The sequence below is a fragment of the Ambystoma mexicanum genome, chromosome 6q (genome assembly GCF_040938575.1).
Source record: "Ambystoma mexicanum isolate Mex_15411 chromosome 6q, UKY_AmexF1_1, whole genome shotgun sequence".
NCBI lineage: Eukaryota > Metazoa > Chordata > Amphibia > Caudata > Ambystomatidae > Ambystoma > Ambystoma mexicanum.
The window spans coordinates 1,661,449,921-1,662,026,636 of record NC_090937.1 but is presented as its reverse complement, the minus strand read 5'-3'; the positions used below and the strand labels follow the sequence as shown (position 1 = coordinate 1,662,026,636).

The window sequence follows — 576,716 nt, the reverse complement described above, 5'->3', positions numbered from 1 at the left end:
TTCAGGTTTGGATCATAGCCTATGCAACGCCAGGTACGGATTGTGTCCTATGCAACTTTAGCTTCAGATTGTGGCCTATGCAACTTCAGGTTCAGGTCATGGCCTATGCAACTTCAGGTTCGGATCGTGGCCTATGCAACTTCAGGTTCGGATCGTGGCCTATGCAACTTAAGGTTCGGATCGTAGCCTCTGCAACACCAGGTACAGATCGTGGCCTATGCAACTTCAGTTTCGGAGGTTGGCCTATGCAACATCAGGTTCGGATCGTGGCCTATGCAACTTCAGGTTCAGATCATAGCCTATGCAAAGCCAGGTACGGATTGTGTCCAATGCAACTTCAGGTTCAGATCGTGGCCTATGCAACTTCAGGTTTGGATCGTAGCCTATGCAACGCCAGGTACGGATCGTGGCCTATGCAACTTCAGGTTCGGATCGTGGCCTATCCAACTTCAGGTTCGGATCGTGGCCTATCCAACTTCAGGTTCGGATCGTTGCCTATCCAACTTCAGGTTCGGATCGTAGCCTCTGCAACGCCAGGTACGGATCGTGGCCTATGCAACTTCAGGTTTGGATGGTGGCCTATGCAACTTCAGGTTCTGATCATAGCCCATGCAACGCCAGGTACGGATCGTGGCCTTTGCAACTTCAGGTTTAGATCATAGCCTATGCAACACCATGTTCGGATCGTGACTTATGTTGGGAATATTAGCTTAATGCGCCAACACGCAGGAAAGTCTCAGCAGATTCTAGGAACTTTTCCTGCAAGTCCCAGCATGCAGTGTTTCCCTCTTTGGTCTCTGTCTCCACAGTCATGTGATCCGTTTCTCTATCGACCTGCGAACTAGACACTCAGTCTGGTGAAGCCTGGGGCCTTCGCCTTCATGATGTTACATCAGGTAGTGCACGCTGGTGGAGAGCACCCCGAGATCACTGAGTGTTCCCTGATCTCCCCTAATTTCTGCGATGTAGCCCTCAGCAGGCTTTCGCCTTCCTGGCCCAGTCTTCCACTAATCCTCACCAGGCAGGGTCTACACTATAGCAGGGAGTTGGTCCTCCCTCCAGCTCTCTGCTTCCAGCACAGAGGCACAGTCTCTGGCCCTGATGTCAGAGGACCCGGCTCTTTCATAATGCACCTGATTATTTCGTTTGGTCAATAATTGCCCTAATTGGCTATCTGCTATCACTGATTGTGATTGGTCAGTTCTTTGTTTCTCTAGTTCTTCTCCGCGTGATGTCTGGCTTTTCCTGAAAGCTCGCCAGTGGTCCTTGATCATATCTTTGTTGGTGATTAGTTGCAATTAGTGTTGCTGAGGATGCAACCTAGGGCTAAAAAACCTAGTCCGCCATCTTGAAGTCAGGCAGATATACAGTGTTTAGTGCACAGCTTTGCAGGGTGTAGTGCTAGCCTCCCGGCCTCTCCATGCCCCATGCAGGGGACGGCATTTGTGACTTTGCGCTTTTGATAGCGAGGCCCAGTACAGGGGGCTGCATCTGTAACTTTGCACTTTACTTAGCGAGTCCCTGTACAGGGGACTGCATCTGTAACTTTGCGCTTTACTTAGCAAGGCCCCGTACAGGGGACTGCATCTGTAAGTTTGTGCTTTAGTTAGCGAGGCCCCGTACAGGGGACTGCATCTATAACTTTGCGCTTTAGTTAGCGAGGCCCCGTACAGGGGACTATATCTGTAACTTTGCACTTTAGTTAGCGAGGCCCCGTACAGGGGACCGCATCTGTAACTTTGCGCTTTAGTTCGCGAGGCCCCGTAGAGGGGACTGCATCTGTAACTTTGCGCTTTAGTTCGCGAGGCCCCGTACAGGTGATTGCATCTGTTAGCGAGGCGCCATACAGGGGACCGCATCTGTAACTTTACGCTTTAGTTAGCGAAGCCCCGTACAGGTGACAGCATCTGTAACTTTGCACTTTAGTTAGCGAGGCCCCGTACAGAGGACCGCATCTTTAACTTTGCGCTTTAGTTCGCGAGGCCCCGTAGAGGGGACTGCATCTGTAACTTTGCGCTTTAGTTCGCGAGGCCCCGTACAGATGATTGCATCTGTTAGCGAGGCCCCATACAGGGGACCGCATCTGTAACTTTACGCTTTAGTTAGCGAAGCCCCGTACAGGTGACAGCATCTGTAACTTTGTACTTTAGTTAGCGAGGCCCCGTACAGAGGACCGCATCTTTAACTTTGCGCTTTAGTTAACGAGGCCCCGTACAGGTGACAGCATCTGTAACTTTGCACTTTAGTTAGCGAGGCCCCGTACAGGGGACGGCATCTGTAAGTTTGCGCTTTAGTTAGCGAGGCCCAGTACAGGGGACAGCATCTGTAACTTTGTGCTTTAGATAGCGAGGCCCCATTCAGGTGACGGCATCTGCAACTTTGTGCTTTAGTTAGCGAGGCCCCGTACAGGGGACGGCATCTGTAACTTTGTGCTTTAGTTAGCGAGGCCCAGTACAGGGGACAGCATCTGTAACTTTGTGCTTTAGTTAGCGAGGCCCCGTACAGATGACTGCATCTGTAACTTTGTGCTTTAGTTCGTGAGACCCCGTACAGATGACTGCATCTGTAACTTTGTGCTTTAGTTAGCCAGACCCCGTACAGGAGAGCACGGAGAGAAAGGTGCACATTCCCAAAACCAAAGAAACGCTGTGTGCACCACAGTCACAACCAATAACACTGTGTAAAAGCCCAGCAAAGAGAGACAGGTACACATTCCCAAACGCAAAGAAGCACAGTGTGTACCCCAGTCACAAACAACAACACACCCCAGCACAGAGAGACAGGTGCACATTCCCAAAACCCAAAGAAGCACAGTGTGTACCCCAATCACAACCAACCACGCACCCCAGCACAGAGAAACTGGTGCACATTCCCAAACCCAAAGAAGCACAGTGTGTACCCCAATCACAACCAACCACACACCCCAGCACAGAGAGACAGGTGCACATTCCCAAACCCAAAGAAGCACAGTGTGTACCCCAATCACAACCAACCACACACCCCAGCACAGAGAGACAGGTGCACATTCCCAAACCAAAAGAAGCACAGTGTGTACCCCAATCACAACCAACCACACACCCCAGCACAGAGACAGGTGCACATTCCCAAACCCAAAGAAGCAGTGTGTACCCCAATCACAACCAGCAACACACCCCAGCACAGAGACAGGCACACATTCCCAAACCCAAATAAGCACAGTGTGCATCCCAATCACAACCGACAACACTGTGTAAAACCCCAGCACAGAGAGACAGGTGCACATTCCCACACCCAAAGAAGCACAGTGTGCACGCCAGTCACAAACAAAAGCACACCCCAGCACAGAGAGACAGGTGCACATTCCCAAACCCAAAGAAGCACAGAGTGCACCCCAATCACAACCAACACTGTGTAAAAGCCCAGCACAGAGAGACAGGTGCACATTCCCACACCCAAAGAAGCAAAGTGTGCACCACAATCACAACCAACAACAAGGAGTACAAGCCAACACAATGAGACAGGTGCACATTCCCAAATGCAAAGAAGCACCGTGTGCACCTCAGTCACAACCAACAACACTGTTTAAGAGCCCAGCACAGAGAGACAGGTGCAAAGTCCCAGACCCAAAGAAGCACAGTGTGCATCCCAATCACAACCAACAACACTGTGTAAAAGTCCAGCACAGAGAGACAAGTGCACATTCCCACACCCAAAGAAGCAAAGTGTGCACCACAATCACAACCAACAACACTGTGCAAAAGCCCAGCACAGAGAGACAGGTGCACATTCCCACACCCAAAGAAGCAGAGTGTGCACCACAATCACAACCAACAACACTGTGTAAAAGCCCAGTACAAAGACAGGTTCACATTCCCAAACCCAGAGAAGCACAGCGTGTACCCCAATCACAACCAACAACACTGTGTAAAAGCCCAGCACAGAGAGACAGGTGCACAGTCCCAGACCCAAAAAAGCACAGTGTGCACCCCAATCACAACCACCAATGCTGTGTAAAAGCCCAGTACAAAGTCAGGTTCACATTCCCAAACCCAAAGAAGCACAGTGTGCACACCAATCACAACCAACAACACAGTATAAAAGTCCAGCACAGAGAGACAGGTGCACATTCCCAAAACCAAAGAAACGCAGTGTGCACACCAATCACAACCAACAACACAGTATACAAGTCCAGCACAGAGAGACAGGTGCACATTCCCAAAATCAAAGAAGCACAGTGTGCAACCCAATCAGAGCCAAAAACACTGTGTAAACGCCTGGCACAGAGAGACAGGTGCACATTCCCAAATGCAAAGAAGCACAGTGTGCACCCCAATCGCAACCAGCAGCACTGTGTAAACCCCTAGCACAGAGAGACAGGTGCACATTCCCAAATGCAAGGAAGCACAGTGTGCACCCCAATCACAACCAACAACACAGTATAAAGGCCCAGCACAGAGAGACAGGTGCACAACAAGGAGTAAAAGCCAACATAGAGAGACAGGTGCACATTCACAAATGCAAAGAAGCACAGTGTGCACTAGAGTCACAACCAACAACATTGTGTAAAAGCCCAGCACAGAGAGACATGTGGACAGACCCAGACCCAAAAGAAGCACAGTGTGCACCCCAATCACAACCACCAATGCTGTGTAAACTCCCAGCACAGAGAGACAGGTGCACATTCCCAAACACAAAGAAGCACAGTGTGCACCCCAATCACAACCAACTCCACTGTGTAAAATCCCAGCAGAGAGACAGGTCAACATTCCCAAAACCAAAGAAGCACAATGTGCACCCCAATCACAACCAACAACACTGTGTAAAAGCCCAGCACAGAGAGACAGGTGCACATTCCCAAACCCAAAGAAGCAGTGTGTACCCCAAATCACAACCAACCACACACCCCAGCACAGAGAGAGAGGCAAACATTCCCAAACCCAAATAAGCACAGTGTGGATCCCAATCACAACCAACAACACTGTGTAAAACCCCAAGAAGAGAGACAGGTGCACATTCCCAAACCCAAAGAAACACAGTGTGCACCTCAGTCACAACCAACCACACACCCCAGCACAGAGATACAGGTGCACATTCCCAAACCCAAAGAAGCACAGTGTGCACCTCAGTCACAACCAACCACACACCCCAGCACAGAGAGACAGGTGCACATTCCCAAACCCAAAGAAGCACAGTGTGTACCCCAATCACAACCAACCACACACCCCAGCACAGAGAGACAGGTGCACATTCCCAAACCAAAAGAAGCACAGTGTGTACCCCAATCACAACCAACCACACACCCCAGCACAGAGACAGGTGCACATTCCCAAACCCAAAGAAGCAGTGTGTACCCCAATCACAACCAGCAACACACCCCAGCACAGAGACAGGCACACATTCCCAAACCCAAATAAGCACAGTGTGCATCCCAATCACAACCGACAACACTGTGTAAAACCCCAGCACAGAGAGACAGGTGCACATTCCCACACCCAAAGAAGCACAGTGTGCACGCCAGTCACAAACAAAAGCACACCCCAGCACAGAGAGACAGGTGCACATTCCCAAACCCAAAGAAGCACAGAGTGCACCCCAATCACAACCAACACTGTGTAAAAGCCCAGCACAGAGAGACAGGTGCACATTCCCACACCCAAAGAAGCAAAGTGTGCACCACAATCACAACCAACAACAAGGAGTACAAGCCAACACAATGAGACAGGTGCACATTCCCAAATGCAAAGAAGCACCGTGTGCACCTCAGTCACAACCAACAACACTGTTTAAGAGCCCAGCACAGAGAGACAGGTGCAAAGTCCCAGACCCAAAGAAGCACAGTGTGCATCCCAATCACAACCAACAACACTGTGTAAAAGTCCAGCACAGAGAGACAAGTGCACATTCCCACACCCAAAGAAGCAAAGTGTGCACCACAATCACAACCAACAACACTGTGCAAAAGCCCAGCACAGAGAGACAGGTGCACATTCCCACACCCAAAGAAGCAGAGTGTGCACCACAATCACAACCAACAACACTGTGTAAAAGCCCAGTACAAAGACAGGTTCACATTCCCAAACCCAGAGAAGCACAGCGTGTACCCCAATCACAACCAACAACACTGTGTAAAAGCCCAGCACAGAGAGACAGGTGCACAGTCCCAGACCCAAAAAAGCACAGTGTGCACCCCAATCACAACCACCAATGCTGTGTAAAAGCCCAGTACAAAGTCAGGTTCACATTCCCAAACCCAAAGAAGCACAGTGTGCACACCAATCACAACCAACAACACAGTATAAAAGTCCAGCACAGAGAGACAGGTGCACATTCCCAAAACCAAAGAAACGCAGTGTGCACACCAATCACAACCAACAACACAGTATACAAGTCCAGCACAGAGAGACAGGTGCACATTCCCAAAATCAAAGAAGCACAGTGTGCAACCCAATCAGAGCCAAAAACACTGTGTAAACGCCTGGCACAGAGAGACAGGTGCACATTCCCAAATGCAAAGAAGCACAGTGTGCACCCCAATCGCAACCAGCAGCACTGTGTAAACCCCTAGCACAGAGAGACAGGTGCACATTCCCAAATGCAAGGAAGCACAGTGTGCACCCCAATCACAACCAACAACACAGTATAAAGGCCCAGCACAGAGAGACAGGTGCACAACAAGGAGTAAAAGCCAACATAGAGAGACAGGTGCACATTCACAAATGCAAAGAAGCACAGTGTGCACTAGAGTCACAACCAACAACATTGTGTAAAAGCCCAGCACAGAGAGACATGTGGACAGACCCAGACCCAAAAGAAGCACAGTGTGCACCCCAATCACAACCACCAATGCTGTGTAAACTCCCAGCACAGAGAGACAGGTGCACATTCCCAAACACAAAGAAGCACAGTGTGCACCCCAATCACAACCAACTCCACTGTGTAAAATCCCAGCAGAGAGACAGGTCAACATTCCCAAAACCAAAGAAGCACAATGTGCACCCCAATCACAACCAACAACACTGTGTAAAAGCCCAGCACAGAGAGACAGGTGCACATTCCCAAACCCAAAGAAGCAGTGTGTACCCCAAATCACAACCAACCACACACCCCAGCACAGAGAGAGAGGCAAACATTCCCAAACCCAAATAAGCACAGTGTGGATCCCAATCACAACCAACAACACTGTGTAAAACCCCAAGAAGAGAGACAGGTGCACATTCCCAAACCCAAAGAAACACAGTGTGCACCTCAGTCACAACCAACCACACACCCCAGCACAGAGATACAGGTGCACATTCCCAAACCCAAAGAAGCACAGTGTGCACCTCAGTCACAACCAACCACACACCCCAGCAAAGAGAGACAGGTGCACATTCCCAAACCCAAAGAAGCACAGTGTGCACCTCAGTCACAACCAACCACGCACCCCAGCACAGAGAGACAGGCACACATTCCCAAACCCAAACAAGCACAGTGTGCATCCCAATCACAACCGACAACACTGTGTAAAACCCCAAGAAGAGAGACAGGTGCACATTCCCAAACCCAAAGAAGCAGTGTGTACCCCAAATCACAACCAACCACACACCCCAGCACAGAGAGACAGGCACACATTCCCAAACCCAAATAAGCACAGTGTGCATCCCAATCACAACCGACAACACTGTGTAAAACCCCAAGAAGAGAGACAGGTGCACATTACCAAAGCCAAAGAAGCACAGTGTGTACCCCAGTCACAAAAACCAACACGCCCCAGCACAGAGAGACAGGTGCACATTCCCAAACCCAAAGAAACACAGTGTGAACCCCAGTCACAAACAACAACACACCGCAGCACAGAGAGACAGGTGCACATTCCCAAACACTTAGAAGCACAGAGTGCACCCCAATCACACCAACACTGTGTAAAAGCCCAGCACAAAGACAGGTGCACATTCCCAAAACCAAAGAAGCAAAGTGTGCACCACAATCACAACCAACAACAAGGAGTACAAGCCATCACAATGAGACAGGTGCACATTCCCAAATGCAAATAAGCACAGTGTGCACCTCAGTCACAACCAACAACACTGTTTAAAAGCCCAGCACAGAGAGACAGGTGCAAAGTCCCAGAACAAAGAAGCACAGCGTGCACCCCAATCACAACCAACAACACACCCCAGCACAGAGAGACAGGTGCACATTCCCAAATGTAAAGAAGCACAGTGTGCACCCCAGTCACAACCAACAACACTATGTAAAGGTCCAGCACAGAGAGACAGGTGCACATTCCCACATGCAAAGAAGCACAGTGCGCACCACAATCACAACCAACAACAAGGAGTAAAAGCCAACAAAATGAGACAGGTGCACATTCCCAAATGCAAAGAAGCACTGTGTGCACCTCAGTCACAACCAACAACACTGTGTAAAAGCCCAGCCCAAAGAGACAGGTGCACACTCCCAAAACCAAAGAAGCACAGTGTGCACCACAATCACAACCACACTGTGTAAAAGCCCAGTACAAAGACAGGTTCCCATTCCCAAACCCAGAGAAGCACAGCGTGTACCCCAATCACAACCAACAACACTGTGTAAAAGCCTGCAGAGAGAGACAGGTGCACATTCCTACACCCAAAGAAACACAGTGTGAACCCTGGTCAGAACCAACAACAATGTGTAAATGCCCAGCACAGAGAGACAGGTGCACATTCCCAAGCCCAAAGACGCACAGTGTGCACCCCAGGCACAACCAACAACACTGTGTAAAAGCCCAACACAGAGAGACAGGTGCACATTCCCAAACAGAAAGAAGCAAAGTGTGCACCACAATCACAACCACACTGTGTAAAAGCCCAGCACAGATACAGGTGCACATTCCCAAATGCAAAGAAGCACAGTGTGCACCCCAATCGCAACCAGCAGCACTGTGTAAACCCCTAGCACAGAGAGACAGGTGCACTGTCCCAGACCCAAAGGAGCAGAGTGTGAACACCAGTCACAACCAACAACACACCCCAGCACACAGACAGGTGCACATTCCCAAACCCAGAGAAGCCAGTGTGAACCCCAATCACAACAAACAACACGCCCCAGCACAAAGAGACAGGTGCACACTCCCAAAACCAAAGAAGCACAGTGTGCACCACAATCACAACCACACTGTGTAAAAGCCCAGCACAAAGACAGGTTCACATTCCCAAACCCAGAGAAGCGCAGCGTGTACCCCAATCACAACCAACAACACTGTGTAAAAGCCCAGCAGAGAGAGACAGGTGCACATTCCTACACCCAAAGAAACACAGTGTGAACCCTGGTCAGAACCAACAACACTGTGTAAAAGCCCAGCACAGAGAGAGAGGTGCACATTCCCACACCCAAAGAAGCACAGTGTGCACCCCAATCACAACCAACAACAAGGAGTAAACGCCAACACAATGAGGCAGGTGCACATTCCCAAATGCAAAGAAGCACAGTGTGCACCTCAGTCACAACCAACAACACTGTGTAAAAGCCCAGCACAGAGAGACAGGTGCACATTCCCAAACCCAAAGAAGCAGTGTGTACCCCAATCACAACCAGCAACACACCCCAGCACAGAGACAGGCACACATTCCCAAACCCAAATAAGCACAGTGTGCATCCCAATCACAACCGACAACACTGTGTAAAACCCCAGCACAGATAGTCAGGTGCACATTCCCAAACCCAAAGAAACACAGTGTGAACCCCAGTCACAAACAACAACACACCACAGCACAGAGAGACAGGTGCACATTCCCAAACCCAAAGAAGCACAGTGTGTACCCCAATCACAACCAACCACACACCCCAGCACAGAGAGACAGGTGCACAGTCCCAAACCCAAAGAGGCACAGTGTGCACGCCAGTCACAAACAAAAGCACACCCCAGCACAGAGAGACAGGTGCACATTCCCAAACCCAAAGAAGCACAGAGTGCACCCCAATCACAACCAACACTGTGTAAAAGCCCAGCACAGAGAGACAGGTGCACATTCCCACACCCAAAGAAGCAAAGTGTGCACCACAATCACAACCAACAACAAGGAGTACAAGCCAACACAATGAGACAGGTGCACATTCCCAAATGCAAAGAAGCACCGTGTGCACCTCAGTCACAACCAACAACACTGTTTAAGAGCCCAGCAAAGAGAGACAGGTGCAAAGTCCCAGACCCAAAGAAGCACAGTGTGCATCCCAATCACAACCAACAACACTGTGTAAAAGTCCAGCACAGAGAGACAAGTGCACATTCCCACACCCAAAGAAGCAAAGTGTGCACCACAATCACAACCAACAACACTGTGTAAAAGCCCAGCACAGAGAGACAGGTGCACATTCCCACACCCAAAGAAGCAAAGTGTGCACCACAATCACAACCAACAACACTGTGTAAAAGCCCTGCACAGAGAGACAAGTGCACATTCCCACACCCAAAGAAGCAGAGTGTGCACCACAATCACAACCAACAACACTGTGTAAAAGCGCAGTACAAAGACAGGTTCACATTCCCAAACCCAGAGAAGCACAGCGTGTACCCCAATCACAACCAACAACACTGTGTAAAAGCCCAGCACAGAGAGACAGGTGCACAGTCCCAGACCCAAAGAAGCACAGTGTGCACCCCAATCACAACCACCAATGCTGTGTAAAAGCCCAGTACAAAGACAGGTTCACATTCCCAAACCCAAAGAAGCACAGTGTGCACACCAATCACAACCAACAACACAGTATAAAAGTCCAGCACAGAGAGACAGGTGCACATTCCCAAAACCAAAGAAACGCAGTGTGCACACCAATTACAACCAACAACACAGTATAAAAGTCCAGCACAGAGAGACAGGTGCACATTCCCAAAATCAAAGAAGCACAGTGTGCAACCCAATCAGAGCCAACAACACTGTGTGAACTCCTGGCACAGAGAGACAGGTGCACATTCCCAAATGCAAAGAAGCACAGTGTGCACCCCAATCGCAACCAGCAGCACTGTGTAAACCCCTAGCACAGAGAGACAGGTGCACATTCCCAAACGCAAGGAAGCACAGTGTGCACCCCAATCACAACCAACAACACAGTATAAAGGCCCAGCACAGAGAGACAGGTGCACAACAAGGAGTAAAAGCCAACATAGAGAGACAGGTGCACATTCACAAATGCAAAGAAGCACAGTGTGCACTAGAGTCACAACCAACAACATTGTGTAAAAGCCCAGCACAGAGAGACAGGTGGACAGACCCAGACCCAAAAGAAGCACAGTGTGCACCCCAATCACAACCACCAATGCTGTGTAAACTCCCAGCACAGAGAGACAGGTGCACATTCCCAAACACAAAGAAGCACAGTGTGCACCCCAATCACAACCAACTCCACTGTGTAAAAGCCCAGCAGAGAGACAGGTCAACATTCCCAAAACCAAAGAAGCACAATGTGCACCCCAATCACAACCAACAACACTGTGTAAAAGCCCAGCACAGAGAGACAGGTGCACATTCCCAAACCCAAAGAAGCAGTGTGTACCCCAAATCACAACCAACCACACACCCCAGCACAGAGAGAGAGGCAAACATTCCCAAACCCAAATAAGCACAGTGTGCATCCCAATCACAACCAACAACACTGTGTAAAACCCCAAGAAGAGAGACAGGTGCACATTACCAAACCCAAAGAAGCACAGTGTGTACCCCAGTCACAAAAACCAACACGCCCCAGCACAGAGAGACAGGTGCACATTCCCAAACCCAAAGAATCACAGTGTGCACCTCAGTCACAACCAACCACACACCCCAGCACAGAGATACAGGTGCACATTCCCAAACCCAAAGAAGCACAGTGTGCACCTCAGTCACAACCAACCACACACCCCAGCAAAGAGAGACAGGTGCACATTCCCAAACCCAAAGAAGCACAGTGTGCACCTCAGTCACAACCAACACTGTGTAAAAGCCCAGCACAGAGAGACAGGTGCACATTCCCACACCCAAAGAAGCAAAGTGTGCACCACAATCACAACCAACAACAAGGAGTACAAGCCAACACAATGAGACAGGTGCACATTCCCAAATGCAAAGAAGCACCGTGTGCACCTCAGTCACAACCAACAACACTGTTTAAGAGCCCAGCACAGAGAGACAGGTGCAAAGTCCCAGACCCAAAGAAGCACAGTGTGCATCCCAATCACAACCAACAACACTGTGTAAAAGTCCAGCACAGAGAGACAAGTGCACATTCCCACACCCAAAGAAGCAAAGTGTGCACCACAATCACAACCAACAACACTGTGCAAAAGCCCAGCACAGAGAGACAGGTGCACATTCCCACACCCAAAGAAGCAGAGTGTGCACCACAATCACAACCAACAACACTGTGTAAAAGCCCAGTACAAAGACAGGTTCACATTCCCAAACCCAGAGAAGCACAGCGTGTACCCCAATCACAACCAACAACACTGTGTAAAAGCCCAGCACAGAGAGACAGGTGCACAGTCCCAGACCCAAAAAAGCACAGTGTGCACCCCAATCACAACCACCAATGCTGTGTAAAAGCCCAGTACAAAGTCAGGTTCACATTCCCAAACCCAAAGAAGCACAGTGTGCACACCAATCACAACCAACAACACAGTATAAAAGTCCAGCACAGAGAGACAGGTGCACATTCCCAAAACCAAAGAAACGCAGTGTGCACACCAATCACAACCAACAACACAGTATACAAGTCCAGCACAGAGAGACAGGTGCACATTCCCAAAATCAAAGAAGCACAGTGTGCAACCCAATCAGAGCCAAAAACACTGTGTAAACGCCTGGCACAGAGAGACAGGTGCACATTCCCAAATGCAAAGAAGCACAGTGTGCACCCCAATCGCAACCAGCAGCACTGTGTAAACCCCTAGCACAGAGAGACAGGTGCACATTCCCAAATGCAAGGAAGCACAGTGTGCACCCCAATCACAACCAACAACACAGTATAAAGGCCCAGCACAGAGAGACAGGTGCACAACAAGGAGTAAAAGCCAACATAGAGAGACAGGTGCACATTCACAAATGCAAAGAAGCACAGTGTGCACTAGAGTCACAACCAACAACATTGTGTAAAAGCCCAGCACAGAGAGACATGTGGACAGACCCAGACCCAAAGAAGCAGTGTGTACCCCAAATCACAACCAACCACACACCCCAGCACAGAGAGAGAGGCAAACATTCCCAAACCCAAATAAGCACAGTGTGGATCCCAATCACAACCAACAACACTGTGTAAAACCCCAAGAAGAGAGACAGGTGCACATTCCCAAACCCAAAGAAACACAGTGTGCACCTCAGTCACAACCAACCACACACCCCAGCACAGAGATACAGGTGCACATTCCCAAACCCAAAGAAGCACAGTGTGCACCTCAGTCACAACCAACCACACACCCCAGCAAAGAGAGACAGGTGCACATTCCCAAACCCAAAGAAGCACAGTGTGCACCTCAGTCACAACCACGCACCCCAGCACAGAGAGACAGGCACACATTCCCAAACCCAAACAAGCACAGTGTGCATCCCAATCACAACCGACAACACTGTGTAAAACCCCAAGAAGAGAGACAGGTGCACATTCCCAAACCCAAAGAAGCAGTGTGTACCCCAAATCACAACCAACCACACACCCCAGCACAGAGAGACAGGCACACATTCCCAAACCCAAATAAGCACAGTGTGCATCCCAATCACAACCGACAACACTGTGTAAAACCCCAAGAAGAGAGACAGGTGCACATTACCAAAGCCAAAGAAGCACAGTGTGTACCCCAGTCACAAAAACCAACACGCCCCAGCACAGAGAGACAGGTGCACATTCCCAAACCCAAAGAAACACAGTGTGAACCCCAGTCACAAACAACAACACACCGCAGCACAGAGAGACAGGTGCACATTCCCAAACACTTAGAAGCACAGAGTGCACCCCAATCACACCAACACTGTGTTAAAGCCCAGCACAAAGACAGGTGCACATTCCCAAAACCAAAGAAGCAAAGTGTGCACCACAATCACAACCAACAACAAGGAGTACAAGCCATCACAATGAGACAGGTGCACATTCCCAAATGCAAATAAGCACAGTGTGCACCTCAGTCACAACCAACAACACTGTTTAAAAGCCCAGCACAGAGAGACAGGTGCAAAGTCCCAGAACAAAGAAGCACAGCGTGCACCCCAATCACAACCAACAACACACCCCAGCACAGAGAGACAGGTGCACATTCCCAAATGTAAAGAAGCACAGTGTGCACCCCAGTCACAACCAACAACACTATGTAAAGGTCCAGCACAGAGAGACAGGTGCACATTCCCACATGCAAAGAAGCACAGTGCGCACCACAATCACAACCAACAACAAGGAGTAAAAGCCAACAAAATGAGACAGGTGCACATTCCCAAATGCAAAGAAGCACTGTGTGCACCTCAGTCACAACCAACAACACTGTGTAAAAGCCCAGCCCAAAGAGACAGGTGCACACTCCCAAAACCAAAGAAGCACAGTGTGCACCACAATCACAACCACACTGTGTAAAAGCCCAGTACAAAGACAGGTTCCCATTCCCAAACCCAGAGAAGCACAGCGTGTACCCCAATCACAACCAACAACACTGTGTAAAAGCCTGCAGAGAGAGACAGGTGCACATTCCTACACCCAAAGAAACACAGTGTGAACCCTGGTCAGAACCAACAACAATTTGTAAATGCCCAGCACAGAGAGACAGGTGCACATTCCCAAGCCCAAAGACGCACAGTGTGCACCCCAGGCACAACCAACAACACTGTGTAAAAGCCCAACACAGAGAGACAGGTGCACATTCCCAAACAGAAAGAAGCAAAGTGTGCACCCCATCACAACCAACAACACACCCCAGCACAGAGAGACAGGTGCACACTCCCAAAACCAAAGAAGCACAGTGTGCACCACAATCACAACCACACTGTGTAAAAGCCCAGCACAGATACAGGTGCACATTCCCAAATGCAAAGAAGCACAGTGTGCACCCCAATCGCAACCAGCAGCACTGTGTAAACCCCTAGCACAGAGAGACAGGTGCACTGTCCCAGACCCAAAGAAGCAGAGTGTGAACACCAGTCACAACCAACAACACACCCCAGCACACAGACAGGTGCACATTCCCAAACCCAGAGAAGCCAGTGTGAACCCCAATCACAACAAACAACACGCCCCAGCACAAAGAGACAGGTGCACACTCCCAAAACCAAAGAAGCACAGTGTGCACCACAATCACAACCACACTGTGTAAAAGCCCAGCACAAAGACAGGTTCACATTCCCAAACCCAGAGAAGCGCAGCGTGTACCCCAATCACAACCAACAACACTGTGTAAAAGCCCAGCAGAGAGAGACAGGTGCACATTCCTACACCCAAAGAAACACAGTGTGAACCCTGGTCAGAACCAACAACACTGTGTAAAAGCCCAGCACAGAGAGAGAGAGGTGCACATTCCCACACCCAAAGAAGCACAGTGTGCACCCCAATCACAACCAACAACAAGGAGTAAACGCCAACACAATGAGGCAGGTGCACATTCCCAAATGCAAAGAAGCACAGTGTGCACCTCAGTCACAACCAACAACACTGTGTAAAAGCCCAGCACAGAGAGACAGGTGCACATTCCCAAACCCAAAGAAGCAGTGTGTACCCCAATCACAACCAGCAACACACCCCAGCACAGAGACAGGCACACATTCCCAAACCCAAATAAGCACAGTGTGCATCCCAATCACAACCGACAACACTGTGTAAAACCCCAGCACAGATAGTCAGGTGCACATTCCCAAACCCAAAGAAACACAGTGTGAACCCCAGTCACAAACAACAACACACCACAGCACAGAGAGACAGGTGCACATTCCCAAACCCAAAGAAGCACAGTGTGTACCCCAATCACAACCAACCACACACCCCAGCACAGAGAGACAGGTGCACAGTCCCAAACCCAAAGAGGCACAGTGTGCACGGCAGTCACAAACAAAAGCACACCCCAGCACAGAGAGACAGGTGCACATTCCCAAACCCAAAGAAGCACAGAGTGCACCCCAATCACAACCAACACTGTGTAAAAGCCCAGCACAGAGAGACAGGTGCACATTCCCACACCCAAAGAAGCAAAGTGTGCACCACAATCACAACCAACAACAAGGAGTACAAGCCAACACAATGAGACAGGTGCACATTCCCAAATGCAAAGAAGCACCGTGTGCACCTCAGTCACAACCAACAACACTGTTTAAGAGCCCAGCACAGAGAGACAGGTGCAAAGTCCCAGACCCAAAGAAGCACAGTGTGCATCCCAATCACAACCAACAACACTGTGTAAAAGTCCAGCACAGAGAGACAAGTGCACATTCCCACACCCAAAGAAGCAAAGTGTGCACCACAATCACAACCAACAACACTGTGTAAAAGCCCAGCACAGAGAGACAGGTGCACATTCCCACACCCAAAGAAGCAAAGTGTGCACCACAATCACAACCAACAACACTGTGTAAAAGCCCTGCACAGAGAGACAAGTGCACATTCCCACACCCAAAGAAGCAGAGTGTGCACCACAATCACAACCAACAACACTGTGTAAAAGCGCAGTACAAAGACAGGTTCACATTCCCAAACCCAGAGAAGCACAGCGTGTACCCCAATCACAACCAACAACACTGTGTAAAAGCCCAGCACAGAGAGACAGGTGCACAGTCCCAGACCCAAAGAAGCACAGTGTGCACCCCAATCACAACCACCAATGCTGTGTAAAAGCCCAGTACAAAGACAGGTTCACATTCCCAAACCCAAAGAAGCACAGTGTGCACACCAATCACAACCAACAACACAGTATAAAAGTCCAGCACAGAGAGACAGGTGCACATTCCCAAAACCAAAGAAACGCAGTGTGCACACCAATTACAACCAACAACACAGTATAAAAGTCCAGCACAGAGAGACAGGTGCACATTCCCAAAATCAAAGAAGCACAGTGTGCAACCCAATCAGAGCCAACAACACTGTGTGAACTCCTGGCACAGAGAGACAGGTGCACATTCCCAAATGCAAAGAAGCACAGTGTGCACCCCAATCGCAACCAGCAGCACTGTGTAAACCCCTAGCACAGAGAGACAGGTGCACATTCCCAAACGCAAGGAAGCACAGTGTGCACCCCAATCACAACCAACAACACAGTATAAAGGCCCAGCACAGAGAGACAGGTGCACAACAAGGAGTAAAAGCCAACATAGAGAGACAGGTGCACATTCACAAATGCAAAGAAGCACAGTGTGCACTAGAGTCACAACCAACAACATTGTGTAAAAGCCCAGCACAGAGAGACAGGTGGACAGACCCAGACCCAAAAGAAGCACAGTGTGCACCCCAATCACAACCACCAATGCTGTGTAAACTCCCAGCACAGAGAGACAGGTGCACATTCCCAAACACAAAGAAGCACAGTGTGCACCCCAATCACAACCAACTCCACTGTGTAAAAGCCCAGCAGAGAGACAGGTCAACATTCCCAAAACCAAAGAAGCACAATGTGCACCCCAATCACAACCAACAACACTGTGTAAAAGCCCAGCACAGAGAGACAGGTGCACATTCCCAAACCCAAAGAAGCAGTGTGTACCCCAAATCACAACCAACCACACACCCCAGCACAGAGAGAGAGGCAAACATTCCCAAACCCAAATAAGCACAGTGTGCATCCCAATCACAACCAACAACACTGTGTAAAACCCCAAGAAGAGAGACAGGTGCACATTACCAAACCCAAAGAAGCACAGTGTGTACCCCAGTCACAAAAACCAAAACGCCCCAGCACAGAGAGACAGGTGCACATTCCCAAACCCAAAGAATCACAGTGTGCACCTCAGTCACAACCAACCACACACCCCAGCACAGAGATACAGGTGCACATTCCCAAACCCAAAGAAGCACAGTGTGCACCTCAGTCACAACCAACCACACACCCCAGCAAAGAGAGACAGGTGCACATTCCCAAACCCAAAGAAGCACAGTGTGCACCTCAGTCACAACCAACCACGCACCCCAGCTCAGAGAGACAGGCACAAATTCCCAAACCCAAACAGGCACAGTGTGCATCCCAATCACAACCGACAACACTGTGTAAAACCCCAAGAAGAGAGACAGGTGCACATTCCCAAATCCAAAGAAGCAGTGTGTACCCCAAATCACAACCAACCACACACCCCAGCACAGAGAGACAGGCACACATTCCCAAACCCAAATAAGCACAGTGTGCATCCCAATCACAACCGACAACACTGTGCAAAACCCCAAGAAGAGAGACAGGTGCACATTACCAAAGCCAAAGAAGCACAGTGTGTACCCCAGTCACAAAAACCAACACGCCCCAGCACAGAGAGACAGGTGCACATTCCCAAACCCAAAGAAACACAGTGTGAACCCCAGTCACAAACAACAACACACCGCAGCACAGAGAGACAGGTGCACATTCCCAAACACTTAGAAGCACAGAGTGCACCCCAATCACACCAACACTGTGTTAAAGCCCAGCACAAAGACAGGTGCACATTCCCAAAACCAAAGAAGCAAAGTGTGCACCACAATCACAACCAACAACAAGGAGTACAAGCCAACACAATGAGACAGGTGCACATTCCCAAATGCAAATAAGCACAGTGTGTACCTCAGTCACAACCAACAACACTGTGTAAAAGCCCAGCCCAAAGAGACAGGTGCACACTCCCAAAACCAAAGAAGCACAGTGTGCACCACAATCACAACCACATTGTGTAAAAGCCCAGTACAAAGACAGGTTCCCATTCCCAAACCCAGAGAAGCACAGCGTGTACCCCAATCACAACCAACAACACTGTGTAAAAGCCTGCAGAGAGAGACAGGTGCACATTTCCAAACCCAAAGAAGCACAGTGTGCACCTCAGTCACAACCAACCACACTGTGTAGAAGCCCAGCACAGATACAGGTGCACATTCCCAAATGCAAAGAAGCACAGTGTGCACCCCAATCGCAACCAGCAGCACTGTGTAAACCCCTAGCACAGAGAGACAGGTGCACTGGTCCAAACCCAAAGAAGCAGAGTGTGAACACCAGTCACAACCAACAACACACCCCAGCACACAGACAGGTGCACATTCCCAAACCCAGAGAAGCACAGTGTGAACCCCAATCACAACAAACAACACGCCCCAGCACAAAGAGACAGGTGCACACTCCCAAAACCAAAGAAGCACAGTGTGCACCACAATCACAACCACACTGTGTAAAAGCCCAGCACAAAGACAGGTTCACATTCCCAAACCCAGAGAAGCGCAGCGTGTACCCCAATCACAACCAACAACACTGTGTAAAAGCCCAGCAGAGAGAGAGAGGTGCACATTCCTACACCCAAAGAAACACAGTGTGAACCCTGGTCAGAACCAACAACACTGTGTAAAAGCCCAGCACAGAGAGAGAGGTGCACATTCCCACACCCAAAGAAGCACAGTGTGCACCCCAATCACAACCAACAACAAGGAATAAACGCCAACAGAATGAGGCAGGTGCACATTCCCAAATGCAAAGAAGCACAGTGTGCACCTCAGTCACAACCAACAACACTGTGTAAAAGCCCAGCACAGAGAGACAGGTGCACAGTGCCAGACCCAAAGAAGCACAGTGTGCACCCCAATCACAACCACCAATTCTGTGTAAAATCCCAGCACAGAGAGACAGGTGCACACTCCCAAAACCAAAGAAGCACAGTGTGCACAACAATCACAACCACGCTGTGTAAAAGCCCAGCACAAAGACAGGTTCACATTCCCAAACCCGGAGAAGCGCAGCGTGTACCCCAATCACAACCAACAACACTGTGTAAAAGCCCAGCAGAGAGAGACAGGTGCACATTCCTACACCCAAAGAAACACAGTGTGAACCCTGGTCAGAACCAAAAACACTGTGTAAATGCCCAGCACAGAGAGACAGGTGCACATTCCCAAGCCCAAAGACGCACAGTGTGCACCCCAGTCACAACCAACAACACTGTGTAAAAGCCCAGCACAGAGACACAGGTGCACATTCCTACACCCAAAGAAGCACTGTGTGAACCCTGGTCAGAACCAACAACACTGTGTAAAAGCCCAGCACAGAGAGACAGGTGCACATTCCCAAGCCCAAAGACGCATAGTGTGCACCCCAGTCACAACCAACAACACTGTGTAAAAGCCCAGCACAGAGAGACAGGTGCACATTCCTACACCCAAAGAAGCACAGTGTGAACCCTTTTCAGAACCAACAACACTGTGTAAAAGCCCAGCACAGAGAGACAGGTGCACATTCCCAAGCCCAAAGACGCACAGTGTGCACCCCAGTCACAACCAACAACACTGTGTAAAAGCCCAGCGCAGAGAGACAGGTGCACATTACTACACCCAAAGAAGCACAGTGTGAACCTTGGTCAGAACCAACAACACTGTGTAAAAGCCCAGCACAGAGAGACAGGTGCACATTCCCACACCCAAAGAAGCACAGTGTGCACCACAATCACAACCAACAACAAGGAGTAAAAGCCAACACAATGAGACAGGTGCACATTCCCAAATGCAAAGAAGCACAGTGTGCACCTCAGTCACAACCAACAACACTGTGTAAAAGCCCAGCACAGAGAGACAGGTGCACAGTCCCAGACCCAATGAAGCGCAGTGTGCACCCCAATCACAAACACCAATGCTGTGTAAAATCCCAGCACAGAGAGACAGGTGCACATTCCCAAACCCAAAGAAGCAGAGTGTGCACCACAATCACAACCCCACTGTGTAAAAGCCCAGCAAAAAGACAGGTTCACATTCCCAAACCCAGAGAAACACAGTGTGAACCCCAATCACAAAAAACAACACGCCCCAGCACAAAGAGACAGGTGCACGTTCCCAAAACCAAAGAAGCACAGTGTGCACCACAATCACAACCCCACTGTGTAAAAGCCCAGCAAAAAGACAGGTTCACATTCCCAATCCCAGAGAAGCGCAGCGTGTACCCCAATCACAACCAACAACACTGTGTAAAAGCCCAGCAGAGAGAGACAGGTGCACATTCCTACACCCAAAGAAGCACAGTGTGAACCCTGGTCAGAACCAACGACACTGTGTAAAAGCCCAGCAGAGAGAGACAGGTGCACATTCCCAAGACCAAAGACGCACAGTGTGCACCCCAGTCACAACCAACAACACTGTGTAAAAGCCCAGCACAGAGAGACAGGTGCACAGTCCCGGACCCAAAGAAGCACAGTGTGCATCCCGATCACAACCAACAACACTGTGTAAAAGCCCAGCACAGAGAGACAGGCGCACATTCCCACACCCAAAGAAGGACAGTGTGCACCCCAATCACAACCAACAACAAGGAGTAAAAGCCCAGCACAGAGACACAGGTGCACAGTCCCAGACCCAAAGAAGCACGGTGTGCATCCCAATCACAACCAACAACACTGTGTAAAAGCCCAGCAGAGAGAGACAGGCGCACATTCCCACACCCAAAGAAGCACAGTGTGCACCCCAATCACAACCACCAATGCTGTGTAAAAGCGCAGTACAAAGACAGGTTCACATTCCCAAACCCAAAGAAGCACAGTGTGCACACCAATCACAACCAACAACACAGTATAAAAGTCCAGCACAGAGAGACAGGTGCACATTCCCAAAACCAAAGAAACGCAGTGTGCACACCAATTACAACCAACAACACAGTATAAAAGTCCAGCACAGAGAGACAGGTGCACATTCCCAAAATCAAAGAAGCACAGTGTGCAACCCAATCAGAGCCAACAACACTGTGTGAACTCCTGGCACAGAGAGACAGGTGCACATTCCCAAATGCAAAGAAGCACAGTGTGCACCCCAATCGCAACCAGCAGCACTGTGTAAACCCCTAGCACAGAGAGACAGGTGCACATTCCCAAACGCAAGGAAGCACAGTGTGCACCCCAATCACAACCAACAACACAGTATAAAGGCCCAGCACAGAGAGACAGGTGCACAACAAGGAGTAAAAGCCAACATAGAGAGACAGGTGCACATTCACAAATGCAAAGAAGCACAGTGTGCACTAAAGTCACAACCAACAACATTGTGTAAAAGCCCAGCACAGAGAGACAGGTGGACAGACCCAGACCCAAAAGAAGCACAGTGTGCACCCCAATCACAACCACCAATGCTGTGTAAACTCCCAGCACAGAGAGACAGGTGCACATTCCCAAACACAAAGAAGCACAGTGTGCACCCCAATCACAACCAACTCCACTGTGTAAAAGCCCAGCAGAGAGACAGGTCAACATTCCCAAAACCAAAGAAGCACAATGTGCACCCCAATCACAACCAACAACACTGTGTAAAAGCCCAGCACAGAGAGACAGGTGCACATTCCCAAACCCAAAGAAGCAGTGTGTACCCCAAATCACAACCAACCACACACCCCAGCACAGAGAGAGAGGCAAACATTCCCAAACCCAAATAAGCACAGTGTGCATCCCAATCACAACCAACAACACTGTGTAAAACCCCAAGAAGAGAGACAGGTGCACATTACCAAACCCAAAGAAGCACAGTGTGTACCCCAGTCACAAAAACCAACACGCCCCAGCACAGAGAGACAGGTGCACATTCCCAAACCCAAAGAATCACAGTGTGCACCTCAGTCACAACCAACCACACACCCCAGCACAGAGATACAGGTGCACATTCCCAAACCCAAAGAAGCACAGTGTGCACCTCAGTCACAACCAACCACACACCCCAGCAAAGAGAGACAGGTGCACATTCCCAAACCCAAAGAAGCACAGTGTGCACCTCAGTCACAACCAACCACGCACCCCAGCTCAGAGAGACAGGCACACATTCCCAAACCCAAACAAGCACAGTGTGCATCCCAATCACAACCGACAACACTGTGTAAAACCCCAAGAAGAGAGACAGGTGCACATTCCCAAACCCAAAGAAGCAGTGTGTACCCCAAATCACAACCAACCACACACCCCAGCACAGAGAGACAGGCACACATTCCCAAACCCAAATAAGCACAGTGTGCATCCCAATCACAACCGACAACACTGTGTAAAACCCCAAGAAGAGAGACAGGTGCACATTACCAAAGCCAAAGAAGCACAGTGTGTACCCCAGTCACAAAAACCAACACGCCCCAGCACAGAGAGACAGGTGCACATTCCCAAACCCAAAGAAACACAGTGTGAACCCCAGTCACAAACAACAACACACCGCAGCACAGAGAGACAGGTGCACATTCCCAAACACTTAGAAGCACAGAGTGCACCCCAATCACACCAACACTGTGTTAAAGCCCAGCACAAAGACAGGTGCACATTCCCAAAACCAAAGAAGCAAAGTGTGCACCACAATCACAACCACATTGTGTAAAAGCCCAGTACAAAGACAGGTTCCCATTCCCAAACCCAGAGAAGCACAGCGTGTACCCCAATCACAACCAACAACACTGTGTAAAAGCCTGCAGAGAGAGACAGGTGCACATTTCCAAACCCAAAGAAGCACAGTGTGCACCTCTGTCACAACCAACCACACTGTGTAGAAGCCCAGCACAGATACAGGTGCACATTCCCAAATGCAAAGAAGCACAGTGTGCACCCCAATCGCAACCAGCAGCACTGTGTAAACCCCTAGCACAGAGAGACAGGTGCACTGTCCCAGACCCAAAGAAGCAGAGTGTGAACACCAGTCACAACCAACAACACACCCCAGCACACAGACAGGTGCACATTCCCAAACCCAGAGAAGCACAGTGTGAACCCCAATCACAACAAACAACACGCCCCAGCACAAAGAGACAGGTGCACACTCCCAAAACCAAAGAAGCACAGTGTGCACCACAATCACAACCACACTGTGTAAAAGCCCAGCACAAAGACAGGTTCACATTCCCAAACCCAGAGAAGCGCAGCGTGTACCCCAATCACAACCAACAACACTGTGTAAAAGCCCAGCAGAGAGAGAGAGGTGCACATTCCTACACCCAAAGAAACACAGTGTGAACCCTGGTCAGAACCAACAACACTGTGTAAAAGCCCAGCACAGAGAGAGAGGTGCACATTCCCACACCCAAAGAAGCACAGTGTGCACCCCAATCACAACCAACAACAAGGAATAAACGCCAACAGAATGAGGCAGGTGCACATTCCCAAATGCAAAGAAGCACAGTGTGCACCTCAGTCACAACCAACAACACTGTGTAAAAGCCCAGCACAGAGAGACAGGTGCACAGTGCCAGACCCAAAGAAGCACAGTGTGCACCCCAATCACAACCACCAATGCTGTGTAAAATCCCAGCACAGAGAGACAGGTGCACACTCCCAAAACCAAAGAAGCACAGTGTGCACAACAATCACAACCACACTGTGTAAAAGCCCAGCACAAAGACAGGTTCACATTCCCAAACCCGGAGAAGCGCAGCGTGTACCCCAATCACAACCAACAACACTGTGTAAAAGCCCAGCAGAGAGAGACAGGTGCACATTCCTACACCCAAAGAAACACAGTGTGAACCCTGGTCAGAACCAAAAACACTGTGTAAATGCCCAGCACAGAGAGACAGGTGCACATTCCCAAGCCCAAAGACGCACAGTGTGCACCCCAGTCACAACCAACAACACTGTGTAAAAGCCCAGCACAGAGACACAGGTGCACATTCCTACACCCAAAGAAGCACTGTGTGAACCCTGGTCAGAACCAACAACACTGTGTAAAAGCCCAGCACAGAGAGACAGGTGCACATTCCCAAGCCCAAAGACGCACAGTGTGCACCCCAGTCACAACCAACAACACTGTGTAAAAGCCCAGCACAGAGAGACAGGTGCACATTCCTACACCCAAAGAAGCACAGTGTGAACCCTTTTCAGAACCAACAACACTGTGTAAAAGCCCAGCACAGAGAGACAGGTGCACATTCCCAAGCCCAAAGACGCACAGTGTGCACCCCAGTCACAACCAACAACACTGTGTAAAAGCCCAGCGCAGAGAGACAGGTGCACATTCCTACACCCAAAGAAGCACAGTGTGAACCCTGGTCAGAACCAATAACACTGTGTAAAAGCCCAGCACAGAGAGACAGGTGCACATTCCCACACCCAAAGAAGCAGTGTGCACCACAATCACAACCAACAACAAGGAGTAAAAGCCAACACAATGAGACAGGTGCACATTCCCAAATGCAAAGAAGCACAGTGTGCACCTCAGTCACAACCAACAACACTGTGTAAAAGCCCAGCACAGAGAGACAGGTGCACAGTCCCAGACCCAATGAAGCGCAGTGTGCACCCCAATCACAAACACCAATGCTGTGTAAAATCCCAGCACAGAGAGACAGGTGCACATTCCCAAACCCAAAGAAGCAGAGTGTGAACACCAGTCCCAACCAACAACACACCCCAGCACACAGACAGGTGCACATTCCCAAACCCAGAGAAGCACAGTGTGAACCCCAATCACAAAAAACAACACGCCCCAGCACAAAGAGACAGGTGCACGTTCCCAAAACCAAAGAAGCACAGTGTGCACCACAATCACAACCCCACTGTGTAAAAGCCCAGCAAAAAGACAGGTTCACATTCCCAATCCCAGAGAAGCGCAGCGTGTACCCCAATCACAACCAACAACACTGTGTAAAAGCCCAGCAGAGAGAGACAGGTGCACATTCCTACACCCAAAGAAGCACAGTGTGAACCCTGGTCAGAACCAACGACACTGTGTAAAAGCCCAGCAGAGAGAGACAGGTGCACATTCCCAAGACCAAAGACGCACAGTGTGCACCCCAGTCACAACCAACAACACTGTGTAAAAGCCCAGCACAGAGAGGCAGGTGCACAGTCCCGGACCCAAAGAAGCACAGTGTGCATCCCGATCACAACCAACAACACTCTGTAAAAGCCCAGCACAGAGAGACAGGCGCACATTCCCACACCCAAAGAAGGACAGTGTGCACCCCAATCACAACCAACAACAAGGAGTAAAAGCCCAGCACAGAGACACAGGTGCACAGTCCCAGACCCAAAGAAGCACAGTGTGCATCCCAATCACAACCAACAACACTGTGTAAAAGCCCAGCAGAGAGAGACAGGCGCACATTCCCACACCCAAAGAAGCACAGTGTGCACCCCAATCACAACCAACAACAAGGAATAAAAGCCCAGCATAGAGACACAGGTGCACAGTCCAAGACCCAAAGAAGCACAGTGTGCACCCCAATCAGAACCAACAGCACATTCCCAAACCCAAAGAAGCAGAGTGTGAACACCAGTCACAACCAACTACACACCCCAGCACACAGACAGGTGCACATTCCCAAACCCAGAGAAGCACAGTGTGAACCCCAATCACAACAAACAACACGCCCCAGCACAAAGAGACGGGTGCACACTCCCAAAACCAAAGAAGCACAGTGTGCACCACAATCACCACCACACTGTGTAAAAGCCCAGCACAGAGAGACAGGTGCACATTCCCACACCCAAAGAAGCACAGTGTGCACCACAATCACAACCAACCACACTGTGTAAAAGCCCAGCAGAGAGAGACAGGTGCACATTCCCCAAACCAAAGAAGCACAGTGTGCACCCTAGTCACAAAAACCAACACGCCCCAGCACAGAGAGACAGGTGCACATTCCCAAACCTAAAGAAACACAGTGTGAACCCAAGTCACAAACAACAACACACCTCAGCACAGAGAAACAGTTGCACATTCCCAAACCCAAAGAAGCACAGTGTGTACCCCAATCACAACCAACCACACACCCCAGCACAGAGAGACAGGTGCACAGTCCCAAACCCAAAGAAGCACAGAGTGCACCCCAATCGCAACCAGCAGCACTGTTTAAACCCCTAGCACAGAGAGACAGGTGCACATCCCTAAACGCAAGGAAGCACAGTGTGCATCCCAATCACAACCAACAACAAGGAGTAAAAGCCAACATAGAGAGACAGGTGCACATTCCCAAACACAAAGAAGCACAGTGTGCACCTCAGTCACAACCAACAACACTGTGTAAAAGCCCAGCACAGAGAGACAGGTGCACAGTCCCAGACCCTAAGAAGCACAGTGTGCCCCCCAATCACAACCACCAATGCTGTGTAAACTCCCAGCACAGAGAGACAGGTGCACATTCCCAAACACAAAGAAGCACAGTGTGCACCCCAATCACAACCAACAACACTGTGTAAAGCCCAGCACAGAGAGACAGGTGAACATTCCCAAACCCAAAAAAGCACAGTGTGCACCCCAATCACAACCAACAACAAGGAGTAAAAGCCAACACAATGAGACAGGTGCACATTCCCAAATGCAAAGAAGCACAGTGTGCACCTCAGTCACAACCAACACCACTGTGTAAAAGTCCAGCACAGAGAGACAGGTACACATTCCCACACCCAAAGAAGCAATGTGTGCATCCCAATCACAACCAACAACACTGTGTAAAAGCCCAGCACAGAGAGACAGGTACACATTCCCACACCCAAAGAAGCAAAGTGTGCATCCCAATCACAACCAACAACACTGTGTAAAAGCCCAGCACAGAGAGACAGATGCACATTCCCAAACCCAAAAAAGCACAGTGGGCACCCCAATCACAACCAACAACAAGGAGTAAAAGCCAACACAATGAGACAGGTGCACATTCCCAAATGCAAAGAAGCACAGTGTGCACCTCAGTCACAACCAACACCACTGTGTAAAAGTCCAGCACAGAGAGACAGGTACACATTCCCACACCCAAAGAAGCAAAGTGTGCATCCCAATCACAACCAACAACACTGTGTAAAAGCCCAGCACAGAGAGACAGGTACACATTCCCACACCCAAAGAAGCAAAGTGTGCATCCCAATCACAACCAACAACACTGTCTAAAAGCCCAGCACAGAGAGACAGGTGCACATTCCCACACCCAAAGAAGCACAATGTGCACCCCAATCACAACCAACAACAAGGAGTAAAAGCCAACACAATGAGACAGGTGCACATTCCCAAATGCAAAGAAGCACAGTGTGCACCCCAATCACAACAAACAACACGCCCCAGCACAAAGAGACAGGTGCACACTCCCAAAACCAAAGAAGCACAGTGTGCACCTGTTAAGGTTGGTTTCCTGATGATGAGTTTGAGATGTGTTTGTCTGTTGAAGGAAAGGAGGTGTTAGGGTTGGCTCCTGTGCTGGCATGTATGCTGTGCCAGGATTGATGTCATCAAGTCATTGAGATACAAAGAGGATCAGGGACAAGAGCCCACTGGCTCCCACCACCCAGGCTCACATCTTGTAACTGCCTGGGTTAGAACCAATACATCTCTGAACATTCTAACCTCACACTCACAGCTTACATTCTAATGATGACATCAATCCTGGCACAGCATACATGCCAGCACAGGAGCCAACCCTAACACCTCCATTCCTTCAACAGACAAACACATCTCAAACTCATCATCAGGAAACCAACCTTAACACCTCCTCCTGTTGCTTAAAGGCACACCTACTACCACACTGAACATGGCTTCCTCGCTCCAACTATGTTCTGTTTACTACCCGAGCAATTGAACCCACAGGCTTAACTAACATCCTACGACAGACCCGATGACGGCTTCAGGTCATGGTGTGTTTGAGGTGTGAGTTAGGATTAGCCTTCCCTTCTATGGTTTATAAGGGAAGGAGGTGTTAGGATCAGCCTTCCTTTCTTATGGTTTCACCTTCTGAATGCTGTAGGTATGTGGTGATGTCATTTGTGGAATGTATGAGGTATCTTGGAGTGTTTGTGTATGAATGGGTTCTAACCCAGGCAGTTGATCTAAGGAAGCCTGGGTGGTGGGAGCCAGTGGGTTTCCCTCATGATTTCCTCCTATCTCCTTATGGACTTGATGAGACCTGATTTGTACCTGTAACTGAAGAACCTGAATAAAGCAACCATTAAGCATACCTGCATCTATATCCTGATTATACCACTATGACCCAGACCGGGACATAACTACCAAAGCCAATCAAACACAAAACTCCTTCCGTTTCTCCCTGCCACAAAGAAACCTCGAGCTGCCACTTCCGAGCACTAACTCCCAAAACCGGAAAGACCAGGTACTGTCGTAACAACACGAGACACTTACTAACAACCCAACAATCTACCCGGGTCAATAGAGAACTACACTTACAACTCATGCCACTGTTAGACTCATTCAGAAATTCAAGTGAACACAGCCACACCAGATCATCACTCACAGCACAACACAATTCACCTTCCGTTCCCACCTTTTTTTATTTTTTTTTTATTTTTTTTTTACTCTTAGCGGTTACTTTATTACCTTCTTAGGTTACAGGATCAGATGTCATCAAGTCATTGAGATACAAAGAGGATCAGGGACAAGAGCCCACTGGCTCCCACCACCCAGGCTCACATCTTGTAACTGCCTGGGTTAGAACCAATACATCTCTGAACATTCTAACCTCACACTCACAGCTTACATTCTAATGATGGCATCAATCCTGGCACAGCATACATGCCAGCACAGGAGCCAACCCTAACAGCACCACAATCACAAACACGCTGTGTAAAAGCCCAGCACAAAGACAGGTTCACATTCCCAAACCCAGAGAAGCGCAGCGTGTACCCCAATCACAACCAACAACACTGTGTAAACGCCTGGCACAGAGAGACAGGTGCACATTCCCAAATGCAAAGAAGCACAGTGTGCACCCCAATCGCAACCAGCAGCACTGTTTAAACCCCTAGCACAGAGAGACAGGTGCACATACCTAAACGCAAGGAAGCACAGTGTGCACCCCAATCACAACAACCAATGCTGTGTAAACTCCCAGCACAGAGAGACAGGTGCACATTCCCAAACACAAAGAAGCACAGTGTGCACCCCAATCACAACCAACAACACTGTGTAAAAGCCCAGCACAGAGAGACAGGTGAACATTCCCAAACCCAAAGAAGCAGAGTGTGTACCCCAATCACAACAAGCAACACAACCCAGCACAGAGGGACAGGTGCACATTCCCAAACACAAAGAAGCACAGTGTGCACCCCAGTCACAACCAACAACACTGTGTAAAGGCCCAGCACAGAGAGACAGGTGAATATTCCCAAACCCAAAGAAGCAGAGTGTGTACCCCAATCACAACCAGCAACACACCCCAGCACAGAGAGACAGGTGTACATTCCCAAAACCAAAGAAACGCAGTGTGCGCACCAATCACAACCAACAACACAGTCTAAAAACCTAGCACAGAGAGACAGGTGCGCATTCGCAAACCCAAAGAAGCACAGGGTGAACCCTGGTCACAACCAACAACACAGTGTAAAAGCCAAGCACAGAGAGACAGGTGCACATTCCCAAACCCAAAGAAGCACAGTGGGCACCCCAATCACAACCAACAACAAGGAGTAAAAGGCAACACAATGAGACAGGTGCACATTCCTAAATGCAAAGAAGCACAGTGTGCACCTCAGTCACAACCAACAACACTGTGTAAAAGCCCAGCACAGAGAGACAGGTGCACAGTCCCAGACCCAAAGAAGCACAGTGTGCACCCCAATCACAACCACCAATGCTGTGTAAAATCCCAGCACAGAGAGACAGGTGCACATTCCCAAACCCAAAGAAGCAGAGTGTGAACACCAGTCACAACCAACAAAACACCCCAGCACACAGACAGGTGCACATTCCCAAACCCAGAGAAGCACAGTGTGAACCCCAATCACAACAAACAACACGCCCCAGCACAAAGAGACAGGTGCACACTCCCAAAACCAAAGAAGCACAGTGTGCACCACAATCACCACCACACTGTGTAAAAGCCCAGCACAGAGAGACAGGTGCACATTCCCACACCCAAAGAAGCACTCTGTGCACCACAATCACCACCACACTGTGTAAAAGCCCAACACAAAGACAGGTTCACATTCCCAAACCCAGAGAAACGCAGCGTGTACCCCAATCACAACCAACAACACTGTGTAAAAGCCCAGCAGAGAGAGACAGGTGCACATTCCTAAGACCAAAGACGCACAGTGTGCACCCCAGTCACAACCAACAACACTGTGTAAAAGCCCAGCACAGAGAGACAGGTGCACAGTCCCGGACCCAAAGAAGCACAGTGTGCATCCCGATCACAACCAACAACACTGTGTAAAAGCCCAGCACAGAGAGACAGGCGCACATTCCCACACCCAAAGAAGGACAGTGTGCACCCCAATCACAACCAACAACAAGGAGTAAAAGCCCAGCACAGAGACACAGGTGCACAGTCCCAGACCCAAAGAAGCACGGTGTGCATCCCAATCACAACCAACAACACTGTGTAAAAGCCCAGCAGAGAGAGACAGGCGCACATTCCCACACCCAAAGAAGCACAGTGTGCACCCCAATCACAACCACCAATGCTGTGTAAAAGCGCAGTACAAAGACAGGTTCACATTCCCAAACCCAAAGAAGCACAGTGTGCACACCAATCACAACCAACAACACAGTATAAAAGTCCAGCACAGAGAGACAGGTGCACATTCCCAAAACCAAAGAAACGCAGTGTGCACACCAATTACAACCAACAACACAGTATAAAAGTCCAGCACAGAGAGACAGGTGCACATTCCCAAAATCAAAGAAGCACAGTGTGCAACCCAATCAGAGCCAACAACACTGTGTGAACTCCTGGCACAGAGAGACAGGTGCACATTCCCAAATGCAAAGAAGCACAGTGTGCACCCCAATCGCAACCAGCAGCACTGTGTAAACCCCTAGCACAGAGAGACAGGTGCACATTCCCAAACGCAAGGAAGCACAGTGTGCACCCCAATCACAACCAACAACACAGTATAAAGGCCCAGCACAGAGAGACAGGTGCACAACAAGGAGTAAAAGCCAACATAGAGAGACAGGTGCACATTCACAAATGCAAAGAAGCACAGTGTGCACTAGAGTCACAACCAACAACATTGTGTAAAAGCCCAGCACAGAGAGACAGGTGGACAGACCCAGACCCAAAAGAAGCACAGTGTGCACCCCAATCACAACCACCAATGCTGTGTAAACTCCCAGCACAGAGAGACAGGTGCACATTCCCAAACACAAAGAAGCACAGTGTGCACCCCAATCACAACCAACTCCACTGTGTAAAAGCCCAGCAGAGAGACAGGTCAACATTCCCAAAACCAAAGAAGCACAATGTGCACCCCAATCACAACCAACAACACTGTGTAAAAGCCCAGCACAGAGAGACAGGTGCACATTCCCAAACCCAAAGAAGCAGTGTGTACCCCAAATCACAACCAACCACACACCCCAGCACAGAGAGAGAGGCAAACATTCCCAAACCCAAATAAGCACAGTGTGCATCCCAATCACAACCAACAACACTGTGTAAAACCCCAAGAAGAGAGACAGGTGCACATTACCAAACCCAAAGAAGCACAGTGTGTACCCCAGTCACAAAAACCAACACGCCCCAGCACAGAGAGACAGGTGCACATTCCCAAACCCAAAGAATCACAGTGTGCACCTCAGTCACAACCAACCACACACCCCAGCACAGAGATACAGGTGCACATTCCCAAACCCAAAGAAGCACAGTGTGCACCTCAGTCACAACCAACCACACACCCCAGCAAAGAGAGACAGGTGCACATTCCCAAACCCAAAGAAGCACAGTGTGCACCTCAGTCACAACCAACCACGCACCCCAGCTCAGAGAGACAGGCACACATTCCCAAACCCAAACAAGCACAGTGTGCATCCCAATCACAACCGACAACACTGTGTAAAACCCCAAGAAGAGAGACAGGTGCACATTCCCAAACCCAAAGAAGCAGTGTGTACCCCAAATCACAACCAACCACACACCCCAGCACAGAGAGACAGGCACACATTCCCAAACCCAAATAAGCACAGTGTGCATCCCAATCACAACCGACAACACTGTGTAAAACCCCAAGAAGAGAGACAGGTGCACATTACCAAAGCCAAAGAAGCACAGTGTGTACCCCAGTCACAAAAACCAACACGCCCCAGCACAGAGAGACAGGTGCACATTCCCAAACCCAAAGAAACACAGTGTGAACCCCAGTCACAAACAACAACACACCGCAGCACAGAGAGACAGGTGCACATTCCCAAACACTTAGAAGCACAGAGTGCACCCCAATCACACCAACACTGTGTTAAAGCCCAGCACAAAGACAGGTGCACATTCCCAAAACCAAAGAAGCAAAGTGTGCACCACAATCACAACCAACAACAAGGAGTACAAGCCAACACAATGAGACAGGTGCACATTCCCAAATGCAAATAAGCACAGTGTGTACCTCAGTCACAACCAACAACACTGTGTAAAAGCCCAGCCCAAAGAGACAGGTGCACACTCCCAAAACCAAAGAAGCACAGTGTGCACCACAATCACAACCACATTGTGTAAAAGCCCAGTACAAAGACAGGTTCCCATTCCCAAACCCAGAGAAGCACAGCGTGTACCCCAATCACAACCAACAACACTGTGTAAAAGCCTGCAGAGAGAGACAGGTGCACATTTCCAAACCCAAAGAAGCACAGTGTGCACCTCTGTCACAACCAACCACACTGTGTAGAAGCCCAGCACAGATACAGGTGCACATTCCCAAATGCAAAGAAGCACAGTGTGCACCCCAATCGCAACCAGCAGCACTGTGTAAACCCCTAGCACAGAGAGACAGGTGCACTGTCCCAGACCCAAAGAAGCAGAGTGTGAACACCAGTCACAACCAACAACACACCCCAGCACACAGACAGGTGCACATTCCCAAACCCAGAGAAGCACAGTGTGAACCCCAATCACAACAAACAACACGCCCCAGCACAAAGAGACAGGTGCACACTCCCAAAACCAAAGAAGCACAGTGTGCACCACAATCACAACCACACTGTGTAAAAGCCCAGCACAAAGACAGGTTCACATTCCCAAACCCAGAGAAGCGCAGCGTGTACCCCAATCACAACCAACAACACTGTGTAAAAGCCCAGCAGAGAGAGAGAGGTGCACATTCCTACACCCAAAGAAACACAGTGTGAACCCTGGTCAGAACCAACAACACTGTGTAAAAGCCCAGCAAAGAGAGAGAGGTGCACATTCCCACACCCAAAGAAGCACAGTGTGCACCCCAATCACAACCAACAACAAGGAATAAACGCCAACAGAATGAGGCAGGTGCACATTCCCAAATGCAAAGAAGCACAGTGTGCACCTCAGTCACAACCAACAACACTGTGTAAAAGCCCAGCACAGAGAGACAGGTGCACAGTGCCAGACCCAAAGAAGCACAGTGTGCACCCCAATCACAACCACCAATGCTGTGTAAAATCCCAGCACAGAGAGACAGGTGCACACTCCCAAAACCAAAGAAGCACAGTGTGCACAACAATCACAACCACACTGTGTAAAAGCCCAGCACAAAGACAGGTTCACATTCCCAAACCCGGAGAAGCGCAGCGTGTACCCCAATCACAACCAACAACACTGTGTAAAAGCCCAGCAGAGAGAGACAGGTGCACATTCCTACACCCAAAGAAACACAGTGTGAACCCTGGTCAGAACCAAAAACACTGTGTAAATGCCCAGCACAGAGAGACAGGTGCACATTCCCAAGCCCAAAGACGCACAGTGTGCACCCCAGTCACAACCAAAAACACTGTGTAAAAGCCCAGCACAGAGACACAGGTGCACATTCCTACACCCAAAGAAGCACTGTGTGAACCCTGGTCAGAACCAACAACACTGTGTAAAAGCCCAGCACAGAGAGACAGGTGCACATTCCCAAGCCCAAAGACGCACAGTGTGCACCCCAGTCACAACCAACAACACTGTGTAAAAGCCCAGCACAGAGAGACAGGTGCACATTCCTACACCCAAAGAAGCACAGTGTGAACCCTTTTCAGAACCAACAACACTGTGTAAAAGCCCAGCACAGAGAGACAGGTGCACATTCCCAAGCCCAAAGACGCACAGTGTGCACCCCAGTCACAACCAACAACACTGTGTAAAAGCCCAGCGCAGAGAGACAGGTGCACATTCCTACACCCAAAGAAGCACAGTGTGAACCCTGGTCAGAACCAATAACACTGTGTAAAAGCCCAGCACAGAGAGACAGGTGCACATTCCCACACCCAAAGAAGCAGTGTGCACCACAATCACAACCAACAACAAGGAGTAAAAGCCAACACAATGAGACAGGTGCACATTCCCAAATGCAAAGAAGCACAGTGTGCACCTCAGTCACAACCAACAACACTGTGTAAAAGCCCAGCACAGAGAGACAGGTGCACAGTCCCAGACCCAATGAAGCGCAGTGTGCACCCCAATCACAAACACCAATGCTGTGTAAAATCCCAGCACAGAGAGACAGGTGCACATTCCCAAACCCAAAGAAGCAGAGTGTGCACCACAATCACAACCCCACTGTGTAAAAGCCCAGCAAAAAGACAGGTTCACATTCCCAAACCCAGAGAAGCACAGTGTGAACCCCAATCACAAAAAACAACACGCCCCAGCACAAAGAGACAGGTGCACGTTCCCAAAACCAAAGAAGCACAGTGTGCACCACAATCACAACCCCACTGTGTAAAAGCCCAGCAAAAAGACAGGTTCACATTCCCAATCCCAGAGAAGCGCAGCGTGTACCCCAATCACAACCAACAACACTGTGTAAAAGCCCAGCAGAGAGAGACAGGTGCACATTCCTACACCCAAAGAAGCACAGTGTGAACCCTGGTCAGAACCAACGACACTGTGTAAAAGCCCAGCAGAGAGAGACAGGTGCACATTCCCAAGACCAAAGACGCACAGTGTGCACCCCAGTCACAACCAACAACACTGTGTAAAAGCCCAGCACAGAGAGGCAGGTGCACAGTCCCGGACCCAAAGAAGCACAGTGTGCATCCCGATCACAACCAACAACACTCTGTAAAAGCCCAGCACAGAGAGACAGGCGCACATTCCCACACCCAAAGAAGGACAGTGTGCACCCCAATCACAACCAACAACAAGGAGTAAAAGCCCAGCACAGAGACACAGGTGCACAGTCCCAGACCCAAAGAAGCACGGTGTGCATCCCAATCACAACCAACAACACTGTGTAAAAGCCCAGCAGAGAGAGACAGGCGCACATTCCCACACCCAAAGAAGCACAGTGTGCACCCCAATCACAACCAACAACAAGGAATAAAAGCCCAGCATAGAGACACAGGTGCACAGTCCAAGACCCAAAGAAGCACAGTGTGCACCCCAATCAGAACCAACAGCACATTCCCAAACCCAAAGAAGCAGAGTGTGAACACCAGTCACAACCAACTACACACCCCAGCACACAGACAGGTGCACATTCCCAAACCCAGAGAAGCACAGTGTGAACCCCAATCACAACAAACAACACGCCCCAGCACAAAGAGACGGGTGCACACTCCCAAAACCAAAGAAGCACAGTGTGCACCACAATCACCACCACACTGTGTAAAAGCCCAGCACAGAGAGACAGGTGCACATTCCCACACCCAAAGAAGCACAGTGTGCACCACAATCACAACCAACCACACTGTGTAAAAGCCCAGCAGAGAGAGACAGGTGCACATTCCCCAAACCAAAGAAGCACAGTGTGCACCCTAGTCACAAAAACCAACACGCCCCAGCACAGAGAGACAGGTGCACATTCCCAAACCTAAAGAAACACAGTGTGAACCCAAGTCACAAACAACAACACACCTCAGCACAGAGAAACAGTTGCACATTCCCAAACCCAAAGAAGCACAGTGTGTACCCCAATCACAACCAACCACACACCCCAGCACAGAGAGACAGGTGCACAGTCCCAAACCCAAAGAAGCACAGAGTGCACCCCAATCGCAACCAGCAGCACTGTTTAAACCCCTAGCACAGAGAGACAGGTGCACATCCCTAAACGCAAGGAAGCACAGTGTGCATCCCAATCACAACCAACAACAAGGAGTAAAAGCCAACATAGAGAGACAGGTGCACATTCCCAAACACAAAGAAGCACAGTGTGCACCTCAGTCACAACCAACAACACTGTGTAAAAGCCCAGCACAGAGAGACAGGTGCACAGTCCCAGACCCTAAGAAGCACAGTGTGCCCCCCAATCACAACCACCAATGCTGTGTAAACTCCCAGCACAGAGAGACAGGTGCACATTCCCAAACACAAAGAAGCACAGTGTGCACCCCAATCACAACCAACAACACTGTGTAAAGCCCAGCACAGAGAGACAGGTGAACATTCCCAAACCCAAAAAAGCACAGTGTGCACCCCAATCACAACCAACAACAAGGAGTAAAAGCCAACACAATGAGACAGGTGCACATTCCCAAATGCAAAGAAGCACAGTGTGCACCTCAGTCACAACCAACACCACTGTGTAAAAGTCCAGCACAGAGAGACAGGTACACATTCCCACACCCAAAGAAGCAATGTGTGCATCCCAATCACAACCAACAACACTGTGTAAAAGCCCAGCACAGAGAGACAGGTACACATTCCCACACCCAAAGAAGCAAAGTGTGCATCCCAATCACAACCAACAACACTGTGTAAAAGCCCAGCACAGAGAGACAGATGCACATTCCCAAACCCAAAAAAGCACAGTGGGCACCCCAATCACAACCAACAACAAGGAGTAAAAGCCAACACAATGAGACAGGTGCACATTCCCAAATGCAAAGAAGCACAGTGTGCACCTCAGTCACAACCAACACCACTGTGTAAAAGTCCAGCACAGAGAGACAGGTACACATTCCCACACCCAAAGAAGCAAAGTGTGCATCCCAATCACAACCAACAACACTGTGTAAAAGCCCAGCACAGAGAGACAGGTACACATTCCCACACCCAAAGAAGCAAAGTGTGCATCCCAATCACAACCAACAACACTGTCTAAAAGCCCAGCACAGAGAGACAGGTGCACATTCCCACACCCAAAGAAGCACAATGTGCACCCCAATCACAACCAACAACAAGGAGTAAAAGCCAACACAATGAGACAGGTGCACATTCCCAAATGCAAAGAAGCACAGTGTGCACCCCAATCACAACAAACAACACGCCCCAGCACAAAGAGACAGGTGCACACTCCCAAAACCAAAGAAGCACAGTGTGCACCTGTTAAGGTTGGTTTCCTGATGATGAGTTTGAGATGTGTTTGTCTGTTGAAGGAAAGGAGGTGTTAGGGTTGGCTCCTGTGCTGGCATGTATGCTGTGCCAGGATTGATGTCATCAAGTCATTGAGATACAAAGAGGATCAGGGACAAGAGCCCACTGGCTCCCACCACCCAGGCTCACATCTTGTAACTGCCTGGGTTAGAACCAATACATCTCTGAACATTCTAACCTCACACTCACAGCTTACATTCTAATGATGACATCAATCCTGGCACAGCATACATGCCAGCACAGGAGCCAACCCTAACACCTCCATTCCTTCAACAGACAAACACATCTCAAACTCATCATCAGGAAACCAACCTTAACACCTCCTCCTGTTGCTTAAAGGCACACCTACTACCACACTGAACATGGCTTCCTCGCTCCAACTATGTTCTGTTTACTACCCGAGCAATTGAACCCACAGGCTTAACTAACATCCTACGACAGACCCGATGACGGCTTCAGGTCATGGTGTGTTTGAGGTGTGAGTTAGGATTAGCCTTCCCTTCTATGGTTTATAAGGGAAGGAGGTGTTAGGATCAGCCTTCCTTTCTTATGGTTTCACCTTCTGAATGCTGTAGGTATGTGGTGATGTCATTTGTGGAATGTATGAGGTATCTTGGAGTGTTTGTGTATGAATGGGTTCTAACCCAGGCAGTTGATCTAAGGAAGCCTGGGTGGTGGGAGCCAGTGGGTTTCCCTCATGATTTCCTCCTATCTCCTTATGGACTTGATGAGACCTGATTTGTACCTGTAACTGAAGAACCTGAATAAAGCAACCATTAAGCATACCTGCATCTATATCCTGATTATACCACTATGACCCAGACCGGGACATAACTACCAAAGCCAATCAAACACAAAACTCCTTCCGTTTCTCCCTGCCACAAAGAAACCTCGAGCTGCCACTTCCGAGCACTAACTCCCAAAACCGGAAAGACCAGGTACTGTCGTAACAACACGAGACACTTACTAACAACCCAACAATCTACCCGGGTCAATAGAGAACTACACTTACAACTCATGCCACTGTTAGACTCATTCAGAAATTCAAGTGAACACAGCCACACCAGATCATCACTCACAGCACAACACAATTCACCTTCCGTTCCCACCTTTTTTTATTTTTTTTTTATTTTTTTTTTACTCTTAGCGGTTACTTTATTACCTTCTTAGGTTACAGGATCAGATGTCATCAAGTCATTGAGATACAAAGAGGATCAGGGACAAGAGCCCACTGGCTCCCACCACCCAGGCTCACATCTTGTAACTGCCTGGGTTAGAACCAATACATCTCTGAACATTCTAACCTCACACTCACAGCTTACATTCTAATGATGACATCAATCCTGGCACAGCATACATGCCAGCACAGGAGCCAACCCTAACAGCACCACAATCACAAACACGCTGTGTAAAAGCCCAGCACAAAGACAGGTTCACATTCCCAAACCCAGAGAAGCGCAGCGTGTACCCCAATCACAACCAACAACACTGTGTAAACGCCTGGCACAGAGAGACAGGTGCACATTCCCAAATGCAAAGAAGCACAGTGTGCACCCCAATCGCAACCAGCAGCACTGTTTAAACCCCTAGCACAGAGAGACAGGTGCACATACCTAAACGCAAGGAAGCACAGTGTGCACCCCAATCACAACAACCAATGCTGTGTAAACTCCCAGCACAGAGAGACAGGTGCACATTCCCAAACACAAAGAAGCACAGTGTGCACCCCAATCACAACCAACAACACTGTGTAAAAGCCCAGCACAGAGAGACAGGTGAACATTCCCAAACCCAAAGAAGCAGAGTGTGTACCCCAATCACAACAAGCAACACAACCCAGCACAGAGGGACAGGTGAACATTCCCAAACACAAAGAAGCACAGTGTGCACCCCAGTCACAACCAACAACACTGTGTAAAGGCCCAGCACAGAGAGACAGGTGAATATTCCCAAACCCAAAGAAGCAGAGTGTGTACCCCAATCACAACCAGCAACACACCCCAGCACAGAGAGACAGGTGTACATTCCCAAAACCAAAGAAACGCAGTGTGCGCACCAATCACAACCAACAACACAGTCTAAAAACCTAGCACAGAGAGACAGGTGCGCATTCGCAAACCCAAAGAAGCACAGGGTGAACCCTGGTCACAACCAACAACACAGTGTAAAAGCCAAGCACAGAGAGACAGGTGCACATTCCCAAACCCAAAGAAGCACAGTGGGCACCCCAATCACAACCAACAACAAGGAGTAAAAGGCAACACAATGAGACAGGTGCACATTCCTAAATGCAAAGAAGCACAGTGTGCACCTCAGTCACAACCAACAACACTGTGTAAAAGCCCAGCACAGAGAGACAGGTGCACAGTCCCAGACCCAAAGAAGCACAGTGTGCACCCCAATCACAACCACCAATGCTGTGTAAAATCCCAGCACAGAGAGACAGGTGCACATTCCCAAACCCAAAGAAGCAGAGTGTGAACACCAGTCACAACCAACAAAACACCCCAGCACACAGACAGGTGCACATTCCCAAACCCAGAGAAGCACAGTGTGAACCCCAATCACAACAAACAACACGCCCCAGCACAAAGAGACAGGTGCACACTCCCAAAACCAAAGAAGCACAGTGTGCACCACAATCACCACCACACTGTGTAAAAGCCCAGCACAGAGAGACAGGTGCACATTCCCACACCCAAAGAAGCACTCTGTGCACCACAATCACCACCACACTGTGTAAAAGCCCAACACAAAGACAGGTTCACATTCCCAAACCCAGAGAAACGCAGCGTGTACCCCAATCACAACAAACAACACTGTGTAAAAGCCCAGCAGAGAGAGCCAGGTGCACATTCCTACACCCAAAGAAGCACAGTGTGAACCCTGGTCAGAACCAACAACACTGTGTAAAATCCCAGCACAGAGAGACAGGTGCACATTCCCAAGCCCAAAGACGCACAGTGTGCACCCCAGTCACAACCAACAACACTGTGTAAAAGCCCAGCACAGAGAGTGAGGTGCACAGTCCCAGACCCAAAGAAGCACAGTGTGCTTCCCAATCACAACCAACAACACTGTGTAAAAGCCCAGCACAGAGAGACAGGTGCACATTCCCACATCCAAAGAAGCACAGTGTGCACCCCAATCACAACCACCAATGCTGTGTAAAATCCCAGCACAGAGAGACAGGTGCACATTCCCAAACCCAAAGAAGCAGAGTGTGAACACCAGTCACAACCAACAACACACCCCAGCACACAGACAGGTGCACATTCCCAAACCCAGAGAAGCACAGTGTGAACCCCAATCACAACAAACCAACACGCCCCAGCACAAAGAGACAGGTGCACACTTCCAAAACCAAAGAAGCACAGTGTGCACCACAATCACCACCACACTGTGTAAAAGCCCAACACAAAGACAGGTTCACATTCCCAAACCCAGAGAAGCGCAGCGTGTACCCCAATCACAACCAACAACACTGTGTAAAAGCCCAGCAGAGAGAGACAGGTGCACATTCCTACACCCAAAGAAGCACAGTGTGAACCCTGGTCAGAGCCAACAACACTGTGTAAAATCCCAGCACAGAGAGACAGGTGCACATTCCTACACCCAAAGAAGCACAGTGTGAACCCTTTTCAGAACCAACAACACTGTGTAAAAGCCCAGCACAGAGAGACAGGTGCACATTCCCAAGCCCAAAGACGCACAGTGTGCACCCCAGTCACAACCAACAACACTGTGTAAAAGCCCAGCGCAGAGAGACAGGTGCACATTCCTACACCCAAAGAAGCACAGTGTGAACCCTGGTCAGAACCAACAACACTGTGTAAAAGCCCAGCACAGAGAGACAGGTGCACAGTCCCAGACCCAAAGAAGCACAGTGTGCACCCCAATCACAACCACCAATGCTGTGTAAAATCCCAGCACAGAGAGACAGGTGCACATTCCCAAACCCAAAGAAGCAGAGTGTGAACACCAGTCACAACCAACAAAACACCCCAGCACACAGACAGGTGCACATTCCCAAACCCAGAGAAGCACAGTGTGAACCCCAATCACAACAAACAACACGCCCCAGCACAAAGAGACAGGTGCACACTCCCAAAACCAAAGAAGCACAGTGTGCACCACAATCACCACCACACTGTGTAAAAGCCCAACACAAAGACAGGTTCACATTCCCAAACCCAGAGAAACGCAGCGTGTACCCCAATCACAACAAACAACACTGTGTAAAAGCCCAGCAGAGAGAGACAGGTGCACATTCCTACACCCAAAGAAGCACAGTGTGAACCCTGGTCAGAACCAACAACACTGTGTAAAATCCCAGCACAGAGAGACAGGTGCACATTCCCAAGCCCAAAGACGCACAGTGTGCACCCCAGTCACAACCAACAACACTGTGTAAAAGCCCAGCACAGAGAGTGAGGTGCACAGTCCCAGACCCAAAGAAGCACAGTGTGCTTCCCAATCACAACCAACAACACTGTGTAAAAGCCCAGCACAGAGAGACAGGTGCACATTCCCACATCCAAAGAAGCACAGTGTGCACCCCAATCACAACCACCAATGCTGTGTAAAATCCCAGCACAGAGAGACAGGTGCACATTCCCAAACCCAAAGAAGCAGAGTGTGAACACCAGTCACAACCAACAACACACCCCAGCACACAGACAGGTGCACATTCCCAAACCCAGAGAAGCACAGTGTGAACCCCAATCACAACAAACCAACACGCCCCAGCACAAAGAGACAGGTGCACACTTCCAAAACCAAAGAAGCACAGTGTGCACCACAATCACCACCACACTGTGTAAAAGCCCAACACAAAGACAGGTTCACATTCCCAAACCCAGAGAAGCACAGCGTGTACCCCAATCACAACCAACAACACTGTGTAAAAGCCCAGCAGAGAGAGACAGGTGCACATTCCTACACCCAAAGAAGCACAGTGTGAACCCTGGTCAGAGCCAACAACACTGTGTAAAATCCCAGCACAGAGAGACAGGTGCACATTCCTACACCCAAAGAAGCACAGTGTGAACCCTTTTCAGAACCAACAACACTGTGTAAAAGCCCAGCACAGAGAGACAGGTGCACATTCCCAAGCCCAAAGACGCACAGTGTGCACCCCAGTCACAACCAACAACACTGTGTAAAAGCCCAGCGCAGAGAGACAGGTGCACATTCCTACACCCAAAGAAGCACAGTGTGAACCCTGGTCAGAACCAACAACACTGTGTAAAAGCCCAGCACAGAGAGACAGGTGCACATTCCCACACCCAAAGAAGCACAGTGTGCACCACAATCACAACCAACAACAAGGAGTAAAAGCCAACACAATGAGACAGGTGCACATTCCCAAATGCAAAGAAGCACAGTGTGCACCTCAGTCACAACCAACAACACTGTGTAAAAGCCCAGCACAGAGAGACAGGTGCACAGTCCCAGACCCAATGAAGCGCAGTGTGCACCCCAATCACAAACACCAATGCTGTGTAAAATCCCAGCACAGAGAGACAGGTGCACATTCCCAAACCCAAAGAAGCAGAGTGTGCACCACAATCACAACCCCACTGTGTAAAAGCCCAGCAAAAAGACAGGTTCACATTCCCAAACCCAGAGAAGCGCAGCGTGTACCCCAATCACAACCAACAACACTGTGTAAAAGCCCAGCAGAGAGAGACAGGCGCACATTCCCACACCCAAAGAAGGACAGTGTGCACCCCAATCACAACCAACAACAAGGAGTAAAAGCCCAGCACAGAGACACAGGTGCACAGTCCCAGACCCAAAGAAGCACAGTGTGCATCCCAATCACAACCAACAACACTGTGTAAAAGCCCAGCAGAGAGAGACAGGCGCACATTCCCACACCCAAAGAAGCACAGTGTGCACCCCAATCACAACCAACAACAAGGAATAAAAGCCCAGCATAGAGACACAGGTGCACAGTCCCAGACCCAAAGAAGCACAGTGTGCACCCCAATCACAACCAACAGCACATTCCCAAACCCAAAGAAGCAGAGTGTGAACACCAGTCACAACCAACTACACACCCCAGCACACAGACAGGTGCACATTCCCAAACCCAGAGAAGCACAGTGTGAACCCCAATCACAACAAACAACACGCCCCAGCACAAAGAGACGGGTGCACACTCCCAAAACCAAAGAAGCACAGTGTGCACCACAATCACCACCACACTGTGTAAAAGCCCAGCACAGAGAGACAGGTGCACATTCCCACACCCAAAGAAGCACAGTGTGCACCACAATCACAACCAACCACACTGTGTAAAAGCCCAGCAGAGAGAGACAGGTGCACATTCCCCAAACCAAAGAAGCACAGTGTGCACCCTAGTCACAAAAACCAACACGCCCCAGCACAGAGAGAGGTGCACATTCCCAAAACCAAAGAGGTGCAGTGTGTGCAACAATCACAACCAAGAACACACCCCAGCACAGAGAGACAGATGCACATTCCCAAACCCAAAAAAGCACAGTGTGCATCCCAATCACAACCAACAACAAGGAGTAAAAGCCAACACAATGAGACAGGTGCACATTCCCAAATGCAAAGAAGCACAGTGTGCACCTCAGTCACAACCAACACCACTGTGTAAAAGTCCAGCACAGAGAGACAGGTACACATTCCCACACCCAAAGAAGCAAAGTGTGCATCCCAATCACAACCAACAACACTGTGTAAAAGCCCAGCACAGAGAGAAAGGTGCACATTCCCACACCCAAAGAAGCAAAGTGTGCATCCCAATCACAACCAACAACAAGGAGTAAAAGCCAACACAATGAGACAGGTGCACATTCCCAAATGCAAAGAAGCACAGTGTGCACCCCAATCACAACAAACAACACGCCCCAGCACAAAGAGACAGGTGCACACTCCCAAAACCAAAGAAGCACAGTGTGCACCACAATCACAACCACACTGTGTAAAAGCCCAGCACAAAGACAGGTTCACATTCTCAAACCCAGAGAAGCACAGTGTGTACCCCAATCACAACCAACCACACACCCCAGCACAGAGAGACAGGTGCACAGTCCCAAACCCAAAGAAGCACAGAGTGCACCCCAATCGCAACCAGCAGCACTGTTTAAACCCCTAGCACAGAGAGACAGGTGCACATCCCTAAACGCAAGGAAGCACAGTGTGCATCCCAATCACAACCAACAACAAGGAGTAAAAGCCAACATAGAGAGACAGGTGCACATTCCCAAACACAAAGAAGCACAGTGTGCACCTCAGTCACAACCAACAACACTGTGTAAAAGCCCAACACAGAGAGACAGGTGCACAGTCCCAGACCCTAAGAAGCACAGTGTGCCCCCCAATCACAACCACCAATGCTGTGTAAACTCCCAGCACAGAGAGACAGGTGCACATTCCCAAACACAAAGAAGCACAGTGTGCACCCCAATCACAACCAACAACAAGGAGTAAAAGCCAACACAATGAGACAGGTGCACATTCCCAAATGCAAAGAAGCACAGTGTGCATCTCAGTCACAACCAACACCACTGTGTAAATGTCCAGCACAGAGAGACAGGTACACATTCCCACACCCAAAAAAGCAATGTGTGCATCCCAATCACAACCAACAACACTGTGTAAAAGCCCAGCACAGAGAGACAGGTACACATTCCCACACCCAAAGAAGCAAAGTGTGCATCCCAATCACAACCAACAACACTGTGTAAAAGCCCAGCACAGAGAGACAGATGCACATTCCCAAACCCAAAAAAGCACAGTGGGCACCCCAATCACAACCAACAACAAGGAGTAAAAGCCAACACAATGAGACAGGTGCACATTCCCAAATGCAAAGAAGCACAGTGTGCACCTCAGTCACAACCAACACCACTGTGTAAAAGTCCAGCACAGAGAGACAGGTACACATTCCCACACCCAAAGAAGCAAAGTGTGCATCCCAATCACAACCAACAACACTGTGTAAAAGCCCAGCACAGAGAGACAGGTACACATTCCCACACCCAAAGAAGCAAAGTGTGCATCCCAATCACAACCAACAACACTGTCTAAAAGCCCAGCACAGAGAGACAGGTGCACATTCCCACACCCAAAGAAGCACAATGTGCACCCCAATCACAACCAACAACAAGGAGTAAAAGCCAACACAATGAGACAGGTGCACATTCCCAAATGCAAAGAAGCACAGTGTGCACCCCAATCACAACAAACAACACGCCCCAGCACAAAGAGACAGGTGCACACTCCCAAAACCAAAGAAGCACAGTGTGCACCTGTTAAGGTTGGTTTCCTGATGATGAGTTTGAGATGTGTTTGTCTGTTGAAGGAAAGGAGGTGTTAGGGTTGGCTCCTGTGCTGGCATGTATGCTGTGCCAGGATTGATGTCATCAAGTCATTGAGATACAAAGAGGATCAGGGACAAGAGCCCACTGGCTCCCACCACCCAGGCTCACATCTTGTAACTGCCTGGGTTAGAACCAATACATCTCTGAACATTCTAAACTCACACTCACAGCTTACATTCTAATGATGACATCAATCCTGGCACAGCATACATGCCAGCACAGGAGCCAACCCTAACACCTCCTTTCCTTCAACAGACAAACACATCTCAAACTCATCATCAGGAAACCAACCTTAACACCTCCTCCTGTTGCTTAAAGGCACACCTACTACCACACTGAACATGGCTTCCTCGCTCCAACTATGTTCTGTTTACTACCCGAGCAATTGAACCCACAGGCTTAACTAACATCCTACGACAGACCCGATGACGGCTTCAGGTCATGGTGTGTTTGAGGTGTGAGTTAGGATTAGCCTTCCCTTCTATGGTTTATAAGGGAAGGAGGTGTTAGGATCAGCCTTCCTTTCTTATGGTTTCACCTTCTGAATGCTGTAGGTATGTGGTGATGTCATTTGTGGAATGTATGAGGTATCTTGGAGTGTTTGTGTATGAATGGGTTCTAACCCAGGCAGTTGATCTAAGGAAGCCTGGGTGGTGGGAGCCAGTGGGTTTCCCTCATGATTTCCTCCTATCTCCTTATGGACTTGATGAGACCTGATTTGTACCTGTAACTGAAGAACCTGAATAAAGCAACCATTAAGCATACCTGCATCTATATCCTGATTATACCACTATGACCCAGACCGGGACATAACTACCAAAGCCAATCAAACACAAAACTCCTTCCGTTTCTCCCTGCCACAAAGAAACCTCGAGCTGCCACTTCCGAGCACTAACTCCCAAAACCGGAAAGACCAGGTACTGTCGTAACAACACGAGACACTTACTAACAACCCAACAATCTACCCGGGTCAATAGAGAACTACACTTACAACTCATGCCACTGTTAGACTCATTCAGAAATTCAAGTGAACACAGCCACACCAGATCATCACTCACAGCACAACACAATTCACCTTCCGTTCCCACCTTTTTTTATTTTTTTTTTACTCTTAGCGGTTACTTTATTACCTTCTTAGGTTACAGGATCAGATGTCATCAAGTCATTGAGATACAAAGAGGATCAGGGACAAGAGCCCACTGGCTCCCACCACCCAGGCTCACATCTTGTAACTGCCTGGGTTAGAACCAATACATCTCTGAACATTCTAACCTCACACTCACAGCTTACATTCTAATGATGACATCAATCCTGGCACAGCATACATGCCAGCACAGGAGCCAACCCTAACAGCACCACAATCACAAACACGCTGTGTAAAAGCCCAGCACAAAGACAGGTTCACATTCCCAAACCCAGAGAAGCGCAGCGTGTACCCCAATCACAACCAACAACACTGTGTAAACGCCTGGCACAGAGAGACAGGTGCACATTCCCAAATGCAAAGAAGCACAGTGTGCACCCCAATCGCAACCAGCAGCACTGTTTAAACCCCTAGCACAGAGAGACAGGTGCACATCCCTAAACGCAAGGAAGCACAGTGTGCATCCCAATCACAACCAACAACAAGGAGTAAAAGCCAACATAGAGAGACAGGTGCACATTCCCAAACGCAAAGAAGCACAGTGTGCACCTCAGTCACAACCAACAACACTGTGTAAAAGCCCAGCACAGAGAGACAGGTGCACAGTCCCAGACCCTAAGAAGCACAGTGTGCACCCCAATCACAACCACCAATGCTGTGTAAACTCCCAGCACAGAGAGACAGGTGCACATTCCCAAACACAAAGAAGCACAGTGTGCACCCCAATCACAACCAACAACACTGTGTAAAAGCCCAGCACAGAGAGACAGGTGAACATTCCCAAACCCAAAGAATCAGAGTGTGTACCCCAATCACAACAAGCAACACAACCCAGCACAGAGGGACAGGTGCACATTCCCAAACACAAAGAAGCACAGTGTGCACCCCAGTCACAACCAACAACACTGTGTAAAGGCCCAGCACAGAGAGACAGGTGAATATTCCCAAACCCAAAGAAGCAGAGTGTGTACCCCAATCACAACCAGCAACACACCCCAGCACAGAGAGACAGGTGTACATTCCCAAAACCAAAGAAACGCAGTGTGCGCACCAATCACAACCAACAACACAGTCTAAAAACCTAGCACAGAGAGACAGGTGCGCATTCGCAAACCCAAAGAAGCACAGGGTGAACCCTGGTCACAACCAACAACACAGTGTAAAAGCCAAGCACAGAGAGACAGGTGCACATTCCCAAACCCAAAGAAGCACAGTGGGCACCCCAATCACAACCAACAACAAGGAGTAAAAGGCAACACAATGAGACAGGTGCACATTCCTAAATGCAAAGAAGCACAGTGTGCACCTCAGTCACAACCAACAACACTGTGTAAAAGCCCAGCACAGAGAGACAGGTGCACAGTCCCAGACCCAAAGAAGCACAGTGTGCACCCCAATCACAACCACCAATGCTGTGTAAAATCCCAGCACAGAGAGACAGGTGCACATTCCCAAACCCAAAGAAGCAGAGTGTGAACACCAGTCACAACCAACAAAACACCCCAGCACACAGACAGGTGCACATTCCCAAACCCAGAGAAGCACAGTGTGAACCCCAATCACAACAAACAACACGCCCCAGCACAAAGAGACAGGTGCACACTCCCAAAACCAAAGAAGCACAGTGTGCACCACAATCACCACCACACTGTGTAAAAGCCCAGCACAAAGACAGGTTCACATTCCCAAACCCAGAGAAACGCAGCGTGTACCCCAATCACAACAAACAACACTGTGTAAAAGCCCAGCAGAGAGAGCCAGGTGCACATTCCTACACCCAAAGAAGCACAGTGTGAACCCTGGTCAGAACCAACAACACTGTGTAAAATCCCAGCACAGAGAGACAGGTGCACATTCCCAAGCCCAAAGACGCACAGTGTGCACCCCAGTCACAACCAACAACACTGTGTAAAAGCCCAGCACAGAGAGTGAGGTGCACAGTCCCAGACCCAAAGAAGCACAGTGTGCTTCCCAATCACAACCAACAACACTGTGTAAAAGCCCAGCACAGAGAGACAGGTGCACATTCCCACATCCAAAGAAGCACAGTGTGCACCCCAATCACAACCACCAATGCTGTGTAAAATCCCAGCACAGAGAGACAGGTGCACATTCCCAAACCCAAAGAAGCAGAGTGTGAACACCAGTCACAACCAACAACACACCCCAGCACACAGACAGGTGCACATTCCCAAACCCAGAGAAGCACAGTGTGAACCCCAATCACAACAAACCAACACGCCCCAGCACAAAGAGACAGGTGCACACTTCCAAAACCAAAGAAGCACAGTGTGCACCACAATCACCACCACACTGTGTAAAAGCCCAACACAAAGACAGGTTCACATTCCCAAACCCAGAGAAGCGCAGCGTGTACCCCAATCACAACCAACAACACTGTGTAAAAGCCCAGCAGAGAGAGACAGGTGCATATTCCTACACCCAAAGAAGCACAGTGTGAACCCTGGTCAGAGCCAACAACACTGTGTAAAATCCCAGCACAGAGAGACAGGTGCACATTCCTACACCCAAAGAAGCACAGTGTGAACCCTTTTCAGAACCAACAACACTGTGTAAAAGCCCAGCACAGAGAGACAGGTGCACATTCCCAAGCCCAAAGACGCACAGTGTGCACCCCAGTCACAACCAACAACACTGTGTAAAAGCCCAGCGCAGAGAGACAGGTGCACATTCCTACACCCAAAGAAGCACAGTGTGAACCCTGGTCAGAACCAACAACACTGTGTAAAAGCCCAGCACAGAGAGACAGGTGCACATTCCCACACCCAAAGAAGCACAGTGTGCACCACAATCACAACCAACAACAAGGAGTAAAAGCCAACACAATGAGACAGGTGCACATTCCCAAATGCAAAGAAGCACAGTGTGCACCTCAGTCACAACCAACAACACTGTGTAAAAGCCCAGCACAGAGAGACAGGTGCACAGTCCCAGACCCAATGAAGCGCAGTGTGCACCCCAATCACAAACACCAATGCTGTGTAAAATCCCAGCACAGAGAGACAGGTGCACATTCCCAAACCCAAAGAAGCAGAGTGTGCACCACAATCACAACCCCACTGTGTAAAAGCCCAGCAAAAAGACAGGTTCACATTCCCAAACCCAGAGAAGTGCAGCGTGTACCCCAATCACAACCAACAACACTGTGTAAAAGCCCAGCAGAGAGAGACAGGCGCACATTCCCACACCCAAAGAAGGACAGTGTGCACCCCAATCACAACCAACAACAAGGAGTAAAAGCCCAGCACAGAGACACAGGTGCACAGTCCCAGACCCAAAGAAGCACAGTGTGCATCCCAATCACAACCAACAACACTGTGTAAAAGCCCAGCAGAGAGAGACAGGCGCACATTCCCACACCCAAAGAAGCACAGTGTGCACCCCAATCACAACCAACAACAAGGAATAAAAGCCCAGCATAGAGACACAGGTGCACAGTCCCAGACCCAAAGAAGCACAGTGTGCACCCCAATCACAACCAACAGCACATTCCCAAACCCAAAGAAGCAGAGTGTGAACACCAGTCACAACCAACTACACACCCCAGCACACAGACAGGTGCACATTCCCAAACCCAGAGAAGCACAGTGTGAACCCCAATCACAACAAACAACACGCCCCAGCACAAAGAGACGGGTGCACACTCCCAAAACCAAAGAAGCACAGTGTGCACCACAATCACCACCACACTGTGTAAAAGCCCAGCACAGAGAGACAGGTGCACATTCCCACACCCAAAGAAGCACAGTGTGCACCACAATCACAACCAACCACACTGTGTAAAAGCCCAGCAGAGAGAGACAGGTGCACATTCCCCAAACCAAAGAAGCACAGTGTGCACCCTAGTCACAAAAACCAACACGCCCCAGCACAGAGAGAGGTGCACATTCCCAAAACCAAAGAGGTGCAGTGTGTGCAACAATCACAACCAAGAACACACCCCAGCACAGAGAGACAGATGCACATTCCCAAACCCAAAAAAGCACAGTGTGCATCCCAATCACAACCAACAACAAGGAGTAAAAGCCAACACAATGAGACAGGTGCACATTCCCAAATGCAAAGAAGCACAGTGTGCATCTCAGTCACAACCAACACCACTGTGTAAAAGTCCAGCACAGAGAGACAGGTACACATTCCCACACCCAAAGAAGCAAAGTGTGCATCCCAATCACAACCAACAACACTGTGTAAAAGCCCAGCACAGAGAGAAAGGTGCACATTCCCACACCCAAAGAAGCAAAGTGTGCATCCCAATCACAACCAACAACAAGGAGTAAAAGCCAACACAATGAGACAGGTGCACATTCCCAAATGCAAAGAAGCACAGTGTGCACCCCAATCACAACAAACAACACGCCCCAGCACAAAGAGACAGGTGCACACTCCCAAAACCAAAGAAGCACAGTGTGCACCACAATCACAACCACACTGTGTAAAAGCCCAGCACAAAGACAGGTTCACATTCTCAAACCCAGAGAAGCGCAGCGTGTACCCCAATCACAACCAACAAAATTGTGTAAAAGCCCAGCAGAGAGAGAGAGGTGCACATTCCTACACCCAAAGAAACACAGTGTGAACCCTGGTCAGAACCAACAACACTGTGTAAAAGCCCAGCACAGAGAGAGAGGTGCACATTCCCACACCCAAAGAAGCACAGTGTGCACCCCAATCACAACCAACAACAAGGAGTAAACGCCAACACAATGAGGCAGGTGCACATTCCCAAATGCAAAGAAGCACAGTGTGCACCTCAGTCACAACCAACAACACTGTGTAAAAGCCCAGCACAGAGAGACAGGTGCACAGTGCCAGACCCAAAGAAGCACAGTGTGCACCCCAATCACAACCACCAATGCTGTGTAAAATCCCAGCACAGAGAGACAGGTTGTCAAGCTGATTGGCCCCAGAGGACCGCGTACCTGTAGTCTTGGTGGATGGTCTTGCAGGGGCCGCCAGTCTGGAGTCCGGAAACTGATGAAATGGCGGCACGAGGAATCAGCCTCTCCACCACCCAAAAGAGGAACTGGGTGAAGGATGGACCGACCCCCAATGTCACGTTAAATACTCTCCAGAAAAGCGTGACAAGAGGATTGAAGGCTCAGTTGGGTGACACCACAGTCCAGGTAGAGTTGGTTGTCGAGACCATGAATCTTCCAGGTCCAGTGTAACAGCGAGGTATTTGCAGTTGATAAAGGAGTTCGATTGGTGCAGATGGTTCCAAAGGTTTTGCAGGATAAAGTTCGGAGACAGGCAAGACAGGAAGAGTGAGAACAGCTGAAGGCTGGCTGACCCAGGGCAAGACCCAGGTAAGTACTGGAGGTTGGCAGACCCAGGACGGGCCACAGGTAAGGGCTGGAGTCAGGCAGGCCCAAGGTAGGCCACAGATAAGGGCTGGAGGCAGGCTGGCCCAGGACAGGCCACAGGTAAGGGCTGGAGGTAGGCTAGCCCAGGACAGGCCACAGGTAAGGGCTGGAGGCAGACTGACCCAGGGCAGGCCACAGATAAGGGCTGGAGGCAGGCTGACCCAGGACAAGCCACAGGTAAGGGCTGGAGGCAGGCTGACCCAGGACAGGCCACAGGTAAGGGCTGGAGGCAGGCTGACCCAGGACAGGCCACAGGTAAGGGCTGGAGGCAGGCTGACCCAGGACAGGCCACAGGTAAGGGCTGGAGGCAGGCTGACCCAGGACAGGCCACAGGTAAGGGCTGGAGGCAGGCTGACCCAGGACAGGCCACAGGTAAGGGCTGGAGGCAGGCTGACCCAGGACAGGCCACAGGTAAGGGCTGGAGGCAGGTTGGCCCAGGACAGGCCACAGGTAAGGGCTGGAGGCAGGTTGGCCCAGGACAGGCCACAGGTAAGTGTGGAAGCAGGTTGGCCCAGGACAGGCCACATGTAAGTGTGGAAGCAGGAACAACGAGGCGAGCAAAGCGAACCGCGTTGAGACGCGAATCGCTGAAACTCGCAGCCTCTTTTATGGGCCGCCGGCGCCCGAGAGGCCTGGGACGCAGGCCGTTCCGTTTCCGGACGCCGGCGGACCCATAACGAGACTTGGAAAGCAAGCCCCACCAAGGAGGTGAGCCCGGTCCACGGCGCATGCGCGGAACCGAGAGAGAGGTCTTCCGCGCATGCGCCGAAGGCCGCCAGCCCCGTAGCCCGTCGCTCCCCTCCCGGCGAGTCCCCTCCCGGCGAGTCCCCGAAAGCAAACGCGCGGGTAGACTCGCCAGGAGGAAATGGGAGCGGCAGACCCCAGTCTCCCGCGTGACATGACACAGGTGCACACTCCCAAAACCAAAGAAGCACAGTGTGCACCACAATCACAACTACGCTGTGTAAAAGCCCAGCACAAAGACAGGGTCACATTCCCAAACCCGGAGAAGCGCAGCGTGTACCCCAATCACAACCAACAACACTGTGTAAAAGCCCAGCAGAGAGAGACAGGTGCACATTCCTACACCCAAAGAAACACAGTGTGAACCCTGGTCAGAACCAAAAACACTGTGTAAATGCCCAGCACAGAGAGACAGGTGCACATTCCCAAGCCCAAAGACGCACAGTGTGCACCCCAGTCACAACCAACAACACTGTGTAAAAGCCCAGCACAGAGACACAGGTGCACATTCCTACACCCAAAGAAGCACTGTGTGAACCCTGGTCAGAACCAACAACACTGTGTAAAAGCCCAGCACAGAGAGACAGGTGCACATTCCCAAGCCCAAAGACGCACAGTGTGCACCCCAGTCACAACCAACAACACTGTGTAAAAGCCCAGCACAGAGAGACAGGTGCACATTCCTACACCCAAAGAAGCACAGTGTGAACCCTTTTCAGAACCAACAACACTGTGTAAAAGCCCAGCACAGAGAGACAGGTGCACATTCCCAAGCCCAAAGACGCACAGTGTGCACCCCAGTCACAACCAACAACACTGTGTAAAAGCCCAGCGCAGAGAGACAGGTGCACATTCCTACACCCAAAGAAGCACAGTGGGAACCCTGGTCAGAACCAACAACACTGTGTAAAATCCCAGCACAGAGAGACAGGTGCACATTCCCACACCCAAAGAAGCACAGTGTGCACCACAATCACAACCAACAACAAGGAGTAAAAGCCAACACAATGAGACAGGTGCACATTCCCAAATGCAAAGAAGCACAGTGTGCACCTCAGTCACAACCAACAACACTGTGTAAAAGCCCAGCACAGAGAGACAGGTGCACAGTCCCAGACCCAATGAAGCGCAGTGTGCACCCCAATCACAAACACCAATGCTGTGTAAAATCCCAGCACAGAGAGACAGGTGCACATTCCCAAACCCAAAGAAGCAGAGTGTGCACCACAATCACAACCCCACTGTGTAAAAGCCCAGCAAAAAGACAGGTTCACATTCCCAAACCCAGAGAAGCACAGTGTGAACCCCAATCACAAAAAACAACACGCCCCAGCACAAAGAGACAGGTGCACGTTCCCAAAACCAAAGAAGCACAGTGTGCACCACAATCACAACCCCACTGTGTAAAAGCCCAGCAAAAAGACAGGTTCACATTCCCAAACCCAGAGAAGCGCAGCGTGTACCCCAAATCACAACCAACAACACTGTGTAAAAGCCCAGCAGAGAGAGACAGGTGCACATTCCTACACCCAAAGAAGCACAGTGTGAACCCTGGTCAGAACCAACGACACTGTGTAAAAGCCCAGCAGAGAGAGACAGGTGCACATTCCCAAGACCAAAGACGCACAGTGTGCACCCCAGTCACAACCAACAACACTGTGTAAAAGCCCAGCACAGAGAGACAGGTGCACAGTCCCGGACCCAAAGAAGCACAGTGTGCATCCCAATCACAACCAACAACACTGTGTAAAAGCCCAGCACAGAGAGACAGGTGCACATTCCCACACCCAAAGAAGGACAGTGTGCACCCCAATCACAACCAACAACAAGGAGTAAAAGCCCAGCACAGAGACACAGGTGCACAGTCCCAGACCCAAAGAAGCACAGTGTGCATCCCAATCACAACCAACAACACTGTGTAAAAGCCCAGCAGAGAGAGACAGGCGCACATTCCCACACCCAAAGAAGCACAGTGTGCACCCCAATCACAACCAACAACAAGGAATAAAAGCCCAGCATAGAGACACAGGTGCACAGTCCAAGACCCAAAGAAGCACAGTGTGCACCCCAATCAGAACCAACAGCACATTCCCAAACCCAAAGAAGCAGAGTGTGAACACCAGTCACAACCAACTACACACCCCAGCACACAGACAGGTGCACATTCCCAAACCCAGAGAAGCACAGTGTGAACCCCAATCACAACAAACAACACGCCCCAGCACAAAGAGACGGGTGCACACTCCCAAAACCAAAGAAGCACAGTGTGCACCACAATCACCACCACACTGTGTAAAAGCCCAGCACAGAGAGACAGGTGCACATTCCCACACCCAAAGAAGCACAGTGTGCACCACAATCACAACCAACCACACTGTGTAAAAGCCCAGCAGAGAGAGACAGGTGCACATTCCCCAAACCAAAGAAGCACAGTGTGCACCCTAGTCACAAAAACCAACACGCCCCAGCACAGAGAGACAGGTGCACATTCCCAAACCTAAAGAAACACAGTGTGAACCCCAGTCACAAACAACAACACACCTCAGCACAGAGAAACAGTTGCACATTCCCAAACCCAAAGAAGCACAGTGTGTACCCCAATCACAACCAACCACACACCCCAGCACAGAGAGACGGGTGCACAGTCCCAAACCCAAAGAAGCACAGAGTGCACCCCAATCACAACCAACACTGTGTAAAAGCCCAGCACAAAGACAGGTGCACATTCCCAAAACCAAAGAGGTGCAGTGTGTGCAACAATCACAACCAAGAACACACCCCAGCACAGAGAGACAGATGCACATTCCCAAACCCAAAAAAGCACAGTGTGCACCCCAATCACAACCAACAACAAGGAGTAAAAGCCAACACAATGAGACAGGTGCACATTCCCAAATGCAAAGAAGCACAGTGTGCACCTCAGTCACAACCAACACCACTGTGTAAAAGTCCAGCACAGAGAGACAGGTACACATTCCCACACCCAAAGAAGCACAGTGTGCATCCCAATCACAACCAACAACAAGGAGTAAAAGCCAACACAATGAGACAGGTGCACATTCCCAAATGCAAAGAAGCACAGTGTGCACCCCAATCACAACAAACAACACGCCCCAGCACAAAGAGACAGGTGCACACTCCCAAAACCAAAGAAGCACAGTGTGCACCACAATCACAAACACGCTGTGTAAAAGCCCAGCACAAAGACAGATTCACATTCCCAAACCCAGAGAAGCGCAGCGTGTACCCCAATCACAACCAACAACACTGTGTAAAAGCCCAGCAGAGAGAGACAGGTGCACATTCCTACACCCAAAGAAACACAGTGTGAACCCTGGTCAGAACCAAAAACACTGTGTAAATGCCCAGCACAGAGAGACAGGTGCACATTCCCAAGCCCAAAGACGCACAGTGTGCACCCCAGTCACAACCAACAACACTGTGTAAAAGCCCAGCACAGAGACACAGGTGCACATTCCTACACCCAAAGAAACACAGTGTGAACCCTGGTCAGAACCAAAAACACTGTGTAAATGCCCAGCACAGAGAGACAGGTGCACATTCCCAAGCCCAAAGACGCACAGTGTGCACCCCAGTCACAACCAACAACACTGTGTAAAAGCCCAGCACAGAGACACAGGTGCACATTCCTACACCCAAAGAAGCACCGTGTGAACCCTGGTCAGAACCAACAACACTGTGTAAAAGCCCAGCACAGAGAGACAGGTGCACATTCCCAAGCCCAAAGACGCACAGTGTGCACCCCAGTCACAACCAACAACACTGTGTAAAAGCCCAGCACAGAGAGACAGGTGCACATTCCTACACCCAAAGAAGCACAGTGTGAACCCTTTTCAGAACCAACAACACTGTGTAAAAGCCCAGCACAGAGAGACAGGTGCACATTCCCAAGCCCAAAGACGCACAGTGTGCACCCCAGTCACAACCAACAACACTGTGTAAAAGCCCAGCGCAGAGAGACAGGTGCACATTCCTACACCCAAAGAAGCACAGTGTGAACCCTGGTCAGAACCAACAACACTGTGTAAAAGCCCAGCACAGAGAGACAGGTGCACATTCCCACACCCAAAGAAGCACAGTGTGCACCACAATCACAACCAACAACAAGGAGTAAAAGCCAACACAAGGAGACAGGTGCACATTCCCAAATGCAAAGAAGCACAGTGTGCACCTCAGTCACAACCAGCAACACTGTGTAAAAGCCCAGCACAGAGAGACAGGTGCACAGTCCCAGACCCAATGAAGCGCAGTGTGCACCCCAATCACAAACACCAATGCTGTGTAAAATCCCAGCACAGAGAGACAGGTGCACATTCCCAAACCCAAAGAAGCAGAGTGTGCACCACAATCACAACCCCACTGTGTAAAAGCCCAGCAAAAAGACAGGTTCACATTCCCAAACCCAGAGAAGCACAGTGTGAACCCCAATCACAAAAAACAACACGCCCCAGCACAAAGAGACAGGTGCACGTTCCCAAAACCAAAGAAGCACAGTGTGCACCACAATCACAACCCCACTGTGTAAAAGCCCAGCAAAAAGACAGGTTCACATTCCCAAACCCAGAGAAGCGCAGCGTGTACCCCAATCACAACCAACAACACTGTGTAAAAGCCCAGCAGAGAGAGACAGGTGCACATTCCTACACCCAAAGAAGCACAGTGTGAACCCTGGTCAGAACCAACGACACTGTGTAAAAGCCCAGCAGAGAGAGACAGGTGCACATTCCCAAGACCAAAGACGCACAGTGTGCACCCCAGTCACAACCAACAACACTGTGTAAAAGCCCAGCACAGAGAGACAGGTGCACAGTCCCGGACCCAAAGAAGCACAGTGTGCATCCCAATCACAACCAACAACACTGTGTAAAAGCCCAGCACAGAGAGACAGGCGCACATTCCCACACCCAAAGAAGGACAGTGTGCACCCCAATCACAACCAACAACAAGGAGTAAAAGCCCAGCACAGAGGCACAGGTGCACAGTCCCAGACCCAAAGAAGCACAGTGTGCATCCCAATCACAACCAACAACACTGTGTAAAAGCCCAGCAGAGAGAGACAGGCGCACATTCCCACACCCAAAGAAGCACAGCGTGCACCCCAATCACAACCAACAACAAGGAATAAAAACCCAGCATAGAGACACAGGTGCACAGTCCAAGACCCAAAGAAGCACAGTGTGCACCCCAATCAGAACCAACAGCACATTCCCAAACCCAAAGAAGCAGAGTGTGAACACCAGTCACAACCAACTACACACCCCAGCACACAGACAGGTGCACATTCCCAAACCCAGAGAAGCACAGTGTTAACCCCAATCACAACAAACAACACGCCCCAGCACAAAGAGACGGGTGCACACTCCCAAAACCAAAGAAGCACAGTGTGCACCACAATCACCACCACACTGTGTAAAAGCCCAGCACAGAGAGACAGGTGCACATTCCCACACCCAAAGAAGCACAGTGTGCACCACAATCACAACCAACCACACTGTGTAAAAGCCCAGCAGAGAGAGACAGGTGCACATTCCCCAAACCAAAGAAGCACAGTGTGCACCCTAGTCACAAAAACCAAAACGCCCCAGCACAGAGAGACAGGTGCACATTCCCAAACCTAAAGAAACACAGTGTGAACCCCAGTCACAAACAACAACACACCTCAGCACAGAGAAACAGTTGCACATTCCCAAACCCAAAGAAGCACAGTGTGTACCCCAATCACAACCAACCACACACCCCAGCACAGAGAGACAGGTGCACAGTCCCAAACCCAAAGAAGCACAGAGTGCACCCCAATCACAACCAACACTGTGTAAAAGCCCAGCACAAAGACAGGTGCACATTCCCAAAACCAAAGAGGTGCAGTGTGTGCAACAATCACAACCAAGAACACACCCCAGCACAGAGAGACAGATGCACATTCCCAAACCCAAAAAAGCACAGTGTGCACCTCAGTCACAACCAACACCACTGTGTAAAAGTCCAGCACAGAGAGACAGGTACACATTCCCACACCCAAAGAAGCAAAGTGTGCATCCCAATCACAACCAACAACACTGTGTAAAAGCCCAGCACAGAGAGACAGGTGCACATTCCCACACCCAAAGAAGCACAGTGTGCACCCCAATCACAACCAACAACAAGGAGTAAAAGCCAACACAATGAGACAGGTGCACATTCCCAAATGCAAAGAAGCACAGTGTGCACCCCAATCACAACAAACAACACGCCCCAGCACAAAGAGACAGGTGCACACTCCCAAAACCAAAGAAGCACAGTGTGCACCACAATCACAAACACGCTGTGTAAAAGCCCAGCACAAAGACAGGTTCACATTCCAAAACCCAGAGAAGCGCAGCGTGTATCCCAATCACAACCAACAACACTGTGTAAACGCCTGGCACAGAGAGACAGGTGCACATTCCCAAATGCAAAGAAGCACAGTGTGCACCCCAATCGCAACCAGCAGCACTGTTTAAACCCCTAGCACAGAGAGACAGGTGCACATCCCTAAACGCAAGGAAGCACAGTGTGCACCCCAATCACAACCAACAACAAGGAGTAAAAGCCAACATAGAGAGACAGGTGCACATTCCCAAACGCAAAGAAGCACAGTGTGCACCTCAGTCACAACCAACAACACTGCGTAAAAGCCCAGCACAGAGAGACAGGTGCACAGTCCCAGACCCTAAGAAGCACAGTGTGCACCCCAATCACAACCACCAATGCTGTGTAAACTCCCAGCACAGAGAGACAGGTGCACATTCCCAAACACAAAGAAGCACAGTGTGCACCCCAATCACAACCAACAACACTGTGTAAAAGCCCAGCACAGAGAGACAGGTGAACATTCCCAAACCCAAAGAAGCAGAGTGTGTACCCCAATCACAACAAGCAACACAACCCAGCACAGAGGGACAGGTGCACATTCCCAAACACAAAGAAGCACAGTGTGCACCCCAGTCACAACCAACAACACTGTGTAAAGGCCCAGCACAGAGAGACAGGTGAATATTCCCAAACCCAAAGAAGCAGAGTGTGTACCCCAATCACAACCAGCAACACACCCCAGCACAGAGAGACAGGTGTACATTCCCAAAACCAAAGAAACGCAGTGTGCGCACCAATCACAACCAACAACACAGTCTAAAAACCTAGCACAGAGAGACAGGTGCGCATTCGCAAACCCAAAGAAGCACAGGGTGAACCCTGGTCACAACCAACAACACAGTGTAAAAGCCAAGCACAGAGAGACAGGTGCACATTCGCAAACCCAAAGAAGCACAGTGGGCACCCCAATCACAACCAACAACAAGGAGTAAAAGGCAACACAATGAGACAGGTGCACATTCCTAAATGCAAAGAAGCACAGTGTGCACCTCAGTCACAACCAACAACACTGTGTAAAAGCCCAGCACAGAGAGACAGGTGCACAGTCCCAGACCCAAAGAAGCACAGTGTGCACCCCAATCACAACCACCAATGCTGTGTAAAATCCCAGCACAGAGAGACAGGTGCACATTCCCAAACCCAAAGAAGCAGAGTGTGAACACCAGTCACAACCAACAAAACACCCCAGCACACAGACAGGTGCACATTCCCAAACCCAGAGAAGCACAGTGTGAACCCCAATCACAACAAACAACACGCCCCAGCACAAAGAGACAGGTGCACACTCCCAAAACCAAAGAAGCACAGTGTGCACCACAATCACCACCACACTGTGTAAAAGCCCAACACAAAGACAGGTTCACATTCCCAAACCCAGAGAAACGCAGCGTGTACCCCAATCACAACAAACAACACTGTGTAAAAGCCCAGCAGAGAGAGACAGGTGCACATTCCTACACCCAAAGAAGCACAGTGTGAACCCTGGTCAGAACCAACAACACTGTGTAAAATCCCAGCACAGAGAGACAGGTCCACATTCCCAAGCCCAAAGACGCACAGTGTGCACCCCAGTCACAACCAACAACACTGTGTAAAAGCCCAGCACAGAGAGTGAGGTGCACAGTCCCAGACCCAAAGAAGCACAGTGTGCTTCCCAATCACAACCAACAACACTGTGTAAAAGCCCAGCACAGAGAGACAGGTGCACATTCCCACATCCAAAGAAGCACAGTGTGCACCCCAATCACAACCACCAATGCTGTGTAAAATCCCAGCACAGAGAGACAGGTGCACATTCCCAAACCCAAAGAAGCAGAGTGTGAACACCAGTCACAACCAACAACACACCCCAGCACACAGACAGGTGCACATTCCCAAACCCAGAGAAGCACAGTGTGAACCCCAATCACAACAAACCAACACGCCCCAGCACAAAGAGACAGGTGCACACTTCCAAAACCAAAGAAGCACAGTGTGCACCACAATCACCACCACACTGTGTAAAAGCCCAACACAAAGACAGGTTCACATTCCCAAACCCAGAGAAGCGCAGCGTGTACCCCAATCACAACCAACAACACTGTGTAAAAGCCCAGCAGAGAGAGACAGGTGCACATTCCTACACCCAAAGAAGCACAGTGTGAACCCTGGTCAGAGCCAACAACACTGTGTAAAATCCCAGCACAGAGAGACAGGTGCACATTCCTACACCCAAAGAAGCACAGTGTGAACCCTTTTCAGAACCAACAACACTGTGTAAAAGCCCAGCACAGAGAAACAGGTGCACATTCCCAAGCCCAAAGACGCACAGTGTGCACCCCAGTCACAACCAACAACACTGTGTAAAAGCCCAGCGCAGAGAGACAGGTGCACATTCCTACACCCAAAGAAGCACAGTGTGAACCCTGGTCAGAACCAACAACACTGTGTAAAAGCCCAGCACAGAGAGACAGGTGCACATTCCCACACCCAAAGAAGCACAGTGTGCACCACAATCACAACCAACAACAAGGAGTAAAAGCCAACACAATGAGACAGGTGCACATTCCCAAATGCAAAGAAGCACAGTGTGCACCTCAGTCACAACCAACAACACTGTGTAAAAGCCCAGCACAGAGAGACAGGTGCACAGTCCCAGACCCAATGAAGCGCAGTGTGCACCCCAATCACAAACACCAATGCTGTGTAAAATCCCAGCAGAGAGAGACAGGCGCACATTCCCACACCCAAAGAAGGACAGTGTGCACCCCAATCACAACCAACAACAAGGAGTAAAAGCCCAGCACAGAGACACAGGTGCACAGTCCCAGACCCATAGAAGCACGGTGTGCATCCCAATCACAACCAACAACACTGTGTAAAAGCCCAGCAGAGAGAGACAGGCGCACATTCCCGCACCCAAAGAAGCACAGTGTGCACCCCAATCACAACCAACAACAAGGAATAAAAGCCCAGCATAGAGACACAGGTGCACAGTCCCAGACCCAAAGAAGCACAGTGTGCACCCCAATCACAACCAACAGCACATTCCCAAACCCAAAGAAGCAGAGTGTGAACACCAGTCACAACCAACTACACACCCCAGCACACAGACAGGTGCACATTCCCAAACCCAGAGAAGCACAGTGTGAACCCCAATCACAACAAACAACACGCCCCAGCACAAAGAGACGGGTGCACACTCCCAAAACCAAAGAAGCACAAGTGTGCACCACAATCACCACCACACTGTGTAAAAGCCCAGCACAGAGAGACAGGTGCACATTCCCACACCCAAAGAAGCACAGTGTGCACCACAATCACAACCAGCCACACTGTGTAAAAGCCCAGCAGAGAGAGACAGGTGCACATTCCCCAAACCAAAGAAGCACAGTGTGCACCCTAGTCACAAAAACCAACACGCCCCAGCACAGAGAGACAGGTGCACATTCCCAAACCCAAAGAAACACAGTGTGTACCCCAATCACAACCAACCACACACCCCAGCACAGAGAGACAGGTGCACAGTCCCAAACCCAAAGAAGCACAGAGTGCACCCCAATCACAACCAACACTGTGTAAAAGCCCAGCACAAAGACAGGTGCACATTCCCAAAACCAAAGAGGTGCAGTGTGTGCAACAATCACAACCAAGAACACACCCCAGCACAGAGAGACAGATGCACATTCCCAAACCCAAAAAAGCACAGTGTGCACCCCAATCACAACCAACAACAAGGAGTAAAAGCCAACACAATGGGACAGGTGCACATTCCCAAATGCAAAGAAGCTCAGTGTGCACCTCAGTCACAACCAACACCACTGTGTAAAAGTCCAGCACAGAGAGACAGGTACACATTCCCACACCCAAAGAAGCAAAGTGTGCATCCCAATCACAACCAACAACACTGTGTAAAAGCCCAGCACAGAGAGACAGGTGCACATTCCCACACCCAAAGAAGCACAGTGTGCACCCCAATCACAACCAACAACAAGGAGTAAAAGCCAACACAATGAGACAGGTGCACATTCCCAAATGCAAAGAAGCAGAGTGTGCACCCCAATCACAACAAACAACACGCCCCAGCACAAAGAGACAGGTGCACACTCCCAAAACCAAAGAAGCACAGTGTGCACCACAATCACAAACACGCTGTGTAAAAGCCCAGCACAAAGACAGGTTCACATTCCCAAACCCAGAGAAGCGCAGCGTGTACCCCAATCACAACCAACAACACTGTGTAAACGCCTGGCACAGAGAGACAGGTGCACATTCCCAAATGCAAAGAAGCACAGTGTGCACCCCAATCGCAACCAGCAGCACTGTTTAAACCCCTAGCACAGAGAGACAGGTGCACATCCCTAAACGCAAGGAAGCACAGTGTGCACCCCAATCACAACCAACAACAAGGAGTAAAAGCCAACATAGAGAGACAGGTGCACATTCCCAAACGCAAAGAAGCACAGTGTGCACCTCAGTCACAACCAACAACACTGTGTAAAAGCCCAGCACAGAGAGACAGGTGCACAGTCCCAGACCCTAAGAAGCACAGTGTGCACCCCAATCACAACCACCAATGCTGTGTAAACTCCCAGCACAGAGAGACAGGTGCACATTCCCAAACACAAAGAAGCACAGTGTGCACCCCAATCACAACCAACAGCACTGTGTAAAAGCCCAGCACAGAGAGACAGGTGAACATTCCCAAACCCAAAGAAGCAGAGTGTGTACCCCAATCACAACAAGCAACACAACCCAGTACAGAGAGACAGGTGCACATTCCCAAACACAAAGAAGCACAGTGTGCACCCCAGTCACAACCAACAACACTGTGTAAAAGCCCAGCACAGAGAGACAGGTGAATATTCCCGAACCCAAAGAAGCAGAGTGTGTACCCCAATCACAACCAGCAACACACCCCAGCACAGAGAGACAGGTGTACATTCCCAAAACCAAAGAAACGCAGTGTGCGCACCAATCACAACCAACAACACAGTCTAAAAACCTAGCACAGAGAGACAGGTGCGCATTCGCAAACCCAAAGAAGCACAGGGTGAACCCTGGTCACAACCAACAACACAGTGTAAAAGCCAAGCACAGAGAGACAGGTGCACATTCCCAAACCCAAAGAAGCACAGTGGGCACCCCAATCACAACCAACAACAAGGAGTAAAAGGCAACACAATGAGACAGGTGCACATTCCTAAATGCAAAGAAGCACAGTGTGCACCTCAGTCACAACCAACAACACTGTGTAAAAGCCCAGCACAGAGAGTGAGGTGCACAGTCCCAGACCCAAAGAAGCACAGTGTGCTTCCCAATCACAACCAACAACACTGTGTAAAAGCCCAGCACAGAGAGACAGGTGCACATTCCCACATCCAAAGAAGCACAGTGTGCACCACAATCACAACCACCAATGCTGTGTAAAATCCCAGCACAGAGAGACAGGTGCACATTCCCAAACCCAAAGAAGCAGAGTGTGAACACCAGTCACAACCAACAACACACCCCAGCACACAGACAGGTGCACATTCCCAAACCCAGAGAAGCACAGTGTGAACCCCAATCACAACAAACCAACACGCCCCAGCACAAAGAGACAATTGCACACTCCCAAAACCAAAGAAGCACAGTGTGCACCACAATCACCACCACACTGTGTAAAAGCCCAACACAAAGACAGGTTCACATTCCCAAACCCAGAGAAGCGCAGCGTGTACCCCAATCACAACCAACAACACTGTGTAAAAGCCCAGCAGAGAGAGACAGGTGCACATTCCTACACCCAAAGAAGCACAGTGTGAACCCTGGTCAGAGCCAACAACACTGTGTAAAATCCCAGCACAGAGAGACAGGTGCACATTCCCAATCCCAAAGACGCACAGTGTGCACCCCAGTCACAACCAACAACACTGTGTAAAAGCCCAGCACAGAGAGTGAGGTGCACAGTCCCAGACCCAAAGAAGCACAGTGTGCATCCCAATCACAACCAACAACACTGTGTAAAAGCCCGGCACAGAGAGACAGGTGCACATTCCCACACCCAAAGAAGCCCACTGTGCACCCCAATCACAACCAACAACACTGTGTAAAAGCCCAGCACAGAGAGTGAGGTGCACAGTCCCAGACCCAAAGAAGCACAGTGTGCATCCCAATCATAACCAACAACACTGTGTAAAAGCCCAGCACAGAGAGACAGGTGCACATTCCCACGCCCAAAGAAGCACAGTGTGCACCCCAATCACAACCAACAACACTGTGTAAAAGCCCAGCACAGAGAGACAGGTGCACATTGCCCAAACCAAAGAAGCACAGTGTGCATCCCAATCACAACCGACAACACTGTGTAAAAGCCCAGCAGAGAGAGACAGGTGCACATTCCTACACCCAAAGAAGCACAGTGTGAACCCTGGTCAGAACCAACAACAATGTGTAAAATCCCAGCACAGAGAGACAGGTGCACATTCCCAAGCCCAAAGATGCACAGTGTGCACCCCAGTCACAACCAACAACACTGTGTAAAGGCCCAGCACAGAGAGTGAGGTGCACAGTCCCAGACCCAAAGAAGCACAGTGTGCATCCCAATCACAACCAACAACACTGTGTCAAATCCCAGCACAGAGAGACAGGTGCACATTCCCAAGCCCAAAGACGCACAGTGTGCACCCCAGTCACAACCAACAACACTGTGTAAAGGCCCAGCACAGAGAGTGAGGTGCACATTCCCACACCCAAAGAAGCACAGTGTGCACCCCAATCACCACCAACAACAAGGAGTAAAAGGCACCACAATGAGACAGGTGCACATTCCTAAATGCAAAGAAGCACAGTGTGCACCTCAGTCACAACCAACAACACTGTGTAAAAGCCCAGCACAGAGAGTGAGGTGCACAGTCCCAGACCCAAAGAAGCACAGTGTGCATCCCAATCACAACCAACAACACTGTGTAAAAGCCCAGCACAGAGAGACATGTGCACAGTCCCAGACCCAAAGAAGCACAGTGTGCACCCCAATCACAACCAACAACAAGGAGTAAAAGGCACCACAATGAGACAGGTGCACATTCCTAAATGCAAAGAAGCACAGTGTGCACCTCAGTCACAACCAACAACACTGTGTAAAAGCCCAGCACAGAGAGACATGTGCACAGTCCCAGACCCAAAGAAGCACAGTGTGCATCCCAATCACAACCACCAATGCTGTGTAAAATCCCAGCACAGAGAGACAGGTGCGCATTCAGAAACCCAAAGAAGCACAGTGTGCACCCCAATCACAACCAACAACAAGGAGTAAAAGGCAACACAATGAGACAGGTGCACATTCCTCAATGCATAGAAGCACAGTGTGCACCTCAGTCACAACCAACAACACTGTGTAAAAGCCCAGCACAGAGAGACAGGTGCACAGTCCCAGACCCAAAGAAGCACAGTGTGCACCCCAATCACAACCACCAATGCTGTGTAAACTCCCAGCACAGAGAGACAGGTGAACATTCCCAAACCCAAAGAAGCACAGTGTGCACCCCAATCACAACCAACAACACTGTTTAAAAGCCCAGTATAGAAACACAGGTGCTCATTCCCTAAACCAAAGAAACACAGTGTGCATCCCGGTCACAACCAACAAGGTAAAAGCCCAGACAGAGAGACATTAGGCCAAGTAGGCACTGGCCTATCGTTCCCACTCATTTTAGGGGCTGCAGCGCCCTCCAGTGCTTAATTTGGATGTTGTATTTGTGCCCAGATTTCACCACAAACAAATTGAGGAAAGTGAAACATAACTTTTTTTGGGTTTATTACAAATTTTAAAAAATGTTTTTGTTTGGTAACATTAATAATTGTGAATGTTTCATTTTGTGTAATACACTGGTTTATAAAAATTGTTGTTTGGTAAAATATAAAACGTATTAGGAGATAATTTGCAAGGGGGGTGGGCACAGGGTTTAATCCGGCACTGCTTCCATCGTTACATTATACACTTTGATAAACATGGCATTTGTTTTAATACATATTATCAGGGCTGGTGCTGGGCAAGTGCAGCAGGTGCGACTGCACTTGGACCCGCATCGAGGGAGCCAATGACTCCCTCTTGCAGGCTGCAGCGTGGCCCGTGCGCTCAGAGTCCCTAAGCTTGCTGCAGTCCACTCTGAGCACACAGGCGGCAAACGCTACAGCCTGCACGATGACGGGGAAGCTTGCTGCAGTCCACTCTGAGCGCACAGACGGCACACGCTGCAGCCTGCATGATGACGGGGAAGTTTGCTGCAATGCACACTGAGCGCACAGGCGGAACAAGCTGCAGCCTGCATGATGAAGGGGAAGCTTGCTGCAGTGCACTCTGAGCGCACGGGATGCACATGCTGTAGCTTGCATGATGATGGGGAAGCTTGCTGCAGTCCACTCTGAGCACACAGGCGGCACACGCTACAGCCTGCATGAAGGGGAAGCTTGCTGCAGTCCACTCTGAGCACACAGGCGGCACACGCTGCAGCATGCATGATGACGGGGACACTTGCTGCAGTCCACTCAGAGCGCACAGGCGGCACATGCTGCAGCCTGTATGATGACGGGGAAGCTTGCTGCAGCCACTCTGAGTGCAGAGGTGGCACACGCTGCAACCTGCATGATGAAGGGGAAGCTTGCTGCAATCCACTCTGAGCGCACAGGCAGCACACGCTGCGGCATGCATGATGACGGGGAAGCTTGCTGCAGTCCACTCTGAGCGCACAGGCGGCACACGCTGCGGCATGCATGACGCGGAAGCTTGCTGCAGTCCACTCTGAGCGCACAGACGGCACACGCTGCAGCCTGCATGATGATGGGGAAGCTTGCTGCAGTGCACGCTGAGCGCACAGGCGGCACACGCCTCAGCCTGCATGATGAAGGGGAAGCTTGCTGCAGTCCACGCTGAGCGCACAGGCAGCACACGCTGCAGCATGCATGATGAAGGGGAAGCTTGCTGCAGTGCACGCTGAGCGCACAGGCGGCACACGCTGCAGCCTGCATAATGACGGGGAAGCTTGCTGCAGTGCACTGTGAGCGCACGGGATGCACATGCTGCAGCTTGCATGATGACGGGGAAGCTTGCTGCAGTCCACTCTGAGCGCACAGGCGACACACGCAACAGCCTGCATGAAGGGGAAGCTTGATGCAGTCCACTCTGAGCACACAGGTGGCACACGCTGCAGCATGCATGATGACGGGGAAGCGTGCTGCAGTCCACTCTGAGCGCACAGGCGGCACGCGCTGCAACATGCATGATGACGGGGAAGCTTGCTGCAGTCCACTCTGAGTGCAGAGGTGGCACACGCTGCAGCCTGCATGATGACAGGGAAGCTTGCTGCAGCCATTCTGAGTGCAGAGGTGGCACACGCTGCAACCTGCATGATGAAGGGGAAGCTTGCTGCAATCCACTCTGAGTGCACAGGCAGCACACCCTGCGGCATGCATGATGACGGGGAAGCTTGCTGCAGTCCACTCTGAGCACACAGGTGGCAAACGCTACAGCCTGCATGATGACGGGGAAGCTTGCTGCAGTCCACTCTGAGCGCACAGGCGGCACACGCTGCAGCATGCATGATGATGGGGAAGCTTGCTGCAGTCCACTCTGAGTGCACAGGCGGCACACGCTGCAGCCTGCATGATGACGGGGAAGCTTGCTGCAGTCCACTCTGAGCGCACAGACGGCACACGCTGCAGCCTGCATGATAACAGGGAAGCTTGCTGCAGTCCACTCTGAGTGCAGAGGTGGCACACGCTTCTGCCTGCATGAAGGGGAAGCTTGCTGCAGTCCACTCTGAGCGCACAGGCAGCACACGCTGCAGCCTGCATGATGGCGGGGAAGCTTGCTGCAGTCCACTCTGAGCACACAGGCGGCACATGCTGCAGCTTGCATGATGACGGGGAAGCTTGCTGCAGTTCACTCTGAGCGCACAGGCAGCACACGTTACAGGCTGTATGATGACGGGAAGCTTGCTGCAGTCCACTCTGAGCGCACAGGAGGCACACGCTGCAGCATGCATATGAAGGGGAAGCTTTCTGCAGTGCGCGCTGAGCGCACAGGTGGCACACGCTGCAGCATGCATGATGACGGGGAAGCTTGCTGCAGTCCGCTCTGAGCGCACAGGCGGCACACGCTGCAGCATGCATGATGAAGGGGAAGCTTGCTGCAGTCCACTCTGAGCACACAGGCGGCAAACGCTACAGCCTGCATGATAACAGGGAAGCTTGCTGCAATGCACGCTGAGCGCACAGGTGGCACACGTTGCAGCATGCATGATGACGGGGGAGCTTGCTGCAGTCCACTCTGACCACACAGGCGACACACGCTGCAGCCTGCATGATGATGGGGAAGCTTGCTGCAGTCCACTCTGAGCACACAGGCGGCACATGCTGCAGCTTGCATGATGACGGGGAAGCTTGCTGCAGTCCACTCTGAGCGCACAGGCGGCACACGCTACAGGCTGCATGATGACGGGAAGCTTGCTGCAGTCCACTCTGAGCGCACAGGAGGCACATGCTGCAGCATGCATATGAAGGGGAAGCTTGCTGCAGTGCACGCTGAGCGCACAGGTGGCACACGCTGCAGCATGCATGATGACGGGGAAGCTTGCTGCAGTCCGCTCTGAGTGCACAGGCGGCACACGCTGCAGCATGCATGATGAAGGGGAAGCTTGCTGCAGTCCACTCTGAGCACACAGGCGGCAAACGCTACAGCCTGCATGATAACAGGGAAGCTTGCTGCAATGCACGCTGAGCGCACAGGTGGCACACGCTGCAGCATGCATGATGATGGGGAAGCTTGCTGCAGTGCACTCTGAGTGCACAGGTGGCACACGCTGCAGCATGCATGATGACGGGGAAGCTTGCTGCAGTCCACTCTGAGCACACAGGCGGCACACGCTGCAGCCTGCATGATGACGGGGAAGCTTGCTGCAGTCCACTCTGAGCACACAGGCGGCACATGCTGCAGCATGCATGATGACGGGGAAGCTTGCTGCAGTCCAATCTGACCACACAGGCGGCACACGCTGCAGCCTGCATGATGACGGGGAAGCTTGCTGCAGTCCACTCTGAGCGCACGGGTTTGGCTCCCTTTTGTTTCTTCTGTGGAGGCAACTTGTCACCTGTCAACCCCTGCTGTGGCTCTGGAGAGACCACCACCCTCCCAACAGCCCAACAGGCGTTGCGGGCCTCTTAAGCACTGCTGATCACTTTCTTTCTTAATGCAGAGAGTTTAAAGTGGGTGAAATTTACTATTGCTGCCCTATTTAAGAGACCATTGTTGTGTTAAGAACTGCAAAGGGGCATTTTTATTTTGAAAGCAGATGCAAAGCAGCAGTTAGCTGCCAAAAATCTGTGCCTTCCTGCACATACCGTTTTAGCTATATGTCTTATTTCCACGTTTATATTTACCACGCCAAAAAGCGTTTAAGTAGTATGTAACGGCTGGTGAGTCACGTCTAGCAGCCCACCCGTGGTGGGAACTAGTAGCGAGGGGGTGGCCGGTGGGGGGGGGGGGGGGTTTAGGAACACGTGGCAAGTCCAGGGCAGTATTATAATGCCATCATGAGGCAAAGGCGGGCATCAGGGCATCAGGGCGTGCAGCCTTGGGGCACGCCGCAGAGAGACTGGGGCACCCGCTTACTTATGGACCGGCGCTGTGCGATTACAGCATTGGAGTGGGGGGGGGGGTTGGGGGGCCGCTTGTCGTCTCTACTTAAATATTGCAAAGAGCGCTCGGGAAAAATTGCTCTAGTGCAAAAAGCATTTTTGCAGCAGGCAAATGCTTGCCCGAGTCCTAGTCCTATTCCTGTGCCCTGGTGCAAACACGCATCGAAATAATGCCCCTTTGCAGTAGAGGGAAGCTGGCACTGTACGATAGGCTTGGGGGGCGGATACTAACGCGTGGGACGCTTTGGCACCTTACAGTCCCCCATATTGGTCACGTGGCTTCAGTGGGGCCCCCTCTTAACCACAGTTTGTACACTTTATGTTCCAGTCCCACATGTTTCAATCACAGAGCCGCGCATTTGGTCACTGTTTATCTAATCATCTTTTTTCTTTCTTTAAATTATTCTTGTTTTCTCGTGTTCTTTTGATTGCATTGTGCTTTTAACCTGTTCATGGATTTTTATTGTGGCCAGGGAGTCGAAATAACCCCTCAGCCTGGACGACTCTGACCTTGCGGCCCGGAAAGGAAAGTGCAGGGCGGCAGAACGGAAGTGGCAAACCTCAGGCTCCTCCTTTGACAAACTGGCCTGCCGCCTGCTCCAACAGCAATACAGTCTCGCCATCCGTGCAAAGAAAAGAGGCCACGTACAGGCACTGGTTTCCAGTGCATCCAACAACAAGGCTGAACCTTCCACAATCTGCAGGGAACTAGCCATCCCTTCCCCAGTCTCCTCCTCCCCTTCTCCTTCCCAGGCCCTCTGCAACGCACTGCCCTCACACTTTGCCAGCAAAACTCAGGACATCCTGATCACCCACACAACCCATCGCACAGCCCCTTACCTCCATGGGCCTGGGCCCCCCCCCACCCTCCTTCCTCCCCTGTCACACCTGAAGAAGTCAGAGTTGTCCGCTCCATGGAGGTCTCTTCTAAACATCAAGGATCACATTGGCACTCTTTTCCCTGCGCTCACTTATTTCTGCAACCACTCTTTTGTCACTGGATCTTTCCCCTCCTCCCTCAAGAACTCCCTTGTGCGCCTCCTGAAAGAAAAAGAAAAAAACATCCTCTGAACCGCATGGGGAAGCTGCTGCAAAAGCTGGCATTGCCCCAACTCAACTCTCACACCAAACTTGTTGGTGGTCTCCACGACCATCAATCTGGATTCCGAGCATCCAGAGGCACGGAAACTGCGCTTCTAAACACCCATCAAGAACTGCTTGCTTCTCGGGACTCCAACTCCCCTTCTGTTCTCATCCTTCTCCATCTTTCCTCTGCATTTGACATAGTCAACCAACCCATCCTCATACAAAGGCTCCACGATAGATTTGATATTGCAGAACAGGCACTGGACTGGCTGACATCCTTCCTAACAGACCACTCTTTCCTGTGCTCGTTTTCCTCTCATACTTCCTTCTCCACCCGTGGTGTCCCCCAGGGTACTATCCACTCCCCTTTGCTCTTTAACATCTGCCTTCCTCTGCTTGCACCCTCATCTCCAACTTCCAGTGTTACGCTGACAACACAGAGCTCTTATTCAAGCTTCCTGCTGACCCTCTTGCACCCTCCATCATCCCTGACTGCCTATCTGTCATCCAGTCCTGGTGCACCTCCAATGATCTCTGCCTCAATGCCCGTAAAACTGAGATCCTTCACATCGGGACCCTTGCTCCCTCCTTCTTCCCTTCACTCTGGCCTTTCTCCTTGGGCTCTACCACTGCCTTCTTCTGAAGCCAGAAACCTTGGAGTCATTTTGGACTCCTCGCTCTCCTTCCTCCCTCACACTCAGGACATTGCCAAGAAGTCCCACTTTCAGCTCTTGCTTCTCAAAGGAATTCTACCTTTTCTCACCTTCCCCCAGAGGCTCAATGTTACCCAAGCCCTGGTTCTCTCTAGGCTTGACTATTGCAATAGCCTTCTCCCCAATCTAACTTCTTCCACTCTGAGACCCCTCCAGCAAATCCAGAATAGGGCAGCAAGACTTATTCCTGGCCTCAAGACCAGGGACTGCATCTCTCCTGCACTAAAAAGTCTTCACTGGCTCCCGGTTGCTGCACAAATTAAATTCACATCCCTCTGCATCATCCACAAGGCTGTCTGGGGCCGGGGACCACACTATCTGCGACTCTATCTTACTAAATACGCTCCCACTAGATCTCTTCGCTCCTCTGGCTCCAGCTCATTGTGTGCAAAGTGTTTTGCTGAACAGAGGGCAGGGGTTCGCTCACATTCCTCTGTGGGCTCCCTCTTTTGGAACAGCTTCTCCTGCCCCATCCGCCTTCAGCAGGACTTCCTTAGAATTCCGGAAGCTCCTCAAGAGTTTCCTCTTTTCCTCCTCCTCCCCTTCCCTCCTCTGCTAATCCCACAGTTGCTGTGATTGGTGTCCGGGGACCTTATGCATCCTCGGGCCCTGACCTCTCACACCTAATCACCCCAGCTCCTGTCTACCCTCAGCACTTGCCTTGACACACCCTTCGCCCTGGAGGTTCGCAGTTACAACTAACATGGCTATAGGCCATGTAGCACTGAACATTCCAAGCACTTCATCTGTGGCACACCCATGAGCTCGGACTCCCCAGCACTTACCTCCAATACCCTCTTCCTTGCTGCACTTCGACGTTCTGAATACTCACAAGGAATAGTAGGCTCGTCCTTTTTACCCTCCACTGCTTTAATATTGTGTCTGTAATGTGTTTCACTCCCTTGTTTCCTCCCTTCGCCCTGTGGACACTTTGAAACAGTATTTTACTTGCTGAAAGCACCTAACAGGCAAACAATAAATAAAAATAAAATTTAAATAAATAAATGTAAACTTGCGCTCTTTTGCCAAATGTTGCTGCCTGGTTATCATTGGTTGTCCCAACAGTGACTTGGAGGATGGCAACCCTAAAGCACTCCAATCTACTGTACCCTCTGCCTCCCCCCCAGGCAAGTGTCTTGAAAAGTGTGCCCCCGCCCCTCCAGTCGCATGCCGTATTCACCGCTAGCACAGTAGATGTAGTGCCGGACCCAAAGCCAGCAGGGCCATCTAGCCTCGGTGGACCACACCCTGCTGTAATGCTAGGCTGAGAAACCAGGACACCTGGCGTAGAGCGCAGCGTAGAAGGCTGCTGGGAGTACCTTTCCTGTCCAATCATAGCTCACATCATTATTCTCTTCCGGGGTGACCTGTGGCCTGTTCTCCCGGCTTCACTATCGAGTCTATGGGAATGTTCAACTCCACTGTTCTTCCAGTATTACTTGGTGAAGAAAACCTAACCATCTCCTAATGACTTGATGTCCACCATCAGAGCACAAGTGATTATCACAACCTGGAACCTACTGGTCTCGTGTATGCTAACTCTGCTTCTAACCTTGAACCCCAAAAAGGCCTCTTTTATTCTGCTGCCTGGTTGATGGTTGGGTGCGCACATTTGAACACGTTGGATATTCCGCCTACCTCCCACTGGCTACCTAGACCCTACACAAGTCAGTGTATGTATCCTTCGCAGGCCCTTATCTGGAGTCCAAGTGTGACAGAATGCCATCTGTGAGGGAGCAATAGCCTGCAATGTTTAGTTTTTTTATGCAAAATTACACAGATCACTCCATCTCCGAAAGTGAGGTCTGAAATATCAGACCCTCCTTTCGTAATTCTCCATGCTGAATAGCACACTGTAAACATGTAACTCTGCTGGGCCTGTCCAATGACACATCTCACAAGCTGCCTTCTAGTATGTCAACAAGGCAGTTACAGTGCATTCCAGCCAAAAGATCTTGGCACCCACAGTTCCAGAAGCCAGGCACTACCTTTAACTGTAGAACCCTCTGATCCTGAATTATAGTTGTGTCCGCCAGATTAAACTCTAAATGTAAGCAATGCCTGGTTTTGACATGGTGACCTCTGTGAATATATAATTATAATGGCCAAAACCTATTAGTGTCACATTGTTGTAAAATTGGTTGCTAGTGACTCATTATTTATTTTTAATTTTAATTTGGCTGAAAAACAAGAAAATCGACCTTTAACATGTTATACAAAAACATCAATACATTTACATAGAGTACATTAAAAAAGTTTCAAGATGATAAAAACAACATAGGAATTCATCAAGTACAAAAAAAACACGATTAAGATTACATTTTAAAAAATTCAATTCATTAAGAAAACGGACATTATGGTAATGCGTTTTCATGTGATCAAGAAGGATAAACCTAGAACTTCCAAGCTTTGAGAAAACCGGTAAGAGCAACTAGAACTGAAGAAGCACGTCCCGCGGGACACGCTGACCATACCAACTCCGCACCAGCCAACAGAAACAGTCCCTAATATTGCTTTAAATAATTCCATCTCAAACCTTGAGTGAATTTGCAAGATATTAGGAGATGCTTTAAGGTTTCACAGATGTTCTCTTGATTACAAAGTCGGCATGTAGCTTGGCCCTCAGATAGCTTACCATACACCTTACCAAAAATGTGTTGCGTTAGAATCAAGTTCCAGTGAAATTGAAGGAAAATCAACCTAATAAGTCTGTCTGGATAAATAGCGAGAAATGGTGCTAAAGTCCCAAGTTTCTTGTGATCATCCAGAAGGTGATTCAGAGAGAGATATGCTCTTGGTAGTGGATATCCAGACCATATCATACAGTTTGCATTTAATTCTGGCGGTTTAATAATTACAATCTTGATTAGAATTGCCCATCTCCTCAAGGAGGCTCCTACAACAATCATGTATTTCACACAACCAAGCATTACTTCTCACCTCGAACATCATTTTAAGATCCTCAAGCAAGGAATTATCAGCCGGACAATTTTTATTTCGAAAGAGGTTTCAGATCTTCCAATGGGCTCTAGCTTTGAGGGAGACTACACCCAACTCACACCTGATGGCAGTAATAGGAACAGAGGAAGGCAAAAGATGGTTCTCCAGATCAAACCTTCAACAACAGGCAAAGGACTAAGTACGGCCAAAGGATAGGTGTCTATCCTATAGAGCAGTTTAGGTACTACCTTCCCGTCATAGTAGCGTACGGTAGGCCTCAATGAAAATTTACCATATCTAGAGTTCACCCTCTCAAGTTGAGTGGACAGGGCAAGAGGCTGACTCTTTATCCAGGAGCAAATCCTGGGTGGACAGGACCGAGCAGAAATTATACTGACAGTCATTATGTGTATCACCGTCAAGGACTGGTTTTAACCCACAACAACTGTTTGCCCCAGCCCAGTAAACCCCCCTTTTCATCTCTCTGGGTAGGCTTGTTACCTCCTCCAGACAACATGAAATCTCGCCACGCGGTTAGCTGGTAACCACCGGTTCTAAGTCAAGTCCTGTCATGACAATCAAGAGCTGACACCAGGGTGGTAATTAACAGAGACTCTTCGATGCAAGGAAGGCTGGAGTAGTCTGGAGGGAAGCACTAGTCCACAGTAGAATCCCACCATCTTTGAATTTCCCACGGCTCCCTCAATTACTGTGCCCCTTCCCAAGTTCCTGCCGTCAAAACACACTAAGGTAGGCATTAGCAGGCAAAACAAGCTGAATACGGCAGTCAGTATTAGCAGCAGCCAGAATGCAAGAGCGGGACCAATCCACTGTAGCAGATCGCCTATTAGCAGATCGCCTATTTCTGGGGGTGTGACCACCCCCTCTGTTGTATCCCCTTTGGATTACACAAGAACGATTTGATCTGGAAATGTATTGCTGGCAGAGTCTGCTTCCATAGAGGTAGAGACAAAGGCACCAGGAAGGCAGGAGGCTTCTTCCAAATTGAACATTTGGGGTGATCTGCAGGTTGGACAAGGCCTACTGCAAGCTGTGACCGCTGTCGATAAGGAGCCTGCTCACTCTAAGCCCCTGGAGCTGCTTTTGACACTCATTCCCTTTTAATCAACCATAAATGTAATGTGTCATTTGTTTAGTGCCTTTTCCCATTGGTGTTGTGCGGTGTGTCATTGAAAATAGTGTATGATTTCAGATGTGTGCAGGTGGGTGGCCTTGCCTTCGGCTTTCTTCCATACGCATGGAGTGTGATACGTACCCATGTGTTCCAGCCGGCCTCTTGCTTTCATAGTTGTGGCATGGATTCGGTCCTCTGGTCTGCACGAGGTTATTAGATTATTCTCACCATCAATCAGTGATTACATTATCATTATGTATCCTTATTTCATTCTTCTTATGCGCCACTTGCCCGTAGACCTCACGGGCGCACAAACAACAAAGAAACAGAAAACAGAACAGAAGTTCGCCATTGCCCCGGCCTGCCTGAAAAGTGGTTGACTAAACTGAAGAGCGCAGGGGTCATCAGCGTGCTGGGGGGAATAGCCAGGCCTTTAGGGTCCTCCTGAAGGTCAAGTGATCCTCTATGCATAGGATGCTGAAAGGAATGGAGTTCCAGTTAAAGGGGGTTTAGATGGAGAAGGAGGATCCCCCTATTCTTGTCAATTTGAGGGGAGGGATCACAAGGAGGAGTGCAGTGCCTGAGCGCAGGTTTCTTTCGGGTTGGTCGCGGGCGGGTTTCTGTTGAAGGTATTGTAGGCCCGTCTAATGGAGGACACAGTGGGCGATGATGGCATTAAAAGTAGCCGATTGTCTGACCGGAAACTAGTGGAGGACACAGAGGGCAGGAGTGATGTGCTCTCTGGGGGCTGAGGGCAAGGAGGAGCCTAGATGCAGAGTCCTGGACTCTTTGGAGCTTTCTGAGTTGATTTGCAGGTGCGCCCAGGAAAACAGAGTTAGTGTAGTTTAGGCGGGAGAGGACGATGGACAAGATTGCCGTGACTTTGTGAGTCTAGGAGAGGTAAGGGAAGATGCGTCTGCTTATGCCTTTATGCTTCCCTGTACACCGGTGGTTCCCCCGTACCATAAGGCGCGGTTCCCCAATAGCATGAGGCCCGGCTTGGCCAGGGTATGCTTTCTAGATCCCGCTCATATGTTGTAACCACTATGCGTCGTCTTGCACTTTAGTGGAATGTCACCTCACACTTACTGTAACTAGCGCCTAGATGCCTGAGGGTTTGTGCGCTGCTATAAACGCATAAATGAATGTGGCGGTGGCAAGATCTAGACACAGTGCTAATGTGGTGTGAGAGTGTCAGGTCAGCGTCTATGGTGCATCGCAGGTTCTTTACTGTGATGGATGCTGTGGAGGCGGGGGGGGGGCCTCGGGAAGATGAGCAAGAGGTGGGTTGTGGGAAGAGAGCCGTCTTCCCGCAGAGCATCATTTCTGTTTTTCCAGGATTGAGGAGGAGGTGGTTGGCCGTCATCCAGTGATCAATGACTGTGAGGCAGGATGCGAGGTCAGGGTGGGGGTGGAGACGGACTTAGGGACCTTAAAGATTATTTGGGCGTCGTCTGCATAGTTGTAGCAGGTGAGGCTATGTGAGTGAATAAGGGCTGAGTGAGGGCTCGTGTAGAGGTTGAAGAGTAGAGGTGATAGGCAGGCGACGTGAGGGACTCTGATGGTGACAGGGTGGATCCCCAAGCTGGAGACGGGTGATTTAGTATGTGGTGGCGAGCAATGAAGAGGTCCACCTTAGTGCTGCGGCCCTTACGCCGAGTGAGTGGAGTGTTTTCAGTGCGGATGCTGTGGGCGATGGTGTCAAAGCCCAACAAGATGTCAAGGAGTATAAGTGCGACACAGCCATCTGCATCTGTGGTGCTTTTGAAGTCATCCCAGTGGGGAGTAGGGATGAATCGGTTCCACAGAGGGGTCTGACGCTGGACTGGGCGGGGTTGAGAAGGCGATTGGACTAGGGGAATAGACAAAGCTGGGAGTAGACTGTTCGGTCAGTGAGTTGGACTAAGAAGCGGGCATTAGAAATGGGTCTGTAGTTGGATGGATGTCGGGGGGTCAAGTCAGGAGGGGTTTGATGTGTGATTTTTTTAAAAGTCATTTTCAAGCACTACGGTCCCTAATGGGCTTGAATTATCCCTGCAGCATTATCTTGAATGTGGAGAAAACTAAATTTGGCAAGGGGGGGGTGGCGAGGTTCAGCGCAAGGACCTGTTGGGCTTGAGTGTAGTGAAAAGCGCTGCAGGTGAGTGCCGGGGGCGGGACTTGCCAAGTCTTCCACCAGTTAAGTAGGACAAGACACAGGTTTTGCAAACACACTGCGCACAGACACTAGTTAAGACCACGTTGGTAGAGTAGTTTTAATCAACACTAGGGTAGCCTGACACGTGTTTCAAGCACTTCCTCTTCCACTGAGGCTGCAGTGAGGTGTGAATCAGTTGCGAACGCTGCCTCAACGCGGAAACGCTTCAATATTTGTTGTTGCAACTGCATGTGACAGTGGAGCCCGTAAGAACTATTCTTCAATCACTTACCATACTTATGGCTCGCAGCTGATTCACACCTCACTGCAGCCTCAGTGGAAGAGCAAGGCTACCCTAGTGTTGATTAAAACTACTACACCAACGTGGTCTTAACTAGTGTTTGTGCGCAGTGTGTTTGCAAAACCTGTGTCTTATCTTGAATGTGCTGGGAATATGCCTGAGGTGAGGGGATGAGTTAAGGAAGGATCTTGTGATGCCGCCTGCACAGGTTGAAGTACAGATGTCTTTTTTCAAGTGTCTCTCGGGAATCCGGACGGACGGCTTCTGGCAAGTAGCGCAAGGAATTCAGGTCTAGAGATGGGAGAGAAAGAGAAGATAGGGAGGTATGGGGCAGTTGTAGAGAGGTCATGTGGGTGTCTAGCTGATCAGGGAGTGCTGCTATTTCGTGCCAATGGTGCAGCTTATTTCTACCAACGTGTTGTAGAAATGGTCCGAGAGGGCATTAAAGAGTGCTTGGGACATGTGAGGGGGGGGTGCAGTAAACGTGGGGGCCATGATTTCTGAGCTGATCTTGTGGAGTTCCTTGCTGCTGTTATGGGCGTTAGAAATTCTGTTCCCATAAAAGTATTGGTTGGCCTTTACGACTTCTACCTCGTAGACATGGATCTGACAGGCTAGGCTGCTCTGTTATGGGAAGATGGTTCGGCCTGCTATCTGCGTTCTAGGGTGCGCTTGAGTGTTTTGAGGGATTTGAAGAAAGGGGTTAGCCATCTAGGCAAGGGACCTTGTCTATGGGAGGATGATCTGGAGAGGTTGAGAGGAAGGAGGGCGTTGGAGAGCCATAGGTCGAAATGGCTTACAGAGAGTAGATCTCCCTCGACTAGAAGATTAGGAAGGGAGGAGAGAAGCGATTCTGCCAAGTCTGGGGTTACTATGACTTTGTTCCACAGCAGGATGTGGATGGATGGTCCACTGTTAGTCATGCGTGGAGGAGGGAGGGGTGTCAGAAGTAATAATGAAATGGCTGCGTGCTCTGTCTATGTGAGTAGTTGTGGGGCGGGGCATGGAGATAAGGTCAGTGGAGCTGAACATTTTATCTAGGGTGTGTCCTGCCGTGTGTGTGGCACCAGCTACCTGCTAGGTCATGTTGAGGGCTACCAGGTTGTACAGGAGTGGTAGTGCCATGGGGTTGTGTGGGGCATCTGACCATGTGCTGAGATCTCCTCGCTGAGGGCATTAGCCAAGGGTCTGTTGCAGCCGGGAGGTCTGTAGATGGGTAGGACGCTGTGGCTAAGGGAGGGGTTGATGAGAAAATTCACTAGGAGGGATTCACAGCCTGCGGGGCAGGCTTGTCCCTCAGAGTGTGAGATGGAGACGGGCGAGATTTATGGAGGACGGTGACCCCTTTCAATTCGAGGCCCAATAGGGCGGCCAATGAACAAAACTAGGATTAACTCTCTAGGTTATAATGCCCAGCTATCCGATCTTCTCCATGACTATAACACATCAATTGTTTCAGGCATGGATTAGTCACCCCAAAAACCCTAAGCATCTTAGAGGGACCAAGACAAACTCAGCGTGGTTAATCAGGTCAACACCCGTTTGCCCTCCAACCCAAAGTATGGGTGAGAGAAAACGGAACAAAAATGACACAAAAGAAACTTAGAAATAAATCCATCCATATAAAAGATAAAGTGGAAGCGCAAGGGGCCAAACAAGTACAAGATGGCCACTGAATCCTTACCCAACTCAGCATTCCCACCTGCACACCATCAGGTCCCGGGCCCTCTCAATACTGCTGCGACCAACGAAACCTGCAGTATGAAATGCCTCCACCAGGATAGAGAAACCGCGGACTCCCCCCCCCATGTGGTGATTAAAAGCTAGCTGGATGCCTTACGAACCCATCACCCTAAACACATTCTTTAAAAAGGGCATTATTCCTGACCTCCTAAAGCAATGTGGTACACACCACTGCTAAGAAATTGTCCATGTAGCCTGCACTCTAATTATAGGGCAATCGCCAAGTGTCATTTTTTGTTAAAAATCTAGGACAAGGCAGCCTCTAACCAACTAACTGACTTCATCAAGTAAGTCAAGTTCCTAGGGGATCATGAGTTGGGCTTCAGAGCGAACCATGGCACCAAACCCACTCCACACAATGTGAAGGAAAACCTCCTTCCACTAATTGAACTAGCTCGGCCGGGGATACTCATAACGCTGCACTTATCGACAGCATTTGATAGGATCAACAACCGATTTCTTTGACTTGCTCATTGTGGACCTGGGATTCGATCCCATTGCAAATACATGGTACTCCTTCATGTGTAACTGGATATCTTCCTTCAAAGTGGAGATTTATGAATCCTTTGAAATGTGGAGTTCCACACGCTTCCCATCCCTCTCTCATTTTACTCAATATACATTTTGAGCTCCTAAATGACCTATTGGATGGAGCAGGGGTCACATTCTACATATATGCAGACAATACTCCTATTCCGCTAAGATTGGCAGGTAAAATCTGCAGAGTATTCAGGTCATCTTTCATCTTCTTGCGAGCTGGAGGAGAGACACTTCATTAATTCTTAAACAAGCTCTTACACATGTAAGCGTATCACAGCATGCCGCCCCTTCCTAACCACACAGAACTGCACTATCCTGGCCAGGACGTTGGTTATGTCCAAACTGGACTACTGCAATGCCCTATATTTTGTGACCAACCAACGTAACCTTAACAAACTACAGGTTACCCAAAATAACGCCATCAGAGCTGCCCTAAACATCGCCAGATCTGCACACATCTTTGAAACTAGGAGAAGCTTACACTAGCTATCAGTATCGCAAAGAATTTCTCTGAAATCTCTTACCCTCACACATAAATGTCTGAACAATCAGGCCCCCATCTATCTTGCCTCCCGCTTCCCTCACTACTCACCTACCCGGCTACTTAGATCGGCTCAAGCACACTGCCTGACCATCCCTAGATATAAACTGCAGAGAGCTGGGGGTACTAGCTTCCCAGTCCTTGCCTCCAAATTATGGAACTCCATTCCATTAACCATTAGATCTGAAAATTCTCCAACCTCATTCAAACAAAAAACCAAACTGTGGTTATCCAGCACACAAGCCTAATGCCACTTAGGACGTTTCGGTCACCACCTGCTCAGCATATGTATTTAAAATTATGCTAACTGTAAATATTGATGCACATCATACTGTATACTATGTATAATGTTGCTTTATGTATTGCACACACAGTTATTTTACTATTTTGTATCTCCTGTGCATTGTGTCTGTTTATCTGTACTGCAACTTTTACTTTGATGTACTTGCCAAGATATGCGCCCGGATGGCCTTGAGCCTGGTGCGCTACATAAATAAATAAATACGAATACAAAAAGCCGTTTTCCTTCTCCTTTATACTGACCATCTGGAATCCATGGTGCGCACTATTTATCGTTTTATCCCTACCCACCTGGGAAATAGTAAAGCATCAGATAAAATCAAATCACTTGAGGTCTTATTTGCTGAGACCATATGTATGCTTCCCCAAGCAAATCACTTGGGGGGTCTTATTTGTGAATACCATGTGTATGCTTCCAGAAGCAAATCTCTTCAAATCACCTGGGTTCTTATTTGATGACACCTTATGTATGGTTCCCCAAGCAAATCTCTTCAAATCACCTGGGTTCTTATTTGATGACACCTTATGTATGCTTCCAGCAAATCTCTTCAAATCACCTGGGGTCTTATTTGATGACACCTTATGTATGGTTCCCCAAGCAAATCTCTTCAAATCACTTGGAGGTCCTATTTGATGACACCTTATGTATGCTTCCAGCAAATCTCTTCAAATCACCTGGGGTCTTATTTGATGACACCTTATGTATACTTCCCCAAGCAAATCTCTTCAAATCACTTGGGTTCTTATTTGATGACACCTTATGTATGGTTCCCCAAGCAAATCTCTTCAAATCACCTGGAGGTCCTATTTGATGACACCTTATGTATGGTTCCCCAAGCAAATCTATTCAAATCACTTGGAGGTCCTATTTGATGACACCTTATGTATGCTTCCAGAAAATCTCTTCAAATCACCCGGGGTCTTATTTGATGACACCTTATGTATACTTCCCCAAGCAAATCTCTTCAAATCACTTGGGGGGGGGTCTTATTTGCTGACACCAAATATTAAGTTGATAAGAAATTCTAGAGTTTACCATTTTGCTACTAGCAAGTTGCTAAATGCGACCCATGCATCTCGGCAGATTGTCCCTGCACGTGTTTTACCAGCAACACAATGCCTTCACACTGTAATGATGTGTGACCCTCTGCAATCACCACCGACTGTGAATGGAGCACAGTGCCTGCACCATTTGCAAAGGTGTTAAGAAGAGCATAACGATTCACTGGGGTGCTTTACTTCCTCGTGCATCAGGATGCAGGTTCCACCATACGCAAATACCGGAGCAGAGGCGCAATGTTGCCTCAGAAAAGCTTGGATTTGCAAGATTACATATAGAACACAGCCTTCTTCGAAATGACACAAGAATGGAAAAATGACAAAAATAGAGGGGCGAAGAAGCAAGGAAACCCGGTGGTGGTGGTGGTGGCCCTCTCAGTCTAAAGTTGTACCCGTGCTCGTCTCCACCTTTCCTTGGTTTCAACATTCAGTTTCCACACCCCTGATTCCCGAAATCAAGGAGTCAGGCTTGAAATGTCCTGACCCGCACAAGGCAACCAGGCACCTGTGTGCATTGTCCGACTTGTCTTGATTCTCAGAATTGTTTCACACAAGCATCTTCTGAATAACATTTGCAAGCGTGTACGCATTGTTACCTCACTGTTTTCATGTCAATTTAGACACATCGCAGATTAGCTAGACAACATCAGGCTTATGTCGTGCAGGTATGTACTGTGGGGTGCACACAGAATGAGGGACTTTGGAATGCGAATAGCCCTTGTGATCTGTCTCTTGTTAGGGAAAGGCGCTATTAGCATGCTCCATTTCACAACTGACTTCTCCAGCAAAAAAAAAAAAAAAAAAAAGAAAAAAAGTAAGATTTCAAAGAAATATGCCCAAAAAACCAAACCCATTAGCAGGATTTCACGTAGGCAACCTTCCGTGTTTTACACTTAAAAAAAACACCCTTTTCCTCGTTTTCTGGAACGAGGATGCCGCCCACACTAAGTGCCACCACCGGTGGGGGTGGTGGGGAGGGGAGAGATCAAGCTTAAACCGAGGTGTCTAAAAGTGGCTTTACTTGTAAAACAACGTTAGCATTAAAAAGCAGATTTCTAAGAGAGTCAACTACATTCGTCAACCTTTAGACAAAATGCGCCTTCATAGCCACAAAATCTAACTATCACTAGAGAGGTGAATTTCCATAAAAACTTAGTGGCAACAAAATAACTGAACTGAGGTGGACTACTAGTGTTCAATCAGGGGGGGGCAGCAGCCTTTGATGGATTGTAAACTGCTGGTAAAATAAACACAGAATCTCTTTTAAAATAAAGCATAGACTTGCTGAACTTGCAACTCACTGGCTAAATCAGAAAAGCTGAGAGAGGGCGTGAAGACGCTTGCTGCCAGTACCTTAAGCCTTAAGTGAAACACACGAGCTGTATAGTTCAGGGAACGTGAAAACACATTTATTTATTTATTATATACAGGAAAGACCAATGCGCTATTGATCGCAAAAGAAAGTAAATTAAATAGGAGAGCAGGTTTGACGGAAGGCAGTGAGCTACTGGCAATGGGGTGAGCTTGGGCGAAATTCTGACCAGGTTGTGGCGTGGAGTAAATGGAACAGTCACCAGGGACAATACATAAGTGGCCTTACATAGATTTAGGACAATTAACATTAGATATTTCTAACTGCAGGTAGGTGGTACGGCCAGCTTTCTTATGGATGGGACCATGATGGAAGAAATGTTAGAGTGGAGGCAGAAAGAAAAAAAAAAGAGTGACAGGGGTAGGTTAGAGGAGAAGGGAAAAATCGGGAGGTGTGCTTTCAATATGGCTTTGAACAAATCAGTGTGGACTGTTTCTCAGATATAAGATTCCATGCAAGGGGAGCAATCAGGGAAAATGACCGGAAGCACAGGGAGGGCGAGGTGCCCCAAGGGTAGTTGAGGAGGCACAGCAGAGATTAGGAGTACAGTTGTACAGAGGATACATACGGTGGTGTTTTACCGTGGATAGATTTGTGAATCAGGAGAATACATTTAAATCTGTCCATGTTTTGCATGATCAGCCATCCAGCCTAGTAATAGTAAGAGAAAGTAGAGTTCAAAGAGAGTCCTGGTAGCGAAGTCAATGATTTTGTCAAGATGACAAATCATAGTTGGGGATCACCAAAGAGGATGCTGGCACAGTTGTCCAGTACACCAAAGACACAAGTGGTTAAAAGATGCTTGGCTGTGTTGAATGGAAGGAGGTTCGTGACTTCTTAGTATTTAGGTGGTTCAGATGAGCAGCCTCTGCATTTTTGCAGATGAAAATTGAGAAGGTTTGAGAAGAGTCAGATTACACCATGGTTTCTAGCTGGAAGAAAAAGTAGGGGGTAGAGTGTCAGGTGGGAACTGGATGGGCAGGGGAAAAGATCAGAAAGAGCATTTGGCAAGGAAAAAGAGCACCTCCATTTTGGAAGAGTTTAACATCAGAGAGTACGAAACCATCCAATATTTAATGACAGAGAGACAGTTTGAAATTTTGATAGATCAGAGACGAGTTGAGGAAAATAGAAGATGATTGGGGCATTATCAGCAAAGAGTTGGTATGAGAACCCCAAAGGATGGCCCAAGAGCATTGGTGTAGAGTGTGAAGAGGAGAGGACCCAACACCGAGACTTGTGGAACACCAACAGTTAGAGGAATGAGTTGTTCCAGGAGACAGAGTTGGTGACATGCTAGTTAGGATCGCAATCCCAAGAAAGAGAGTATTAAGGAGATCAGAGTAATCCACAGTGTCGAAGGCAGTAGACAGGTCAAGGAGAATTGGGATAGAGAATAGGTTGGAGTGATTAGCAGAGGCGATGAAGTTGGGAGACATTCATGAGAACGATTTCTGTGGAGTGACGAGAGCGGAAACCTGCTAGAAGGTTAGATATTGGAAGACATTTGTAAGACGGTTGGACACAACCCTTCAGAGCATATTAGAGTAGTGGGAAGGAGAGACAACAATTAGCAGGTTGGTTTAGTTCAGCCCCTTGCTTTTTTTAGGAGAGGGATGACTGGGCATTTTAAAAATTGGGCAGCAAGCAAGTGGAACCGGACAGGTTGAAGAGTTCAGCGAGGTGGGAGGCCACTAAAAGGGGCAATAGGTTTGCCTAGCCGAGGAGCAAGAGGGTCTGATGGGGCACAAAAGGATTTTGCCTTCATCAGTAGAAATAGGACTTTTTCAGTATTAGCGCGACTAGAGTGGGAGATAAAGGAAGAGGTTGATGGTAGAGTGTAGAAGGTAGCAGGGGTGTAACGGTACACAGCTATAAATACTGTGAATCATTTCATTTACAAATAATAACCGGTGTCTGATATACATCTGTTCACCGTGGCACCTGCTGTGAAGCCTTACCAATTTCGCAGTTGGGTGCATATGTGACGGTGCACAGAGTAAAGTCTGCAACACATGCCGTGTGATTTCTGGCACACAACCTGGGAGGCTGTGTGCCTGTGCTGCTTCAGTAGAGCGACTTGCACTGAAGACAGGGGTGGTGGCAAGCATGGCTCTGCATTGGGAGTCACAAAAAAACAGCCAACTTTTCTGCTGTGCAGCTCATGCCCAAAAGCCCGAAATAATAGCTACCGGCCCAGACCAGCAGTCAGCGCCACGAGAGGCTCACTGCGCAGAGCATGCCCGCAAAGCGGGTGACTGGTAGGTGTTGTGTCTCCGAGCTTTGACGGAGTGCAAATAAGTTACTAAAGTCTTTAAAGCTTAACAGACCACATTGACATACAGCACTCTTAAGCCCGGGGCCGCCTCCTAACAACGTGCTGCGTGCAGAAGACTGAAGGAGAGAATGCTCACTTGGAAAACGAGTCCGTTCTGCTACAGATAAGATCAACCACCAGCTTGTGTTCCAGGTCACACATGCTTGCACGCGCTCTGACCCTCATAGGGAGGGATAACAGGAGCTGCAGAGAACGGCTGCAATGCAAGTCACACGTTTTATTTTATAGACAGGATACTTGAACAAAAGCTTTTTTTCCGGTTTAAAAGACAAATTTCATTCGGTGTCAGATTACTGAGCTAGTCAGAGAGCAAATAGGCTTGTTGCTTTGGGAGCACCCCGCTGCACCCCCCCCCCCCCAACGTGAAGATTAATGTAACTTTTTGCCAGCTCCAGGACATGCCTTTAATAAATCTACCTTGCCCTGGAAGCGGAGCAGGTTTTGTAAGAGGTTGAGTGGCATGTGCCAGGGTCCTGGGGTTATTTGCTTGGTCTGTCTGCCCAGCTGTGGCTTGGCAAGGGGTCAGTCCAGTTGTCTCATTGCCACTGAGTGTGGAATGCTTGACTCGAGTGGGCCACTGGACTCTCACACAGTAGGTATGAGGTTGACTGAGCTGGACGATGCTTTTTGACAAGCCACACTGTTCTGGCTGCACGGCAGGACTGTCAGGAAGGAGGATCACTGGGGTAAGTGGATTTCCCTCCCGGGTCATTTTAGTTAACACATGATAAGTCCCTCTCAATTTTTGTGAAAGCGGGTGTCTGTGTGTGAGCATGCATGCAAGATTTAAAATGTGCATAAGAGGTGCCAATACACGGGGCAAAACGTCCCCTTAAGAAACGTGGCAGGAATTTCCCATTACCCCCTAGATTTTCAGTTTCTGGCTGTACATCATAGAAGTGATATGTGCAGCGTCGATATATGGAAATAAAATACTATTGCCATTGGCTCTGAAGTCACATACATGAACGAATTAAATGGAATGCAGTTATTTTGAGCAGTATCAGTGATCCACACCGAGTTCTTCGAATGCTGAGAGTGACAGGTGCAAGCGAGAAAGGTGCAAAGGTAGCGCAGTAGAGTAACAGTTGCTGAGGTGTCATCTGTTCGCTTCTGCCTGTAGATTCGTTGGCATTTCTCTTGCCACACCAAAAACATTCTTTCTGAAAAACGTACTTTAAAATGCAGTTTCGATCTGGGTAGGGGTCAGGCCCCCTCGATTCGTTTGCCTTCTTGCTTGTTTTCAGGCCAGTGGGATTCTGCTCACGTAGTGAAAAATCAAAAGTTGGCACCCGTGGTTCTAGTTCTGCATGTTCACTACACTGACCCCCTTCGAGATGATAAGCTCCAATTCAGAGTGGTATCACCAGTGCCCGATATTACGTGCCTCATTGCCAAAGCCAAAACGTAACCTTGCAAAGAGAGAGTACTTCCATTTGTTGCAGTGCTGGTTCAGAGCCTGTTGAGAAGAAGAGTACAAGTCTCTGAGAGCGGGCTACTGCGCAGTTGATATTTGCGCAAATAAAGGCAGCCATTGCAAAAGACGCGGGATGGGGTGTATCTGATAACTTTGTAGCTTTAAGCGCGGTGGACTCAGACCAATAGGGTGTCAGTCAGAGAAGAGCCCTGTGGGAGAATGTAGTATGAAAAAAAGCTGCTTGTATTTTACTGACACACCTTTGAGAGAGAGCCTGTCAAATCTGTGGCTCCCAAAAAACATTTGAAGACGAGTCCGTTAAATCAGCTCCCTTAGGAATGACTGAACAAGACAGGTCTTGTAATCCCATTGAGTGCTCTCACTGCACAGCATTGAAAGATATGCCATTCATTGTATTTTTAAAATAAATGTGTTTATTAAAGAAGATACACGTCTCACACAACGCAACACCACAGCAGTCATTGACAGTTTGTACAAGTGTACATTACATATTAACGCCACAGGCCTGGCACTTTGCCAATACACATCAATAACTGGGTGTGCGATGTCTTAGCATTGATCCAGAAACGCAGGGCTCACCGTTTTTCTGTAGCTGGATCCAGGTGCTGTTCCAGGAGGTAAGTCACAAGAGGCCCCAAATGTCCTTAGGTTTCGAGCCCAAGCCACAGAGAAGACCATACTCCTGGTCAAGGTCCTGCAAGCTGGTCAGACTGTCCAACCACGCACGGACATCAGGGGTAGGGGCGGTTCTACTAATCCACCGTAGTAGAATGCACTTCCTTACCGCTATCACGCTAGTAGCTAGCAACTTTCGGGGCACCCGGAAGCCACCCAAACATGCAGCAAAGTAGTTCAGACGGTACTTCACAACATAATATACATGAGAGGGTGCACGTCACCCCCCTCCAGAACTCACACAGCTGGGGGAATGACGATACCAAGTGGAGGAAATCAGCAGACTGTGCCTGGCATTGTGGGCACAACCCACTCTTAAAATGAGTGAAACATGTCGTAGCGGGCAGGTGAAAGATATAACCCGAGTTTGGTTTTCAGTTGAACCAATTGAAGTCTGGTATTAAACGCCCCATTATGATATGATATGATAGTTTATTTATATAGCACCTATACACAATGTGTTTCAAAGCGCTTCAAGGCAAGGGAGGGAACAAGGGAAAATACAATGACATTCTTACAGCCCATGACAGTAAGAATGTGAAATTAAATTGTATTCGGCCTGACGACATTTCAGATAGTGCAAGGGCCAAGACATAGATAAGGAAGGGAGGAGGAAGGAAATGGAAACAGAAGAAAGTAAGGGGAGGAGATAGGAAAAGGGAGAGGAGGAGAGAACAGAGAGTAAGCAGTCAAAAAGAGTGGAGAAGCAAGGAGGGGAGAGCGAATACAATTGCACAAGTCAGTAGTTACACATAATGTTAGAATCCAAGATGAAGATGGGAACAGCATGATTCAGGGCCACCATGAGTACAAGATGCAAAGGAAGTCCAGCATGAGAGTTGAGAAAGGGTGACACACACCGTGAATCAATGAAGTCCATAAAAGTCAAATCCAGCATTGGCCACAAGAGGGTGATGGTGAAACCAGAATGTATCAGAACAGACACCTGCAGTAGTAGGCTGGAGGAGAGGGGGGGAGCAGGGTAGAAGAATCAAGCAAATCAGTCAACACCTGTGTGCCACCATACACTCTGCCGCCCACTGTTTTTCAGTGAATGTAATCCCGGAATCAGTTTCCCACTGCTTTCAGCATTTCAGTACCATTTGGGAGGTACTTTGTACCAACCCATAGGTGAAGAACAGTAGGTGTCTGGCGGAGACCGAGTTCAGGAAGTACCGTAGGATTGAAAGTGACAGGGGTGGGTTCAGAAATGGGGACCATGCCCTAAAAGCCTCCCTCATGTGGAAATACTGAAGCCTCCTAAGAGGTGCCCCACTCATCCTGGCCGTGAACAGCAACAAACTCTTCAGGGTACATGTCTGCCATGGTGCCAATCCCCAACCCCCTCCATTCACTCTCTAAGGACTTGTCGCAGGTGGGCTGAAGGCATTCAATCCTCCAGAGCTGGAGGCTCGGCCCTACAGAATGTCCATCCCCAGTCGTTTCAGGATCCTATTCCAGGCGACCGGGTCAAATTTGCACTTATCTGCAACCTTCCTTGACAAGAACCCCCTGGAGTGCATCGGGCGCACGAAACACCTTTCTATACGAACATGCGGGTACAATGGCGCTCCCGGTATCCAATACAAGGCAAAATGAGTCTGTGCTGCCAGGAAATACAGTTCCATGTCCGGCATGCATATACCTCCCTGGATCCCATGGGAGAACAAGTGTCTTCCAGCTAATTGGGGGGGACTTAATGTGCTAGGACAGTTTCACCGAAAGCAAATTTAACTCTGCAAAGAAGGCCGCACCGGACCATACAGGAACATTCTGGAACATATACAATATCTTAGTAACCACCAACATTTTAGCAATAGCCACCCTGCCTAGCAAGGACAAGAGCAGCACACACCATGTGTCTACTTTGTATCTCAAGGCCCCCAGGTTCCCCAGATGGTTATCTGCCAGCAGAGTATGAGAGTTCCTACTGACCTTTACCCCCAGATATTTGACAGAGGACTGTGCCCATCTTAAGCTCCACCGGCCTTACCTTTGCCACGTTAAGTGAGAACAGAATAGATTTAGACCAGTTCAGTCCACAGTATCAACCCAACTTCGCAACCTCCTGTGACAGGGAATGAAAGTTCACACCAAAGTCCTTGAAGTAAAGTATCGTCTGTATATAAAGACACCAGCTCATGTGTCCCTCCCATTGCCAGTCCCCGAATGAGGTGAATCTTCCGCAACCTGGACGCGAGGAGCTCAATCACGAATGTAAAGAGTAACAGACAGCGGGAAGCCCTGCCTAGTACCCCTTCCCAGTGCAAACGCCTCAGATTGTTTCCCACATAAGCCGATCATCGCTGTCGCGGCAGAATACAAAAGCCACACCGCAGAAATAAAATACATCGGGAGACCCACGACTCGCAGTACTTCAAGGAAGTAGTCCCATTTGACAGAGTCAAATGCCTTCTCCATATCAACTAGAGATGCCACGTCCTGCATCTCTGGGTCATTTTGAGCCAGTATAGAGAAGAGTCTGCGGAATTTGAGGGACGTCGGTCTACCCAGGATAAATCCGGATTGATCCATATGCACTAGCTTAGACATGAACGAGAGCAACCAATCCGCCAGGATCTTAGCAGAGTTTAATATCTAGATTAAGAAGAGAATTAGGCGGTATGAGACACATTCAAGAGGGTCCTTACCCTCCGTTAGCAATAAAATAACCACAGCTTTGGGCATGGAGGGTGGCAACTGCCCTGATGATATTGCCTCCTCCCAAACGCTCACCATATATTTGGCTACCTCCGGTTCCATCTCCTTATAGAACTCTGCAGCTATGCCATCGGACCCAGGAGCCCTGGCCGAAGGGAATCGCACGTGCCGATGCACTGGCAGGATATCATCCACTGTGATTGGCTTGGCGAACGCCAGATTAGCATTGGGCCCAATCTCGGCAATGCAGCCACCTTATATTCAGCCAGCTCAACCACACTTGCTGAGAACCTCGACACATATATACCCTCAAAGTACCTCCGAAAGGTGCCCAGCACAGCGTCTGGCTCGGTCACCACCTGCCCATCAATCGTACGTACTGGCGCAATGTCTTGGGCATCTTTTTCTTGACGCATCATAGCCAACAGCCGCCCTGGGCAGACTTCCTCCCTGTAGGGGCGTGCCATCACCGGGCAAGCCAAGTATTTAATCTCACGGTCAGGAAGGTTATTGAACCGGCCCACAGCTCCGCCCTAGCTGCTGTTTCCTTGGCATCCAAGGAGAAGACTCAGTGGTCTTAATCTCCCCCCCTCAGTTCCCCTCCCCAGTCTGATAACTGCTTTCTAATAGTTTTCAGCACCCCAACCTCTAGGGACATACAAAGCCTGCGCAAGCCTACCTTGAAGGTCTCCCCACTTTTTTCTTCTTCAAAGAATGTCCCGATGACCTTGTTCCGGAATACTATGTCCACTAAAGCCACAGCCTTAAACCTCCATTGGGGTCTAGGTAGAGTAACCCCCCCCAATCATCAGCGTCCACAATACAGGATAGTGGTTGGATAACGTTCTTGGGAAAAGCGAGCAAGCTGCTTCATCCACATCAAAAGTGGACTAGTAAGCACATAGACTAACCTGGATGATGCGACATGCACCGATTAGTAAAAAGAAAACGCTTTCAGCTCAGGATGAAGCATTCGCCACACAACAACTAACCGTAGCATCTTCATACTCTTGCACACCCGGCCAGCAGCCTGCGGTGCCTGCCGGGTAGTTCCCTCAGGATGTGTCTAGCAGCATTTGCAAAGCAACGTTAAAGTCACCTTCCCATAAAATATTCGTATGCATGTATTTATAACACCTGGATAACAAGGATTTGAAAAAACCTGGGTCATTCATATTAGATAGATGTTGACAAACGTTACCAAGACATGATCCCAACTTCCTGACACAAAGACAAATCTACCCTGTGGGTCGACCACTTGCTTCAGCAGGTTTAATCCTTGGGATGTATGAATCAACTACATGACCCTAGCCGATTCGGTGGAGTATGACGTGTAATATCTGTTGGGGCTCCAAGACTTAGCGACACCTTCCCTCCATGTCTCCTGCAACAGGATCACCTTCGCTCCAAGCCACTCACAATAGTGTATTACCTTCCTGGTTTTGCGTAGGTTGTTCAACCCTCACACATTCCAGCTTATAATGTTACATTCTGACATGAAGACTTAATTTTGGTTATTCGCCCAGCCGCCCCCTGCCCCTAGTCCCGCCCCCAAGTGTTCCTGTTGGCTACTGCAGTACTCCACCACATCATGCTGAGACGTGAATCATCTAACGTCAACACTCCTCCAAACCCCCTTGCCCTTCCTCACCCCATCCCCATCCCACACCACCCCACCCGCACTGCCCAACCAGTAGTGCATTTTCTCCCTCCCTAGTACCAATCCCTCCCCAACGCATCAAGGCAGCTGCCCGGGGGCACCGGACTCAACTACCACACCCGGCCGCTTACCCAATTATTTATTGATAATCGGAACAAGCGGAAACAGAGAGCAAATTAAGAGTGCATGGTTTTAAAACTGTGGGGCTGGAACAACTAGGGGGCCTAATGTATGGCTGGGGGTAGGGGCTCCTAAAATAATGGGAGTATGGCATCTGCTTTGAATAGGACATATAACCAGATATAGGTGCTGGGAGGGCTTGGCAACAACATTTTTACTCAAGGTAGGGTACGGGGGTCCCAGAATAAAATAATTTCAATGCCACGGATGTAAGCAACAACAACACAAAAAACATTACTAGCGAGGGCGATTTTCAACAATGTAATGAAAACAAAACAGCTTCTCAGAGGCTATTCTTCTGTGCAAAGCCAGGAGCTGCTGTAGAGAAACACTGCTGAGTCCAGGTCACGTGAAGTGTGCAGGTCCTCAATGTTATGAGTATTTCTTAAACTTTGAGTCCATTCAATTGCCTGCCCTTCTTCCAAATGTCCCAATGCCCCTTACCCCACTCCTGACCCCCTAGCAAGAGGCGAGCATAGAGGAAATGAGGGGGAGGGCTGTCAGGTACAGTATGCAAGAAATGTGTAAAGGAAAGCTTCACTGTAAACTGATTTCTTTGATTGCTTTCATGATGTTTGGTTGTGATTTCTTAAGCACATTTGGAAAAGCTCACAAGCAAAAGGTGCTCTGCTGACAAAATGTTTCATATAATTGAAGGCATTTCTTGTTCGTTTTGTATGCAGTAACATAATAAAGCTTGTGTTTACTTTTATTTGATCACTGTAAAAAGGTAATCTTTATGACTGCTTTGATGATGCTTGATGGGAAATTCAATGGAGGCTGCAAGAATTGGCTGATAGAGCTGGGGGTGATCGTGTAAGAGAAAGCAGCCAGCTTTCAGTCTGGAGCAGTTTCTTGGAAGCCTAAAAGCAGTTATGGTGGGATCTACTGCTAGCACGGTACTGCTTATCTTCGTAATGTCATCCTGCGTGACGCTACCAACCCTAACTCAGAAGCCATAGTTCACACTCTCATCTTTCCAGGACTACACCTCGATACAGTTGATGCTTTGATACTTACTGGTAATCTTCCATTACTCCTAGTCCTACTCTTCCTTGTCACAGTACTTGCCTCAGGAGGCCCCTGCCACCGACAAACGACTTTCTTCTATTTCTTTTCTTTTGCATAACTCCTTCACTTAACCCTCCGCTTTCAGCTTAGCATACTCAAGCCGGAGCATGGAAACCTCCTCCCCCACCCCCCAGCGTAGGGAGGGAGAGGAGGGTCATCAGCAATGTGATGAGGAAGAGTAGGACTAGGAGTAATGAGGATTACCAGTAAGTAATCCACGTCCACTCTTCCTCGTCCCAGTACTTACTTCATGAGGCATACAACAGGGAGCGGTCCCAATGAGACACAGAGATAGAAGTGCAGCAAAAAAAAAAAAACACCTTTACATCCCAACAGACAAAACACCAACCCCGAAGGAACCAACCCCGGAGGGGGAGACATTCAGCCGATAGTGGTTGACAAAGGTGCTCTGATCGGCCCAGGTGGCAGCCCTACAAATCTCCTGTAGAGAAACACCCCTGAACATCTGCCCAGGAAGCAGCCAAACCCCTGGTAGAGCGACCCTGAACGTGGTCATGCACAGGCAGGCCAGAAGCCACATAAGCCATGGAGACAACAGTGCGGATCCACCCGCTAATGGAAACCACAGAGGCCTTGCGCCCTGCACCAGCGAGGCCAAAAGTAACCACGAGACTTTCAGACTGCCGGAAAGGGACAGCCCAAGCCAAATATTCCAGAACCACCCGCTGCACATCAATGGCAGGCCAAGTCACCTCATCCGGCGTCTGTGAATCCTAAAAAAACGCAAGGGAGAACCAAATCCTGAGAAGTGTGAAACCGAAACAGAACTTAGGCAGAAACTTTGGATCACATCGGAAAACCACAGAGTCTGGCAGAACTCTCAAGAAAGGGTGTCGACACAACAGAGCTCCAACCTCCCCCAGCCAACGGGCAGATGTGATAGCACTCTTCAGAGTAAGGGGCTTGATATCAATTTCCGACAGAGGCTCCAAGGGAGGCCCCTGAAGGAACCTCAAGACAAAAGGAAGATCCCAAGTGGGAAGGCCCTTATATGTACAAGGACGGGAAGAGAGACCCCGAAGAAACTTTCCCACCAAGACCTCCTCGTCCAGGTGGCCATCAGTGTCCCCAAGAGGATTTTAATGGAGGCCCATTGGGAGCGAAGCGTGGAGATCGCCAGTCCCTTGTCAAAGCCCTCCTGGGGGAACTGAAGAATAGCAGGCAGACCGGATTGTAGGGGGGGGGGGGAATCTCAGATCACCCACACCAGTCCCGAAAATGATACTGTGCCTGTCATTTGCCTTCAGAGTAGAAGACCTTTGAGCATTAAGGATAGACTCGACCACAGTACCCGAAAAACCCTGGGAGACTAACCGAGACTGTGCGATAGCCAAACCACCCACTGAATCTGCCTGACCGCAAACCCAGCCCCGCCAGCAGGGAACAAGGCCACCTCAGAACCAACCAGGGCTCCCGGGACTGAAGTTTCATCAGGGAGGTAAACCAGCTCCGACGAGGCCAGAACGGAGGAGCCAACAACACTGTCACCCTGCTTTCCCTGATGCGCTGAACCACCTGGGGAAGAAGGGGGGGGGGGGGAGGAAACGCTAAAGGAGACTCCAAGGCCACTCCAACATCAGGGCATCCACCCCCAACACTCCTCGACAGAAACCGAGAGCAGAAGAGAGGAACCTTTGCACAGGACAGAGAGGCAAAGAGATCTAGAACGGAGCGCTAGAACCTGATTCAGACCTGCGCAAACACCCTGTCTGACAGAATCAGCTCCAAAGGAGAGGAACCGCCAGCTGAGCTGATCCGCCCGAAGATTGTCCACTCCCCTGACGTGAGTGACCACCAGGGACAATAGGTGTGACGTGACTCTCCCCAAGAACCTATCTGAGCCGCCAGAGCATTCAAAGTGAGGCCAGATCCCCCTTGGCGGATGACATAGGCCAAAGCTGTGGAGTTATCTGTCCGGACTATCACTGCATGGCCTCCCAGAAACATCCCAAGTACAACAGGGCCCGGAGAATGGCCCACAACTCCCTTCAATTGGACGAGCGGAGAACCTCCCCAGGGGCCCACATCCCATGGGCTGAGAGGACGTCCAACGTGGCACCCCAACCCCTTCAGCTGGCGGCTGTAGTAAGAGTGGTCAAAGGGGGCTGAATCAGGGACACCCCACCCGGAGATTTAGAACCCGCAACTGCCACAGTAAATTGGCCCTCAGAGCATGAGACACCGGGATCAAGGTCTCGTAAGCCTGGGAAGCCGGGAGCCAGAGGGCGAGCGAAGAGACCAGCGGACGTAGATGAAGATGAGCCCAAGGGACCAGGAAGACACAAGAGGCCATGTGTCCCTGATGCATGAGCAACAGGCGAGCCGTTACACACTGCACTTTAAGAAACCGCCACCCTCTCCCGGGACAGAAAAATCCTCTCCATCCTGGTGCAAATCTGTGCCCTGATGAATACCAGACCCTGAGATGGCTCCAGTTGAGACTTCTGCCAGTTCAACAGAAACCCCAAGTCCTTCAACGCTTAGAAAACCAGTTGGAGATGTGCCAGGACCGTCTGCCGGAGGGCCGCCTTGACCAACTAGTCGTCCAGGTAGGGAAAAATGTGAATGCACCTCAGGAGGAGATGTGCCACCAGGGGAGCCAATACCCTTGGAAGTGACCCAACCCAAATGGGAGCACTCAGAATGAAAATGCTGAGACCCCACAACAAACCTGGAAGAACTTCATCTGGCAGGGGCGGAGAGACACATGGTAATATGCATCTTGGGAGATCGAGGGACACCAGCCAGTCCCCCCAGCGCAACATCGGGAGAATGTTCTGCAAGGTCTCCACCTTGGACCGTTCCTTCCAGACGAAGCAGTTCAAACCCTTGAGGTCCAAAATGAGGCAAATCTTTCCCGAAGGTTTGGGGACCAGAAACACCCTTGAGTAAAATCTCAGACTCAGCTGTGGAAGAGGAACCGGCATGATAGCTGTCTTCTGCTGGACAGAGCCGTCAACATAGCCAATCTTCTGGGCAGAGAACGGGGAACAGCAGTCTGAACAATGCAACCTTGGACAGGGGTAGACCTGAAATTCACATGATAACTACTCCAACAGTGTCCAGAGACCAAGAGTCCGAGCACCACCGGTCCCATAGCGGAAAAAACTGCTGGAGATGACCGCCCACCAGCCCGTCCAGTCAGGACTTCTAAGCCAGGCCTGGACGAGAAGAACGCAGATGACCACGGCCCCCGCTGGGTCTCCGAAAGGAACAGGAGGAGGAACCAGGGAACGACTGTCCGGCTCCTGCACCCGCACCAGAAGAGGATTTCTTGAACGTTAAGGAAGACTTCCGGCATAAATTAACCATGTGTTTGTCAGCTCAAAACACTTTATGCACCTTACCTTCAAGCAAATCACCAAACAGTTTGGAACGGTCAAAAGGAAGCTTAAGGGCAGCCACGTTCTGCGAACCCTCCGTTTCCCAATCTCGTAGGTGAACATGCCTCTGGCCGACACACCAGCACCCATAGCCATGGCCGAGCCACGCACTCCATCAAATGCCAAGTCAAACAAAAGTTCAACCTGCCGTTGGATATCCGCAAGTAGTGCGGTACAGTCAGAGCCCCCTTCCACTGACTTTCACAGCTTACTAAAACCACCAAGCACAGTCTCTGCAGTGTAGGAGCCGTAGACATTCGCCCTGAGGGACAGATGCGCACAGCATGAACCTTCTTCAGGCTGGAATTGACCCTACTGGGTCCCGGACAGCCACCTCTTCAGCTGACATAGAGGAGCGACCAACAAGATTAGCAAGGATATCATAAACAGTGTCCGAGAGCAACGTCTCACTCCCCTTCAATGGATAGTTTTTCCATAAAGCGGGGCATGGCAATCTTCTCAGGATCACGCCACTCATGAAGGTATTTGGCACGGATGTCAGAGACCAACGGCAACCCCATCCTGTGGGTATGTTTATACGGTCCAATAGAGGGATCAGTCACATCCACCTGTACCAAGGACTCCATACAGTCCCAAACTTGAGTAAGCACCTCCTCTACCTCTTCTCTGTCCAGATACTTCCTTTAGCATCAGCCGACGAGGAACGAGAAGTGGCTGAAGAGGACCCCGCCCCAAAAGAGGATGAAGACGACAAACGCCTTTCTTTTGTGGTGCACAGAGGAAGTGGAAGATGAGGAAGAGCAAAGCGCAAGATGCCTGAGCTTCTCAGCGAGGTTCCCCATGGTGTAGCCAGAAGTACAATTGCCACAAAACTGGAACACCCAAAAACACCCCAGAGCTGTGCACTTAAATACAAGGCCCGGGAGAACAGACTAATCAGGGCAAAACAGCATTATTCCCCATGGCAATGAACCACCTTTAAATGCTTCCTAAATCGCATACAACAAAAAAAAAAAACATAGGTGGGCCAATCTGCCCCCAGAAACCTTTACAAGCTCCAGAAAAGAGCCGGCTCAGGCGCTGGACCACGCACTGTGGAAACCTCAAGCAGGCATGCGCCGAACATTGGGGCGAGTACAGGGTCCCATCCTCCACTGCAGCCCTTTACCTTTGTCCTCCAGGGCAGCAACGCCAAAAATGCCGGCCACGTTGACTTGCATACGACAGGAGTGGAGGCTCCAGACTCAACCAGAGCCCAAGTCCCGTAGGGGAATGGGGAGCACGCTGAATCATCAGGAGACCGAGGCCCCGTCACCCAGCCCCTTTAGGGGGCCAGCAAATGAAGTTACCTGGTGCCCTGCACCCTGAATAGAAAACCTTAAATAAATAATTAAACTGGAAGCTGAGGCTAAAAGGGTGGAGTCATGCAAAAGAAAAGAAATAGTAGGTGGTCCTGTGTCGGAGGTAGGGGCCTCATGTAGTAAGTGCTGGGACGAAGAACAGTGGACGTAAATGCCTTTTTGCCAACAACCAGCAGACGTTTCACAGAACCAGAATTTAGACCTGCCAGTGAACCAACTGAATGAGCTGAATTGTCTTTGGTCACGTGGCTCAACTCCAGCTGCAACCATATATAGGGAGCCTACTGTATGTAGGATTCTGCAACTCTGCCACCAGAGGGATATACTATATGCACACATGGGAGACCTAAGTGAGTGCAAAGATTGTGTGATGCATCTAAATTATCTCTATCCCTCACCAAAGCAGCAGCAGCTGCCCCTAGGTGTGAAGGGCCCCTGGAAAGAGGTGCTGTGGCCCCCATCTTACAGGGATAGTACAGCAGGAACCAGCCTCCCCACTAAACTAACTCAGAAAAGCAACATCACAGGGGCTGCTTCTGGAGCCTGTAGCTCAGAGTGCACCCGGCTCCAGCTCAGCCAGCTGTGCAGGGGGATAAGGGAGGGGGCACGAGCCAGCTGGGCCCCCTCCGGGAAGGAGCATAACGAGGGAGGCGTGCTCACATCTCTCAATGGCGGGTCCCCGGCCATGGTTGCCATGGCGACGCGGCCCCGCCCCCCGGAGCCGGATGTCGGGGACATACCTAAAATGGCGACGCAGGGGCCGATGGTGATCGCGATGCGCCTGCGGAACCAACTGCAGGCGGTCTACAAGATGGACCCCCTGCGGAACGAGGTGAGCTCGGCCGGGAGGCCGCGCCGCGCGCCTGCGAGGGGGCGGGGGTTCCGGGGCAGGGGCTTCCTCCCGCGCCCCCGCCACGGGCAGGTGGAGGAACCCGAACCCCGAGACGCCGCGCCACTGCGCAGGCGCGCTAGAAAGGCGTCCCATTGGACGGCCGCGGGGCGCATGCGCAGGTAGGCGCGCGAGGGCCCGGCGCATGCGGAAGTAGGAAGTACACGGCCGCCGCGCATGCGCAGTGCCACTGCCCACCGATGGCGCAGGTAAATGTCCTGACACTTTGCAAGTGTTTGGCACCAAGTTCATAAGGTGCCCGCGGGACTCGCCCCGGCGGGGGAGCCGGCTTTACACCAATAGTAGTCATTAACTGTATGTATGGCCGGCACACTGTGGGTGTCTTGACAGCCCCCTGAGCCGCTAGGGCGCTGGAGGCAGGTGTTGAACTCTGACCCCATCAAAGTCAAGGAAAATAACACGGGTTTGCGGGTCAATATGTTCCCTGAGATGGAGCCACGGAAAGCAGTGGCTGGGCTGCAGTGTTCCAAGGGCTGTGTCTACAAAGCTACACATGCATGGGGGGGGGTGTAAGAGGACCCCATAACAGGGGCAATAACAGATGTTTATTAAACTGCCTGCACTGCTCGCCACTTCTCCATTAATAAATAAGAGAACCCCTTACTAAAGGCCTCGAACGTGTGGGGCGGGCAGTGCAGTCCTTCAAAAGAGTGCGGTGTGTGTCTCCCATTCCCAGAGTTGCTTTATTTCACCCCCCCCCCCCCCCCACCTTCACAGCTTTGCTGTCTGGCCCTCTGCACCTGCATCACCATTATCCATTTGCACCCTCTACCTGATGGCCAGAATTATCCATTACACTCAGGTGAATCCCAATATTGAGATAATGCAGTCTGTACCATTCGGCTGGCCTCAGTAGTTTCATTTAAACTTGTTTCCCAGTTGTTCGCTTTAAACAGACTGGACGTGTGGTTATTTGAGGCATGAGGGAAGGCGGTACACTTGGGCTCGCAACAAGTGACCGTTCCTAATATGCACTGGTGGAAACCATTGTTTACAGATTGATAATCTTCATGCAAAACATATTTCGAGCTGATAATGGAGCTTACCTTTAGATGGCAGGCGATATTGGGGTCGTGTTGTTCCAGCAGAACGGACCCCTCCTTTAACAGAATGTTATGATGGTATACAATCTAAAATGGGGCATGATGCATAGCTCATGTGGCCAGGTGTGAGAAGGCTGCTTTCTCCTTATCGATTCTGGGCCATACAGTTGTTTTCTCATTCAAAATTTAGTAGAACTGCAACTCCCACAATTGTAAGCATAAACAGGACTTTACCTTCTCACGCATGCTTACAGTTAACTTGAGAGGTCTCCATAATGGAGCAATTTACAGGTGTCCATATGGCACACACACTAATAGTGGATGTCGGAGCCACCTCTCATTGTTTTTGTCACTATTTGCATAAACCTTCTCATATTCCTTTTTCATTCTGGGCCCCTGCGTCCTGTAGATTGATTTCTTCTGCCCTCTCCCCACCGCCCTACTTCTGGATAGCGTGACTGCCTGGCTTCACATGCTTCAATAATGTGACCATGGACACTTTGCTCGTGACTGATTTGACTTTGTCCCTCAAATGCTATTTGCCTCTATGCGCACTCACTTTCATGCTTCCTCATGTTAACAACTGCCCAGCCTATCCTCCTACCTGCTCTGGTTTCCGAGTCTCCTGTTGGTAACCCACTCAAATGTTCTTCTGATTAGGGGTCTTACCGTGTTTGGTAACCACCGGCAGTCTATGAAAAACATTTTACACCCATCATTGTTCCCTTTATCTTTCATTGTTCCTGTTCAGTTTTGCATCTCACGTTGCTTTCTTTTCTCTTCTGCGTTTGACCTGCCCTGTTCTTTTTCTGCCCTCTTAATTCATTCCTTCTTACTCTTAAGTATTGAAACTTTTATACTCACGATTTATTCTCCTTTTATTTGGTCTCCTTCCTCTGCCACAATTGTGCTCTAGAAGGAAGTTTCTCTTGGTAAGAAGAGTTCATCTACTCTCGAGATTTTCCTGCATATTCTTTTATAATTTCTCCATCATCCTGAGACCTGGGTTATCTCTTTTGATACGTTCATTCTCCGCTGCTGTCACTACCTCAAGATGTATTCTCTCACTATCTGCAAATATCTGGCACTGGCGGAGTTAGAGCTATTATTTTCCATTCTTCATGGAACCCCTCCTACCCTACAAATCTTTTTTTCCTAATATTGTATTTCTTTTTCTAAACCTTACCGACTTTCCCTCCTCATTTTCTGTCACTTTCCAGGCCCTCTCCTGTCTTTCTGTGTTGTTAATTCCTTACTTACTTCTGATTCCAGGTTCTTTCTGTTAGTTGACTTTAACCTTTGTCCCCACTCATGCCTCCTTGTTCATTGCTTTCAAATTCTTCTTTTTTTACTTATTTTCCCTTTACTCTCCTCGCATTTCGGCATTCTCTCTTGATCTTTTTGCTTCTGATTATTCTGGTCTTTCCCTTTTCTATCTGTTGAGCATCTGATTCCTTCTCCGTCTCATTATCCAACCGCTTTTGTACCTTGCAACCTTCGTTGCCTTGACCACTCTTCATTCTTTTAATGTGCATGGATCTCTCCGTCCCCTTTCTGATTTTAACCAGCACAGCCCTTTTTTTCCTCCGTGGCAGCCTCCCTTGATGCTGTCAATCTCTTTTTTTACTATTCGAAAACATTCCCAATCCTGTTTGACCCCATCCCTTTATTCCTCATGTAACACTTTGCGGAAACATAAACAGCAGAAAAAAATCTGTCTGCCTTTTATGTTGTTGCACCTCGAACTCCCTACGACCGTGAGTTTTTTTTTTTTTTTTGTGCTAAGCTAGTCTGCCCTCCTGAACCCATCCTTCTTAACCATACTTTGAATTCCTTACTTTCCGCTTCTGTCTTGCTTCTTGCTTTACCTCTAAAATCAATGATCATCACTTTTTGTGTTTTACCTCCTCTGTTTTATCATACGTCTGTTGCTCTTCCATCTTTTTCCCAATATACTCCTCTTTTGAAGTTTCTGTTAGTCTGCTGCTTCAATGTTCTAATTCTACAGCTTGCCCATCCGGTCCACTTCCTTCAGCTCCTTTCCCACAGGTAAATCACCTCCTCCTCCTTGTTTAATTTCTTATCTCTCTGTGGGCATCTTTCACTCTTTTTTATTTACATGTGCTCCCATTCCTCAATCCTTAAGATGCTGTCATGGAGACTCCCCTTGCTTCTAATTACTGCCCCATCTCCATTTCTTTGTCTACTTCTTTAGCATGCTACCCACTCCCAATTCTCTCTCTTTTGATTCAAAATGTATTTCCTCCACTTTTGTGTTTAAATCCTTCTCCACTGAAACTGCTTTTCTACATATCGCAAACTCCCTTATGGCTTCTCACTGCTCTTCTTTGCTTATGCTGTATTCTTTTGGATTTCAGACGCTTTTTACACAGTGTATCTTGCTTTCATCTGGCCTTCTTTATTTTCTCTTATTTCGGGTTCAACTCTTTACTGATTTGTGTTTTTCCCGCTTGTCTGTCTGACCATTTCTAGGCTATTTCTTGTCCTGTGCACAACTTCTACACTTGCGCTTTGGTGTATAATGTCCTTATTATTCGCCGTTCATACAATCCCTCTCTCTTCTTTTCTTTATTGGCAGTAACTCTTAGGTGTTTTTTTTTCTCTACCAATGTCATGAGCCCCTCTATAATTGTCTGCTTTTAAGCATGGGTGCATTTTCCCCTCCCCATGGCAATGCTACCGAAACTGTGATTCTTTTTCCCAGCTCCTCCATCTGCTTGGAACCTAGTGTCATCTTTGACACATCGCTAAACATTTCATATCGCACTTCCTCTCGTGTTTGTATCCATCACTATCCACTCTATGCTATTCAATAAATACTACAGTTTCTCACTTGCTGGGTGCTTTGTCATCATGGCGTACGTCTTCAGGGGGGCCTGTGGGAGAAATTGAGTGATCCAAGATCTCTGGGCATTGTGCATCCCCCTGAGCACAAAATCCTCTTAGGGACTGGGATTTCGAAATTTGTAGGCGTTGAAAAGTTGATTTGCAATGAGCATCCCTGGATCACATGCTTTGGGTTAGTGGTGAATCTGGGAATTAATCCTAGTCTCAATTTAAACTTTTGAGTACGTCGTTTCCTAATTCGTATCCCCTACAAGATGCAATTATTTTGGATTCTTTGACTAGGCAGAACTAAAATCACAACCTTTATTTGTAGATCTGAGATGGAATGTACACTAATTACATGATTAAATAACAAACAATATTGTTAAAAAAACAACTTTTAGACACTTTTGCAAAATGGATATGGCTGTAACTTGATCATAAATGCAAGTCTACAAGCGCCAGAACCCTTATTGACATAGACCTATAAAGTAGGGTGACTAGACGTCCTAGTTTTGCTAGTACCGTCCCGGAATGTGTCCCTCTATTTCCCCCGTCCTCAGAGTTTTTTTAATTTGAAAGACAGTGTCTTGGTTCTTTGTTAATGGGACTCATTGTTTGGCAAAAATGGTTAACATCCTATTATTTACAGAAGGTCCACTTTGCAAGATGGTTTCCAACCACTAACCTTTCAGGGAGCCTCCACGTGCATGAACTCATTGTGCCAAAGAGAACGGTTGGGGCGCTACTAAGATATCATTCAGAGCAAAAGCTCCTTTGTTAGTAACATGATTACATCCACTGTAAAAACGCTGAAAATACAGTGGGATCGGGTGGGGGTTAAGGGGGAGAGGAGAGTTGGGTGGAGGACATTAGATATTTTTAACACCTTGTCCGGCTTTTTAGTTTTTGGACCAAATACCTGTACCCATAAAACAGTAAAATCCCACTTGGCCGCCTATTTTATTTTTTTTGTTTTTTTTTTAAACCCTACCAAATATATACACATTGGCAAACTCTGTTCAACTGATACCTCTAAATATGTATTTTTAAGACTTTCATTAGCTCCTTATGACTAGGAGCAAAGTACTTTACAATTCTAATGTCAGAAAAGCAGAGTTAGAATTGTATTTATAAAACCTTCAGAGAATGCGTGCGATCAGCCAGGTGGAGTTATGGGAGAGTGTAGGTTCGCCGGCTATAACAAACAAATGATGGCCGGTCTTGCTGCTCTCAGTGATTCTTATTTATGACCATGAAATAACCCCCCCCCCTTATCCTACACCCAAGACATATACCCCCCAAACAAGATGCCTTTCTTTCGATCCTGCACAAATGAAAACAAACCTTGGACCCTATACTTATGCACACACACACACATATTTCTGACGCCAACCTTCACAATCTTCCACAAAACTTTCCCACCCACCATGGACCATTGTGGAATATGTCCCACCCACCATGGACCATTGTGGAATATGTCCCACCATGGACCATTGTGGAATATATCCCACCCACCATGGACCCACCATGGACCATTGTGGAATATGTCCCACCATGGACCATTGTGGAATATGTCCCACCCACCATGGACCATTGTGGAATATGTCCCACCCACCATGGACCATTGTGGAATGCCTCCCACACACCATGGACCCAAGTGACATATTTTGCACACAGAATGGACCACAGTGCAATATTTCCCACATGGAGACCATGTACAGTCTGCTAAGCAAATGAGCTAAACATTTTAATGCAGTTGTGCGGGTTTCTCCATTTAATGGTTTTATGAAGTACCAAAACTTCTCAAAAACAAGTTACGCAAGTGCACAGACCACTAAAGTGCTATTGCCAATGTCCCGTACAGACCACTAAAGAGCTATTGCCACTGTCCCATACAGACCAAGAGCTATTGCCACAATCAGTACAGACCACTAAGAGCCATTGCCACTGTCCAGCACGGACCACTAAGAGCCATTGCCACTGTCCGTCCAGTACGGACCACTAAGCCATTGCCACTGTCCAGTACAGAGCAATAAGGAATTTCAATAGGACGAGGAAGAGGGACCATCAGACAGGAGTATGGAAAGGGGTCATTTGGAAGGATTTGCAGAGTTGACCAATGAGTGAGTGAGCAGCAATAATGAGAGGGCCAGGGATTAGCCATATTGTCTGTGTGAGGTATTAGCAAGCAGGGTTAACAATACCGATGATCAGGTAGATTTGCTGCAATGATCAATTGGCAATAATGAAAATAAGATGAGGATTATCAGTATTTGTCTTGTATGCTGAATTAGCCATAGTGATCTCCTCCAGCTTGGATATTGTTTTGTTAATGTGTCCCATCCATCCCCACCCCTAACCTCCCATGCATAACCCCACCCTCCCTTCAACATTTACCCAGTACAGCCATCAAAACGATCCATCATCCACATTCCAGCACTTCGCCGATCAACCGTAACCCCAGAGTCATAGCAGCACCCTTCTCCCCACCTTGCATCTATCCAACGGGCACATCTCCACACTACCCATCCAAACCACTGCCACAGACTCCCACATGCACATCTCCACACTACCCATCCAAACCACTGCCACAGACTCCCACATGCACATCTCCGCAATACCCATCCAAACCACTGCCACAGACTCCCACAATACCCATCCAAACCACTGACACAGACTCCCACATGCACATCTCCGCAATACCCATCCAAACCACTGCCACAGATCCCACAATACCCATCCAAACCACTGCCACAGACTCTCCTAGGCACATCTCCACACTACCCATCCAAACCACTGCCACAGCTCCCACATGCACATCTCCGCAATACCCATCCAAACCACTGCCACATACTCCCACATGCACATCTACACACTACCCATCCAAACCACTGCCACAGACTCCCACATGCACATCTCCGCAATACCCATCCAAACCACTGCCACAGACTCTCCTAGGCACATCTCCACACTACCCATCCAAACCACTCGCACAGACTCCCACAAGCACATCTACACACTACCCATCCAAAGCACTGCCACAGACTCCCACATGCACATCTCCACACTACCCATCCAAACCACTGTCACAGACTCCCACATGAACATCTCCGCACTACCCATCCAAACCACTGCCACAGACTTCCACATGCACATCTACACACTACCCATCAAACCACTGCCACAGACTCCCCCATGCAAATCTCCACACTATCCATCCAAACCACTGCCACAGACTCCCACATGCACATCTACACACTACCCATCCAAACCACTGCCACAGACTCCCACATGCACATCTACACACTACCCATCCAAACCACTGCCACAGACTCCCACATGCACATCTCCACACTACCCATCCAAACCACTGCCACAGACTCCCACATGCACATCTACACACTACCCATCCAGACCACTGCCACAGACTCCCACATGCACATCTACACACTACCCACCCAAACCACTGCCACAGACTCCCACATGAACATCTCCACACTACCTATCCAAACCACTGACACAGACTCCCCTAGGCACATCTCCACACTACCCATCCAAACCACTGCCACAGACTCCCCTAGGCACATCTCCACACTACCCATCCGAACCACTGCCACAGACTCCCACACAAACTTCTCCACACTATCCATCCAAACCACTGCCACAGACTCCCACATGCACATCTCCACACTACCCATCCGAACCACTGCCACAGACTCCCACACGAACTTCTCCACACTATCCATCCAAACCACTGCCACAGACTCCCACATGCACATCTCCACACTATCCATCCAAACCACTGCCACAGACTCACACATGCACATCTACACACTACCCATCCAAACCACTGCCACAGACTCCCACATGCACATCTCCACAGCACCCATCCAAACCACTGCCACAGACTCCCACATGAACATCTCCACACTACCCATCCAAGCCACTGTCACAGACTCCCACATGAACATCTCCACACTATCCATCCAAACCACTGCCACAGACTCCCACATGCACATTTCCACACTACCCATCCAAACCACTGCCACAGACTCCCCCATGCATATCTCCACACTATCCATCCATAACACTGCCACAGACTCCCACAATACCCATCCAAACCACTGCCACAGACTCCCACAATACCCATCCAAACCACTGCCACAGACTCCCACATCTCCACACTACCCATCCAAACCACTGCCACTGACTCTCACGTGCACATCTCCACACTATCCACGCAAACCACTGCCACAGACTCCACATCTCCACACTGCCCATCCAAACCACTGCCACAGACTCCCACACGAACTTCTCCACACTATCCATCCAAACCACTGCCACAGACTCCCACATGCACATCTCCACACTATCCATCCAAACCACTGCCACAGACTCACACATGCACATCTACACACTACCCATCCAAACCACTGCCACAGACTCCCACATGCACATCTCCACAGCACCCATCCAAACCACTGCCACAGACTCCCACATGAACATCTCCACACTACCCATCCAAGCCACTGTCACAGACTCCCACATGAACATCTCCACACTATCCATCCAAACCACTGCCACAGACTCCCACATGCACATTTCCACACTACCCATCCAAACCACTGCCACAGACTCCCCCATGCATATCTCCACACTATCCATCCATAACACTGCCACAGACTCCCACAATACCCATCCAAACCACTGCCACAGACTCCCACAATACCCATCCAAACCACTGCCACAGACTCCCACATCTCCACACTACCCATCCAAACCACTGCCACTGACTCTCACGTGCACATCTCCACACTATCCACGCAAACCACTGCCACAGACTCCACATCTCCACACTGCCCATCCAAACCACTGCCACAGACTTCCACAATACCCATCCAAACCACTGCCACAGACTCCCACATCTCCACGCTACCCATCCAAACCACTGCCACAGACTCCCACATCTCCACACTACCCATCCAAACCACTGCCACAGACTCCCACGTGCACATCTCCACACTATCCACGCAAACCACTGCCACAGACTCCACATCTCCACACTGCCCATCCAAACCACTGCCAGAGTCCCACGTGCACATCTCCACACTATCCATCCAAACCACTGCCACAGACTCCCACATGCACATCTCCACACTATCCATCCAAACCACTGCCACAGACTCCCACATGCACATCTCCACACTATCCATCCAAACCACTGCCACAGACTCCCCCATGCATATCTCCACACTATCCATCCAAACCACTGCCACAGAGTCCCCCATGCACATCTCCACACCATACATTCAAACCACTGCCACAGACTCCCACGTGCACATCTCCACACCATACATTCAAACCACTGCCACAGACTCCCACATCTCCACACTACCCATCCAAACCATATTCCACCCGTTTCCACCACAGGCAGTGCCCCACACTCCCTTACTCTCACACAGGCTCGCTAGGCACTCCACCCAAACACGCCCACCCACTCGTGTGCACTCCTTAACAGGCACATCCCCACTTTCCATGCAGCCCACATTCTGCATAGAGCCTGTGGTACCCGTCATACTGCCACGGGCACCTGCCCACCTCCGCTCTTCACTCCACAGGGTTGAAAGGAGCAGAGGGTAATGGGGGCAGCGGGAGTAGAGGATCGGAAAGGCAGAAGTGTAACAGCAAGCAAAGTGTAGTAGTTGCCAACTCTGGGACCAGAAGATTTGGGGAGTCTTTCGTATTCCTGCCCATTCCCAGACGAAGGTCTCGTGCGCTGTGGCCCATGATTGGTCTTTGTGGTCTGTGATTTGGCGGGGTTCAAAGATATCCTCAGATAGGTTTGACCTGATGCTGGTGCATCACATCATTTGCAGCCAACGAACCTCTTATTGCTGTAATGCTGCACACATGAACGTGATCTTAATAACGCTGTGTCCCCTCTTATCTCTAACAGGAAGAGGTGAAGGTCAAGATTAAAGATCTGAACGAGCACATCGTGTGCTACCTGTGCGCCGGCTACTTCATCGATGCCACTACCATCACGGAGTGCTTGCACACCTGTGAGTACCCCCTCCTACTCAATACATGGGTTAGGGTGGCAGTCTCATACCTTTTAGATGCAGCAATGAGAAACTGGTGTAGCTTGGCTTCAAACTTAGAACTGCCTCTAGAATTAAAGGATGCCAATGCATTTTATGTGATATGAGTCAGGGGGCGGTGGGTTCTACTTTCTTGCCTGACGCCTTAAGAAGGACTGATTGTGCGACCGAAATGAATCGCATTCCGGTTTCACGTACACGGCTTTAGGACTGCTCGCCTTGTAAGCAAGATGACAACGCAGGTTCGATCCCCGGGCCTGTGCTTAGAAACCTCTGGGTATTAAGCGCGTTTTAAATAACCTATTATTTCATAGCCAAGCGACTGGCATTTTAAAGGATGCTGTGTAGCTCAGCAGGTGGCATGATTCTTGTAGATGCTTTCTACCTAGCTCTTTTCACTCCACAAAAGGACTGAGCAGGACGGCCCAGGTCCCTTATTTCAACTGTCCCATGCTACCGAAGCATATGGAGTGTGCATTTTACCACGAGGGAGCCATGTCAGTAGCTTGTTCCCTGGCTAATTTATTTTATTATATATAGCGCACAAAACCAGAGGCATCTAGACGCTTTAGTTTAAGAGATTGGTTACATTTGGAACTAATTGCATGAGGCTACAGTCGTGTGCAGTCCAGCTCAGTGGTAGAAGGTTGCAGGTTACATCATTGTCTTACATTATTTACAAATCTACTAGCAACATGTAAGCATGTTAACTCATTTTGGCTCCCATAGTGATCTTGATCCTCCGATAAACCCCTTGTTGCATAGACGACTGCTACTGTATAGAACAGGGCCCCAAATCCAAGTGTCAGAGAGGAATGCACAAGGCCCTTGAAGTAGTAATTCCAGGAGAATGGGGCTTGGCCAAAAGTGCTCCTCACCGTCCGCGTGGGAGAAAAGTGCTCCTCACCGTCCCTGCGGGAGCATCAGCAGGATCGTCCACTGGGGGAAGTAGAGCAGAGTCCGCCAGCAGAAGCCGACTTATTGCTGAATATCCGAGGCAAATGTTCTATGAATTCAGCTTTTCTGAACTTCAGTCCTCGAAAAAGCAAGACATCTCTGGTTAAAAGAATTAGAAAAAGGATAAGATCCCTGGAAGAACGTACAAAACAAGGCTAATGATTACTAGCTGGCCCTGTTCTTCCTTTGCTACTGCAATAAACGCACACAAAACAAGGCAAATGTATACTAGCTGGCCCTGTTCTTCCTTTGCTACTGCAATAAACGCACACAAAACAAGGCAAATGTATACTAGCTGGTCTTGTTCTTCCTTTGCTACTGCAATAAACGCACACAAAACAAGGCAAATGTATGCTAGCTGGTCCTGTTCTTCCTTTGCTACTGCAATAAACGCACACAAAACAAGGCAAATGTATACTAGCTGGCCCTGTTCTTCCTTTGCTACTGCAATAAACGCACACAAAACAAGGCAAATGTATACAGTTGGTCCTGTTGTTCCTTTGCTACTGCAATAAACGCACACAAAACAAGGCAAATGTATACAGCTGGTCCTGTTCTTCCTTTGCTACTGCAATACACGCACACAAAACAAGGCAAATGTATACTAGCTGGCCCTGTTCTTCCTTTGCTACTGCAATAAACGCAGACAAAACAAGGCAAATGTATACTAGCTGGCCCTGTTCTTCCTTTGCTACTGCAATAAACGCACACAAAACAAAGCAAATGTATACAGCTGGTCCTGTTCTTCCTTTGCTACTGCAATACACGCACACAAAACAAGGCAAATGTATACTAGCTGGCCCTGTTCTTCCTTTGCTACTGCAGTAAACGCACACAAAACAAGGCAAATGTATACAGTTGGTCCTGTTGTTCCTTTGCTACTGCAGTAAACACACACAAAACAAGGCAAATGTATACTAGCTGGCCCTGTTCTTCCTTTGCTACTGCAATACACGCACACAAAACAAGGCAAATGTATACTAGCTGGTCCTGTTCTTCCTTTGCTACTGAAGTAAACGCACAGAAAACACAGCAAATGTATACTAGCTGGCCCTGTTCTTCCTTTGCTACTGCAATAAACGCACACAAAACAAGGCAAATGTATACTAGCTGGTCCTGTTCTTCCTTTGCTACTGCAATAAATGCACACAAAACAAGGCAAATGTATACTAGCTGGTCTTGTTCTTCCTTTGCTACTGCAATAAACGACACAAAACAAGGCAAATGTATACTAGCTGGCCCTGTTCTTCCTTTGCTACTGCAATAAACGCACACAAAACAAGGCAAATGTATACAGCTGGTCCTGTTCTTCCTTTGCTACTGCAATACACGCACACAAAACAAGGCAAATGTATACTAGCTGGCCCTGTTCTTCCTTTGCTACAGCAATAAACGCACACAAAACAAGGCAAATTTATACTAGCTGGCCCTGTTCTTCCTTTGCTACTGCAGTAAACGCACACAAAACGAGGCAAATGTATACTAGCTGGTCCTGTTCTTCCTTTGCTACTGCAGTAAACGCACACAAAACGAGGCAAATGTATACTAGCTGGCCCTGTTCTTCCTTTGCTACTGAAGTAAACGCACACAAAACGAGGCAAATGTATACTAGCTGGTCCTGTTCTTCCTTTGCTACTGCAATAAACGCACACAAAACGAGGCAAATGTATACTAGCTGGTCCTGTTCTTCCTTTGCTACTGCAGTAAACGCACACAAAACAAGGCAAATGTATACTAGCTGGCCCTGTTCTTCCTTTGCTACTGAAGTAAACGCACACAAAACAAGGCAAATGTATACTAGCTGGCCCTGTTCTTCCTTTGCTACTGCAATAAACGCACACAAAACAAGGCAAATGTATACTAGCTGGTCTTGTTCTTCCTTTGCTACTGCAATAAACGCACACAAAACAAGGCAAATGTATACTAGCTGGCCCTGTTCTTCCTTTGCTACTGCAATAAACGCACACAAAACAAGGCAAATGTATACAGCTGGTCCTGTTCTTCCTTTGCTACTGCAATAAACGCACACAAAACAAGGCAAATGTATACTAGCTGGCCCTGTTCTTCCTTTGCTACAGCAATAAACGCACACAAAACAAGGCAAATGTATACTAGCTGGCCCTGTTCTTCCTTTGCTACTGCAATAAACGCACACAAAACAAAGCAAATGTATACAGCTGGTCCTGTTCTTCCTTTGCTACTGCAATACACGCACAGAAAACACGGCAAATGTATACTAGCTGGTCCTGTTCTTCCTTTGCTACTGCAATACACGCACACAAAACAAGGCAAATGTATACTAGCTGGCCCTGTTCTTCCTTTGCTACTGCAATAAACGCACACAAAACAAGGCAAATGTATACTAGCTGGTCCTGTTCTTCCTTTGCTACTGCAATACACGCACACAAAACAAGGCAAATGTATACAGCTGGTCCTGTTCTTCCTTTGCTACTGCAATAACCGCACACAAAACAAGGCAAATGTATACTAGCTGGCCCTGTTCTTCCTTTGCTACTGCAGTAAACGCACACAAAACGAGGCAAATGTATACTAGCTGGTCCTGTTCTTCCTTTGCTACTGCAGTAAACGCACACAAAACGAGGCAAATGTATACTAGCTGGTCCTGTTCTTCCTTTGCTACTGCAGTAAACGCACACAAAACAAGGCAAATGTATACTAGCTGGCCCTGTTCTTCCTTTGCTACTGAAGTAAACGCACACAAAACAAGGCAAATGTATACTAGCTGGCCCTGTACTTCCTTTGCTACTGCAATAAACGCACACAAAACAAGGCAAATGTATACTAGCTGGCCCTGTTCTTCCTTTGCTACTGCACTAAACGCACACAAAACAAGGCAAATGCATACTAGCTGGCCCTGCTCTCCCTTTTGGCACTATTACTTATTTTGAATTGTTTGTTTTTGTATGGTGCTTGTGCTTCTTAGCATCACCTATTGGAGTAATCCAACTCCCATTTACACTTTCGGTGACGGTAAAACAAGAGATGTTTTTGTTTTCTTGCAAAACATACAGGCAGCATCTCACTCGTTCACCCGTTCCCTCTTGACTACTACCCTGTACCCTGTATAGGTTACTGGGCACATGGCAGTCGCATAGACGGGAAGGGGTAGATTAGGCCTTATTATGGCGCGCTATTACCTCCTCCTGCCTCGCACATCGGGACCATCTATGAAAGGAAACTGGTGGCGAAAAATGACCTATGATCAGTTCTTCTGGTTCAACATGGCTGCCTCGAGGACTTCCGCCCTCTTACCCTCAGGTGAGGGGTGTAAGGCCTCCGCCCCCATGACCTCTTACAGTTTTACTGAATGTCGGAGCGATTGGCCTTGGTCCAACAGCCTTGACCCAGTCACCAGGCACGGTGGGAAAGGCTCCCAGTGGGCAGTTTAGACTCACATGCACTGTCCAGTTCATGTAGGACAGTACGTTTCTATTGCCTAACCAGAGCATGCTTAAAGAGAAGAAGACTAGCTTCAGGGGTCTAGCCCCCACCCCTCTTCTAGCTGCCCTCTTGCTCGCCTCTTTATGTGTCGTTTGGGGACTGTGCACTACTTTAATTTGCACTGCAGCGACGTGATTTTCTTCTGCTCTTGCCGAGATTACAAGTTTGCTGCCTCTAAGAAGATGACCGCCACACCAAGGTGTTTACCCATTGCCTAGCAACAGGAAGCTACGGACCCGGATTGGTCCCCACAAAGTATTTCTTCCTTCCGGCATCACCGGAAGGCGTAAGCGGCCTGATCTCCAAAGGCCTGGCTCATAGGGCCAATCGCCTGCCCTGGCCTGTCGGAGCCAAGGGCCAGCCTTTCTGCCTTCTCTCCGGTATCGCCTGCTGCGCACCCACAGGAGCAGCCACCTTCCTCCCATGAACGCTCTGCACATCCTATCTTGAAATCTCCCCATTACCAGGACGCTACTGCGGATCTTTACCGCCCGTTTGAGAATCATTTGAATTTGGTATATCTGATCACAACACTTTACTCGTCACCGTATGCTCGCTGGGTGTGCCCAACTCTTCACTCGCCCTTACAATACTGTTATACTGTGTGCCCTTTCGCTACGTTACTCTAACTGTATACACGAGTGCTTAGTGTTACTGTTCTGCTCCTTGACTTGCAGTATCTATGTTCCATAACCTATCTGCATAACACACGGCTTATCTTATACCCTCAGCTCCTGAGATAGCGGATCACTCTTGCCCACTCTGATGACTAGCCTACCTTTTCTGTTTGGCACTAGGTCTAGGCCGACTAGCCTACTATGTTGAGTCACACTAACCTATGCCTAATAACTATCCTTTCTACACTGAATTGCCTACTGAGTTGCATTGTGAATTGCCTACGGCTGTCTAGCTTTTATGTTGAGTCACATTAGTCTATGCCTTATAACCAGCCTACTACACTGAATTGCCTACTGTGTTCCGTTGCGCCAGCCTATGCCTGACTAGCCTATTGTGGCGATTTGCACTAGCTTATCCCTGATAACTAGCCTACTACACTGTATTACCCAACTGTGCCGAATTGTATTAGCCTAAGCCGACTAGGCCTGACTAGCCTACTATGCTGATTGGCACTAGCCTGCCGTGTTGTATTAGAACAGCCTGTGCCTGACTAGCCTGCTATGCTGATTGGCACTAGCCTGCCGTGTTGTATTAGAACAGCCTGTGCCTGACTAGCCTGCTATGCTGATTGGCACTAGCCTGCCGTGTTGTATTATAACAGCCTGTGCCTGACTAGCCTGCTATGCTGATTGGCACTAGCCTGCCGTGTTGTATTATAACAGCCTGTGCCTGACTAGCCTGCTATGCTGATTGGCACTAGCCTGCCGTGTTGTATTATAACAGCCTGTGCCTGACTAGCCTGCTATGCTGATTGGCACTAGCCTGCCGTGTTGTATTATAACAGCCTGTGCCTGACTAGCCTGCTATGCTGATTGCCACTAGCCTGCCGTGTTGTATTATAACAGCCTGTGCCTGACTAGCCTGCTATGCTGATTGCCACTAGCCTGCCGTGTTGTATTATAACAGCCTGTGCCTGACTAGCCTGCTATGCTGATTGCCACTAGCCTGCCGTGTTGTATTATAACAGCCTGTGCCTGACTAGCCTGCTATGCTGATTGGCACTAGCCTGCCGTGTTGTATTATAACAGCCTGTGCCTGACTAGCCTGCTATGCTGATTGGCCCTAGCCTGCCGTGTTGTATTATAACAGCCTGTGCCTGACTAGCCTGCTATGCTGATTGGCCCTAGCCTGCCGTGTTGTATTATAACAGCCTGTGCCTGACTAGCCTGCTATGCTGATTGGCCCTAGCCTGCCGTGTTGTATTATAACAGCCTGTGCCTGACTAGCCTGCTATGCTGATTGGCCCTAGCCTGCCGTGTTGTATTATAACAGCCTGTGCCTGACTAGCCTGCTATGCTGATTGGCCCTAGCCTGCCGTGTTGTATTATAACAGCCTGTGCCTGACTAGCCTGCTATGCTGATTGGCCCTAGCCTGCCGTGTTGTATTATAACAGCCTGTGCCTGACTAGCCTGCTATGCTGATTGGCCCTAGCCTGCCGTGTTGTATTATAACAGCCTGTGCCTGACTAGCCTGCTATGCTGATTGGCCCTAGCCTGCCGTGTTGTATTATAACAGCCTGTGCCCGACTAGCCTGCTATGCTGATTGGCCCTAGCCTGCCGTGTTGTATTATAACAGCCTGTGCCCGACTAGCCTGCTATGCTGATTGGCCCTAGCCTGCCGTGTTGTATTATAACAGCCTGTGCCCGACTAGCCTGCTATGCTGATTGGCCCTAGCCTGCCGTGTTGTATTATAACAGCCTGTGCCCGACTAGCCTGCTATGCTGATTGGCCCTAGCCTGCCGTGTTGTATTATAACAGCCTGTGCCCGACTAGCCTGCTATGCTGATTGGCCCTAGCCTGCCGTGTTGTATTATAACAGCCTGTGCCCGACTAGCCTGCTATGCTGATTGGCACTAGCCTGCCGTGTTGTATTATAACAGCCTGTGCCCGACTAGCCTGCTATGCTGATTGGCACTAGCCTGCCGTGTTGTATTATAACAGCCTGTGCCCGACTAGCCTGCTATGCTGATTGGCACTAGCCTGCCGTGTTGTATTATAACAGCCTGTGCCCGACTAGCCTGCTATGCTGATTGGCACTAGCCTGCCGTGTTGTATTATAACAGCCTGTGCCCGACTAGCCTGCTATGCTGATTGGCACTAGCCTGCCGTGTTGTATTATAACAGCCTGTGCCCGACTAGCCTGCTATGCTGATTGGCACTAGCCTGCCGTGTTGTATTATAACAGCCTGTGCCCGACTAGCCTGCTATGCTGATTGGCACTAGCCTGCCGTGTTGTATTATAACAGCCTGTGCCCGACTAGCCTGCTATGCTGATTGGCACTAGCCTGCCGTGTTGTATTATAACAGCCTGTGCCCGACTAGCCTGCTATGCTGATTGGCACTAGCCTGCCGTGTTGTATTATAACAGCCTGTGCCCGACTAGCCTGCTATGCTGATTGGCACTAGCCTGCCGTGTTGTATTATAACAGCCTGTGCCCGACTAGCCTGCTATGCTGATTGGCACTAGCCTGCCGTGTTGTATTATAACAGCCTGTGCCTGACTAGCCTGCTATGCTGATTGGCACTAGCCTGCCGTGTTGTATTATAACAGCCTGTGCCTGACTAGCCTGCTATGCTGATTGGCACTAGCCTGCCGTGTTGTATTATAACAGCCTGTGCCTGACTAGCCTGCTATGCTGATTGGCACTAGCCTGCCGTGTTGTATTATAACAGCCTGTGCCTGACTAGCCTGCTATGCTGATTGGCACTAGCCTGCCGTGTTGTATTATAACAGCCTGTGCCTGACTAGCCTGCTATGCTGATTGGCACTAGCCTGCCGTGTTGTATTATAACAGCCTGTGCCTGACTAGCCTGCTATGCTGATTGGCACTAGCCTGCCGTGTTGTATTATAACAGCCTGTGCCTGACTAGCCTGCTATGCTGATTGGCACTAGCCTGCCGTGTTGTATTATAACAGCCTGTGCCTGACTAGCCTGCTATGCTGATTGGCACTAGCCTGCCGTGTTGTATTATAACAGCCTGTGCCTGACTAGCCTGCTATGCTGATTGGCACTAGCCTGCCGTGTTGTATTATAACAGCCTGTGCCTGACTAGCCTGCTATGCTGATTGGCACTAGCCTGCCGTGTTGTATTATAACAGCCTGTGCCTGACTAGCCTGCTATGCTGATTGGCACTAGCCTGCCGTGTTGTATTATAACAGCCTGTGCCTGACTAGCCTGCTATGCTGATTGGCCCTAGCCTGCCGTGTTGTATTATAACAGCCTGTGCCTGACTAGCCTGCTATGCTGATTGGCCCTAGCCTGCCGTGTTGTATTATAACAGCCTGTGCCTGACTAGCCTGCTATGCTGATTGGCCCTAGCCTGCCGTGTTGTATTATAACAGCCTGTGCCTGACTAGCCTGCTATGCTGTTTGGCCCTAGCCTGCCGTGTTGTATTATAACAGCCTGTGCCTGACTAGCCTGCTATGCTGTTTGGCCCTAGCCTGCCGTGTTGTATTATAACAGCCTGTGCCTGACTAGCCTGCTATGCTGATTGGCCCTAGCCTGCCGTGTTGTATTATAACAGCCTGTGCCTGACTAGCCTGCTATGCTGATTGGCCCTAGCCTGCCGTGTTGTATTATAACAGCCTGTGCCTGACTAGCCTGCTATGCTGATTGGCCCTAGCCTGCCGTGTTGTATTATAACAGCCTGTGCCTGACTAGCCTGCTATGCTGATTGGCCCTAGCCTGCCGTGTTGTATTATAACAGCCTGTGCCTGACTAGCCTGCTATGCTGATTGGCCCTAGCCTGCCGTGTTGTATTATAACAGCCTGTGCCTGACTAGCCTGCTATGCTGATTGGCCCTAGCCTGCCGTGTTGTATTATAACAGCCTGTGCCTGACTAGCCTGCTATGCTGATTGGCCCTAGCCTGCCGTGTTGTATTATAACAGCCTGTGCCTGACTAGCCTGCTATGCTGATTGGCCCTAGCCTGCCGTGTTGTATTATAACAGCCTGTGCCTGACTAGCCTGCTATGCTGATTGGCCCTAGCCTGCCGTGTTGTATTATAACAGCCTGTGCCTGACTAGCCTGCTATGCTGATTGGCCCTAGCCTGCCGTGTTGTATTATAACAGCCTGTGCCTGACTAGCCTGCTATGCTGATTGGCCCTAGCCTGCCGTGTTGTATTATAACAGCCTGTGCCTGACTAGCCTGCTATGCTGATTGGCCCTAGCCTGCCGTGTTGTATTATAACAGCCTGTGCCTGACTAGCCTGCTATGCTGATTGGCCCTAGCCTGCCGTGTTGTATTATAACAGCCTGTGCCTGACTAGCCTGCTATGCTGATTGGCCCTAGCCTGCCGTGTTGTATTATAACAGCCTGTGCCTGACTAGCCTGCTATGCTGATTGGCCCTAGCCTGCCGTGTTGTATTATAACAGCCTGTGCCTGACTAGCCTGCTATGCTGATTGGCCCTAGCCTGCCGTGTTGTATTATAACAGCCTGTGCCTGACTAGCCTGCTATGCTGATTGGCCCTAGCCTGCCGTGTTGTATTATAACAGCCTGTGCCCGACTAGCCTGCTATGCTGATTGGCCCTAGCCTGCCGTGTTGTATTATAACAGCCTGTGCCCGACTAGCCTGCTATGCTGATTGGCCCTAGCCTGCCGTGTTGTATTATAACAGCCTGTGCCCGACTAGCCTGCTATGCTGATTGGCCCTAGCCTGCCGTGTTGTATTATAACAGCCTGTGCCCGACTAGCCTGCTATGCTGATTGGCCCTAGCCTGCCGTGTTGTATTATAACAGCCTGTGCCCGACTAGCCTGCTATGCTGATTGGCACTAGCCTGCCGTGTTGTATTATAACAGCCTGTGCCCGACTAGCCTGCTATGCTGATTGGCACTAGCCTGCCGTGTTGTATTATAACAGCCTGTGCCCGACTAGCCTGCTATGCTGATTGGCACTAGCCTGCCGTGTTGTATTATAACAGCCTGTGCCCGACTAGCCTGCTATGCTGATTGGCACTAGCCTGCCGTGTTGTATTATAACAGCCTGTGCCCGACTAGCCTGCTATGCTGATTGGCACTAGCCTGCCGTGTTGTATTATAACAGCCTGTGCCTGACTAGCCTGCTATGCTGATTGGCACTAGCCTGCCGTGTTGCATTATAACAGCCTGTGCCTGACTAGCCTGCTATGCTGATTGGCACTAGCCTGCCGTGTTGCATTATAACAGCCTGTATTTTGTATTATAACAGCCTGTGCCTGACTAGCCTACTATGCTGATTGGCACTAGCCTGCCGTGTTGTATTATAACAGCCTGTGCCTGACTAGCCTACTATGCTGATTGGCACTAGCCTGCCGTGTTGTATTATAACAGCCTGTGCCTGACTAGTCTACTATGCTGATTGGCACTAGCCTGCCGTGTTGTATTATAACAGCCTGTGCCTGACTAGCCTACTATGCTGATTGGCACTAGCCTGCCGTGTTGTATTATAACAGCCTGTGCCTGACTAGCCTACTATGCTGATTGGCACTAGCCTGCCGTGTTGTATTATAACAGCCCGTGCCTGACTAGCCTACTATGCTGATTGGCACTAGCCTGCCGTGTTGTATTATAACAGCCCGTGCCTGACTAGCCTACTATGCTGATTGGCACTAGCCTGCCGTGTTGTATTATAACAGCCCGTGCCTGACTAGCCTACTATGCTGATTGGCACTAGCCTGCCGTGTTGTATTATAACAGCCCGTGCCTGACTAGCCTACTATGCTGATTGGCACTAGCCTGCCGTGTTGTATTATAACAGCCCGTGCCTGACTAGCCTACTATGCTGATTGGCACTAGCCTGCCGTGTTGTATTATAACAGCCCGTGCCTGACTAGCCTACTATGCTGATTGGCACTAGCCTGCCGTGTTGTATTATAACAGCCTGTGCCTGACTAGCCTACTATGCTGATTGGCACTAGCCTGCCGTGTTGTATTATAACAGCCCGTGCCTGACTAGCCTACTATGCTGATTGGCACTAGCCTGCCTTGTTGTATTATAACAGCCCGTGCCTGACTAGCCTACTATGCTGATTGGCACTAGCCTGCCGTGTTGTATTATAACAGCCCGTGCCTGACTAGCCTACTATGCTGATTGGCACTAGCCTGCCGTGTTGTATTATAACAGCCCGTGCCTGACTAGCCTACTATGCTGATTTGCACTAGCCTGCTGTGTTGACTTGCAATAGCCATTGCCAGGCGAATAGCCGACTAGCCGACTTTGCAGAAATTAGCCCACTGCTCTCAGCTACAATATCCTATACCCGTTTATCAGCCCATGATACTAATTGCCTTTATCTCTGCTCAAGTATCAGCATGCGACAAACGGCTGCCTCACCCCCGGCTGATTAACAATCCACTGCAATTGAGTGACCTGAATAACTGAGTAATTGAGAACTGTGCTCCCTAGTAATATCCTGGTGACCCTTTTTTCATTTTTCTACCTTTTATCATCCAGCTGATCACAGGCCTAACAATGGCCCAGACTAGGCGCTCAACCTGTCCTCTATCTGCCAGAAACAATAAACTTCGAGCTAGAGTACCTTGCCTCTATGAGCCTAAGATTAGTAACAATATGAACCCCCACCTCAGCTATAACAAAAATACCCCGGGCGCAAATCTGCACCCAGACTAGACCATAAGACCTCGCTTAGAACCTTGTATCCTGCAGTCCGCCCCCCCCTCATAAGACCAAAACTACAACTAATCTGCTCCCACTAGATCACAAGATCTTAAAAACATGACTACGATCTCCGGAGCACCATCAATGCTAGATCGCTAGTGGCACATGCCACTGAAATAGCAGATCTGATATCCACACATTCTAGCTGTCAGAGACTTGGCTGCACGACGCAGCTGGCCCAGCCCTCATGTTAGCAATACCAGACAACTACAAATACTCAGAACGGATAGATCCAACGCAAGAGGAGGCGGTCTAGCCCTCTTAGAGAAAACTAACCTTGCGATAAGACTCTTGCCACCAGCTCCAATTAAATATTGTGAAATGCTCATTGCCGAACTTCCATCTCCTACTGCCGCACCCTAACTATATACCTGCTATACAGACCTCCAGGCCCTATCGGTACCTTCGAGGAGGATATATCAAGCCTTCTTGCCAATAATACCAAAGACTCCTCACAAATATTATTACTGGGTGATTTTAACCTTGGATTCAACGATCCAGGGGACAAAAATGCTCAGGCACTAGCTACCATCCTCTCGGAACATGGATTGACCCAAAAAGTTTCTGCACCAACCCGTGTCAAAGGAAGGGCCTTAGACTGGGTGGCTGACCTGAACTGCGAAACCTCTATTACCAAGGTAACCCCACAATTGTGACTTTTCTCTAGTAATAAACAAACAAATAGCCAAAGAAAAAGTCATGGCACCACCCCTTCTGGCTAGGAGCAAAATAAATGACATCGGATTAGCTACTGCTACATATCCTTCAATCACTAAACTCACTCCCATGTGATTCTGACCCCAACCTCCTTGTCGAGGTATTTAACATTACTATGTCTAAGGCGTTAGACCCCATTGCACCAGTCAAACGGCGTAAAAGTAAACCGCGTGCACATCTCAATGCCTGGTTTACACCACATCTCAAAAACCTCGGACTATAACTAGAATCTTTATGGCGTCACACTCCCTCAGATGAAAATAAACTGCAACTGACGGACTTTGCAAATAACTATAAAAAGGAAATAATTTGCACTAAAAAGACCTTTTGTAATGACAATCTCCATGGCCAGCTCTAACACTAAGGAACTATTCACGATCCTTCGAGAACTGGAATCCCCTATTCCTCCTACAGACAGTGTACCCAAGGACAAACTATGGTGCACAAGCATTTAGAATGCCTTAGCTAACAAAATATCATTACTCCAAAATAAGATTGCCAATAAAAAAGCTTCCCGGCCTACCCAGGAGTCGCTATCCACCAGTACCATTGACTCCGCCAGAAACCTAGAACCATTTAGATTCACCAGTATCTATCCAGGAAACTAAAAACATGATCTCGTCCTTGAAACCATCCAACTGCCAGGGTGACAACAGTCCTGGCCAAATAATCAAAGATGCAGCGTGAGACTTAGTGCCGTTCATCTCAAAATTAATTAACGCCTCCTTCATGACTATCACTGTCCCAAGTAATCTAACAGAGTCCTGGGTCTTACCACTGCTAAAAAAACAAACGCCGGATCCTGCTATTGCAACAAACTACAGGCCTATTACCATGGTGCCCTTCCTTCTCAAAATAATTGATAAAGTAGCGTACCTGCAAATGCAGAACTACCTTGAGGCCACCCACCTCCTAGGTACCCGCCTATCGGGCTTCAGGCCACAACATGGCACGGAAACGGCTTTAATTGATTTGAAAACTCAAATTGAGGCGCTCAAGGACAAAGGGAAAACTTTCATGCTACTGCTCGACCTGTCGGCTGCCTTCGACCTGGTGGACCACAACGTTTTGTGCAAACACCTGGCCTGGGCTCCCACTTTTTGAGGGACGCAATAGCATGGGTCCAATCCTTTTTAGACAACAGAACGATGAGTCTTCTTCCCCTCAGCATCGACAGACTATATTTGGCGTGTCACAAGGTTCTTGTGTATCACCAACCATGTGCAATATATTTACCAAGCCTCTATTTAACAAATTGGACAGACTGGGTACCACCTACACAGACTACGCAGATGACGCCCAGATGCTCGTTCCCCTTTTGGGCAATTTTGGCAAGGATACGGCTTTGGTTAATAAAATCTACCTCATTCAGGCATGGATGGCATCCCATGACCTCTGCCTGAATGACGACAAAACAGAGCTGCTGATCTTTGGATCAGCTGCAAACCTAAAATAACTGAATTCAAGCTACTCCACCTTCAACATAGACAGAAATACAATTAAGGTAGTTAAAGAAGTAAAAACTTTAGGCTTCTAACTCGATTCTACCCTAAGTAAACACGTAAATTCCATGGCGTCATCATCCGCCTACACCTGTAAAGTTAATCTTATTCAAAGTGAGCTGCATTATCCTGCCAACGCACTAACACTATCAAAACTGGATTATTGCAATGCCCTATGCCTAGGTGCCAGCAAATATATCCTAGACGGCCCTGAATATACCCAATAAAGAACATGTCTCAGAAATCAGAAGAGAACACCACTTGCTGAAAATCACTGCCAGAATCTTGCTCAAAACAGTCTCCAAGACTTTCAAATGCCTAAACAATGCAACACCCCCATGCCTGACGGAGAAAATGGTTAGAAAAATATCACCCACCCCTCGCGAGTGGCTAACTCCTTCTGTCTGAACATACCTAGATTCAAGCTAACAAAATCTGGAGGAAGTTGTTTCCCTGTGAAAGCTGCCCAATACTGGAGCGCACTACCTCCAGCTCTCAGAGCTGACCAATTCTACCTCCGCTTTAGGCCCAACACCTTGAATTGGCTGAGCTCCAATGACACATGATCTCTAATGTACCTAATTCCTTGTATATGTCCTATGTATCTGCTATGTGCCACCTACTGCACCATTTTGTTGTATTGCCATTGTATTTTTTATGATGCCTTCCTGCCTTACGCTGTCACCTTTTCTCACTGTGTAAAATAAGCTTTAAGTATTCTTGTACTCGTTGCACCCAGTTACCTATGGGTTCGGTGCGCCTTACAAATTAATAAACAAACTACCACGCCCCTTCATTATGGGGATAATGGTGAAAGGTTGACTTTGGAAAGTGTTGTTGCTAAATGCCATGAGCATTATGAAGTAATCTGAGGCACGGTAAATTTAATACGTTTTATTCTGGACCCCAAGCAGAAACAGCCAGCAGGACTGCAACAAGTATTCAACTGACACGCCTGGAATGTTGATCTACATCGTAGAACAACATTCCACGCGTGCCAGGCTATGACATATCATCCCACCTTAACACCCAACACTGAATGCTACAAATCCAACATAATCCTATAAATGACACAGAAACAGTGCATTTCTATATTGAAAATATACAAAACACAGTATTAAACATTTGCAATTTTCACATATAATCACAACATCCCTTAAAAGGACGACACCAAACTGAATATTCATCGTACATAATGTCCAAACTTCCTAGGGCGTCCAAACTTTCTTACTGGACGCCCTGCACCCCCTCCAGACACCTCCTCAGACAAACCATCACCAGTATCCTTAATCCGCTGCATTTCAACACTACCCGACTCGCAACTCTCGCCCCCACCTACAACTCCATGGGCAGACACCTCTCTTGGCCACACCACATTCTCCCCCAATGCCTTCCCAACACCTTCTTGATACATTGGATAATAATCCAAAATCTCGCCATCCTCAGTAGAAATGGACTTGTTAATCCTAGGTACTGCACCTTTACTACCATCCAGAACCACAATGCGTCTTTTACTCCACCTTGAACCATCCTCCAACTGTACATATCCCACTCCACATTTCACAACTCTCATGGAAGGTAAAAATACACTCCTTCCTTTATACACACCACATCCCTTACCTTCACTTGTAACTCCTTCTTTCCACATTGACTCATCCGTACCACCTCCTGACGTGCCAACACTCTCTGTTGCACACCCCATAAATCTATGTTACCTGGACCACCACCACCCAACGCCATGTTCCTTAGTCTAGAACCCAGCTTCCTCCCCCTCATCAATTCAAAAGGTGTCCGCGTAATCACATCTTCCCAATCCAGACCATTAGCAAGAGCAAGCTGAATGGCACTCTTAATTACACCATTTACCCTTTCCACCAATCCATTGGCACTCGGGTTGTACAAGGCGGTGCGATGATGCTCGATGCCAACTGCCTCAGAAAATCCTTCATCAAATTGGATACAAAATGAACGCCATTGTCCGTCACCAAACGGCCGGAACACCCTCTCTGTCAAATATTTCTTTTTAGAAAAGCAATGACACACTCTGTCGTCACACTGCCAAAAGCCGCCACTTCCACCCACCGGGAGGTATAATACACTAACACCAGCAGGAATCTACACTCCGGTTGTAAACATTCAAACGGGCCCATAATGTCCAATGCCACCTTCGACCAAACTTCCTTCGGGATCTCCACAGAATGAATAGGCTGTGGATGAACCAACTTGCTCTAGTCGCTTAGTGCACACGCATTGCAATCTTTCACCACAATTTCCACCTCTCGATCCAGCCATAGATGGCCACCAATATTCTTCACGCAACCTCCTCTTGGTTAAAGATCGACCTAAGTGATCCTCGTGCGCCAATTCCACCAACCTACTTCTCACACTGACAGGAGGAACCAATCTCTCCCCTCTTGACACGCTCCACAGCCAACTGATCCAACACCCGAGCGTAACCTTTGCCCTTTGATCTGCCTCTAGCAGCATCCCAACCCTTGAGCAAACCTTCCTTGATCCAACGTAACTCAACATCCCTATCACTCTCCACCACCCAATCGTCCTTGTCAACAGTGGGAAGAATACTGGCAACTTGCGTATCCCCCTACCCTTCCACTTCACCTTGTGCATTCTGTCCTCCCCTTCCACTTCACCTTGTGCATTCTCTGGGCCAACCGCTGGAAACCGGGATAAACAATCAGCTACAACATGTTTCTTTCCAGGCAAATATTCCATGGTAAAATTGTACTCTTGTAATTCCAATACCCACCTGGATATTATTGGAGAAACCGATGCCGTACCCCGAGTGGAAAATACATGCACAAGTGGCTTATGCTCAGTCCTGACCACATAAGGAATGCCCCATACAAATGTTCTAAAATGCTTGGATGCCCACGTCACCGCTAGAGCCTTCCGCTCAATCACCGAATATCTACCCTCAGCATCCCTCAAAGCCCTGGAAGCAAATGCCACCGGACCACATTCAACGTCGCGCCACTGCTCCAACATGGCTCCGAACCACACCTCGCTAGCATCCACCATAAGAATTGTCTTTTTGATCTCAAACACGGGGCATGGTCCACCTCATCTTTTACCACATCGAACTCCTCCTGACATTTGTCAGACCACTCAAACCTAACACACTTTAAGTAAGGCTCTCAGGGACACTGTCTTTTCAGCATAGTTAGGAATGAACTTCACATAATACTCTGTTAATCCTAAAAATGACCTCAACTGATCCTTATTTATGGGCGCTGACTTCATAACCTGAACCAATTCCAATTTTGGACTAACGCCACTGGCACTGAGAGTATGCCCTAAATACGTTACTGTGGACTCGCCCACTTGACATTTTGACAACTTCACGGTCAAACCCTTCTGATTTAGCACTTCCATGACCGCATGCACCTTGACATGTTCAGAATGGCAACTACCCCAGACCAATATATCATCCTGGAAATAACTCACGCCAGCCATACCACCAAACAATTCTTACTTGAGCCATTGAAATACTGCAGATGCCGATGCTAACCCAAATGGCATGCAGCAAAATCAGTAAGCGTCAAATGGAGTTATAAAAGAGGTAAGAGGTCTAGAATCCATATGTAAGTCATCTGGTGGTATGCAGCTGACAGGTCAAATGTTGAAAAACATGTTGCTTTGCCCAGGATCAACAATAACTCATTAATATTAGGTAACGGATGGCAATCCACTCAAATACTGGCATTTAACTCTCAAAGGTCCACACACATCCTCAAACCCCCATCACTCTTCTTAACCAGTACAACTGGGAACAACCACTCAGAACACTCTTTCTTCAATGACACCCTCAGACTTTAGCCTCAAACCTTCTTTCGCCACCACCGGTACACTCCTCGCCTTATGTACCTTGGGTACAGCTCCCTTCTTGAGAACAATGCGGTGAGAAAAACCTTTAAGTTTTCCCAACGTATCAGCAGACACTTCTGGGTATTTATCTCTCAATAACTCAGATGTCAACTCGCTCTCAACTCCGCTAGAACTGTCCTGAATACTTAAAACCGGTACCTCCATTCCTGGGTGAATTTCAATATTTAAAGCAACCTGCTCATCCCAACCCAACACAGTGGTACCCTTAAGTGCAACATAGAGTTTACCTTTAGTGTGCCGACCATTGAATTCAATGTGAGCTTGCTCATAACCTAACACACGGATGGGATTTTGACCATAGGCACTGGGATTTATGTCAGAAGCACATAAGCTTGATACCTCCTTCCCTAATTTCTCCTTGTATGTTTCAGGTGACACAATAGTATGCAGTGAACCTGAATCCACCAGCATCTCCAAAGGGTGACCATTAACCAAGACAGTCACCCACAAACCCTTCCACACTGCATCTCCCACATGGAGTATGACACCTTGATTGGTTTTATCATTTATGCCATCATCCTGACTTACTCCACCACACTCTGGCGCCACCATGCCATCACACTCTTAGATAGCATTTCACCATTGACCTTGCGTTTACATTGTCTTCACTCGATGCTAATAGCCGGGCATTCTTTTGAGCCGGTTTGATGACTTGACCAACCACATCTCTTGCATGGCTCCCTGCCTGGGACACCCTCCAATTCTGGTTGTCCACTTTCTCCAATCTCTTTTTATTATCCAAACCACTACTCTTATACTGAGGTAGAATAGATTGTACAGTGTCCTTGGGACTTTCCTTCTCAGTAACAATTTGCATACTGGCCCTGGATGTCTCGATGGCCCTGGCAATCGCCACCCCTTCTCCAAAGGCGGGTCGCACTCAAGCCATTGCCTCTCCCTAATTTTCTGACTGCTGGTTTTCATCATTATTTGGTCCCTTATGTATTCCTCCATGTGGCCCTCACTGTTCGTAAAGCTGTAACATATGAATCAATGGACTCTCCCACGCCTTGCGCTCTGGAAAAGAACTGATAGCGTTCCAAAACCACCTTGATCCTCCTGCTGAATCACCCTTCCAGCTTTTTTAAAGCAGTCTCATAAGCACTTACAACTCTTTCGCCTTCTCCATGACCAGGAATGTATACATCTTCACTAGGTAAATGGCGAAATATGCGCAGACAATCCGTGCCAATACAATTTAATAATGCAGCCTCTCTCTCATCATCGCTGAAATTTGCACCCCCAGCTGCCGTCAAGTACACCTTAAATGCATCAATCCATTGATCCCATGGAGATGTCGGTTCCCCTGGTGATGGCAGAAATGTAGGGGAGATCTGGCAGCTGGGTGCAGCATGATGTATATAGCACCCAAAGGTAATGGCAAACTGTCTGAGGCACCAACACAACCTTTCCTGCAAGCCCTTCACACAACGTTTAAAGTACTTGTGCAAAGCTGCCCCACACTCTGTTTATATACTTAGTAACTACCAAGGAGATGTCATCAATGTGAAAGTAACATTCTTTTTTTTAATTTTTTTTATTGTATGTAGTCTACAGTTTCTGAATGACAGACGTGAAAAAGAAACCATTACAATCTTTTATACAACATACTGAAAGAAACAAAGAATACAAGCAAAAAAGAAAAAGAACGTGTAGCAGCTCTTCTCTAAAATCGATAAGTTAAAATGAACAACTTTCTAATCCCTCTAAGGGAGGGGAGAGATGTTGGCTTTTATTTCTCTATAACAGATGTAGGGATTGGAGAAGGTTCACCACAGCCACCGTTAGCTGGGTCTCGTGGTCTGCGATTATTCTGTGCCATGTGTTTTCTGATGTTAGCCATCCCGCTCTCTCTACAAATCTTCCTAATTTTTTCAAACGCAGGTTCTACGTTCCCTTGCATTCAATAAGCAGGTGCTTTAAAGTTTGGTTTCCTGGAGTCGCACAATCTTTACAGTAAATCACTGTCTTTTCTGATTGTTTCCAAATGTTCAAAATTTCCCCCGTTAGTAGAATGTTCATTCTTGCTCTGAGGAAATTGTTTCTAACTTTTTCATCCGGGAATTTTTCTAGGTACTTTGGCAGTGAACCTATATTTTTATCAACTGTAAGAAAAGTGTTCCTTGCTCTTGTGAATCTATGCGGGCCAGACGATGGCACATTTCTTGGTATAGAAGACACGCTGGGATCACTGCAAGGAACTGTGGGGCTACAATGGGCAGTATTCCTGGAATCCGTAGGCCGCGGCACCTTGAATTAGGTAGGCTTGTAGAGCTTCATGGAATCCTGGAGCCCACCCGTCCAGGGAGTGTGGAGCCTTGAGGGCATCGAGTTCTCCCCTTGTACCTGAGTATAAGGCGAGCAGCGGATATATCGATGGACGAGCACAGTCATTAAGTGGGACTATTCTCTTAGCTGGTATCGGCACAGGGTTGGGGTGCCCCAGTGTTTGTACCCCCAGAATGATACGAGCCACATGGCCCTGTGCTCTTTGCAGGGGGTGGCGGATAGTCGAATCATTGTGAATAGTGTCGGGGTTTCCAATGTTCATGTGAGTCAGACTTTAAAACCAAGTGCATTTGTGGCTGTAAAGGCGGGCTCGTCTCCACTAGCACCGGAGCCTCCATACATTATACAGCGGTTGGGGTTCAGGACCCATAGAGAGTGGCCAGCTGACTGGGACGTGGTCCGGGCGCGCTATTGGGATGGACTTAGTCCCATTTCATTCTCTGTCGCGTGTCCTGGCAACACCTCTGTCTGCTTACCTTTAGTATCCGATATTATAAGCCTCAATAATGTCAGCTGCTGGACCATGGGCATGTGGGGGTCGCACAGAATGCTGGGATTGGGAGGGCAAATTGTAGTTCTTGACCAGATGGCTGGGATTTTCCTTGCACCGATGTGAACCTCTGATTCCACCCAGATTGGGCATTCTGCCCAGAAGAGTGCTGAGGTAGGTGTTATCTAAGGTGGGCGATGAGCTTAGCAGTGCCAGAACCCACCGTAGCCCCCGAATATTCAAGACGGTTAGGATTCCTCTGCGGGGCGGGGGGCATAAGATGTTTGGCTGATGGTGCGTGATGGAACGCCCTACTGAGGCACGCACACGCAAGCTATGGACATAAATTGCCAAATGCCGAACGTGCAAGGCTCTTTGTGAGGCTCCCTGCCACCAAATAGAAAGACTTGAAAGTTTGGGGGAGGCAGAATAGTGTTCCCTTGGTCGTTCTTTTTAGGCTCCAGGCTTCAGATCTGCAACTGTTGCCATGGGGAGAAAGGGTGCCAGAGAAGCGAGTCATTGCATCCTTTCGTTGCGTTGAATTTCTGTTCAAGAAACAGTTTCAGGTTTTTTTGTAGGCCTTGGCCAATCACTTTCCTAATGTGCCCAAGTACTAGCGCCATGTGCCAGCTGCTGCTATATCGTGTCCAGGTGGTACCATTAGAGCAGTGCCTGGAAAATGGTATGCTATTCTTTATTTATAAAGTGACTATACATAGGCAAGTGTTTCAAAGCGCTAAAGGAGGGTGGGAACATGGGGAGAAAAACAACAGTCACTCCGAGCCCTTGACATTCTGAGAGGATAATAGTCTGCACAGGCAGAGTAAGTGCTTAGAATACATTTAACAGTTTAAGACACAGCAAATCTTTCCTGACAGCGATTCTGCACATTATACCAGTACAATGAAGGGCTGGAGGCCAGGGAGGACAGACAGACGATCGTCGGCACGGAGCGGATGGATCTGGGACCAGGGGTGCCGAGTACGGGGGGCTGCGGGGACCAGCCCCCCTCTCCCCCCCCCGCAGAATGAAGTCTGGGCTGAGCCCCCCCTCCCCCGTCCAGAGAGAAGAGACGAAGTATGGATGCCCCTTTGTTCCATCCATACTGTGTCTCTTTCTGGCGGCCCGGGTAAAAGCCGGGGAAAATCGATGCTTGGAAATTGAGGGACAGATGCAAAGCAAGAGGCTCTTGCTTTGCATCTGTCCCTCAATTTCTAAAAATCGTTTTGGGTTTGGTGTATTTGTACATCTGTGCGCCCCTGTTGGCAAGAGGGGTGCACAGATGTAGAGGTACACCAAACCCAGAAGGATTTTTAGAAATAGAGGTACAGATGCAAAGCGAGGGATGGGGCAGGGGCAGGGCAAGGGCAAATGAGACTGTTTGCGTGTCTCTGAGTGTGCACGTGGTGGGGGTGAATGCTATGGGCGGGGAGCGGAGGCGTATGAGCCAGCACTTTCTAGTAGAGCTGCCATATTAGAAATGGGGCAATGCTGGTACTCCTCAGTTAGCTGGCTATACTCTTGATGGGATAGTACTGCTGTAACAGGGCTTCTATAATTGTTGAATCTTCTCAGTGGTAATACTATGCTTTTGTTGAGGCAATGCTAGTTCATCTTAGTGGGGCTGCTATGCTTTTGTTGAGGCAACGCTAGTTCATCTTAGTGGGGCTGCTATACTTTTGATGGGACAACATCAGCACCTCTCAGTTGAGCTGCGACACTCTTATTGACCAGGCCCCAGCACTTCTCTACAGATGTATTTCTTTTTATTTTAATTGATTATTTATAATGCGTGTACTACCCAGAGGTTTCTAAGCGCGGACTGAGGGAGCGAACCTGTGTTGCTCTGTGTCGTCTTGCTTCCAAGGCAAGCATGTTGCCCCTGAGCTATCCTTCCGATACTCTAAAGATCTGAAGTACATTTAATGATACAGAACCAGAACTATTGAGCAAGTCTGTCATCATCAGAATAACTCAACACTGTCATGGTTATACAAGAGCTCATATATTTAAAGGGATGGAATTACTCAGAATGTAGCAGCACTATTCAATAACCCAAAGTTCTTAAGCATAGTTAATGTGAAAATACTACACTTCTCACCGTTGGGACAGTACTGCCACTTCTCACAGAGGCTTCTACACCTTTTATGGGGCAGCACTGGTCCAGCCTACTGCTCACATGCTCAGAATTGTCATTTCTCAGCAGGACTGCAACACTGCAACACTATAGCATTGTGTTCTGTATGGTGAGTGCTTCTTCACCATTAATGTGGATTCATGGCGCTCTCCCAGAGTCTAAATAGTAGATCTGTCTACATTCAATTGGCAACCGGCATGTCCCGAGCTGCCTGCTGTCCATAAGCTGCCGCTCAGGATGTTGGGAGCCGTGATGGGGCAAGGGATAGAAGGCTCAAGCCTGTCCGATAGCAGAATCAGCAGGGTCTTAAAACCTGCTCACTCCTTCTGGAGGGGCCGTGGGGCAAAATTAGCCTGATCCCACATACAGGGGGTTGTTACCCCTTTATCTCTCCTGAATGAAAGAATGAGCTCTCTCAGACACAAGTTATCACCCCTGCACACTCATTGAATGAATGTAGTATGGATCTATAGATCGAGAAAACTGGAGTGAGAATTCAGAGTTTTAACAGAAATATAATTGTCTTCCCAGATGGGAGACTGACTCCATTAATATACATGGGGTCACTGAGAGGACCAAGAGTGAAACTGTACATTCAGTTGTGAGATTACCAGCAACAGTTGATACTATGCTCCAAGGAGTGGGGTGCCCACTCAATATATCACACTGTTTATAGGTGTGAGACCCATCCTGAATGCTTGCCCAAAGAGCCTTGGCCAGAGTTTCACACTGAAGAAGTGAGCATGTGATCCGGGGTCTGCAGCCCCCACACAGGCAGGGGATTCCCATGCTCCCACTTGCGAGATTTGCACCAAATTAGTGAGATTGGGCTCCAAGGTAGGAGGCTCACAGAGTGGGACGGCATTTCGTTCTCCCATCCTAGTTGTGTTGCTCTGCCTTTTGAGGGCTACTACAACCTGGATGATTATAGAGGGGTTGGAGTAGGGGCAGTGATGGCCTACTGGAATGCAACTCGAAGGCTTAAATCTCCTTCTTACTTGACTTTAGTATATGCAGTGCATGCTAGCCAATGTTTCCACTGTTCTGCGCTGCGCGTGCGCGCCATTGCACCAAGTTGTCGACTACATGCAAATTTGTGGTCCTATAACTGCCAGTGATGTCACTTCCTGGATTTGAGGCCCCCCCGCCCCCCGCCCCCCTCCCCTGGGAAATTCATTAGTCGGCTCCCCTGTCTGGCAGAGGCATATGCCATGACTACACGTCTGTTGGCGTTGCCACTGTTTGTTCTTTTTGGTTGTTTGACAGTAGCCCTCATTTTTGGAAGAAGATTAGCAGAGAAACGCCCACTGCCATTCCCATCATGTTGCACTCGTGTAGCGCAGTGTCGTGTAGTGCAGTGTCGTGCAGACCCTTTATAAACTGACACTGAAAGAAAAAGTGCTGCTTGTGCCCGCCACAGAAAGATGAACAGTCTGCAGGTTACTTGCTGCACTTGATCTTCATCATCCCTGTGCTCTACATTAAACCTTAACTCAACGAGCTATCCTACTAGAATCTACAGGCATGTTGTTGAAGATACTCTGGTAAGTATTTTACATTTCTTTTGCTGTGTTTTAACGAGCCATGTAAACTACAAGCGATGCGTGATTACAGAGCACTCTCTTTAGAGTCGCCAGTAGGTGGCAGTATTGCTTTGCATTACAGTTTAGGATTGGTAATTCAACTCATCCACCATCTATGTAAGCGGGTGATGCGTGCATGGTGGTGCTTATTTTCATGTTTGCTTTCCTTCTATTTTCTGCTCACATCTCCCTTTCTAACTCCACGTTTCCTCTTCTCCCCAGTTTGTAAAAGCTGCATTGTGAAGTACCTGCAAACGAGTAAATACTGTCCCATGTGTAACATCAAAATCCACGAGACTCAGCCGCTGCTGAACCTGAAGCTGGACCGAGTCATGCAGGACATTGTGTACAAGCTGGTCCCCGGCCTGCAGGAGAGTGAGTACCAACACTGGCTGGGTATAAGCTGGGTATGGGAGGGTCTGAGGTGTGCCCGGCCTGCAGGAGAGCGAGTACCAACTCTGGCTGGGTATACGCTGGGAGTGAGAGGGTGCAGGAGAGTGAGTACCAACTCTGGCTGGGTATATGCTGGGAATGAAAGGGTGCAGGAGAGTGAGTACCAACTCTGGCTGGGTATATGCTGGGAATGAGAGGGTGCTGGAGAGTGAGTACCAACACTGGCTGGGCATGGGAGGGTCTGAGGTGTGCCCGGCCTGCAGGAGAGGGAGTAGCAACACTGGCTGGGTATATGCTGGGAGTGAGAGGGTGCAGGAGAGTGAGTACCAACACTGGCTGGGTGTACGCTGGGAGTGAGAGGGTGCAGGAGAGTGAGTACCAACACTGGCTGGGTATGGGAGGGTCTGAGGTGTGCCTGGCCTGCAGGAGAGGGAGTACCAACACTGGCTGGGTATGGGAGGGTCTGAGGTGTGCCCGGCCTGCAGGAGAGTGAGTACCAACACTGGCTGGGTATAAGCTGGGAGTGAGAGGGTGCAGGAGAGTGAGTACCAACTCTGGCTGGGTATATGCTGGGAATAAAAGGGTGCAGGAGAGTGAGTACCAACTCTGGCTGGGTATACGCTGGGAGTGAGAGGGTGCAGGAGAGTGAGTACCAACTCTGGCTGGGTATATGCTGGGAATGAAAGGGTGCAGGAGAGTGAGTACCAACTCTGGCTGGGTATATGCTGGGAGTGAGAGGGTGCAGGAGAGTGAGTACCAACTCTGGCTGGGTATACGCTGGGAGTGAGAGGGTGCAGGAGAGTGAGTACCAACACTGGCTGGGTATAAGCTGGGTATGGGAGGGTCTGAGGTGTGCCCGGCCTGCAGGAGAGTGAGTACCAACTCTGGCTGGGTATACGCTGGGAGTGAGAGGGTGCAGGAGAGTGAGTACCAACTCTGGCTGGGTATATGCTGGGAATAAAAGGGTGCAGGAGAGTGAGTACCAACTCTGGCTGGGTATACGCTGGGAGTGAGAGGGTGCAGGAGAGTGAGTACCAACTCTGGCTGGGTATATGCTGGGAATGAAAGGGTGCAGGAGAGTGAGTACCAACTCTGGCTGGGTATATGCTGGGAGTGAGAGGGTGCAGGAGAGTGAGTACCAACTCTGGCTGGGTATACGCTGGGAGTGAGAGGGTGCAGGAGAGTGAGTACCAACACTGGCTGGGTATAAGCTGGGTATGGGAGGGTCTGAGGTGTGCCCGGCCTGCAGGAGAGTGAGTACCAACTCTGGCTGGGTATACGCTGGGAGTGAGAGGGTGCATGAGAGTGAGTACCAACTCTGGCTGGGTATATGCTGGGAATGAAAGGGTGCAGGAGAGTGAGTACCAACTCTGGCTGGGTATACGCTGGGAGTGCGAGGGTGCAGGAGAGTGAGTACCAACACTGGCTGGGTATAAGCTGGGTATGGGAGGGTCTGAGGTGTGCCCGGCCTGCAGGAGAGGGAGTACCAACTCTGGCTGGGTATACGCTGGGAGTGAGAGGGTGCAGGAGAGTGAGTACCAACTCTGGCTGGGTATATGCTGGGAATGAAAGGGTGCAGGAGAGTGAGTACCAACTCTGGCTGGGTATATGCTGGGAGTGAGAGGGTGCAGGAGAGTGAGTACCAACTCTGGCTGGGTATACGCTGGGAGTGAGAGGGTGCAGGAGAGTGAGTACCAACTCTGGCTGGGTATATGCTGGGAATGAAAGGGTGCAGGAGAGTGAGTACCAACACTGGCTGGGCATGGGAGGGTCTGAGGTGTGCCCGGCCTGCAGGAGAGGGAGTACCAACACTGGCTGGGTATATGCTGGGAGTGAGAGGGTGCAGGAGAGTGAGTACCAACACTGGCTGGGTGTACGCTGGGAGTGAGAGGGTGCAGGAGAGTGAGTACCAACACTGGCTGGGTATGGGAGGGTCTGAGGTGTGCCCGGCCTGCAGGAGAGTGAGTACCAACTCTGGCTGGGAATGGTAGGGTCTGAGGTGTGCGCGGCCTGCAGGAGAGTGAGTACCAACACTGGCTGGGAATGGGAGGGTCCGAGGTGTGCCCGGCCTGCAGGAGAGTGAGTACCAACACTGGCTGGGAATGGGAGGGTCTGAGGTGTGCTCGGCCTGCAGGAGAGTGAGTACCAACTCTGGCTGGGTATATGCTGGGAATGGGAGGGTCTGAAGGGTGCCCCGCCTGCAGGAGAGTGTACTAACACTGGCTGTGTATATGCTGGAAATGAGAGGGTGCAGGAGACTTGAGTACCAGCACTGGCTGGGTATAGGCTGGTAATGGGAGGGTCCAAGGAGTGCCCGCCCTGCGGGAGAGTGAGTTCCGGCACTGGCTGGGTATTGGAGGATCTGAGGTGTGCCTGGCTTGCAGGAGAGTGACTACCAACACTGGCTGGGTATGGGAGGGTCTGAGGTGTGCCCGGCCTGCAGGAGAGTGAGCGCCAACTCTGACTGGGTATATGCTGGGAATGAGAGGGTGTAGGAGAGTGAGTACCAACTCTGGCTGGGAATGGGAGGGTGCCGGAGAGTATGTACCAACTCTCGCTGGGACTGAGAGGGTGTAGGAGACTTGAGTACCAGCACTGGCTGGGTATAGGCTGGGAATGGGAGGGTCCAAGGAGTGCCCGTCCTGCGGGAGAGTGAGTGCCGGCACTGGCTGGGTATGGGAGGGACTGAGGTGTGCCCGGCCTACAGGAGAGTGAGCGCCAACAGTGGCTGGGTATATGCTGGGAATGAGAGGATGCAGGAGAGCGAGTACCAACTCTGGCTGTGAATGGGAGGGTCTGAGGTGTGCCCGGCCTACAGGAGAGTGAGCGCCAACAGTGGCTGGGTATATGCTGGGAATGAGAGGATGCAGGAGAGTGAGTACCAACTCTGGCTGGGTATAAGCTGGGAATGGGAGGGTCTAAGGTGTGTCTCGCCTGCAGGAGAGTGAGTACCAACTCTGGCTGGGTATATGCTCAGAATGAGAGGGTGCAGGAGAGTGAGTACCAACACTGGCTGGGTATTGGAGGGTCCGAAGGGTGCCCGGCCTGCAGGAGAGTGAGTACCAAAACTGGCTGGGTATTGGAGGGTCTGAGGTGTGCCCGGCCTGCAGGAGAGCGAGTACCAACTCTGGCTGGGTATATGCTGGGAATGGTAGGGTCTGAAGTGTGCCCGACCTGCAGCAGAGTGAGCGTCAACTCTGAATGGGTATATGCTGGGAATGGTAGGGTCTGAAGTGTGCCCGACCTGCAGGAGAGTGAGCGTCAACTCTGGCTGGGTATATGCTGGGAATGGTAGGGTCTGAAGTGTGCCCGACCTGCAGGAGAGTGAGCGTCAACTCTGGCTGGGTATATGCTGGGAATGGTAGGGTCTGAAGTGTGCCCGGCCTGCAGGAGAGTGAGCGTCAACTCTGGCTGGGTATATGCTGGGAATGGAAGGGTCTGAAGTGTGCCCGGCCTGCAGGAGAGTGAGCGTCAACTCTGGCTGGGAATGGTAGGGTCTGAAGTGTGCCCGACCTGCAGGAGAGTGAGCGTCAACTCTGGCTGGGTATATGCTGGGAATGGTAGGGTCTGAAGTGTGCCCGACCTGCAGGAGAGTGAGCGTCAACTCTGGCTGGGTATATGCTGGGAATGGTAGGGTCTGAAGTGTGCCCGACCTGCAGGAGAGTGATCGTCAACTCTGGCTGGGTATATGCTGGGAATGGTAGGGTCTGAAGTGTGCCCGACCTGCAGGAGAGTGAGCGTCAACTCTGGCTGGGTATATGCTGGGAATGGTAGGGTCTGAAGTGTGCCCGGCCTGCAGGAGAGTGAGCGTCATCTCTGGCTGGATATATGCTGGGAATGGAAGGGTCTGAAGTGTGCCCGGCCTGCAGGAGAGTGAGCGTCAACTCTGGCTGGGAATGGTAGGGTCTGAAGTGTGCCCGACCTGCAGGAGAGTGAGCGTCAACTCTGGCTGGGTATATGCTGGGAATGGTAGGGTCTGAAGTGTGCCCGACCTGCAGGAGAGTGAGCGTCAACTCTGGCTGGGTATATGCTGGGAATGGTAGGGTCTGAAGTGTGCCCGACCTGCAGGAGAGTGAGCGTCAACTCTGGCTGGGTATATGCTGGGAATGGTAGGGTCTGAAGTGTGCCCGACTTGCAGGAGAGTGAGCGTCAACTCTGGCTGGGTATATGCTGGGAATGGTAGGGTCTGAAGTGTGCCCGACCTGCAGGAGAGTGAGCGTCAACTCTGGCTGGGTATATGCTGGGAATGGTAGGGTCTGAAGTGTGCCCGACCTGCAGGAGAGTGAGCGTCAACTCTGGCTGGGTATATGCTGGGAATGGTAGGGTCTGAAGTGTGCCCGACCTGCAGGAGAGTGAGCGTCAACTCTGGCTGGGTATATGCTGGGAATGGTAGGGTCTGAAGTGTGCCCGGCCTGCAGGAGATTGAGCGTCAACTCTGGCTGGGTATATGCTGGGAATGGTAGGGTCTGAAGTGTGCCCGACCTGCAGGAGAGTGAGCGTCAACTCTGGCTGGGTATATGCTGGGAATGGTAGGGTCTGAAGTGTGCCCGGCCTGCAGGAGAGTGAGCGTCAACTCTGGCTGGGTATATGCTGGGAATGGTAGGGTCTGAAGTGTGCCCGGCCTGCAGGAGAGTGAGCGTCAACTCTGGCTGGGTATATGCTGGGAATGGTAGGGTCTGAAGTGTGCCCTGCCTGCAGGAGAGTGAGCGTCAACTCTAGCTGGGTATATGCTGGGAATGGTAGGGTCTGAAGTGTGCCCGGCCTGCAGGAGAGTGAGCGTCAACTCTGGCTGGGTATATGCTGGGAATGGTAGGGTCTGAAGTGTGCCCGGCCTGCAGGAGAGTGAGCGTCAACTCTGGCTGGGTATATGCTGGGAATGGTAGGGTCTGAAGTGTGCCCGGCCTGCAGGAGAGTGAGCGTCAGCTCTGGCTGGGTATAAGCTGGGTATGGGAGGGTCTGAGGTGTGCCCGGCCTGCAGGAGAGTGAGTACCAACTCTGGCTGGGTATACGCTGGGAGTGAGAGGGTGCAGGAGAGTGAGTACCAACTCTGGCTGGGTATATGCTGGGAATGAAAGGGTGCAGGAGAGTGAGTACCAACTCTGGCTGGGTATATGCTGGGAATGAGAGGGTGCTGGAGAGTGAGTACCAACACTGGCTGGGTATGGGAGGGTCTGAGGTGTGCCCGGCCTGCAGGAGAGGGAGTACCAACACTGGCTGGGAGTGAGAGGGTGCAGGAGAGTGAGTACCAATACTGGCTGGGTGTACGCTGGGAGTGAGAGAGTGCAGGAGAGTGAGTACCAACACTGGCTGGGTATATGCTTGGAATGAGAGGGTGCAGGAGAGTGAGTACCAACTCTGGCTGGGAATGGTAGGGTCTGAGGTGTGCGCGGCCTGCAGGAGAGTGAGTACCAACTCTGGCTGGGAATGGGAGGGTCCGAGGTGTGCCCGGCCTGCAGGAGAGTGAGTACCAACTCTGGCTGGGTATATGCTGGGAATGGGAGGGTCTGAAGGGTGCCCCGCCTGCAGGAGAGTGTACCAACACTGGCTGTGTATATGCTGGAAATGAGAGGGTGCAGGAGACTTGAGTACCAGCCTGGCTGGGTATAGGCTGGTAATGGGAGGGTCCAAGGAGTGCTCGCCCTGCGGGAGAGTGAGTTCCGGCACTGGCTGGGTATTGGAGGGTCTGAGGTGTGCCCGGCCTGCAGGAGAGTGATCGCCAACTCTGACTGGGTATATGCTGGGAATGAGAGGGTCTGAAGGGTGCCCCGCCTGCAGGAGAGTGTACCAACACTGGCTGTGTATATGCTGGAAATGAGAGGGTGCAGGAGACTTGAGTACCAGCCTGGCTGGGTATAGGCTGGTAATGGGAGGGTCCAAGGAGTGCTCGCCCTGCGGGAGAGTGAGTTCCGGCACTGGCTGGGTATTGGAGGGTCTGCGGTGTGCCTGGCTTGCAGGAGAGTGAGTACCAACACTGGCTGGGTATGGGCGGGTCTGAGGTGTGCCCGGCCTGCAGGAGAGTGAGCGCCAACTCTGACTGGGTATATGCTGGGAATGAGAGGGTGTAGGAGAGTGAGTACCAACTCTGGCTGGGAATGAGAGGGTGCAGGAGAGTATGTACCAACTCTGGCTGGGACTGAGAGGGTGCAGGAGACTTGAGTACCAGCACTGGCTGGGTATAGGCTGGGAATGGGAGGGTCCAAGGAGTGCCCGTCCTGCGGGAGAGTGAGTGCCGGCACTGGCTGGGTATATGCTGGGAATGAGAGGGTGCAGGAGAGCGAGTACCAACACTGGCTGGGTATATGCTGGGAATGGTAGGGTCTGAAGTGTGCCCTGCCTGCAGGACAGTGAGCGCCAACACTGGCTGGGTATATGTTGGGAATGAGAGGGTGCAGGAGAGTGAGTACCAACTCTGGCTGTGAATGGGAGGGTCTGAGGTGTGCCCGGCCTGCAGGAGAGTGAGTACCAACTCTGGCTGGGTATAAGCTGGGAATGGGAGGGTCTAAGGTGTGTCTCACCTGCAGGAGAGTGAGTACCAACACTGGCTGGGTATGGGAGGGTCTGAGGTGTGCCCGGCCTGCAGGAGAGTGAGTACCAACTTTGGCGGTGTATGGGAGGGTATGAGGTGTGGCCGGCCTGCAGGAGAGTGAGTACCAACTCTGGCTGGGTATATGCTGGGAATGGTATGGTCTGAAGTGTGCCCGACCTGCAGCAGAGTGAGCGTCAACTCTGGCTGGGTATATGCTGGGAATGGAAGGGTCTGAAGTGTGCCCGGCCTGCAGGAGAGTGAGCTTCAACTCTGGCTTGGTATATGCTGGGAATGGTAGGGCCTGAAGTGTGCCCGACCTGCAGGAGAGTGAGCGTCAACTCTGGCTGGGTATATGCTGGGAATGGTAGGGTCTGAAGTGTGCCCGGCCTGCAGGAGAGTGAGCGTCAACTCTGGCTGGGTATATGCTGGGAATGGAAGGGTCTGAAGTGTGCCCGGCCTGCAGGAGAGTGAGCGTCAACTCTGGCTGGGTATATGCTGGGAATGGTAGGGTCTGGAGTGTGCTCGGCCTGCAGGAGAGTGAGTTGAGCATTTCCTTGCATCTATTGCTACCTCCACACACGCACCCCTACTTACACAATCACGTTTCTCCTAACTGAACCCCATCTTTTCTGTTCCTTTCTTATTCCTCCCCATTTTATGGTTTATATTTGGTTATAGTATTAAGCAGTATGGTCACTGAAATAATATAATATAAAAGGGTGTGTGTGCCAGTATTTTGATGGGATGAGATTTTGTGTATGTCTGTTGTACCTGGCTGGGAAGGTGCAGAGTAGATGTGATTGTGGTTAGAGGTGCACAGTTAGTTATACTTTCCGGTGCGTTGTAGAGGAGTATGTACAGAGAAGATCTAATCTATTGATTCTATCTTTAGATCATAAAATGATATCGAAATAAACTTACCAAAATACAATTCTGGTTGTTTAACATGTTTTTAGGATTTGCAGGTATTGAATTTGTGGACTGCACCTATGGACTTTTAGTACCATAAAGTATCTTTAGGAGCATTTGCTCTGATGTTAGTACTATGGATATGTAATCGGTTGCCAGTGCAATTATTATATTTTTATGGAATATTTGGGATAGTACTGTGATATTAAGTGCAATTTTGAACTGGGCAGTAAGTGATGTTACATGAGTGGTGACATTGTTTGTTCAGGTGCTGTGAAGGGTGTTCCTAGCGCTGGCAGAAGGAACACAATGAGCACAGAAATGAAGAGCCAAGTGCTCAAAATTGACAGTGTTAGATTGAACGTGTGGTTCACATTTTTAATTGAATGTATGTGTTCTATGCTGTTTCTGGTAAGTGCAGAGTAAATGTTATGAGTTAATAGTGAGCAGTGGTGCCAGAATGATAGTGAACGGAGCAGAAAGCAGTCTTAGCAGTGTGTGCTATTCAAATATGATACTGAGGTAAAGTACACAGAGATATCTTAATGGAATCCACCGATTTGTCAACATTATTGAGGTTTTGCAGGATTTGTTGACACCTTTCAGTATGGTAAATGTGATTTCTGATGTTTGTTAATCTGCTTAGATTCACATGCTGTGCATAGGTCCGACATCCAGTGGTCACTGCGGAGTATTGCATTTTGTTTTTCGTAGTCGAAAAGGGGACATCGACAAGGCGTGTCTGAAACACTATCCCTATAGTGACGTGCGTTGTACCCACAATCCCTCACGCGTCGAGGTCCCTCAGATTGTTTTTTTCCGCCCAGCTTCTGGTCCCCTTACGCGGAGCTCCTAGAGAGACATTGCAAAATACTTATTTATACTTATTATATTGTTAAAGATCCCTCCCCTCGACGTTAGCTGTTAAGCTGTTTCTCCGCCGAGCAAGTTTTCGACAGAGGGGAAGAGACGGAGGAGATCCTTCGGCGCTGCCGAACACGTGGCCTGGCCTCGCCGGCCAACATACATTAGGGAGAGTGGGGGTTCGAACTTTTATCTTCTCTTTGAGAATGTCTTTCTTTCTCCCCTATCTTTCCCTTGGGGTTGTTATCACCAGTTATTATTGCCTCAGCTATGGAGAGGACACCTTTTAAGTTTTGCCCACGCTGTAGGGGCAAATACACTTGGAAGGATAAGCACAAGCTCTGTAATCGTTGCTTGCCCCTCGATCATAAGGAGGACAGCTGCGCGGCCTGTAAGCTCTTGAAACCAAGAACTCTTAAAGAACGAAAAGTTAAGAGGTGGGCGGACTACGCTATGTCGAAGTCAGTTTCCTCACCCGCCGCCGCTGTTACAGAAAGTGACGAGGAGGGTGATAACTCAACGTCCGTTACAGAAGTCATTAACACCCAGAAGGAGCGCTCGCGCTCCTCGACGTCCGTCCCCGGCCCCGACGGGCTCGGCTCACGCCCTGCTTATGGGGATGAACACCCCGCCGACAAGGACGCACATAGACCCCATAGGCCTAAGCACACAACCCACGGCTCTTCTTCGTCGAAGACGAAGGATCCATCAGCGCCGAAGGGGACGCAGGGCACTCCGGTGTCTACCTCAGACCGTAAGGGTCTCAAGCCCCACCCGCAAATGCAGCCGCGACCAGCGATTGGGCTTTCATCAAACACGGGCGCTACCTCAAATTCATCCGACGTAACGCTCCATAGAGCGGCCGTCGAGGAACAAGGCGTAACGCAGGCAACGTCGACACCAGAGCCCTCTACTGACAAACTCGTTGTCGAGAGCCTGGCGAGAATTGTTTCCGAAGACAAACGTAAGCGGACGACGAAACAAACGTCGAATACCGCACAAAAAGCTATAGAAACGCCTAAAAAGCACAAGAGTAGCCAGGAACTGCCCCCTTCATCTAAGGGCACTTCTGAACTACCTGAGGGCTTTTCTGAGGGCGACGGAAACCTTTCTTCGATGTTGTGGGAGCGTTTTTAAGCGTTTTGAAGGTGAAAACACTGATTTCCCCCCTCTAGACTATTCAGGGGTCCCCCATGAGACCCTTGAAAGACTCCATTCTTGTATGGAGAAAATGGAAAGGTTTTTGGGAAGCCAAAACTCACCCACACACAAAAGACCAAGAGAATGGCCCCAGGATGACCGTAGGGTCAAGATTCCTAGGCTGTTTCCCCCTTCTACAGACGTATATGACCTCACTGAAGAGGAGCAATACCTCCAGGAAGATGAGTGTTTGGGTGGAGAAGAAGAACATGAGGAAGAGGGGTTTGAAGAAGATCCTTACACTAGTGCAGGAGCTTTTGAAGAAGATACAGCTACCTCGCAGCCCTGGCAATCCCCATCAGTGCAGCCTTGGCAATCTCCATCAGTGCACTCAGACCCTGATGTCTTTCACCCTTCTCCTCCCAAGGATTCACCTATTGGAAACACCTCTCCCATAGATGACCAACCTTCACTTAATGCACTATTGCGCAAGGCAGCAGCGCATTTTGAAATAGACACAGGGGAAACTCTTCCTGACATAGACTTTGTAGAGAAGGTTATTAAAGAAAAAGCCCGTTAGTCAGTCTATTCCGCTCCTGGCTTCTATAAAGAGAAGAATAACTCCTTCCCTTTCCAATCCTGCCTTAGTCAGAGGGGTCAACCCTCGGATAGAAAAGCTCTTCAGCCCTTCGTCCTCTGACCCTTTGTACATCAGAGGACATTCTATTTCGGACTCCCTCGTAGTTACTAATACAAGAAAAAGAGCGGGGGTACCACTATCCACTAGTGAGGCACCACCTGACAAAGAGGGCAAGAAGCTCTATGCACTTGGGAAGAGAATCACGACCTCCGCCGCCTTCTCAACTAGGATTGCAAATAACAATTCCCTACTAGCTAGCTACGCAGATGCACAGTGGAGCAAGCTGCGCAGCGAAGCAGAGGACGCACCAGAACCCCTGCGTTCACGCCTGTTAGCTATAATCTCAGAGGGAACTCTTGTAAACCAGGGCATCGTAAAGAACTCCTTAGATGCCGCAGAGACGGCTGGCCGTTCCCTGGTTCAGGGAATACTTCTCAAACGCCATGTCTGGCTGCGCAATTCGGGATTTAAGCCGGAAACCCAGGCTTCCCTGATAAATAAGCCCATAGAACAAACACATCTGTTTGGGAAAGCAGTTGATGAGGCCCTAGAACAGGCGAAGAAAGAGTTTGATACCATCAAGACTCTTGACCAAATTTCTAGGCCCCCTAACGGACGCGGCTATGGCAATAGACGCTCCTTTCGTGGCCAACGCCAGCAGCAAAACCAACAGCAATTTTACCCTGCTACCAACTGGCCCTCTAACCAGGGTAACAACACCCAGTTCAGTCAAAGAGGCCAACGCCGTGGCAAGGGAAGAGGTCGCGGCTCCAGCCCCAAAGGTTCCACGCCCAATACCAACAAATGACCCGAAGATTCGGGTCCCCTCCCATGCATCGCCGGTCGGGGGCCGGCTAACCTCGTTCCTATCAGCATGGGAGGGAATATCATCAGACCGCTGGGTTTTATCCACCATAGCCCACGGATACTGCATCGAATTCAACGGTTCTCCGAAGTACAGACCCCCACGGAACCGACGCATGACACCGGAACACCTCACCATTCTTCTTCAAGAAGTAGAAGAGCTACTGAAAAAAGAAGCTATAGAGGCTGTCCCCCTATCTCAGGTAACAGAAGGTATTTATTCAGTGTACTTCCTTGTACCCAAAAAGGACTTAACCATGCGCCCTGTATTAGATCTGCGCCCAGTGAACAAGTTTGTCAAACCCCAAAAGTTTCGTATGGTGACCTTGCAGGAAGTAATCCCACTGTTATCACAAGGGGATTACATGACAACACTAGACATGAAAGATGCATACTTTCATATTTTAATGTTGCCAGCGCACAGAAAATACCTCAGGTTCAAGATAGAGAACAAACACTAACAGTTCAGAGTACTACCCTTCGGGATAGCATCTGCACCAAGGGTATTCACGAAAGTACTGGCAGTGGCAGCGGCCCACCTGCGCAGGTTATCCATCCCGGTATACCCTTACCTCGACGACTGGCTCATAACAGGGGATTCTTACGAAACATGCTTCTCCAATACCCAAAAGACCGTAGACCTTTTGTCCCAACTGGGCTTCTCCATCAACGAAAAGAAGTCCAGCTTAGACCCCAGCCAAATCAAACAATTCCTAGGGGCTCTAATTCGAACAAAGGACGGCCTCGTCTTCCCCTCCAACGAGAGGGTCCAAAACATACTGTTTCAGATCCCCCATTATGTGGCAGGTCGAGAGGTGACGGTACGCAAAGCAATGCGCTTGCTAGGGATGATGGCTCATGTATTTATTTGGTACCTCACCGCGCCTGCGCATGCGCCCAATGCAAGAGTGGCTCGACAGCCAGTGGTGTCAGGCCAGCGGACAATGGGACGATCTAGTGGTGATCTCGCAGGCCTTGGTTCTCTCGCTACGGTGGTGGACAAAACAAAACCTGTTATTAGGGAAAACTTTTGCCACACCCGCAGTGGAAGCCACTCTAACCACAGACGCATCCCTCACAGGATGGGGGGGGCTCACCTATCCCATCAGACTGCTCACGGAGCATGGACTCCGAGCTTAGCATCCAAGCATATAAACCTGCTGGAACTACTAGCGGTGTTCAAAGCACTGAAAGCCTTTCAGGAACACCTACAAGGAAAGACAGTGATGGTCCTCACAAGTCGGTTCTCAAACACAACATGTTCCTACTATCACAACATGTACCAGGGGAACTCAATCTGCTAGCAGACAAACTCAGCAGAGACTTCCCCCTGCCCGAAGAGTACGAATGGCAATTGCACGAAGACATTGTCTTAGACGTCTTCACGCAATGGGGATTCCCGGAAATAGACCTGTTCGCAACTATGGAGAACTCACAATGACAAAGTTACGCCTCCAGGTACCCCCAGAACCAGTCCAAGGGGAACGGTCTGTCGATTCAATGGTCAGGGAAATTTGTTTACGCCTTTCCCCCGACTCCCCTTCTCAACAAAGTGGTGCACAAGATGCACCAGGAGAAGGTTACCATGATACTAGTGGCCCCAATGTGGGCCCGGCAGCCATGGTTCGCTCACTTGATGGAGATGTCCCTATCTCCCCCAGTGAAACTTCCCTGCCCCTATCCCGGGAGGATAGCTCAGCGGCAGCGTGCGCGTCTTGGAAGCAAGACGACACGAAGCAACAACAGGTTCGATCCCCGGGTCCGCGCTTAGAAACCTCTGGGTGTTTAAGCGCGTTATAAATACGTAACTAAGACAAAAAAAAAAAATACGTAACTAAGAAAAACAAACAATTCCTGTAACAGCGCCTCGATGCCTTCGGGCTGTGTGAGCGCTTTATAAATGTAAAATAAAATAATAAAAAATATGCTGTCACAGGACAAGGGCAGGACATTGCATCCATGCCCTCAGACCATGAACTTAGCAGCCTGGCTCCTGAGATCATAGAATTTGGACATTTACAACTCCCGCAGAGATGTATGGACATCCTCAGGGAAGCCAGAAAACCTAATACTCGCCACTGCTATTCTAGCAAGTGGAAAAGATTTGTCATCTGGTGTAAAGGTAAGAGCATCAACCCAGTTGACTGCTCTCCCACTAACATTGTTCTGTACTTGACCCATTTACTGGATTCAGGTCTAGTGTTCACTTCCATTAAAGTCCACCTAGCGGCACTTTCTGCATATACCACTTCCCAACTTAAAGTGTCGTGGTGGAAGATACCAGTTATCAAGGCCTTCATGGAGGGGGTAAAGGGAATACACCCTCCGATAGCTGACCCAGCTCCCAGATGGGACTTAAATGTGGTACTTTCTAGACTCATGGGCCCTGCTTTCGAACCCATGCACAAGGCAACTCTTAAAGACCTCACTCTTAAGACTGCTTTCCTAATAGCTATCACCTCCATTAGGAGAGTAAGTGAACTACAGGCTCTTTCTGTACTAGACCCCTTCGTAACAGTTCACAAGGATAAGGTGGTTTTACGCACACACCCAAGGTTTGCACCAAAATTCATCTAGAAATTTCATGTAAACCAGTCAATAGAACTACCAACGTTCTTTCAAAACCCTTCCAGCTTGGGAGAAAAAAGTCTGCATACACTAGATGTATGCAGAGCTGTCATGTTCTACATGGAAAGAACCAGACCACTGAGAAAGACTAATCAGTTCTTTGTCTCTGTGGCAGCAGGAAGAGAAGGAGATGCAGTTTCAAAGTCCACTATATCTAGATGGATTGTTCAATGCAGCACTCTCTGTTTCTCTCTTGCTAAGAGAGAACTACCCTTCAAGCCAAGAGCACATTCCACTCGAGGCACTGGGTCTTCCATAGCGTTCATTGCAAATGTTACCCTTGAGTCCATCTGCAACGCGGCTACCTGGAGTTCTGTGCACACCTTTACAAAACACTACTGTCTAGATGCACACTCTAGATCTGACTCCCAGGTGGGACAGGCAGTATTAAGACATCTTTTCTCTACTGTTCCTTCTCATAACCCACCGCCAACTCCGGGTACTGCTCGCTAGTCTATGCACAGCATGTGATTCTAAGCAGATTAACAAACATCAGAAGACAATGCATTACTTACCGTAAAAGCATTTCTGATGGTTGTATCTGCTTAGATTCACATGCGCCCACCCTTCCTCCCCGCTCGGATGGAAGGAACATAGACTTCCTTTTATATCTCTCTTTTCTGTACTCACTCACGTCTAGAAGGCTCCCTCAGGGCAGAAAAATACAAACAGAGGGTCCTCGACGCGTGAAGGATTGTGGGTACAACGCACGTCACTATAGGGATAGTGTTTCAGACACGCCTTGTCGACGTCCCCTTTTCGACTACGAAAAACAAAATGCAATACTCCGCAGTGACCACTGGATGTCGGACCTATGCACAGCATGTGAATCTAAGCAGATACAACCATCAGAAATGCTTTTACGGCAAGTAATGCATTGTCATATTAAGATATGAAATGTATGTACAACAGACAGTTATTATAGTGTGATACAGGATTGTAAGGATCTGCATGATCATTAATGCTACGCGCTGTGGAGTTATAGGCCCATTTACATCTATGCACCAAATCCAGGATGTTATAATATAATGAACTGAAATAGTACTGCTAATGAGTAATTAAATGCAGCGCATAACATGAAATGACACCTAGTTGGGTTGTATGGTGAATGTTTTCTGATGGGAGGAGTAATTAATGCATGATAGGATTACCAACCTATGTGTAAATGGTGAATGCATATTTTGTTTCATGTTTCCATAAGTTTGGGATTTTTCACACAGATCTACTGGTGTATTGAGATGAAGTGATCTAGTACATTTGAGGAATACAGAATTACGTTGCACACTGTCCGCACTAACTGTGCTTATGGAATGTGTTTATAGTGTATGGTGAGTGCATGGTTAGTCCTGATGGAATTTATGATGCCCAAATGAATATTGGATGCCCGGATGAAATTCATGATACCCAGATACTTTTTGGATGCCCGGATGAAATATATAATGTCCAGATACATTTTGGATGGCTTTATGACTTTTATGTTATATGCATGAGGTGGATGTGGTGTACATGAGTAGTGCACTGCATGTTTGAAGTGCAAGGTGCCATGAAGATGAAGTTGAAGCCCAGCTGAAGTTATACTGTTCATTATTTGATAACTCGGTTTGACATGATGCGGGTGCTATGTTTAGTACGAATTATATACATTCAACCAGTACATGTTTGGCCATTTGGTTGTTGGAAGTTGAACCCTTTCAGTGTTTTGTTAAGATCTTCCACCTGGACGGTGAGCCTGATCAGCTTTCTGTCGCTGTGACTTCTTTCACGTGCTGTTCCTATTTCAGCTGCGTCGTTTGCATGTGTTCTTTGTTATGTATGTGTCTTTGCTTTCTTTTTCTACCTTTCAGTGGTTTCTTGGAGGCAGTAGGAGTTTGTGGACTGTACAAATGGACAGTGCAAGTGACAGGATTTCTCTGGAGAGAATGGTGGTGTGTATGTGTCATGGATGTTATGATGTATATTGATGGTGTATCTGGATGTTAGTTGAGTTATCTGGTTGGTTGCGTGTGTACGCGTTTGTGCTGTGGGCGTAGCAGGTCCGAGTCTCTGTGTGACAGATGGAGTGGAAGGAGTATATGCTGTGTTGGTTGTTGAGTGTGGTCACAATTGGTATGTGCTTGCAGGTGGTTGCTGTAAGACTCAGAAGTGGCAGTCCAGGGTAGGTGGTGTAAAAGTGTTCTAAGTTGGTGCAGGATGTTATATACGAGATTGTGGAATACGCTGTGAGTGTTGGTGATATGAGTATGGTTTTCTGGTAGGTTGAAATGGGTGTCGAATTTTGGTTGTTTCAGTGAATCTTGTGGTGTGTTTTCTTTGAAAGGAGAGAAGATGTGTAGTATCTGCTTGCATGGTGTGTCACCAATGCAGGCAGTGGAATGGTATGATGTCAACTGAAACCTTATGGGCCATCGGGGTTCCGCGATTGTCAGTTGTGACTTCAGGATGGGAGAACTGATCTGAGAGGATGATTACTACCTGACTCCTGCCTCCCTTCGCCCAGCTAGCCCTGTAACTTAAATATAGCCAACTTACTTTTATATATATATATATGTATGTTCCTTCAAGAAGGGGGTGATCCAGCCTCTGAACCCACCAAATTAGATCTGGGTGAATTGGATATCAACATGGATTGGTACAAAACTACCAAGCTGAAAACCAAATCGGAATTTGTACCACCGGTTATAACAGGAGGTTCAATATAGACAGCTCAAAGTCTGGTGATAGAAGATCTGAAAAAAATGAGACTCAAGGAGGTGAAAAATTATAAACCCAATATAGGAATGAATACACGAAAGCCCTGAAAGAACTGAACCTCCTGCCTAATTGTATCATCAAGGCGTCAGATAAAGGCCGTAACATTGTACTTATGACTAGAGATCAATATGTGCATGGGGCCAATAGGCAACTCAACGATAAAACTTGCTACGAAAAACTAACTGAAAGTCCAATGAAGGATTTGGAATTCAAAGTACAGAACTTCCTTAGCAAATGGTCAGAAGAAGGAATGCTGGAAGATAATGACATCACATTTCTCTACAAATCCCATATTTCCTTCCCAAAATACATAAGAGTATTTCTAAGCCTCCAGGTAGACCCATCGTCACACTCACAGGGTCACTGTTAGAGAATATGTCTAAATACATCGACAAATCTGTTTCCTTTCGTTCTAACATTACCCTTATATTTGAGAGATACGAAAGATTTTTTTGTCCAAGATCAATGAACTACCTTGTGATGCAGATTTCTTACTGGCCACAATGGATGTGGTTTCCCTATACACATCCATCACACACGAACAAGGAATGATGGCCTGTACTTATTATCTGAATACTAGGTCCTTAAATTACACTAAACACTCGGAAATGATCATGGCTATGATTCACCTGTGTTTGACCAATGTATTTCTATTCAATCAAAAGTACTATCGACAGAAACAAGGTACCGCGATGGGTACGACCTTTGCTGCTTCATATGCAAACCTGACAATGGGTTACTGGGAGAAATATGAGGCTTGGAAAGAAGGCAACGAAAGGTTCACAAACAAAGTGATCATGTGGCAATGCTACATTGATGATCTATTCATCATTTGGAAGGGCACTTCTAAGGAATGGATGGACATTGTGGAACAGCTAAATATCAATGAATTTAACCTTAAATTCACTGAGACCCATAGTCCCAAAGAAGTCGTTTTTTTGTTTGTCACGGTCCAAATAGAAAATGGGAAGATCAAAACTAAAATGTTTTGGAAACCAACGGGAGTAAATGCCCCATTACATGCCAACAGTGCCCACTGCCAAAATTTAATTTGGAGTATTCCATACGGCGAGTTCGATCATCTTCGGAGGAATTGCTCTGAACTCAGTTCCTATGACGGAGAAAGCAAAATTACAGCATGGGGTTTTAAAAAATGTTACCCCAAACAAATCAGAGAGCCTATCTCAAGGCACGTCAATGTGAGGGGTCCACATTACTATTGGATCGCACCAATAGGATATTGAGCACAGACAAAGAAGCAACAACTCGTCTGATTTTGACGTATGGACAAGCGGCCAAATACATCAAAGGCATTATACGTAAACATTGGAATACATTGGTAGTAGACACAGATATGAGACGAACATTGGGTGAGCATCCCAATTTTTCTTTCCGGAAGTGCCAATCCATTAAAGATAAATTAGTGAGTAGCTTTATGCCACCTGACACCACTCCCCATCAGCCAACATGGTTGAATTGCAGGAAGAATGGTTTTTATAAATGCAGAAAATGCAAGATATGTAAATATGCGGAGGAGTGCAGTACATATTCACATCCTATACTCAAGAGAACCATTTCTATTATGGACATAATTACTTGTGACTCAGAGTATATTGTATATGCACTTAAATGCACTTGTAACAAATGGTACATAGGGAGTACCAAGTGCAAACTAAAGATACGCATACAACAACATATCAGAGCGATCAAAAATCAAGACTATGCATACCCAATAGCAAAACACTTTTGGGAGAAACATTAAGGGAAGTTATGTGACTTTTCGTTTATTGGGTTACAGCAAGTTAACATTGGACCCAGCGGAGGAGACAGAGAAAAGCTGAGTCAACGGGAAACGAGATGCATTATCGATTTTGAGAGCAAGTTCCCATTGGGACACAACATTGATGAGGAACTTTATTCTTAGGCGAATAAAACACAAGGGTATCTTATCGCCTCCGCAATATACTGTGAAAATTAGAACAATGGTTGTTCATTGATGATCTGTTTTACCTTTTCCCTTCTTATTCTCATATTTAATGAGGGTTTTATCACTCCCTTTGATGGACATCGATTGGGAGGTTGTTTTTATGTAATTTTCGGACACTGGTTACCTAACACCTATATACAACTACTTGCCTCTTTCCGGGGCCCCCTCCCCCCCACCCACCCGCCCGCCCTAGGTGAAATAATGGTTAAAGCTAACAGCACAATATCATCTTTGCTCTTGGTAAAGTAATGCTGCTAGTGGTCCTTTCGAGTCATCATGCACTCTGTACAAGATTAAAGAAACGCCCACTGAACAGATGGTAGGGTCCTGTACTATGTTATCGATGAGATATGATGCATTAAACAAGGTTGCTCGCCATCAATTTGTTAACAAGCACTAGTTACTTTATGGTATCTTGATACATATTTTCTCGATTATCTATAATTCCAGTGAATCCCGTTGCAGTGCCATGGGAGATATATATATCGAATGCACTATGCATTTGATAGTATGGACCGAACCTAACACATATATGTGGCAAAGTTATAAATCTTTCAGATGAGACACACTAGCATTCCTCTGCAGTTCAGGACGCTGTAACTTTATATAACGATTGGGATATTTAATTGGTTGGAGTTCCAATTATGTACATGCAGCATCCGATGGCATTGAAATGTCAGTAAAACGGGAACTATTTTTTATATAAACATTGGGTATATGCACATATCTGAATGGGTGAGCCTTTAGTCTGTTATCCTGTTTAGCTCAAATGTCATGCTTTGTAATGAAACCACTCCAAAATGGCGGGCGGTCTGGGGAGGCAAGAATATTGCACTGTGTAAACGATTGTAGTCCTACTTCTATTCTGACTACTATTCAGAGGGTGAAAGGTTTAAATATGGTGTCTGTTTGGGCTGTAATTCATGTGACCAAGCTACAAGTCGTAGTGAAACGTGTCATCGTCGTGGGATTTTCCTTTTTGGCTTGGTGAGGGCTGGAGGTTTTCACACGGACTTTTAACATTTGTAAAATAATAAAGAAGAATCTTTTAATTCGAACCTGGCTGCAGTAAGTTTTGTGAGAACGTAAGGATTGACTTTTATGTTGGCACACAACTCCGGGAGTGCGGCTCAAGACTGCACCGTGAAGGCGGTGCAGAGGATTGTGGATATATATATATAATTTCTGAAGCTTGTGGAATCTGCTTAGATCACATGCTGTGCATAGGCCGACATTTAGTGGAAGCTGCGGAGTATTACAGTTTGTTTTTCGAAACTCGAAAATGGGCATCGACCTAGGGCGTGCCAGTAATACTAGCCCTACTGTGACGTCCACTGTACCCATAATACCTCACGCGTGTAGGACCCTCAGATTGTTTTTTCCGCCATACTTGTCGGAAGCATAGTGCGGAGTTCCCTGGCTTTCAGCCATTTGTGGTTAATTATTTATAAATTTCCTGTTCCTCTTATCCCACGTCGAGACTCCGAAGATCGACGCCGGTACTGAAGAATGAACAGCCGTCGAGACTGCACGACGGACTTTGGGCCTTGGAAGGCCTCTGGCCTCGGCCCGGGCCTTGGAAGGCCTCTGGCCTCGGCCCGGGCCTTGGAAGGCCTCTGGCCTCGGCCCGGGCCTTGGAAGGCCTCTGGCCTCGGCCCGGGCCTTGGAAGGCCTCTGGCCTCAGCCTGCAAGTAGGGAGAGTGGGGGGTGGACATACTCACTCATCTGTTTCCTACATACACTCGCCCACTGCCATATAATAACAAATGGAGAGTACTCCATTTAAATTCTGCCCCAAGTGCAACCGTAAGTTCCCTTGGGTAGATAAGCATAACACCTGTAATCTCTATTTGCCGAAGGGACCACCCCCGAAGCCAATTGCAGAGCGTGTAAGCTCTTTAAAGCTAAAACTCTTAAGGACCGCTCCACCAAACGTTGGGCCCATTACGCCAGGCAACTCGAGGCCATGGACGCTGTGGGTCCCTTCAGTGATGGCAGCAACGCTGCCGTTTTGGAAGGCGAGGGCACTAGAGTGTCGGTAGACACCCAAGCGCGAGCCCCCGGCCTCGGAGGACTGTCTGGCGGGGTAGTTATTGGGACCACACCCGACGGCATGAGCGCTACCCATACACCTACATCTAAACACACTAACCCCTCCCGAGACTCGACACATGTGACAAGCGATCGGAAGAAAAAGGCACATATATAGCAGTCTGCAGAATCCGTGTCGTCTGGGCGTTCCAGGCCTCGATCGCCTCACGACACACAGTAAATGTCTACGATTGCTAAGGGTGCCACGCTTCCTAAAGTCAGAGGTTTGGTCGTCAGAAGATTAAACCGACCTCCACCCCCAAGCAGCACGTTAAAAGTCGACTCCAGCAGTTCGTGCTATGTCTGCCTCCGAGTCTCGACATCCCCCCTCTAAATCCTTAGACCCAATGGAACCCACCTCAGAATCTCGACGCCAGGCGTCAAAAGATTCAGGGAAGTCCAAAGAGTCAGGGAAACATGCCTCCACACATGGAAAAGGGGACAAACCACACAAAGAACTGTCTGCACACCAGGTCCAGAAAGACAAACCTAGATCTTCTGAAAAGACCAAGACCCCCTGACCATGTCACTAGGCCTAGGGTTGTCCCTCCCACTCCAGAGGATATGGGAATGGAAGATGAACCTCATCAAGAGGTGATCGTTCCCAGTTCTAAGGAATGGAGCGCTGAATACATCGACAGGGTGATGAGGCGAATGTCTTTTATGGCAAATTTTTATGAGAAAAATCCTGATTACTTTCTGAGCTATCAGAATACCCCTTTTACCTCTACTCCTTCCGGATCCAAAGACCCTCAGCCTCCTAGTAAGAGACCTCGTACTGAGACTCAAGTTCAGGGCTTGATTTCGGACCCACTCACTATTCAACCTTCCCATCAGTATGCTGAAGATCCAGACATTCAAATACTGGACGACCAGGCAGGGGTTGAATATTATGGGGCAATGCAGACCAGGATGATGAGGAGGAGGAAGACGAGGCAGAGGGCTATAGTCTTGACTCCCCTATTCCCAAGGACCCACCGGTGAATGACTCACCTGTGGAAAATCAGCCATTACTAAATGAGGTCTTAGCTAAAGCTGCACAGCACTTTCAGGTAAACACTCAAGGGGCTCAAGAGGAGAGGGACTTTGCAGAGCAAATTATGGGGGATGTGAAATCCGTTGCCCAAGTCATACCAATTCTGAAGTCCATTCAATGCAGAATTGATCCCTCCCTCCTCACCCCTAACCTTACCCGGGCAGTCAAACCAAGAATAGAAAAACTATTCAGGGCCGCCCCCTCTGACCCACTTTATATAAGGGGTCACCTTAAACCCAACTCTTTGGTGGTCACAACTACCAGAAAGAGGGCGGGTACACCTCTAGCATCCTCCGAAGCTCCCCCAGACAAGGAGAGCAAGAAGATATATGGCCTAGGAAGGAAAGTGGCTTCCACCTCTGCTTACCAGGCAAGAATTGCTAATACTACCACTCTGCTGGCAAGTTACAATTGTCACCAATGGGAGCAGGTAGCTGCCCTCATTGCCTCTGCACTTGAACCTCTGAAGGGCCAGTTGGCCCAGACTGCGTCAGAAGGGATATCGGTGTCCGGATGTATTCTCAAGGCGACCTTTGACGCAGCAGACCATGCAGGCCGGCTCATCGCAGAGAGCACAGTCCTCAAGAGACACGCTTGGCTAAGGCAGTCAGGGTTCAAACCCAAGACACAAGCCACTCTAATCGACATGCCGGTGGAACCAAATGTCTTATTTGGGAAAGCGGTGGAAGAGGCACTCAAAACAGCAAAAGGTGAATATGAGACCCTTAAGTTCCTTGGACAGCTAACCAATAAACGCACAAACCAACGAGGGAATAATAATGTTTGTCACTCCCGCGGCCAAAATTCCCAAAGGGGGTCCAATTACTCCCAAGGCCAAGGTACATTTTGGGGAAATAACTAACAGGGTGCCCAGAATTTCACCAGAGGTAACAAAAAAGCAGTGGTAGAGGGAGAGGCAGCCCAGGTAGTGGTGGCACGCCTCCCAGCAAACAGTGACACTCCGCTCAGGGTCCCTTCCCATGCATCCCCAGTAGGGGGTTGGGGGTGCATTTCCAGATTCACCCACGCATGGGAGGGGATCAAATTCAGACAGATGGGTGCTGTCCACAGTGTCCATGGGATACTGCATGGAACTGTTGGAACGCCCCCGCGACCATCCTCCAAGACAAAAGATACACTCCTTGGAGCACCAAAGAATCCTCCTCGAGGAGATTGTCATTCTTCTTGCAAAGGGCGCGATAGAACTCGTCCTGGGACACCAGGTAAACCGGATATTTATTCAACTTACTTCCTTGTGCCAAAAAAAGATCTAACAATGCGCCCAGTATTAGACTTACGCCCTGCAAACGAGTATGTCAAGCCTCAGAAATTTCGCATGACTACCCCCCAAGAAGTAATCCCCCCTACTAAAGAAGGGAGATTACATGGCAACGTTGGACATGAAAGATGCCTATTTTCATATTTCCATGTTCCCAGCGCACAGAAGATTCCTGCTCAAGGTGGACAGTCGGCACTACCAGTTCAAGGTGCTGCTCTTCGGTATAGCCTCGGCTCCAAGGGTATTCACCAAAGTACTGACCAAAGTACTGGCGGGAGTGGCGGCGAACCTACGCAGGGAGGCAATCCCAGTGTACCCTTACCTGGACGATTGGCTCATCACTGGGGAGACCACATTAATTTGCAGATCCAACATCCAAACAACGATCGACCTGATCTTCGAATTGGGCTTCTCAATCAACGAGAAAAAATCAAGCCTAGTGCCAAGCACCTCCAAACAGTTCTTAGGAGCTGTCCTAAACACTTAAGGAGTTGGCCTTTCCATCAGAGGAAAGAATTCAGAATCTATTGCTGCAAATTTCTCAATATCAGTCCAGTCGTCAGATAAGGGTTCGCAAAGCGATGTGTTTGCTAGGCATGGTGGCGTCATGTATTTACCTGGTTCCCCATGCGCGCCTGCGCATGCGACCCATGCAAGAATGGTTGGTGAACAGTGGTCTCAGGCAAGTGGTCAGTGGGACGATCTAGTGGTCGTTTCGCCAACACTAGTACAGAGTCTTCGCTGGTGGACAAGGCAGAATCTTTCAAAGTGGAAACCCTTTTATGATCCAGAAATACAGGCTGTAGTCACTACAGACGCGTCCCTCTCAGGATGGGGAGCACACCTCCTTCACCACACAGCTCAGGGTCTGTGGTTTCATACAGTGGCCAAGAATGACATCAACCTTCCAGAGCTTCTGGCAGTCTTCAGAGCGCTTCGAGTGTTCGAACCTGTCAGTGCAGATCCTAACGGACAGCACGACGGCTATGTTTTACATAAACAGGGGGGCAAGCGTTCGCCAAATCTGTCCAAGCTTGCCCAGAAAATGTGGATATGAGCACTCAGACGGAACATTTACCTATCATCTCAACATGTTCCAGATCTGAGCAGAGACCCCCTCCCGGAAGAACACGAATGGTGTCTACACGAAGAAGTCATAGAAGACCTTTTCTCACAGTGGCGTTTCCGCACTATAGACCTATTTACCACAAGCAGAAACAGGCAGTGCCCAGGATTTGCATCCAGGTTCCCCCAGCCAGGCTCCATGGGGAACTCTCTATGGATGAACTGGTTGGGGATGTTTGCCTACGCTTTTCCACCAACCCCGCTCATGAGGAAGGTGGTCAATAAGATGCACAGGGAATCGATGATGCTCATCATAGTTGCTCCCATGAGGGGGAGACAACCGTGGTTCCCGCACCTGCGCGAACTGTCGGTGTGCAAACACATTAGGTTGTGCCAGTACGGGAGTCTGCTCTCCCAGCACGTAGGACAAACGGTGCATCCTCAACCCAGCTCGATGAACTTGGCAGCATGGCTCCTCGAGTCATAGAGTTTGGCCATCTCAATCTACCACAGAGATGCACGGATATCCGAAAAGAATCAAGGAAACCAAACACTAGACACTGTCACTTTGATAAATGGAAGAGATTCGTTATTTGCTGCCAGAATAAACAAATCAACCCAGTTGATTGCACTCCTTCCAATATTGTCACCTACATGCTCCACCTGCTGGACACATGGTTGGTATTTAATTCACTCAAGGTACACCTGGGGGCGCTTTCAGCCTACACCACCACCCATAACAAGGTGTCGTGGTGGAAGGTACCAGTGGTTAAAGCCTTTATGGAAGGGGTAAAGAGACTCCTCCCTCCAATTTCGAACCCACCACCAGGATGGGACCTTAATGTGGTGCTTGCTAAACTCATGCCCCCCCCCTTGAACCCATGCATAAAGCTAGTCTCAAACACCTGACCTATAAAACTGCCTTCTTAGTAGCCATTACATCCGTAAGAAGGGTCAGTGAAATTCAGGCTCTGTCAGTGCAGGAGCCTTTCTTTACTGTTCATAGGGATAAACTGGTTCTATGAACTCGCCCTAGGTTCTCACCTAAGTTAATTTCAAATTTCCATGTTAACCAGTCCATTGAGCTACCGGCCTTCTTCCAAGAACCCGAAAGCTCTGCTGAGGTGAAGAGCGGTCCTCTACTACGTAGACAATACTAGACCGCTACGAAAGACAGATCAACTGTTCGTCTCCGTAGCTACAGGCAGAGAAGGAGATTGCGTCTCTAAAGGTGCCTTCTCCAAATGGATAGTCAAAGGTATCCAGCTGTGTTACTCCCTTTCAGATAAGATTCTGCCTTTTACGCCAAGAGCCCACTCTACAAGAGGCACTGGGGCCACTCTGGCTTTCATTGCAAATGTACCCCTTGACACCATTTGCAAAGCAGCTATTTGGAGCTCTATTCACACTTTTACTCAGCACTACTGCATTGACACTCATTCCAAGACAGATACTCAAGTGGGACAAGCGGGTCTAAGACATTTATTTGCTCATGACCCTTCTCACATCCCACCTCCTAACACTGCTCGCTAATCTATGCACAGCATGTGATCTAAGCAGATTCCACAAGCCTCAGAAGGGATACATTACTCACCGTAATCGTATTTCTGATGCTTGTATCTCCTTAGATTCACATGCGCCCGCCCTTCCTCCCCTTGGAGAGAAGGCGCATGGATGCTTGTAGTCTTATCTTTATATCTGCTTGGATACTCTGTACTCACTCTACTCCTCATGCTACCTCATGTCAGGAAAATACAATCTGAGGGTCCTACATGCGTGAGGGATCATGGGTACAGTGGACGTCACACTAGGGATAGTATTACTGTCACGGCCACGGTCGACATCCATTTTCGAGTTTCGAAAAACAAATTGTAATACTCTGCAGCTTTCACTAGATGTCGGCCTATGCACAGCATGTGAATCTAAGCCGATACTGCAACCTCAATACACAATCATGTTTCTCCTAACTCAACACCATCTTTTCTGTTCCTTTCCTATTCCTCCCCTCCCCATTTTAGTCATTTCCTTTTTTCATCCTCCACAGACTGTGGTATGGTATCACAAGTGGGGGGAACAATGCCCATTTCTGTTCTGCCGCTGTAGGGCTTTAATAGTGAGGATTGGGGCTGTATTAAAGCTTTATTGCATAAACTAGACCTGTGCGTGAATCTATAACGGAGTCTTAACTGCAGAATGAGCCTTACCCAATGAGCAGCTTGTTTCTCTTCCTCAGATGTAAGGTGTTCGAGTTCTTTCGCAGGCATGTGAGGATGGTATCCATGTTGTTCTCTTGTTGCTATGCGAGGACGCGCCACTGCACTTGGCTGGATAGGTGCGGCGGGCTTATGTGAAGGTGCAAGCGGCAGTGAAGTCCTTTGAATGCTAACACATCTCGTCTTCTTTGCCTTGCAGATGAAGACAATCGCATTCGGGAGTTCTACCAGTCTAGAGGTCTAGATCGCATTGTCCAGCCTACAAATGAAGGTAAGTCAGCCTTTGGTCTCTAACATCTTTCGCGCATATGTTATGTTAATGGTATTTATATAGCGCACAGTCACCAACGGAATTGGTCCCCAGGCGCTCTGGCGGATCAACGTGTGATGGGTAGTAAGGTGAAGAGGGAGTAGGATAGTGAGAGGAGTGGTATACTGTCGGCAGCTTCAACTCGGTAGACACCGGATGCTGAGCTTTGGTGCGAGTATTGGATTGGTGTCAGTCGGCGTGTGCTGTTGGTGCGGCTTATGTGTTGTTGAGGTGTGGTGAAGTGCTTGCAGCTTGTTGTGCAGGTTTTTTGAGTGAGATAAGTATGCAGAGAGTTTAAGCTTATATTGGTTAGAGGGTTATATGACATTTAAAATTCACAGTTCTGTCTGAGTGTGGCACTCGTTAACCTTCACAGTATTATCTAGATACGGCGCCGGGTAATGTTCTAAATTCTAAGTGTGGCACATGCTAACATTGACAATTCCATCTAAGTGTGTCGTTGGCTAGCCTTCGTACTTCCATCGAAGTGTAGCGCATGCTAACATTCTCAATCCTATCTAGATACGGCGCAGCCCAATGTTCTCAATTCCAAGTGTGCAGATGCTAACCTCCACAATCCTGTCTAGATACGGCGCAGGCTAATGTTCTCAATTACAAGTGTGGCAGATGCTAACCCCCACAATCCTATCTAGATGCGGCACAGGTTAATGTTCTCAATTCCAAGTGTGGCACATGCTAACCTCCACAATCCTGTCTAGATACGGCGCAGGCTAATGTTCTCAATTACAAGTGTGGCAGATGCTAACCCCCAAAATCCTGTCTAGATGCGGCACAGGCTAATGTTCTCAATTCCAAGTGTGGCAGATGCTAACCCCCACAATCCTATCTAGATGCGGCACAGGCTAATGTTCTCAATTCCGGCTAATGTTCTCAATTCCAAGTGTGGGGAAAAGTTTGCATGCATACAAGAGATCTCAGTATGGGAAGGTCTTATGATTTCCTCACCTCCATAACGGCTCTTTAGAATGCACTGTGTGCAATCCGGGATGTACTCTCAGATTGAAATGTGTTTTTCACAGTAACAGAACAATACTGATGTAATGTCGTGATCTGGTGACGGTAACAATAAGTTCCCCACAAGAAGGCTGTCCATAGAACAGTAGACAGTAAACCCCCCCCCCCCCCCTCCCCAAGATCACAGTCTGCAGTGTATAAATAAACCTGACAGACCAGGGGCTTGGGTGAAAGGTCAGGAGCAGCAACAGAGCTAAGGGAGAAAACAAAAAAATGCAATGAACAATAATTGTGCCAGCAATTCCCCGTTGCACCAGCCTCAGCAACCACACCCTTATCTGCTGTGATAGGTGTGAAAAGCGGAGAAGCTACTTGGTGTGAGGAGTGGGGATGTGACCAAGGAAGGTTGTCAAACCAAGTTCCAGGAAGCTGATAGCACAATGGTGCCACTAATGTTCATTAGAAACAATCTAAGGTAGAGCAGCAGAGCGTCCCAAAGTGTCCAAAATATAAAAAATCCACAAGCAGCCAAGCGTCCTCAAGTGTTAATCCACAAACAGCAAAACGTCCCAAAACAAATCCACCTAAACAGTAAATAGTCTCCAAACAAAATCCTCTTTGTGAGTGTAAAGAACCAGTGACCCAGAAGTAAGCAGCAGAGGGTCCAGGTGTCACCTAAGGCATAGAGTGCCAAGGTGACTGGTGTTGACTGAAAGTGATGTAAGGACACTGCCAATACAGGAGTACTGTATTCTGCGGACCGAGTCTTTGTTCTTCACGCAGCGGCTGCACGCGGAAAAAGAACAGCTAAGTGTGCCAATGTGCTGCGGTCAGACTCGAATCAAGGAAAGGAAGAACAATGCGGTACCGATGAGGGGCAAAGCAGAATCAGAGTCAGAAAGCGTTCCAGGGGTCTGGTAACCAAGGGGGAATGCACGAAGGAGGAGCTGGGCGTTGGGATACAGAAAGGGTAATCCAAGGAGTAGCGTAGCCAGCTGAACAATCCGAGATCAGGAAACCAAGAACACAAACAGTAACAATAACGCGACCCAACCCGAAGGCACTTACAACGGTTAAGGAGCGTTGGAACACTGTTCTAATGCTATTCAAATAACCGCGGATTGCCGAGAACAGGGAACACATTACGTGTGAGTCACGTGATCGCTCTGCATTTAGGGACGCCGGGAACTGTAGTTACTGTGACCTTGGCGTTGCAATAAACGCCAAGGCAGCCCCTGAGCCTTCTGCAAAGCAAAATGAAGCAGAGGCGAGCGAGATCGGATCACGACAGTACCCCTCCGCAAAGGAGGCACACCCAGAGATGTACAGGAGCGATTCCTCCAAAACAGGTGTAAAAGGCAGGGGGCGTATCCCATTTCAGCCGAATGACTCCAGCATTTTATTTACATTTTTTAAAGTGCTCACACAGCCCGGGGCGTATCGAGGCGCTGTTACAGGAATATGTCTTAGTTGCGTATTTATAACACTCTTAATACAGAGAGGTTTCTAAGCGCGGACCCGGGGGATCGAACCTGTTTCTTCGTGTCGTCTTGCTTCCAAGGCGAGTGCGTTGCCGCTGAGCTATCCTCCCTGGACAAGAAAGCCATTGATCGCCCTGTTCAGTTTCACAAACAGCTCAGCGCCCAGCCAAAGCGGGACGTTCAGAAACTTGTACAGATGCTGTGGGAGTTCCACCATTTTCGGGAGTGCGACCCGGCCTGCAATCATAATCTGTAATCTCGACCAGTTGTCTAGTTTCCGGAGCAGGGATGTCGGGTAAACCCCGGAATTACGATTGTATAGCAGGGATTGGTGCCGTGTGACAGTGACGCCCAAGTATTTGATCTCCATCGGGGACCATAAAAACCCCATGAGGTCCTGCAGCGCTACCGTGGCATCGGTAAGCCGGAACAGCTTGGACTTGGTGCAGTTGACCTTGAATCCCGACAGTGCACCAAACAAGTGGAAATCACGCATGATCAGGGCCAGGTTCACAGCAGCGTCGCGGACATATAGCAATGCGTCATCTGCATATAGTGACACAATTTCTGGGGCACCCGTTAGTAGAACTCCCCTGCATGTATGCTGGCGAATCCGGACGGTCCGGGGCTCCATAACCACAGCAAATATCAAGGGAGAGAATGGCAAGCCCTGTCTGGTCCCCCTGACAATGTCAAACGGAGCACACAGCACTCTTGCCACAGGAAGCTTATAAAGCAGCCTCACCCAAGAGATGAAACGGGGACCGAAGTTACTTTTCTCAAGTACCGCCCACAGGAATCTCCAGGACAGAGTCAAAGGATTTCTGGGTGACCAGTGCTGCTGCCACTGCCTGTGCCTCTGGGTCTATCCGGGCAAGATGTCACAGTCGCCGGAAGTTGAGTGCCATAGATCATCTCGGAACAAACCCTGCTTGATCTGGATGGACTATGTGTTATGTAGGGAGCAAGGTGGAGGGCCAATACTTTAGCAAATATTTTCACATCACTGTTTATCAGTGAAAGCGGGCGGTGAGAACCACACTCTGAGGGCGGTTTTCTGTGTTCAGCAGCACAGTTATGACCGATTCCCGCAACGTAGGAGGGAGGACCCTCCGCGCACAAGACTCGTCCCATACAGCAGCCAATCGTAGATTTATAGTCCATAGTTAGGCCATCAGAGGCTGGAGCCTTGCCAAATAGAAGTACTTCAATAGCAAGCAGTACGTCATCTCTTTCCCTGGCTTCATCAGATGGCACCGAGAGCCTGGACATTGGCCTGTCCACTGCTTCCCTGGCTTCATCAGATGGTGTCGAGAGCCTGGACATTGGCCTGTCCACTGCTTCCCGGGCTTCATCAGATGGCACCGAGAGCCTGGATATTGGCCTGTCCACTGCTTCCCGGGCTTCATCAGATAGCGCCGAGAGCCTGGACATTGGCCTGTCTGCTACTTCCCTGGCTTCATCAGATGGCACCGAGAGCCTGGACATTGGCCTGTCCACTGCTTCCCGGGCTTCATCAGATAGCACAGAGAGCCTGGTCATTGGCCTGTCCACTGCTTCCCGGGCTTCATCAGATGGCGCTGAGCCGGGAGCCTGGACATTGGCCTGTGGGCTTCATCAGATAGCACCGAGAGCCTGGACATTGGCCTGTCCACTGCTTCCCTGGCTTCATCAGATGGCACCGAGCGCCTGGACATTGGCCTGTCCAGTGCTTCCTGGGCTTCATCAGATGGCACGAGAGCCTGGACATTGGCCTGTCCACTGTTTCCCTGGCTTCATCAGATGGCACAGACTGTTTCCCTGGCTTCATCAGATGGCACCGAGAGCCTGGACATTGGCCTGTCCACTGCTTCCCTGGCTTCATCAGATGGCACCGAGCGCCTGGACATTGGCCTGTCCAGTGCTTCCTGGGCTTCATCAGATGGCACCGAGAGCCTGGACATTGGCCTGTCCACTTCTTCCCGGGCTTCATCAGATGGCGCCGAGAGCCTGGACATTGGCCTGTCCACTGCTTCCCGGGCGTCATCAGATGGCGCCGAGCGCCTGGACATTGGCCTGTCCAATGCTTCCCTGGCTTCATCAGATGGCGCCGAGAGCCTGGACATTGGCCTGTCCAATGCTTTCCAGGCTTCATCAGATGGCGCCGAGAGCCTGGACATTGGCCTGTCCACTGCTTCCCTGGCTTCATCAGATGGCGCCGAGAGCCTGGACATTGGCCTGTCCACTGCTTCCCTGGCTTCATCAGATGGCGCCGAGAGCCTGGACATTGGCCTGTCCAATGCTTCCCGGGCTTCATCAGATGGCGCCGAGAGCCTGGACATTGGCCTGTCCACTGCTTCCCTGGCTTCATCAGATGGCGCCGAGAGCCTGGACATTGGCCTGTCCAATGCTTCCCTGGCTTCATCAGATAGCGCCGAGAGCTTGGACATTGGCCTGTCCAAGAGCCTGTGGGCTTCATCAGATAGCGCCGAGAGCCTGGACATTGGCCTGTCCACTGCTTCCCGGGCTTCATCAGATGGCACGAGAGCCTGGACATTGGCCTGTCTACTGCTTCTCGGGCTTCATCAGATAGCACCGAGAGCCTGGACATTGGCCTGTCCACTGCTTCCCGGGCTTCATCAGATGGCACCGAGAGCCTGGACATTGGCCTGTCTTATGCTTCCTGGGCAAAAACAAAGAGGTGATGGCTGGAAGGTTTAGACTGAATCTTAACCACTGGCATTGCTCGGGGCAACCCTCCAGACCATCGTTCTTCGCCTGCCAAGCCATTACAGAAGGGGAAAGACCATATGCAAATCAGGCTTGGCCCCACCCCAAAAGGGGAAGTCCAGCCCGAACTGCTAGGTCACATCCCTTCTGCACAAACCACAAGCATCCCCAAACATGTTTCACCCTGTTGGGCCTCATCAGTGAGGAGTAGCTTGGGTCTCTAGGCCCAGCAGTCACGGGACCCACGTCTGGGCATACCCGTCCCACTCGGGGTGACAAAGCAAAAACAAAGAGGTGATGGCTGGAAGGTTTAGACTGAATCTTAACCACTGGCATTGCTCGGGGCCACTGCTTCCCGGGCTTCATCAGATAGCACCGGGAGCCTGGATATTGGCCTGTCCAATGCTTCCCTGGTTTCATCAGATGGCACCGAGAGCCTGGACATTGGCCTGTCCACTGCTTCCCGGGCTTCATCAGATAGCACTGAGAGCCTGTGGGCTTCATCAGATAGCACCGAGAGCCTGGACATTGGCCTGTCCACTGCTTCCCGGGCTTCATCAGATAGCACCGAGCGCCTGGACATTGGCCTGTCCACTGCTTCCCGGGCTTCATCAGATGGCACCGAGAACCTGGACATTGGCCTGTCCACTGCTTCCCGGGCTTCATCAGATAGCACCGAGAACCTGGACATTGGCCTGCCCACTGCTTCCCTGGCTTCATCAGATGGCACCGAGAGCCTGGACATTGGCCTGTCCAGTGCTTCCCGGGCTTCATCAGATGGCACCGAGAGCCTGGACATTGGCCTGTCCAGTGCTTCCCGGGCTTCATCAGATGGCACCGAGAGCCTGGACATTGGCCTGTCCAATGCTTCCCGGGCTTCATCAGATGGCGCTGAGCCGAGAGCCTGGACATTGGCCTGTCCACTGCTTCCCTGGCTTCATCAGATGGCACCGAGAGCCTGGACATTGGCCTGTCCAGTGCTTCCCGGGCTTCATCAGATGGCACCGAGAGCCTGGACATTGGCCTGGCCAGTGCTTCCCGGGCTTCATCAGATGGCTCCGAGAGCCTGGACATTGGCCTGTCCAATGCTTCCCGGGCTTCATCAGATGGCGCTGAGCCGAGAGCCTGGACATTGGCCTGTCCACTGCTTCCCGGGCTTCATCAGATGGCGCCGAGAGCCTGGACATTGGCCTGTCCAATGCTTCCTGGGCTTCATCAGATGGCGCCGAGAGCCTGGACATTGGCCTGTCCAATGCTTCCCTGGCTTCATCAGATGGCGCTGAGCCGAGAGCCTGGACATTGGCCTGTCCACTGCTTCCTGGGCTTCATCAGATGGCACCGAGAGCCTGGACATTGGCCTGTCCACTGCTTCACAGGCTTCATCAGATAGCGCCGAGAGCCTGGACATTGGCCTGTCCCCTGCTTCCCGGGCTTCATCAGATGGTGCCGAGAGCCTGGACATTGGCCTGTCCAGTGCTTCCTGGGCTTCATCAGATAGCACCGAGAGCCTGGACATTGGCCTGTCCAGTGCTTCCTGGGCTTCATCAGATGGCGCTGAGCCGAGAGCCTGGACATTGGCCTGTGGGCTTCATCAGATGGCACAGAGAGTCTGGACATTGGCCTGTCCAATGCTTTCCTGGCTTCATCAGATGGCACCGAGAGCCTGGACATTGGCCTGTCCACTGCTTCCTGGGCTTCATCAGATGGCACCGAGAGCCTGGACATTGGCCTGTCCACTACTTCCCTGGCTTCATCAGATGGCACTGAGAGCCTGGACATTGGCCTGTCCAATGCTTCCCTGGCTTCATCAGATGGCACAGAGCGCCTGGACATTGGCCTGTCCACTGCTTCCCTGGCTTCATCAGATAGCACCGAGAGCCTGGACATTGGCCTGTCCAGTGCTTCCTGGGCTTCATCAGATGGCACCGAGAACCTGGACATTGGCCTGTCCACTGCTTCCTTTGCTTCTTCAGATAGCGCCGAGAGCCTGGACATTGGCCTGTCCACTGCTTTCCGGGCTTCATCAGATGGCACAGAGAGCCTGGACATTGGCCTGTCCACTGCTTCCTTTGCTTCTTCAGATAGCGACGAGAGCCTGGACATTGGCCTATCCACTGCTTTCCTGGCTTCATCAGATGGCACCGAGCGCCTGGACATTGGCCTGTCCAATGCTTCCCGGGCTTCATCAGATAGCACCGAGAGCCTAGACATTGGCCTGTCCAGTGCTTCCTGGGCTTCATCGGATGGCGCCGAGAGCCTGGACATTGGCCTGTCCACTGCTTCCCAGGCTTCATCAGATGGCACGAGAGCCTGGACATTGGCCTGTCCACTGCTTCCCGGGCTTCATCAGATAGCACTGAGAGCCTGGACATTGGCCTGTCCACTGCTTCCCGGGCTTCATCAGATAGCACCGAGAGCCTGGACATTGGCCTGTCCAATGCTTCCCGGGCTTCATCAGATAGCACAGAGAGCCTGGACATTGGCCTGTCCAATGCTTCCCGGGCTTCATCAGATAGCACCGAGAGCCTGGACATTGGCCTGTCCACTGCTTCCCTGGCTTCATCAGATGGCACGAGAGCCTGGACATTGGCCTGTCCACTGCTTCCCTGGCTTCATCAGATGGCACGAGAGCCTGGACATTGGCCTGTCCACGGCTTCATCAGATGGCACAGAGAGCCTGGACATTGGCCTGTCCAATGCTTCCCGGGCTTCATCAGATAGCACCAAGCACCGAGATCCTCAAGAAATGCCTCCACCTCAGATATAGGTGCTTAATCTCTGTTGGCATATAACATCACGTAGAATGAGTGGAACACCTCGTTAACCAGGCGCGTGATGTGTATTGGTGATCCATGGCAATCTTCCAGAGATGAGATATGATGAACAGTACTAGCCTCGCAAGGAGTCTGCCAGGTACACTACCGAAACCTATTATAGAAAGGAGGAAACACCATTCAAAGTTATTAAAGCATCATATATACTTTTTTAGAGAGGCAGAATGCAACTCAAAGGTAAGCATACACTTAATGGCACTTTGTAACTTCGTCTTTCACACCACACTAACCTCTTTAGCAAGTAAGTACTTTTACACTTGCTATAATTTCAAGACTGAATCCTTCTCTTATAAAGTCCTTCCCTTCTCTATAGCATGAGTCTTCTCAGAGGCAGAAGAAGGACCCTACTGGTCTAGGTGCCAGCTGAAGGCAGGTCAGGATAGGTTTCAGTTGCAGGAAAATCAAAGTTCCAGAGGATATGTTCTTAAACAAGTATTCGTTTCAGAATTAGTTTCGGGTTCAGGGACCTCACATTCAAGCATTAGTATGGGCAAACTCCCAACCAACACGAATCACCCCCTCAGCCTCACAGGATGCACACCAGACTTAAGGTTAGCATTACCCAATCCAGCACAGTACCTTTAGAGAAAAGAAGAGTTTCGAAGTGGATGCTTTTGGGATACAGCAGCACAGGACCCGGTCCCTGGTTTCTTGGCCTGGAGACGAAGGAACTAGACACTGGATAGGAACGTGCAGCAGCAGTCGTATGAGGAGGCTTCCAGCAAACGTCTCTTCATGGATTCTCGCGGCTCTGTGTATTTGGCGCCTTTTTACAGCAGCCAGATGAAGAACGAACATGACTGGCTGGATTCTCTTCACTCTCTCAGTCCTGCACTCTGGTGAGGGGACATCGTGTCTCTGGAGATTCAGCAGGAGTCCACCAAGTTCTGTATGCATTTGGACTTTGGAATACCATGCACCACACTCGCTATTGGTGGTTTACAGCTCAGCAAGGTTGCAGCACGTTTGTGGGATGGTGGAAAATGCAGGTCTTCTTGAGACTAGTGGATCTCACCAGCCTCTGGAGTCGTTTCCGGGACCCCCAGGGCGATTGGAAGGAATGGTTGCAACTGTCTTTGGTTACACAACAGGCTCTCCAGTCTACAGACGTCTTTTAGTCATCTTCCTCTTCGGATTCAGCTCCAGTGATCAACGTGTCAGCAGCTTCCAGGTTCAGAGTTTCATCATGAACTACAGCACAACATCTGCACACTCTCCATGCAGTTGACAGGGTGGTCTACCTCTCCAATGAGGATAAGCCAGCCCCCATTGGGGACTTGGTTCCTTTCAGGCAAGGGAAAAGAGTTTTGGACTCCTCCCTCACTTTTTGCCTTCTGAGAGATACTGGAGCCTTGGCAGGGAATACAAAGGATTCCCGCCAAAGACACATTTTCTCACAGAGGTCGTTCCCGCCTAGAATGACACGGGAAGACCCCAGAAACAACTAGTCATGGGGAAAAAAGAGCCCACCATTCTAGCAGAATGGTGGCCCTTCTGTGCTGATCTGACAGCCTGCAAGTAATAAGACTAAAAAGTCATAAAGGTAAAACCACGGCCACCAGCCACTCAAGAAAGCTTGCAATTGTAACAAAAATGTTATCGGGTAAGTAAGAAACGGGATACATTATACTCCCCCACACCCCAGCACTCCACATAACGACACCCATAAAAAGAGTAAAAAGACTAGGTGAGAGGCTAAAAAGATTCCCACTCACCTAGGGAAAAAGCTCTGGGATTGACACTGGTCAAGAAAATGTATCATAATTCTGAATTCTGAAACTCTTACCTAACGGTGATGAAACCGCAGTGGTCTTGCTTCACCAGTGCAGGAAAGTCAAATGCTGTGTCCACATTCTTCCTAGTCTGCATTTCTGTTCTCCCTGTCTTTCATCTGCTCAAGTTACACTGGAGCTATTACCTACATGGCTGCTCGGATTCAGACCTCTCACAAAGCTCTGGTTTTTAGGCCACCTTGCATTTCTGGCCAGTCAGTGTATTCCTCCTACAGAAGCCCATATGCAGCTACCCTCCTAGTCCACTCACAGAGAAACATAGGACCTCATTACGAGTATGGAGGTAGCCATGGAGCTGTTGGCTCCATGGCTGCCTCCGTACCGGGCTCCCTTACCGGGTTCCTGCAATGGGGACTTACCGGGTTACTCCGATATAGGAGGACCCGGTAAGTCCCCCTTGCAGGAACCCATCCCCATTCCCATTTGAGCCCCCATAGGGCTCAATGGGAATAGGTAGGGAGGTAATAACGGGCAGAGTACATCTGGCCCGTGTTTACCTCCCTCTTCCCCTCGTGGGACCGGAAAGGATGCCTGGTTTTACCAGGCTTCAGATCCGGGTCCCGCAAAGGGAAGCTCGTAATCGGCGCTCCCTTAATGAAGGGGGCCGGTCCCGTACCGGCCCCCTTCATTACGGGAGCACCAGCCTTATAATGAGGCCCATTTCTACCTGTTGCAGGGCTGATCTCCCACAGAAGTGGAGTATCTTTACGGACCCCAGTATGACTTGCCTATGTGTGTAAACTCCATTTAATACAAATCTCCAAAATATGTAAAATCAAGAAAGAATGTGAAGGTTACATTCATTAAACAATCTGAAGTAAGTGAATGGCGTTGATGGGGCAGCACAAAGTAATTGATGACCAGATCGTGGAAGAAATGACACCTAGTGAAATGTGGCAGTAAGTGAACTCTGCATTCTTCTCACCCAATGTGTGAAAGCCACGCCCACCTGGTTCCTTCCTGCGTGCTGCTCTTTTTCACCACTTAGCAAGCCCCGCCCACCTGGTGCCTTCCTTGACCATCACCGTCTTGTGGCCAATGCTGAATTTGACTTTTATGGACTTCATTCACGGTGCGTCACTCTTTCTCAACTCTCATGCTGGACTTCCTTTGCATCTTGTTCTCATGGTGGCACTGAATCATGCTGTTCCCATCTTCATCTTGTGTCCTGGCTTGCAACATTATGTGTTACTACTGACTTCTGCAATTGTATTCGCTCTCCACTCTTGCTTCTCCACTCTTTTTGACTGCTTACTCTCTGTTCTCTCCTCCTTTCCCTTCTCCCTTTTCCTATCTCCTCCCCTTACTTTCTTCTATGCACTTACTCTATCAGAATTGTCCCTGGACCTAATATGATAGCAACCTCGTCTGTTTCCTCCACCCTCCTATTACTGTTTTTTTCCTCCCCACGACCCCTCCACACTATCTGAAATGTCGTCAGGCCTAGTATGATAGTCGCTTGTTTTGTTCCTCCCCTCCCTTTCTGCACCCCTCTCCCTCACCTTTTGTTTTTCTCCGGCTCTACCAGAAATGTCGTCAGGCCTAGTACGGTAGTCGCCTGTCTGTTTCCATTTCCTTCCCACTCTCCCCCTCCCTTCCTTATCTATGTTTTAGCTCTTGCACAATCTGAAATGTCGTCAGGCCGAGTACGATAGTTAATTTCACATCCTTACTGTTCATGGCCTGTAAGAATGTGGTTGTATATTCCCTTGTTCCCTCCCTTGCCTTGAAGCGCTTTGAAACACATTGTGTATAGGCGCTATATAAATAAACGATCATATCATATCAAAGCTCTCGCCCCACCCCAATGTGTGAACGTCATCCAGTTTTTTTTTTTCTTTTTCTACTTATATTTTTTTATTTGAGATCACCGGTCATGCCCATTGGGAGTCGGGAAGCAGTACGGGTGAGTGAAACGACACCAGTGGTAGCCAGGTCAGATATTCAGCAAAAATCTATTATTGCATTGATTCGTTGCCTAATCTTAATCCATGAGCGGTTAGGTGAATCCATCGTTTGCGTAATATTCATTATTAAGTCGTTCCATCTTCTCTGTCTGTACAAAACATTTCCCAAATACAAAATAGTACAAACTAAAACACAAACAACATATCCAGCAAAATAGGCAAAATATACGTCTAAAGCCAAATTGGGCCATGTTTGTAGTTACTAGGCGTATTGTTTGTCCAGCTTGAAATTTAGAATGAGTGAATAGGGTGCTGTTGCACACTCTCACTATTGTGCATGCGAGGAGGAGGAGGAGCCGCCACCATGACTGGCTGCTAAGGCAAAGAGGACGGGCAGGGGCAGGGTAGGCAGGAAGGTGAGCCCCAGGAACCACTATGGCTGGCAGCTAAGGCAAAGAGGAGTGGCAGTGGCAGGGTAGGCGGGAAGGTGGGCCCCAGGAGCCCCTATGACTGGCTGCTAAGGCAAAGAGTGGTAATGGCAGGGTAGGCAGGAAGGTGGGCACCAGGAACCACTATTGCTGGCAGCTAAGACAACGAGGACTGGCAGTGGCAGGGTAGGCAGGAAGGTGGGCACCAGGAACCACTATGGCTGGCAGCTAAGGCAAAGAGGACAGGCGGTGGCAGGGTAGGCAGGAAGGTGGTCCCCAGGAGCCACTATGGCTGGCAGCTAAGGCGAAGAGGATGGGAGGTGGCAGGGTAGGCGGGAAGGTGGGCCCCAGGAGCCGCTATGACTGGCAGCTAAGGCGAAGAGGACGGGAGGTGGCAGGGTAGGCGGGAAGGTGGGCCCCAGGAGCCCCTATGACTGGCTGCTAAGGCGAAGAGGACGGGAGGTGGCAGGGTAAGCGGGAAGGTGGGCCCCAGGAGCCCCTATGACTGGCTGCTAAGGCGAAGGGGACGGAAGGTGGCAGGGTAGGCAGAAAGGTGGGCCCCAGGAGCCACTATGGCTGGCAGCTAAGGTAAAGAGGACGGGAGTAACCGCACTGTGTAAAGTACTGAAAGTACTGTTTACTGTCTTGCCGTGCTGCCCCTGCTCCCGCTTCCATTCAAGTGTGAAATTTCCTTTGGTGCTGCTGGAAGGAGTGTGGCGGCAGATCCAACGCCTGGAGGACGTCTTAATCTGCAACCCCACGGTTGCCTGGCTTCCTGCCTTAGCCCTACTCAACCAAGGTCTCCTCCCTGGGTCCCGCCCCCGTGTGTGACTCGGGCCCGCTTCACTTCCTATTTAAAGACTCGTGCCCGCGCACCGTGTAAAGTACTCAAAGTACTGTTTACTGTCTTGCCGTGCTGCCCCTGCTCCCGCTTCCATTCAAATGTGAAATTTCCTTTGGTGCTGCTGGAAGGAGTGTGGCGGCAGATCCAATGCCTGGAGGACGTCTTTATCTGCAACCCCACGGTTGCCTGGCTTCCTGCCTTAGCCCTACTCAACCAAGGTGACTGTTATGCTCTAATGAGCTGGACTGCTTATTGTGATAGTTTGTAGCGTCTAGCGTTACGTGTCTAGCGTTACGCGAGCAACGTGCGCCCGAGGTGCTGCGTAACAAAGAGTTTTTGGGAATTGTTGCACTACTGAAAGTCGCCTTTTGCTTTTCTTTTTCTCTCCTTCTCTCGTTCAGGTCTCCTCCCTGGGTCCCGCCCCCGTGTGTGACTCTCGCCCGCTTGACTTCCTATTTAAAGTACTCAAAGTACTGTTTACTGTTCACTGTTCGCGGGTGGCGGGCAGGAGAGTTCTGTGTACCATTATTTAGATTCATCTACAATGGTGAATGGGCTGTGTAGTGGGGGGAAGATACGTGGTGAGAAGAGCAATGACCTAAATCAATCATTGGGCAACCACTTGAATATGTCTGATATCCCCATTGTAGATTATGAGGAATTACATTGCTCAAATGAGGTAGGAACGTCTGTATGTGAAGAATTGTTGGGAATTGTGGGTGAGCATGTACCCCAGGATGTCGGGGAAAAAACAATGCTCTCAATGAAGGAGGGGGTCATTTTGCCTCCAATTCCCTCGCCGAATGCCCCCCTCCAATCAGATACCTATAAGTTAACAGAAATGAACCATGATGATGAGAATGAGGGGTTGGGTGAGGGCCTGGTGCTTCCACCCAAAAAGATCTTGCTAGCCACAATGGGGATAAAACCAACCAAACCAAGATTCTCTGATGTGTCTATCATTGCCCCGGCTATTGAGGCACTTTTGGATAAGCGTATGCGCTTCTCAAGAGGCCTATCAACCCAGGTGAAAGCCCACAATTACTGCATGGAAGATGTACATGTTCATGCAGATCCATGTTATGTACCCGGGACGCAAGCCTTGGTACATGCCTGCTTCGATGATTTTTCATCAAACTTAGAGAATGAAAAGGGGGCCCCTAATCAAGAAACTAGTTCTCCTGGTAGAAATGTAATCACCAATGTATTAGTTGGAGACATAGCAGGGTCGTTACACCATGATGACCCCAAAACAAGCTTCATGATGACCCCAAAACAAGCTTATCTCAACTAGAAGTGGAAGCGGAACGCAACCTAATGGAGTCGTCAGATATTGGGGCTGAGTTCCCAGTTCTATCCAGAATACTCAATTTGCTTGATAAAGGACATGAATATACTCATGCGCAATTGATGTATTCGCATGATGATATTATTGACTTATCAGCTAAAATCAACAGAATTGAGGGGCTCATGTTTACCTGTGAGGCGGTGGCGGCCCTCACTAAGGCTAAACAAGGGGAAGTCCCTAAAATGAGTTCAAAAGCGTCACAAACCATAGTTGAGTTAAATAGTGCACCAAAAGCGGGTAACGCTCTGACGGCATGTACTAAAGCCTCACAAACATCGCCTGATGTAAGAATAGGGTTCCAACCATTTCCCACGTTTGCTGAAGCTATGGCCTCTGATGTAAGAAAGAGTAATGAGGCTATTAACCCTGCCCTGAATCAGTTGTTAGAGCTGGGAACGGCTAATGCCGGGGCCATCAAACAGATTCTTACCACGATTCAAAAGATAAGTTCTACTCAGCAACCAGTAAATGGCCAATATGGTCCGACGGAAACGATGGATGACTCTATAAGACCGTGGTCTAACCCTGCGAGAGCAGAGTCTCCGGATAGTCTGTCAGCTTTGACCAACCTAATTGATCTCGAAGATGATGAACAGAATGCTCATCATGCCTCAGATGTAGAGAAGGCTGCTTTGGCTGAAGACCAATGCCATGAACCGGTACTTTCAAGAAAGCAGAAGAGATTGTTATTGAGAGCGTCAAAACGTAAAATTAAACAAGCAAAAAATCTAAAGATGTCTACCAAACAACATGTGACAAATTCTATTCTTGACTCTTTTAAGGCTGAGATAAAAGAAACATCCATAGACGAGGAAAAGATAGATTTATTGCAACTTAATTCTGAGTCTAGGGCGCTACTGAATATTGAAAATAACCAGAGTCTGGCTGAAAAGTGTAATGGGAAGGGGAAACAAATAATGCCTAATAGACTAGATCCCCCTGATCAGACAGAGGAGGTGTCTTTACCTAAACATAAGCAAACTGAGCTCCTCAGTTTCTTCCCTGCTCTTTATATGAAAAAGGCATCGAAGAAAATTAAGGAAGCAGGCACCAAGAAATCCCTGAAAAAATCAGGGGAGACGATTAAAATACCAACTCAACCCACTGAGTTACTCCCAAGTGGAGTAAAAAAGCAGGAGGGTAAACTATCTAAAAACGTTCAACACCAGGAGCTGCTAGCAAACGCACAGGTGAAAGAAGTCGCGCATAAAGCAAATATTGAAAAGGATGGCAATGGTAGTTGTGACTCTCCATCAGGTAACATCAACAAACGCAGGGCCAGAGACAGATTGCCTTCAGAAAGAGAGTTGAAAGAGAATATATCCTTCCCTGATGCCTATGAACAGGCATTGTCTGATAAGGTACTTTTCCTAACTGTAGATATGCCATCTATCATGGGTTGGGAAACTAAACAGTTGCCCTCTGCCAAAATAAGTTTGAATCGATCAGCTATGCTGAAGGCCTTTCAAGCGATTCCAGCTTTACGAACTATTAGAAGTGATGACATTGAATGGGTGCGATTGTCCCACAATAACCCTACGAGGATGATTTGTGGTTATCACTCTCACATCATTGCACGATTAATTTGGGCACAAAGGGAGGACCTAGAGTTACTTGGGCTATTCCCATGTCTATTTAATTCTGAAGAATGCGCAGAAATTTACATTGCAACTACCCCGGAGCAACCAAAGAATATGACTGTGGAAGGATCGATACCGCAGATTAGTGAAGAGGTATTGAAGCAATTTATGAATCTTGCGGCTTCACTATCGGGGATGATGGGGTTGGGGACATCAACGTCTCCTAAACCGTCAACAGTGATGGGCAAAAAATAGGAGGATGAGCGTGGTTTGTCCCTGCTGTCATGGAACTCGTGTGGGAGCTCTAATTTAAGGGCGTGGAACGCTGCACTTGATTGTGATTCTCGTCCAGGGCTTTGCTTGGTCCAAGAAACTATGATTATGGGTGAGGTAGTTCTGGAAGGGTTTGACTCCTACTATCAGCCGGCATCAAGGGGGATACTAGGACGTCCAGCTGGGGGTCTGGCGATCCTAATTGATAAAAAGCTGAAAGTGATCTCCCATTTGCTGTGGGCTGATGAGGCTTTACTGGTTGTGAAAATGTCAAGCAAAGAATACCGATTTCAAGATTTTATTGTTATTAATTTGTACTGGAATCAGGTGGTGACTTCCTTCGAAACCCTAACTGATCGCCTAAATTCCCTTTTTGAAGAGATCATCAGGACCAAAGCAAGCTTTAATGTAATTATAGGGGGTGATTTTAATGCCACTTGTATAGATGATCTTATGGTAGACAATCAATGTAAATCTGATTCTAGAAAGAAATCATATGCGAATGGTGTAAGATGGGTGGAGTTCTTTATGCTTTGGGACATTCAGTTGATTCCGTTTGAGGCAGGTACTTATCATCATACATGGGCACGAGGTCTCTATACTTCAATGATTGACTATTTCTTTGTCTCTACAGGATGGTTACATCTTGTTGATCCAATTTTGATTGTTAATCTATTTAAAGGGGATCATCTAGCCCTGAAAACCAAATTGAAGCTGGAAACATTATGTCTTGGTGTGGAGCCTAATTTAAGGGCAATTGCCCATGATCGGGCCGGGCTATCAATCAAGTGGACCTCTAGAAGATGTCAATCCTTTAGTGCCGCAATTCTAGAGGATCCGTTGATTAAAGTGAGTGTTGAGAGTATAGGTGTTATTTGTGTGTTGCAAGCGGTCCAGAATTCTATCAGAATAGCGGTGCACATGTCAAACTTGAAGGCATCGTCTGAGTGCAGGCAACCAATTAAGCACCAACACCAATATAGTCAAAAAATTGTTGATCTAAGGAAAGAAAAACGGTATCGAATTAGAAAATTATGTTTCCGCAAACAGGTAGACAGTGATTTTGCAGAGTCTAAGGCTGACATTAATACATGCTATAAATTACAAATAAAATGGCTGAAATATGAGCTGTTCAATATTGAGAATCAGAATCTCATGGCTGTTTTAATTTCTAAAAATGTTAGGAATCTATGGGCGACTATGCGTACCCTATTTGGCACAGCCGAGAGGATTGAAGAATCAGCTATCTCTGCTGTTTCCTGGGTAAATCATATTAGAGCAAAATTCGCTATGCCAAGTCATTTTCTATTAGAGGATAGATTGTCATTCCGTCCCACTTTTCAGGGATGTCCATGGTCTATTGAGGAAATACAGTTGGCCATCACAAAATCCAATGGTTCGCGAGCACCGGGACCGGATGGCATTCCGCCATGTCTTAATAAGCTTAATCCGGAAATGTGGGCGGCATTATTTAAAACCAAATTTGATGCTATCTATTATCTTGGGCATATTCTCGCCTCCTGGTGCTCAGCGATAATTATCCCAATCTATAAAAAGGGGCCAATGACTGACCCAATGAATTTCAGGCCGATCGCTCTTATGGATGCCTCGGCAAAGATCTTTACTAATCTCTTATTACAAGCCATTAATCAATATATTAATCAGTCTAACCTATTATCTAGATTCCAAACTGGCTTTCGACGATTCATGGGCTGCCAGCTTAACTCAACTATTATTGCCCATTTGTACCAGCAAACCAAATTAGACAAGGTTGGTTGTGTTTACATGGCGGCCTTGGATCTTACTGCTGCGTTTGATTCAGTAATCAGAGAGCTACTTTGGAATAAATTGATTAAATTTGGTTTCTCATCGCAGCTAGTTTCAATCATAGCGGCCCTGCACCAACATACAACATATCGCATCCGACTTACCAAGGCTGGTGCACTCACCGAAGCCATTCCGACTGAGATCGGACTGAAACAGGGCTGCAATCTTGCTGCAGTGCTGTTCAACATCTATCTATTGGATTTGGACGAACAGTGGCAGGAGGCAGTGATTTTTCTGGCAAAATTGGATATTATTGCGTTGAATTGGCTAAGTTTTGCAGATGATCTACTGTTTTTTGATAGGACCCCGTATGGGTTACAGTCTAAATTGAACCTTTTCTATACCTTTGCATGTAAACACAATTTAACGATTAATACGGAGAAATCCTTTATTATTACATTCAACGAAGGACGTCAAAAAATTAATAACTTTACATGGTCTATTGATTGCTGTGCGATTCCGAGGGCACCATCCATGCGTTATTTGGGTTATCATCTGGCATGCAGTTATTCTTTCGAGAACTGGAAGTTGGTCTTAACCAAAAAAGCCCAACCGCTGACTGCACAGCTTAAACTGGTATACTATCGCCTTGGGAAATTTTCAATGATTCCAATGCTTACTTTCTATCTACAAAAGATTGAACCAATCCTGTTATATGCATTGGATCTTTGTTTATACAAGATTGATGATATTTTGGATGTTATCCAGGGGAAAATGTTGAAAAAGGTTCTGGGTCTTGCAATGTCCACACCAAATGCTATTGTTTGCCATGAGTTGGGAATCTTACCACTATCAGTTAAATGGCACTGGCGAATTCTTACTAATTATGGGAAAATGCTGGCTCCTCCTAAGAATTCATTGTATGAAGAACTTGCAACAATGACTGAGAAGGGGCACCCTCGGTCGATCTTGATATTTAAGAATAGGATGGAGAAATTCCTTTCAGATTCTATGATTTCACATGAGGATTTGGTACTGGGGTTACCATCATGTAAAACTAAATACTGCAGATATCACTGGTGTTTGCTGACTGAAAAGATTCATGGGTATCAATCATACATTGAGTACGCTAGAGTTATACGTCAATAGGGATTCCCCCCAAAGTACCAGATCACGTTTCCATGCAATTATGCAAGAAGGATCTACCTAAGATTTCGTCTTAATCAGATGCTTACTAATGAAAGGATTATGTTTTGGCAAAAGTATAAAAATAATGCTTTGAGAGGATTATGTAGATTCTGTAAACTACCGGCTATAGTTGAACCCTTGAAGCACCTTACTGTATATTGCAGGTATTTTGAATTGGAGCGAGAACGATGCTTTGTCACTCACCTCTATACTGAGGCGAGCATGAGTAGGGAATCGCTTTGGCAAAGATGTATGTGGGGAAGAAGTGTAACACTTATCATTTGCTTAACAAACTTCCTTGTAATTATTGAACGGGAATTAGCTGAAAAAGATGACCAGTTGGTGGAATCTACGCATTTGAGTTGGCACTGTCACTACCCTTGATTTATGATGCTGTGGTAATATGCGGGCGCAAAATATTTCTGCTGAAATGTTAAATGTATGATATTTTTGATTTTAGGTTAATGAGTTAAGTGGATTGTAAAGGATATTAGCTATTTTAAACTGCAACTCATATGAGAATGTTGACTTTGTAAAGGTTGTAAAACCATAAACAAATAAAAAAAAAAAAGAGGACGGGAGGTGGCATGGTAGGCAGGAAGGTGGGCCATAGGAGCCACTATGACTGGTGGCTAAGGCAAAGAGGACTGCGAGTGGCAGGAAGGTGGGCCCCAGGAGCCACTATGGCTGGCAGCTAAGGCAAAGAGGACAGGAGGTGGCAGGGTAGGCAGGAAGGTGGGCTCCAGGAGCCTCTTTGGCTGGCAGCTAAGGCAAAGAGGACGGGAGGTGGCAGGGTAGGCAGGAAGGTGGGCCCCAGGAGCCACTATGACTGGCAGCTAAGGCAAAGAGGACGGGAGGTGGCAGGGTAGGCACTGGGCAGGAAGGTGGGCCCCAGGAGCCGCTATGACTGGCAGCTAAGGCAAAGAGGACGGGAGGTGGCAGGTTAGGCAGGAACGCGGGCTCCAGGAGCCGCTATGACTGGCAGCTAAGGCAAAGAGGACTGGGAGTGGCAGGAAGGTGGGCCCCAGGAGCCACTATGGCTGGCAGCTAAGGCAAAGAGGACGGGAGGTGGCAGGGTAGGCAGGAAGGTGGGCTCCAGGAGCCACTATGGCTGGCAGATAAGGCAAAGAGGACGGGAGGTGGCAGGAAGGTGGGCCCCAGGAGCCACTATGGCTGGCAGCTAAGGCAAAGATGACAGGAGGTGGCAGGGTAGGCAGGAAGGTGGGCTCCAGGAGCCACTTTGGCTGGCAGCTAAGGCAAAGAGGACGGGAGGTGGCAGGGTAGGCAGGAAGGTGGGCCCCAGGAGCCACTATGACTGGCAGCTAAGGCAAAGAGGACGGGAGGTGGCAGGATAGGCACTGGGCAGGAAGGTGGGCCCCAGGAGCCGCTATGACTGGCAGCTAAGGCAAAGAGGACGGGAGATGGCAGGTTAGGCAGGAACGCGGGCTCCAGGAGCCGCTATGACTGGCAGCTAAGGCAAAGCGGACTGGGAGTGGCAGGAAGGTGGGCCCCAGGAGCCACTATGGCTGGCAGCTAAGGCAAAGAGGACGGGAGGTGGCAGGGTAGGCAGGAAGGTGGGCTCCAGGAGCCACTATGGCTGGCAGATAAGGCAAAGAGGACGGGAGGTGGCAGGGTATGCAGGAAGGTGGGCCCCAGGAGCCACTATGGCTGGCAGCTAAGGCAAAGAGGACGGGAGGTGGCAGGGTAGGCAGGGAGGTGGGCCCCAGGAGCCACTATGACTGGCAGCTAAGGCAAAGAGGACGGGAGGTGGCAGGGTAGACACTGGGCAGGAAGGTGGGCCCCAGGAGCCGCTAAGGCAAAGAGGACGGGAGGTGGCAGGTTCGCAGGAAGGTGGGCCCCAGGAGCCGCTATGACTGGCAGCTAAGGCAAAGAGGACGGAGGTGGCAGGGTAGGCAGGAAGGTGGGCCCCAGGAGCCACTATGACTGGCAGCTAAGGCAAAGAATATAGGCGGTGGCAGGAAGGCGGGCCCCAGGAGCCGCTATGACTGGCAGCTAAGACAAAGAGGATGGGAGGTGGCAGGTTAGGCAGGAAGGTGGGCCCCAGGAGCCACTATGGCTGGCAGCTAAGGCAAAGAGGACGGGAGGTGGCAGGGTAGGCAGGCCCCAGGAGCCACTATGGCTGGCAGCTAAGGCAAAGAGGACGGGAGGTGGCAGGGTAGGCAGGAAGGTGGGCCCCAGGAGCCGCTATGACTGGCAGCTAAGGCAAAGAGGACGGGCAGTGGCAGGGTAGGCAGGAACGCGGGCCTCAGGAGCCGCTATGACTGGCAGCTAAGGCAAAGAGGACGGGAGGTGGCAGGGTAGGCAGGAAGGCGGGCCCCAGGAGCCACTATGGCTGGCAGCTAAGGCAAAGAGGACGGGAGGTGGCAGGAAGGTGGGCCCCAGGAGCCGCTATAACTGGCAGCTAAGGCAAAGAGGAAGGGCAGTGGCAGGGTAGGCAGGAAGGTGGGCCCCAGGAGCCGCTATGACTGGCAGCTAAGGCAAAGAGGACTGGGAGTGGCAGGAAGGTGGGCCCCAGGAACCACTATGACTGGCAGCTAAGGCAAAGAGGACGGGAGGTGGCAGGTTAGGCAGGAACGCGGGCCCCAGGAGCCGCTATGACTGGCAGCTAAGGCAAAGAGGACGGGAGGTGGCAGGAAGGTGGGCCCCAGGAGCCACTATGGCTGGCAGCTAAGGCAAAGAGGACGGAGCTGGCAGGGTAGGCAGGAAGGTGGGCCCCAGGAGCCGCTATGGCTGGCAGCTAAGGCAAAGAGGACGGGCAGTGGCAGGGTAGGCAGGAACGCTGGCCTCAGGAGCCAGCCACCATGGCTGGCATTTAAGTCACTTGCAGGAAACACCAATGTTCCCTTTTAAACAATGTGTGCATTTGGACAAAGTCTTTGCTTTCTTACAGTTGGCTGAGTAAGGCAGTAAGTCGGACGACTCGATCACCTACAGATCAGCCATAGGGGCTTGGTTGCATATTGTCTCGAATCAAACCTGGTGATGAAGCACTTAATGGGCTCTAAAGATTGTACCCATAATTTAGAGATCCTCTCCCATGTGGGACTCAGTGTGGTTTGCTTGATTCTTTTTCATAAGCCTTTTGAACACATTGCTTCAGCCCACCTTTTGTTTCATAATTCGGAAGCCTGTTTTCATGGTAGCCTCTACCTTCTGCTTGGGGAGCGGTCGAATTTCCAGCTTTAGTCAAAAACCATAGTCGTGATCACTCGTCCATCCTTCCTCGCCAAGGTGGTATCAGAGTTTGGCATTAAATGAGGCAATCTCACTCCGTGTTATTTCCCAACCCTGCTTCGCGTTCGCTGGTCCCTGCATGCTCCGGATGTCTTGTATTTTACATTGTCAGACTCGCTGGTCCCTGCATGCTGCGGACGCCTTGTATTTTACATTGTCAGACTCTCTGGTCCCTGCATACTCTGGACGTCTTGTATTGTACATTGTCAGACTCGCTGGTCCCTGCTTGCTCTGGATGTCTTTTATTTTACATTGTCAGACTCTCTGGTCCCTGCATACTCTGGATGTCTGCATCGGTCTTGTATTGTACATTGTCAGACTGGCTGGTCCCTGCATGCTCTGGATGTCTGCAGCGGTCTTGCATTGTACATTGTCAGACTGGCTGGTCCCTGCATGCTCTGGATGTCTGCAGAGGTCTTGTATTGTACATTGTCAGAGTGGCTGGTCCCTGCATGCTCTGGATGTCTTGTATTGTACATTGTCATACTCGCTGGTCCCTGCATACTCCGGATGTCTGCCACGCTCTTGTATTGTACATTGTCAGACTCGCTGGTCCCTGCATGCTCTGGATGTCTGCAGAGGTCTTGTATTGTACATTGTCAGACTCGCTGGTCCCTGCATGCTCCGGATGTCTGCCACGGTCTTGTATTGTACACTGTCGGACTCGCTGGTCCCTGCTTGCTCTGGATGTCTTGTATTTTACATTGTCAGACTCTCTGGTCCCTGCATACTCTGGATGTCTGCATCGGTCTTGCATTGTACATTGTCAGACTGGCTGGTCCCTGCATGCTCTGGATGTCTGCAGAGGTCTTGTATTGTACATTGTCAGACTGGCTGGTCCCTGCATGCTCTGGATGTCTTGTATTGTACATTGCCAGACTTGCTGGTCCCTGCATACTCTGGATGCCTGCATCGGTCTTGCATTGTACATTGTCAGACTCGCTGGTCTCTGCATACTCTGGATGTCTTGTATTGCACATTGTCAGACTCGCTTGTCCCTGCATACTCTGGATGCCTGCATCGGTCTTACATTGTACATTGTCAGACTCACTGGTCTCTGCATACTCTGGATGTCTTGTATTGCACATTGTCAGACTCGCTTGTCCCTGCATACTCTGTATGCCTGCATCGGTCTTGCATTGTACATTGTCAGACTCGCTGGTTGTTAGGCAGAAACCTGAGCAGTTCCCTCTGGGACCACTGCAAAAGATTTAAGACTACAGGTGTTTGGCAGTAAACCCACTTGGTAGCAGTCTGTACCACACAGATTCACTTGGTAGCTGTGGCTGAGCAGTCAGACTTCCCTCAAGAAGAGTTAGGCAGTATGCAGAGTATTCACAATAGGTCAAAAGAACATAGTAGAACAGGTAAACACTGACCAAGGCTTGGTGTAAAAGAGATATAATTATTTATTTAAAACCACATCTAGAAAAACACACAGTCACTAATAGTAAGCAATTCAAAAACACGTCACTAAAAGATATACACTCCCTTAGAAGAATATTAGACAAGTCTTAAAGTCTTAAGTAAAGCCCCACTTATTTTCAGATAGCGGTGGGCGCTTAACGCAGATGGCACTCTAATAATTAGTTTTAAAAGGGAGAGAAAAGCAGAGAATAAATTGAAACAGGTCCCAACACTTTTACAAGAACACAACAAGAGAGGATGGCAAAGTAAAACCGTGAGTTTAGAGTTCAGTAGGCCGGATACACTTTAAGAGGATCAAAACGAAATGTGTCCAAGGTCACATGGTTGCAGTGCACAAAAGTCTTGAAAAGGTTCTAAAAGAGTTGGACCAAAGAAAGGGACCAGTTAGAAGTTCAAGGCGACCAGCCCTGTCCAGAAGGTTAAGGGGTTATTATTACCTTGTAGCAATCTTTAGAAAGGGAGGCCTGGCGGAGGCGGTACCTTAAAGTGGTGAGAATACTCCAGCGGGGGCAGTTGTTCCTGGGAGCGGATGCAAGTCGGTGCTTCGTCCGGGGGAAAAGAGGATCTCGTCGGGGAGGAAGACAGGAGTCCGTTGCACTGCCAGGAAAGAAACCAACTTGGCACGGGCAATTCGACCACAAGCCGGTCTGGGGTGCGAAGAGAAGAAGGTAAACTGGTTGTGCCCACCAGTCAGGGGAAGAAGCCTCTCCAGCCGGGAGATCTTCTCTGTCGTCGGGAAGTGGTGAGTCGGTTCCGCAGGGCTCCACCGGTGGTGTCGTCGTGGTAGGTCGGTTCAGCTTCTCCCTCGTCGGATTCTCAGGTCCTGTGGCGACTTCTGAAGTTCCAGTCCCCAAAGCCCTGCTTTTATGCAGCACACCCCCATTCACTCAGCCTAGCTGTCAATCAAACATGCCGGCTCACCACTTGGGCCAATCACACAAGAGTGCGACTTGAGTTACCAAGGTAACTCAGTCCAAGGTGCCTAAACCCCCTCCCGCTCCCCCCTGTGGTACCCAGGCAGAGTGGCACCACTTTTGGACGCTTCTGTGGAGAAGCCCACCAAAAAGTGGAACAAAGGGCTCAACTTGGGTTGGAGTCACAGAAGAGAACACAAACGCCATTTTAGAATCGAGTCCTGGCAAAAAATACCAACCGGCGAATTAATATTAAATAAATAAACCGGCGGTATGTTCGAGGCTATGAGAATTAAATAATTAAAGTTGGTAGCCTCGAACAATGGGAAAATCCCATAAGGATATATTCACGGTCGAATATAAAAAGTAGTATCCACTGCCACCAGCCAAAACTCGATCAGGGGGGACGGAGACGTGTCCGGTCGACTAACAGACCCCGGGGCAATCGAATTGCCCCGACCAGTACATCCACAATATGATGGTTTGTACAGGTTTCTGTTAATAATTTGGGACTAGTAAAGCCAATGGTGACTTTACATGCCCTGGGAGACAGTAGTCAGTCCCAGGGTATGGAGTCTATGGTGGGGTGTCACTATGACCCCCCTGTGTTACTGCACGGAGGGTGCTGTGAAACACTCATAGTAAAAACACATGAGGCCCTATGGAGTAAAGGACCCCATAGCCCATAAAACACATTAACAGTCAAAGGAACACCATAAATCATGTCCAAGAGTGGGAGAAAGAGTCTCGCTCTTGGCATGAGAAAAAAACAAACTCCAGAAATCCAGCAAAGCTGCTGGGGGACTCACTAGGTTAGGAAATTCAGCCTAAAGAGAGAATTCTCCCTAACACTGGTCCCTGCATACTCTGGAGGTCTGCAGCGGTCTTGTATTGTACATTGTCAGACTCGCAGGTCCCTGCATACTCTGGATGCCTGCATCGGTCTTGCATTGTACATTGCCAGACTCGCTGGTCCCTGCATGCTCTGGATGTCTGCAGCGGTCTTGTATTGTATTGTACATTGTCAGACTCGCTGTTCCCTGCATACTCGATGTCTTGTATTGTACATTGTCAGACTCAGTGGTCTCTGCATACTCTGGATGTCTTGTATTGTACATTGTCAGACTCTCTGGTCCCTGCATGCTCCGGATGTCTGCAGCGGTCTTGTATTGACTCGCTGGTCCCTGCATGTTCCGGATGTCTGCAGCGGTCTTCTATTGTACATTGTCAGACTCGCTGGTCCCTGCATACTCTGGATGCCTGCATCGGTCTTGCATTGTACATTGTCAGACTCGCTGGTCCCTGCATACTCTGGATGTCTTGTATTGTACATTGTCAGACTCTCTGGTATACGTGTCCTTTTAGTGAAAGTCAAGATGGCACCCTCGGGCTTTCCAGAGACATGGCTTAGTATATTTACAAGGCAATCACATGGCCACCCCACAGGCATTATCTAAGCACAACCCCATGATTTGTAAGTTCTAGAGCTGACAAGCATTTGGTTACGATTTAGTGTCCAATTTGTGGTTCGTAATGGACATCCACCCTTAGTGTAGAGTGCTTTTATGATCTTCCATATGTGGACAGGTGATGGGTCATAGGATTGCATGGGTTAATCACTGTAGTGATGACTGTACTCTTCATCCGTAGATCTTTCTTCCATACGGTCCACCCTCCAGCCCAACTAGAACACTAGGAAGTGTCCAGCTATTGTGCGTCGGTGGACAGATTGACATTTAGGCTTGGGAGTATGTGCAAGGGGTGTGCAATGCCAGGTGTGGCCATGCGTGCATCCGGCAGTGCCTTTTACCCTTCTAGCTCGGGTCCTGTCCCCACAGAGGGTCAACATCCTCTGAATAGGAAGGAAACTGACCACTGACCAGTGCAGTGGGCGCTATTGTGAGCACCATCATTTGTATAGCCACCATTGTTATGTTATGTTACTTTGCATTTATATAGCACCTTATATACCATTGGTATGGTCTCAAGGCGCTGGTAGGTTGAACGCCCTTGGGAACCGAAGTTCAAGTCAGTAGAGAGCTTAGAGAGAGTCAAAGGTGCGTGTGTGCACCGGATATGTGTGCAGCTGGTATGGCATTCATGTAGTAGCTGCTTCTTAGCGGTAGGTGTGGTGGTTGAGAGATAAAGAGTATGTGTTCGTTCTGGCAGGATTTATCCAGACCGATTGTGGCTTCGTTAAGCCTGAGGAGAACGCCTGGCTGGGGGGAGTGTAACCAGCGGTGTTTAGTTAGAGTGATGGGAAGTATGAGGCAGATGTTGGTATGAGAACAGCTATACCGAATGGTGTCATAGTATCTCTGTGTTCTAGTTGAATGGTGGTGTAAAGAAGAGAGTAAGCGTGGTGATGTAATATGATGGGTTACATGTTCTTTCAAATGTTCTGTGCACTCTAAACTATTCCATGTAAGTTGCGCAATTCTATGCGTTCCAATCCGTTCCATGCATTTCCGTCCGCTCCACGCACCCCAGTCTGCTCCACCCCCTCCAATCCGTTCCACGCACTTGAATCCGTTCCATGTATTCAAATCTGTTCCATGTATTCTGATCCGTTCCGTGTATTCTAAGTTGTTTTAAGCACTCCATCCACGTATTTCACCCGTACCATCCATATACTTCCCAGTACCTTTCACATATTACACCAGTACCTTCACATACTTCATCTGCTCCATCCACATACGTCACCAGTTCCATCCACATACGTCACCCGTTCCGTCCGCTCTATGCACTCAATGGCTATACGCACTCATCCACTCTATGCACTTATTCACTCTAGGCACTCACCTGCTGTAAGCAATCGTCTGCTCTACAGTCATCCAATCCATCCACATACTTCACCCATTCCGCCCGCTCTAGGCACTCATCCGCTCTAGGCACTCATCCGCTCTAGGCACTCACCCGCTCTACATGCTCTGCGCACTGGTCCGCTCTACGCACTCGTCTGCACCATACACTCATCCGCTCTACTCATTAGTCTGTTCTACGCATTCATCCACTCTACACACTCCTCCGTTCTTACACACTCCTTCACTCTACGCATTCGTCCGCTCAAGGCGCACTCGCCCCTCTATGCACTCGCCCGCTCTATGCACTCGCCCGCTCTATGCACTCGCCCGCTCTACGCATTCATCTGCTCAAGGCGCACTCACCCACACTTACGCACCCCTCCGCTCTTACGCACTCGTCTGCACCATACACTTGTCCGCTCTACTCATTACTCTGTTCTACGCATTCATCCACTCTACACACACCTCCGTTCTTACACACTCTTCCGCCCTGGGCACCCATCACAGTCTGGGCACCCATCACGCTCCGGGCACCCATCACGCTCCCCGCACTCATCCGCTCCCTTTATTAATTCTTTGCACGCACTCATCTGCTTTATGCACTCTTTGCCCTACAAAGTCGTACGCTCATACGCACTCATCCGCTCTCTATGCACTCACCCGCTCTATGCACATTCATCTGCTCTACACCCTCGTCCGCTCTACACCCTCGTCCTCTCTACACCCTCGTCCGATCTATACACTCATCTCCTCAACGCATTCATCAGCTCAGCGCACTCATCTGTTCCACGCGCTTCATCCATTCTAACGATTTCATCCGCTCGATTCACTTCGTTCATTCATCATGCATTATCGATTCAGGCCATGTCACTTGTCATACGCACTGGATCTGTTCCGTGTTCTCTATCTGTTTCATGCACTACACCCGTCTCATGTAATTGAATCATCTATTCTGTGCTTTTCATTTATTCTATGTACTCATACAGTCGGTGTCATCTGTCTGTGTACTCATCAGTCTCTTGTATTCATCTTTCCATCCTCTTCTCTTTATTCATTTTGTTCATTTTGTCCATTGCACTCGTTACATCCATTTCATTAATTTAAACCTTATTACTGTTTTCGTACAATTTTATTCTTTTTAGCCACTTCACTGCTTTGCTCTACTTTACTCGTTCTATTCTGTTTGTCCTTTTATTTTACATTAGCGGTTATTAGTTGTCTTTTCCTCGCATGGATCATGATGTTGTATTGTTATTTGTCTTAATTGTTATTCAGGATCTATTAGTTTGTTGGGTTGGTGTCATTGAGATGCTGTTATTCAGTTTGGGTTAGTTTGCGTACGGGTTGGTTTTAGGGGAAGAGCCAGGTTTTCAGTAGTTTGCGCAAAGACATTAGATCTTCAGTTACGCGGATGTGGTGTGGGAGTGCGTTCCACACTGTTGGAGCCAAGGCTGAGAATGATGGTCCGCCTAACCTGACTGAGTTTGTTTTAGGTATGACTAGGGGGCCGGCTGAGCTTGATCTTAGAGTATGAGGAGGTTGATAGTGTTTTAGCTTGTCTTGAAGATATTGCGGTCCGGTTTTATGCACTGCTCGATGAGACATGCATAAGGTTTTGAAAGTCACCCTTCGGGTCACCGGAAGCCAGTTCAGAGTTTTAAGGGCTGGGGAGATGTGGTCGCTCGGGCCGAACGCTAGTCACAGTTTGGCTGCAGCGTTTTGTGCTCTACGCACTCACCCGCACTTACGCACTCGTCTGCACCATACACTCGTCCGCTCTACCCATTAGTCTGTTCTACGCATTCATCCACTCTACACACTCCTCCGTTCTTACACACTCTTCCGCCCTTGGCCCTCTTCCGCCCCCGCCCTCTTCCGCCTTGGGCCCTCTTGCGCCCCCCACCCTCTTGCGCCCCCCCGCACGCATCCGCTCTATGCCCTCGTTCTTTGCACGCACTCATCTACTATATGCACTCTTTGCTCTACAAAGTCGTACGCTCATACGCACTCATCCGCAACTAGAGGCTTGGAAAAGCACTAGACTCGCATTTGAGGCACAAATATAAAGTGTGCTCGACGAAGGTGCTGCAGGGCTGGACCCCTGCAATTAAATACCAGATTGGGAGGCCAATCGGGGGTTGAGAGTTGCCGGGAGGAGTGGCGAAACCAGGAAACAGCAACAGGGCCCAAAACAGGGTTCAAACCCTGAAACCAAGGCACAGGAGAGCGTGGTGATTTCTAAAAATGGCAAATCACATTTTAAAGCAACTAGAGGCCTGGAAAAGCACTAGACTCACCTTCGAGGCACAGATGTAAAGTGCGCTCAACAAAGGTGCTACAGGGCTGGACACCTGCCATTAAATACCGGATTGGGAGGCCAATCGGGGGTTGAGGGGGACTGGAGGAGGTCCGGAAACAGAGCCCAAAACAGGGTCAAACCCTGAAACCAACGCACAGGGGAGCGTGGTGAATTCTAAAAATGGCAAATTACATTTTTGTGCTTCATTTTGAACCAGTCCAAAAATTGTCCATTTTGTATACTCAATCCTTCACTTATGACCTATACATTTCCAAATATTTCTTATTTTAAGTTCTTTATTATTCGTATTAAATAAAAAGCAATACAGAAATATAGCATTCTCCATAGCATGCCCTCATTTAATTTAAGGGTCTGAAAATGAGTTTTAAGCGGGGGTAGGGGCGCAGAAGGAGGAGACGGACACACAGCTGACATAGTGATTGCTATATATTTGTATTAGCATAGAAAAAGAGAACACTTAATGTTTTCTATCTCAATTAAGGGTTTCTCTGCCTCATCTAAATACTAAAGGGGTTGAGAGAATATCCTTGTAAACTAAACCACCGTCCTGTCTCAAAATCTCTAATTCTGTCCCTCACACCCATAACTAAACTAAAAGGTTGCGCCAATGTTTTTGGTTCAGGAGAATGACTCCTTTATCCTGGACTGGATGGCACATTCTTAACCAGGGGGAATTACTTTCTTCTCTTAGTCCCAATACTTAAACAAAGGACTGCCAATCCTATAACACTCTGTATCAGAAAGTGCACTGTCACTCCAGGGGGAATGACTCCCTTTCCCTGGATCACGTGTTGTCAACACAGTACTTGTCTTGCCAGGGGATTTGCTCCCTTGCCCTGGTCTCAAGGTTCCATACTCCGTTCTCTCCATTGTCAAGAGAATTACTCCCTTCTCTTGACTGTTGCTTTTCTCCAACCTGAGGGAATGGCTCTCTTCCCCAGGTTTCTAGGCCTTTCCGTATGGCTATAGCACTACTAGCAGAATGGCTCTCTTCTCTCGACTGGCTTTTCTCCAACCTGGGTGAATGGCTCTCTTCCCCAGGCTTCTAGGCCTTTCGCAATGGATATAGCACTACTAGCAGAATGACTCTCTTCTCATGACTGTGGCTTTTCTCCAACCTGGGGGAATGGCTCTCTTCCCAAGGCTCCCTGGCCTTTCCCTATGGATATAGCACTACTAGCAGAATGACTCCCTTCTCATGACTGTGGCTTTTCTCCAACCTGGGGGAATGGCTCTCTTCCCCAGGCTTCTAGGCCTTTCCCTATGGATATAGCACTACTAGCAGAATGACTCTGTGCTTCTTGACATGGCTCCATGGACCAAACCACAAGGGACTGCACTCATCTTGATTTTTACACTGCTTCAGTGAACTCTGCTGTTTGTCTCAACGTCTCTGTCTACCGGCAGCTGTCTCAGCATTTCACCCACCGACAAGTGATTATGTTGGCAGTCTGTATTTACTCTGAAGAAAGTAAATGACCTATATCTTCAAATGTGAATCCACTCTTTGAAGATCTGTTGGTTGGAAATAGTGGGACCCCATGGCTGGTAAATCATTTGCAGTTCGCACTGTCCCGGCTTGAGAAGATCACACCACAGCTTGACAATGGAGGTTTGTGCTCTAGGCTACTGTTAGTCAGAAGGGCACAACCCACTGCAGATTGTGAGGTTCATTGGGGTTTGGGCAAGGGGGACTTTCTGCCTTGGTTAGCAGATGAGATACAGGTGGTGATGAGACACGGGAAGGGTCAGAGTGACTGCGTGAACCAATCCCCACAGGTTCTTGGGACTTCTTACAGAGACATTGACTGGTTCTCAGTGTGTTCTTTTGGGTCCAAATATGGGAAAAGTGCGTCTTCGTTTCTCCCAAAGACTGTACCTCTGAGATCCTTGGTAGTGGTCCCTGTCTTTTCCTCTCCCAGGGGTCTTGCTACTTCTGGAATACCTGCTTTACCCTGTTCAGGGGTCCCTTAGATTTTGCTGGAGGGGTGTTTTCTTAATCCGGGGAAGGGTTCTGGGCTAGGGGGATCCTCCACTTACCTCCTCCTGGCAGTACATTGTGCGGAGGCATATGGCCCCCAGGGTCGCCATTGCACCAATATGCGACTTTGCCATAGGTGCCAAACACTAAGCGAGGGATACCAGATTGGTTCAGAGTGCAATCCCTTCTCCCTCATTCCAACTGTGCAGCATCAGAAGCACAGAGTTGGAAATTGCTCTGAAGTGGAAGCGATTACGCTCCTGGTTATAGCCATGGAAAGGTTCCCATTACACCAACGAGTTTCCAGTGATTACTTTTGACTCCCAGGTCATCGAGTGTCATACACCAATTCTGTGCATAACAGCATTGGGACACATTTAGAAGGTGTTTAAAGCACAATGGGCCATACGCAGTAAACGTAAAGTTATGGTTGCCTCTCATGTGCAAGATAGACTTGCGGCACGGTTGGTAGTAGGTTCTCATTCCCCCAAGGTGTATAGCTCTTGCTGACTCTGTGATGCTGGATACCCAAAAGCTGCTTTTAGCTTTTGCTCTGCAGTTCTTTTTTTTTTCTATCTCTGGAACCATATCCCACTGAGCCAAGCATTCTGTCCCATCTCCCATGGGTCATTCTAAGGGAGACTATCTATTGCACCGAAACTATGGAACTCACTCCCTGCCACCCTTAGAGGTGAAACTTCCATCTCTGTCTTCCGCAACAACTTCAAGACCACTTTCCTCAACTAGCACTGCGACTTCTTCCTCTATTCCTGTCATGTATATTGTAATATAAACACAAATGTATTATAACTATATTGTGACCTTATATATATATTGTATCCGTGCTCAAAGTGCTCATTATGTAACAAATGCATGCATCATTCCTCTGTAACTAAGCATTGTAACCAGTGCCACAATGTCCTTGGGTTGTTGTGCGCGATATAAATACGAAAAAAACAAAAGAAACAAACTGACAAGGTACTCTAGTGTCACTATAACACTGCTCGAGGTTAAGGCGCTTAAACCTGTATATGCCCATCCTGCGTGAAAACCTGCCTTCCTGAACTTACAAAAATACCCGGCCCACGATCTAGACGCTACCTCCAGCCATCCTCATACTAGGTGAACATTATAGCACAGCTACAGACTTTGCAGTCCAGAAATGCGCACTTTGTGACCTGTGTATATCTCATTTGATCTAAGGGACATGTTGTGAGCTGCCCAAGCATATGCACTCAGCACTGTATCACCTGAATGCTACCTATCTGTAAGACTCGGTTTGTGAATCAGCGCGCCATATAACTTAACTACTGCGCATATTGTACTGTATATAATCTAATTACTGCATCTACTGTATTGTATGTTGATGCTCCTAACGATTGCGTAGACGTGCGTGCTAACTATGTGTACTGCTAGCCTTACTTGATGCTGCTCATGTCAGTCTTAACACAGTCATTGGTATAACAAACTATTTGTGACCGTTTTCGTACTCGATTACCTCATCCGCCACCACTCCTGTCAGCCACATTGCAGTGGTCTTTAGTTCACTGCTCTTTTGTGGCCACCATTACATGCATTTCTGGATATCTCTGTCCTACCGACATGGATTTTTTTTCCTGACATGACTAATCTTACCTACGTTTGCTAGGTTGGATTAGCCTATTCTGTGGATATTATCAGGCCTGCCTACTCAATAGATTATATATGCCCTTGCTAATGTCGTACTAGCATATCGGGCCTGCCTATTCCATAGATTATATATGCCCTTGCTAATGTCGTACTAGCATATCAGGCCTGCCTATTCCATAGATTATATATGCCCTTGCTAATGTCGCACTAGCATATCGGGCCTGCCTATTCCATAGATTATATATGCCCTTGCTAATGTCGGACTAGTCTATTCTGTTGATATTATCAGGCCTGCCGATTCCATAGATTATATATGCCCTTGCTAATGTCGTATTAGCATATCGGGCTTGCCTATTCCATAGATTATATATGCCCTTGCTAATGTCGGACTAGTCTATTCTGTTGATATTATCAGGCCTGCCTATACCATAGATTATATATGCCCTTGCTAATGTCGCACTAGCATATCAGGCCTGCCTATTCCATAGATTATATATGCCCTTGCTAATGTCGGACTAGTCTACTCTGCTGGCTCTGCTAGGCCTGCACATGCCTCTGATTGTACTTGCCTACGCTGACGCAGACATGATTGAGAGTCTCTACCAGTATGCCTACCACGGCCCTTAACTTCAGCGCCTTAGTCACATTATTTACTATCAATATCTTAGTGTGTTCCACTAGACCCGCCACCCACCATCGTGCTCCCCCAAGCCCGACCGACCTTACAATGGCCACAGACGCTTTATTGAACCAAACCCAACCTAGCATCACTACCCAGGGTTTAGTCTTAAGCAATCCCTGTAACACAAATATCAGGATTACTAGACTCCGATCTAGATTAGCCAAACTATTTGAACCCCTCGCCAGATCTATACCCACCTCTAACCTAAAAACGTACCACCCCCCTTTTAGCCAAAATATTACAAGTGCCAAACCGTGCAACAACCGTTTACCCCTCCACGTTACCTCCAAGTACCGTACCGCTCCTCAGCCTAAGAGCGCAGACTCTATCCCCACAAAGCTGCCACAGATCCCCCTATTCCTCCACTCAAGGGGGCTCTAATAAATGCCCGGTCTCTGGTGGCACATGCCACAGAGATTGCAGATCTGATTGTGGCATAAATCCTCGACTTTCTCGCCATCACCGAGTCATGGTTACATGCTGCAGCAGGCCCTATACTCATGCTAGCAGTTCCCGACGACTATACGATTCCTAGACAAGACAGACATGAGGCGCGAGGCGGAGGTATCGCCATTATCTGCAAATCCAGCCTATCCATGAGACTTGCCCCCTCCCAAGACATCCAATCTTCTGAAGCTCTCTCAGTTAAATTACCACTGGTTAACTCCCAAACTCTGACTACACATCTGATTTATAGACTGCCTGGCCCCATTGGGACAATTGAGGAGGATATCTATATTATACTCTCAAACGATCTTAAAAACACATTGCAAGTACTCCTGTTGGGCTTTAATGACCCACTTGATAAACATGCCACTGCCACCATCCTGTCTGAACTTGGCCTGTCCCAAAGAACCAATGTGCCCAACCACAACAAAGGGAGAATACTAGGTTGGGTGGCCGACTATAACTGCCACGCCAATATCGCCTCCATCTCCCTGCAAGCTTGGACGGACCATTCCCTTTTGACATTCACATTCACTACCACTAGACCCCTCCCCACACTCACCCCCACCGCCCCTCCCACCTTAACTAGGAACAAAAAGAATATCACCGTGGATAGACTCATTCCTGCTATTCTCCCCATCCTCAACTCTCTTCCAGACAACACCGATCCTGGAACGCTTGTCGACGAGTATAACAAAATCATGACAACATCGCTAGATATAATTGCCACGCTTAAATTGAGACCAAGTAAGCCTAAAACCCATCTGAATAAGTGGCTCACTCCACATCTAAAAAAAACTTAGGGCAAGAAAAAAGAAGTTGCAAGGCTTCCTGGAGATTACTCCCATCAGAAGCAAACAAAATCAAACTCGCCATGATCTCTTCCCATTACAAAAAAGAAATCTGCCTAGCCAAAAGAGAATCCTATAACAACTGGATTTCACATGCTAATTCCAGCATGAAGGAACTATTTACGATCCTAAAAGCATTAGAAACCCCTACCCCCACGCTAGATACCTGTACTAAAGACAACAGCTGGTGCTCTGGCATCCAGCATGCGCTTTCTAACAAAGTAACTACTCTCCAAAACAAAACATAGCTCTAAAAAAGCATCACTAAACTCATTGCCTCCTAACAAGACCCCTCCAACCCCTAACATCCCACCCACTCGCTTCACCTTTCCTAAAACCTCGATCCTCGAGGTGGAAAAAGTCATACTTTCACTCAAACCATCCACCTGTCAGGGCGACCCCGGTCCAACCTAGCTTATCAAGGATGCAGCGAGAGATCTAGCCCCCTTCATTTCAAAGCTCATCAACGCCTCATTCGCTTCTGGCACCATCCCCACCAACCTCAAAGAATTGTAGGTGCTCCCATTGCTAAAAAAACAAACACTAGACCCATTGATACCTACTAATTTGCGGAGCCGCCAATCTGGTTTCCGTCCCCAACACGGAATGGAAACTGTCCTCGTCGACCTGAAGACCCAAGTCGATGAGCTAAGGGACAAAGGGAAATCGGCACTTCCCCTTCTTGACCTCTCGGCTGCATTTGACCTTGTGGACCACAAACTTATTATGTAGACATCTAGACTCAGCCGCACATTTCTCCAAGGAGGCTATAGTCTGGATTGAGTCATTTCTAAGCAATAGGACCATGAGGGTATTCACCCCCTCAGCAGCTGCAGACCCTTTTCCCATTACCTGCGGTGTACCTCAGGGTTTCTGCGTCTCTCCCACGTTGTATAACATATTCACTAAGCCCCTTTCCGATAATCTGGACAATCTCGGTGTCACCTACACCAACTATGCAGGTGATACTCAGATTCTCTTCCCACTTTCAGGGGATTACGTCAAGGATTTGGCCTTGGTCAATAGAGTTTACCTCATCAAGGCATGGATGGCAACTCACGGTGTATGCCTGAATGATGACAAAACGGAGATCATCATCCTAGGTACCCCAACTAATCTAAAAAAACTAGGGTATGAATATTCTTCTTTCATAACCGATGGCAACCTCATCAAAGTGGCTAACGAGGTAAAACCCTAGGACTAAACCCTTTCCTTTACTAAACAAGCTAACTGGCCTCCGCTACTGCTTACACCTGTGAACCTGTCCGAACCGGCAAACTATTTCGTTCTAACAGCAGTTGCATCATCTTGGCCAGAGCCCTTATTCTGTTCAGGCTTGATTACTGCAACACCCTTTACATTGGCTCCAGCAAAGCTATCGGGAAAATCCAAAATCTTCAAAATTATGCCCTTAGACCGGTCCTCTGTGTAGCTAGGAGAGATCATATCTCTAAAATTTGGCAACAAAACAACGGGCTCTCAACCAATGACAAAATCAAGCCCAAAACGGCGTCATTCATTTGTATTTGTTTTATATGTATTGCACAACCGGGCCCGTGGGCATCTGGGCGCATTTCTTGAAGGAACATGGGTTGCATCGGTTACAAAAGGACGAGACAGTTCTAAGTAGTACAGCAAATACACATAAGATGTGAGCAATTAGAGTGTCATGCAGGTAATGGCAAGTTACAGAAGAGCGCTCAGTTCAATCGGAGTCGTTAACAAGAAAATAATAGCTGCAATGAGAATAATAATAAGTAACGTGAAGCAATGAGTGAGCAGGAAAGGAGGACAAGACATACAAGGTGTGTCGGTGAAGTCGGGAGAGCAATTTTCAGGAGTGGGTCGAATGTATATTATGTGCGAGAGGCAACTACGTCCTGCTCGAAGAGCCCTTTCTTGGCCTTATGCTTGAGAGTGTGGAAGGAAGGCTCAATTCTCAGCATGTTTGGGAGAGTGTTCCATTAATCACTGATAATCGCTCATAAATCACCGAATAACGTCGCTCCCAGCTATTTATCGGAGAGATTCCACAGAATGACATCCACAAAACCCTCTAGACTAGCCAAGACCAGCTGCCTCCACATCCCCAGATTAACTATCTAAGGTGGGAGGTAGCAGCTTCCCAGACAAAGCGGCCCAGCTCTGGAACTCTCTGCCACCCTCGATCCTAGAAGATCAGTCATACCAGAACTTTAGATCCAACTGCATTAACTGTCTTAAATCAACAGATCACTATGACCTGGCCTCCATCACCACCTTGCTATTGGCCCACTAAAATGGGGCCACCATGCTCCAACACAGCACACCCTACTCATGTAACCTTTTCTGCCTGCAAAACTCGTAATTTTCACCTATGTCTAGCCTTGTTCCATTTGTGTTTTCCTTGTGTATGTATTTGTAATTTATATTTTATTTTTGTAACCTAAGCTATGAATTTCCTTCTAACCTCTGCGCCCTGATACCTTCGGGTCTGGTGCACAATACAAATAAATAAACAAACATTCTGACAGTTCGTTGAGATTTAGTTTGAGACAAGGAAACCCCTCTTAGACATAGGGGTAGTTAGGGTTTCGTTTTCATTGATAAGTCTTTAACCACAAATATGCCATCTTTGTGTCAGCGTCCTTCTTTGTAACCCCTTAAAATATATAACAATATGTTTGTGTACACATTACTGTATTCAAAGTATGGACATGTTACACTGTGTTCTTGTCCATCATGTTTGACTCCTGAATGCTTGCCCGTGATTGCTTGACCACTCCTGCCATTAGTTGAACAAAGAGCGGTCTAGGCAACTCCCGTCTTGCCCCGATCAGAGTTCTACGTACCTGGCTCTTGGTAACGCTCCTGAAAATCCTATATTTGTGCTGTGGAGTTGTCTCTGTGTCCAGGTATGGGATTTGTTGTTGCTTTTGGTTCCCTTGGTTGTGATAGGCCGTCTCTTGGGGGAGACCCCTTTTTCTCTTGTCCTAGGGTACATGTGTCACTATATTGTTGCTTTAGCATCGGTATGTCAACGTGCCACTGATGAAACCATTTTCAACAGAGTAAAAGTGTATAGTGCGGCCATGCAGGGATCTTCTGGGAACACTTGGACAATCAGGGATGAAGCAGAGATCGGAGAGACGCAGTGGGTTCAGCAGGCGTCGGCAGCCTGTACAGAATACAGCATGCAAGCACAGGATGACTGCAAGTAGAGAGTGGAGGCCAGGCAGTGGGTGGAGGGAATTGGGGGTTCCCAAAGTAGCTATTGGAGAACAGGTTTAGAAGTCTACCAGCAGGATCATTTATGGTCCTTGAAATGAATGGTGAGGGAGTGTGAGAGAGACCTGGAAACCTCTCTGGATATTGCCCGCTCTTGCTAGGTCTGCCCTGCATTATTTATCACATGCAAGAATTCTGTGCTGTTTCTATTGGTGCTATGAGTTTTGACGTGTTATGGTTTTGTGCCCTGGGTTAACCCTTTGCTGTCTCTTGTGGTAGATGCCCTCTGTCCAAGCCTTTTTTCATAACTTGCAGGTACTCCAGTTTCTATACACCAATTATTAAGTCAGAATTTCTTTTTTGGGGCCTCTCGGGGAAACCTTTTGGGGCCGTTTAACGTTTTGATTTTTCCCAGTGTCATTTTCACATCTCTGATTTTCTTTTTGGTGGCCCGGAGAACGTCTGCTGAACCTCCACTACCATTATATCCCTTTACACCTTACTTAAGGTAAATTGTAATGGGCCTCTCTTAAGGAGCCCAGTTCAAGGGATGCCTCTCGGGTGATTCCATCACCCTATCCAGGTTTTGGGGAGTAGGTTGATATCAGCTATACTTTCGTTTTGGCTTCACTTGAGTGCAAGCGGTTTCACCACATTTGTAGCACAATGTACCTTAATGGCAGCCATTTAAATCCTACTCTCCGCCATTTTATGTTTCAGGGCTTCCTTTGTTAAGGGTTACAAGAGTTCAACCCACAGCGGCTATTCTGACAAGGTGGGCTTTTTGTGAGCCCACAATGAGAGCCTCCATATTGGTCCCGCTGTGCGGGGGAGATTTTGGGCCTCATTACGACCCTGCCGTTCCAGTAACAACGGTGCCCTTAGGCTCACCGGCACTGTTTTTAATGGACCGGCAGAGTACAAGTTTGCAGGCCGGATACCCTCCCGACTGCCCGCCAGGTCTGACCTGGCGGGTGAAAAGGCACCCGCTCGCAGACTTTGACGGTAGCACCGGCACCATTATGAAAGGTGCCGTTGCTACCGTCTTCCCCATTGCCATTAAGTCCTATGGGACTCATGGGAATGGGTCGTAACTTTTTCTGGCGGCAGCCTGCTGTTTTTACCGGCACAGCTACCGCTGGAGTTGTAATGAGGCCATTTGTCTTGGTGGCAGTTAAAGGGACCAACCGGGACCATCTGACCATTTTTCCTAGCCCCTTCTAATGATTGGATGGCTGGCCTTTATTCCTGCAAATCTGAGGGGGCAGGTCTGCCAACAAGCTGAAGGATACTGGTGAGTCTTTCAGTTTTTGCCATTTTTAGAGCACTCACTTGGCAAAACTTAAGTGTAGTGTCTTGGGCATATCCACCGCTGGATGTCCAGTCAAGGCTTACTGAAGACTCTTGATAACACGCCACATTTGCTGGGTCAATGCCCCCACTCTGGAACTGTTTTATGGTCCATTCACTGCTGCATCCTGTCGCTTACTGCCAGGATCTTCCACTAGGCTGTGAGTTGCTGCTGGTGTCCAGAGGAGCGCCGAGACTTCATTACTCAACCAGTTCAACAGCTTAGGGCGTCAGAGGGTAGCTTTAGCCGTTGTCTCCGTCCTGGGACTATTTTCATCTGGGTCACCTTCATTGTTTGTTCAAGGCCGTTCGCTTGGATTTTTCCTGGGGTCATCCCTGATGAAATCTCCAATGCAGACGGATTGTAGGTTGAGGTCCTGGGAAGAGCCTTTGTTACTTTCCAGGGTCAGTGGGATCGTCAATGCCTCAGGGTGCAAGTCCTTTGACCCAAATTCTGAAAACTGCACCTGTAGAAAAGAGCGGCTTCCTCACCGGGTTGTCTCATGCTATTGAATCAGTTTTCACTAAAACTACTGACGTGCGTACCAATCTTTGGGTCCTGGCGTGGAGACCATTCTTGATACTCTCCTTCAGGTCCAGGGGTATAGAATATTTGGAGGTGAATCGTCTCATTAATTCCCATTGAGTTCTATTTGTGGACCTCCTGTTCTGCTGCTTCTTGGGTCTACCTTTCAACCTCTGAGAAATGTTTTCATGGTCTCCTCCTTATTTCTCTGGAGTTGTTCATCACAGACTCTGCACCTGTGGGGTTAACCAGACTTAACTTTACTTAACAATAAGCACCCGTTCCACGGTTTGTACCGGTGTGGTCACGGCCCGGGGCTCGAGTTGATAGGCCCTTGCTACGTTCTGACCTAATTTCTTGTATGAATGAACGGGATACCTCGTGCCGTCTCGTTCATTCATACCAAATACTTAACTGAAATGGCTGCCGTGGAGCTGGAAGACTGACCTCCAAGCAGAGCCCCTTTTCCATTTCCATGGCGGTCTAGGAAGCTGGAGTGGCGACGGTTGATCTGCTGACAATAGAATAGGTGAGTGGGGTAGGTGGGTTGGGAGTGGAGGGAACGTGACTGAGGGACTGGGAGGGTAAGGGGAAGATGGCAGGGCGGGGGAAGCAAGCATCAGGTTTCTTGGAACAGAGGCTTGGATCATGGGATCCAGGCCGCGATCGGAGCAATCTGATTCCTGCCCGAGGTGCTAATAAAGCAGATGCCCCATTAACTCTTTCCCATCCATTGCAATGGAACTGTGCACCTGCGCTGGTATCAAACATTTGACTCTGGGGATTTAGTTGCTCCTGGAAGCTTTTCCTGGGTCCACAAGAGGTCCGTTGGGCTCTGAACCAAGAATCGTAATGTAAAGACTTAGTTGTGATTTTATATCCCTTTTTAAAGTCCTTCCCCTTCATTAATACTCTGGTGAATGTACTTTAAACACAGACTGAATCTGGTAACAATGTGTATATTTTCCCCATAAACGTATAAAAGAGGTAACTCTTCTAAAATGTCTTGTTGATTCTTGAAAGCCTTTGACTCCTGTTTATAATAATTTCATACCCTCTGATTGTAATGTGTTAATGGATGTACTTCTATATCATGTCCTATGGGCCCAAATGATTGTGGGTTACTGTTACAGGACTTAGATATTTAAAACATATAGTGTATTGCTGGTAAAATGTTGTCTTTCCCTTCTTCTCCCATCTCCAGCCATATGTGTTGGGTACTGACTACAAGGTCAAGGGCCTTCCACATACACTAGGGTTGGGGGGTGTCTATAGGGCACTCTCCATGATTGCGCTGTCCTACAGGGGGCTAACCTGGTTTGTAGGTGTTCTGGTTCTCTGCACCCCCTTTTATTTTATGTTGGGTGCTTATCTCTGATAGAAGGCCCTGCATATAGACCTTGCTGTTTTTATAATCTGCTTGGCACCTTTTAATGCTGTATATTATTACCTTAGCACCTATTTTACCTGAAAGTTTTTAGTTGTGATTTTATTGAAGTATATCTTTTTCTGTAGATCAGTGTGGTGCATTTTCTAGAGAGCATATCTATGTGGCAGCCTACTGCCCCTACCTGAGCAAAGGCTTGCTGCTCTGACCACATTTGCCATTCCTTTCTGGGCAGCAGGTGCGTTCGCCTTCCTATTAGTGCCAGTGGGTGTAGTACCCTCAGCAGAGGGTGGTGCAAGAGCTGCCTCACTACCAGCCTTGGATTTTACTTCCATTCCTGGACTTTTATGTGATTTTTATGTTTCCCTTTTTTTTGTTTTTTTCTTTGCAGAATCTGTTGCAGATTGCACAGGCTTGCCTTACACCACCTTTGACCACTCCAAAGCACATTACTACCGATACGACGAGCACATCTCCTTGTGTTTGGAGAAGCAGAGGTGAGTGTTGCATGAAGGATTGTCTTTCTTTGGTCTTTAAGGTAGTACTTTACCCATGGTACAGTCTTTTGGGCTCTTCATTAACTGGAGACCACCAGCTCGCACACACCTTCGTTGATGTGGACTTTGTTCTTTGTTATGTTATTGCATCATGTTTTGCTGTTCGATTCTGTAAATGGCTTCAGTGTCTTGTTGATGACTGGAGAAAGATGGCACTCCTGGGTACCGAGATGCAACAAAACCAGTACTGAAAGGAGAGTCTTGCAGGCCACGTTGCTTGCTAGATTCTGTAAATGGCATCAATGTCTTCTTGATGAGTAGAGAAAGACAGCACTCCAGGGTGGCCTGATACAATGAAACCAGTACTGAAAGGAGAGTCTTTCAGGCCACGTTGTTTGCTAGATTCTGTAAAGGGAGGATTCTGTTCCCCTGAGTGGCCGAAGCCTGAAGCCTGATTGTGCAGGGTCTACGAGGTTGTTTGCTTCGGTGAAATGGCCAAACTGTTTGTATGCTGCACAGTCCATGAGTTTGACGATGAAGCGTGTGTTGGAGATTGCCCGGTAGTTCTGGGTTTAATTTAGGAGGTTTTTAGGGTTTCCAGGAAAGATCCTGTTGTAAGTGAGTGTTTGAGGATTGTGCATGTGACACTCCCTGCACAGGTGGAGGCTAGGATGTTGTTGAGGAGTGTGGGTGATCAGGGGCCTTCAGGGGAGCCTGAAGGGCAGCTATCTGCTTCGAGCAAGAGGAATTCTTGGTGTGTGAGGGGAGAGAAAGAGTCCAGGATTTGTATCAAGGGGGCGGGGGGGGTTGAAGGTCGGTCTGTGGACGGGTGGGTGGGGGGGACATTTGTTTTAATTTAGAGGTGATGGCGGAGTGTCTGTCCTTGGCGACATTGTGGAAGTGTAATGATAAGGTGTCACATGGGGCTTGGGAGATGGAGGGGGTTGGCTCGAGCATGCCAGGGACTTGAATTCAGATATGATTCTATGTAGTTCCTTGGGCGGGTTTCGAGCATTTAGGATTCTGATCCCATAGAATGTTTTGTTTTTTTTCTGATTTCCAGTCTGTATGTTCTGGTTGTCCTTGCTAGGGTGGTTTTGTTCTGGGCTGAGGTGTCGGCTCTCCAGGTCTGTTCCAGACGGTGCTTGAGAGTTTTGAGGGATTTGAGTTTGGAAGTGAACCACCTGGGTGCTGGTCCTGATCTGAGAGGTCTTTCCTGGAGGCAAAGTGTATGGCAAGAGTATGGCGTGAGTGTGCTAGATGTGGAGTGATTAAGACTTTGTTCCATAGTTGAATGGTAGGGGGGGGTGGATGATGGTGGTCGTGTGTGTCCTTGAATGCCAGCCTCTGTGCTCCGTGGTATGGAAAAGTAAATTGCAGAGTGATCAGTCCATGATGGGTGGTGGGGGAGCTGGGTAGAAATATTTGTGGTGCTGAAAATCGCATCAAGGGTGTGACCTCCCATGTGGGTAGGTGTGGAGATGTTTTGTGTCAGGTTGAGTGTTTCTAGATTGTCTGTGAGTGATCGGGTCATAGGGTTGGAGGGTGAGTTGGAGGGTGAGTTGAACCATATGACTGAAGCAGGGGTAGGTTTATGTAAGCAACATGAAAAGATGGGAAGCACTGTGAAGTGAGTCAACGGGAGGATAGCTCAGCGACAATGTGCTCGCCTTGGAAACAAGACGGCATGAAGCAACACAGGATCCTTTCCCGGGTCCGTGCTTGGAAACCTCTGGGTATTAAGCGCGTTATAAATACGCAACTAAGAGGAACATTTTCCTGTAACAGCGCCTCAATGCCCCTGGGCTGTGTGGGCGCTTTAAAAATGCAAATAAATAAATATATATATTTTTTAATTGAATTTATCGGAGTAAACAACTTTTTTCAAACCATATAAATAAAATCTATTACATTTCCCAATTATACAAATACATTTCTTATTTTACAATTACATTTCCAATTTTTTATAGCACCACAAAACAAAAGGCAGAAGGAAAGATCAAATAAACTAAAATAGAATAAAAACCAATGCCCTAAACATATTGATTATATAGAACTTATAATACATAAAATTCATATCACAATCAGTAAACACTTCATATGAAACAACTTAAACGCAATACAGTAGGTGTTTCGATGGTGCTTATTCTAAAGACTGTCAGGGTGGTTAGTTTGTACCAAGGTTGTTGGGGGACATCCACAATGTCTGGCATGTAATAAATGGACTCCCACATGCTGACCTTGTAGAAGCTGCTGTATCTCCACAAGAGCCCTAGACCCCCCACACGCTCACTTGCAGCACTTGGATATAAAGCATTCAAAAAATGGAAACTTGCAACTCGAATACTCATAACTTTAGTTGCCAAAATGGTTGGCCATCTGTGTTCTGGAGACATCGGAGCAAAATGTCATGTTTCTCCAGAAGGACTTTGCTCTTGAATCGATTAGGGCCGGACATTCTACTAGTACATGCTGTAAGTTTCTCGGGCAGAAGTATCAACACAATATCTACAAAACTTCTCTTTTACATTGATAAAATTCCATCTTGCCAAAACATCTTGTGTCAAATACAAATAGAATCGTAGGTGTAAAATTGCCGATCTCAGCTGAGGAGACGGTGCTCTGCATAAATATGGTTCTAACTCTTGAGTTTTTTCTATTCAAATACAGAGGCCTGGAAGTCCTTATAGGTAAGACATATGCATCTTGTTTCGATCCAGTCCAACCTATATACCTTATCCTTGGCTCGGTTCGGGTTCATAAGAATGTCAATATTCACATCTGCCTTCGCCAAGATTTTAAAAATGCAGACTGACCATGTTCGAACAAATACATGTAATGACCACAACATATAGGGGGACAGAGTTGCTAGAATGTTGTCGGTTCAAGTGTAGATTAAACATTTGCGATACAAAGCACATAACCGCCAGTTGTATTCAGCAGCCAAAGATGTAGGTCCCAACTCGTGTCGCAGCCATGGTCCTGGTATGCGTTGTGGAAGATGTAGAACACCCCTCCAAAATTTCGCCTCCAGTTTGTTCAGAAATAACGCTGAGATTATACTTTTGGTCTCCAAACCATAAAGGATCGTAGGCATGACTTTCTGGCGCCAATATATCATGGCAGATTTAATTGAAAATTTGCCATATTCATATAGGATTAACCGTGTCTGCAACATGGCTGAGATTAATTTGTGAGTGAGCATCTTTAGTTGTGAATCAACCTGCAGAATTCCATCAAATAAGATACCAAGATACAGGTAAATCGTCACAATTTCCAAGCTCACATTCTTGATTCTCCAATCTAATTTGGCCCCATTTGTTAGTCTAGGAGCATATATCACTATCTGAGTTTTCTTCATATTAATGACTAGTTCATTGTAAATAAATAAATAAAGGTGCAGTCCTGCAGGACTGTTGGATGCAGTATTTTAGGTGACACTCTTGTAGGATTTGCGAGGTAAAGCTTGGCGTTTTCGTGGGGCACCGGAACGGAGAAGCAAGTAGGCTTTCCACCCACGACGTTGTCTGCAGTAAGGTGTACGCAAGCAGAGGTAGCGGCAAAGACTTGCGCAATCCACAAAGCGCGGCAAAGTGCAGTCTGCTGGCTCGAAGGAATGCTTCGTTGTTTTACTACAGGAGGTTTATGGTAGCTGTACAATGGATCACAATTACAACTTAAGAAGCAATAAGAATTCCTTGACTCACCAACATTCATCCAAAAGATTGCATAAGGGACTTTTTAATGAAGCCCAGGGATAATTTGGGATCATGTCTGGATAGACTTAACTCACGCAATCATGTGGTTGGAAGAGCTACTGGCCCCATTTCCCTTAGCGGGGAATCGCTGGCATATTTTTTTCATTCAATCATGTTTCAGTTTACAGCCAAGACACAACAATATCGAGACTGACGCGGCTCACCGGGCTGACCATTCCTTGAGACTTTATTTAAACGCCACAGTCATCGAGAGAGATCCTTTTCTATCTAGAGTGTGCAGGTAAATACAGGAATCACAATGGCAAGTATGGCCAATAGTTTGAACACACCTGCTCCTCCTACACGCGGAGCAGCATGCCCAGTGCTAAGCTCTTTGGTGGCGCCGGATGGAAATGCCAAGGAAGAGTTAGTTGCATGTACTGGTTCCAAATAAGATTTTTGAGGTTTGCAGTAGACTGGAAAGTAACTTTTCCGGTTTAACTTCCAAGTTCATGGGATTCCCTGTGGAAAGTCCTCACATGGACTCTTGTCACATGGATCATCCGGCTTCTGGTTTGGAGCCTCTTCCTTGTGCTCGTCTCAGCGCCACTCTGGTTTTAATGGAATTCATCAGCTCGCCGCTGATGATGGAAACTGGGGATGGTGACATGTCCACAGTGATGTCCCTTTGGTGACATGTCCCTTCAGTGACATGTCCACAGTGATGTTTGTTAGGACAGTTTTTCTGAAGTCCAATTAAGGGCCTAGCAAAACCATTCTACTGATGCAGTACAAGACTCCACTCTTAGTACAAGGCTGTACCACCTGAGTTTGGGGTAGCATAGACGGAGCAGCCGGCTTATTTTAGGAGGGGGAGAGGGCAGTAGATACAGTACAAGTGAACATTGTAATACAAATGATCCAAAAAAAAACTAACACACTATGTATTATAACAATAAAGGATTTATTTAAATACAAGTAGGCCCAGATAAATCTAGGGGTTAAGTAAGTATTAACACATTATATAAATTCACAATATAAAACACAACACTATACTTTAAAGTACACAGACCCCAGTATAGACCTTATTTGGAACACCTAGCAGTAGTTCTAGGGAAGTCAAAACCTTGTTATACACATTTAGTATAGTCAAGCCTATTCTTTGGGAGTAAAAGACCAATGGTTACTTTTAGATTACTTTTGGTAATACAAGGACAGTAGGTCCTTCCAGTTGTACAGTGACTCTTGGAACAAATCACAAACAGTCAATTGGACAATATACTTTTGGTGAATAGTGAAACACTTATTCTAGGTGCAGTAAAAACCTATAACTACTTTTGTCACAACTCAGTTATACCAGGTGAGTAAAACCTAGGGATGTAATATACAATTACGGATGCTTTGGAAATCACGGAACCCCAGATTGAGGTAACCAATAACTCTGGTAACTTGTTTTGGATGGCACACAGCTAACACAAGGTAAGTAAAACCCACACACTTTAACTTCACAATGAAGGGGAAAGTAAAACCCAATGTCGCACTTTACTGAATAGTTATTCTAGGTAGGCAACAACCTAATGTAGACTTATTAAGGACAGGCTAGCAGCAAGTCAGGGGAAGCAAGACCTAGTTGGGGGACACTCATACAGTTATCCTAACCGGACTAACCTGATGATACCAACAGTTGGACACTCATACAATTACCCTACAGGAATAATCTGGTGAAACCAACACATTACTTTTGTAAAGAGGCACAACCTAATCACAGGAGAGTAAAATACCTTCACATCTACTTTCTTTTAGACTGGTAAAACAGTGTCTAAGGAAGAAAAGATGTTAACCATACTTTTAAGACTAGTGCATCACACATTCAAGATCAGTAAGAACTTTTGTAACTGTTCACTCTGAGAATTACAGTTACCCACCAACTATTTACAAGTAAGTAAAACACTTGATTTATTTTCTAGGCAGAAGTCCCAATCCCTTCAAAGTCTTTCCCTTAGAGCATGAGTGTTCTCAGTGGCAGAAGGGGGGTCACTAGGACTAGTGACCAACAGGCAGAGTTAGAATAAGTTCTTTAGTAGCAAAAGTCAGAGTTCCTTAGGAAAACTGGGCAAACAGGTGAGTACTTTACTTCTAGGGTTAGAAGAGGGTCCAGGGGCTTCGCAGAAGACACCCCAGCAGGATTCTAGCAGTGGGACTGGGTGCACTGGACGAGGGACCTCCCAATCACAGAAAGAACCCCAGGACTACACAGAAATCCCAACAGGCTTAAGGTAAGTAAATACCCAAGCCAACACAGTACCTCAGCAATGAAGAAGAGATTGCAGCAGGAGAACTTCAGGGACTGCACCCAAACACCTGGTCAGTGGATTCCCTGTCCTGGAGACTAAACACAAGACCTCAGAAGGGACTTTGCAGCAGGGATCGATGAAGAAGGCTCTAGGCAAGATTTATCTTGCAGCTGAATGTGGTTCTGCGGGTTTGGCGCCTTTTCAAGGAGCACAGAAGAAGACTTAAAATCGCGGTTGAATTCTCGTCGTTAAAAAGGTCCAGCACTCTTGTGAGGGGACTTTTTGGACTCGATTCGTATCTCTGGAGATAGACCAGGATGCCCATGTAGTTTCAGCGAGATTCGGAATTGGGAAGACCATGCACCGCACAGTGGCTGGAGGTCCCAGGGTATTGGGGTATTGCAAGAACACAAGGTCGCAGCTACCCGTGGAATGGCTCAAAATGCAGGTCTTCTTGAGTCTAGTGGGTCTCACCAGGCTCTGGGTTCGGGTCGTCGTTTTCGGAGACCCCAGGTCGATCGGAACGAAGGGCTGCAGCAGGCTCTGGTTACACAGCAGGCTCTCCGGCTGCTGGAAATCATCCCCACCGCTTTTCCTTCGTCATCCTCTTTGGTTTTCTGTTCCAGTGGTCGACATCCCTTCAGCTTCCAGGTTTCCAGTATTTATCGGGAACTGCAACACAACCTCTGCATTCGAAGGGATTGTGTCCTCCGACGTATTCCTTATCTTGGATATCTCCTTCCAGCTTTGCTGGCCTCGGAAAATTTTTCTCTAGAGGGCGCTGCCCGTCGACGTCCGCCGGGTCGATGTCCCTCGACAGCCGCCGTATCGACGTCGACGTCATCCTGCCTATAAAGGCCGCGCGCAGCGTCCGTTGCTCAGTTCCTTTTTTCCACGCTTACTCAGTGCCTCGGAATATCGTTGGCCAGTTTTGTAGAGAATTTATCCTATTTACCTCGAGATATTCGATCCATACTCGATGGCTTCCTCGTCGGAACCGACGACCCCTCGGTCCGGCTTCAAAAAATGCCGAGACTGTGGGAAAAAGATGTCGCTGACTGACCCTCAGAGTTTGTCTGTGGTGTTTGGGAGCTGAAAACCATTGTTCGGAGTGCGAGGACTGTATGTCCATGACAGCTAAGGCCCTGAAGGAGCGTAGGGGGAAGCTGGAGAAAGGTAAGACTTCAAAAGCTTCTTCTTCCTCGACGAAGTCGAGACATTCGTCTCCTCGTCACCAGTCGCGCTCCAGGTCTCGGAGTGGGTCCCATCACTCCTCGAGATCGAAGCACTCGAAGAGGAGACGTCGAAGATCCCCTTCTCCGTCCTCCTCTTCCTCTGTTTCTCCTAATCCCTTGCCCCACGAAATATTGTTCCCGGACTGAATGGGAGGAATTCCGCAAAAATATGATGAGCGTCTTCGAGAAAGCGGCCTCGACCCCCTCGAAGACTGCCGAGATCGATGCTCTGGTCGAAAGACCCGAAGGTCAAAAACACTGCGAGTCGCAGTACCCGGCGAAGGAAGCTTCTCGAGCGCGTCACGAACCCTCGAGTAAAGCTATGACCTCGAAACCTTCTTCGAAGGTGCCGTCGACGAAGGTTCCGTCGACGCCGAGGTCGGTGTCTTCGACGCCGTTGTCGAAGGGACCTTCGACACACGGGTCTGTCGACTCGACGCCACCTTCGACACCGGCGTCGACGCCAAGGAAAGTCACGGTTGCAGCGAACCCAGTGACTATCCCTAGGTCCTCGATGACGATGGCGTCGAGATTGTCGACTTCCTCGAGCAGAATCCCAATTTTATCGAGGACCTCGAGGCCCCCACCTTTGTTTTAGACGCCACGCCCGAAGCCTTCGGCTTCGACGATATCGACGTTTTCGAGGCCGATTACAACAAGTTTGGCACCCTCTGCCTTGGAGATGGGTTTCACACCCTTTGTGAGTTCAGAACAATTGAGAACTATGTCCTCAATCATGGAAGAGGGAGAACTATCTGACCAAGAAGAGACATTTAAGTTGCAGGGACCTGCAACCCCAGTTCAAGAGGAGTTATCCTCAGAAGAACGCAGGTTAAAGGATCTCCATGATTCCTTGCATGAGGCAAGTGGGTTAGACACTTCCCCTGAGACGGAGTTCGCTAGACCAGACCCGGGGGAGCATGCTGAGGCCCCCTATAGAGCCTTAATGGCCAGGATCACAGAATTTATGGTGTGGTCAACACCTTCACAGGCTTTCCAACAAGATGACCTTACGGATATTCTTGATAAAGGTCCACAGGAGGATCCTGTAGTGCCTTTTCATAAAGCTCTTCAGAGGAAAATCATGAACAACTGGGAAACCCCAGATGTCGTCCCGGCAGTAAATAAAAAACTGTCTACTAAATACAGGGTATCTTCTGCAGACCCAGAGTTTTTGTCAAAACACCCATCCCCAGAAAGTCTGGTGGTACAGGCAGCATCTTCTACTGACGTCAAGACTGCTTACTCTACCGTCCCACAGGACAGGGACGATAAGACATATGATGCTATGGCAAAGAAAGTTTTTTCGGCATGTAGCATGGCGTTAAAATCTGTTAATGCTACTTGCACCCTTGCTAGATTCAGCCATACACTTTGGGAGTGTGCTTCTACAGCGGCTGACTGCATCCCGGAGGGAGAAGAAAGGTAGGCGTTCCTAAATATCATACAGGACGGTAAAGACGATATGTGCGAATCCCTCCAGATGGGCATGGATTCAGCTGACGGTATCAGCAGAGCAATGGCGGCAAGTACAACAACCAGGAGATTTGCTTGGTTGAGAAAGTCTGGTTTTGCCCCAGATGTGCAAGCCAGGCTCTTGAACATGCCATTCGATGGCTCTTCTTTGTTTGGGAAAAAGGCGGACAACAGTTTAGAAAAACTGCAAACATCAAAGGCAGCAGCAAAATCCCTAGGCGCTGCAATCCGTCAGACACCCTTTTGTCCCACAGGAACCTCTGCAAGGGGCAAGTCCTTTCGCTTCTACTCCGCCTTCGGAAGAGGTAGAGGATGACCGGCTCAAAGGGGACAAAGAAGAACTACCCGAGGTGGACGGGGTAGATATTCAAAAGCTGCAGCAACAGCAGGTGCCTCTTTACCATCTGCATCAGCCGCCCCAAAACCACTCTGAGGACTTCCCTCACAAGACACCTGTAGGAGGCAGGTTAACTCAACATCTGGCGGAATGGCAGGCTATCAAGTCAGATGCTTGGGCATTGGAAACAGTTGCCCAAGGTTACTGTCTGCCTCTCCTACGCATACCTCAGAGTCATCCACCAGGGATCAGCTCTCAAAAAGCTCCAGATCCGCTCCTCTTGCAGGAAATTTTAGACCTGCTAGAGAAAGGTGCCATAGAACCGGTACCTGTAGTGGAGAGGAACAAGGGCTGGTACGCCCCTTACTTTCTCATTCCAAAGAAAGACGGAGGACTGAGACCCATCTTGGACTTGCGAGAATTGAACAAATTCCTCAGGAAAGACAAATTCAAGATGGTAACTTTCTCAGATCCTTCAGGCCCTTCAGTTCCAGGACTGGTTGGTATCTCTGGACCTTCAGGATGCTTATTTCCATGTGCCTATCCATCTCAAACACAGGAAATACCTGAGGTTCGCAATTGGGAACTCTCATTATCAATTTCGAGTGCTGACATTTGGGCTGACCTCCGCCCCGAGGGTCTTCACCAAGTTAATGTCGGTAGTGGCTGTAAGTCTAAGGAGGGAAGGGATTCACGTCTACCCCTACCTGGTCGATTGGTTGATCAGGGCTGTATCTTCGAACAAGCTCAGATCCAGCTAAATCACGTTTGCCACTCCCTTCACAGACTGGGCTTCTCCCTCAATTTAAAGAAGTCACAAATGATACCATCGCAGAGACTCCAGTTCATCGGAGCGATCCTGGATACTTCCCTGGGAAAAGCCTCGCCACCAGAGGTGAGGGCTCAAGATATTCTACAGATGGTTACCAAGTTCCAAAATGCCCAACGTCTCCCAGCCTTCGACTTTTTGAGGTTGCTAGGCCTCATGGCATCCTGTATTTTCCTAGTGCCAGAGGCTCGCCTGAGAATGAGATCCCTCCAGTGGGCACTGAGGCCTAAGTGGTCACAATTCTCAGGAAGAATGACAGATCTTCTTCAGGTTCCCAACAGGGTGGCTCGAGACCTTCAGTGGTGGGCCTGTCAGGAGAACATTCTGAAAGGAGAACAGTTTTGGCAACCCTGGCCGGAGATAACAGTAGTCACGGATGCCTCACTCACGGGGTGGGGAGCCCACGCCAATGACCATCAGCGGTCGTTGGTTTCCGTCGGAGTCCAGACTACATATCAACCTGTTAGAGCTGAGGGCCATCAGACTTGCGCTGAAGGCGTTCCTGCCAGCTGTACAAGGGAAGAATGTCCTGATGATGACGGACAACACAGTGGCCATGCATTACCTCAACAAAAGAGGAGGCGTAGGATCACTACCCCTGTGCAGAGAGGCGATGCAGCTCTGGTTTTGGGCAATCCAAGAAGGAATCTCTCTATCGGCGGTTCACCTAGCCGGAGAGAAGAACTTGACAGCGGACGCTCTGAGCAGGCAGAGCACAGGCTCTAACGAGTGGGAACTAGCTCAGGAAGTCCTTCAAGAGATCTTCGCCCTTTGGGGAACCCCTCAGGTGGATCTGTTCGCCACCAGTGTCAACAGGAAGTGCGATCTGTTCTGTTCAAGGGAATTTCCCCCGAGAGGAGCTCTGGGAGACGCGTTCATAGTGGACTGGGAGTTTCCGCTTCTGTACGCGTTCCCACCGGTCCCTGTCATTCCTCAAATGATCAGGAGGTTGAGAAGATTCCGGAAAAACATGATCCTAATTGCCCCGGATTGGGCCAGGAGAACGTGGTACCCGGACCTTCTAGACTTGTCCATCTGCCCTCCAATTCGACTTCCACTCAGAGAGAATCTACTCTCACAGAAGGGAGGTCAGGTTCTCCATCCAGACATCAAAACCCTCAACCTTCACGCTTGGCTTCTGAAAGGCTGAGGTACAAGGATTGGGACCTCCCTGATGATGTTACGGAGGTGTTGCTTTCGGCAAGGAGGCCAGCAACAAAGTCTTTATACCGCTGCCGTTGGAACAGATTTTGCAGCTGGTGTAGAGAAAAGAATATCGACCCCTTTTCATGTGGTACACCAATGGTTTTGTCCTTCCTACTCTATTTGGCGAATTCAGGCCTTCAAGTTGGCACCATTAAGGGCTATCTCGCAGCGCTATCCATCTTTAAGCGCACTGCGGAAGAACCATCCTATTTCAAGTTACCCTTGGTAATACAGTTTCTAAAGGGGTTAACTAACGTTTATCCCCCAAGACCATTCCAGGTTCCCCTATGGGATTTAAACTTAGTCCTAACTTTCCTGATGGGCACACCTTTCGAACCATTCCATTCTTGTTCGTTAAGATTTCTTACCCTTAAAACTGTTTTATTAATAGCACTTACATCTGCTAGAAGGGTGAGCGAGTTACAAGCTCTTTCTTGTAAACCCCCTCATACAATCTTTTAAAAGACAAAGTTGTCCTGCAAGTGAAGCCTAATTTCCTCCCAAAGGTGGTTTCTGAATTCCATATCACTCAGAAGATTACCCTGCCATCTTTCTATCCTCCTCCTCATCCGGGGAAAGAGGAAGAGAGGTTACACAGGCTGGACCCAAGAAGGGCTTTAAGTTTTTACATCAGTAGACTGGCTAGGATAAGACAAGCAGACCAGCTGTTTGTAGGCTATGCGGGTCACAAGCTGGGGTTACCGATAACTAAGCAGACCATTTCCAGATGGATCATTCTAGCCATTTTGGAATGTTATAAACTGGCAGGAAAAGAGCCCCCTCAAAATCTTAGGGCTCATTCGACCAGAGGTATTGCAGCTTCATCGGCCCTCAAAAGAGGAGTGCCGGTTAAAGACCTATGTGCGGCTTCCACATGGTCGTCCGTCCATACCTTTACACGATTTTACAACTTGGATTCCTCCTCCAGTCAAGAGACTCGGTTTGGAAGGGCAGTATTGCACTCTATTCATCAATAAAAGGAAGCATGAAGTCAGTACTCCCACCTCCAATAACAGAATACTGCTTTGGGAGCCTATCTAAGATAAGGAATACGTCGGAGGACACAATCGCTTCGAAGAACTTACTTCTTACCTTGTAGCGTTCTTTCGATGGGATGTTCCTCCGACATATTCCTTATCGACCCTCCCATCCATCCCCGCAGTACTACTTCCCTTGTTGTTGCAGCTTACGCTCCTTCAGGTTGATTAGTCTAGTCCAGAAAGAAAAATTGTGGGCTACAAAACGGAACTGAGCAACGGACGCTGCGCGCGGCCTTTATAGGCAGGATGACGGCGATACGGCGGCTGTCGAGGGACATCGACTCGGCGGACGTCGATGCGCAGCGCTGTCTAGAGTAAACTTTTCCGAGGCCAGCAAAGCTGGAAGGAGATATCCAAGATAAGGAATACGTCGGAGGAACATCCCATCGAAAGAACATCGAAGTTACAAGGTAAGAAGTAACTTGTTCTTCTCTCCTCGCATTTTACAAGAAAGGGGCGTTTGGCTGTCCAATCAGGACACCCAACCCCCCACTGGGATTTGGCCCAGTTGAAGGAAGGCATGAGACAAAGGAGGGGGAAGTTTTGGACTCCTCCCCCAATTCCTGTGCTTACAGACTGACTGGAGCCTGGGCGGGGGGTCCAGGGGACTCCTGCCAAAGACAAAACTCAAACAAAGGAATTTCCCACCCTGGATGTCAGGGGAAGGAAGAAGAAACGGCAAGAAACACTAAAATGGTAGAAAAAGAAGACAGGGGCCATTTTGGTAAAATGAGCACACTTAGGTGCCTTTACTGCAGCTGTGATTACAGCCCGCGGTAAAGGTGCACCAAATTAGTAAAATGTATCACTGCCACCAGCCATTAAAAGTAAGCTTGTCACTGTAACAGAATTGTTACAGTTTAAATGTGAAAGGGTGGCTACTTGTATCTCCCCAGCACTCCACATAAGGTGGGGTGTGCTGGTTTCACAGAATAAAATGTAAAAGGGATCCAAAGATCCTTTCTACCCTTGGGAACTGTAGTTCACTCAAGGTTAGCACAAGACATTTAATTGGGGAGCCCATAGGGCAACCCAGCAACAACAGGCACTTATTGCCAATAAGTTGTTAAAGAGATAACTTTAAAAATGACACTATGGAGAGTCTTAAAAATGAAACCCATAAAAAGAGTTAAAGATGAGGTGAGTGTGGAAAAAGGTTCCCACTCACTGAGGTATTAATGAAAAATCCCACTAGAAAAGCAAAAAGTTCTGGAGTTGAACCAGGAAAGGAAGATTTACCAGCTCTGTGGAAATCTTACCTAAGAATGTCCCTTCGGTGACATGTCAACAGTGCTGTCCCTTCAGTGACATGTCTCTTCGGTAACATGTCCAGAGTGATGTCCCTTTGGTGACATGTCCTCGATGATGCCCCTTCGGTGACATGTCCCTTCGGTGACATGCCCACAGTGATGTCACTTCGGTGACATGTCCTCAATGATGTCCCTGCAGTGACATGTCAACAGTGATGTCCCTTCACTGTCTCTCTCCCAGGGCTGCAAATAACTAACAAGAAAAATAAACGGAAGCCTCTTCCTTGCAGGAGGCATAAAAGGTCAGAAAAAAGTGTTAACTCTGACACTCGCCCGCTCCCTCACTCACCTTGCACGCACTATCGCACCCAAGAAGTCCTTTCTCTGGCAAACGATGCCTCCTCTTGCGCATGCGCTTGACAATTCTCCTCTGCTGCGCCGTCTTTCCACTTCCTGCTCTCTTGTTTCCCCTTCTCCCCTCTTGACCTCACCTGAACAACCCACACTGCCCCTTTTTCTTCTCCCCTTTCCTCCCCTTTGGCTTCCCCTATCAGCGGGATTCCCAGGCTAAACGCTGGCTTTCTTACCCCAAGGGGCCGGGTTACAATCCGCCAAAGCACGAGCCGCAACCCCTTTTGACCCACCTGTCACAGCGGGCAGCATGTTTCAAGATCCTGTGAGCGACCCTAAAAGTAGGCAACCACTCCCACCAAACAGAGGAAGTCCAACATGCTCAGTAGTAGCACACGCAGGATGCATGCCGCATGCACTCACACAGCCATGCATGTGTGTCGGGTAGCATGCCGTTTAAGCACCGCCACGGGGAGGGACGTTTACTGCCTGATCTGAACATGAATTGCAATATGTAAGGTGTTGATAACCGGGTATCTGCTTTAGAGAGAACATGTACATCAATGCCTCCATAGAGAACGGCTGGTTCTTTTCTACTCCCTAAAAACAGTGTTACTCCCAACTTCAAGAATACGGGAATCCCATATTCCCACTTTCGATCTTCTCCGGAGGCGTGCCTGTGGGTGCTGCATGTCTCCGTGCCACAGTGCCAGGCGAGCCCAGTAATCTCGTGCCCAGTGACCGCACCCCAGAGACCCTCTGCTTATCTTCTGTAATAGCGTCACGCCTGATAAACCACATTGTCGACTATCTGTCGCTCGGCTCCAATCCGCGCCCGTGTATTCCTGGCTCTAAGACCCCCGCCCCCCAACACGCCGGATCGATTGCCTTATTTATTGCTCGCACGCGCCGGCGGTCCCGAGCGGCCTCGCGGGGAGCTCTGATCGATACACGTTACACGGAGCATAATGGGCTCCGCTCCCGGATCCCTGCATCGCCAGCCCACGTCCATCGCTCGCTCCCTCCCTCGGGGGGAGGCAAGACAGCTGCCCGGCGGCCAGCCCGATGCCAATCACTTTGCATTAGTTACTTTCCCAAAGCAAGCGGCCGGGGTAGGGGGGAGCCCGGACATGAAAGGGCTGCTGGGGGGCCTAAGGTTATACACGGAGAGCGGCCAAAGTCAGGGCGAGGCCCTCTGAGTCTGTGCAGCCCCCTCCTCTCCTCCCTCCCTCCCTCCATCACACCCGAAACCCAAGATATGGACCGTTTCCCTAGGCCCTCTGAGTCTGTGAGCCCCCTTCTACTCCTCCCTACATCCATCCTTCACGCTGATGGTATCTGTACCCCCAAAACCCACGAATATTACCGGTTTCCTTAGGCGCTCTGTGCAGCCCCCTTCTACTTCTCCCTCCATCCTTCACGATGATGGTATCTGTACCTCCGAAACCCAAGATATTGACAGTTTCCTATGCACATGCTGTGGGTACTTGAATAATGGGTGGTATTGCCCATCTTTTGCTGCTGGCGTGATGCAAACCATTCACCTGCAGGTTTCGGAACAGGCGCCCATCCTTGAGCTCCTGTGATACTAGACTCATGACGCAGTGCTTTACCAAGAGTGCTCTTGTATTGCTTTGTGATAGACAATAGAAACAAACAAGGTTACTAGCCATTCCCAGAGAAGCTCATCCATGGCCTTATCCGGGAAGTATAGAGGCAATTGAAGTCTTCTGCCCACCCCACTTGCTCCCCAGGGAACAGTGGAGGTGACTGATACTGAACTGAGGCCTCGCTACTGGCTTCACTGGATCCAGGCTCTTCTTCACCGCCCTCTTCTCACCCCACTTGCACCCCAGGGAACAGTGATGTGACTGACGCTGAACTAGGCCTTGCTACTGGCTGCACTGGATCCAGTCTCCTCTTCACTGTCCTCTTCTCACCCGCTTGCTCCCCAGGGAACAGTGGAGGTGACTGATGCTGAACTAAGGCCTCGCTACTGGCTGCACTTGATCCAGTCTCCTCTTCACTGTCCTCTTCTCACCCGCTTGCTCCCCAGGGAACAGTGGAGGTGACTGATGCTGAACTAAGGCCTCGCTACTGGCTGCACTGGATTCAGGCTCTTCTTCACTGTCCTCTTCTCACCCGCTTGCTCCCCAGGGAACAGTGGAGGTGACTGACGCTGAACTAAGGCCTCGCTACTGGCTGCACTGGATCCAGGCTCCTCTTCACTGTCCTCTTCTCACCTTGCTTGGTCCCAGGGAACAGTGGAGGTAACTGACGCTGAACTAAGGCCTCGGTACTGGCTGCACTGGATCCAGTCTCCTCTTCACTGTCCTCTTCTCACCCCGCTTGGTCCCAGGGAACAGTGGAGGTAACTGACGCTGAACTAAGGCCTCGGTACTGGCTGCACTGGATCCAGTCTCCTCTTCACTGTCCTCTTCTCACCCCGCTTGCGCCCCAGGGAACAGTGGAGGTGACTGATGCTGAACTAAGGCCTGTCTACTGGCTGCACTGGATCCAGTCTCCTCTTCACTGTCCTCTTCTCACCCGCTTGCTCCCCAGGGAACAGTGGAGGTGACTGATGCTGAACTAAGGCCTCGCTACTGGCTGCACTGGATCCAGGCTCTTCTTCACTGTCCTCTTCTCACCCCGCTTGCGCCCCAGGGAACAGTGGAGGTGACTGACGCTGAACTAAGGCCTCGCTACTGGCTGCACTGGATCCAGGCTCTTCTTCACTGTCCTCTTCTCACCCCGCTTGCGCCCCAGGGAACAGTGGAGGTGACTGATGCTGAACTAAGGCCTCGCTACTGGCTGCACTGGATCCAGGCTCTTCTTCACTGTCCTCTTCTCACCCTGCTTGCTCCCCAGGGAACAGTGGAGGTGACTGATGCTGAACTAAGGCCTCGCTACTGGCTGCACTGGATCCAGGCTCTTCTTCACTGTCCTCTTCTCACCCCGCTTGCGCCCCAGGGAACAGTGGAGGTGACTGATGCTGAACTAAGGCCTGTCTACTGGCTGCACTGGATCCAGGCTCTTCTTCACTGTCCTCTTCTCACCCCGCTTGCGCCCCAGGGAACAGCGGAGGTGACTGATGCTGAGCTAAGGCCGCGCTACTGGCTGCACTGGATCCAGGCTCTTCTTCACTGTCCTCTTCTCACCCCGCTTGCGCCCCAGGGAACAGCGGAGGTGACTGATGCTGAGCTAAGGCCGCGCTACTGGCTGCACTGGATCCAGGCTCTTCTTCACTGTCCTCTTCTCACCTTGCTTGGTCCCAGGGAACAGTGGAGGTGATTGACGCTGAACTAAGTCCTTGCTACTGGCTGCACTGGATCCAGGCTCTTCTTCACTGTCCTCTTCGCACTCCACTTGCTCCCCAGGGAACAGTGGATGTGACTGATGCTGAACTAAGGCCTGTCTACTGGCTGCACTGGATCCAGGCTCTTCTTCACTGTCCTCTTCTCACCCCGCTTGCGCCCCAGGGAACAGCGGAGGTGACTGATGCTGAGCTAAGGCCGCGCTACTGGCTGCACTGGATCCAGGCTCTTCACTGTCCTCTTCTCACCCCGCTTGCGCCCCAGGGAACAGTGGAGGTGACTGATGCTGAACCAAGGCCTCGCTACTGGCTGCACTGGATCCAGGCTCTTCTTCACTGTCCTCTTCTCACCCCGCTTGCGCCCCAGGGAACAGTGGAGGTGACTGATGCTGAACTAAGGCCTCGCTACTGGCTGCACTGGATCCAGGCTCTTCTTCACTGTCCTCTTCTCACCCTGCTTGCTCCCCAGGGAACAGTGGAGGTGACTGATGCTGAACGAAGGCCTCGCTACTGGCTGCACTGGATCCAGGCTCTTCTTCACTGTCCTCTTCTCACCCCGCTTGCGCCCCAGGGAACAGTGGAGGTGACTGATGCTGAACTAAGGCCTGTCTACTGGCTGCACTGGATCCAGGCTCTTCTTCACTGTCCTCTTCTCACCCCGCTTGCGCCCCAGGGAACAGTGGAGGTGACTGATGCTGAACTAAGGCCTCGCTACTGGCTGCACTGGATCCAGGCTCTTCTTCACTGTCCTCTTCTCACCCTGCTTGCTCCCCAGGGAACAGTGGAGGTGACTGATGCTGAGCTAAGGCCGCGCTACTGGCTGCACTGGATCCAGGCTCTTCACTGTCCTCTTCTCACCCCACTTTCTCCCCAGGGAACAGTGGAGGTGACTGATGCTGAACTAAGGCCTGTCTACTGGCTGCACTGGATCCAGGCTCTTCTTCACTGTCCTCTTCTCACCCCGCTTGCGCCCCAGGGAACAGCGGAGGTGACTGATGCTGAGCTAAGGCCGCGCTACTGGCTGCACTGGATCCAGGCTCTTCTTCACTGTCCTCTTCTCACCCCGCTTGCGCCCCAGGGAACAGCGGAGGTGACTGATGCTGAGCTAAGGCCGCGCTACTGGCTGCACTGGATCCAGGCTCTTCACTGTCCTCTTCTCACCCCACTTTCTCCCCAGGGAACAGCGGAGGTGACTGACGCTGAACTAAGGCCGCGCTACTGGCTGCACTGGATTCAGGCTCTTCACTGTCCTCGTCTCACCCCACTTGATCCCCAGGGAACATTGGAGATGACTGATGCTGAACTAAGGACTCGCTACTGGCTGCACTGGATCCAGTCTCCTCTTCACTGTCCTCTTCTCACCCCGCTTGCTCCCCAGGGAACAGTGGAGGTGACTGACGCTGAACTAAGGCCTCGCTACTGGCTGCACTGGATCCAGGCTCTTCTTCACTGTCCTCTTCTCACCTTGCTTGGTCCCAGGGAACAGTGGAGGTGATTGACGCTGAACTAAGTCCTTGCTCCTTGCTACTGGCTGCACTGGATCCAGGCTCTTCACTGTCCTCTTCTCACCCTGCTTGGTCCCAGGGAACAGTGGAGGTGACTGATACTGAACTAAGGCCTCGCTACTGGCTGCACTGGATCCAGGCTCTTCTTCACCGCCCTCTTCTCACCCCACTTGCTCCCCAGGGAACAGTGGATGTGACTGACGCTGAACTAGGCCTCGCTTCTGGCTGCACTGGATCCAGGCTCTTCTTCACTGTCCTCTTCTCACCCCGCTTGCTCCCCAGGGAACAGTGGAGGTGACTGATGCTGAACTAAGGCCTTTCTACTGGCTGCACTGGATCCAGGCTCTTCTTCACTGTCCTCTTCTCATCCTGCTTGCTCCCCAGGGAACAGTGGAGGTAACTGATGCTGCACTGGATCCAGGCTCTTCACTGTCCTCTTCTCATCCTGCTTGCTCCCCAGGGAACAGTGGAGGTGACTGATGATGAACTAAGGCCTCTCTACTGGCTGCACTGGATCCAGGCTCTTCTTCACTGTCCTCTTCGCACCCCACTTGCTCCCCAGGGAACAGTGGAGGTGAATGATGCTGAACTAAGGCCTCGCTACTGGCTGCACTGGATTCAGGCTCTTCACTGTCCTCTTCTCATCCTGCTTGCTCCCCAGGGAACAGTGGAGGTGACTGATGCTGCACTGGATCCAGACTCTTCACTGTCCTTCTCATCCCGCTTGGTCCCAGGGAACAGTGGAGGTGACTGACGCTGAACTAAGGCCTCGCTACTGGCTGCACTGGATCCAGGCTCCTCTTCACTGTCCTCTTCTTCTCACCTTGCTTGGTCCCAGGGAACAGTGGAGGTAACTGATGCTGAACTAAGGCCTCGCTACTGGCTGCACTGGATCCAGTCTCTTCTTCACTGTCCTCTTCTCACCCTACTTGGTCCCAGGGAACAGTGGAGGTGACTGATACTGAACTAAGGCCTCGCTACTGGCTGCACTGGATCCAGGCTCTTCTCGACCGCCTCTTCTCACCCCACTTGCTCCCCAGGGAACAGTGGATGTGACTGACGCTGAACTAGGCCTTGCTTCTGGCTACACTGGATCCAGGCTCTTCTTCACCACCCTCTTCTCACCGCACTTGCTCTCCAGGGAACATTGGATGTGACTGATGCTGAACTAAGGCCTTGCTACTGGCTGCACTGGATCCAGGCTCTTCACTGTCCTGTCCTCATCCCGCTTGCTCCCCAGGGAACAGTGGAGGTGACTGACGCTGAACTGCACTGGATCCAGTCTCTTCTTCACTGTCCTCTTCTCACCCTGCTTGGTCCCAGGGAACAGTGAAGGTGACTGATACTGAACTAAGGACTCGCTACTGGCTGCACTGGATCCAGTCTCTTCTTCACTGTCCTCTTCTCACCCGCTTGCTCCCCAGGGAACAGTGGAGGTGACTGACGCTGAACTAAGGCCTCGCTACTGGCTGCACTGGATCCAGGCTCCTCTTCACTGTCCTCTTCTCACCTTGCTTGGTCCCAGGGAACAGTGGAGGTGACTGATACTGAACTAAGGCCTCGCAACTGGCTGCACTGGATCCAGGCTCTTCTCGACCGCCCTCTTCTCACCCCACTTGCTCCCCAGGGAACAGTGGATGTGACTGATGCTGAACTAGGCCTCGCAACTGGCTGCACTGGATCCAGGCTCTTCTTGACCGCCCTCTTCTCACCCCACTTGCTCCCCAGGGAACAGTGGAGGTGACTGACGCTGAACTAAGGCCTCGCTACTGGCTGCACTGGATCCAGGCTCTTCACTGTCCTCTTCTCAATTCGCTTGCTCCCCAGGGAACAGTGGAGGTGACTGATGCTGAACTAAGGCCTCGCTACTGGCTGCACTGGATCCAGGCTCTTCTTCACTGTCCTCTTCTCCCCCCACTTGCTCCCCAGGGAACAGTGGAGGTGACTGATACTGAACTAAGGCCTCGCTACTGGCTGCACTGGATCCAGGCTCTTCTCGACCGCCCTCTTCTCACCCAGCTTGGTCCCCAGGGAACAGTGGAGGTGACTGACGCTGAACTAGGCCTCGCTTCTGGCTGCACTGGATCCAGGCTCTTCTTCACTGTCCTCTTCTCACCCCACTTGCTCCCCAGGGAACAGTGGAGGTGACTGATGCTGAACTAAGGCCTCGCTACTGGCTGCACTGGATCCAGGCTCCTCTTCACTGTCCTCTTCTCACCCCGCTTGGTCCCCAGGGAACAGTGGAGGTATCTGACGCTAAACTAAGTCCTTGCTACTGGCTGCACTGGATCCAGGCTTTTCTCGACCGCCTCTTCTCACCCCACTTGCTCCCCAGGGAACAGTGGATGTGACTGACGCTGAACTAGGCCTTGCTTCTGGCTGCACTGGATCCAGGCTCTTCTTCACCGCCCTCTTCTCACGCCACTTGCTCTCCAGGGAACAGTGGATGTGACTGATGCTGAACTAAGGCCTTGCTACTGGCTGCACTGGATCCAGGCTCTTCACTGTCCTCTTCTCATCCCGCTTGCTCCCCAGGGAACAGTGGAGGTGACTGACGCTGAACTAAGGCCTCGCTACTGGCTGCACTGGTTCCAGGCTCGTCTTCACTGTCCTCTTCCCATCCCGCTTGGTCCCAGGGAACAGTGGAGGTGACTGACGCTGAACTGCACTGGATCCAGTCTCTTCTTCACTGTCCTCTTCTCACCCTGCTTGGTCCCAGGGAACAGTGGAGGTGACTGACGCTGAACTAAGGCCTCGCTACTGGCTGCACTGGATCCAGTCTCTTCTTCACTGTCCTCTTCTCACCCCGCTTGCTCCCCAGGGAACAGTGGAGGTGACTGACGCTGAACTAAGGCCTCGCTACTGGCTGCACTGGATCCAGGCTCCTCTTCACTGTCCTCTTCTCACCTTGCTTGGTCCCAGGGAACAGTGGAGGTGACTGATACTGAACTAAGGCCTCGCTACTGGCTGCACTGGATCCAGGCTCTTCTCGACCGCCCTCTTCTCACCCCACTTACTCCCCAGGGAACAGTGGATGTGACTGATGCTGAACTAGGCCTCGCTTCTGGCTGCACTGGATCCAAGCTCTTCTTCACTGTCCTCTTCTCACCCCACTTGCGCCCCAGGGAACAGTGGAGGTGACTGATGCTGAACTAAGGCCTCGCTACTGGCTGCACTGGATCCAGGCTCTTCACTGTCCTCTTCTCACCCCACTTGGTCCCCAGGGAACAGTGGAGGTGACTGACGCTGAACTAGGCCTCGCTTCTGGCTGCACTGGATCCAGGCTCTTCTTCACTGTCCTCTTCTCACCCCACTTGCTCCCCAGGGAACAGTGGAGGTGACTGATACTGAACTGAGGCCTCGCTACTGGCTTCACTGGATCCAGGCTCTTCTTCACCGCCCTCTTCTCACCCCACTTGCACCCCAGGGAACAGTGATGTGACTGACGCTGAACTAGGCCTTGCTTCTGGCTGCACTGGATCCAGGCTCTTCTTCACTGTCCTCTTCTCACCCTGCTTGCTCCCCAGGGAACAGTGGAGGTGACTGATGCTGAACTAAGTCCTTGCTACTGGCTGCACTGGATCCAGGCTCTTCACTGTCCTCTTCTCATCCCGCTTGCTCCCCAGGGAACAGTGGAGGTGACTGACGCTGAACTAAGGCCTCGCTACTGGCTGCACTGGTTCCAGGCTCTTCTTCACTGTCCTCTTCTCATCCCGCTTGCTCCCCAGGGAACAGTGGAGGTGACTGACGCTGAACTAAGGCCTCGCTACTGGCTGCACTGGATCCAGGCTCCTCTTCACTGTCCTCTTCTCACCTTGCTTGGTCCCAGGGAACAGTGGATGTGACTGATGCTGAACTAGGCCTCGCTTCTGGCTGCACTGGATCCAAGCTCTTCTTCACTGTCCTCTTCTCACCCCACTTGCGCCTCAGGGAACAGTGGAGGTGGCTGATGCTGAACTAAGGCCTCGCTACTGGCTGCACTGGATCCAGGCTCTTCTTCACTGTCCTCTTCTCACCCCTCTTTCTCCCCAGGGAACATTGGATGTGACTGACACTGAACTAAGGCCTCGCTACTGGCTGCACTGGATCCAGGCTCTTCTTCACTGTCCTCTTCTCCCCCCACTTGCTCCCCAGGGAACAGTGGAGGTGACTGACGCTGAACTAAGGCCTCGCTACTGGCTGCACTTGATCCAGGCTCTTCACTGTCCTCTTCTCACCCTGCTTGCTCCCCAGGGAACAGTGGAGGTGACTGATGCTGAACTAAGGCCTCGCGACTGGCTGCACTGGATTCAGGCACTTTACTGTCCTCTTCTCACCCCGCTTGCTCCCCAGGGAACAGTGGAGGTGACTGATGCTGAACTAAGGCCTCGCTACTGGCTGCACTGGATCCAGGCTCTTCTTCACTGGAGGCAACGGGTACTGTGTAGGTCCAGCAAAGCTTTGTGTTTTGGCAGCGCCTATCCTGGTTTGATTCCAGCTTTACCTCATGTCTGGGTTCTAGCCCTTGTGCCTTGAGGAGGGCACTCCTTCTGCAGTCCTGGCCTGATATGGTCACCCCTATTTGTCCCTCTTAACCAACCCCTTTTATTTCTTGCCATGCCTGGTTTTCCACCTCCTATTCTTGTGTCTGTTTCCCACCACCACTGATCAGGTCTTGTCAGTGGGCAAGAAACAAATTAATGATGCAAATTTATGTAAATTCCCAATACCAATTATTAATGATTCAAAAACAGAGTCCTAGTCTGTACGCCCACATCAAATTTAGTTGAATCCATTTCAGTTATAACCTGAATTGTTTGGCCGTCCTGGTCAGCCAATCCCATTTGTTCTAGTCCGATTCGTGCTCTTCTAACCAATTCCCCTTTCCCCAAAAGCATTAGACAAGTTGTCTCAAGAGTGACAGTGACCAAAAATCAGACCATGGCTAGATTTCCAAGAACTAAACCTTTATCTAAGAAAAATATAACGGAATGGGGAAAAATATTTAAAAAGGGGGAAGTGTAAGGGGCTTAGCTACTCGAGAATCTGGTTCCTGGTGTTGTCTCAAGTGTTCCTAAATCCAGAATGGGGGAGGAGGGGTTGTACTCTCTCGTACTCCCTCACTGGAGTGTGATCGAGTAGAAAGTTGGCTTAGGGCTTCCCGCACGTCACTCCTTCTCCCTCTATAACTCTTCCTCTCCCTTTAAGTGTCCTCTCAAGCTCCAAGAATCTGAGGGGCCATCATCCAGGACTCCTCTCTGTTCTGCTTCTGGCTTCATAACACCATATGTGAGGCAGTAGAAAACTCCCCTCTTAGTATACGGCTGTACCATCTGAGAATATGTGGGCTGTAGCTTGGTACAAAGAAATTGCAGCATACATATGGTCCTAAGAAAACACTGGTACACTATCTGTTGTAAAAAATAAATGGTTCATTTGAATACAAGTAGGCCAAGATAATTCCTGGGGAAGTAAGTTCTAATACATCATATAAACGCAACTATAAAAACCAACTCGATGCCAATGGTCTACAACCCAAGGTATAACCTTAGATTACAATCATCAGCCAAGCACACGTTCAGAATGGCATTACGCTATTCTTGGGGAGTAAAACCAGGTTAGGTATACTTTCAGAATGCAATCCGTATTTCATGGGTAGTAGACCCTAGTGGTCCACATATGCAGTGGTGTTCAATTTAGACACACTTAATTAGACCAACACTGTTACAAGTCTATCTTGCAACTTCTTTCACAAATGCATACAGTTACACACCAATGTTACTTTTTAGAACACAGTTATGATATGATATAAGTTATTTATAACACGCTTAATACCCAGGGGTTTCTAAAACGGACCCGGGGATCGAACCTGTGGTGCTCCGTGTTGTCTTGCTTCCAAGGGGAGCACGTTGCCCCTGAGCTATCCTCCCGAGGGAGTAACTTAATTTGCATACTACCTAGAGACCTGAAGCTACTCGAGGATAAATATGAACTTGGTGAAACTATTTTCAAAGTGCCCATAAGCAATTCAGGGAAAGGCCAACCCAACACGTGAATAATTTACCATTTACTCTTCTAACCACACACAGAGTGAGTTCATTCAGGCAAGTAAGAGCACTTATTTGAATTAACTCTGCAATCTTAGTTTTAAGAAGAGCAGCAGCTATTCAAGGTCAGTAAGTAACCTATTATGTTTATTATGGGTAATTTATAAAGCGCACTTACACCCGGAGGCAACATGGTGCTGGAAGGATTGATTTAATGTACAGAGCAGCGTAGAGACCGGATAGCTGAGTTGGCACCAACACTTGAAGTCGATGAAGTAGGTAGGTAGGCTGGCTGTGAGCGATACAGAGTGTTGTAGCAATCTAAGGCACTAAGACTTAAGGATGCTACCACTGGGGCCCGTAATGAAGACTGAAGAAACGGGAGTACCTTGCATAAGGTTTTCAGCTTAAAATGTCCTTTTCGACAGACTGAGCTTACCTGGGCTTCCATGGAAAGAGAGGCTGCTATTTTAACTCCTACATTCTTTGCCACTGGAACGGGCCACGTAATAGTGCCCAGGGAAAGTGGCCAAAAATCCAGTGTCCAGAGGGAAACTGCAGCAGCTGAGCCGATATAGGAACCTCCTGTTATTTCACTGTTAAGATTGAGCCCGTTTTGGCCCATCCAATCCCCAACAGGCCTTAAGCAGTTAGATTGGAGGCGCCAGTAGGATTGTTAAAAGTAAGCGGAACAATGATATGTGCGTCATCGGCATACATATAACGACGCAGACCGAAGGATTGGATTAGAAGAACCTGAGGTTGAACATAATCATTAAAAAGAATGGGGGAAAGAGCAGAACCCTGAGGCACCGCACAAGTGGCAGAACGGGAAGATGACGTAAATGGGCGCAGAGAAGGAGCTTGAGAACGCCCCATAAGAAAGGAGCCGAACCATTTCAAAACGGAGACAGAAATGCCGGCTGCAGATAATCTACGAAGCCAAAGGGCATGCTCTATGGTGTTAAAGGCGGCCGCCAGATCTAATAAAATCAGAACACCTCCTCCACCCTTATCTGAATATACTTTTCAGAGGGGCTACAAGCAGCTGTAAGACAAGGAAGACGTTTGTGAAACTATTTTAGAAGAGCACTAAGTAATTCAGGGAAAGCACAACCCAGTGTTAAAAGTCTTAGACATAATCAGGGGTAGACTGGTCTATAGGGAACTCTGGAGATTTCCCAGTGGGCCTCTGCACCCTGCACCTCTTTTGTGTGGTAACCTATTTTATTTCCACATTTTCTCATAGGAAAAGGGTTGGGCTTGCTAAAAATGTGTAATACAGGGCCACTTTGAAAATGATCTCCAGGGCCTCTTTTGGTTCTCAGTCCACCCCCGGAAACAATGGGCCTCATTCCGAGATTGGAGGTAGTCATGGTGCTATTTGCGCCATGACTGCCTCTAATAATGGTACCGACACTGGTCTCGTTCAATGGGGACTTACCAGTGTAGTCCGACCTTTGCGGGACCGGTAAGTTCCCATTGAAAAAACCATTCCCCTTTCCCATTTGAGCCCCTATAGGGCTCAATGGGAATGGGTAAGTAGCTAATAACGGTACTGCAATTTGCGGTAGCGTTATTAGCTCTGAAGTCCCTTAACGGGTCCCATCCTTAACACCTGGTCAGACCATGTATTAAGGAAGGGACCCGCTAAGGGACCTCATAGTAGGGCGATAAGGGATTGCCAGCACCTGTCTCCTTGCCAGTGCCCGGTATCCCTTACCGCCCTGCTCGAAATGAGGCCCAATGTATTTCAAGGTAAGTAAGGAACCTCATATACTTTTAAGAGGTGCTACAAGCAACGCAAAGATGAGTATTAACTCCAAGACTGTTTTAGAAATGCACCAAAGCAGATCAGGGAACGCAACACCCAATAGCACACGTTTAGAAGAGCACGCAGCTAATTACGGTGGGTAAATCCTATTGGAAGGCTTTTACACTCATTCACTTTAGAAATGATAACACTCTATCAACTCTATCACTTTCAGTATTGTGAACCACAATTCAAAGCGATTAAAAGATTTTTTCATACTTTTTAAAGGAGCAACAAGCAACTTAAAGATAGACACTTTGTAACTTATTCTATTGTAGAGATACAGTTACAACACTAACTCATTTACAAGTAAGTAGCTTTACACTCGTTATAATTTCAAGATGGAAGCCTTCTTATCAAAGTCCTTCCCTAATCTATAAGAGTTTTATCAGAGGCAGAAGAGGGGCCCTAGTGGTCTAGGTGCCAGATAGAGGCAGATCAGGATAGGTTTCAGTTGCAGGAAAGTCAGAGTTCCAGAGAATATCTTCTTCAACAAGTATTAGTTTCAGAGGGGGTTAAGTGTTCAGGGATGTCACAGAAGGTTCCCTATATGCGTTCCAGCATTAGGCCTGGGTGAAAGGTATAGGCAAACTCCCAACCACACGAATCACCCACCCACCCTCACAGGATTCACACAAACTAAAGGTAAGTATTACCCAAGCCAACGCAGTACCTTAGGAGAAAAGAAGAGCTTCTGGGTAGATGCCTTCAGGATGCAGCAGCAGCACAGGACCCAGTTCATGGGTTCTTGGTCTAGAGACTGAAGAAATGGACACTGAATGACAACTGGTGGCAGTCATCGATGGGGGAGGATTCAACATAGGATTCTTTGCAGCTTCTCGATGATTTGGTGCCCTTTTACAGGTACCTGATTAAGAACGAATATCGCTGGTCAGATTCTCTTCACTCTCTCTGTCCTGAACTCTGGTAACGGGACTTCAGGGATTTGAATCGTGTCTCTGGAGGTCCAGCAGGAGGCCACCAAGATTTCGGACTACATGGGACTTCGGAAGATCATGCACCGCCCTCGGGCTCAAGGTCCTCAAGTATTGGCGTTTGGCAGCCCAGCAAGGTTGCAGAACATTGAGGGATGGCTCGTTTTACAGGTCATCTTGAGGCTAGTGGATGCCACCAGCCTCAGGATAGGAGTCGTCTCATTCGGAACCCCAGGTCGATTGTTAGGAAGGATTACATCACACTATGGTTACAGAGCAGGCTCTCTGGTCGCTGGAAATCGCTATAGATGTCTTTTCTTAATGTTCCTCTTCGGATTCAGCTCCGGTGGTCGACTTGTCAGCTGCTTCCGGGATTGGTGTAGTTATCAGGAACTACAGCACAACTTCTGCAAACTCCCCTTGCGTTTTACAGAATGGGGCAGTCTGGCTGATTAATCAGGACAGCCAGCCCCCTACTGGGAACTGGTTCCTTTCATAACCTAACATAAAACATAACGGGTGTATTTGTACAGCGCACATTCACCCCCGAAAGGGTATCTTGGCGATAATAACAGATGTTAGTTGTTACCCAACTTAATGGTACTCATTTTATCGACCTCGGAAGGATGAAGGGCTGAGTGGACCTACCAGGATTCGAACCCGTGACCATGAGGTCAAACACAGGTCCCTGTAGTGGATACATTAGTCCACTGAGCTACAGACCAGGCAAGGTGAAAGACAAAGGGCTGCAGAGGTTTGCCCTCCCCTCTCAGCCCCCTGCGCTTCCTGCCTTCGCAGATACTCTGGACCCTCGGCGGAGAATACAAAGGATTCCTGCCAAAGGCAAAACTTTAACCAAGGTTGTACCCACCCTTAGAATGGCAGAAGACCCTAAAAACAACAAGCAAATGAGAAATGGCAAAAAAAGGATTCCACCATTCTAGTAGAACGGTGGCCCTCCTGTGTATTACCGCAGCTGATTTGACAGCCTGTGAGTAGTAATGACTAAAGGTCAAAGTAATTACACTGCCACCAGTGATTCAAGTTAACTCATAATTGTAACATAAATGTTACCAGGTAAGTGAGAAAGCGGATACAGTGTATCTCCCCAGCACTCCACATAAGGTGGGGTGTGCTGGCTCACTATATAAAATGTAAAGGGGATGAAAATCCCTCTTTACCCTTTGGGAACAGTAGTTCACCCAAGTACATTAAAGATAAATTACAAAGGGAAGCCCAAAGGGGCTACCCAGCCTAAGCCCAAAAGTCACAGCACACTATAAATCCAAAAACGCACACTATGGGGAGACATAAAAAGAGTAAAAGAATTGGTGAGAGGTGGGAAAAAGATTCCCACTCACCCAGGGACAAGGCAAGATAATGTGCAAGTCCAAGCAAAGTTTCTGGGGTTGACACGGGTCATACATATGAAAATCTTACCCAACCGCCCACTTCATAGCTCTCCTTGCTTCCAACTGCCTATTTTGCTATGATCTGCCCAGAGCCGTGTTATGCTGCTTTACTAAAACCAACATTATGCTATTTGAAAACATTAGCAAGCGCAGGCTATGTGGTGTAATCCAAGGCTTCTGTATTTTATTTGATGTTTGTATAGCGCCTAGTGCCATTGAGGAACAGGTGGTACTAGTGAGGGCTGTGCAGGATTTTTCTGCAAACTCCTGATGTCTTCAAAAGCATACATAAGAATTTGTGTAGGGCCATTGGTGTCTGCGTGGGCACCAGTGCAGGACCGTAATTTCTCCCTTGCAGTAGCTTCTCTGCCTTTTCTGCCCTTTGTGAGAAACCTGAGAGTATTCTCCCAAGCAGACCACAGGAAGCCCTTATTTAGGTGGCCTGGGAAGGGCCGACACTCTCAGACCCCGGGAGCAAATGAGCAAAAGAGGATCACCTGTATAGGGGATCCCGGGGTTGTGCTCAGTGAACTACCCTAGGTGAGAAGCGGTATTATTCTAGGGAAGGAGAGGAGGACGAGATCCCTGAGAGCTTGTAGGCTGCAATACATCTTCCTCCCTTCCGGCACTTGAATCTCTCTTGCCCAAATATAACAAATCCCTAGGATCCCAAACCCACTTACATTTAGAAACCACCTCTCCTAGAATCCCTGCTTTCCACGTCCTATCCAAATATTCCCAGTTATTCTCTTTACCCTCCCACTGATTATTATTTCCTGCACTCCCAACCTGCTCAGACGAAATCCCACAATCCCCCTTGGTCATTTTACGATAATAATCCCGATCATTCCCGTTTGCTTCACAAACCCTACCAATCTGTAACGCTCACCTGGTATCCACGGGGACGTCATTCAGCCTGTTCTGACCTCTTATGACCTCGAACCCTTCTGTCTACTCGACTGGAGACTGGGTCTGAAACACAGGATTGGTAGAGTTTAACTCCCTACTGTCTGTGTGCTTGAAGCCCTTCTTCTCCGGGGTCCAACCCTTCCCTTTGATCCACAGCTCACCTTGTTTTCTTGGAAAGTGTGCTCTCCATCCTGCTTTCAGCGCAGGGGCGTGTTGATTGATGCGGGCTTGTTGCTGCCTAGTTACTTCACTGGCAAGAGTCCGACAGGTAAGTAGAACAAGTCTTTTGAACAGTTCTCTAACTTCGTTCCTTTCCTTCCTTAGATGATGGGCGGCGTCAGCCGATGGCGACGTGCTGCTGAGATGAGTAGCTCTGAAGGTGAGTGAGAGCGTGATGCGCGATGCGACCCTTTCGTATTTGTATTGAACTGAGTTCTTTTTCTGTGTCTTTTAGGTGCTGCAACATTTTCAGCGTGGATGCCGGTTATGAAGAAGAAACGCGGCGAGTAAGCGCGGTAAGGCGGCACCTCTAGATGTTTCCACGCTAACCTGAGGTGTCTTTTCCCTCTTGCAGATGGATGAGAAGTTCCAGAGACAGAGTTCCCCCAGAGCGGCTGGGATTCAGGCAAGCGTTTGAAGCTCGTACAGTCTTTAAAAATAAGCGAAGATTTGCTGAATGCTTATGAATACCTTTTTTCTGTTCTTTTCCCTTTTCCTTAGGAAGCGGCGTGCCAGGATGGGAATGACACTGCCGAAGATGCCCGCAGAACAGAGGGAGCGATGAATGATGGGCAGAAGCGCTGCAAGGTAAGGCTGTTCCTAACGGTGTTCTTGTTCTTGCAGGAGCTGAGCGCAGAAGAAAGATGCAGGCCTACTAGAGACAGATCCGAACACGGTGAGTGTCACGCTGCAGGTGCAGAAAACGCAAAGCATGTTTCTCAGCCTGGGCGTGGTTTATATAGTCTTTGGGTATCCCAGGTGTCTATGGGCTGAACCACACCCAAAAGACTAGACTGCACATGCAGTTCCGGGAACCAAAATATGTGGGAGCATCCATCTTGTCCCCATCAATGCACTACAAGTCCAATCCCCAATGTTATCCTATGGGGGTGAGTGAGTCGGGTGCCACAAGCGCCATGTCTGACTCCAAGTGGGTCTTTGGAGGGATGGAGAGGCCCTTGAGGGCCATGTAGGTGATTGTGGCCTGGCTCCAGCCTGACATCTTGAAAATGCTAACCCTGCTAGAGAAAGGTGCATAGGACCAGTACCTGTAGTGGAGAGGAACAAGGGAGTGTACTCCCCATATTGTTTGATATCCAAGAAGAACGGAGGACTGAGACCCATCTTCGACTTGAGATACTTCAAGTTCCTCAGAAAGGACAAGTTCAAGATGGTCACAAATTCTCAGATCCTTCAGGCCCTCCAGCTCCAGGATTGGATGGTGTCATTGGATCTTCAGGATGCTTATTTTCATGTGCCAATCCATCTCAAGCACAGAAAATACCTCAGGTTCGCAGTTGGCGGTTCTCATTTTCAATTTCGAGTTCTGCCATTCGGGTTGACCTCTGCCCGAGGGTTTTCACCAAACTGATGGCGGTCGTGGCAGCGAATCTCAGGAGGTGGGGGGATTCACATCTATCCCTACCTGGACGATTGGGTGATCAGGGCGCGTTCTCCCGAGCAAGTCCTGGATCATCTCAACGTCACCTGCCACTCCCTCCACAAGCTGGGCTTCTCCCTTCAAATACAAGAAGTCGCATATGACCCCTTCCCAAAATCTCCAGTATATCGGAGCTGTGCTAGATACATCCTTGGGAAAGAGCTCGCAACCCGAGGTGAGGGCTCAAGACATTTTTCAGATGCTGACCAAATTTCAGAATGCCCACAGTCTACTGGCCTTCAATTTTCTGAGGTTGCTCGGCCTCAAGGCATCCTGCATTTTTCTGGTGCCAGAGGCTCGCCTGAGAATGAGATCCCTTCAATGGGCTCCCAGGACTCAATGGTCTTAGTTCTCAGGAAAGATGTCGGTCCGACTTCAGATTCCAACCAAGGTCTCACAGGATCTTCTGAGGTGGGCCTGCGAGGACAATATTCTGAAGGGAGAACCCTTTTGGCAGCCATGGCCGGATATTACAGTAGTGACTGACGCCTCACTAACGGGGGGGTGGTGGAAGCCCACGCCAATGAACTGACAGTCAGTGGTCATTGGTCTCCATCGGAATCCAAACTACATATCAATCTTTTGGAGCCGAGGGCAATTGGACTAGCACTGAAGGCCTTTCTGCCCTCTGTACGAGGAACGAATGTCCTGATAATGAGGGACAACACAGTGGCCATGTACTACCTCAACAAGAGAGGAGGTGTAGGGTCACTACCGCTCTGCAGAGAGGCAATACAATTCTGCTACTTGGCAATTCAAGAAGGGTTCGCCCTATCTGCAGTTCACCTCGCCGGAGAGGAGATCACGGCGGCGGATGCTCTGAGCAGGCAGAGCAGTGTCCCACGAGGAAGTGCTTCAAGAACTCTTCATCCTTTGGGGAACCCCACAGGTTAATCTGTTGGCGACCGAGGTCAGCCAGAAGTGTGAAGATATTGCTCCAGGGAATTTCCCTCAAGAGGAGCTCTATGGACTGGCAGATCCCACTCCTTTATGCGTTTCCTCCAGGCCCCGTCATTCCTCATGTAATGAGGAGGTTGAGAAGGTTCGGAAACACATGATCCTAATTGCCCTTATTGGGCCAGGAGATTGTGATACCCGGACCTTCTTAACATCCTCCGATGCGTCTTCGATAAAGAGAGGAACTTCTCTCGTGAGGGGAGGGTCGGGTTCACCATCCAGAGGTCAAGCCCCTCAACCTTCACGCATGGTTTCTGAAAGGCTGAGATATGTAAGGATTGGGACCTCCCGGATGACGTAAAGGTGTTGCTTTTGGCCAGAAGGCCAGCAACAAAGTCTTTGTACCATTGCCGTTGAAATACATTCTGCAACCAGTGCAAGGAAACAAATGTAGATCCTTTTCTGTGTACAACACCGGATGTTTTATCCTTTCGAGTTGCAGGCACTTTCATCCAAGCCACGCTTTACCATCTTCCACAAGGATAGGGTTGTTTTAAGGGTCAAACCTTCTTTTTTGCCCAAAATCATTTCTGATTTTCATTTGGGTCAGAAAATTGTTCTTCCTTCTTTCTATTCCCCCACCTCATCCTGGTAAGGATGAGGAAAGCCTGCACAGGTTATACCCTCGGAGAGAGTTGAGCTTTTACATCTCCAGTATGTCGAAGTTAAGAATTGATGACCACCTTTTCATTGGATGCACAGGATACAAGCTAGCTCAGGCTGTTACCAAACGGACCTTATCTGGATGGATAATTCTGTCAATATCAGAATGTTTCAGGCTGGCAGGAAATGACCCTCCTGAAGGTTTCCACCAGGGGCATGGCTACACCTACAGCCCTTCAAAGGGGCGTACCAGTTAGAAACATTTATGAAGCGGCAACGTGGTCCTCCATACACATGTTCACTAAGCATTATTGCCTGGATTTTACCCTTGATCAGGATGGTACTTTTGGCAAGGCAGTCCTTCACTCTGTCCATTAATATTTATGAATTATAATTGTGCTCCCTCTTCCAAACCAAATACTGCTTTGGGAGTCTGTCAAAGATGAGGAATACGTGGGAGGACAGAATCCATTTGAAGAACAAGTGACTTACCCCTGGTAACATTCTTTCAACTGGATGGTCCTCCCATGTATTCCACACCGCCCTCCCATCCTACCCCTCAGTAGAATTTCCTGTGCTATTACGGCTTCCGTTCCATCAAGGCAGAGTACTGTCACTCCCGTGTTTTACGGGTATCTGAGCTGCAAGAGGAGGAAAAACAGAACTGAGGCCAACGGGCACTGCACACGTTATATATGCCTTTGATGACATCATCCTCGACGGAGGCCTTCGAGGGACATCCACTCGACGCCATCAATGCACAGCAGCCTCTGCCGAATTTTTTTTCCGAAGCAGCTGAAGCTGGACGTATCAAAGATGAGGAATACGTGGGGGGAACATCGAGTCAAAAGAACCTTACCAGGGGTAAGTAACATGTTCTTCTTTTCTTGTGAACATTATCCCACACTCTTTTGGGTTTAGCGTAAGGATTGGCACTAGGTTTTCTTGGAATAGGCCCCTTTTATTTGACAAGACGCCACTAGGACTGCCTTATTATTTGGTTGTAGCTTGCTCCCACCTTAGATTTATGTTTAGATTAGGCATTTTCCAACCTGCAAAATGCAGTTTAATAAACGCCTTTGAACTCTCTTGTGTCTGTCTATTCTTGATACCAGGCCTTCCTTACACACCCTTGAACTGTGATCACTTGTGTCTATTCTTGATACCAGGCCTTCCTTACACACCCTTGAACTGTGATCACTTGTGTCTGTCTATTCTTGATACCAGGCCTTCCTTACACACCCTTGAACTGTGATCACTTGTGTCTGTCTATTCCTGATACCATGTCTTCCTTACACACCCTTGAACTGTGATCACGTGTGTCTGTCTATTATTGATACCAGGCCTTCCTTACACACATTGAACTGTGATCACTTGTGTCTGTCTATTCTTGATACCAGGCCTTCCTTACACACCCTTGAACTGTGATCACTTGTGTCTGTCTATTCCTGATACCATGTCTTCCTTACAGCATCTAAAGACCCCTTCCCATTCGGGTCAGTTAAAGGGACTGGGTTGCTAGTATTGTGCTTCATGAACATGATATCCTGCTTGGCAATAGATTCCCAGGGTCTCTAGTTGTAGGGGATTTGCCAGGGAGCCCTTTTGGTTCGTAAAAGGATAGCGTGTTTCAGGGGTGTGGGGGAGAAGGAGCTGGAGGATGGCTCATGGTCAGTGGACTTTGTCACAGAGTGTCAAGGTTAATTCACTTCAAGCTACAGTACAAATAAATGACCCTTCAAAGGCATAACCTTCAAGTAAAAATGAATATATGGAGACAATGCACGTACCAATGACGGATTTGAATTAAAGTGCATCATTTGTGCAGGGCTCAGCTGTGCAAGCTAGTCGGCCTAACTGAAAGGAGTAGGGGGGATATGGGGACCTTGAGCAGGGGTGAAGGCATAAGTGAGGAACGTCTATAAGGCTCTGAAGGAGCAGAGTGGTAGAAACTTGCACACCACTCTGATGAGGGCTGGTATATTGTTCTATCTTTGGAGTTGAAACAGCAACGACCATTGGTCAACTACCCTGAACTTGCAATATCTTTCAGGGTTTTATTTCTTTGCATGATATCCAAAAAGAAATGCAATTGTGATATAAATAAATGTAAATGCCTACTGAAAGTGCGAAATAATCATTTTTGGATCAGGACTTAATGTCTACTATAAAATAAACCTTGTTTTCTCTCTGCAGTTCTGGCAAAGATAAAAGCAAGCACATATTACAGGTGAGATTCATTTCCATTTCTGTGACTCCCTGTAAATCCGCTGTACGCTGCCCTCTCCTGTCGATGTTTCCAAGCCGCCATACTCCCACTCACTGCTTCTACTGTACCTGCAGTGCCCCCTCTCATTGCTTCTACTGTACCTGCAGTGCCCCCTCTCATTGCTTCTACCGTACCTGCTGCCCCCCACTCATTGCTTCTACTGTACCTGCAGTTCCCCCACTCATTGCTTCTACCGTACCTGCTGCCCCCCACTCAATGCTTCTACTGTACCTGCAGTTTTCTTTGCTTCTACTGTACCTGCAGTCTCCCCACTCATTGCTTCTACTGTACCTGCTGTCCCCACTCCTTGCTTCTAATATACCTGCTGTTCCCCACTCATTGCTTCTACTGTATCTGCAGGTCCCCCACTCATTGCTTCTACTGTACCTGCTGTCCCCCCCCTCATTGCTTCTACTGTTCCTGCAGTTCCCCCACTCATTGCTTCTACCATACCTGCTGCCCCCCACTCATTGCTTCTACTGTACCTGCAGTCACCCCACTCATTGCTTCTACTGTACCTGCTGTCCCCCCACTCATTGCTTCTACTGTACCTGCTGTCCCCCCACTCATTGCTTCTACTGTACCTGCTGCCCCCTACTCATTGCTTCTCCTGTACCTGGAGTCCCCTCACTCATTGCTTCTGCTGTACCTGCAAGCCCCCCACTCACTGCTTCTCCTGTACCTTCACTCCCCCCACTCATTACTTCTGCTGTACCTGCTGCCCCCCACTCATTGCTTCTGCAGTACCTGCAGTCCCCCACTCATTGCTTCTACTGTACCTGCAGCCCCCCCACTCATTGCCTCTACTGTACCTGCAGCTCCCCACTCATTGCTTCTCCTGTGCCTGCAGCCCCCGCTCATTGCTTCTCCTGTGCCTGCAGCCCCCGCTCATTGCTTCTCCTGTACCTGCAGTTCCCCCACTCATTGCTTCTACCGTACCTGCTGCCCCCCACTCAATGCTTCTACTGTACCTGCAGTTTTCTTTGCTTCTACTGTACCTGCAGTCTCCCCACTCATTGCTTCTACTGTACCTGCAGTCTCCCCACTCATTGCTTCTACTGTACCTGCAGTCACCCCACTCATTCCTTCTACTGTACCTGCTGTCCCCACTCCTTGCTTCTAATATACCTGCTGTTCCCCACTCATTGCTTCTACTGTATCTGCAGGTCCCCCACTCATTGCTTCTACTGTACCTGCTGTCCCCCCCTCATTGCTTCTACTGTTCCTGCAGTTCCCCCACTCATTGCTTCTACCATACCTGCTGCCCCCCACTCATTGCTTCTACTGTACCTGCAGTCACCCCACTCATTGCTTCTACTGTACCTGCTGTCCCCCCACTCATTGCTTCTACTGTACCTGCTGTCCCCCCACTCATTGCTTCTACTGTACCTGCTGTCCCCCCACTCATTGCTTCTACTGTACCTGCTGCCCCCTACTCATTGCTTCTCCTGTACCTGGAGTCCCCTCACTCATTGCTTCTGCTGTACCTGCAAGCCCCCCACTCACTGCTTCTCCTGTACCTTCACTCCCCCCACTCATTACTTCTGCTGTACCTGCTGCCCCCCACTCATTGCTTCTGCAGTACCTGCAGTCCCCCACTCATTGCTTCTACTGTACCTGCAGTACCCCCACTCATTGCTTCTACTGTACCTGCAGCCCCCCCACTCATTGCCTCTACTGTACCTGCAGCTCCCCACTCATTGCTTCTCCTGTGCCTGCAGCCCCCGCTCATTGCTTCTACTGTACCTGCAGCCCCCCCACTCATTGCTTCTGCTGTACCTGCTGCCCCCTACTCATTGCTTCTCCTGTACCTGCAGTGCCCCACTCATTGCTTCTGCTGTACCTGCAAGCCCCCCCACTCATTGCTTCTGCTGTACCTGCAGTCCCCCCACTCATTGCTTCTGCAGTACCTGCAGTCCCCCCATTCATTGCTTCTACTGTACCTGCTGTCCCCCCACTCATTGCTTCTACTGTACCTGCAGTGCCCCCGCTCATTCCTTCTACTGTACCTGCAGTGCCCCCACTCATTGCTTCTCCTGTACCTGCAGTCCCGCCACTCATTGCTTCTACTGTACCTGCAGCCCCCCCACGCATTGCTTCTCCTGTACCTGCTGCCCCCCCACGCATTGCTTCTCCTGTACCTGCAGTGGCCCCACTCATTGCTTCTCCTGTACCTGCAGTGGCCCCACTCATTGCTTCTACTGTACCTGCAGTGGCCCCACTCATTGCTTCTAGTATGTCTGCAGGCCCCCTCCACTCTTTGCTTCTATTGTGCCTGCAGTCCCCCCGCTCATTGCTTCTATTGTGCCTGCAGTCCCCCCGCTCATTGCTTCTATTGTGCCTGCAGTACCCCCACTCATTGCTTCTACTGTACCTGCAGGCCCTCCACTCATTGCTTCTACTGTGCCTGCAGTCCCCCACTCATTGCTTCTACTGTAGCTGCAGGCCCTCCACTCATTGCTTCTACTGTACCTGCAGTGCCCCCACTCATTGCTTGTACTGTGCCTGCAGTCCCCCACTCGCTGCTTCTACTGTAGCTGCTGTCCCCCCACTCCTTGCTTCTCCTGTACCTGCAGTCCCCCCACTCATTGCTTCTACTGTACCTGCAGTCCCCCCACTCATTGCTTCTACTGTACCTGCAGGGCCCCCACTCATTGCTTCTACTGTACCTGCAGCCCCCCCACTCATTGCTTCTACTGTACCTGCAGTGCCCCCACTCATTGCTTCTCCTGTATCTGTAGTCCCCCCACTCATTGCTTCTCCTGTACCTGCAGTGCCCCCACTCATTGCTTCTGCAGTACCTGCAGTCCCCCCATTCATTGCTTCTCCTGTACTTGCAGTGCCCCCACTCATTGCTTCTACTGTGCCTGCAGGCCCCCCACTCATTGCTTCTGCTGTACCTGCAGGCCCCCCACTCATTGCTTCTGCTGTACCTGCAGTGCCCCCACTCATTGCTTCTCCTGTGCCTGCAGTCCCCCACTCATTGCTTCTACTACTGTACCTGCAGCCCCCCACTCATTGCTTCTCCTGTACCTGCTGTCCCCCCGCTCATTGCTTCTGCTGTTCCTGCAGCCGCCCCACTCATGCTTCTACTGTAACTGCAGCCCCCCACTCATTGCTACTACTGTACCTGCAGCCCCCCCCACTCATTGCTTCTACTGTACCTGCTGTCCCCCACTCATTGCTTCTCCTGTACCTGCAGTGGCCCCACTCATTGCTTCTACTGTACCTGCAGTCCCCCCGCTCATTGCTTCTACTGTACCTGCAGTCCCCCCGCTCATTGCTTCTACTGTACCTGCAGTGGCCCCACTCATTGCTTCTACTGTACCTGCAGTACCCCCACTCATTGCTTCTACTGTGCCTGCAGTCCCCCCGCTCATTGCTTCTACTGTACCTGCTGCCCCCTACTCATTGCTTCTACTGTACCTGCTGCCCCCTACTCATTGCTTCTACTGTACCTGCAGTCCCGCCACTCATTGCTTCTACTGTACCTGCAGGCCCCCCCCCACTCCTTGCTTCTTGTATGCCTGCAGGCCCCCCCCCACTCTTTGCTTCTACTGTGCCTGCAGTCCCCCCGCTCATTGCTTCTACTGTACCTGCAGTCCCCCCGCTCATTGCTTCTACTGTACCTGCAGTGGCCCCACTCATTGCTTCTACTGTACCTGCAGTACCCCCACTCATTGCTTCTACTGTGCCTGCAGTCCCCCCGCTCATTGCTTCTACTGTACCTGCTGCCCCCTACTCATTGCTTCTACTGTACCTGCTGCCCCCTACTCATTGCTTCTACTGTACCTGCAGTCCCGCCACTCATTGCTTCTACTGTACCTGCAGGCCCCCCCCCACTCCTTGCTTCTTGTATGCCTGCAGGCCCCCCCCCACTCTTTGCTTCTACTGTGCCTGCAGTCCCCCCGCTCATTGCTTCTACTGTACCTGCAGTACCCCCACTCATTGCTTCTACTGTACCTGCGGTCCCTCCACTCATTGCTTCTACTGTGCCTGCAGTCCCCCACTCATTGCTTCTACTGTACCTGCAGGCCCTCCACTCATTGCTTCTACTGTGCCTGCAGTCCCCCACTCATTGCTTCTACTGTAGCTGCAGGCCCTCACTCATTGCTTCTACTGTACCTGCAGTGCCCCCACTCATTGCTTCTACTGTGCCTGCAGTCCCCCACTCATTGCTTCTACTGTAGCTGCTGTCCCCCACTCATTGCTTCTACTGTACCTGCAGTGCCCAGCTTTGCCTTCTGTATGCAGGGTGTTCCTTGGAGTATTGGCAGGGTGGCAGAGCAGCCAAGGCAAACGCTTGTGAGCTGGATGCTGTAACAGGTATTGTCAATGCACACAATAGACACACACAGTGGGAAGGGTGACAGACTGTATTCATCAAGATGGACCTAGATCTTTTTACTAGAGGAGAAAACTAGATTCAATCGTGATTCACCTTAATAGAGAATAGAGTCTTTCTGAGAATGTGACCAAAGGGCCATACAAGTGTTCAAAGTCCTATGACGTCCAGCACGTACCGAGGGGAGCCTGACTAGTTTGATTGGTTACGCTGGAGAAGCAGTAACATTACTCTTACCCGGGTATCAACGGGCTTGGGTTGGACTATTGTAACAGCCTCTTTCCAAATCTACCTGCCTCGACTCTCCACCCTATGCAACTTATCCAGAACAGAACTGCGAGACTTGTCCTTGGCCTCAAACCCTGGGATTATATCTCTCTAGCTCTGAAATCTCTCCATTGGCTCCCAGTGGATGCAAGGATTCAATTCAAACCCCTCTGCAATTTCCACAAGGCTTTCTGGGGCCTGGGTTCAAAATACCTTCAGCAATTCCCACCGCAAATACCTCCCCTCTCAAGCTCTTGTCTCCTCTATCTCCAACTCCCTCAAGGTCAGTCGTTTTTCAAAGAAATGAGCTGGGGGTTAGATCTCTGTGTTTGGCTGGAGCCTCCCTCTGGAACAGCCTTCCTGCCACTCTAAAAGAACCTCAAGCACCGCTAGACCTTCATCTTTTCTTCTGCCTTCGCTCCACCTCTCCCCTGCTGATCTGTTCTCTTTTGGCACCGTGCACCTGGCCCCCCTCTGTCCTCCAGGCCCAGGTACCTGCTCATCCTGCCACCCTCCCGCACTTCCTCCGGGCACCCCTTGCACTGGGGTCTACATGTGTACCCATACAGTCCCCCCACCCCTTTTTCTTCCTGCACTTATCAGACCTACCCTGTCTGCTGCCTTAAACCCAGCACTTGCCACTTGCTGGCTGCACTACCACTTTTGTTGCTTTTATTATTATTTATCTGTTTCTCCTTTGCTCCGCACTTTCCGCTTCCATGCACTTTTCCCCTCCCCCTGCCCCTCTCCCATGCACTTGCGTGTTCTCAATGTCACTAAGCCTAGTAAAATCACTGTTTAGTTCTCCCCTGTCCCCTTCTCTTGCCTTGTCGTGCTCTGAAACACCTGTGTACGAGCGCGATACAAATAAAATATCAGTATCAACGGCCCCTTCCCAGTATGCCCCTCCCCCCACAACCCTGGACTACCAGGAGGGCACACATGGAAAGAGGCACATCCATAGTGAGGCCACTAAAATACTGCAAAAGGTTCAGGGGGCTCATAAAAAGTACCAACAGAGAGTATAGGCAATTTCTCATCTTTCTCCCTCTTTTTCTCGTTCACTCTTTATTTCAGTCACTTTTATTTTCTCCTCCTCTCTCATCGCTGATCTATTTTTGATGAGCAGGGAGACTTACCCTGGAGTATTCGGTATCGGGTCTATCCATGCACTTTCATTTTATACATTTTGTTGGATTTCGAGGGTTAAGGTTAGGTCGGGGTGCCCTTGGGGGCTGAGGGGGGATCCCCCCCCAATAAATAATACACACTAAAATGGTACATGAAGCTGGCCAGGGCCAAAATACTTTACAGATTTCAACACTGGACAGCTCCATGTAACGCTAAAGCGTTTCACATACTTCCATCGAATGTATTCATACATTCGATGGGCATTTTTCAATGGATATGCACATTTTAACGGAATAGATAGAATTTTGATGCATTTATTTTCAGTGCTTTTAATTTGATGAATTTCATTTCCGATGGATGTTTTTCGACAGAAAGACTATAAACCGGAGTATTCTTGCCATTACAGCACATTTTAATTTATCCAACTTATATGGGATTGAGTCGTCTCTTAGGCACCCAATTTTCGCCCTAGGGCGAGGGAGTAGGCTGCTGTCAGATGTACTTTAGTTTTGGCTTCACCAGCGGTGCAAGTCATTTTCTTTGTTAGTTGATATTGGTATAGTGCCTAGTGCTATTGTTGTGGCTTGGAAGTGATGTGGGGTGGAAGGCCCTTTAGAAGACTGTAGTCTGTGCTAACATGAAAATAAAAAGGGCTTTACATTGCATGCAAATAGTCATTAGAATTAGGGGAATATTCAATTACTAGTAGAGTTGACTAGTTTAAGACATTATAAAAATCATGCAGAGCATTGTGTTGAGGCTCAGAAACCACAGGACTGATTTGTGTTGTGTGACTTAACTTTATTTTATGGGTTGCAGGGCCTTTGGGGTGGGGGGCGGGGAACGTATTATAATTAGTGTAAACCCAAGGGCAACTGTCCACGGTTTAGTGTTCTGCTATACTTTACATGCAGAACACATGCACATTTAATAATGTGCAGTGACATGCAAATTAATGCACAGTTTTAGATCTGCTGGATTCATTCAACACATGTCCTCCTGTACGTATCATTGGGTTCTTCGAAATGTCTATCCCTTGGATTCTATCATGGAGAAAATTCAAAGTTTGTGTTGTATACGGCCTGCCAGTGTTATTGTTAATCAGTCTTCTGAGATTGAATGCCCTAATTGCGCATGGAAATGAGTTCCCAATGAAATTAAAATAACACACGTGCTCTTGCACCTGACCCTTGCACTGAGTCCTGTTAAAAAGAAGTAATAACAAAGGTAAATGTTTTGACTTTTGTATAGGTATTCTGTAATGAATGCGGTCTTGAATAGCGCCCGTCTCCCACAATTGGTGGCCTCGCTGACCTTAGCTTTGTAAAAAAAGGTGGTTGGGTTCTTTAGTGGGACAGTGGGAAAGGCAGTTGGGAAACCTGTGGTGTTGATGGATGCAGGTCGAAAGTACGTGGATCCTGAGTGCTAATGTGCGGTCTACGGGTGGGGTGGAGGAAACTTGGGAGTGTATTCTCCACAGGGAAGAGCCCAAGATCTGATGGTCTACAGCACTTTGGGTCTAATTAGCCGCTGATGTGGGAGAGTGCGAAAGGGCCAAAGAGGGGAGATTCGACATGCCCCGGTTAGAGTTCATGTCAATCAATCAGTCAAATACTTCAATCATCAGAGCACCATTAAAGAAAACAATAATAAATGTACACATTCAATCGATAATTACAATTGGATTCAGTTACCCGTTTCATAAAAAATGTAATTGGCTATTAATTCAGATGTACTAAATACAATTATTTTAATTTTCCCAAATAGCTGAATGGAGATCACATACTTGTTAACTTAAAATGATCTTTAGAAGTCAAGGAAGTCATTTCTTTACATCTTCAAGTCCTAATTGACTGTACCATGCAACTAAGGACCCTGGCTTTCTGCCTTGTGAACCGGGCTCTAGAAATACATTTCCATACTGCCTATACTATGAGAATGTCCTGAAGCCCTACTTTCATATGGAAAGTATTGTGGTTGCGGCTACTGGTAGACCCGGGATTCTCTTTAAAAAAGTAGTAGTATTTGCACATCTCCTAATTCTTACCCGTATAGCGCTGCCTGCCATCTTTGTATCCTGTATACCTCTGTTACACTTGCAGCGCTACCCACTCTTTTTCTCTCACGCTCTGCACTGGCATTACTTGATCTGGTGCGGACTGTCTCTGCCTTCTCAATCTGGCTCTCCCAACCCTTTCTCGGCCATTCCTAATCCCTGATAATCATCACATTTGACCTGCTCACTAGCGCACCAGTCTGACCGATGAGCAGCCTCGAATTTTCCTTCTGCTCCCCCCAAATACCATAGTTTTATTTTTTTGTTTATTTATCTTCAGACCATTTTCTGCACACAATTTATCAAAAAGGGTAAATTGCCTTTTTAGGTCCATAGTTGACAAGGCGATTTAATGCTGTGTCATCCGCAAACAATAGAATTGGGTATGTCTGTCCCCACACAGTAGTGGCGTCAGTGGGTGTTGCCAACATTTGGTTTATCACTCCATTGAAAAATATGCAGAACAATTCCGGGGCCAAAGCGCAGCCCTGACGGACTCCCTTTGGGATTGAGAATGGTCTGGATCGCTGCTCCCAGTTTGTATTCCATCTTCGAGTTGATGTCGTTACGGCTACGCCTGTGGTGGCTGTCTGGGGGATTTGTGTGTGTCGTGTAAGGTGGTAGGAGATCTTGAGGGGCGACTGTTGGTGAGGGGAATGGAGGAGTAAGCCTTACAAGGCACATCATCCTGCAACCCTACACACCCACCGCTGGCCTCTTCCAAACAGGTCCCATTTCACTATCTCACAGTGCCCCAGCCAATCCCTCATCGATGCATTGTATCCAGTGTGCAAGAAAACGAGCTTCTGCAAGTTGGCAGATGAGGGGCAAGGGGCAGTCTGTAAACTACAGTACATTTCCAGAAGTACAAGCTAAGGAGTGTGTGAGGCAAGAACCCATGGATCATAGAAAGGGCTACTTGAAGTGTTGGGCCACAGTCCCCCATTTTTCCTTGCTTAGCATGCTGGATGGCGGGTTGAGAAAGGCCTCAAAGCTCACTCTACCATGCTAATGTGCTGTGCTCCGTGGCCTGCTGGGACAGGGCAAGAAGGCATTAGTTGGGGCAGGAGCTAGGATCCCTGCTCATTTCACCCAGAGGGCTACCTTGCTGCCTCCTGCCTGGAATCCTTTTCATACTTGGCTGACCCTCGATATGTTCCACCTAGCCGTAGGGATCTGCCTTCCTAAGTCTTCCCAGAGTCTTCCTTGCTGGACCTTTCACTCCTAGCTTGCAGGTCCTGGGAATGCCGCTATTCTCCTTGGTCATGTGGGGTGGGATCATCGCTGGCTCAGATGCATGCTCCTGGGCACCAGGTCCTATGAACTGCCCCTAGTGCAGACGACTGTAATCGACTCAGGTGTTTAGCCATGCTGTAACTGGCCGAAATGTCCAAAGTGAGTACTTACCTCCCTGTCCTGTTGTGGACCCTTATTCCTGATAATCACTCTCAGACGTCTTTCTAGTCTGGGGTTGAGAATCTTTGGAGGAGAATTCCTCCACATTCCTTCTAGCGCACATTGGGGGTCTTCCTGTTCGGCTGTAACTTCTCCTGGGGTTTCTGGATCTCTTGATTGGGGTCTCCTCTGGTCCTTTCAAGGTTTGTTTTCAGCTCAATGTACACCTGTGGGATAAAACATGCTTGGCTTTGTCTCACCAGGGTTTCTGTACCCGCAAGAGGTGAAAGGGAGTTCTGAGCCAAATATTTTTATTTTATTTTATTGGTCACTTGTTAGGTGCTTATACAATTAGCAGAACTGTTTTAAAGTGCCCACAGAGCAACAGGGTGGGGGACAGGGGAAGGTAGACTATGAATTACAACAACGATTAATCATTGAATTCAGAAATACAACAAATCAGAATAATAGGGAGGCGAGGCAGACCTACTATGGCTCGTGAGTGTTCAGAACGTGCTAATGCTGGGCGGAGAGGAGTAAGGGATAGGAGCTGTAATGTTCATGGAGAAGTGCTCAGGATGAAGTGCTAAGAAGAGAAAGCGTAAGTACAACCTCCAGTGGGGAGTGGCAGCCTAAGCAGTGCAGTGAATAAACAGTTACCAAAAGAAAATCCAAAACACTATGGTGACTGGCGCTCCAATGTAAATTTTATTCAGTTTGTGCTTTGCTTTATGTCCTCTACACGTGTTTCACCACCTGCTTTTACAGTGGCTCATCAGGAGGTAAGCTTCATATTTGAAATACAATTGAGCGAACAAGAATGAAAGAAAAAGAAACAAAGAAATACATTTAAATCATGTGTTGGAGATTATGATTCATCTCATATGTTCATAAATTTGTTATCTATAGTTATTATAAAAGGTCCTTTCATATATACCAGATACATTGATCTCAAGTGTTATTAAAGATTTCATTTGCAGAATGTTTAGCCCAAATTAATTTTTTAAATGCAAAAGAAGAGAGCTTACTTTTCGTTCAACTTGTTTCTAGAATCCTTCTTTTTTTGGCAAAAAATAAGTTTCTTGTGCTGTTTTTGGTTAAATTCTATTGTTTCAGTAAGGGTGCTGAAGTCTTTACTTCTAATATTCCTTTATATGCAGTCCCTACAAATAAGGACAAAGTTATTTTGTTTAGAAAGTTGCATGGAACAAACTTTCTTAAATTAAACCACCCAGTTTAAAATGTGGCTGTTTTTTGTTAAAAGATAAGTCTACTTTTATAGACTCAGGGCTTCCTGGTCTTACCTCTTGGTTTTTGGCTCTTGAATTGCATGTAGTTCTGGTCTGGATCCCAGGCTGCTACTGACTGTGAAAAATTGCCCGCTTTTTATACGTTGAAAAACAGCGTGCTGACGTCACACGTTTTGAGCGTGATGACGACACGCGTTAGGGCGATAGATGCCATTTTGGATTAGATGCTATGGCATCGTGATGGCATAACTCCTCATCTACTGGCCATATAGATGTGGGGGCGCCATCTTGGAGTCATGTTTACTCCAAAGTTACTTATGCGAATAGTTCTTTTGATAGGTGAATTCCCTCTTTTGTTTCCACATTCATGTAGATTGACGATTCTGATGATAATCGTAAATTTACTGGGAACATAATAGTTCCAATATTTCAAAATTTTTTGCATAACTGCCATAAAAATTTGTTATAAAAATCACGCTTATGTAATCATGTTTTGATATTAAGTTAAAGCGGGCGATCAATTCAGTCTAATAAGATGAACAATTGTTTACATTAGACTGGAAATGAGTTTTTAAGGAACTTGTGTTATTAATGTTGCTCATGGAGTCTGGAAGTTAAATTCTCTAGACTCGAGCCTTTTGCTCGATATTCGTCTTTCGATGCCTATTTTCCAAAAAGTGAAGTTATTAATTAAAGTAACCTTTGGTAAGGTCTGAGGTCAAATAGATTAAATCTTGTTTCAGAAATAGGAGGAGATACATTGCAGATGACACAGTCACATAAGACATAGATACAATAAAATATTACAAAAAATGGTGCAAGTCATGGTCCGCGTTGAGACCCCCATTGATACTGTCCATGGAGAATATCCAAAATGCTTCACGTTTTCGTAATTGCTTTTCTCTATTTCCTCCTCTCTCATGACTGTTGATTTGTTCAATTCCATAAAATCTAATCATATCGATATCTGCTGTTTTGTGATTGTCCAAAAAATGTTTACTCAATGGGTAACGTGTATCCTGTAATTTGATTGTTCTTATATGTTCAGAAATTCTTGTTTTAATAGGTCTGATTGTACTACCTATGTAGGTTTTCGTGCATGCCATTGGCTTTGGTGCACTCTTTTAGTCTATTGATGGCATAGTTGCACATCTTGCATGTGCCGCACTTGTAGAACCCTTTTAGCTTATCTCCAGTCCATAGTTGTTGTAAACCTTTCTGTTTCTTGTGTTCAGAGAAGTGTGAAGGGCAAAGTTTGTTTTTAAGATTAGGCGCTCTCCTGAACGTAAGGCATGGAGTTGTTGGTAGAAATGGTTTGAGATCTTCATCTGTTGTCAGAATATTCCAATGTTTGTTAAGGATCTGTCTTAGCTTGCTCGCTTCTGTGTTATAAATTGTAATGAATCTTAAGGATTTTGATTTCTCCGTAACCTCCTTTTTCTTTGTTTGGTCGCTTAATAGATCCATTCTTTTACGTGCTTCACTTTAATGCAATCCAAGACACCTCCAAGCTACCTTTCCCCGTAAAGGGTAGCAATTGTCAACAGTGTACCTATGATATGATAATATCATAGGTTATTTATAACACGCTTAATACCCAGAGGTTTCTAAGCGCGGACTCGGGGTCTAACCTGTGTTGCTCTGTGTCGTCTTGCTTCCAAGGCAAGCACGTGTAGCAACAGAAGAGCAGTGTAATTATTAACCAATGTCCTCGTCATAAACTGACTATTGCAGAGGGACCCGGGCTCGCAGAATCTACTAGCACACTTGCATTGGCTAGGAGATTTTATGAAGGGCGAGTACCATTTGCATGGCACTTGACCTTGCCTGCGAGTATGGTGGTGTTGGAAACTTTTATTTGACTTTTACTGCAAACAAGTAAATGGCAAATAAAGGTTCCAAGGTGCATGACTGGCCTTTAGGTGGCAGCATGTCACCATATATGAATCATGCTTATGGTGACATGCACCATGTTACAGAAAGCACTGGTAAATGTGTTGTCACCTGTCACAAGTTAATTTCTCTTGGGTCGAATATGTAAACTAAAGGACTTGTCCTTCAGGACTAGAGGGATTTTTAACAATTTGTGAGGTCTGCGATGAGATCTACCACAGCAGCGTCCCCTTCTGACTTCTGGTACGCCTCAGCCCCCAGGACTGACACTTAACGATGGTGCTTTCTGATGGTCGTGCCTGGACATGGATAGTACCAAAAGGGAGCCTCGGGCTAAGGCTCGCCAAGATATCATTGACCAAGTCAGGAAGCTCTGTCAAGCCTGTCATCCATTTTGGGTGAGCTGCCTTTTTGTAAACTCTTGGTGTAAGACAGTTTACATACAAAATCTATGTTGACCTCAACAAGGTGCTGTAGTTGTTAGGACTGATGTTCTAAACTCTGGCCTGGTGGACAGATGTATAGAAGACCATCCTAATATTGTGATGGCGGCATCTCTGGGAGCTGTAGCCAAACCAGTTCAAGGTAGCAAGGTGAGTGGTCTAGGATAAGTCTCAAGAGGTGGTGAGCTTGTAGGGGGTCAACAATGAGCACACGCAGTGATGCAGTCAAGGAACACACTTGGACAATCAGGTATAAAAATACTAATTCTGACCAAATAACACAGTGAAAAATGACCACAAACAGATAATATCACACAACACTAATAGATACATTTCTGATGTTTGTTAATCTGCTTAGATTCACATGCTGTGCATAGTCCGGCATCCAGTGGTCACTGCAGAGTATTTTATCTTGTTTTTTCGAAAGTCGAAAAGGGGACGTCGACATAGGCGTGTCTGTAACACTATCCCTATAGTGATGGCTATTGTACCCAAAATCCCTCGTGCGTCGAGGTCCCTCAGATAGTTTTTTGTCGCCCAAAATACTAGTCGCCTTAAGCAGAGCTCGTAAGAGACATTGCCATTGACTCAACCCTTGGTCGTTTTTGTTAATTATTGTTAACTCGTATCACCTCTAGCCCTCTTTCGACGGCCATTCCACATACCCGCCGAGTCTAGATCTTGGATGGCAGTGGATTTCGACGGACGGTGATCCTTCTAGAATGCCTTTCCTTTCGCCCCCCTTTCCTTCCGGGTCGTTAGCACTTATTACGTCCTTAGCTATGGAGAGGTCTCCTTTTAGATTTTGCCCACGTTGTAGAGGCACATTTCCGTGGAAGGACAAGCACAAGCGGTGCAACCGCTGCTTACCCCTCGACCACAACGAGGCCGTTTGTGCGGCCTGCAAGATCCTTCTACCAAAAACTCTGAATTAACGTACAGAAAAACCTTTGACTTTTATAAAAAACGGTCTTTTTGTGTCATACGAGCAGACCTTAAAATATGGTTGCCAGAGTCCTGCAACATCTGGTTCGCTCTCTTCGCCTCAACACAGGGAGTTCCTTCCCTCCCCACTCAAGTAGTTATTCAGCAAACTGTTTAACAGATTCTTTTTTTTTAGCCCTATCTCAGAGATTTTCATCAAAGTGGCCGGGTTCTGTGCCGGGTTCACAAAAGCTGAAAGTCAACCTTCACTGTTCCATTATTTGGCCTTGACCATCTGGGACAATGCATTCCATACATTGATCGAAATCCAAGCTTTGAACTCGCACTGGGAAGACGGCCACCATTTGGATCAGTGTCCCTGCACTTACTGGAGAATGCCATGGTCATGCAGCACCTGCACTTACTGGAGAATGCCATGGTCATGCAGCATCCCCTGGAGCTTGGATGGCTGGACCCTGCTGCCCATCTACCCTGAGGAGCTCTGAGAAGAGAACTACGGGATAGGCAAGACCCTCTGCGGAGGCCGATGGGGCAGTTGGGAAATTGGGGTAAAGGGAGGACCAGCTTTTGGAGCACGTCAAGTTCTGGAACACAGAACGCTCCTGTTTAAACTGGTCTCCTTCTATGTTGAGACACACGTCCGTAATTCAACTCTTCTGACATATGGAAATGTGCGACCAGCAAGCAGCCAGACAGAGAATGCACGTGAGAGGACTCTCCACCGACCAGATGCCGCTGCTCCAGAGGCTCTACTCCAAGATAAGACTCACTAAAAGGACCAGGATAGCAGCAGATCTGTGGTCATCGGGCAACCCTGGGGAGGGTCCTCTAGCGGCCGCACCCTGTGCATCTCGATGGCCGATTCTCTGCAAGCTTCTGGCTTCCACAGACCGTCCGTAACAGATGCCATGTGTACCCTCTCTCCCCCCCCATGTGTTAATGTCTTGTGGGGTGAAGGCTTGGCAGGAAAGCCCACAGTCTGTAAGTAACGCTGGTCTAGTGGCTGCCATGTGTTGCTCCCATGTGAAGGAGTGGCAGGCAAACCCACAGTCTGTAAGTAAGCTGCTGTAGCGGCTGCCATGTGTTGCCATGTGAAGGCGTGGCAGGCAAGCCCACAGTCTGCAAGTAAGGCTGGTGTAGGCTGCCATGCATTGCTCCCATGTAAAGGCGTGGAAACTCACTGTCTGCAAGTAAGCTGGTGTAGCGGCTGCCATGTGTTGCTCCCATGTGAAGGCGTGGCAGGCAAACCCACAGTCGGTAAGTAAGCTGCTGTAGCGGCTGCCATGTGTTGCTCCCATGTGAAGGCGTGGAAAGCCCACAGTCTGTAAGTAACGCTGGTGTAGCGGCTGCCATGAGTTGCTCCCATGTGAAGGCGTGGAAAGCCCACAGTCTGTAAGTAACGCTGGTGTAGCGGCTGCCATGAGTTGCTCCCATGTGAAGGCGTGGCAGGCAAGCCCACAGTCTGCAAGTAACGCTGGTGTAGCGGCTGCCATATGTTGCTCCCATGTGAAGGCGTGGCAGGCAAGCCCACAGTCTGTAAGTAACGCTGGTGTAGCGGCTGCCATGTGGAGGCGTGGCAGGCAAGCCCACAGTCTGCAAGTAGCGCTGGTGTAGCGGCTGCCATGTGTTGCTCCCATGTGAAGGCGTGGCAGGCATGCCCCCACAGTCTGCAAGTAGCGCTGGTGTAGCGGCTGCCATGTGTTGCCCCATGTGAAGGCGTGGAAAGCCCACAGTCTGCAAGTAACGCTGGTGTAGCGGCTTCCATGTGTTGCCATGTGGAGGCGTGGCAGGCAAACCCACAGTCTGTAAGTAACGCTGGTGTAGTGGCTGCCATGTGTTGCCATGTGAAGGCGTGGCAGGCAAGCCCACAGTCTGCAAGTAGCGCTGGTGTAGCGGCTGCCATGTGTTGCCCCATGTGAAGGCGTGGCAGGCAAGCCCACAGTCTAAGGCTGATGTAGGCTGCCATGTGAAGGCGTGGAAAGCCCACAGTCTGTAAGTAACGCTGGTGTAGTGGCTGCCATGTGTTGCTCCCATGTGAAGGCGTGGAAAGCACAGTCTGTAAGCAAGGCTGGTGTTTCCCGCCATCTCGCAGGCAGTGCCCCCCCCCCCCCCCCCCCCTCGCCGGGCCCCCGATGGGTCGATGCTCATTAAGTCTTACACGACACTATTGAGCCGGGGAAGCGCAGCGGCGGCGGCCCGAGTGGCACTTAATCAAAGGCAGGTTTCCCAGCGCACGGGCCCGCGGGCGGCGGCGAGGTCAGCCCCCACCCCACCCCCAGCAGCAGACGGGAGCCATTGATTTCTCCAAAGACACCTCTTCACGGACTCCTGTGCGGCCCCCCTGCTGCTTCAAATGTCATTATTCCCGCAGTCGTGCAGACTGTAAATACGCGGCCTGGTCTCTAGAGGAACACCTTGGCCCCACTAGAAAGTGCCGGGGCGCGGGGTGGAAGGGGGGTGTGTTTTTTAAAAAAAAACATTTTTAATAAAGACCAATTTTAGGTGAGGGACGAGTCCATTAGTGTAACAGTGATTATTGTTATATCAGAACGTTCAGAGCGCGAGGTCCTCAAGTTTTGGCTACACCGCGCGCTTGCAGAACACTTAGAAATGTGCATTGAAGTAAATGAGCGGCACATTTCCATGGCCGGCCCACAAGGGGCGTCCTCGTATTGCAACCTCTGCTCGTTCCAGGATTTCAGCCTGGGTTTCCTGTTCCATGCAGAGCACGAGACCTGCGGCCTGGATTCTAAGGCCACCTGAAAATGATCTTCCGGTCGCCTGAAGGCCTTCTTGGCTTAGATCCTTAAATGACACCTGCAGGCCTTTTGACCCCAGATGTGATTCGTTTGATGTGCTTCCCACAGAAGGGACCCTTTTGCCCTCAAAAACTGGAAAACCCCAGGACCTCAAAATATTGGGTGCTTAACACTTGAGTTTCACTGATTTAAGACCACAAGGAAAATGGGACTACTGGGTTCAGTAGGGAAATTTCATTTAACAGATTATTCTAGCCCTTTGCCGTTTAATAATGTGCTGGGAATTGTGTGGGATTTCTGGAGTGTGTCAGATTTATTAAAATGATTGTATTTTTAGGCACACACAGACTCCTGGAATTGCTTAAGTGTTGTCCTCCGACTCGTTCTGTGGTTCCATAGCCTGGTGGCCAGATGGGAAGCCTTCCTTAGAAGGCAGCATGCCCTGCAGGAACAGAAATGGGGACTTTTATGTGTTAATTTCTAGTTTGACAATAGTCTTGCTTGCTGTGAGGAAAGCTGTTCTTTCTGCTGCTTTCCGCTCGTAGACTTCAACTAGACACCTTATATTTCTGCTGACTTGCTGGTAAGGAAACGCCTGCGGTTGACTGACTTCCTTTGTGTTTCGCTCACTTTTATGGGGAAGCTGATCCGTCTAGAAGACCATCAGTACTGGGAGTGAAGTCTCCCTGAGAGGACTTCTTGTAGCGCCTTAAAGTGCAGTGCGATTAGGACACTTTGTTTCCCTTTGTAACTTTATAGTTACAAGCACAATGGGACCAGAACAGGCTGGTGTCAGCGGATATTTTTCTACTGTGATTTTGACTTTTTACTTGTGTACTTTTTTATTTGATCACATAATAACATTTAGAGTGCCATATCATCTAAAATGGCGTACCACAAGAGTTTCTCCGGTCCTTTTTGCCATTTTGTGTCTTGGCCTTCTTCCTTCCCGCTTGGGACTGCAATTGCCATTTCCTGGGGAAAGCTCCTGCTTTCCTGGGGACAGTCCCGGTCTGTGTTTGTGGCCGGAGGTGGGGGCTGGCTCTGTCTGGACCTGAGCCACATCCGAGCTGAAGTGTCTGTTGCTGGGCAGATGTGTTGGTCAGAGGCTGCCCATGATTAGACAGCCCTGTCCGTTTGAATGGTGTGGATCCTTACCATTGGTGGATGGCTTGGCGACTCCAGTGCCATTCCTGAATAGGACTCTACAGCCATTAAACAGATCATTGTTGGATCCGAGACCCCTACAAAGAACTGCAGCCCGCTGAAGACCCAAGGACGACGCAGCAGACCCCCATCGCCTCAATCCAAGTTCTGGAGGTATCCTGTGGTTGCTTGTCCATGGTGGTCTTCATCCTTTTATGCCCGTGGTGTCTTCAGAACCATATCCCTAGAGCTCGTACCATGGACTAGCCAGACCCAATCCCGAATCCGAAAGTGTCCTCTGCACCCGTAACCTCTTGACCTCATTAGCAGTACAGAAATAAGGGGGTCCAGCCGATTTGGGAACCCCTGAAGTGTCTGCTGAAGAAATCTGAGTAAGACTGGGTGGGATTGCATAGCTATTTTACCCCCCACCCCCTCTTGCCATATGGTTGTATGGCCGGACGTAAAGTGCTAACCCTATGTCCCACTTGCCTTGTCTGGTGAACTATCCTTCTTCCCCTACAGCCATGCGATTGAGAGAGAACCTTTTAAGAACTTAAAATACCTTTTTAATTCATCTTCGTTTACTCTCAACCTTTGGAATTGGCTACTCTTGTTCGCAATCCAATAGTAAACCCTCCTGCAAAGTAAATATTGTGGAAATTGTGACTTTTGAACCCTAGGCCGTAATTCCTAGCACGGCTGGACTTAAGACCTTGCCTCACCCTTGGACAACCCCGCAACCCCCGGTTCCAATAACCCCATAAATTATCCCCACTAATAATATCGCCTATGGCCTCACCCCACTACCGTATATATGGCAATATTATTGGTGTGGATAACATTACCTGACACCGCCATAAGTATATTTGCTACCTGTGAGAAACTTGAGGGGATTCTTGCTCCGACTCCCCTTGGGTCCTCTGCGCAGCTGGCCAGGGAAAGGCCATCGCTTTCGTATCCTGACCCTGGGGGTGGAGAAGCGAAGGAGGATCACCTGGGTGGAGGGTCCTTGAGGATTGGCAGTGGGGGTACCCTTGGGCGAGACATGGTATTCCTCTTTTCCTAATGACAACCAACATACCCCCCCCACCCCGCCCGACCTTTATGGGCTATTTTAAGCCAATCCCCTTCAATCATCCACATATAACATTTTACAGTACTGAGACGAAGAGGATTACCTTTTTTGACCACTTTGGTACTGGGATGTGGAAGATGCATACTAAGAGTTGTGAGGGTCGGGCATGTTCAGCTGATTATGGTCAGCCACACCTGCAGCCGGTCGAGGGGCTGCAGGTGTTCACATTGAAATCAAGCACCCAGAGGAAGAGAGAAATAGCGCGATACAGGGAGCAACGTGTGAAGAGGCAGTCATGGTGGATCTGGAGCAGCACAAGCCAGAACGCCGGCAAGACACCCAGCAAACTTGGGGAACCCGAAGCAAGTGGGACGTGTGTCTTCCACATGCCTGGGAGTTTCCAGACCCCTGAGAGCGCAGTAGGAGCTGCTGTGAAGCCAGAGCATAGAGGACGGTGTCGGCATATTGACCGAGGCACTGAAGTTGCTGGCGTGTGGGAAAAAAAAAGCACAAGGCTGGCGTGCGGAGAGCAGCACAGTGCTGGCGAGCGGGGCTCACACTGGTAATGTACAGAAGGCCAGTGAATGTCGGAAGGGCAGAGAGGCTCTGGGGCACTCCAACAAGACGACAAAGAAACTTCGATCTACAATATAGAAACCACTGTGAAAACAGAAACAAAATATCGAGGCTGAGTACCCCAAAAGGAAATACACCGAACACGGGTTACAAAGGAACATACAAAGTACTTTATTCTCTACTGAATTCAATTACAAAAACAGTGCAAAGTCAGATAGCTATATCGGCCCTCAGTACAACACAACAAACTCCAGCGTGGTTCAGTGAGAGACGCTGTACATTAGAATGCATTCGCTTTTTATACATTTTGTGGGCACTATGTCCAGCCCCACTTCGAGTTAATATTCCACTTTATACATCACCAATTCTAGGGTTCGTTGCCGAATCCCAAATAACCGCATCTAACTGGTTTGTTTTTATTACATGTAACAATAAGCGTATGCAATAACTGTGTATTCTAAAGTTTCACATTGCAGGTCTTCTTAAACATTAATACAGTGTAGTAAAACAGATGTTCTTTGTTCAATGTAAATACATTATCATAATATATACTCGTGGATTGGTTTCATTGTGCGAGTAGTCCTTTTACACATAGGTCAACGTAGGAAGAGGTCTCAGTTCATGACCTCAATAAGTAGCCTGCAGGCAGATTACACATTAGCGATGTACAGAGGTCAAGACGGCCATGTTGTATTTTGCAATGACATCGTCCACCATTTTAGCTCACAGGGTGACTTTCCCACACAAATCCTAAAATGGCGGTTTGACCTAAAGTGGCGACCTACATGGATTAAAGGTCAGGACCTTGCAACACAGATTTCTCTTGCTAGCGACTTTCGAGCAGCTTGGCATAGGCCAATATTAAATATATTTTCCACAGTAGGAGGCACTATATACTTTCTATTCCGACAAACCCTCCTTTTGGCCTATGCCAAGTGCTAAAAACTACTTTGGGTCTCCTTGCGAATACCTCCATGCTTCAGTATCCATGTACCCTGAATCACTATCTGAAATATCTATTGCCATTTGGTCTTTTACTAATATATCTTTTAACACATATTCTTTGGAAGTCTTATTTGAGGCATGCACCTTATGCCCTATCAAATCTATTTCTTGTGCGCAACATCCCCCTAGCATCAAACACATACCAGGCAGACACTGAATACAACAAAAAAGGAACAACAGAATTCCTAAAATAGTTCATAAGACCGAAAGTACCTTCCAAACCAAGATTGCAAGAAGTCCCAGAACCAAACGCCAAGATCCCAATTTCCCTCGGGAACATGCACTTCGGAACTAAGGACATGCAGATTCTGTATTGCTTTGAAGATAGTTGGGGAGGAATCTGGTACGAAAACACAGCAAGCGGAGCCCACTAATTTGCATACTCCACCACGCTCAGCTAAAATGACATCTAATGCCATACGATTTTGGAGTGCTGCTAATCTTATTGCTTTCTGCTCTAATGTCATATTGTAGAGTATATCCGTGGTCCGGTTGATGGTTCTCTCCAGTACTCTCGCTAGTCTCTTGATAGCCTCTGAATTCGCTATCTGCCCCCAAAATGGCACAATTGATTTTGCTATATCTCCCAAGACTTGTGCTGGGGTGTCACCATTCTCGTCCTGTTGTGGACGAGCTTTTGAAATTTCTATAGTACTTGCTATGAACACCCCAGGTAACAGGATCCCTAAATAACAGGTTCCCTTCCAATCCCTGGGCAACCATGGAAACGCTACATTACCGCAAACAAAATAGACAGGTTCGCCTACATACAAAGGTCTGTCTTCCCCAGTCAAATTTGCAACGTTGGCACAACCTTTAAAAACTCCCATTGACCGAGTGCCATTCCTCTGTATGCAGAAAGAAACTGAATCGGGGCTATGGTTAACAGTGTAAGAAGGAGGCATGGCATCCTTATTGCCTATCGGAGCCATTTTAAAGGAAATCAAAGATTGAAAGGGACGAGACAGTCTATCAGAAGGCCTAATAGAAGCAACATTCGGTTTACTCCTATTTGCGAAAAGGGAGCATCCCAGGGGAGTCAAAACACGTTTCTCAAAACTATTCAAATTGGTGACATCAAAGTTCCCTGAGACGCTATCATTCCATCAGCCAAAGAACAGTGCTCAAAGAGAAGCATAGCAGGCAGTTGTCAAAGGTAAAGGATGAATATACCAACCTAGCCCCTTATCCCCGTGTTGCGGTAAATGTGAACAGACCCAGCAATTGGACCTATTTAAAATGGCATGTGTAGCGTTCATGATAAGTAACTATTATGATACCTTTGTCTGTGCTGGGAATCTCTAGGGGACATAGTATGCAAATGCACAAAAGGTGTAGGGACAGTGGGTACATTTTTAGTCGCTAGCGAAAACTCTAAAGGATAAGCTTCTTCTAAATACCAAAGGCCTACAACAGTGACTATTATAAAACCAAATATTATTACAAAAATACAGCAATACGTTTTCGGGGCCCAGGCATTTTGTCCATTGTCCCGGTTGGTCACCCCCTTATTTACAAGTCCAATACGAGCGGCGGCAGTAGCAGGCATTGCAGTCTTCAAACGGAAACCCCAATGTTCGTTGCTGGCGACCCCCCCGGTCGCGCAATTTCTGTGTCCTTCCAAAACCCTAGCCAACAGAATCCCCTTTCTCAAATTTGGGCAAAAGCAAGCCCTCAATGACTCTTTTCCTTCCTTGAATGCACAGCCGAACCGTGCCGTATGTCTATTTTCTCGGACGCAAGTGATATCTGGATGTTCTTGGTACTGATTGATCTGGAAACAATGTGTCGTCACTTCCGTTGGAAGCAACGTATCAGGGACAGATGAAGAGGCTGAATTTGAAACAGCCGTTTCCGGGTGCAAAATTTGTGGAGAGTGTGGAAACAAAATGGCAGCTTCCAAAGCCTCTCGGGCTTAGAGATATACTCTGACACACTCTCAGTGTTGCTTACTGCTTTGGGATCATCAGTTGAAGTATCAGCAAGGGGTTCTGCTTCTTCTGTAACGTGTGGCACAGGGTGAGGAAGTTTCTTGATGTGTGACTCGTGGATCCAATTCTTTCGGCCAGCTACCCGCACCGCTGTTAGGGTGGCCAACAGGACCTAGAATGGCCCACGCCAGCGAGGCACGAGGCAGGAGTTGCGCTCAAATTATTTAATGAGCACCCAGCTCCCCGGTCGTATGCCGTGGTCCGGGCCTTCGTAACGCACAGGTAAGGCCTCTCGTACCTGGTGGTGAATCAAATACAGGTTTTTAGTCAATTGGCTACAATAATCTAAAGTAGTACATTTTCAATATTTCTCAAATTTCGACATTTTGGAATATTCCAGATATTGGCAGGTCTCCCCATTACCACCTCAAATGGAGAGAGCCCAGTCTTAGTTTGAGGGGTTGTACGCATAGCTAGTAACACGATCGGTAAGGCGTCTGGCCATTTTAGTTTGGTGCCGGCACACGTCTTAGCGAGCTTGTTCTTGATGATACTGTTGTGTCTTTCTACTAGTCCGGCGCTCTGAGGATGTCTGACCGAATGGAACCGTTTGTCAATTTGTAACGCTGTACATATCTGTAGGATTACAGCGACGACAAAGTGTGGACCATTGTCCGACAAGATAACTCTCTGCAACCCGAACCGGGGAAAGTACTCCTTTAACATGGTTTTCGCAGTGGTCATGGCTGTAGCATCTTTAACAGGGAAAGCCTCAACCCACTTACTAAAGGCACAAATGATTACCAATACATATTTTAAATTGTTGCATCGCTCCATTTCAATGAAATCAAAGTGAATTACTTTAAATGGGACATAGGGTGGCCCAAAACTTCCCCCTCTGGGTTGCTCTCCCCTTTCCCACATTATGTTGTAAGCAAATCATACATTTCTGGACGTAGTGCTGAGCAATTTTTGAAATGTTGTCGTTTACCCAAACTTTTTTAAACATTTTCGTCATCTGTTGGGCACACACATGCGTAGGACAGTGTGCCATTACAACCATCATCATCACGTAAGCATCGGGAAGTAACCATTTTCCATCCACCGTGTCCACCCAACACCCATCATCATCAAGTTTTCCCAAGCCCTCAGCTTCTTCTACCATGGCATCGGCTTGGATATCCCATACAGACCCCACACCCTCATCCATCACATAAGTATTTTCAGTCTCCCTAGAAACATATATCTCCGTAAAGAGATCAGTGGCAGTTTGTCTAGCTATTTGATCAGCGAAAGCATTCTCTTTTCCAATGTTATCTACTATCTTTCGATGTGCTGCACATTTTACAACTGCTAACTGAGTAGGGAGCGCAAGTGCTGAGAGTAGTTGCACTATTAGGGTGCCATGTTGGATCTTGGTGCCATGCGAGGTTAGGAATCCTCTTTCCGACCAAAGTCTCCCAAAGTTGTGAACCACCCCAAAGGCATACTGACTATCAGTATATATATTTACTACAAGCCCTTCGGAAAGTTCACAAGCTCAGGTTAATGCTATAATCTCTGCGGCCTGCGCAGAATTATGCGTAATTCTCTTAGTTTCCACAATGGTGCTCAAGGTAGTGATGCCATAAGTGGTTGTGGATGTACCATCCGGAAGTCTAAAGCAGGAGCCGTCACAAAACAGCTCTCCTTGCGGATTATCCAAAGGGGTATCTTTCAAATCAATCCTGCCCTTTGTTTCTTGTTCGGTCGTATACAAACAATCATGCGAGTCTTCATCGCCGCAAGTAATATCTTGCGGGAAAGGTAGGAGTTCAGCCGGATTAAGAACACAACACCTCTTAATTTGAATGTGAGGAGCAAACAAGATCAATTCATATCTCGTCAACCGTGCGGAAGTGAGGTGTTGCATTTGAGTTCGGTTCAATAGAACATCTACAGAGTGAGGCTCCATCAGGGTCAAATCATGGCCTAGGACCATTCCCTCACTCTGCGCGCTGTCGCTGTTGCGTCTGTAAAGCAAACATCTTGGCAAAGCGCATGCTACAGGATCAAGGGCGGAGAAATAGTAACCGCACGGCCTATTCTTCCCTCCATGCTCCTGCGTTAAAACAGCCAAAGCACATTCATCACATTCATGCACAAACAATACGAAGGCCTTTTCATAGTTTGGTGTGACCAAAACTGGTGCAGAGCATAATGCAGTCTGAAGCAAGTCAAACGATTACTGGTGTTCCGAGGTCCATTGCAACGGCGAATAAATGCCCTTCTTCGTCAAGGCCAGCATCCGTTTTATCACTAGTGAAAAATTTGGGATCCACAACTTACAGTAAGAAGCCATACCTATCAAGGCCCTAACTTCCTTCTGCGTATTTGGGACGGACATGCCAGAAATATGTTTTATTCTTTCAGGTGTCAATCTTCTTCCCTCCTTTGACAGGAGATAGCCTAAGTACGCGACCTCCTGACAACAATATTGAAATTTCTTCAGCGAAGCTTTGTGACCATGCTTATCTAGATGGATAAGTAGTAACACAGTGCCCTCCTTACAGGCACTCTCAGAGTCAGTAGCCAGAAGCAAATCGTCAACGTACTGAAGCAAAGTACAAGTAGGGGGCAATTCAAGGGTATCCATTTGTTCTTTCAAAGCCCTACTATAAATACTAGGACTCTGTGTACCCTTGAGGTGCACAAGTAAATGTAAACGAGCGTCCCCCTAAGGTGAACCCGAACAAATATCTACTATCCTTGTGTATAGGAATACTAAAGAACGCATTCTTTAGGTCCACAACACTAAAGTAAGTAGCTGTGGCTGGAATCATGGTTAGGATTGTCGTCACATCAGGCACAATTGGAAATTGCGGTGCCACAACTTTATTAATGGCACGTAAATCAATTATAAAACGGAATGGAATTACATGATTGCCTTTCTTGTACACGGGTAAAATCGGACTATTACACAAACTTCTGAAATTTCTTCGATCACACCGCAGTGCACAAAATCGGAAACCATACATTTCAAAGCTTGCTCGCCCTCAACCGAAATCTTATACTGGGGAATGCGTGGCAGCTCAATTCCATGTTTCAAAACTATCTTAACAGGTCTATCTGCAAAACACTGACATCATTGTTGTCAACAGCCCACAAGTTCTCTGGTACATCAATGAATTCTGGAGGCAGAGGTCTAGTCAGAAATTGCGAGGCAGAGGATTGCTGTGGTGAAATCGTCAAGCGCACACCATCGGAAGAAATATAAATCACTGCATTCAATTCTTTTAACAAATTCAACCCCAGCAAGTTTTCCCCGCAATCCTAGGTCAATAGAAAAGGACACTGGCCCGTAAAGGGACCCAAAGAAATAGGTACCGGCATAGAGACCGGACAAACAACTGGTGTAGTGTACCGGAAAACCCTACAGAAACATTCGTTTGCCCTGACGTGGAATGTTTGGAACCCGCGAACGATCAATGGAACACTTCTGTGTTCCAGTGTCTATCAAGAACTGATGTTTCCTATTTCCCACCATCATTTCAACGTAGGGACCTTTCTGATTGACGGGAATAGGTGTAGGTTTCAAACCCTGTTTCGGGCAATACTAACGAAACAGAATATTATCAAAAGGAAGCTCTTCAGATAAATATGCAGCGGAAGGATGATAGAATATGTTCCTAGTGTCCACACTCGAGTCTGATTGTCCTGTGAAAAAGGCTGTTGAGGGTCCTGTGTAAACTGACCTCTACCAGGGCCCCCTTTGCCCAGGCGACCTCTGGATCGCCTACCCATATTACCAAATGTATTATTCGACCTCTGTTGAAGGACGGGGCATTGTGCTCGCCAATGACCCTCTCGACGACAATAAGCAAATGTTCACAGGACCCAAGGGCACATTCCCCTGTGGGACATACTGACTTCTAACCTGAGAGTTACCCCCTCTGGGGCCCTTAACAATTTGCTGCAATATCACCTTTGTTTTTAAATCACCTTTCCGTTTTTCAATCCTATCTTTTTCATTGTTGACACGATTCTCATAGTACTGAGCCATATGCAGTACTTCTGATTGCGATTTCGCCTGCCAAGCGCTCTCAGAGGACATAATCTGTGACTGGATGTCAGGCAGCAATCCACATACAAATTTGTCAACAAATAATCTTTTCCCAGACTCTGTGTCTAAGTCTTGTCCACTGAAATCTGAAAATACCTGTTCGAACCGATTAAAGAACTCAGTAGCACCCTTAGACTTTCCTTGGACACCGGCCGTAAGCTTGTCCCAAATAATTCTTTTTTTGGGAATTATTGTTTTTAATTTAGCAATAATTCTATCAGGCAGAGTTAATATCACCTGTTGTGGTCTTTCGCCAGCTGGCCTTTCCCCATCGAGCCTAGTTAAATTCGCTCATGTATCTCCTAACCCGGGTACATTGTCAATAGTTCTAACTTGTTTCCATAAATCTACGGGCAGGAGTACTGGAAACAATAAATCAATGTCACCTAAGGTGAACACTGAGGATTGCAAAACAGATTCCATCTCTTTATAGAACCCTGTCGGATTTTTCCTAATGTCAGGAACAGACTGTCTAATGGTGTTCACTTCCTGTCGTGAAAACGGGACGTGAATAAACTGTGATACATAATGTGCGGGAATGTCCACAGCGACTATACCTTGAGCAGCATTGGCCACAACCACAACCTTCGGGACAAACGTCGGAGGAACCTCTCTCATAGGCAACTGAGATGTAGGCAACTCCGAACGCTTACTAAGCAACAGAGCCAAGTCAAGCGCTAAAGCAGTCGAAGAGGTGTCAGGCGAAAAAGCTCTCTTATAAATATTCAATAACTCTGTTTGACAACTAATCTTCATCTTTACACATTCATCCTGCAGGTACTCTACCATTACCTGTATCACTTTCCTCTGCATTTGCAACGTATATTGACTATGTGTCATATACCTCAACTGGAGTTATCGATATGTCTGAAACCCATCTAATTGCATCTTCCTTACAAAATTGCATTTCCTCCGATATCGGTTTACGTCACGGAAGGTACCGTTTCTATACATACATACTTTCCTCTTCATCATCCTCATTCCGTATCCTTTCTAACTCCTTTCTATACTCAATAACCTCTCAACATGCTCATTTACCTTCTCCACAGTGTCTCTGGAAAATGCTAAAGTATTTAGATCCCTTAACCCTTGCGGAACGTCCACATTATTTAATCTTCCCCACATTATACATAACTGAAGCCCCAAACCTTCAATAAAAACGTTTTTCTCAGGAAAATTATCCGTATTAAAAAGTGTGGAAAAAACACTAGCTTGATCATCCTTCTCCATACAATGCTTAGGCCATGCAATTAACTCTCGTTTCTTCTCCGGTGGTACAGTACTGCGAGTGACAACCTTCGAACCTCTACCATGATCGATTACAAGCGGCCCAAGACCACTTGGAAGAGGGGGAACAGGCAAATTTGATGGAGGAGCTATAACTGGTGCGATAAAAAGAGGCGGAGGAGCAGGTGGAGGAACAACAACCGGAGGAATAGGAACAACAGGTTGAGCAGGAATAACAGCAGGAAGAGGTACAGCAGCGTGAAGAGGAACTTACGGAGGTGGTGCAGAGGCACCAGGCCTTTGTTCATTTAGCAATTTGTCAATAAACTCATCAGAAACATGAAGCTCTTTAGAAGGATACATTTTTCTGAATACCGAGTGAGAAAGCCCTATCCATATTTTTAACCGACTCAGACTGTTTGTCCTGGTCATATAACAACGCTTTTTCAGCGTTCGTTTTATGACGGCGCGCATGTTTTTCCCTACTCTTAAGCTGTAGCAACGCTTCTCTTTTCCAATTCTGCAAAACATCAAATGCTGCAGGTCTAGCCTTCTTCTTTAAAAAGACTGACTCCGAATATTCAATAGGAGGGATCTCAAAACTACCATTGATTGGCCACTGAAGTTCGGAGGCATGTCTGGTTTGTCTGTGCCAAATATCATTAAATACTATACTTCCAATGCCATGCTTACAGTACATAGTACATGCCGGCAACCCCTCCTGTGGTGCGGGACGGCTAAATTCCAAAGATTGTCTATCACTGCGGAATAATGCCCTAAAGCAGGTAGACAATTTCCCAGGCATATCTCAAATTCTTGGTGTTACCTGGTCAATAATGTGTCTGCAGATACAATGCGCCAAAATTAAAATTGCCAGTGTTAAATTAAGAGTCGGGTCACGACTCACCTGGCCAAACCTAAGGAGGACCGATCGTTACTTCTAAGAATCTTACCTAACTAATCTTACCTCGTGTATGGTGATTTCGGCAAATCTGCCTGCCTCGATAAGTGGACCCTCGTCAAGATGCCGTCTCAGACCACAGGCTAGTCGTCCAGGGATCGTATCGTGCAGCGCTGCTGAGGTGTCGCGTCTCATCCAGGGGCCCCTTCCTTTTTGTCACACCGTCCGATCCCGGTCCGATAGCGTGTGTCAACCTTCAACAATCTGGCATCAATCTTGAGGGTCCCTATTTGGGCGCCAAATGTGAAAACGGAAACAAAATATCGAGGCTGAGTACCCCAAAAGGAAATGCACCTAACAGGGGTTACAAAGGAACATACAAAGTACTTTATTCTCTACTGAATTCAATTACAAAAACAGTGCAAAGTCAGATAGCTATCGGCCCTCAGCACAACACAACGAACTCCAGCGTGGTTCAGTGTGTTCAGTGAGAGACGCTGTACATTAGAATGCATTCGCTTTTTATACATTTTGTGGGCACTATGTCCAGCCCCACTTCGGGTTAATATTCCACTTTATACATCACCAATTCTAGGGTTCGTTGCCGAATCCCAAATAACCGCATCTAACTGGTTTGTTTTTATTACATGTAACAATAAGCGTATGCATTAAATGTGTATTCTAAAGTTTCGCATTGCAGGTCTTCTTAAACATTAATACAGTGTAGTAAAACAGATGTTCTTTGTTCAATGTAAATACATTATCATAATATATACTCGTGGATTGGTTTCATTGCGCGAGTAGTCCTTTTACACATAGGTCAACGTAGGAAGAGGTCTCAGTTCATGACCTCAATAAGTAGCCTGCAGGCAGATTACACATTAGCGATGTACAGAGGTCAAGACGGCCATGTTGTATTTTGCAATGACATCGTCCACCATTTTAGCTCACAGGGTGACTTTCCCACACAAATCCTAAAATGGCGGTTTGACCTAAAATGGCGACCTACATGGATTAAAGGTCAGGACCTTGCAACACAGATTTCTCTCACAAGCGACTTTCGAGCAGCTTGGCGTAGGCCAATATTAAATATATATTCCACAATAGGAGGCACGATATACTTTCTATTCCGACACCACAATGTGGGTTTTGAATACCTAGCTAACGAGAAACATTACTTGGAACAATTTAAATGCTCCTTGAATAAATGCTCCTGAGCTAATAAGTTAAAGCCAAGGAAGTGCCAGAATAATCCCAAAACCAAGAGGCCAACAAAAGGAGCAAGGCCACAGCTTGGCAGGATGGAGGTGGCGGGCAACACATGGTTGCAGGGCCACAAGGCTAATAAGGAAAAGCCAAGACAGTGCAAGAATAACCCCAAAGCCAAGAGGTCAAGAAAAGGAGACAAGTGAAGGTGACTTGGTGCACAGGAGACAATGTCAAGTGAACCTGTGTGCGTTTCAAGTAGTCCTGGGCCTTTGGTTGCGTAACCTGTAGTCATGGGCCCCTGGTTGCGTGACCTGTCATGAGTGGACCGTGTGGTCTAACAACTGCGCCTAGAGCCCTGTATTGTAAACCATAAGAACTCTGAACCATCCAAGATGGCAAAGTTGGCCAGAAAGGTCGGATGACTCTTTAGAAAGACTATAAACAAGTATAGGCGGCATAATTGAAGTCTTGGGGAAGGGACCTCTAAAGCTTACAAGAACCACTTTTCTTTGTCTTGAGAGCAGAGACTCAAGATCCCTTCTTTCTTTTGGATTACGTTACTTGAAGGATTACGTTACTTGAATTTTGGTGAAGGGAACCCCAAGTATTGGTTTGGAGCTTTGCTGCCCTGAACTTGGAGAAGGTAAACCTTCAGACTTCTACATGGAACTTTCCTGTACTTGGGGAAGGGGAGCTGAAAGTAAGCTGGGAGTTGGAAGAACCTCAGAACTTTAAGTTGAACACTATATCCTTTGACTGTGACCTCCCTACACATTGTTTAATTGTAGTTGTGAGGGCAAGGATAGGTTTTGGACACAGATGGACATTTAAGTTGAACTCTTTGACTCAGACTTTCCTTAGTTTCGTTCAGGTAGGGAAATCCCACCTTAGCATAGGGCAAGTTAGGCCTTCAACTATCCTGACATTTAAGTTAATAAATATCTCTTGTTTGTATTTGAAGTCTGTTGTGTGTGTCGTACTTCATGATGCCTTCACATACCACACAACACTAAACACAATTCTACCAAGCCCCTAAGGGAAGGGGTTCAAAGGTTACAAGGCGTTAAAAGGCAGATGTATCCAGAGCCATAGGACGCACATAAACTGATGTGTTCCTGTGAAGAAGGTAAGCGATGAGTGATAATGCTTGATCAGTACCTGCAACTCTCTGAATGTCCATTGGGGCTCCGGTAAGGTAAGGTCCTGTCATGACTGTAGGGCTGGGGGAACAACTGCACAGGTTTGTTAACAATTCTTCAAAATGTAGTATCTCTAAGAGGCGGAATGGGGCTGTATGAAAGTGTGGCTCTATTTTCTACTGTGTCTGAAGAGTGCTTATAACAACTAAGGCGGGGCCACAAAGGTAACCCTTAGTGTGTCACAGAGAGCTTACCACTCTCCGTTATTCATAGTGCTTGCTAGTCTGTGTTAGGCAGAATTGCATTGGTCTGGGACCACCACATACAATTGGGACTACAGGTGTAAGCCAAACCAACCTTTGGTACAAGTCTGTACCACACAGTTTGGTGGTAGCGAGCTGAGCAGCCAGGCTTATCTCAAGAGGGAATGTGAGCAGTACAAGGATGTTACACAGAGGTCTTACAATCACAGTGGTTCAAGTAGACTCACTCTAGGATTCTTGGTAAAACACTTATTAATTTATTACACAATCATTTAGAAAACATTCACTAGAAGGAGGCAACTTAATATTATACACAAATATACTTCAACACAAAACCAACAAGTTTCTGAGTAAATTAGGCTCCCCTGAAATAGGAGCAAAATGGCATTTCAGTTACTTTGAATGGGAGTAAAAAGGCACAAGGTAATAGAATAGATCACAAATACTTTCTTAGGCAGTGCAAATAGTTTTAGTTCACTAGAGGACTCGATTCAGTTCAATAGGCCTAGGCCAAAGTCAATGGGCTAGTGTCTTGGCTAGTTTAGTTTAGTTTAGTTTAGTTTATTATTTATATAGCGCGCCATACCCTGGAGTATCAGGGCGCAAACAGACAAGGATATGCTCAACTTAGTTACAGGTACATAGAAATCAGATGGAGGTACAGAGATGCGCTGAGCTTGGTTACAGATATGCTCGGCTAATTGCACGTACAGGAAAAGGCAGGAAGTGTAGACATAAACAATATTACAGCAAGCAGATATGAACAGGGAGAGATCAAGGACAAGGGAGCAAGGAGCATGCTCCTGTTCACGTAATATATAGTTATATACAGTAATGTACAGTGTGGCAAGTGGACTAGTTAGCTGTCATTCGCTCTCAGCCACCTAGTGAGGTTTTGTCTAAATTTTGCAAAAGGCTGAGGTTCTCTGACGTCATGGGGGAGGGAGTTCCATAATTGCGCGGCCTTAACCGGGAAGCTATTTCCTCCTATAGTGGCAAGTTTGAAGCGCGGGACTTGGAGGCAGTTTGCGTTGGCTATTCTGGTAGGTCTGGAAGAGGTCCTTTTACGTAATCTATCCATGAGGTAAGGTGGAGCTTTGTTGTTGATACATTTGTGGGTGAGGGAAGCGATTTTGAGATGAATTTTGTCTACGGTGGCGAGCCATTTGTATTCTCTTCTTGTAGACGATATATGCTCATTTCTATTAATCTTGAGTGCTGCTCTCAAGGCATTGTTCTGGAGCACTTGAATTTTGTGGATGGTCTGTTTATTTGCTCCAATGTAAAGTCCATTACAATGGTCTAGTTTGGATAGTATCAAGGCTCTGGCAAGTGTAATGCAACTATCTGTGGAGAGGAATTGTTTGCTCGCTCTGATAAGTTTGCATGTATATGCTGTGGCAGAAGCTAGAGAGTTAACTTGTTTGGTAAAGTTCATGGTGGCGTCTAGGTAAAATCCTAAGGTTTTTACTTCATGAGCTACTTTTATGTTGTTCCCATCAATAATGAAGTTGTCGTAATCAGGGCTGAGTTTGGATATATAGGTAGTGGTGCCCAGGATGATAAGCTCAGTTTTATCATCGTTCAGGCATAAGCCATGTGTGGCCATCCATGCCTGAACGATGCTATAGATCCTGTTCACTAGAGCCAGGTCCTTGGCGTAGTCTCCTGAGAGCGGGAGGAGGATCTGGGTATCGTCTGCGTAGTTAGTGTAGGCGATACCCAGATGATCCATTTCATCAAAGAGAGGCTTCGTGAAGACGTTATAGAGGGTGGGTGACACACAAGACCCTTGTGGAACACCGCATGTTATGGGGATTGGATCTGCTGAGGCTGATGGAGCGAAGACTCTCATGGTCCGATTACTCAGGAATGACTTGATCCAAATTATGGCCTCTTTTGAAAAGTGGGCTGCCGAGTCGAGGTGACTACAGAGGACTGTGTGATCCACTAAGTCGAATGCCGCCGATAGGTCCAGGAGGAGAAGTAGGGCCGCTTGGCCATTGTCTCTGCAATCGTCTATTTGGGCCTTAAGGTCTATTAACGCTGTCTCGGTCCCATGTTGCGGGCGGAATCCTGATTGACGGGTTCCAAGTAAGTGGTTAGACTCTAGGAAGCTTTGAATTTGCAAGTAAGCCACTTTATCTAAAATTTTTAGAAGAAAGGGCACAGTCGTGATGGGTCTGAAGTTAGTCGGAATGGCGGGGTCAAGGGTTTGCTTCTTTAGTAGTGGCAGTACCCAGGACTCTTTTAGGTTGATCGGTACTGAACCTGAGGTAAAGGAAGAGTTGATTAGTTTGGTTATAAATGGCGACATTTCTCTCGCAGCATCCTTGATGAGTTGTGCTGGGCATTGGTCGCCTTTGCAGTTGGACGGTTTGAGTCCCAGGATGACCTTTTCTACCTCTATGGTCGATACCTTAGAGAAGCAGAATCGGGCTCCCAACTTGGACTGTGGCGGTGGCGCTGATCTCTGAGGGATGTGTGGTGTTAGTGATGCCTTCTTGATGGCAATTTTGGTTTGTAGGTTTGCTACTTTGTTTGTTAAAGCAAGTTGTATGCTAGAGCACCATTTTTTATCCTTAGTGCAGTTTTCTTGGGGTACAACGGGTGTTTCCAATTCTTTCAGAATGCTGAACAGTTCTTTGACACTAGATTTTGAGTTGGATATTCTAGTATTGTAGGTTTCTTGTTTGGCTAATAATATTTCTTTCTTGTATTGGGAGGAGGCTTTGGAGAGGTTGAGTTTATTTTTGACTGATGGGGAAAGTCTCCAAATAGTTTCAAGTTTTCTTTTGGCCAGCCTAAGATTTTTTAGGTGGGGCGTGAACCAAGAATTGAGGTGTTTTTTAGGTTTGCTATTTCTTAGTTTGAGCGGGGCTATGTGATCCAGGGCTGAGGACATGGCTGCATTATAATGCTCGACTAACAGATTAGGGTCCATGCAGTCCGGTAGTGCGTTTCATTTTGGTATTATAACGGGCATCAGATTTTCTACTGTCATTAGTTTTTTATTTCTCGTTGACAGAGGTGGGGCAGTGACCCGATGGGTTGTCACTGAGAATAATAGCAGGTGGTGGTCAGTCCAAATCTGCGGTACAGAATCCGTAATATTAACTTCGCAATTATGTTCTGCTATCCAATCAAGGATGCGACCTTTGTTGTGGGTGGGTAGTTCAACTTTTTGTGAGAATCCCAGCTCTTTCAAGGTCAGAGCAATCGCTGACGATTGGGTGTCCTTATTGTCATTATAGCCTAGATTAAAATCTCCTAGCACTATTGTTTGGGATGTATTTTTTAGGTTATTGGCCAGGGATGTCGAGATGTCCTCAGAAAAGGTTCCGATAGGACCTGGTGGTCTGTAGATGAGGATGATGTTTAGGATTTGGGAGTTGGCGATGGCTATTTTGACCGTGAGGCATTCACAGGATTGCAAATTGGTAGCAGTGATGATCCTCATGTCCAGGCTAGTTTTAGCTATGATTGCTAGACCTCCACCTCGGGAGGTAAGTCTGTCCGCGCGTAGGATAGTATAGTTGTCTGGGACTGCTAGTGATAAGGCTGGGCCAGCCGCATCATGTAGTCAGGATTCTGAGATGGCCAAAAAGTCTAACTTGTCTGTGGCAATGATATCTGAGATCTCTGTGGCGTGTGCGACTAGCGACCTGGCGTTTATAAGTGCGCCTTTGATATATGGTTTGTGGTCAGCTACGTTAGGGCTGGTGGTGTTATGACTACCTTTAGTAGTCTGTTTGGAGTTATTTATTTTGGGTCTGTTGGGCTTAGGCTGTTTCCTAGTAGGTTCCGCAATACCCTTCAAGGGTAACTGTATTTTATTTCGGGATTTTGATAGTTCAGCCTTCTTGGCTGGGAGCTCATGCAGTTTGGACAGGCGAGCACATAGTCTAATGTTTCTGTCTACAGTGTTGCATGGCCTTTGTAGAGTGGTGCTATCTGGATAGTGGGTCATTTTAAGTTCAGTATTAGGTTGTTGTATGTTGAGCATGATATGGCAGGTGCAATGGGTGGAATAGGACGTGGTGCGAAGACTCAGAGTGTTAACTTTGGTGCTTATTTTAGGTGATTGTATTCCTAATGTGATGAGGAGGGCGATATACAATGGTAGCCAGGGTGACCTATAGGCAAGACCCAGGGAGTACATGCTAAGTGACTGGATAATAATCCGATAGGAGTAGTTTCGATGGCAATTGAGGTGGCTAAAACTAGACTAGACAGGCTGGATGCAACCATCAGGCTAGGTACAGTTTCAGTAGCGATTTGAAAAGGCCAAGAGCAGGCAGGCTAGATGCAGCTGTCATGCTAGGTACAGTGCCAAGGCACAAGGGCACAATGCACGTCAAATGTGGTCTATTACCGACCATGGGACACAGTGCAGGGCAGGTGTGGTCTATTAGCGACCATAAGGTACAATGAGAGTCAAATATGGCAACCATAGGGCACAATGCAAGTCAAATGTGGTCTATTAGCGACCATAGGGCACAGTACAGAGCAGGTGTGGTCTATTAGCGACCATAGGGCACAGTACAGATCAAGTGTGGTCTATAGCGACCATAGGGTACAATAGGGCACAGGACAGGGTAAGTGTGGACTATTAGCGACCAAGGGGCACAATGCAGATCAAATGTGGTCTATTAGCGACCATAGGGCACAGTACAGAGCAGGTGTGGTCTATTAGCGACCATGGGGCACAATGCAGATCAAATGTGGTCTATTAGCGACCATAGGGCACAGTACAGAGCAGGTGTGGTCTATTAGCGACCATAGGGTACAATGCAAGTCAAATATGGCAACCATAGGGCACAATGCAAGTCAAATGTGGTCTATTAGCGACCAAGGGGCACAATGCAGATCAAATGTGGTCTATTAGCGACCATAGGGCACAGTACAGAGCAGGTGTGGTCTATTAGCGACCATAGGGTACAATGCAAGTCAAATATGGCAACCATAGGGCACAATGCAAGTCAAATGTGGTCTATTAGCGACCAAGGGGCACAATGCAGATCAAATGTGGTCTATTAGCGACCATAGGGCACAGTACAGAGCAGGTGTGGTCTATTAGCGACCAAGGGGCACAATGCAGATCAAATGTGGTCTATTAGTGACCATAGGGCACAGTACAGAGCAGGTGTGGTCTATTAGCGACCATAGGGTACAATGCAAGACAAATATGGCAACCATAGGGCACAATGCAAGTCAAATGTGGTCTATTAGCGACCAAGGGGCACAATGCAGATCAAATGTGGTCTATTAGCGACCATAGGGCACAGTACAGAGCAGGTGTGGTCTATTAGCGACCATGGGGCACAGTACAGAGCAGGTGTGGTCTATTAGCGACCATGGGGCACAGTACAGAGCAGGTGTGGTCTATTAGCGACCATAGGGTACAATGCAAGTCAAATATGGCAACCATAGGGCACGATGCAAGTCAAATGTGGTCTATTAGCGACCAAGGGGCACAATGCAGATCAAATGTGGTCTATTAGCGACCATAGGGCACAGTACAGAGCAGGTGTGGTCTATTAGCGACCATAGGGTACAATGCAAGTCAAATATGGCAACCATAGGGCACAATGCAAGTCAAATGTGGTCTATTAGCGACCAAGGGGCACAATGCAGATCAAATGTGGTCTATTAGCGACCATAGGGCACAGTACAGAGCAGGTGTGGTCTATTAGCGACCATGGGGCACAGTACAGAGCAGGTGTGGTCTATTAGTGACCATAGGGCACAATGTAGAAGTTGAGATACATGTACTGTTTCTACGTGTGGCAATGGTAAACAGGCTGGATAACGTATGCTAGAGAGGGCCCATATGGGTGCCCAAGCGCTCTAGGAAAGAGAAAAAAATAAAACAAAACAGGCAAGTGGCTGGAATCTGGAGTACAAGTAGGGGAGGCATATGGCCTACCTTGCGTCTGGCAGGGCTCGTAACCAACGCTCCTGAAACCTGCTGTTCCTGCAATGGGTTGCGGGATCTCCTACTCCTCCGGCCTTCAGTTGTGATGTTGGCATAGAGATCATACTGCAGGTATGAGTACGGGCAGAGTAGCGCACTCCAGCGTGCTAACAGGGGGCAAACAGGGGCCTTAGTATGGGCCTTTGTTGTGAGGCCGGCGTTTCCGCCTGCCGGCGGAAGAGGATTGGTATCTAGGAGCTTCGGATGCTCAACAGCTGATCCACGCGGTCAGAGCCTCGCTCTGGTGCCGCGATGCGCCCGCCATTGCTCAGTCAGGCGGAAGAATCTGCCAAGGTCAGGCGATTCTCTGGATGCGGTGCGCTTCAAAGGGAAATCACGGCGTTTGGCTTAAAGGTGTGCTCAAGGGGCATACCTATCTGGTATAGGCGGACCTCACCTTTGAGGATTTCAGAGTGGCAGGGCAATCCGGTGCACGGCTGAACCGTGTGTAGTTGGAGCCGCTCCTGGGCTCGAGAGGCTGGGGCTCCTGCCCTCCTCCGTGGTGTGCTGCTGCTGCTGCGATGAGGGAGTGTGGAGGGGCAAACAGGGGCCTTAGTATGGGCCTTTGTTGTGAGGCCGGCGTTTCCGCCTGCCGGCGGAAGAGGATTGGTATCTAGGAGCTTCGGATGCTCAACAGCTGATCCACGCGGTCAGAGCCTCGCTTTGGTGCCGCGATGCGCCCGCCATTGCTCAGTCAGGCGGAAGAATCTGCCAAGGTCAGGCGATTCTCTGGATGCGGTGCGCTTCAAAGGGAAATCACGGCGTTTGGCTTAAAGGTGTGCTCAAGGGGCATACCTATCTGGTATAGGCGGACCTCACCTTTGAGGATTTCAGAGTGGCAGGGCAATCCGGTGCACGGCTGAACCGTGTGTAGTTGGAGCCGCTCCTGGGCTCGAGAGGCTGGGGCTCCTGCCCTCCTCCTTGGTGTGCTGCTGCTGCTGCGATGAGGGAGTGTGGAGGGGCAAACAGGGGCCTTAGTATGGGCCTTTGTTGTGAGGCCGGCGTTTCCGCCTGCCGGCGGAAGAGGATTGGTATCTAGGAGCTTCGGATGCTCAACAGCTGATCCACGCGGTCAGAGCCTCGCTCTGGTGCCGCGATGCGCCCGCCATTGCTCAGTCAGGCGGAAGAATCTGCCAAGGTCAGGCGATTCTCTGGATGCGGTGCGCTTCAAAGGGAAATCACGGCGTTTGGCTTAAAGGTGTGCTCAAGGGGCATACCTATCTGGTATAGGCGGACCTCACCTTTGAGGATTTCAGAGTGGCAGGGCAATCCGGTGCACGGCTGAACCGTGTGTAGTTGGAGCCGCTCCTGGGCTCGAGAGGCTGGGGCTCCTGCCCTCCTCCGTGGTGTGCTGCTGCGATGAGGGAGTGGCAGTTCTTGGAAAGGGCAGTTCTTGTAGTAAACGTAAAGTCTTTGCCAATGTTCTCAGAAGTAGTTTGTACGAAAAAGAATCATATGTTGGGTCACAAGCTGATTAGGCCTGTAAATTAGGAAAGTTCCACAAACTTGCACAGCGAGAGGTAAAATCCATCAATCGGGTTGGCACAGTACCTTAGTATGAAGAAAATGATGCAGCTGAAGACTTTGGTTCCTGGCAGTTCCTGCAGATCTCACTGTTCCTGAGCCTCAGTCATGGGGACAAGAGGGAGGACATTGGGGGATTCTTGCACTGCACAGGAACGGGTCAAATAAGCTGGCAAAATGGAAGATCTTCGGTTCAAGTAGCTGTCGTCAAGCACACAAGCTGGTGTCCTTCCCCCCTGGTTAATCCTAACCAGCTCCGAGAATGGTATCCAGGTGGCTTAAGAGTTGATTGGTCCCAGCAACTAGGAAGAAGTCGTCCTGTAAGGGGCTTCTCTGTCGATGACCTTGGCGATTCGGACCTGCAGCAGGGTTTCACTAGGCAAACCAATGGTCCAGGAGGACGTCCTCTTCCAGCTCATCTTCGGTTCTTTCGTTCCAGTGGTCGACTCTGCTTTCCAGTCCAAGAGACTCGCCTTTTAAACAGTTTTCTCCCTTTCATTCCAGCCTAGCTGCCACTCACCCAGCAGGGTGACTGTCCTTGCCGGACAGTCAGCCAGCCAATCATGGCAGAGTGCATTTGGGTCTCCTAGGAGACTAAGCACATGGAGTTTCGGGCACCTCCCTCACTTCCTGCCCACCATAGACACTCCGGCGCCAGAGGCGGTCTTCAGTCTCAAAGCCTGCCAAAGGCATAGAAACAAAGGGACCAAAACTAGTTTGGCGTGCAGAGACAAACTCTAGAAGGACCTTTCCATAAAGAAATGGCGAAAAAAGAGACTGGGACCTGTTCTTTCAGAGGGGGCTCAGACGCCATCTTGAAAAACATTGCTCCCACGATTTCTAGCTACCGGTGTTTGCGCTCGGGAAAAATCACGGTAGTTCATTCTGAAACCACTGCCACCAGCCATTTCGATGGGTAGTATTTGACTGCTGCATGATTTTCTAGACATAGGGGATACTAAGTAACCCCTCCAGCACTCTATAGGAAGATAGTGAGTGCTGGGCCGAGGAATTTAAAAAAGACTAGTAAAGTCAATTTAACCTTACATTCTCTGGAAAACAATAGTTTATCCCAGAGAAGTAATACACCTTTGGGAAGTCTAAAAAGACATCCCTGTGTCACTGGACACACATGACAAGATGACTATGGAGTTATCTTAAAACTCCATAATCAAAGAACACAAGAGTAAAATGTACATCAAAATACATGAAAGAGTGGGTAAATAGGCTCACACTCTTTCCAGGTAAGAAATTAGTCCTCAAAATCCAGAAATGTTGCTGGGGGTCTCTAAGGTGAAGGGAATTAGTACATTTATGAGGATTCTCCCTAACTGTCTGGTGCTGGATTTTTTGTGTGTCTAGTAATACCACAGTCTACTTTTTCTCTGCCCTCCCAGGCCTTAGCTTCCCACTTCACAACAAAAACTCGGGACATCCTCACTCTCCTACTTCCCTCCCTCCTCCACCTGCACCTAGGCCTCCCTTGGCCACTCTATTTCCATCCCTACTCCACTCCTTTGCACCCATAGCACTGGATGAGGTCACCAAGACTGTTTGCTCTATGAAAGTCTCCTCCAAACAGGTGCTTCCCAGCTCTTCTAGAACTATCAAGGACAATATTGCTGTCCTCGCTCCCTCTTTAGCTGAGCTCTGCAATCACTGTTTTGGGACCGGCTTCTTCCCTTCACCTCTCAAGCACTCCCTTGTGCACCCTCTCCGAAAAAGCCGTCTGCAGACCCATCCTGCCTGACTAACTACCACCCTATCTCTACTACCCTCTTTTTGGGCAAACATTTGGAGAAGTTGTTCATCTCCCAACTAATCCATCACCCTGATTCTGTTGGCGGTCTCAATGACCTCCAGTCTGGCTTCAGAGCAGCCAGAGGCACGGAAACTGCTCTCCTGAACACCCACGAAGACTTGCTCCCAAACCTCGACTCCAACTCTCTCTGTTCTCATCCTCCTTGATCTCTCCTCTGCCTTTGACACTGTCAATCATGTCACCCTCCTAAATCAACTATGTGACACTCTGGGCATCATAGATTGGGCACTGGGCTGGCTGACCACTTTCCGTTCGAATTGGCCCTCCCAGGTTCAAACAGGCCCATTTCTCTCCTCTACCTCACTCTCTCTACCCGTGGCATCCCTCAGGACTCTATCTCTCGCTGTGGCTCTTTAACATCTACCTTTCCCCTCTCGCCCATCTAATTTCCACCTTCTCCCCTCACTTCCATTGTATGCGGATGACACTCAGCTCTCCTTTAAGCTTCCCTCCTCTTCCCCCTCCTTCCTCTCTCATTCCTGATTGTGTTACTGCTATTCAGACATGGACCACTCCCCCCCTTAATCCCCCTTTCTCTGCCCCCGCCTCGCTCTGTTGTGAGGCAAAAAGCCTGGGTGTCCTCTTCGACTTCACTCTCTCCTTCTCACCTCATATCGCTGATCTTGCCAAGAAGGCCCACTTCTAGCTGCACCTCTCAGAGGCTTCTCCCTTTCCTCGCCTTCCCACAGAAACCTAAGGTCTATAGAGCTCTGGTTCTCTCTAGGCTGGACTACTGCAATAGCCTCTTCCACAACCTTCCTCTTTCCTCCCTCCGCCCTCTTCAACTAATCCAGAATAGGATTGCGAGACTTATCATTGTCCTCATGTCCAGGGACAGCATCTCTCCAGCCCTAAAATCTCTCCACTGGCTCTGTGTGTGCTGCAAGGATCAAATTCAAGACCCTCTGCATCATCCACAAGGTATTCTGGGAACTGGGACCGTGCTACATCCAACTTGCTCTCCATAAATTCCACCCTGCCAGAGTCCTTAGGTCTTCTAGCTCCAACTCTCTGCAGGTCAGACGTGTCTCCAAGCAGAGAGTGGTGGGGTAGATCTCTTTCTTCACCAGGAGCCTCCCTCTGGAAGGGCCTCCTTGTGCGTCTCGGACTTGAGCTGGATCTCCTTAAGTTCCACAGGCTTGTCAAGACCTTCTTATTCTCCTCCACCTTCCCTCTCTCCCGTCTGTGCTAATCCCCCCCCCCCGCTGCTGCAACTGGCTGCTTGGTCCCTTCTGAGTCAGACAGGGGCCAGGCCCTCCCTTGGACAGTCCATTCCAGGGCACCCCCACCCACCCACCAGCACTTGGCCTTTGGGTACCCTTCCCTGACTACTGAGTCTGGTCCTGCCCCTACTCGCACTTGCTGCCCCTTACCCCGTTCACCCCTGTGCACGTGCCCTCCAGGATCCCCTTAGCACTTACCCAGCTGCCTGGGGCCCCTTTCCCCTCCTTCATTTCCCTCCTCCCTCTCCCCCTTACCTTCCCTACGACCTGATCTGCCCCCCCCCGCACTTATTGTTTGACGCACTTGCACGATCCAAATGGCACAAGGCCAAGTAGGACCATTTATTGTTTATCTTCCTCCGTTTCCCCCTCCCTGCTTAGTCTTGTGGCGCCAGGAAACACTTTCTGCTGTATAGGCGCCATTCAAATGTTCAATAAATTCAAATTCCAATGGCATCCACTTGGTGGAAACCATTTTGCCTGGATGGGATTCATTTACACCACCTCCATTTGCAATGTGGAGATTGTCGGTCTTTTTTTGCCTCAAAGTCCTAATGGGAGGTGTGCATGCGCGTCTGTGCATGTGGCCTGTATCCTGCGTGAAACCAGTTCTGACTGATGGATCCGGATACGGTGGATTCCCTTACTGAATACTTGAGGGAGTGTGGGGGGGAGGGGAGGTGAGCCATTGGTCTCTGTTTAAATAATGCATGGCGAGTGTTGGGTAAGAGTTTCATAATTATGATAAATCTTCCTGACCTGTGTCAAGCCCAGAACATTTTGCTTGGGCTTGGTAATTATTTGTCTTTGCCCCTAGGTGAAGGGGAATCTTTTTTTCCCTCTCACCTAGTCTTTTTACTCTTGTCATGGGTGGCTTTTTTATGTCTCTCCATAGCGTATTATTGGAGTTATAGTTTCATATAACTTTGGACTGACTGTAATTTACTGTGGCAGCACACGTTTTAAATGCAGCGGCTCCCCTGGGTGAACTACTGTCCCCTAACAGTAAAGTGAGATGCCCATCCCTTTACGTTTTATGTAGTGAGCCAGCGCGCCCCACCCCATGTGGCGTGCCTGGGATACAATGTATCCCCTCTCTTTCTTACTTGCTAAAATGTTTGTTAAAATGTCAGGTTTACTTGAAAGGCTGGTGCCAGTGGTTTTACCGTAATGACCTTTAGTCATTATCACTCACAGGCTGTCAAATCAGAGGGTCAACATTCTGCTAGAATGCTGGGCTTCTTTTTTCGCCATTTCTCATTTGCTTGTTGTTTCCTAGGTCTTTTGCCATTCTAGGCAGGAACGACCTTGGTTGAAGTTTTGCCTTAGGTGGGAATCCTTTGTATTCCCTGACGAGACTCCAGAGGGTTTGAGAAGGCAGGAAGAGAGGGAGGTGTCCAAAACTCTGCAGCCCTTTGTCTTTCACCTTGCCTGAATGGAACCAGTTCCCAATGGGGGGTGGCTGTCCTGATTGGACAACCAGACTGCCCCTTTCTGTAAACTGCACAGAGAGTTTGCAGAGGTTGTGCTGTACTTTCTGATAAATACTCCAAACCTGGAAGCTACTGACAAGTCGACCACTGGAGTTGAATCCAAAGAGGAAAATGAAGAAAAGACGCCCGTAGCGATTTCCAGCATCTGGAGAGCCTGCTGTGTAACCGGAATCTTATGCAACCCTTCCTTCCAATCAACCTGGGGGTTCCGAAAACGATGACTCCTTCCCAGAGGCTGGTGATATCCACTAGTCTCAAGAAGACCTGCACAGCGAGCCATCCCTCAACAAACTATAACCTTGCTCGGCCGCAAACCGCCAATACCAGGGGACCTCTGACCTGAGTGCAGTGCATGGTCTTGCAAAGTCTGAATCCCGCAGAAACATTGGTGGGCTCCTGCTGGCCAGGGTACGCCATCCTCAGGAAAGACAGGATCACCAAACTAGGAGGGGGGGGTAGCTCTTATCTACAAAGAATCACTATCCATCAGAACCGTACCCCACCAAGAGGAAGGAAATGTTGACACATTATCAGTCAAACTAGCTCTCTCGCCTAACAGTACAATAAATATTCATTTCATATATACCGACCACCTGGCCCCACTACCAATTTCATAAGTCAAGTCAATCACCTCCTAGGAAACAATATTAAGAAATCCACTGAATCACTATTAATAGGAGACCTAAACCTAGGATACAACGACCCCAAGGACTAAACAGCGACCTCCCTAGCCAAAGACCTCCACGACCTAGGATTCACACAAACAATCACATCGCCTACCCACGCTAAAGGACACATCCTAGATTGGATCACAGACTGAAAGGGGCCCTTAGGGGTCCCTCGCGATATGGAAACAAGGCAATAACCATACAAGAGGTTCAAATTCCCAATGCTAGGGTTTATTGCAAGCAAAATAGTCCCAATTGGCCAACTGTGGTCTCACGCCCCGCAACGTGTATTCTCTAGTCCTCGAGGGAGGCAAGAGAGCGAATTACATACATCAGTTACATATATACAACATGCATATCATACAATCAGCTATGACATGTTGAACACCCCCCTTTTATTGAGTTTCTTTGAACTCGGGATGATGATGGACATTTCCGACGAGTATGACAATTATGACACTTTCAATGTCTATTCTAGTAACAATGTGCAATTTAGAAAGTGCGGAGGCATCTTCTAGTTGTTGAACAGAACACGGTGCTTCTGTTCTTGGAAGCAAGCTGCACACGGGGGAAGAGTCACATTCCAAGCTTTGCTATCTATGAGGTGCTATTCGTGTCCTGGGAGCCGACACGCTCTAAAGGGTTTTGTGAAGGGGGGCCGTAAGAAGAGCATAATTCAAGCCTTTAGCTGCTTTATTCTGACATATTCTACCACAGTACGAGATTGGCTGGCAGCTGTGAAATGATTAAATGCCCTGCAGCTCTCCCTCAAGGCTACAGAGAGGGAGCGTGGGCATTCCTTTCTGGGCTGCTCATGAGGAGTTTCAACAAACTCCTCAGTCCTGCGGCCTTGCCCTTTCATATTCAGACAACAATGTTAACAGTTGAGCAGAGTAAGCAGAATTCGCAAGAATTGCAAGCTGCAAAGCAGTTTAGACAGAAAGCAATGAGCAATGGTTAACAAGCAAAATGGCGATTCTTGCTACGTTTAAAATGACCACTTGTTGGTCAAGCATAGCAGTCTGTATTTCTATAATTCTGTGCATAAAAGGTTGGCCTTCGGCCATCAAGATACGTCTATCATCCAAATGAAGGGTATTCATTTTTCCAGATTGACAAACCCTCCTTTTGGCCGTATGCCAAATGTCTTATTCATTCATTGTATCCTCCTCTGATGAGGATAAGTCTGGGGTATCTATGTCTGAACCTTTCATGCTATCATAAGCATCATCTTCATCATTAATGTCTATAGCCATGAATTGTTTTACTGTTTTTGTTTCATCAGTGTCTGTTATTCCGGCCATGCGTTTGTTTTCCTCTCGACACCATGTGCATACATCCCTTAGTACATCCCTCAGTTGTCTCAGTGCAAACTATTGGTAGGCATTGTATGCAACAGCAGCATGTTATGAATATACCAAGTACCACCACTAGTATCGAAATTAGCTTCCATCCCCAGGACCGCAATAGTCCCCACAACCAGGATCCTATCCCCCAACCCTCTTCTTCAGTAGAGAGTGTGGAACTTAGGACATGTAATTTCCGGATTGCTTTAAATATCGTAGGGGAGTAATCATCTATAAACACACAGCATGCAGTTTTTACGAGTTTGCAAACTCCCCACGATCAACTAATATTATATCAAGAGCCATTCTGTTTTGTAGTGCCATTAGCCTAATTCCCTTTTCTTCCAACGTCATGTTGTATAAGATATCTGTTGTTGTAGCTATTGTATTTTTTAGTATCCTGGACAGTTCCCTTATGTTATAGGAGTTTTCTATTTGGGCTAAGAATGGTATAAACGATTTGGCTACATCCATTGCTATCATTCCATCTTCACTACTCCTTCGGGTTCTACCTTTTAATCGCCTCACTACTTCTGCAGTTTCTAAGGGGAACACTCCTGGGAATAGTAGACCCAAGTAACACGTACCTCCCCAGTTTCTAGGTAACCATGGATATGCTTTTCCCCCACATATAAAGCAAACAGGGTCCCCTACGTACACGGGTTCTATTTTGTGCTTTAAAACCACTGTGTTCAGGCAGCTGCTAAACGTTCCTACTTTATAGGAACCTTTTTTCTTTAAACATAGGGAGCAGTTTTGGGGCTGTAATCCACTGTATAAGCAGGGGGCACAGCATCTTTATTCCATTCATCCCTTATTCAAAATGTCACTACTGATGTTCTTTCTGCTGGCGGGGTTGGTTTATTCTGCCTATGTAATCTATCTAGTCTTGTTGTATTTCGAGTATTTTTCCCCATGGGATCTGGTGAAAACGCGCAAGCTTTGTGGAATATGGAACAACCCACAGGTCTCATGATCACTTCCTCAAATCATTCATATTGGTCTCATCTAGCTGACCTGTATTACTTTTGTTCCATTTCCCAAAGAACATTGCACTCAACGATACTTCACATGAATAAACCAATGATAACGGTTGCACATATCAGCCTATCCCTTTCCCACCGTGCTGTGGTACATGGGCACAAACCCAGCAATCTTTTTTCTTTAAAACCACATGGGTCATGTTCATGATGAGCAACAATGTATTGTTGCCATATCCTTCCCTATGTCTTTCTTCCATTGGGGACAAAGTACCAGTGATTACATGAACCGTGCTTTCAGTAGCTGCTTTTAGCATAAGTGTTTCTAATGGGAGCGCGGACTCCAGGAACCATAGTGTAATAGCTATTATTGTTGGTACTACCATACTTGGAGAACACAGGACCAATGTCCAAATCAGTACCTTTTACCATGCTTTTTTTCCTAAATTTACAGTCTCTAAAACTATCATCTTTTCAACAGGGGTGCAGGAGGAGGCTGAAACCGGTCTTGATTTGTTCTTCGTCGTCCTTCTTGCTGGCAAAGTTAGTTGCAAATGTCTCTCTTTCTTGATGCCAAAAGTTCAATGAAAATGTCACAGTTCAATTCTGCCAGCCCTTTCACAGCCTAGATCACTTATCCCCTCCGAGCAAGATTAGTTGTTCTTTCTCCCACTGCTCAGAAGATTTCTGAACAGTTCTTTATTGACAAAGTACTATGTGCATCCAGCTTGTCCCACTCTGGTTTAGGACACATGTACTCTATCAGCCTTAGTACTTATGTGCGTCCAGCTTGTCCTGCTCTGGCTCCTGACACATGTACTTTATTATAAGCGCACCGAGGAGCCGTGAGTCTTGAATTGTCCGACTTGCACAACTCTCACACTTCTCTCCTCTACGCCCCTGGTTCCTACTCCGTCCGTGAGTGGAACCAAAGGCAAAAGAAAAGCACCAAAGATCTGTGGATCACTTTGCCTGTCGAGGCCGCAAATTATACCGTTTCACTCCTGGTATTGTATGATCCGTGAATAGTGCCGTTGCACTTCCAATATCAGGCTCAGTGTCAGCCTGCGGCGCAATGATGGGTAGCGATGAGCGCCGTGGCAATGATGTAGTTTCTTTCTCTGGCTTTGGTGCGTTTGCAGAAGCTGGTGGGCGCCAAAGGGGTACACGTGTTGTTTCTGCTTGTGTTTGTAATGCAGAGTTTGTGTCGCTCGCCAGTGATGTTGTTTCTGCTGAGCAAAGTTGGGGCACTTTTCGCCCTTTCCCCTTCCTGGCAGCCTCCTCAGGCTCTGTTTCGAGTTTCACTTCTCGCTTGGGCTTTGTTTCAACTTTCACTTCTCGCTGAGGCTGATGCTGTGGCAGTGGACTGGCAACAGTTTCTTTCGTTTCCAAGACCGTTTCCTTTCTCTAGTCGTCGGAAGTTGTCAGCAGTCCTGGGAATCTTTAGGCATGTGTCGCATGGATCCATGCCTTGCGACCGTCCACTCGAATGGCCGTCTGTGTTGACAAAAGTACTTGGTAGGGGCTGCGCCACCTGGGTGCTAATGACGTCTTCCGTTGAAAGTTTTAAATTAGGACCCAGCTTCCAGGCTCCAGCGCGTGCCCCGGTCTGGTGTATTGCACTGGTAACGCCCCCTGCACCTGCTGATGAATCAAACGCATTTTCTGCATTAAAAGACCACAGTACGTGCTTAACACAGGATGCTCGACCTCACATAATCTTTTGGGCTACGGTGCGCACCATACATTTGCCGGTCTCCCCATGATAATTTTGGTCAGACGTGCGCATGCACAATAGCACTAGGGGTAATGCATCCACCCAACTCAACTTGCTCCCAGCACAGATTTTAGCTATCTTTGACTTTAAGATACTGTTATGTCTCAACAAGCCCGGCGGAACTCGGATGCCTGGAGCTGTGGAATCGCTTGTCAATCTGTAGACCTGCACAGATCTGTAGTACTACTGCGCCCACAAAGTGTGGGCCATTATCTGACCACAGGACACGGGGCAGCCCGAACCGGGAGAAATACTCCTTCAACATTACTTTTGCTGTTGACATGGCAGTACAGTCTTTTAAAGGATGTGCCTCCACCCACTTGCTAAATGCACAAATCACCACTAACACATATTTGTAGTTCTGGCACCTTTCCATTTCTATGAAATCAAAATGGATCACCTCGAATGGCATAGAGGGTGGGCCAAAACTACCTACTGGAGTCACGGTTCCCTTCCCTACATTGTGTTGCAGGCATGTAATACAATTCTGCACTAGCCTTTCTGCATTCTTTTTTATGTGCTCATTTTTCCATACGGTGGATAAATGCTGTACCATCTTCTTCGCGCAAATGTGGGTTGGGCTATGCGCCATTGTAACCATTGCGGTTACGTAACAATTTGGCAACATCCAGTTCTTGGTCTCTTTGTCCACCCAACATCCTTCCAAATCTAACTCAGCAGAGCCCTCAGCCCACCCCTGAATCTCTTCGGTTGTGGCCTCAGCCTGCATTTCTTTGACTGTGGCAACTCCATTCTCTATCATACAAGGTACTTCCTCAGTCTGTACTGTCATCATTTTATTTCCCAAATCAGTGGCTGTTTGTTTCGCAATCCTGTCTGCAAATGCGTTTCCCTCTCCCACTTTACATGTTACTTTTTTATGCGCCTCGCATTTTACTATTGCTAGGCGCTTTGGAAACGTGAGCGCAGACAACAATCGTACAATCAAAGGCCCATGCTGAATCCTGGCCCCATGTGATGTCAAGAAACCCCTCTCAGCCGAGAATCGACCAAAGTTGTGAACCACCCCGAATGCGTACTGACTGTCAGTATATATGTTTACATTCAAATTTTCAGAGAGTTCACAGGCTCGGGTCAGTGCTATTATTTCTGTGGCTTGTGCCGAATTGTAGGGGATTCTTCTGCTTTCTACAACACTCTCTAGGGTAGTAATTGCATATGCGGCAGTTGATGTGCCATCAGGTAATTTAAAACAAGAGCCATCGCAAAACAACTCCCCATCTGGCTCTTTCTGCGGGATGTCGCTCAAATCAACTCTTCCCTTTGTCTCTTCTTCAGTGACCATTAAACAATCATGGGGTGGTGATTCGTTGTCACCAATTTCTGCTATGGGCAGTGGCATTAATTCTGCAGGATTCAATGCGCTACACCTCATAATTTGGATATGGGGTGCAAACAAGATGAGCTCATATCTTGTTAGTCTGGCAGAAGTGAGGTGTTGTGTCTGTGTTCTGTTTAATAGAACGTCTATGGCATGTGGCACCATCAGAATTAAAGTATGCCCCAATACCATTCCTTCCGTTTGTTTCACTGATGCAGCAGCCGCTGCAACAGATCGCAAACATCGTGGTAGTGCGCGTGCTACAGGGTCCAGCGCGGAAGAATAATAGCCGCACGGCCTATTTCTTCCACCTTGTTCCTGTGTCAAAACCCCCAATGCACATCCTTCACAAATAGTCTGAAGATCTTTTTATAGTTAGGAGTGCCTAAAACTGGCGCAGCACACAATGCAGCTTTCAATTGTTCAAACGCTTTCTGACATTCCTCATCCCACTGTAAAGGCATCACTGCATCCTTTTTAGTTAATTTTATCATTGGCTTCACAATCAATGCAAAATTACTGATCCACTGCCGACAATAAGAGGCCATGCCTATTACAGCTCTCACTCCTTTTTGAGTTTTTGGAATAGGCATACTAGAAATACTTTCTATGCGTTCTGGTGTTAATCTTCTCCCTTCTTTCGAAAGTAGGTAACCCAAATAAGACACCTCCTTATACTGGAATTTCTTCAAACTTGCCTTGTGACCATGGGTCGCTAGGTGTGTCAATAGTAATATAGTACTTTCTTTGCAGATCTTTTTTGTGTCATCAGCTAGTAACAAGTCATCTATGTACTGCAGGAGTACGCAACCTTCGGGTAATTCTAGCATGTCTAGCTGCTCTTTTAGTGCCCTGCTGTAAATGCTCGGGCTTTCTGTGTATCCTTGTGGAATGCGTGTGAATGTGAATGATCGACCTCCTACAGTGAACGCGAACAGATATCTACTGCTTTTATCTACTGGAATGCTGAAGAACGCGTTCTTCAAATCAACTACACTAAAGTATTCTGCAGTGGCCGGTATCATTGTCAGTATTGTTGTGACATCTGGGACCAAAGGGAATTGTGGGTCTACCTCTTTGTTCAATGCGCGCAGATCAATTATGAAACGATATGGTACTTCACTGCCTCCTTTCTTGTAAACTGGAAGAATCGGGCTGTTGCACGTGCTACCTGCAATTTCTTCAACCACCCCCAATCTCACCAGGTCAGTAACAATACTCTTTAATCCCTTCTCACCTTCAACAGAAATTTTATACTTGGGAATTTGTGGTAATGTAACACCTTCTTTCAAAGTTATTTTTACTGGCTCTATTTTCAGGCATCCTACATCGTTATCATGCATTGCCCACAGACAGGTTGGTACTCTACTTAGCTCTTCTGGTAACGCTTTTGACATAAATTCTGTCACCGGTGCATCGTGAGGCCAAATCGTGAGGAACACCCCATCTGCCGTACAATGTATAACTGCCCCCAATTTTCTCAACAAGTTTAATCCTAGCAAGTTCTCCCCACAATTTTCTGTCAGAAGAAATGGACACTGTTCCGTAAATGGTCCTATTGTAATTGGGACAGCTTCGGACACGGGGTTAATTACTGGTGTACCTGCGAACCCTACAGAAACACTCTTTTGCCCCGACAGTGGGATCTCCGGAACGAAGTGGTGGTCTATCGAACACTTTTGTGCCCCTGTATCTACAAAGAAACGGTGCTCCTCATTCCCGACTCTCATTTCTACGTAGGGTCCTCTCTGATTCACGGGAATAGACATTGGTTCCGACCCCTGCCGTGGGCTGTCCGATTGTGAAAATAACACATCGTCCGATGTGTAGTCACCGCTGCTGCTATAATACGTGTTTGGCTGTGTATCAAAAATATTCCCATTTCCCCCTCTGTGTCCTCCACTCTGATCATTTCTCTGTTGGCCCTGCCCGCCCTGATTTTGGTTCGGAACACTTTGGTTCAATGCCTGGTTCTGTTGAGCTTGGTTTTGACCATGGGATTGGTTTTGATTGCCTCCATTGGTATATCCCTACTGCTGCTGCATGCTATTTCTGCTTGGGCCATTTGACCCCTGATGTCCTCTATGAGGCCTTCTCTGGCCAAACCCACCTCTATTCTGTAGGTGCGGGCATTGCGCTCGCCAGTGTCCTTCCTCTTTACAGTACGCACATTGATTTAATCCCAATGACACCCTGTGCATATTATTCAAATTTCCCCTGCCTTGTGCATTTCCTCTACCTCTTTTGTGTCCAATTACCTGCTGCAGTAACACCCTCATTTTTAAATTTACTCTATCCTTCATCTCTCTCTCTTTCGCCACATTTACCCTGTTCTCGTAATATTGGGCTATGTGTAATATCTCACTCACCGGTTTTGCTGCCCAGGCACTTTCCGACGCCATTAACATATCTTGAATTGGTAATATTAGTCCCCTCACATATTTATCAACAAATAGCCTTTTCTCCGACTCTGTGCTCACATCCTGTCCACTGAAGTCTGTGAATACTCCTTCAAATCTATTGAAATAATCCGTTACTGGCTCATCCTTGCCCTGTACACATGTAGTTAATTTGTCCCACTGAATCTTTCTTTCTGGAATTATTTCTCTCAATCTGCGCATTATCCGTTCTGGTAGATCTGCTATGCGGGTTCCCGGATTTTCCCCTACTTTTTTATTTTTGTCCTCCAATAGTAACTCCGCCCATGTGGCGCCAAAAGCCCCCACGTCATCTACCGTCCTTATCTGTTTCCATATATCTGCTGGCAAAATGACTGGGAAAATCAAATCTATATCGCTCATAGTAAGCACTGCTGATCTCAGGGTTGACTCTACTTCCTTGTAGAAACCTGCTGGATTCTTTCTTATATCGGGAATGGTCTGTTTTATAGTATTCACCTCTTGCCTGGAAAAGGGGACATGCACATACTGAGCGGTGAAATGGGCTGGTGTTACCTGCGCTTCTACTGTACCCGTCGCAGGGACCTCTACTTTTGGTACAAACGTGGGCAGAACCTCTGTCATTGGAAATGCCCCACTCACGATCCCCCTTCTCTTAGGTTCAATAGTATTCCTAAGTCCAGTGATGGGCCTGTTTCTCCTGTACTTCGCTCGAATGCTCTTCTTGTATACTGCTAGTATCTCGGGTGGGCTAGCCTTATTGCTTTTTATATCCTTGTCTATTAAATGTTCAGCCATCGATTGCAGTGCCTTTCTTTTCATTGGCATGGAATATTCATCAAATATGTCATGTATGACCATTGTTGGGATACTAGGATTCGACATCCACTTTATCGCTTCCCGTATACATACTTTCAGCTTGTCGCCCCTCTGTACAGATGACATTGAATGTCTCCGCTGTATGTATGGTTCTACCGTCCCTCTCCCATCTCTTCTAATATCCCAGCCCCTGTGCCCAGGTGCAGCAAACATTTCAGCATAATCATTATCCAACTAATTTTTAAGATCAAAAAGTCCATTCACATGTTCCTTTACTTCTTCATCTTTTATTCTACAACATGCTAATTGGTTCAAATCTAACAATCGTTGTGGCGGTAATTTCCCAAGTAACTTTTTCCATTCTCCCACCAAAATTTTCCCCATGTATTCCAACACTACCTGTCTCTCGTTGCTTCTTCGGTACCCATATAATGAGGCCAATGCTGCCGTCCCATCATTTCCTTCTATGTACATTTCTGCCTCTTGCTGTAATTCAACCTTTGTTTCTTTGCTAAACGCGCTGCGAGTTACCCGTCCAAATCCTGTTCCTTCAGCCCCGCCTCTCGCCTCCCCGGTCTCAATTTCGACTTCGTGAGGGGCGGATGGTGCTGAATCTGTCTCTGGAGCGGGACGTGCGGATGGGACAAGTGACACAGGTGGCATCTGTGAAGGGCCTTCCTGGGTGCTGGGAAATTGCGCGTCTGCGCTTGTGGGAGGGCTCCAGCTGTGGGTGAGGCGTGGGTTAATGTTTGCGTGAGGGGAAGTGCTTGGGCTGCGGGAGGGGGTATGAGAGCTACTGGTTGGGCCTGCGCAGTCACTACTGGCGTGTTTGGTTTCGATCCTGGTTTTGGGCCTCGAACTGTATGGGTTAACAAATGTTCCATTTATTTGTCTGTTATGTGTAGTTCCCGCTGCGGGTATATTCCTTCTATGTTCATTTGCTCACATCTCCCTTCCCTTCTTAGACTTGCCGTCCACTCCTCCTCCTCCTTTTCTTCTGCTACCTCAAGCTTCGATTTGTGCCTACGCGCATGCTTCTCTCTACTCATTGCTTCCCTCCTCCAATCTTTGATAGTCTCAAAAACTGCGGGTCGCGCTTTTTCCCTTAATACCCTTTCTAGGTTATCTATCCTCGCAATCTCAAAGCTACCATTAATCGGCCACTGATGGTCCTGTTGCTTTCTAGTTTGCCTATGCCAAATTTCACAAAATATTATCGCACCCACACCATATTTTGCATACATGTCATAAGCTGGCGTTCCCCCAGGCGGTGCACTTTGGCCATTTTCCAAGGTCTGTCTACCGCAGCGGAAAAGCCCTGCTAAAGTGGACAGTACTCCAGGCATGTGTTTAACCTTCCCCTTGGTTAACCAACCTTACTCTGGATGTTTGAATTTGCAAAATTAACACTCTACCAATAATCAGGGTTTTGTTTGAATCGGGGAATGACACACCTGATAAAACAAGTCGCCTGTATCCTGACGCAACCCCTCCCAACGTCGTGTCTGCGCTTCTCTGGCTTCTGCCTGGCTTCGGGACCCTCGCCTCCTTTGCCCTCCGGTACGCCGATCAGGGATCAGATGTGTGCAGATCTGCAAAGGAATCTCTCCTCACTTCTACAGGGCGCCCCGTACACCTCTTGATCCCGGCTCGGTCGTCCCGTCCTCGCCGTTCTCCACCTTTACTCCGTTACAACATATACGATGGGGCAAGTGGGGGAGGGTCCCTATTCGGGCGCCATCTTAAAAGGGGCCCTTAGCGGTCCCTCGCGATATGGAAACAAGGCAATAATCATACACGAAAGGATGTGCCAGACACGAGGTTCAAATTCCCAATGCTAGGGTTTATTGCAAGCAAAATAGTCCCAATTGGCCAACTGTGGTCTCACGCCCCGCGACGTGTATTCTCTAGACCGCGAGGGACGCAAGAGAGCGAATTACGTACATCAGTTACATATATACAAAATGCATATCATACAATCAGCTATGACATGTTTAACACCCCCCTTTTATTGAGTTTCTTTGAACTCGGGATGATGATGGACATTTCCGACGAGTATGACAATTATGACACTTTCGATGTCTATTCTAGTAACAATGTGCAATTTAGAAAGTGCGGAGGCATCTTCTAGTTGTTGAACAGAACACGGTGCTTCTGTTCTTGGAAGCAAGCTGCACACGGGGGAAGAGTCACATTCCAAGCTTTGCTATCTATGAGGTGCTATTCGTGTCCTGGGAGCCGACACGCTCTAAAGCGTTTTGTGAAGGGGAGCCATAAGAAGAGCATAATTCAAGCCTTTAGCTGCTTTATTCTGACATATTCTACCACAGTACGAGACTGGCTGGCAGCTGTGACATGATTAAATGCCCTGCAGCTCTCCCTCAAAGCTACAGAGAGGGAGCGTGGGCATTCCTTTCTGGGCTGCTCATGAGGAGTTTCAACAAACTCCTCAGTCCCGCGGCCTTGCCCTTTCATATTCAGACAACAATGTTAACAGTTGAGCAGAGTAAGCAGAATTCGCAAGAATTGCAAGCTGCAAAGCAGTTTAGACAGAAAGCAATGAGCAATGGTTAACAAGCAAAATGGCGATTCTTGCTACGTTTAAAATGGCCGCTTGTTGGTCAAGCATAGCAGTGTGTATTTGATATGATATGGCATTTGTAACGCGCCTATACACAAGTGTTTCAAGGCGCGACGAGGCAGGGAGGGGGGAACAAGGGGAGACAGACAACGCTCCTACTAGGCCAGGTGTCATTCAGATCGCGCAAGTGCATGGGTAGGGGGGGCGGGAAAAGTGCAAGGGGGGAAAGGGAGAGGGGAAAGTGCAGTACAGGGTTAGTAATGAACAAGATAAATAAAACGGGCCAGCTGGTGGCAAGTGCAAGATAAGTGCAGACAAGTGCTGGGAAGGGGGGCTGTAGGGATACAGAGACAGTCTGGCAGTGCAGGGGAGAGTGGCTGGGCCAAGGACCGAGATTGGTGAGTGGCCCAGTTGCTGATTCAGTACAGTTTCAGAGATTTAGCAGGGGAGAGGGAGAGAGAAAGCAGAAGCAAAGAGGAAGGTTTTGATGTGCTTCCGGAACCGGAGATGGTTCTCCTCAAGTTTCAGGGAGGCAGGAAGGCTGTTCCAGGGGGAGGCCCCTGCTGCGGAGAGAGATCTCCCCCCCCCAACTCGTTGCTTGGAGAAGCGGCTGACCCTGAGGGAGTTGGAGGCGGAAGAGCGAAGTGCTCGAGAAGGAAGATATTGTTGGTAATTTGGCCCCAGGCCCCAGAAGGCCTTGTGGACGATGCAGAGGGTTTTGAACTTAATCCTCGCAGCCACAGGGAGCCAGTGTAGCAATTTCAGTCCTGGAGAAATACGGTCCCTGGGCTTGAGGCCAAGGACAAGTCTCTCAGTCCTGTTCTGGATGAGTTGCAGAGGGCGGAGAGTAGAGGCGGGCAGATTTAGATAGAGGCTGTTACAGTAGTCCAGCTTCGAGAGAACCAGGGCTCTGGAGACAGTGAGCTTCTGGGGGAAGGAGAGGAAAGGAAGGATACCTCTGAGGAGGTGCAGCTGGTAGTGTGAATTCTTAGAAATTTCAGAAATGTGAGGAGAGAAGGAGAGTGTGGAGTCGAAGATGACCACCAGGTTTTTTGCCTTGCAGGAAGAGGGCCAAGAGAGGCCGGCCAGAGAGCTCCAGGGAAGGAGGGAGTGGGTGTGCCGATGAGTAGAATCTCGGTCTTACTGGCATTAAGGCAGAGGTCGTTGACGGCACACCATTCCTGGATAGCAGAAAGACAATCAGAGATGAGGGAAGGAGAAGAGGAGGCCGAGGGTAGCCTGAAAATGAGCTGGGTATCATCCGCATAGCACTGAAAGTTGGGGCAGAGAGCAGCGATTTCTATAATTCTGTGCATAAGACGGTTGGCCTTCGGCCATCAAGATACGCCTATCATCCAAATGAAGGCTATTCATTTTTCCAGATTGACAAGACCAGAATTGTAACACGGCCATCATTTCCAATAGCACACTCCCGCGGATAGACCACAACTATCTCCAATTCGACATCCCATTCCCAATATACACCAAAGTGCCTACCACTGCACCGCCGACCTTAGCCAGAAGTGCCAAAAAACTCACCGCAGACAACCTCTGCGCACACCTTAATTTGCCATGCCTAGCGCCCCCTTTCTCCTCTGACTTCAACATCCTTGCAGAAATATTCAAAGATACTATAACTATGGCTGTCAACACCATTGCCCCATTAGAAAACAAAAAAGAGAAAAAATCATTCCACTCCAATTCCTGGTTCACAGAGGAACTTCAGACACTGTGCAAAAACAAACTCCAGGCGCTCAAAAAATGGCAGTACAATCCTTGCGACACCACAAAAGATAACTTCAAATCCATAGCCAAAAAATATAAAGACACCATCTTCATCGCTAAATCTGAAGCCTACAATCTCTGTATCTTCCCACTCCAAAGAACTCTTCAGCATCTTTAAAGAATTAACTGTACCACCCACATGCCCTGATGAGATTGTCAAAGACGAAGCATGGTGCACAGGCATACAGTCAGCTATGCTTCCAAAAATAAACCTCCTCCAAAACAGGATATCTCATCACTACAAGACCCTAACTAAGCAAAGCCTGCATGCACAAACGGAACCTAACGTAAAAACAAGCAACATGGCCAAATTTGCATCCTCTGAAATCTCCAAAACCGATGCCATTGACATCCTTAGACACCTCAAACCCTCACAATTTACGGACGATGTGTGCCCCCCAAAAATAATCAAGGACTGCTCAGAACCGCTCGCACCTCTTCTCACGGCATTCATCAATGCCTCTTTCAAAACGGGCATAGTCCCAGACAGCCTCAAAGAGGCCTGGGTGCGCCCTCTTTTAAAAAAAAAAAACACTAGACCCAGCCAACCCCAACAACTACCGACCCATAACAACAGTTCGATTCCTCCTGCAAATATTAGATAAGGCTGCCCACAAACAGATTCAACTTTACCTTGAATCAAACTCAATCCTAGGAAAAAGACAATCTGGTTTCCGCAAGGGGCACGGAACCGAAACTGCCCTTCTAGACCTAAAAAACGAAATCACCAACATCCTCGACAAAGGCAAGCCCGCCCTCCTCCTCGACCTTTCAGCAGCGTTTGACCTGGTAGACCATACCACACTTACCAGTCATCTTACACATGCAGCGCACTTCTCTAAAGACGCAGCATCATGGGTGACCTAATTTTTAGAGGGTAGAGCTATGAAAGTGTTCTCTAACACAGCTCACGCAGCACCCTCCATCATCCAATGCGGTGTCCCACAAGGTTCATGTACTGTCCCCACGCTCTATAGCCTCTTTACCAAGTCTCTCTTTGATAAACTGGACGAACTTGGGATCACGTACACAAACTACGCTGACGACATCCAGGTTCTCCTTCCCCTTACGGGACATTATCTTCAAGACGCCACTACTCTACAACAAATTTACTCCACCATACAAGCATGGATGGCTACTAACGGCCTCTGTCTGAACGGAGACAAGACCGAAATCCTCATTCTAGACCAGAAATCAACACTCTCCAACCTTAACCCACTATACCTCAATTTCAACATAGATAACTGCATCATCCCAGTACTATCTTCGGTCAAAACACTCGGGGTTCACATAGACGCGACCCTATCTATGGACAAACAAGTCAGCACCATAGTATCAGCCTCCGCACTGAGTACTAAACTCATCCATGCAGTAAAACCATTCCTAACCAAGGATAACTGCCTAATCCATCGCCAGAGCAACCATAGGAGCCAAACTGGACTACTGCAATGCACGCTTAGCCGGCACCTCTGAGATAAACATATTTAGGCTCCAAACAACTCAAAACAACGCCCTTCGAGCAGCACTCGGCATACCAAAATGAGACCATATCTCACAAGCCAGGAAGACCGTTCACTGGCTCTCAGTCAAGGACTGCATTTCCTTCAAAATTCTCACCACCACTCATAAATGTATCAACCTCACAGCACCCTCGTACCTATCTGACACTCTATACAGATCTCAATCCACCAGACCGACCAGACAACAATACACTGATCAACTCGCTAAACCTTGCATCAATAGGACCAAGGCAGGAGGTATAGGCTTCCCCTTCCTTGTACCTAAGCTGTGGAATTCCCTCCCCACTGATCTCAGAGCTGAAACGTCTCTCTCCTCCTTCCGCAAAAAACTTAAAACTACCCTCTTCAACTAACCATTCGCTCCCAGCTACTTGCCACACAATGTATATTTGTAATGATATCTGCGTCCAATGTAACACTTACGGACCTAAATATATGTAAGTATAAGCAACACTGTAACAAGTGCCACGATGCCTTCGGTCTGATGTGCGCTCAACAAATGTGAATAAATAAATAAATAAATAAATATATAGTGATTCAGTGTTTCTTTAGACCATTTGTATGCTAACATTTCTTTGTACCAAGCTACAGCCCTCTCCCCCCTAAAATAAGCCTGGCTGCTCTTTCTGGCTATCAAATGTTCCCAGGTGGTACAGCCTAATACTAAGCGTGGAGTCTTGTACTCCCTCAGATACGGTTTTATGTAGTCCTTAGTTGGACTTTCGAAAAACTGCCCTAACAGTGAGTGATTGGATGGATGTGTTCATTCACTGCCTTCTGAAAGTAGACAAAAGTAGACACCTCACCATGTCTTATTCTGGAATCCTGAACCCCAGGAGGCTCTGTTGCCTCAGGGAGGACAGAGGCTCTGGAACAGCAGCCCTTGACACTCCAACAAATCAATCCGCAATGCTCTGCCTCACCATAAAACCATAAGGAACTAACACCGGCTCTGCTTTCCACTGATCTGGGGGGACAATTGGTTGAAAGCTCTTGTGCGAAGTCCCTGTCTCACATAGTGCCTGACCATGCCTGCATTGTCGGATCCAGCAGTTGGAGCACCTTCACAGGTGGGTGACTCTTAAGACTCTCATCTCCATGTGGACCTGAGTTTCTTCATCTCAGGTCAGAAAGTGCTCACGTTCAATCCCAGCCATCTGGCAACCTCTACGGGATTGCACTGCCCTTTCTTCCATTGCTGGCCTCTCTTCGATGTGGGTCAGTGGGCAAGTCTTCCTCTCTACGACTCCTCCAGCTAATCCAGACTAGGGCAGCAAGACTTATTCTTGGCCTTAAGACCAGGGAACACATTTCTCAAGCCCTAAAAACTCTCCACTGGCTCCCGGTTGCTGCGAGGATCAATTTTAAATCCCTCTGCAACCTCCATAAGGCTGTCTGCGGCCGGGGAGCACACTACCTACAACTTGCTCTTACTAAATAATCTCTCTCTAGATCTATGTGCTCCTCTGATACCATCTCTCTGTGTGCTAAGCTCTTCGCTAAACAGAGGGCTGGGGGCCGATCTCTTTCCTCAGCGGTCTCCCTCTTATGGAACAGCCTCCCCCTTCCTCTCCGTCTTGAGCCGGAGCTCCTCAAATTCAAGAACCGCCTGAAGACTTTCCTTTTCACCTCCTCCATCTCTTCCTCCCTCCTCTGTTAATCCCACAGTTGTTGAGATTGGTGACCAGGGCCCTTATGTGTCCTCCTGGGCCCTGGCCTCCCACCACCAATCACCTTCAGCTTCCGTCCGCTCCCAGCACTTGCCACTGGCTTATGCTGCCGGAAGGCCTGCACTTACCTATTTATTGGCAGCTGACCTCTCCCTAGCACTTCCTCTACTTGGCACATACATGTGCCGCTCACGAGCAATGGCACCCCTAGTATTTACCCCTCACTCCCTCTTCCCCTCTCTTCATTTGCACATTCTGAATTCTTCCTAAGGCCTAGTAGGTCCGTCTTTATCCTTCAGTGTTTTAACTGTTTTTAATCCCATGTTCCCTCCCTGTTGCCCTGTGGGTACTTTGAAACGCAATTTACTTGCTGTATAAGTGCCTTACAAATGCACAATAAATAAATAAATACATATAATAAATGGTTCGGACCAGGGATCTTCTGAAGCTGGTCCAGCCTAAAAAGCAGAATCCTGTGCTCGATGACCAGAGAGGAGCCCTGCATCCTAACAGGCGTCTTTGCCTTTCTACCAATTCGTCAATAATCATTCTTGCAAGGGGTTTTTGGCGTACCACAGACTTTGCTGGATGCCCAATAGTGTGCGAACTTACCATCCCAGGAAGTGCAGACCTCCTTATAGAACCCAGTGTATGGCTCTCTTTACTTTCTAATGTTGCAGGGGGAACATTTTCTTCAGCTGGGTCTCTATCTGGGGGTCCCCTCTTCTTCACCAAAGGTTTCCTGTGGCCTGATCTACACTGGAAATTCAGAAACTGCTTCTTTGGACATTTTCGCAAAAGGTAACTCTTTTCTGCAAAAGCCTGCTGTTAGGAAAGATTGTGTCCTGACTTCTGGGGGGGGGTGAAGACATCAGCTTCACTTCCCATGCATGTTGCTCATTGTTATGGGGAAACAGATCCGTCCTTCAGACTATCATTACTGGGAAACTTGAATTCCCTTTTGGAATTGTATTTTTAAATGACACACAGCACCTTACAGTGCAGTCCAGTGGGTATACTTTTGCACCGCTCTAGCTTTTTACTCATGCAATATTTGATTACTTCTATATGTGTTGTGAACAGTCACTGGGTGTCGTCACTTTTCCCCAAGTGGGAGACCTTTCCCATGAAACTAGGGAGGTGAGACTGCTACCCGATAGTCCCCCTAGGGGGGTTTAATACAGGAGGACCTCTTGAGGATGAACGACCGCCTTGGGCGCCGGCCTGTAAATCACAGCACCGCTAACCTAACCCCCACAAGACCCCTACCACCTCCTCAAAATGCCCCCTTCCGAAGAACATACATGATGTGCTATTGTCAATCTATACCTATTGCCTATACAGAAAATGAAAGAACACAGAAAGAGGGCATTTGCATCCGGTACTGGCAAGAGGAGGATGCGCAGAGCCATGAAGGATGCATGGAACCAACAGCAGCATTCTAGCCTTCTGCGAAGGACTGTTCAATTGGGGTACCATAAAAGCAGGGGTACCATAAAAGCAAAGATGGACTAACCTTGGAGAGGAGAAGCCGGCGTGCACGTGGGTGAACCTGGGAAACCCAAACCTGGGAGAGTGAGACAGAGCTGCCGCAGCAGGCTCACCGAAGAATCGAACAGGCGAAGTTCTCTCCCACCAAGGTCCTCAGCGGTGAAGGTCCCGACGCAAGAAGGGTCTTGTTAGGGAGAATTCTCAGAAATGTGCCAATTCCTCTCTACCTTAGAGACACCCAGCAAACTTTGCTGGATTTTGAGGATTTGAATGTTTAACCTGGGGAGAGTAAGACCCTTTTTCCCCACTCTCTCATGTATTTTAATGTGATTTTGAACACTGTTTCTTTTGATTGTGGAGCTTGACAAACTCCCTAGGAATCATCTTTTACATTGTGTCACATAGCACCTTCGGTGCAGTGGCACAGGGAAGTCTTTCAGATTTCCCCAAGGTTTAAATACCTTCTCTTGGATAAACTACTGTTTCCAAGAGCAGTTTAGTGAAATTGACTTTACTTACATTTGTAACTTTCTAGACCGAGTACACTCGATCTTACAATAGGGTGCTGGAGGGGTTACTTAGTATCCTCTTTGTCTAGCTTCTCATGTAACATTTTTGTTTCCCTTTCCTCGATGAATGGCTGGTGGCAGTGGTTTACTTTTAAAATACTGTGGTGTGCATTTACCTGCGTTCACAGCTGCAGTAAAGCACCCATGGGTGGCATTTTTATCAAAATGGCCCTGGTCGTCTTTTTTCGCCATTTCTTTGTGGGAAGGTCCTTCTTGAGATTTACTCTGCACGCCAAACCAGGTTTGGTCCCTTTGGTCATTTTGTCTTTGGCGGGATTCACGAGTGAAGCCCACCTCTGGCTCCAGGGTGTCTGGCGGAGACCGGAAGCGAGAGAGGTGCCCGAAACACCCTGTGCTCTGTCTCCTAGGAGACAGGAATGCATTCTTAGGTGATTGGCCGGCTGGCTGTCCAAGGCTGGAATGAATGGGAGACACCTGCATACAAGGCAAGGCTTTTTGGCTTGGAAGGCAGAGTCGACCACTGGACGAAGGAATCAGAAGAAGAACTTGGAAGAGACGCCTGCTGGAACTCCTGGACCGTTGGTTTGCCTGGTGAAGTCCTGCTGCTGTGCTGAAACTCGAAATTCGTATCGACAGAGAAGCCCCTGCAAGGACGATTTCTCCCTTTTGAGTTGGTGGGACCAATCAACTCCAAAGTAAGCCACCTGGACATCCTCTCGGAGCTGGTTGAATTTTCACTGCAGTCGCTGCTGGAACCAAATAGCCAGGGAGAGGAACACCAGATCGTGTGCGTTGCTTTTAAGCTGTCCAAGAGCTCTAGGAAAATCCTCCGGACTCCCGGGAAGCAGGACTGACTGAGCCTGAGCCCCCTCAACAGAGTGAGAGACCCCAGATGCAAGGAAAGCCCATCTCGACAGCCAAGAACTGCAGTGTTGCCATTTGCGGTAGACGCGAGGAGCTGAAACGCCAAAGTGCGACTTGTTTGAAGATTGCCGGTTGCGGTAAAGTCTGAGAGAACTTCTCTCTTGTGCCACCTTGCTTGATCTCAGTGGAGACTTGTCTTGGTTGGTCTTGTAGAGTTGCTTGCAGCTTCTCTACCTCACAAGCCTAATCAGCTTGTGGCCCTACTTTGATTTCTTCTATTCTTCAAAGACTTTTTAAACATTGTGAAAGACTTTCTACTTACCTTTAAGAAGTGCTTCAGTTCACCTTGACTTTTGCTAACTTAACATTGGCTGGATGCCTCTTCTCTCTTCTGCTTATGTGTTTTGCCTTCCTTCCAGGAAACGGTTAACTGACTTTGCATTGGGGGGTTATTTTGAAAGTACTTACCTGCTTAAGAATAATTGTGTGAAAACTTGTTTTATTCTGAACCCTCTTATCTTTAACACTCCAAGAATATTCTAAATGCAACAGTGTTACATTAATGTCAACAGGACCCTAACTATTTAAGTCACCTGAGGGTGTAGGAAGTGTCTGTGGGCCATCCCAAATGGGTATTTGCTGATTTAGAAACTAAGTGTGTGTATTTTGAAGTATATTTGTGGGTTGCTTTATATTGCTCCCTTCTGAAGAAGGCTTATTCTAACTGACTTACTAAATAAATTAATAATTGTTTAACCTCTTAAGTACCATTGAGGTTCCCCCCCCCAGTGCCAATGGGTTTTTTTTTAAATCGCAGTATTCACCGCCCAAACCCGCCAACATTTCCCCCCTCATTAACCCCTTAAGTGCCACCGACGAGCCGGCTCGTCGGTGGCATTTAAAGGGTTAATCAAGAAATCTTGTGTGTAAGTGTTTATTTGGATACTTGTCACTGAATCTCTGTGTAACTCCGCTACAGCTCACATTGACTCCTTTTGAGATGAGCCTGGCTGCTCAACACGCTACCAACCTGTGTAGTACAGACTTATTCCAAAGGTTGGGTTCCTATTGCCAGGAGGTCAGGGTTGTTATAGTGCACCCAACGGGTACTGCATACAATCTTGCCTAACCGGTCAGGAGGGAGCTCTGAGGGCCTAACAGAGCAAACTTGGGAAAATGCGGAACGCGGAAAAACTGAAGCCCCACAAGGCCAGCGCGGAGCTGTAGGAAGGAAGAAAGGAAGCCAATAGATCCAGCGGCTGCAGGACCCGGCTGCTCCTGATGCCCCAGGAAGAACCAGCGACATGGGACCCTCAAGGGGGCCAACGGTAGACCCCGAAAGAGGGTTGGAGACCCAGAGTTGCATCAGTAGTATCTCCCTCGTACCAGTGGCAAGCGAAAAGCCACTTAAGGTGAAGAAGTTCAGAATTGTGTCCGGAGTTTTCGCCCTAGTATCAGCGAAGAGCTGAAAAAGAACAGTTTGTGCATCAGGGGTAATCTCCTTCAGGGTGATACTTGGCCGGAGAGTGAACCAAGTGACCAAAGTAAAGAAAGAGACCAAGGGTTGTCTGGGACCCCTAAGCAAAGTGAAACACCCCGTCCATTGGGGTGTCCGCATTTCAGTGGCCAGCGGAGAGTCACTGAGCCCATAAGCAGTTAATGGGACACTGCAAGGGTCTGGAAAGAGGAACCAGATAGAATACTGCATCATGAAGAAACAAGAGGATGTTCACCATACAGGAAACCAGGGGTAGGGAGTCATTACCCCTCGTCCAAAGTTTGTGGACGCTTTGAGAGAATCACAGATCCCAGGAGAAGGGAGTCATTCTCCTGGTAGGAAAGAAATAAACTCTAGACAAGAGAACATTGGGGTAAGGGAGTCATTCCTTCTCGCAGTACCTAGGGTATTGAAGTTTGGTGGAAATAGTATCCAGGAGAAAGGAGTAATTCCCCTGGAACCAGAATGAACACTGTAAGAGAAAGCGTGATGAAGGGAGCCATTCCTCCTGGCCTTGGTTTGGGAACTGTGTGATAAATAGTATCACAGAGAAGCGCGTCATTCCCCCCTGGAGCCTGATTGAGCATTGTACGAAAAAGCCGGACGAAGCGAGGTGTTCCTACCGGCTGTGGTTTAGAGTTGTCTAATCACCAAGACCAGGGGAAGATAGTCATTCTGCCTGGTATCAGAGAAGACCTTTGTTTTAAAACACCATGAGAACGGAGTCATTTTGCTGGTGGGAGAACTTTACTTTAAACTTTTGAGTTGTAGTGTAAGGGACAGGAGTACGTTTTTGAACTAAGGACAGTGATATTCTTTTTACGGACATTCTGACCGACGCTTTAGACTTTACTTTGAGTCTAGGCAACCCCTACTAAAGTAGGGATAACCAGGTTTTTACCACCACCACCTGGTCAGTTGACTTCTTCTGCATCCTTAGACTGCCTAAAGACAAGTTGGTGGCATTATTAAAATGTTTACTGTTGTGCATTATTTTTAGTGTGCACATTGGTGTGTACTGTGTATGGCTACTAAACGTGGCTTGTGCCCTAAAATGGTTGTGCCATGAGATTTTAGTTTTTTTCTTTGGTCATGTTGTAGTTTGGCCTTCTTTTTGCCATCTCTGGTCTGTCAAGTACTTATAAGGTCAAGCACTTGCCCAGAAAAGCTGCTTGGTGCGTGTATTGGCCAGGAAGGGATCTGGGATTGTCTAGTCCCAGTCCACATCACTGGACCAGAAATCCTGCTTACTGGGGTGGATGTGAAACCAGTAGTGGTCCCCGATTGGACAACTACTGACTAGTTTAATGCTGCAGTATCTTACCATTGGTGGGCTTGTACAGCATTTCGTACATCTACGTTGGAGCTAAGACTCCCTCGAAGAAGAGCAGACTGCGAAAGATCCGAAGACTACTCGTGAAGTGGCCCACATATCCCTTCCTGTGTCTGGCCCAGTGAAGGCCTGCTCCTCGGCCTAATCCCTGAAGACTCTCATTGGTGCTTCAGCCCTTGGACTAGTGCAACTAGATTCAACGCCTTGTCGAGGATCTAGCCCTTCATAGCCTTCGCAACTGTCCCTGGACTGCCCAATAGACTGACCAGCTGTTTTGTGGGCTTCTTTGCCGAACCGTCACTGTTCTTTGCTAAAGCCTGGAACTTTGGTAGTCGCCAGCGTGTGAAACAAATTCCAGCTTCCTATCTTCAAGGGAACTTCTCCTTGAGCAGCTGCTGTGACAGCGACTGGAAGGGCACCTGTCGTCGCCTGCAAACTGTGCCCGTCGCTGGACCTCTCCTTCCTCCATCCTGTGAAGTGTCCTAATCTTCATTGTTGGATTCTGCATTTCTCCTGCATTGGATCTTTCATAGATTCACATGCTTGAATATTCCCCGTCCTCAGACTGGGAAACCTTCTGTAATTTAAATAATAATATTTAAAAGTTTTCCTTTTGGAAAAAAGCTACAACCATAGAGCAATATAGGGCCTGTGTAGCCCTTCACGTGTGGAGTCCCTCCACCTCCTTTGGTCCTTTTAGGCCCCAACCAATGAAGTGGCAGGGATTAGGTGCCACCCCAGTCAGCCATCTTCAGATTGTTCACTGTGTCTTCATGAACAGGGGAATCCTCTTCAGCTCTCTGAGCTACTTCGATTATTTCATATTAAATCTTAACCTTTTAAAAATATATATTTTAAGCTTTCTTAGCTTACTTACCACTAGGGCTTTCTGGCCTAATGTTTTGGGCTCAGGTTTCCACCTTTTTCCACCTAAAAAGTTGTGTTTTTAGGCTGCGTACTTTCACCTCATGGCTGAGACTCCAGTACAGACAAGAAGACCTCCCTTTTCAGGGACTGCTCCAAGTGTGGCAAAAAGGTAATCTTCATCAGAGATCACCATAAACTCTGCATGTAGTGCCTTACATGACTTCCAGCCATGCAGAATATATAATGCTTTTTCCAAGAAGACTCTGGAGGACAGATATAGGAGGCAATTAGGTCTTGTGATGAGGAATCCAGCAGAAATGCACCCTCAATTTCCACCAGGCACCCTGAGACGCAAGCTCCAAAAAGGAGAGCTTCATCAGTAGACAGAGCAGATTCTCCACCAGCCAAGGGCAAGAAGAGGAGTGGGAAATCCTCAACTGAACCTGTAGGAGTCCCTAAAGGTCTGCTGGAAAGAGAATAACACCAAGGTAAACTAGTCTTGCCGTCCACTAAAACGGTCCCGTCACCCACCGCCAAACCAACCACCTCGTCGACAACAATATCATTGTCAACCAGCACTTGTCCACGAAAAACGCTCCCGAAAAGCACGCGTCGACTAAGACCTCCTTGTCAACTAAGCACTTGTCGTCTAAACAGTCATCGACAAAAGACCCATTCTCGTCGACAGAGGAACCATCAACGAGCTCCCAAAAACAGAGCAAAACGTCACCATCAACTGACTTTACTTTACACCACCAGATGTCGATGAACAAGCCTTTTGCACAGCCAGAGGAAGCTTTAAGCATCCATACGCCACAACTAGAGGGGTTCGAAGGTGCTACCCCTCTTTCCCCTAAACTGAAATGAATGAACTTCCTGGCAACATCTTGCAGGAGAAGTTTTCAGAGGGGGAGGAGCAACTGCTAGTACAACCTAAAGCGAAAAGTTTACGCTGGCAATCAATGATGGAAGACGTGGCAGACCTTTTTGACCCTACTCTAATGCAGCCAATACACAGAATTATAGACGAGTTCCAGAAGAGACAAAGGGCAAGGCTACTTCTCCCTCATAGTCCCAGTAAGCAGGCCCTCGCGAAGCACATCACTGGTGCACCGCACTGGAAGCAGGTCACCTAGGGATCGTACCCCATGCCACACACTGCCGCCTTGGTGGTCTTCATTGGTTAGCAGCTGCCAAGGACAATGTTCACACTACAGCGGGTCAACCAGGCCTCAAAAAAAGCAGACGCTCTACATCTCCTCCAAGGTCTTAACCTCAAAGAACCAAAATGCACAATGCTCTCAATTACCACAGCTTCTGAATGGTCTGACGACCTCGCAGATAATGCTGGGGAACCTCAAGACCCTTTTAGGAAGTTTTCCGACGCCAACACACACAACGACAAGCCTGAAGAAGGTGAACTGCCACAGGATGCTCCAGACACACACAATTGGAATTTGGTTGTTATCGAGAAGCAAAAGAAACATGACTCACCGGGGGGTCCTTACCTCTGGACGATATTGTCTGTTTTCACTCAAGAAGTCTTCAAGATACAAGTCGCCACAGAGGAGAAGCATCAGTCCTCTATGAGCATAGAGACAAGAGACGCCGCACCATTACCACAATGCCAATACTAGAGACTATTTGGGACGCGGGTGAGGGAATCCTTGCCACTCCGATACTGCTGGCTAGACCGGAGAAAAAGTATAAAGTCCCGGACTCGGCTCTATTGTTTCTCAGAGGCCATCCTAAACCCGACACCATTATCATGGTGGTGGCTAGAAGACTGCAACACCCGGCCTCTACCCTTGCAGATCTGCCAGATATGGAAGGACGTAACCTAGAGGCGATGGGGCGCAATGTCTCAACAGCAACATTGTTGATGGTACAGGCCCTTAGGTTTGTCCTTTATTATCACACAGGTGTGTTTGTATGGCCCCATGTGGCTGGAGAAGTCACAAGTAGCTCCTGGTAGCTCTTCCTTGCAAGCTAACCAGACCCCTTTGGCTATAACCAGGAACTGAATGGCTCCCAGCTCCTGGCAATTTCGAACCCTGGGAACAGTAAGTGCAGGAAGGGAGTGCCTCCAAGAGGGAACATGACCAGGAAGTACACAGAAGTTCAGGTAGCAGTGCAGGAGGGCCCAAAGGCAAGTGCTAGGGACTTGGCAGGGGGGGGGGGCGGTGTCCTATATGACTCAGAGAAGCACCAGGAAGCCAGTCAATGTAACAGCAGGAGGTGGGGAAAGATTAGCAGGGGAGAGGCAGAGAGAAGCGAAAAGAGAAAACAAATGTCTTGAGGAGCTTCCAGAACTTAAGGATGTCAGGCTCAAGGTGGAGTAGGGTTTGGAGGCCATTACAGAGGGAGGCACCTGCACAGGAAAGAGATCTACAACCCAGTCTCTGCTTGGAGAAGCGACTCATCTGGAGAGAATTGCAGGTAGACGAGCAGAGGGCTCTTGAAGCAAGGTACTTAGGAAGAGAGCATTGGAGATAGGCCTTGTGGGTAATTCAGAGGGTCTTGAACTTGACCCTTGCAGCCACCGGGGGCCAGTGAAGGGATTTCAGAGATGGAGAGATGCAGTCCCTGAGCTTGAGGCCAAGGATAACTCTTGCGGTCCTGTCTGGGCTTTGGATGGGCTGGGCTGGGCTTTGGAGATAGTAAGCTTCTGGGGGAAGGTGAGAAAAGGTAGAATACCTCTGAGGAGGTGCGGTTGGAAATGGGACTTTTTAGAGACGTCTGTCATGTGTGGAGATGAGGGGAGAGTGGATTCGAAGATGCAGCAGGAGCAGCATCTCCATCTTACTGACACTAAGGTATAAATCATTAGAGGCGCACCATACCTGAACAGCGGAAAGAAAGTCTGGGATGAACGAGGAGAAGGAGGCCGTGGGTAGCCTGAAAGACAGCTGCGTTTCATCCGTAAAACACTGAAAGTTAGAGGACAAGGTAGAGATCAGTCAGGCCACGGGGACCATATAGACATTGAAAAACCGGAGCGAGAGGTTAGATCCAAGGGAACACCGCATGAGGAGAGGAAAGACGAGTTCAACCTGGGAAGGTCGGTCCAAGAGGAAAGGGGGAACCACACCAGAACCTGATCCGTGATACCAGGGTATCTCGAAAACATGTAATCAGGATGTTGTGGTTTACTGTGTCAAAGTCAGAAGAAAAGTCGAGCAGGATGAGGACAGAGGGAGAGTTAGAGTCAAGGTTAGAGACCAAACCTTCACAGGTGTTCAGGAGAGCAGTTTCCGTGCCTCTGGCTGCTCTGAATCCAGACTGATGGTCGTGGAGACCACCACCATATTCAGTGTGGAGGGTTTGCTGGTAGATAGCCGATTTCTCCAGGAGTTTGCCCAGGAAAGGAGTGGTAGAAATTGGGCAATAGTTTGCTGGGATGGAGTGGTTGGCAGAGGGCTTTTTGAGCATAGGGGTGCTCAAGGGAGTGCTTGAGAGGAGAGGTGAAAACTCCAGTAGCAAAGGAGTGGATGCAGAGATCGATCAAGGCTGGAGCCGAGAGAGTCAAGGGCATCAAAGGGCATCACTTGATGGGCATCAAAGCTGACACTGATAGGGCGAATAGGTCTTTTTAAAGAACAAGGACCTCCATCCTTTTTGGTGCTTTCGAGGTGCCAGTACTAAGTACAGGTCACACAACGGGTCTTTCCAGGGTCAAGCATCCTCTTCAACCTCCTGCCAATCGAGAGGTAGATATCAGCAAAGTTCCACCAGGTACCAGAACCCACGTGGCAAGAGGGGCTCAAGCCAAGGCAGGAGGCATGCTAAGAAGAACTGATTCGTACTTAGCACGCCTTCCACATCCCACCCTAGTGAGAGGCCACATTTCACACACCTGAATCATTGGTACACCATAACATCGGACAAATGGGTGCTTCAGGTAATGCCATAGAATTTCTTCAGCGACCACCACCTTGCCCACCGCCAAGAAAAAACATTCTCTGGCTGCTACAATTGAGGGCAGAAGCCACCATGCTTTTACTAAAGGCCGCCATAGAGCGGGTAGTCGCCTCCACAACGGTGGAAAACGATTCCTGTCCCACTTTTTTCTACTAAGGAAGAAAAACAGCCAGTGGAGCCTGATACTAGATATACGGGCCCTGAACAAGTGTGTTTGCCATTTAAAATTCAAGATGAGCTCCCTTCCATGGCTCAACAAGGGCAATGTCCTCACTACCCTAGACTTGGAGAACACCTACTTCCGTGTCCCTTTCCATCCATCCATCTATCCCACAGACAGTACCTTCGGTTCACTGTCGGTGATCAACACTTCCTGTTCAAGGTACTTCCTTTCAGGCTGAAGTCTGCACCAAGAGTGTTTACGAAATGCCTGCCACAGTGGCCGCTCACCTCAGGCTCTCTGGGTTACAGGTTTTTCCATACCTAGATGACTGGCTAGTGAAAGGAAGCTCCCTGGGAACAGCATCAGAAGCAGTGGAAAGAACAACTCTGCTACAAGATCTATGTTTTTCCATCAATGAGGACACGTCTCCACCCCTACCTGTGCAGATAGCAATCTTTCTCTGAGCAGATACGGACACTCGAGTTCCCAGGGTTCGCTCCTCCCTGGACAGATTGGCGATAATGCAAAACCTCATCACATGGTTCAAAGAGAGAACAAGCTCCACTGTCAGACAATACAAGTCCCTCCTGGGTATGATGTCCTCCTTTATTTTCATTGTACCAAATTGCAGACTGAAGATGAGACCGCTTCAGGAGGAAGATGAGACCGCTTCAGGAGGTGGACGGCCTATAACACAGCGAATCGTGGGAGGACATTGTAAGCCTTGTGCCAAATTTCCACAAGGCCCTCAAATGATGGGCCAGGCATTACAATCTTCTACAGGGTTTAACTTTCCAGCTACGCATGTCCTCTACTCTTAAGAATACACGCCTCACTCTCGGGCTGGGGGGCAAGTCAGCGGGGTGTGGTTTCCAGTAGAATCCCGACGTCAATGCACTACACATACAAATAGGGCGGCACCAAGTCCAACATCCTCTTGCTGAAAGCTCTGAAACTGGGCCCTACACCACAGAATAAACATGAGGGCAGAGCAACGCCTTGGCCGACAAACTCAGCCGACAATTCCTCCAATTCCACGAATGGGAGAGCAACAACCCCAACCTGGACACACTTTTCCTCAGGTGAGAAAAACCCACCACAGACCTGTGTGCTACCCACGTAAACAAGAAATGCAATCAGTTTGCTTCCAGGTACCCGGAGAAACACTCGCTGGGAGATGCATTCTCCATACAATGAAAGGGGAGATTCCTTTACGGGTTCCCTCCAACACTGTTGATCCTGCGGGTGCTGCGCAGGATGAATGAGCAACCCTGCCCCCTTATACTGATAGCCCCAATGTGGGAATGCCGGATTTGGTACTTTGCATTCCTTCAACTAGCACTGGAGAAACTGGAGAAACCAATTCATCTCCAGCCTCACCCGCACCTGTTGGTCACAGCACAGGGGCGAACAGCTTCATCACAACGTAGCCAGCTTATTCCTCAGTGAAAATTCCACAACCTCCTTCTGGATCCCACATGCTGGGGCTATACTGCAAGCAGCCAGCGACCTGGATTACAAGCAACCTGGATTACTTGCATCAAGGTCCATCGTTCGCCCATTTCCATGTATACAACCAGGCCTCATCAACACACTCTAGTGGCACACCCAGCTGTCAAAGCCTTCATTAAAGGCTTTATGTGCTCTTTTCCCATACAAAGGAACATTTCTCCTGCCTTTGGTCTTCGCACAGTCTTAGCCACGCTAATGGGAGTGCCCTATGTACCTATTCACAGGTGTGACACAAAGTTCTTATCATGGAAAACTGCCTTCTTAGTGGCCATCACCTCAGCCAGGCGCATCAGGGAGCTACAAGCACTGTTCACCGAACCACGGTTCACCAACTTTCACAGGGACAAGGTTGTTCTTCAGCCCAACCCTAAATTAATTCCAAGGTCATATCCACACGGCCTTAGCGGAACAGACGCGAAATCCCCTAGATGTAGCGAGAGCACTTAAGTTCAACATAGAAACAACAAAGGACCTCTAAACGTTTTTTGTCACCTTTGCAGGATGAACCAAGTATCAATGCATATCAAAACAAAGTCTGACCTGTTGGGTATCCAGTTGCATTACTCACTGTCCCAAAATCAGAAATAACCCTATGCCAGCCACGCCCACAGCACAATCCACCTGAGCGAGAGTGGTCTCAACAGCGTTTCAAGCAGGAGTGTATCCAAAATACATCTCTCAGGCAGCCACCTGGAGCACGCTCCAAAAGTTTGACTGACATCACTGCTTTGAAGAAAACTGCAGCGGTAGGATAAGCAGTGCTCCAGACTCCTTTTGTTCCTTAACTTTGACTCTTGTTTGTTCCCACAGTTCCTTGTATGTATTTTTCTGGTAGACTTACTTTGTACGCTATAAGTATGTTACACATGCTATATATAGCACATGCATACATAGGTGCAACCTTACGGCTATCAGACCTGTTGGATTGTAATGAACTGCTTGCTATTCTATTCAGGCGTGTTAATTTATGAAAGATCCAATGCTGGAGAAGTCTTAGTTGCTTAGTAAACATTTTCAAAAAAATCACTATGGTATGTATGGTACCGTATTTCTCCAGCATTGGTATCTTTCCTAGATTCACATGCACCCGTCCTCCTCCCCTGGGGGGAGGCTACTCCCGCTCCAGTCAGTCATCAGTTACTAGCCTTCACGGTTCAAAATCTGAAGACGGCTGACTGGGGTGGAGCCTAAGCCCTGCCACCTCATTGGTTGGGGCTAAAAAAGGACCAAAGAAGGTGGAGTGATTCCACTAGTGAAGGGCTGCACAGGCCCTATGGGGCTCTATGGTTGTAGCCTTTCTTCCTAAGGAAGGCGTTTTATATTATTATTATTATTTAAATTACTGAGGATTCCCAGTCTGACGACTGATAATATTCAGGCATGTGAATCTATGAAAGATCCAATGCTGGAGAAATACAGTTACAAGTAAGCAACTAAGACTTCTTTGCCGCTAGGGACTGCATCTTGCATTTGAACCCAACCGGAAGAATCCTCAAACCTGTAACTCCTGGGCACCTTTGGCCAGAACAAAAGGTGGAAGATCAAGCTCCCAGTGACCCCATAAGATCCATTGACATATAGGAAAATCAGAATCTGGGGGTGTAAGTAAGAATCAGTGTGCCTGCGTCCACCCCTTATCCCCCTGTTGGAGATTATTGGGAACAGGTCTCCCATCTCCCTCCCACTCAACTTTCGTCATCAAACCTGGGCTGGGTATCCTGCCCCTAGGTTAGCTTTCGGGTCTGGAAGAAAGGAGATAACTTATCTTCTGGTAAATTGTTATTAAACTTAATAGTTTGAGACTAATTACCACCATAAGACCATTGCATCCAGAACAGGACTGCAAGACTTGTCCTTGGCCTCAAGCCTAGGGGTCGCATCTCTCCAGGACTGAAATCTCTACACTGGCTCCCATAGCTGCGAGGATTACGTTCAAAACCCTCTGCATTGTCCACAAGGCCTTCTGGGGCCTGGGGCTTCAATACCTTCAACTCTCTCTTCCTAGATATCTTCCTTCTCGAGCTCTTCACTCACCAGCCTCCAACTCCCTCAGGATCAGTTGCTTCTCCAAGCAATGAGTTGGTGGTAGATCTCTCCCTTCGGCCGAGCCTTCCCTCTGAAACAGCCGCCCTGAAACTTGAGGAGAACCACCTGTGGTTCCGGAAGCACCTCAAAACCTTCCTCTTTGCTTCTGCTTTCTCTCCTCCTTTCCCCTCTTGAATTCCTGGCTGAAACTGTACTGTTTACCTGGCCACCTTCTGATCTCGCGCCCAGGTCCCCTCCCCCACCAGTTACACACCTGCACTGCCTCCCTGGCAACCCTGCACTTTGGGACTGTTTCTCTACCCCTTCAGTCCCCCACCAGCACTTGACAGCTGATACCTGCACTTACCCTTGCACTTGCCACCAGCTGGCCGTACTTCTCTTATTGTTTTTTATTTATTCTTTAACCCATGTACTGCACTGTCCCCACTCCCCACCCATTCCGCACTTTTCCCCTTCCCCTTTCCTCTGCATTTGCGCGTCCTGAATGACACTTGGCCTAGTAGGATCGCTGTCTCTGTCTTCCCTCTGTTCCCCCTCCCTTGCTGCGTCGCGCCTTCAAACACTTGTGTGTAGGCGCGTTATAAATGCCATATCATATAATATCCTTTTTATAGAGCACTCATACCAGTGAGAGACATTGAGTGGGACCCTGTGATGTTTGGGCACTGGGACCCATTCATCTTGGGGTGTTGACTTCTAAAGTTAGTACCTGTGACTGGTTCCCTTCATTTGATTGCATCTGCATTACTTACTTCCGTTGCTTGATAAATGTATTTGATGTCTATTAAGTAAACCTAATGGTGATTGTATATATTATATTATTGTGTGATAGTATTACCTGCTAGTTTCCTTTTTCGGTGTGTTCTAAAGGCTTAAATAAACAACTATATTTTTATAACTGACAGTCTAAATTGAATTATTATGTGCTATTCTGTGAGGACTCATTGGGGGCACCTGAACCCCACTCACACTCTCTAGAGAACAAGCCTTGACTGCTCACCATTGCTACTTTTGGCTAAACTCTCTGAGCTTTCTGTGCACCATAACTAGGGTGGCCTCCTAAAATCTGCCCACCAGGCCAGATTCTAGAAATCCATATTAACACCCGCCACTGCTTTCCATCGGCCTCTTCAAAAACTCTTTCCATTCCTTGATAGGAAACATATTTTACTTTCCTGCAACTGCATTTTCTTCCTGTAGGAAAGAATATTAATTGAACTGTGGAAAACCTTGCACTTGTCTGCTGCAGTCTTGCGTATTTGTTTTGTGAAGTTTACTTAACCTGGTAGTGTGGTGTTTTAGCTCTTGCCTTCTCCAATATAAGAAATATATCTTCATACATCTATATTGTGTGGACTTCCTCTCATTTGATATTTGTGAAAAGTGAAAGTGTGCCATGTACCTGTCAACCACCCCACTCACCTCCCTATAAATTAAGCCTGGTCTGCTCTGCCTTTGGGCTTAGGATCTAGAACTAATGTAACACTAGGCCTGACTTTAACATTGGAGTAGGGCACCAGAAAATCAGGACGTATCACTTTCAGCCAATCAGAGGTCGGTTTGGCTCTTCCATTCTTTCCTTTGATGGGCTAACTTCTGTTAGATTATATGCTAATTCCTTGCTACCATTTGGGTCCGGCTAGTGGATGTGACTCCTTGAAACGGCCTATGCCTCAACGACGAGAAAACTGAGCGCCTTCTCGTCGGCTCCCAACCACGGCTAAACAAACTGAACCCCCGTTACACTTCTATCAACATAGACTGTAACCTAATCACTATGGCCAAAGAAATTAAAACTCTAGGGGTTTATTTGGATTCCACACACTCGCTCAAAAAACTGGTGAACGCCACAGCCTCCCCCACAGCTTATACAAATAAGCTCATCAATGCCTGCAAAGCCTTCCTCTCGCCCACCAGTTGCGTTACACTAGCCTGAACACTAGTGCTCTCAAAAATTGACCACTGCAACACTCTTTCTTGGTACCTCAGAACGCAATCCGAACAAACTGCAGGTGCTTCAAAATAATGCCCTCAGGGCGGCTCTGAGTATCCCGCAGCACTCGCACATCTCCAGCCTCAGACAAGATGCCCACTGGCTCCATGTACGAGACAGAATCACCCTTAGATCTCTCTTTATCGTCCACAAATGCCTCTCTAATGACGCCCCCAAATACCTGGCAGACAAGTTCAACAAACACACTTCTACCAGACCAACCAGAACGTTGTACTCTCATTGCCTATCCATACCCAAATTCTCTTTAAAAAAAAATAAAAAGCTGGCGGCTCCAGCTTCCCGGTCCTAGCCTCCAAACATATACCGTTGAACCTTACAGTAGAACCATCCTTTTGGACCTTCAGAGCAAAAACTAAGTCCTGGCTCGCCAGCAAGAACTCCACCATAGTCTGACGAACTAAGCACTGTACTATTATCCTATGTCTGCCCCTCGACCACTATGTAACCCAACTGCACTTACTGTTATATATTGTATGTCTGTATTCTGTTGTAACATTCTAAGTCTCCGGCACCCAGTTACCTCATGGTTCGGCGCACAGTATAAATAAAGAAACTAAACTAAACTCTATATTGGACACTGGGGGGGACCGTACATGGCAGGGTAACGACCCAAAAAGATAAGACGTTTTACGTTTACTAAGCTGTTTGCCTTCACAGAAGATGCCTGCTTTGTATGAAGAACCTCTCCAAGACTGTTCTACATGTTCCCACGGTTCTTACGAGTTGCTTTTGACTTCACTACCATGTCTAACCGTGTGCGGAAAGATCATTCACTTTGCTGCGCTTCTGTGTTTGGAGCAATGTCCTTAACCTGCAACCTCCTTTTTTTATAGCAGAAATATGTGAGGTGCTCTATCCGTGCAGAGGTCCGACATCTCCGGAGGGTCCTTTGTCACCGATTGAACGTCGTTCCACCACACGTAAGTCTCTCCACTTGGCCGGCGGGACAACCAGCGTGTCGGGGGTGTCTGATTGCTGCCACCAAGCGTTGTGGTCCAGGTGAAGGGGCCAATGTGTAATTGGTTTGTTTAGGTCATTGAAAACTCAGGAAGTTAATTAATGTCTGTAGAAAGATATGATCTGATGTGATACGCCATTTATAACGCGCCTGTACACAAGTGTTTCATATGGGCGACGATTGATGGCCAATTGATAGACGCTTGATGGACCCTTTGGATCGGCACACACAATTTCCAAGCACATTAAAGTCATGCTGTCAGCGCGTGATATGGTGCCATGACATCTACATCGCAACAAATGGTCTGAGAGAGTATGATAGTTACCATTGTTTGCAGAGTCTAACCATGTCACAGACACAACTGTCATGGTGAATGGGTGGGTTGGTAAGAGTTTGGAGATTAAGAATAGGTGTTTCTGGGTTTCTTTTGGGGAGGGTTTGTAGTAGAAGCCATTAAGCTGAAGCTACTGCTCCTTCTGGATAGTCTGTGTGCTGGAGAGTGTGTAGAGTTGGATGTGCTCCATGTAGGATTCTGAGACCTGTATTCGGGGAGCCGGATGTCATGATGGTCCGTTGAGCTGAAGCTGTTCCTTCCGGGTAGGCTGTGTGCTGGAGAGTGTGTAGAGTTGGATGTGCTCCATGTAGGATTCTGAGACCTGCATTCAGGGAGCATGACGTCATGATGGGCCATTGAGCTGAAGCTACTGTTACTTCTGGATAGGCTGTCTGCTGGAGAGAGTGCAGAGTTGGATGTGCTCCATGTAGGATTCTGAGACCTGCCTTCAGGGAGCTTGACATCATGATGGGCCATTGAGCTGAAGCTACTGCTCCTTCTGGATAGGCTGTCAGCTGGAGAGTGTGTAGAGTTGGATGTGCTCCATGCAGGATTCTGAGACATGCATTCAGGGAGCATGACGTCATGATGGGCCATTGAGCTGAAGCTACTGTTACTTCTGGATAGGCTGTCTGCTGGAGAGAGTGCAGAGTTGGATGTGCTCCATGTAGGATTCTGAGACCTGCCTTCAGGGAGCCTGACATCATGATGGGCCATTGAGCTGAAGCTACTGCTCCTTCTGGATAGGCTGTCAGCTGGAGAGTGTGTAGAGTTGGATGTGCTCCATGCAGGATTCTGAGACATGCATTCAGGGAGCTGGACGTCATGATGGGCCATTGAGCTGAAGCTACTGTTCCTTCCGGATAGCCTGTCTGATGAGAATGTGCAGAGTTGGACGTGCTCCATGCAGGATTCTGAGACCTGCATTCAGGGAGCTGGACGTCATGATGGGCCATTGAGCTGAAGCTACTGTTCCTTCTGGATAGGGTGTGTGCTGCAGAGTGTAGAGTTGAATGTGCTCCATGCAGGATTCTGAGACCTGTATTCAGGGAGCTGGTCTTCAATAGTGTGTATGAGCAGAGGAATTTCAGTGTCTCCATTGAACGGTTTACGCCACACTTGATTTATGATTGCTCTCTGGGTTGGCTAAGATTGTGTATTGATGTTTAGTAAGGCCAGATAAGGGATGACATTTAAATTGCCACTAAACAGACTTAACTTTACTTATTGTTTCGTTGCTTAGGTCCAGCTGTTATTCAACAATGAGTCTCTACCAGACCACATGACCATGAAGCAGCTCTATTTGTCACGGTGGTACGGCAAGGTCAGTATTGATTTATCCCCCAAGAACACCATGAACCGGCTTCACCCGTTAACTTGTTCACATGCAAGCGGTATTCGATCTGCGCCTCAAGTATGGTGCCTCAAGCACTGCTAAACTCTCGAGTAGTCCCTTTTCAAGGGGACGTACAGTGTTTTGCAAAAATACGGTATATTGGGGCTCAATACGAGTTTGGTTTAGTTACCATGGTGGTAATTCAGGAGGCGGTAATTCCACCGAAATCCTGTAGGTGAATACTCCAACTTCCTCCCAACTCTTAATTAGGTGGAGCGGTAATGCAGCAGTATACAGTAAAGCTGTCTAATTTAACCCACACCAGCCCACTCATGATGCCCATTGTTTCCAAATGCCAATGTTCTATAGCTGCCTGTCAACATTTCTTAAGCATTCTTCATGCTACTGTTATCCTCCATTACCTGAGCTGGCTCCAGGCCCTTAAAGAGCAAGTGACATCAGAGAAGTGCAGTTTCTTGATGTATTATATCTGCAAAGGGGCAAGTGTCTACACAAACGCCCCACCAGTAGTGGTAGTTACAGAGCAGAAAAAATAGTAATAAGTAATATTGTTAAGGACATTTGTACTGCACACTATGACCACCAGAGTGGTCCCCTGGTGCTCTGGCGGCTCCGAAAAAGGAGGGTAGGTTGAGTTAGTGGGAGGAAGCAGGAAAAATGCAAGAGAGCAGTGGTGTGCTGTTGGCGGCCTCAGCCTGGTGGGTCCGTTGGCTGGACTTGGGGTGTTTGCGGCCGGTAGTCGTCGTGTACTGTTGTGCAAGGCTATGTGTGTTTTTGTTTTGTTGTTGCGATGTAGTGAAGTTTGTGCCATTTGTTGTGCTGTAGGTTTTGGTTGTGTTTGGTTTGGAGTTTGAGAGGTGTATGCAGAAAGGGAAATTGTTAGTAGAGTAGGTTAGTTTGCATCTCTATCCTGAATTGAGGCACTCGGCTTGCGTAGTGTCCCCTGATGCGGCTCTGTCCTGATCTGGGTCCGACTGGCATACGGGTTCCTTACTCCTCTGGCCCCAACCTCTAACCTGCTCTCTCATAGCTCCCCTTATCCTCCCTTCATACTCCTGTGGCCAGTGCACCTGCCAATGACAACCTCTCAGGTAGTGGGGTAATTGCCAATATCTCGATAATTCCACACCATTGTGGTACCTGGCGGTAATTAAGGGGCGGGCGAAAGAGTTGGTGGGATTGTTTGTGGTAGTTGACTAAGTCTCTGTGCGTGCGACCTGTGTTCCAGTCTATCCGGTGTCACCCGTCCAGGTGCCGTCAGAGTTATTCTCTCGGGTCAGGAATGTCGGTGTCTTTTCCGGTTTAGTCATCCTTTTTCCAGTTTTGGTTTCCAGGTTTAGTCTGTGGTGTTGTAGAGCCAGGTTTTTAGTGATTTCCTGAATTTTAGGTGATCTTCTGTATTTTATTTCTTTTGGGATGTTCCAGGTTTTTGCGGCTAAGTGGTAGAAGGAGGTGCCTCCAAGTTTTTTCTTAAGGTATGGTGTGAGTTCCAGGCGGATTTCGTTGCTTGATCGGAGGAGTCTCGTTGGTTTGTAGACTGTTATTTTCTTTTGTAGGAATTCTGCTCCTTGTCCGCTGATTGCCCTGTGCGTTATGCACATTGTTTTGAAGATGAGGCGATGTTTTACTGGGAGCCAGTGGTGTTTTTAGGGCTGGAGTGATGCAGTCTCTTCTGGATAGTTTGAGGAGTAGTCTTGCTGATGTATTTTGGATCTGTTGCAGTTTCTTCAGGAGGTATTCTGGTATTCCGAGGTAGAGGCTGTTTGCATAGTCGATTTTTGACATGATTAGGGCGACGATAGTGAGTGTTTTGTGCGTGAAGGAGAGGAAAGGTAGAATTCTTCTTGCCGTGTGGAGGAGGAAAAAGCATTTCTTCACTATTGCATTTATTTGTGTTTCCAGGGTTAGGTTGTTGTCCATTAGGACTCCCAGATTTTTTACTACCTTCAAAGGTGTCGGTGCGTTTCCCATTTCCGTAGGCCATGGGATGGTGGTTTCGTTCTCTTGGTCTTTGGATACAATCATGATTTCTGTCTTTCCTGGGTTGATTTTCAGGTTGTTGGCATCCATCCAGCTGAAGACTTCTTCAGTTAGGGTTGAATGACCGGCCTCAGTGTCTTTGATTTTGTAGATGATCTGAGTGTCATCTGCGCAGTTGTAACATGTAATGTTATATTTTTTGAAGATTCTGATGACCGGAGTCTGATAGATGTTGAAATATAGTGGAGATAGTGAGGATCCTTGTGGTACTCCAGTCGTTAACACGTGGAGTGGATTTGAAAGTTTTGTCCATACGGCTTCTGTTCTGTCTGCTAGGAATGATTTGGTCCAGCGTAGTGCTGTGTCTGTTATGCCTATGTCTTCTAGTCTTTTGGTCAGGGTGTCGTGGCTAACTGTGTCAAAGGCTGCGGAGAGGTCGAGCAGAATAAGGGCTGAGGTAGTGTTGGAGTCTGCGTTAGTTTTGAGGTCGTCCCAGATGGATAGTAGTGCTGTTTCCATTCCTTTCGCTGGTCTGAAACCAATTTGAGCTTGGACCAGCAGATGGTGTTTTTCTACGTGTTCTTGGGTTCGTTAATATACGTAGGTTTCTAGAAGTTTTGCTGGGTAGGGGATGTTAGAGATCGGTCTGTAGTTGGAGAGGTCGTCTACGTCGCTGCTTGCGTTTTTCAAGAGTGGTTTGATGTATGCTGATTTGAAGATGTTTGGTACAGTCCCTGTTGATAGTGATAGGTTTAGAAGGTTTCTGTAGTGTTCTGCTGACGATCCTTGTCCGAGGATTGATTTGTAGATGTCCGGGAGACAGGGGTCCATGGGTGATCCAGCTTTCTTGCTTCATTTTACCAGCATTGCGAATGCCTCTGCTGATATTTCAGGAAAGCTTCGGAGTTTGTGTTGTGGTTCCGTGTTGGGTTCGTTGGGTTGTATGTTGTGGTTGGTTGGTCGCTTTTGTATTGTTTGACGGACGTCGTTGATTTTTTTTTTTTTTTTTTTTTTTTTTTGTTTTTTAGTGATCTGCCAGGTTGCTGCATAGTTTTTTGAGGGGGTCGGGGTGTTATCGCAGCCTGGTGGGTTTCTCATTTCTTCAATGATACTAAACGTTTCTTTTTGTGTGTTGGTGGCATTGTTGATTCTGTCGTCGTATTGTCTTCTCGTTGCCTTTTGAATTTCCTTCTTGTATGCACGGATTTGTTTCTGGTACAGTGTTTTTTTCCCTGGGTTGTATTCTTTCCTCCATTCCAATTACATCTTTTTGTTTTCCTTTTTCATGTCGTTTAATAGTGGGGTGAACCATTTTGCCATTGCTCTTTTTTTTGATGGGGTGAACGGTTTTTCTGGGGCGATCTTGTCTATTGTATCTGTGATCCATTTGTGCAGTATCTCTGCTTTCCCGTCTAGGTTAGCTAGCTCGAGTTCAGTAGTTGCGGGTTTTGTTAATTCCAGTTGTTCTAATAGGTTGCTTTCTTTGACGTGTTTCCAGTTTCTTTTGGTGGTGGTTGTGAGTTTCGGATGTTGGGTGTAGGCTTGGGTAGGCAGAGTGATCACGAATGAGATGATGAGATGGTATTTGTATCGGAGGTGCCGTGGTGATGAGTTTTTATTTGGCGAAGATTGCATCTAGTGTGTGTCCTGCCGAGTGCGTTGCTCCTTTGACTAGTTGTCGTAGTTTCATGGTGATGAGTTGTTCAATTAGTGAGTTTTGGGAGATGGCGTGGCTATCTTCAAACCAGATGTTGAAGTCCCCCAGGATGATTAGGTGTTCGTGGTTGATGGCTAAATTGGTGATGGCTTCTATGAAGTTATCGACAAATGTTGCATCATATGTTGGTGGTCTGTATACCAGGATGAATGTGATGTTGGTTTTTGAGTTCGCTGTTAGGTGTATTACCATGGTTTCGCAGTTGTGGAGGTTGAGTGGTTCGGCAGTTTTTATTTTCATGTGTTCTTTGAATGCTATAGCGATGCTTCCTCCTTTTTTGTTTTTTCTGTTTATTTGTAGGCATTTGAAGTCGGTCGGGAGGCAGCTTTGGAGTGTGATTTTGTAGTTGTCGTCCAGCCATGTTTCTGTGATGAACAGGATGTCAATGCCATTGTCGTCGAGTAGGTCGAAGATCTCTGAGTGTTTGACATGGATCTTGCGTTTATTAGATTGCAATGAAGTTTGGAAGTGTTGTTTGGTTTGGGCTTTGTTGAGGTCGACTTCCGCTTGGTGTTGAGGTTTCCTTCCTGGTCGGTCAATTGTTGGGCTGTGGGATTCTGGGTGTCAGCGTCTTCAAAGAGTTCTTCTAGGTTTTGTCTTGGGTTTTTGTATTTTTATCGGGTTCGTCTTCCGGGAGTTGTGGTTGTTGATTTGATGTTCCTCTTGCTTTGGTGATGTAGGGGGTTATTGGGTTGGTCGTCTGTTTGTTGTTTGTGTTGGTCATCCTTCTTCTACTTGCTTGTGTTAGGTTGTTTGTTGCTGCTTCTAATGTTGGGTTGGATTGCTGTGGTGGCCGGTTGTCTGCGAGGTACAGAGTTAGGTAGAGGGATTTTTATCTTCTCTCAGAGTTGCTTCGGTTTGTGTTCCTTGCTGGGGGGGTCCGGTCTATAGTTGTTGTTCTAAGTTACTGTTCTGGAGTGTTTGTTCTTTCATCTCTCCTTCTTTTCCTTGGGATGGGTCGTTTGCGTGGCATTGTAAGATTGAGAGTTGTTTAGTCTTTGTTTGGTGATGTCTAGTTGGTCCTGCTTTGGTCTGGTTGCCTTGTGGTGTAGTGGCGGGATGAGGGGGTGTCCACTACTAGTTTGGGCTCTGTCTGTAGGTGGTATTTAGTCGCTGTCCTAGGAGGGGAAGGGGGGTGGTAAGGGTTATTAAGTTGGGTGTTATTGGTGGCTCTCTTTACTGTCCTTCTCTCTGAGAGCGGTTTGCTGTGGCGAGCAGGCTGTGCGAGTTGGGAAGGGTATCTGCTGGTTGGAGGGGGGGGTTGGACGGATGCAGCTTTGACTTTCGCCTTGTGATGCGAGAGGCCCTAGTCAGAGTGACCCACCACCATAATTCACTGGTGGCTTCTGTCTCACTAGAGGGTTAGCTAAGTTTGCGAGTGAGCTAGATTAGAGATAGCTGTATAGTGGGAGAGAGGCTTATCAAATCTGAGACACCAGTACAGTGGGAGAGAGGCCTATCAATGCAGTTAGGGGATCACACAATGCAATTTGGGCATACAGTGCAATTTGGACACTGAGGCCCTGCTATCAATGCAGTTAGGGGATCACACAATGCAATTTGGGCATACAATGCAATTTGGGCACAGAGGCCCTGCTAAGCTTGAGACACCTGTATAGTGGGAGAGAGGCCCGTCAATGCAGTTTGGGATCACACAATGCAATTTGGGCATACAATGCAATTTGGGCACAGAGGCCCTGCTAAGCCGTGAGATACCCATATAGTGGGAGAGAGGCCTATCAATGCAGTTTGGGGTCACACAATGCAATTTGGGCATGCAATGCAAATTGGACACAGAGGCCCTGCTAAGTTTGAGGCGCCTGTATAGTGGGAGAGAGGCCTATCAATGCAAATTGGGCATACGATGCAATTTGGGCACAGAGGCCCTGCAATCAATGCAGTTTGGAGATCGCACAATGCAATTTGGCCACAGAGACCCTGCTAAGTTTGAGACCCCTGTATAGTGTGACAGAGGCCTATCAATGCAAATTGGGCATACAATGCAATTTGGGCACAGAGGCCCTGCTATCAATGCAGTTTGGATCACACAATGCAATTTGGGCATACAGTGCAATTTGGACACTGAGGCCCTGCTATCAATGTAATTAGGGGATCACACAATGCAATTTGGGCACACAATGCAATTTGGGCACAGAGGCCCTGCTAAGTTTGAGACACCTGTATAGTGGGAGAGAGGCCTATCAATGCAAATTGGGCATACAATGCAATTTGGGCACAGAGGCCCTGCTATCAATGCAGTTTGGGATCACACAATGCAATTTGGGCACAGAGGCCCTGTTATCAATGCAGTTTGGAGATCACACAATGGAATTTGGGCACAGAGGCCCTGCTAAGTTTGAGACACCTGTATAGTGGGAAGGAGGCCTATCAATGCAGTTTGGGATCACACTATGCAATATGTTAGTGCTACTATCACTACTATATACATATGTGTGGGATATCTAAAGTGCTAATGTAGCTTTGCAGCTACGCATCTCTGAACAAGGGGCGTGCTTCCAGGGGGGGTTATGTGTGAGGGTGCAGGAGTAGCAGAAGAGCTGGAATGGATAAGGGGAGACCTCTCGAAGGAGAATTGGGGGTCAGTGATTTTCAAGATGTTATTTCAGGAGTAAGGCCACAAGTGCAGAATTTAGGGGCCAGTCTTCTCTGCGCTGGTAGCTTGCTCAAGAGACGGGGTGCATAGCAAGAGAAGACTCTCTCTCTCTTGTCGCTCTTTGTTTTGTACCCTAGCAATTCTGTGGCTTCTGGTGGCTGGCCTCCGGAAAAGGCACTACTATTTATTAGTAGTAGATTAGTAGGTCAGAAACCTTGTTGGTGTAAAGAAAAACACAGGCTTTTACTTGGTCCGTTTGCTGCTATATATCACTTCCTTTTTAAGTTCTATAAACAGCCCACAAAATAGAAGGCAATAGTAACATAAGAAAATGCAAACACAAATGTTTAAAATTAGTTGAAAGGTAAAGTTGCTATTGCTGGAAAATCAGTACAGTATAATAAAAGTTGGGCGCATCATATTTTATTTTTGTAAAAATGGTAGGTCTCCCTTCTTTAGGGTTCTTTGAGAAGCTGCACACTTTTCTAGTACTCCGACACACGTTACCTGCCCTATTCAGGCTCATGCATACTTTAATGTTAATATATTTGTACCGTGCACCGACACCACTGGAGTAGTCCCCAGGCACCCAGCCGGATCTGAAAAGGAGGTTGTGGAAAGAGAAGAAAAGGGGGGCGGGGAGGTCGGGGTTAGTAAGGTGTAGTGGGAAAAGGAAAGTGAGAGTAGGATTTCCATGCTGGCACCTTCAGTTTGGTTTTCACCGTTCAGTGCTTCTTCCCATGTGTTGTTGTGAGGAATTAGTCTGTTCTTGCAGTTGTGAAAAACCTGAAGGTGTCTCACCTGCAAGTTCCCCGGGATCTGTCATCCAGGTGGCCAGGACACACCATCGCTATTGGATCCAGTTCCTGGGGGTGGGCCAGTGCGGGAGGATCACCTGGAATGAGGGGTTCTCGGGAGTGGAAGCGGGACACTGACAGGTGAGACGCGGTACGCCCTTCCTTTATAACACCTTTTCCCCATTCTACCCCGAAGGATATTCAGCACCTCTATCCCCCCCCTCCCCTTTTCTGACACAAACACTTTCTTACACCAGGAAAGACAACAGACTAAAACCAGGACTGTTTACATGGCATGTCCCAACACATGAGTCAGGCAGAGTCGGGCAATTGACAGTAACTACACACACCTGAAAGCCCTTTCCCTTCCCCACCGGGATAAAAGGTGGCGCACGAGAGCACACTGGGAGCAAGGCAAAATGCGTGAGGAGGCGACTGTTCCAGAACGGGTATTCAAAGGGAGGAGAAAGGCGGCGAAACCTGAAAGGACGACAAAGATGGAAGTGCCTTTGTGACCCAGACCCGCAAACCTCTGTGAAAGGAATCATAAGAGCATGAATGACAGCTAGCATGTGGTACAACATATGTCAATGGTGCAAGGCGGTCTCCCATCCTGATAACCAAGGCGGAGGGAGGTGCTTACTTCCATAGTACCGTCCCTGACTTCAGAGACAAGAAACTCCAGGGAGTTCAACTCAGCCGGTGAGTCGGAGGGAGAGCCGATAGCAGGCCGGGATCCGTTGAGCGAAGGTTGCAAATGGCAACATGATATGAATTGAAGGAGTTTATGAACAAAGAACTTGTATGTGTTAATGAACTTTGTTGAACCAGGGGAAGACCTGCTGCAGAGTAGTCCTGTGCCACGTGGTCACTTATGTGAACTGCTATCTGTTAATGTTCCAATCACCAATGCCCAAACCCTTAATATTCACCTGATTACTGCCCCCCCAGGCCCTCCCGGAACATTCGAGGATGACATTAACACTAGTTTGTCCAGTAACCTCAAAAGCTCTACACAAGTACTTATACTTAGGGACCTTAATATGGGTTTTAATGACCCTCCAGACCAGCTCGCCCTCATCACACTCAACACCCTCTCAGAAATAGGCTTCACCCAAAGAAGTAATGCACCTACCCATGACAAAGGCAGAATACTTGACTGGGTGGCAGACTTCAACTGTGAAGCCAATATCCTCTCTATTTCACCTCTAGCCTGGACTGACCACCATCTTGTATAATTCATGCTTTCTACTAATAGACCCCCACCCCCACCTGCCATCAGGGCTCCACCCTCGCTAACCAGAGAGTATCAATGTGGATAGACTTATCCCGGCCTTACTCCCGACCCTCAACTCACTCCCAGACAACCTGGACCCTGAGATCCTGGTTGAAGAATATAATAAAATCATGACCACCTCGTTGGACCTGATTGCCCCCCCTCAAACTTGGGCCACGTAAGCCTAAAACTCATTTGAATAAATGGTTTATGCCTTTCCTAAAAAACCTAAGGCAACAAAAAAGAAACTGCGATGCCGCCTGGAAAAACCTACCCTCAGCAGCCAACAAACCTAAACTCTCATTCCTCTATAAAAAAGAAATATGTCTAGCAAAACGACTCTCCTTCGACACGCGCATATCCCAAGCCAAATTCAATATGAAGGAACTATTCTCCATCCTAAAAGAAATAGAGACTCCCATAGCACCACCCGACACATTCATTAAAGATAAAAAATGGTGCTCAGAGATCCAAACGCTCTAGCCAATAAAATATCCACCTTACAAAATACAATTTCCAGCAAAAGAGCTTCCTTAAACGACCCCCCCCCCATCTAAAATAACAGAGTATTACTGCTGATGAATCCACCCGATTCAACTTTACCAAAGTTTCTATTCTTGAAGTGGAAAGAATCATCTTGTCTTTGAAACCATCTAGCTATCAAGGATGCAGCCCGAGACCTCTCCCCTTTCATTACGAAGCTTATCAACGCGTCCTTCTCCACTGGTACCATCCCCTCCAATCTTAAACAATCCTGGGTACTTCCACTTTTTAAAAAACCTACTCTCGACCCATCCAAGCCGACCAACTACGGGCCAATCACGACAGTACCGTTCCTGCTAAAAATTCTGGATAAGGTTGCCTACGTACAAATCCAAAAACACCTGGAAGTACACCATTTACTAGGAGCCAGACAATCCGGCTTCCGTCCTCAATACGGAACAGGGACAGCACTCATTAACCTTAAGACCCAAGTTGACGAGCTTGGAGACAACGGCAAAGCTGCCCTACTCCTCCTCCTAGACCTCTCGGCTGCAATCGACTTGGTTGGTCACACAATTCTATGCAACCATATCAACACACTGCACACTTTTCCAATAAAGCAATTACTTGGATCAGATCCTTCCTAAATGGTAGAACCATGAGGGTTTTTTCGCCAACTGCAGCTGCAGACCCCATCCCAATCACCTGTGCCGCGCCCCAGGGTTCTTTTGTATCGCCTACACTGTACAACATTTTTACTAAGCCCCTTTTCGATGATCTGGATCATCTCGGTATCACCTACACTAACTATGCAGATGATACCCAGATCCTCCTCCCGCTTTCTGGGGATTATGAAAAGGATTTGGCCTTGGTGAATAGAGTGTACATCATCATCCAGGCATGGATGGCCACAAATGGTCTGTGCCTGAATGATGATAAAACCGCACTCATCCTGGGCACCACCCCTAGCCTAAAAAAACTAGGACCTGACTATTCCTCATTTACAATCGATGGCAACAGCATCAAAGTAGGACATGAGGTAAAAACGTTAGGCTTTTACCTTGACTCAAATCTCTCATTTGCCAAACAGGTTAACTCTCTAGTGTCCTCCACGGCCTACACGTGTCAACTTATCCGCACAGCTAAACCATTTCTCTCTGACACTAGTTGCACTACCCTGGCTAGAGCCCTCATCTTGTCTCACCTGGACTATTGCAATGCCCTCTATCTTTGGTCAACCAAAGCCACCATTAGAAAAATCCAAACTTTACAAAATAATGCCCTTAGAGCGGCATTAGGCATTTCTAGAAGAGACCACATCTCTGTGATTAGCCGACAGAATAATTGGCTCCCAACCAATGATAAACTCCTCCTAAAAACTTTGTCACTTACTTATAAATCCCTTAACAACGCTGCGCCCATTTACCTGGTCAACAGATTCCATAGACCGATCTCCCTGAGACCCTCTAGAACAGCTTATAAAAATTGCCTTTCTATACCTAATTTCAATCGCTCCACCATCGGTGGCAACAGCTTCCTGGTGAAAGCAGCTAAACTGTGGAAATCCCTACCTCCCACATTGAGAACCGATCTTCCCTACCAAAATTTTAGGACCAACACTATCCTGTGGCTGAAAACAAATGTTCATTAAATGTAGCAAGCAGCCAGGATGCATTGTGAGGAGCCCCAACTACCCCCTCCCGTATTGTATACATGCACACACCCACCTTACTAGCACCTTTACTTGTATATATTGCTGATATAAGCAAGCTTTTTGCATTTTTGCTCCCGCACAATCTGCATATAAATATGCTCTATTTGTATTTACACTGTATTTAATACCTGTATGTAAATATTGACGTTGTTGTAACCAAGCTTTGCATATTCATGTAACTGCTGCGCCCTGTTACATTAGGGTATGTTGCGCATTATAAATAATAAAACAAACAAACAAACTTATACAAAAGACTCTGGTTGATCCCCTTTCGTTGAACTATAGCTCTCAGGAGGATCTGGAAGAGCCCGTCGATCTGGGGGAGCCTGACGTAAGAGGTCATAGTGGTCATACAAGGGTCGAGTAAAATCCCTTGTACAATCGAAAGTCTTTGCCCCGTAACCATGAGAATAAATATAAAGCAACTGCAAGTCTCAAGAGGCATTGGGGAGAAGGTGAAACCCCATACAGCTCGTGCCCGGCTGAGGGAAACGTAAAAAAGCAATAAAGAGTGAAACAATGGTTGGAGTGTTCAGGCTGTGGTCCCCGTAAATGTCCTCGCCCACTCGAAGTCTCTGACCCAGCAAACAGTAGAAGGCCAAGCGGCTTGAGCCCAACAAAGGCAAGACAAGTCGCAAGAGCCACTGAAGAAGGTTTGAGCATGAAGGAGGGGAACGTTATGTTATAATCGAACTGTGTGAAGCCTGTCTGGAGGCTTAAGAAAAAGCATGACAAGAGAAAGCCGGAGTGAGGGCTTAACAGAAAGCCTAACTGGGGCTTAAAGGAATGTTTTTTATTTTTTATTTTCATACATCAGAAACTCTGAGGCAAGAGACTTTTTGTAGGAAAGAGACATGACCACCGAAGGTCCTGATCTCGTTTAAAGGAACCCTATCCTCGTGCTGAAGATACCCAGGAGCGTGCTGTGCTCAAGAGTCCCGCCTTGTCCCATGCTAAAAACGCGGGGGAAGGGAGACCCCGGCCATAGCAGCCTGACTTATCATTTTTGTGAACACTTCTTTTTTTTTTTCATGTGAACACTACCCCACGCTTTTTTTGTAAACTTAGCGATAAGGATTGACAATAGGTTTCTTGGTATAGGCCCTTTATATATGACAAGACGCCACAATGGGCTGCCTTGTTTTTCATTTGATGGTCGACGCTTGCTCCCATCTTAGATTTAGGTTTAGGTTAGGCATTTTTCTCAACCATTCATACAGTTTAATAAACACCCTTGAACTGTGTGAAACACTTATGTCTGTCTTTACTGTTGCCACCATAAGTTCCTTACACATTGTGGTGAAGTATGTGCGTATTGCTGTGTAGATGATTTTGTTTGTTTCTGTATGGTAAGTGCATGTGGAAATTGAGATTTTAGAGTTGGGTTAGCAGGTTTTCCTTACCTCTTTGTCTTTGCCTTTCAGTGCTTCCCATCCATGATTATCCTGTGTGTTTGGTATTGAAGTTTGTCTGCCTGGTTGGGGTTGGTGTGTCGGGGATCTGCTGTTTTACTCTGTGTTACCTTAGTCGTATGTCTACCTGGCTGATTCTGGGGTCTTCCTGCCATCAACTTGCAATGATTGGGATAGAGGTTCTGATTACTCCCTACCCAACCTTTGGGGTCCTGCCTACCTATGTATCCTATGTGGGCAAGGGTTGTTGGGATGTCCTCCTCCACCCTCCGTTTAGGGGAGATTAATTTAGGGTCATGGGTTACTCCTTAAGGTTCTTGTTTCTCGTTGGGTGCATGCTTCCTTGTCATTTCCTTCTGTTTCTGGATCGAAGAGCCAAGTTTGGAGTAGTTTCCGGAATTCCAAATGATCCGTTGTGTTGTGCATGTTTTTTGGTAGGTCATTCCAGGTTATTGCTGCCAGGTGAGAGAAAGATGATCCTCCAAATTTCTTTTTATTGTATGGTTTTGCTTCTAAACGAATGTCGTTGCTTGATTGGAGTGGTCTTGCCAGATGGTAGAAAGTTATTTTCTCCTTTAGGAACTCTGCTCCCCGGAACTCTGCTCCCCGGTTGTGGATTGTGCTGTGCATAATGCACATTGTTTTGAACTTTATTTGCTGTTTTATTGGTAGCCAGTGTAGCAATTTCAGCGCTGGGGTGATGTATGCTCTTCATGGTAGTCTGGCCACAGCGTTTTGGATGCTCTGAAGTTTCTTTAATAGTCGTTCTGGCATACCTAGGCATAGTCTGTTAGTGTAGTCTACTCTGGACCTGAGTGCGATGATGGTGAGTGTTTCTTGGGCTAAAGATAGGAATAGTAGGATCCTTTTTACTGTGTGTAGGAGGAAGAAACATTTCTTGATGATGACGTTTACTTATGGGCCAAGTGTTAGTTTGTTGTCCATCAAGACTCACAGGTTCTTTACTATCATTGATGGTGTTGGTGCTGTTCCAAGTTCCGTCGGCCATGAGATGTAGTGATTGTTTCCCTGCTTTTGGATATGATCATTATTTCAGTTTTGCCCGGGTTCAGTTTGAGGCTGTTCGTCTTCATCCAGCCGTAGAGTTCTTGCAGGCAGTCTTCCAGCGTTGCCTTTCCTTCCTGTGTATATTGTATTTTGTAGACCCTCTGTGTGTCATCAGCGTAGTTGTGGCATGTGAGGCTGTGTTTTTTAATGAGCTTGATTAGTGGCACCAGGTCTAACTTGAAAAGCAATGGGGATAAGGAGGATCCTTGTGGTACTCCGCAGGTAGATTCTCTTGCCGTTGATTTGAAAGGTTTGATCCATACAGTTTCTGTTCTGTTAGGAAGGATTTTATCCATCATAGGGCTAGGTCGGTGATGTCTATTTCTTCCAGTCTTCTGATGTGGATGTCATAGTTGACTATGTCAAATGCAGCGGAGAGATCCAGAAGTATTAGAGCTGTGCTTTTGTGTGAGTCTACATTAGCGTTTAGCTCGTCCCAGATTGAAAGCAATGTGTTTTCCCCTCTCATCGGTCTGAAGCCTACTTGTGCCTGATCCAGCAGTAGGTGTTCTTATATGAATTCTTGTGTTATTCCATAGATGTATGTTTCGAGTAGTTTCGCATGGTACGGGATGTTGGAGATGGGCCTGTAGTTGGAGCGGTCCTCCACGATGTGTCCTTGAGGAGCGGCTTGATGTACACCGATTTGAATGATTGTGGTACTTTCCCTGTTAAAAGTGATCGGTTGAAAACGTTTCTGTAGTATTCCATAGGTGTTTTCCTTATGTGAGGATTGATTTGTGTATGTCTGAGGGCCAGGGATTCATGGGTAAGCCTGTTTTGTTGCTATTGCTTACAACGTTGACTAATGTCTCTGCTGATATTTGGGGGAAGCTTCAGTTTTTTCTGACGATCCTCGGTTGGCTGAGTAGGTTGCATGTTGTATTGTTTAGTGGGTGTGCTCTATAAATAAAGTTGTGGTTGGTTGGTCTGGTTCGTATGATTTGTTGGATGGTGCCGATTTGGTTTTTGAGGTGGTCTGCGAGGTCGTTGCACAATTTCAGTGAATGTATTGGTGTGTTTCTGCAGCCACAGAGGGCTTTTATTTAGTTTGATTTTAAACAGTTTTGGCGGCTTTGTTGATTCTGTTGTCGTAGTATTTCTTTTTATCCTTATGGATTTCCTTTTTGTATGAGTGGACTTGTCGTTGCAATTGGAATTTCTTTACCTGGTAGTTTTTTTTTCCCTCCCTTCTAGTTCAAGCTTCCTGCTTTTTTCTTTTCATGGCACTTAGTAGTGTCATAAACAATTTTGCTGTTGCTCTTTTGCACGATGGGGTGAAAGGTTTTTCCTTGGAGATCATTTGTGCAGTATTTGTTTCTCCAGCATAGGGTCCGGCATGGATTCACATGCTCATGGATATTGACCGCCGTCAGGCTGGGAATCCTCAGTAAAAGAAAAATCTGTTTTAGTTTTGTTTTCTAAACTGTCTTTCTCCTATATACTAATCACTGATCTCTGGGTCATACTGCCCCCAGCCAATGACTGCCCTCTACCTAAGCCCCCCCTCTGGCAGCCATCTTCAGGATTTTACCACACATTCAAGTGTTGGGAGTCGGCGTGCTTCGCTCTTCAGGGTTTTGTGGCGCTTTTTGCTTTTTGAGAGTTAAACTTTATTTCGAGGGGATTGGGTCCTCCGACGTATTCCATATCTATGACAGGTAATGTCCACAGCTGTGCTGCTTCTGAAAATCTTTGGCGTCTGCGTCCTGCGTCAATGACGTCGATGCGCCGCCCCGAGGACCTCCTCCAACGGCCGACGTCACCCGATTTGATAAGTAGGATGCACAACGCCCATAGCCTGTTCTGTTTTTTTCTCGAACGTGTTCGCTTCGTGAATCTCGGTACGCCTCGACTCGTTGGAGTTTTTGCTGTTTTCAATTCTCGGTTCGTTGAACCTGTTCGGTTTGTTGTGAAGACCTGTTCGTGGCAATGTCTTTCTCATCTTCAACCCCGCGTACGGGCTTCAAGAACTGCGGGGACTGTGGGTCCAAGATGTCGGTCACGGACTCGCACGACGCCTGCCTCTGGTGCCTCGGGGAGGCCCATGATACGGACGACTGTGTCGACTACCAGTCGCTCACGGAAAGGCCTTGCAGGAACGCAAGAAGAAGCTGTCGGTAGGCTGGGTGTCTAAGCCCCGGAAGTCGAGGTCTGAGGGGCTTTCGACGGATGACCGCTCGGACAAGGGTAGCCCTTCTCGCCATGCCCGTGCCAGGCCCCGGTCCTCGACGCGCTCGAGACGTGTGATCCTGTGCCGTCTTCGAAGAAGACATCGACGCCTGTGGCACCGATGTCGTCGACTATTTCTCTCGAGGCTCCGCCTCCGAGGGGGTCGTCGTCGATGCCGTCGGCGCCTAGGTTGTCGAGAGACACGCTCGGAGCTCCGGCTTCGAGGACTGTGTCGACGCCGCCGATGCTGGCGGCGCTGCAGCTCGATGTTGACGCCTGTTCTGTCGGCGCCAATTCGTTCGGCGCCCTCGACGCCTTTTCAATCGATGCCGGCGCCAAATCGTTCGGCGGTGGTGTCGGAGGGGCCCCGTGGCATGGGGTTTGCCCCTAGAATGGCTATGGCTAAGGTCTGGCACTGCTTTGGTCCACAGAGGTCTTCCTCTCCCTGCCTGGAGTACATTTCAGATGGTGATGAAGGCTCTGATGGCGGCCTGGTTCCGGTTACAGTTCCAGATGACCTTATCTCGGCCCATAGACAGTTTGATGACCTGAGGCAGTCGCTGCATGATGCCAGTGGACTGGACACCTCTCCGGAGGTGGAGTTTTGTCGGCCGGAGCCTGGCACTCATGCCGATTCTTCATATTGGCGCATTATGTCTCGGGTTACCGAGTACTTGGGATGGCCAGCTCCCCCAGGGGAGTTCGTTCAGGATGATCTCACGGACATCCTTGATCTCGGTCTACTCACTGACCCGGTTTTGCCTTTTCATATGGCTCTGCAGAGAAGAGTGGTGGCGGCTTGGGCTGCCCCGGAGAGTCTCCCGGCAGTGGCCAAGTCTTTGTCGCGAAAATACCGTCCAGCCAGTAGCGACCCCTGCTACTTGTCTAGGCACCCCACCCCGGAGAGTTTGGTGGTGCAGGCGGCTACGGCCCCGGCAAAGTAGGCGTCGTATCCTACCATCCCTCTGGATAGGGACGACAAACCTTTTGACGGCTGGGCGAAGAAAGTGTTTTCTTCGGGGGGGGTATGGCGCTTCAGGAGGCCGACTCCATATGTGCCTTGTCTCGTTTCACACACACTCTGTGGAGGTGTTGCATTAGCGGCTGATCATATTCCCGAAGGGGACGAACGGGGTGGTTTCCTTGCTATGGTTCAGGATGGCAAGGATGCTATGTGTGAGGCCGTTCAGTCGGGTTTGGACTTGGCGGATTGTGTCCGCCGGTCCATGGCGGGGAGCACCGTAATGCGCAGGTTTGCGTGGTTGCGGAAGTCTGGGTTCGCTCCTGATGTGGAGTCCCGGCTCCTCAACATGCCTTTTGACGGTGAACACCTTTTCGGCAGCAAGGCTGACGAGAGCCTTGAGAGGTTGCAGACCTCAAAAGCTGCAGCGAAGTCGTTGGGCGCTGCAGTTCGCCAACCTCCGCCTTTTCGTCCTAGGGGACAGCAATGGAGGGGAGGTTCCTTTCACTATTACTCGTCCTTCAGTAAAGCGAGGGGAGCTAGCAGTCAAAGAGGCCATCGTAAGAGTGCCAGAGGTGGAAACGAAGGTACTCGAGGTGCCAAGGCCGCTCGGGCAGTTGCCTCTTTGCCCTCAGGCAACCCCGCAGCCGCTACCACTCAGTCATGAGGCCAGGTCCCATGGTTCGCCTGTTGGGGGGAAGGCTGGCGCGGCATCTTGTAGAGTGGCAAGCCATTACTTCGGATGTGTGGGTTCTGGAGATCATAACCCACGGCTAATGTCTTCCTTTTCGGCAGAGGCCTCACGAAAATCCACCAGGGAACTTCTCTTTGAAGAGTCCGGATCAGCTCCTTGCGCAGGAAATTCAAGCCCTGCTGGAGAAAGACGCCATAGAACTGGTGCCTGTAGCGGAGAGGAACAAGGGATGGTACTCCCCTTATTTTTTGATTTCGAAGAAAGACTGGGGATTGAGACCCATCATGGACCTGCGCGGTTTGAACAAGCTCCTCAGGAAGGACAAGTTCAAGATGATAACTCTTTCTCAAGTCCTCCAGGCCCTTCAACTTCAGGACCGGTTGGTGTCTCTCGACCGCAAGGATGCTTACTTCCATGTGCCGATCCATCCCAAGAACAAGAAGTACCTGAGGTTCGCGGTTGGCGACTCGCACTTTCAGTTTCGGGTCCTGCCGTTCGGATTGACCTCCGCCCCTAGGGTTTTTACCAAGCTCATGGTGGTGGTGGCAGCGCATCGGACGATTGGTTGATCAGGTGGAGCTCTCCCGAGCAAGTCCTGGATCATCTGCCCGTCACCTGCCACTCCCTTCACAGGCTGGGCTTCTCCCTCAATTTAAAGAAGTCCCATTTGACACCAACGCAGCGGCTCCAGTACATCGGAGCAGTGCTCGACACGTCCCTAGGGCAGTGTTTTCCTCCTCAGGTGAGGGCTCTTTACATTCAGCAGATGGTGCACAAGTTTCAGCTTGCCCAGAATCTCCCAGCGTCCGAATTCTTGAGACTGCTCAGCCTCATGGCATCCTGCATTCTTCTGGTGCCAGAGGCTCGTCTGCGGATGAGATCTTTGCAGTGGGCACTCAAGCTCAAGTGGTCTCAGTCCTCCGGCAGGCTGTCGGACCCTGTTCAGGTGCCGCCCTCGGTAGCCTGGGACCTTCTGTGGTGGCCCGTCGAGGGCAATCTGATGAAGGGGGCCCCATTTTGGCTGCCCTGGCCGAGGTGACGATCGTGAGGGACGCATCCCTCACGGGATGGGGAGCTCATGCCAACGAGTTGACAGTCATCGGTCGTTGGTTTCCGTCGGAGTCCAGACTCCATATCAATCTGTTGGAGCTGAGGGCCGTCAGGCTAGCCCTGAAGGCTTTTCTGCCGACTGTTCGTGGAAAGAGTGTCCTGATTCTAACGGACAACACGGTGTCCATGCACTACCTCAACAAAAAGGGGGGGGGCAGGGTCACTTCCGCTGTGCAGGGAGGCGATGCAGCTCGAGTTCTGGGCCATCCAGCAGGAAGTTTCGATCTCGGCGGTTCATCTGGCCGGAGACGACAACGAGACGGCGGATGCTCTGAGCAGGCAGAGCACGATCTCTCACGAGTGGGAGCTTGCTGAGGAGATTCTCCTGGAGATCTTCGCCCTTTGGGGGACCCCTCAAGTGGATCTCTTCGCCTCCAGTGTCCACCGGAAGTGCAAAAGGTTTTGCTCGCGGGAATTTCCTCCAAAAGGAGCCTTAGGAGACGCGTTCGTGGTGGAGTGGTCATTCCCACTGCTGTATGCGTTTCCTCCAGTCCCCGTCATCCCGCAAGTGCTGCGGAGGTTACGGAGGTTCGGTTTCCGGATGATCCTCTTTGCTCCGGCGTGGGCCCGTAGGACATGGTACCCGGACCTTCTAGACTTGTCCATCTGCCCTCCACGTCGTCTTCCCTACCGAGACGATCTGCTCTCACGGGAGGGAGGTCAGATCCCTCAATCTTCACGCTTGGCTTCTGAAAGGTTGAGAAATAAGGATTGGGACCTCCCTGAAGACGTGATGGAGGTGTTGCTCCCGGCCAGGCGGCCGGCAACAAAGTCTCTGTACCGTTTCCTTTTGAATGTGACATTCCCATGGGTCTGTCTTTTTTGCTTTCTTTGGCCCACAGGGGCTTGCAAGTGGGGACCATTAAAGGTTACCTGGCGGCGCTGTCCATATTTAAGCGCTCGTCTGAAGAGTGTTCCTATTTTAAGATTCCTTTAATTTTGCAGTTTTTGAAAGGGCTCACTAATGTGTTCCCTCCGTCACCTTTTTTGGTGCCAGGTTGGGATTTGCACCTTGTTCTTAAGTTTCTTATGGGTGCTCCGTTTGTGCCTTTACATTCTTGCCCTTTGAGGCTGTTGACTCTGAAAACTGTGTTTTTGGTTGCGGTTACTTCCGCTCGCAGAGTGAGTGAGTTACAGGCACTTTCAGTTAAGCCATGTGTTTCATAAGGACAGGGTTGTCCTTAGAGTTCGTCCTTCTTTTCTTCCGAAGGTGGTTTCGGAATTTCATTTGAGCCAGAAGGTTGTTGTTCCGGCGTTCTATCCTCCTCCACATCCTGGTAAGGAAGAGGAGAGGCTCCAAAGGCTTGATCCTAGGAGCGCATTGAGCTTTTATATTTCGCGCATGTCCCGGGTCAGAGTGGACGATCAACTTTTCATTGGTTACGCTGGAAAGCGTTTGGGACAGGCTGTGACGAAACAGACTTCGTCTCGTTGGATTATTTTGGCTATCTCCGAGTGTTACCGCTTGGCGGGTAAGGACCCTCCGGCTGGCTTGCGGGCCCATTCTACGAGGGGAGTGGCTGCGTCTACTGCCCTGCAGAGGGGAGTTCCTATTCGTCAAATCTGTGATGCAGCCACCTGGGCTTCAGTACATACTTTTGTACGTCACTACTCCCTCGATTCCATCAGAGGGCAAGATCTGGCTTTTGGCAAGGCAGTTCTCTATACCGCAATTTGATTGGGCATGCTAAATTTGTATACTAAATTCTTTCCCACCTCCTTGCTTGGTACTGCTTTGGCAGTCTGTCATAGATATGGAATACGTCGGAGGACCCAATCCCCTCGAAGAACAAGTTACTTTCTTACCTGGTAACGTTCTTTCGATGGGATGGTCCGACGACGTATTCCATATCGCACCCCCCCCTGCCTTCCCCGCTGCAGAATTTCTTTTGCGATTGCAGCTTACGTTCCGCAAGGCCTTGTGTGTCTGACTGGCAGAAAACTGGTGGCACACGTTCTGGGAAAAAACTATAACTGAGGCTATGGGCGTTGTGCGTCCTACTTATCACATCTGGTGACGTCGGCCGTCGGAGGAGGTCCTCGGGGACGACGCATCGACGTCATCGACGCAGGACACAGACGCCAAAGATTTTCCGAAGCAGCACAGCTGTGGACATTACCTGTCCTAGATATGGAATACGTCGTCGGACCATCCCATCGAAAGAACGTTACCAGGTAAGAAAGTAACTTGTTCTTTTCGGTCAATCGAGCCCGTGTGCTCCATCGATCTTGTATCCAACTAACAGGGACCCATTTTCGCATTTTTTTCCGCACCGCTCAATGGGCTGTTTTCGTCAAGTGTTCTTCTTGGAGGCTTCCAGGATATTCTTCAGACCTACACCGCGTGGATCATGTCGGACGAGAAGGACGGCGCTTCCCTCTTCAAGCTCTGCTCCAACTGCAGTTTGAGGAATGTGTACATGGACGACAAGCATTCCCAGTGTCTGTACCAAGGCTTCTGCACTGTGTGGTACTGAGGGGCATGCCTCTCCCGGATCGCTTCTAAGTCCCTTGAGGGCACACCACCCATGGTGACCCAACTAAAGGCCCAACACTGCAAGTCTGATTCTTTCTGGGTCGCCGCTGCTGCAGGTCCCGCGACGGTCAGGGTGCGATCGGCATCCCCATCGGCATCGATCTCCAGCCACTACTCTGGGTCGTTATCCAAAAGGAAGTCAGCTACCCCCGGGAAGCTGAGAATCTTGAGAAGGCCAAGCAGGAGAAGGCCAGGTAGGGTGCAGTGGTTGACCCATCCACGAGGGAGAAGGCCAAGCAGGACAAGGTGTCCAACACGGCCAGGAAGGAAAAGGCCAAACGGTCAAGGGTCACAGCCTTTCGGTGAAGACCCAAGTGCACCAGGCGAAATCGTCACCCTCCCTCGAGGTGGTGTCGCTTTCAAAGGCCGTAATGGTGGACCCGCAGGGTACCCTGGTGACAGCCAGGGTGTCCCTTCCAGAAAGGAGGCTTCGAACAAGCCGGTTGAGAAGACCCCGGTGAAGAGGATGCCGAACTTTGGCCCAAGACTGACCCCTCTGGACCCAAAGAAGGGGGGGGTGAGGATGAGATCATTACCATCCAGGAGGGCGATGAAGACGAGGGAGATGCTGGGGACTCACCCCATGACAGGGGTGATGATGATGGTGACGCTGACGGGGTTACCATCTCTGGAGGCGAAGACAAGGGGCTCCAGGACGTCCAGGCCCAGACCCTAGCGCCCCTACACCCTGAATACCACCTAGAGACCTTTCTCTGGACATCCTCTCGACCCTCCATACACTGGTGTCCGTGATGCAGAGGAGGATGCCGGCGACCCCTCCGCCTGCTCCTCCAGCAGTACCAGTACTGGCCGCCACATTGACACCGGGGGAACCACCGACGTAGAAGAGGGGGAGGCACCCCACACCTCCATGCTAGCCACCCCCCCTCTACAACACTCCTCTCCCCCCGGCCCCCAAGAGAGACGGACTCGGACACAGCGACAATGGGCACGGACGATGACGGCGGGATGAGGGAGCTCCCGTCGCCTCCGCCCAGAGCGCCTCCTCTAGATGAGAAAGGATCTTTCCATGCAACGATCGCTAGAGCATCGGCTTTTCCAGCTCACACCGGGGAAAAGAAGGAAGGCTTCTTATATCTGCGCTGGTAGGCTAAGGGGAAGACCATCCTTTCAGTCCCGCTCCTGGACAATGTTTGGGATGAAGGACTGGCTCTGATGAAGAACCCCCTCTACAGCCACAGCGAAGAGAGACCGCCTGGAAAAGAAGCACAGGGTGCCGAACTCTGTATCCAAGTGCCTGCGGTCTCCACCGTCACCGGACCCGGCGACCGCCAGGAAGAAATCGAGTTTGGCGTCTTCGTCGTCCACCCCTCCGAACAACACGGGGAAGAATCTGGATTCGATGAGTAGAAAGGTTATCTAATCCGTGGCAATGACGGTCAAGGCTGCCAACGCCCTCGCTATCGTGGCCAGATATGACCGGGAGCCGTTGTTTAAGCTGGTTCCTTTCCTGGACTTCCTCTCCGACGACAAGTGGGTAGAGGCTTTGGAGATCCTACAAGAAGGCGTGGTGCCATTGGATCACAGCATCACGGTGGCCATGGACATTGCGGACGCAGGGTTCCGCCAGATGGGAAACAGCGTCTGCCTTCACCGTCGTGGCTTGCTCAAGGCCACCAACTTTAGGCAGGAGGTCCAAACAAGGGTTTTGGACATGCCCTTTAATGGGGACAACCTGTTCGGGAAGGCTGTGGATGAATCCCTCCAGGCCACCAAGACGGACACAGAGACGGCACGTGACCTAGGCACTCTACAGCAATGACGGCTGTCCTTTCGTTCCTCAGGAGGGAAGTCTAGCCAGTCTTCGAGGGATTTCAGCAGAGGCTCCTCCTCTTACCACCATCCCTCCCGCTCCTTGACCCAGGAAGTCAAAGGGGGTCGCTCCAAGGCCTTCGGGGCCAGACACCATCATCGTCGGGGACCAGAAGGCGGCTGTCGACCTCCAAGCAAGATTGAACTGGCCAAGAAGTCAGCCCCTCACCCATGCTCCCCGGTGGAAGGCCGGCTGGCGAATTTCGTCGGCGTGTGGAAGACCATCTCCACCGACGATTGGGTTCAGGACGCTCTCGCCCTAGAGTTCCAACAAAAAGGTGTACTCCAGTACCACCGGTGGCCCGGCAGGAAAACTAAATCCATCAGCTGCTGCTGGAGGTCCGGCCATGTTAAAGAAAGAGGCGATAGAGCTGGTCCCAAAGTGGCTCCAGGGCTCCATAGTTTACTCAAGGTATTTCCTCGTACGAAAGACGAACGGGGGACAGAGGCCCATTCTCGAACTGCAACAACTGAACAAGTATATAAAGTCCCAGAAGTTCAGGGTGATCACGCTGTAGCACGTACTCGGCCAGCTGGAGGAGGGAGAATTTCTGTCGTCGTTGGACCTAGAGAACGCTTACTTCTCCAGCATGGGGTCTGGCATGGATTCACATGCTCGTGAATATTCCCTGTTGTCAGGCTGCGAATCCTCAGTAAAGAAAAAAATCTGTTTCAGTTTCATTTCTAAACTGTCTTTCTCCTAACAACCAATCACTGGTATCTGGGTCATACTGCCCCAGCCAATGACTGCCTTCTACCCAAGTCCCTCCTGTGGCAGCCATCTTCAGATTTTTACCACATGTTCGAGTGGTAGGAGTCCTCGTGCTATAGCTCTCTGGCTTTTTACTGCGTTTTGTGCTTTTTCTAAGAGTTTCACCATTTTTCCAGACAATTGAGCCTCAAGCTCCATCGATCTACCACCTGACTAACAGGGACGTGTTTTCGGATTCTTTAGCGCCCCTCAAGGGCAGATTTTGTAGAGTTTCTTCTTGGAGGATTCCAGAAGCTTCTTCATACCTACACCGCGTGGACATGGCGGAGGAGAAGGACTTGACGCCTCTGTTCAAGATTTGCCCAGGCTGCGACTTGCAGAACTCTTTTTGGACAACGGGCACTCCCTGTGCCTCTATTGCCTGCATTCGGACCAGAAGCACGTGGAGGGTGACTGTGCGTTCTGTCAGGAGATGGTGCCCCGCACGATGAACAATCGCTGCAGATGTCTCAAGGCGTGGCTACAGGCCAAGGCCCCTGCTCCGGGTGAGTCCCGACAGCATGCTTCCCCTGGCCACAAGAAGAAAGCTGAGCGGTCTTCTAAGACCTTTGAGGGCTCTTCTCCCATGGGGGCCCAACATAAGGCTAAGCACTGCAAGTCCACTACCACCGGGAGCGCCATTGCGACGGGCTCCCCGGCGGCCAGGGCGAGTGCGACATCTCCAGCACCTTCGACCACGAGCCAGCACTCGTGATCTTCGAAGAAGAGGAAGTCGGACCGTCCGGGCAAGCTCTTGCAGAAGTCCCAGACAGGCCCTAGGGAGCAGGCCAAGGGGGAGCGGGGCTCAGACCCTAGCCCTAAGGTGAAGGCCTCAGACTCGACCAAGTTTGTGAAGGCCCAGATCCATCCAGCGAAGGCCCAGATTCCATGGAAGGAATGGTGGCGTCCCTCACGAAGGCCACCGAGGCAGATCCGCAGGACACAACCCTGAAGGCTAGAGTTTTCCTGCCTGCCAGGAGGGAGTCCTCTTTCTAGCCTATTGAAAAGACACCAGAGAAGATGTTGCCTATCATTTCACCTAAACCGTCTCCCCTGGTCGCAGAGAAGGGGAGGGCATGGGTATCTCCTCTGAGGAGGAGCTCACCAATCTCCGAACCATCCAGGAGGAACTGTACGTCGAAGTCAGACCCTACGGGAAGGATCCCGACGAGGGAGACAATGAAGGTGACGACGAGACAGGCGAGGAGCAGCAGGACGTGGGCTTGGACCAGCCTAAACCGTAAACGCTGTCGCAGTCTCCTCCTCAGCAGCCACCTCCACAACCACCTGCGGACATCTCAGTGGACATTCTCACTGCACTACACACGTTGTATTTGGAGATCTGGATGAGGATGCCCCTTCTACCGGTGGCCCCGACCGAGGTGCCTGGCCCGTTGGGGGGAACCTCCAGCCAAGAAGAGGAGAGTTCACCCTCCTCCTTGTCACCCTTCCCCTCCCTCTCCACCCCCGAGGGATGATATGGATCCGGAAACGGTGACGACGGGCAAGGACGACGACGGGAGATTGGGGGATCTCCCCTCTCCAGCACCCAGAGCTTCACCGCCCGATGAAATTGGCTCATTTCACACCATGATCTCCAGGGCCTCGGAGATGTTCCAACTGTTCCCTGAAGAGAAGAAGAAAGAGGGTTTCCTATACCAGCTTGCGAGGCTAAACGTGCTGTCGGTCCCGCTCTTGGATGACATTTGGGACGAGGGGCTGTCCCTCATGAAGAACCCTTCCTCGGCCCCGGCGGAGAGGGACCGGTATGAGAAGAAATAGAGGGTGCCGGACTCGCCGCCCAAGTGTTTGAGTTCCCAACCGTCTCTGGACACTGTGGTCTCGACAGCAGCAAAGAAGTCTTCGGGCTCGTTCGACCTACCCCCAGACAGTGAGGGGAAGAGGTTGGACACCATGGGACGGCAAGTCATCACTTTGGCGCAGACTACCATCAGGGCTGCCAATGCCCTCGCCATTGTGGCACGTTACGACAGGGAGCTTTGGTTCAAGATCGCTCCCCTTCTGGACTTTCTCCCCAATGACAAGAGGGCGGACGCATTGGAGATCTTGCATGATGGTGAGGTGGCATCGGACCATGCCATCACTGTGGCTACAGACATCGCCGACATGGGGTTCTGCCAAATGGTCCACAGCATTTGCTTTCGTCGACGGGGATGGTTAAGGGCCACGAATTTCTACCAGGAATTTCAGTCCAGGTTGTTGGACATGCCCTTCGACGGGGACAATTTGTTTGTGAAGACCGTGGACGAGTCTCTTCTGGCCATCAAGGCGAACACTGAAACGGCTTGTGCCTTGGGCACGCTTCAACGACGACGGCCGTCCTTTCGGACTTCTGGTGTCAAATCCCAGGGATCTTCCAAAGGATTTGGTGGAGGTACTTTGGCCTACCTCAGTCGTCCCGCTCAGCGGCGCTTCGACAGTGATGCAGGATTGAACTGGCCGTGACTTCGGGTCCCCAACTGAGCACCCCGGTGGGAAGCCCGCTGGCGAACTTCGTCAGCGTGTGGAAGACCATCTCCACCGACCGTTGGGTGCTGGACACTCTAGTCCACGGACACACACTGGAGTTCCAACGGGAGTGTCCGCATATACCACCAGTGACTAGGCAGGAAAACCACGTCCCACAGCTTCTGTTGGAAGTGCGGGCCATGCTACGAAAAGTGGCTATGGAGCTCGTCCTTAAGAGGCTCTGGGGCTCCGGAGTGTACTCTCGTCACTTCCTCGTCAAAAAGAAGACCGGCGGGTGGGGGTCCACCCTAGACTCCCGCCGTTTGAACAAGTACATCAAGTCTCAAAAGTTTTGGATGGTGACCTTTCAGCACGTGCTGGGACAGCTGGAAGAGGGGGATTTCCTATCATCGCTGGACTTTGAAGACGCCTACTTTCCCATCCCCATACACAAGGGACACCGCAAGTACCTGTGCTTCATGCTTCAAGGGCAACACTACTAGTTAAAGGCCCTTCCCTTCAGATTGAAGTCGGCGCCAAGGGTTTTCATCTAGTGCCTGTCGCCGGTGGCAGTGCAACTGCATCTATGAGGGATCCACGTCTAACCGACTGGCTCATCCAGGCAAGCTCGAAGGACATTGCCGTCGAACACACAGCGAGGACCGTCCAACTCCTAACAGATCTGGGGTTCTCGGTGAACTATGCAAAGTCTTGCTTGGTGCCATCGCAGGACACGCTGTTTCTGGGGACCCTGCTCAACGGTGTCTTGCCTGGCATCTCCATCGGAGGAGAGGATAGTGGCCATACTGGGCAAGGTACAATAGCTGCTGGCCCTGAAGCTCACCAGGGTGAGGTCCATCAAGTCCCTGCTCGGCATGATGTCGTCATCAAGCATATGCCTAATTCGGCTGTGCAGGCTACGGATGCGTCCACTGCACGAGTTCCTCGACGTACGTTGGATTGAAGTGTCTGGAAGTTTCGAGGACAAGATCACTATCGACGAGAGTTTCCAGCGAGCGATATGGTGTTGGTGAGCGTGCGCACATCTGTCTGCAGGCGTGGATTTCCGGACCCCACCTCATCAGAAGATGGTCACGACGGACCCCTCCCTGGAAAGATGGGGAGCGCATACCGCCAGTCTTCATGCAAGAGGCCTATGGCTACCGGAGGAGAAGATGTTACATGTCAACGTGTTGGAACTGCAGGCAGTGTTTTGGGCCCTCAAGTCCTTCCTTCCGTCCCTCAAGAGCAAGGTGGTATAGGCCATGGACAACACCACCACAATGTTCTACATCAGGAAGCAGAGGGGACACCAGATCCCTGGCGCTCTCCAAGGAGACGCAAGACTTATGGCACTGGGCCGTTGCCCAGTGGATGTTCCACATCCCGTTTCCTCTGGCAAGAGTGAAGAACACTGTTGCCGTCTCTCTCAGCTGTGCTCTTGCCACGAATGGGAGCTTCGACATGACCAAGCGGACAACCTTTTCCTCAAATGAGGCATTCACCAGATCTCAGACGCACCCCTCCTTCATGCCCAAGGTGCCATCGGAATTTCACCTCAATGAGCCCTTGGTGTTACTTGTGTTTTTTCCGACGCCTTTGTTGCCAGCTGAAAGGACTTTGCACTCGCTGGATGTGGCTTGAGCGCTTAAGTTTTATGTTGCCCGCACAAAGAGTTTCCTAAAGACTTCTCAGCTTTTTGTGAACTTTGGTCCTGTGAACCATGGGAAGGCCATGTCCAAGGCTTTCATTTCCAGGTGGCTCTCTGGCTGTATCACCCACTGTCACCGGTTGGCAAACCAACCGCTGCCTGGCTGTCTGAGCCCATTCTACCAGAGCGACCGCTGCTACAACAGCGTTCTTGTCTGGTGTGGTCCTGCTGGACATCTGCAGGGCTGCTACATGGAGATCGATGCATACCATCAAGAAATTCTACTGCTTCGACAGGGATTCCAGGGAGGAGTCCAGAGTCGCCCAAGAAGTGCTCTGCAACCTTTTCGCTTGAAGGTGAGCCTGGTGAGGAGGTAAGAGATTGCTTCTGTTGAGCCTTGCAACCTCCCGTGGTTGTGCATGTGTGTACTGCTATGTATTCTTTATTCATGAGCATGTGAATCCATGCCAGACCCCATGCTGGAGAAGGAACAAGTTACTTACCTGTAATTGTTGTTCTCCAGCATGGATCTGGCAGGGATTCACTTGCAAACCCTCCCACCTGCCCCTCTGTGGCTCTTGTCTTGGTCCTACTGCCACTTACATGCTACCAAATCTGAAGATGGCTGCCAGAGGAGGGGCTTAGGTAGAGGGCAGTCATTTGGTGGGGGCAGGATGACCCAGAGCTCAGTGATTGGTGGATAGGAGAAAGACAGTTTAGAAACTAAACTGTTTTTTTTTACTGAGGATTCCCAGCCTGACGACGGGGAATATTCATGAGCTTGTGAATCCATGCCAGACCCATGCTGGAGAACAACAGTTACAGGTAAGTAACATGTTCCCTTTCTGTCAAGATTGGGTTCATCCAGAGTTGTTGCCGTTGGTTTGTTTCCAGTAGTTCTACTAGGTTGCTCTTTTTAATGGTTCTGCAGTTTCTTTTCATGATAGTCATCAGTTTGTCGGATTGTTTGGTTATTGTTGTGGCAATCGTGATCACAAAAGGGATGATGATGAGGTGGCTGCTACAGAGGATCTGTATTGGTGGCAATGTGGGGATGAGGTTTTTGTTGGCGAAGATTGCGTCCAATGTATGACCTGCCGCGTGAGTTGCTCCTTTAGCTGATTTGAATTCATTGTCCTCAGTTGTTTGGCTAATGATTTTTCTGTGTTAGCGGTTTCTTCGTCAAACCAGATGTTGAAGACTCTGAGGATTATCAGGTGTTCCTATCTATGGCTAGGTTGGTGATGGCTTCTGTAAAGGCGTCTACGAAGGTTGCATTGTATGTTGTTGGTCTGTATACCAGGATGAATTTGAGGTTTGTCTTTGGGTTTGCTGTTTGGCTGAGGACTAGGGATTCAGTTTTCGATGATTGGTGGATCTTCAGCTTCAATTTTCAGGGTTTTCTTGTACGCTATCGTCAGTCCTCCTCCTCTTTAGTTTTTACTGTTTGCTTGTGAGCACTTCAAGTTGTTGGGGAGGTAGTTATGGGGTGTGATTTTTTTTTTATAGTTGTCTAGTCATGTTTTGGTTATGAATAAGATGTTACAACCACCATTGCACAGGAGGTTGTACATTTATGTGACATGTTTCGACATTGATCTAGCGTTTATTAGATTGCAATGGATCTTTTTTACATGGTTATGTTTGTTATTTGGTCCTTTATTTGTCTTAAGGTTGTGTAGTTGGCGTGTTTCTGTGTTGTCGTAGATCGGTTGGTGATCCGTGGAGTCGGTTTCGTCATTAAGGCAGTCTGTTAGGTTGATGGTTGCGTTGATGAATTCTTCTGTTTCATCGCCTTCTATGTTTTGATTGGGTGGCTGGTGGTGCTTTTGTGTTCTTGTGATGTACAGAATGAGGACTGGAGAAATTAATAGGGTTTTGTACCTTTCTCTTCTGGGGTCCTCTCCTTTTTTTTGTCGGGTTCCAGTTGGTAATCCACCTGTTTTGATCTGTTGGTGGCGTTGGACTGTTGAGGTTGTTGCGAGGTACGGTGTAAGATATAACAATTTTTCTCTTCTTGTGTTATTTGTTCTGTTGTATGGAGTGTTAGTTGGAGTGCGTTCTGTATTCAAGGCGGTTTCTACTAGAGGGGGGCAATGGTGTTGGACTGTTCGATTTGTTCCTTGTTCAGATTCTCTTTGGCAGTGTCCAGCTCTGTCTGTGCATTTTGTGGTCTTTGGTAGTAGCATTGTTAAGGTATTGAGGTTACAGGGGCGGTTGCCCGCCTGTAGGGTCTTGTGGTGTTTGGTTGGATTTGACTCTTATTCTCTTGGTATGTGATAGTTGGATGTCCTCTATGGGTGGTTGTCCAAATTGTGGGTTAGGTTCTGGTATGCCTCTATCTATGGAGGTCTGTTTAGGTGGGGCTCTGATGGGGTACTATGCATTAGCGGTGTGGAGCGCAGTTGGATATGTGCAGGGGGTGACTGGTGCCTAGTTAACTTGGGCAGTGACCTGGCTATCTGTTCTTTGCTTTCAGTGGTTGCTGTGCCTTCGTGGGTGAAAGGCGGGTCTAGCTTTCACAGATGGCAGTCACTTGAGAAGACACTAACCCAGATATGAATTTCCTAGACAGTAGGGAAAGGTGCTAGAGTTTCCTGCCTTCTTCTCCTACAGCCACAATTTGGAGCTGCTTCTGTGGGAGCTGCCCTTTTCCTTTGGGCCCGTAGTCGCAGGCTGTCCAGGGCATAGACTGCCCTAGTGAGGTGTCTGAAATGGGGCAGAAGGATCAATCAGATGGTAAGTGCCGGGCTTAAGACCTCAGCTGGAGATATGGACCAATCACAGCGTGAGCGGGTTGCGGGGTTGGCAGAGAGGCGGGAGCAGGGGGGCTAAACAGGAAGGGAGATGCTTGCACAGGAGTGCCCTGGAGGCCCAATAAACCATGGGAAACTTACTTCTAAGGGCCCAGAGGCTGCGGTGGTGATTTGCCTGCGAGCCTGCGCTAAAGGAGGCTCACAAGTTAGGGAACCCATGTATGGAGGTAAAGGCATCGCATATTTAGGGATGCTTTTCAGTTCATGCAAGACTTGCAGTGTTCGGCCACCTTGTGGGTACTCTGTGAAGTGATTAATGATGCAGTGTCTGGAAGCCCGGAATGTGCCCACATTCACATGGAATTTGCTAGTGTGTGGTATTAGACGGCTCGTATGGGAAAGCTGATATGTGGTGTGTGCCAGCTATTTTGTGTGAAAGCTGCTGTTCGGTATGTGCCTGCTGTTATGAGAAAGCGGCAGTGCGCCGGCTTTGTGGTAAAGCTGCTCTTTGGTGTGTTCTGGCTATTGTGGCAAAGCTGATGTGCGGTGTGTGAAGGCTCTTACAGAAAAGCTTCTCTGAAGTATGTGGCGGCTCTTATGGGAATGCAACTCTGTGGGATGTGCCGGCTTTTATGGGAAAGCTGATCTGTCATGTGAGCGCTCTCTTAAGAGAATGCTTCTCTCTAGTGTGTGCCGGCTTGTACGAGACCGCTGCTCGGTGATGTGTCCCGGCTCTTAGTAGAAGCTGCTATGCAAAGTATGCTGGCTCTTATGGGAAACTGCTATTGTGGTGTGTGCTGACTTACTGGAAAACAGCTGTGCTGTGTGTGCCGTCCTTACAGGGAAAACTGATGTGCGGTATGTGCTGGCTCTTAGAGAACAGGACAGTGCTGTGTTGTCTGTGAAGTGTTATGAATTGGGAGTATTTGTCCCTTCCCCCCATGGGGGAGCCACCCCCTTTTAAGATAGGTTGGTAAGCACGCTCTGCAAGACCCTTCCCAGGGGTCTGGGCAAGTGGGACCTCACTATGAGTGGCTCCCTGTTAGGGGTCAAGGACTCTCGTTCCCATGAGGAACTCCCTAGACCAAGCACCATTTCAGCATATATGGGACTGCCTGCGATGAAAAATGTGTCCTACTTACATTTGGCTGCAGGCAATGCTGAAGCGAATCATTCATTAAACGAAAATATTGTCTCTAAGGGGAGACGTGTATTTAACTGGGAAGAGTGGATTATGAAAACAGTGCGTGTATGGTGAGCAGTAAAAACAAACTAACCTAAGCATGCCTTGGAGAGGCAAAGCAGAAGCAAGCCACGGAGCAGAAGCAGCCCCTGGAGCCCTCGACCTTTGGAGAGGCGAAGGCCAACTTGAGACGCTGGCGGGTCAGCAAATCCAATCATGGGGAAGTAGTTCGCAGCAGGAAAAGTTTAGTCCCGTGCAAGCTGTTGGTGTGACCACGACCGTATCGTGGTGGGCGCAATGCCTAGCTAACAGCAATGAGATCTTTGTAACTCGGAGCGCTAGCAGCTTCCTATTGCCAGCATCCGTAGACAGCAGCAGTCTACAGCAAAGCCAAGATTGGAACACTGGTGAAACCAAAGACGGAGAAGCCAGACAACAAAGTCGATTACCCGGGCGAGTGCTGAGTCCTGCAAGATTCCCGAACATGAAGGTATCGGGAGAATGGGACAAGCGGGAGGCCGCCAGGGGCAACCATATAGGAGTGGAGGAAGTCCCAGTCATAAGGACGACATACGAATAATAAACCAGCCTAACTGGAGTTGTGAGAAGCCAATAAAGGACATCACGAATAACCCTGCATGGAAAGTGAAGAGAGACCGGAAATGAATACCCTGGGAAGAAGGGAAAGGGCCCATGAATACAGGGTAGAAGAGGGCAGAGAACACGCCACAAAAACATGTAATAATAAGTGTTGTGAGATAACATTGTCAAGTGAAAATTTTATAAGAGAAGTAATAATCCAAAAAAGAGAACTCGGGAGAGGGGGAGACTACAATTGGATAAAGTCATATCAAACCTAGGAGACGTTGAATTTAAAGACTGTGAGAAATATGCGACCAAATATACACAAGAATGTTAGTGTGTCCCAAGGAAAGCTGTCTTAAGTGTATCACTAAAGAGAGTACCAGACCCAGGGATGTTTTGTAAGAGCTACAAGAGCTCATGAAGAAGATACCAAGAGAATTTCAAAGAAGATTCTTAGGAAATGTACGATTGAAAGGGAGACATTTCTATAAGGGGATTACATGGTGACAAGTAAAGACCAGGAGAAGGGAGACCTTCTGCCCTACTTTGAGTTGTTCTGATTAGTGATTGGGTCAGATAGTTAGTTTTGGACCGAGGACTTTGATTTTGCACTGCTTGATGACAGAGGAGCACCATTTGTTTTAGATAGGTAGGGTAATCCCTTAAGCGTTAAGGAACAATAGGCCTTTTTCACATAGTTTAAATAAAAGAACCCTTAAAATACCCTTAATGTGTCTGACTCCTTCTGACCCGCCTCAGAAGTCTCTTATAGAAAGGCTGCTCTCTGGTATGTGCCGGCTCTTATAGGAAGGCTGCTCTCTGGTATGTGTCGGCTGTTATGGGAAGGCTGCTCTCTGGTATGTGCCGGCTCTTATAGGAAGGCTGCTCTCTGGTATGTGCCAGCTCTTATAGGAAGGCTGCTCTCTGGTATGTGCCGGCTCTTATAGGAAGGCTGCTCTCTGGTATGTGCCGGCTCTTATAGGAAGGCTGCTCTCTGGTATGTGTCGGCTGTTATGGGAAGGCTGACCTCTGGTATGTGCCGGCTCTTATAGGAAGGCTGCTCTCTGGTATGTGCCGGCTCTTATAGGAAGGCTGCTCTCTGGTATGTGCCGGCTCTTATAGGAAGGCTGCTCTCTGTTATGTGCCGGCTCTTATAGGAAGGCTGCTCTCTGGTATGTGCCGGCTCTTATAGGAAGGCTGCTCTCTGGTATGTGCCGGCTCTTATAGGAAGGCTGCTCTCTGGTATTTGCCGGCTCTTACTGGAAAGCTGCTTTGCGATGTGTGCCCCTGCTCTTATGGGAAAGATGCTTTGCGGTATGGGCTGGCTCTTATGGGAAAGCTACTAAGGCTTTTATGGGAAAACTGCTCTGTAGTATGTGGCGGCCCTTATGGATAATCTGCTCGGCGTGATGTGTCGGCTGTTATGGGAAAGCTGCTCTGTGGTGTGCACTTGCTCTTAGGGGAATTCTGCTCTGTGGTGTTTGCCGGCTCTTATAGGAAGGCTGCTCTCTGGTATGTGTCGGCTCTTATAGGAATGCCACTCTCTGGTATGCGCCGGCTCTTATGGGAATGCCGCTCCATGGTATGCGCCGGCTCTTATGGGAATGCCGCTCTCTGGTATGTGCCGGCTCTTATAGGAAGGTTGCACTCTGGTATGTGCCGGCTCTTATAGGAAGGCTGCTCTCTGGTATGTGCCGGCTCTTATAGGAAGGCTGGTCTCTGGTATGTGCCAGCTCTTATGGAAAAGCTGCTGTGCTGTGTGCCCCGGCTCTTATGGGAATTCTGCTGTGTGGTATGTGCCGGCTCTTATAGGAAGACTGGTCTCTGGTATGTGCCGGTTCTTATGGGAATGCCAGTCTCTGGTATGTGCCGGCTCTTATAGGAAGGCTGGTCTCTGGTATGTGCCGGTTCTTATGGGAATGCCAGTCTCTGGTACGTGCCGGCTCTTATAGGAAGGCTGGTCTCTGGTATGTGCCGGTTCTTATGGGAATGCCAGTCTCTGGTATGTGCCGGCTCTTACTGGAAAGCTGCTGTGCTGTGTGCCCCGGCTCTTATGGGAATGCTGCTGTGTGGTATGGCCGGCTCTTATAGGAAAGCTGGTCTCTGGTATGTGCCGGATCTTATAGGAAGGCTGGTCTCTGGTATGTGCGGTTCTTATGGGAATGCCAGTCTCTGGTATGTGCCGGCTCTTATAGGAAGGCTGGTCTCTGGCATGTGCCGGATCTTATAGGAAGGCTGGTCTCTGGTATGTGCCGGCTCTTATGGGAATGCCAGTCTCTGGTATGTGCCGGCTCTTATAGGAAGGCTGGTCTCTGGTATGTGCCGGTTCTTTCGGGAATGCCAGTCTCTGGTATGTGCCGGCTCTTGTAGGAAGGCTGGTCTCTGGTATGTGTCGGTTCTTATGGGAATGCCAGTCTCTGGTATGTGCCGGCTCTTATAGGAAGGCTGGTCTCTGGTATGTGCCGGTTCTTATGGGAATGCCAGTCTCTGGTATGTGCCGGCTCTTACTGGAAAGCTGCTGTGCTGTGTGCCCCGGCTCTTATGGGAATGCTGCTGTGTGGTATGGCCGGCTCTTATAGGAAAGCTGGTCTCTGGTATGTGCCGGATCTTATATGAAGGCTGGTCTCTGGTATGTGCCGGATCTTATAGGAAGGCTGGTCTCTGGTATGTGCCGGCTCTTATGGGAATGCCAGTCTCTGGTATGTGCCGGCTCTTATAGGAAGGCTGGTCTCTGGTATGTGCCGGTTCTTATAGGAATGCCAGTCTCTGGTATGTGCCGGCTCTTACTGGAAAGCTGCTGTGCTGTGTGCCCCGGCTCTTATGGGAATGCTGCTGTGTGGTATGGCCGGCTCTTATAGGAAAGCTGGTCTCTGGTATGTGCCGGATCTTATAGGAAAGCTGGTCTCTGGTATGTGCCGGCTCTTATGGGAAAGCTGGTCTCTGGTATGTGCCGGATCTTATAGGAAGGCTGGTCTCTGGTATGTGCCGGATCTTATAGGAAGGCTGGTCTCTGGTATGTGCCGGCTCTTATGGGAATGCCAGTCTCTGGTATGTGCCGGCTCTTATAGGAAGGCTGGTCTCTGGTATGTGCCGGTTCTTATGGGAATGCCAGTCTCTGGTATGTGCCGGCTCTTATAGGAAGGCTGGTCTCTGGTATGTGTCGGTTCTTATGGGAATGCCAGTCTCTGGTATGTGCCGGCTCTTATAGGAAGGCTGGTCTCTGGTATGTGCCGGTTCTTATGGGAATGCCAGTCTCTGGTATGTGCCGGCTCTTACTGGAAAGCTGCTGTGCTGTGTGCCCCGGCTCTTATGGGAATGCTGCTGTGTGGTATGGCCGGCTCTTATAGGAAAGCTGGTCTCTGGTATGTGCCGGATCTTATAGGAAGGCTAGTCTCTGGTATGTGCCGGATCTTATAGGAAGGCTGGTCTCTGGTATGTGCCGGCTCTTATGGGAATGCCGCGCTCTGGTATCTGCCGGCTCTTATAGGAAGGCTGGTCTCTGGTATGTGCCGGTTCTTACGGGAATGCCAGTCTCTGGTATGTGCCGGCTCTTACTGGAAAGCTGCTGTGCTGTGTGCCCCGGCTCTTATGGGAATGCTGCTGTGTGGTATGGCCGGCTCTTATAGGAAAGCTGGTCTCTGGTATGTGCCGGATCTTATAGGAAGGCTGGTCTCTGGTATGTGCCGGCTCTTATGGGAATGCCACGCTCTGGTATCTGCCGGCTCTTACTGGGAAGCTGCTGTGCGGTGTGTGCTAGCACTGCCCACCACCGTCGGAGGTCTGTTCTCGTGTGAGCTCTCAACATTTCGACATATATTTTTATCATTGATATAGCCATATGGTTCTTTAATGTGCTGGCAATATTGTGCCTAAATCTATACCATAATCGCTGATGCGCCGTACACTAGCAGCGGCCAGGCAGCTTTGCTGCCACCTCCATTGTAAGGACACGTCACAGATTTCAAGATCTTAGAATGCCATGTTAATACCTTTGCTATAGATCTGCCCCCAAGCCCCATGTCTTGTATCCCGGATGATATTGCCAAACAGTCCAGTGCCTTGGGCTGTACTCATTGATGGGTGTTCAGGAGTACACTGTGCCACCGGCTAGTGCGAGGAATCCCGCATCCGGTGTTTATGTGGAGTGCAGGCCTAGGAGTTTACGCTCACATGTTTTCCGTTCTCTTTCCACAGCCCGCACCCTTGATCCTGTACTACAGCGTGAGAGAGAAGAGGAGATAGTTCCAGCACCTGCCTACAAAGAAAGCCCTATTTTGCCAGCATTCGCCTATGTACAGAAATATATATTTCTTGGTAAATGGACAATCCACCAGGCTATTTATGTAAAATCTAATTTCTTTTCCTGATTGATCTATTTTTTTTAATAAAACGTTTGAAAATATGTGTTTGCTTCTGTGATCCTGGTACAGTCAAGGATTGACTATTAGGGTAACCTTTTATAGAACAAACGCAGTCCCAAACGGCTCTAGATACCTTCATAAGAGGAAAGTGCTTAAGCATGAAAGGGGCGGCTGAAGATCCAGATATTAGTAGAAGTTGGAGGTGAAGAGGTGGGATTACCGGTCCAGCAACAAGGGTTCTATGTGAAAAAGTCCCCTGGGAGAAAGTCTCCAGGTAGGCGACTTTTTCCCTGCACCACTAAAAGGCTTCCCAGACATATTCTAGGATGGGTAAAACGTTCTGATCTAATTCCAGTCCTAGAATATCTGGGGAAAGTGCTTGATTTTCGTGGGAGTGCAAATGTGGGGTAATGTCAGACCCTGAGGACCTTTTCCCAGGCGACTTTATTACTGGGTAAAGGATGAGGCAACTTAGCCCATGTGTTGGAGGACATGTTTTTGGCTGGAAGGAAATGGTGAAGCAGGAGATTGTTCTGTGGTCTGGGTTCCGGGAAGAAGAATGTGAGCTCGCTGCGTTTCCTTGGTAGCCCATTGGAGGCTCGGGGAAGAAGAATGCGTGCTTGCTCTGTTTCCTTGGTAGCCCACTGGAGGCTCGGGGAAGAAGAATGCATGCTCGCTGTGTTTCCTTGCTAGCACACTGGAGGCTCGGGGAAGAAGAATGCGTGCTCTCTGTGTTTCCTTGGTAGCCCACAGGAGGCTCGAGGAAGAAGAATGCGTGCTCACTGTGTTTCCTTGGTAGCCCATTGGAGGCTCGGGAAGAAGAATGCGTGCTCGCTGTGTTTCCTTGGTAGCCCATTGGAGGCTCGGGGAAAGCCCATTGGAGGCTCGGGGAGAAGAATGCGTGCTTGCTGTGTTTCCTTGGTAGCCCATTGGAGGCTCGGGGAAGAATAATGCATGCTTGCTGTGTTTCCTTGGTAGCCCACTGGAGGCTCGGGGAAGAAGAATGCATGCTCGCTGTGTTTCCTTGGTAGCCCACTGGAGGCTCGGGGAAGAAGAATGCGTGCTCGCTGTGTCTCTTTGGTAGCCCATTGGAGGCTCGGGGAGAAGATTGCGTGCTCGCTGTGTTTCCTTGGTAGCCCATTGGAGGCTCGGGGAGAAGAATGCGTGCTCGCTGTGTTTCCTTGGTAGCCCATTGGAGGCTCGGGGAAGAAGAATGCATGCTCACTGTGTTTCCTTGGTAGCCCACTGGAGGCTCGGGGAAGAATAATGCATGCTCGCTGTGTTTCCTTGCTAGCCCATTGGAGGCTCGGGGAAGAATGTGTGCTCACTGTGTTTCCTTGGTAGCACATTGGAGGCTCGGGAAGAAGAATGCGTGCTCGCTGTGTTTCCTTGGTAGCCCAATGGAGGCTCGGGGAAGAAGAATGCGTGCTCGCTGTGTTTCCTTGGTAGCCCATTGGAGGCTTGGGGAAGAAGAGTGCGTGCTCACTGTGTTTCCTTGGTAGCCCATTGGAGGCTCGGGGAAAGCCCATTGGAGGCTCGGGGAAGAATAATGCATGCTCGCTGTGTTTCCTTGCTAGCCCATTGGAGGCTCGGGGAAGAATGTGTGTTCGCTGTGTTTCCTTGGTAGCCCACTGGAGGCTCGGAAAGAAGAATGCGTGCTCGCTGTGTTTTCTTGGTAGCCCATTGGAGGCTCGGGAAGAAGAATGCGTGCTCGCTGTGTTTCCTTGGTAGCCCACTGGAGGCTCGGGGAAGAATAATGCATGCTCGCTGTGTTTCCTTGCTAGCCCATTGGAGGCTCGGGGAAGAATGTGTGCTCACTGTGTTTCCTTGGTAGCACATTGGCGGCTCGGGGAAGAAGAATGCGTGCTCGCTTTGTTTCCTTGGTAGCCCAATGGAGGCTCGGGGAAGAAGAATGCATGCTCGCTGTGTTTCCTTGGTAGCACATTGAAGGCTCGGGGAAGAAGAATGCATGCTCGCTGTGTTTCCTTGGTAGCCCATTGGAGGCTCGGGGAAGAAGAATGCGTGCTCACTGTGTTTCCTTGGTAGCTCATTGGAGGCTCGGGCAAGAAGAATGCGTGCTCGCTGTGTTTCCTTGGTAGCCCATTGGAGGCGCGGGGAAGAAGAATGCGTGCTCGCTGTGTTTCCTTGGTAGCCCATTGGAGGCTTGGGGAAGAAGAGTGCGTGCTCACTGTGTTTCCTTGGTAGCCCATTGGAGGCTCGGGGAAAGCCCATTGGAGGCTCGGGGAAGAATAATGCATGCTCGCTGTGTTTCCTTGCTAGCCCATTGGAGGCTCGGGGAAGAATGTGTGTTCGCTGTGTTTCCTTGGTAGCCCACTGGAGGCTCGGCAAGAAGAATGCGTGCTCACTGTGTTTCCTTGGTAGCCCATTGGAGGCTCGGGGAAAGCCCATTGGAGGCTCGGGAAGAAGAATGCGTGCTCGCTGTGTTTCCTTGGTAGCCCATTGGAGGCTTGGGGAAGAAGAATGCGTGCTCGCTGTGTTTCCTTGGTAGCCCATTGGAGGCTTGGGGAAGAAGAGTGCGTGCTCGCTGTGTTTCCTTGCTAGCCCATTGGAGGCTCGGGGAAGAAGAATGCGTGCTCGCTGTGTTTCCTTGGTAGCACATTGGAGGCTCGGGGAAGAATGCGTGCTCGCTGTGTTTCCTTGGTAGCACATTGGAGGCGCAGGCTTCCTAAGCAAGAGCTGCTGATGGTGCATTAAAGACCACACTTCAAGTGTTTCTTTTTTCGAGGTGTCAATAATAATTATAATGTTTTACTTATTTAGTCAATTTGTCTTCACAATTCCTATTTGGTACTCATTTAACTACCTCAGATATTAGTAAAGGGTTGATGCCAGGTCTCAAACCTGCAACATGCAGATCACACACTGATATCGTCAGCAGGCACTCAACCTGCTGATATATCTTTGAAGCTCTCAAAAAAGACCACATTTTGAAGGAGGGTGCTAGTCCCTGTTTTTAGTCTGTGAAGACTGAGTGTATCTATCAAATGTTTCCAAAGCTCAAGTGTAGCCTATTTGCATCGTTCGGTCCATTTTCCCTTAAGCCAATGAGTGATCCCTAAACCCCACCCCCAGAAGCTAGCGGTTAAATCTTCAATTTTAGTCGCGCATGTAGGAGCGACGGGGGGTGCCCGAGAGCTTTGCTCCTTCCCTTTCCGAAGTGTAGTTTCTGCAACGCTGGCTTTTCTTTTAGAAGGCTGTTTGGTTTACATCAGGGTCAGCTTAGCTGATGTTAGTCTTTCCCCTCTGGTGCCGCCCCCAACACTTGATAAAACGGTGTTGGGGGGCGGCACCTGCGGCTCTTCTTCTGCCAGATCTTCTTCTCCGGGAGAGAAGATCCGTTTATTCAGAAAGTGCATCAAATGTAATCCAAAGACTATTTACTTAAAATGACTCTTTTATTACACTTTCTAACACTTGTTTATAGGCGCGTTATAAATGCCAAATCATATCGTACCTCTACCGGGTTTATTGGGCAAGGAATCGCTCCAATTTCCAGATTTTTCTCAAAAAATCTGAAGTAGCAGATTTCGCTGTCATTGTGAAGGGTCTTCCCTTTCACCAAAAAAGCCCCTCCCTCGCCCCAGAGTGTGAGTCTCCCCACACCCAAAACCTGATGAGGTTGAAGGTTTGTGAAGCCACCTGCAGTGCGCAGGAGACCGAAAGTCCAGACATGAAGACACAGGCTCACAAATCTTCAATAGTGTCTGTGTGCGTTGGAAATGTCATGTAATCGGAAATACTGCCTTCAATACTGACAGAGGTGGGGCCTCTGTGCAGGACACTCCTCTGCGGCAGAGGTGGGACCTCTGTGCAGGACACTCCTCGGCGAGAGAAGTGCGACCTCTGTGCAGAACACTCCTCGGCGAGAGAGGTGGGGCCTCTGCGCAGGACACTCCTCTGCGGCAGAGTTGGGACCTCTGTGCAGGACACTCCTCTGCGGCAGAGGTGGGACCTCTGTGCAGGACACTCCTCGCCGAGAGAGGTGGGGCCTCTGTGCAGGACACTCCTCTGCGGCAGAGGTGGGACCTCTGTGCAGGACACTCCTCGGCGAGAGAGGTGGGGCCTCTGTGCAGGACACTCCTCGGCGGCAGAGGTGAGGCCTCTGTGCAGGACACTCCTCTGCGGCAGAGGTGGGGCCTCTGTGCAGGACACTCCTCTGCGGCAGAGGTGGGGCCTCTGTGCAGGACACTCCTCTGCGGCAGAGGTGGGACCTCTGTGCAGGACACTCCTTGGCGAGAGAGGTGGGACCTCTGTGCAGGACACTCCTTGGCGAGAGAGGTGGGGCCTCTGTGCAGGACACTCCTCTGCGGCAGAGGTGGGACCTCTGTGCAGGACACTCCTCGGCGAGAGAGGTGTGGCCTCTGTGCAGGACACTCCTCGACGAAAGAGGTGGGGCCTCTGTGCAGGACACTCCTCGGTGAGAGAGGTGGGGCCTCTGTGCAGGACACTCCTCTACGGCAGAGGTGGGGCCTCTGTGCAGGACACTCCTCTGTGGCAGAGGTGGGACCTCTGCAGGACACTCCTCTGCGGCAGAGGTGGGACCTCTGTGCAGGAAACTCCTCTGCGGCAGAGGTGGGACCTCTGTGCAGGACACTCCTCGGCGAGAGAGGTGGGGCCTCTGTGCAGGACACTCCTCTGGGGCAGAGGTGGGGCCACTGTGCAGGACACTCCTCTGCGGCAGAGGTGGGGCCTCTGTGCAGGACACTCCTCTGCGGCAGAGGTGGGGCCTCTGTGCAGGACACTCCTCTGCGGCAGAGGTGGGGCCTCTGTGCAGGACACTCCTCTGCGGCAGAGGTGGGACCTCTGTGCAGGACACTCCTCGACGAAAGTGGTGGGACCTCTGTGCAGGACACTCCTCGACGAAAGATGTGGGACCTCTGTGCAGGACACTCCTCGGCGAGAGAGGTGGGGCCTCTGTGCAGGACACTCCTCGGCGAGAGAGGTGGGGCCTCTGTGCAGGACACTCCTCGGCGAGAGAGGTGGGGCCTCTGTGCAGGACACTCCTCTGCGGCAGAGGTGGGGCCTCTGTGCAGGACACTCCTCGGCGAGAGAGGTGAGACCTCTGTGCAGGACCCTCCTCGGCGAGAGAGGTGGGACCTCTGTGCAGGACACTCCTCTACGACAGAGGTGGGACCTCTTTGCAGGACACTCCTCTGCGGCAGAGGTGGGACCTCTGTGCAGGACACTCCTTGGTGAGCGAGGTGGGACCTCTGTGCAGGACACTCCTTGGTGAGCGAGGTGGGACCTCTGTGCCGGACACTCCTTGTTGAGAGAGGTGGGACCTCTGTGAAGGAGACCACTCCTTGGCGAGAGAGGTGGGACCTCTGTGCAGGAGACCACTCCTTGGCGACACTCCTCGGCGAGAGAGGTGGGACCTCGTAGCAGGACACTCCTTGGCGAGAGAGGTGGGCCCTCTGTGCAGGAGACCACTCCTTGGCGAGAGAGGTGGGACCTCTGTGCAGGACTCACCTTGGCGAGAGAGGTGGGACCTCTGTGCAGGACACTCCTCGGCAAGAGAGGTGGGCCCTCTGTGCAGGACACTCCTTTGTGAGCGAGGTGGGCCCTCTGTGCAGGACACTCCTTTGTGAGAGAAGTGGGCCCTCTGTGCAGGACACACCTTGGTGAGCGAGGTGGGACCTCTGTGCCGGACACTCCTTGGTGTGAGAGGTGGGCCCTCTGTGCAGGACACTCCTTGGCGAGAGGTGGGACCTCTGTGCAGGACACTCCTCCGCAAGAGAGGTGGGACCTCTGTGCAGGACACTCCTCAGTGAGAGAAGTGGGGCCTCTGTGCAGGACACTGCTTAGCGGCAAAGGTGGACCTCTGTGCAGGACACTCCTCGGCAAGAGAGGTGGGGCCTCTGTGCATGGCACTCCCCGGCAAGACAGGTGGGGCCTCTGTGCATGGCACTCCCCGGCAAGACAGGTGGGGTATCTGTGTAGGGCACTCCGCGGCTAGAGTGGTGGGGCCTCTGTGCCGGACACTCCTCGGCAAGAGAGGTGGGCCCTCTGTGCAGGACACTCCTTGGTGAGAGAGGTGGACCCTCTGTGCAGGACAATCCTTGGTGAGAGAGGTGGACCCTCTGTTCAGGACACTCCTTGGTGAGCGAGGTGGACCCTCTGTGCAGGACACTCCTTGGTGAGAGAGGTGGGCCCTCTGTGCAGGGCACTCCTTGGTGAGAGAGGTGGACCCTCTGTGCAGGACACTCCTTGGTGAGAGAGGCGGGACCTCTGTGCAGGGCACTCCTCTGCGGCTTAATCAATGGCCTGTCAAGCAAGTCCCAATCTACGGGACTTGCTTGACAGGCCACTATGTATCTCTCCTACTATGGCACTGATTTTTGGCAGGACCACAATCGCCCTCTGACCGCATTACAAGTCCTACCATCGATGCCACCACCGATCTTTGGGATTTCCGACCAAGCTCTAGTCCCACTCCACATCAATGTCGGTGTTCAAGGCCATTGTTGCAAATAATCGCCTCAACGAGGGAATTGAAGTTTACTCTTCATCATATGGAAAGTTGTCGAGGAATCAAAAGTCAGTCCTGACACCGAAACCTGATCTGATTGGGACCCCATTTGGACGACTAAAAATTCTACTGCTGCCACCAGCTTCTCATGATGGACATGACATTTCACAGGGCAGTCCCCTCCCAACACGAGGAGCTTTCTATTTCTCTTCAGATCTGCAAAGCACACATGCACCCGCGGTGTGAGAAAGCACATCTTCATTGATGGAGAGTAGCAGAGAATGGCCACAAAAAGAGAGAGTGTGGACCCAAGGCTTGTGGACAAAGAACAACATTCCACATAGAGAGTGCTACTCTCTGGCAAAATCATATGCTATACGAGCTCTGCAGAACCTAGGCATAGATCAGAAACCCAGACTGGCTGTTCTAAGAGCTTTCAGAGGGACATCGTGAAATATATTTATGGAGCAACAATCAGGGAGCCCCCCCCCCATTCAAAAGCGCCAGACTAATATATCTGTTTATACAATTCGACTCGCCCCATCTGTGCACCGTATTATGCCACTTCTGTCCCTCACCATTTATCAATAGGTAGCCAAGAATCAGGCTGGTGAGTAGGAAGAATAGATAAATATATATCTACGCGTTGCTGTTGGTAAAAAGACATTTAACAAACGCAGCACTCTTTATTTTGATCTCCTTGTGCACTTTGCGTTGGCAGCAATGTTCTAACGCAACAGCCTTTTAAGAACAGAGCACTTTTTTGAATATATGGATCCCTTTTTCCTTCACCACTATGCAATGAAAAAAGGCTCTTCTATCATAAGTCTCTTTCTCACTGTAGAGAGGGTGGACCTCCTCACGACTTGGACTAGGCAGTAAAATGCGGCGGTAACACTATCGCTGCCGCATTTACTGCTCTGCCAAATCCTGTGTTCCGGGGGTTCCAGCTCTGAGCTGCAGGTGAATGCGCCGCCTTCAAGGCCATTTTCACTGCTGTTACTGCTGGTGCTATTACCGCCGGCGTTAATAGCAATGGAGCTAATGCAAACGGTGAAATTAATTAAATTGTTACTTGGTAAGAAAAGGCCAGGGTTCTACTTCGTATGCCAACTAACAAATAAGTAAATAAGGGGAAGGTATTAAAAACAGATCCCCAAAATACTTGGTTTTGTTGGACGAGTTTACTTACATTGACCATCTCTGGGTTTTGTGCTCCGGAAAAGACATCAAGCCTCCTGGATCATCTCCTTGTAAAGGACAAGGGACATGGTCAGACTCCATCCCTGTATTTGCCTCTCCTGGTTATGGATAACCAGCCTGTGTCTCTTTTCCTGGTTTTTCTCTTGCTCCCTCAGTCTTCCAGGCGATGTTTTGCTTCACCAGCAATTTTTCAGCAGTTCCCGCTCAGATCACTTGAGACAGCTCCCCTAGTTCCCATTGTGCGTCTCCTTTTATACCTTTAATCACACCCCAAAATATCTAAATTATCAATTGTCAACTTATTGACTCATCCTTCGGATTGGACATCTACTTGTCCCGCCCACCCCCCTTAATGAAGGACTCTGCTCTTCCCTCTTATTGGTCCTGAGATTAAGTTTCATTTCTGGGAAGTATAACCCCACTCATCTGCATTAGCATTTCTGACCCTTCCAGTTATGAACTTAAAAATGTACAACATGACCACTTTTTCTAATTTACAAATAATAGTCACAAACTATACATTTTTTTTAATTGTTCTGATCATGCCGGACGTAATGCACTGTGTTCTTTGCCTGCACGTGGTTGCAGGTGCAAATGGCACATTTTTGAGATCTCTTCAAAAAATAAAAAAATTATCATCATGAGATTTTATATACAATTATCTAATTTAATAAGCTGCCATCTTCCCAATTCTGGGATCGATTACTTTTTCTGGGAAGCTATAATCAGATTTTAGCTTGTAACTCATGTTCCCAAGGTCAAATTGTGAGGGAGGTTCCATTATCAGAAGGAGCTTTATATACTTTTTTGGGGAATATTTGAATCTTTTTTGTGAGAATTATGGTTCCCGAGATATTCAACACTTATGATTTCTCACACAACCCTATGAGACTCTCTAATTATATACATATTATGTGGTCCATAAACAGCTCGCTTATTTCTTGGCTCCACTTAGATGTAGGTCCAGCCATCTGTTTCTTTGTTTGTTTGTCCTGCAATAAAAAAACAATTGGCATTCTTTAAAAGTTAATGGCCGGACCCTGGCTCTTCTCATCTCCTGATGCAGATGGGATAACTCCACCTACTGGCATCATGTGGTGGTCTTCTGTTGCATGTCATCTGTCAGGCCAGGGAAAGAGCACAAATTGAATGATAATTCTGTGTGTTTTTTAGAGTTACCAAAGCTGGGTCTTTGGGTTTCACAGTGTCCGTCAAATCACCATCAATACACTTTGTTCAGGCACACGGTCTGCCCTTTTCCTGTCTCTGTGAGCTTCAAGGAGATTTCATATAGAGGGGGAAGGTAGAGTTTGACCCTTGCATCTGATGGGGGGAGGGAGGTGAACAGTTCTTAGCCTTCGAAATTCGTGGTCTTTTTGGCTAACAACAGCGTTTAGCTCAGTTCCTAGAAACAGCAAAATACATGATGCTTTTACATTCTTCATTTGTATACATTGCATCTGCTTTACATCACACAATAAAAACAAGACATCTCTGCCTTTTTCCTTGTGCTGCTTGTGTCAGTATTTTTCTATAGGTTAAAGTCTCCTCAGAGGAGGAAGGCCAGGCGGTCAGGTTCGAGTAGTGGGTCACACTAAGGCACCGTAGGTCAACTTCATTGACTCCGTTTTCGGACACTTCCCCAGAAAGAGTTGCTTGTCCAACCAAGAAATCCACTCCGCCTGAGTGAGAGGCTTTCAAGGCTGAAATGCTTAACATTTTTGAAAAGCAAGAACCAAGCCATGCTTCTACCACACCTTCGAAAGAAGCCGGAAAGGAAAGGTCTTGGCTGGGACAACGGCCCGATCCACATTGTGACCCTTCGAGGCCTCGATCCGGTGTAAGTCTAGGTCGTCGACGCCTTTGATACCTTCAACACCTTCTTCGCGCCTACTAAACCCTTGCCATCGACGCCAGCTGCACCATCTTCACCAGCTGTGCCGTTGTCGCTGAGTGTGGCGCTGAGTGCCCCTCCTAAACCAATGGCGCCGATAAAGACAACCTTGACAACTGCAGCGTCAAAACCCATAATTCCTGACAAAACATATGTTCCACTTCCTAGGAAATACTTTTATTTAAGTCTCTGCTTCAATTTATGAGGAAGAGGAGCAGTCGGATGAAGAGGCCCCATCTGGCCTACAATATGCTACGCCCAATGTACCAGACAGTTTTATAGCGGAAGAGTCCAGGATGAGGGACCTTTATGAAAATCTGCAGACAGCAAGTGGGGTGGATATCTCACCGAACTAGAGTTTGGGAAACCCGAAGTTGGGAGCATGCAGATGCATCCTACAGGCAGCTCATGTCAAAGGTGTTGGATTACATCGGTTGAAGTAGGCCTCCATTGCCATACAAACAGGACGACCTTACTGACATTCTATACAAAGGTCCACAGTCAGATCTCATCTTACCATTCCATATGGCCTTGCAGAAAAGGGTGGCCAGGAAATGGGAGACACCGGAGACCAATCCCGCAGTTGATAGAAGCTTAACTAAGAAGTACCGCCCTTCCAGTAGTGTCCCGAACTACATGTCAAAACACTAAACTCCGGAGAGTCATGTGGTGCAGGCAGCTACTGCAACATCAAAACAAGCGGCGTAACCTACCATCCCTCCTGATAGTTAACGTAAATGTATGGGCAAGGACGGTATTCTCTGCAGAGAGCATGGCACTACAATCTGCCAACTCCACCTGTGCCCTTGCAAAGTTTACGTTCATTCTATGGGACTGCATTTCCATGGCGGCAGAGAACATTCCCGAAGGGGATGAAAGGGACGTCTTCTTAGCTATCATTTTTTAAGCAATAATAAATATGTCCCTAGGGTTTACCATGTGGTAATGGTTCAGGACCCGAGTTAAGCATGAGTGCCTTTAACGAGGGTAACTGGAACGTTACCAACCCAGACAGCCCTGGGAGCCGGTTTCCATTAGCACCCTAGGTTAACGTCCCAGGGTGCTAGTTACAATAGGCCTCATCACGAATTGGGTGGTAAGCGGGTGCTATTTCCACTGAGTGGAAATAGCGTTACTGCCGGGACCTGTTGTGCAAATAGCACTGTATCAAAAGTATGCGAGCATGTGCATTCGTCCCCGGTGTGGTAGCACTAATTGCATTCAGCGGGAACAGCGCTAGAAGGCGGGCTACTGCCCAAAGATCGAGTGCATTTAGCGATACCGCCACGGACGCAATTAGCACTGGCGGGAAATGTGTCACTGCTGGAACGGGAAGTACTGCCGTGGCCATTTTGAAAATCCCAATCCAATAAAAATCAGAGTCCCTGTCAGCTATCCACGCTTCCCAAGCACCATACATGTCCCAGGAGAGGGTCAGGGACAAGTCAGCCCAAGATCGGCTGAAAAAGCCAAAATGTACAGAGGCTGAGCTGGTTGTGTTGGTCGATTGAGGTTGCGGCCCAACATGATGAGCTCTATGGTGCAAGGCAGTGCAAAACCTCGTCCCAGCACTGCACCCGAATATGGAAAAGGGTGAACCAGAAGGTAACTGCAATCGGGGCCCATCAGCTGGGGACGGGGAGGACTACAGGAAGAGATAGAATGATCTGCATGTTCTGGTTCTGGGGGACTGCTGTCCCAGCACAGGCAGGACACCACGATCACAGGGGGAGGCCCAAAGCCACCAGTAGATATGTAGCTTGGTGCTTGACATGGAGGGAATCGAGGGTGTCAGAGGTGCAGAGGCGGGTGCTATCAGCCTGGAGGCAGAAGGTGAGTCAACCCCCGCTCCAACATGTGCATGCAACAACATCCTAGCACAGCATCCGCCAGTCTAATGACCCATGAGCCATGCATTGTGACTGTGGGCAGTGTGTGGGAGCCACAACAGGCACCTTCCGCAGCATCCATGTACTAGTGCACCAAGGCCAACCCTGTGAGTTAGAGCAGAGGCGAGGGCAGCCAGGGGTCACATCCAAGTGCCATGCAGCACACACTCATGGCGGGAGCAGAGCAGTGCCTCATAGGGACCTGAAAGTGACAAGTTCCACGCCCCCCCTTAATATCACGTGTGTCGCCAACATTGGGACATGTGGTTCAAATGCAGGCAAGATAAGCAACCGCTACACCACCGAGGTAAATACAAAACCCCTATGTGCCCCCCCCCCTTCCCGCACTTTTTCCCATTGTAGGCAATACACCTTCAAAGACTCCAGACCAGGCTTGTGAATCAGTCCATCTAAACAGAAGAATGTACCCTTGCTACTATTTATTTTCATATTTTTTCTTCTTTAAAAATAATAAATTATTGTTTTTGAAAGGTTTCCGGATTGCGGAAATCCTAAGGTAAGATCAACCGCTGTTCTTATATATCCACCCAAATAGTGAAGTAGCTCTGTGTTTCAAAGGACAAATATTACGGTGATGCTTCCAGTGTTTGAGAAATAAATAGAAGGTAACCAATATAGTTTAGGAAGTATACAAGACAATCACTTTCTACTTCCAAGGACATCAAAATCATATATTTAAAGAAAACCGGAACACATAATCGGAAGTCAACAAGGTTATAATCTCAATCAAGGTCCAACAGCCCGGTGCCACACACATCACCATGTATACATCGCTGTGCATGCGAAAGCACATGGGAAAATGTTTTCTAACGCCATCCCCTATGTGCCCTACTGGCACACAAGCTTCACCAGATGCATCGGAGGGTGAGGAAGCAGCTGGGCCGTCTGGGAGTGTGCGACCCATAGGCGCAAGACCCATCCCACCACACCCCACGGCAGCAGTAGCACGCCCACACCACAAGCCCAGCCCGCCAGGAGCACACCTCTTGGCACAGACAACACATCTGCCGCTGTTGATACCGCCAGAGACGATACTCCATGGCCGACCATGATACTGGACGAGCAAGGGGACAGCACCAGTAACAGCGATCATGTGGCAGTGCCCGCAACCTCAGGACGCAGTCTGCACAGGCAACCCAGCGCCACACCCAAAAGCCCACCATGCAGCCAGAGCCCATCACACTGCTGGCGCTGCCACACTCCTGAAACTGACACCCCTCCTATGGCTCCCCTGGTGCCAGCCAATCCAGGCAATGTACCCCCTCACCATCGCTGCATACGGCCACATTGGGCATGGTTATGCAGAGGCTGGATGGCATGGAAGCAAAGCAAAGGCAGATGGAGTCCATCGCCAATGTCCACTAGCACCACATGCAAGCAATCTGGGATGCCATCCATGGTGCAACACGGAGGATGGCGCATGATAATTCCCAGACACGGAGGGTTGTAACTGCATGCACAGCATCACTGACTGGGTTTGGCCAAAGGGTGCGCAAGATGTCTGAGGGTGTCTCAGCCCTTGCTGAGCAGATCCAGGAAACCAATGACCACCAACGGCAACAGCAGCAGAGGATTGTGTGATGGGGAGTTGGTAGTGGGCGGGGGAAGGAGGGATTGCATGCTTGGGAGTTGATGGTGGGCGGGGCAAGGGGGGGGATTGTGTGCTGGAGAGTTGGTGGTGGGCAGGTGGAGGGAGTTGGCGCTAAATGTTAGGTAAAGGTTAGTAGAAAATTAATAATGCATGGACATACCTTTACCCCATTTTACCAGGTAGGATATTTGGGAACTCTACCCTCCCACCCTTTTACAATACAAACACGTCTCACGGACAGCCCGATGGACTAATACCGAGCTGTATACCTGACATGCCCCAATACAATGGTCAGGCAAGGACAGGCAATTGCTGACCATCACACACACCTGACTTCCATTAAGCTTCCCCACATGGATAAAAGGCAGAGCAAAAGATCACACTGTGAGCGAGGCAAAGCACATGAGGAAACCACAGTTCCATAATGGCAGCTTAACGACAAAAGAAAGACGGCAAAACACAAAGGGGTCACAAGGCGGGAAGTTCCCTTGTCCTTTTTGACAACAAACCGTTGCGTTCATGGGCCCTCGAGATTGGAAAGCGTAAGACCAGGAAAACAGTCTGAAGAATCCTGCATTGTGTGTCAGAGATACCTAGGGCCCTTCCGCGTCAGTAATCATGGTGGGGAGAATCTACAGCCACTGTGGTACTGTCCTTGGCTCCAAGAACAAAGCAGTGTCAGTGAAATCAAAACAGCCGGTGAGGTAGGGAGACCGATACAAGACCAGTCTGTGTTGAAGCCAAGGTTGCAAGCAGCAATGTTGTATGGCGAGCACTAAAATGAACATTGTTTTAAATACGTGTGATAAAAGACGCAAGTAAAGTGGAACTGCTGATGAGTGATTGAACTTTGAAACCAAGATACAATATCTTAGACAGAGTGGTCCAGCACCGCATGTGTGCTCAATAGAAGGTCTCTGTAAGGTATCCAGCTGAAAAATGAAAACGTTTTAGAGAATTGTGAATCAAAGTGGTCCAGCGACAGGTCAAACTAAATCCTGCGCACTGTCGAAAGTCTCCGATGTTGATACAGTAAAGAAAGTCTGTGGCAAAGTAGATATAGTTGGTCCGAGCAAGGCAGAGGGAGATCAATTGAAAACATTCTGTTAAAGTGGGTTTGAGCCCGGCGGAGGGTGACCCGGGGTGAACAGAATATCACCCCAGAATGTGTGCATGTGAAATCTTAAGAAGAAAGGAACTTCGATGTTTGTCGTGTTGCATCAGGCCCTCTCAAAAAAAGAGACTTTAGCACAGAAGGCTCTGATGTTAAGGTTTTGAACTGCATCCTCGTTCTAGAGAAGCCAGAGACACTGCTAAACTCGACTGTGCCACCTTATCCCGTGCTGAAAACGTGGGTAAGGGAAGCCAACCGCTTGAATATCCTGACATATCATTTCTTGAACACTTTTCTTTTGCACAACATTGTTCCCCACACTATTTGTATTTAGAAGTAAGGATTGGCAATAGGTGTATTAGTATAGGCCCTTTTATGATATGGCATTTATTACGCACCTGTACACAAGTGTTTCTAGCCGCAACGAGGCAAGGGAGGGGGAAACAGGGAGGACAAACGATCTTACTAGCCATTGTGTCATTCAGATTGCACATGTTGACAAGACACCACTAGGACTGCGTTATTATTATTTGATGGTCGTAGCTTGCTCCCATTTTAAGATTTAGGATTAGATAGGCGTTTTTCAAACCCAGTAGAAGGTCAATAAACACCCTTTAACAGTGATCACTTGTGTTTGTCTTACTGTTTGATACCATGCCTTCCTTACAGGTGACATTCAGACATCGGTCAACTGTCTCATATTTGGTTTTGATGTCTAAAGGAATCAGGGCATTGTTAGCTGCGTGCATGCATGTTTGCATTCTGCCCATGTAATGAGAATGTATGATGGCTGTGCAGCATTTATAAATGGTGGCATGCATTCCTTTGCCTGTTCATGCACCCTGTGGCACTGTAGCGGGTGCTCTGTGCCGTGTCCATGGTGATTTCACATGGGCACATGGCTGTGGCACAGGTGGACTTGCTGTTGTGTGCTGCTGTGTGGGTCTGCGTTGTGCCACATTCCTGATGCATTGTGGTACATATGGTATAGTGTGTCGTTGTGATGGCAGCGCTCTGTGTTCATCAGCGTGTGTGTCCAGGTATGTACGACATGTGCATGCTCCCTTGTATGCCCCCTGACGTTGGTGCACGTGCTGCCTGGGTGTTGCCACTTTGCTTGCCATGCTTCATTTCTGTGTTGCCACACACCGCCCTTTTAGTCTGGTGCATCTATGTGCATGTGTGGCAGGGATTGTACTCACCTACTATCCGGGTCTGTTGTCCTCTGTGCCTCTCCATGTATCCTGGCAGTGTGCTGTTGCGGAGCACCATGGTGTTGTGGGTGGAACCTGGGTAGCAGGCACAGCAGTGGCTGGTGATGGGGCCAGCGCCGCAGGTCACCTGCATGTTGAGGGAGTGGTAGTGCTTCCGGTTCCTGTATATAGCCTCATGGGCCTAGGGAGCCACCAATGCAACATGGGTACAGTCAATGGCTGCTATGACGTTAGGCAGTTGTGCTATGGCATGGAGCTTTGCCTTGATGTTGTTGGCCTGGGTGGTGGGTAGTGCAATATGTCGGTTGACATGGTGCAGGAGGGCATCCAGCACCTGGTCCAGGAATGCACAGAATGTAGGCTGTGCCATGCCGTGCATCATGGCCACAGATTGCTGGAAGGTGCCTGTCCCCAGGAAATGCGGGACTGCCATGACCTTCAACAGTGGGGGCCTGGCTGTACAGATGTTGATCCTGCTCCCAATGTCTTCATGAATTGTGACCAGCAGCTCAGTGATGGTATCCCTGTTCAGGCGGTACTCAGTTACCAAATGGGTGTCACTGAGGGCCCAGGATGATGGACTGACCCTGGTGATGTTCATCTAAGGTGGCTGTCATGGACATGGAAGGTGGGGCTCCATGACTAGCCCCTCTTCTGTTTCCATGGCGGACCAGGAAGCAGGTGCGGCTTGGCTGCGGTGCCGAAGCAAATGAAAAACAGAGGTGGATGAGGGGATGGGGAGGTGGACAGCGGCAGGAAAGGGAGGTGCGGGGCAGATGGCAAGGACGGGTGTGAGCAGCTTCCAGACTTCTCAGAACACATGTTTGGATTGTGAGATTCAGGCCATGATTCGAGCAATCCGATTGGTTGCCGTGCCAACCCCAAATTAGAGATGAGTTGTGACAACAAAATGCCTGTTTGCTAAACCCAGCAGAGAACAGAAGTTCAATTGCCACTGCATGACTTCATAGAATTCCTTTCTTCTAAAATACCATGTTACTTTGTAGCTATTTATTAATAACCAACTGTTTATGGTTGTAAGTTTTATTTTATTTATTTATTGTTTATTTGTGATGCGCACTATGCAGCTAAAATTGTGTTTTCGAGGCGCATCAAGACAAGGAGGTAGGGAAGAGGAAAAGGGTACAAAATAAAAACAAAAACGTTCTTAAAAGCTCTTGAAGCATTCACAACGTGCAAGGGCTAAAGTGCGGGGGTGGGAGGGACTTAAACAAAGAAAACATTCTGACTAGTCCGTGAAACGATTTGGAATGTGCAAGCGCTCAAACATGAAAAAGGGGAGATGGGGTGGAAAGGGAGTGCAGGAAGGGAAGAGGTGAGAGGCACAATGCATGAAAAACAAGTTAAAGAACTGCTGGGACAAGTAGGTAGACTGCATTAAGGAAAAACCCAGAATGCAATTAAGATGAGCAGTTAAGAGCGAATACAGACTGAAAATGCCACACCTCATGGAATGAGGGGCTACATCAGGCATGCAGACCAGCAACCAAGACAAGCGAGTAAGTGACTAAAGACTGGGAAAGCCTCGCCTCATGGAATGAGGGGCTACATCAGGCATGCAGACCAGCAACTAAGACAAGCGAGTAAGTGACTTAAAGACTGGGAAAGCCTCGCCTCATGGAATGAGGGGCTACATCAGGCATGCAGACCAGCAACTAAGACAAGCGAGTAAGTGAATAAAGACTGGGAAAGCCTCGCCTCATGAAATGAGGGGCTACATCAGGCATGCAGACCAGCAACTAAGACAAGCGAGTAAGTGACTAAAGACTGGGAAAGCCTCGCCTCATGGAATGAGGGGCTACATCAGGCATGCAGACCAGCAACTAAGACGAGCGAGTAAGTGACTAAAGACTGGGAAAGCCTCGCCTCATGAAATGAGGGGCTACATCAGGCATGCAGACCAGCAACTAAGACGAGCGGGTAAGTGACTAAAGACTGGGAAAGCCTCGCCTCACGGAATGAGGGGCTACATCAGGCATGCAGACCAGCAACTAAGACAAGCGAGTAAGTGACTAAAGACTGGGAAAGCCTCGCCTCACGGAATGAGGGGCTACATCAGGCATGCAGACCAGCAACTAAGACAAGCGAGTAAGTGACTAAAGACTGGGAAAGCCTCGCCTCACGGAATGAGGGGCTACATCAGGCATGCAGACCAGCAACTAAGACAAGCGAGTAAGTGACTAAAGACTGGGAAAGCCTCGCCTCACGGAATGAGGGGCTACATCAGGCATGCAGACCAGCAACTAAGACAAGCGAGTAAGTGACTAAAGACTGGGAAAGCCTCGCCTCACGGAATGAGGGGCTACATCAGGCATGCAGACCAGTAACTAAGAGGAGCAGGTAAGTGACTAAAGACTGGGAAAGCCTCGCCTCACGAAATGAGGGGCTACATCAGGCATGCAGACCAGCAACTAAGACGAGCGGGTAAGTGACTAAAGACTGGGAAAGCCTCGCCTCACGAAATGAGGGGCTACATCAGGCATGCAGACCAGCAACTAAGTCAAGCGAGTAAGTGACTAAAGACTGGGAAAGCCTCGCCTCACGGAATGAGGGGCTACATCAGGCATGCAGACCAGCAACTAAGACAAGCGAGTAAGTGACTAAAGACTGGGAAAGCCTCGCCTCATGGAATGAGGGGCTACATCAGGCATGCAGACCAGCAACTAAGACAAGCGAGTAAGTGACTAAAGACTGGGAAAGCCTCGCCTCACGGAATGAGGGGCTACATCAGGCATGCAGACCAGCAACTAAGACAAGCGAGTAAGTGACTAAAGACTGGGAAAGCCTCGCCTCACGGAATGAGGGGCTACATCAGGCATGCAGACCAGCAACTAAGACAAGCGAGTAAGTGACTAAAGACTGGGAAAGCCTCGCCTCACGGAATCAGGGGCTACATCAGGCATGCAGACCAGCAACTAAGACAAGCGAGTAAGTGACTAAAGACTGGGAAAGCCTCGCCTCACGGAATGAGGGGCTACATCAGGCATGCAGACCAGCAACTAAGACAAGCGAGTAAGTGACTAAAGACTGGGAAAGCCTCGCCTCACGGAATGAGGGGCTACATCAGGCATGCAGACCAGTAACTAAGAGGAGCAGGTAAGTGACTAAAGACTGGGAAAGCCTCGCCTCACGAAATGAGGGGCTACATCAGGCATGCAGACCAGCAACTAAGACGAGCGGGTAAGTGACTAAAGACTGGGAAAGCCTCGCCTCACGAAATGAGGGGCTACATCAGGCATGCAGACCAGCAACTAAGACAAGCGAGTAAGTGACTAAAGACTGGGAAAGCCTCGCCTCACGGAATGAGGGGCTACATCAGGCATGCAGACCAGCAACTAAGACAAGCGAGTAAGTGACTAAAGACTGGGAAAGCCTCGCCTCATGGAATGAGGGGCTACATCAGGCATGCAGACCAGCAACTAAGACAAGCGAGTAAGTGACTAAAGACTGGGAAAGCCTCGCCTCACGGAATGAGGGGCTACATCAGGCATGCAGACCAGCAACTAAGACAAGCGAGTAAGTGACTAAAGACTGGGAAAGCCTCGCCTCACGAAATGAGGGGCTGCATCAGGTATGCAGACCAGCAACTAAGACGAGCGGGTAAGTGACTAAAGACTGGGAAAGCCTCGCCTCACGAAATGAGGGGCTACATCAGGCATGCAGACCAGCAACTAAGACAAGTGAGTAAGTGACTAAAGACTGGGAAAGCCTCGCCTCACGGAATGAGGGGCTACATCAGGCATGCAGACCAGCAACTAAGACAAGCGAGTAAGTGACTTAACACTGGGAAAGCCTCGCCTCATGGAATGAGGGGCTACATCAGGCATGCAGACCAGCAACTAAGAGGAGCAGGTAAGTGACTAAAGACTAGGAAAGCCTCGCCTCACGAAATGGGGGGCTACATCAGGCATGCAGACCAGCAACTAAGACAAGCGAGTAAGTGACTAAAGACTGGGAAAGCCTCGCCTCATGGAATGAGGGGCTACATCAGGCATGCAGACCAGCAACTAAGAGGAGCAGGTAAGTGACTAAAGACTGGGAAAGCCTCGCCTCACGAAATGAGGGGCTACATCAGGCATGCAGACCAGCAACTAAGACAAGCGAGTAAGTGACTAAAGACTGGGAAAGCCTCGCCTCATGAAATGAGGGGCTACATCAGTATTGCAGACCAGCAACTAAGACGAGCGGGTAAGTGACTAAAGACTGGGAAAGCCTCGCCTCATGGAATGAGGGGCTACATCAGGCATGCAGACCAGCAACTAAGAGGAGCAGGTAAGTGACTGAATATTGAAAAAGCCTTGCATCAGACAAGAAGGCATACCAATGAAAATTAAAACAGGAAGGTGAGGGTAGCAATAAGATTAAAACAGAGTGCTAAGTGAGGAGTCGAGAAAGAGGCTGCAAGCAGAGAGGAAGCAATGCAGCAAAAAGCTGAGAAAGAGCAGAGTCAAGCGATTGCAGGAGGTCCTGGGCACATTATGAATGGTGTATAAGGGGAATTCACAGCACAATAAGAGTGGGCTACATCCGGTATGCAAGGCACCAGGCAAGATCAAACACTAAGATGGCGGAGTGCGCGGGGCAACAACACATGGGATTGTGTAAACAAACACACACAGGTATAAATATGAAGGAGTATAGCCTAGTGGCCCAGCCGCACGGAGCAAGGTGCAGTTTATTGTCTGCACTGCTGGAGTTCTTCACAGGAGGAAAATAATCCGTCTACAGGTTATCACTTATTTCAAATCGCAAACCTATTTTTAGATGCACCGTCATCTTTCTTTGCAGCACATTACAGTCTGCATATTAGTTTTTGTTTTAATCCAAACAGAAAACAACAGAAAATATCTTTCATTGTTTTAAGCCAGAGGCCGGGTATTGCAGGGGATGATAGTGTGCCCATGTATTATAAGGAATAAAATACCCCTTACCCTCTGTAGAAAGGATATCCGTAGTCACTCAGAGTTCTTTGATCTTATGAAGGAACGCTGCCTTAGGCCTCGCTTCTCTGTCATCCTGGAACTCCTTGGTCACGTGCAATATCCTTGTAATTTACTGTAGTGGGTACTTTATCCTATATATGTTAATAGATATATACATGTGCCCTGTCCGCTGCCAACCTGGTGACTGCATGCAGGTGCTATATGTCGGCGCTAGCCTCAGAGGAGAAACTCCCTGAACCCCACTTGGTTGGTGTGCTCGGTTGCTCCCACATATTCAGGACATTTACAAACAGTTACGCCCCCTGCAATTAAAAAAGGCGCTAGTTGCCACTGGCTCTACCTCAAGGTATGCTCCATTGGAGAAACCCCTAGGGTTTATGCCTGCCTCAGATTAAGTCCTAGATGTCTAGTTCTTACCCAAAGCGTAACCCCTCCAAGACTGAATTCCTACTGCTGACCAACAACATTGAACACCCGGACATCCAGACCGGGCTCTCTGCTATGCACCTTGAGAGCTTCACTCCCCACTGGGACACCTGCGTCAAGTCCCTTGCGTTCCACTTCGATAGAGACTTCTCCTTTAAACAGCACCTTGCAAGGAAGAAATACACACAGGTTGGTGCCAACATTCTCCCCTGCGTAAAATCAAGCCCTTTATCCCCGAAAACATCTTCAGATCCTCTCTCCAAGCCTTGGTCCTGTCCCACATGGATGGTTGCAATGCCCTTTTGAAAGGCCTTCCAGAGACTTCCCTTGCACCCCAGAGACTGCCATCCTCTGCTCCCTCTGCCTCTCCCTCATACCTGACTGCTATTCAGACTCTGTCCATGATCTCTAGCCTAATGCCAGTAAGATAAGATCCTCCTCATGCGGATACCTGCTCTTTGTTTCCTCCCCACTCTCTGCCCTGACTCCTTGTATCCCCTCCCCTCACCCACCAGTGAGACAAAAACCCTTGGGATCATCCTTGATTCCTCTCTCTCTTTCTCTCCACACATCACAGGCCTTCTCTCTTTACTCACCTCAATGTCTCCAGAGCTCTGGTCCTCTCTAGGCTTGACTACTGTAACAGCCTCTTCCTTAATCTCCCTCGTTCCTCCCTTCGCCCTCTCCAATTAATCCACAACAGGGCTGCAAGACCTATCACTGGCCTCAAGCCCAGGGACCACATCTCTCAGCCCTAAAATCTCTCCACTGGCTCCCGGTGACCGCAAGCATCACATTCAACACCCTTTGCATCATCCACAAGGCTGTCTGGGGCCTGGGACCTCTCTACATCCAGCTTTCCCTCCCTAAATACTTCCCGGACAGAGCCCTTTAGTCCTCTGGCTCCAACTCTCTAATGGTCAAACGTTTTTCCAAGTGGAGACTGGGAGGTAGATCCCTTTCCTCGGCAGGTGCCTCCCTGTGAAACTGCCTCCCTGCCCCTCTCAGTCTTGAGCTGGATCTCCTTAAATTCCGGAATCTACTCGACTTTCCTTTTCTCTTCTTCCTTCCCTCTTCCCCTCCCGTGCTAATTCTCCATCTGCCGCTGTGACTGGGTCCTGGTCCCTTCAGTCATACAGGGGCCAGACCAACCCCCTACCAGTCACCCCAGCATCCCTTGCCAGCACTTGCCCCCAGGCTCTCTTCGCCGCACTAGCCCAACCTGGTCCTCCCTGTCCACCGCACTCAACCTCCCTCCCTTCCTCTCTCTTGCACTTGCCGCCTTAGCCCGCCTAGCACTTGCCGCCTTAGCCCGCCTAGCACTTGTCCGCCCCCACCCTTGGGGCACCCCACTCCTGCACTTCTCCCTCGACCCCCTAACCTTACCATGTTGTCATGCACTTGCACAGTAGAATTGTCACAAGGCCAATGTAGCTGTTTTTTGTTCTACATTTGTGGTTCCCATGTCTCTCCCCTCCCCCCACATCTTGTCTTGTGGTGCCCGGAAACACTCGTGTATAGGCGTCATACAAATGTCCAATAAATTAATAAATAAAATGTGTGCTGCATGTTGCAGCACGACTCATCAAAGGACTCCGATAATGTAACCTCACCCCCCTGACTCTCATCGAGCTGCACTGGCTCCCGCTACAAGCCCGTATCATTTTCAAATCCTGCTGCATCATCTACAAGCCTGTTATCCTGAAATCTCCACGCTACCGCGCTGAGAAACTCATCATCTCCAAGGCCTGCGATCCACCAGAGGAAAGAACCGGAAGACAGGCCTTCTCTGACTACGCTCCAACACTCTGGAACCTCCTCCCCCCTCAACATCTGACTCGCCCCTTTGTTTCTACAGTTGAAGAAGGTCAGGACCCTCCTCTTCATGGAATGTTTCATGCCTAACCGGTAGGTCCACACACCCCACCTTACCTGAGACTGGGTGATCTGCTCCCCGCTGTTCCCGCCCCTGGTTACTAGGCCCACGCACCCTCCACTCCTCACCTTACCTGAGACTGGGTGATCTGCTCCCTCCCCTGATTACTAGGTCCCTACACCCTCCACTCCCCACCTTACCCAAGACTGGGTGATCTGCTCCCCACTGTTTCCTCCTGTGGTTACTAGGTCCACACACCCTCCGCTCCTCATCCTACCTGAGACTAGGTGATTTGCTCCCCACTGCTTCCTCCCCTGGTTACTAGGCCCACACACCCTCCACTCCCCACCCTACTTGAGACTGGGTGATCTGCTCACCAATGCTTCCTCCCCTGGTTACTAGGCCCACACATCCTCCACTCCCCACCCTACCTGAGACTGGGTGATCTGATCCCCACTGTTTCCTCCTCTGGTTACTAGGTCCACACACCCTGCACTCCTCGCCCTACCTGAGACTGGGTGATCTGCTCCCAGATGTTTCTTCCCCTGGTTACTAGGTCCACACACCATCCACCCCCCACCCTACCGGAGACCGGGTGATCTGCTCCCGCTGTTCCCTCCCCTGGTTACTAGGTCCGTACACCCTCCACCCACGCCCTACCTGAGACTGGGTGATCTGCTCCCCACTGTTTCCTCTCCTGGTTACTAGGTCCACACACCCTCCGCTCCCCACCCTACCTGAGACTGGGGGATCTGCTCCCAGCTGTTTCCTCCCCTGGTTACTAGGTCCACACACCCTCCATCCCCCACCCTACCTGAGACTGGGTGATCTGCTCCCCGCTATTCCCTCCCCTGGTTACTAGGTCCCTACACCTTCCACCCCCGCCCTACCCGAGACTGGGTAATCTGCTACCCGCTGTTCCCTCCCCTGGTTACTAGGTCCCTACACCCTCCACCCCCACCCTACCTGAGACTGGGTAATGTGCTCCCCACTGTTTCCTCCTGTGGTTACTAGGTCCACACACCCTCCGCTCCCCACCCTACCTGAGACTGGGTGATCTGCTCCCCACTGTTTCCTCCTGTGGTTACAAGGTCCACACACCCTCTGCTCTCCCCACCCTACCTGAGACTCTGTGATCTGTTTCCTCCCCTGGTTACTAGGTCCATACACCCTCCACTCCTCACCTTACCTGAGACCTCCCCGCTGTTTCCTCTTGTGGTTACTAGGTCCACACACCCTCCGCTCCACACCATACCTGAGACTGGGTGATCTGCTCCCCACTGTTTCCTCCACTGGTTACTAGGCCCACACACCCTCCACTCCTCACCCTACCTGAGACTGGGTGATCTGATCCCCACTGCTTCCTCCCCTGGTTACTAGGTCCACACACCCTCCACTCCTCGCACTACCTGAGACTGGGTGATCTGCTCCCCACTGTTTCCTCCACTGGTTACTAGGCCCACACATCCTCCACTCCTCACCCTACCTGAGACTGGGTGATCTGCTCCCCACTGTTTCCTCCACTGGTTACTATGCCCACACACCCTCCACTCCTCACCCTACCTGAGACTGGGTGATCTGCTCCCGGCTGTTTCTTCCACTGGTTACTAGGTCCACACACCATCCACCCCCCACCCTACCTGAGACTGGGTGATCTGCTCCCCGCTGTTCCCTCCCCTGGTTACTAGGTTCCTACACCCTCCACCCCTGCCCTACCTGAGAATGGGTGATCTGCTCCCCGCTGTTTCTTCTCCTGGTTACTATGTCCACACACCCTCCGCTCCCCACCCTACCTGAGACTGGGTGATCTGCTCCCCACTGTTTCATCCTGTGGTTACTAGGTCCACACACCCTCTGCTCTCCCCACCCTACCTGAGACTGGGTGATCTGTTCCCCACTGTTTCCCCCCTGGTTACTAGTTCCATACACCCTCCACTCCTCACCTTACCTGAGACCTCCCCGCTGTTTCCTCTTGTGGTTACTAGGTCCACACACCCTCCGCTCCACACCCTACCTGAGACTGGGTGATCTGCTCCCCACTGCTTCCTCCCCTAGTTACTGGGTCCACACACCCTCCACTCCCCACCCTACCTGAGACTGGGTGATCTGCTCCCCACTGCTTCCTGCCCTGGTTACTAGGCCCACACACCCTCCACTCCCCACCCTACCTGAGACTTTGTGATCTGCTCCCAGCTGCTTCCTCCCCTGGTTACTAGGCCCACACACCCTCCACTCCTCACCCTACCTGAGACTGGGTGATCTGCTCCCCACTGTTTCCTCCACTGGTTACTAGGCCCACACACCCTCCACGCCCCACCCTACCTGAGACTTTGTGATCTGCTCCCCGCTGCTTCCTCCTCTGGTTACTAGGCCCACACACCCTCCACTCCTCACCCTACCTGAGAATGGGTGATCTGCTCCCCACTGTTTCCTCCACTGGTTACTAGGCCCACACACCCTCCACTCCTCACCCTACCTGAGACTGGGTGATCTGATCCCCACTGCTTCCTCCCCTGGTTACTAGGTCCACACACCCTCCACTCCTCGCACTACCTGAGACTGGGTGATCTGCTCCCCACTGTTTCCTCCACTGGTTACTAGGCCCACACACCCTCCACTCCTCACCCTACCTGAGACTGGGTGATCTGCTCCCCACTGTTTCCTCCCCTGGTTACTAGGCCCACACACCCTCCACTCCCCACCTTACCTGAGACTGGGTGATCTGCTCCCCACTGTTCCCTCCCCTGGTTACTAGGTCCACACAACCTCCACTCCTCACCGGAGACTGGGTGATCTGCTCCCTGCTGTTCCCGCCCCTGGTTACTAGGCCCACACACCCTCCGCTCCTCAACTTACCTGAGACTGGGTGATCTGCTCCCCGCTGTTCCCTCCCCTGGTTACTAGGCCCACACACCCTCCACTCCTCGCCCTACCTGAGATTGAGTGATATGCTCCCTGCTGTTCCCTCCCCTGGTTACTAGGTCCCTACACCCTCCACTCCCCACCTTACCTGAGACTGGGTGATCTGCTCCCTGCTGTTCCCTCCCCTGGTTACTAGGTCCCTACACCCTCCACTCCCCACCTTACCTGAGACAGGGTGATCTGCTCCCTGCTGTTCCCTCCCCTGGTTACTAGGTCCCTACACCCTCCACTCCCCACCTTACCTGAGACTGGGTGATGCTCCCCACTGCTTCCTCCCCTGGTTACTAGGCCCATACATCCTCCACCCCCCACCCTACCTGAGACTGGGTGATCTGATCCCCACTGTTTACTCCTCTGGTTTCTAGGTCCACACACCCTCCACTCCTCGCCCTACCTGAGACCGGGTGATCTGCTCCCGCTGTTCCCTCCCCTGGTTACTAGGTCCGTACACCATCCACCCACGCCATACCTGAGACTGGGTGATCTGCTCCCCGCTGTTTCCTCTCCTGGTTACTAGGTCCACACACCATCCGCTCCCCACCCTACCTGAGACTGGGTGATCTGCTCCCCGCTGTTCCCTCCCCTGGTTACTAGGTCCCTACACCTTCCACCCCCACCCTACCTGAGACTGGGTAATCTGCTCCCCGCTGTTCCCTCCCCTGGTTACTAGGTCCCTACACCCTCCACCCCCACCCTACCTGAGACTGGGTAATGTCCTCCCCACTGTTTCCTCCTGTGGTTACTAGGTCCATACACCCTCCACTCCTCACCTTACCTGAGACCTCCCCGCTGTTTCCTCTTGTGGTTACTAGGTCCACACACCCTCCGCTCCACACCATACCTGAGACTGGGTGATCTGCTCCCCACTGCTTCCTCCCCTGGTTACTAGGCCCACACACCCTCCACTCCCCACCCTACCTGAGACTTTGTGATCTGCTTCCCGCTGCTTCCTCCTCTGGTTACTAGGCCCACACACCCTCCACTCCTCACCCTACCTGAGACTGGGTGATCTGCTCCCCACTGTTTCCTCCACTGGTTACTAGGCCCACACACCCTCCACTCCTCACCCTACCTGAGACTGGGTGATCTGATCCCCACTGCTTCCTCCCCTGGTTACTAGGTCCACACACTCTCCACTCCTCGCACTACCTGAGATTGGGTGATCTGCTCCCCACTGTTTCCTCCACTGGTACTAGGCCCACACACCCTCCACTCCTCACCCTACCTGAGACTGGGTGATCTGCACCTAGCTGTTTCCTCCACTGGTTACTAGGCCCACACACCCTCCACTCCTCACCCTACCTGAGACTGGGTGATCTGCACCCAGCTGTTTCCTCCTCTGGTTACTAGTTCCACACACCCTCCACTCCTCGCACTACCTGAGACTGGGTGATCTGCTCCCCACTGTTTCCTCCACTGGTTACTAGGCCCACACACCCTCCACTCCTCACCCTACCTGAGACTGGGTGATCTGCACCCAGCTGTTTCCTCCACTGGTTACTAGGTCCACACACCATCCACCCCCCACCCTACCTGAGACTGGGTGATCTGCTCCCCGCTGTTCCCTCCCCTGGTTACTAGGTCCCTACACCCTCCACCCCTGCCCTACCTGAGAATGGGTGATCTGCTCCCCGCTGTTTCTTCTCTTGGTTACTATGTCCACACACCCTCCGCTCCCCACCCTACCTGAGACTGGGTGATCTGCTCCCCACTTCTTCCTCCCCTGGTTACTGGGTCCACACACCCTCCACTCCCCACCCTACCTGAGACTGGGTGATCTGCTCCCCACTGCTTCCTCCCCTGGTTACTAGGCCCACACACCCTCCACTCCTCACCCTACCTGAGACTGGGTGATCTGCTCCCCACTGTTTCCTCCACTGGTTACTAGGGCCACACACCCTCCACTCCTCACCCTACCTGAGACTGGGTGATCTGCTCCTCGCTGTTTCCTCCACTGGTTACTAGGCCCACACACCCTCCACTCCTCACCCTACCTGAGACTGGGTGATCTGATCCCCACTGTTTCCTCCCCTGGTTACTAGGTCCACACACCCTCCACTCCTCGCACTAACTGAGACTGGGTGATCTGCTCCCCACTGTTTCCTCCACTGGTTACTAGGCCCACACACCCTCCACTCCTCACCCTACCTGAGACTGGGTGATCTGCTCCCCACTGTTTCCTCCACTGGTTACTAGGCCCACACACCCTCCACTCCTCACCCTACCTGAGACTGGCTGATCTGCTCCCAACTGTTTCCTCCCCTGGTTACTAGGCCCACACACACACCCTCCACTCCCCACCCTACCTGAGACTGGGTGATCTGCTCCCAGCTGTTTCCTCCTCTGGTTACTAGTTCCACACACCCTCCACTCCTCGCACTACCTGAGACTGGGTGATCTGCTCCCCACTGTTTCCTCCACTGGTTACTAGGCCCACACACCCTCCACTCCTCACCCTACCTGAGACTGGATGATCTGCTCCCAGCTGTTTCCTCCACTGATTACTAGGTCCACACACCATCCACCCCCCACCCTACCTGAGACTGGGTGATCTGCTCCCCGCTGTTCCCGCCCCTGGTTACTAGGTCCCTACACCCTCCACCCCTGCCCTACCTGAGAATGGGTGATCTGCTCCCTGCTGTTTCTTCTCCTGGTTACTATGTCCACACACCCTCCGCTCCCCACCCTACCTGAGACTGGGTGATCTGCTCGCCACTGTTTCATCCTGTGGTTACTAGGTCCACACACCCTCTGCTCTCCCCACCCTACCTGAGACTGGGTGATCTGTTCCCCGCTGTTTCCCCCCCTGGTTACTAGGTCCACACACCCTCCGCTCCCCACCCTACCTGAGACTGGGGGATCTGCTCCTCACTGTTCCCTCCCCTGGTTACTAGGTCCACACAACCTCCATTCCTCACCGGAGACTGGGTGATCTGCTCCCTGCGGTTCCCGCCCCTGGTTACTAGGCCCACACACCCTCCGCTCCTCAACTTACCTGAGACTGGGTGATCTGCTCCCCGCTGTTCCCTCCATTGGTTACTAGGTCCCTACACCCTCCACTCCCCACCTTACCTGAGACTGGTTGATCTGCTCCCTGCTGTTCCCTCCCCTGGTTACTAGGTCCCTACACCCTCCACTCCCCACCTTACCTGAGACAGGGTGATCTGCTCCCTGCTGTTCCCTCCCCTTGTTAATAGGTCCCTACACCCTCCACTCCCCACCTTACCTGAGACTGGGTGATGCTCCCCACTGCTTCCTCCCCTGGTTACTAGGCCCACACATCCTCCACCCCCCACCCTACCTGAGACTGGGTGATCTGATCCCCACTGTTTACTCCTCTGGTTACTAGGTCCACACACCCTCCACTCCTCGCCCTACCTGAGACTGGGTGATCTGCTCCCAGCTGTTTCCTCCCCTGGTTACTAGGTCCACACACCATTCACCCCCCACCCTACCTGAGACCGGGTGATCTGCTCCCGCTGTTCCCTCCCCTGGTTACTAGGTCCGTACACCCTCCACCCACGCCCTACCTGAGACTGGGTGATCTGCTCCCCACTGTTTCCTCTCCTGGTTACTAGGTCCACACACCCTCCGCTCCCCAGCCTACCTGAGACTGGGGGATCTGCTCCCAGCTGTTTCCTCCCCTGGTTACTAGGTCCCTACACCTTCCACCCCCGCCCTACCCGAGACTGGGTAATCTGCTACCCGCTGTTCCCTCCTCTGGTTACTAGGTCCCTACAACCTCCACCCCCACCCTACCTGAGACTGGGTAATGTGCTCCCCACTGTTTCCTCCTGTGGTTACTAGGTCCACACACCCTCCGCTCCCCACCCTACCTGAGACTGGGTGATCTGCTCCCCACTGTTTCCTCCTGTGGTTACTAGGTCCACACACCCTCTGCTCTCCCCACCCTACCTGAGACTCTGTGATCTGTTCCCCGCTGTTTCCTCCCCTGGTTACTAGGTCCATACACCCTCCACTCCTCACCTTACCTGAGACCTCCCTGCTGTTTCCTCTTGTGGTTACTAGGTCCACACACCCTCCGCTCCACACCATACCTGAGACTGGGTGATCTGCTCCCCACTGCTTCCTCCCCTGGTTACTAGGCCCACACACCCTCCACTCCCCACCCTACCTGAGACTTTGTGATCTGTTTCCCGCTGCTTCCTCCTCTGGTTACTAGGCCCACACACCCTCCACTCCTCACCCTACCTGAGACTGGGTGATCTGCTCCCCACTGTTTCCTCCACTGGTTACTAGGCCCACACACCCTCCACTCCTCACCCTACCTGAGACTGGGTGATCTGATCCCCACTTCTTCCTCCCCTGGTTACTAGGTCCACACACCCTCCACTCCTCGCACTACCTGAGACTGGGTGATCTGCTCCCCACTGTTTCCTCCACTGGTTACTAGGCCCACACACCCTCCACTCCTCACCCTACCTGAGACTGGGTGATCTGCTCCCCACTGTTTCCTCCACTGGTTACTATGCCCACACACCCTCCACTCCTCACCCTACCTGAGACTGGGTGATCTGCTCCCGGCTGTTTCCTCCACTTGTTACTAGGTCCACACACCATCCACCCCCCACCCTACCTGAGACTGGGTGATCTGCTCCCCGCTGTTCCCTCCCCTGGTTACTAGGTCCCTACACCCTCCACCCCTGCCCTACCTGAGAATGGGTGATCTGCTCCCCGCTGTTTCTTCTCCTGGTTACTATGTCCACACACCCTCCGCTCCCCACCCTACCTGAGACTGGGTGATCTGCTCCCCACTGTTTCATCCTGTGGTTACTAGGTCCACACACCCTCTGCTCTCCCCACCCTACCTGAGACTGGGTGATCTGTTCCCCGCTGTTTCCCCCCCTGGTTACTAGTTCCATACACCCTCCACTCCTCACCTTACCTGAGACCTCCCCGCTGTTTCCTCTTGTGGTTACTAGGTCCACACACCCTCCGCTCCACACCCTACCTGAGACTGGGTGATCTGCTCCCCACTGCTTCCTCCCCTAGTTACTGGGTCCACACACCCTCCACTCCCCACCCTACCTGAGACTGGGTGATCTGCTCCCCACTGCTTCCTGCCCTGGTTACTAGGCCCACACACCCTCCACTCCCCACCCTACCTGAGACTTTGTGATCTGCTCCCAGCTGCTTCCTCCCCTGGTTACTAGGCCCACACACCCTCCACTCCTCACCCTACCTGAGACTGGGTGATCTGCTCCCCACTGTTTCCTCCACTGGTTACTAGGCCCACACACCCTCCACGCCCCACCCTACCTGAGACTTTGTGATCTGCTCCCCGCTGCTTCCTCCTCTGGTTACTAGGCCCACACATCCTCCACTCCTCACCCTACCTGAGAATGGGTGATCTGCTCCCCACTGTTTCCTCCACTGGTTACTAGGCCCACACACCCTCCACTCCTCACCCTACCTGAGACTGGGTGATCTGATCCCCACTGCTTCCTCCCCTGGTTACTAGGTCCACACACCCTCCACTCCTCGCACTACCTGAGACTGGGTGATCTGCTCCCCACTGTTTCCTCCACTGGTTACTAGGCCAACACACCCTCCACTCCTCACCCTACCTGAGACTGGGTGATCTGCTCCCCACTGTTTCCTCCCCTGGTTACTAGGCCCACACACCCTCCACTCCCCACCTTACCTGAGACTGGGTGATCTGCTCCCCACTGTTCCCTCCCCTGGTTACTAGGCCCACACACCCTCCACTCCTCGCCCTACCTGAGATTGAGTGATATGCTCCCTGCTGTTCCCTCCCCTGGTTACTAGGTCCCTACACCCTCCACTCCCCACCTTACCTGAGACTGGGTGATCTGCTCCCTGCTGTTCCCTCCCCTGGTTACTAGGTCCCTACACCCTCCACTCCCCACCTTACCTGAGACAGGGTGATCTGCTCCCTGCTGTTCCCTCCCCTGGTTACTAGGTCCCTACACCCTCCACTCCCCACCTTACCTGAGACTGGGTGATGCTCCCCACTGCTTCCTCCCCTGGTTACTAGGCCCATACATCCTCCACCCCCCACCCTACCTGAGACTGGGTGATCTGATCCCCACTGTTTACTCCTCTGGTTTCTAGGTCCACACACCCTCCACTCCTCGCCCTACCTGAGACCGGGTGATCTGCTCCCGCTGTTCCCTCCCCTGGTTACTAGGTCCATACACCATCCACCCACGCCATACCTGAGACTGGGTGATCTGCTCCCCGCTGTTTCCTCTCCTGGTTACTAGGTCCACACACCATCCGCTCCCCACCCTAACTGAGACTGGGTGATCTGCTCCCCGCTGTTCCCTCCCCTGGTTACTAGGTCCCTACACCTTCCACCCCCACCCTACCTGAGACTGGGTAATCTGCTCCCCGCTGTTCCCTCCCCTGGTTACTAGGTCCCTACACCCTCCACCCCCACCCTACCTGAGACTGGGTAATGTCCTCCCCACTGTTTCCTCCTGTGGTTACTAGGTCCATACACCCTCCACTCCTCACCTTACCTGAGACCTCCCCGCTGTTTCCTCTTGTGGTTACTAGGTCCACACACCCTCCGCTCCACACCCTACCTGAGACTGGGTGATCTGCTCCCCACTGCTTCCTCCCCTGGTTACTAGGCCCACACACCCTCCACTCCCCACCCTACCTGAGACTTTGTGATCTGCTTCCCGCTGCTTCCTCCTCTGGTTACTAGGCCCACACACCCTCCACTCCTCACCCTACCTGAGACTGGGTGATCTGCTCCCCACTGTTTCCTCCACTGGTTACTAGGCCCACACACCCTCCACTCCTCACCCTACCTGAGACTGGGTGATCTGATCCCCACTGCTTCCTCCCCTGGTTACTAGGTCCACACACTCTCCACTCCTCGCACTACCTGAGATTGGGTGATCTGCTCCCCACTGTTTCCTCCACTGGTACTAGGCCCACACACCCTCCACTCCTCACCCTACCTGAGACTGGGTGATCTGCACCCAGCTGTTTCCTCCACTGGTTACTAGGCCCACACACCCTCCACTCCTCACCCTACCTGAGACTCGGTGATCTGCACCCAGCTGTTTCCTCCTCTGGTTACTAGTTCCACACACCCTCCACTCCTCGCACTACCTGAGACTGGGTGATGTGCTCCCCACTGTTTCCTCCACTGGTTACTAGGCCCACACACCCTCCACTCCTCACCCTACCTGAGACTGGGTGATCTGCACCCAGCTGTTTCCTCCACTGGTTACTAGGTCCACACACCATCCACCCCCCACCCTACCTGAGACTGGGTGATCTGCTCCCCGCTGTTCCCTCCCCTGGTTACTAGGTCCCTACACCCTCCACCCCTGCCCTACCTGAGAATGGGTGATCTGCTCCCCGCTGTTTCTTCTCTTGGTTACTATGTCCACACACCCTCCGCTCCCCACCCTACCTGAGACTGGGTGATCTGCTCCCCACTGCTTCCTCCCCTGGTTACTAGGCCCACACACCCTCCACTCCTCACCCTACCTGAGACTGGGTGATCTGCTCCCCACTGTTTCCTCCACTTGTTACTAGGGCCACACACCCTCCACTCCTCACCCTACCTGAGACTGGGTGATCTGCTCCTCGCTGTTTCCTCCACTGGTTACTAGGCCCACACACCCTCCACTCCTCACCCTACCTGAGACTGGGTGATCTGATCCCCACTGTTTCCTCCCCTGGTTACTAGGTCCACACACCCTCCACTCCTCGCACTAACTGAGACTGGGTGATCTGCTCCCCACTGTTTCCTCCACTGGTTACTAGGCCCACACACCCTCCACTCCTCACCCTACCTGAGACTGGGTGATCTGCTCCCCACTGTTTCCTCCACTGGTTACTAGGCCCACACACCCTCCACTCCTCACCCTACCTGAGACTGGCTGATCTGCTCCCAGCTGTTTCCTCCCCTGGTTACTAGGCCCACACACACACCCTCCACTCCCCACCCTACCTGAGACTGGGTGATCTGCTCCCAGCTGTTTCCTCCTCTGGTTACTAGTTCCACACACCCTCCACTCCTCGCACTACCTGAGACTGGGTGATCTGCTCCCCACTGTTTCCTCCACTGGTTACTAGGCCCACACACCCTCCACTCCTCACCTTACCTGAGACTGGATGATCTGCTCCCAGCTGTTTCCTCCACTGATTACTAGGTCCACACACCATCCACCCCCCACCCTACCTGAGACTGGGTGATCTGCTCCCCGCTGTTCCAGCCCCTGGTTACTAGGTCCCTACACCCTCCACCCCTGCCCTACCTGAGAATGGGTGATCTGCTCCCTGCTGTTTCTTCTCCTGGTTACTATGTCCACACACCCTCCGCTCCCCACCCTACCTGAGACTGGGTGATCTGCTCGCCACTGTTTCATCCTGTGGTTACTAGGTCCACACACCCTCTGCTCTCCCCACCCTACCTGAGACTGGGTGATCTGTTCCCCGCTGTTTCCCCCCCTGGTTACTAGGTCCACACACCCTCCGCTCCCCACCCTACCTGAGACTGGGGGATCTGCTCCCAGCTGTTTCCTCCCCTGGTTACTAGGTCCCTACACCCTCCACCCCCGCCCTACCTGAGACTGGGTGATCTGCTCCTCGCTGTTCCCTCCCCTGGTTACTAGGTACCTACACCCTCCACCCCCGCCCTACCTGAGACTGGGTAATGTGCTCCCCACTGTTTCCTCCTGTGGTTACTAGGTCCACACACCCTCTGCTCCCCACCCTAACTGAGACTGAGTGATCTGCTCCCCACTGTTTCCTCCTATGGTTACTAGGTCCACACACCCTCTGCTCTCCCCACCCTACCTGAGACTGGGTGATCTGTTCCCCGCTGTTTCCTCCCCTGATTACTAGGTCCATACACCCTCCACTCCTCACCTTACCTGAGACCTCCCTGCTGTTTCCTCTTGTGGTTACTAGGTCCACACACCCTCCACTCCACACCCTACCTGAGACTGGGTGATCTGATCCCCACTGCTTCCTCCCCTGGTTACTGGGTCCACACACCCTCCACTCCCCACCCTACCTGAGACTGGGTGATCTGCTCCCCGCTGCTTCCTCCCCTGGTTACTAGGCCCACACACCCTCCACTCCCCACCCTACCTGAGACTTTGTGATCTGCTCCCCGCTGCTTCCTCCTCTGGTTACTAGACCCACACACGCTCCACTCCTCACCCTACCTGAGACTGTGTGATCTGCTCCCCAATGTTTCCTCCACTGGTTACTAGGCCCACACACCCTCCACTCCTCACCCTACCTGAGACTGGGTGATCTGCTTCCTCCCCTGGTTACTAGGCCCACACACCCTCCACTCCCCACCCTACCTGAGACTTTGTGATCTGCTCCCCGCTGCTTCCTCCTCTGGTTACTAGGCCCACACACGCTCCACTCCTTACCCTACCTGAGACTGGGTGATCTGCTCCCCGCTGTTTCCTCCACTGGTTACTAGGCCCACACACCCTCCACTCCTCACCCTACCTGAGACTGGGTGATCTGATCCCCACTGCTTCCTCCCCTGGTTACTAGGTCCACACACCCTCCACTCCTCGCACTACCTGAGACTGGGTGATCTGCTCCCCACTGTTTCCTCCACTGGTTACTAGGCCCACACACCCTCCACTCCTCACCCTACCTGAGACTGGATGATCTGCTCCCAGCTGTTTCCTCCCCTGGTTACTAGGCCCACGGACCCTCCACTCCCCACCTTACCTGAGACTGGGTGATCTGCTCCTCACTGTTCCCTCCCCTGGTTACTAGGTCCACACAACCTCCATTCCTCACCGGAGACTGGGTGATCTGCTCCCTGCGGTTCCCGCCCCTGGTTACTAGGCCCACACACCCTCCGCTCCTCAACTTACCTGAGACTGGGTGATCTGCTCCCCGCTGTTCCCTCCCCTGGTTACCAGGCCCACACACCCTCCACTCCTCACCCTACCTGAGATTGATTGATATGCTCCCCGCTGTTCCCTCCCCTGGTTACTAGGTCCCTACACCCTCCACTCCCCACCTTACCTGAGACTGGGTGATCTGCTCCCTGCTGTTCCCTCCCCTGGTTACTAGGTCCCTACACCCTCCACTCCCCACCTTACCTGAGACAGGGTGATCTGCTCCCTGCTGTTCCCTCCCCTGGTTAATAGGTCCCTACACCCTCCACTCCCCACCTTACCTGAGACTGGGTGATGCTCCCCACTGCTTCCTCCCCTGGTTACTAGGCCCACACATCCTCCACCCCCCACCCTACCTGAGACTGGGTGATCTGATCCCCACTGTTTACTCCTCTGGTTACTAGGTCCACACACCCTCCACTCCTCGCCCTACCTGAGACTGGGTGTTCTGCTCCTAGCTGTTTCCTCCCCTGGTTACTAGGTCCACACACCATTCACCCCCCACCCTACCTGAGACCGGGTGATCTGCTCCTGCTGTTCCCTCCCCTGGTTACTAGGTCCGTACACCCTCCACCCACGCCATACCTGAGACTGGGTGATCTGCTCCCCGCTGTTTCCTCTCCTGGTTACTAGGTCCACACACCCTCCGCTCCCCAACCTACCTGAGACTGGGGGATCTGCTCCCAGCTGTTTCCTCCCCTGGTTACTAGGTCCACACACCCTCCATCCCCCACCCTACCTGAGACTGGGTGATCTGCTCCCCGCTATTCCCTCCCCTGGTTACTAGGTCCCTACACCTTCCACCCCCGCCCTACCCGAGACTGGGTAATCTGCTCCCCGCTGTTCCCTCCCCTGGTTACTAGGTCCCTACACCCTCCACCCCCACCCTACCTGAGACTGGGTAATGTGCTCCCCACTGTTTCCTCCTGTGGTTACTAGGTCCACACACCCTCCGCTCCCCACCCTACCTGAGACTGGGTGATCTGCTCCCCACTGTTTCCTCCTGTGGTTACTAGGTCCACACACCCTCTGCTCTCCCCACCCTACCTGAGACTCGGTGATCTGTTCCCCGCTGTTTCCTCCCCTGGTTACTAGGTCCATAAACCCTCCACTCCTCACCTTACCTGAGACCTCCCCGCTGTTTCCTCTTGTGGTTACTAGGTCCACACACCCTCCGCTCCACACCATACCGGAGACTGGGTGATCTGCTCCCCACTGCTTCCTCCCCTGGTTACTAGGCCCACACACCCTCCACTCCCCACCCTACCTGAGACTTTGTGATCTGTTTCCCGCTGCTTCCTCCTCTGGTTACTAGGCCCACACACCCTCCACTCCTCACCCTACCTGAGACTGGGTGATCTGATCCCCACTGCTTCCTCCCCTGGTTACTAGGTCCACACACCCTCCACTCCTCGCACTACCTGAGACTGGGTGATCTGCTCCCCACTGTTTCCTCCACTGGTTACTAGGCCCACACACCCTCCACTCCTCACCCTACCTGAGACTGGGTGATCTGCTCCCCACTGTTTCCTCCACTGGTTACTAGGCCCACACACCCTCCACTCCTCACCCTACCTGAGACTGGGTGATCTGCTCCCGGCTGTTTCCTCCACTGGTTACTAGGTCCACACACCATCCACCCCCCACCCTATCTGAGACTGGGTGATCTGCTCCCCGCTGTTCCCTCCCCTGGTTACTAGGTCCCTACACCCTCCACCCCTGCCCTACCTGAGAATGGGTGATCTGCTCCGCGCTGTTTCTTCTCCTGGTTACTATGTCCACACACCCTCCGCTCCCCACCCTACCTGAGACTGGGTGATCTGCTCCCCACTGTTTCATCATGTGGTTACTAGGTCCACACACCCTCTGCTCTCCCCACCCTACCTGAGACTGGGTGATCTGTTCCCCGCTGTTTCCCCCCCTGGTTACTAGTTCCATACACCCTCCACTCCTCACCTTACCTGAGACCTCCCCGCTGTTTCCTCTTGTGGTTACTAGGTCCACACACCCTCCGCTCCACACCCTACCTGAGACTGGGTGATCTGCTTCCTCCCCTGGTTACTGGGTCCACACACCCTCCACTCCCCACCCTACCTGAGACTGGGTGATCTGCTCCCCGCTGCTTCCTGCCCTCGTTACTAGGCCCACACACCCTCCACTCCCCACCCTACCTGAGACTGGGTGATCTTCTCCCCGCTGTTTCCTCCACTGGTTACTAGGCCCACACACCCTCCACGCCCCACCCTACCTGAGACTTTGTGATCTGCTCCCCGCTGCTTCCTCCTCTGGTTACTAGGCCCACACACCCTCCACTCCTCACCCTACCTGAGAATGGGTGATCTGCTCCCCACTGTTTCCTCCACTGGTTACTAGGCCCACACACCCTCCACTCCTCACCCTACCTGAGACTGGGTGATCTGATCCCCACTGCTTCCTCCCCTGGTTACTAGGTCCACACACCCTCCACTCCTCGCACTACCTGAGACTGGGTGATCTGCTCCCCGCTGTTTCCTCCACTGGTTACTAGGCCCACACACCCTCCACGCCCCACCCTACCTGAGACTTTGTGATCTGCTCCCCGCTGTTTCCTCTTGTGGTTACTAGGTCCACACACCCTCCGCTCCACACCATACCTGAGACTGGGTGATCTGCTCCCCACTGTTTCCTCCACTGGTTACTAGGCCCACACACCCTCCACTCCTCACCCTACCTGAGACTGGGTGATCTGATCCCCACTGCTTCCTCCCCTGGTTACTAGGTCCACACACCCTCCACTCCTCGCACTACCTGAGACTGGGTGATCTGCTCCCCACTGTTTCCTCCACTGGTTACTAGGCCCACACATCCTCCACTCCTCACCCTACCTGAGACTGGGTGATCTGCTCCCCACTGTTTCCTCCACTGGTTACTATGCCCACACACCCTCCACTCCTCACCCTACCTGAGACTGGGTGATCTGCTCCCGGCTGTTTCTTCCACTGGTTAGAAGGTCCACACACCATCCACCCCCCACCCTACCTGAGACTGGGTGATCTGCTCCCCGCTGTTCCCTCCCCTGGTTACTAGGTTCCTACACCCTCCACCCCTGCCCTACCTGAGAATGGGTGATCTGCTCCCCGCTGTTTCTTCTCCTGGTTACTATGTCCACACACCCTCCGCTCCCCACCCTACCTGAGACTGGGTGATCTGCTCCCCACTGTTTCATCCTGTGGTTACTAGGTCCACACACCCTCTGCTCTCCCCACCCTACCTGAGACTGGGTGATCTGTTCCCCGCTGTTTCCCCCCCTGGTTACTAGTTCCATACACCCTCCACTCCTCACCTTACCTGAGACCTCCCCGCTGTTTCCTCTTGTGGTTACTAGGTCCACACACCCTCCGCTCCACACCCTACCTGAGACTGGGTGATCTGCTCCCCACTGCTTCCTCCCCTAGTTACTGGGTCCACACACCCTCCACTCCCCACCCTACCTGAGACTGGGTGATCTGCTCCCCACTGCTTCCTGCCCTGGTTACTAGGCCCACACACCCTCCACTCCCCACCCTACCTGAGACTTTGTGATCTGCTCCCAGCTGCTTCCTCCCCTGGTTACTAGGCCCACACACCCTCCACTCCTCACCCTACCTGAGACTGGGTGATCTGCTCCCCACTGTTTCCTCCACTGGTTACTAGGCCCACACACCCTCCACGCCCCACCCTACCTGAGACTTTGTGATCTGCTCCCCGCTGCTTCCTCCTCTGGTTACTAGGCCCACACACCCTCCACTCCTCACCCTACCTGAGAATGGGTGATCTGCTCCCCACTGTTTCCTCCACTGGTTACTAGGCCCACACACCCTCCACTCCTCACCCTACCTGAGACTGGGTGATCTGATCCCCACTGCTTCCTCCCCTGGTTACTAGGTCCACACACCCTCCACTCCTCGCACTACCTGAGACTGGGTGATCTGCTCCCCACTGTTTCCTCCACTGGTTACTAGGCCCACACACCCTCCACTCCTCACCCTACCTGAGACTGGGTGATCTGCTCCCCACTGTTTCCTCCCCTGGTTACTAGGCCCACACACCCTCCACTCCCCACCTTACCTGAGACTGGGTGATCTGCTCCCCACTGTTCCCTCCCCTGGTTACTAGGTCCACACAACCTCCACTCCTCACCGGAGACTGGGTGATCTGCTCCCTGCTGTTCCCGCCCCTGGTTACTAGGCCCACACACCCTCCGCTCCTCAACTTACCTGAGACTGGGTGATCTGCTCCCCGCTGTTCCCTCCCCTGGTTACTAGGCCCACACACCCTCCACTCCTCGCCCTACCTGAGATTGAGTGATATGCTCCCTGCTGTTCCCTCCCCTGGTTACTAGGTCCCTACACCCTCCACTCCCCACCTTACCTGAGACTGGGTGATCTGCTCCCTGCTGTTCCCTCCCCTGGTTACTAGGTCCCTACACCCTCCACTCCCCACCTTACCTGAGACAGGGTGATCTGCTCCCTGCTGTTCCCTCCCCTGGTTACTAGGTCCCTACACCCTCCACTCCCCACCTTACCTGAGACTGGGTGATGCTCCCCACTGCTTCCTCCCCTGGTTACTAGGCCCATACATCCTCCACCCCCCACCCTACCTGAGACTGGGTGATCTGATCCCCACTGTTTACTCCTCTGGTTTCTAGGTCCACACACCCTCCACTCCTCGCCCTACCTGAGACCGGGTGATCTGCTCCCGCTGTTCCCTCCCCTGGTTACTAGGTCCGTACACCATCCACCCACGCCATACCTGAGACTGGGTGATCTGCTCCCCGCTGTTTCCTCTCCTGGTTACTAGGTCCACACACCATCCGCTCCCCACCCTACCTGAGACTGGGTGATCTGCTCCCCGCTGTTCCCTCCCCTGGTTACTAGGTCCCTACACCTTCCACCCCCACCCTACCTGAGACTGGGTAATCTGCTCCCTGCTGTTCCCTCCCCTGGTTACTAGGTCCCTACACCCTCCACCCCCACCCTACCTGAGACTGGGTAATGTCCTCCCCACTGTTTCCTCCTGTGGTTACTAGGTCCATACACCCTCCACTCCTCACCTTACCTTAGACCTCCCCGCTGTTTCCTCTTGTGGTTACTAGGTCCACACACCCTCCGCTCCACACCATACCTGAGACTGGGTGATCTGCTCCCCACTGCTTCCTCCCCTGGTTACTAGGCCCACACACCCTCCACTCCCCACCCTACCTGAGACTTTGTGATCTGCTTCCCGCTGCTTCCTCCTCTGGTTACTAGGCCCACACACCCTCCACTCCTCACCCTACCTGAGACTGGGTGATCTGCTCCCCACTGTTTCCTCCACTGGTTACTAGGCCCACACACCCTCCACTCCTCACCCTACCTGAGACTGGGTGATCTGATCCCCACTGCTTCCTCCCCTGGTTACTAGGTCCACACACTCTCCACTCCTCGCACTACCTGAGATTGGGTGATCTGTTCCCCACTGTTTCCTCCACTGGTACTAGGCCCACACACCCTCCACTCCTCACCCTACCTGAGACTGGGTGATCTGCACCTAGCTGTTTCCTCCACTGGTTACTAGGCCCACACACCCTCCACTCCTCACCCTACCTGAGACTGGGTGATCTGCACCCAGCTGTTTCCTCCTCTGGTTACTAGTTCCACACACCCTCCACTCCTCGCACTACCTGAGACTGGGTGATCTGCTCCCCACTGTTTCCTCCACTGGTTACTAGGCCCACACACCCTCCACTCCTCACCCTACCTGAGACTGGGTGATCTGCACCCAGCTGTTTCCTCCACTGGTTACTAGGTCCACACACCATCCACCCCCCACCCTACCTGAGACTGGGTGATCTGCTCCCCGCTGTTCCCTCCCCTGGTTACTAGGTCCCTACACCCTCCACCCCTGCCCTACCTGAGAATGGGTGATCTGCTCCCCGCTGTTTCTTCTCTTGGTTACTATGTCCACACACCCTCCGCTCCCCACCCTACCTGAGACTGGGTGATCTGCTCCCCACTTCTTCTTCCCCTGGTTACTGGGTCCACACACCCTCCACTCCCCACCCTACCTGAGACTGGGTGATCTGCTCCCCACTGCTTCCTCCCCTGGTTACTAGGCCCACACACCCTCCACTCCTCACCCTACCTGAGACTGGGTGATCTGCTCCCCACTGTTTCCTCCACTGGTTACTAGGGCCACACACCCTCCACTCCTCACCCTACCTGAGACTGGGTGATCTGCTCCTCGCTGTTTCCTCCACTGGTTACTAGGCCCACACACCCTCCACTCCTCACCCTACCTGAGACTGGGTGATCTGATCCCCACTGTTTCCTCCCCTGGTTACTAGGTCCACACACCCTCCACTCCTCGCACTAACTGAGACTGGGTGATCTGCTCCCCACTGTTTCCTCCACTGGTTACTAGGCCCACACACCCTCCACTCCTCACCCTACCTGAGACTGGGTGATCTGCTCCCCACTGTTTCCTCCACTGGTTACTAGGCCCACACACCCTCCACTCCTCACCCTACCTGAGACTGGCTGATCTGCTCCCAACTGTTTCCTCCCCTGGTTACTAGGCCCACACACACACCCTCCACTCCCCACCCTACCTGAGACTGGGTGATCTGCTCCCAGCTGTTTCCTCCTCTGGTTACTAGTTCCACACACCCTCCACTCCTCGCACTACCTGAGACTGGGTGATCTGCTCCCCACTGTTTCCTCCACTTGTTACTAGGCCCACACACCCTCCACTCCTCACCCTACCTGAGACTGGATGATCTGCTCCCAGCTGTTTCCTCCACTGATTACTAGGTCCACACACCATCCACCCCCCACCCTACCTGAGACTGGGTGATCTGCTCCCCGCTGTTCCCGCCCCTGGTTACTAGGTCCCTACACCCTCCACCCCTGCCCTACCTGAGAATGGGTGATCTGCTCCCTGCTGTTTCTTCTCCTGGTTACTATGTCCACACACCCTCCGCTCCCCACCCTACCTGAGACTGGGTGATCTGCTCGCCACTGTTTCATCCTGTGGTTACTAGGTCCACACACCCTCTGCTCTCCCCACCCTACCTGAGACTGGGTGATCTGTTCCCCGCTGTTTCCCCCCCTGGTTACTAGGTCCACACACCCTCCGCTCCCCACCCTACCTGAGACTGGGGGATCTGCTCCTCACTGTTCCCTCCCCTGGTTACTAGGTCCACACAACCTCCATTCCTCACCGGAGACTGGGTGATCTGCTCCCTGCGGTTCCCGCCCCTGGTTACTAGGCCCACACACCCTCCGCTCCTCAACTTACCTGAGACTGGGTGATCTGCTCCCCGCTGTTCCCTCCATTGGTTACTAGGTCCCTACACCCTCCACTCCCCACCTTACCTGAGACTGGGTGATCTGCTCCCTGCTGTTCCCTCCCCTGGTTACTAGGTCCCTACACCCTCCACTCCCCACCTTACCTGAGACAGGGTGATCTGCTCCCTGCTGTTCCCTCCCCTTGTTAATAGGTCCCTACACCCTCCACTCCCCACCTTACCTGAGACTGGGTGATGCTCCCCACTGCTTCCTCCCCTGGTTACTAGGCCCACACATCCTCCACCCCCCACCCTACCTGAGACTGGGTGATCTGATCCCCACTGTTTACTCCTCTGGTTACTAGGTCCACACACCCTCCACTCCTCGCCCTACCTGAGACTGGGTGATCTGCTCCCAGCTGTTTCCTCCCCTGGTTACTAGGTCCACACACCATTCACCCCCCACCCTACCTGAGACCGGGTGATCTGCTCCCGCTGTTCCCTCCCCTGGTTACTAGGTCCGTACACCCTCCACCCACGCCCTACCTGAGACTGGGTGATCTGCTCCCCACTGTTTCCTCTCCTGGTTACTAGGTCCACACACCCTCCGCTCCCCAGCCTACCTGAGACTGGGGGATCTGCTCCCAGCTGTTTCCTCCCCTGGTTACTAGGTCCCTACAACCTCCACCCCCACCCTACCTGAGACTGGGTAATGTGCTCCCCACTGTTTCCTCCTGTGGTTACTAGGTCCACACACCCTCCGCTCCCCACCCTACCTGAGACTGGGTGATCTGCTCCCCACTGTTTCCTCCTGTGGTTACTAGGTCCACACACCCTCTGCTCTCCCCACCCTACCTGAGACTCTGTGATCTGTTCCCCGCTGTTTCCTCCCCTGGTTACTAGGTCCATACACCCTCCACTCCTCACCTTACCTGAGACCTCCCTGCTGTTTCCTCTTGTGGTTACTAGGTCCACACACCCTCCGCTCCACACCATACCTGAGACTGGGTGATCTGCTCCCCACTGCTTCCTCCCCTGGTTACTAGGCCCACACACCCTCCACTCCTCACCCTACCTGAGACTGGGTGATCTGCTCCCCACTGTTTCCTCCACTGGTTACTAGGCCCACACACCCTCCACTCCTCACCCTACCTGAGACTGGGTGATCTGATCCCCACTTCTTCCTCCCCTGGTTACTAGGTCCACACACCCTCCACTCCTCGCACTACCTGAGACTGGGTGATCTGCTCCCCACTGTTTCCTCCACTGGTTACTAGGCCCACACACCCTCCACTCCTCACCCTACCTGAGACTGGGTGATCTGCTCCCCACTGTTTCCTCCACTGGTTACTATGCCCACACACCCTCCACTCCTCACCCTACCTGAGACTGGGTGATCTGCTCCCGGCTGTTTCCTCCACTTGTTACTAGGTCCACACACCATCCACCCCCCACCCTACCTGAGACTGGGTGATCTGCTCCCCGCTGTTCCCTCCCCTGGTTACTAGGTCCCTACACCCTCCACCCCTGCCCTACCTGAGAATGGGTGATCTGCTCCCCGCTGTTTCTTCTCCTGGTTACTATGTCCACACACCCTCCGCTCCCCACCCTACCTGAGACTGGGTGATCTGCTCCCCACTGTTTCATCCTGTGGTTACTAGGTCCACACACCCTCTGCTCTCCCCACCCGACCTGAGACTGGGTGATCTGTTCCCCGCTGTTTCCCCCCCTGGTTACTAGTTCCATACACCCTCCACTCCTCACCTTACCTGAGACCTCCCCGCTGTTTCCTCTTGTGGTTACTAGGTCCACACACCCTCTGCTCCACACCCTACCTGAGACTGGGTGATCTGCTCCCCACTGCTTCCTCCCCTAGTTACTGGGTCCACACACCCTCCACTCCCCACCCTACCTGAGACTGGGTGATCTGCTCCCCACTGCTTCCTGCCCTGGTTACTAGGCCCACACACCCTCCACTCCCCACCCTACCTGAGACTTTGTGATCTGCTCCCAGCTGCTTCCTCCCCTGGTTACTAGGCCTACACACCCTCCACTCCTCACCCTACCTGAGACTGGGTGATCTGCTCCCCACTGTTTCCTCCACTGGTTACTAGGCCCACACACCCTCCACGCCCCACCCTACCTGAGACTTTGTGATCTGCTCCCCGCTGCTTCCTCCTCTGGTTACTAGGCCCACACACCCTCCACTCCTCACCCTACCTGAGAATGGGTGATCTGCTCCCCACTGTTTCCTCCACTGGTTACTAGGCCCACACACCCTCCACTCCTCACCCTACCTGAGACTGGGTGATCTGATCCCCACTGCTTCCTCCCCTGGTTACTAGGTCCACACACCCTCCACTCCTCGCACTACCTGAGACTGGGTGATCTGCTCCCCACTGTTTCCTCCACTGGTTACTAGGCCAACACACCCTCCACTCCTCACCCTACCTGAGACTGGGTGATCTGCTCCCCACTGTTTCCTCCCCTGGTTACTAGGCCCACACACCCTCCACTCCCCACCTTACCTGAGACTGGGTGATCTGCTCCCCACTGTTCCCTCCCCTGGTTACTAGGCCCACACACCCTCCACTCCTCGCCCTACCTGAGATTGAGTGATATGCTCCCTGCTGTTCCCTCCCCTGGTTACTAGGTCCCTACACCCTCCACTCCCCACCTTACCTGAGACAGGGTGATCTGCTCCCTGCTGTTCCCTCCCCTGGTTACTAGGTCCCTACACCCTCCACTCCCCACCTTACCTGAGACTGGGTGATGCTCCCCACTGCTTCCTCCCCTGGTTACTAGGCCCATACATCCTCCACCCCCCACCCTACCTGAGACTGGGTGATCTGATCCCCACTGTTTACTCCTCTGGTTTCTAGGTCCACACACCCTCCACTCCTCGCCCTACCTGAGACCGGGTGATCTGCTCCCGCTGTTCCCTCCCCTGGTTACTAGGTCCGTACACCATCCACCCACGCCATACCTGAGACTGGGTGATCTGCTCCCCGCTGTTTCCTCTCCCGGTTACTAGGTCCACACACCATCCGCTCCCCACCCTACCTGAGACTGGGTGATCTGCTCCCCGCTGTTCCCTCCCCTGGTTACTAGGTCCCTACACCTTCCACCCCCACCCTACCTGAGACTGGGTAATCTGCTCCCCGCTGTTCCCTCCCCTGGTTACTAGGTCCCTACACCCTCCACCCTACCTGAGACTGGGTAATGTCCTCCCCACTGTTTCCTCCTGTGGTTACTAGGTCCATACACCCTCCACTCCTCACCTTACCTGAGACCTCCCCGCTGTTTCCTCTTGTGGTTACTAGGTCCACACACCCTCCGCTCCACACCCTACCTGAGACTGGGTGATCTGCTCCCCACTGCTTCCTCCCCTGGTTACTAGGCCCACACACCCTCCACTCCCCACCCTACCTGAGACTTTGTGATCTGCTTCCCGCTGCTTCCTCCTCTGGTTACTAGGCCCACACACCCTCCACTCCTCACCCTACCTGAGACTGGGTGATCTGCTCCCCACTGTTTCCTCCACTGGTTACTAGGCCCACACACCCTCCACTCCTCACCCTACCTGAGACTGGGTGATCTGATCCCCACTGCTTCCTCCCCTGGTTACTAGGTCCACACACTCTCCACTCCTCGCACTACCTGAGATTGGGTGATCTGCTCCCCACTGTTTCCTCCACTGGTACTAGGCCCACACACCCTCCACTCCTCACCCTACCTGAGACTGGGTGATCTGCACCCAGCTGTTTCCTCCACTGGTTACTAGGCCCACACACCCTCCACTCCTCACCCTACCTGAGACTCGGTGATCTGCACCCAGCTGTTTCCTCCTCTGGTTACTAGTTCCACACACCCTGCACTCCTCGCACTACCTGAGACTGGGTGATGTGCTCCCCACTGTTTCCTCCACTGGTTACTAGGCCCACACACCCTCCACTCCTCACCCTACCTGAGACTGGGTGATCTGCACCCAGCTGTTTCCTCCACTGGTTACTAGGTCCACACACCATCCACCCCCCACCCTACCTGAGACTGGGTGATCTGCTCCCCGCTGTTCCCTCCCCTGGTTACTAGGTCCCTACACCCTCCACCCCTGCCCTACCTGAGAATGGGTGATCTGCTCCCCGCTGTTTCTTCTCTTGGTTACTATGTCCACACACCCTCCGCTCCCCACCCTACCTGAGACTGGGTGATCTGCTCCCCACTGCTTCCTCCCCTGGTTACTAGGCCCACACACCCTCCACTCCTCACCCTACCTGAGACTGGGTGATCTGCTCCCCACTGTTTCCTCCACTTGTTACTAGGGCCACACACCCTCCACTCCTCACCCTACCTGAGACTGGGTGATCTGCTCCTCGCTGTTTCCTCCACTGGTTACTAGGCCCACACACCCTCCACTCCTCACCCTACCTGAGACTGGGTGATCTGATCCCCACTGTTTCCTCCCCTGGTTACTAGGTCCACACACCCTCCACTCCTCGCACTAACTGAGACTGGGTGATCTGCTCCCCACTGTTTCCTCCACTGGTTACTAGGCCCACACACCCTCCACTCCTCACCCTACCTGAGACTGGCTGATCTGCTCCCAGCTGTTTCCTCCCCTGGTTACTAGGCCCACACACACACCCTCCACTCCCCACCCTACCTGAGACTGGGTGATCTGCTCCCAGCTGTTTCCTCCTCTGGTTACTAGTTCCACACACCCTCCACTCCTCGCACTACCTGAGACTGGGTGATCTGCTCCCCACTGTTTCCTCCACTGGTTACTAGGCCCACACACCCTCCACTCCTCACCTTACCTGAGACTGGATGATCTGCTCCCAGCTGTTTCCTCCACTGATTACTAGGTCCACACACCATCCACCCCCCACCCTACCTGAGACTGGGTGATCTGCTCCCCGCTGTTCCAGCCCCTGGTTACTAGGTCCCTACACCCTCCACCCCTGCCCTACCTGAGAATGGGTGATCTGCTCCCTGCTGTTTCTTCTCCTGGTTACTATGTCCACACACCCTCCGCTCCCCACCCTACCTGAGACTGGGTGATCTGCTCGCCACTGTTTCATCCTGTGGTTACTAGGTCCACACACCCTCTGCTCTCCCCACCCTACCTGAGACTGGGTGATCTGTTCCCCGCTGTTTCCCCCCCTGGTTACTAGGTCCACACACCCTCCGCTCCCCACCCTACCTGAGACTGGGGGATCTGCTCCCAGCTGTTTCCTCCCCTGGTTACTAGGTCCCTACACCCTCCACCCCCGCCCTACCTGAGACTGGGTGATCTGCTCCTCGCTGTTCCCTCCCCTGGTTACTAGGTACCTACACCCTCCACCCCCGCCCTACCTGAGACTGGGTAATGTGCTCCCCACTGTTTCCTCCTGTGGTTACTAGGTCCACACACCCTCTGCTCCCCACCCTAACTGAGACTGAGTGATCTGCTCCCCACTGTTTCCTCCTATGGTTACTAGGTCCACACACCCTCTGCTCTCCCCACCCTACCTGAGACTGGGTGATCTGTTCCCCGCTGTTTCCTCCCCTGATTACTAGGTCCATACACCCTCCACTCCTCACCTTACCTGAGACCTCCCTGCTGTTTCCTCTTGTGGTTACTAGGTCCACACACCCTCCACTCCACACCCTACCTGAGACTGGGTGATCTGATCCCCACTGCTTCCTCCCCTGGTTACTGGGTCCACACACCCTCCACTCCCCACCCTACCTGAGACTGGGTGATCTGCTCCCCGCTGCTTCCTCCCCTGGTTACTAGGCCCACACACCCTCCACTCCCCACCCTACCTGAGACTTTGTGATCTGCTCCCCGCTGCTTCCTCCTCTGGTTACTAGACCCACACACGCTCCACTCCTCACCCTACCTGAGACTGTGTGATCTGCTCCCCAATGTTTCCTCCACTGGTTACTAGGCCCACACACCCTCCACTCCTCACCCTACCTGAGACTGGGTGATCTGCTTCCTCCCCTGGTTACTAGGCCCACACACCCTCCACTCCCCACCCTACCTGAGACTTTGTGATCTGCTCCCCGCTGCTTCCTCCTCTGGTTACTAGGCCCACACACGCTCCACTCCTTACCCTACCTGAGACTGGGTGATCTGCTCCCCGCTGTTTCCTCCACTGGTTACTAGGCCCACACACCCTCCACTCCTCACCCTACCTGAGACTGGGTGATCTGATCCCCACTGCTTCCTCCCCTGGTTACTAGGTCCACACACCCTCCACTCCTCGCACTACCTGAGACTGGGTGATCTGCTCCCCACTGTTTCCTCCACTGGTTACTAGGCCCACACACCCTCCACTCCTCACCCTACCTGAGACTGGATGATCTGCTCCCAGCTGTTTCCTCCCCTGGTTACTAGGCCCACGGACCCTCCACTCCCCACCTTACCTGAGACTGGGTGATCTGCTCCTCACTGTTCCCTCCCCTGGTTACTAGGTCCACACAACCTCCATTCCTCACCGGAGACTGGGTGATCTGCTCCCTGCGGTTCCCGCCCCTGGTTACTAGGCCCACACACCCTCCGCTCCTCAACTTACCTGAGACTGGGTGATCTGCTCCCCGCTGTTCCCTCCCCTGGTTACCAGGCCCACACACCCTCCACTCCTCACCCTACCTGAGATTGATTGATATGCTCCCCGCTGTTCCCTCCCCTGGTTACTAGGTCCCTACACCCTCCACTCCCCACCTTACCTGAGACTGGGTGATCTGCTCCCTGCTGTTCCCTCCCCTGGTTACTAGGTCCCTACACCCTCCACTCCCCACCTTACCTGAGACAGGGTGATCTGCTCCCTGCTGTTCCCTCCCCTGGTTAATAGGTCCCTACACCCTCCACTCCCCACCCTACCTGAGACTGGGTGATCTGATCCCCACTGTTTACTCCTCTGGTTACTAGGTCCACACACCCTCAACTCCTCGCCCTACCTGAGACTGGGTGTTCTGCTCCTAGCTGTTTCCTCCCCTGGTTACTAGGTCCACACACCATTCACCCCCCATCCTACCTGAGACCGGGTGATCTGCTCCTGCTGTTCCCTCCCCTGGTTACTAGGTCCGTACACCCTCCACCCACGCCATACCTGAGACTGGGTGATCTGCTCCCCGCTGTTTCCTCTCCTGGTTACTAGGTCCACACACCCTCCGCTCCCCAACCTACCTGAGACTGGGGGATCTGCTCCCAGCTGTTTCCTCCCCTGGTTACTAGGTCCACACACCCTCCATCCCCCACCCTACCTGAGACTGGGTGATCTGCTCCCCGCTATTCCCTCCCCTGGTTACTAGGTCCCTACACCTTCCACCCCCGCCCTACCCGAGACTGGGTAATCTGCTCCCCGCTGTTCCCTCCCCTGGTTACTAGGTCCCTACACCCTCCACCCCCACCCTACCTGAGACTGGGTAATGTGCTCCCCACTGTTTCCTCCTGTGGTTACTAGGTCCACACACCCTCCGCTCCCCACCCTACCTGAGACTGGGTGATCTGCTCCCCACTGTTTCCTCCTGTGGTTACTAGGTCCACACACCCTCTGCTCTCCCCACCCTACCTGAGACTCGGTGATCTGTTCCCCGCTGTTTCCTCCCCTGGTTACTAGGTCCATAAACCCTCCACTCCTCACCTTACCTGAGACCTCCCCGCTGTTTCCTCTTGTGGTTACTAGGTCCACACACCCTCCGCTCCACACCATACCGGAGACTGGGTGATCTGCTCCCCACTGCTTCCTCCCCTGGTTACTAGGCCCACACACCCTCCACTCCCCACCCTACCTGAGACTTTGTGATCTGTTTCCCGCTGCTTCCTCCTCTGGTTACTAGGCCCACACACCCTCCACTCCTCACCCTACCTGAGACTGGGTGATCTGATCCCCACTGCTTCCTCCCCTGGTTACTAGGTCCACACACCCTCCACTCCTCGCACTACCTGAGACTGGGTGATCTGCTCCCCACTGTTTCCTCCACTGGTTACTAGGCCCACACACCCTCCACTCCTCACCCTACCTGAGACTGGGTGATCTGCTCCCCACTGTTTCCTCCACTGGTTACTAGGCCCACACACCCTCCACTCCTCACCCTACCTGAGACTGGGTGATCTGCTCCCGGCTGTTTCCTCCACTGGTTACTAGGTCCACACACCATCCACCCCCCACCCTATCTGAGACTGGGTGATCTGCTCCCCGCTGTTCCCTCCCCTGGTTACTAGGTCCCTACACCCTCCACCCCTGCCCTACCTGAGAATGGGTGATCTGCTCCGCGCTGTTTCTTCTCCTGGTTACTATGTCCACACACCCTCCGCTCCCCACCCTACCTGAGACTGGGTGATCTGCTCCCCACTGTTTCATCATGTGGTTACTAGGTCCACACACCCTCTGCTCTCCCCACCCTACCTGAGACTGGGTGATCTGTTCCCCGCTGTTTCCCCCCCTGGTTACTAGTTCCATACACCCTCCACTCCTCACCTTACCTGAGACCTCCCCGCTGTTTCCTCTTGTGGTTACTAGGTCCACACACCCTCCGCTCCACACCCTACCTGAGACTGGGTGATCTGCTTCCTCCCCTGGTTACTGGGTCCACACACCCTCCACTCCCCACCCTACCTGAGACTGGGTGATCTGCTCCCCGCTGCTTCCTGCCCTCGTTACTAGGCCCACACACCCTCCACTCCCCACCCTACCTGAGACTGGGTGATCTGCTCCCCGCTGTTTCCTCCACTGGTTACTAGGCCCACACACCCTCCACGCCCCACCCTACCTGAGACTTTGTGATCTGCTCCCCGCTGCTTCCTCCTCTGGTTACTAGGCCCACACACCCTCCACTCCTCACCCTACCTGAGAATGGGTGATCTGCTCCCCACTGTTTCCTCCACTGGTTACTAGGCCCACACACCCTCCACTCCTCACCCTACCTGAGACTGGGTGATCTGATCCCCACTGCTTCCTCCCCTGGTTACTAGGTCCACACACCCTCCACTCCTCGCACTACCTGAGACTGGGTGATCTGCTCCCCACTGTTTCCTCCACTGGTTACTAGGCCCACACACCCTCCACTCCTCACCCTACCTGAGACTGGGTGATCTGCTCCCCACTGTTTCCTCCCCTGGTTACTAGGCCCACACACCCTCCACTCCCCACCTTACCTGAGACTGGGTGATCTGCTCCCCATTGTTCCCTCCCCTGGTTACTAGGTCCACACAACCTCCACTCCTCACCGGAGACTGGGTGATCTGCTCCCTGCTGTTCCCGCCCCTGGTTACTAGGCCCACACACCCTCCGCTCCTCAACTTACCTGAGACTGGGTGATCTGCTCCCCGCTGTTCCCTCCCCTGGTTACTCGGCCCACACACCCTCCACTCCTCACCCTACCTGAGATTGAGTGATATGCTCCCTGCTGTTCCCTCCCCTGGTTACTAGGTCCCTACACCCTCCACTCCCCACCTTACCTGAGACTGGGTGATCTGCTCCCTGCTGTTCCCTCCCCTGGTTACTAGGTCCCTACACCCTCCACTCCCCACCTTACCTGAGACAGGGTGATCTGCTCCCTGCTGTTCCCTCCCCTGGTTACTAGGTCCCTACACCCTCCACTCCCCACCTTACCTGAGACTGGGTGATGCTCCCCACTGCTTCCTCCCCTGGTTACTAGGCCCATACATCCTCCACCCCCCACCCTACCTGAGACTGGGTGATCTGATCCCCACTGTTTACTCCTCTGGTTACTAGGTCCACACACCCTCCACTCCTCGCCCTACCTGAGACCGGGTGATCTGCTCCCGCTGTTCCCTCCCCTGGTTACTAGGTCCGTACACCATCCACCCACGCCATACCTGAGACTGGGTGATCTGCTCCCCGCTGTTTCCTCTCCTGGTTACTAGGTCCACACACCATCCGCTCCCCACCCTACCTGAGACTGGGTGATCTGCTCCCCGCTGTTCCCTCCCCTGGTTACTAGGTCCCTACACCTTCCACCCCCACCCTACCTGAGACTGGGTAATCTGCTCCCCGCTGTTCCCTCCCCTGGTTACTAGGTCCCTACACCCTCCACCCCCACCCTACCTGAGACTGGGTAATGTCCTCCCCACTGTTTCCTCCTGTGGTTACTAGGTCCACACACCCTCCGCTCCCCACCCTACCTGAGACTGTGTGATCTGCTCCCCACTGTTTCCTCCTGTGGTTACTAGGTCCACACACCCTCAGCTCTCCCCACCCTACCTGAGACTGGGTGATCTGTTCCCCGCTGCTTCCTCCCCTGGTTACTAGGTCCACACACCCTCCACTCCTCACCTTACCTGAGACCTCCCCGCTGTTTCCTCTTGTGGTTACTAGGTCCACACACCCTCCGCTCCACACCATACCTGAGACTGGGTGATCTGCTCCCCACTGCTTTCTCCCCTGGTTACTAGGCCCACACACCCTCCACTCCCCACCCTACCTGAGACTTTGTGATCTGCTTCCCGCTGCTTCCTCCTCTGGTTACTAGGCCCACACACCCTCCACTCCTCACCCTACCTGAGACTGGGTGATCTGCTCCCCACTGTTTCCTCCACTGGTTACTAGGCCCACACACCCTCCACTCCTCACCCTACCTGAGACTGGGTGATCTGATCCCCACTGCTTCCTCCCCTGGTTACTAGGTCCACACACTCTCCACTCCTCGCACTACCTGAGATTGGGTGATCTGCTCCCCACTGTTTCCTCCACTGGTTACTAGGCCCACACACCCTCCACTCCTCACCGTACCTGAGACTGGGTGATCTGCTCCCCACTGTTTCCTCCACTGGTTACTAGGCCCACACACCCTCCACTCCTCACCCTACCTGAGACTGGGTGATCTGCACCCAGCTGTTTCCTCTACTGGTTACTAGGTCCACACACCATCCACCCCCCACCCTACCTGAGACTGGGTGATCTGCTCCCCGCTGTTCCCTCCCCTGGTTACTAGGTCCCTACACCCTCCACCCCTGCCCTACCTGAGAATGGGTGATCTGCTCCCCGCTGTTTCTTCTCTTGGTTACTATGTCCACACACCCTCCGCTCCCCACCCTACCTGAGACTGGGTGTTCTGCTCCCCACTGTTTCCTCTTGTGGTTACTAGGTCCACACACCCTCCGCTCCACACCCTACCTGAGACTGGATGATCTGCTCCCCACTTCTTCCTCCCCTGGTTACTGGGTCCACACACCCTCCACTCCCCACCCTACCTGAGACTGGGTGATCTGCTCCCTACTGCTTCCTCCCCTGGTTACTAGGCCCACACACCCTCCACTCCTCACCCTACCTGAGACTGGGTGATCTGCTCCCCATGTTTCCTCCACTGGTTACTAGGGCCACACACCCTCCACTCCTCACCCTACCTGAGACTGGGTGATCTGCTCCTCGCTGTTTCCTCCACTGGTTACTAGGCCCACACACCCTCCACTCCTCACCCTACCTGAGACTGGGTGATCTGATCCCCACTGTTTCCTCCCCTGGTTACTAGGTCCACACACCCTCCACTCCTCGCACTACCTGAGACTGGGTGATCTGCTCCCCACTGTTTCCTCCACTGGTTACTAGGCTCACACACCCTCCACTCCTCACCCTACCTGAGACTGGGTGATCTGCTCCCCACTGTTTCCTCCACTGGTTACTAGGCCCACACACCCTCCACTCCTCACCCTACCTGAGACTGGCTGATCTGCTCCCAGCTGTTTCCTCCCGTGGTTACTAGGCCCACACACACACCCTCCACTCCCCACCCTACCTGAGACTGGGTGATCTGCTCCCAGCTGTTTCCTCCTCTGGTTACTAGTTCCACACACCCTCCACTCCTCGCACTACCTGAGACTGGGTGATCTGCTCCCCACTGTTTCCTCCACTGGTTACTAGGCCCACACACCCTCCACTCCTCACCCTACCTGAGACTGGATGATCTGCTCCCAGCTGTTTCCTCCACTGATTACTAGGTCCACACACCATCCACCCCCCACCCTACCTGAGACTGGGTGATCTGCTCCCCGCTGTTCCCGCCCCTGGTTACTAGGTCCCTACACCCTCCACCCCTGCCCTACCTGAGAATGGGTGATCTGCTCCCTGCTGTTTCTTCTCCTGGTTACTATGTCCACACACCCTCCGCTCCCCACCCTACCTGAGACTGGGTGATCTGCTCGCCACTGTTTCATCCTGTGGTTACTAGGTCCACACACCCTCTGCTCTCCCCACCCTACCTGAGACTGGGTGATCTGTTCCCCGCTGTTTCCCCCCTGGTTACTAGGTCCACACACCCTCCGCTCCCCACCCTACCTGAGACTGGGGAATCTGCTCCCAGCTGTTTCCTCCCCTGGTTACTAGGTCCACACCCCCTCCACCCCACACCCTACCTGAGACTGGGTGATCTGCTCCCCGCTGTTCCCTCCCCTGGTTACTAGGTCCCTACACCCTCCACCCCCGCCCTACCTGAGACTGGGTGATCTGCTCCTCGCTGTTCCCTCCCCTGGTTACTAGGTACCTACACCCTCCACCCCCGCCCTACCTGAGACTGGGTAATGTGCTCCCCACTGTTTCCTCCTGTGGTTACTAGGTCCACATGTGGAAACAGAGAAATTGACATGAGGCCGGGAAGCCCAAAAGGAAACACACCAACACAGGTTACAAAGGACATACAAAGCGCTTTATTTCCAAGTTACAAAGTTACCAAAGTCAATTGACATGCGAATAGCTATTCGGCCCTCTGACTAACACACGAACCTTCAACGTTAGGTTCGCACTGAAAGTGGGAGAGACCGATCATCGGGATGCTTGGGTTTTTATACATTTAGTACTGCATTGGCCAGCCCTCTTACAAGTTAACCATTTCTGGAACCATGGCTAGGGTTCGTAGCCAGGTCGAACACACAATTTCCATACATTAGATCAGTTCCGCTGATACGGTTACATATTTACACATAGGTTAAACAGAGGACAGGGTCTTAGTTCATGACCCTAACAAGTAGCCTACGGACATATTATTCATTCACGTGTGCGGAGGTCACCATGGCCGAAGTCTTACTCGAAATGTCATTCGGCCTCCATTTTGTGATTCAGGGTGATTTCCACACTGCAAGAGTACCTAAAATGGCGGCTAGATCCAAGATGGCGGCTTACACGATACATTAAGGTCAAGACCTTGCCGCGGAACCTATGTACATAGTATCCTTTAGACAGCTTGGCGTAGGCCAACATACATTTAAACGATGCGATTGGGGTCATAATATTATATCGATTTCCACAGACCCTCCTTTTGGCCTATGCCAAGTGCTAAAACATTATTTCCTAATACTTTTGAAAATACTTGAGGGCATTAGCATCCATAGGTTCCGCATCATTGTCTGAAATGTCAATAGCCATAAAGTTGTTCATAAGAACTTCTTGCAACATGAATTCTTTAGATGCTGTCTTCGGGGTATATATTCTACGCCCTATTGCGCTCATAACTTGGGCACAACATCCCCCTATCATTCCGCATATACTCGGGAGGCATTGGAAACAGCAGCAAAGGAATAACAGAGTCCCTAAAATACCTAAAATAACAGAAAGCACCTTCCACCCCCAAGATAAGTCGCAGAGCTCGAAACAAGGTTTTCCGGAAGTGATTGATCACGGGAGTGCGGAGACAAAATGGACGGCTCCCCGAGCTCCTCAGGCTCAGAGAACTTCTCCGACGCACTCACAACGCTGCCTGCTACTCCGAGATCAGAGAGTGTAGCACCAGCGAGGGGTTCTGTTTCTTCTGTAACGTGTGGCGTCGGGTGAGGGATCTTCTTGATATGTGTTGCATGTATCCAGTTCTTCTTTCCTGCCACCCGCACTGCCGTCCTGGTGACCAATAAAACCTGGTAGGGTCCCCGCCAGCGAGGCGCGAGACAGGAAGACCTTTCGTAGGCCTTCACCAGGACCCAGCTGCCGGGCAATATATCGTGTCCTGGGCCCGTAAACCGTACAGGTAAGGCAGCATTCACCTGGTGGTAAATGAAATACAGATTTTTAGTCAATTGATTACAATAGTCTATGAGCAATACATTCTCCACATCCCTCAGGGCTTTAGGTTTAGGGAGACCCCAAATATTAGCAGGCCTTCCCATTACTACCTCGAATGGAGAGAGCCCAGTTCTAGTCTGGGGTGTGGTGCGCATAGCTAACAACACAATAGGTAAAGCATCTGGCCATTTTAATTTAGTGTCGGCACATGTTTTGGCAAGTTTGTTTTTCAAAATACCATTGTGTCTTTCTACCAACCCCGCACTTTGAGGGTGCTTAGCTGAATGAAAACGTTTCTCTATCCCTAAGGCAACACATATTTGCAACATTACGGCTGCGATGAAGTGGGGGCCGTTGTCCGACCAAATTATCCTCGGGAGCCCAAATCGAGGAAAATAGTCTTTTACCAAGATCTTTGCGGTGGTCATGGCGGTAGCATCTTTGACGGGGAAAGCCTCGACCCATTTGCTAAAAGCACAAATGATAACAAGAACATATTTCAGGTTATTACATCGCTCCATTTCAATAAAATCAAGGTGAATGGTTTCAAAGGGGACAGAGGGGGGCCCGAAACTTCCCCTTGAAGTCACTGTCCCTTTACCCACATTGTGCTGCAGGCAAATCATACAGTTCTGGATGTATTTTTTTGCAGTTTCCAAAATTTTATCATTCACCCAAACCTGCTGTAATATCTTCGCAATTTGCTGGGCACACACATGTGTTGGACCGTGTGCCATCGTGACCATTGCTAATACATAAGAATCAGGAAGCAACCATTTCCCGTCAGATGCGTCAACCCAGCACCCTTCGTCATCCAATTTCCCCATGCCTTCAGCCCATTTCCTAGATTCTTCAACAGAGGCATCAGTCTGAATATCTCGCACAGACCCAATGCCTTCATCTATTATACAACCATCTCTCACTTCCCTCGAGGTGTACATGTCTGTGCTAAGGTCTGTAGCTGTTTGTCTAGCTATCAAATCTGCAAAAGCATTTCCTCTTCCCACATTGTCTATGACCTTGCGATGTGCTGCACATTTCATGATTGCTAATTGTTCAGGGAGTGAGAGCGCAAAAAGTAGTTGTACTATTAAGGGACCATGCTGAATCTTGGTCCCGTGTGAGGTCAGAAACCCTCTTTCCGACCACAGTTTTCCGAAATTGTGAGCCACCCCAAAGGCGTACTGACTATCCGTATAAATGTTAACTCTATGCCCTTGGGAGAGCTCACAAGCGCGGGTCAACGCTATAATCTCTGCGGCCTGCGCGGAGTTATGCGGAATCCTTTTAGTTTCTACGATCTTGTTCAAAGTAGTAACTGCATAAGCAGCTGTAGATGTGCCATTCGGAAGTTTAAAGCAGGAGCCATCACAAAACAGCTCCCCTTCCGCATTCTCCAAAGGAGTATCTGAGAGGTCTATTCTGCCCTTTGTTTCTTGTTCGGTGGCATACAGGCAGTCATGTGATCCGTCATCGCCGCAAGCAGTAGTTTGCGGGAGAGGCAAAAGTTCAGCCGGATTGAGAACACAACACCTTTTAATTTGGATATGAGGAGCAAATAGAACTAATTCGTACCTGGTCAACCGGGCAGAAGTAAGGTGTTGTGTTTGAGTTTTATTCAATAGAATATCGACAGAGTGAGGTACCATCAAAATTAAATCGTGGCCTAGGACCATCCCCTCACTCTGTTTTACAGACGCAGCGGCAGCAGCAACAGCGCGCAGACATCGCGGCAAAGCGCATGCAACAGGATCGAGGGCGGAGGAATAATAGCCGCACGGCCTATTCTTCCCTCCATGTTCCTGTGTTAACACAGACAAAGCACATCCATTACATTCATGCACAAACAACACAAAGGCCTTATCGTAATTTGGTGTACCCAGAACCGGTGCTGAACACAGCGCGGCTTTGAGAAGCTCAAATGATCGTTGATGTTCCGATTCCCATGGCAATGGCAGAGAAATGCCCTTCTTCGTCAAAGCCAACATCGGTTTTACCACTAGGGCAAAGTTCGGGATCCACAGTCTACAGTAGGACGCCATCCCTATCAGGGCTCTGACTTCCTTCTGTGTTTTTGGGACAGACATGCCAGAAATGTGTTTTATTCGTTCAGGTGTCAATCTTCTCCCCTCCTTTGACAGGAGGTAGCCTAGATAGGCAACCTCCCGACAACAATATTGACATTTCTTAAGTGAAGCTTTGTGACCATTTTCAGCTAAATGAACAAGCAACAATATAGTGCCTTCTTTACAAGCTTTCTCAGAGTCTGCAGCCAGGAGCAAATTGTCTACATATTGAAGCAGCGTGCAAGTAGGTGGTAATTCAAGGGTGTCGAGCTGCTCTTTTAAGGCTCTACTATAGATACTAGGACTTTCAGTATACCCTTGAGGTGCCCTTGTGAATGTAAACGAGCGTCCCCCCAAGGTGAACGCAAACAAATACCTGCTCTCCTCATGTATCGGAATACTAAAGAAGGCGTTTTTTAAATCTACGACACTAAAGTGTGTAGCCGTAGCAGGGATCATTGTTAAGATCGTTGTTACATCAGGCACGATTGGAAATTGTGAGGCTACCACCCGGTTAATAGCACGAAGATCTATTATAAACCGGTACGGAATTGCATTGTCGCCTTTCTTATATACTGGCAAGATCGGGCTATTACATAGGCTACCTGTAATCTCTTCGATCACTCCACGATGTACAAAATCGGAGACAATGCATTTCAGAGCGCGCTCTCCTTCAATTGAAATTTTATATTGCGGAATGCGCGGTAGCTTAACCCCATGTTTCAATATTATCTTAACAGGATCGATGTGCAATATCCCGACATCATTATCGTCTATTGCCCACAAACATTCTGGGACAATGTCAAATTCGGGAGGTAGAGGTCGGGTCAAGTATTGGGAGTTAAAGGGTTGCTGTGGTGAAACTGTTAATCTTATTCCGTCAGGGGAACAATGAATCACTGCATTCAGTTTCTTCAACAAATTCAACCCCAGCAAATTTTCTCCACAGTTTGAAGTAAGAAGAAAAGGGCACTGGTCTGTAAAAGGACCCAAAGAAACGGATACCGGCGCAGAAACCGGACAAACAGTTGGTATGCCAGAGAACCCTATAGAGACGTTTGTTTGCCCTGACAGTGGGATGTTTGGAACCCTCGAATGGTCGATGGAGCACTTTTGTGCTCCAGTGTCGATCAAGAACTGATGTTTCCTATTCCCCACCAATAATTCAACATAGGGGCCCTTCTGAATAACGGGAATAGGTAAAGGTTCCAAACGCTGCTTCGGGCAATCCTAGTAAGGCAGAACTTCATCAAAGGGAAGTTCCTCAGAAAGATAGGCGGCGGAAGGGTGATCAAATATATTTCTCGAGTCCATACTCGGAGTCTGATTTTCCCGTGAAAAAGGTTGCTGGGGATCTTGTAGAAGCTGACCCCTATCAGGGCCCCCTGCTCCGGGGCGGCCCCTTGGTCGCCTACCCATACCTCCAAATGTGCCTCCTGACCTCAGACGAAGGGCAGGGCACTGTGCTCGCCAGTGACCTTCCTGGCGGCAATAAGCACACTGATTAATATTTATAGAATTTGGAGGAGTATTTCCTCTTGGAATGTACTGACCTCTAGTCTGTGTCGTACCTCCTCTGGGGTTTCTGACAATTTGCTGCAACAATACCTTAGTCTTTAGGTCACCCCTTCTTTTTTCGATTTTCTCTTTTTCGTTATTAACCCGATTCTCGTAATACTGAGCCATATGCAAGACCTCTGACTGAGATTTTGCCTGCCAAGCGCTCTCTGAGGACATAATTTGTGACTGGATGTCGGGCAACAATCCACGCACAAATTTGTCCACAAACAACCTCTTCCCCGACTCTGTACCTAAATCCTGTCCACTGAAGTCGGAGAACACCTGTTCGAATCTATTAAAGAATTCAGTAGTACCTTCAGTTTTCCCTTGGACGCAGGCCGTAAGCTTGTCCCAAATAATCCTTTTTTCTGGGATTATAGTTTTTAATTTGGCAACTATTCTATCAGGTAAAGTGAGTATTACCTGGGGTGGTTTCTCACCAGCTGGTCGTTCCCCATCTATTCTAGTTAAGTTTACCCATGTATCCCCTAACCCCGGCACATCATCTATTGTTCGTACCTGTTTCCATACATCAACAGGTAAAAGCACTGGAAACAATAAATCCATGTCACTTAAGGTGAACACAGAAGACTGCAAAACGGATTCTATTTCTTTGTAAAACCCTGTCGGGTTCTTCCTGATATCAGGGACTGATTGTCTAATCGTTTTCACTTCCTGTCGAGAGAACGGGACGTGAACAAACTGTGATACGTAATGTGCAGGGATATCCACCGCGGCAGCACCAGTCGCCGCGTTGGCGGGGATTTCTAATTTTGGGACAAGGGTCGGAGGGACCTCTCTCATAGGCAACTGAGATATAGGGACCTCCGACCGCTTACTGAGCAATAAGGCCAGATCGAGCGCTAAAGCAGTTGTAGAAGTGTCGGGCGAAAAAGCTCTTTTACAAATACCGAATAACTCTATGGGGCAACCAACCTTCTTCCTTATACATTCCTCCTGTAAGTGCTGTACCATCACTTGGATTACCTTCCTTTGCATCTCTACCGTGTATTGACTATATGTGTCATACACCTCATCTGGCGGTATCGATGAATCCGAGATCCATCGAATCGCGTCTTTGGTACAAATTCGTACTTCCTCAGGTGCTGAACTTCGGCACGAAAGGAACCGTTTCTGTGCATACATCCTGTCGTCCTCATCATCCTCGTTTTGTAACCTTTCAAAATCCCTCCTAAACTCAAACAATCTGTCAACATGTCCATATACTTTCTGCTCTGTATCCCTCGAAAGTGCCAAGGCATTCAGATCTCTCACCCCTTGTGGGAGATCCGAAGTCTGCAATCTACCCCACATTACACCTAAATGAATCCCCAGTCCTTCAATAAAAACGTTTTTCTCGGGAAAATCGTGCAAATTAGATAATGTTGAAAGTACATCAGTTTGATCACCTTTTTCCATGCAATGTTTAGCCCAAGCAAATAGTTCCTGTTTCCTGCCTGCAGGAACAGTACTACGAGTCACAATTTTCGACCCTGCACCGGGATCTGATTTAGTGAACACGGGACTCCCCAGAATCGGAGGTGTAGGTGAACCTAACAAGGGTGCAGGGGAAAGAGGTAATTTAATAGATGAAATAGACAGAGGAGCGACAACCAAAGAACTAGGGGCAGTAGGCTGCACAGGAGGAGTAGGAATAACGATAGGAGCAATAGCAGGAACGGGCAAGGTGCCCACAACGGGAGCATATGGAGGTGGCGCTGAAGAATCAGGCCTCCGTTCGTTTAATATTTTCTCAATAAACTCCTCGGAAACATGGAAATCTTTAGAGGGGTAAATTTTCTGGTCCCCGAGCGAGAAAGCTCTATCCATCTTCTGGGTTTCATCTAATCGTTTTTCCTTGTCATACAGCAATGCCTTTTCGGCATTCGTTTTATGACGTCGTGCATGTTTATCCCTACTTTTAAGCTGCTGTAATGCTTCCTTTTTCCAATTTTGTAACACATCAAAGGCTGCTGGCCTAGCCTTCTTTTTAAGCAAGATCGACTCTAAGTATTCAATACGGGGGATCTCAAAGCTACCATTGATTGGCCACTGAAATTCGGAGGCATTTCTGGTCTGTCTGTGCCAAATGTCATTAAATACAATACTACCAATGCCATACTTACAGTACATAGTACACGCCGGCGACCCCTCCTGTGGTGCCGGACGGCTAAATTCCAAAGATTGTCGATCGCTGCGGAACAGAACCCTAAAGCAGCTAGACAATTTCCCAGGCATTTCTCAAAAAATTGGTGTTACCTGGTCCAATAATTGTGTCTGCAGATACAATACGCCAAATTCAAATTGTCAGGGTTAAATTAAGAGCCGGGTCACGACTGCACCTGACCAAACCTAAGGAGGACCGTACGGTTTACAAAGGACTTCAACTAACAAATTTTACCTGCGTTCGGTGGTTTCGGCAAATCTGCCCGCCTCGGAATTGGACCCTCGTCAAGATGCCGTGTCAGACCGCACGACTATCGCCCAAGGATCGGATCGTGCAGCGCTGCCGAGGTATCGCGTCTCGATCGGTCGGGCCCGCAGAATCACACCGTCCGATCCCGATTCGATAGTCTGCGTCAACCTTCAATGATCCGGCATCAATCTTGAGGGTCCCTATTCGGGCGCCAACTGTGGAAACAGAGAAATTGACATGAGGCCGGGAAGCCCAAAAGGAAACACACCAACACAGGTTACAAAGGACATACAAAGCGCTTTATTTCAAAGTTACAAAGTTACCAAAGTCAATTGACATGCGAATAGCTATTCGGCCCTCTGACTAACACACAAACCTTCAACGTTAGGTTCGCACTGAAAGTGGGAGAGACCGATCATCGGGATGCTTGGGTTTTTATACATTTAGTACTGCATTGGCCAGCCCTCTTACAAGTTAACCATTTCTGGAACCATGGCTAGGGTTCGTAGCCAGGTCGAACACACAATTTCCATACATTAGATCAGTTCCGCTGATACGGTTACATATTTACACATAGGTTAAACAGAGGACAGGGTCTTAGTTCATGACCCTAACAAGTAGCCTACGGACATATTATTCATTCACGTGTGCGGAGGTCACCATGGCCGAAGTCTTACTCGAAATGTCATTCGGCCTCCATTTTGTGATTCAGGGTGATTTCCACACTGCAAGAGTACCTAAAATGGCGGCTAGATCCAAGATGGCGGCTTACACGATACATTAAGGTCAAGACCTTGCCGCGGAACCTATGTACATAGTATCCTTTAGACAGCTTGGCGTAGGCCAACATACATTTAAACGATGCGATTGGGGTCATAATATTATATCGATTTCCACACACACACCCTCTGCTCCCCACCCTAACTGAGACTGGGTGATCTGCTCCCCACTGTTTCCTCCTGTGGTTACTAGGTCCACACACCCTCTGCTCTCCCCACCCTACCTGAGACTGGGTGATCTGTTCCCCGCTGTTTCCTCCCCTGATTACTAGGTCCATACACCCTCCACTACTCACCTTACCTGAGACCTCCCTGCTGTTTCCTCTTGTGGTTACTAGGTCCACACACCCTCGGCTCCACACCCTACCTGAGACTGGGTGATCTGATCCCCACTGCTTCCTCCCCTGGTTACTGGGTCCACACACCCTCCACTCCCCACCCTACCTGAGACTGGGTGATCTGCTCCCCGCTGCTTCCTCCCCTGGTTACTAGGCCCACACACCCTCCACTCCCCACCCTACCTGAGACTTTGTGATCTGCTCCCCACTGCTTCCTCCTCTGGTTACTAGGCCCACACACGCTCCACTCCTCACCCTACCTGAGACTGGGTGATCTGCTCCCCAATGTTTCCTCCACTGGTTACTAGGCCCACACACCCTCCACTCCTCACCCTACCTGAGACTGGGTGATCTGCTCCCCACTGCTTCCTCCCCTGGTTACTAGGCCCACACACGCTCCACTCCTTACCCTACCTGAGACTGGGTGATCTGCTCCCCACTGTTTCCTCCACTGGTTACTAGGCCCACACACCCTCCACTCCTCACCCTACCTGAGACTGGCTGATCTGCTCCCAGCTGTTTCCTCCCCTGGTTACTAGGCCCACACACCCTCCACTCCCCACCCTACCTGAGACTGGATGATCTGCTCCCAGCTGTTTCCTCCTCTGGTTACTAGTTCCACACACCCTCCACTCCTCGCACTACCTGAGACTGGGTGATCTGCTCCCCACTGTTTCCTCCACTGGTTACTAGGCCCACACACCCTCCACTCCTCACCCTACCTGAGACTGGCTGATCTGCTCCCAGCTGTTTCCTCCCCTGGTTACTAGGCCCACACACCCTCCACTCCTCACCCTACCTGAGACTGGCTGATCTGCTCCCAGCTGTTTCCTCCCCTGGTTACTAGGCCCACACACACACCCTCCACTCCCCACCCTACCTGAGACTGGGTGATCTGCTCCCAGCTGTTTCCTCCTCTGGTTACTAGTTCCACACACCCTCCACTCCTCGCACTACCTGAGACTGGGTGATCTGCTCCCCACTGTTTCCTCCACTGGTTACTAGGCCCACACACCCTCCACTCCTCACCCTACCTGAGACTGGATGATCTGCTCTCAGCTGTTTCCTCCACTGATTACTAGGTCCACACACCATCCACCCCCCACCCTACCTGAGACTGGGTGATCTGCTCCCCGCTGTTCCCGCCCCTGGTTACTAGGTCCCTACACCCTCCACCCCTGCCCTACCTGAGAATGGGTGATCTGCTCCCTGCTGTTTCTTCTCCTGGTTACTATGTCCACACACCCTCCGCTCCCCACCCTACCTGGGACTGGGTGATCTGCTCGCCACTGTTTCATCCTGTGGTTACTAGGTCCACACACCCTCTGCTCTCCCCACCCTACCTGAGACTGGGTGATCTGTTCCCCGCTGTTTCCCCCCCTGGTTACTAGGTCCACACACCCTCCGCTCCCCACCCTACCTGAGACTGGGGGATCTGCTCCCAGCTGTTTCCTCCCCTGGTTACTAGGTCCACACCCCCTCCACCCCACACCCTACCTGAGACTGGGTGATCTGCTCCCCGCTGTTCCCTCCCCTGGTTACTAGGTCCCTACACCCTCCACCCCCGCCCTACCTGAGACTGGGTGATCTGCTCCTCGCTGTTCCCTCCCCTGGTTACTAGGTACCTACACCCTCCACCCCCGCCCTACCTGAGACTGGGTAATGTGCTCCCCACTGTTTCCTCCTGTGGTTACTAGGTCCACACACCCTCTGCTCCCCACCCTAACTGAGACTGGGTGATCTGCTCCCCACTGTTTCCTCCTGTGGTTACTAGGTCCACACACCCTCTGCTCTCCCCACCCTACCTGAGACTGGGTGATCTGTTCCCCGCTGTTTCCTCCCCTGATTACTAGGTCCATACACCCTCCACTCCTCACCTTACCTGAGACCTCCCTGCTGTTTCCTCTTGTGGTTACTAGTTCCACACACCCTCCGCTCCACACCCTACCTGAGACTGGGTGATCTGATCCCCACTGCTTCCTCCCCTGGTTACTGGGTCCACACACCCTCCACTCCCCACCCTACCTGAGACTGGGTGATCTGCTCCCCGCTGCTTCCTCCCCTGGTTACTAGGCCCACACACCCTCCACTCCCCACCCTACCTGAGACTTTGTGATCTGCTCCCCGCTGCTTCCTCCTCTGGTTACTAGGCCCACACACGCTCCACTCCTCACCCTACCTGAGACTGGGTGATCTGCTCCCCAATGTTTCCTCCACTGGTTACTAGGCCCACACACCCTCCACTCCTCACCCTACCTGAGACTGGGTGATCTGCTCCCCACTGCTTCCTCCCCTGGTTACTAGGCCCACACACCCTCCACTCCCCACCCTACCTGAGACTTTGTGATCTGCTCCCCGCTGCTTCCTCCTCTGGTTACTAGGCCCACACACGCTCCACTCCTTACCCTACCTGAGACTGGGTGATCTGCTCCCCACTGTTTCCTCCACTGGTTACTAGGCCCACACACCCTCCACTCCTCACCCTACCTGAGACTGGCTGATCTGCTCCCAGCTGTTTCCTCCCCTGGTTACTAGGCCCACACACCCTCCACTCCCCACCCTACCTGAGACTGGATGATCTGCTCCCAGCTGTTTCCTCCTCTGGTTACTAGTTCCACACACCCTCCACTCCTCGCACTACCTGAGACTGGGTGATCTGCTCCCCACTGTTTCCTCCACTGGTTACTAGGCCCACACACCCTCCACTCCTCACCCTACCTGAGACTGGCTGATCTGCTCCCAGCTGTTTCCTCCCCTGGTTACTAGGCCCACACACCCTCCACTCCCCACCCTACCTGAGACTGGGTGATCTGCTCCCAGCTGTTTCCTCCCCTGGTTACTAGGCCCACACACCCTCCACTCCCCACCCTACCTGAGACTGGGTGATCTGCTCCCAGCTGTTTCCTCCCCTGGTTACTAGGCCCACACACCCTCCACTCCCCACCCTACCTGAGACTGGGTGATCTGCTCCCAGCTGTTTCCTCCTCTGGTTACTAGTTCCACACACCCTCCACTCCTCGCACTACCTGAGACTGGATGATCTGCTCCCCACTGTTTCCTCCATTGGTTACTAGGCCCACACACCCTCCACTCCTCACCCTACCTGAGACTGGGTGATCTGCTCCCAGCTGTTTCCTCCACTGGTTACTAGGTCCACACACCATCCACCCCCCACCCTACCTGAGACTGGGTGATCTGCTCCCCGCTGTTCCCTCCCCTGGTTACTAGGTCCACACCCCCTCCACCCCCCACCCTACCTGAGACTGGGTGATCTGCTCCCCGCTGTTCCCTCCCCTGGTTACTAGGTCCCTACACCATCCACCCCTGCCCTACCTGAGACTGGGTGATCTGCTCCCCGCTGTTCCCTCCCCTGGTTACTAGGTACCTTCACCCACCACCCCCGCCCTACCTGAGACTGGGTAATGTCTCCCCACTGTTTCCTCCTGTGGTTACTAGGTCCACACACCCTCTGCTCTCCCCACCCTACCTGAGACTGGGTGATCTGTTCCCCGCTGTTTCCTCCCCTGATTACTAGGTCCATACACCCTCCGCTCCACACCCTACCTGAGACTGGGGGTGTGGTTACTAAGTCCACACACCCTCCGCTCCACACCCTACCTGAGACTGGGTGATCTGATCCCCACTGCTTCCTCCCCTGGTTACTGGGTCCACACACCCTCCACTCCCCACCCTACCTGAGACTGGGTGATCTACTCCCCGCTGCTTCCTCCCCTGGTTACTAGGCCCACACACCCTCCACTCCCCACCCTACCTGAGACTTTGTGATCTGCTCCCCGCTGCTTCCTCCTCTGGTTACTAGGCCCACACACGCTCCACTCCTCACCCTACCTGAGACTGGGTGATCTGCTCCCCAATGTTTCCTCCACTGGTTACTAGGCCTACACACCCTCCACTCCTCACCCTACCTGAGACTGGGTGATCTGCTCCCCACTGCTTCCTCCCCTGGTTACTAGGCCCACACACCCTCCACTCCCCACCCTACCTGAGACTTTGTGATCTGCTCCCCGCTGCTTCCTCCTCTGGTTACTAGGCCCACACACGCTCCACTCCTCACCCTACCTGAGACTGGGTGATCTGCTCCCCAATGTTTCCTCCACTGGTTACTAGGCCTACACACCCTCCACTCCTCACCCTACCTGAGACTGGGTGATCTGCTCCCCACTGCTTCCTCCCCTGGTTACTAGGCCCACACACCCTCCACTCCCCACCCTACCTGAGACTTTGTGATCTGCTCCCCGCTGCTTCCTCCTCTGGTTACTAGGCCCACACACGCTCCACTCCTCACCCTACCTGAGACTGGGTGATCTGCTCCCCACTGCTTCCTCCCCTGGTTACTAGGCCCACACACCCTCCACTCCTCACCCTACCTGAGACTGGGTGATCTGCTCCCCACTGCTTCCTCCCCTGGTTACTAGGCCCACACACCCTCCACTCCCCACCCTACCTGAGACTTTGTGATCTGCTCCCCGCTGCTTCCTCCTCTGGTTACTAGGCCCACACACGCTCCACTCCTCACCCTACCTGAGACTGGGTGATCTGCTCCCCACTGCTTCCTCCCCTGGTTACTAGGCCCACACACCCTCCGCTCCCCACCCTACCTGAGACTGGGCGATCTGCTCCCCACTGTTTCCTCCCTGGTTACTAGGACCATACACCCTCCACTCCTCACCTTACCTGAGACCTCCCCGCTGTTTCCTCTTGTGGTTACTAGGTCCACACACCCTCCGCTCCACACCATACCTGAGACTGGGTGATCTGCTCCCCACTGCTTCCTCCCCTGGTTACTAGGCCCACACACCCTCCACTCCCCACCCTACCTGAGACTTTGTGATCTGCTTCCCGCTGCTTCCTCCTCTGGTTACTAGGCCCACACACCCTCCACTCCTCACCCTACCTGAGACTGGGTGATCTGCTCCCCACTGTTTCCTCCACTGGTTACTAGGCCCACACACCATCCACTCCTCACCCTACCTGAGACTGGGTGATCTGATCCCCACTGCTTCCTCCCCTGGTTACTAGGTCCACACACCCTCCACTCCTCACACTACCTGAAACTGGGTGATCTGCTCCCCACTGTTTCCTCCACTGGTTACTAGGCCCACACACCCTCCACTCCTCACCCTACCTGAGACTGGGTGATCTGCTCCCCACTGTTTCCTCCACTGGTTACTAGGCACACACACCCTCCACTCCTCACCCTACCTGAGCCTGGGTGATCTGCTCCCAGCTGTTTCCTCCCCTGGTTACTAGGCCCACACACCCTCCACTCCCCACCCTACCTGAGACTGGGTGATCTGCTCCCAGCTGTTTCCTCCTCTGGTTACTAGTTCCACACACCCTCCACTCCTCGCACTACCTGAGACTGGGTGATCTGCTCCCCACTGTTTCCTCCACTGGTTACTAGGCCCACACACCCTCCACTCCTCACCCTACCTGAGACTGGGTGATCTGCTCCCAGCTGTTTCTTCCACTGGTTATTAGGTCCACACACAATCCACCCCCCACCCTACCTGAGACTGGGTGATCTGCTCCCCGCTGTTCCCTCCCCTGGTTACTAGGTCCCTACACCCTCTACCCCTGCCCTACCTGAGAATGGGTGATCTTCTCCCCGCTGTTTCTTCTCCTGGTTACTAGGTCCATACACCCTCCACTCCTCACCTTACCTGAGACCTCCCCGCTGTTTCCTCTTGTGGTTACTAGGTCCACACACCCTCCGCTCCACACCCTACCTGAGACTGGGTGATCTGCTCCCCACTGCTTCCTCCCCTGGTTACTGGGTCCACACACCCTCCACTCCCCACCCTACCTGAGACTGGGTGATCTGCTCCCCACTGCTTCCTCCCCTGGTTACTAGGCCCACACACCCTCCACTCCCCACCCTACCTGAGACTTTGTGATCTGCTCTCCGCTGCTTCCTCCCCTGGTTACTAGGCCCACACTCCCTCCACTCCTCACCCTACCTGAGACTGGGTGATCTGCTCCCCACTGTTTCCTCCACTGGTTACTAGGCCCACACACCCTCCACTCCTCACCCTACCTGAGACTGGGTGATCTGCTCCCCACTGCTTCCTCCCCTGGTTACTAGGCCCACACGCCCTCCACTCCTCGCACTACCTGAGACTGGGTGTTCTGCTCCCCACTGTTTCCTCCACTGGTTACTAGGCCCACACACCCTCCACTCCTCACCCTACCTGAGACTGGGTGATCTGCTCCCCGCTGTTTCCTCCACTGGTTACTAGGCCCACACACCCTCCACTCCTCACCCTACCTGAGACTGGGTGATCTGCTCCCCGCTGCTTCCTCCTCTGGTTACTAGGCCCACACACCCTCCACTCCTCACCCTACCTGAGACTGGGTGATCTGCTACCCACTGCTTCCTCCCCTGGGTACTAGGCCCACACACCCTCCACTCCTCACCCTACCTGAGACTGGGTGATCTGCTCCCCACTGCTTCCTCCCCTGGTTACTAGGTCCACACACCCTCCACTCCTCACCCTACCTGAGACTGGGTGATCTGCTCCCCACTGTTTCCTCCACTGGTTACTAGGCCCACACACCCCCTCCACTCCTCACCCTACCTGAGACTGGGTGATCTGCTCCCCGCTGTTTCCTCCACTGGTTACTAGGCCCACACACCCTCCACTCATCACCCTACCTGAGACTGGGTGATCTGCTCCCCACTGCTTCCTCCCCTGGTTACTAGGCCCACACACCCTCCACTCCTCACCCTACCTGAGACTGGGTGATCTGCTCCCCACTGCTTCCTCCCCTGGTTACTAGGTCCACACACACTCCACTCCTCGCACTACCTGAGACTGGGTGATCTGCTCCCCACTGTTTCCTCCACTGGTTACTAGGCCCACACACCCTCCACTCCCCACCCTACCTGAGACTTTGTGATCTGCTCCCCGCTGCTTCATCCTCTGGTTACTAGGCCCACACACCCTCCACTCCTCACCCTACCTGAGACTGGGTGATCTGCTCCCCACTGCTTCCTCCCCTGGTTACTAGGCCCACACACCCTCCACTCCTCACCCTACCTGAGACTGGGTGATCTGTTCCCCACTGTTTCCTCCACTGGTTACTAGGCCAACACATCCTCCACTCCTCACCCTACCTGAGACTGGGTGATCTGCTCCCCGCTGTTTCCTCCCCTGGTTATTAGGCCTACACACCCTCCACTCCTCACCCTACCTGAGACTGGGTGATCTGCTCCCAGCTGTTTCCTCCTCTGGTTACTAGTTCCACACACCCTCCACTCCTCGCACTACCTGAGACTGGGTGATCTGCTCCCCACTGTTTCCTCCACTGGTTACTAGGCCCACACAACCTCCTCTGCTCACCCTACCTGAGACTGGGTGATCTGCTCCCAGCTGTTTCCTCCACTCGTTACTAGGTCCACACACCATCCACCCCCCACCCTACCTGAGACTGGGTGATCTGCTCCCCGCTGTTCCCTCCCCTGGTTAGTAGGTCCCTACACCCTCCACCCCTGCCCTACCTGAGAATGGGTGATCTGCTCCCCGCTGTTTCTTCTCCTGGTTACTATGTCCACACACCCTCCGCTCCCCACCCTACCTGAGACTGGGTGATCTGCTCCCCACTGTTTCATCCTGTGGTTACTAGGTCCACACACCCTCTGCTCTCCCCACCCTACCTGAGACTGGGTGATCTATTCCCTGCTGTTTCCCCCCCTGGTTACTAGGTCCATACACCCTCTACTCCTCACCTTACCTGAGACCTCCCCGCTGTTTCCTCTTGTGGTTACTAGGTCCACACACCCTCCGCTCCACACCCTACCTGAGACTGGGTGATCTTATCCCCACTACTTCCTCCACTGGTTACTAGGCCCACACATCCTCCACTCCCCACCCTACCTGAGACTTTGTGATCTGCTCCCCGCTGCTTCCTCCTCTGGTTACTAGGCCCACACCCTCCACTCCTCACCCTACCTGACACAGGGTGATCTGCTCCCCACTGTTTCCTCCACTGGTTACTAGGCCCACACACCCTCCACTCCCCACCCTACCTGAGACTGGGTGATCTGATCCCCACTGTTTCCTCCTCTCGTTACTAGGTCCACACACCCTCCACTCCTCGCACTACCTGAGACTGGGTGATCTGCTCCCCGCTGCTTCCTCCTCTGGTTACTAGGCCCACACACCCTCCACTCCTCACCCTACCTGAGACTGGGTGATCTGCTCCCCGCTGCTTCCTCCACTGGTTACTAGGCCAACACACACCCTCCACTCCTCACCCTACCTGAGACTGGGTGATCTGCTCCCCACTGTTTCCTCCACTGGCTACTAGGCCCACACACCCTCCACTCCTCACCCTACCTGAGACTGGGGGATCTGCTCCCAGCTGTTTCCTCCACTGGTTACTAGGTCCACACATCATGCACCCCCCACCATACCTGAGACTGGGTGATCTGTTCCCCGCTGTTCCCTCCCCTGGTTACTAGGTCTCTACACCCTCCACCCCTACCCTACCTGAGAATGGGTGATCTGCTCCCCGCTGTTTCCTCTCCTGGTTACTATGTCCACACACCCTCCGCTCCCCACCCTACCTGAGACTGGGGGATCTGCTCCCCGCTGTTCCCTCCCCTGGTTACTAGGTCCACACACCCTCCGCTCCCCACCTTACCTGAGACTGGGTGATCTGCTTCTCACTGTTTGCTCTCCTGTTTAGTAGGTCCACACACCCTCAACTCCCCACCCTACCTGAGACTAGGTGATCTGCTTCCCACTGCTTCCTCCCTTGGGTACTAGGGCCACACACCCTCCACTCCCCTCCCTACCTGAGACTGGGTGATCTGCTCCCCACTGCTTCCTCCCCTGGTTACTAGACCCACACACTCTGTACTCGCCACCCTACCTGAGACTGGGTGATCTGCTCTCGCTGCTTCCTCCCCTGGTTACTAGACCCACACACTCTGTACTCCCCACCCTACCTGAGACTTTGTGATCTGCTCCCCGCTGCTTCCTCCTCTGGTTACTAGGCCCACACACGCTCCACTCCTTACCCTACCTGAGACTGGGTGATCTGCTCCCCACTGTTTCCTCCACTGGTTACTAGGCCCACACACCCTCCACTCCTCACCCTACCTGAGACTGGCTGATCTGCTCCCAGCTGTTTCCTCCCCTGGTTACTAGGCCCACACACCCTCCACTCCCCACCCTACCTGAGACTGGATGATCTGCTCCCAGCTGTTTCCTCCTCCTGGTTACTAGTTCCACACACCCTCCACTCCTCGCACTACCTGAGACTGGGTGATCTGCTCCCCACTGTTTCCTCCACTGGTTACTAGGCCCACACACCCTCCACTCCTCACCCTACCTGAGACTGGCTGATCTGCTCCCAGCTGTTTCCTCCCCTGGTTACTAGGCCCACACACCCTCCACTCCCCACCCTACCTGAGACTGGGTGATCTGCTCCCAGCTGTTTCCTCCTCTGGTTACTAGTTCCACACACCCTCCACTCCTCACCCTACCTGAGACTGGCTGATCTGCTCCCAGCTGTTTCCTCCCCTGGTTACTAGGCCCACACACCCTCCACTCCCCACCCTACCTGAGACTGGGTGATCTGCTCCCAGCTGTTTCCTCCCCTGGTTGCTAGTTCCACACACCCTCCACTCCTCGCACTACCTGAGACTGGATGATCTGCTCCCAGCTGTTTCCTCCTCTGGTTACTAGTTCCACACACCCTCCACTCCTCGCACTACCTGAGACTGGATGATCTGCTCCCCACTGTTTCCTCCATTGGTTACTAGGCCCACACACCCTCCACTCCTCACCCTACCCGAGACTGGGTGATCTGCTCCCAGCTGTTTCCTCCACTGGTTACTAGGTCCACACACCATCCACCCCCCCACCCTACCTGAGACTGGGTGATCTGCTCCCCGCTGTTCCCTCCCCTGGTTACTAGGTCCACACCCCCTCCACCCCCCACCCTACCTGAGACTGGGTGATCTGCTCCCCGCTGTTCCCTCCCCTGGTTACTAGGTCCCTACACCATCCACCCCTGCCCTACCTGAGACTGGGTGATCTGCTCCCCGCTGTTCCCTCCCCTGGTTACTAGGTACCTTCACCCACCACCCCCGCCCTACCTGAGACTGGGTAATGTCTCCCCAATGTTTCCTCCTGTGGTTACTAGGTCCACACACCCTCCGCTCCACACCCTAACTGAGACTGGGTGATCTGCTCCCCACTGTTTCCTCCTGTGGTTACTAGGTCCACACACCCTCTGCTCTCCCCACCCTACCTGAGACTGGGTGATCTGTTCCCCGCTGTTTCCTCCCCTGATTACTAGGTCCATACACCCTCCACTCCTCACCTTACCTGAGACCTCCCTGCTGTTTCCTCTTGTGGTTACTAGGTCCACACACCCTCCGCTCCACACCCTACCTGAGACTGGGGGTGTGGTTACTAAGTCCACACACCCTCCGCTCCACACCCTACCTGAGACTGGGTGATCTGATCCCCACTGCTTCCTCCCCTGGTTACTGGGTCCACACACCCTCCACTCCCCACCCTACCTGAGACTTTGTGATCTGCTCCCCGCTGCTTCCTCCTCTGGTTACTAGGCCCACACACGCTCCACTCCTCACCCTACCTGAGACTGGGTGATCTGCTCCCCAATGTTTCCTCCACTGGTTACTAGGCCTACACACCCTCCACTCCTCACCCTACCTGAGACTGGGTGATCTGCTCCCCACTGCTTCCTCCCCTGGTTACTAGGCCCACACACCCTCCACTCCCCACCCTACCTGAGACTTTGTGATCTGCTCCCCGCTGCTTCCTCCTCTGGTTACTAGGCCCACACACGCTCCACTCCTCACCCTACCTGAGACTGGGTGATCTGCTCCCCACTGCTTCCTCCCCTGGTTACTAGGCCCACACACCCTCCACTCCTCACCCTACCTGAGACTTTGTGATCTGCTCCCCGCTGCTTCCTCCTCTGGTACTAGGCCCACACACGCTCCACTCCTCACCCTACCTGAGACTGGGTGATCTGCTACCCGCTGTTTCCTCCACTGGTTACTAGGCCCACACACCCTCCACTCATCACCCTACCTGAGACTGGGTGATCTGCTCCCCACTGCTTCCTCCCCTGGTTACTAGGCCCACACACCCTCCACTCCTCACCCTACCTGAGACTGGGTGATCTGCTCCCCACTGCTTCCTCCCCTGGTTACTAGGTCCACACACTCTCCACTCCTCGCACTACCTGAGACTGGGTGATCTGCTCCCCACTGTTTCCTCCACTGGTTACTAGGCCCACACACCCTCCACTCCCCACCCTACCTGAGACTTTGTGATCTGCTCCCCGCTGCTTCATCCTCTGGTTACTAGGCCCACACACCCTCCACTCCTCACCCTACCTGAGACTGGGTGATCTGCTCCCCACTGCTTCCTCCCCTGGTTACTAGGCCCACACACCCTCCACTCCTCACCCTACCTGAGACTGGGTGATCTGTTCCCCACTGTTTCCTCCACTGGTTACTAGGCCAACACATCCTCCACTCCTCACCCTACCTGAGACTGGGTGATCTGCTCCCCGCTGTTTCCTCCCCTGGTTACTAGGCCTACACACCCTCCACTCCTCACCCTACCTGAGACTGGGTGATCTGCTCCCAGCTGTTTCCTCCTCTGGTTACTAGTTCCACACACCCTCCACTCCTCGCACTACCTGAGACCGGGTGATCTGCTCCCCACTGTTTCCTCCACTGGTTACTAGGCCCACACAACCTCCTCTCCTCACCCTACCTGAGACTGGGTGATCTGCTCCCAGCTGTTTCCTCCACTCGTTACTAGTTCCACACACCATCCACCCCCCACCCTACCTGAGACTGGGTGATCTGCTCCCCGCTGTTCCCTCCCCTGGTTAGTAGGTCCCTACACCCTCCACCCCTGCCCTACCTGAGAATGGGTGATCTGCTCCCCGCTGTTTCTTCTCCTGGTTACTATGTCCACACACCCTCCGCTCCCCACCCTACCTGAGACTGGGTGATCTGCTCCCCACTGTTTCATCCTGTGGTTACTAGGTCCACACACCCTCTGCTCTCCCCACCCTACCTGAGACTGGGTGATCTATTCCCTGCTGTTTCCCCCCCTGGTTACTAGGTCCATACACCCTCTACTCCTCACCTTACCTGAGACCTCCCCGCTGTTTCCTCTTGTGGTTACTAGGTCCACACACCCTCCGCTCCACACCCTACCTGAGACTGGGTGATCTTATCCCCACTACTTCCTCCACTGGTTACTAGGCCCACACATCCTCCACTCCCCACCCTACCTGAGACTGGGTGATCTGCTCCCCGCTGTTCCCTCCCCTGGTTACTAGGTCCCTACACCATCCACCCCTGCCCTACCTGAGACTGGGTGATCTGCTCCCCGCTGTTCCCTCCCCTGGTTACTAGGTCCCTACACCATCCACCCCTGCCCTACCTGAGACTGGGTGATCTGCTCCCCGCTGTTCCCTCCCCTGGTTACTAGGTACCTTCACCCACCACCCCCGCCCTACCTGAGACTGGGTAATGTCTCCCCACTGTTTCCTCCTGTGGTTACTAGGTCCACACACCCTCTGCTCTCCCCACCCTACCTGAGACTGGGTGATCTGTTCCCCGCTGTTTCCTCCCCTGATTACTAGGTCCATACACCCTCCGCTCCACACCCTACCTGAGACTGGGGGTGTGGTTACTAAGTCCACACACCCTCCGCTCCACACCCTACCTGAGACTGGGTGATCTGATCCCCACTGCTTCCTCCCCTGGTTACTGGGTCCACACACCCTCCACTCCCCACCCTACCTGAGACTGGGTGATCTACTCCCCGCTGCTTCCTCCCCTGGTTACTAGGCCCACACACCCTCCACTCCCCACCCTACCTGAGACTTTGTGATCTGCTCCCCGCTGCTTCCTCCTCTGGTTACTAGGCCCACACACGCTCCACTCCTCACCCTACCTGAGACTGGGTGATCTGCTCCCCAATGTTTCCTCCACTGGTTACTAGGCCTACACACCCTCCACTCCTCACCCTACCTGAGACTGGGTGATCTGCTCCCCACTGCTTCCTCCCCTGGTTACTAGGCCCACACACCCTCCACTCCCCACCCTACCTGAGACTTTGTGATCTGCTCCCCGCTGCTTCCTCCTCTGGTTACTAGGCCCACACACGCTCCTCTCCTCACCCTACCTGAGACTGGGTGATCTGCTCCCCAATGTTTCCTCCACTGGTTACTAGGCCTACACACCCTCCACTCCTCACCCTACCTGAGACTGGGTGATCTGCTCCCCACTGCTTCCTCCCCTGGTTACTAGGCCCACACACCCTCCACTCCCCACCCTACCTGAGACTTTGTGATCTGCTCCCCGCTGCTTCCTCCTCTGGTTACTAGGCCCACACACGCTCCACTCCTCACCCTACCTGAGACTGGGTGATCTGCTCCCCACTGCTTCCTCCCCTGGTTACTAGGCCCACACACCCTCCACTCCTCACCCTACCTGAGACTGGGTGATCTGCTCCCCACTGCTTCCTCCCCTGGTTACTAGGCCCACACACCCTCCACTCCCCACCCTACCTGAGACTTTGTGATCTGCTCCCCGCTGCTTCCTCCTCTGGTTACTAGGCCCACACACGCTCCACTCCTCACCCTACCTGAGACTGGGTGATCTGCTCCCCACTGCTTCCTCCCCTGGTTACTAGGCCCACACACCCTCCGCTCCCCACCCTACCTGAGACTGGGCGATCTGCTCCCCACTGTTTCCTCCCTGGTTACTAGGACCATACACCCTCCACTCCTCACCTTACCTGAGACCTCCCCGCTGTTTCCTCTTGTGGTTACTAGGTCCACACACCCTCCGCTCCACACCATACCTGAGACTGGGTGATCTGCTCCCCACTGCTTCCTCCCCTGGTTACTAGGCCCACACACCCTCCACTCCCCACCCTACCTGATACTTTGTGATCTGCTTCCCGCTGCTTCCTCCTCTGGTTACTAGGCCCACACACCCTCCACTCCTCACCCTACCTGAGACTGGGTGATCTGCTCCCCACTGTTTCCTCCACTGGTTACTAGGCCCACACACCATCCACTCCTCACCCTACCTGAGACTGGGTGATCTGATCCCCACTGCTTCCTCCCCTGGTTACTAGGTCCACACACCCTCCACTCCTCACACTACCTGAAACTGGGTGATCTGCTCCCCACTGTTTCCTCCACTGGTTACTAGGCCCACACACCCTCCACTCCTCACCCTACCTGAGACTGGGTGATCTGCTCCCCACTGTTTCCTCCACTGGTTACTAGGCACACACACCCTCCACTCCTCACCCTACCTGAGCCTGGGTGATCTGCTCCCAGCTGTTTCCTCCCCTGGTTACTAGGCCCACACACCCTCCACTCCCCACCCTACCTGAGACTGGGTGATCTGCTCCCAGCTGTTTCCTCCTCTGGTTACTAGTTCCACACACCCTCCACTCCTCGCACTACCTGAGACTGGGTGATCTGCTCCCCACTGTTTCCTCCACTGGTTACTAGGCCCACACACCCTCCACTCCTCACCCTACCTGAGACTGGGTGATCTGCTCCCAGCTGTTTCTTCCACTGGTTATTAGGTCCACACACAATCCACCCCCCACCCTACCTGAGACTGGGTGATCTGCTCCCCGCTGTTCCCTCCCCTGGTTACTAGGTCCCTACACCCTCTACCCCTGCCCTACCTGAGAATGGGTGATCTTCTCCCCGCTGTTTCTTCTCCTGGTTACTAGGTCCATACACCCTCCACTCCTCACCTTACCTGAGACCTCCCCGCTGTTTCCTCTTGTGGTTACTAGGTCCACACACCCTCCGCTCCACACCCTACCTGAGACTGGGTGATCTGCTCCCCACTGCTTCCTCCCCTGGTTACTGGGTCCACACACCCTCCACTCCCCACCCTACCTGAGACTGGGTGATCTGCTCCCCACTGCTTCCTCCCCTGGTTACTAGGCCCACACACCCTCCACTCCCCACCCTACCTGAGACTTTGTGATCTGCTCTCCGCTGCTTCCTCCCCTGGTTACTAGGCCCACACTCCCTCCACTCCTCACCCTACCTGAGACTGGGTGATCTGCTCCCCACTGTTTCCTCCACTGGTTACTAGGCCCACACACCCTCCACTCCTCACCCTACCTGAGACTGGGTGATCTGCTCCCCACTGCTTCCTCCCCTGGTTACTAGGCCCACACGCCCTCCACTCCTCGCACTACCTGAGACTGGGTGATCTGCTCCCCGCTGTTTCCTCCACTGGTTACTAGGCCCACACACCCTCCACTCCTCACCCTACCTGAGACTGGGTGATCTGCTCCCCGCTGTTTCCTCCACTGGTTACTAGGCCCACACACCCTCCACTCCTCACCCTACCTGAGACTGGGTGATCTGCTCCCCGCTGCTTCCTCCTCTGGTTACTAGGCCCACACACCCTCCACTCCTCACCCTACCTGAGACTGGGTGATCTGCTACCCACTGCTTCCTCCCCTGGGTACTAGGCCCACACACCCTCCACTCCTCACCCTACCTGAGACTGGGTGATCTGCTCCCCACTGCTTCCTCCCCTGGTTACTAGGTCCACACACCCTCCACTCCTCACCCTACCTGAGACTGGGTGATCTGCTCCCCACTGTTTCCTCCACTGGTTACTAGGCCCACACACCCCCTCCACTCCTCACCCTACCTGAGACTGGGTGATCTGCTCCCCGCTGTTTCCTCCACTGGTTACTAGGCCCACACACCCTCCACTCATCACCCTACCTGAGACTGGGTGATCTGCTCCCCACTGCTTCCTCCCCTGGTTACTAGGCCCACACACCCTCCACTCCTCACCCTACCTGAGACTGGGTGATCTGCTCCCCACTGCTTCCTCCCCTGGTTACTAGGTCCACACACACTCCACTCCTCGCACTACCTGAGACTGGGTGATCTGCTCCCCACTGTTTCCTCCACTGGTTACTAGGCCCACACACCCTCCACTCCCCACCCTACCTGAGACTTTGTGATCTGCTCCCCGCTGCTTCATCCTCTGGTTACTAGGCCCACACACCCTCCACTCCTCACCCTACCTGAGACTGGGTGATCTGCTCCCCACTGCTTCCTCCCCTGGTTACTAGGCCCACACACCCTCCACTCCTCACCCTACCTGAGACTGGGTGATCTGTTCCCCACTGTTTCCTCCACTGGTTACTAGGCCAACACATCCTCCACTCCTCACCCTACCTGAGACTGGGTGATCTGCTCCCCGCTGTTTCCTCCCCTGGTTATTAGGCCTACACACCCTCCACTCCTCACCCTACCTGAGACTGGGTGATCTGCTCCCAGCTGTTTCCTCCTCTGGTTACTAGTTCCACACACCCTCCACTCCTCGCACTACCTGAGACTGGGTGATCTGCTCCCCACTGTTTCCTCCACTGGTTACTAGGCCCACACAACCTCCTCTGCTCACCCTACCTGAGACTGGGTGATCTGCTCCCAGCTGTTTCCTCCACTCGTTACTAGGTCCACACACCATCCACCCCCCACCCTACCTGAGACTGGGTGATCTGCTCCCCGCTGTTCCCTCCCCTGGTTAGTAGGTCCCTACACCCTCCACCCCTGCCCTACCTGAGAATGGGTGATCTGCTCCCCGCTGTTTCTTCTCCTGGTTACTATGTCGACACACCCTCCGCTCCCCACCCTACCTGAGACTGGGTGATCTGCTCCCCACTGTTTCATCCTGTGGTTACTAGGTCCACACACCCTCTGCTCTCCCCACCCTACCTGAGACTGGGTGATCTATTCCCTGCTGTTTCCCCCCCTGGTTACTAGGTCCATACACCCTCTACTCCTCACCTTACCTGAGACCTCCCCGCTGTTTCCTCTTGTGGTTACTAGGTCCACACACCCTCCGCTCCACACCCTACCTGAGACTGGGTGATCTTATCCCCACTACTTCCTCCACTGGTTACTAGGCCCACACATCCTCCACTCCCCACCCTACCTGAGACTTTGTGATCTGCTCCCCGCTGCTTCCTCCTCTGGTTACTAGGCCCACACCCTCCACTCCTCACCCTACCTGACACAGGGTGATCTGCTCCCCACTGTTTCCTCCACTGGTTACTAGGCCCACACACCCTCCACTCCCCACCCTACCTGAGACTGGGTGATCTGATCCCCACTGTTTCCTCCTCTCGTTACTAGGTCCACACACCCTCCACTCCTCGCACTACCTGAGACTGGGTGATCTGCTCCCCGCTGCTTCCTCCTCTGGTTACTAGGCCCACACACCCTCCACTCCTCACCCTACCTGAGACTGGGTGATCTGCTCCCCGCTGCTTCCTCCACTGGTTACTAGGCCAACACACACCCTCCACTCCTCACCCTACCTGAGACTGGGTGATCTGCTCCCCACTGTTTCCTCCACTGGTTACTAGGCCCACACACCCTCCACTCCTCACCCTACCTGAGACTGGGGGATCTGCTCCCAGCTGTTTCCTCCACTGGTTACTAGGTCCACACATCATGCACCCCCCACCATACCTGAGACTGGGTGATCTGTTCCCCGCTGTTCCCTCCCCTGGTTACTAGGTCTCTACACCCTCCACCCCTACCCTACCTGAGAATGGGTGATCTGCTCCCCGCTGTTTCCTCTCCTGGTTACTATGTCCACACACCCTCCGCTCCCCACCCTACCTGAGACTGGGGGATCTGCTCCCCGCTGTTCCCTCCCCTGGTTACTAGGTCCACACACCCTCCGCTCCCCACCTTACCTGAGACTGGGTGATCTGCTTCTCACTGTTTGCTCTCCTGTTTAGTAGGTCCACACACCCTCAACTCCCCACCCTACCTGAGACTAGGTGATCTGCTTCCCACTGCTTCCTCCCTTGGGTACTAGGGCCACACACCCTCCACTCCCCTCCCTACCTGAGACTGGGTGATCTGCTCCCCACTGCTTCCTCCCCTGGTTACTAGACCCACACACTCTGTACTCGCCACCCTACCTGAGACTGGGTGATCTGCTCTCGCTGCTTCCTCCCCTGGTTACTAGACCCACACACTCTGTACTCCCCACCCTACCTGAGACTTTGTGATCTGCTCCCCGCTGCTTCCTCCTCTGGTTACTAGGCCCACACACGCTCCACTCCTTACCCTACCTGAGACTGGGTGATCTGCTCCCCACTGTTTCCTCCACTGGTTACTAGGCCCACACACCCTCCACTCCTCACCCTACCTGAGACTGGCTGATCTGCTCCCAGCTGTTTCCTCCCCTGGTTACTAGGCCCACACACCCTCCACTCCCCACCCTACCTGAGACTGGATGATCTGCTCCCAGCTGTTTCCTCCTCCTGGTTACTAGTTCCACACACCCTCCACTCCTCGCACTACCTGAGACTGGGTGATCTGCTCCCCACTGTTTCGTCCACTGGTTACTAGGCCCACACACCCTCCACTCCTCACCCTACCTGAGACTGGCTGATCTGCTCCCAGCTGTTTCCTCCCCTGGTTACTAGGCCCACACACCCTCCACTCCCCACCCTACCTGAGACTGGGTGATCTGCTCCCAGCTGTTGCCTCCTCTGGTTACTAGTTCCACACACCCTCCACTCCTCACCCTACCTGAGACTGGCTGATCTGCTCCCAGCTGTTTCCTCCCCTGGTTACTAGGCCCACACACCCTCCACTCCCCACCCTACCTGAGACTGGGTGATCTGCTCCCAGCTGTTTCCTCCCCTGGTTGCTAGTTCCACACACCCTCCACTCCTCGCACTACCTGAGACTGGATGATCTGCTCCCAGCTGTTTCCTCCTCTGGTTACTAGTTCCACACACCCTCCACTCCTCGCACTACCTGAGACTGGATGATCTGCTCCCCACTGTTTCCTCCATTGGTTACTAGGCCCACACACCCTCCACTCCTCACCCTACCCGAGACTGGGTGATCTGCTCCCAGCTGTTTCCTCCACTGGTTACTAGGTCCACACACCATCCACCCCCCCACCCTACCTGAGACTGGGTGATCTGCTCCCCGCTGTTCCCTCCCCTGGTTACTAGGTCCACACCCCCTCCACCCCCCACCCTACCTGAGACTGGGTGATCTGATCCCCACTGCTTCCTCCCCTGGTTACTAGGTCCACACACCCTCCACTCCTCACACTACCTGAAACTGGGTGATCTGCTCCCCACTGTTTCCTCCACTGGTTACTAGGCCCACACACCCTCCACTCCTCACCCTACCTGAGACTGGGTGATCTGCTCCCCACTGTTTCCTCCACTGGTTACTAGGCACACACACCCTCCACTCCTCACCCTACCTGAGCCTGGGTGATCTGCTCCCAGCTGTTTCCTCCCCTGGTTACTAGGCCCACACACCCTCCACTCCCCACCCTACCTGAGACTGGGTGATCTGCTCCCAGCTGTTTCCTCCTCTGGTTACTAGTTCCACACACCCTCCACTCCTCGCACTACCTGAGACTGGGTGATCTGCTCCCCACTGTTTCCTCCACTGGTTACTAGGCCCACACACCCTCCACTCCTCACCCTACCTGAGACTGGGTGATCTGCTCCCAGCTGTTTCTTCCACTGGTTATTAGGTCCACACACAATCCACCCCCCACCCTACCTGAGACTGGGTGATCTGCTCCCCGCTGTTCCCTCCCCTGGTTACTAGGTCCCTACACCCTCTACCCCTGCCCTACCTGAGAATGGGTGATCTTCTCCCCGCTGTTTCTTCTCCTGGTTACTAGGTCCATACACCCTCCACTCCTCACCTTACCTGAGACCTCCCCGCTGTTTCCTCTTGTGGTTACTAGGTCCACACACCCTCCGCTCCACACCCTACCTGAGACTGGGTGATCTGCTCCCCACTGCTTCCTCCCCTGGTTACTGGGTCCACACACCCTCCACTCCCCACCCTACCTGAGACTGGGTGATCTGCTCCCCACTGCTTCCTCCCCTGGTTACTAGGCCCACACACCCTCCACTCCCCACCCTACCTGAGACTTTGTGATCTGCTCTCCGCTGCTTCCTCCCCTGGTTACTAGGCCCACACTCCCTCCACTCCTCACCCTACCTGAGACTGGGTGATCTGCTCCCCACTGTTTCCTCCACTGGTTACTAGGCCCACACACCCTCCACTCCTCACCCTACCTGAGACTGGGTGATCTGCTCCCCACTGCTTCCTCCCCTGGTTACTAGGCCCACACGCCCTCCACTCCTCGCACTACCTGAGACTGGGTGATCTGCTCCCCACTGTTTCCTCCACTGGTTACTAGGCCCACACACCCTCCACTCCTCACCCTACCTGAGACTGGGTGATCTGCTCCCCGCTGTTTCCTCCACTGGTTACTAGGCCCACACACCCTCCACTCCTCACCCTACCTGAGACTGGGTGATCTGCTCCCCGCTGCTTCCTCCTCTGGTTACTAGGCCCACACACCCTCCACTCCTCACCCTACCTGAGACTGGGTGATCTGCTACCCACTGCTTCCTCCCCTGGGTACTAGGCCCACACACCCTCCACTCCTCACCCTACCTGAGACTGGGTGATCTGCTCCCCACTGCTTCCTCCCCTGGTTACTAGGTCCACACACCCTCCACTCCTCACCCTACCTGAGACTGGGTGATCTGCTCCCCACTGTTTCCTCCACTGGTTACTAGGCCCACACACCCCCTCCACTCCTCACCCTACCTGAGACTGGGTGATCTGCTCCCCGCTGTTTCCTCCACTGGTTACTAGGCCCACACACCCTCCACTCATCACCCTACCTGAGACTGGGTGATCTGCTCCCCACTGCTTCCTCCCCTGGTTACTAGGCCCACACACCCTCCACTCCTCACCCTACCTGAGACTGGGTGATCTGCTCCCCACTGCTTCCTCCCCTGGTTACTAGGTCCACACACACTCCACTCCTCGCACTACCTGAGACTGGGTGATCTGCTCCCCACTGTTTCCTCCACTGGTTACTAGGCCCACACACCCTCCACTCCCCACCCTACCTGAGACTTTGTGATCTGCTCCCCGCTGCTTCATCCTCTGGTTACTAGGCCCACACACCCTCCACTCCTCACCCTACCTGAGACTGGGTGATCTGCTCCCCACTGCTTCCTCCCCTGGTTACTAGGCCCACACACCCTCCACTCCTCACCCTACCTGAGACTGGGTGATCTGTTCCCCACTGTTTCCTCCACTGGTTACTAGGCCAACACATCCTCCACTCCTCACCCTACCTGAGACTGGGTGATCTGCTCCCCGCTGTTTCCTCCCCTGGTTATTAGGCCTACACACCCTCCACTCCTCACCCTACCTGAGACTGGGTGATCTGCTCCCAGCTGTTTCCTCCTCTGGTTACTAGTTCCACACACCCTCCACTCCTCGCACTACCTGAGACTGGGTGATCTGCTCCCCACTGTTTCCTCCACTGGTTACTAGGCCCACACAACCTCCTCTGCTCACCCTACCTGAGACTGGGTGATCTGCTCCCAGCTGTTTCCTCCACTCGTTACTAGGTCCACACACCATCCACCCCCCACCCTACCTGAGACTGGGTGATCTGCTCCCCGCTGTTCCCTCCCCTGGTTAGTAGGTCCCTACACCCTCCACCCCTGCCCTACCTGAGAATGGGTGATCTGCTCCCCGCTGTTTCTTCTCCTGGTTACTATGTCCACACACCCTCCGCTCCCCACCCTACCTGAGACTGGGTGATCTGCTCCCCACTGTTTCATCCTGTGGTTACTAGGTCCGCACACCCTCTGCTCTCCCCACCCTACCTGAGACTGGGTGATCTATTCCCTGCTGTTTCCCCCCCTGGTTACTAGGTCCATACACCCTCTACTCCTCACCTTACCTGAGACCTCCCCGCTGTTTCCTCTTGTGGTTACTAGGTCCACACACCCTCCGCTCCACACCCTACCTGAGACTGGGTGATCTTATCCCCACTACTTCCTCCACTGGTTACTAGGCCCACACATCCTCCACTCCCCACCCTACCTGAGACTTTGTGATCTGCTCCCCGCTGCTTCCTCCTCTGGTTACTAGGCCCACACCCTCCACTCCTCACCCTACCTGACACAGGGTGATCTGCTCCCCACTGTTTCCTCCACTGGTTACTAGGCCCACACACCCTCCACTCCCCACCCTACCTGAGACTGGGTGATCTGATCCCCACTGTTTCCTCCTCTCGTTACTAGGTCCACACACCCTCCACTCCTCGCACTACCTGAGACTGGGTGATCTGCTCCCCGCTGCTTCCTCCTCTGGTTACTAGGCCCACACACCCTCCACTCCTCACCCTACCTGAGACTGGGTGATCTGCTCCCCGCTGCTTCCTCCACTGGTTACTAGGCCAACACACACCCTCCACTCCTCACCCTACCTGAGACTGGGTGATCTGCTCCCCACTGTTTCCTCCACTGGTTACTAGGCCCACACACCCTCCACTCCTCACCCTACCTGAGACTGGGGGATCTGCTCCCAGCTGTTTCCTCCACTGGTTACTAGGTCCACACATCATGCACCCCCCACCATACCTGAGACTGGGTGATCTGTTCCCCGCTGTTCCCTCCCCTGGTTACTAGGTCTCTACACCCTCCACCCCTACCCTACCTGAGAATGGGTGATCTGCTCCCCGCTGTTTCCTCTCCTGGTTACTATGTCCACACACCCTCCGCTCCCCACCCTACCTGAGACTGGGGGATCTGCTCCCCGCTGTTCCCTCCCCTGGTTACTAGGTCCACACACCCTCCGCTCCCCACCTTACCTGAGACTGGGTGATCTGCTTCTCACTGTTTGCTCTCCTGTTTAGTAGGTCCACACACCCTCAACTCCCCACCCTACCTGAGACTAGGTGATCTGCTTCCCACTGCTTCCTCCCTTGGGTACTAGGGCCACACACCCTCCACTCCCCTCCCTACCTGAGACTGGGTGATCTGCTCCCCACTGCTTCCTCCCCTGGTTACTAGACCCACACACTCTGTACTCGCCACCCTACCTGAGACTGGGTGATCTGCTCTCGCTGCTTCCTCCCCTGGTTACTAGACCCACACACTCTGTACTCCCCACCCTACCTGAGACTTTGTGATCTGCTCCCCGCTGCTTCCTCCTCTGGTTACTAGGCCCACACACGCTCCACTCCTTACCCTACCTGAGACTGGGTGATCTGCTCCCCACTGTTTCCTCCACTGGTTACTAGGCCCACACACCCTCCACTCCTCACCCTACCTGAGACTGGCTGATCTGCTCCCAGCTGTTTCCTCCCCTGGTTACTAGGCCCACACACCCTCCACTCCCCACCCTACCTGAGACTGGATGATCTGCTCCCAGCTGTTTCCTCCTCCTGGTTACTAGTTCCACACACCCTCCACTCCTCGCACTACCTGAGACTGGGTGATCTGCTCCCCACTGTTTCGTCCACTGGTTACTAGGCCCACACACCCTCCACTCCTCACCCTACCTGAGACTGGCTGATCTGCTCCCAGCTGTTTCCTCCCCTGGTTACTAGGCCCACACACCCTCCACTCCCCACCCTACCTGAGACTGGGTGATCTGCTCCCAGCTGTTTCCTCCTCTGGTTACTAGTTCCACACACCCTCCACTCCTCACCCTACCTGAGACTGGCTGATCTGCTCCCAGCTGTTTCCTCCCCTGGTTACTAGGCCCACACACCCTCCACTCCCCACCCTACCTGAGACTGGGTGATCTGCTCCCAGCTGTTTCCTCCCCTGGTTGCTAGTTCCACACACCCTCCACTCCTCGCACTACCTGAGACTGGATGATCTGCTCCCAGCTGTTTCCTCCTCTGGTTACTAGTTCCACACACCCTCCACTTCTCGCACTACCTGAGACTGGATGATCTGCTCCCCACTGTTTCCTCCATTGGTTACTAGGCCCACACACCCTCCACTCCTCACCCTACCCGAGACTGGGTGATCTGCTCCCAGCTGTTTCCTCCACTGGTTACTAGGTCCACACACCATCCACCCCCCCACCCTACCTGAGACTGGGTGATCTGCTCCCCGCTGTTCCCTCCCCTGGTTACTAGGTCCACACCCCCTCCACCCCCCACCCTACCTGAGACTGGGTGATCTGCTCCCCGCTGTTCCCTCCCCTGGTTACTAGGTCCCTACACCATCCACCCCTGCCCTACCTGAGACTGGGTGATCTGCTCCCCGCTGTTCCCTCCCCTGGTTACTAGGTACCTTCACCCACCACCCCCGCCCTACCTGAGACTGGGTAATGTCTCCCCAATGTTTCCTCCTGTGGTTACTAGGTCCACACACCCTCCGCTCCACACCCTAACTGAGACTGGGTGATCTGCTCCCCACTGTTTCCTCCTGTGGTTACTAGGTCCACACACCCTCTGCTCTCCCCACCCTACCTGAGACTGGGTGATCTGTTCCCCGCTGTTTCCTCCCCTGATTACTAGGTCCATACACCCTCCACTCCTCACCTTACCTGAGACCTCCCTGCTGTTTCCTCTTGTGGTTACTAGGTCCACACACCCTCCGCTCCACACCCTACCTGAGACTGGGGGTGTGGTTACTAAGTCCACACACCCTCCGCTCCACACCCTACCTGAGACTGGGTGATCTGATCCCCACTGCTTCCTCCCCTGGTTACTGGGTCCACACACCCTCCACTCCCCACCCTACCTGAGACTTTGTGATCTGCTCCCCGCTGCTTCCTCCTCTGGTTACTAGGCCCACACACGCTCCACTCCTCACCCTACCTGAGACTGGGTGATCTGCTCCCCAATGTTTCCTCCACTGGTTACTAGGCCTACACACCCTCCACTCCTCACCCTACCTGAGACTGGGTGATCTGCTCCCCACTGCTTCCTCCCCTGGTTACTAGGCCCACACACCCTCCACTCCCCACCCTACCTGAGACTTTGTGATCTGCTCCCCGCTGCTTCCTCCTCTGGTTACTAGGCCCACACACGCTCCACTCCTCACCCTACCTGAGACTGGGTGATCTGCTCCCCACTGCTTCCTCCCCTGGTTACTAGGCCCACACACCCTCCACTCCTCACCCTACCTGAGACTTTGTGATCTGCTCCCCGCTGCTTCCTCCTCTGGTACTAGGCCCACACACGCTCCACTCCTCACCCTACCTGAGACTGGGTGATCTGCTACCCGCTGTTTCCTCCACTGGTTACTAGGCCCACACACCCTCCACTCATCACCCTACCTGAGACTGGGTGATCTGCTCCCCACTGCTTCCTCCCCTGGTTACTAGGCCCACACACCCTCCACTCCTCACCCTACCTGAGACTGGGTGATCTGCTCCCCACTGCTTCCTCCCCTGGTTACTAGGTCCACACACTCTCCACTCCTCGCACTACCTGAGACTGGGTGATCTGCTCCCCACTGTTTCCTCCACTGGTTACTAGGCCCACACACCCTCCACTCCCCACCCTACCTGAGACTTTGTGATCTGCTCCCCGCTGCTTCATCCTCTGGTTACTAGGCCCACACACCCTCCACTCCTCACCCTACCTGAGACTGGGTGATCTGCTCCCCACTGCTTCCTCCCCTGGTTACTAGGCCCACACACCCTCCACTCCTCACCCTACCTGAGACTGGGTGATCTGTTCCCCACTGTTTCCTCCACTGGTTACTAGGCCAACACATCCTCCACTCCTCACCCTACCTGAGACTGGGTGATCTGCTCCCCGCTGTTTCCTCCCCTGGTTACTAGGCCTACACACCCTCCACTCCTCACCCTACCTGAGACTGGGTGATCTGCTCCCAGCTGTTTCCTCCTCTGGTTACTAGTTCCACACACCCTCCACTCCTCGCACTACCTGAGACTGGGTGATCTGCTCCCCACTGTTTCCTCCACTGGTTACTAGGCCCACACAACCTCCTCTCCTCACCCTACCTGAGACTGGGTGATCTGCTCCCAGCTGTTTCCTCCACTCGTTACTAGTTCCACACACCATCCACCCCCCACCCTACCTGAGACTGGGTGATCTGCTCCCCGCTGTTCCCTCCCCTGGTTAGTAGGTCCCTACACCCTCCACCCCTGCCCTACCTGAGAATGGGTGATCTGCTCCCCGCTGTTTCTTCTCCTGGTTACTATGTCCACACACCCTCCGCTCCCCACCCTACCTGAGACTGGGTGATCTGCTCCCCACTGTTTCATCCTGTGGTTACTAGGTCCACACACCCTCTGCTCTCCCCACCCTACCTGAGACTGGGTGATCTATTCCCTGCTGTTTCCCCCCCTGGTTACTAGGTCCATACACCCTCTACTCCTCACCTTACCTGAGACCTCCCCGCTGTTTCCTCTTGTGGTTACTAGGTCCACACACCCTCCGCTCCACACCCTACCTGAGACTGGGTGATCTTATCCCCACTACTTCCTCCACTGGTTACTAGGCCCACACATCCTCCACTCCCCACCCTACCTGAGACTTTGTGATCTGCTCCCCGCTGCTTCCTCCTCTGGTTACTAGGCCCACACCCTCCACTCCTCACCCTACCTGACACAGGGTGATCTGCTCCCCACTGTTTCCTCCACTGGTTACTAGGCCCACACACCCTCCACTCCCCACCCTACCTGAGACTGGGTGATCTGATCCCCACTGTTTCCTCCTCTCGTTACTAGGTCCACACACCCTCCACTCCTCGCACTACCTGAGACTGGGTGATCTGCTCCCCGCTGCTTCCTCCTCTGGTTACTAGGCCCACACACCCTCCACTCCTCACCCTACCTGAGACTGGGTGATCTGCTCCCCGCTGCTTCCTCCACTGGTTACTAGGCCCACACACCCTCCACTCCTCACCCTACCTGAGACTGGGTGATCTGCTCCCCACTGTTTCCTCCACTGGTTACTAGGCCCACACACCCTCCACTCCTCACCCTACCTGAGACTGGGTGATCTGCTCCCAGCTGTTTCCTCCACTGGTTACTAGGTCCACACATCATGCACCCGCCACCATACCTGAGACTGGGTGATCTGTTCCCCGCTGTTCCCTCCCCTGGTTACTAGGTCTCTACACCCTCCACCCCTACCCTACCTGAGAATGGGTGATCTGCTCCCCGCTGTTTCCTCTCCTGGTTACTATGTCCACACACCCTCCGCTCCCCACCCTACCTGAGACTGGGGGATCTGCTCCCCGCTGTTCCCTCCCCTGGTTACTAGGTCCACACACCCTCCGCTCCCCACCTTACCTGAGACTGGGTGATCTGCTCCTCACTGTTTGCTCTCCTGTTTAGTAGGTCCACACACCCTCAACTCCCCACCCTACCTGAGACTAGGTGATCTGCTTCCCACTGCTTCCTCCCTTGGGTACTAGGGCCACACACCCTCCACTCCCCTCCCTACCTGAGACTGGGTGATCTGCTCCCCACTGCTTCCTCCCCTGGTTACTAGACCCACACACTCTGTACTCGCCACCCTACCTGAGACTGGGTGATCTGCTCTCGCTGCTTCCTCCCCTGGTTACTAGACCCACACACTCTGTACTCCCCACCCTACCTGAGACTATGTGATCTGCTCCCCGCTGCTTCCTCCTCTGGTTACTAGGCCCACACACGCTCCACTCCTTACCCTACCTGAGACTGGGTGATCTGCTCCCCACTGTTTCCTCCACTGGTTACTAGGCCCACACACCCTCTACTCCTCACCCTACCTGAGACTGGCTGATCTGCTCCCTGCTGTTTCCTCCCCTGGTTACTAGGCCCACACACCCTCCACTCCCCACCCTACCTGAGACTGGATGATCTGCTCCCAGCTGTTTCCTCCTCCTGGTTACTAGTTCCACACACCCTCCACTCCTCGCACTACCTGAGACTGGGTGATCTGCTCCCCACTGTTTCCTCCACTGGTTACTAGGCCCACACACCCTCCACTCCTCACCCTACCTGAGACTGGCTGATCTGCTCCCAGCTGTTTCCTCCCCTGGTTACTAGGCCCACACACCCTCCACTCCCCACCCTACCTGAGACTGGGTGATCTGCTCCCAGCTGTTTCCTCCTCTGGTTACTAGTTCCACACACCCTCCACTCCTCACCCTACCTGAGACTGGCTGATCTGCTCCCAGCTGTTTCCTCCCCTGGTTACTAGGCCCACACACCCTCCACTCCCCACCCTACCTGAGACTGGGTGATCTGCTCCCAGCTGTTTCCTCCCCTGGTTGCTAGTTCCACACACCCTCCACTCCTCGCACTACCTGAGACTGGATGATCTGCTCCCAGCTGTTTCCTCCTCTGGTTACTAATTCCACACACCCTCCACTCCTCGCACTACCTGAGACTGGATGATCTGCTCCCCACTGTTTCCTCCATTGGTTACTAGGCCCACACACCCTCTACTCCTCACCCTACCTGAGACTGGGTGATCTGCTCCCAGCTGTTTCCTCCACTGGTTACTAAGTCCACACACCATCCACCCCCCCACCCTACCTGAGACTGGGTGATCTGCTCCCCGCTGTTCCCTCCCCTGGTTACTAGGTCCACACCCCCTCCACCCCCCACCCTACCTGAGACTGGGTGATCTGCTCCCCGCTGTTCCCTCCCCTGGTTACTAGGTCCCTACACCATCCACCCCTGCCCTACCTGAGACTGGGTGATCTGCTCCCCACTGTTCCCTCCCCTGGTTACTAGGTACCTTCACCCACCACCCCCGCCCTACCTGAGACTGGGTAATGTCTCCCCAATGTTTCCTCCTGTGGTTACTAGGTCCACACACCCTCCGCTCCACACCCTAACTGAGACTGGGTGATCTGCTCCCCACAGTTTCCTCCTGTGGTTACTAGGTCCACACACCCTCTGCTCTCCTCACCCTACCTGAGACTGGGTGATCTGTTCCCCGCTGTTTCCTCCCCTGATTACTAGGTCCATACACCCTCCACTCCTCACCTTACCTGAGACCTCCCTGCTGTTTCCTCTTGTGGTTACTAGGTCCACACACCCTCCGCTCCACACCCTACCTGAGACTGGGGGTGTGGTTACTAAGTCCACACACCCTCCGCTCCACACTCTACCTGAGACTGGGTGATCTGATCCCCACTGCTTCCTCCACTGGTTACTGGGTCCACACACCCTCCACTCCCCACCCTACCTGAGACTTTGTGATCTGCTCCCCGCTGCTTCCTCCTCTGGTTACTAGGCCCACACACGCTCCACTCCTCACCCTACCTGAGACTGGGTGATCTGCTCCCCAATGTTTCCTCCACTGGTTACTAGGCCTACACACCCTCCACTCCTCACCCTACCTGAGACTGGGTGATCTGCTCCCCACTGCTTCCTCCCCTGGTTACTAGGCCCACACACCCTCCACTCCCCACCCTACCTGAGACTTTGTGATCTGCTCCCCGCTGCTTCCTCCTCTGGTTACTAGGCCCACACACGCTCCACTCCTCACCCTACCTGAGACTGGGTGATCTGCTCCCCACTGCTTCCTCCCCTGGTTACTAGGCCCACACACCCTCCACTCCTCACCCTACCTGAGACTTTGTGATCTGCTCCCCGCTGCTTCCTCCTCTGGTACTAGGCCCACACACGCTCCACTCCTCACCCTACCTGAGACTGGATGATCTGCTCCCCGCTGTTTCCTCCACTGGTTACTAGGCCCACACACCCTCCACTCATCACCCTACCTGAGACTGGGTGATCTGCTCCCCACTGCTTCCTCCCCTGGTTACTAGGCCCACACACCCTCCACTCCTCACCCTACCTGAGACTGGGTGATCTGCTCCCCACTGCTTCCTCCCCTGGTTACTAGGTCCACACACTCTCCACTCCTCGCACTACCTGAGACTGGGTGATCTGCTCCCCACTGTTTCCTCCACTGGTTACTAGGCCCACACACCCTCCACTCCCCACCCTACCTGAGACTTTGTGATCTGCTCCCCGCTGCTTCATCCTCTGGTTACTAGGCCCACACACCCTCCACTCCTCACCCTACCTGAGACTGGGTGATCTGCTCCCCACTGCTTCCTCCCCTGGTTACTAGGTCCACACACCCTCCGCTCCCCACCTTACCTGAGACTGGGTGATCTGCTCCTCACTGTTTGCTCTCCTGTTTAGTAGGTCCACACACCCTCAACTCCCCACCCTACCTGAGACTAGGTGATCTGCTTCCCACTGCTTCCTCCCTTGGGTACTAGGGCCACACACCCTCCACTCCCCTCCCTACCTGAGACTGGGTGATCTGCTCCCCACTGCTTCCTCCCCTGGTTACTAGACCCACACACTCTGTACTCGCCACCCTACCTGAGACTGGGTGATCTGCTCTCGCTGCTTCCTCCCCTGGTTACTAGACCCACACACTCTGTACTCCCCACCCTACCTGAGACTATGTGATCTGCTCCCCGCTGCTTCCTCCTCTGGTTACTAGGCCCACACACGCTCCACTCCTTACCCTACCTGAGACTGGGTGATCTGCTCCCCACTGTTTCCTCCACTGGTTACTAGGCCCACACACCCTCCACTCCTCACCCTACCTGAGACTGGCTGATCTGCTCCCTGCTGTTTCCTCCCCTGGTTACTAGGCCCACACACCCTCCACTCCCCACCCTACCTGAGACTGGATGATCTGCTCCCAGCTGTTTCCTCCTCCTGGTTACTAGTTCCACACACCCTCCACTCCTCGCACTACCTGAGACTGGGTGATCTGCTCCCCACTGTTTCCTCCACTGGTTACTAGGCCCACACACCCTCCACTCCTCACCCTACCTGAGACTGGCTGATCTGCTCCCAGCTGTTTCCTCCCCTGGTTACTAGGCCCACACACCCTCCACTCCCCACCCTACCTGAGACTGGGTGATCTGCTCCCAGCTGTTTCCTCCTCTGGTTACTAGTTCCACACACCCTCCACTCCTCACCCTACCTGAGACTGGCTGATCTGCTCCCAGCTGTTTCCTCCCCTGGTTACTAGGCCCACACACCCTCCACTCCCCACCCTACCTGAGACTGGGTGATCTGCTCCCAGCTGTTTCCTCCCCTGGTTGCTAGTTCCACACACCCTCCACTCCTCGCACTACCTGAGACTGGATGATCTGCTCCCAGCTGTTTCCTCCTCTGGTTACTAGTTCCACACACCCTCCACTCCTCGCACTACCTGAGACTGGATGATCTGCTCCCCACTGTTTCCTCCATTGGTTACTAGGCCCACACACCCTCTACTCCTCACCCTACCTGAGACTGGGTGATCTGCTCCCAGCTGTTTCCTCCACTGGTTACTAGGTCCACACACCATCCACCCCCCCACCCTACCTGAGACTGGGTGATCTGCTCCCCGCTGTTCCCTCCCCTGGTTACTAGGTCCACACCCCCTCCACCCCCCACCCTACCTGAGACTGGGTGATCTGCTCCCCGCTGTTCCCTCCCCTGGTTACTAGGTCCCTACACCATCCACCCCTGCCCTACCTGAGACTGGGTGATCTGCTCCCCGCTGTTCCCTCCCCTGGTTACTAGGTACCTTCACCCACCACCCCCGCCCTACCTGAGACTGGGTAATGTCTCCCCAATGTTTCCTCCTGTGGTTACTAGGTCCACACACCCTCCGCTCCACACCCTAACTGAGACTGGGTGATCTGCTCCCCACTGTTTCCTCCTGTGGTTACTAGGTCCACACACCCTCTGCTCTCCTCACCCTACCTGAGACTGGGTGATCTGTTCCCCGCTGTTTCCTCCCCTGATTACTAGGTCCATACACCCTCCACTCCTCACCTTACCTGAGACCTCCCTGCTGTTTCCTCTTGTGGTTACTAGGTCCACACACCCTCCGCTCCACACCCTACCTGAGACTGGGGGTGTGGTTACTAAGTCCACACACCCTCCGCTCCACACCCTACCTGAGACTGGGTGATCTGATCCCCACTGCTTCCTCCACTGGTTACTGGGTCCACACACCCTCCACTCCCCACCCTACCTGAGACTTTGTGATCTGCTCCCCGCTGCTTCCTCCTCTGGTTACTAGGCCCACACACGCTCCACTCCTCACCCTACCTGAGACTGGGTGATCTGCTCCCCAATGTTTCCTCCACTGGTTACTAGGCCTACACACCCTCCACTCCTCACCCTACCTGAGACTGGGTGATCTGCTCCCCACTGCTTCCTCCCCTGGTTACTAGGCCCACACACCCTCCACTCCCCACCCTACCTGAGACTTTGTGATCTGCTCCCCGCTGCTTCCTCCTCTGGTTACTAGGCCCACACACGCTCCACTCCTCACCCTACCTGAGACTGGGTGATCTGCTCCCCACTGCTTCCTCCCCTGGTTACTAGGCCCACACACCCTCCACTCCTCACCCTACCTGAGACTTTGTGATCTGCTCCCCGCTGCTTCCTCCTCTGGTACTAGGCCCACACACGCTCCACTCCTCACCCTACCTGAGACTGGATGATCTGCTCCCCGCTGTTTCCTCCACTGGTTACTAGGCCCACACACCCTCCACTCATCCCCCTACCTGAGACTGGGTGATCTGCTCCCCACTGCTTCCTCCCCTGGTTACTAGGCCCACACACCCTCCACTCCTCACCCTACCTGAGACTGGGTGATCTGCTCCCCACTGCTTCCTCCCCTGGTTACTAGGTCCACACACTCTCCACTCCTCGCACTACCTGAGACTGGGTGATCTGCTCCCCACTGTTTCCTCCACTGGTTACTAGGCCCACACACCCTCCACTCCCCACCCTACCTGAGACTTTGTGATCTGCTCCCCGCTGCTTCATCCTCTGGTTACTAGGCCCACACACCCTCCACTCCTCACCCTACCTGAGACTGGGTGATCTGCTCCCCACTGCTTCCTCCCCTGGTTACTAGGCCCACACACCCTCCACTCCTCACCCTACCTGAGACTGGGTGATCTGTTCCCCACTGTTTCCTCCACTGGTTACTAGGCCAACACATCCTCCACTCCTCACCCTACCTGAGACTGGGTGATCTGCTCCCCGCTGTTTCCTCCCCTGGTTACTAGGCCTACACACCCTCCACTCCTCACCCTACCTGAGACTGGGTGATCTGCTCCCAGCTGTTTCCTCCTCTGGTTACTAGTTCCACACACCCTCCACTCCTCGCACTACCTGAGACTGGGTGATCTGCTCCCCACTGTTTCCTCCACTGGTTCCTAGGCCCACACAACCTCCTCTCCTCACCCTACCTGAGACTGGGTGATCTGCTCCCAGCTGTTTCCTCCACTCGTTACTAGGTCCACACACCATCCACCCCCCACCCTACCTGAGACTGGGTGATCTGCTCCCCGCTGTTCCCTCCCCTGGTTAGTAGGTCCCTACACCCTCCACCCCTGCCCTACCTGAGAATGGGTGATCTGCTCCCCGCTGTTTCTTCTCCTGGTTACTATGTCCACACACCCTCCGCTCCCCACCCTACCTGAGACTGGGTGATCTGCTCCCCACTGTTTCATCCTGTGGTTACTAGGTCCACACACCCTCTGCTCTCCCCACCCTACCTGAGACTGGGTGATCTATTCCCTGCTGTTTCCCCCCCTGGTTACTAGGTCCATACACCCTCTACTCCTCACCTTACCTGAGACCTCCCCGCTGTTTCCTCTTGTGGTTACTAGGTCCACACACCCTCCGCTCCACACCCTACCTGAGACTGGGTGATCTTATCCCCACTACTTCCTCCACTGGTTACTAGGCCCACACATCCTCCACTCCCCACCCTACCTGAGACTTTGTGATCTGCTCCCCGCTGCTTCCTCCTCTGGTTACTAGGCCCACACCCTCCACTCCTCACCCTACCTGACACAGGGTGATCTGCTCCCCACTGTTTCCTCCACTGGTTACTAGGCCCACACACCCTCCACTCCCCACCCTACCTGAGACTGGGTGATCTGATTTCCACTGTTTCCTCCTCTCGTTACTAGGTCCACACACCCTCCACTCCTCGCACTACCTGAGACTGGGTGATCTGCTCCCCGCTGCTTCCTCCTCTGGTTACTAGGCCCACACACCCTCCACTCCTCACCCTACCTGAGACTGGGTGATCTGCTCCCCGCTGCTTCCTCCACTGGTTACTAGGCCCACACACCCTCCACTCCTCACCCTACCTGAGACTGGGTGATCTGCTCCCCACTGTTTCCTCCACTGGTTACTAGGCCCACACACCCTCCACTCCTCACCCTACCTGAGACTGGGTGATCTGCTCCCAGCTGTTTCCTCCACTGGTTACTAGGTCCACACATCATGCACCCCCCACCATACCTGAGACTGGGTGATCTGTTCCCCGCTGTTCCCTCCCCTGGTTACTAGGTCTCTACACCCTCCACCCCTACCCTACCTGAGAATGGGTGATCTGCTCCCCGCTGTTTCCTCTCCTGGTTACTATGTCCACACACCCTCCGCTCCCCACCCTACCTGAGACTGGGGGATCTGCTCCCCGCTGTTCCCTCCCCTGGTTACTAGGTCCACACACCCTCCGCTCCCCACCTTACCTGAGACTGGGTGATCTGCTCCTCACTGTTTGCTCTCCTGTTTAGTAGGTCCACACACCCTCAACTCCCCACCCTACCTGAGACTAGGTGATCTGCTCCCCACTGCTTCCTCCCCTGGTTACTAGACCCACACACTCTGTACTCGCCACCCTACCTGAGACTGGGTGATCTGCTCTCGCTGCTTCCTCCCCTGGTTACTAGACCCACACACTCTGTACTCCCCACCCTACCTGAGACTTTGTGATCTGCTCCCCGCTGCTTCCTCCTCTGGTTACTAGGCCCACACACGCTCCACTCCTTACCCTACCTGAGACTGGGTGATCTGCTCCCCACTGTTTCCTCCACTGGTTACTAGGCCCACACACCCTCCACTCCTCACCCTACCTGAGACTGGCTGATCTGCTCCCAGCTGTTTCCTCCCCTGGTTACTAGGCCCACACACCCTCCACTCCCCACCCTACCTGAGACTGGATGATCTGCTCCCAGCTGTTTCCTCCTCCTGGTTACTAGTTCCATACACCCTCCACTCCTCGCACTACCTGAGACTGGGTGATCTGCTCCCCACTGTTTCCTCCACTGGTTACTAGGCCCACACACCCTCCACTCCTCACCCTACCTGAGACTGGCTGATCTGCTCCCAGCTGTTTCCTCCCCTGGTTACTAGGCCCACACACCCTCCACTCCCCACCCTACCTGAGACTGGGTGATCTGCTCCCAGCTGTTTCCTCCTCTGGTTACTAGTTCCACACACCCTCCACTCCTCACCCTACCTGAGACTGGATGATCTGCTCCCAGCTGTTTCCTCCCCTGGTTACTAGTTCCACACACCCTCCACTCCTCGCACTACCTGAGACTGGATGATCTGCTCCCCACTGTTTCCTCCATTGGTTACTAGGCCCACACACCCTCCACTCCTCACCCTACCTGAGACTGGGTGATCTGCTCCCAGCTGTTTCCTCCACTGGTTACTAGGTCCACACACCATCCACCCCCCCACCCTACCTGAGACTGGGTGATCTGCTCCCCGCTGTTCCCTCCCCTGGTTACTAGGTCCACACCCCCTCCACCCCCCACCCTACCTGAGACTGGGTGATCTGCTCCCCGCTGTTCCCTCCCCTGGTTACTAGGTCCCTACACCATCCACCCCTGCCCTACCTGAGACTGGGTGATCTGCTCCCCGCTGTTCCCTCCCCTGGTTACTAGGTACCTTCACCCACCACCCCCGCCCTACCTGAGACTGGGTAATGTCTCCGCAATGTTTCCTCCTGTGGTTACTAGGTCCACACACCCTCCGCTCCACACCCTAACTGAGATTGGGTGATCTGCTCCCCACTGTTTCCTCCTGTGGTTACTAGGTCCACACACCCTCTGCTCTCCCCACCCTACCTGAGACTGGGTGATCTGTTCCCCGCTGTTTCCTCCCCTGATTACTAGGTCCATACACCCTCCACTCCTCACCTTACCTGAGACCTCCCTGCTGTTTCCTCTTGTGGTTACTAGGTCCACACACCCTCCGCTCCACACCCTACCTGAGACTGGGGGTGTGGTTACTAAGTCCACACACCCTCCGCTCCACACCCTACCTGAGACTGGGTGATCTGCTCCCCGCTGCTTCCTCCTCTGGTTACTAGGCCCACACACGCTCCACTCCTCACCCTACCTGAGACTGGGTGATCTGCTCCCCAATATTTCCTCCACTGGTTACTAGGCCTACACACCCTCCACTCCTCACCCTACCTGAGACTGGGTGATCTGCTCCCCACTGCTTCCTCCCCTGGTTACTAGGCCCACACACCCTCCACTCCCCACCCTACCTGAGACTTTGTGATCTGCTCCCCGCTGCTTCCTCCTCTGGTTACTAGGCCCACACACGCTCCACTCCTCACCCTACCTGAGACTGGGTGATCTGCTCCCCACTGCTTCCTCCCCTGGTTACTAGGCCCACACACCCTCCACTCCTCACCCTACCTGAGACTTTGTGATCTGCTCCCCGCTGCTTCCTCCTCTGGTACTAGGCCCACACACGCTCCACTCCTCACCCTACCTGAGACTGGGTGATCTGCTCCCCACTGTTTCCTCCACTGGTTACTAGGCCCACACACCCTCCACTCCTCACCCTACCTGAGACTGGGTGATCTGATCCCCACTGCTTCCTCCCCTGGTTACTAGGTCCACACACCCTCCACTCCTCACACTACCTGAGACTGGGTGATCTGCTCCCCACTGTTTCCTCCACTGGTTACTAGGCCCACACACCCTCCACTCCTCACCCTACCTGAGACTGGGTGATCTGCTCCCCACTGTTTCCTCCACTGGTTACTAGGCCCACACACCCTCCACTCCTCACCCTACCTGAGACTGGGTGATCTGCTCCCAGCTGTTTCCTCCCCTGGCTACTAGGCCCACACACCCTCCACTCCTCACTTTACCTGAGACTGGGTGATCTGCTCCCCTGGTTACTAGGTCCCTACACCCTCCACTCCCCACATTACCTGAGACTGGGGGATCTGCTCCCAGATGTTTCCTCCCCTGGTTACTAGGTCCACACACCCTCCACCCCCCACCCTACCTGAGACTGGGTGATCTGCTCCCCGCTGTTCCCTCCCCTGGTTATTGGGTCCCTACACCTTCCACCCCCGCCCTACCTGAGACTGGGTGATCTGCTCCCCGCTGTTCCCTCTCCTGGTTACTAGGTCCCTACACCCTCCACCCCCACCCTACCTGAGACTGGGTAATGTGCTCCCCACTGTTTCCTCCTGTTGTTACTAGCTCCACACACCCTCCGCTCCCCACCCTACCTGAGACTGGGTGATCTGCTCCCCACTGTTTCCTCCTGTGGTTACTAGGTCCACACACCCTCTGCTCTCCCCACCCCACCTGAGACTGGGTGATCTGTTCCCCGCTGTTTCCTCCCTGGTTACTAGGTCCATACACCCTCCACTCCTCACCTTACCTGAGACCTCCCCGCTGTTTCCTCTTGTGGTTACTAGGTCCACACACCCTCCGCTCCACACCATACCTGAGACTGGGTGATCTGCTCTCCACTGCTTCCTCCCCTGGTTACTAGGCCCACACACCCTCCACTCCCCACCCTACCTGAGACTTTGTGATCTGCTTCCCGCTGCTTCCTCCTCTGGTTACTAGGCCCACACACCCTCCACTCCTCACCCTACCTGAGACTGGGTGATCTGCTCCCCACTGTTTCCTCCACTGGTTACTAGGCCCACACACCATCCACTCCTCACCCTACCTGAGACTGGGTGATCTGATCCCCACTGCTTCCTCCCCTGGTTACTAGGTCCACACACCCTCCACTCCTCACACTACCTGAAACTGGGTGATCTGCTCCCCACTGTTTCCTCCACTGGTTACTAGGCCCACACACCCTCCACTCCTCACCCTACCTGAGACTGGGTGATCTTCTCCCCACTGTTTCCTCCACTAGTTACTAGGCACACACACCCTCCACTCCTCACCCTACCTGAGCCTGGGTGATCTGCTCCCAGCTGTTTCCTCCCCTGGTTACTAGGCCCACACACCCTCCACTCCCCACCCTACCTGAGACTGGGTGATCTGCTCCCAGCTGTTATCTCCTCTGGTTACTAGTTCCACACACCCTCCACTCCTCGCACTACCTGAGACTGGGTGATCTGCTCCCCACTGTTTCCTCCACTGGTTACTAGGCCCACACACCCTCCACTCCTCACCCTACCTGAGACTGGGTGATCTGCTCCCAGCTGTTTCTTCCACTGGTTATTAGGTCCACACACCATCCACCCCCCACCCTACCTGAGACTGGGTGATCTGCTCCCCGCTGTTCCCTCCCCTGGTTACTAGGTCCCTACACCCTCTACCCCTGCCCTACCTGAGAATGGGTGATCTTCTCCCCGCTGTTTCTTCTCCTGGTTACTAGGTCCATACACCCTCCACTCCTCACCTTACCTGAGACCTCCCCGCTGTTTCCTCTTGTAGTTACTAGGTCCACACACCCTCCGCTCCACACCCTACCTGAGACTGGGTGATCTGCTCCCCACTGCTTCCTCCCCTGGTTACTGGGTCCACACACCCTCCACTCCCCACCCTACCTGAGACTGGGTGATCTGCTCCCCACTGCTTCCTCCCCTGGTTACTAGGCCCACACACCCTCCACTCCCCACCCTACCTGAGACTTTGTGATCTGCTCTCCGCTGCTTCCTCCCCTGGTTACTAGGCCCACACTCCCTCCACTCCTCACCCTACCTGAGACTGGGTGATCTGCTCCCCACTGCTTCCTCCCCTGGTTACTAGGCCCACACACCCTCCACTCCTCGCACTACCTGAGACTGGGTGATCTGCTCCCCACTGTTTCCTCCACTGGTTACTAGGCCCACACACCCTCCACTCCTCACCCTACCTGAGACTGGGTGATCTGCTCCCCGCTGTTTCTTCCACTGGTTACTAGGCCCACACACCCTCCACTCCTCACCCTACCTGAGACTGCTTGATCTGCTCCCCGCTGCTTGCTCCTCTGGTTACTATGCCCACACACCCTCCACTCCTCACCCTACCTGAGACTGGGTGATCTGCTACCCACTGCTTCCTCCCCTGGGTACTAGGCCCACACACCCTCCACTCCTCACCCTACCTGAGACTGGGTGATCTGCTCCCCACTGCTTCCTCCCCTGGTTACTAGGTCCACACACCCTCCACTCCTCACCCTACCTGAGACTGGGTGATCTGCTCCCCACTGTTTCCTCCACTGGTTACTAGGCCCACACACCCCCTCCACTCCTCACCCTACCTGAGACTGGGTGATCTGCTCCCCGCTGTTTCCTCCACTGGTTACTAGGCCCACACACCCTCCACTGATCACCCTACCTGAGACTGGGTGATCTGCTCCCCACTGCTTCCTCCCCTGGTTACTAGGCCCACACACCCTCCACTCCTCACCCTACCTGAGACTGGGTGATCTGCTCCCCACTGCTTCCTCCCCTGGTTACTAGGTCCACACACCCTCCACTCCTCGCACTACCTGAGACTGGGTGATCTGCTCCCCACTGTTTCCTCCACTGGTTACTAGGCCCACACACCCTCCACTCCCCACCCTACCTGAGACTGGGTGATCTGCTCCCCGCTGTTCCCTCCCCTGGTTACTAGGTCCACACCCCCTCCACCCCCCACCCTACCTGAGACTGGGTGATCTGCTCCCCGCTGTTCCCTCCCCTGGTTACTAGGTCCCTACACCATCCACCCCTGCCCTACCTGAGACTGGGTGATCTGCTCCCCGCTGTTCCCTCCCCTGGTTACTAGGTACCTTCACCCACCACCCCCGCCCTACCTGAGACTGGGTAATGTCTCCCCACTGTTTCCTCCTGTGGTTACTAGGTCCACACACCCTCCGCTCCACACCCTAACTGAGACTGGGTGATCTGCTCCCCACTGTTTCCTCCTGTGGTTACTAGGTCCACACACCCTCTGCTCTCCCCACCCTACCTGAGACTGGGTGATCTGTTCCCCGCTGTTTCCTCCCCTGATTACTAGGTCCATACACCCTCCACTCCTCACCTTACCTGAGACCTCCCTGCTGTTTCCTCTTGTGGTTACTAGGTCCACACACCCTCCGCTCCACACCCTACCTGAGACTGGGGGTGTGGTTACTAAGTCCACACACCCTCCGCTCCACACCCTACCTGAGACTGGGTGAACTGATCCCCACTGCTTCCTCCCCTGGTTACTGGGTCCACACACCCTCCACTCCCCACCCTACCTGAGACTGGGTGATCTGCTCCCCGCTGCTTCCTCCCCTGGTTACTAGGCCCACACACCCTCCACTCCCCACCCTACCTGAGACTTTGTGATCTGCTCCCCGCTGCTTCCTCCTCTGGTTACTAGGCCCACACACGCTCCACTCCTCACCCTACCTGAGACTGGGTGATCTGCTCCCCAATGTTTCCTCCACTGGTTACTAGGCCTACACACCCTCCACTCCTCACCCTACCTGAGACTGGGTGATCTGCTCCCCACTGCTTCCTCCCCTGGTTACTAGGCCCACACACCCTCCACTCCCCACCCTACCTGAGACTTTGTGATCTGCTCCCCGCTGCTTCCTCCTCTGGTTACTAGGCCCACACACGCTCCACTCCTCACCCTACCTGAGACTGGGTGATCTGCTCCCCACTGCTTCCTCCCCTGGTTACTAGGCCCACACACCCTCCACTCCTCACCCTACCTGAGACTTTGTGATCTGCTCCCCGCTGCTTCCTCCTCTGGTACTAGGCCCACACACGCTCCACTCCTCACCCTACCTGAGACTGGGTGATCTGCTCCCCACTGTTTCCTCCACTGGTTACTAGGCCCACACACCCTCCACTCCTCACCCTACCTGAGATTGGGTGATCTGATCCCCACTGCTTCCTCCCCTGGTTACTAGGTCCACACACCCTCCACTCCTCACACTACCTGAGACTGGGTGATCTGCTCCCCACTGTTTCCTCCACTGGTTACTAGGCCCACACACCCTCCACTCCTCACCCTACCTGAGACTGGGTGATCTGCTCCCCACTGTTTCCTCCACTGGTTACTAGGCCCACACACCCTCCACTCCTCACCCTACCTGAGACTGGGTGATCTGCTCCCAGCTGTTTCCTCCCCTGGCTACTAGGCCCACACACCCTCCACTCCTCACTTTACCTGAGACTGGGTGATCTGCTCCCCGCTGTTCCCTCCCCTGGTTACTAGGTCCCTACACCCTCCACTCCCCACATTACCTGAGACTGGGGGATCTTCTCCCAGATGTTTCCTCCCCTGGTTACTAGGTCCACACACCCTCCACCCCCCACCCTACCTGAGACTGGGTGATCTGCTCCCCGCTGTTCCCTCCCCTGGTTATTGGGTCCCTACACCTTCCACCCCCGCCCTACCTGAGACTGGGTGATCTGCTCCCCGCTGTTCCCTCTCCTGGTTACTAGGTCCCTACACTCTCCACCCCCACCCTACCTGAGACTGGGTAATGTGCTCCCCACTGTTTCCTCCTGTTGTTACTAGGTCCACACACCCTCCGCTCCCCACCCTACCTGAGACTGGGTGATCTGCTCCCCACTGTTTCCTCCTGTGGTTACTAGGTCCACACACCCTCTGCTCTCCCCACCCCACCTGAGACTGGGTGATCTGTTCCCCGCTGTTTCCTCCCTGGTTACTAGGTCCATACACCCTCCACTCCTCACCTTACCTGAGACCTCCCCGCTGTTTCCTCTTGTGGTTACTAGGTCCACACACCCTCCGCTCCACACCATACCTGAGACTGGGTGATCTGCTCTCCACTGCTTCCTCCCCTGGTTACTAGGCCCACACACCCTCCACTCCCCACCCTACCTGAGACTTTGTGATCTGCTTCCCGCTGCTTCCTCCTCTGGTTACTAGGCCCACACACCCTCCACTCCTCACCCTACCTGAGACTGGGTGATCTGCTCCCCACTGTTTCCTCCACTGGTTACTAGGCCCACACACCATCCACTCCTCACCCTACCTGAGACTGGGTGATCTGATCCCCACTGCTTCCTCCCCTGGTTACTAGGTCCACACACCCTCCACTCCTCACACTACCTGAAACTGGGTGATCTGCTCCCCACTGTTTCCTCCACTGGTTACTAGGCCCACACACCCTCCACTCCTCACCCTACCTGAGACTGGGTGATCTGCTCCCCACTGTTTCCTCCACTGGTTACTAGACACACACACCCTCCACTCCTCACCCTACCTGAGCCTGGGTGATCTGCTCCCAGCTGTTTCCTCCCCTGGTTACTAGGCCCACACACCCTCCACTCCCCACCCTACCTGAGACTGGGTGATCTGCTCCCAGCTGTTTCCTCCTCTGGTTACTAGTTCCACACACCCTCCACTCCTCGCACTACCTGAGACTGGGTGATCTGCTCCCCACTGTTTCCTCCACTGGTTACTAGGCCCACACACCCTCCACTCCTCACCCTACCTGAGACTGGGTGATCTGCTCCCAGCTGTTTCTTCCACTGGTTATTAGGTCCACACACCATCCACCCCCCACCCTACCTGAGACTGGGTGATCTGCTCCCCGCTGTTCCCTCCCCTGGTTACTAGGTCCCTACACCCTCTACCCCTGCCCTACCTGAGAATGGGTGATCTTCTCCCCGCTGTTTCTTCTCCTGGTTACTAGGTCCATACACCCTCCACTCCTCACCTTACCTGACACCTCCCCGCTGTTTCCTCTTGTAGTTACTAGGTCCACACACCCTCCGCTCCACACCCTACCTGAGACTGGGTGATCTGCTCCCCACTGCTTCCTCCCCTGGTTACTGGGTCCACACACCCTCCACTCCCCACCCTACCTGAGACTGGGTGATCTGCTCCCCACTGCTTCCTCCCCTGGTTACTAGGCCCACACACCCTCCACTCCCCACCCTACCTGAGACTTTGTGATCTGCTCTCCGCTGCTTCCTCCCCTGGTTACTAGGCCCACACTCCCTCCACTCCTCACCCTACCTGAGACTGGGTGATCTGCTCCCCACTGTTTCCTCCACTGGTTACTAGGCCCACACACCCTCCACTCCTCACCCTACCTGAGACTGGGTGATCTGCTCCCCACTGCTTCCTCCCCTGGTTACTAGGCCCACACACCCTCCACTCCTCGCACAACCTGAGACTGGGTGATCTGCTCCCCACTGTTTCCTCCACTGGTTACTAGGCCCACACACCCTCCACTCCTCACCCTACCTGAGACTGGGTGATCTGCTCCCCGCTGTTTCCTCTACTGGTTACTAGGCCCACACACCCTCCACTCCTCACCCTACCTGCGACTGGGTGATCTGCTCCCCGCTGCTTCCTCCTCTGGTTACTAGGCCCACACACCCTCCACTCCTCACCCTACCTGAGACTGGGTGATCTGCTACCCACTGCTTCCTCCCCTGGGTACTAGGCCCACACACCCTCCACTCCTCACCCTACCTGAGACTGGGTGATCTGCTCCCCACTGCTTCCTCCCCTGGTTACTAGGTCCACACACCCTCCACTCCTCACCCTACCTGAGACTGGGTGATCTGCTCCCCACTGTTTCCTCCACTGGTTACTAGGCCCACACACCCCCTCCACTCCTCACCCTACCTGAGACTGGGTGATCTGCTCCCCGCTGTTTCCTCCACTGGTTACTAGGCCCACACACCCTCCACTCATCACCCTACCTGAGACTGGGTGATCTGCTCCCCACTGCTTCCTCCCCTGGTTACTAGGCCCACACACCCTCCACTCCTCACCCTACCTGAGACTGGGTGATCTGCTCCCCACTGCTTCCTCCCCTGGTTACTAGGTCCACACACCCTCCACTCCTCGCACTACCTGAGACTGGGTGATCTGCTCCCCACTGTTTCCTCCACTGGTTACTAGGCCCACACACCCTCCACTCCCCACCCTACCTGAGACTTTGTGATCTGCTCCCCGCTGCTTCATCCTCTGGTTACTAGGCCCACACACCCTCCACTCCTCACCCTACCTGAGACTGGGTGATCTGCTCCCCACTGCTTCCTCCCCTGGTTACTAGGCCCCCACACCCTCCACTCCTCACCCTACCTGAGACTGGGTGATCTGTTCCCCACTGTTTCCTCCACTGGTTACTAGGCCAACACATCCTCCACTCCTCACCCTACCTGAGACTGGGTGATCTGCTCCCCGCTGTTTCCTCCCCTGGTTACTAGGCCTACACACCCTCCACTCCTCACCCTACCTGAGACTGGGTGATCTGCTCCCAGCTGTTTCCTCCTCTGGTTACTAGTTCCACACACCCTCCACTCCTCGCACTACCTGAGACTGGGTGATCTGCTCCCCACTGTTTCCTCCACTGGTTACTAGGCCCACACAACCTCCTCTCCTCACCCTACCTGAGACTGGGTGATCTGCTCCCAGCTGTTTCCTCCACTCGTTACTAGGTCCACACACCATCCACCCCCCACCCTACCTGAGACTGGGTGATCTGCTCCCCGCTGTTCCCTCCCCTGGTTAGTAGGTCCCTACACCCTCCACCCCTGCCCTACCTGAGAATGGGTGATCTGCTCCCCGCTGTTTCTTCTCCTGGTTACTATGTCCACACACCCTCCGCTCCCCACCCTACCTGAGACTGGGTGATCTGCTCCCCACTGTTTCATCCTGTGGTTACTAGGTCCACACACCCTCTGCTCTCCCCACCCTACCTGAGACTGGGTGATCTATTCCCTGCTGTTTCCCCCCCTGGGTACTAGGCCCACACACCCTCCACTCCTCACCCTACCTGAGACTGGGTGATCTGCTCCCCACTGCTTCCTCCCCTGGTTACTAGGTCCACACACCCTCCACTCCTCACCCTACCTGAGACTGGGTGATCTGCTCCCCACTGTTTCCTCCACTGGTTACTAGGCCCACACACCCCCTCCACTCCTCACCCTACCTGAGACTGGGTGATCTGCTCCCCGCTGTTTCCTCCACTGGTTACTAGGCCCACACACCCTCCACTGATCACCCTACCTGAGACTGGGTGATCTGCTCCCCACTGCTTCCTCCCCTGGTTACTAGGCCCACACACCCTCCACTCCTCACCCTACCTGAGACTGGGTGATCTGCTCCCCACTGCTTCCTCCCCTGGTTACTAGGTCCACACACCCTCCACTCCTCGCACTACCTGAGACTGGGTGATCTGCTCCCCACTGTTTCCTCCACTGGTTACTAGGCCCACACACCCTCCACTCCCCACCCTACCTGAGACTGGGTGATCTGCTCCCCGCTGTTCCCTCCCCTGGTTACTAGGTCCACACCCCCTCCACCCCCCACCCTACCTGAGACTGGGTGATCTGCTCCCCGCTGTTCCCTCCCCTGGTTACTAGGTCCCTACACCATCCACCCCTGCCCTACCTGAGACTGGGTGATCTGCTCCCCGCTGTTCCCTCCCCTGGTTACTAGGTACCTTCACCCACCACCCCCGCCCTACCTGAGACTGGGTAATGTCTCCCCACTGTTTCCTCCTGTGGTTACTAGGTCCACACACCCTCCGCTCCACACCCTAACTGAGACTGGGTGATCTGCTCCCCACTGTTTCCTCCTGTGGTTACTAGGTCCACACACCCTCTGCTCTCCCCACCCTACCTGAGACTGGGTGATCTGTTCCCCGCTGTTTCCTCCCCTGATTACTAGGTCCATACACCCTCCACTCCTCACCTTACCTGAGACCTCCCTGCTGTTTCCTCTTGTGGTTACTAGGTCCACACACCCTCCGCTCCACACCCTACCTGAGACTGGGGGTGTGGTTACTAAGTCCACACACCCTCCGCTCCACACCCTACCTGAGACTGGGTGAACTGATCCCCACTGCTTCCTCCCCTGGTTACTGGGTCCACACACCCTCCACTCCCCACCCTACCTGAGACTGGGTGATCTGCTCCCCGCTGCTTCCTCCCCTGGTTACTAGGCCCACACACCCTCCACTCCCCACCCTACCTGAGACTTTGTGATCTGCTCCCCGCTGCTTCCTCCTCTGGTTACTAGGCCCACACACGCTCCACTCCTCACCCTACCTGAGACTGGGTGATCTGCTCCCCAATGTTTCCTCCACTGGTTACTAGGCCTACACACCCTCCACTCCTCACCCTACCTGAGACTGGGTGATCTGCTCCCCACTGCTTCCTCCCCTGGTTACTAGGCCCACACACCCTCCACTCCCCACCCTACCTGAGACTTTGTGATCTGCTCCCCGCTGCTTCCTCCTCTGGTTACTAGGCCCACACACGCTCCACTCCTCACCCTACCTGAGACTGGGTGATCTGCTCCCCACTGCTTCCTCCCCTGGTTACTAGGCCCACACACCCTCCACTCCTCACCCTACCTGAGACTTTGTGATCTGCTCCCCGCTGCTTCCTCCTCTGGTACTAGGCCCACACACGCTCCACTCCTCACCCTACCTGAGACTGGGTGATCTGCTCCCCACTGTTTCCTCCACTGGTTACTAGGCCCACACACCCTCCACTCCTCACCCTACCTGAGATTGGGTGATCTGATCCCCACTGCTTCCTCCCCTGGTTACTAGGTCCACACACCCTCCACTCCTCACACTACCTGAGACTGGGTGATCTGCTCCCCACTGTTTCCTCCACTGGTTACTAGGCCCACACACCCTCCACTCCTCACCCTACCTGAGACTGGGTGATCTGCTCCCCACTGTTTCCTCCACTGGTTACTAGGCCCACACACCCTCCACTCCTCACCCTACCTGAGACTGGGTGATCTGCTCCCAGCTGTTTCCTCCCCTGGCTACCAGGCCCACACACCCTCCACTCCTCACTTTACCTGAGACTGGGTGATCTGCTCCCCGCTGTTCCCTCCCCTGGTTACTAGGTCCCTACACCCTCCACTCCCCACATTACCTGAGACTGGGGGATCTGCTCCCAGATGTTTCCTCCCCTGGTTACTAGGTCCACACACCCTCCACCCCCCACCCTACCTGAGACTGGGTGATCTGCTCCCCGCTGTTCCCTCCCCTGGTTATTGGGTCCCTACACCTTCCACCCCCGCCCTACCTGAGACTGGGTGATCTGCTCCCCGCTGTTCCCTCTCCTGGTTACTAGGTCCCTACACTCTCCACCCCCACCCTACCTGAGACTGGGTAATGTGCTCCCCACTGTTTCCTCCTGTTGTTACTAGGTCCACACACCCTCCGCTCCCCACCCTACCTGAGACTGGGTGATCTGCTCCCCACTGTTTCCTCCTGTGGTTACTAGGTCCACACACCCTCTGCTCTCCCCACCCCACCTGAGACTGGGTGATCTGTTCCCCGCTGTTTCCTCCCTGGTTACTAGGTCCATACACCCTCCACTCCTCACCTTACCTGAGACCTCCCCGCTGTTTCCTCTTGTGGTTACTAGGTCCACACACCCTCCGCTCCACACCATACCTGAGACTGGGTGATCTGCTCTCCACTGCTTCCTCCCCTGGTTACTAGGCCCACACACCCTCCACTCCCCACCCTACCTGAGACTTTGTGATCTGCTTCCCGCTGCTTCCTCCTCTGGTTACTAGGCCCACACACCCTCCACTCCTCACCCTACCTGAGACTGGGTGATCTGCTCCCCACTGTTTCCTCCACTGGTTACTAGGCCCACACACCATCCACTCCTCACCCTACCTGAGACTGGGTGATCTGATCCCCACTGCTTCCTCCCCTGGTTACTAGGTCCACACACCCTCCACTCCTCACACTACCTGAAACTGGGTGATCTGCTCCCCACTGTTTCCTCCACTGGTTACTAGGCCCACACACCCTCCACTCCTCACCCTACCTGAGACTGGGTGATCTGCTCCCCACTGTTTCCTCCACTGGTTACTAGACACACACACCCTCCACTCCTCACCCTACCTGAGCCTGGGTGATCTGCTCCCAGCTGTTTCCTCCCCTGGTTACTAGGCCCACACACCCTCCACTCCCCACCCTACCTGAGACTGGGTGATCTGCTCCCAGCTGTTTCCTCCTCTGGTTACTAGTTCCACACACCCTCCACTCCTCGCACTACCTGAGACTGGGTGATCTGCTCCCCACTGTTTCCTCCACTGGTTACTAGGCCCACACACCCTCCACTCCTCACCCTACCTGAGACTGGGTGATCTGCTCCCAGCTGTTTCTTCCACTGGTTATTAGGTCCACACACCATCCACCCCCCACCCTACCTGAGACTGGGTGATCTGCTCCCCGCTGTTCCCTCCCCTGGTTACTAGGTCCCTACACCCTCTACCCCTGCCCTACCTGAGAATGGGTGATCTTCTCCCCGCTGTTTCTTCTCCTGGTTACTAGGTCCATACACCCTCCACTCCTCACCTTACCTGACACCTCCCCGCTGTTTCCTCTTGTAGTTACTAGGTCCACACACCCTCCGCTCCACACCCTACCTGAGACTGGGTGATCTGCTCCCCACTGCTTCCTCCCCTGGTTACTGGGTCCACACACCCTCCACTCCCCACCCTACCTGAGACTGGGTGATCTGCTCCCCACTGCTTCCTCCCCTGGTTACTAGGCCCACACACCCTCCACTCCCCACCCTACCTGAGACTTTGTGATCTGCTCTCCGCTGCTTCCTCCCCTGGTTACTAGGCCCACACTCCCTCCACTCCTCACCCTACCTGAGACTGGGTGATCTGCTCCCCACTGTTTCCTCCACTGGTTACTAGGCCCACACACCCTCCACTCCTCACCCTACCTGAGACTGGGTGATCTGCTCCCCACTGCTTCCTCCCCTGGTTACTAGGCCCACACACCCTCCACTCCTCGCACTACCTGAGACTGGGTGATCTGCTCCCCACTGTTTCCTCCACTGGTTACTAGGCCCACACACCCTCCACTCCTCACCCTACCTGAGACTGGGTGATCTGCTCCCCGCTGTTTCCTCCACTGGTTACTAGGCCCACACACCCTCCACTCCTCACCCTACCTGAGACTGGGTGATCTGCTCCCCGCTGCTTCCTCCTCTGGTTACTAGGCCCACACACCCTCCACTCCTCACCCTACCTGAGACTGGGTGATCTGCTCCCCGCTGCTTCCTCCTCTGGTTACTAGGCCCACACACCCTCCACTCCTCACCCTACCTGAGACTGGGTGATCTGCTCCCCACTGCTTCCTCCCCTGGTTACTGGGTCCACACACCCTCCACTCCCCACCCTACCTGAGACTGGGTGATCTGCTCCCCACTGCTTCCTCCCCTGGTTACTAGGCCCACACACCCTCCACTCCCCACCCTACCTGAGACTTTGTGATCTGCTCTCCGCTGCTTCCTCCCCTGGTTACTAGGCCCACACTCCCTCCACTCCTCACCCTACCTGAGACTGGGTGATCTGCTCCCCACTGTTTCCTCCACTGGTTACTAGGCCCACACACCCTCCACTCCTCACCCTACCTGAGACTGGGTGATCTGCTCCCCACTGCTTCCTCCCCTGGTTACTAGGCCCACACACCCTCCACTCCTCGCACTACCTGAGACTGGGTGATCTGCTCCCCACTGTTTCCTCCACTGGTTACTAGGCCCACACACCCTCCACTCCTCACCCTACCTGAGACTGGGTGATCTGCTCCCCGCTGTTTCCTCCACTGGTTACTAGGCCCACACACCCTCCACTCCTCACCCTACCTGAGACTGGGTGATCTGCTCCCCGCTGCTTCCTCCTCTGGTTACTAGGCCCACACACCCTCCACTCCTCACCCTACCTGAGACTGGGTGATCTGCTACCCACTGCTTCCTCCCCTGGGTACTAGGCCCACACACCCTCCACTCCTCACCCTACCTGAGACTGGGTGATCTGCTCCCCACTGCTTCCTCCCCTGGTTACTAGGTCCACACACCCTCCACTCCTCACCCTACCTGAGACTGGGTGATCTGCTCCCCACTGTTTCCTCCACTGGTTACTAGGCCCACACACCCCCTCCACTCCTCACCCTACCTGAGACTGGGTGATCTGCTCCCCGCTGTTTCATCCACTGGTTACTAGGCCCACACACCCTCCACTCATCACCCTACCTGAGACTGGGTGATCTGCTCCCCACTGCTTCCTCCCCTGGTTACTAGGCCCACACACCCTCCACTCCTCACCCTACCTGAGACTGGGTGATCTGCTCCCCACTGCTTCCTCCCCTGGTTACTAGGTCCACACACCCTCCACTCCTCGCACTACCTGAGACTGGGTGATCTGCTCCCCACTGTTTCCTCCACTGGTTACTAGGCCCACACACCCTCCACTCCCCACCCTACCTGAGACTTTGTGATCTGCTCCCCGCTGCTTCATCCTCTGGTTACTAGGCCCACACACCCTCCACTCCTCACCCTACCTGAGACTGGGTGATCTGCTCCCCACTGCTTCCTCCCCTGGTTACTAGGCCCCCACACCCTCCACTCCTCACCCTACCTGAGACTGGGTGATCTGTTCCCCACTGTTTCCTCCACTGGTTACTAGGCCAACACATCCTCCACTCCTCACCCTACCTGAGACTGGGTGATCTGCTCCCCGCTGTTTCCTCCCCTGGTTACTAGGCCTACACACCCTCCACTCCTCACCCTACCTGAGACTGGGTGATCTGCTCCCAGCTGTTTCCTCCTCTGGTTACTAGTTCCACACACCCTCCACTCCTCGCACTACCTGAGACTGGGTGATCTGCTCCCCACTGTTTCCTCCACTGGTTCCTAGGCCCACACAACCTCCTCTCCTCACCCTACCTGAGACTGGGTGATCTGCTCCCAGCTGTTTCCTCCACTCGTTACTAGGTCCACACACCATCCACCCCCCACCCTACCTGAGACTGGGTGATCTGCTCCCCGCTGTTCCCTCCCCTGGTTAGTAGGTCCCTACACCCTCCACCCCTGCCCTACCTGAGAATGGGTGATCTGCTCCCCGCTGTTTCTTCTCCTGGTTACTATGTCCACACACCCTCCGCTCCCCACCCTACCTGAGACTGGGTGATCTGCTCCCCACTGTTTCATCCTGTGGTTACTAGGTCCACACACTCTCTGCTCTCCCCACCCTACCTGAGACTGGGTGATCTATTCCCTGCTGTTTCCCCCCCTGGTTACTAGGTCCATACACCCTCTACTCCTCACCTTACCTGAGACCTCCCCGCTGTTTCCTCTTGTGGTTACTAGGTCCACACACCCTCCGCTCCACACCCTACCTGAGACTGGGTGATCTTATCCCCACTACTTCCTCCACTGGTTACTAGGCCCACACATCCTCCACTCCCCACCCTACCTGAGACTTTGTGATCTGCTCCCCGCTGCTTCCTCCTCTGGTTACTAGGCCCACACCCTCCACTCCTCACCCTACCTGACACAGGGTGATCTGCTCCCCACTGTTTCCTCCACTGGTTACTAGGCCCACACACCCTCCACTCCCCACCCTACCTGAGACTGGGTGATCTGATTTCCACTGTTTCCTCCTCTCGTTACTAGGTCCACACACCCTCCACTCCTCGCACTACCTGAGACTGGGTGATCTGCTCCCCGCTGCTTCCTCCTCTGGTTACTAGGCCCACACACCCTCCACTCCTCACCCTACCTGAGACTGGGTGATCTGCTCCCCGCTGCTTCCTCCACTGGTTACTAGGCCCACACACCCTCCACTCCTCACCCTACCTGAGACTGGGTGATCTGCTCCCCACTGTTTCCTCCACTGGTTACTAGGCCCACACACCCTCCACTCCTCACCCTACCTGAGACTGGGTGATCTGCTCCCAGCTGTTTCCTCCACTGGTTACTAGGTCCACACATCATGCACCCCCCACCATACCTGAGACTGGGTGATCTGTTCCCCGCTGTTCCCTCCCCTGGTTACTAGGTCTCTACACCCTCCACCCCTACCCTACCTGAGAATGGGTGATCTGCTCCCCGCTGTTTCCTCTCCTGGTTACTATGTCCACACACCCTCCGCTCCCCACCCTACCTGAGACTGGGGGATCTGCTCCCCGCTGTTCCCTGCCCTGGTTACTAGGTCCACACACCCTCCGCTCCCCACCTTACCTGAGACTGGGTGATCTGCTCCTCACTGTTTGCTCTCCTGTTTAGTAGGTCCACACACCCTCAACTCCCCACCCTACCTGAGACTAGGTGATCTGCTCCCCACTGCTTCCTCCCCTGGTTACTAGACCCACACACTCTGTACTCGCCACCCTACCTGAGACTGGGTGATCTGCTCTCGCTGCTTCCTCCCCTGGTTACTAGACCCACACACTCTGTACTCCCCACCCTACCTGAGACTTTGTGATCTGCTCCCCGCTGCTTCCTCCTCTGGTTACTAGGCCCACACACGCTCCACTCCTTACCCTACCTGAGACTGGGTGATCTGCTCCCCACTGTTTCCTCCACTGGTTACTAGGCCCACACACCCTCCACTCCTCACCCTACCTGAGACTGGCTGATCTGCTCCCAGCTGTTTCCTCCCCTGGTTACTAGGCCCACACACCCTCCACTCCCCACCCTACCTGAGACTGGATGATCTGCTCCCAGCTGTTTCCTCCTCCTGGTTACTAGTTCCATACACCCTCCACTCCTCGCACTACCTGAGACTGGGTGATCTGCTCCCCACTGTTTCCTCCACTGGTTACTAGGCCCACACACCCTCCACTCCTCACCCTACCTGAGACTGGCTGATCTGCTCCCAGCTGTTTCCTCCCCTGGTTACTAGGCCCACACACCCTCCACTCCCCACCCTACCTGAGACTGGGTGATCTGCTCCCAGCTGTTTCCTCCTCTGGTTACTAGTTCCACACACCCTCCACTCCTCACCCTACCTGAGACTGGATGATCTGCTCCCAGCTGTTTCCTCCCCTGGTTACTAGTTCCACACACCCTCCACTCCTCGCACTACCTGAGACTGGATGATCTGCTCCCCACTGTTTCCTCCATTGGTTACTAGGCCCACACACCCTCCACTCCTCACCCTACCTGAGACTGGGTGATCTGCTCCCAGCTGTTTCCTCCACTGGTTACTAGGTCCACACACCATCCACCCCCCCACCCTACCTGAGACTGGGTGATCTGCTCCCCGCTGTTCCCTCCCCTGGTTACTAGGTCCACACCCCCTCCACCCCCCACCCTACCTGAGACTGGGTGATCTGCTCCCCGCTGTTCCCTCCCCTGGTTACTAGGTCCCTACACCATCCACCCCTGCCCTACCTGAGACTGGGTGATCTGCTCCCCGCTGTTCCCTCCCCTGGTTACTAGGTACCTTCACCCACCACCCCCGCCCTACCTGAGACTGGGTAATGTCTCCGCAATGTTTCCTCCTGTGGTTACTAGGTCCACACACCCTCCGCTCCACACCCTAACTGAGATTGGGTGATCTGCTCCCCACTGTTTCCTCCTGTGGTTACTAGGTCCACACACCCTCTGCTCTCCCCACCCTACCTGAGACTGGGTGATCTGTTCCCCGCTGTTTCCTCCCCTGATTACTAGGTCCATACACCCTCCACTCCTCACCTTACCTGAGACCTCCCTGCTGTTTCCTCTTGTGGTTACTAGGTCCACACACCCTCCGCTCCACACCCTACCTGAGACTGGGGGTGTGGTTACTAAGTCCACACACCCTCCGCTCCACACCCTACCTGAGACTGGGTGATCTGCTCCCCGCTGCTTCCTCCTCTGGTTACTAGGCCCACACACGCTCCACTCCTCACCCTACCTGAGACTGGGTGATCTGCTCCCCAATATTTCCTCCACTGGTTACTAGGCCTACACACCCTCCACTCCTCACCCTACCTGAGACTGGGTGATCTGCTCCCCACTGCTTCCTCCCCTGGTTACTAGGCCCACACACCCTCCACTCCCCACCCTACCTGAGACTTTGTGATCTGCTCCCCGCTGCTTCCTCCTCTGGTTACTAGGCCCACACACGCTCCACTCCTCACCCTACCTGAGACTGGGTGATCTGCTCCCCACTGCTTCCTCCCCTGGTTACTAGGCCCACACACCCTCCACTCCTCACCCTACCTGAGACTTTGTGATCTGCTCCCCGCTGCTTCCTCCTCTGGTACTAGGCCCACACACGCTCCACTCCTCACCCTACCTGAGACTGGGTGATCTGCTCCCCACTGTTTCCTCCACTGGTTACTAGGCCCACACACCCTCCACTCCTCACCCTACCTGAGACTGGGTGATCTGATCCCCACTGCTTCCTCCCCTGGTTACTAGGTCCACACACCCTCCACTCCTCACACTACCTGAGACTGGGTGATCTGCTCCCCACTGTTTCCTCCACTGGTTACTAGGCCCACACACCCTCCACTCCTCACCCTACCTGAGACTGGGTGATCTGCTCCCCACTGTTTCCTCCACTGGTTACTAGGCCCACACACCCTCCACTCCTCACCCTACCTGAGACTGGGTGATCTGCTCCCAGCTGTTTCCTCCCCTGGCTACTAGGCCCACACACCCTCCACTCCTCACTTTACCTGAGACTGGGTGATCTGCTCCCCTGGTTACTAGGTCCCTACACCCTCCACTCCCCACATTACCTGAGACTGGGGGATCTGCTCCCAGATGTTTCCTCCCCTGGTTACTAGGTCCACACACCCTCCACCCCCCACCCTACCTGAGACTGGGTGATCTGCTCCCCGCTGTTCCCTCCCCTGGTTATTGGGTCCCTACACCTTCCACCCCCGCCCTACCTGAGACTGGGTGATCTGCTCCCCGCTGTTCCCTCTCCTGGTTACTAGGTCCCTACACCCTCCACCCCCACCCTACCTGAGACTGGGTAATGTGCTCCCCACTGTTTCCTCCTGTTGTTACTAGCTCCACACACCCTCCGCTCCCCACCCTACCTGAGACTGGGTGATCTGCTCCCCACTGTTTCCTCCTGTGGTTACTAGGTCCACACACCCTCTGCTCTCCCCACCCCACCTGAGACTGGGTGATCTGTTCCCCGCTGTTTCCTCCCTGGTTACTAGGTCCATACACCCTCCACTCCTCACCTTACCTGAGACCTCCCCGCTGTTTCCTCTTGTGGTTACTAGGTCCACACACCCTCCGCTCCACACCATACCTGAGACTGGGTGATCTGCTCTCCACTGCTTCCTCCCCTGGTTACTAGGCCCACACACCCTCCACTCCCCACCCTACCTGAGACTTTGTGATCTGCTTCCCGCTGCTTCCTCCTCTGGTTACTAGGCCCACACACCCTCCACTCCTCACCCTACCTGAGACTGGGTGATCTGCTCCCCACTGTTTCCTCCACTGGTTACTAGGCCCACACACCATCCACTCCTCACCCTACCTGAGACTGGGTGATCTGATCCCCACTGCTTCCTCCCCTGGTTACTAGGTCCACACACCCTCCACTCCTCACACTACCTGAAACTGGGTGATCTGCTCCCCACTGTTTCCTCCACTGGTTACTAGGCCCACACACCCTCCACTCCTCACCCTACCTGAGACTGGGTGATCTTCTCCCCACTGTTTCCTCCACTGGTTACTAGGCACACACACCCTCCACTCCTCACCCTACCTGAGCCTGGGTGATCTGCTCCCAGCTGTTTCCTCCCCTGGTTACTAGGCCCACACACCCTCCACTCCCCACCCTACCTGAGACTGGGTGATCTGCTCCCAGCTGTTATCTCCTCTGGTTACTAGTTCCACACACCCTCCACTCCTCGCACTACCTGAGACTGGGTGATCTGCTCCCCACTGTTTCCTCCACTGGTTACTAGGCCCACACACCCTCCACTCCTCACCCTACCTGAGACTGGGTGATCTGCTCCCAGCTGTTTCTTCCACTGGTTATTAGGTCCACACACCATCCACCCCCCACCCTACCTGAGACTGGGTGATCTGCTCCCCGCTGTTCCCTCCCCTGGTTACTAGGTCCCTACACCCTCTACCCCTGCCCTACCTGAGAATGGGTGATCTTCTCCCCGCTGTTTCTTCTCCTGGTTACTAGGTCCATACACCCTCCACTCCTCACCTTACCTGAGACCTCCCCGCTGTTTCCTCTTGTAGTTACTAGGTCCACACACCCTCCGCTCCACACCCTACCTGAGACTGGGTGATCTGCTCCCCACTGCTTCCTCCCCTGGTTACTGGGTCCACACACCCTCCACTCCCCACCCTACCTGAGACTGGGTGATCTGCTCCCCACTGCTTCCTCCCCTGGTTACTAGGCCCACACACCCTCCACTCCCCACCCTACCTGAGACTTTGTGATCTGCTCTCCGCTGCTTCCTCCCCTGGTTACTAGGCCCACACTCCCTCCACTCCTCACCCTACCTGAGACTGGGTGATCTGCTCCCCACTGCTTCCTCCCCTGGTTACTAGGCCCACACACCCTCCACTCCTCGCACTACCTGAGACTGGGTGATCTGCTCCCCACTGTTTCCTCCACTGGTTACTAGGCCCACACACCCTCCACTCCTCACCCTACCTGAGACTGGGTGATCTGCTCCCCGCTGTTTCTTCCACTGGTTACTAGGCCCACACACCCTCCACTCCTCACCCTACCTGAGACTGCTTGATCTGCTCCCCGCTGCTTGCTCCTCTGGTTACTATGCCCACACACCCTCCACTCCTCACCCTACCTGAGACTGGGTGATCTGCTACCCACTGCTTCCTCCCCTGGGTACTAGGCCCACACACCCTCCACTCCTCACCCTACCTGAGACTGGGTGATCTGCTCCCCACTGCTTCCTCCCCTGGTTACTAGGTCCACACACCCTCCACTCCTCACCCTACCTGAGACTGGGTGATCTGCTCCCCACTGTTTCCTCCACTGGTTACTAGGCCCACACACCCCCTCCACTCCTCACCCTACCTGAGACTGGGTGATCTGCTCCCCGCTGTTTCCTCCACTGGTTACTAGGCCCACACACCCTCCACTGATCACCCTACCTGAGACTGGGTGATCTGCTCCCCACTGCTTCCTCCCCTGGTTACTAGGCCCACACACCCTCCACTCCTCACCCTACCTGAGACTGGGTGATCTGCTCCCCACTGCTTCCTCCCCTGGTTACTAGGTCCACACACCCTCCACTCCTCGCACTACCTGAGACTGGGTGATCTGCTCCCCACTGTTTCCTCCACTGGTTACTAGGCCCACACACCCTCCACTCCCCACCCTACCTGAGACTGGGTGATCTGCTCCCCGCTGTTCCCTCCCCTGGTTACTAGGTCCACACCCCCTCCACCCCCCACCCTACCTGAGACTGGGTGATCTGCTCCCCGCTGTTCCCTCCCCTGGTTACTAGGTCCCTACACCATCCACCCCTGCCCTACCTGAGACTGGGTGATCTGCTCCCCGCTGTTCCCTCCCCTGGTTACTAGGTACCTTCACCCACCACCCCCGCCCTACCTGAGACTGGGTAATGTCTCCCCACTGTTTCCTCCTGTGGTTACTAGGTCCACACACCCTCCGCTCCACACCCTAACTGAGACTGGGTGATCTGCTCCCCACTGTTTCCTCCTGTGGTTACTAGGTCCACACACCCTCTGCTCTCCCCACCCTACCTGAGACTGGGTGATCTGTTCCCCGCTGTTTCCTCCCCTGATTACTAGGTCCATACACCCTCCACTCCTCACCTTACCTGAGACCTCCCTGCTGTTTCCTCTTGTGGTTACTAGGTCCACACACCCTCCGCTCCACACCCTACCTGAGACTGGGGGTGTGGTTACTAAGTCCACACACCCTCCGCTCCACACCCTACCTGAGACTGGGTGAACTGATCCCCACTGCTTCCTCCCCTGGTTACTGGGTCCACACACCCTCCACTCCCCACCCTACCTGAGACTGGGTGATCTGCTCCCCGCTGCTTCCTCCCCTGGTTACTAGGCCCACACACCCTCCACTCCCCACCCTACCTGAGACTTTGTGATCTGCTCCCCGCTGCTTCCTCCTCTGGTTACTAGGCCCACACACGCTCCACTCCTCACCCTACCTGAGACTGGGTGATCTGCTCCCCAATGTTTCCTCCACTGGTTACTAGGCCTACACACCCTCCACTCCTCACCCTACCTGAGACTGGGTGATCTGCTCCCCACTGCTTCCTCCCCTGGTTACTAGGCCCACACACCCTCCACTCCCCACCCTACCTGAGACTTTGTGATCTGCTCCCCGCTGCTTCCTCCTCTGGTTACTAGGCCCACACACGCTCCACTCCTCACCCTACCTGAGACTGGGTGATCTGCTCCCCACTGCTTCCTCCCCTGGTTACTAGGCCCACACACCCTCCACTCCTCACCCTACCTGAGACTTTGTGATCTGCTCCCCGCTGCTTCCTCCTCTGGTACTAGGCCCACACACGCTCCACTCCTCACCCTACCTGAGACTGGGTGATCTGCTCCCCACTGTTTCCTCCACTGGTTACTAGGCCCACACACCCTCCACTCCTCACCCTACCTGAGATTGGGTGATCTGATCCCCACTGCTTCCTCCCCTGGTTACTAGGTCCACACACCCTCCACTCCTCACACTACCTGAGACTGGGTGATCTGCTCCCCACTGTTTCCTCCACTGGTTACTAGGCCCACACACCCTCCACTCCTCACCCTACCTGAGACTGGGTGATCTGCTCCCCACTGTTTCCTCCACTGGTTACTAGGCCCACACACCCTCCACTCCTCACCCTACCTGAGACTGGGTGATCTGCTCCCAGCTGTTTCCTCCCCTGGCTACTAGGCCCACACACCCTCCACTCCTCACTTTACCTGAGACTGGGTGATCTGCTCCCCGCTGTTCCCTCCCCTGGTTACTAGGTCCCTACACCCTCCACTCCCCACATTACCTGAGACTGGGGGATCTTCTCCCAGATGTTTCCTCCCCTGGTTACTAGGTCCACACACCCTCCACCCCCCACCCTACCTGAGACTGGGTGATCTGCTCCCCGCTGTTCCCTCCCCTGGTTATTGGGTCCCTACACCTTCCACCCCCGCCCTACCTGAGACTGGGTGATCTGCTCCCCGCTGTTCCCTCTCCTGGTTACTAGGTCCCTACACTCTCCACCCCCACCCTACCTGAGACTGGGTAATGTGCTCCCCACTGTTTCCTCCTGTTGTTACTAGGTCCACACACCCTCCGCTCCCCACCCTACCTGAGACTGGGTGATCTGCTCCCCACTGTTTCCTCCTGTGGTTACTAGGTCCACACACCCTCTGCTCTCCCCACCCCACCTGAGACTGGGTGATCTGTTCCCCGCTGTTTCCTCCCTGGTTACTAGGTCCATACACCCTCCACTCCTCACCTTACCTGAGACCTCCCCGCTGTTTCCTCTTGTGGTTACTAGGTCCACACACCCTCCGCTCCACACCATACCTGAGACTGGGTGATCTGCTCTCCACTGCTTCCTCCCCTGGTTACTAGGCCCACACACCCTCCACTCCCCACCCTACCTGAGACTTTGTGATCTGCTTCCCGCTGCTTCCTCCTCTGGTTACTAGGCCCACACACCCTCCACTCCTCACCCTACCTGAGACTGGGTGATCTGCTCCCCACTGTTTCCTCCACTGGTTACTAGGCCCACACACCATCCACTCCTCACCCTACCTGAGACTGGGTGATCTGATCCCCACTGCTTCCTCCCCTGGTTACTAGGTCCACACACCCTCCACTCCTCACACTACCTGAAACTGGGTGATCTGCTCCCCACTGTTTCCTCCACTGGTTACTAGGCCCACACACCCTCCACTCCTCACCCTACCTGAGACTGGGTGATCTGCTCCCCACTGTTTCCTCCACTGGTTACTAGACACACACACCCTCCACTCCTCACCCTACCTGAGCCTGGGTGATCTGCTCCCAGCTGTTTCCTCCCCTGGTTACTAGGCCCACACACCCTCCACTCCCCACCCTACCTGAGACTGGGTGATCTGCTCCCAGCTGTTTCCTCCTCTGGTTACTAGTTCCACACACCCTCCACTCCTCGCACTACCTGAGACTGGGTGATCTGCTCCCCACTGTTTCCTCCACTGGTTACTAGGCCCACACACCCTCCACTCCTCACCCTACCTGAGACTGGGTGATCTGCTCCCAGCTGTTTCTTCCACTGGTTATTAGGTCCACACACCATCCACCCCCCACCCTACCTGAGACTGGGTGATCTGCTCCCCGCTGTTCCCTCCCCTGGTTACTAGGTCCCTACACCCTCTACCCCTGCCCTACCTGAGAATGGGTGATCTTCTCCCCGCTGTTTCTTCTCCTGGTTACTAGGTCCATACACCCTCCACTCCTCACCTTACCTGACACCTCCCCGCTGTTTCCTCTTGTAGTTACTAGGTCCACACACCCTCCGCTCCACACCCTACCTGAGACTGGGTGATCTGCTCCCCACTGCTTCCTCCCCTGGTTACTGGGTCCACACACCCTCCACTCCCCACCCTACCTGAGACTGGGTGATCTGCTCCCCACTGCTTCCTCCCCTGGTTACTAGGCCCACACACCCTCCACTCCCCACCCTACCTGAGACTTTGTGATCTGCTCTCCGCTGCTTCCTCCCCTGGTTACTAGGCCCACACTCCCTCCACTCCTCACCCTACCTGAGACTGGGTGATCTGCTCCCCACTGTTTCCTCCACTGGTTACTAGGCCCACACACCCTCCACTCCTCACCCTACCTGAGACTGGGTGATCTGCTCCCCACTGCTTCCTCCCCTGGTTACTAGGCCCACACACCCTCCACTCCTCGCACTACCTGAGACTGGGTGATCTGCTCCCCACTGTTTCCTCCACTGGTTACTAGGCCCACACACCCTCCACTCCTCACCCTACCTGAGACTGGGTGATCTGCTCCCCGCTGTTTCCTCTACTGGTTACTAGGCCCACACACCCTCCACTCCTCACCCTACCTGCGACTGGGTGATCTGCTCCCCGCTGCTTCCTCCTCTGGTTACTAGGCCCACACACCCTCCACTCCTCACCCTACCTGAGACTGGGTGATCTGCTACCCACTGCTTCCTCCCCTGGGTACTAGGCCCACACACCCTCCACTCCTCACCCTACCTGAGACTGGGTGATCTGCTCCCCACTGCTTCCTCCCCTGGTTACTAGGTCCACACACCCTCCACTCCTCACCCTACCTGAGACTGGGTGATCTGCTCCCCACTGTTTCCTCCACTGGTTACTAGGCCCACACACCCCCTCCACTCCTCACCCTACCTGAGACTGGGTGATCTGCTCCCCGCTGTTTCCTCCACTGGTTACTAGGCCCACACACCCTCCACTCATCACCCTACCTGAGACTGGGTGATCTGCTCCCCACTGCTTCCTCCCCTGGTTACTAGGCCCACACACCCTCCACTCCTCACCCTACCTGAGACTGGGTGATCTGCTCCCCACTGCTTCCTCCCCTGGTTACTAGGTCCACACACCCTCCACTCCTCGCACTACCTGAGACTGGGTGATCTGCTCCCCACTGTTTCCTCCACTGGTTACTAGGCCCACACACCCTCCACTCCCCACCCTACCTGAGACTTTGTGATCTGCTCCCCGCTGCTTCATCCTCTGGTTACTAGGCCCACACACCCTCCACTCCTCACCCTACCTGAGACTGGGTGATCTGCTCCCCACTGCTTCCTCCCCTGGTTACTAGGCCCCCACACCCTCCACTCCTCACCCTACCTGAGACTGGGTGATCTGTTCCCCACTGTTTCCTCCACTGGTTACTAGGCCAACACATCCTCCACTCCTCACCCTACCTGAGACTGGGTGATCTGCTCCCCGCTGTTTCCTCCCCTGGTTACTAGGCCTACACACCCTCCACTCCTCACCCTACCTGAGACTGGGTGATCTGCTCCCAGCTGTTTCCTCCTCTGGTTACTAGTTCCACACACCCTCCACTCCTCGCACTACCTGAGACTGGGTGATCTGCTCCCCACTGTTTCCTCCACTGGTTACTAGGCCCACACAACCTCCTCTCCTCACCCTACCTGAGACTGGGTGATCTGCTCCCAGCTGTTTCCTCCACTCGTTACTAGGTCCACACACCATCCACCCCCCACCCTACCTGAGACTGGGTGATCTGCTCCCCGCTGTTCCCTCCCCTGGTTAGTAGGTCCCTACACCCTCCACCCCTGCCCTACCTGAGAATGGGTGATCTGCTCCCCGCTGTTTCTTCTCCTGGTTACTATGTCCACACACCCTCCGCTCCCCACCCTACCTGAGACTGGGTGATCTGCTCCCCACTGTTTCATCCTGTGGTTACTAGGTCCACACACCCTCTGCTCTCCCCACCCTACCTGAGACTGGGTGATCTATTCCCTGCTGTTTCCCCCCCTGGGTACTAGGCCCACACACCCTCCACTCCTCACCCTACCTGAGACTGGGTGATCTGCTCCCCACTGCTTCCTCCCCTGGTTACTAGGTCCACACACCCTCCACTCCTCACCCTACCTGAGACTGGGTGATCTGCTCCCCACTGTTTCCTCCACTGGTTACTAGGCCCACACACCCCCTCCACTCCTCACCCTACCTGAGACTGGGTGATCTGCTCCCCGCTGTTTCCTCCACTGGTTACTAGGCCCACACACCCTCCACTGATCACCCTACCTGAGACTGGGTGATCTGCTCCCCACTGCTTCCTCCCCTGGTTACTAGGCCCACACACCCTCCACTCCTCACCCTACCTGAGACTGGGTGATCTGCTCCCCACTGCTTCCTCCCCTGGTTACTAGGTCCACACACCCTCCACTCCTCGCACTACCTGAGACTGGGTGATCTGCTCCCCACTGTTTCCTCCACTGGTTACTAGGCCCACACACCCTCCACTCCCCACCCTACCTGAGACTGGGTGATCTGCTCCCCGCTGTTCCCTCCCCTGGTTACTAGGTCCACACCCCCTCCACCCCCCACCCTACCTGAGACTGGGTGATCTGCTCCCCGCTGTTCCCTCCCCTGGTTACTAGGTCCCTACACCATCCACCCCTGCCCTACCTGAGACTGGGTGATCTGCTCCCCGCTGTTCCCTCCCCTGGTTACTAGGTACCTTCACCCACCACCCCCGCCCTACCTGAGACTGGGTAATGTCTCCCCACTGTTTCCTCCTGTGGTTACTAGGTCCACACACCCTCCGCTCCACACCCTAACTGAGACTGGGTGATCTGCTCCCCACTGTTTCCTCCTGTGGTTACTAGGTCCACACACCCTCTGCTCTCCCCACCCTACCTGAGACTGGGTGATCTGTTCCCCGCTGTTTCCTCCCCTGATTACTAGGTCCATACACCCTCCACTCCTCACCTTACCTGAGACCTCCCTGCTGTTTCCTCTTGTGGTTACTAGGTCCACACACCCTCCGCTCCACACCCTACCTGAGACTGGGGGTGTGGTTACTAAGTCCACACACCCTCCGCTCCACACCCTACCTGAGACTGGGTGAACTGATCCCCACTGCTTCCTCCCCTGGTTACTGGGTCCACACACCCTCCACTCCCCACCCTACCTGAGACTGGGTGATCTGCTCCCCGCTGCTTCCTCCCCTGGTTACTAGGCCCACACACCCTCCACTCCCCACCCTACCTGAGACTTTGTGATCTGCTCCCCGCTGCTTCCTCCTCTGGTTACTAGGCCCACACACGCTCCACTCCTCACCCTACCTGAGACTGGGTGATCTGCTCCCCAATGTTTCCTCCACTGGTTACTAGGCCTACACACCCTCCACTCCTCACCCTACCTGAGACTGGGTGATCTGCTCCCCACTGCTTCCTCCCCTGGTTACTAGGCCCACACACCCTCCACTCCCCACCCTACCTGAGACTTTGTGATCTGCTCCCCGCTGCTTCCTCCTCTGGTTACTAGGCCCACACACGCTCCACTCCTCACCCTACCTGAGACTGGGTGATCTGCTCCCCACTGCTTCCTCCCCTGGTTACTAGGCCCACACACCCTCCACTCCTCACCCTACCTGAGACTTTGTGATCTGCTCCCCGCTGCTTCCTCCTCTGGTACTAGGCCCACACACGCTCCACTCCTCACCCTACCTGAGACTGGGTGATCTGCTCCCCACTGTTTCCTCCACTGGTTACTAGGCCCACACACCCTCCACTCCTCACCCTACCTGAGATTGGGTGATCTGATCCCCACTGCTTCCTCCCCTGGTTACTAGGTCCACACACCCTCCACTCCTCACACTACCTGAGACTGGGTGATCTGCTCCCCACTGTTTCCTCCACTGGTTACTAGGCCCACACACCCTCCACTCCTCACCCTACCTGAGACTGGGTGATCTGCTCCCCACTGTTTCCTCCACTGGTTACTAGGCCCACACACCCTCCACTCCTCACCCTACCTGAGACTGGGTGATCTGCTCCCAGCTGTTTCCTCCCCTGGCTACCAGGCCCACACACCCTCCACTCCTCACTTTACCTGAGACTGGGTGATCTGCTCCCCGCTGTTCCCTCCCCTGGTTACTAGGTCCCTACACCCTCCACTCCCCACATTACCTGAGACTGGGGGATCTGCTCCCAGATGTTTCCTCCCCTGGTTACTAGGTCCACACACCCTCCACCCCCCACCCTACCTGAGACTGGGTGATCTGCTCCCCGCTGTTCCCTCCCCTGGTTATTGGGTCCCTACACCTTCCACCCCCGCCCTACCTGAGACTGGGTGATCTGCTCCCCGCTGTTCCCTCTCCTGGTTACTAGGTCCCTACACTCTCCACCCCCACCCTACCTGAGACTGGGTAATGTGCTCCCCACTGTTTCCTCCTGTTGTTACTAGGTCCACACACCCTCCGCTCCCCACCCTACCTGAGACTGGGTGATCTGCTCCCCACTGTTTCCTCCTGTGGTTACTAGGTCCACACACCCTCTGCTCTCCCCACCCCACCTGAGACTGGGTGATCTGTTCCCCGCTGTTTCCTCCCTGGTTACTAGGTCCATACACCCTCCACTCCTCACCTTACCTGAGACCTCCCCGCTGTTTCCTCTTGTGGTTACTAGGTCCACACACCCTCCGCTCCACACCATACCTGAGACTGGGTGATCTGCTCTCCACTGCTTCCTCCCCTGGTTACTAGGCCCACACACCCTCCACTCCCCACCCTACCTGAGACTTTGTGATCTGCTTCCCGCTGCTTCCTCCTCTGGTTACTAGGCCCACACACCCTCCACTCCTCACCCTACCTGAGACTGGGTGATCTGCTCCCCACTGTTTCCTCCACTGGTTACTAGGCCCACACACCATCCACTCCTCACCCTACCTGAGACTGGGTGATCTGATCCCCACTGCTTCCTCCCCTGGTTACTAGGTCCACACACCCTCCACTCCTCACACTACCTGAAACTGGGTGATCTGCTCCCCACTGTTTCCTCCACTGGTTACTAGGCCCACACACCCTCCACTCCTCACCCTACCTGAGACTGGGTGATCTGCTCCCCACTGTTTCCTCCACTGGTTACTAGACACACACACCCTCCACTCCTCACCCTACCTGAGCCTGGGTGATCTGCTCCCAGCTGTTTCCTCCCCTGGTTACTAGGCCCACACACCCTCCACTCCCCACCCTACCTGAGACTGGGTGATCTGCTCCCAGCTGTTTCCTCCTCTGGTTACTAGTTCCACACACCCTCCACTCCTCGCACTACCTGAGACTGGGTGATCTGCTCCCCACTGTTTCCTCCACTGGTTACTAGGCCCACACACCCTCCACTCCTCACCCTACCTGAGACTGGGTGATCTGCTCCCAGCTGTTTCTTCCACTGGTTATTAGGTCCACACACCATCCACCCCCCACCCTACCTGAGACTGGGTGATCTGCTCCCCGCTGTTCCCTCCCCTGGTTACTAGGTCCCTACACCCTCTACCCCTGCCCTACCTGAGAATGGGTGATCTTCTCCCCGCTGTTTCTTCTCCTGGTTACTAGGTCCATACACCCTCCACTCCTCACCTTACCTGACACCTCCCCGCTGTTTCCTCTTGTAGTTACTAGGTCCACACACCCTCCGCTCCACACCCTACCTGAGACTGGGTGATCTGCTCCCCACTGCTTCCTCCCCTGGTTACTGGGTCCACACACCCTCCACTCCCCACCCTACCTGAGACTGGGTGATCTGCTCCCCACTGCTTCCTCCCCTGGTTACTAGGCCCACACACCCTCCACTCCCCACCCTACCTGAGACTTTGTGATCTGCTCTCCGCTGCTTCCTCCCCTGGTTACTAGGCCCACACTCCCTCCACTCCTCACCCTACCTGAGACTGGGTGATCTGCTCCCCACTGTTTCCTCCACTGGTTACTAGGCCCACACACCCTCCACTCCTCACCCTACCTGAGACTGGGTGATCTGCTCCCCACTGCTTCCTCCCCTGGTTACTAGGCCCACACACCCTCCACTCCTCGCACTACCTGAGACTGGGTGATCTGCTCCCCACTGTTTCCTCCACTGGTTACTAGGCCCACACACCCTCCACTCCTCACCCTACCTGAGACTGGGTGATCTGCTCCCCGCTGTTTCCTCCACTGGTTACTAGGCCCACACACCCTCCACTCCTCACCCTACCTGAGACTGGGTGATCTGCTCCCCGCTGCTTCCTCCTCTGGTTACTAGGCCCACACACCCTCCACTCCTCACCCTACCTGAGACTGGGTGATCTGCTCCCCGCTGCTTCCTCCTCTGGTTACTAGGCCCACACACCCTCCACTCCTCACCCTACCTGAGACTGGGTGATCTGCTCCCCACTGCTTCCTCCCCTGGTTACTGGGTCCACACACCCTCCACTCCCCACCCTACCTGAGACTGGGTGATCTGCTCCCCACTGCTTCCTCCCCTGGTTACTAGGCCCACACACCCTCCACTCCCCACCCTACCTGAGACTTTGTGATCTGCTCTCCGCTGCTTCCTCCCCTGGTTACTAGGCCCACACTCCCTCCACTCCTCACCCTACCTGAGACTGGGTGATCTGCTCCCCACTGTTTCCTCCACTGGTTACTAGGCCCACACACCCTCCACTCCTCACCCTACCTGAGACTGGGTGATCTGCTCCCCACTGCTTCCTCCCCTGGTTACTAGGCCCACACACCCTCCACTCCTCGCACTACCTGAGACTGGGTGATCTGCTCCCCACTGTTTCCTCCACTGGTTACTAGGCCCACACACCCTCCACTCCTCACCCTACCTGAGACTGGGTGATCTGCTCCCCGCTGTTTCCTCCACTGGTTACTAGGCCCACACACCCTCCACTCCTCACCCTACCTGAGACTGGGTGATCTGCTCCCCGCTGCTTCCTCCTCTGGTTACTAGGCCCACACACCCTCCACTCCTCACCCTACCTGAGACTGGGTGATCTGCTACCCACTGCTTCCTCCCCTGGGTACTAGGCCCACACACCCTCCACTCCTCACCCTACCTGAGACTGGGTGATCTGCTCCCCACTGCTTCCTCCCCTGGTTACTAGGTCCACACACCCTCCACTCCTCACCCTACCTGAGACTGGGTGATCTGCTCCCCACTGTTTCCTCCACTGGTTACTAGGCCCACACACCCCCTCCACTCCTCACCCTACCTGAGACTGGGTGATCTGCTCCCCGCTGTTTCATCCACTGGTTACTAGGCCCACACACCCTCCACTCATCACCCTACCTGAGACTGGGTGATCTGCTCCCCACTGCTTCCTCCCCTGGTTACTAGGCCCACACACCCTCCACTCCTCACCCTACCTGAGACTGGGTGATCTGCTCCCCACTGCTTCCTCCCCTGGTTACTAGGTCCACACACCCTCCACTCCTCGCACTACCTGAGACTGGGTGATCTGCTCCCCACTGTTTCCTCCACTGGTTACTAGGCCCACACACCCTCCACTCCCCACCCTACCTGAGACTTTGTGATCTGCTCCCCGCTGCTTCATCCTCTGGTTACTAGGCCCACACACCCTCCACTCCTCACCCTACCTGAGACTGGGTGATCTGCTCCCCACTGCTTCCTCCCCTGGTTACTAGGCCCCCACACCCTCCACTCCTCACCCTACCTGAGACTGGGTGATCTGTTCCCCACTGTTTCCTCCACTGGTTACTAGGCCAACACATCCTCCACTCCTCACCCTACCTGAGACTGGGTGATCTGCTCCCCGCTGTTTCCTCCCCTGGTTACTAGGCCTACACACCCTCCACTCCTCACCCTACCTGAGACTGGGTGATCTGCTCCCAGCTGTTTCCTCCTCTGGTTACTAGTTCCACACACCCTCCACTCCTCGCACTACCTGAGACTGGGTGATCTGCTCCCCACTGTTTCCTCCACTGGTTACTAGGCCCACACAACCTCCTCTCCTCACCCTACCTGAGACTGGGTGATCTGCTCCCAGCTGTTTCCTCCACTCGTTACTAGGTCCACACACCATCCACCCCCCACCCTACCTGAGACTGGGTGATCTGCTCCCCGCTGTTCCCTCCCCTGGTTAGTAGGTCCCTACACCCTCCACCCCTGCCCTACCTGACAATGGGTGATCTGCTCCCCGCTGTTTCTTCTCCTGGTTACTATGTCCACACACCCTCCGCTCCCCACCCTACCTGAGACTGGGTGATCTGCTCCCCACTGTTTCATCCTGTGGTTACTAGGTCCACACACCCTCTGCTCTCCCCACCCTACCTGAGACTGGGTGATCTATTCCCTGCTGTTTCCCCCCCTGGTTACTAGGTCCATACACCCTCCACTCCTCACCTTACCTGAGACCTCCCCGCTGTTTCCTCTTGTGGTTACTAGGTCCACACACCCTCCGCTCCACACCCTACCTGAGACTGGGTGATCTCATCCCCACTACTTCCTCCACTGGTTACTAGGCCCACACATCCTCCACTCCCCACCCTACCTGAGACTTTGTGATCTGCTCCCCGCTGCTTCCTCCTCTGGTTACTAGGCCCACACCCTCCACTCCTCACCCTACCTGACACAGGGTGTTCTGCTCCCCACTGTTTCCTCCACTGGTTACTAGGCCCACACACCCTCCACTCCCCACCCTACCTGAGACTGGGTGATCTGATCCCCACTGTTTCCTCCTCTCGTTACTAGGTCCACACACCCTCCACTCCTCGCACTACCTGAGACTAGGTGATCTGCTCCCCGCTGTTTCCTCCACTGGTTACTAGGCCCACACACCCTCCACTCCTCACCCTACCTGAGACTGGGTGATCTGCTCCCCGCTGCTTCCTCCTCTGGTTACTAGGCCCACACACCCTCCACTCCTCACCCTACCTGAGACTGGGTGATCTGCTCCCCGCTGCTTCCTCCACTGGTTACTAGGCCCACACACACCCTCCACTCCTCACCCTACCTGAGACTGGGTGATCTGCTCCCCACTGTTTCCTCCACTGGTTACTAGGCCCACACACCCTCCACTCCTCACCCTACCTGAGACTGGGTGATCTGCTCCCAGCTGTTTCCTCCACTGGTTACTAGGTCCACACATCATGCACCCCCCACCATACCTGAGACTGGGTGATCTGTTCCCCGCTGTTCCCTCCCCTGGTTACTAGGTCTCTACACCCTCCACCCCTGCCCTACCTGAGAATGGGTGATCTGCTCCCCGCTGTTTCCTCTCCTGGTTACTATGTCCACACACCCTCCGCTCCCCACCCTACCTGAGACTGGGGGATCTGCTCCCAGCTGTTTCCTCCCCTGGTTACTAGGTCCACACACCCTCCGCTCCCCACCTTACCTGAGACTGGGTGATCTGCTCCTCACTGTTTGCTCTCCTGTTTAGTAGGTCCACACACCCTCAACTCCCCACCCTACCTGAGACTAGGTGATCTGCTTCCCACTGCTTCCTCCCTTGGGTACTAGGGCCACACACCCTCCACTCCCCTCCCTACCTGAGACTGGGTGATCTGCTCCCCACTGCTTCCTCCCCTGGTTACTAGACCCACACACTCTGTACTCGCCACCCTACCTGAGACTGGGTGATCTGCTCTCGCTGTTTCCTCGCCTGGTTACTAGGCCCACACACTCTGCACTCCCCCTCCCCCCCACCTGAGACTGGGTGATCTGCTCTCGCTGTTTCCTCCACTGGTTACCAGGTGCTCCCCACCTTACCTAAGACTGGGTGATCTGCTCCCCACTGTTTCCTCCCCAGGTTACTGGGTCCAAACACCCTCAACTCCCCACCCTGCCTGAGACTAGGTGATCTGCTTCCTGCTGCTTCCTCCCCTGGGTACTAGGGCCACAAACTCTGCTCTCCCCATCCTACCTGAGACGGGGTGACCTGCTTCCCACTGCTTCCTCCCCTGGGTACTTAGGCCACACACCCTCCACTCCCCCCCCTACCTGAGACTGGGTGATCTGCTCCCCACTGCTTCCTCCAACGGTTACTAGGCCCACACACTCTGCACTCCCCACCCTACCTGAGACTGGGTGATCTGCTCCCCACTGCTTCCTCCCCTGGTTACTAGGCCCACACACTCTGTACTCCCCACCCTACCTGAGACTGGGTGATCTGCTCTCGCTGTTTCCTCCCCTGGTTACTAGGTGCTCCCGACCTTACCTGAGACTGGGTGATCTGCTCCCCACTGTTTCCTCCCCTTGTTACTGGGTCCACACACCCTCTGCCCCCCACCATACCTGAGACTGGGTGATCTGCTCCCTGCTGTTTCCTTCCCTGGTTACTAGGCCCACACACTCTGCACTCCCCACCCTACCTGAGACTGGGTGATCTTCTCCCCGCTGCTTCCTCCCCTGGGTACTAGGTCCACACACCCTCTGCTCCCCACCCTACCTGAGACTGGGTGATCTGCTCCCTCTCCTGGTTACTAGGTCCACACACCCTCCACTCCACACCATACCTGAGACTGGGTGATCTGCTCCCTGCTGTTTCCTCTCCTGGTTACTAGGCCCACACACTCTGCACTCCCCACCCTACCTGAGACTGGGTGATCTGCTCCCCACTGTTTCCTCCACTGGTTACTAGGCCGACATACCATCCACCCCCCACCCTACCTGAGACTGGGTGATCTGCTCCCCGCTGTTCACTTCCTGGTTAGTAGGTCCCTACACCCTCCACCCCTGCCCTACCTGGGAATGGGTGATCTGCTCCCCATAGTTTCATCCTGTGGTTACTAGGTCCACACACCCTCTGCTCTCCCCACCCTACCTGAGACTGGGTGATCTGTTCCCCATAGTTTCATCCTGTGGTTACTAGGTCCACACACCCTCTGCTCTCCCCACCCTACCTGAGACTGGGTGATCTGCTCCCCATAGTTTCATCCTGTGGTTACTAGGTCCACACACCCTCCACTCCCCACCCTACCTGAGACTGGGTGATCTGATCCCCACTGTTTCCTCCACTGGTTACTAGGCCCACACACTCTGTACTCCCCACCCTACCTAAGACTGGGTGATCTGCTCTCGCTGTTTCCTCCCCTGTTTATCAGGTGCTGCCCACCCTACCTGAGACTGGGTGATCTGTTCCCCATAGTTTCATCCTGTGGTTACTAGGTCCACACACCCTCTGCTCTCCCCACCCTACCTGAGACTGGCTGATCTGCTCCCCATAGTTTCATCCTGTGGTTACTAGGTCCACACGCCCTCTGCTCTCCCCACCCTACCTGAGACTGGGTGATCTGTTCCCCGCTATTTCCCCCCCTGGTTACTAGGTCCATACACCCTCCACTCCTCACCTTACCTGAGACCTCCCCGCTGTTTCCTCTTGTGGTTACTAGGTCCACACACCCTCCACTTCACACCCTACCTGAGACTGGGTGATCTGCTTCCTCCCCTGGTTACTGGGTCCACACACCCTCCACTCCCCACCCTACCTGAGACTGGGTGATCTGCTTCCCACTACTTCCTCCACTGGTTACTAGGCCCACACATCCTCCACTCCCCACCCTACCTGAGACTGGGTGATCTGCTCCCCGCTGCTTCCTCCTCTGGTTACTAGGCCCACACCCTCCACTCCTCACCCTAAATGAGACAGGGTGATCTGCTCCCCACTGTTTCCTCCACTGGTTACTAGGCCCACACACCCTCCACTCCCCACCCTACCTGAGACTGGGTGATCTGATCCTCACTGGTTACTAGGCCCACACACTCTGTACTCCCCACCCTACCTAAGACTGGGTGATCTGCTCTCGCTGTTTCCTCCCCTGTTTACCAGGTGCTGCCCACCTTACCTGAGACTGGGTGATCTGCTCCCCACTGTTTCCTCCCCAGGTTACTGTGTCCACACACCCTCAACTCCCCACCCTGCCTGAGACTAGGTGATCTGCTTCCTGCTGCTTCCTCCCCTGGGTACTAGGGCCACAAACTCTGCTCTCCCCATCCTACCTGAGACGGGGTGATCTGCTTCCCACTGCTTCCTCCCCTGGGTACTAGGGCCACACACCCTCCACTCCCCCCCACCTGAGACTGGGTGATCTGCTCCCCACTGTTTCCTCCCCTGGTTACTAGGCCCACACACTCCGCACTCCCCACCCTACCTGAGACTGGGTGATCTGCTCTCGCTGTTTCCTCGCCTGGTTACTAGCCCCACACTCTGCACTCCCTCCCCCCTGCCCCCCCCCCACCTGAGACTGGGTGATCTGCTCTCGCTGTTTCCTCCCCTGGTTACTAGGTGCTCCCGACCTTACCTGAGACTGGGTGATCTGCTCCCTCTCCTGGTTACTAGGTCCACACACCCTCCACTCCCCACCCTACCTGAGACGGGGTGATCTTCTCCCCGCTGCTTCCTCCCCTGGGTACTAGGGCCACACACCCTGCTCACCCCATCCTACCTGAGACTGGGTGATCTGCTCCCCACTGTTTCCTCCCCTGGTTGCTTGTAGATACCTTGCTGTGAGTCGCCTGCCCTCCCCTGTTAGCCCCCCTTCACCCCTCTTTTACTTGCGAAAGCTGGGTCCGAGCTGAGTAAATCCCCTCAAAATAATATGGAAAATAAAACAACTCATCCTTAATCCAGAGGTATTTTTTCAAAATTGTATCAATTGTCTATAGAAGGAAAAATCTGTGTGTTCATCCTTTGGTAAAGTTTCCCCTGACTCATAAAACCAGGCCCTGTAGTGGCCCTGGGGACACTGTGTTGAAACTCTCTTCTATCGCCTGCTCAGTGACCCTTTCCCACCCCCCCCCCCTCATTACCCTCCCCCCTCCTCTAAAGCCGTCCGAAAAGTTCAGGGAATGTGCAGTCCTTTATATCGCCAGGAGAGGGCGCTGTAAGACTGTTTTATTCGACCTGTCTGCGCGGGGAGCGTTCCCGGACGGGTTGCCTGGGTTTATTTAGGTTTAATCATAATTTCGCGTTTGGAAGGAATGTCACTCCGGCACCTGTGTTAAGGGGTGCTGTAACCTCGTGTGCTGCTGGGGGAGCTCGGTGTACAGCACCCCCCCCCCCTCACCCCTCCGCAAAAAGAAGTTTCCAGGGTGAAGATCCCGGCGGGCCGGACGCCTCCTCCTTTCATCCTTTGAAGGGCGGGAAACCCAGTGTCATATGGGGGTCGCTGTGCAAAGGTGTGTGCGCGCCGGACCCATGTAAATGCGAAACATGTTCCTGCAAGATTCAGAATAAGCTTCCATGCCCTCGTATTAAGATAGAAAAGTTGGGGTGCATGGGGTGCGGTGCTGCAGGGGGTCCCACACAGCCCCTCCCCTCTCGCAAGCAATCACGGGTAAACCCTGAAAAAGTCGACATATTTCGCAAAAAACACGATTCACTTCTTCTAAGCGCTTTGTTTCGTTATATGGCTAAAATGCGTAGTTCGTTTTCAGAATTTAACAGATAACTTATTTAATTTTAAAATGGAAATACCCGTTTCCTTTCAGCCAATTGTTTTGTTTCTAAAATAAATCGATGTTTTTTTGTTCACCTCTCGGCCAAGGCTATTGTTTTCGGGTTAAAGGCGGAGATGTTCGTTGGATATCTTGGCTTGAGAGTAGAAGGCGCGACCCCCCGTGGTTCTTGCAGGTGGTCGCAGAGCAGAGGAGACCCTGGAATATGTGCCACCCCTCGAAAGGGCCCCCGGCCTCCCCAGGGGGCGGATTCCGACGTCTCTGCTCTAAAGCACAGGCCCTGCCCTCCCGCCCCCCAAATAGTCTGCAGCTATTGGCGGTTTTAGGAGAGATTAGGGGTCTTTCAATAACGACTCCCTCTTGTATGTTTGTCCTGTACGTTCAATGGTGAACATTGAAATGAGAGTCTAAAGTAACACAATAGCGCCTAATAATGAAATAAGGAGCCCCGGGTTTTGTGTTAATAATTACACACCCTTTCCTGCGCACTTGTGTCCAACGGGACGCCTCTTAACAGAGGGTGCTACGCAGCACTGAACCCCGAACCCCCTTAGTGGTGCCACTCGAAGCGCCCACATCTCTCTCACCCACCATAGGATTCACCTCCCCGAATTTAGCCAAAGTAAATTTGTGGGGATCAAAAGCACCACGCCTGACACCGGGCAGGAACTCCAGGAATTGTCACGTGGCCTCTTCACCTGCAGCGCTTTGACGGCGACGCAGTTCTGAAAAGCGCTACTTGAGAACATGACACCCAACTTTAGCCTCCTGTGCGTCGGGGTCTTCGCTGTTCATACCGGCACGTTATGCTGAACCTTTTCCCCATCACCCCAGTCCTTTCGGTGGTCCGCTCTCGCCACAGCGACCTCCCCACTCTGTATGTGCCGACACAGCGCCTAAAAGTTGGCGATTGCCCTGAGAAGCGCTCTCTCGAACACTCGTAGACAATGTAAATACTATCGGACGTTATAAGGACAGCCTCCGCTACATAGGAAATACCCGTTCTTCACCTAAACGGCATAAAGCGCCTACCCGCGATTCAATTCGCAGCTAAGCACTTTATAAAACTAGGAAATAAATGAACGTAATCCCCAAGGCGGAAAATCTGTCGCTTAAATGAGTAAAGTGAAAGGGGTTCCAGCAACAGGACAGCACCCAAAGCTCGGCAGGGCCACCCAGCTCAAACTCTTCATACTTGTTTATAATTATTTGTAATTATTGTATACATGGATTTTGATTTCGATCATACATTGCGTATTCACAGCTCCGAAGTACAACGATGAAAACAACTAGTGGGCCAGTGTACGAGGCTGTAAAAAAGTAAAGAGTGGGGAAAAATAAAATAAATATATATGAAAGAGGTGATTTACAAGGGTAACATAAGGAGACAAGTGCTTTAAACTACAGAGATGTACTTATTAAAGTTTCTAAGTGGATCAGGGAAGGAGGTTAGGGTTGGGGTGTAGGCCCCCGTTTTTATCTGCACAGACTAGTCTCATTATTTGATTTGATTTGATTTTTACAGCGCTTTCCCTGCGGGCCTCGTAGCACTTTAGACATTTCAAAACGGAGGAGGTGAAAAAGAAGGTCTGATATTTCGGGACAGGATAGGAAGATTAGGAGAGGCAAAGGATAGGCAAAGAATGCAGGAGAGCTAACGTGGCTGTATTAGGTGTGGGGGAAAGGGTGTGTGCTGAGGATTTTTCGGCGAGTGGTTTTGGGGGTGCCATGGATGCTGGTTGAGGAGGCGTTCCAGGTTCTGGGCGTCCACTTGGGGGATGTTTCTTTTTGGGTGCAGGTTACTTTGCACAGTGGGGCTTGGGGGAGACTTTTCATTGGATGTCTGGGGTTTGTATGGGTGATGGGGGGCACTTAAAGACATCCACACGGACTCATGCTATTTTGGGGTCGACGGAAAACAGAAATCACACAAATTGGTGCATAATTACTTTTGGCGCGCGCGCGCGCGCACACACGCACGCGCGCACACTGATTTTCATGCATACTGGACAGAAATCACATACATCTTTTTATATTTTTTAGACGCGAAAGAGGAGTTACACATTTACATATTTTGCGCAGGATTTACTTGTTTGCCTTGAAGAGTAGAAACCGCACACGTGTAAGAAAGGAGAGCAGGGGTGCAGGAGACGGGACACCAAATCACACACATTGAACCGTGATTTTCGTTTGGGTGTAGGAGAGGAGTAGCCACGTCTCACGAGTTCTTGCTAAATTTCTATTGGAAAGGAGCGGTGAAATCTGACACCTCATCAACTCATGGACATTTTACTCTGACGAATCAGATTCCGGGGCACCAGTAGTCCAGGGGTGAATATCGGTTTCTAAATCATCCCCACACCTCTAGCCCAACAGAAGGGATCCGAAAAAATTGCAATAACAAGCAAATTATAAACCTCCTTGTCCAATTTTGGTAACGTGGACAGAATGGCAGGCTTATCTTCCCAAGGTCGTGGATCATTGGTTAGTTGCAACCAAGCGAAAATACAATTATTTCCCGATGGTAAAAGGCACTTTCGAGTCAAGGTTGTATACAAATATCTACTTTATTATTACCACAACACTACGAAATACAACCCACCTCATAAAGCAACACAGAGGACAGACAGTTTCAAGGAGTAAAAGGGATGCACTCTGGATACTGACAGGAGGGTAGTCGGTATAATAAATAATCGCAAGAGATCAAAGATACTTGGCTCCAGCAGAAAGGGAACAATGGGTCTTAAAATGTCTCTAGGGGCCTTCTTGGTGCTCGACAGTGTAGAGTTAGTTTCAGGCCGCTTTGCAGCTTCTGCGACAGAGTTCAAGAAGGGAAACAGCTGTGGGTATCAGGCAGCAGGCAGTTCGGCGAGCGAGGCTGCATGGACGGCTGCAGGCTGGCCTACACAGCGTCTCAGGGTCAGGAATCTTCTCAGTTCTGGTCGGCGGTTCTGAAGCACTGGTTGGGACATCTCGGATGGCTTTAAGCGACTGCAGCGTAACAACAGTCGGTGGTGCAGTCGATTGCAGGAGGGACTCGACTGGCTTGAAAATGTGCTTTAAGGTGGACATCGGTAGATGCTTATCGATGAACTCCTAGCTTCTTCACTGGGCTCGTGTTGTCCTTTAAAGCAGACGGCCAAAAGCTCTGGAGTGTGCTGTGGGCAGCTGCCTTGTCCTTGGTTTGGTTCAGAGACTCTCTGGTGCTTTCTAGCCAGGAAGCTTGCTGTAGAGCCTAGCAGGGCATGCTGTGTGCTGGCTGGGTATCGGTTCTAGAGCTGCTGGCGGGCCCTCTTGATTCAGAATCTCCCTCTGTTCCCTGGTAGATGTTTAGGGGAGGGATCTTGCTTCCCTCTTGGAAATCCTGGCTTTCTTTCATTGGCAGAAGATATAAGGCAGACTCTGCCTTCAGCGAGGATCTAATGCTGAGTGCTTCCTTCTACTTCTGGTGACGTCTTCAGATGATCTGCCAAAAGAAGTGATCAGTCCTCCTTTAAAGCCAAATGGACCACACTGATTGGTGCAGGCTAAGCCTACCTTAAAGAATCAACCCTGGGTCCCCGCCAACAATCTCCCATATGTATGAGGTCATAACCAGAGTGCTTTGCAACAGAAAAAGCAAAGGGGTGAAAACGTGATACTAAGTCCAACCCATCTTCCTGTCTGTTGTGGATCAAAGGATCTCTCTAGTAAGTGGAGCTCTCTTTAGTTCCTGATTAAAGCGACAGGTCTCCCTTGAAGCTGCAGCAAGAACAGACTTTCTGTCTCCATCAATCCATATACTCGTACCTTTTGAATGGGGTCCCCTTGCAGGGGTTGCCTACTGTAAACACATTGTCCCAGACATGACAGGTCACTGCCCTTGATATTGAGAAGTGGGAGTTGGCTTCAGGTTGACACAATGTGAAACGGTAAATATATAGTGCCTCCTATGTGATTAATGTTGGCCTAAGCCTAGTGCTTTACGAGGAAAACCGCGTTGCAAAGTTCCGATCTTGGATTGACTTTGCCGCCATTTTAGGATTCATTCGACATTTTGATTTGTGTTCATACGATTCTCTGTTCTATGGACTATGTTTTCAACTTCCAACCAAGCCTCCTGACCTTTGAGTCCTGTTAATGTTTAGGCTGTCCGAGAGCCGATTGTTCAGACTAGGTAAAGAGACCTTGCGCTCCATATGAACTACCATCTGAGTATTGTCTGCGCACATAACTCATCCCTGTATAAACGTTGGAACAATGTAAAGTAAACCTCAAGCGTAGACACAGGCCGAACTGCATTGTGTTGGAATATAGACTAAGGCTTACCGCGGGATCCGTTAACATACACCACCATTGTATCTTCATGGAAATGCAAACTTATGTAATCCGTTTGCATATTATTGTATAAGCTGTATATGAACTAGGCATGAACTCTAGACCACAAATTATTAACGTGAAGAGAGGCTGGACAATATTATTCGAAATTGTATAAAAGCACGAATGTTTAGATGTCCAGCACTCTCTCACCTCTCTTTGTCAGGCTGGTATATACGTTGCGGGGTGTTGAGAGCCACATAGCTATCTGTGTTTCTTTGTAAACTGTGCTGAATAAAAGATCTGTGAATCTTTTCAGCCCGTGATTGGTGTATTTCATTTGTGGTACTCAGCCTCGATATTTCTTTGTTCTTACAGATGGCGCCCGAATAGGGACTCTCAAGGTTGATGCCACCTCGTTTAAGAAATGACGCGGCTATCGGACCGGGATCGGACGGTGAGAAAGGGGGACGTTTTTGGATGAGACACGACACCTCAATAGTACTGCACGACCCGATACCCGGACGCTGAGCTCGCGGTCCGAGGCGGCATCTTGATGAGGGTCCATATATCGAGGCGTGCAGTTTTGCAGAAATCACCAACCACGAGGGTCCTTTGTTGTCCTTTGTCGTCCGATCGGACCTCCCATAGCTTTGCATCAGGTGAGTCGTGCCCCGATTCCTAAGTATCCTGATATTTTATTTGGAGCATGGTTCTCGCAAGTACAATTATTGACCAGGTAACACTAGTAATCGGACATGCCTGGGAAATTGCCTGTTTCAGGGTGTTATCCCGCAGAGATAGACAATCTTTGGAATTTGGCCGTCCGGCACAACAGGAGGGGTCGCACGCATGTACTATGTACTGTAAGTATGGCATTGGTAGTATAGTGTTTAACGACATTTGGCACAGACAAACTAGACATGCTTCCGAACATCAGTGGCCAATCAATGGTAGCTTTGAGATTTCTCGTATAGAATATTTGGAATCTTTATTGTTAAAGAAGAAAGCTAGACCTGCAGCATTTGATATATTACAAAATTGGAAATAAGCAGCTACACAGCAGCTTAAATGTAAAGAGAAACATTCACGCAGACATATGTCAAACGCAGAGAAAGCGTTATTGTATGACTAGCAAAAACAGTCAGAATCAGCTATGAGTATGTATAGGGCTTTTCAACTTGGTATACAGAAAATAAATACCGTCTAAAGATTTTCATGCATCAGATGAATTGATTGATAAGCTTTTAAATGAATGAAGGCCTGATGCTTCTGCACCTCCACCTTATGTGCCTATTCCTGTTGCCTTACCTCTTCCTGCTGTTGTTCCTCCTCCCGTAGTAATTCCTACTCTACCTGTCATTCCTCCTACTGTTCCTCCGCCGCCAGCTATTGCTCCAGTTCCTAAGATTGTTCCTCCACCTATACCTCCATCTTTTCCCGTTGTTGTGCTTCCGGTAGATTTGTCTTCGCCAGTAATGGCACCTTCATTACCTATTGTACAAAATTTGCCTACATTTTCTCTTCCAAGTGGTTCTGTTCCGGTTGTAGACGATAAGGGTGCTGAATCAAAAATTGTAACTCGTAATACAGTTTCTAAAGAAAGAAAGCGAGACTTGAATGCATGGGCTAGACAGTGCATGGAGAAAGGTGAACAATCTGATGTTTTCGCTACGCTTTCTAATCTAGATAGTTTCCCTGAGAAAAATGTCTTTATTGAAGGGATGGGAATCCATTTACCCATAATGTGGAACAGATTGAATGATGTAGATATCCCACAAAGGTTAAGGGATTTCACTGTTTTAGCATATTCAAGAGATACTGCGGAGAAAGTATATGAACACGTCGAGAGGGTATTTGAGTTTAGAAGGGAGTTAGAAAGGTTACGGAATGATGAAATAGATGGTGATAGTTTGAGTACTATTTTTGTACATGAACGGTTCCTTTCTCCTTGTAAGTCGATGAGTGAAGAAACACAAATTTGCACTAGGGATGCACTTAGATGATGTCGATATCTCCCGTAGAAGTATATGACCCGTATAGTCAGTATGCGCCAGAAATGCAGAGGAAAGTGATACAGGTAAAGGTAGAATACCTACAGGATGAATGTATGCAGAGAAAGTTTTGTTGTCCCGCAGAATTATTGAATATCTACAAGAGAGCTTTTTCTTCTGACACTACTTCTGTTGCTTTAGCACTCGATTTAGCTCTGTTGCTCAGTAAGCCTTCGGAGTTGCCTGTTACTCAGTTATCTATGAGAGAGGTTCCTCCGACATTTGTCCCTAAAGTGGAGGTCCTGGCTAATGCCGCAACGTTGTTCCCCATGATATTGATACACATTATGTATCACAGTTTGTTCACATCCCGTTGTCACGACCGGAAGTGAATACTATTAGACAATCCATTCTAGATATTAGAAAGAATCCGACAGGGTTTTATAAAGAGAATCTGTCTTGCAGTCGTCAGTGTTCACTCTGGGTGATATAGACTTGCTATTTCCTGTGCTCCTACCTGCTGATTTGTGGAAACAGATTAGGACTGTAGACGATGCAGCAGGGTTGGGTGACACATGGGATAATTTGGTCAGACAAGATAGAGATAGACCAGCTGGTGAAAGACCACCGCAGGTAATACTGACTTTTCCTGATCGAATAAGGGTAAAATTAAAGACTTTAATTCCTGAGAGAAGGATAGTTTGGACAAACTTACTGCTTGTATTGAAGGAAAATCTGAAGGTGCTACTGAATTCTTTAATCGGTTTGAACAAGTATTTTCAGATTTTAGCGGACAGGATTTAAGTACCGAGTCCGGAAAAAGATTATTTGTGGACAAATTTGTGCGTGGATTGTTACCTGACATCCAGTCACAAATTATGACTTCTGAGAGTGCTTGGCAAGCTAAGTCAGTCTGAAGTATTGCATATGGCTCAGTATTATGAAAACAGAGTTAATAATGAGAAAGAAAGGATTGAAGAGAAAAAAGGAGATCTGAAAACTAAGGTATTGTTACAGCAGATAGTTAGAGGATCTAGAGGGGGTAGTATGCAGTTTAGGGGTCAGTATGTCCCACAGGTGATGTAACAACAAAAATGAACCTGGGCGAAATGAGATCAGAACATCTGTACACATTTAAACGATACCAGGTCTTGTAAAAAAAATATATATTTATTTATAAGCAATTTCAAAAATATTTATTGTTCTCAACATCCACATTTAAACACCACCATTCATTCCATCATTCATTCACACTCTCACTATACATGTCAATATTCCACACTTGGGGTACTTAAACTACCTAGAACCAATATATTAACATAAATTTCAACACCTCTTGGAGATTACAATACGTGTTAATACAAAAAACAAAAAGCGTCCTGCTTATTTGCTGTAACTGTTACAGCAAATACTTGTGGATGTTGAGAACAATAAATATTTGTGTAAATTGCTTATAAATAAATATATATATTTTTTGACAAGATTCGGTATTGTTTAAATGTGTACAGACGTTCTGATCTCATTTTACCCAGGGTAATTTTTGTTGTTCCATTATATTTAGCCTGAAGGAGCTGTGGCAGTAAGGAAATCCCTATTTTGAAACTCCACAAGGTAATGTGCCCTTGGGCCCTGTACACGCGAACCAATGTGCCTATTGCAGACAAGAGGGTCATTGGCGAGCACAATGCCCGATCCTCCAGCAGAGGTCGAACAACACATATGGTGTCATAGGTAGACGACCCATAGGCCGCCCTGGGGTAGGGGTCTTGGTAGAAGTCAGTTTGCTCAAAATTCCCAGTCTTATTTCGCAAGATAACCAGCAACCGAATGTAGATAGCAAAAATATCTTTGATAACCCTTCTACTGCCTATCTTTCTGAGGATCTTCCCTTTGATGATATATTGTTCCGTTTAGGACAGCCCAAAGCAGGGTCTGGAACCAATGCCTATTTCTGTTAATCAGAAAGGTCCCTACGTTGAGATGATAGTGGGAAATAGGAAACATCTATTTCTGATAGATACAGGAGCACAGAAGTGTTCCATTGATCATTCGCGGGTTCCAGACATTTCACTGTCAGGGCAGACTAATGTTTCTGTAGGTTTTCTGGTACACCAGTGATTAGTCTGGTTTCTTTGCCGGTACTGATTTCACTGGGTCCATTCACTTATCACTGTCCATTTCTTTTGACAACAAACTGTGGATAGAATTTGTTGGGGTTGAATCTGTTGAAGGAATTAAATGCGGTAATTCATTGTTCTTCGGATGGAGTGCGTTTGACGATTTCACCGCAGCAATTTTCTACCTCACAGTTTCTGACCAGACCTTTGGCGCCGGAATTTAGTGACGTTCCGGAGTGTGTATGGGCAATTGATGACAATGATGTTGGTATTTTACAAATTGAGCCTGTTAAAATCGTTTTAAAACCATGAGTTAAGTTGCCACGAATTCCACAGTATAAGATTTCAGTTGATGGTGAGCAAGCTTTGAAGTATATAGTTTCTGATGTTGTACATCGTGGAGTAATTGAAGAAATTGCAGTTTGTGCAATAGTTCGATTTTACCAGTGTATAAAAAAGGGGATAATGCATTTTCGTTTTATTATCGATTTACGCGCTATTAATAAGATTGTTGCACCGCAATGTCCAATTGTGCCTGATGTAACAATGATATTAACGATGATTCCAGCTTCTTCTACACATTTTAGCGTCGTGGATCTTAAGAATGCCTTAATTAACATTCCTATACACGAGGATAGCAGATACTTGTTCGCGTTCACCCTAGGGGGACGCTCGTTTACATTCACCCGTGCGCCACAAGGGTACATGGAAAGTCAGAGCATTTACAGTAGGGCTTTGAAAGAGCAGCTCGACACACTTGAGTTGCCTACTACTTGTATATTGCTTCAGTATGTCTACGATCTTCTTTTGGCTGCAGATTCAGAAAGTGCTTGTAAGGAAGGCACTGTGTTATTGCTTATTCATCTAGCAAAGCATGGACATACAGCTTCACTGAAAAAGTTTCAATATTGTCGACAGGAGGTCACCTATTTAGGCTATCTCCTGTCAAAGGAGGGAAGAAGATTGGCACCTGAACGAATTAAAATAATTTCTAGCATGCCTGTCCCAATTACAAAGAAGGAAGTCGAGCCTTGATAGGAATGGCTTCTTACTATAGACAGTGGATCCCAAACTGCTCACTAGTGATCAAACCAATGTTGGCTTTGACAAAGAAGGGCATTTCTTTGCCACTGCCATGGAACTTGGAACACCAGAAAGCTTTTGATCTGCTCAAGACTGCACTGTGTTCAGCACCGGTTTTGGGCACACCAAATTATTAAAAGGCCTTCGAGTTGTATGTGCGTGGATGTGATGGATGTGCTCTGGCTGTGTTAACGCAGGAACATGGGGGGGAGAATAGGCCATGCGGTTACTTTTCCTCTACCCTTGATCCTGTTGCATGCGCTTAGCCGAGATGTCTGAGAGCTGTCGCTGCTGCTGCTGTGTCTGTAAAACAGCGCGAGGGGATGGTTTTAGGCCATGCTTTAACCTTGTTGGTACCTCACTCTGCAGACGTTCTATTGAACAGAACGCAAACACAACATCTTACTTCCGCATAATTAACGTGATACGAATTGACATTGTTTGCACCGCATATCCAAATTAAAAGATGTTGTGTATTAAATCTGGCTGAATTGTTACTTCTTCCGTAAGATATTGCTTGCAGTGATGAAATGTCACATGACTGCCTTTATACCACAGAACAAGAAACTAAAGGCAGGATTGATCTGAAAGATACACCTTTGAACGATCCACAAGGGGAGCTGTTTTGCGATGGCTCCTGCTTCAAACTTCTGGATGGTACATCCACTTCTGCTTATGCCATCACTACACTAAGCACGAGTGTGGAAACCAAGAGAATTTTGCATAACTCCGCGCAGGCTGCAGAGATTATTGCATTGACTAGAGCTTGTGAACTTTCCGAAGGGCTTAGAGTAAATATATATACTGATAGTCAGTATGCCTTTGGGGTGGTTCACAATTTCGGTAGACTTTGGGCAGAACGAGGTTTCTTGACCTCACATGGAACGAAGATTCAATATGGTACCTTGATAGTCCAGCTACTCTCAGCGCTTGCACTTCCCACTCAATTTGCAATTATGAAAAGCGCGGCACATCAGAAAATCATAGACGATGTAGGAAAAGGGAACGCTGTCGCTGATCAGATAGCCAAACGGACTGCTGCTGATCTCTATTCAGAAATGTATACTGCAAGGGAAACCACAAATGTCTGTACGATAGATGAAGGAATTGATTCCATAAAAAAATATCCAAGCCACTGCCACTTTAGAAGAAACCAAACAATGGCTCGGCGAGGTTGGACGATGATGGGTGTTGGGTGGGTAACTCGGAGGGAAAATGGATGTTGCCAGACGCATACGTGACTATGATGATTTCAATGGCTCATGGTACCACTCACATATGTGCTTGGAAAATTTGCAAAATGTTAGAATCTGTCTGGGTAAATGTTAACATCCCGAAAACTGCTAAGCGTTTTGTCCAGAGTTGTATGATTTGTCTACAGCACAATGTGGGGAAGGGTACATCGACACCAAGTGGTAGTTTTGGTCCACCTTCTGTCCCTTTCAAGGTAATCCACTTTGACTTCATTGAAATGGAGCGCTGTAACAATTTTAAATATGTTTTGGTAGTTATTTGTGCTTTTAGTAAATGGGTTGAAGCCTTCCCTGTGAAAGATGCCACAGTAATGACAACTGCGAAAACTATGCTTAAGGAATATTTTCCTAGGTTTGGTTTGCAGAGGGTCATCTGGTCGGATAATGGTCCACATTTTATTGCTGCTGTTATTCTGCAAGTATGTGCGGGATTACAGATCGATAAACTGTTCCATTCGGCTAGACACGCTCAAAGTGCTGGTCTTGTAGAACGTCCCAATGGTATTCTAAAGAATAAAATAGCCAAGGTTTGCGCCGGAACCAATTTACCTATAGCTCTTCTTTCAATGCGCACGACCCCATAGACTAAGACTGGGCTCTCCCCTTATGAAATAATTATGGAGAGGCCAGCTAACATTTGGAATCTGCCAAAACCTAGATATTTAAGAGATGTGGAGCACTTACTTCTTTCTGAGTATTGTAAACGGTTAACTCAAAATCTGTATTTGATTTATCAACAGGTGCCAGAAGCCCTCCCAGTTAAATACGAGGGGCCAGGTCACAGAATTCAACCCGGTGACTGGGTGCTCACAAAGCCATTTGAGAGAGCATCCAGTCTCACACCACGTTGGAGAGGACCCTTCCAGGTCCTATTGGCCACGCAGATTGCCGTCCGAGTAGCTGTAAAGAGACATTGGATACACGTGACGCATGTCAAGAGAATACCTTTCTCTTTGCCACATGACGGAGAAGATGAGGAGAAACTTACTTGATCTGTTCCCAATGATCGATCAGCATTGAGCAGCACCGAGGGTGTTTCGGAGACACTTCCTGAGCCTGTGGGGTTTGGGGAAATTGCTGCTTTGTCTCCAAACACATCCTTTTGCACCTTTGTCTGGTTTTGTTGCCAATTCATCACTTCCATCAGGAAGCAACGACGCACTGTTCGCAGACCAGGAGTCACAAGATACAATCTGCGTCCACGGAGCTAGACTTACTGCACAGCTTGGCTGTTCCCACAGGGAAACAACTACAGAGCTTGACCTCCGCCACACGTTTTGCACCGAAGGAAAAATTAAGTGGCCGGGGATAGGGAAAGACTAAGAAAACGCGTGATAAGGAGATCACCAACAAACGACTACGGAGTTTTTCACAGGAATCTCTTTGGATTCAAGGAACAATGCCTGTTATCATCCCTATTCGTGCGGAACAAACAAGTGACTGTGTGACCAACAAAGACATTGGACGATCAAATACATGGTCCGTGAGGATGTATTGTTTTCTCATAATTGCATTAACCAGTCTCACTGTATTGCTTGCTTTTGGATTTTGGTATATGGAAGAAGTGCGCCCACTTGGAACATTTTTGCCTACTGAGAATGTTCCTACTATGTCTATACCTTTCGTGCACCTGCACACTATCTCCTAGGGACTCCCAACATAGACAGAGCTATCATAACAATACATTACTGTTAATAATGCTGGATATGCTCTCACTTACCGCAACATGAGGAAAAAGGGTTGGGCTGGTATATTCATCCTTTGCCTTTAACTACTGCATGTTATGCCTCTTTAAGGGCACTATTCTTTGGCCGATAGAATGATAGCATCTCAGGAAATTTTGACGGGACGAATTTGAATGAGTTTGAAAGGCGATTCCTAACGCCTCTGGGATGCTCCTTTTTGCAAATAGGAGCAAGCTTAATGTTGCTTCTATTAGACATTCTGATAGACTGTCCCAACCTTTCCAATCACTAATTGCTTTCAAGATGGCTCCTGTAGGCATCAGGGATGCCACGCCACCTTCTTATACTGTTAATCATAGCCCCAACTCTGTTTCTTTCTGCATACAAAGGAATGGTACTCATCTAATGGGCGATTTCGAGGGTTGTACCAATGTTGCAAACTAGACCAGTGAGAACAGACCTTTATATGTAGGCGAACCGGTCTACTTCGTTTGTGGTAATGAGGCTTTTCCATGGCTACCTAGGGATTGGCAGGGAACTTGTTGTTTAGTAATTCTGCTACCAGGGGTATATGTATCCAGTACCACTGAAATCTCTAGGGCTCATCCAAGGCGGGACAAGAATGGTGATACTCTTTCCCAAGTTCTGGGCGATGTAGCAAAATCTTTTTTACCATTTTGGGGACAGATTATGAATTCCGAGGATATCAGGAGACTAGCAAGAGTACTGGAGAGACCCATCAAACGGACCACTGACCTACTCTATAACATGACTCTAGAGCAAAAGGCAATTAGATTAGTGGCACTGCAAAACCGGATGGTATTAGACGTCATCTTGGCTGAGCATGTGGAGTATGCAAATTAGTGGGGTCCGCTTGTTGCGTTTTCGTACCAGATTCCTCCCCGACCATATTTAAGGCAATACAGAATCTGCACGTCCTAAGTTTAGAAGTGCATGTTCCCGAGGGAAACTGGGACCTTAGTACTTGGTTCTGGGACTCTTTACGGTCTTGGGGCTGGAAGCTTCTCTCAGTCTTAATGGTAATCCTTGGCATTTTGTTGTTTTGTTGTTATTGCATACAATGCCTTCCTGCCATATGTTCAATGCTAGGGGGATGTTGCGCGCAAACAGTAGTAACACTAGGACCAAAAGTATATGCGCCTGAGAAAATTACCAATGTATTTGTGATGAAAGATATTACTGAGAAAGACCTAATGGCGATTGATATATCTGATGAATATGATTCAGCATGCATGGACATTGAAACACGTAGTTATAAGTAAAGCAACTATTTGTAGTGAAACTCTTGGCTTAGGCCAAAAGGAGGGTTTGTGAAACGGTAAATATATAGTGCCTCCTTTTTGATTAATGTTGGCCTAAGCCTAGTGCTTTATGAGGAAAACCGTGTTGCAAAGTTCCGATTTTGGATCGACTTCGCCGCCATTTTAGGATTCATCCACCATTTTGATTTGTGTTTATACGATTCTCTGTTCTAAAAAGGTGGACTGTGTTTTCAACTTGCAACCAAGCCTCCTGTCCTTTGAGTCCTGTTAATGTTTAGGCTGTCCGAGAGCCGACTGTTTAGACTAGGTAAAGAGACCTCGCGCTGCATATGAACTACCATCTGAGTATTGTCTGCGTACATAAGACTAATCCCTGTATAAATGTTGGAACAGTGTAAAGTAAACCTCAAGTGTAGACACAGGCTGAACTGCATTGTGTTGGAATATAGACTAAGGCTTACCACAGGATCCGTGAACATACACCACCATTGTATCTTCATGGAAATGCAAACGTATGTAATCCGTTTGCATATTATTGTATAAGCTGTATGTGAACTAGGCATGAACTCTAGACCACAAATTATTAACGTGAAGAGAGGCTGGATAATATTATTCAAAATTGTATAAAAGCACGAATGTTTAGATGTCCAGCACTCTCTCACCTCTCTTTGTCAGGCTGGTATACATTGCGGGGTGTTGAGAGCCAGATAGCTATCTGCGTTTCTTTATAAACTGTGCAGAATAAAAGATCTGTGAATCTTTTCAGCCCGTGATTGGTGTATTTCATTTGTAGTACTCAGCCTCGATATTTCTTTGTTCTTACAACAGTGCATATCAAAGGTTGTTGGTGTTTTCCTGTAATTTGTTAGTCGTGGGTCCAGGTCTCCCGTGTATGGGGTGCATTCAAGGGTCCCAAACTGGCATCCCTTTCACATGAAAAGCAGGATTTTTCAACACTGACACAAAAACGGCTTTGCAGTTTAAATGTGAAAATGTACCACTGCTACCGAAAAATGTCAGGGAAAAGACATGGTGCGTTTTGACAAAAAGAAATGTATATTCTGTTTTACTTGCAAAATACCAGCCGACATTAGAAAGGAAACAGCACTTTGTTTTCATGAACAAGTGTCTCTGAGCCGAAGGCAAAACCTTTGGCTGGCTGTGGGACACTTCACAAAGAAATCCCCAAATACCGGTCTGGATTTTACATTTCCCAGCTAATTACGAACTGCAATAAAGTGTCCTGCTAAAGGTGTGGAAACCCCAGGGTTCCCCAGACCTGCTGGCGCTGAAGGGAGTTGCTGCAGGACAAGTTCACCCTGACTGGAGCATGACTAAAAGGTGTGAAGACTGGTGGCTACAACTTCAAACATGCAACCAACTTCAAAGAGCAATCTGCGAACACAGAGAATTAAAAAAGAATAATAAAAACTCTGGTTACAGGTGAACCCAGTGAGACCATGTGTCCTGGAGGCAGGAGAATTGCCATTTGTCCCACATTAAGATTTACTATTAATTTTAAAGGACTATTATCATTTTGGCTTTTTTGTCAGCCATCATAAGGTGGATTTTCTTCATGTATGTACTATTTATTAGGTAATTTTCAGGCAATTCTGGAGATATAAAATGTATGTACCTACGAGTTAGGGAACTGTGATGGCCATCTAAGATGTGTTTCTGGCTGATCTGAAAATGTTACAAATGTGAAAGTTGGTGAATGGGTGGAGGATAAACTGAGGAATATGGGAAACAAATTACATATTCACAACTGTTATGCTTTTTATGGACACAGCAGACAATTGCAACATGGGCGTGCAACATGTTGTGGACCCGGCTGTTGTCTTATTTATTCTCCATGATTAGCTGAATCTGAAAATGTGTATATTATAGCAGTTATTAGTGAAATTATGAGGTAGTGCCACATAACTAGTTTTTGCCAAATATTTGACATAAAAAATGGGACTTGTAAATTAAGCTACCATATGTCTGCTCCAGACTCTTAAATGAAGAGAGGAGTGGGGAGGAGAGAGAAGGGTAACTGCCCAGTCTATGGTGTGACCTCTTGCAGGGTACTGCCTTAAGGTTGTAAAATTGGTGATGTCATCGCTGCTATATAAGGGGGACTGCACTAGGAGGAAGGGACAGAGCTGTTGAAATTTACCATCGAAGAGCGCTGATGAAACTTAACACCTGACAGCTGCAAGGAAACACCAGTCGAGATTGCTGAGAGTGCATCTGGGTGGAGCTGTCTATTTCTAGGAAGGCCTAAGAGCTGACTGGGTCCTATGGTGGAGGGGGGGAAAGCCACCCCTGAGAGCAGAGTGACCAGACTCCTGCCCTATCTTTTCAGAGCGTCCTGAGATGCAGCAGGCTGTCCTGAACTTTAAACAGAGGCTTTCTATGCAAGTAGTTCTGAGCCCTGGCAAACCAAAAGGTGGGGAGTCTGCTTGCCTTAACTCCTATCCCTTTATAGTGGGTGGAGTGGGGGGGCAAAACTGTATAGAACCTTAGCATATTTAACTAAAAAGATTAATTTAATTCATTTCAAATTTGGAGGAACACTACAGCATGATTTTAGTTAAAATTTGAAATTAACAAAGCTCACTTTCCAGTGTGCGCTGAAAAACTATAGCCTATCATTTAATTGGGTAATCCTTTTTGTTCTGCTGACCCAACTTCTTTAAAGAAGAGGGGTATCTTTGTTCTTAAATCAGTGCAACCTTCCCCTAACACAGGCCTTTAAGTGCGGGAAGGGACTGAAAATCCTAAATTTCCAACTCATCCCATTTTGTACTATCCAGCTTCCCCAACAAAGTCATTTCAGTGGCGTGGGGGGGGGTCTAAAAGCCCAAATTCACAAATCATTCCAATTTTTCTATCAGACTTCCCTAAACCAGAATATAGTAAGGGGGGGGTCTGAAAAACAAACTGCTAAATCACCCTGTGTCTATCTTAGACCAAAAGTGTGGGTGAAATCAGAAGCGCCTAATGTATTGGTACCAATCGTGAAGCTTTACGTCTAGTCTTTTAAGCCCACAGGAAAATCAAATTGCACAGCACTACATTTACAATTGTTTTGGTTGTTGATTAGTTTTATTATTTCTTGAAGTGAAATTTGTAGAAAGTAAAGAATTGTGATTGGTGTTTTTTAAACTAATTTGTGTAATTGATTTGAGTAACAAGAAATTAATGGTGAGACACAAAGGAGGTGGCACGTGTAGTTCAGTGTGATTCCTATTACCTTTAATTTAAATAAATACCAATATATTTTCTGTACCCCGGCCTGGTTCTTGGCTCATTGTTAGCTCAGGGAGGGAGGAATGCAAGGGGCATGATATGCCTCTGAAGTTGGGCTGAAGAAAATAATCTGTTGAACAGTTTGTTGCGTGACACCTTGAGTGGGGACGGAATGAAATCCCTGTGTTGAGGGTGGCCTCTCAATAAACAGTTACAAATTGGGTCTCATCTGGGATTTAGCTGCCAATTTCTGACCCATGACAAGTACATTGTGACAGACTATTCATTTTGATGCAATTGCATTTAGGTGTAGGGAAGATCATCTTTGTTTTGTTAAAGTGCCACAAGGACTTGACCCCTGAGTTTCAGGAAGGTGTACAGGTGAAATATTCAGAGTGTGTAAGAATTGATTTGTGTGAGGAAATCAAGCAGGAACAGGATGATTTGTGCCCCTGAATAACGAACGTTTTACTAAGGTGAAATAAAAGCCATTTTGAAAATTACAACTGTACAAATAGGTGAAGCCAGGTAGCATATCCTAGCTAAATTATTTCTTAAAGGAGAATGGGTTGAGGACGAGGCTGAAAACTGCCAAATCAGAATTGTGTGGTAGGTTACCTCAGTAAGCAATGACGTTTGGCTTCAAGGTGCTATATTTCCCAAAGCACTAGAGGCATTTTACATGACCCAGAATGCTTGTGAAGAACAGATACAAATGGCTCAGCTAACTGCTCAGTTCTATCTTAATTTACTTTTTTATTTTTTTTATTTAGCATATTTATAGTTTACATTTAAACTTTTTTATGCTATTTACTAAAACAAAACAAACATTCATAAAACTACTAGCCAAGAAAAATAGAAGAAGAGCAGGAAAGAGAAAAAAAAAATCTCTTAATTCCCATCCCAAAAGTCTAAAATCGCTCCATCATCTATTTTGTCCTCTCATCTCAGTGAAGCTCTTTCCCCATCTTCTTCTATCGTCAGTCTCTCAAAGATTTTTTTGACGTAGGCCATCAGGGCTAGAATCTCTGTATTTCTTCTCCGTTGACATAGGCTGACCCAAAATGAGTTCGGAAGTGATGTTTTTGGCTTCTGGAACAAATTTCGCAAGTATGTTGTTCTTAAATCCTTCAGTGACTCGCATTCAGTTATTAAGTGTTCTAGGGTTTCGAGCGAGCCGTTGCAGAGCCTGCACGTGTAGTTTCTCACTGAGGCTACTTTGCGTCTCTCGAGAACTTCTTTTGTAGGGAACAGGTTAAAGCAGAACCTCATGAACTCCTGTCTGATAGTGGGAGAAGGAAACATTGTCAGGTATCTTGGAACTTGACCACGCTTCCTAATGTCTTTCGTTACCCCCCCACCACCTTTCATGCTCCGAATCTGTTCACCTGTATCTATCCAGTCCTGATTGTAAAGTTTCTTCTTGACGTGATCAGGATTTTTCAGTAGAGTCTCTTCGCTCAGTGCTAGACTATTTAGTATCTCCACACATGTAGATCTCCATTCAGTTAGAGACTTCTCGCTGTTTAAGGAGATGGCTTTTTGTAGTACTTCGTACCCTCCTTCACCTGGTGGTTGTAAGCATTTCCTCAACATCAACAATGATCTCCAAACCATAATGGTGTATAATGACACCATTCCCATTTCTCTCCTGATCACTTCTACCGGTAGTGATCTTGGCATATTCAAAACTTGTCACCAAAATATTCCCTCAACCTGCTTCCAGAGCTAGCTTGCAAGTTGTAACTGCGTTTCAGAGCCGTACGTCAAAATCGGGATCACCTTTGATTTGTAAAAGTTAATAATGGGAAGTAGGGTGAATTTTCCATACTTGCGGTTGATTATTCTAGCCTGGGTTGCTAGGTTCTTGGCTCTGGACTTCACGACTGCTGCCCCGTGTGAGTCTACCCTACTGGTGTTCACTGTTAACCCCAAGTACTTCATAGATGTGACCTCGGGTATTTTAACCCCTTGGAGACTCCAGCTTCTTTTCATCCTGTGGGTTCTATTTGCTTCTCTATTTTAGATTTCTTAGGATTGATGGTTAGTGAGTTGTCACACACGTATTTAGACAGAGCATTCAGCTGCCTCTGCAGTCCCACTTCAGTTTGGTCCATGATTATTATTGCCGGTGCTAGTCTGCATCCCTGTTTTATCCCTGCTGATGTTCAAATTTCGCTAGACAGAGTTCCTGCTCTGTCCAAGCGTATTCTTAGTGTTGTTCCAGAATGCAGGAGTTCCAGGGCTTCCCTCAGGTCAGTCGGACAGCCCCATTTTGACAGTTTTCCCCATAGAGTTTTCCTGTTTATTGAGTCGAAAGCATGGGCCAAATCTATAGAGGCGATGTAGGTCTTGTTTTGCTTAGTTACTTTTGCCCTGCATTTCAACAAGTTTATCAGGAAAAGATTTATGGCAGTTCCCGTCCCTTTTTTGAAGACAGATTGCCATCGGTCTTGGTGGTTTGATAGTTTGGACCACGTGTTCAGGTGTTTCAGGAGTATTGCAGAGAACAGCTTTCCTACAACATCCAAAAGAGCGATTAGTCTATAGTTGGCTGGGTCAGACCTGTTGCCCTTTTTGTAAATTGGGACCACAATTGACTTGGTCAATGAAGTTGGTATTTTCTTTGTTTGTTTAATTTCCTGAAATAAGGACAGCATGAAGTCGGCCCAATGTTCCGGGTGTTGCTTCAAGATAGCGTTTGTTTAGCCGTCGGGGCCCGCCGCCCTGAAGCACTTACATTTTTTATTAGGGTGAGTATCTCCTCCCTGTCAAATTCAAAGGTCCAGGGTAGGTTAGATAGTATAACCTTCTCATGTCCTTCCCCCAACTTATTAGAGAACAAGCCTGCCAAGTGTTTTTCCCAAGTTGATGATGATATTGAGTTTTCAAGAATCGAGTCTTGTGGAGCCGTTGTAGAATTCAACAACTTCCAGATCTCTACTGTGTTCTTGTTTGCCATCAGGCCCAGCATTCTCTCCCCGTCTGCCTGTAGTAGTCGATGTTGGTGTTGTTTCAACCAGTTTTTAAGCGATTGTTTCTCTTTTCTCAGTTTTTCTTTTGCGTCAGGGAGTGTGCCCTTTTTAAGTTGCCTGGCCAGTTTTTTAATTAGCTTTTTCTTTTCGAAAACATCCTTGTTGAATACATGTTTCCTTGTGAAAATACTTTTTAAACCATTTCCAGCTTTGACCTGAAAGATTTTCAGGGCTGCTGGATAATGAGTTGGATGTATGATGTTGCCAGAAGCATCTCTGCTTTTGCCGTTGAACAGGGATGTGGTTAGTTTACTGAGGTCTTTGGAAGATATTCTTAACCGGTTAAGACCTGGTGTGACCTCGATGTTTGTAGTATTAAGTAAATGTAAAGGCTGCCCAGCCTTGTCTTCGACACGGCTTCCTACCATCTCCAGTAGGTTGTGGTCGCTGTTTGTACATGTTATCACAACTAGGTGACTCATCTGGGCTGTTTACTTTTAGTGAAAGAGCGTTGGCAAAATAGTGAGGCTATGTCACGACCCTCGCCCAAAACCCCCTCTGGCAAACCCATTGGCTAGGTGGAGTCAGGACTCGGGCCTCTAGAGCCTGGCATCCTCCTCAAAAGCCCTCATGGGGCCAGTCCTGGCCCTAGGGCGCCAGGCTCATACACCATGAAAAACAATGTGCTTGGGAACTACTTTATTGTATTGTCAGCCAACATGGAGGCTTCCACATAGCTTGGTTCCTAAGAACCAAGCTATGCGGTCTAGTGTTTTGGGTGTGGTAGCCTAGGGACTACTTTACCTGGACTATTTTTTTGGGCTATTTAAACCACACCCGAGCAATACAACACGCTTCGCGTTACTTTGCAGCTTGCAACGTGACACTCGCTGTGTCCAGCTATTCCCTCGAACCTTGGAGAAGCAGAACCTGCAAGGAGACAAAAGGAACATCATTAGCAGCAGCATCTTACCTGCAGTATTCATCTTTTACCACTCGCAGCTACTGAGAACAGCTTTCTCGAATCTGCACACCTGCCGGACAGAACGACCTGAAAGAGGAAGATAGAGGCAACATTAAAGAAAGCAGTAGAGATATTTGCAAGTTACGAACTGCTCAAAAGGCTTACCTGGCTGGTCGCCTCTCGGCTGGCACCACTCCGGACATTCCACTCGCGCTGAAGAACACCGCGACCTACAAGGAAGGAAAACACAGGTTAGCAAAGGCAAGACTTTGCAGCGCTGTGCATAGCGCTTACTTACCGCATCATAGCGCTCTTAATGCGCCATCATTTACCAGCGCGCTCAACCAAGCCAGTTCGCCGCGCTGAAGCTCTGCATACCTAAGGGAGAAAAAAGAGACATTTTAAACGAAGAAAGGCGCAGGATAGCAACAAAACTAAAGAACAGCAATAAAACCTACCTGAACAATATCAAACGGGCCGGCGTCAGTGAAGTAACGGGACCGCACTCGCCCATGAAAGACAACGCTCCCCTGCAAAGAAGGCAGGATGGAGAGCACACCTAATTCTACCACAAGGTGAGGTGAGGGCGCCAGAGGGACTGAAATCATACGGGGGTGGAGGGAGGATACTTACCCCAGTCGGTCAGTCTTGAACACAGTCCTCCTGTATTTTCAGGCAGAACCTTCCCTGCAGACCACATCAGGGCAAAGCTGAGAAGCATACCAGGGAGTAATCCGGCTGGGTGGCGTCCCTGTGGATACCAGGTGAGCGTAACAGGCTAGTAGGATGAATCGGGATGGAGAGCTGTCACAGGCCCAGGATCTTGTTCAACAACTGAAAAATGAGCTGAAAACATAACAGCAAGCCTGTGCAAAGAGAGGAATGGTAAATGATTTTATGGCACGGCACACTACAGCCAGGGACTTCTTCCGCTGACCATGCAGCACACAATAAAAACGCCTTTAAACCTTTTATTATTTATTCCCAGGATGCTTTTTGAAGAGGCAGCAACCCGTCTCACACCCACCTTAACAAATACCCTCTATCGCAATGGACCATGAACCAGGCCGGTGTGTAACAAAGAAATATATATATATACTTTGTAAATTCAAATGAAAAATCAAAGCGAACAAATTTTAGGGCAATTGCCAGTGTTGTGACCATATAACGCAAAATGTTATAATACATTTAATTAAACTTTCTTATACTTCTACACAAACCTTAAATAGAAATGGAAGCAAAATCACTTTTTTCTCACTCTTAGATGGCACATATGTTATGCACCCCCCCTGCAACACTCCCCACACACCTACTAACTGAATTCTGTATGGATGGAAAGCAGCGGCACAGAGTCGGCAAGAAGAGGGAAAAATCAGTTTTTAAATTGGACCCACCACCCCAGAATGCGAGGCCAAAAACGAAAAACAAAAAATGAAAACCTTCAAACTGAGCAAAATAGCATACTCGGATTTCACGTGTTACTTGTATATCAGTTTACCCTTGTGGTAGGATAGATAGGACTGAATTTCGTGTGGCTGCGCTAAAGAGGCAAGGAAGCTTGCAGGCTACTGACCAGAGCACTAAAGGAACATGAACACAGGTGAAAAAATCGATTTTGGGAGGAAAACAATGCAACAAAAATCACACATGGCATAATTGCTATTTTTTTATTTTAAACAGGCTTTAAATTAGGAAAAAGCTGGGAAAATGGACTTAGTAGGCAAAATCGGAAAACGTTTTTTGGGATGGGAAACAAATACACAGAACAGATAGGATACTAAGGGGAAGGGATGACTCTTATGGGATGATATGGGTTGTATTATGGGGAATACAAATCGGATTTTAAAAGGAAAGAAAAATACACAGGTGAAATTGGTTTTGTGAGCACAATGATTTGTTCTACTGAGACTATATTTTAAAGACTATAAATGTTAAAGAAAGGCACTTGTCATGAAGAAGTTGAGTTCGAAATACAACTTTATCACAGTGAATATCTTTATAGGGGTATTAATTGAAGTTATTACAAATGATACTAGGGACTTACAAAGGTAACTGAGGGAAATAAAGAACAAACATGCTAACAGATATGAACATACACAGATTCTTTTAGGGAAAAAGGTGAACAGAGTACACTGGAAATTTAGGAATTGATTAGGGGTTTTATGGTATTTTAATAGGGTTTGAACAGAAAGCAAGGTAAAATAGCGGGATATGCATTGATGGGATACTTACAAGGCAAACTTGGATTTTGTAATTTGGACAGCCAGAAGGGTCTCTAGACGGCGGGGCCTTGGATCTGGTCACGGGCAACAAGGTCAGGAGATCTGGTTACTAGGTCAGCTGGGCTCTCCTGGTGGGGAACGGCTTGGCAAAGTCTGGTCACTGTGGACAGCGGCATGGGCCAGCTGGGCAAAAAGGTCTGGTCACTGGATTCGCCTAAAAGGATCAGCAGCCTTTCCTCCTTTCACCCTGAATTATTGGGATGAATGTGGTTCTGGGTAGATGGTTCTGCCTGGATCTGGGTCAGCTACCTCTGGACCTGGTTCTGGAGACTTGGAATCTTGCAGGGTGAATTTTGAATGTTGACGATCCCTGTGTCTCCCTGTCTACTCTTTAAATGCCAGAGTGACATCATAGAATTTTACAATTTTATGTTATGTTATGTGCGTGCTTATTACACGCCGGAAGCCCGCAGGCATCAGGGCGCAGGAAACCAACAAGATCTGAACACGAATCACCTCATTAAGACAGGTAGAAAACCTAGAGATCGAGACTCTAATGCTCATTGAAACAATGAGGTTTTTAGCGATTTCCTAAAACTCTGGTAATTAGCTTCAAGCCGTAATGCCATCGGCAACTTGTTCGGCAACAATATGGGCGGAAGCACCCTGGACTTACCCGTTGCATGGGATAGGCCAGGCTATGGGTGTCCCCTCCTCACTCCGGGCTGATTGGCCAAGGAAGTGACATCAGTTTATGCGTGTGTGGTTTTATGACTTATTTTCCACCAAAATGAGTTATGAAACAAAACGCCATATTTACAATAGTCACCATCATAAAAATCAGATAGGTAGATCCCATATTTTTACAAGGAATATGCCAGTTCAAACACCAATTCTGTGCAATGTTGCCTCGTCCTTGGGCACAATTTCGCTGTTTTTCAGTAGAAAGATATCTAAAATTCTGCAAATGGCTACACATATGCATAATAGTATTTGGCATATTTTACCCCAAGTTTAATATCTGTGCCATTTATGCTTCCCCCATAAATACATTTTCCCTGCCATTTCATTTCACCACGTGCCCGAGAGCTGCACATAGTCTTATTTTGCATGTTCAAAAATCACATTAAAACTGTCATAATAGCACATTGCTGCTTATTCAAATTGCAAAGAAAAATGTCTTCAAGTATAAATGCTGTGCATTGTCAATGAGATAGATTTGCCCAAGAAGTGGGCTCCGCTGCTACCCCCACAATTCAAATGGTCTTCACTGGATCATCTTGCATAAGGTTTTCCATCACTTCCTGTTTGAAGAACTCTAGAGGATACTGGAGATGAATGGAGAGGAAATCACACTTACGAGGCAAAACACAGGGCTTCCCCCCCATCCTTTGTCCTTGGGAGCAGTTCTGCCTGGCAGTCTGTAATTATCACATGGTCCGGTCCATAAGAACAGGGCACGTGCCCGTGCAGCCTTAGGAATACCTGGGCTCCAGCCAGGATGATTTGTTGTTTTTTTGGGGAAAAACAGAGCTATGTATATATATATATATATATATATATATATATATATATATATATATATATATATATATATATTCTATATCTCTTTGCAGCCACTCTCCCCAACAACAGATATACATGTGTTCATTTTTTTCTCATGTTCATTTCACAAAATGTGTTTTTTCTCGCACACAGCTTGCTTTGCATTTACTTTCAGAAAGGCTTTTTATGGATCTGGTCAGTTTCTAGCCACAGAGATATGCTTGAAAGTGGTTTCTTAGTAATTGACACAAAGCAAGAGAGAGCACATTTCCTTTGAAGTATTTTGCATCTGTTAGTTTATTTCAAAAAGGTAAATCGAAGCTGTGCGGACTTCAAGCAGAATTCTTCTGCTTTTCATGGACTTTTCTGATGAAAAAATGCCGTTCTCAGAGGGATGGCCATATTTGATGGTGTGCAAAATGAAATACACAAACAGGGCTGTGTTTTACTAGAACAAAACTATGTGATATTTGAAATGAAAGTAGCACCAGTGTGATGCTGTTTTAAATGCAGATCATTTTCTTGTGGAGCCTTGAATATTTAAATGACAGACCAGCAATGCACAGCCATTCTGAATTTGATTTGTTTTCTCTAGATTCACGTGAATGACAATAAAATGCAGCTATTCTTGGGGTGGCTGTGTTCAACTCTTGCCCCATATGTGCTCAGCAGACAAAAGCACAGCCATTTTTGTGTGACTACTGAAATGCAGTTTTTGTTGTCGGGTGGGTTCTGCCTTAGGCCTTAAATGTACCCCACAGGATAGAGTTTGCTGCACTGCATAATGCATGTACTGAGGGTGCCGATATCAGACGCTGACTTCAAGATACATTGAATGATCAGACTATTCACAATAGAATGTTGCTAGATGTCATTGTGGCCCACAAGCAACAAATCAAGACCCTAGAAAGGGTAAATAGTCAGTTTATCATTAAAGAAATTGACTCCCAGGAGTTTGATGAGATGCGCCAAAGTATAAGACTCTGAAACAACATAGTAAGCAGCTGATTCAGGAAAAAGACCTCTTGAATCAGGATAACAGCGTCCTATTGCAGAGGATAAATCAGTTGGAAATGGAGGTTGCAAATAGTCCGTCAGCGTCTCAGGAACTGACCAGAATTAGAGAAGAAAGGAATGAGCTCGAAAGGCATGTGAGACAAATAGAAGCTACACTACCAGAGGCAGCCAATTGTAGGGATGAGCAGGAGAAAGAGATTAGTCTCCTGAAGGAAAAGCGTCTTCAATATGCATGCAGCTCACAAGGCTCAAAGGGAGAATGAATCACTTCAGCAGGAGGTGCAACAAACAAAGGATCGGTTGGTAGCTCAGAGCAGGGTGCATGACACTAATCAGGCCTTGGTGTCAGAGTTAAAAAGCCAGCTCCCTGACTACCAACAGGAAATCAGGACAGAGAGAAGCAGGTGTGAGAGCCTCACCAAGGAAATTGAATTGAAAATCATAAAATGACTCTAAGGCACCCTGACCAATCAGGATATGGGACAAGGCCCACCGATCAAGGTGAGATACCCCTCCCATCAGGGGCCTCAGGCCCATCGTTTACAACCGCCCAGTTATAAATGGGAACTGACCTCATGTATGCCACCAACAAAGAACAGGGTAACATGAGGAAGTTGGACTTACCCTTACTTGCTGAAGGAGAAAAGCAAGACCCTGAGCCTAAGAAGGGCATTCTAAAAACCTGTTTATATTCACGGCAAGGGGGGAATTCACCAGACTCCCTGGTAGGAGCGATGAAGAAACTGGGTTCTATCCTGGGCCTAAAAGGAACTCCAGGGAGAGTCACCCTGAGAGTTCACTTTGGTCCAAGAGAGAGAAGTCCAGACACTGTGGTTCTGGGAGATATTCCCAGTCTCATAGAGATAGGGAGCGCCTAGAAGACAGGGAAGGGAGAACCAGCAGCAGTTCTGAGTCAGAAGGTGAATGGACCCCCCCGTTGCAGAAGTAGAAAAATACAGGGAAACAAAGAAAGGGTTCTGTCAAAGACCCAATTAGACAGATGACAGCCATGATGAGCTTCCTGACCCCATACCACAAGAATGTCAAGCATTCTGTACGGGAGCACCTGGAACTTTATATGAGCAGATGATGGCATCATTCCAGATCAGGAATGATATGATATGGCATTTATAAAGTGCCTATACACAAGTGTTTCAACGTGAATTGTATAGCCTTTGCAAAGTTGACTTTTTCACGCGAGTTCTCCAGTTTCTTTGCAGTACTGGAGGAACAGGATCATTATAAATGGTCCGCCTATAATGCGGCCATTTCGATTTTTCTTTTAACACATATGAACCCACAAGAGGCACGTAAGGCTGCATATAATTTCCAATATGGGGAGGATCAGGCGCATAGGGAGTTTGTGCAGGAGCTAAAGTACTCATTTGCTCAGACTTCCCGGTGGGTGAACACCAATAGTAGGGGGTTTATAACTATACATATTTCCATGCACCCCTCAAATACATAATGACTCATTTGGTGGGTGACTTTCACGAACATAGGAAGCTGGATTGGGAGATTGAACAGGCCACCAGGATGTATGAGTTCCAAAACCCCGAAACCATCGAACACCTCTGATGCTGCGAAGGTGGCAGAGAAAAACTACCCCTCCATTGGATCTGGAGACAGGGGGGCCTAAATGTAACCCTCCTGCCAACAAGCAAAATGGAAGGCAGAAGGGACCACCCAACCTGGCCCAAGCGAATTGTAGGCAGGCAGGGGCCCAAAACGATGATCCCTCTGACCCTGCCACCTATATGAGTCGTAAAACCAATCCTAGGGTATGTATACACTCCCCCGGCCCAAGGGGGGGAACCAATCGGGTAAGTACTGCCCCAGGAAACTTCCCTCCAAACTTCCTCCAGGTGAGAATTACCACTCCACTTCCCAATCTGAACTTTTTCCCCAGATATCCCCCAAACCAGAACTTCCAAAACAATCCTCCCCTCTCTCCCCAGTTCCAGGAAGGGAGATTCAGGATAAAAAAATTCTGGGGGAAATTTTCAGTAGCCAAGCTACTCCAGGAGAAAGGACAGGTTTTCTGGAGCAGCAGCATAATGACTTGAGACCTCCATATCACCCAGACAAGGTCTTGCATCAGTCAAAAATCAGAAGAAACATTGAGTCACGTGAAACCAGGCTCCAAGTCTGATGGAAATTCAGAAAAAGGGCGAGCAGTTGTTTTGCCCCATTCAGTTAAATGAGGGGGAGGAACCGATGCTCAATAGAGTATGCTTGAATAATTGAAGGAGCTTCATCAGCAAAGAATTATTCGGGAAAATCCCAAAAGATCAGACCATTCCCACATTTAAATTCATTGACAAATGGCAAGTAGGTTGGGAAACCAAATTCCATACATCTCCTACCTAGCAGGTGTATGCTAAAAATGTCCATTGGCAACAAAAGCATAGAACATAATTATTGGGTCGTGAGATATGCCCCTTCCACCTTTTATCTGGGGATTGACATTTTCAACCGATTCGCAATCAATTTGGACCTAATTAATAATGAAGCCTGGTTCTGACTGGAGAAAACTCCAAGGGCTTTGACAACACTGAAACAGTATTCCATTCCGCTCAATTTCTTCCTTATGTGTTTGACGTTCAAGTGCGAGAAGAGGTTTCCATTGCAGGGAGGAGCAACAATTTACTCTCCCCTTCAAAATTAGGCCAGGACAGAACCTCAAACATCAGCACGCATATATAAATCTAAATTCCAATCTCCAACAACAAGCTTTGTATTTAAATCCAACACCTTTAGTAGACCTAGATGTAACGCTCACCTGTTATCCACGGGAATGTCACTCAGCCTGTTCTGACCTCTTACGACCTTGAACCCTTCCCTGGAGTCTACTCGACTGGAGACTGTGCCTGAAACACAGGATTGGTAGAGTTTAACTCCCTATTGTCTCTGTATGCTTGAACCCCTTCTTCCCCGGGGTCCAGCCCTTCCCTTTGATCCACAGCTCACCTTGTTTTCTTAGAAAGTGTGCTCTCCATCCTGCTTTCAGCGCAGGGGCGTGTTGATTGATGCGGGCTCGTTGCTGCCTAGTTACTTCACTGGCAAGAGTCCGACAGGTAAGTATAATGAGTGTTTTGAACAGTTCTCTAACTTCGTTCCTTTCCTTCCTTAGATGATGGCCGCCGTCCGGGGATGGCGACGTGCTGCTGAGATGAGTAGTGCTGAAGGTGAGTGAGAGCGCGATGCACGATGTGACCCTTTCGTATTTGTATTGAACTGAGTTCTTTTTCTGTGTCTTTTAGGTGCCGCGATGTTTTCAGCGTAGATGCCGGTTATGAAGAAGAAATGCGGTGAGTAAGTGCGGTATGCGGCACCTCTAGATGTTTCCATGCTAACCTGGAGTGTCTTGTCCCTCTTGCAGATGGATGAGAAGTTCCAGAGACAGCTGGGATTCAGGTAAGCGTTTGAAGCGCGTACAGTCTTTAAAAATAAGTGAAGATTTGCAGAATGCTTACTAATGCCTTTTTTCTGTTCTTTTCCCTTTTCCAGGGCCGGAATGAGAATGACACCGCCGAAGATGCCTGCAGAACAGAAGAAGCGATGAATGATGGGCAGAAGCGCCGCAAGGTAAGGCTGTTCCTAACGGTGTTCTTGTGAAGGCCTACTGGAGACCGATCCGAACACGGTGAGTGTCACGCTGCAGGTGAAGAAAACACAAAGCATGTTTCTCAGCCTGGGCGTGGCTTAAATAGTCTCTGGGTATCCCAAGTGTCTCTGGACTGAACCACGCCCAAAAGACTAGACTGCACATGCAGTTCTGGGAACCGAAATATGTGGGGGCATCCATCTTGTCCCCATCAATGCACTACAAGTCCAATCCCCAATGTTATCCTATGGGAGTGAGTGAGTGAGTCTGGTGCCACAAGCGCCAAGTCTGACTCCAAGTGAGTCTTTGGAGGGATGGAGAGGCCCTTGAGGGCCATGTAGGTGATCGTGGCCTGGCTCCAGCCTGACATCTTGGAGGGCTGGGGATGTGAGGGGCAGGAATAATGACATCACTCCCCCCAAGGCCCCTCTCAAGGTGGCTCTTCTGTCTGGTCCTGGTGTGTTTGGATGGTTTGGATGAAATCATCTAAGCAAGCGAGGTGCATGGATGTACTCACAAGGCTCCCCGGCGACTACTACTGGCTGCGGTGGCGTTGCTACCCGGGTTCCAGGTTGAACAGGTTTAAAGAGAGACATGTGGAACACAGGATGAATCTGCATGTTTGACGGCAAAGCTAGTCTGACCGCCACAGGATTTATCACAGAGGTGACGGTGAATGGACCCAGGTATCTTGGACGGAAAGTTCAGTTTCCTTTAATGGACACGTGTTTAGACGCCAGCCAGACTTTGTCTCCCACTTGGTAATTGGGGGCCTTTGCTCGGTGTTGATCAGCAAACTTCTTTTGGTGATTCTTAGCTTGAAGTAGGTGTTCAGCTGCCCTTTTAAAGGTTTGAGAAATGGTCGTGTGCAAGGTTTTGACTGCTGGCATTTCCAGGGTTGTAGGAACGTCCAACTCAGAGGTATGTGGGTGCCTGCCATACATGGTATAAAAGGGTGTCTGCCCAGTGCTGGTGTGTCGGGAATTATTATAAGCATATTCAGCTATCCACAATAGGTCGAACCAGCTTCCTGCAGCTTAGTGTAACATGCAACACAGATACTGCTCGAGCGTCTGATTTGTCCTCTCAGTTTGACCATCCGTTTGGGGATGGTGACTGGTGGATAGCCGGATGTCGATCTGGGCCATAGAGCAGCATTTTCTCCAGAAGTTAGATACAAATTGAGTACCTCGGTCTGAGACTAAAACTGAAGGAAACCCATGGAGCCGTACGATGCCTTCAAGAAATACCTTTCCCAGAGTGGAAGCATTTGGGAGCCCCTTAAGAGGAATGAAATGTGCCATTTTTGAAAATAGGTACACAACCACAAGAATAGTGTTAAACCCTTGACTGGGTAGTAAGTCAGTAATAAAATCGAGGGACAAAGTTTGCCAGGGTGCTGGCAGGATTTCCAATGGTTGTAAAGGCCCAGCAGGTTTCTGCTTGGATGACTTGTTTTGAGCACACACTCCACAAGATAGGATGAATTTGATAATGTCTTTACGCCACATGGCCACCAATAATTTTGTATTACCTTGGCTAGGGTTTTAGCAATTCTGGGGTGGCCCTTGATCAAGGAATCATGATAACCGGACATGACTTGTTCTTGTAGTTCTTGGTTTAGTAAGAATAAATGATTCATGAAGTAGGACAACTGATCTTTTATCATGTAATGTTCTCCTTGTGCACTCCACACTTGTAATTGCTCCAGACTCATCAGGTTTTGGATTTCTTCATGTAATTCTTTCTGAGTTATGGTTGCTGTGATTCCTAGGAGCTTGTCACTCGGGATGATTGCTATTGGGTCAGGGGTCTGATACCCTTACTCTTCCACCCCCATACGGGAAAGGGCATCGGCTTTCCCGTTTTTCACCCCTGCTCGAAATGTAATCACGTAGTCCTATTAAGCAAAACAAAGAGCCCAACGTAGTTGTCGTGAGGATTGGGCCTGTGCCGTTTTTAGGTACTGGAGGTTCCGGTGGTCAGTTATTACGGTGATTGTGTGTCTGGCACCCAAGAGGTAGTGCCGCCATGCCTTAAAGGCTGACTTAATGGCCAGGAGTTCTTTGTCTGTGATAGCGTAATTGAGTTCAGGGGGTGTGAATTTACGCGACCAGAAGGCAACAGGGTGTAACTGGCCTATTTCGGGGTCCTTTTGTGAGAGGACGGCTCCCATAGCCATGCTTGAGGCGTCCGTTTCCACCAGATATGGGAGATCAGGGAGAGGGTGGCATAAGATTGGGGCAGATGTGAATCTTGCTTTGAGTTCCTGGAAAGCTTCCTCGGCTTCTGTTGTCCACTGGAACTTTTTGTTGCTTTTCCTTAGCAATGACGTGATGGGATGCACGATTTGCAAAAATCCTGGGATGAACCGGCGGTAGAAGTTTGCAAAACCCAGCATACTTTGAATCCCCTTGAATGAATTTGGGGATGGCCAGTTCAGGATAGCATCTACCTTGTGTACATCCATTCGGATTCCATTCGGGCTGAGAATAAAGCCAAGGAATTCCAGCTCGGAGACGTGGAATGAGCACTTTTTGAGCTTGGCGTAGAGCTGGTGTTGACAGAGTTTCTCCAATATGGATCAGACGTGGTCCTGCTTTGATGTGGAATATGCTAGAATATCGTCAATGTACACTAGAGCACAGACATCAATCAATACCCGTAGGACATCGTTCATGAAGTATTGGAATGCAGCAGGCGCGTTGCAAAGGCCAAAGAGCATTACTCGATATTCGTACAAGCCGTATTTGGTACGAAAAGCGGTTTTCCATTTGTCCCCCTGTTTTACGCGAACAAGGTGATATGCCACCCTCAGGTCTCTTTTTGTGTAGATTTGGGGATCTTTGATTTGATCAAGCAATTCAGGGATCAGTGGCAGGGGGGTAGGGTTTTTTTACGGTAATCTTACGGTTCAGTGCGCGATAGTCGATGCACATTCTCAAGTCCCCCTCCTTTTTCGGTACGAAGAATAGAGGACTGGCTGCTGGAGACTTCGAGGGACGGATGAACCTGTTGGCCAGGTATTTGTCAAGATAGGCCTTCAGGTGCTGGTTTTCTAGTTCCGTGAGTGCGTAAATTTGCCCACAAGGGATTTGTGCGCCGGGTATCAGGTCGATTTGGAAATCGTATGGTCTATGCGGTGGCAGGGTATTAGCCTGTTCTTTCTGAAAGACATCTTGAAAGTCCTGGTATTCACTTGGTAGGGTGCCGATTGCCACTGTCGCAAGCGTGGAGGTTCTGGTGTCTATTGGTTGTTTCTCTTGGCGATAACATGTGTGGGCACAAGTCTCAGGAAAAGCCAATTCTTTTGCTCGCCAATCGATTCGAGGATTGTGAGCTACCAACCATGGCATTCCCAAAATCAACCGGAACTGTGGTGCCTTAATGAGGTCGAAAACGATAGATTATTGGTGTCCATCCTGGCACAGAAGGGTTAAAGCTGCAGTGCATTGGGATACAGGACCAGAAGCTATTTCCGTGCCGTTGACAGTGGTAACAGTGTCGGTGGTTGATTTAGGGCGTAACAGAAGCCCCATCTTTGCCGCAAGATCCTGGTCGATGTAATTCCCAACAGCTCCACTGTCAATGTACGCTCTTACTGCGTGCATCCGAGATGGTTGTTGGTGATTGATCAAGACCACAGATAGTGCAAAATGGGAGGTCTGTAGTTCACTTTCTTCACTCGACAAGTGGACCCCTACACTTGCTGGGCTGGGGAGTTTTCCGATTCCTTGATGGTATCTTCCTTGTCCGTGGCCCCTACTGTCCTCCTCGGTGGCTTCACAGGACACTCTTTAAGGAAATGACCTGACCTTCCACAGTACAGACATATCTGCTGCTGTCTCCTTTTATCCCTTTCCGCTTTGGTCAAGGGGGATCTGACCCCCCCGATTTGCATTGGTTCTCCTGAACCTTCCGCTGTTCGGGCAATATTGTCCTTTGAACGCACATACATAGGGTGAGGGTCCGGTCTGGTTCGATCTGCTCTTCGTCCTGCAACCTATGATCCAGTTGAACAACAAGGTCAATGAATTCTGAGCATTCTTTCGGGGGATTCACAACTTGTGCGAGAACATCCTTGAGCTCCCCCCTCATCCCCCGATGAAATAACGTGGCTCTCTTCTCCACTGGCCGTTCTGATTCAACTACAAGTCTATTGAACGTGGCTATGTATGTTAATAGGTCTTAATTCCCTTGGCGTGGGGACAGAAGTTTGTTGTCTAATGCCTGACCATGAGTACGACGGGCGAACAGCTTTTCCATCTCCTGCTGAAAGCCCCTGAAGTCATGCAGCAAAGGATCGTTTTGGGCCACAAAGGGTACAGACCAGTCTGCGGCACTACCACTCAGGTAGGATAGCACAAAAGCGACCCGTGATCCGTCATTCGGAAAGGCCCCTGGACTACAAAGGAAGTGCAGGCGGCACTGGTTCATGAACGTTGCAAACCTCTTGGGATCTCCCATAAATCGTTTGGGCAGGGCCAAGGGAACTGCCCCAGCAAGGGTTATCTGAACGGGATTGGCTGATGGTGCTGGCATCGAGGGCACGCTTCCCGGCAATGGTTCATGCCCTGCTTGTGACTGGAGAAGTTGCCGGCTTAAATCATCAGTACGTTCTTTGGCTACTATCAGCTCTCTCCTCAGGGTGTTGGTCTCCTGCTTGGCTGCATGTACTTCTGAACGTAGCTGATCCAACATGTGTGCTAACTGGTCGGTTTCTGCCGTTTCCATGACGCCCAGTTGGATTTTGATGTGAGGCTTTGTGTTCTGTAACGCTCACCTGGTATCCACAGGGACGTCACTCAGCCTGTTCTGACCTCTTACGACCTTGAACCCTTCCCTGGAGTCTACTCTACTGGAGACTGGGCCTGAAACACAGGATTGGTAGAGTTTAACTCCCTATTGTCTCTGTGTGCTTGAACCCCTTCTTCCCCGGGGTCCAACCCTTCCCTTTGATCCACAGCTCACCTTGTTTTCTTGGAAAGTGTGCTCTGTGTCCTGCTTTCAGCGCAGTGGCGCGTTGATTGATGCAGGCTCGTTGCTGCCTAGTTTAACTCCCTATTTTCTCTGTGTGCTTGAACCCCTTCTTCCCCGGGGTGTCACGTCCCCAGTCATGAAACACCGTGCTACCAAACTCCCTCTATGTCCCCACTTACCTTGGCACATCCGATGACGGCAGTTGGGCGACAGGTCCAGGCACATCCAGAAGAAGGTCTTGATTGGTCGCCCGGGACAGATTCCTTTCCTCCACTGGCAGATACCATGGCGTCTTCCCACGCTGCACCATAGGTATCGTCATCCACTGGGGGCTCGTGGGTTGAGACATCACGTGGTCAGGAAGTAACTCATGTTGTGGACAGAGCACGTGACACGGAGCATGCATCACGTGATCAGGAAGTAACTCTGTTGTGGACTGCTCACGCGATGCGGAACATGCGTCACGCGATCCGGTCATGTGACCATTCTTCGCATTCAAAGGAAATGAGCAGACACACAAACAACGCTTCACAGCTGCTTCCCAGCAAGTACTGTTTGGCGTTATCATAGTTTTTGCTTCCTTCGACCGCATGGACCACTGACTGTTTTCTCAGACTTCTTTTGCCTCTCCTTGGTATTTCTGCTCGGTTTGTCTCAAGTTGGAACTTACGACTCTTGGCCTGTCAACTGGATATTGTTCTTGGATTTCCCCTGCAATCGATGTTACCTCTTAGCTTCTGACCCCGGATTGTGTATTGACTGTGTACGGATCTCCCTGCCTTGCTCATTCGTTTCTCTGCTGATTCAGGTGTGCACCTTCCATCCGGAGTGCCATTCAAGTTGTCATCTGTCGCCTACTGCCGCCGGCTATTGCAGACCCCTGCCCCATTGCTACATCCAGGGTATCCTTCCACCGATATTAGATAAGCCTCCCTGTTTACCCTCGCCATTGTTCTGATTGGTACTGTATTTCCATTCTCTAACATCGTTGCTTGCCTTACAGTGTCAAGCCGGTCAAGTGGCACAGCGAGTAGAGCGCTCGCTTTGACATCAGTGCAGAGCCTGCGAACGCAGGTTCGAATCCCGGCAGCGCCAAACTCAGCGTTTCATCCTTCCGAGGTCGATAAATGAGCACCACACACCGTGGGTAATAATAAGCAGCGCTCAGATACCTAAGGGTTCGTAGCGCTATATAAATGCCAAATTAATTATTATTATTATTATTAGTGGTTGGGGGGGGGGTTCTTCCGGCGTTTCCTGGTTCCAGGCTGACAGCACTCTACACCTGTGGACTCAAAGATTGCCCTGGCAGTTATTTTGATATTTGCCCGTGTGATACTTGGGGACGGAGGTTCTATAATCTAAACGACCATCAAGTCTTAACAGTCTGTGAAGCCTATCGGTCGTCCAGATTATGGAAGCCTCAGTTAGGGACCCCGTGGGCGCTCTAATTCAAGCCATCACAGCCCTTAGGACGGACATGGCTGCAGCAACGACTGCAATCCACCACCTCTTGGACTCCTTGCACAGTGCCCGCCACCATTGCCGTTGGACTCCGAGTTCGGTGATACCACGCCCCAAAACCCAGGTCCCTCCACACTCCCCACACCTCATGTTCCCGTGTTCATCCCTACCCCGTTCCCCCTAGCAGCCCCGGAAAGATACCAGGGTGATCCCAGAAGGTATCGTACATTCCTCAACCAATGTAAACTCCACTTCCTCTGCCGGCCCCAGGCGTTCCCTAACTCAACCAGCAAGGCAGCCTTTTTGCTTTCCCACCTGACGGGTGTAGCTGCCACCTGGGCAAACCCATTGTTTGAAAGTGATCACCCGGCCCTCTGTGATTTCGACCATTTGGTGAGTGAGATGGCTAAAGTCTTTGATACCAGACATAAGGCACAATCCCGGGACCTAGAGTTATAAGATCTCGCTCAGGGCAGACAGACCCTAATAGAATACATAACATTATTCAACCAGTTGTCCGCAGAAACATCCTGGCCCGAGAACAAAAATACTGTGGTTTTCTATAGAGGTTTGTGTAATGCTATGAAAGATGCCCTCTCGGTTGTTCCATCTCTCCCAGCCGATTATTCTGATTTGCTCGATCTAACACTTCAGGTAGACGCCCGGAGAACCGAGCGACGGGCAGAAACCAGCCTTTCTAGCAACCAGTCCCTCCCTCCTCCAGATACCACCAGTGAACCCATGCAAATAGGAGGGATACGTAGCCCCATAACTCAGGCCGAGCGAGAACGCAGGAGAACAGACAATGCCTGTTTTTACTGCGGTCTCAACGGACATTTCGTTAAGGAGTGTCCTCGTTGCCCAAAGAACAGAAATCCGGGTTTTCAGAAAGCTCGCCCTTGAGATCGACGGTCAAGGCGAGCTCTTTACAAACCCCCTCCGAAGACATTTCCGCTTTAGGTCCTATAAGACCAGTCATAGTCCATGCTCAGCTGCATCCCACCAGGGAGTGCTCGCACTCTGTACACATAGTGATAGACTCTAGGGCTACTGGTTGTTTCATAGATATCACATTGACCAACACACTGAATTTACCACTGATTTTCAAAGAAGCACCCCAAACCAGTACAGGCCGTCGATGGTACTTCCCTTACATCCGGCCAGATCAAACAGACCGCCCCCATGGAAGTAGTCATTCAAGGCACCCATAAGGAAACATTGTCCTTCGACCTCATTTCCATACCACAGTTTGGGATTATTCTAGGCATCCCATGGTTAAGGAAACATAACCCCCTTATTAACTGGGGTACAGGCCAGGTACTTTTGAGTCTGAGGTTTGTCAACACTACTGTTTGGTGGAATCCAAGGTTATGACCAACTGTGCAAGAGCCCTTGGGGTGGTGGCTTCTTTAGCAATTGGGGAGGATGTAATATCAGTGACTCCGCATACGGTAGGGGCAGTCCAGTCCTAGCCGGTATACCCTCGGTTTATTTTGATTTCCAAGCTGTATTTGATAAGGCCTCGGCTGAGGGTTTGCCACCACATAGGCCATATGACTGCCCCATTGACTTAATTCCTGGGGCTTCGATACCAAAGGGCTGTATCTATTCCCTGTCACCATCTGAAGAGCTGGCCCTGAAAGAGTATGTCCAACAAGCCTTACTTCTAGGCCATATCCGACCCTCATCGTCACCCGCAGCTAGCCCCATATTCTTTGTTCCGAAGAAGGAGGGGGATTGCCGCCCTTGTGTGGATTATAGGCGGTTGAATTCCGTCACAATCAAGAACCGCTATCCCATCCCTCTCATATCTACTCTCTTAGATGAGCTGACACATGCATCTATCTACACCAAGCTAGACCTCCGGGGGGCATACAACCTGATGCGCACGCGCAGAGAGGATGAGTGTAAAATAGCATTTTGCACTCGCCAAGGCTTGTTTGAATATACTGTGATGCCCTTCGGCTTATGTAATGCTCCGGCTACCTTTCAGCACTTTATAAACGATGTATTCAGTGACATCTTAGACACCTATGTAGTGGTATATTTGTATGGCATACTTGTGTTCTTCCCTTCCTTGGAGGAACATATCATCCACGTCAGAGAGGTGCTATCCCGACTCAGAAAAAAACACGTTATTCGCAAAACCCGAATAATGGCAGTTTCAGACGAAAGAAGTTGAATTTCTGGGATTCCATATCTCTCCAGGTGGTTTGGCGATGAATCAGTCTAAGATTCGCGCAATCATGGACTGGCCGGTTCCGGGGAACCTTAAACAACTACATTCCTTCCTGGGATTCGCTAATTTTTACCAGCGTTCTATCGCAAATTTTTCTTCTATTGTTGCTCCTCTGACAGCCTTGACCAGTCCTCTTGTCTCTTTCCACTGGTCTTCCAAAAACCAGGCTGCCTTTGAATCCCTCAACAAAAAAAACCTTCACCACAGCCCCGGTCCTCCAGCACCCAGATAAATAACTCCCCTTCATTGTGGAGGCTGACGCATCTTCCTTTGCATTGGGTGCAGTCCTTTCCCAACCCTGTCCAGTAACTGGTCGTCTGCACCCGGTGGCGTATCACTCACGGAAATTCACGTCAACCGAAGCACATTATACGGTCACGGAGAAAGAACTCCTGGCCATCAAAGACACGTTTCAGGTCTGGAGACACCACCTTCTGGGGGCTAAGCACCAGACTGTCGTGTACACCGATCACAAAAACCTGCAGGATTTATCATCTCTCAAATGTGTTAACAGCCGACAAGTTTGTTGGTATTTATTTTTTGCAGTGTACAACTTTGTGGTTAAACATAGGCCAGGGGTGGTCCACGGAAAGGTGGATGCTTTGTCCCGTTCACCAGGGGGGGTGTCTCTCCCGTCCTTTCCAGACACATTGTTGGAACAGGGGCATGTAGTTTGTGCTTGCACTCCCTCACAACCCATGTTATCTGCCATACGCCAATGGGTCTTGCATCATCCCCAAGCAATGACGGAGTGGGACCCGGTGTTTCAGGATGGGTTGCCTTTTGTACAAGGGAAGCTGTTTTTGCCCACTAGTGACACGCGTAACCAGGCCCTAGACTGGTCCCACAGTGCCATCATCAATGGCCACCCAGGGACACGACGCACCTTAGATCTGCTGAAACATTGGTGCTGGTCGCCATCGATGAGGCGTGATGTGGAGGACTACGTGAACACCTGCTCGGTGTGTGCTCAGTGCAAGTCACGAAGGGGCCACACGCTAGGATTGCTACAACCCCTACCCCCGAGGCCCTGGCACACAGTCTCGATGGACCTAACTACTGATTTGCCCTGCATGCAGGGATTTGACATGATTTGGGTAGTTGTGGATTCCTACACCAAGATGGCTCGCTTTATACCTTGTAAAGGGATCCCTTCCGCTCCTTCACTGGCCCGGATGTTCTTTAAATCTATCTTCTGTCTGTTCGGCTTGCCGCAGGTTGTAGTGTCAGATCATGGATCTCAATTCACGTCCCGTTTTTGGCAAGCCCTTTCCAAGCTTCTTGGCATCGATGCTCGTTTCTCCTCCGCCTACCATCCTGAGAGCGATGGGCAGATGGAGTGGGTGAATCAGGCGTTGGAGCAATACCTACGTTGTCTGTCTCTCCAGTATCAAAACACCTGGCTTAGTTCACTACACCTTGTGGAGTTTGCATACAACAATGCCCTGCATTCCTCCACTGGTTTCTCCCCGTTCTACTCCCTTTATGGCCAACACCCTCGCACTCTTCCTTTTCCCGATTTCACCCCCACCGGTACCCCTGCAGCTAATGCCTGTGTCCGTGATCTGGCTGCGGTTCATGCCCAGACCCTCGTCCATCTCCATGAGGCCCAGTCATCTATGAAAGTAGCTGCTAAGAAGAAGCGGGTGGATTCTCCTGCTTACCTCGTGGGTGAGCGGGTTTGGTTGTCCTCTCACCATTTACACATCCCTGGTTGCCGTAAATTGCTCCCATGCTTTGTTGGTCCCTATTGGGTGTCCAAAGTCCTGAATCCGGTGGCTTATCGCCTTGCTATCCCCTCTGCCTGGCGTGTACACCCAGTGTTCCACACCTCGCTGCTCAAACCATGCCCTGACTCAACCCGCATTGTTTCCCCTCCTGCTCCTGTTTCTGTGGTGTCCCCTGATGTGTTCAAGGTCAGTGCCATTCTGGGTTCTCGCCTCCGTCTGAGGCGGTTGCAGTACCTTGTGGACTGGCAGCGATACGGTCCTGAGGACCGCTCTTGGGTGCCCTCTTTAGATGTCCATGCCCCTTTGTTGGTCACCCTCTTCCATCAGGATCATCCTTCCAGCCCACGGGGTCATGGGCCTTGGGGGGCTCTGTCACGTCCCAAGTCACGAAACACCGTGCTAGCAAACTCCCTCTAGGTCCCCACTTACCTCTGCACATTTGACGACGGCAGTTTGGCAACAAGTCCAGGTACATCCAGAAGAAGGTCTTGATTGTTCGCCCGGGACGGATTCCTTTCCTCCACTGGCAGATACCATTGCGTCTTCCCACGCTGCACCATAGGTATCGGCATCCACTGGGGGCTTGTGGGTTGAGACATTACATGGTCAGGAAGTAACTCCTGTTGTGGACAGAGCACGTGACACGGAGCATGCATCACGTAATCAGGAAATAACTGTTGTGGATGGCGCATGTGACGCTGATCATGCATCACGCGATCCGATCATGTGACCGTTCTTCGCATTCAAAGGAAACAAGCGGACACACAAACAATGCTTCACAGCTGCTTCCCGGCAAGTACTGTTTGGCGTTATCATAGTTTTTGCTTCCTTCGTCCGCATTGACCACGGACTGTTTTCTCGGACTTCCCTTGCCTCTCCTTGGTATATCTGCTCGGTTTGTCTCAAGTTGGAACTTACGACCCTTGGCCTGTCAACTGGATATTGTTCTTGGATTTCCCCTGCAATCGACGTTACCTCTTGGCTTCTGACCCCGGATTGTGTATTGGACTGTGTACGGATCTCCCTGCGTTGCTCATTCGTTTCTCTGCTGATTCAGGTGTGCACCCTCCATCCGGAGTGCCATTCAAGTTGTCATCTGTCACCTACTGCTGCCGGCTATTGCAGACCGCTGCCCCATTGCTACATCCAGGTTACCCTTCCACCGATATTAGGTAAGCCTCCCTGTGTACCCTCGCCATTGTTCTGATTGATACTGTATTTCCATTCTCTAACATTGTTGCTTGCCTTACAGTGTTCGGGGGGTCCTTCCAGCGTTTCCTGGTTCCAGGCTGACGGCACTCTACACCTGTGGCCTCAAAGATTGTACGGGCAGTTATTTTGATATTTGCCTGTGTGGTACTTGGGGACGGAGGTTCCATAATCTACAAGACCATCAAGTCTTAACACGGGGTCCAACCCTTCTCTTTTATCCACAACTCACCTTGTTTTCTTGGAAAGTGTGCTCTCCGTCCTGCGTTCAGCGCAGGGGCACGTTGATTGATGCGGGCTCGTTGCTGCCTAGTTACTTCACTGGCAAGAGCCCGACAGATAAGTATAATGAGTGTTTTGAACAGTTCTCTAACTTCGTTCCTTTCATTCCTTAGATGATGGCCGGCATCCGGGGATGGCGACATGCTGCTGAGATGAGTAGCGCTGAAGGTGAGTGATAGCGCGATGCGACCCTTTCGTATTTGTATTGAACTGAGTTCTTTTTCTGTGTCTTTTAGGTGCTGCAACGTTTTCAGCGTGGATACCGGTTATGAAGAAGAAATGCGGTGAGTAAGCGCGGTATGCGGCGCCTCTAGATGTTTCCACGCTAACCTGGAGTGTCTTTTCCCTCTTGCAGATGGGTGAGAAGTTACGGAGACAGAGTTCCCCCAGAGCGGCTGGGATTCAGGTAAGCAGTTGAAGCGCATACAGTCTTTAAAAATAAGCGAAGATTTGCTGAATGCTTTCTAATGCCTTTTTTCTGTTCTTTTCCCTTTTCCTTAGGAAGCGGCATGCCGGGATGGGAATGACACCGCCGACGATGTCCGCAGAACAGAAGAAGCGATGAATGATGGGCAGAAGCGCTGCAAGGTAAGGCTGTTCCTAACACTGTTCTTGTTCTTGCAGGAGCAGAGCGCAGAAGAAAGATGGAGGCCTACTGGAGACTGATCCGAACATGGTGAGTGTCACGCTGCAGGTGCAAAAAACACAAAGCATGTTTCTCAGCCTGGGCGTGGCTTAAATAGTCTCTGGGTATCCCAGGTGTCTCTGGGCTGAACCACACCCAAAAGACTAGACTGCACATGCAGTTCTGGGAACCGAAATATGTGGGGGCATCCGTCTTGTCCCCATCAGTGCACTACAAGTCCAATCCCCAATGTTATCCTATGGGAGTGAGTGAGTCTGGTGCCACAAGCGCCAAGTCTGACTCCAAGTGAGTCTTTGGAGGGATGGAGAGGCCCTTGAGGGCCATGTAGGTGATTGTGGCCTGGCTCCAGCCTGACATCTTGGAGGTCTGGGGACATGAGCGGCAGGAATCATGACAGCACTCCCCCCCAAGGCCCCTCTCAAGGTGGCTCTTCTGTCTGGTCCTGGTGTGTTTGGATGGTTTTGATGAAATCATCTAAGCAAGCGAGGTGCATGGATGTACTCACAAGGCTCCCCGGCGACTACTACTGGCTGCGGTGGCATTGCTACCCGGGTCCCAGGTTGAACAGGTTTAAGGAGAGACATGTGGAACACAGGAAGAATCTGCATGTTTGACGGCAAAGCTAGTCTGACTGCCACAGGATTTATCACGGAGGTGACGGTGAATGGACCCAGGTATCTTGGACGGACAGTTTGGGTTCCTTTAATGGACACGTGTTTAGACGCCAGCCAGACTTTGTCTCCCACTTGGTAGTTGGGGGCCTTTGCTCGGTGTCGATCAGCAAACTTCTTTTGGTGATTCTTAGCTTGAAGTAGGTGTTCAGCTGCCCTTTTAAAGGTTTGAGAAATGGTCGTGTGCAAGGTTTTGACTGCTGGCATTTCCAGGGTTGTAGGAACGTCCAACTCAGAGGTATGTGGGTGCCTGCCATACATGGTATAAAAGGGTGTCTGCCCAGTGTTGGTGTGTAGGGAATTATTATAAGCATATTCAGCTATCCATAATAGGTCGGACCAGCTTCCTTCAGCTTGGTGTAACATGCAACGCGGATACTGCTCGAGAGTCTGATTTGTTCTCTCAGTTTGACCATCCGTTTGGGGATGGTGAATGGTGGATAGCCGAATGTCGATCTGGGCCATAGAGCAGCATTTTCTCCAGAAGTTGGATACGAATTGAGTACCTCGGTCTGAGACTAAAACTGAAGGAAACCCATGGAGCCGTACGATGCCTTTAAGAAATACCTTTGCCAGAGTGGAAGCATTTGGGAGCCCCTTAAGAGGAATGAAATGTGCCATTTTTGAAAATAGGTCCACGACCACAAGAATAGTGTTAAACCCTTGACTGGGTGATAAGTCAGTAATAAAATTGAGGGAAAACGTGTGCCAGGGTGCTGGTGGGGTTTCCAATGGTTGTAATAGCCCAGCCGGTTTCTGCTTGGATGACTTGTTTTGAGCACACACTCCAGAAGATAGGATGAATTGGATAATGTCTTTACGCCACGTGGGCCACCAATAATTTTGTTTTACCTTGGCTAGGGTTTTAGCGATTCCGGGGTGGTCCTCGATCAAGGAATCATGATAACCGGACATGACTTGTTCTCGTAGTTCTTGGTTTGGTAAGAATAAATGATTCCTGAAGTAGGGCAACTGATCTTTTATCATGTAAGGTTCTCCTTGTGCACTCCATGCTTGTAATTGCTCCGGACTCATCAGGTTTTGGATTTCTTCATGTAATTCTTTCTGAGTTATGGTTGCTGTGATTCCTAGGAGCTTGTCACTCGGGATGATTGCTTTTGGGTCAGGGGTCTGATACCCTTGCTCTTCCACCCCCATACGGGAAAGGGCATCGGCCTTCCTGTTTTTCACCCCTGCTCGAAATGTAATCACGTAGTCCTATTCAGCAAAAAAAAGAGCCCAACGTAGTTGTCGTGAGGATTGGGCCTTTGCCGTTTTTAGGTACTGGAGGTTCCGGTGGTCAGTTATTACGGTGATTGTGTGTCTGGCGCCCAAGAGGTAGTGCCACCATGCCTTAAAGGCTGATTTAATGGCCAGGCGTTCTTTGTCTGCGATAGCATAATTGAGTTCAGGGGGTGTGAATTTACGCGACCAGAAGGCAACAGGGTGTAACTGGCCTATTTTGGGGTCCTTTTGTGAGAGGACGGCTCCCATAGCCATGCTTGAGGCGTCCGTTTCCACCAGGTATGGGAGATCAGGGCGAGGGTGGCATAAGATTGGGGCAGATGTGAATCTTGCTTTGAGTTCCTGGAAAGCTTCCTCGGCTTCTGTTGTCCACTGGAACTTTTTGTTGCTTTTCCTTAGCAATGACGTGATGGGATGCACGATTTGCGAAAATCCTGGGATGAACCGGCTGTAAAAGTTTGCAAAACCCAGCATACTTTGAATCCTCTTGAATGAATTTGGGGATGGCCAGTTCAGGATAGCATCTACCTTGTGTACATCCATTCGGATTCCATTCGGGCTGAGAATAAAGCCCAGGAATTCCACCTCAGATACGTGGAATGAGCACTTTTTGAGCTTGGCGTAGAGCTGGTGTAACGCTCACCTGATTTTCGCAGAGGCGCCGGTCTTGACTGGGCGACTACCGTATCTTCAAAGGTGATGTGTAGCACCCGGTTGGCTCTTTGGGCTGGACCTCTGTGCACTGTATGCCTGACGTGTAGAGTAAGATGTCTGCAGATAGAAAATATGGGGTTAATGAACTGGGGTTATTGGGGTGTCCCTATCTCTTTCCTCTTCTCCTCTCCTGTAGACCCCCAAAGGTTAACGCTCTCACCTTAGGTAAGTGAATGCCGAGCTCTCCATCTGCCTCGGGGCAGGGTGCTGTAACCAGTTTCTTCACTGGATAGGTAGCGCAGGCCTCTTGACTTCAGAGGACTGCTGTCCGTCGTTTACTGCACGAACGGTAAGTTTCGAGTCATTCAAATGTCTTTAAAGTCTTTAGTAATGATGTCTCTTGTTTTGCAGGGTTCCGGCGATGGCGGATGACGGGCTGAAGTGAGTTGAAGATGGAGCCCGTGTGATGAATAGAAGCGCCTGGAAGCACGTAAGTAAGCGCTTGTTGCCTGCTTCACTATGCGCTCTAACTGTCTTTTTATTTTGCAGGTACGAGTTCGGAGCGGCTGCAGGGTGCCGGAATACCCACTGGATTAGATGTGGAAAGGAGTAATGGCACGTGAGTATTAAAGTTCCCCAATGTCTTTAAACGCACCTTGTTTTGTCTTTCAGATGCGGGATGCAGCGCCGAACGCCTCCGGAGCGTGCGAAGAGTTGGTAAACTTTTGTCTTTCAGATGCCGGAATGCAGTGTGAAGACCTCCGGAGCGCACGAAGAGTAGGTAAGCCTTTGCCTTTCAGATGCCAGAATGCTAACCTGTTCTTTCTTGTCTTTATAGGTGTTGCTGAAGACTGGATTCAGGATGGTAAGCCTTTGCCTTTCAGATGCCGGAATGCTAACCTGTTCTTTCTTGTCTTTATAGGTGTTGCTGAAGACTGGATTCAGGATGGTAAGCCTTTTTCCTTAGGCCCAGGACCGGATGCAGAAGACACGATGAGCGTTCTGCTGCAGAGGTTGCAGAATAACGCAAAGCAAGATTCATCCACCGGGTGTGGTTTAAATAGCCTCCTGTAGTGCTTAGGTGTCTTCTTCCACAGCCACGCCTATTTAAGAAAAGAGTTCCTGGTAAGAAAAGAGTTCCTGCCTTCCAGAAGAGTTCCAGTGTTCTGAATCTAGGGAGTGGCTCCAGCCCCACCCAACAGGAAAAGTAGTTCCAAACAGAAGAGGATCAGAGGCTCAACTGGCAGGCAAGTAAGCAGCATGGTCTGCTGAAGGTAAGTCCACCCAAGCATTATGAGCCCGGCGCTTCCAGCGCTGGGACTGGGCATATTTATGAGCCTGGTGCCACTGGCGCCAGGACTGGGTCCAAAAGGTCCCAATTGGGACTGGTTGGCACTCGGAACCTGGGTTATGGATCTGCTTCCAAGGGAGTTGGGAAAACCCTGACCTTTTGGAAGCAGAGATCATGACAGTACCCCCCCTCAAGGCCCCTCCCAAACCGGGCTTCTCCGGGGGTTTTGGCTTGTCAGGAAATGTTCGGTGAAATCTTTTGATTAGGCGAGGAGCGTGGACATATTCAGCAGGTTCCCAGGATCTCTCTTGGGGGCCGTAGCCTTTCCAGTCAATTAGGTAGAATAGTTTAGATTTGGAGATCTTGGAGTCCAGAATGCTTTTGACTTCAAACTCGAGTTCTCCATCCACTAGGATAGGTTTTGGAGATTTGGTTAGTCGGGTTTGAGGTTGCACGGGTTTTAATAGAGAGACGTGGAAGACCGGATGTATCTTCATGTGCGGGGGCAAGTCCAACTTGACCGCTACTGGGTTTACTATGGTAGTGATGGAATAGGGACCAAGGTATCTTGGGTTGAATGTGCGTGGCCCTTTTAGAGATAGATATTTGGTGGATAACCAGACTTGATCCCCTACTTGATAGTGAGGGGCTTCCTTCCGATGTTGATCTGCTCCTTTCTTGTATTGTTCTTTAGCCCTTTGAAGGTGAGAAACAGCTTCCTTAAAGGCTTGGGTGATTGTAGAATGCAGGTAGTCTACTGCTGGTGTTTCAAGATCTTGGAGGGGATCCAACTCCGAGGTTCGAGGGTGACTGCCGTACAAAAGAAAAAATGGGGTTTTCCCAGTTCCCGAATGGACAGAGTTATTGTAGGCATACTCGGCTATCCAAAGGATATCTTTCCAAGTTTTTTCAGTTTGTTGCAGCATGCAGCGTAAATACTGTTCCAGAGTTTGATTGGTCCTCTCGGTTTGTCCGTCGGTCTGAGGGTGGTGACTGGTCGATAGTCTCACATCAATTTGAGCCGACCGACAGCAACTTCGCCAAAAATGAGAAATAAATTGACTACCTCGATCCGAAATTAGAACCGAAGGAAAACCGTGCAGTCGGACGATGTTTTCGAGAAATTCTCGGGCCAGAGTTGCTGCTGTTGGCAAGCCTTTGAGCGGAATGAAATGCGCCATCTTGGAGAATAAGTCCACGATTACTAGAATCGTATTGTATCCAGAGCATGGAGGTAGATCGGTGATGAAGTCCATAGAAAGCGTATGCCAAGGGCGAGGTGGGATGTCAATAGGGCGTAAGAGGCCTGCTGGTCTTTCCTTTTGACTCTTGTTTTGGGCGCATACTCCACAGGACATTATAAAGTCTCTGATATCTTTTTTCCAAGACGGCCACCAGAAGTAGCGCTTGATCTTTTCTGAGGTCTTGGCTATACCGGGATGACCTTCCATTAAAGAGTCGTGATAACAAGAGATTACTTTTTTCTGTAAATCTGTGCTGGGTAGGTATAATCGTTCTTGGAAATACAATAAGTTGTCCTTTACTGCAAAGTCCTTTCCCTGCAGATGCCAATTCTGTATGTCTGCTGGAGTTACAAGTTGCCTGGCTTTATCCTTAACTTCCTCTATGGATTCTGTGGCGATTACACCCAGAATTCTTTGTTCGGGAATGATTGGTACAGGTTTAGGGTTGACCAAGTGTTCTTCCACTCCCATCCGAGAAAGGGCATCGGCTTTACCGTTCTTTGTACCAGGTCGATAGGTAATTATGAAGTCAAACTCGGCAAAGAATAATGCCCAACGGAGTTGTCTAGAGGATTGGGCTTTTGCGGTCTTCAAATATTGCAGGTTTCGGTGATCCGTAATCACAGTAACGGTGTGTCGGGCCCCCAGCAGATAATGCCGCCAAGCCTTAAAGGCAGACTTGATAGCCAGAGGTTCCTTGTCAGTAATCGTGTAATTGATTTCAGGAGGCGAGAATTTGCGGGACCAAAATGCCACGGGATGCAACTGATTGGTTACCGGGTCCTTTTGTGATAGAACTGCCCCCATGGCAAGGCTTGAAGCATCAGTTTCCACGATGTAGGGGAGTTCGGGGCGAGGGTGTTTTAAGATTGGTGCAGAGATAAATTTAGTCTTCAAATCCTGGAAAGCTTGTTCCGCCTCGGTAGACCATTCAAAACGTTTGTTTTTCTTTAACAAGGCAGTGATGGGCTGGACTATTCGAAAGAATTCGGGGATAAACCTGCGGTAAAAGTTAGCGAAGCCTAACATGCTTTGCACACCTTTTACGGAGGATGGTGATGGCCATTTGAGAACTGCATCGACCTTCTTTGAATCCATACGCACTCCGCCAGGTGATAATATCAATCCCAAGAATTCAACTTCAGTCACGTTGAAAACACATTTTTCCAACTTAGCGAAAAGTTTGTGTTGACGCAATCTTTCGAGGACCATTTTCACATGTTTCCGATGTTCAGATTCCGATGAAGAATAAACGAGGATGTCGTCAATGTAAACAACAACACATACATCTATGAGCTCTCTGAGGACATCGTTCATAAAATATTGAAAGGCGGCCGGGGCATTGCAAAGTCCGAAGGGCATGACCTGATATTCAAATAGCCCATACTTGGTGCGGAAGGCCGTCTTCCATTCATCGCCCTCTTTTACTCGTACCAAGTGGTAAGCTCCTCTAAGATCCAGCTTTGTATATATGCATGCTTTTCTGACTTGGTCCAGGAGTTCAGGGATCAAAGGTAACGGATATCTATTCTTAACGGTGATCTGGTTCAGGGAGCGATAATCGATACAAGTTCTAAGGTCTCCTTCCTTTTTTGGAACGAAGAACAAAGCTGAAGAAGCAGGGGACTTGGAAGGACGAATAAACCCATTTGCCAGGTATTGATCCAGGTATTGTCGAAGGTGAAGGTTCTCAGGCTCGGTGAGGGCATAAATTCTACTACAAGGAGGAGTAGATCCAGGTATCAGGTCTATCTGGCAGTCATAAGACCTATGAGGAGGTAGAGAGTTAGCCTGATCCTTCCGGAAAACATCTTGGTATTCTAGGTATTCGGGAGGTAACTGGGGAGTCTCTGAAGAAATTGCGGCCAGTGCAACACCAGGTGGAGGGTGACAAGTAGAGACACATTCTGGAAACTGGACCGTTCTTGCTCGCCAATCGATCAGAGGATTGTGTTTCTCTAACCAAGGTATTCCTAGAATAATCTGAAACTGAGGGGCCTTGATCACATCGAACACGATCTTCTCATGGTGTCCATCTTGACTTACTAGCGTCACCTCTTGAGTGGTATGCGTTACTGGCCCGGAGGCTATCTCCGTACCATCCACCGTAGTAATGACGTCCTTTACAGCCTTGAGACAAAGAGTTAGATTCATCCTCAAAACCATTTCATGATCCACATAGTTGCCGATGGCACCGCTGTCGACGTAAGCTTCAATTGCATGTAATCGATCCGGATTATCAGGGCTAATGAGGACCATAGGTATCACGAAATGCGAGGTCACGGAACTGGTTTTCACGCTCGGCAAGAGGACCTCTATTCTTGTCGGGCGAGGTCGTTTCCCTGCTCAGAGTTTGGAACTTTGGTAACTGCAGCTCCTACTGCCTTCTTGGCAGGTTTCACCGGACAGTCTCGAAGAAAGTGCCCTGAGTTTCCGCAATATAGGCATAATTGCAACTGTTTCCTCCTTTCCCGCGCCCTTTGTGTTAGAGGACCTTTCAGACCCCCTATTTGCATGGGTTCCCCGGAGTCTACTCCTTTGGAAGGAGTTGGCGGTTTGGAAAATACTCGAGCATCAAACTTGGAACGATTGGCCTTCCTGTTCTGCAGCCTGTGATCTATTTGAACGACCAAGTCTATATAATCCGAACAGTCTTGTGGGGGATTCACTACTTGGGCTAAAACGTCTTTGAGCTCTCCACGTAGACCTCTATAAAACAGCGTAATCCTTTTGTCCTCAGGCCATTGAGTTTCCACTATTAGTCTATTGAAAGATGCAATATAAGCCAAAAGGTCTTGATTACCCTGTCGCAACGAAAGAAGCTCATTGTCCAAGGCCTGCCCCTGTGAATGTCTTGCGAACAGTTTTTCCATATTAAGCTGAAAGGCTTGAAAATCATAGAGAACCGGATCATCTTGATTAACTAGAGGGATCGACCAGTCTGCCGCATTGCCACTAAGGTACGAAAGTACAAAAGCTACTTTTGCTTGATCAGTTGGAAAGGCTGCTGGCCGGCATAAGAAGTGCAACCGTCACTGATTGATAAATACTGCAAACCTCTTTGGGTCACCAGAAAATCGTTCGGGCGGAGCCAGAGGTACATTCCCAGGTAGGTTGATCTGCACTGGATTCATAGAGGATGTTGAAGGAAGATTTGCCCCTGATGCGGGTAACGGGGTCTGTCCGGCTTGTGACTTTAGCACTTGTCTAGCAAGATTGTCTGTTCTCTCCTTGGAAATAATTAGTTCCCTTCTTAGAGCATTCGTTTCCTGACGAGCTGCATGCACTTCTGCCCTTAGTTCCCCAAGTAACCGGGCTAGGGGGTCAGTATCCGAGGTTTCCATAGCGCCTGGGCGAGAGTTTTGCGGTAGGCTTTGCGTTCTGTAACGCTCACCTGATTCTCGCAGAGGCGCCGGTCTTGACTGGGCGACTACCGTATCTTCAAAGGTGATGTGTAGCACCCGGTTGGCTCTTTGGGCTGGACCTCTGTGCACTGTATGCCTGACGTGTAGAGTAAGATGTCTGCAGATAGAAAATATGGGGTTAATGAACTGGGGTTATTGGGGTGTCCCTATCTCTTTCCTCTTCTCCTCTCCTGTAGACCCCCAAAGGTTAACGCTCTCACCTTAGGTAAGTGAATGCCGAGCTCTCCATCTGCCTCGGGGCAGGGTGCTGTAACCAGTTTCTTCACTGGATAGGTAGCGCAGGCCTCTTGACTTCAGAGGACTGCTGTCCGTCGTTTGCTGCACGAACGGTAAGTTTCGAGTCATTCAAATGTCTTTAAAGTCTTTAGTAATGATGTCTCTTGTTTTGCAGGGTTCCGGCGATGGCGGATGACGGGCTGAAGTGAGTTGAAGATGGAGCCCGTGTGATGAATAGAAGCGCCTGGAAGCACGTAAGTAAGCGCTTGTTGCCTGCTTCACTATGCGCTCTAACTGTCTTTTTATTTTGCAGGTACGAGTTCGGAGCGGCTGTAGGGTGCCGGAATACCCACTGGATTAGATGTGGAAAGGTGTAATGGCACGTGAGTATTAAAGTTCCCCAATGTCTTTAAACGCACCTTGTTTTGTCTTTCAGATGCGGGATGCAGCGCCGAACGCCTCCGGAGCGTGCGAAGAGTTGGTAAACTTTTGTCTTTCAGATGCCGGAATGCAGTGTGAAGACCTCCGGAGCGCACGAAGAGTAGGTAAGCCTTTGCCTTTCAGATGCCAGAATGCTAACCTGTTCTTTCTTGTCTTTATAGGTGTTGCTGAAGACTGGATTCAGGATGGTAAGCCTTTGCCTTTCAGATGCCGGAATGCTAACCTGTTCTTTCTTGTCTTTATAGGTGTTGCTGAAGACTGGATTCAGGATGGTAAGCCTTTTTCCTTAGGCCCAGGACCGGATGCAGAAGACACGATGAGCGTTCTGCTGCAGAGGTTGCAGAATAACGCAAAGCAAGATTCATCCACCGGGTGTGGTTTAAATAGCCTCCTGTAGTGCTTAGGTGTCTCCTTCCACAGCCACGCCTAAGTAAGAAAAGAGTTCCTGGTAAGAAAAGAGTTCCTGCCTTCCAGAAGAGTTCCAGTGTTCTGAATCTAGGGAGTGGCTCCAGCCCCACCCAACAGGAAAAGTAGTTCCAAACAGAAGAGGATCAGAGGCTCAACTGGCAGGCAAGTAAGCAGCATGGTCTGCTGAAGGTAAGTCCACCCAAGCATTATGAGCCCGGCGCTTCCAGCGCTGGGACTGGGCATATTTATGAGCCTGGTGCCACTGGCGCCAGGACTGGGTCCAAAAGGTCCCAATTGGGACTGGTTGGCACTCGGAACCTGGGTTATGGATCTGCTTCCAAGGGAGTTGGGAAAACCCTGACCTTTTGGAAGCAGAGATCATGACAGCTGGTGTTGACAGAGTTTCTCCAATACGGATCAGATGTGTTTAACGTGGTCCTGCTTTGATGCGGAATATACTAGAATATCGTTGATGTACACTAGAGCACAGACATCAATCATTTCCCGTAGGACATTGTTCATGAAGTATTGAAATGCTTCAGGCGCGTTGCAAAGCCTAAAGGGCATTACTTGATATTCGTACAAGCCGTATTTGGTGCGAAAAGCGGTTTTCCATTCGTCCCCCTGTTTTACGCGAACAAGGTGATATGCCACCCTCAGATCTAGTTTTGTGTAGATTTGGGCATCTTTGACTTGATCAAGCAATTCAGGGATCAGTGGCAGGGGGTAGCTGTTTTTTACGGTAATCTTACGGTTCAGAGCACGATAGTCGATGCACGTTCTCAAGTCCCCCTCCTTTTTCGGTACGAAGAATAGAGGACTGGCTGCTGGAGACTTCGAGGGACGGATGAACCCGTTGGCCAGGTATTGGTCAAGATAGGCCTTCAGGTGCTGGTTTTCTAGTTCCGTGAGTGCGTAAATTCACCCACAAGGGATTTGTGCACTGGGTATCAGGTCGATTTGGCAATCGTATGCTCTATGCGGTGGCAGGATATTAGCCTGTTCTTTCTGAAAGACATCTTGAAAGTCCTGGTATTCACTTGGTAGGGTGCTGATTGCCACTGTCGCAAGCGTGGAGGTTCTGGTGTTTATTGGTTGTTTCTCTTGGCGATAACATGTGTGGGCGCAAGTCTCGGGAAAGGTCAATTCTTTTGCTTGCCAATCGATTTGAGGATTGTGAGCTACCAACCATGGCATTCCCAAAATCAACCGGAACTGTGGTGCCTTAATGAGGTCGAAAACGATAGATTCTTGGTGTCCATCCTGGCACAGAAAGGTTAAAGCTGCAGTGCATTGGGATACTGGACCAGAAGCTACTTCCGTGCCGTCGACAGTGGTAACAGTGTCGGTGGTTGAATTAGGGCGTAACGGAAGCCCCATCTTTGCCGCAAGATCCTGGTCGATGTAATTCCCAATGGCCTCACTGTCAATGTACGCTCTTACTGCGTGCATCCGAGATGGTTGTTGGTGATTGATCAAGACCACAGATAGTGCAAAATGAGAGGTCTGTAGTTCACTTTCTTCGCTCGACAAGTGGACACCTACACTTGCCGGGCTGGGGAGTTTCCGATTCCTTGATGGTATCTTTCTTGACCACGGCCCAAAGCGTCCTCCTCGGTGGCTTCACAGGGCACTCTTTAGGGAAATGACCTGACCTTCCACAGTACAGACATAACTGCTGCTGTCTTCTTTTATCCCTTTCCGCTTTAGTCAAGGGGGATCTGACCCCCCCGATTTGCATTGGTTCTCCTGAACCTTCTGTTGTGCGGGCAATATTGTCCTTTGAACGCACATACATAGGGCGAGGGTCCGGTCTGGTTCGATCTGCTCTTCGGTCCTGCAACCTATGATCTAGCTGAACAACAATGTCAATGAATTCTGAGCAGTCTTTTAGGGGGTTCACTACTTGTGCGAGAACATCCTTGAGCTCCCCACGCGACCCACAATGAAATAACGTGGTTCTCTTCTCCACTGGCCATTCTGCTTCAACTATGAGTCTATTGAACGTGGCTATGTATGTTAATAGGTCTTGATTCCCTTGGGGTAGGGACAGAATTTCGTTGTCTAATGCCTGCCCATGAGTACGCCGGGCGAACAGCTTTTCCATCTCCTGCTGAAAGCCCCTGAAGTCATGCAGCAAAGGATCGTCTTGGGCCACAAAGGGTACAGACCAGTTTGCGGCGCTACCACTCAGGTAAGATAGCACAAAAGCGACCCGTGAGGGGTCATTCGGAAAGGCCCCTGGTCTACAAAGGAAGTGCAGGTGGCACTGGTTCATGAACGTTGCAAACCTCTTGGGATCCCCCCTAAATCATTTGGGCGGGGCCAAGGGAACTGCCCCAGGAAGGGTTATCTGAACGGTATTGGCTGATGGTGCTGGCATCAAGGGCACGCTTCCCAGCAATGGTGCATGCCCTGCTTGTGACTGGAGAAGTTGCCAGCTTAAATCATCAGTGCGATCTTTGGCTACTATCAACTCTCTCCTCAGGGTATTGGTCTCCTGCCTGGCTGCATGTACTTCGGAACGTAGCTTCCCCAACATGTGGGCTAACGGGTCGGTTTCTGACGTTTCCATGACGCCCAGGTGGATTTTGATGTTAGGCTTTGTATTCTGTAACGCTCACCTGGTATCCACGGGGACGTCACTCAGCCTGTTCTGACCTCTTACAACTCAAACCCTTCCCTGGAGTCTACTCGACTGGAGACTCGGCCTGAAACACAGGATTGGTAGAGTTTAACTCCCTATTGTCTCTGTGTGCTTGAACCCCTTCTTCCCCGGGGTCCAACCCTTCCCTTTGATCCACAGCTCACCTTGTTTTCTTGGAAAGTGTGCTCTGTGTCCTGCTTTCAGCGCAGTGGCGCGTTGATTGATGCAGGCTCGTTGCTGCCTAGTTACTTCACTTGCAAGAGTCCGACAGGTAAGTATAATGAGTGTTTTAAACAGTTCTTTAACTTCGTTCCTTTCCTTCCTTAGATAATGGCCGGTGTCCGGGGATGGCGACGTGCTGCTGAGATGAGTAGCGCTGAAGGTGAGTGAGAGCGGGATGCGCGATGCGACCCTTTTGTATTTGTATTGAACTGAGTTCTTTTTCTGTGTCTTTTAGGTGCCGTGACGTTTTCAGCGTGGATGCCGGTTATGAAGAAGAAATGCGGTGAGTAAGCGCGGTATGCAGCGCCTCTAGATGTTTGCACGCTAACCTGGAGTGTCTTTTCCCTCTTGCAAATGGATGAGAAGTTCCGGAGACAGAGTTCCCCCAGAGCGGCTGAGATTCAGGTAAGCGTTTGAAGCGCATACAGTCTTTAAAAATAAGCGAAGATTTGCTGAATGCTTACTAATGCCTTTTTTCTGTTCTTTTCCCTTTTTCTTAGGAAGCGGCGTGCTGGGATGGGAATGACACCGCCGAAGATGCCTGCAGAACAGAAGAAGCGATGAATGATAGGCAGAAGCGCCACAAGGTAAGGCTGTTCCTAACAGTGTTCTTGTTATTGCAGAAGCTGAGCGCAGAAAAAGATGCAGGCCTACTGGAGACCGATCCGAACACGGTGAGTGTCACGCTGCAGGTGCAGAAAACACAAAGCATGTTTCTCAGCCTGGGCATGGTTTAAATAGTCTCTGGGTATCCCAGGTGTCTCTGGGCTGAAACACCCAAAAGACTAGACTGCACAGGCAGTTCTGGGAACCGAAATATGTGGGGGCATCCATCTTGTCCCCATCAATGCACTACAAGTCCAATCCCCAATGTTATCCTATCAGAGTGAGTGAGTCTGCTGCCACAAGCGCCAAGTCTGACTTCAAGTGAGTCTTTGGAGGGATGGAGAGGCCCTTGAGGGCCATGTAGGTGATCGTGGCCTGGCTCCAACCTGATATCTTGGAGGGCTGGGTACATGAGGGGCAGGAATCATGACACTAGATCATGACACCATTCAAATATTGGTGGATAACAGCAACCCTTCAAGTATCACTTTGGGTGCAGACAACTTTATTGGAATGGTGGTTGATGCCCAAAAATATTCTATTGATTTAGATAATTAAATCATGGGACCAATCCCAAACGACTGTTTCGACCTCAGCAATGGTATTCCTCCAGAAAAGATTTTAACTCAGCATGGGGGGAATTTCCTGGTGTACTGTTCCTGCCCCTACAGTATGGAAGAGGTGACCTGTGACATTAGGAGGGAGGAGGTAGTGTTCAAAGTCAAGGACCACTACCTCGAATCCCCTGTCCAGTTCAATACCATCAAAAGACATCTCTCGACTCAAATGGAGGAATTGCCAAGCCCAAGGTCTTTCCAGGTTTCAAGCAGATGGTCGAGGAAAGGAACAATCTTGCTGATGCCTGTGAGACCGAGGAGCAAAGACAAAAGCTAAAACAGGTCTTCTTGGAATTCCAAGATACTTTTTCAGTGGACTCATATGACTGTGGACACACATCCATTAATTAAACCACCATTCCCACGGACCCCGAGATAGCTGCAGTATTTGTGGCTCTCGCATCCATTGAGTCACTCACTGAGATTATTAAGATCTTAGAATCCCATGGGATAATTAGTCCGATCCACATTACCTTCAACAACCCGGTTCTTGTGATACTCAAACCAAACGGCCAATGTGTTAAACCAAATTCACATAATACTGTCTGGTTATGAACATTGGCATAAGTACATTCGCATTGTACAGAAAACCGTGTTTTAAATGTTCCGATTAGAATTGACTTCGCCGCCATCTTAGAACCAGCTGCAATTTTGATTTTAACTCCTGCTTTGTGTCCTAACATGGGAACTGTGCTTTCGGCTACAGCTGTGCAAAGTGAACTTTGAGCTATGTCAACATTAAGGCTGCTGAGAGCAGAATGTTTGTTCTGTGCAAATAAACCTTGTGAATAGATTGAACTGCAATCTAAGTGTTGTCTGTGCCCACAGCCTCATCCTCATTCAAACAACGAAACATAATGTGAGACAACTGAAACCGTGTGCTTTGGCTGAGACATATTGTGTTCATTCTTGAAACTGCACTTACCTTAAACTGGAGACCCAACATCACCATTGAATCTCCATGGACAAGCAAATATGTTAAATGTGTTAAACAATATTGTCATATTTGTCACATGAACTGGGCATGAACCTTTGTATGTAACTTATTAGTTTGGAGAAGGGCTGGACAATGACCGGTCTGGTGTCTAAAAGAGCCTATATTGGGATGTCCAGCTCTCTCTCCCCTCACAGTGTTTGCTGGTACACACTGCGAGGTGTTGGGAGCCAGATAGCTATCTGATTTTGCTTTGAAACTGTACAGAAATAAAGATACTTGTATCTTTCGACCTGTGATTGGCGTATTTCATTTTGTGGTACTAAGCCTCGATATTTCTTTGGTCTTTCAAATGGAGACTATGTACAGACCCGGGAGAGTTTAACAAACGGGTCCACGTGTCAAGATGGCCCCTTCCCTACATTGATCAAGGACTGGCCCAGATCCAAGGGGTGAAGGTGTATACTGCCATTGACCTGACCAATGGTTACTGGATAGTACCCAGGGGTAGGGAAGACCAGTACAAGCTTGTCTTTACCTTTGGGGGCAGCAATACACGAGGGCCCATACCCCCTTTGGATACATAAATTCCAGCAATGAGTTCAACATCTTTCTATATTTGGCCATGGCCGAATTGGGCGAAAGGGGAAACCTGGCCTATGTGGATGATGTTTTGATTTAGGGCTCAACTGTGGAGGTACGTATAGCAGATATCCACTATGTTCTAATACAGTTGCAGAAAGTCGGAGCAAAACTGTCCTTTCAGAAGCCATATTGGTGTAAGATGTGAGTGGAATTCTTGGGGCACAAGATCACCCCCGAGGGTGGGTAATCCCCAGGTGAAGAAGATGGAACTCTTTTTGAAATTATAAGACCATACCACTGTGCGAGAATTAAGAATCCTTCTTGGACTCACTAATTGTAGTTGGAAGTTCATTGGAGAGGTCATTTGTCCCTTGGTCCATTTAGGCCAGAGTCAAGTGGTAGTGGGGTCCAGAACAATCCTAGGCAGTTAAACAACTGAAAATAAGCCTTAGCAGGCTCCTTGATTGGCTTACCCTATAAAGATGAAGGAGTTCTTCTTGGAAACAGTGTTCTCAGAAAATTGCCTAACAGTCTCTGTGGAGGAAATATTTAATGACGGCGAGAAAGCAATCCTGGCAACGGTGTGGGCACTAAAAAATTACCACCCATTCATATAGTGGGGGCACATCATTGTCAAGACTCCTCACCAACCATTGCAGTATCTACAAAGTGACAGAATCTGGGTGTAGAATGTTATTAATTCCAGATTTACTTACTGGATTCTGTTCATGCAAGGTTTCTTGTGGAGGTCAGATATGGCCAAAACAAGAAGAGGCCCCTAGCGCAAGGGTTGGTGGACTTGCATGACTGTGCTCAAGAAAACAGTCTCGAGGACGAAAGTCTATTGACCAACAACAACATGAAGTGGTATTTAACATCCCCACAAAAGGTCTATGAAGAAGACACGTGTCAGGGGATACCCACAGTTTATATCAATGGGTGCTCCTACAATGTTGATTTCAACAGGGAAAAATAACTGGTTGCTGGCATTGGAAATGCCTGTGTGAATGATACCGCAGAACCTTCTTCTGGTTATAAAATAGGACCCTGATGTAATCAGGTTGCAGAGTTGATGGCCATTTATCAAGCCATCCTCACTGCAGTGCACCACCAACTCAATGAACTGGTCATAATCATTGACTCTGATTATGTCAGGAATAGGTTTGTGGAGCACCTGATTAACTGGAAGAATCGAGGCATGCTTTGTGCCAAAACAAACCCCTAAAGCATGCCGAACTGATATAGTCACTCAACGATCTGGTCACCTCCAATGGGATGACCATCTATTGGAAGAAGATAAGATGTCATTCCAAGATAGAGAAGCCAGATAAGACTGGGAATGACCTGGCTAAAACCAGAGCTCTGCAGGGGAATTTCATAGAAAAAGAATCCAAATGGCAGCTGTGACCAGGTCACAAACTCGTGCAAACAGCGAACTCTTGACAGCCCAGTGGAGTAAAGATACCCCAGATGCAGATCTGATCACTGCACAGAAAGAGGACCTGATCATTGGGAAATGTTATTGACACATTGAAGAACTCCAAACCTTTCCTCTAAAAGAGTCGGATTATGCCGGTAAAGCGGATCTCCGGGTGTAGATGAAGTTTTCCAAGATGTTCTGGATCCAAGATGGTTTATTGGTTGGTAAGAGGAGCCCTATCTGGCTGGGACCAGTGTGTGGTCTCTACCTTATTCCAAAGCCTGATGTTGAACTACACCCATGACGTGGCCACTGCCGGTCATAGTATGTTTCATATGACATTGGAAATCTTTCGCGAGGTTGCCTATTTGCCACATATGGGCCATGACCTTGACACTTACCCAAAGGGGTGTCTTGTGTATGCTCAATTCCAACCCAGTTCGCTCACACACAGAGCTCCCCTACAAAAAAGTGAATGGCACTGCCTTAGTCAGATTTGCAAGTCGATTTCATCGGGCCAGTGATTCGCTCATCTAGATTGTGAGATACTTGTTCGCAAAGTGGGTAGAATGTCTACCAGGCCCGAATTGTAAGGCAGAGGCAGCTGCTGCACTAATGATCAACCACATCTTCTCTCGTTTTGGCCTGCCGCAAAGGATTGAGTCTGGCCAAGGAAGCCATTTTACCAGTGAGGTGGTGGCAGAGATGTGGGAGATTCTAGGGGTAAAAAGAAAACTCCATATTGCCTACCGCCTAGCCTCAAGCAGGGGGGTAGAGAGATACAACAAAGCAATTGTGAGTATCTTTAAAAACGTTTGTGGCAGACTCTGGACCCAGTTGGGACATCCGATTTGCGCTTGTCCTGATGGCAATTAGGTCTACACCATCTTCTGCAACAAAGATGTCTCAATTTGAGCTGATGACCAGACGGAAAATGGAGTTACCACAGCATCTGCTCTATAGGACTCAGGAGCAGACACTGATAAATGTGTCCACTACTCATGAGTACATTGAATATTTAAGGAAGCACCTCTGGCATGCTTTTGCTTATGCTACGCGCAATTTAGAAAAGGCAGCTTAAGGAATGAAGACCTACTATGATCTAAAGACCACCAAGAAAGAATATGAAACAGGTGTACAATTTTCAAAGGATTAAGGTCAAGGAGCGGAAATTCCTCCCATCTTGGTTTAGTGCCTTTGAAACTGTATATAAAATGACACCTGTTACTTACAAGAACCGCATCCCAAAAGGAGAACTGACAGAAGAAAAATGGGTCCACATCAAACAGTTGAAAAGCTGTCATCCCAGACACGCTTTATGACTGATTGATGAGCCAAATGAAAGTTGAGCAGAGGAAACATCTAAAGAATGAGAAGGAAGGATGAAAAACCGGATGGAAATATTTATATATATATATATATATATATAATAGGGAGTAATTTACTTGGTGTTATTGTACAAATGTAGAAAATAAATAAAATGTGTGTTGTGAAATGGACATGTCATGTTATAACTGTATGTTGTTGTTATTGTTGTAAATTCTGTGTAAATTATCCCGGAGAACAATGTGCTTTAAAAGTACTGAAACCCTTTTTCAATCTTTTATTAGAGAACTAACCTCCTTAACTTCCAGCTTGGAGGTGAGAGAGGAGTCTGGTGAGAACCCCAGGGACCTGGAAAGAAAGGAAGAAAGGGGATGCTGTGCCATGCCCACCAACCCAAAGATGGAAGGGGAGACTGGAGTGCCCACTCCCAAAAGAAGGAAGAAAAGGAGGCGCCATGCCATAACCCCCAACCCAGAGATGGAAGGGGAAACTGGAGTGCCCACTCCATGATGAACGAAATTACACCTAATGAAACCCCACGCAGCCTGGCTCTTCCCCAACAAAGAGTCATGGAAGAACAGGGAGGGCATGTGGGGTGAATTTAAAGGCCCCAAACAGAAGTCCCCTGCACATGAATGGCAGGATTTTAAACATTGAAACAAAAATGGCCTGGCATTTGTTTTTGTTTTTCAAGTAAAGTTAAAGAGCCATGTGGAAAGGGACCTACCTGTCATTACCAATGGATAAGCAGCTTTTTAATTTACAAAAGAAGGAGGAATCAAAGGTCCCTGTCAGATGGAAAACAGGAATTTTAAACATTGAAAACAAAATGGCCTGCACATGTGTGTGCAAATAGAAACGGTTTGAAAAAGCAAAAGTGAAAAATAAATCGCTGCTCACAGAAAAATGTCAGGAAAACAAAATATGATATGTGGGTTGACAAAGAACAATGTATATTATGTTTCACCTACAAAACTCCAATGACATTTGAAGAGTCATTTTGTGTTCATGAAAATGTTTTCAGCCCAAGGCAGACCCTTTAGCTGGCTGTGGGTAAAACTTTACAATGACATGTCCCACTTCCAGCCTGGATGTCAAATCTCCCATCTAATGACCAACCACAATAAAAATGTCCTTCTAAAGGCGTTGCAAATTCAGTGTTCTCCAGACCTGCTGGCTCTGAAAGCATGGACTTCAAGAAAAGTCACCCTTGGCTGGAGCACGACTAATATGTCTGAAAATGGGGGCACCCACTTCAAAGAGCAAGCTTCTAACACAATGGAGACTGATAAAGGTTCAGGCTGACCCAGTGAATACAAATGGCCAGAAGCAAGAGCAGGACCATTTGTCCGACATGAAGGATCACAATTTATTTAAAAGGTCTATTATCATTTAGGCCTGTTTCTCAGCCATCATAAGGCGGGTGGATTTCATCTTTGTACCATTTTTCAATGTAATTTCCAGGTGATTTTGGGGGTATAAAATTAATCTTCCTTTGACTCTGGGAACTGTAAGGGCCAAGTAAACAAAGTTTCTGGCTGATATGAACATGTTCCAAATGTGAGAGTTGGTGAGCGGGTGGAAATTAAAGTTAGGGATATGCTTAATAACTTACATATTCATAACTGTTGTGCTTTTTATGGAAACGTCAGAAAGGTGCCACATGGCCATGCTACATGATACAGATTTGGTGGTTGGCTTATCTAACTCCCCATGATTAGCTGAAACAGAAAATAAGTTTATTTATTTATTTATATTTATATAGCGCGCAAGAAGCCCAGGGGCATTGAGGCGCTGTTACTTGCAATAACTTAGTTACATGGTACAGGCATGAAAGCGATTGTTAACACATTATGAATACTACAAGATATCGTACTGTTGTTACAGATATTGCATTGGGACTTATATTACAACATATATGATAAGTATTCGTGCTGGTGTGTTGGGTCTTATGTGAAGATGTTAGTTTTCAGAGTTTTGTGGAAGATGGTGAGGGAGGCCTCCCCTCGGATAGTGAGAGGTAGGGCATTCCAGTTTAGTATGGCAGTTGCTAGTAAAATTATGAAGTTGTGATACATAACTACTTTTTGCCAAAAAGTTGAAAGGAGAACAAAGAATGATGACAAATGGGAATTGCCATATGTTGCTCCAGACCCCTAAACCAATCCTGACTTGGAGGCAGGGTTTGGGAGGAGAGAGAAGGGTAACTGTCCAATCCTAGTGGCAGGGATTATTGCAGGGCACTTCCCCATATTGTAAAATTGGTGGTATCATCACTGCCTTATAAGGGGGACTGCACTAGGACAGACACATAGAAAAAGCAGAAAGACAGGAACAGACAGACAAGAGACAGACCATCAGGAATGCTGCTGAAACTTACCATCTGACATCTGTAAGGAGACACCAAAGGAAATTGCTGAGAGTGTATCTGGGTGGAGCTGTCTTTTTCTAGGAAGGCCTCAAAGCTGACTGGTCCTATGTTGGAGATCAGGAGGCCATCTTTGAGAGTGGAGTGACCAGACCCCTGCCCTGTCTTTCCAGAGAGTGATGCAGCTGGCTTTCCTGAACCTTAAACAGAGGTGTTCTATCTAAGTAGAGCTTAGCCTTGGGAAACCAAAAGGTGGGGGAGTCCGCTTGCCTTGAATCCCTTCCCTTTATAGTGGACGGGGGGCAAAACTGTGTAGATCCTTAGCCTATTTAACCAAAATTATTACTTAAATTAATTCCCCATTTGGCAGGAAACTATGGGGTGAATTTTGTTAAAATTCGAAATTAGTATACCTCCCTTCCCAGTGTGTGCTGAAAACTATGACCTATAATTTAATTTGGTAATCCTTGGTGTCCAGCTGACCACGACTTCTTTAAGGAAGAGGGGTGTCTTTGTTCTTAAATCAGTCCAACCTTTTTATCCAGCTTCCCCAACACAGGCCTTTCAGTAATGGGGGTCTGAAATCCAAAATTCCCAACAGCATTCTGATTTTTCTGTCTGACTTCGCAACATAGACCAACGCAAGGGGGGGGTCTGAAAAGCAAAGCGATAAATCACCCTGTGTTTATTTTAAACAAAAGTGTGGGTGAAACTATAATTGCCATATGTTTTTTTACCATTCTTGATATCCTACTGCTACCCTTTTAAGCCTGCAGGAAAATCAAAATCGCACAACATTACATAACCGCCTTTGTTATTGATCAGTGTAATTATTTCATGAAGTGAACTTTGCAGAAAGTTAAGAATTGTGATTGTGTTCTTTTTAACTCACTTTGTGATTTATTTATGCCGAGAGAAGTTGATTGTGTTATGCAACAGATAAAGTGTTTTTTGATATTTCCATGCCAATTTCTATTATGTTTAATAATACCAATATATTTCCCGTACAATGGCATGGTTCTTGGCTCATTGTTAGCTGAGGGAAGAGGGATTCAAGGGGCATGATATGTGTCTGAGATAGGGCTAAAGAAAGGAATCTGTTAAACAGTTTGTTGTGTCACCACTTGAGTGGGGAGGGAAGGAACTCTCTGTGTTGAGGGTGGATTCTCAATAAACCATTACAGGGGGGTTGGGCCAGGACAGTTTGTGAGTGTGAGGGCAGGAAGTGGGGCAGAATTGAGGTAGTTAGATTTAGCAGCATCTAGGATATAGTGGAGCTCAAGAAGGGTCTTTTTCAATGTTGCAAGGAATGGGAGTGGGCAATATTTACACTGTAAGGTCGTTTTGAGATGGTAGATTTGAGGCGTTCCATGGTTGGGTAAAAAGATGAGCATATGGCCCTTTGGGTATCGTGCATGCAATGGATGGGGATGCAGAATAACTGTGGCACCAAATAATTGAACCAACTTAGGAAGATGACAAAGGTGTTGTTTTAATAACAATTATCTAATACAGGGAGTTACAACGGACATCAATGGATGTCCGCTCGATCTCTCATTGCATTTCTCACGAAAACATTCTTATCTGCAAAAAATACATATGTGACATCATAATACGTGGCAAATCAGAAAAACCTACGAGGGATTGTGATACGTTCAAGGGGAACATCTAAGAATACTTTCTATATGGGCAGGGATTGTGATTGGTTGCCCACTGCCAGGTGGACAATATATGCCATCCTCTAAAACATGTCATCTTCAAAAGTATTTAGTACACGGTACATCATTTTCTTTCAAACTATAAGGTGCTTCATTATACAGCCCTCTAGAATTGGTTGCCATGCTTGTGCCATGTCTGGAACATTCGGTTCACTTAGCAGCACGTAAGCTCAGAGCCATGTGCCCGGAGTTGGACTTGACTTTACCTCCCCACCCAATTAGCCCATCATCTCTCATCAGCCATGCCTTCTGCCATGCAGATTGTCTTTGAACTTGGCCTTGCAAAGTGTCCTTGTCTGTGGGACTATATGGGAGTGCAAGCACACACTATCGCTGTTCTTGGACTACATGCTTAACTCTATTTCCATCCTTGGTTCAAGTGACAGGAAACTATGATTTGGTCAATTTTGTAGCATTTAAATGTCTTAAATGAATAAAACCTGGCACGCTTGGTCTTCTTTCTTTGAACCTTAGCAAGGGAGGATTCAGCTTCACACATTCTCTGCCTTCAAGAATAGATAACCAAACTTGGCTGCTTCAACTTTTGATACCAGACAGCCTCACCATTTTTTCCACGATCTCAGCTTATTCTTGCTGGGACACAGTTCTCTGCCTTTCATCTCCATTGGTCCTGGATTACTAAATTCATGATACCAATGTCCACTTTCCATACAATGGCGGCTCCGCCTGCAGTCTATTCACTACATATAGCCATCTATGATCACTTAGCCTACTTGCGTTTCAGCATCTGCACAGTTATTGAACGGCTTTCATTTTCTGCAGTGCTTCACACACATGCAATCTTCTTTTTGCATATGTAAGTTTACTTGATTCTTAACTTCGTATCAGTTTCTGTAAGATCCATGCATTCTCTTCAGTCAGTATTCTCAGGGAGTCACGCTCATCTCTTGTGATGTCACCAGCTCCTCTTTTTGCTCCTTTTAATATTCCTTGAGGGAGTTCCTCCCTCAGATTGTCATCTCTTCAGGGATACATTTGATAGGGTTTTCTCTGAGGATATCTTCTCTCAAACACTCGCTGTGGAATTGGCACAACTGCTGGTGTTAAGCATAGCACAATCTCAGGCTTCCAACATATGGGAGGTAGGGGGCAGAATTTCCTGCAGAGGCATGCAACTGCTCCTCTACATTCCCCCCTCTGGTCGAGTAATCAACCACCTCTTCAATGGTCTCCATGTACTGGTATTTTCTTTTGAAAAATTGCTTCTTTGGAGTTCAGATCTTCATCACCCCCTTCAGGGTGCTGACTGATTTAACATGTTCATCGATACTGCAGGTCATGTAGTTGCACTGTCCATTCGGATTACAATAGACCCATCGTCCCACATACTTTTTATGATTCTTCGGATACAGGAACTTCGTTCCTTCAGGTGCTACGATGCTGGCCTCTATGTATTTTCTGACATCTTCATCAGTCAATTTCTTGGGTCCAAGCCCTGATTCGACATTGATCATGATCTTCATTCCTACTGCTTTCTTTGCCATCTTCTTACATTGTGCAATTATTATCATGATCACACAGAATCTAAACATCACCATGACCAATATTGCTCCAAGAAACGTGAAGATGTTTGCCATCCACTGCGGAATCCATGAGACTATGGAAGCAAACCAACTGTCATCTATAATGTCCTCTGTTTCGTCTTCCATCTTGTTATGCAGGTTTGTTAGCAACATTATGGCCTTTGTCGAGATCCCATTCTCGTCATCATGCGAAGGTATGAATGTGCAACATGATTCCCAATTTTGGCTCAAACTCCTCCTTTCTTCACTGTGATCATATCAAGGACATATATATTCTGCAGGGTCATTAGTCGAATGGCCCTCAGCTCTTCCTTGATAGCATTGAATCCCTTTACTTTATGGTGGTGTTGATTGTCTGCAGAAGCTCCCATTTGGCAATCTGTAACCATTTGGCATTGGCCATTGTCGGGATCCCAGGCATGAATATAGTCATAAATGCTAAAGCAGTCTTGCTGAACAACCTGTGTTTTAAAGAATGGAATCAAATGCTTCGATTGATTTAGCTGAGAAGTCATTTCCTCTTCTGGTATGACTGACAAATTCAAGCTTCTTCTTTTTCTCCAATGGGAATCTACTTTTGGAAATTCTCCAATGCTCAGGTCACTCAGAGGAATCACTAATGCTGGAACATGAATAAGCACCAAGGAACACGTTACTACCCAATCCTTGGGCAGCCTCATGTAGGCCCTAGGCCCACAAGTCCAATATCGATCCATCAGGACGGCTATCCATGCTCCCACCCTGGAAACGTCAACTGTAGTTTTGCAGCCTTAGTTATCTCCTGCATGCTTCTTCCAATATCTTCGGAAGCACAATGTTGCATTCGCCAATGGGACCACAACCACTGGACGTGATTAATCTTCGACCCATGTCAGTAGTTTGGCATTTTTAGCCCATGACTTCAAACATCCATTATTTACCCTCTGTACCTCTTGTACATATTCTGGCTTCAGTAGATGAGCTGCACAGGACATCAGTTCTCCTTCCCATCCCTTCTTGGACTTCACTCGTCCATAGAATAAAACTTGAGTTTGTTCCCAACATACAGGTAATCCAGCTGTTTTTGTTATATCAGGGCAATCCATTCTCTTCATGTCTTCAATGACTACCTCTTCCTGACCTGCTGCAGGATACACATGCATCTTGCTCTCCCATCCAGATTCCCTTTCCATCTGTAAAGTCTTGATATAATCATCCTGGAATGGAAACAACCATTTGAACTCCATCGTAAGTGACCCAACTTCCCTGAAATTGTCCTCTGGTCATACATGCTGCAAGACGAATGAGGCACCTGGCATCGTGTTCTGGGACTTCTCTGGAAATGAAGGTTTTCACTATATTTATGGATAGGGGATGAGGGCGTGGACGTAGAAACTCTCCTTAGATGGCTTCTCCCATACCTTTCTCATGTGCTCATACCATCAAATGTTATTAACCAAGTGTGCTGCATTATCTGGATAGGTATGTATCCCCTCATTATCTTCCTCTGCATCTCTCCTGTGTCTTTTAAAAGCCTTATACCATTCATGAAGTATATCAAAGGATGTTCTTTACAATAGTAGGAAGAACCATGGGGACCTCTACCTCAGTGGAAGTACTAACATTATAGAGACTGTGAAAAACGAGGAACAGAAAGACGAAGAGAGTAATCGTACAGGCATATATTATGCAGAAAAACATAGGCATTCATTTTTCGCGCCATCCTGGTACTTGTTGCACTTGCTCATTCTCTAGAACTGTGCTGGCTTCTACATGTCTCATTTTTAATCCAATCATCACATTCCTTTGTACTTGCAACTGTAAAATGTTCTCAATTATTGCGATGAGAAGCTTTCTTATCATTGGGCCATTTTGAGGATCCTGTAAAAAAGTGCAAATATCAACGTCTCTTCTGACAAGAGTATGGTAAACTTGAAGTATAAACACAAAGACAGCAAGCACAAGTGGATGAACATCACTGTCGGTAAGTACCATATGGTTAGCTGCTTAGAACAAGTATTCACCACGAAATGAATCTGGATACTGATCTCGTTTCCAATTTCTGATCAAGAACTGACGTTTAGGCATAACTTTGATATGCCAATGTATTTCTAAAGTTCATTTTTGGCCTACTGAAATTTGCTGCAAGTCTTTGCACTCCAGCTGAAATATCTATAAGGAGTGCCCTTTTAAATTTCAGTCCAAGATAAATCTGTATCATCCACTGGTAGTTGCTTAATCGTCCATTTTCTTCATCATCAATCGAGTCTGCAAACGCTGAACTTCTTCTTGTCTTGCTTCTGGATCAGCAACGATGGGAGGGCGTCTCTCACCTTTATAGGCTTTTACATCCCCTAAGTGAAGCCAAGCTCGTCTCCCTTGGACATTTACAGCTGAAGGGGTTATATTCTCAATGCAAAAGGGACCATTAAACCATGGCTCATGCCACTTTCTAGTAAAGTTTTTAATAATAATAATAATAATATCTTTAATGTGATATAGTTTAAAAATTCAAACTTTACACATGTACATCTTAATTACTTTCAATACAAAATTCAAAACACCATAAACATAAAATTAAAATTAAATAAAAATTCTTCGTAAAATAACACACCATGATTACACATGGGCATGGTTTTGATTCTTTCTTGTCATGTCAGCGGTTAAAATGCATATACTGGTCTGTATTATCCCATGGTTCTATCCAGTGCGATGGCTAGCTCTCCTCATATCGATATACCCAGCTCATCTTCCACTCTTAGCCAAATGGAATAGAGTGCGGCTAGCAGACGCATACTGTTGGTGTTTACACAATGATTCCAGAACAACATGTCTCCAATAGTCTCCCAATTATGTACAAACATTCTTAAGTGCAGTTTTATGTCAACCATCATACCCTGGCATTCGGTTAGTACATGTTTAGCCGTCTCCAGAGCTTCCTGGTTCTTACACAGGCGACAATAGCGTTGTTCTCTGGGTATCTTTTCCATAATACCAGTGGTCATCTTAATGGGAAGATATTCCATTCTTAATAGAAGTATAAACCTCCTTAATCTTGGGGACGGGCATATCATCAGGTATTTCTGTGGTTTCTTGAATGTATATAATCTAGTTTCCATGAACCTATACCTTTTTAATTTGCGCAGATGTTCATAGTTCTCTAGCCAATCCCATAACTCAACTCGTCTCCCCATACAGGATTGCATAGCCTCTGTAAAAGTCCCTACACGATGATTCCAGCAAATTTCTTTGAGCAGTTGTTCCATTTGTTTTTTGAAATCACTGAGGGTGTTTTCATTATTATTATTCAGGGTAAATGTCGTTAGCAGGGCATTACCCGCGCCATTCACCATTTTTAAGTAAAATCCGGCCCTTTTCTTTAATATCTGTGCTTTTAATGATATCAGACCCAACTCGAGTCTGAGGAGAGCCATAGGGATACATACCGGAAGTCCTAGTATCTTCCTCCAGTATTTTCCCTCGATAATTTGTAACCAATTTAGATCCATCTTAATTAATGATTCCAATCCATACACCATCATGGGCGCTAGTACCTGTATATAGAGGTGTCTAGATCCCCATAATGTGTAACCACCCTGTTTAATTGTAAAGCTTTTAAATAAGGCAGTAATTTGGGCAGCTCTTATTTTCCGATTGCGTTTACAATTCGTGTAGTCACCTCTGGGTTCAAATTCAATCCCGAGGTATTTATATTCAGGGACATATGAAATTACAACTCTGTCAATGCATAGAGTGACACGCGCGGACCTTTTACATGTGTATCTCATCACATGTGTTTTTTCAACATTAATTGTAAGTCCATTTTGTTCAGAATATCCCCAGAGCGCTATGGCTGAGCGACGTATACCACTGATTGTGTGGTCAAAGATCACTAAATCATCAGCGTATGCAAGTACCAAGCATGGGGTTTTACCAATATTGGGAGGACAGTTTTTTACCAAGGCTAAAGATGCCGGTATGTCATGCACATACAGATTGTATACTAGGGGAGCGGTCACACAACCTTGTTTGACTCCTCTATTTTGTGTGACTTCCTCCGTCATATGACCTGCTTGGTCTAATTTCAATTTAACCTTGGTGTTCTGATGTAGCAATCTTAGATAGTATAGTAAATCATCTGGACAGCCAAGATTTTGTAACTTCAGCCACTTTCTAGTAAAGTTTTTAATGAGAACTAGGGCTCCAACATATAACTAAGGTGCCGATAATGCTCTTCCTGTGGTGCACTCCCTTAAATCTCCATTAGTTGGGTTATCGATAATTTATTAAACCCTTCTTGCACTAACATGGTTGTAACTACTTTTTCTTTAATACTCTCAGTATCAAAACTCATAACATCTGGGGAATATGCAACCCTTTGGGCTTCTTCTTCTGCGGCTTGGTTGCCGCAAGAGATAAAGTCTGTCTGCCTAGTGTGCGCTGCGCATATAATGACCACTATGGTTACTTGGAGTTGTAGTGCCTTAATAAGACTGTCCAATAAGGATGCATGCTGCATTGGAGGGCCGTCCACACAGAGGTAGCCCCTCCTTTTCCTACGGGCTAATCTTGCATGTATGGCTGACGTCCCATAGGCAGGGTCACTCTACACTGTCACTTCCTGCCCTTCATGTTTCTCGAGTGCGACAATAAGCGCTACCAATTCTGCTGCTTTCGCTGAAAAGTGAGACAGTAGCCCTGCACTTGCTACCACTTCAAATTCTCCATTTAATCAGTGCCTCACTACCGCTGCACCTGAATGCTTTTCCCCACTAGTCTGATCAATTTTTGAAGAACCATCAATGAAGAGAATTTCCCCTCCTGCCAAAGCATTCTCCTTCACTCTGGGTATATCATCACAAAATGTCAACATAATTTGCAGTCATGCACATGATCGCCTTATTTTATTGGCTCAGCTATAAACATCCACAAAATGGGAACCTGGTTGGGGGATCTGAAACTCAAATCTTCCCTATCGTTATATCACAATTTGATTTGAGTCAATTTAATTCAAATATTGCTTTTTTTCATGAGGTTTGTTTGCTCCAAACTGTTGGATTCCTGTTATTACTTTGTCCTTCAAGGTTTTTTCACATGGTCTGTTGTTTCCCAAAAAAAACATTACATGTTTATTTTGTTTCTTTGGAACGCAACCTTTATTAAAAAATTAGAGTTGTTGATCTAATGTCTTCTTGACTGTAGAAAAAATTATATATGTCGAGAGATAGAACTCATGAAACTGTATCATAAGTCATAGTTGTTAAAAAAACATTCTTTAGAGTGTATGGACCAATGCTAGTCGAAAAACAACTCGAAAAACAACTCCTATCCCTTGTGATCCGGAGGTGTACTTCTTAATGTGAACTCCGAACCTCAAGTTTTTATAAAATTTGATTTACTTTACACGATCCCTTTTCGTGTTGGGATCAAGGATGTGACTTGATTTGGGGATATCTCTGATCCATAATTATTCCAATCAGGTCACATAGAAGCAATATTTCAATTAAATTGACTCAAATCAGCTATAAACATGGCAGGATTCACTATTTTACATCTTACTATCTTAATCGTTGGGTTAGAAATCATTAGCTCATAAGCTGAAGCTCTTTGGGATGTCAATGTACCTTTGGGTTTCTCTAAAATGGCAAATAGAGCATGCTCCAGGAAAAGTGTCATAGAGCAGGCCTTGGCAATACTTGTAGATTTCTCAATTGAAAATGCGACAGCTTACAAAGATATTTTGCAAGGAACGTGTCCTCTCATAACTAGGTCTACAATCCCACTGTAATACACTAAATGCTTGTACCCCAATGTAGTTCTCTGTGTAAGCACTGCTGTCATAACTGTCCCATTTGTGTGCGAAAACAAATAAAATTCCTCAACATAATTGGGAATTCCCAAAACAAGGGCTGTACAAATAGTTTTTTTCAGCTCCTCAAACCCTCCCTCCATTTCTTCAGTGCATTTTTTACTTTATCCACTTGTGCTTTCTTTAAAGCTTGCAAAAGAGGTCTTGTGTATGTACTGTAATCAAACACCCAGGCTCCAACATAGTTGCATAGCCCCAAAAACTGTTGCATCTGTTTCACTGTATTCAGCTTTGAGGTTATCATAATCGCCTCAGCTCTTTCAGATGTCACCTTCTTTCCTTCACGTGAAAAAAGCTGCCATATGTATAACACCTCTTCTTGGCAGTATTGCAATTTCTCCTTTTCTACCTTATTTCCCTTGTCTGCTAGAATAGTCATAAACTGAATAGAATCTTGTCTGCACTCATCTTCCGTGGTGCTACAAATTAAAATATCCTCGACCTATTGTATCACCACACCTTTAAGATCAATATTGCCTAAATCCATCTGTAGGACTCTGTTAAAAGTTGATGGGGACTCACAGTACCCCTGGGGCAAACGAGTATGTTTCAGTCGAGTTTGGTGGAACGTAAATGCCATCAAGTCTTGTGAGTCCTTGTGCAACAGGATAGAGAAAAACGCATTTTTCAAATTGATCACCATGAAATATCAAGCATTCCCTATGATACTGCATAGTATCAGCGCCGTATTAGGAACTATTGGAAACTTTGCATCTACAATCTGGTTAATTGGTCTCATATCTTGTATAAAACTCCATGACCCACCCTTTCGATCTTTTGATCAGATACACAGCAGTATTCCACGATAATTCCGATGGCACCAAAATCCCTTGTTTCATCAATGCTGAAATGGTCTGAAATATACCTTCATCAGCCTCTGGAGACATGGGGTACTGTTCTGCTCGAGGTGAAATCACTTGTGGCTTAAGTTTTATTTTAACTTCCCCTATTCCCTTTAATAAACCTATGTCATAAGGGCCTGTATTCCAAATGACACTTAGCACCTTCTCTAAATCATCCTGAAAAATGCTAGACGCTGCTGCATTATTGCCATTCGCTGTGGGACTTCCCTCTTTTCTATCCTATTCCAGTATGTGATGCTCATAAAGAACACCACTTCATCAACTGTCTGGTCTTCCCTAAACATGTAGTCATCAGTTATGTCAGTCAATCTGTACCCTTCTTCGAGAGCTATTATTGTTCTCCGTGGTCTGCCCTCATCATCTACTCTTTCAAGCATTGCTATTTCCATTCATACCATGGCTGCTTCTAATTCTATAGGGATAGTCTGTCCCCCCTCTTCGTCCATAGGTATTCGTGGTCTAAACAAAAACTCATCAGGTATCCTCACAATTTTTCCTACTAAGCCAGGTAGCCATTTCAATAGAATGCTCACTCCATACAGAAAAACCTCTAGATCTACTGGAACGCCTCACAGAGCCAGTTGTCCTGTGAACGCCAGTATAAACTCTCCGACGTTTAAATAGTGTATTCCTGGAGTGGAGCACACTATTCCTTGATCAGTGAATGAAATCGTCATGTTAAGTTTCGTCATTAAATCTCCTCCCAAAATGTTAACCGGTGCCTGTTGTGAAAACAACAAAAGGACAGGCACGTCACACTCTCCTATAGAGACTGGTAATTCATTAGTAAAAGGAACTTGACTCGTAGCTCCAGAGAACCCTTGAGCATCCATGGCAATTCCCGACATTGGATATTTTCCCTCGTACATATGATCGAGTAGCTCCAGTGTCTACAAGAAAAGAAAAATATTTACCTCCTATCGTCACATCGTCCCTTGGTTCCTCTTGGGGGTCTGGTGTGATAGTAATGAACACAACAAGTCACCCTGTGAGCTGTCCTAATGTGGATACATGCATACCCTGTTCCTGTGAAAGAATGTCCTCCTACCACAGTGACACCTCCTATTCTGGGTGTCAGCACTTGTCCTTTGTTTGCATACTGCTGTGTCTGCATAGGGGCCTTTTGTGACTACCCTTGTGGTGGATTCATTTACACTCACTCTTGCTGATGTACCTACTGTACTCGCAGCGCTTGTGTCTGATACAATGTGTGATCTTGGGCGACCCCTTCCCTAGTCTGTGTGCTATATGGTGGAGGATAAGCTGTTCCCCCCTCTTGAAAATTGATTATTGTATATTCCCTTGACTTCCACATACACATGCAATGTGCCCTGTCATCCCAAAAGTCCAACATACTGGTGGTGCCTGTCTGACAAGTACCCCTTGGTTATATCCTCCCTCGGTACTCTGATTCTCATACTGTGTATTCTGAAATCCACCTCTTCTTCCTATGAAGCCCATACCTCTGCCTCGTGGCACCAACCCATATCCTCCTCGATATATCGGGTGCTGATTACTCGCCTGCGATGCACCCATTGCTTCCTTCATTCCCAATCCTTATCCACTTGTCAATACCCCCCCGTGTATTGCAAATAGACACTTTTTTTCTGAACTAACTTGGCTTACTCGATTGTCCTATTCTCATCTTTCTTCCTATTTTTCTCTTGTAATAACCAACAATGGCGTGCTATAGTTAGCTGTATCTCAGCCCATGGCTTTGCTTCCATCACCACTCGTTTCTTCATCTGCCACTACACTGGCTTAGGCAACCCCTGGCATAAAATGTGGTAAAATAATATCACTGTCTTTTCCCACAGCTCACAAGTTTCAAGTTGCTATTTGTTCTGAATATCCTGAATATAAGCAATAGGGTCTTCATCTTTCGTGTTATAATTGCACCCATATCTGATGTATCGGGGTACTGGACTCTGAGAGCCCTCCATAGGTCTCTTCTACAATTATTACGGCACTCCGTCATGCGCGTTTTTTTGTGCTGTCACACTTCCTGCTCTCCTTCATTTGTCATCAGCTCTTTCCCTAAGAATAGCTGGCAGGAGACCTTTTATGTCCCCTATGGCCAGTGCATTTTCTCCTGCCATTTCTTCTAATGCATATATCCATTTCCCAGTGCCCAAAGTCAAACCGGGGAGCTTATACCTTAAATTTTCCTTGTCCATCTGCAGCCATGGGATATACTGTGTTCTTGCTCCCCCTTTTTCCAATAAGGGAAACTGTGTGAACCCCAATCCATAGTTGGTTCCCATCATAATTCTATCCATAGCAGGGACGATCATCACTGTCTGTCTCCTTGTCGGTAACAACCTTAACCTGCTCACATATGGTGGTGATTCTCCCTTCTCACTATATAATTGCCCTTAGGGATGCTCTGGATATGCTATGGGATCTGGCCTCCTATCCTTAGGTTGTTCCAGATCTGGGAATCTCACTTCTGTATCCATTTGCAGGCTTCCTTCAGGGGTGCATGAGCTCCCCCCTCCTACCTTGAGGGTAGATTTGCTTTCCTCATCTGACATATCTTGTCCCCAACTAGTATGACTATTCTCTTCCTCACCCTTGTCTAGGTTTAGTCTGCTTAAGGACAATGCTTTACGTTCGTGACTGAACGGAATTTCTTTTTTGCTTCGTTATTGAAATACTAGGGATTGATCCCTCTTCCCTCGACTTCCATACTTGCTACCTCCCTTTAATTCTTGATAGACCTTGTCGATCTTTTCTCCGATGCTTTCTGTATCAAATCTTCCTTCGTCTAATGCAACTCTAGATGCCCCTGGCATTGCTTCCTTTATCGGAAGGAACTCTTCTATTCTGTCCCATCGTATTTCTGGGCTTGACCCTACTGGTTCCTTATGAATGAGACAGGGATCAAGACCCTGCTGTCTTCTTTTCCGTTATATTTGTTCATCTAGTTCTCTTTGCTTTCTCGCATCCCTTCTAATTATTTCTTCCTCTTGCCTTTGTTCTTCTCTCCTTACTCAGTCCCTTCTTTCCTCTTCTTCCCTTCATCTCTGTAATCTTTTGTCCCTTAATCATTGTGCTTCCTCCTCCTCTCTTTCTTTCCTTTCTGTCGCTTTCTTCTATCGTTCTCCGTCTATTGTCATACTTTCTTTGTTCTTCTGCCTGTTCTTCTTTTATCTGTTGATCTTTCTGATATATCTGTTCTCGTCGATCCCTGCTCTTCCTTCTCTGCTCGTCTTCTTTTAATCTCTTCTCTCATTCCTTGTCTTTTCTTTCTTGTTCGTCCTTAGCTTCTCTTTGCCCAACTTCCTCAATGCTTTTCCCATCTATTTGAAGTAATATCTGTCCTCCCATCCATTCGTTCTGCAGGTGTGCTCTCTTGTCAGCTTTTTCTTTCTCTCCTTTTCCATCTCTTAATCTCCTTATCTATTTCTGTCAACAGATTCGACCGCTCACTCCTTTCTCCTTTGTATTTTATTCTCCTCTGGATTATCATCGCTGCTGGTAGGTTCATATATTGGATTACTAGACCCCATTGCCGCTTTCAACTCCTTTAAAGGATATAACCCCATTTCTTCTGTGCTAGCACCTTTTACTTTGGGTGATGTAAGGGGAGCTGAGGGCTCAACACCTTCCTTCTTACGCTAAGCATCCATTCTTCAGGTGGCGGATCTTCCCTTTCTTCTTGGTCCATTTTCCAGATCTCTAGAATCAGTAATCTTTTCTCTAATTACTTCCACGTGTACGCAGCTGTCAAGTATGTAGTCATGTGTTGCAATACCCCGCTTTTGACAATGATCCCCCCTGGTGGCCACGGCATGAACATTTTATCTGCCGTTTCTTTCACCCATTCCCCACTATGCTGTTTGAGCTTGGGCATGTGCTTTGGTAATGTTTTGCATAAGTCCATCAGAGGAGTATCTCCCATAATGACAAGTCTCAATTAACTGTCAATACTCACCAGACTATTAAATAAACATTGAACTTTTGCCTAAATCACCACTTTTTCAAAGTCTTTAAAACAACAAATATGAGCACACACCATCAATCACTGCTGAAGCCTCTAATTTCTTAATTAGCTATCTCTACCTTTTCATTGGTATCAATCATTTTGCTATGTTCAATCACTATTGCTCCTCAACTTTGTTCAATTACTTCACAACTTCTATTGCTTAGATACTTTTCCTCAACAAACAACATACAGAGTAGTCGACTTTACATATTAATAAACACTGTGAGCACCGTTTTCTCTCTTGCCTTTAATTATAACTTGTACAAGGTTTGAAATGCCATTTTATGTAAACCTGTTCATGCGTTATATGTTTCTGTTCTACCACCGTTGGGATTTGAAACGTCTCCTTCTGAAACTCCCTAGAGCCAAGACTCTAGGCTCTATCCTTTCTTCACAATATTTCCTGTTACTCAAAAATTATCACAATCCCATCCCCTTCATTTGCCATTCCCCTTAGTCTACTCACCATTCGTTTGTTAATCGACTGGAGGCCTTCGATATGGACTCCTCCTCCATTCCGACCACTTTGCCTTCCGTCTGCAGAGCGCCCATGGTAACAGGCAGGGATTTAGTCAAAGAGGGACCTGCCCACCATCTTGTTTCTTCTTGCAAGTTTATTTCTATCGGCCGCTCTACATAGGACACTCCGCGATCTTACGGCTAATGACGGAGGAAGCCCCAATCAGCTGAAACTCTAGAGACAAACTAGATTGGATCTTTTCAAACCATCCGCACTGCTACCATGTGAGCATATGGCCCTTTGGGAATTGTGCATGCAATGGATGGGGATACAGAATAACTCTGACACCAAATAATCGAACCAACTCAGGAAGATGGCAAAGGTGCTATTTTAATAACAATTATTTAAAACAGGGTGTTACAACGGACATCAACGGATGTTCACTCAATCTCTCAGTGCATTTCTCACAAAAACATTCTTATATGCAACAAATACGTCAGACATGACATCATACTACATGGCAAATAAGAAAAACCTATGAGGGGCTGTGATACGTTCAAGGGGAACATCTAAGTATATTTTCTATATGGGCTGGGATTGTGATTGGTGGCCCACTGTCAGGTGGATAATATATGCCTTACTCTAAAACATGTCACCTTTAAAACTATTAATTACACGGTATATCATTGGCTCTCAAAACATTCGGTTCACTTAGCAGTACGTACGCTCAGATCCAGGTGCCAGGAAGTACACTTGGCATTACCCCCCCACCCAATTAGCCCAGCATCTCACATCACCTAAGCCTTCTGCCATGCAGATTGTCTTTGAACTTGGCCTTGCAAAGTATCCTTGTCTGTGGGACTATATGGGAGTGCAAGAAAACACTATTGTTGTTCTAGGACTCCACGCGCAACTCTATTTCCATCCTTGGTTCATGTGACAGGAGACCACGATTTGGTTAATTTTGCAGCATTTAAATGTCTTAAATGAATAAAACTTGGCACGCTTGATGTTCTTTCTTTGTACCTTAACAAGGATGGATTCAGCTTCACACGTTCTCTGCCTTCATGAATAGATAACCAAACTTGTCTGCTTCAACTTTTGAAAACAGGCCAGACAGCACGCCATTCATTTCCACAATCTCAGCTTATTCTTGCTGCAACACATTTCTCTGTCTTTCCACTCCAAGTGTCCTGGCTTACTAAATTCATGATACCAATGTCCAGTTTCTATACAATGGCGGCTCTGCCTGCAGTCCATTCATTACACATAGCCAGCTTCTATGATCACTTAGTCTACTTGCGTTTCAGCGTCTGCACAATCATTGAACAGCTTGCATTTTCTGCAGTGCTTCACACATGTGCAATCTTCTTTTCGCATATATTAGTTTACTCGATTCTTAACTTTGTCATCAGTTTCTATAAGATCCATGCATTCGCTTCAGCCAGTATCCTCAGGGCGTCCCGCTCGTCTCTTGTGACATCACCAGCTCCTCTTTTTGCTCCTTTTCATGTTCCTTTAGGGAGTTCCTCCTCAGATTGTCATCTCTTCGGGGATACATTTGATAAGGTTTTCTCAGGGGATATCTTCTCTCAAACACTTGCTGCGAAATTGGGACAACTGCTGGTGTTAAGCATAGCACAATCTCAGGCTTCCAACATATAGGAGGTGGGGGTGCAGACGCATGGAACTGGTCCTCTGCAGATGAGGGAGAGAGAATTTGCAGTCTGGTAGTGGTTAGATAGGAGAGAGTTATGGTCAAGTTGGGTGGAAGATAGATTTTGGGCTTGGGACGAGGTTCAAGTGCCCTCGAGAGCAAAGGGGGTTTCAGTGTGAAGGGATTCAGTGTGAAGGGATTCAACGAGGAGGACAAGAAGAGGGAGAAAGGAGTTTAGGTGCCAGGTGACTGATAATAGGGGGGATATCTAGGTGGGGGTAGGATGTTGAGCTTCTGAAAATTCAAAGGCGGTGGGAAGTCCAATAAATGCAGGCAGGGATCTGGTGATTATCAGGCCAACTCCTCCCTTTTACTTGGTCAAGCGAGAGGAGAGGATGAGCATGGAGGAGTCCAAATGTAAAGCGGCAGGGTCAGCAGTGCCATTGGGAGTAATCTCAGTTTCATCATACTCCTAAATACGATCTGTGGAGTAAGGGAGTTAAAGAGGTGACAAAGGAGTGGGGTTTATTGCATAAGGATTGGGTGTTCCAAAGTCTGGTGGTCATAGAAGTGGATGCGGGAGGGAGCGATAACAGATACGGTTGGAGCACGTATACCAACCTGGCTGTTTCTACAGGATGATGCATAGGTTAAGGCTGGGATATGTAGTGAGGGCGGAAGGCAGGGTGGCCATGAAAGGGGGATTGAGTCAATCCGGTAATGGTAGGACAAGGGCAGTGAGCAGAAGCATTGATAGGCAAGAACGCATGGCTGCAGTGGGGGTGGGAAGTATTGACAGGTGAGGATGCATGGCTGAAGTGGTGTCATGAAGTATTGCTCGGCAAGGAAGCATGGCTGTAGTGGGGGTGTGAGGTATTGATAGGTGAGGAAGCATGGCTGCAGTGGGGGTGTGAGGTATTGATAGGTGAGGAAGCATGGCTGCAATGGGGGTGTGAAGTATTGATACGCGTGGACGCATGGCTGAAGTGGTGCCATGAAGAATTGATCAGCGAGGAAGCCTGGCTGCAGTGGGGGGGTGAGGTATTGATAGGTGAGGACGCATGGCTGCAGTAGGGATATGAAGTATTGATAGGTGAGGAGCATGGCTGCAGTGGGGGTGTGAAGTATTGACAGATGAGGAGCATGGCTGCAGTGGGGTGTGAAGTATTGATAGGTGAGAACGCATGGCTGCAGTGGGGGTGTGAAGTATTGATAGGCGTGGACGCATGGCTGAAGTGGTGCCATGAAGCATTGATCTGCGAGGAAGCATGGCTGCAGTAGGGGTGTGAGGTATTGATAGGCGTGGATGCATGGCTGCAGTGGGGGGTGAAGTATTGACAGGCGAGGAAGAATGGCTGCAGTGGGGGTGTGAAGTATTGATAGGTGAGGACGCATCATGCCTGCAGTGGGGATATGAAGTACTGAAAGATGAGGACGCATGGCTGAAGTGGGGATATGAAGTATTGATAGGTGAGGAGCATGGCTGCAGTGGGGGTGTGAAGTATTAACAGGTGAGGAGCATGGCTGCAGTGGGGTGTGAAGTATTGATAGGTGTGGACGCATGGCTGAAGTGGTGCCATGAAGTATTGATCAGCGAGGAAGCATGGCTGCAGTGGGGGTGTGAGGTATTGATAGGCGTGGACGCATGGTTGAAGTGGTGCCATGAAGTATTGATCAGCGAGGAAGCATGGCTGTAGTGGGGGTGTGATGTATTGATAGGCGTGGATGCATGGCTGAAGTGGTGCCATGAAGTATTGATCAGCGAGGAAGCATGGCTGTAGTGGGGGTGTGAAGTATTGATCAGCCAGGATTTATGGCTGCAGTGGGGGTGTGAGGTATTGATAGGCGTGGATGCATGGCTGCAGTGGGGCGGTGAAGTATTGACAGGCAAGGAATAATGGCTGCAGTGGGGCATGAAGTATTGATAGGCGAGGACGCATGGCTGCAGTGGGGCCGTGAAGTATTGAAAGGTGAGGGCGCATGGCTGCAGTGGGTGTGTGCAGTATTGATAGGTGTGGACGCATGGCTGAACTGGTGCCTTGAAGTATTGATTAGCGAGGAAGCATGGCTGCAGTGGGGTTGTGAAGTATTGATAGGTGAGGAGAATGGCTGCGGTGGGGGTGTGAAGTATTGATATGCGTGGATGCATGGCTGAAGTGGTGCCATGAAGTATTGATCAGCAAGGAAGCATGGCTGTATTGGGGGTGTGAAGTATTGAAAGGCGAGGACGCATGGCTGTAGTGGGGGTGTGAAGTATTGATAGGCGTGGATGCATGGCTGCAGTTGGGGGAGGTATTGACAGGTGAGGAGCATGGCTGCAGTGGGGATGTGAAGTATTGATAGGTGAGGAGCATAGCTGCAGTGGGGGTGTGAAGTATTGATAGGTGAGGAGCATGGCTGCAGTGGGGGTGTGAGGTATTGATAGGCGTGGACGCATGGGTGCAGTGGGGGTGTGAAGTATTGATAGGCGTGGATGCATGGCTGCAGTGGGGGTGTGAGGTATTAATAGGTGAGGATGCATGGCTGCAGTGGGGGTGTGAAGTATTGATAGGCGTAGACGCATGACTGAAGTGGTGCCATGAAGTATTGATCAGTGAGGAAGCATGGCTGCAGTGGGGGTGTGAGTATTGATAGGCGTTTGAAGCATGGCTGCAGTGGGGGTGTGAGGTATTAATAGGTGAGGACGCATGGCTGCAGTGGGGGTGTGAAGTATTGATAGGCGTGGACGCATGGCTGAAGTGGTGTCATGAAGTATTGATCAGCGAGGAATCATGGCTGCAGTGGGGTTGTGAATTATTGATAGGTGAGAAGCATGGCTGCAGTGGGGGTGTGAAGTATTGTTAGGCGTGGACGCATGGCTGAAGTGGTGCCATGAAGTATTGATCAGCGAGGACGCATGGCTGCAGTGGGGGTGTGAAGTATTGATAGGCGTAGACGCATGACTGAAGTGGTGCCATGAAGTATTGATCAGTGAGGAAGCATGGCTGCAGTGGGGGTGTGAGTATTGATAGGCGTTTGAAGCATGGCTGCAGTGGGGGTGTGAGGTATTAATAGGTGAGGACGCATGGCTGTAGTGGGGGTGTGACGTATTGATAGGCGTGGACGCATGGCTGCAGTGGGGGTGTTAAGTATTGATAGGCATGGATGCATGGCTGCAGTGGGGGGTGAGGTATTGACAGGTGATGAAGCATGGCTGCTGTGGGGGTGTGAGGTATTAATAGGTGAGGACGCATGGCTGCAGTGGGGGTGTGAAGTATTGATAGGCGTGGACGCATGGCTGCAGTGGGGGTGTGAAGTATTGATAGGCATGGATGCATGGCTGCAGTGGGGGGTGAGGTATTGACAGGTGATGAAGCATGGCTGCTGTGGGGGTGTGAAGTATAGCTGTATTGTTGTACTAGAATGAAGTCTATAGAACTGCAGGGTGGAAGTGTACGATTCGCCCTCCAGCCGGGACCTAGTCAATCGTTCAAGGTGTCCTTATTAAAGTGTACTAAGGCATGGTCATTCCATCTAAATCTGATCCTCGAATTGTTAAATCAGGGACGGCGTAAATCTCCTAGGTGTGTTCTTGGGAGGAGCTAAATCGCAATGCCAGTATGCAGTTAGCATTTCATGGTCACTATGGCACTGTCGTATTATTTCACATTTGGTGGTCACATTGAAAGTATTTGCATCTACATACATGTAGTCACTGATGGGTTTACTAGAGCCTCTTTGCCAGGTGTTTTGAGCAGGAACATCACCCATAAGTGAGCCATTACGCATAAACAAATAGCAATGTTGCATACGTTTTTTCCACTTGGTGCAAGTTTGGTTTTCTTTTACGGCCCCTCGTGCCAGACAGTGTACATTAAGGTCACCACCACAAATTTTGTCACTTCAGGTGCTTGTGAAATCATATTGGCAGTCCCTCCAAGTCACGAAAAAATCTAGCATCCGCTATGGCAGCCAGATTACGATAAACATTAATCAAAGCAATTACACCTGCGTTGCCCACAAATGCATCTGAATGGCTTGCCCACTCTTGACCGCTACTAATAACCCGATGAGGGTCGACCTTTGAACCCAGATTTAGCTGGATGTAGAAGGATATAAAATACCATAGCCATTCCGAACAGCTTGCAAAAAGCCACAAGCATTCCAACTGGCAAGATAGAATATTGAGATCTGTGGCCCTAAAGGTAGTTATGGAATTATCTATTTACTTTGGTTGCTATAAGAACAGCTTTGATTTCCGTATTGAGGCAAATTGTGAAAATGAGTCTTGTTGTTGGCATTATATAATTTCATCTGTCGGACGAGAGCCATTATTCCAGACTCACTGGCAGCGTTTGTGTTATTGTTACCAGAACAGTGCGAGGTATGTATAGGCAGAACAAAGCCTAGAGGAACAAGCTCGATTCTAGTTGCCACATGACATTACGTACCATGTTTAAAGATAGCCACAATCTAACTACTGACAAAAAGTCGTCATTCAAGAACTCGACTTGGACATTGTCTATAGAAGTAATGACTCGAAGACTAGATATCTCTTCACCTTTGGCCAGAACACTCGTTCTGCTCAGATCATATGAGGGGAGCGGAGCTGGTCGACACTTTAATATGAATCGATGATAGTTATTTGAGGCTAAAGTATGATTTGATATTTTTGGAGTTGACAGGTGACTCTCATGTTGAGGTGTCACCTTTCAGTCAGATGGAAACTGATGTGATGCAGGGGGCTGAATTGTGTCAAACCGTTGTAAAGACTGGAGGGGGGTGTCTGTACTCCTGCTCTCTATATGGTAGAGGAGAGGCACAGAGGACCCCAGCAAGATTCTCTATGATGGTAGCAATGGATGAGCAATCAAGGCTTAGCTTCTCAGGAGGTGATGCAGGGTGGTTCTTAGGTACAGTGTAGTCCCCAAGCCCCCATAAAGGAATGTCCACACAGTGCATTAGTGAAAACACAGTCTTTATATAATTAAGGTTCAAGGTTACATACACAATCACAATAGCTCACTTTGTGCTCAGTTAATCTACAATGGAAAATATATACAAAGGTCTACGTGGTACCACAATTACTATCAGATTTCACTAAAGTGCATCAACTGTACTTAGTTTAGATGTCACACAAATCAAGTAATAAAGAGAACCAACAATAGACATAGGAGGAAAAGCAGTTGGTTAGAACAATAGGCAGAATACGGAGCCCCTACCACCAGGCACAGTCTGTATGAGGATCCCCCCACCTGGGCAACCTGTAAATAAAGATTAATCATACAAGCCCAGTCCATATATTGTTCACAATGTCTTATTCCTTCTAAATAGTTCTACAACCCCACCTGGAATAGCAGAGTTTGACGTTGGGTCATCGACGGATTCTTCTTGAGCGACACCCTTTAAGGCAGGAGCCACAGATCATCGAGATCCCACGAGAAAAAAGGGTGAACACTGTCGTTGCGGCAGCAGCTTCGGTTCTTGCGATGCTCGTTGACGATCGGTCAAAAACGTCCTGCAAGCTGAGGGTGCGGTGCTCCTCGACGACGAGTATTTATTGCTGCAAAGAGTCAATGAAGAACTTTAGCCCAGCAAGGGCATCGGTCGTCGGCGTCTGGCATCGGCGAACAGGACGGGACCACGGCTGGCTTCAGTAGCTTTGTCTGCGTCTCTGAGGTCTTCGGGATGGGAAACTCGCCAGCGGAGTCTCCTCGGTCGTCAGCGGCTTTGACTTTCTCCGGCAGGACGAAAGCGGTCGACGGTGTTGAACAAGGGAGTCCTTTGATCAAAATGTTCTTAAGCAAAGAAGCACTGTGGCTTCTGTCGGCGACGGTGGTCAGTGATGGTAGAAGGCTGTCCGGTGCTTCTCTTTGCTCTCCTCGGTGGTCTGTGCCTAGGACCCCAACCG

At 50.1% G+C, this 576,716-nt stretch overlaps 1 protein-coding gene across 3 annotated transcripts; it reads left to right on the top strand.

Annotated features, from left to right (window-relative positions):
• Window positions 1–101,229: 101,229 nt before the first annotated feature.
• Window positions 101,230–355,101, top strand: PCGF1 (polycomb group ring finger 1). 3 transcript variants are annotated; one of them, XM_069632496.1, is made up of 9 exons: window positions 101,230–101,382; window positions 111,310–111,415; window positions 136,066–136,218; window positions 162,429–162,500; window positions 204,839–204,944; window positions 239,990–240,023; window positions 317,125–317,208; window positions 318,824–318,904; window positions 354,894–355,101. In XM_069632496.1, exons 1-9 carry the CDS (start codon window positions 101,236–101,238, stop codon window positions 354,939–354,941), a joined length of 831 nt encoding a protein of 276 aa, XP_069488597.1. In that variant the 5' UTR covers window positions 101,230–101,235; the 3' UTR covers window positions 354,942–355,101. The 3 variants fall into 3 exon arrangements, with proteins under 3 accessions (XP_069488597.1, XP_069488596.1, XP_069488598.1); XM_069632495.1 differs by having other exon boundaries at window positions 317,122–317,208; XM_069632497.1 differs by lacking the exon at window positions 101,230–101,382 and adding an exon at window positions 101,581–101,648 and having other exon boundaries at window positions 317,122–317,208.
• Window positions 355,102–576,716: the final 221,615 nt, after the last annotated feature.

Bases quoted from the DNA above. Each gene is read 5' to 3' on its own strand.
- PCGF1 (XM_069632495.1), top strand. From the start codon at position 101,236: ATGGTTGCCATGGCGACGCGGCCCCGCCCCCCGGAGCCGGATGTCGGG. The intron at 101,383-111,309 runs GTGAGCTCGGCC...TATCTCTAACAG, and splicing joins TGGACCCCCTGCGGAACGAG to GAAGAGGTGAAGGTCAAGAT. The intron at 136,219-162,428 runs GTGAGTACCAAC...TTTGCCTTGCAG, and splicing joins GGTCCCCGGCCTGCAGGAGA to ATGAAGACAATCGCATTCGG.